General features: G+C 38.3%; 7 protein-coding genes across 21 annotated transcripts in view; 4 read left to right on the forward strand and 3 right to left on the reverse strand.

The window, feature by feature from the left end:
• jam3b (junctional adhesion molecule 3b) overlaps positions 1-22208 on the reverse strand; it is a 29139-nt gene extending 6931 nt beyond the window's left edge. The window contains exon 1 of the mRNA XM_079586649.1: positions 22039-22208. Coding sequence (XP_079442775.1) covers positions 22039-22123 — 85 coding nt within the window. The 5' untranslated portion in view covers positions 22124-22208. The remainder of the gene's footprint in view (positions 1-22038) is intronic.
• Positions 22209-79727: 57519 nt separating this feature from the next.
• igsf9bb (immunoglobulin superfamily, member 9Bb) lies at positions 79728-191727 on the forward strand (the record flags this gene model as incomplete). Of its 6 annotated transcripts, none has more annotated exons than XM_079586100.1 (21): positions 79728-80040; positions 110540-110731; positions 115420-115566; positions 132260-132411; positions 144646-144763; positions 149590-149731; positions 156073-156218; positions 159697-159839; positions 161301-161441; positions 161562-161678; positions 161774-161924; positions 163219-163342; positions 169407-169582; positions 172662-172888; positions 173376-173460; positions 174838-174999; positions 175337-175382; positions 181135-181221; positions 185578-187221; positions 190206-190333; positions 191513-191727. In XM_079586100.1, exons 1-21 carry the CDS (start codon positions 79977-79979, stop codon positions 191725-191727), a joined length of 4407 nt encoding a protein of 1468 aa, XP_079442226.1. In that variant the 5' UTR covers positions 79728-79976. The 6 variants fall into 6 exon arrangements, with proteins under 6 accessions (XP_079442226.1, XP_079442227.1, XP_079442230.1 ...); XM_079586101.1 differs by having other exon boundaries at positions 163219-163330; XM_079586104.1 differs by lacking the exon at positions 191513-191727 and adding an exon at positions 188222-188267 and having other exon boundaries at positions 181066-181221; positions 190206-190336.
• A 9762-nt stretch (positions 191728-201489) lies between these two features.
• arhgap32b (Rho GTPase activating protein 32b) lies at positions 201490-313898 on the forward strand. 3 transcript variants are annotated; one of them, XM_079586097.1, is made up of 25 exons: positions 201490-202024; positions 244091-244204; positions 256805-256913; positions 258751-258842; positions 258946-259030; positions 278217-278303; positions 280841-280978; positions 284074-284166; positions 284275-284397; positions 284513-284590; positions 288047-288128; positions 289605-289655; positions 290395-290469; positions 295249-295398; positions 297402-297504; positions 298309-298453; positions 298986-299068; positions 299366-299473; positions 299616-299761; positions 300010-300211; positions 300333-300478; positions 300649-300723; positions 300814-301596; positions 305836-306425; positions 310255-313898. In XM_079586097.1, exons 2-25 carry the CDS (start codon positions 244116-244118, stop codon positions 312484-312486), a joined length of 5865 nt encoding a protein of 1954 aa, XP_079442223.1. In that variant the 5' UTR covers positions 201490-202024; positions 244091-244115; the 3' UTR covers positions 312487-313898. The 3 variants fall into 3 exon arrangements, with proteins under 3 accessions (XP_079442223.1, XP_079442224.1, XP_079442225.1); XM_079586098.1 differs by lacking the exon at positions 289605-289655; XM_079586099.1 differs by lacking the exons at positions 201490-202024; positions 244091-244204; positions 256805-256913; ... (8 more) ...; positions 289605-289655; positions 290395-290469 and adding an exon at positions 293206-293424.
• Positions 313899-315608: 1710 nt separating this feature from the next.
• anapc13 (anaphase promoting complex subunit 13) lies at positions 315609-316553 on the reverse strand. 2 transcript variants are annotated; one of them, XM_079586107.1, is made up of 3 exons: positions 316438-316553; positions 316224-316329; positions 315609-315931 (listed from the first exon to the last, which is right to left on the reverse strand). In XM_079586107.1, exons 1-3 carry the CDS (start codon positions 316500-316502, stop codon positions 315806-315808), a joined length of 297 nt encoding a protein of 98 aa, XP_079442233.1. In that variant the 5' UTR covers positions 316503-316553; the 3' UTR covers positions 315609-315805. The 2 variants fall into 2 exon arrangements, with proteins under 2 accessions (XP_079442233.1, XP_079442234.1); XM_079586108.1 differs by having other exon boundaries at positions 316427-316467.
• A 416-nt stretch (positions 316554-316969) lies between these two features.
• Positions 316970-319838, forward strand: sc5d (sterol-C5-desaturase). Its single transcript, XM_079586106.1, has 5 exons — positions 316970-317191; positions 317512-317728; positions 317812-317944; positions 318284-318384; positions 319091-319838. The coding sequence occupies exons 2-5, from the start codon at positions 317519-317521 to the stop codon at positions 319544-319546; spliced, it is 900 nt and encodes a 299-aa protein (XP_079442232.1). The 5' UTR covers positions 316970-317191; positions 317512-317518; the 3' UTR covers positions 319547-319838.
• A 44945-nt stretch (positions 319839-364783) lies between these two features.
• cadm1a (cell adhesion molecule 1a) overlaps positions 364784-576716 on the reverse strand; it is a 278459-nt gene continuing 66526 nt past the window's right edge. The window contains exons 2-12 of one of the 6 annotated variants that reach the window (XM_079586650.1): positions 448846-448863; positions 436348-436494; positions 423621-423773; positions 421655-421792; positions 416141-416299; positions 409779-409875; positions 407043-407215; positions 397111-397197; positions 386229-386261; positions 369141-369269; positions 364784-368329 (exon numbers count right to left, since the gene is read on the reverse strand). In XM_079586650.1, the coding sequence (XP_079442776.1) occupies positions 368211-368329; positions 369141-369269; positions 386229-386261; positions 397111-397197; positions 407043-407215; positions 409779-409875; positions 416141-416299; positions 421655-421792; positions 423621-423773; positions 436348-436494; positions 448846-448863 (1253 nt within the window). In that variant the 3' untranslated portion in view covers positions 364784-368210. The remainder of the gene's footprint in view (positions 368330-369140; positions 369270-386228; positions 386262-397110; positions 397198-407042; positions 407216-409778; positions 409876-416140; positions 416300-421654; positions 421793-423620; positions 423774-436347; positions 436495-448845; positions 448864-576716) is intronic. The other 5 variants (XM_079586652.1, XM_079586651.1, XM_079586654.1 and 2 more) reach the window with 5 other exon arrangements.
• On the forward strand, positions 560984-575903 carry LOC306984909 (histone-lysine N-methyltransferase set-1-like). 2 transcript variants are annotated; one of them, XM_079586657.1, is made up of 6 exons: positions 562558-562664; positions 563199-563340; positions 567988-568174; positions 568411-568482; positions 574088-574129; positions 574235-575903. In XM_079586657.1, the coding sequence occupies exons 1-5, from the start codon at positions 562559-562561 to the stop codon at positions 574100-574102; spliced, it is 522 nt and encodes a 173-aa protein (XP_079442783.1). In that variant the 5' UTR covers position 562558; the 3' UTR covers positions 574103-574129; positions 574235-575903. The 2 variants fall into 2 exon arrangements, with proteins under 2 accessions (XP_079442782.1, XP_079442783.1); XM_079586656.1 differs by lacking the exons at positions 574088-574129; positions 574235-575903 and adding an exon at positions 569857-570242 and having other exon boundaries at positions 560984-562664.

Consider the following 576716-nt stretch of genomic DNA (forward strand, 5'->3'; position numbering starts at 1 on the left):
GCAATTGAACACCATCCATAAACAAGCACTGTATGTCTGTGGTAATTTTGTGTCATAATCTTCCATACAAATATTTTAAAAACATTGTGTATTTTTTTTTCCTGAAAGAGCGTATATTCAGGGCACTGAAATTTTAATGGCCATCAATTGCTAGGGATAATTTTTATGAATCTTTGATGATTTTATTTTGGGTCAAGGCTCTTGAGAATTCATCCATCTAACACGGAACAAGGCTAGTAAAACAACAGACGTGGCTGCAAATCTGAGAGAGAAATCTAAGAAGGACAGTACAACAAAAATTGTTACTGTAAAAAATATTGGTGGTGTTTCTAAAAAAAATAATAAAAAAAAATAACGTATTAACAGCCTCTTTTTGTTCCCGAATACCATTAGGCCTATTCATTTATACAACTCAACTGTTGTGAATATGCATTTTTGTTAACTCTTTGTCATGTTAGCATCCAGGGAGTAAATAGAATTATGTAATTTTTAAACAAATCTAAAATCTCTGGAACGATTCTCGGTTTATTTAGAATTGGACTCAGTTGTCAACTGAGGTGATGGCTTTGGATGATTTACAAGTGAGCAAGTTGAATCTTTTTGACTGAATCATTCAAAAGAATCAGTTCATAAGAGTCATTTGATCACAAATCGGGACCTCGCTACTCACATTGTGCAGAAAACCCTCATGCACACCCAAGTAGGATCCAGTGTTATTTTAGTATTACTTATTATAAAAGTATTATTCATATTTAAATTTTTATTTTTTTTGTATGTATTGTATGTACAATTGTAGTATGTAGGCTACTTTTGACTTTTTTATTTATTTTCTTTAAAAATGTTTCTATGTAGCTCCAATTTATTTTATATCAGATTCAGTTTTATATTTATTTATATTATATAATTTTATTTTATATTTTAAGGAATATTTTATATTTGATTACTGAACATTTTTATTAGTTTCAGTTAACAATAACAACACTGCAGGATCTGGTGAAACAGCACAAGTACGCACACAAAGCTTCCCTGCTTAGATTTCTGAATAATGTCACACATTTTTAGTCGGATTTGTGACCATTCTCACAGCACAGCCTTCCATACACCAAAGAGCTGAAGTACGGCTATTTACCTGTGCATAGGGCTACATCAGTATGAGGTGGATGTCAACAAACTTTAAAATATTACAAAACTGTCTTTTACAATTTAATTTCATAGTCAGATCAATTAAGCATGATTAAATTAGTGTAAATAATACTTTTTAATGCAGAAATTTTAGGAAGATCAATGCAATGACATGGGAAAGGATGCAGGATGTGCCAAAAAAAACCCACACATAGCTCACACACAAACACATCCACAGGTTTACATCCTCTTTAACAATCACATTCAGCCAGATGGAGGACACAAAGGCCATTGTCCACTCTGTGACTAGACGTCCAGGAAGCGATGATGGCGTCTCTCGTCTACTTTTCCCTGCCACATCCTGTCCTCTCGTGTCATCAAATAGGAGGCTGGTGCTCAGCAGCACTACTAAAAGCATAGCTTGTGTCAGTAATGTTTGCCTCCGTACACCTCACCCGATGATGTAGGGTCTGTCCTGTCGGGTGAAGTGTCTGTGGTTTGATGCCATTTGAGGGATAATTGAGCCCTCAAACAAGGCAGGTGCTCTATGACCTACATATCCTGACCTCTCTCTTCCTGTTAGGAGAGCACAGCTGGATGAGATGTGACAATCCTAGCCGAGCTTTAATCTCCCACTTCTTCCTTTAGAGGCATAACTGTTGGTTCTCTTCGGTAATCTTAGTGTAATGCCTGGGTAAAATCCTGAGCATTACAGAACTGAATAATATAATAGAAAAACAAAAAGAGAGAGAGAGAGCTTTAGAGACTTAGCCAAATTTCCATAAAGCATCTGTGTGCTGTAATACTCAATCAACAGAATGTGTGGCAATTTTTGGGGCTGATTTACAGTGAGGCACAAAGCAAGTGAATGGGGCACCAAGTAAACGCCAAAATAGTCATTGTTTCAATAGGATAGCCACAAGACAAACAATATGCAGCACGTTATTATTTTAACTATTCTTTTCTGTTTGAAGTTATATTCATATTCAACGTTGTGACCATGCCCATGTAACTCCTTAAACCCTAAAAAGACTGCAAAATTATGATTTAATTTCGTTTTACAGCACAAGTTTTAACAGAAAAAATTAAGATACACTAGGTTTAGGGTCAGGAAGAGTTTTTAAATAGTTCGGAAAGAAGCTCACCAACACTGCATTTATTTGATTAAAAATACAGTAAATATTATTACCATTTAAACAACTATTTTCTATTTTAATATATTTTAAAATGTATGCAATTTATTCCTGTGATGCTGAATTATTCCAGTCTTCAGATTCCAGTCTTTGTCACATGATCCTTCAGAAATCATTATCAATATGATTGTTTGATGAACAAAGTTCAAAAGATCAGTATTTGTTTGAAATGGATTTTTTTTTGTAACATTATAAATGTCTTTACTGTCAATTTTGATCAATTTAATACATTCTTGCTGAATAAAAGTATTACTTTACTTCAAGAAAAAAATATCTTACTGACCCCAAACATTCGAATGATAGTGTGAGTACTTCTATAAAATTATAAGCTTAACATTACTAATTTAAAAGCCCCATTCACTTCTAAGTGTCTCACCTTAAACTCGATATTTGCTTCTTTTTTTTTTTTACGAGGAACAAGTCCCAATTTATCGTTTGAGGTAATCAGCATTACGCCGTCTACTGAGCTTAACTTGTATGTAAAACTGCACGAATGGACCACCTTGCAATTGAACTCCGAAAAGTGCACGACGGTGGGGTCGCCCTATTCGAGGAGGCCATTTTCTAATCCTGTCTTCAACACCTAACTCAGCATGACGGCTTATGGAGAAACATTACACCACAGAGAAATGAGTTATACCGTCAGAATCATGGGGCTGTTTGGACAGCCTCCACAGTGCAACGTTTAAAACCCCACCACACCCTACATCGTGATCTGCGACCAGTGTGCAGAAGAGCCCAAACACATTCTGCTCCGGCGCAGCCTGTCAGAGAGCATTCAACGCATTCGGTTCACTCAGCAATGCATGAAGTGGATAATATTCCTTGTTATTTTTAAACTGCAGCATTGATTCATTTCGCTAGGGGGGAGGAGGCTGGGAGGTTGTTCACTGGCTGAGAAAGAGATGCCCACAGAGCCATTCATTACACATCCCGGGTCTACTTCACTGGGATTGGATTGGATGTGTCCCATAGCTCCCTATAAGCTGATCGTATCCAACTGGAATAGATTCTGAAGCTCAGAGTGATTTCACATCATAGACGGTCACACTCGGGCTCTGCCCCCGCAGCTTTAAAACGATCTGCATGTTTGTAGCCCTGAACAATTCATGATGTGCAAGAGGTCAGAAATCCTCCTCACATGGAGAAGTGTACAGCAATATTCCCAGTGTGACTTCGCTGGGGAGTGTATTTCGTACACTACACCCTTGAAGCCTGTACGCACACTTGTGTTGATTCAAGAGGGCAAAAGTGTTTCTCAACCATTGAGAAATAACAAAGGAGACCACGTGTTTTAAATTCACATTTTGTCTCATGGGCATTTTGGCATCTGCTTTTGTTTGATGCCGATGGGAGGAATACAAGCTCTCTTGTGAAATCTAGTGGGCTATCTACCGCCTACATAGACAGCTGCCTTCTAAGGGAGCATCCTAACCTCAGAGTGAGTCATGTGGAGCGCTTTAATTAGGCAATAACTCGATTTTTAAAACCGTTATTATTATAATTAGCAATTATATTCATCATTAACATTTCTCTCGCTTCGTCTGCAATTTTTGATTTTGTTTTTCACTAAGCCTGTTGCAGTGCATTATGGGGTGGCATTTTTTTAATAAAAGGAAACAAATGATGCTCAAATCATGGTATCAAAGTAGAATAATTAAGTTAGTAATCAAGCAAATTAATTCATTCATCACAAAAACATGCCAAAACTGCCACATCAGGGGAACTGAAATAATAATAATAATATCCAGCTAAAATGACACATTTTGGACATTTTATTTTTAATTTCATCCAGATTTTTTTTATTTAATTATTATTTTTACATATCTAAGCTTTAAAAAGGTGAATTTACTGTAGCTCACAATTTGTCCTCAATACACAGCTCATAAACACAGTTATGGATCAGTTATTTATTATCTCAAATAAATAATAAAAACAAAATAAAAGTTTGTTATAAACAAATATGCAAGTCACTAGCAAAGAAACACCAGCCGCTTCCCTCCAACCAAAAATATTAATGTATAGTAATGGATGTATTCCAATATACTCTAATGTCCATAGAAAAAATCCCATGGGAAAATCCCATGTAAAAATGCATTTCTGTTGAGTTTAAGGCTTCTTGTGAAGCCAGTCGCCTCTGTACTTGGCATGGCATTGTTAAACCCCCCTCTACAAATAATCTCCGCGTAGGACATCCCACCTGCTACAGGGAAAGTAGCTTATAGCTGACCTCTCAGAACTCATGAAAACAACGGCATCAACAAAAGTGTAGAGGTTTAAGCTTTGAGTCAGTAATGGTGGTGTTTTTACAGCTGTGGACGGCTCTAACTCTCTTGATGCTGCCCAAATGGATGATCTCAACGGTCTACAGTTTTATCTTCTTTAAGCATATTTACACATTTAGGTCTGCCATAGGTTTATTTGCATGAGTGTTACAAGTCAGATAGGTTCAACAAAGACTCTTTTGCATAAGCACAGAAGATTACGAAGAGAAAATGCTCGTTTTTAGAGGTCTAAAGTCGAATATTCATTCGCTTACAGTCTAAAAAGTCCCAAGTGGCTAGAGAAATGAAAAAAATGACCTTTTGTTCTGCCCTCAGACTCATCTGTTTCATCCAATCTCTATTGAAGACATCTAATAATGAAAGCTGAGAGCAAGGTACCTCAGGGAGCTAGACACATGTCATTATATTGGCTGTATATTTATTTTGTTCATTTACATGTAACCCTCATGTTGGATATATCTATATCCTCTGATTCTTATTCAGTTGAGGAAAATTATTCTGTTATGTAACATATTCCCAAAGTCCCATTACTCTAAATGTTGCGAACTGCTCGACGCGTAGATTTCTATCATGGAAGAAATGAGTTTCTTTCTTGTTCCACCAAGACTAAAAATAGTAGCATTCAGCAAAGATAAGGCAATCTCCACAACGAAAATACCTCTTATATTCCTTCAGCTGCCGAGCAAATGTCACTAGGCGTCACTTCAAAGTGCAACAAGCAGGCATTCCTCCTGAAGTGCACCTCTAACTAAAACACAACACTGACTTGCTGTGCTCGACAGTAGGAGGAACGTTCATTGTTTTTGTGAAGACGTGCTTTTTAAAATCTACAGCTATAGGACGCATTCCTGTGTTCAAAAACAAGCAGACAAGCAAAGGGATGTGTGTTATACTTTATACTATATTAGACTTATATATAATAATAATTAAATTACACAAATATATAAAAAAATATCCAAATTAAAGAATTGAAAGATTATTTTTAGAAATAGATAATTATCATTTTAGAAATCAAAGATGGAGAGTATCCGGTAGCAATTTATTTATTCAGATTAAGTAAATCCAGGTAAACTAGACTAGGTTGCACGGGATCACATGCAACAGGGTTCATTTGCATTATTCCAAATTCGGTGCTCTCTGCCAGAGGCTCTGCTCTTTGCATTTGTAATTTTTGCATTCACATGTGGATGCTATAGGCTCTCTTAGAGGTATTTGAGGGCTAGACCGCAGCCGAGCTCTGCTCTGATCTAGCCAGGTCAAAGACTAAGCTTGAGTTGAGCCAGTGAGAGAGGGGCAGCGGTGTCACAGAATGCCTGAGTACATGTCACTTTGCGTCAGCATTAGTTACTGCAGGAGGCCCCTTTTCCTTTTGTCCTCCAGCCGACTGGAGTTCACGGGACCGGTGGCCTCAGCGAGTGTGCGTATCTCCCATTCCACATCTCTGTCCTGTATCCCTTTACGCCCCTTCTGCATAGAGACAGGTTTCAAATGAGGTGAGATTTTCACAGTCAGCTGTGATTTAGTGATGGAATAGCTGATTGTGGCTTTATTTGATTGCATTTGGAAATACTATATTTTGGCACCAAAAAGCAGTACAGGGAAATTAATTGTACAGATATATCATATTAGGAGTACTTTTTCAGCCCACATTTCAGTCACATGAAATAACTGGGCTTGATTAGATCTCCTTCTTTCTTTTTTCCCCAATAAAAATAGACCTCTTGTTTAGTGTCACACATCACATGGTTGAAGTCCACATGAACGCCAATCGAAACCTTTGTTTTGTGACACAGTTTCAGCCAGTGGGAGTGAATGAATACTAAATTAATCGGGACAGGGCCTGATGGCTACCGCGGCAGAACAAAAGCATTCCAGATAGCAACAGTACAAAGGCGGATTACTTTTTAGTAGCCTACCCCAATTTTTAGGAAATTAATAAAAGTATTTGATAAAATAACAAAAATATAAATTTGAATGCTTTATCTAATGTTAAAGTGTTTTACACGCAAAAAATATTTATAAAAGAAAATAAACTATATTAAAAAAAAAAAATATATATATATATATATATATATATATATATGTAAAATATTTTAAAATAAAATCAATACATATTTTATTCATTAATAAATATTAATAATGATAAAAAAATTGAAAATAAAAAAAGTTATGGACTGGCCTATGGTTCAAGATGCTGGGATAGGCTCCAGTATCCCTGCAACCCCACATAGGACAAGCGGTTGGAGAATGGATGGATGAAAATGGAAAAAAAAGATTTAAAAAAAAAACATATTTTATGTACATGCTCTCTGAGACCCTGAGTAATGTAACATATTTTTTAATTACATTTTTAAAATATATATAATTTGGCTTTGATTTTGGCTTATTTGTTTATTTAATTTTGTTTATAAAAAGTTTACATATGAAAAGCCTTGAAAAATCAACCTGATATTTAGAACATGAGGGTTAAAATCAACGCTATCTCACGAGTCACGACTAACTCGTACAAATTCGTATACGAGTGAGTAAAATGTGACTGATTTGTACGAATTTTTACGAATTGTTGTGAGATCGGGTTGTTTAAAATATAGGCTCAACTTATTATCACTTATTTATGCCTGATAATAAAAATATATAAATAAATAATTTAAAAAAATATATAGGCTCAACTGACCAACATCATTTAACCTCTCCCAATGCAGGTTAGTGATTCTTCAGAGGGCAGTTGTGCGTAGCAAGACCATGAGTTATTTTCCACAGGGGTGAGAACAGGTTACTGTTGGAGAAGCCTTTGCTATTTATAGCAGCTGTCAACAGCAGGCAGAGACTGTGCGACATACTAATTGGTTGCATTTGCAGGTAAGTCAGAGCTGTGCATCTCCTCCTGTCCCGTTTGTGGGCAGCTGGGAGCACTGACCACCCCCCGATAAGATCTACTGGAGGCTTATTTTTGAGATGCCATTTCAACAACTGCTTTCCACCGAAACTGATAATCAGAGATCTGCAATTCATTTGCATACATGCACATAATATTTAGGCTATGCTTATCTCTTCCGTCAGCGATAAGAGGCCCTAATTTAGCTCACCAAATTGTTTTCGGCTGATCGGAGGATCACGTATTCGCCATGAGGCGGCTCCAACCCAAAATCTGTAAATCGTGTCGCACTCAGTTCCAGAATTAGCCGCTCACTGCTTTCAGCACAGATGGCGTCATCGCCGCTCACTGCAAATGCCTCGCATACTAGCACAAGCACACTGACCTCTTCCATAATCCTAATTAATTTCTGCCAGAGCCTTCTTCAAGAGCAGTGGCAGTACAAGCCTACGCTTTGAAACATAAAGAGAAACCTTCTCTTCTCGTGACATTAAACAACATGCGATGGTGACGTTTCTGGATTTCTGATGACGTCTTTACGATGATGGATTAGAACATGAAATACACACAAGCGTCATTGCAGCGGTGCTCCAGTCCTCGTGGACATTAACTCGTATATTCTTTCTGCTGCTCGAGCCTTAAAAGGTCCCAGTGCTGCGAACAGCATCCATTGTGGAGCGCGTGAATTGTGTAGCAAAGCAATGAGGTACTGACAGCTGAATAATACCACCCCACTGTCGCTGGAGACTTGTTGATTTAACAGGGATATGCTCATAATCCTTTTCACTTCCTGTTCAAAAGAAATGCCCCAGGTTGCAACAGGGCAGGTGAAAACAGCACCCTGGGGGTGACTCTTTTTGAGAGGGAATATTGTTGAGTTTTACAACTTCTCTGTGGAATCACACATTAATAAACATTTGGTGGGAAAAAAGTTTTTTTTCTCTGTGCATTTAAAAAGGATTTATTTTAGGAATGTGACGTGCTTATGTCATTTTAACACACAATAATCTAACACAAAAGTAAAAAAAAAAAAAGTAGTATCATACTAAACATAAACTATATCTAATACAATCTAATCTAAATTTATAAAACAAAATAAAAGCAACACAATGGAGTTGTCAGTCTGTATTGGAGAGAACCAAGCTCTCACTGAACAGTGACTAAACCATCAGCAGGAAGCCTATAAACTGCATAATAGATCCGGTCGCAGCATTCATTCCTCTCTTCAAGATACAATCAGTGCTAAAACAGCAAGCCAAGCAAAAACCCCTGAACTGCCATTGTCTATTGTACAGCGCTGGCCCCCCATAGCATCTCTCATTAATTGTCTTTTGTTTGCACTCTTGTACAAAAGCCATGTTGTGTAGCGCTACTCGCAGTTCTGAACAGTTGGATCTGAAGTTATTACTCTTTGGACTAGGCTTACAAATCTCTACCTCTGCCACATGCATTCGTTATAAAATAGGTTTATTTAGGTATAGGTATATTTATTGGCTGAAGCATAACGTTAGTTTGTATTAGTAACTGTGGATTGATTTCGTCATCATATAGGCTACATTTACAATATAGGGAATTCTAGAAAATGACAAGTAAAATGAGAATCATTTATTAGCTATATCTTAATGTATAAAATGCATTCTATTTATCATCTTTTTTAAATATCTGAGTGCATTCGCATATGGGTTGTAAAATGTAGTTTTCTCTTTAAATCAAGTTTGATTTGAAAATAGTTATATAAGTACAATCTGCAAAAAGGTATGACCCTACATGGCCAGTTCTCTCTTTTCATTTGCAAATGTACACTACTAATACAGTCCGCATTCACTTCTGGCTCTATAGCAACGCCATAAAACATGCCTTCCCTCTCCAGCACCTTGGCTTTGCTCAAGTACCAGTGATGTACTAGCACAGACAGTTTTAAATCAGGAAAACCCACAAACCCAATCAATCCGCGAACACAGATCTGCAAATACTATATATAGCTGGTTATGCAAGCCTTTCGTTTGGGAAATGGCCAAACACATAAACTTGAGGTTTTCAGCGACACTAAAAAGCAGCTAAACTATATCTGCAGTTGAATTAACATAACTGCATACTAAACTACGTAACAGCAGACACGAGTACTCATCTTGTAACAGTCTTCCGGGCTTTTGAATCTGAAAAGGGCCTCTAATGTAAACGAGAGAGGGTCTACTCTCAGGATGATTTATACTGTGTTTAACAGACTCGCCTGTTTGAGAAAGGCTTTTGGACCCGTTTTGAGGGACTGTAATTCACTGCTACTTTGATGTCAAATTAATGTGTATCCTCATGCCAGATCCACAGAGGTAACGCAGGCCAGCCAGGCACGAGGGTCACTGAGAATGTGTGACGGTCTGAGACAGCAGACAACAGGTGAGTCCGTGTTTGGACAGACACTGCAGGTGAGAGGTTAACCAGGAAAAGCTACTTTAAGGCACGGATCGACTTTCTACTACTGTTGCAACTTTCCCTGTTTGCTGATTATAAGGGATAGCCTAGTTCAGACAAAAATGTGGTTGCAAACCTGTATGGCTATATACTGTATATATATATATAAGAAACATTTCTTATTATTATCAATGTTGAAAACAGTGCTACTTATATCAATAATATTTTGTGGACATTGTGATATATTTTCAAAAAGAACAGCATTTATTTTAAATAGAAACATTTTGTAACATTTTATGTCTTTACTGTAACTTGATTAATATAATGCATCCTAGCTGAATAAAAGTATTATTATTATTACTATTTTTATATTACTGATTCCAATTATCCTTTTGAATGGTAGTGTATAATTAGAATACATTTGTAAAAAATAATAATAATAAGGACAAGATGTCAAGCATTTTAAGAGAATAAACTTAAATTTCCGTCTGTTTCTCACATAAAACACAAAGGATTCAGAAGACAAGACTTATACGTGTCAAATGAACTACTTTGACGACGTGTTTGTTTTTGTGGCCTTTAGATGTGTTAAATCTCAAGTCTCCATTCATTGAACTGCATGAAAAAAAATTAGCATTAGTTTCTTCAAACTATCTTCTTTTGTTTCACATTATATAAACAAACACATAAAATATTCATATCAATAGTACCATTATAAAACAGTGAGAATTTCCCAGCCGGTACTGAGAATCTTTATGTATAAACATCTTCAATTTAATTTGCTAGACTGATCATTCCTCAGAGACTCAGCAGAGCGTCAACACCACCGCAAATTAAAACAGCAAGATTTTTGCATAAATCGACAAAATATACTTATGCTTCACCTAAAAAAAAGGCTGAGGAATTTAAAGAGAGCGAGTTAGGCTGAAACAACAAATGTTCACAAAGGCATGCCTCAGACTGGAATAGTTCGCATTCGCCGTCTAAGTGGCCAGAGAGGGAATGTTGCAGTAAAACAGGTGGGGTGAGAGTGGGGGGTTCATGGCTCGGGACGCGCACCATCTGAGCACCACGCAAGGAGTGACCTCCCCAAAGGAACCACTTCATCACCTGCTCAGGAAGATCCCCTTCTTGTTTGGGAAACGCTTTTCTCCTGCTCACTCGGCGAAAATGTGGAGCATTCGATGTCCATCCGCTGCCCGGTCATCTAAAACAAATGTGGACATTCCAGTGGACCGTAGGAGGATGCAAAAGGCTGACATCTTGATGCAACCACAGGAAAGCACATGATATCATGTGGCTGTAGCAGCGTAGCGAGGGTGTATACATATATTCCGTCAGATTCTGTTGCTCTTTTCCCCATTTGCAGATTTGCCAGAAGCGTTAACACTTGCAAAAACAAACGCAGCATATTTCAAATGAGAAAATGTTCTTGGTTAGCCACAGAGGCAACATTAAAACTTGGACAGAGCTCTCAGAATCCTTCATGATTTACCAACAGTGACATTTCAACTGTGTTGTTGGCGCTTCTTCAAGGCCCAGGAGGCGGCACTGATTAAGGTTGGAGATTACAGACACATCTGATGCTAGCATGCTCGGTTTTAAAAATAATAATAAAGAAAAGAACCGTGCTTACAAGTGGAGCTTGAGCCAGAAGTATTCAAATAAAGTGAAACCAGTTAAATCTCCCTCCTTTGATGAAGCAAGCAACCTGAGACTTATCGGAAAGTAGGCCTGAGCATTGATACACATTTCCTGATTCAATTCCGATAAATCTGGGTATATTTCAGTTACAAATGTCCATTTAAAAGGTAATGGTAATGTGAGGTAATGGTAACTTGATGTTGATTCAGTCAGTGAGTTCATTCAGAGAATGATTCTAGGTTTGTGAGTTTTTTTAATGTTTTTTTTTGTGTGGCATTTTTTTGATTCACTGAACCAGTTCATAAGTTTTATTAGTTTGTGAATCGGCCTACACCAGCCATAATGGTGTTATTGCGTAGAGCCCACGAGCACAACAGAAGATGTTTCAATACCATGTCGTTTTGATCTCGTTTTATTGGAGTGCACACTGAGGTAGAATATGACTTGTTTTGCTGTGGGGCTGCAGATTCAGCAGGAAACACTGGCATACAGTAGAAGATTGATTTAAAGACTCAAATTGAGGATTCAACTGTTCTTATCAAGATCTCACAATTATCATCATCAAACTTCATAATTCAAGCTAATCCACAAATCTGGAGCAGAGAAAACTACACAAACACAAACTCCACCTTCACCATTAGGATTTATACACGCTGCATACATTTAGCATCGGTTTATCCAGATGTGCATGCCTGCCAATTTTTAATGTCCTGACTGACTGCATGACGCTTATCTGCTTTAAGCCTTTGCTGCCCAGAGAGAATACAATGTAAACTCACTAATGAGGGTAGTTCTACGAGGGGAATAGTATTTCCTCAACTGCTGAAAATATCTCCCACTTTGTCAACTCTATTGCCGTCATTTTGGAATCTCCAATTTGGATAGCAGTAGATGTAATTAACCCCACCCATGATAAGTGTAACATATGCGATGTCTACTTATGATAGACAACTGCACTGCATTTTCCTGAGATGTGGCCAGCTCAAACATCCAGCATTGAGAGGAAACTGATATGAGAGCAAATGCTTCACCATACATTTTCTACCTCATATTTGGAGATTCCATCACACTGATGGTCTTCAGCTAGTCCAAATAGTCTCCCCCAACCAGGATGTTGCCCACAGACATATGAGGAGTGATCTTGAGTGGTGGTGATAAGAAATAAAGCTGCATGGTTGCCCACTTCTGCATGAATGACTCTGTAGCAGAGACTTTATTTCACTGTACGTCTGCGGGAGTTTTATCTGCTCAAAAATGGAGATTCCATGACTGTGCACAGAACCATAAGATCAGTGCAGTGGAGAATAGAAAGAAAAGAGCCTTCCCCCAACTTTGGGGAAAACTTTTACTTTTGAGGAGTGTAATGGCTATATAGGCCCCGTACTTTCAAGGGACCATGCTAAAAGGCATTATTTTTGCCATAAATTATTTGTCTCTTTTCTTTCTCTACTGTTTTATGTTTTTAATATTTCAAGAACCTACACATCAGTGTTCTCTTTGTTCTTCAATACACAGAACAACAAAGGGAAGCTGTAATTTAAGATACAACACAACACGGTCTCAGACAATAGTGGCTTCCAGCCTCTGTGAGAGCAGTGCTGTCAATTTAAACACAATAAACCTGACTAATCCACAGTTAGTGCACTGCATCATAGAAAAATATGTAAAAACATATTTTACTACATTATTTAACCTTGTTAAAATCTTAAAGAACTCCTTTATAAAAAAAATTAAAAAAAATCCCCCCACACACATCGTGGTAAACAAGAGCAGAAAATGCAAAACAAATGAAAGAAGAAAAAAGGCGAAAATAAGTGTCCCTTGAGTTCAAAGGCAAATGGTTGAGACTAACATCAGTATAATTGCAAATTAGAAATATTCTGTCCTCTAAAGAGACAATTTATGCAAAAACCAATCCAATTCAATACTTTTAGAATACAGAAATTATCATAGGGCAATCATTACTTGTTATGAGAACATCCCCCAGGCCATGAACACTCTCAGAGCTTTGACAATGAACAGAACAAGTAGGCTACAACAGATAGAGACTGTTAATGGTAGTGCAATCATGCTAGCAAATACACATAACTTTTCAGTGTATATCGAATACTAAATGGATGTATAAACAAAATTATAATCAAGAGCCAAAAGGACCTTGCCTGACCACTGCTATTTTGATACTGGACTGGAACATGAAACTCCATTCAATATTTTGATAGCCTATAAAGGTAGAGAATATGGAAAACATCCAATTTCCTTACCATCTGTTCTGTAATCTTATACTCAAATTCAATTTTTACATTAGAGCTGCACGATTAATCGCTAAAAGATCGCGATCTAGGCCTAGATCCAAACACCCACGTGATTTCATTCCTATAATCCTAAATGACAATTTGACAATGTCATTTAAACCTTTGAAGTACGATCACAGTAAACATTCAGGATAACATTAGGATAAGTACAAGGATAACAGTTTATATTTCAGATATAAACACTGATGTCTATGGAAGAGATCAAAATAGAGCAAATCACATTTTAAGTGACTTGACGCTTCAAATAAGATTGTATCATTACATTGTTAAAATGGCGACAAATTAATGTTAAAAATGTATTTGTCATTGAATCATTCATTCAAAAACGCTGATTCATCCAGTAAGGAAAGTCACATAAAGTCATTGAATCACTCAAACAGATTTAAAAATAATAATAATTCAAATTAATTCAATATATTTTCAGAACCTCTAGTAAATGTAATTTTGTTTAGTTGTCTATTCAGAATCATGCGAGAATAGTGCAGCTCCATTTTACATCAAATCAAACTTATACAAAGCTTCAACTTTACATTCCCTCTGCATTTGTCTTTGCACTCTGCTTTGCTGTGATGTTCCGGAAAACGTCAATAACAGCGGCATCTTTTCCACTTGGGTTAGTTACAGTAAGACCTTTTAATTACATCCAGCGTTCTGGCATTGTTTTCGGATCTCTGCACGTTATTAGGACGTCTTAAGTCTCAGCAAATCTTCTTAAAGGCTACTGACTGATTAGTTTCCTTCAGGAAGCGTCTCATGCGGCCTATCTTAGCGACTCCTTGTAAGGTCATCTTGGTAAACGCTGATATGCAGCCGTGATGTAAACACATAGCCTGTGTTGTCTGCTATTGGGCAAATCTCTGAGATAATGTGTTCGCCTTGGGACATCCCTAACAAACTGCTGTGTATAACCGTCACATATCTCAGCTTTTTGCCATGATACTTAGGCTATAGAACTGTAGACGAAAATGAATTGCAAATTAGGTTTCCATTAAATATCGCTCAACACGAAATATATAGAAGAATGTTTCAACCATTTCCCCCTCAATACAATAAAAGTCAACGTGGTCCAAAATAACAGTCAATTGAACCCCATTGACATTCACTGTATGGAAAAGAAAAACATGCAGGTTAGGAAAGAATGTGAGTGAATGATGACAATATTTGAGTGATCTATGCCTTTAATTTACTCATTAATTGGAAACCATAGGCCTACTAAAATTCTCAAGACTTTCGCGTTGGCCTACAAATTGACGCCATGACTAAACTGCATTATTGTCAGCTAAATGTTTACAGCTTAACAGCCTCATCTATAAAACAACCAGTCAAAACAAACCCATTTGCCTATTAAATATACTGAGTGTACATAGGGTTAAATACAACACACCTCAGGGCCACCGGGTAGAACGATCTTGACCAGTGTCTGGCTTAATGACAAATATCACAGGCACTTGTTCAGGGCACGCTCACAAACCCACAGGAGCTGTACTCAGCGCATACTATCAAAGTTCACCCAAAAATGAAAATTATCCCATAATTTACTCACCCTCAAGCCATCCTAGGTGTTTATGACTTTCTTCTTTCAGCCAAACACAATCAGAGTTATATTAAAAAATATCATTGCTCTTTCCAGGTTTGTAATGGGAGTGAATTGTACCCTAGATTTTGAAGCCCAAAAAAGCGCATCCATCCATCATAATAGTAATCGATATGGCTCCAGGGGGTTAATAAAGGCACTTGAAGCGAAGCAATACATTTTTGTAAGAGAATATACATATTTTTAACTTTATAAACTATAATCACTGGCTTCTGGCAACAGCCGTACAAGAGTCGAGCTCCGGACGAAGAGTGACCTCTGACCCGACGCATGATGTAGGACGTAAGCTTAGGTGAGAATAGACGCCTCTCGAGGTTATAACAAATAGGGCTGGGCAACAAATTCAAGCTCCTCTTCTCTTCTATTGAAATCCTTCAACATTTCTATTTAAAAATTATTGTTTTAGACTTCTAATTCGAGACCGGTGTTTTGTTTTGGTCTATCCTCTGTGCGTTCGTCAATACGTCATGCGTCAGGTCAGAGGTTACCGGAAGCTAGTGATTAGTTTATAAGTTATAAATAAGGATATTTTTCTTACAAAAACGCATTGCTTCGCTTCAGAAGGCATTTAATAACCCCCTGGAGCCATATGGAATACTTTTATGATGAATAGATGCGTTTTTTCGTTTTTCAACATTGAAAACATTTTTTCAACATTGAAAACATTTTTTCAACATTGAAAACATTTTTGTGTACCATTCACTCCCATTATAAAGCTGGGAAGAGCCAGGATATTTTTTAAATATAACTGATTAGTTTGGCTGAAAGAATAAAGTAATATATACCTAGGATGGCTTGAGGGCGAGTACATTATGGGATAATTTCTATTTTGGGGTGAACTAAACCTTTATGTTCTGAAGCCACTGGAGGGATCAAACTTTTCAAATCACAGGCAAGCCATTAAACTCGTATTTCAGGTAACTTGCTTTTTTCCCCTCTGATTTTGCCCAACTGCCCTGTTTAATGTCTATTGGGGAGCTACAACGATGGTAATCTGACTCAGATGAAGACTTTTAAATTCTGTATTATTAATCTAAAGATAAAGAAGCTAAGATTTAATCATGTTTTGTGAATCAGATGGAATCTTGAAATAGATCTATGTATAATAATAAGAGGGTCAAGCTCAGCTTTAAGGGTTGCCTGGTTTTCAAATTCTTCCCTGCTAACTTAGCAAGTAAGTGAGAGAAGCGTTATGAGGTGGCCTTAACGCCGGCCCGCCAGATGGTCTAGCTGCAATCTGTCAGTGCAATCTGACCAGTCGGCTAAACACACACAACAAATCTGGTGCTAATGGTGGATTTTAACCCAGAGAGGAGTCACACTCCAAATAAGATTCTCATTAAGGTTGCTCCGTTTCTGTTCCCTTAACTTATCAACTGCTAATCATTCTTTGATAGGCAACAGCACATAGGATAAAGCTCAGCTTTATTTTGCAGCTATTGCTCTTTAAAATATATAGGCTTAAAGGCGCTACAAATGGAAATAGTTAAAAATTGATTTGATAGGCTTATAGGCTAGGCTAGGGTAATACATTTTCTCTTTTCTGGTGAACAGCCATGCGAACCCAATGAAAAAGTGGGCCGTCGAGCAGGTGATAAATTGTCTCTTATGATTGACTGTTTGGGGGTCTGACTTGAGTCGTAAAAATGACAAAGTGTAATTCGATGGAGAGATAATAAATCCAAATGGATGAGCTGTTTGTTGATGGAGCTTCGTATCTTGTAGCCACACATCATCTCCCTCGTTCACAACACTAACCTCAAAAAATGAGCTTCTGCTTGTGTGAAAAACCTTCTCAGTATTTGGAAATGTGAAAGTCTGTCACGCTCATCATCTTATACCTTCAAAACCTGTGCCGGAACAGTCAAGAAATACATTTGTGGGTCTTTTTTTAACACCACGCCAGAGTCATCTGCTCTTCATAGCAGTCGCTTTAGAACTTGATATCTGCTGAGAGGGATTCAAATCATCATCACCAAAGTGAATCATGGGAGTTCTATCTGTCAACATTTGTAATTGTGATAGGGAATTTCAAACACTAGGTGTGCAAATGGCAGATGTTTCAACTCAATGAAGATGACATTTCTCTCCATACACGAGATGAAGGGTGTTATATCCCATTTGTTTTCTGTCCTTACACGTCATTAGACGTGTAGAGGCGCATTTTTTTAAGAGGAGTTAAACTTCTTTTAACTTGAGCACTGCGTTTTTTAGAATATTGTGTCATGCGACAGGCATATCAGAAGACGTAAGCACAGCGGTCAAAGACATCTGTCTAGTGCATATTTATACGGAAAAACAAGGAAAAATCAGAGCAGAGGACTGCAAAAATGCATTATGTGTGAAGAGCACCTTATAGCCTATATGTAACTGATATGTAGAATTGACAGAAAATGTTGTGAATATAATTTTAATTAATACCATGTTAGTTCTGTTCAAACTATTACTCTTGTATGCCTTTCTGAGCTTATAATGAGGGCACACTGGCATGGCTTGTTTCCATAGAGAGAGCAGCATTTGATTCCAGCGGCTGTCAGATGATCTGTTGCATTTCTATTTTTAGCAATAATAATTACCTTTGTGATTACATTAAAAATCAAGGTTCAATTTTAATTTCGCTCCAAACAATTATATTTGAAAATGAAACCTGAACTGGAAAGAAAAACTCATTATATCAGTCTCTGATATCGGCTAATAAGTAGTTATTGCATGAAGCTGACAGTATTCAACTGAATCACTCCAGAGCTATTCACCGACTCTAACAAGCAGCTGGCAAAGACAAAGTTGAGGAAGACATTTGCACAGGCATAATCCTTTCTTTTGAAAGCATGTGACAATATAGAGATCAATGACAGGAAATCATCTAAACTCATTGTTTAAAAAAAATTAGCCTATCACCCAAACTTGGAACAAACACGGAAGGACTGTATCTGTAAGGAAGTGGTTAAAAAAACACTAATTATGTTATGATAATTAGGCTACATGAAGATAGTTTAAAAAGAATAGTGGATAATTCACTCAAAAATTACTTTCTTCCTTCTATGGAAAATAAAATTTGGGAATTGCTTCAGGGTGTTTTTTGTGTGTGTTTTTTCACGCAATAAAAGTCAAAGGGTCCAGTGCTGTTTTGAACCCCATTGTCTTTCAATGTAGACAAAACCAGCTGAAACATTCTTCAAAATATCTTATTTTGCTCCATAGAAGAAAGAGAGGTTTGGAACGACATGAAATAAAAATAAAAGTGGGGTCTGCCCTAATCCTGCTCCTTTGCATAGGCTCCAGGATATCCAGCCCTACAGTCAGGAACTATTTTGATCAATGCCCATCTTACACATGGAAGTCTTATTGACATTTAAGGAATGTGCATGCTTGCCATTCCTGAACTGGGAATCTGTTAGTTCTAGGCTTTCCCTTGCACATCTGTCACTGCTTACCAAAAAATACAAAGTAATAAAATCAGGATAAGCATGGGAAAAAAACACCTTTCATGTTTCTTTCAGAGATTTCATAGGGATTTCCATTTTCACGGGAAACTCTCAGATTTCCTTCTAACACTTTTACTTAAATGGCTGTTTTTAATGTTGAAAATGCTAAATGTTTCTTATCTAACTGACACTTTTATACGATCTTCACCTCTGTGTCCCTGTTATTACGCATATGAAGTGAATGAATTCTTGAGGCTTCTGTTTGTGTGTGTGAGCATTCCACATTTGTTCTCAATGCAGAATATATGTGGTGGGCTGAGTGGGACATATTTCAGCTCCGTGTCAGGGGGGGGAGGTCCTCCATTCACTCGCACCCACAGCCGCTCAGCTGTTTCTTCACGTTACTCCGGGATACTCCGGCTGGTCGGCTGGACATGTGCCGTTCTCCTGTTGCTCAAAGACTCAGCATGTTTCATCCCACAGCCTGCCTGTCATGGTACCCATGCGGATTACGCTGGGACCCCCCGTATGGAATTTTTCCCATCACTATACATACAGTGACAATAAACAGCCTATAGGAATACTGTTCACAACATACTTTTTCTCATGTGGTACCTTCCAGCTAAAACGAACCTAAGCACGTGCGGAAGGGCAACGTGTCTTTGTCTGCAACAGCCCTGAGTAAAGCACACAGAGAACGGCTATCTTTTCTGAGCTTATTTCTCTCGGTCGCTTACTGAACACATCAAAAATGTCAGCCTGTATCTGATGGACATGCCCAGAAGCTCCAGCATGCTTTTCATGAACCCCCAGAAAGCCATTTGCTGGGAAGCAGTGGGTGGAAGAGAAAGCACACTCAGCCTTTAAGGGACAAGCTATCACTTTCACTGTTTTTCACTATTTAAATTGTATTTAATCACATCTGAAGTATTAATCTCAACAACAGACAATTTGCAGCATTTTCATAGGCAACATAATGGTGAACATTATCTCGAAATATTGTTCCATGACACCACATTTCTTCAAAGTCCAAAGCATTCGGTGTGGACTAAAATGGAAGGCTGCCACTCGTCCAAGTATTCATCTAAAATATGGGGTGTGATCTCAACCTTTGTACTGTTCCTGAATCTATTTTATCCTATCCAGTAAAGCATAACTTGGCACCAAAAGTGCTGGCAAAAGACACCAGAGAGTTTCCACTCTACTAATGCACTCTAAGTTAAGGTATAACAAACCACGGAGAAACTGCTTTTGGAGTAGGCTGACATTTTCATTTTACATTCAGCTGTAACTTTACTTTTAATAGAAATTTCATTACACTGATAAATAAATTCTAGGAAAATCGTACTTTTTGTCTTAAAATCACACTTCACATTAGTATGCTGCAATGTATACAAGTAAATATGGGGGAAAATATTTTTACAAGTAATAAATGTAACATGGCCTCTACTGAATTTGCAGAATCTATTTGCAGACAGATTTCCCTTTTTTTAAAACAAACGAAACAAAATTAATAAATTAATTTTAATAAATGAGGGGATAAAAAGTCATAAGTTAACAGAAATTGAAAAAGAGAGAAATGGTACATTTAGAGTACATCACAACACAGATTAACCAGCAGTATTTAGTGCTGTAGTCTGTAATTAAGCCAATCAGCACACTTGAATAATCACAGGAGATGAGCAGTTTCAGCCTACATGAGTCCCTCCCTACAACTACAATTACAGTTAACCTTTAAAAGGGTCATCAACTGTTCATTTTATTAATCAAACAAAAGCAACTGAGGTAAATAAAAAGGTGGAAAAAAACACGGTAACACTTTACAATAATATTTCATTAGTTAACCTGAACTAATAAATGAACTGCACTTCTACAGTATATTCATTTTGGTTGATGTTAAATTTAAACATTTACTAATACATTATTAAAATCAAAAGTAATATTTGTTAACATTAGTTAATGCACTTTTAGTAACATGAACAAAGAATGAACAACTATATTTTTTGACAAACATTAAGCTAACAAAGATTACAAATAGGCTACAGTAACAAATATATTGCTAATGGTTAGAGCGTGTTAGTTACATTAATATAAACAAATGAACCCTTATTGTAAAGAATTGCCAAAAACACATATAGCCTAAATAGCAAATTTAAAGAGTTTCTTCAAAGAGGCCTATAGCAGTCACCAGTAAGAAACGAAATCATCTTCAGACTGAATAATTTAATTAAGCTATTGGTCTAGAGATCTAGACTAAAAGTATTTAATTAAATTACAACCGATTGTTCAAACGATCCAGGACAAAAAACATGCCACCTTTTTTTTTCTCTGAGCTCAAAACATAAGACTTAAGTATATTGTGAATATTGAAGGCAATAATATGGTGTAAAATGTTGATATCACTCCCAGCCAGCTAATGCCTGGCGCGCGCTGCCTGATCCCCTCTCTCGTGAACACTTGGGGCGGAAAACCGTTATCTCGCAATAATAAACATGCCCAGTTTCCATAGAAATACTTTCCAATCGTTAAAACACACTCAAACCTACACACGCGACCGTTATGAGAACGCTAAATGAAAACCAACAACAACACTAACCGCTCAGTCCAAATATGTTTGCTTATTTCGTTTCAAAAACTTTTAAAGCGTGAACAAAGAACTGAGGCGAGTGATCCAGCGGAGCAAACAGGCACGAAAACCAGTTTTATGGCATAATAAAGTCTGAGTTACAAACAACAACAACAAAACAAGTCTAATATTCCCGTAAGCAACCAATGTACCCTGTAGAATAAGGGAATAACATAGGCAAACGGGTTTGTTTATGGTTAACGTTAGTTGGACAAACACGCAGAGCGGGATGCGAGTGAGTCTCCAGCCCGCGGTGAGAAACATTTCAGCGCGAGACAACTAAAACCTGAAGCTCGTGTCAAGAAACACGGCACATCCACCCCAAAATGATACTTTTATCTCAGTTTAGATTCAACGTACACATCTAACATTCATCTAAAAGAGCTAACGGGTTAGCTCAATAGTTTAGTTGGCTTAAACAGACAAGCACTTTAGTGAAACAGGACGCTCATTGAAACACATTTCAAGAACTTCGATAAATGATTCACCACAGTTTGTATCACTTTTGCTTCTTCTACACAGAAAGTATACATGTGCGGTATTGTGTACTCACATTGCATGGAGAGGAGAAGCAGAACGCAAGCCAGTGGTGTTAACGCCATCTTGGAGTCGATGAAATGTTCAGTTCGGCTGTACATGCGCAAAGTAAAGGGCTTTAGGAGAGGATGGAGCTCAGAGCTCAGCTCGTGCTCACCACTGTCTATGGTGCTCACCGACCGAAGTGAGAGAGGCACGTCGAGCTATTGTGAGGAGTTTCCATGACTACAAACAGCATCATCGTCATGAATATTCAGTTTTTTTTTTATTTATGGATTTTTTTTTCATGCACGCCATGGTGAAGTTGTTTAAGTTCCAATAATATAAAAACTGCATTATATTGGAACATAATATTTACAAATTATCTAAGGATGGATCATGGACGTTTTTACAAACTTTGAAATTTTATATCAAAATTGTATACATTTCGGAAATATTTCAATATTTCAACTGAACAAGCAAAGACTTGGTATAGGCTATAGGCCTATTTTAAATAATTATGTTTCAATAATCATTTGTTGTGCTTTAAAGTAGGCTACACTTATTTTGTTGTGCTGACTGACAGACAAAAGCACATGTAAAGTAGGCTACTTGATTGTTTTGACTGTAGTGTGCTAAATATTAGGGTATATTTAAAGTAAATATTGTAAATGTAGTAAATTGCAACTTTATAATTACAAATGTGTACTTAAAATCTACTTAAATATGACATTCAAGGGTTCAAAAGAAATGACATAAAAGTGTATTTTAAATGACCATAACCTATCTATTTAGATAGATAGATAGATAGATAGATAGATAGATAGATAGATAGATAGATAGATAGATAGATAGATAGATAGATAGATAGATAGATAGATAGATAGATAGTGTTTTCAGAATTTTGAATTTCAGGATTTCAATCTGCAGAAATGCGGCAGCATAAGAGATAATAATTGATGATATCACACTCTGTTTATGTGAAATGTGTCTGATAGCAAGGTTAGAATGTGTGTGGGACCGTTTCAGCACAAAGACCATTCCAGTGTCTGACAACGGGAGATAAGAGCAAATCCAGAAGGCTTAGGGCACATTATGTTTTTCCAATTCCAGACATTATCGACAACAAGGACGTTCAAAGCAAGAGTCTCTCGCTTCGCCAACCACTTGCAGCACTTGAGCACAGACTATAAGAGAAGTCCATAATCAGTGCATCAAGTAGCCTAAGTGTATTTATATCTTGATGTTCTATATTCTATTTGAAGGGTTCACCAGTCAAGGCCATTCACATTCAATCTCACTCTTGTTCGACAAGAAATATAAATAAATAATACAAATTAATAAATAAAAATACAGGGGGAAATTATTTACATGACAACCGCAGGCTAAAGAAGGACATGGACTAAGCATCATATATTATATTAAATATACATTGTTTCCCACACATTCTCTACTTACTATTGTTGCAAGCTCCAGAAACTGGATGTAAAAAAAAAAAGAAGATATTTATTTATTTAGCAAAGCCTTATTTCTATTAAATTATATCAGTATAGTTTGAAGCCAAAGCACAGCACCCAATGGAGCTCTGTTATAGGTAAATAAATATGATGTTTAGCTATAATATTTTAATTCAAAATTAATTCAAACTATCTTAACAATATCTTAGACAACAGGCATATATATTTTTAGTCTTACTATGAGAACACTAACATTAGCAATAAATGCATGGTGGGAATAGAAATATATATTTTTTTCCATTTGGGTCAGTTTCACCTTTTGCACCTTAGGCTTTTAATGTGATTTGTTTTCGCACCACAAACAGAAAATGAACAGTGAAAGCTGTCTGTTGAGAGAAGAGAGCCAGATGGTGCTGTGTAAGGTGGACAGTGTGGTGAGCTCAGGGGAAATGAATGGATTCAGGCAGACATCCCGGCTTCTTTCACATTCACACTCACACTCACGGCAACCCCTGGCCGCTGAACACAGGAGAGCAGGAGCAGTTTAGTGTGTGAAGATGTACATGATATTCTGAGGCAACCGAGCTTAGATCTGTCAAAGGAATTTTGTAATTTTGCATTGACATTTCTGAAGAACTTCATGTGAATACAACATCGGACACTGCTTGAATAGCTTAAGGGCATTACACATGGTTTACTGGAAAACCGCAGGCACCTGACAGACTCATTAGTCATGTCTGATAAAACAGGCTGGTTAACTGTAGACTAAAGTATAAATTAAATGCATCATACATTCTACGTTAGAATAAACAATTCAAATAATGCTTTGTCAAATATGCATGCGCAAGATGTGTCAGATCACACTGCACACTTATGCTTTCATTTCTGTTGAACAAGTTCTTTACATAACAACACCATATATTGTAAATACCAAGGTATTTGCAAACATGCCTATATGCAGTAGTCCTTTTCCTCTTGTACCAGTAATGCAGCATTCCTTCGACTTCCTGAGTTAACACACTTCCCGTCATGCACTTAAGTTGAACAATATTCCCTACTTCCATGTTGGCGTCGATCAGTGCTATTCCTCACGTCCCATAACAAAATATTTCCTCCTACTAAGGAATGATGCGTTCATAAACATCACAAAATATTGTGTTCTGCATCATTTACATTTAAAGGTTGCCATACAATTGTTGTTGTTGACTATTAGTATTATTATCAATAAATAACAACAACAATAATAACAACAATAATAAATAAATAATTACACAAAGGCTTGGGACAAAAAGGCAATTTCATGATGACACCTATATTCTTATTTTTGTTGTTACTATTTATTTATTAAAATTTCTTGTGATAAAGTAAAAAAGATGATTTATTATTATTATTATCAGGACAGTTAACACGATAGGCTATCTAACACGACGGTAGAGATCGATCCATCTGTGTTAGATATCCGGGTTCGCTAAAAACTTGAATATGTAGGCTAATAATGAATGATTGGCGAAACATTCATGTATTTAAGGGTTAAGATGTTCTTTTTCTGATTGCACGCAGTTGTAATTTGTTACATTCAATTACAGAGAGAAAACATCTGCAGTTTATTTGAGGAATGGTGAAAAACAGTTCAGTTCAGGATTTTTTGTTGTTGTTCCACTCGTTTGATGAGTCACTGTAAGATGACACATTAAGTCAAGCTGCCAAAAAATGACTTCAGCCAAAAGTGTTGAAAACTGATCCAGTCCTCATGCAGCTTAAATGGCCCATGTTAAAGGCTTCAATTTTTAAAGAACATTATAAAATCCCTTTTGAAAATGTGGATTTCAACTCAAGTGGGCTGCATCCTGCAATACTGACAACCAACCCCCTTTGTTGGGGAGGAAATGTCTTTTAGAGGATCAACAATCTCACAATATCAACCCACATACACTGATATATGTAGTGCACATTAGATCATTTCACTAATTTGGGTGGATTGTGTCAGGTAATTGTGTTACCTGAACCAAATTAAAATACATTACCAGGTTTCTAAACCAGTTGTTCTTAAAGGAGAACTCCGGTCAATTTTAACATTGAACTCAATTTTTAGTAAATTTGGAGTGCTGTCAATACAGAGAACAACAACAAAAATCGGTGTTGCCTACACCGTGTTATCCTCTTTTTAAAATTTGCACCCTATTGACTTGATGGGGTCTAATTTTAAACCTGCTTTTATTTCTCTTATCATTCTTGATGTGTCATACATACAAGTGCCCAGCCATGTTGAGTGATTCCTTCAGAGTGAACACGAGTGAATCTGACTGCAGTAGATGTGAAAGATATTAATAAAAATGATGTTATATCAGCCAGCGCAAATACCTGTATTTAGTTCCTGTTTTCGGTCGAAGTCCAAAGTAGTCGATTGTCGAGTTCACGCGCATAGGTTTAGTTACCTATGATCACGCATGTGAACTCGACAATCGACTACTTTGGACTTCGACCGAAAACAGGAACTAAATACAGGTATTTGCGCTGGCTGATATAACATCATTTTTATGAATATCTTTCACATCTCCTGCAGTCAGATTCACTCGTGTTCACTCTGAAGGAATCACTCAACATGGCTGAGCACTTGTATGACACATCAAGGATGATAAGAGAAATAAAAGCAGGTTTAAAATTAGACCCCATTCAAGTCAATAGGGTGCAAATTTTAAAAAGAGGATAACACGGTGTAGGCAACACCGATTTTTGTCGTTGTTCTCTGTATTGACAGCACTCCAAATTTACTAAAAATTGAGCTCAATGTTAAAATTGAGTTCTCCTTTAACCATTTTTACTACAAAGTCCTTTTGCCAAGACAATATTCAAAGGCTCTCCTGTCTAAGCTTCTTTTGTAATATAAATAAATAAACAAAGTCAAAAAAATGATGTCAGTTTAATGTTGTACATCTTTATTTTTAATGTTTTATTAAGCGGTTTAATTAAGATAATGTTAAAGGTGCACTGTGTAATTTTTAGCGGCCTCTTGTGGTGAGGTTACAAATTGCAACCAACAGAAGTTACGGTGGCCGATAGGAAAATATATCGTCGTCTGAGACAGCAGAGAGTAGCCAGTTAAGCAATGAGGTTTCTTTACAAAGATACATTAAGAAATTAGGTTTGCTTGATTATTCAGTAAAACGATATGTTATTGCAAATATTATTGTTACTTGTTCATCATTGTTTTCTTCACTGACTTCAGCTAGCTTCTTTGTGATGAAACGCGTTTGTCCGTTTAGGGCTCCTGTAGAAACATGTCGGGGCAAAATGGCTATTTTTATGTAAGGGGACCCGCGGTGTAGAAATGGCTCGTTCTAAAGTAATAAAAACATAATGGTTCATTACGTATGGTCTTTACTCACCACTGAAAACATTATGTATATGATATTGCATTTCTGTCAACAGATCCTTCTAAATATTAGACAGTGCACCTTTAATATAACTACATGTAAATGATTTGAAGACTTATTTGGGCCCCTCTGGAAGTTTGCTGAGGCGTCCAAGTGTCAATATGTGAACGAGTGGGAGTTAGAACGTGTTGGTTTTACTTGAATTTTGAATCATGCATTGCATTGTTTTTAGTTTGAAGGAATTGCCAGTAAACTTAACTGAAAAAGTGCTGGTAATTTTCTGCCAGAACATTATCTGTTTTTCTACAGTGTTTTTCTCTCTCTGTAAACCCTACCTCTCAAAATAATTAATTAGTTTGAGTAGGGTAAACTTAAATTAAACACATTAGTTCAATCAAATGAACTTTTAGGAGTATATATAGAACTTTCTTTTTCATTCAGGCAAACTTAAATTTAACTGAAACTGGGCAGGGATTTCTATTTCCCAGCATGCTTTGCCATGACACCCGAAATGGAGAGTAAATGCTAAAATTAAATGTTATATGATGTGCATGATTCATGTTAAGTGGGGGATTTAGTAGTGTTTAATGTTTAGCTATGGTAATTTAGCAGAGTTTCTGTTATGTGTTTTTTTGTTGTTGTGGGGAGTCAACATCATAGTGACGAGTGGAACATAAGCTCGGTTTGAGAGATATTAAATCTTCTATGCTTGTACTTATACAGAAATTGCTATGCTATGTTAATGGTATCAAATCATTGTGTTAACAATTAAGTTAGAATTTACTGAATTAGCTTGTTAAATCTACCCAAGTTTAACTACTACTAAAAATATTTAAGTTGAGATTATATGATAATTTTAAGTGAAATGTTTGAATAATCTTGCTCAAATTTCTGATTGTCAATTTTTTTTTTTGCCTCAAATTCAGGTTAACAGTGCAGTGTGCGGTTTTGTTCCATATACAGGATGCGAACACTAATGGACATCATTTTGTATAATTGTTCAGTATGGCTCTTGTAAGCTGTCCTATGGGAACTGCTTGAAACAGGAAGTATGCTTATTAAGTTAGCATTTCCCCGCCCTACAGATTTTTAGCTTCAAATTTATAGACCTGAACCCTTTTCACCAATGAGTTCATCTTTAGCCTACAACAATGAGATGTACTTTCATCAGCGAAGACAAGAACACTGATCAATGTCAACGTTCAAATGGACATTGATCACTTCCTTCTTGTGGTTAAGCTAAATAAGAGTCATTTTGGATGCTGGACGCTGATTCATATTCAGATTTACAGTACAGTTATTCAAATTCCAACTGTTTCTATTATGAACCAATGACACAACTTGCAGTTGATAGGATTGTGACATTTGTGTGGGGTGTGGTTGTTATTCTCCTCCACATATTTTGAAAGACAGCTGCATGATGAAGCACATCGTAACTCTTCACTCGCTTAAACATTTCATGTTGCATAAGAGAGCTTCGCACAGCTTCCGTGTTTACATTAAATGCTGTTGCTATACCCGTTGGTACATTGTCAGTGGCTTTCATCGCAGAGAGATTGTCGGACACCTTTAAAGTCTATAACACGCAGCATCTGTGTGAGGCTGAGCGAGGCACGCCACGCAGGAAACACGGGACAGCTGCATTTCAACTCCAATTAGGTAATGGAAGCTGACAGTGTTGGTGCCCACAGCCTCGGTTCAAGGGGAGAGAGAGAGGGGCTGAAGCTCTTACCCTACCCCTTGAATCCCTTTGGGCCAGGAGGCTGGAGATAGGATGCAGGCGGACCCTGCCAGCAACAAAAAAACAATTGCTGGAAGTAACCAAAGGTTTGAAGATGTCACAATGAAATCATAGTGTAGACTCAGTGCAGCACAGCGCAGGGGAATTAATTGCTTAATTCACTTGGGTGAAGTGTGCACTGCTGGTTTACACACCTAAATTAAGAGGGATTAAGATTCGCTGAATCCATTTGATGTAAAGCTCTCAATCTGAGTCGAGCTTCTTACAGGGACATTAGAGGAGCTTTCTAGAAGGTATTAAGTCCTAAACCTCTTACACCTTTCTTTTCAAACTGTAATATGATGTTGGATTGTGCCGGTAAATGTCCATGAAATGTAACAAAAGGAAAAATCTCTACTTTTATCTTGGAAAAGGAAGGCTGTCGGCATTAGGCACCAACAACTTTCATTCCTTTCACATACATTTTCGCATACATTTTTGATTACAAGGGTAGATTATTGATTAATAAAGATGTATTTTTGCACAATCCCTTTGAGAACACTTTAGTGCATGATTTGTAAACTAATACATTTTGACATAACTATTTTGTTACATAACCAGCTCTAAATGCATGGCATTTCTAATGTATTAAACTTGCTCGGTAGCTAACTTGGTTCAACATTGCAATTGAGACGCAGTCCTGATAAAAGAGCTGAAAGATTTTAACAAGCAAGCGAAAATTGAATGATTGTTTCAGAAAATGTGTTTATATGTCATGTTTGCTTTTGTTAACACTATCGGTTTAAGTCCCATGTAGACAATAATTTTTATCCCTTAAAACTCCTCTTTGATCACCAAAATTACATATTTAAATGTTGTTGTTTTTCCTTGAAAAAAATAATCTTCTTCCCTAAAAATAGCTTGAATGGAACTCTACACCCTTGCCTCATTTAGTATACGTGGTTCTATGAATATGCAAATTATCCCCGCCTCCACTCACTCAGCTCAGAGATCCACTCGTTAAGGATCAGGCGTTGACGTGATTGGTTACAAGGTGGTTTGTGACGTCAGAAACATCAGCGATTTCAAACCGCGTCTTTGGTTCACTGCAGTTTAACGGAGAAAATACCCAGCAATGGTGCTGACTTGACTTACTCTCTCAGCAGACATTAATGATAGTGCAACAACCAATGTAATAAACGTTACGATCAGCTTTTTTATATATAACTGAACATGCTTTATTTATTTATTTTATTAGCTTCTAGGACAGGCCATAGTAAGACAAGATATAAAAATACAGTATTGTAAACATAAAAAACAGACAATCAAAACAATTAAACAACAAAGTTTGGTTTTACATGTGATTATGTGAAATGTGTGTTGGTGTGAGGATGTGTTGTGCATGTGTACCTCTCTATCTTTCATGTATCTGAATATATATCGCTGCAGAGTTGCTCATTTCCAGAAAGAAAGCCCACTCTTTCCTAATAGAGCTGTCAAAGTCCACTCCATTCTAGTGTCACGAAACATGCAAGAACCACGTTTAATATGTTTTTGCAGAAATTTCGGCATGGTTTTCCAATTAGCCTGCATGCGTTTGCGATAACCTTATAGTTGATTTAAACGATTCAGCACTTACAATGCTAATTAAATAAATTCACACACTGCCAAAACATCAGGTTCTACTTTAAAAGAGCCCGAGATTGCGCAACGTGGAGCTTTTCACAGCTCCATGTTTACTCTTTCCAGGTATTAGTCACAAATAGATTAAGTCGCTTGAACACCGATGCCTCACATTCCTGGCACGTGATATAGGTGTGCCCTTGGCCAGCATACACAGATGGGTCTGCTAGCGCTGGTCTTATACACCTGTTTACTTCGTCCTGGCAAGATTCAGGAACTGTCACTGTCTGGCCCTCCACAGTTACAGCTGTCACAAGCCACTAGCGTGTCAGGCGTGCATGTGGTCAGAGGAGCTAAAGAGGGCAGAGCCTGAGCTGGCCGAAGCAGAGAGACGGCGTATCCCACTGACGGAACGCAGCCTGGCTGTAGTCACTGCTCTAATAGGACAGAAGGAAACATCTGCAAAGGAGTAGACCAACGAGATGAGCAAGAAGTGCAGGGATGTGAATAATAAAGAATTCCCTTTAATTATGCTTCGTTAACAAAGTTTGGGAGGAGCACGTTCAGATAATCAGTGCATGGAGGCCTATACACGACAGTTTTCCTGCATCCCTCCTCCATCCCAACTCCTCAATCTCAACTAAACTACCCCAAATCTGGGTTTGGGAACAATTCCAGAGCCCTCCCCCCAAACAGCATGCCAAATATGCAGATTTTACTCCATTCAATTAGATGTAAGTGTGAACTCTTGAAATGATTGGACACTGTAAAAAGTGATCACTTGACTTAACTTAAAAAAGTGAGGAAACCCATTGCCTTAAAATTATTAAGTAGGCTTAAATAAACTTCATGTATAAATGGAAAAATTAAGTCAATTGTCAAGTTCACATAACTTAATTATTTCAATTATGCATGAAGTTTATTACTTAAAAATGTTAAGATAAAGAGTTTCTTCACTTTTTTTAAGTTAAGTCAACTGATCACTTTTTACAGTGAAGGAATAGTTCACCCAAAATAAAAGTTTTGAATGATGTGAAGGTGAGTAAATTAGATTTTTTTTGTGAACTTCTTTAGTGTGATAAATTGTACAGAATATTTTCAAATTTTATTCAATATTGACAAAATTAACCACAAATAAGAGGACTATGATCAATCAGATCCAAAAAGAAATGCATGTATTGTTTTTATTCACCTAAAATAACAATTCATAGAGTGATTCATTCAAGAATCAGAAATGTTTCTGAATCACAAAAATAACCAACACATTGGGAATACTACTATGATTTCTCGGCATGTTTTTGATTCACTAAAGGCTCAGTTTATCAGCGTCATTCGTTTGGGAATCAGAAGATGTCCGCTTTGCGATGTTGATTCATTTTCAGCGTTGCTGTGCCTTTGAATAAGCAGTGTGTTAAATGCTGCCAGGGTATTGGTACAGTACAATACTCACTTGGCAAAAGAATGGAAAAATGGAAGCGGTTCTAAACAAGACCCGGATCTCCGTTCCCAACCCTTCCCAACCCTAAAGAAGAGAGAGAAAAAGAGAGCGTGGGGAGAGAGATGGGGCTCTGGATGTCTGCCATGCGAGCAGATGCTGCACACAGGAGCACCTGGGTCTACAGTCTAACCTCCCCGTGCAGATGAGCCAAAGAATCACACTTCTGAAAACCCCCTGAACCAATGATAATTATCCTATATCGTATTTATAGCCCTTTTCGTTCATTGGCAGCTCCCAAGGTAATTTCCATTGTGGGAGGAAATTTATACCTGCGTTGCATGGCAACTGTGTTAAGCAAGAATGCAACTTAATGGGAGGCATTTCTTGTAGACCTTTGATTACAGCTGGAGGGCTGAGTTGAAACACCCTGATAGCACAAGTACATCTCGGAGATGTCTATTAGATGTCTGCATTTACATCTGCAAGATGTATTTTTTAGAGTGTTTGCTCATCTGCAATACGTCTCTAGCTAAGTCTCTTCCTGTTAGATGTCATATAGACATTTAAGATGTCTTTAAGATGTTGTAAAACTTCCTTTTCTAAGACGTTCATCGGATGTTTTTAGACAGCAGATGTTTTCCAGATTAGCAGACATCTTACAGATGTACCAGTGAGTTTAACCACTTTTAACAAATCTCTATCCAACATTCCCACCATCCTGAGGTGACAGTAGTAAGTCTCTGTGTGCAAATATGAAGGATTTACAGGACAAAACGTGAATACTAATATTAATAATAAAAAAAATTGGTTTACAATTTGATTTTAATTAATGGCTATCGGAAAAGACACTCATCTGATTCAGCAAATTGTCTTGTGTGATCTGATTTACTTCAAATTTTTTGATTAATTGCCTAATAAACAAGCAATTGAAAGAAGAAAAAAGAAAGAAAGAAAGTCTAGGAATGTCATGCCTAAGAATATACAGGGAGTGTTGTAACATCACTTTTCCTATATTTACTTCTGCTGGAACCACAAAGATTAAACAAAACAGGACAAAATATATGAAATATAGTTCAGGGATACATTGTATATTTAAAAAAAATCCTTTATAGCCAAAAAACAGACAACAAAAAAGCCAGGTCCATCAGTCTCCCTTATACTTCTACCACAATTTGTGCTTAACATTGTAAATTACTTTTATTCTCTATGATTCTGATTAGTCAGTCACTGACATAATGTTTCACATAGGCTACTGCATGATTCAAATCCACCACTGTGTGTGTGTGTATGCACGAGGTGTGTTTGCTGTAAAAGATCCTCTCAGTAGTAGAAGGATTTTAGTGTTTCCCAAAGTTTGTATAAATTCCAGGTTGGTTGTCCAGGTTGCCAGGCCTTTTAAGATGCTGCCAGCTCTCAAACCCTCAAATGCCCTTGGCAAAGTGAAATTCTCAGAGCAGAAGCAATAATAGAGTGTGCAGATGATGAATTCATAACACCTGTTTCACTGGTGTCTTTCAAAACAACCCCCGCCACGTTTGAGGCTAACAGGCTAACTTTCTCAAGGTGTTCTTTTGAAAGAGAAACTGGCCACATCTGGAGCTGGTTAGTTTCTTAACGTCATACGCAAATTAACTTCATACGGTGTAATATGAATCCTTTGAAAATACACGAACATTTATTAGCAGATATTGCACTAGTGATTCATATAGGAAGCGAACATACTATAAAATGTAACTTAATCTCAGTAGCAAATGTATTCGTATGTATAATGTTCAAAAATGCTGTCAGTAAGATTTTTTTTTTTTAATTGGTACTTTTATTGCGCAAGGACACATTACATTAACCAAAATTAGACTTGCATCCTGAAAAAAAGCATTAAATCTTGATTTCTGAAGGATCATGTGACACTAAAGACAAGTAATAATGCTGAAAGTTCAGCTTTCCCATGAAAAAAAATACAGTTTAAAATCTATTCAAATAGAAAAAAGTTAAATCATTTTTTACTCAAAGATTACTTCAATATATTCAATGCCATGACATTTATTTATTGCATTTGAATTGAACTAATTTGACATGAATCAAACCAAAAATATATATAATAGCTACAAAAGTGAAAAAAATAATAATAATATAAATATAATATAACATTTACATTTTAGATCCTGTCAGTCCATCCAAATATGAAGTTCCGGCATATACTATCCAAACGTACAAAAAAGTAAACATTATATACAGATTTTACTAATGAGATCAGGCTGTATTATCAGATATCACAGTTTTATATCATGACCCATGAATATACAAATATGTAATATACATTAAATATAATGTATGGTACCATGAGCCTCAGATCTACAAATCATTAGAGGTGCATCAAAAAGTGTCAAGAAAGTGACATCAGAGGAACAGTCAATGTTTCATGAAGGAGTCTTCTGCATTATTCACTACTTTCATCTTTTATGGAAATATGTCATCATATGATCAAAGATTTAAAAGAAGTTGTCAGTGAGGTTTGTGAGAAGCATCGGTCACACCGAGCGGCATCTTGTGACCTGCTGATAAAAAGAGCCCTTTATTCATTTGGACTGGTCATAATGAGATTGTGAGAGGTTGTCACATTTGTCAGATTTAAGCGCAGATGTTTCATCAGGGCTCATGCTAAAAGCTTTCACGCAAACAAGCTTGTGTATATTTTATTGAAAATCCTTTCTGCAACTTGCACGCTTCTTTGTGGGTTATGTCATCAATTTGTTTTAGAAAACAAGTCGCATGTTACCCTTGGTCTATGAACATTCTAGTGTTTCTCTGAATAAGCAACGTGAAAATGTGAAAAATGAAAATAACCTCGCTAAAAATAACCACAGGAAGACCCTTGTGGTAGAATACACAAGGGGCAAGGCAAGTTATTTTACTGCACATTTCATGCATAATTGTAAAGGAAAGTGCTCAACAGAGAAATAAATATATGAAGAAATAAAGATTCAACTAATTTAAGAACATGAAATTAATAAGGAAAGAAAGGGAAAAGTAGATAAATATATATATTTAGTTTTATACAATACAAAAACATTCTAATTACATATAAAAAACTAGAATTACATATAATATAACATATATAAATATCATATATATAAATATAATATAAGAATACTTTGTTTAAATAAAATTAAATAAAAGCATAAAAGAACTATAAAACTGAACAAAAAAGTTTAATATTTCAAATGAAAAGATTGTGGTAAACATTTTTTTTTTTTAAACCATAAATTGAAATAAATACTGCAGTGAAATCAGTAAAGTGCAGCTGAATTGTTTACCCCAGGAGCAAATACTGACACCAGAGGGATTTCAATTCTATGGCTCCACACTGTATATAAAGAGACATTACACAGCTTCCATAGCAAGGACAATTGTTTAGCAGCGCGTCATAAAGGCTCCAGACTGTCAGTTGCTGTCATTTTGTGATCTGCCAAATGCTTTCTAATGTTGTAAATGAAACACTAGAGAAAGAATGTCATCAGAATGTGCAGTTGACATCAAAGTGTGTTAACATCAGCCAGAGTCTAGCGGAGCTGTGATGACAGATGAGTGGGCCACTCCGCTATGGGATGTTCCCTCTGCCAAGTCACAAAAGCCTCTTGGCACAAGCACGACTAAAGATGCCCTAAAAGATGAAGAGATAGTCCTCTCAATCACTGTTTGTTGTCAGAGAAGCAAACTTTGTAAAGTAGGTTATATGGTGGCAAGTCATGAGAGATCATTTGCCATTATTGATCTGTCTATCATTCTGTCTGTCTGTCTGTCTGTCAATCTGTCAGTCTGTCTATCTATCTATTAGGAGTGTATCGATACTCTGTAAAAAAAAATTAACCTTACCGATCTCCACCCAGCATGCACCACGGTTTATCTCAAATCTGATGACACATAAGCATCCATAACATGGTTTGTTAAAAATAACAACGCATTAAAAAGACAGACAGAGTTAGGCTAATGAATGTTTCTGTTGATGGATACGCATTCTGGCTTCCCCTAAACTTTGTTCAATGCGAGTGCTGTATGTTCTAATATGACAAGTCATTATGCCGTCATCATCCGAGTGTTGATAGCTCACAAGTGCAGGTGAGACCTCAACAGCACACGTTGCTATCTGTGTTTAAAGTAAACTCATTAAACCCTTGCCAATTTAAAGGTGAACTATGCAGGTTTTTTACCTTAACCGAACAGCTTCGGAGTGGTTGGAATGGTTATATTACTTTTTTCGGGTTGAATGGTGGTCGTTTCGCACCCCCCTATCGCATGTGAGCGGAAAAAACACACTTGCAACTTTGGGCTGGCGGGCCGCCGGACGCGGCGTCAGGAAGTATCGCGTGATATCAGGTCTCGCGATGTAAAGAATTGCTTTACGGCAAAAAGAAATCTGCTAAAATTCTATCATTATTGCGCTCCTTCACGAAAATGAAAACTGCTGCGTCTGTTTATAATTATTAGAGAATCAAAGTGGATGCGCGTTAACACGCTACATTATGGCCAAGCACGCGCCCTTAAAATACCATATCACTAACGCGCAACGCGCCACTGTCTTTAGACTGTTTTTCTCCTGGTCAGTGGCGCAATTGCTTTCTAAAACTGGAAAATAGCACCAGGGGAGTTTTGCGCCGGAACACGACTCAGTTGCGCTGAACCGCCCCCGCGAGCGCAAGTTCATTTCCTAATTTACCGACGTGCGTCTATGGAGGGAAAAGTCCGCTGTGCGCGGGTGCAAAATAGGAATGATACATGCGTCGGTGTTCAAAGTCAATTGCGCTGGGTGCAAGATAGAGCCCAAGGTGTTAAATACCGGAATTATCCTTTAAGTGAATGTAAACAGTCGAGAAAGACAGCGCATGTGCACAGTATCAGTATTGTATCTGTGTCTTAAAGTGACAGCACCCTAATATTCCTGCTGTCTGTGTTTTTAATGTTAATCACACAACAAAAGACAAGGAAATCACTCACTGCTCTTGACTGAGTAGCTTTTGTAACTTTAATAATTAAAGTAATTTATACAGTGAAGAGTATATGCAATGTTGTTTTACATTTCTGTACCTGAAAACTACTGTTACTGTAGATACATGAAAAACCTCAAAAGCACTGTTTATTTTAGTTCCTCTAATGTATTTATTTGTGCTGTTGCTTGTAGTTAGATAATTTTTTCTTGTTATTTTCGTGTTTTTTTTTGACAGCAGTCCTTTTTTCCCTGAACATAGCACATACCGAAGTGTACTGAAACCGTGACCCTAAAACCATGAAACCGAAACGTGAGTAATTTGAACCATTACACGACCCTACTATATATCCATCCATCCATCCATCCATTCATCCATCCATCTACAGCCTAATATTACGCATGAATTGAATGAATGAAGCCATTTAGAATATTGGACAGAATGGCAAATGTGCTAGACTGTGACTCTGACATCCCAGGCCATTTCCATGCTAAATGTTTAAGCGGCAGGTCCGCCTGAGGCAGCAGAGCACCGTGAGGAGGCCTTAAATGCCTTGTCAGATTCAAGGAATCTCATCGTGAACCTGTTAGTGGAAACACCTGCCCACAGCAAAGTCACTTCAAGTCTCTCCTCAAAAAAAAAAAAAAAAGGCCTGTTCCAAGACCGCCAGCAGGCGCACTGAGGGAAAACAGCTCTGACAGCATAGGAATACAAGGTAAAGCACACTGAGATGCACTTTGACCTTTGTCCCAGTCTTTGGAGCTCTATAAATGCAATAGAGCTCAATTCATTTCTTGTAATGTAACCTGTTTTTGGTTCTGTAAATGTGTGCTGTAAAAAATAATGACAACACAAGTAATGTTGCAATAGCCTATACATTTTAGGGTTAAGAAGAACAGTTTTCATTCCCTTTTTACCGTATTCTCATGATGACTTCAAAATCAACTGCTGCAGAAGAACCATTAATAGTATTTTTTATTGTATCATACTTTTACTAATTAGTATTTTCCAAAATCCACCATGCTGTCAATCAACAGACAACAGTACTATATCTTGACAAGTTGGGAGAAAAAACATTACAGCTGTTTGAAAATCTACTCTATTAACTTTTATAATAAATTGATGAAGAATATTGAAACATGACTGAATTACTTATTTCTAGATGTTAAGTCCTAGAAAGATAACATGAAGACAGAAAACTCTGGTTCATGACTGACATCTAGCGGTTGAAATGAGACCTAGAGTTATTTCTCAAAATAAAAGCGTTTTCTTCTTCTTCTGAATTTATGCTTTAGAGCTAGGCTATGCCCAAATGAAAACATTAATAATACTAATTACTACATTTGAATAATTATTTAATAGTTTAATTTAGTAACTAACCATTATTAATTACATTAGTTACAATATCAACACGACACGTGATTTTTTCTTCTTCATTGCTGTATCCTGTCAGTAGCTAATAAATTACTATAGGTGGCACCATTTCACCAATAATTTAGCTGGACTAACAAGTGTTCAATTATACATTTCAATCAAAGTTAAATTAAGTAACTAAGTTAATGGTTTTGATGAATTTGTGTTGTGCTCTCAAAATATGTATCACATGTAATAAATAAATACATATGTTTTTTTTAAAGTAAACTTACACCAATTTATAAATCAGTATTCATTCATAGCCACTAAAGCCTCCTCTTTCTGTCCAGAGTGACTAAGATGTATAAAGATGTAAAAAGTTTTCAAAAGGACCCAGATTAAGTAGATGCCTGTTACCATACGAGACTCAGAGGACTGAGGAAGACGTTCCACTTCCAGGTGCCCAAATGGATATTTCTTCATAGGCTTCTGTTGAGGCTTCTATGAGACATTAGTCAGTAATGTAGTTAGTGTAAAATACAATCACATTGAATTGAAATGTGGCATCAAGCTACATGACACAATTTAAAAGATTAATATTAAACTTTTACTTAAAGCTCACTTTAAACCACCATCGAGTAATATAGGATATTTGTACCATATTCCGGTCGCGGTTTACATTTACATTTACATTTACATTTTAAAATGGTTTAAAATGGTTTTAAGTCATAAAAAGTTGTTGAAATATGGTATAATAAAGCAATTTATATGCAGCCAATGGCTACACCTTGCTTGGCAATACTATTCTTAATTCATATGAAAATACCCAAAATTGCACGAAAATCACACACAAACCACATATACTCGAAATCGTGCATTTAGCTTCTTGTTTCAGGTGAAGAGATGTGTCTTAGCTTTGTTATCACGGATAACCATAGACAGTATATAAGATGGACACAGCGACCCCATAGACTTCAACGGAGAAAAGTGAAGCCCATTTGAAGCACTCACTTCCTGATCGCCAGGCGAACTGCGCAGGCTCAAACTGAGCTTGAACACGTGAGCAAAGTGTCTGACAGCTGTCAGTCTTCTAGTAGCTGTGCGGAGAGAAATCTGAATCATTCCCTTCTGAATCTCACAGAGACGGAGAGCGTGGGTATTAGCTGTCCATGAGCTAGCAGCGGGAGCAACTTTATCACTCTCTGTGGGCTACTCCCTTCACTTTATCGGACTTAATGCCTCCACGTTCCCCCGATTGCCTGCAAGCTTCTACGCCGGTCTATACGGTAATTTCTCTACAGTGCGACAGAGAGTCGCGTGAGTTATGACGCAATCGTTAGCCTATTTTTACAAAAACGGCTTCTACGGGGCCATAACGTAAGGTACAAGGTAATGGAGCCTTTTATACATTGTCGAGTTTCTTTAGAAATAAATAATGGACAAATGGAGTCTTTGGACGCCTCAGATGTAAAGTTATTTGCTGTCAAAGTGACGCAAAAATGAATGGGAGTCAATGGAATGCTAACAGCAGGTGATGTTCTGCTACAATGGCGGCGCCCGCGGAGGCTTCAGTTTCCGGCGGATGGATTACCCCCTTGCGGATAACAGGACCACGTCATGCAGAAGGGCAGGATTATTGTCACGTTGAACCACGTGAGATGATTGACAGCTGTACAGCGAATGAGACTTGCGTACATTACTGATGCAAATCAGGAAGAGGAGACCCAGATCTCTCTGTGTTCGCTGTTTGAGTTTTATCATAAACACTATCGAGTCTTAAATCTTTCTAATGATGCTCAGTTTGTCCAGATAAAATAAGTAAGAGTGTGATGTTTTAACGAGTAATGAATGTTGAACAACAATCTGTTGTGATTAACAATGATTAACAATTAACAATCTGTTGTGATCTTTGCCGCGAAAGGGGTTAAATTTGTGTTTTTGGTAATCCAGTTCTGTAGGTGGCGCTGTCACAATAAACTAGGGTCCTAAAACTGCGGTCCTAAAACTGGGGTCCTGAAACTGCAGCCTCCCGTTGTGCAGGAATACCCTTCTCCCCCAGCTCGGTAACTTCCAACATGACCGGGACTAAGTTTGTGTAGTTTTTAGGCGGCAAATTAGGTTTCCTGTGCGATTAGCCATGGTTCTGTGCGTAGTAAAGGGCTGTGATAGTAAGTTGAGGGTATATATCAGCACCAAAGTAAATGTCGTCTAAATCGTCTCTCACAAATGTCTCCATGCTACAAGGCATGCTCCCTGTGCAAGCAGGTTGTCACGTTGGTTTGTTGCATAGGTTTGTTGATGGCAAGTGCTTCGTCATATCATTACGCCTGCTGCACCCATGGTACTTCCACACAGTTCCTTGATTCTTACGCCGGAATGAGAGTAGTTCCTAGCTATATAGGCTTGGAAAATCGCAACTTTTCATTTTCTGTCGATCTTAGTACACGGTTTAACTACAGAAGAGTCAAGTTTTAAAAAGGAAAAATATTGAAACTCGTTGGTCATTTTGAAAGAAATGCTACTGGACTCATCAGAATCAATAATCTATGCTAAGCTATGCTAAAAGTGGTACCGTCAGACCCAGAGTTCGGCTGAATGGATTCGAAAACGGTAAAACTCAACTGTTTAACTCTGGGGGAGTTGTAAAATGAGCCTATTTCCAAAAAAAGTGGAGTATCCCTTTAAAGATAGGGTTTATTCACACTCAGATCTCAGTAATAGGCTATTATGATTATGTTTCAGAATGCCCACATCTGTACTAAAATTTGATATGCGTTGCTCTATAATTTAGGGTACATTTCATGTCCATTGATGGAAATATTTGTTATAATTTTCTTCAGAAATATCATATTTTATCCATTAAGAGAATGCATATTATAATTATGCACCCTGTTTTTCAGTTTGCTTGAAATTGCCTTTATGTCCCTTATCACAGTTTTTGCCATGTCCGTCTGGGTCTAAAAAAAGTTACATTCAATTTATTTATATTATCTAAATACTTTAGAAATTCAGATTGTAATGTTTTACAATGTAATGTTTTTAGTCTAAAGAAGATCGGCAAAAGGGTTCAAAATAGAAGCGTGGTTTATTAAACAAAGTAAACTCAGGTAATCCAATACGAAGAAACACAAATGAACAGCATGCATAGATATATACAAACGATAACGGACAATGAACTAAAGGAAATAAGGAACTTAAATACACAATAATAAAGCTAAAAAACTAACAGGTGTGATCGTGAAATGAGTATCCATGACAACTGGGAACACAGGAAACAGGTAACTAAGGCTACGTTCAGACTGTCAGTCCAAATCCGATTATTTGTGTATCCGATTGGAATCTGATCTAAAATGATTGACGATCACACTGTGTATGGCAACTGTTCAGACCCGATTTATGTGTCCATGCCAATCTTTAGTTTTCCGGAATATCTGCATTGGTTTCTATGGCAATGACATTGTGATGGTATGCATACGTCAAAAACAACAACCGCAACATGGAGCGGGTTGCAATACAGATGTTGTGTTATTTACAGCATGACAATGTGTCCATGTTTCCTATAACAACGGCTGACGTTTCCGTTTTATGTGCGTGAGAAAGTTACAAAAACCATGCGAAAACCGATCAGAGCGGTCAGACTGAAACGGATTTTTTCAGAAATGCGATTCGAATAGAATTTCATGCCACATATGAATATTGCTTGAAACGGATTTGTAAAAAAATCGCATTTTTTTTTGCCGTTCACACTTGCTAAATATAATCGGATTTCAATCGGATATGTACAAATATCGGATTTGGACTGACAGTATGAACGTAGCCTGAGGGAAACAAACCAAGGCTCTGTTTACATAGAGCATTTTCATTTTATACTGTCGTTTTATACTTTACGTTTTATACGTTTCAGAAACGATCTCTGTCCACACTACACGACCGAAAACACATGACACGTTCATGCACACTGAGCCTGCGTGTACAAGTGTAAACAGTTGCCACTTGCAACTTGGTCTGTTATTGTCGTGTTCCGGTAGCGTAATGTGGGCAGCCATGCCTTTGTTTTCAAAATTCTCCTTTTTTGGTCCGTTTACATTGAAACGCAACCCCAGGGTTAACAAACTAGAAAAAGGGTCTGCAGCATTTTTGAAAGTCTCTGTTTTCGAGGGTTGAAAACGCAAGAGTAGTGTAGACAGGCATAACTGTGGCAAAAGTTATGCGTTTAAAAATGAAAATGCACTATTGTAAACAGGGCCTAAAAGTCCATGAAAATTAAGGTAAACAGACAGAACGTGACAGAATAACGACAACAGATGGCCGACGAGAGTCCATAGTGAACCCAGAGACTACCAGGAGGAAGAATGTAACCCATGGCGGAACTGAGGGAGGAGCCAAGGTGGAAACTTAAGCCCAACCAACAGCGAGACAGCGACGGGAGATGTGGAAGCCCAGGTGGTGTACGATGGACTGAGAGACCAGGTGACATTGATGGACCGAGACAAAGGCGGGGACATGGTAATGAGAGGCCGAGGTGGTGCCCGGGTGCTGGAGGACTGTGGTGAAGATGGTGTGAGTGAGGACAAAAGCTGACACACCTGGTCAGATGGGACCTTAGACTCTTCCTCCGGGATGGACTAGGATGCTAGCTCTGGCTCCGTCGCGGGCACTGGCTCAGGTGCAAAGTCCGTGGCGGGCATAAGTTGGGTCTCTTGGTCTGTGGTGGGCTCATGCTCCTTATCCACTGTGGGTATGGGCTCTGATTCCATGATGTCCACTTGAGGATCTTGGGCTGGCAGGGTTAGGACGGGCATAGATGGTGCGTAGCGGGCTTCCTCCTCCACAATCCAGCCACCCACAGCGAGTATTTTATGTAGTCTAATAACGGGCAGCTGTCGTTCCCCATCGCCATTATCTGGAGTAGTTCGTTGTTAAGCCCGCTCCAAAAGTGCATTTTCAATGTGCACTCATCCCAACTCACCTGGTGACACAATTCTAAATAATCCTCCACAGAACCCTCCAGTGGCCATCCCATAGCTAAAGACCGGAGTTGATCTTCTGGGTGGATGGCATCCGTTGCATCTTTTGGTCAGGTATTCTGTGAGGTTTGTAGTCCAAAGATGATGAAGATAGTCAAAAGGGTTCAAAATAGCAGCGTGGTTTAATAAACAAAGTAGACTCAGCTAATGAAAGTAAACAGGCAGAACGTGACTAAACGTTATTAGAACGTTACTAAAGAGACGTAGCTCAGTGGAACGAAAAAATAGCACAAAGTCTAGAAACACGTAAAAAAAAAAAACTTATTTAAACTTTAATGCCAGGTTTTTAGAATGCTGTGTCATGCGCAAAACGCTGCAAAAGACGCGAGACGCGAGCGCAAGACGTTTTTCTATGTGTTTGCATTGAAAAATAATGTAAAAGTAGCACAGTGGAATGGAAAGCCCCCTTACAAATCAAGCTTATAATGAATCCAACAGCTATGCACACATATAGCAAAACACACAGAGATGTAAATGATATCTCTTGCCAGGGGTCCTATGCTGTTGAGTGGTTGTGTCACAACCAGGAGAGGCCGTAACCAACAAAAGTTGCTAAGCGATCCTTATCCCCATGGATAAGAATATGAAGGCCTCTCCCCTGAGATGCCCATGTCTTACATGCAGCAGTGAACCCCACGTTACTGGAGAGAGGCTAAGAATGAAGGCTCCTGGATTGTTTTTCACATCATATACTTCTCCTCATGGGACTCCTCCATCAGTGTACAGTTAAAGCCATGTGCTCTGTTCTGTTTTTGTCACCTCCAAGATAACAATTATGTGAATGCTGTATATCAGTCAGTGTTACATAACTTTTTTTGTCTTATGTACCCCCACAGGGCCATCAGAAACATTTAAAGGGGTGGTATAATGCCCTTTTCACAAGATGTAAAATAAATCTCTGATGTCCCCAGAGTGTGTATGTGACGGTTTAGCTCAAAATACCCCACATATATTTTTATATAGCATGTTAAAGTTGTCACTTTTTGAGGGTGAGCAAAAACGCCTAGTTTTGTGTCTGTCCTTTTAAATGCAAATGAGCTGCTGCTCCCAGCACAGGGGGCGGAGCTACAACAGCTTGTGTCCATAGCAGCTTCGATTACCTCACACAGACATGCACTAAAAATGTCAAAAACTTTTAGTCTTTTATGTTCAAACCGGAGTCAGAAAAATGGAGAGTCTCAAGAAGAAGTGACAACATGTAGAATGCAACAGGACATTCTTGGTTGATGAATTTATGTACCTTATGTGTAGTTATCTTGTAGTCATTGATAAGCATATTCTGTCTTGATAATCTAAAAATTGTGTCACGGGGGAGGGGTTTATGTACATTTTAGGGTTGGTGATGTCACTAACCCGGCTGTGTGGTCCAGCCGTTTGTTGTAGTCCTTAAAAATCAATTTCTTTAAAAGAAAATATCTCTCTTTGCTTTAAACTTTGAGCGTTGTAACTTTGTAGATGTTGTTTATGCTCAAACAGCAACATCACACACTAACTAAAGTTAGAAAAGTGAAATCATAATCAACCACCCCTTTAAACAACTTCTTCACTAATGAAAGCTATGAGCTCCTCCTGTTAAAACACATTTGTCACTCACTTTGGACTTTGTTTTCAGTTTGGACCGTTTTCCACTGTTAAGTTAGTTGTCATGGTTTCTGATTGGTTTCTCATTTAGTTCAGTTGTGTGTTGTTAATTATCCTCATTTTCTTGTATACTTAAGTCCTCTGTGTCTGTTCATTTGCTGTCGGGTCTCGTCTGTTTTGAATGTGTTGTAAGCCATTATCTCTGTTGGATTTATCTGCCTGTGGATTAATTAAAGATAACCTTTGCCTTCATCAGAGTTTGTGAGTGTCCTAAAACACAGCTGTGTGACAACATTATTTCAACGATATACACAACGATTTCGGATTCAGACACTCTGATTTCAATCCCTGTTGACCTGTTGCCTAATGTAGACCACTGTATCTGATAAAAGTCAATTTTATTAACTTTTCGTAGGCTACACCACCAGCAGGTACAGCCTTAAATCTAGCAGACATGAACTAAAATCAATAAAACTCCACTTTCATGAGTGCATTTAACTTCTCAATTCATAATGTACAGCAAATATAGTCCATTTGGGCTCATTTCTGAGGTTGAAGGTTGGGCCTACGTTGCTAGTATTTAGTCTGCAGATGGGTCTCACTCGAAACTCTTCCCTCCCCTTCACTTTAACATGCAGGGAGACGCACGCAAATATACTGTGACGAATGAGCGGGGAACCATGGCAACAGCAGGGAACAAGCGGGTTGCCATTCTTCAGCTGTATGGTCAGAACGACAGTTTGCTAACGGTGGGCCGGCAGCTTGATTCATTGTTGTGAATCATCTCTGTAGGCCTAATGAGCGTGTTCATTTCAACACCTCCTTAGAACATGAGGAGTCCGGTACAAGGAAGGGGGAGGGAGGGCTTTCTGTGACTCACGCTGGACACGGAGGAGCCGAAAAAGGTAGCTGAAGGTTTATCAGTCATCCCCATCCCGTCACTACCAGACTGCTATGAGAAGATGTATTCTTCTGACTCATGGTGAAGTGTAAGTACTTAATGTACCAAGGGCAGCACGTAGCATCGCAGGGACGCTTAAACAATGACGATACAGTGGAATAAGTTGCACGAGGCATGAGTATCAGGTGTGGGTTGTTTGTGGGCGGCAGCAAAGAGGAACATGTCATTCAAATAGGAACGTGAGGCCTTTTATACTATATTACAATTGTGCTGATGCTTTAAAAGGTTATAGATGATCATCCTACACTGCACATTCACTCCTCACCATGAAAAAAAAGCCACTGATTTTCACTTTCGAAATCGTAAATAAAAACAAAGACTATTGCTGTACATTTTACAAGAAAACATTTTATTTCTACTTCAAATGAACTACTGAAAATCATGATTTCTTGTTGTCCAAAGTAGTCAGTGTATTTTATTTTACTTTTCTTTTGGTAATATTTCATTTATTTTGTAAAATCCCTAAATAGTAGCCTAATTTTTCTAATTTTACATTTAATTGTTTAAAAATAACTTGTAACTGAATTATTAAAATGTAATATGTTTTCAATAAGATACTGGAAATAATTTCTGTTAGTGAACAGTTTTTTTCCCCCTTAACTTGTATCTCTAATACAATGTATTTCCAATTGTAGAATCACTCACTTGCTTTTTCTTTGTAATTGTTTGTGAAATTTACTAGCAATTTCAGAGTGAAAATGGTTTGTTAGACAGTGTTACCAAATTTGTTGTCAATTTGGAGTGAAAGCTAATTTTAAAGCAACATTCCCTACTTGGGGTCCAAATTAAAACATTTTCTCTGACAAACTGGAATCTAATGTTCAACAGTGACTGGCTTTTGGAAGTATTTTTTACTTTCCCGCTTGTTAAGTCTGACGTCATTCGTTGCTAATATAAACTCACGGGGTGCTGTAGATTAAATCATTATCTTTATTTCCATAACAAAATCTCAGCTGGCCATACTGTGAGTAATCTTTTCTGTATTGTTAAAATATTGGTGCCTGAGACTGCGTGAGCCTGGAGACTGTAGTGTAGGCCTACACAGTGAGTTTTTCAAAGCTTAGCTTAAATGTGCACTGTAAATATATAGTTTTGTTGAAGATATCCTCAATTGAAATTACAGTGCATGATTGGACCCAGAAACAGTATCCGATACGTTACGATGTACTAACATGTGGATAGGGATTCCATAACTATTCTTCTATAGATGTTATGCACCAGAGAAACAAGTGCGCAGTTGTCTTTAAAATTTAGTTTGAACTTCTGTTTTTGCAGTAGCTCTGTATATTTCTATGGCATCGCTGTCAAAGAGTAATTGAAGTGCATCTTCTTATTGAGGAGTTAAACGAAGTTATAATGAGCATTGTAATTATTGAAGCGAATGTCATAAATGTCAGTAGATCGGGAAGATTTTAAAACGAGCGGTTCATTCATAAATCCGTAAGATCTTACCTTCATGCTGTGGAAAAGCAAACCGGAGGACTGAACACAATGAGCGCAGCGCTGAAAAGGGGCGGGGCTACAAAACATCTATATAGAGTTTTAATCTTTGAATCAAACTAAACAAGCTCTGAAAAGAAAAACCTGTAAACAAGACTGTATTTAAACAGGGTCAGTGGACACTTTAGGGTTAACCCCTTTGGTCCTTGCTTCAGAAAAGTCTTGAGAAGTCCTGCATTAAAGCAGAACTCGGCAACTCTAGTCATTTCTTTGCTGATTTTCACTTTTGTCGTCACATGTTTTCCCCACAAGCTCCCCCTACAGCTGTGAGGCGTATATTTCACAACACTGTCGTAAAAAACTCACTTGCGGCACCCTCCTCCCCCTTTCAACCGCTGCTCATGTGCATTTGTTATGATCGGAGCAAGCCAACTTTATCGTGTGGAGCTATGTCTACCGAGGTTGGTAATACATCATACACATTACCATAGAACATTGACATGTACATTTTGTATTCTGTTATCAACCATAAAGCAGTTTGTGTTTCTCGCTTCTCACGAGACTTCCAATTTCTATCTTGCCGGGACGGTAGTCCCCAAGTTGCAAGGTTGGTTTTCCGCCTGGGAACGCTGGGCAGAGTGGGGAAAGTCACCAATATCACCAGAACAGGTTGTTTAACCATCCAAATGATTTCTAGGCAGTTTTATTAAGTTAAAAAAGTTGCAAAGTTCTCCTTTAAGGCATTAGGTGCTCTTTTTTTCAGTGAGCAGAATTAAATAGCTTCTCACATCTGCGGTTTGTGCATGTGCATAAAGAAGTCCTCTTATAGACCCCACTGTGGGAGGTCATATCTGTGGGCAGAAAAGAACATGGACAGTACAGTCATTCAGTGAGTCACCAAGACCCCCTAATGTCCATTACGTCTTCTAACAGATTACAAACACTCCCCAACTCCACCGCCCACAACAAAAAAGACCACATTCAAGAACACAATGACAGTACATGACAAGGGTGACATTTTAGAGTATAGTTTTGCCAAAACAGGTTTGTATGAGTAAAATAAATGCAATGTAACTGAAATATTACAGTTTTAACAAAAATATAAATATCACGGCACAACGTTGCAGTCTATGGGAGGTCAGAAAGCTTTCAGATTTCATCAAAAATATCTTAATTTGTGTTCCGAAGTAGAATGAAGGTCTTAGGCCTACAGGTTTAGAACGACATGAGGGTGAGTAATTAATGACAGAATTTAATTTTTTGGGTGAACTATCCCTTTAACATTATGTTGTGTATGCTATTACATGTCTACTCACCAAGTAAATAAATAGGCTGGAATGGACAGGAAAAAAAAAGTAAAACACACAATGTACAAAACAATTGACTGCAACAATATTACAGTAGTCTATTATTAACAATACAGTCCTCTCAGGTAATTTTCACTACAATCGATAACTGGAACACAGATGGCAATTGTGTTTGTATGGAACGAAAGTGCGAATCCGCGGTGTGATACATGAAAGTAATTAGGAAATGGATGACCATTAGATGGCCAATAAAACGTATTCTTTGTAATAAGAGTCCAAAGGTGCATTCCATTTGACTGGCTAAATGCTCTGCAAAGCGGACTTCATTGGGTATTCCACCAGGTGAGATTTAAATTCGAAGGAAACAAACATGTTCAGTTCGAAAGGCACTGCGAATGGCATGTGGAAGGGAGCATCGATACATAAGGACATTTAGCCATGATCAAGGCATTATGTATCACCCCATTACTGCAAGAAGTTTGACTAAAATAAACTCAGTAAAAATTGAGATGAGGCTCCAGCATTTTTTACGAGTTTAATTAGTCCCAGGTGTAGTGTGGGGTTGTTCGCGAGTAGAACGTGCGCGAGATGTGATAGTTACAGTGCATCATGATAACAGTTAAATAAGATTAAGAAGTTTCAAATGTAACCAGATTATGTTTTCATACTTAGCAGCGCAACAAACATTTATCACCCAGTTTAGCACTTGAAAATATGACAATATCTATATCAATTAAGTTAACTTAAAGGGGTAGTTCACCCAAAAATTTTGTCATCATTTACCCTCATGTGGGGTACAGAAGTACGGCATTATACCTCAAACTCGTTTTAATATGCGCAACTCAAGGTTGTGTGTGATGACGTTTCAGAGTTGTTCTGAATTAACCTATTTTCTCAAGTAAATTATCCATTGATATCCCTTGCACAGGGTCTAGGGAGCACTAAAGACCATGTAGGGACCTTGTCGATTGGAACGCAGCTCATGTTTAAGCTATCAATTTAAATGGCGCATACAAAACATAGTTTTTTCCTCTTGACTTTGGCCATCTCTGATCTCCAGACATGTAATCATATCTTCAACGACTTTCTTTATTCAAGCAAGCACCTCAATGGCCCCATTTGCAGGAATGACAGGGCAATATTTGCTCGCCGCTTACTTAAGCACTTAGGCACTGTGAGGAGATATGAGACAGCCTTGTTAATATTCCACTCAGTGGTCAGACTCTTGTGAGGGATCACAGTAGATGAAGCACATCGTCGTGTAAAAGTGATGCGCTGTGTCACTAACAGGGTTGCGGGATAATGAAGATGACTGCTCTCCTTGACAGTGTCCTCTCCATTCTTCCCTCCCTCTTGGGAAACACTCCTCGCGTTTTCCTTTCCTCAGCACTAATCCGTGGAGCGTCTGGAACCCCCACGCTCTCCACAGCCTGCAATTACAGTGGATATTACACTGAACCTGCTGAGAACTAAACATGGATCCCATTGATTGCAAAAAACACCATGTTGCCACCAATTGTTTCTTGCTACTCCTGTAAAGCCTTTTTAAGTGTTTCAAACAACATTCAGCTGAGCATGCGAGCTCAATTACCATTCAAAAAAGGACGTTTAGAAAACATTCTAAGCACAGTGCATAGGCAATGAGGCATGCACATGGGGGCAATTACAGTGAACTTTTTAACTGTAAAAACATTCATTATCCCACGCTCCATTTACCCGCAAAATATACATTTGATCTCACTAATGGGATGCCTCTGTTTATAACCATAAAGGGAAATCTCCAGTTTAGAAGAATAAACTGGCTAATTTTTCACCATCTCATGAAGGTCATATGAATAGCTAAATGGTCCAACATTCTACTTACAATAAGTAACGTTTTCAACTACGTCAACTACCGGTCAAGAATATTAGACTGTCTGCTTAATACTGTATCTGCTAACACTTTATTTTGATGGTCCCCCAACAGACATTCTACTAACTATAAGAATATAACTTTGCAACTACATGTCAACTAATTCTAACCCAAACCCCAACACTTAAAGGTGGGGTATGTGATTTGCAAAACGGCTGGCAGATTTAAAAAATACACAACTCAAATGGTCCTACCTTCTTTCCTTTGACTCCACCCATTCAAAGAACATGGCCATGGATGGGGGGAGGGGGGGATGGTACGACCGATTGATTGACGCACTAACTGTCCAATGATTCTAGGTGGTCTTGGAAATTATTGGCTTGAGTTTTTCGAGTCCTGCCCGTTCCACAGATGATTAAATTGCTTAATTTTTATTTCAGTGCTTCTAACTCAGTGGCTGTAAATGGATTAGGAATAGGATTTAAAGTGATTTTGAAAAAATGGCCAAAAAAGAGAATTACATACCCCACCTTTAACCCTAACCTAATATTCTACTGACAGCAGTCTACGACAGTCTACTAATGAGAGTTAATTGACATGTAGTTGCAAAGTGACTTAGTTAGTAGAATGTCTAAAGTGGACCATCGAAATAATGTGTAACCAAATAAATAAACCCAAAAATATGACATCAGTTTAATGTTATAATGTTTATTTTTTTTGTGTTTTAATACGATTTTAATTATAAGTAAATGCAACTCATCTGAATAATTTTGAATAATTTAAAACTTTCCCTGTGATGAAAAGCTTTTAATGTTGTTTATATGTCTATGTGGTGTTTTGAATATGCTTTAAGACAAACCATGTGTAAATTCATAAGTCAGCACCATTGCTGAGTATTTTCTTCTTAAAACTGCAGTGAACCACAGACTGTCTCAGAAACGCGGTTTGAAAATTGCTGGTGTTTCTGACGTCACAAACTACCTTGTAACCAATCACGTCAACGTGTAATTGTCAAAGGGTGGGTCTCTGAGCTGGTGTGAGTGGAGGCGGGGCTAATTTACATAGCCTATTTGTAGAACCGCTATGCTAAATGAAGCAAGGGTGCAGAGTTACATTCAAGCTATTTTAAGTCATGGATAAATTTTTTTCAAAGAAAAAAACTTTGAAATATGTACTAACTTATTTCAATATGTTTAAATAAGACTTTCGTTCATCTTTGGAAGTCAAATGAAGATGAAACAAAAAAATTGTTTATTCGATGCTTCAAAAATTTCTAACTAACCCACTGATGTCACATGGACTACTTTGATGATGTCTTTATTACCTTTCTGGACATGGACAGTATACCGTTCATACATTTTCAATGGAGGGACAGAAAGCTCTCGGACTAAATCTAAAATATCTTAAACTGTGTTCCGAAGATGAACGGAGGTCTTAAGGGCTTGGAACGACATGAGGGTGAGTCATTAATGACATTATTTTCATTTTTGGGTGAACTAACCCTTTAAGGATCTCTTTATGAACTTTTTGAAGCGTCAAAGTGTAGATGTGTAGCTGTCTATGAAGGGACAGAACGCTCTAAGATTCCATCAAAAAGATTTGTGTTCCGAAGATGAACGAAAGTATTACGGGTTTTGAACAACACAAGGGTGAGTAATAAATGACAGAATTTTTATTTTTGGTTGAATTATCACTTAAAGACTTAAATAAATAACTTAATAACTGCTCGCTCCCTGGAAGTTTGCACCTTGCCCATTTTCATTCACAAAGGGACGGTGATTCAAATGTGCCCTGAAAGAAAATGTAATCAAGGACTTGTTTAGCTTACCAATCTAATAGCAAATAATCTAGTTGAGGAGTTTCAAAACCCCAGTTCAATACAGAGAAGAAGAAGAATCGGAATCAGCAGAATCAGTGTTCAAATTGAGGAGGAGACGGAAGAGTTCCAGACCCCTTAAGAGTTAATTAAGGGACAAAGGGACAAATAAAATAGAAATAATTAGGGTTGGTGGGCTCCCATTCTGTTTCATTACATTTAAATAATAATAATAATAAAAACTGTGCTTAGTGCATGATTAGGATTCGAGTTAAGCTGCCAAACAAAATGCTGAGTTCATCACAGCTTTGAGGTAAGTTACTGAAACGGAACCAAATGAGACCCTGGTCTTGTTAAAAAAATCCACTGGCATAGAACTGAAATTTTAATAGATTTATTCAAAAGGATGAATTAATTTATTCCAGCATGAGAATTGAACCTGGGTTGGACTGCATAACGACTACTCCTAACTAGTAAAATTCCTATAGTCTTCATTTAAAATTAGTCAAAATAAGGTTATGAGTTCATGAAGTTTTCATTTTACGATTTTTACCACATACGCAAAACTAAAGCAAGTAATTACATTTTTTGGTCCATTTCCAGAAGCAGTGTAGCCTACCCTCAAGAACAATGACACAATTTAAACACTCACTGATCAGAATCCAGCATTCATCAACAAGACGATTCTTCCTCCCTAGGAAGTTACACTCCTATGTCCGAGGCCAAGCATATCATTTCACTGCCATATATTCTCAGAAACAAGGGGTGTCTATTAGTCTAGCTATCCGCAGACCAAGCTCGATCTTTTAAGATTGAACATTGGTCTGGGGACTCTGCTATGTATTTTCTACTGCACAAGAGGCGTGATCAACGGCATAGTTCAAACGACTCTGTACGCAATTGGATAGTCCTTCAACCAATCAGACCAATGATCCGGGTGACGTAGGCTACTTTGCAGAGCGACGCGAAAACTCCAGACAGGAAACGTGTCAACAAACGTGTTGGTTTGTAGCATTGATCAGCGGTTTGCAGAAGCAGCAATGGCATCGAGCGATTTTTTCGAGCGAGCGAGCGAGGTTGTGCAACAACAAAAAAACATGAAAGTGAGTGGTATACACCCACTCGAGCGATTTGTTTGCTAAATCAAAAAGAAGCCATTGAGCATCGTCGAGAGGTTAAAATTAATTGGATTGGATTAAACCCGCCAATAGCGCGCCAGGTGGATAAGCCAGTTTGTGATGGTCCCCGCAAAATTGTAACTGAAGCAGGATAAAACAATGTACAGGTTTCCAGCCTGAGCTGCGGGGTAAAATCAAATCGCCGGCAGATCAGGCTGGGTTTACCCAGTCTGGGTGTCTATCTCTCTTTCACAGAAAGTCCACATCGACACATTACAGGGTGGCTTGTTTAGTGCATTTGTGGGAAAACTTGGCCATGCCGTGCCCTGCTGAGCCACATGGATGTGACTCAGAGTGTAATAAGCCACGAATGAGGCATTAAGACTGTGTGACAGTGTTCCAAAGGCCCACTTTAAGGTCTGACAGGGGGGTGTTAAAGGTCAAGGCCACATCCAGTGCTGTTATTCCTCTAATTTCACTCCCTGTCAGGATCGTTCTGCTTTCCATTTGTGCGAACTGTTTAAGGCATTTTATTCAGGCCCATCGACCAACAATATGAATTGCATTATTAACAAAACATATAACTGTCGTACTATGTACAACTACTTAAAGTGCTTACTCAAGTGCAAATATAACATTCATTAAGGCGAAATATGCGATTAGTGAAGGGATTAATCACAAATTGTGCTTACCCTTGACTTTATATTCAGCAAAGAACTGTGTCCTTAAACTGCATGCAAATTTGTTCGAGTGTCAGCCAACTAAAAATCAATTATTAAACTCCCAGTAGAGCGCTCACTTCACAAAGCATTTGCATGCAGGTTCATAAGAGCCGTATATATCCTTATATACTTCACAAATCTATTGGTTTTGGCAAACATAGTGTATAAGAATGACATTATGTAAATTTGCTTAAAATGACATGCAGAAATAGGCCTGTAATGCATGAAGGCTTTGGAGGTCAGAGATGTAGAAGTGATGCAGGATTTGTTTGTTATGAGCTAAAACCACGAGATCTCTGAACATATGGAAAAGACAGTGTGTAGCATTACATGTTAATGGAGGCCTGCTGTGTCTCAGGATAATCTTGTAAGCACTGTTTGTTTTCTGCGTAATTAAACAGAGTGAGTGCCTGCTATATTGTCCTCTAATGTGTGCTGCCCTCTCTGTTGCTCTCTCGCTTTTATCTGTGCACTCTCGATATGCAAAAGTAAATAAATTATATAAACTTCCCATTTCCAACAATGGGGAAAGGCAGACACCAAAGAGAGGAGAGCCATGATCCAGGGGGAAGTATATAGCTATAGCATCCCAGGGAGCCTGGACCAAATGGAACCCCAAGTGAGGAAGATCACATGGACTGGTCAATGGAAATTGGAGTCTTTCCGTATATCCGTCCTGCTATGATCAGTATATGACACACTCCCAACTCTAGCAAACTTGCATAAGTGGGGTATGAGAGAGGACCCACAATGCAAGCTTTGTGGGGAGAGAGGTACCATGGCGCACATCCTGGTGGGTTGTAAAACAGCACTCACTCAGGGAAGGTATGATAAGGTGCTTATGATGCTTGCTTATGCTCTGGAGCAGGAGAGGTGTAAGAAGCTGCAAACACATGGAAAACCAAAACCATTTATCAAGTTTGTGAGAGAAGGAGAAAAAACATCAACCACATCAAGAGCAACAAGCCAATAAGGCCAGATGTGGTTTTGTGGTCTGAGGAGAGGAAGAAGATCATCTTGATTGAACTTACAGTCCCATGGGAAGAAGGTTGGGATCAAGCCTTCGAAAGAAAGTTTTCTTGCTGCAATGCCAGGAGAAAGGATGGCAGGTATGGCTGTTCCCAGTTGAGGTCGGCTAGAGGATTCCCGACTCAGTCAATATGGAGAATGTTTACATCCACTGGATTGACAGGAAAGGAGAGGAAGGCAGCAGAAAGAGGCTCTTGCTGGATATGGGGAGAAGATAGGCAGTGACCAACTGGTGGGTGTTGCGCTTCAGGATCAAAACACCCAATGAACGTTGGATACCGTCTGATGACATCAACTTCTCCTGACCAAGGCTTCACAGAAAATGAATGTAAGAAAAGCATCCTTTAAATGTAATTATTCTCACAATATTTTGCCAAAAGATAAGATACATAAATGTATGTTGTGTATTAGAATATAAAACAAGACAAAAAAAAAAAAAGTTTTTGGTCAATACCAATAAGATGATAGTTATTTTCATGGCTAATAACCAATAAATGAAGGATATTAAAATTATATAATATTAAGTCTAAATAAATTAAATAAGACTAAAACTAAAATCAATTGTTTTAAATGCCATTAAAGTGAATTTAGGGATCAAATTATTAACGCATTGTCTCACATATATAGATAAGACTGTGTTTCTGGACTTCCTACAGCGGTTGTGCCAAATTTATACACTGACAGCTCTTTAAAAAATGGTGCCATTTAAAAATGCTTTTGACGTTTTGATGTATTTTTAACACATCTGCTTTGTAATCTAAATTAAACACTTGACCTGCTTTACACAAACAAGCAGGCTGATTTCTCAAACATTGAAATGCCTCCACCAGAGACCCATCTATAGCAGGAAGTGACTAAGCTGGACTGGAGGCCCGCAATATGCCAGCAATTAGACCTGAGCACTGCTATAAAGCATTAACAGCGGGGTCGAAGCACGCTGAGCTGTGATTTATCGGCCCCTCTCCATTGAGAAAATGAGAATGTATATGAGGTAGACGATCCTCCAAGCATCAGGCCATCTAATGAAGGCACTCCCGCTTCACACAGCTACTGACCAAGGCTCATGCTGTATTTTAGTTATCTGGCTTTAGTAGGGCACAAGTGAAGCCAGATAGCTGACACGTCGTTTGTCGGACAAAACCACTCCCGGTAATGTCCGGATGCTGGAATGCAGCTGAACAGATGTGCATGCAGTAACCTTGACTCCGTGTGTAAATTATGAGCTGTTTACAGTTATAATCAGCTTTGAGTGATTTGACTCCAGGGCACAAGCGCTACTGTTTTGATAATGTTCTCCTCAATAAAAGACCTGAATGATGATTTTTTAATGCACCTTGGCTCCTTGTGGCATTAATGTGCTGTATTCTGTGTAATCTTGTCTGAAGGCAATGTTTTAATGAAACATTAACTCGATTACAGGCCATCCAGCATCCCGTTATAGATGAGAATGACTCAGGTAGAAAACGTCAGTGAGGTAGTCACACATGTTTTATTCAAAGAAGCTTAAGAATGGCTCTATTTCTGTGTTACACCTTAAGAAATATTGATTATCACCATAATACAATGGGTATTAAAACTGAAGGCCACCTGATGACTCCAATATTTCCATGTAGGATGCACTATGGGAAGAAGCCAGGCCGACAGAGGCAGTGTTATACTCTGGGCAATGTTCTGCTGGGACACCTTGGTCTTGGCATTCTTGTGGATGTTACTTTGACACATTACCACCAACTAAAGATTGTTGCAGACCATGTTTCCCCCTTCATGGCAATAGTGTTCCCTGATGGCAGTGGCCTCTTTCTTCGGAATAATACACCCCGTCACACTGCAAAAATGGTTGAGAAATGGATTGAGGAACATGACAAAGATTTCAAGGTGTTGTCTTGGCCTCCAAATTTCCCAGATTGCATTCCGATTGAGCATCTATGGGATGTGCTGGACCAACGGATACGATTCATGAAGGCCTCACCTCGCAACCTGCAGGACTTAAAGGATTTGCTGCTAATTTCTCGGTGCCAGATTCCACAGGACACCTTCAAAGCTCTAGTGGAGTCCATGCCTGACTGACGCATCAGCTGTTTTAGCAGCACGAGGGGGACCTTTGATATTAGGGATAGTATAATGTTGTGGCTGTGGCATATATATCACAGGGAATTTTATGGTTTAACATGTATGTAACTAAAGTATTAAATGTATCATATTTTCTATATGAAATTATTAAATGTAATATATTTTTTCTCTATGTACAGTATGGTAAGGTAAAAAAAACTGTTAAAATGTAAAATAAAATATATATATTTTTACAGTGAAGCCTCTTGCCTTCTAAAATAATTAGGGCACTTTTCCCCAGATATCCATTAGTATACAAGTACTACAACCTTGCTATAAATAATCCATAATATTTAATGGTTTTGAGGATTTTCGTGCATTTTACCGTACACTTTCACTTACTAAATCTGTGTTTGTAATGATCACTTCAGCGAAGATACACGTCAATTTGACAATTATATAAATACATTATTCACAAAGCTAAGTTTACACATACAGGTCATACTGTCTCATATCGTTTATTGGTTTAAAATTCTAATTATGCACTTTATTCATTCCAAGACTTGCATTTTTATGCCAGTCTGGTTGGTCATGAACAAAATATAGCACAATTAGCATATATTCCTCTGGGAAGGGTGTTATGATTAATTTTGTGTCAACAGAGATGACATCAATTGTACGCACTTTACAGTTGCACAGATAATAGTGCATTCACAAGGGTTGTGAAGTCTCAACATAGAAGCAGCTGCTGTGGAGGTGCAGCGTGACTTAAATCAGATGAGCAATAAAGAGCATGATTATGGAAGAGTTCAGATGGTCTTATTAATAAATGTCTTCCTACTCATTTATGGAGGCTCATTTAACAGATCATCTTCACAAGAGAAAAGAATGTCTTATCAAAAGGTTTATGACCAAACAAAAAGTGAGATTGTGACGTGGTAATAAGTGATAATAATATTAAACTTTTTGTAACAACTTTAGCTTCACAAGTTTACTCCAGTGGCCTTTTGAGTTTAAATTAGGGTAAAAATATTCATATATTGCATAATTTTCCCATGCTAATGATGACAGATGCCATATTAAATAACTTGATGACTTTTGACGTGTTATGACCAGTTTAACGCTCTCATAGGTCAGTGACATTTTGTTAGTATAAGATCAGACACTGATCTTGGATCAGCTGTCAGGTGGCCAATAAAGTAAAAGTGTTCCGTGACAAGCAAAATATGAGAGCAATCTCATTTACTCAAAATGAAACATTTTGTTGTCTGCAATGATTAGTGCTTTTAGAGAAAAGAAACAAATGGTTTCACCTTATCTGAAATGAGAATGGATCAAGAGGAATAAAGCTGAGCTATTTATCTTCCATTACTGGATTACATGAATGAATGGAATTGTCCTCTCATTTTTTTTGTGTGTACAGGAATGCTGAAATGGCAGGAAAAACATATTTGAATACAATATTTTAAGAAGAATTAATCTCAAACCGCTCTCTTAATGCAGTATACTTGGTTGTCGAGCAATATTAAAGACTTTAAAAGCTGTCTGGCAAGAGGACAGCTCAGTTCAATTACATAGTTCAGTGGCCCAGAGCGCCCAAAACAAGTTCTACCTCAGTGACGGGGCTGGATTTAGATACAGCTTAAAATCGTGCTGTCGGATTCTTCGGTTATAAAACTTCTCTTATCTTCATTCCTGAAATGACCAACTTTCTTCAAATGTTTGGAAATTCAACACTTCTATCACAGTCTGAGCATCCAGCACGTCTGCAGTGACGTGACGTGTATGTACTGTATATCTGAGTTTGAGTGACAGTAAGCCACACTTTTGGCTGAGGCCTGGTGCAGACCCCTGTCCGGTGAGAGATAGAGTCAGTACGAATGTTCTAGCGTGTCACTCAGAGCTTGACTCCTGATATCTATGAGAGTTGCGAGCAGGGTTACCGTGGGCTCGACTGGCCATTCTTTGACTGTCGGTCCAGAAAGTATTTCCTAAACTCATTCTGTCGGCCCATTCCAGCAGAGAGGAGGATTATATTTAGACTGTCTCACACTTGTCCCTTTGTGTAATCTCTCTAAGGTTCAAACTCAATGAACAGTATTTAAAGCTCATTTTGCTGACTCACTCTAGAATATAAAGGTAATTTATAAAGGGCAATTCACATTTTAATTAACCCAAAGATTAATTTTAAAACATAATGACTCGTGTTTGAACAAAACATCTACCAGAAGACACATAAGAAAGATACTGGTGTAAGTGAAAAGAATAACTGTATTAAAAGTGCTATTAGCATTTTATTTTTAATTAAGCCAGTAACCTAGGAATAAATCAATATCAATAATAGAAAGTCACTTTTTAGCACACATACTGAGTTTATATGTGAATTTAAATCTCACTGTTACTTTATATCTCACACCAAGGTTTCATCTCACAATTACAATTGTATAGCTTGCAATTCGACCTTTATATCTCACAGTGTGACTTCATATCTCAAAATTGCGACTTTATATCGCACAATTGTGACTTTATATTTGACACCTATAGTTTATCTCAAAGCCTTTTGATCTAAAAAATTAGACTTTAGATTCCACAATGTTACTTTATATCTCAAAATGGCTGAATATTTCCTTTGTTTCTAGTAATTGCGACTTTGTATCTTACACTAGGCTGATCTTTTAATTACGAATTTATGTTTCGCAATTTGACCTTATATCTCACAATTTTACTTTTTATCTCAAAACTGTAACTTTGTTTTCGTAATTGCATCTTTTTATCGCACAATTGCGACTTTATATCTTATACTTAGACTTTATATCTCATTGTGACTTTATCTCACCCTGAACCACAAAACCAGTCACATGGGTCAATTTGATGAAATTGAGATTTATACATCACCTGAAAGCTGAATAAATAAGCTTTCCATTGATGCATGGTTTGTTAGGATATAACAATATTTGGCCAAGATAAAACTATTTGTTTTATAATATTTATGGTAGGAAATTTACAAAATATCCCCAACCACGTTGTGACCACCACCTTAAAGGGTTAGTTCACCCAAAAATGAAAATAATGTCATTAATGACTCACCCTCATGTCGTTCTAAGCCCGTAAGACCTCCGTTCATCTTCGGAACACAGTTTAAGATATTTTAGATTTAGTCCGAGAGCTTTCTGTCCGTCCATTGAAACTGTATATACAGTATACTGTCCATGTCCATAAAGGTAATAAAAACATCATCAAAGTAGTCCATGTGACATCAGTGGGTTAGTTAGAAGTTTTTGAAGCATCGAAAATACTTTTTGGTCCAAAAATAACACAAAATAAGACTTTATTCAGCATTGTATTCTCTCCCGGGTCTGTTGTCAATCTGCGTTCAGGACTCCGCAGTGACGCTGCTGACGTAAGACGCTGCTGACGTGTTATCTGGTGCGCCCGAGCTTCGTTTACAGTCTGAGGGAGACGCACGCTATATTCAAGCTATTCTACATTGTTTGCGTGGATATCATTTTTTTAATGGTGCGTAAATGTTCATGTCGCGGATGAGACACTTTTACAGCGTGCGTTTCCCTCAGTCTATAAATGAAGCTCGGGGGCACCAGATAACACGTCATCAGCGTCTTACGCCATCAGCGTAACTGTGAAGGATTGACAACAGACCCGGGAGAGAATACAATAATGAATAAAGTCTTATTTTGTGTTATTTTTGGACTACTTTGATGATGTTTATATTACCTTTATGGACATTGGACAGTATACTGTATATACAGCTTCAATGGAGGGACAGAAAGCTCTCGGACTAAATCTAAAATATCTTAAACTGTGTTCCGAAGATGAACGGAGGTCTTACGGGCTTAGAACGACATGAGGGTGAGTCATTAATGACATTATTTTCATTTTTGGGTGAACTAACCCTTTAAGACCAGATGTTGTTCTCTTGTCTGAGTCCACCAAACAAGTGGTTCTGTTGGAGCTGTCCCTTGGGAAGACCACTTGGAAGAGGCCTTTGAGAGGAAGCTCGCCAAGTACGAGGGACTAGTTAGCAAGTGTTGACAAGCCGGATGGAGAGCAAGGTGTCTCCCAATAGAGGTAGGATGGAGGGGCTTTATAGCCCGATCCCTGTCCAGAGCCTTCAGTCTGTTAGGCATTGATGGAGTGAGGGGGAGAAGAGCCACCCGCAATACCACTGAAGCGGCAGAGAAAGCCTCAAGATGGCTATGGCTCAAGAGAGGAGATCCATGGGGGCAGGGTAGCTAGATTTGCCAACTGGACACAAGCTGGGGTCTGATCAGCCACAGCTGGATCGCCTGGATGAGGGTGTATGATGTTGAAAGACCCGAAACACCCAATGATTCCAGGAACATCACGGAAGATGTGTCCAGTAGCATCAATAGATGTATTTGCACAACTGCGGCATAAAATAAAATTTATAATTTTGACCCGTACAATGTATTTTTTGCTATTGCCACAAATATACTTGCTACTTATGACTGGTTTTGTGATCGAGGGTCACAATTGCAACTTTATATCTTAGACCTATAGACTGATCTCACAATTACAAATTCATGTCTTGCAATTTGGCCTTTATATATCAAATTTGTAGCTATGTTTTAGTAATTGTGACTTATATCGGACTATTGCAACGTTATATCTTATAATTAGACTTTATCTCGCAATAACAACTTTTTATATCCCAATTTGGCCTTTGAATATCTCAAATTAAACTTTAGAGAATTACTTTATTTCTTATTTAGAACATATCACACAATTTTACCTTCTCTTTCTTTGTTTTACTCTGAGACGGATACAGAATTTGATAAGTTCCTTCTACCTGACATACACCGCTGAAATACAGTAAATGTCATGAGAAATCATGTCTGAGTGAAATCCCTTTGCTCTTTAAATAGCAAAAAAGAGTCAGGTCCTTTTTCAGCCAATTAGAGAACTAGCTAATCAGAAACCCCCTAGTTTATTTTGTGCGATCAAGTTTGCCGCTCTTTCTTTGTAGGGCAGGGTTTTGGTGAGAAGGCAGAGTCTAATAATTTTACATTTTTTTTAAGCACATCTCAAAGTCTTAAACATTTGTGCCCAGAGTACAAAAACTTTAGCATAGTTTGGTGATGCATCTCTGAACAAGATGTCTCAAAAGGCTGTTCTCTTCCAAATAAACTTTGGTCATCACGACTCCGAGTGACACATTCACAGCAGAATCTGTCAACAGTATGTCCATCACACATGCCGTGCCTGGCTCCAATAACATTTAACAGTCAGAACTCAGAAGTGTGGTATCTCAATTCGCACCTCAGACCTGATAGCAAAAACAAAGTTTGAAAATTGATCTTTAACAGAAAAAAAATAACATGATCAAAATGTCACAACCTAGCAGCCTGAAAGTGCGTCAAGAATGAACAGTTTTCTGAAGTTGCGCTATCTGAACGTTTCACCTGAGGAAGTTGTATCCGAGAGTCTCAACACACCTAATAATGACATTTTTAAGATTAAATACACACATAAAATAAACTACACATGTACAAAACATCTTGCAGTTACTTAAAAAGCCATTTAAGAAGATTGATAATACTTTCACAAGTCTCAAACTATGCACACAACCGATTTCACTTTTTGAAAGTAGGTTCAGAGAGTGAAGAAGCTGTCGCAACAATTTAAATCTCAACATTTGCATTTACTGGGTCGTCATCCATTGAGCATTCATCCTTCATTAAAGACTCTCTAAATCATCTCATGAATTAATTGTGTGTTTGTAGATAGATGCTGTTGTTGACATGTGTCAACAAGTAAACTAACTCCCAATCCCTTTTCTGTTACTCCAACAAAACAGCAGCAACGCTCAAGGCCTGTTTGAATCTCAGAGCAGACTTTCACTTTGAATACAGCAATTAAAAATTAATCTAGAAACTGTAAACTGCAGAAACAAGTGTGTTTGTGTTCTTCTGAGGATCAATGCGCTGAGAGACACGATTTCAATATTTTAAAATAAGAACCGAAAGGGGGACAAACAGTTGTGTGTAAAGAGATTTCCGCTTTAGGAAACAAAGTTTGGGATGAAAGTAATATTACCAGAGAAAACACTTTCAAATAAACAATTTCCATTGTATTATTTACTGCAAACTAAGAAAATGTTATTAAATTAATAAATAAAAATATATAATTTTAATTAATAATTATAAATAGTTGACACATTCTGGTGGTTGTAGTAATCGCAAAACCCAGGAGAATCCAAACAAATACTTTATTAATCCACAATGATACACACGAGCTCGCAGGAGAAAACTAAGGCCTTGTCCACACGAACACGGGTATTTTTATAACCGTGACTTTTTGTACGCGGTTCGCCCGTTCGTCCACACGGAAACGCAGTATCAGGTCACTGAAACCGAACATTTTTGAAAACCCCTGCCAGGGTGAGGATTTTCAGAAACGGCGGTTGCAGTGTTGTCGTGTAGACAGTAAAACCGGAGTTTTTGCCTTGCGACGTCAAAGTGTGCGCCGTTATCCGCTGTGTTTGACGTCAGATTGTGCGCCGCTGACGGCTTCTGATTGGCCAACGTGGCTTTACGGTTAGGGTTATATCGCCGCCTGCTGGTGTGGAATGCTCTTGACGGCGCTTGATAGCGTTTTTTTGCGTTTTCATGTAGACGGAGATTTTTTCAAAAACGCAAGAGGAAAAACTCCGGTTTTACGCACAGAACAGGTGCGTAAATTAATTAATAACCAAGGAAACTAATGATGAATAGGAACTAAGGCAAAAGGAGCACAGGAGAAACAAAACCAAAGCAGGCTATAAATGTGACAATAGTATATTTTAATAATAATAAATATTTGCATTATAATTATAACAAATATTTATTTTATTATTTTACTAATTTATTTTACAGTCAGTATATATATGATCACAGTGGTTCCATATCAGCAGCTGAGTCCTAAAACAAACAAATTAATTCATTAAAAGTTTTTGCTGATAATTTACTCACCCTGATGTCATCCAAGATATCCATGTCTTTCTTTCTTCAGTCGAAAAGAAATTAAGGTTTTTGAGGAAAACATTCCAGGCTTTTTCTACAGAAATTGACTTAAATGGCAACCATCTATCCCAATGTTCAAAAGAAGGTTCAAATGTCTGTCTCAATGCAGCTTCAAAGTCTCTACATGATGCCAGTCGAGAAATAAGGGTCTTATCTGGCGAAACGATCTGCCATTTTCTGAAAATAAAAATAAAAATGTATATACTTTTTAACCACAATTGTTCGTCTTGTTTTTTTTTTTTTTTTTTTTTTTTCTCGTAACTTTTTTTTTTTTTTTTTTTTTTTTTTAATTCAAGAATTTTCTTTACAATAGTACAAACACGCATCTCTTAGAGATCAGAACATGTCTAAAATTGTGTGTTATACAAGTAAATTCTTATCTTGCACAATCATAGGACAATAATAGAAAGAACGAAACATAAAAAAATAAAAATAAAAATAAAAATAAATAATAAAAAAAAGAAATAAAAGAAATATATAAATCATGGTACATGAAAGATCTCATCATATTTCTTCAAAAAAGAAGTACATTTGATGTTATCAATTACTCTTAGTGATTTAATTAAATATTTTACTTCACATAAGAATTCTATAAAAGTAGGCATTTTCTTAAGAAATCTTTGTTTGTGAAAGTAAAATTTTGCCACAAGGATAAGGAAGTTAACAGTAGTTTCTAAAGATTTGTTTGGGTTTTCAAAAAGACAAATGACATCCTTAATGCATAGATTACCATTCATATTAACTTTAGAAAAACAATAAGAGCTCAAATCATTCCAGAAAATTGATGAAACATTACAAGAGAAAAACAAATGACAGATGTCTTCATTTTCAACCTTACAGAAGGTGCATATATCATCTACATCACAGTATTTGGACAAAAGTGCATTACAAGGGTATATATTATGCAAAATTTTAAAATGCACTTCTCTCATTTTATTGGGTATGCAATATTTAAATGGTAGTAACCATGTTTTCCTCCATTGAATGTTATCTATTATAGAACGCCAAAAATGTTTTCCCTTTGGAGTAAGAGCGTTTTTTGATTGAGAAAGTTGACGAATATATTTATTATTACAATCTTTACTTAAAAGCGAAACACCTCCCAACCATAACAAGGGTAGTTGTTTAGAACATGACTCATGGGTAAGGAAAGCCTTCATCAGACATATTAAACCACTAGGAATAGCCTTTATAACAGTGTTAAATTCTTTAAACGGGATAGGATATTGGTATATATTCATAAAACTCTCATAAGATAACAGATCACCATTAGAGTTGAATAGATCAGCAATAAAAATTATGTTTTTATCAAACCATTTATCAAAAAAGAATGATCTATTTCTAATTTTAATATCGGAATTATTCCATAAAATGGTTTTGTGGGGGGAAAAATTGTGGTTGTAAATCAATTTCCAGGCTAACAACGCCTGTTGATGAAATCTGGCCAATTTAATGGGTAATTTACCAGTGGAGTAATTACATTTCATCAAAAAAGAAAGGCCACCTACCCTTTTAAATATATTATTAGGGATAAAAAACCACATAGAATCTGACCCAAGCAAGCATTTCTTCAACCAATTAATCTTGAATGTGTTGTTAGTATCATTAAAGTTCAGGACTTCAAGACCCCCCTCACTCCTTTTGTTTGCTAAAATATATTTCTTCAATTTGTGAGATTTATTATTCCAAATAAAATCAAGAAAAATCTTATCAATATTTTTGGAGGTGTGATTATCTACAGCTAAAGACAGGGAAGGGTACACAAATCTGGATAATCCGTCTGCTTTGGATAAAAATACTCTACCTAAAATTGACAGATCTCTTTGAAGCCAACTATTAAAAATTAATTTTGTTTTTGATAGTCGTGGAGCGAAATTCATAAGCTGTCTACTAATTAAATTTTTCGTTATCTGAATCCCCAAATATTTCACTTCATTTTTAATTGGTATATTTTCAATTTTAGTTTCTACATTGTCAAATAAGCAAATAATTTCACACTTGGATAAATTAAGCTTGAGTCCAGAAGCAATAGAGAAAGCATTAATTGTAGTTAAGACTGGAGAAACTTGCTCTTTATCTTTTAAGAATAAAGTGGTATCATCTGCTAATTGTGATATTCGAATCTCTCTGTTAAAGACACTAAGACCAACAAAGTTATCATTGCGCAAAATATCAATGGATAATGTTTCTACAACCAATAAAAATAAAAATGGGCTTAAAGGGCAACCCTGTCTTATTCCGCGAAGAATAGGAAACCTTGGTGATGTTCGTGAATTTAAAATTATACAGCTATCAATATCTTTGTACAACATTTGGACAACATTAATAAAATTGGATGGGAATCCAAAAGCCTCTAAAGAACCTATAAGGAACTTGTGCTCTACAGTGTCGAAGGCCTTATAAAAATCAAGGAATAAAATAATTGCATCAGAATCAATTTCTTCTTTATAATCAATAAGATCCAGAACAAGTCGAGTATTACAACTAATATGACGTCCTTTCATAAAGCCGGTCTGTGTTTCATTAATGATGTGATGTAAATGTTGTTTTAATCTCTTAGCAAAAATAGAAGCAATTAATTTATAATCAAAATTTAGCAGTGTGATAGGGCGCCAATTATCAATTAAAGTTATATCTTTGTCTGGTTTGGGAATAAGAGAAATCATTCCTTGTTTCATTGTGGGAATCATCGTCCCAGTTTTTATACATTCTTCAATCAATAAGAGAAAGGGTTGCTCTAAAATTTCCCAGAACTGTATAAAGAATTCTAAAGTAAGGCCATCGCAGCCAGGTGATTTCCCTTTTTTCATCAATTTCATTGCATCTCTAATTTCAATTAAAGAAACAGGAGCCTCACATAACAACTTAAATTCATCACTTATTTGCGGTATATAATTCTTAATTCGATGTAAGTAAGACTCGCTTTGGTTTGCCTGAAAATCAGAGGAGTATAAGTTTCTATAAAAATTAGTGACAAAATTATCTATTTCTTCAGGGTGTTTGGAAATTGAATTGTTAATTTGCAAAGCAGAAATGCTTTTCCTTTTAAAATTCCTTTTCTCAAGTGAAAAGAAAAAGCTTGTATTTTTCTCTCCTTCCTCAATCCATCTCGCCCTGGACCTAACGAAGGCACCTTTAACTATTTCGATATATAACTGGTCTAATTCTAGTTGCAAGGTTTTTAGCTGACTAATTTCTGTAACAGAGAGATTCTCTTTTTTAATTAAGTTATTTATGTTGCTTAACAAGATGGCTTCTCTATCAGCATTAAGCACTTTTAGGGCCTTAGCTCTATTTATAGCTAGTGATCTAGCTTTAAATTTAAAATATTCCCACTTAGCACCATGTGACTCAATCTCATTTTTTGAAAATATTCCTTTAACTAATCCCTTGATCTGATCATTAAATGTTTTATCTTTTAGCAGAGTATTATTCAACTTCCAATAACCACGCAAGGTGTTCTTCCTATGTTTTGTCTGTAAATTCATCTTAATAACTAAGTGGTCAGAGAATGGAGCATACTCGTGACTGACATCAAACACATATTGCATTATCTGTTGGGAAATCAGAAAAAAGTCTATTCTAGATTTATAGGTTAGCGACTTATTACTCCATGTAAATTCCTTAACATCTGGGTGATAATACCGCCATGCATCTGCAATATGGAGATGATCACACAAGGTACAAATTATGTCGTTACTGGGGCCCATTTTAGGAGGAAATCTATCAGCTGAATTATCTAAAACTTCATTAAAATCTCCAGCCATAATAACAAATGCCTGTTGATATTTAATTTTTAAAGTTTCAATTTTCCCCTGTAATGATGAGATAAGACACTTGTTGGCATAGCTTAAATTGTGGCCATAAATATTACATATTATAAAAGTAGCATTATCAAGTTTAGTGACAAGAATAACCCATCTTCCTTCCGTAGAAACCAAAGATTCAACAATATCTCCTTTAAACCTGTTAATCAAAATGAGAACACCAGCAGAGTGGTTAGAACCATGACTAAAATAAACCTTATCACCCCATTGTGATTTCCAAAAGCGAATATCACTCTCACATGAATGAGTTTCTTGTAAGAGTATTAAATCAGCATTCGTTTTTCTACAGTATAAGAATAAAGCCTTTCTTTTAGTGAGATCTCTCAAGCCACGAGTGTTTAACGAAATAATACTCAAAGAGTTAAACTCCAAGTCTTGCATTTGCAGAATGAAAGAAAATTAACAAAAAGAGATAATTAAAAAAAAACAGCAGGAAAAGTATTACTTGGATAATAGGAATAAACCCAGAACAATAACAAGAACTTAGAAGGTTTGAAGCTTACCGCTGTAAACGTGAGGTAACAAAGAGGTAGTTAAAGCTAACATATACCTTAAAACTTAGGCAAAATTGCAACTGGAAGGGCATAACTTACTTATGCTGTAGGAACCACAGCAAAGCACAAAAACTTTCACATTGCTCCATTAGCAGTCCGCAAATAGAGATTGTCCAGCTCAGGAGTCAAACAAGATTTCAGGTGCATCATCAAATGAAGCTGCGAATAAAGGAGTTTGTCCACGCAAATGTCGGAAGTTAAATTGGCACGCTGTTGCTCCTCGAAGACTGGTACAACTCAAGGATTAAGTTCAAGTTTTTTCCCAGCAACAAAAGCATGGGGACCTTTCCATGAGACCTTCTTTCCATCCTCACGAGCCTTCTTGACAAGAGGCCATAATTTGGCTCTAGCATCGACATCCTGCTTGATCAGTGCCTCCTTGATGCGAAGCTTGTTTTCCTTTAGAAAGCGAGAGTCTTTTGCCGCCCGCCATACCATGTCTCTGTAGGTTCGCATAGTGAAACGCATGATGATATTACGAGGTGCTCCATCGGATCTCCTTTGCCCCAGGCGGTGTACAACATCAATTACATCATCCAACTTGTTCTGGATACTTGGGATCATCTTTCGTAGGATGTCGATCGTCACGCTTCTCGCATCTTCTCCATCGCGTTCTGTGACCCCTTGTAACTTGAGATTCCATCGACGCGAGTAACGTTGCATTTCATCCAAGTTTTCTTTCAGACATATGTTTTCAGCATGCAGATCCTTATTCTCCTTTTCAAGTTGAACGATCTTGACATCGTGCCTCTTGACCTCTTCACTTATATGGGAGACTTTCTCAGACAGTTTGTCAAGTTTTTCGCAAGAAACTGCGACCTTACCGTGCGTTTCATCCACTTTAGCAGATAGCTTCTGGATCGCGTCAAGGATTGTGGATAAAGAAACTTCGTTCGTGCCTTTTGAACTCGCTAAATTCTTGGATGGAGTAGAGCAAACAGGTATCGCAAAAACCTTTTCTTGAAGGGACTGATTCTTCCTTTTTTTGCCCATTATATCAAGTTCAAAGTTAAGTGTTGCCAAAAATTATCAAGAGAAAAAAAACAAATGATTACATTCTGAATTTTACGTACTCGAATCTCATCTTGTTAGCCTTAAACTCCTCAAACTATTTGGACGCTTAAGATAACGTGACCATTCACACCGCTGCCATCTTGGCTCGACATTGTTCGTCTTGTGCTGGTCTGCGATGCGCCACGTATTACGTAATCACAAGGTCACGTTAACGTCATCCAAGTTATTTGTCTGTACTCCGGTTAAAAAAAATAGGGAAGGGCGAAAAACTCCATCACATTTTCTCCTCCAACTTCAAAATCGTCCGACATCTTTGTTTAAATTTATTTGTATTATTATTTTTATTTTTTGTTGGAAAGTCACCTTTCCAACGTGATGACGTAATACGTGGCGCGTCGCAGACCATGCAGCACAAGACGAACAATTGTGGTTAAAAAGTATATAATTTTTTTTTTTTTTTTTTAAATGACCGATTGTATCGCTAGATAAGACCTATTTCTCGACTGGGATCGTGTAGAGACTTTAAAGCTGCATTAAGACGGACATTTGAACCTTCTTTTGAACATTGGGATAGATGGTTGCCATTTAAGTCCATTCTGTGTAGAAAAAGCCTGGAATGTTTTCCTCAAAAACCTTAATTTCTTTTCGACTGAAGAAAGAAAGACATGGATATCTTGGATGACATCAGGGTGAGTAAATTATCAGTAAAACATTTTTTTTAAAGTGAACTAATCCTTTAATATCTGCTAACTCTTTATTGAGATGGTCCTCCAACAGACAGTCTACTAACTATAAGTAACTTTGCAACTAAATGTCAACTTATTCTAACCCTAACCCTACCAGTTTATTAATACTCTACTAACACTCTAATGAGAGTTATGAAGGTGCAACTTTACTTATAGTCAACATAATGGGTTAAAGGGACCATCAAAATAAAGTGAAACCCTAGTGGTCTTTTGAATCCTGTATAATATGGGCATGTTTATCTGCAGTTTCAATCACAGTTTTAGTGATTTTTTTTATATACACTTCCCAGAATCAGTGTCCCTGTGGCAGGGCTGTCTGAGGATGTTTCTTGCTCTCTAATAAATCATACTTGCACCTTTGGCCTGTCAATAAGAATTATAGGCCTGTAATCCAGACCCAGGGGCATATTACTGAGAAAGAATCCATAAAGGCTGGCATTTGTGTCAGCATTATTAGGAATGAGCAGTGTGAAATTTACAATCATATTGAAGCATCGCCTTAAAGAGAAGATAGTAACTATGGCAATGCTGGAGATTGACACCGAGGACAGTCGTGGGATCTGTGCTTCTAACCGAATCACAAAGATTTAGTGGAGAACAGCGTGTACTATCTTGGCACCAAATTATGATGTAATCAAGTGTTTTATATGCAGAAAGAGAGCGTACCTTATTGTCGATGAGACAGGAGTGCTCCAGGATACTGTTATTAAACAGCATGCTAAAAACAAACTGACAGTTCCTGCAGCTTACGAGCACTATCAATTCTTGTTTACTGTAAATGTTTACTGTTCTCTACAAAATGTCACTGACTTGTTATTTCCCATTTATCTTGCATTTAGAAGCTTAACGCTATTCAAACGTGACTCGCTCGTGGGTTTATGGATATCTTGCTCATCAACATTTGTGTAACCAGTAAAACTGAGTGTCCTTTGAAGGCATCAATCATTTTCATACATCCTCTGCTGGTAAAGCTCTGCAATTGCATCGACAAAAAGAGAAGGAATGGGAATTTTAAAAAAAATCTCCCCCAAAACATAAAACAGCAAGATAAAAGAGAAAAATAGTGTTGAGATCACTAACGTGTGAAAGTTCATCAAACTATTCGTAGCTGTTTATTATCATCTGCCGCTCTGTATTTATACTTCTGAAGGATCCCAATGTTAAAAACAAGTTTATTTTTAAGGTCCCTGATCATTCCAGTCTGATCTTAAGAGCTTTTGCCACACATTACAGCACTGACTGTTTTATGAACCTGTCACAATGTAATGCAGAATTTGACAAGGTTGTTGTTATTGAAAGATGGGGTTGTTAAAAAATATAATGGACACGACAGCAAACCTGCAAGCTGGTGTGTGAGCAATGAAGTACAGCACTCAGCAGCTCCGCTACTGGTTTCACATGCAACGGGAACATTTACATATGAATCTGAAAGGTGCCACTGCCGCTAAAATTGTCCCATTTCATTCTGGTCCAAAAATATGACACATTTTGACAATTGCTTTACCATCAGTAACAAAGGACCTCATAAAAACAAATACAAATAAATAAAAAGGCAAAAAGGAACACAAAATATGTAGGAAAATAAATCACCAATAAATTATTTTACATAATTGATGAAATAATAATAATAATTAAACAAATAAAAATAAGAGACAATGAACTAGATATATTTAAATAAGATAATATAGTAATACTAATAGTAATAAGATATAAAGACATAAAGATAAGATTATCTGTAACTTTACAGAGACAATCTTTTTTTTATATTGATTTCATCTCTTGAGCATCACTGAGCCACACATTTCTAAACTGACACTGTATTCAAAACTGTACGTAAAGAGCAATACACAACAATCATATGTAGTTTTCTGCATCAATTGTTGATCTGAGGCACCACATTTTTTAATTTGGCTTTGTCTCCAGATCATTCAAAATATGTCCCCAAATGAAGTTGTTTATCAGGCTTGTATGATACACAGTGTTTGCCAAGCAATGGATCAAGCCCATGGCTTAAACCTGCAATGAGCCCTGCCACTGAGCTTTATCCGATTACAGTCCGCAGAGCTTCTTCTCTCTGTATGTTTGCTGAATGATGCTCCTTTACAATTACCTCTGATTATATACTCTCATTATATATGACAGCAGGACAATTTAAGGCGATGTTAATACTGCTGTCCTTTACTGTTGCTATAATAATGTTGTACATATTAGAACAATGGAATAAAATCCGTTAACTATTCACCGGGGCATATATCTGGTGTATTTTATAATTCAATTGCACTGACCTCTTTTTTGGATAGTTTATCATAAAGTAATTAATCTCATTGCTTCATAGATCCCTGGCAATTATTCCAGGGCAGTTGATTTCCTTCCCTCCTTTTTTTAATTAGCTCATTGTAGGTTTTTATGAATAAAAAATGCTAGCGCAATACTCTATGTGCTCACAGGGGACTCGTTTTGCCTTTTGGCCCAGATTCTTTGCTTTAAGCTAATCTCACTGACGTACAGTATATTACCTATCCTCTCACTATCACACGCGCACACACGCGCACACACGCGCACACACACACACACACACACACACACACACACACACACACACACACACACACACACACACACACACACACACACACACACACACACACACACACACACACACACACACACACACACACACACACACACACACACTTCTTCCTCAGACCTCTCTTGCCATCTATCTGTGGCTCAGCAGTTTCTTCCTTCTAAATAAAAACCAATTAGTCTTGGCACCTACATTAAATATAGGCTAGAGGAGCCACCTATTCATCTTCAGAGGCTGACACCTCTGTTGAAATGCTGGAAGACAACAAGAAGAGATGTTAGGATGTCTGTAGGGATGCAGCCGAGGAAAGTATTTTCTTTAAAAAAAAAAAAAATCACGGAAAGATTGTTCTGTATTATACAATCAAAGTTTGGAATTTAAAATCACACACACTGATAAAAAATATTTTGTGGTGTAGTAAATACTACAGGAAAAAAACAATGTAATTTACATGAAAAAGTAAAAAACTAAGTAAATTCTATATTAGTACTCAATTCAAGCGTGTAGAAATGAAAGCGTTATCAACGCTATAATAGGGAAATATCAACGTTATAAAATTACTCAATTTTTCTGATACTGGTGTTCCCATCATGTACTCGGCTTTGAATAATTAATGAGGTTGAATTTTCACTGTTTTCCAGCTGTACACTGTTTTATCATTGCTTTTGTTGTTAGGATTAGTAACTTGTCATTTTGTGACACTTGGAGTTCATTTTCTACTCAAAATTACACATTCAAACACAAAAAAAGCTGTTAAAATATCAAAATACAATAAACTATTAATTTTGGTCTGATACAGTTTGAGGGGCTGTTTTATACACACAGATACCCTGGAAGATCAGGACGCACACAAAGTACTCAAAATAACTGCACTCTACTTCTGAAAGCATTACGTCCAGAAGGCAACTGACCGTCCCCTCCTCAACTCACCCTGTCTTCAACCAGCCATTACAGCAAAGCTTTAGAAACCAACGAGTGCCACAAGTAGGATTTTCACCTCAATACTCAATATACTCAAGCATCCAATATGTAAGTACACTATATATAGTTTTACTTACTCATGAATCTGAAATGCATCATGTGAAGCATGCACTTCATCTCCGCATAATCAGCCTGTCTCAAACTGTTACCATGAGAAATGCATCTTATTCCGTAAGGAATTTGACATACACCATCTGAAGCTAAGAGTCTACATAATTGAAAATCCTTATGCAGTTCACTATTAGCCAACACAGCACATTCTGCAGCATATCTATCTATCTATCTATCCATCCATCCATCCATCCATCCATCCATCCATCCATCCACCCACCCATCCACCCATCCATCCATCCATCCATCCATCCATCCATCCATCCATCCATCCATCCATCCATCCATCCATCCATCCATCCATCCATCCATCCATCCATCCATCCATCCATCCATCCATCCATTCATCCATCCATCTCAGTATCATCCATGTATCTAATTGAATCCTGTTCCGAATAGGCCAGAAATATCAGCCTGCCATATGCACGTCGGTTCACTGTAATGGTTGGACATGAATTACACACTTGGGCTAGATGACATCTTTATATGCGATGTGACAGCACCACAAAACCGCAGTGACCTTGAATTATGCACATATTTACCGTTTGTGTTCGCTGGAGTAAAATCTAACATGCTGGTATTAACTAGAGGACAGTTGTCAGTGCCGCTGACACACTAACAACCCAACATATTGATCATTAGGGCTGATTCTGTGCTTTCACCACAAGTACTCACAGTTACTATGGTTATAGCAAACACAGTCCAACTTAACTGAGAGAGCTGATGCTTTTGAGTAGGGCTAATGAATTACTGGTAGGGGGTGTTGGTCATGAGCAGACTGTAGCTGACAGACAGGAGTCCATATGACCTACTTTACCCCCTCCCATCCCCAAATCCAAAGTGCCACAGCCAGGCGTGTATGCCAGACTTCCCATGGGCACAGGGGTGGAGCAGTGCCAGCCAACAGCAATGCAATTATTTGCTCAACCCTGACCAGAATGACCAGGGATTACTTTGACTAGTTCATATAAAAGGTGCTTTTAAAGGTGCCATTTATTGTACAGATGTTGAAAAATGTGTAGAACTTAAACAGCTGACCACTTATCAACTAGCTTTAAACAGCCCATAGATTACAGCAACCAAGAAGAGGTAATTTATAAATGAAAGAGCTTATTGTGGATGCAGTTTTTAGAAACATGACATTAAGGCACTGTAAACAAAATGGGCGAACACAGATACAATTACAAATGTGCTAAGGGTGAGTGTGCACACACATCCTCAGCACTTATGTAAGTGTCCAAACATCTGAGAGAGAGAGAAAGAGAGAGTTTACATTTACTTTACAAAAGTATGATACATTACAATAATTTTTTTTTTTAAATAAAACTTTTAAATCCCACATTTTCAATGTGGTCTTTTTGGACACTCACTTTTTTTCAACATCATGGGATGATCTATAGGAAGCTGAATGCAGAAAAGTGTACTAGCACTTGAAGCTGAGAGCTATGAGAAAGCATTAAAGAGGGAAGAGGAGGATCGATAGTCCCCTCCCCATATGTGGAGCATTTTGTCAATAAGTCCCTAATATGGTGCTAACGCATGCAACTCCTGTTCTGCATTACTATACCTTTTTCTGTGATAAGATCTTCCTGATTTGTTGGGTAATGAGATTCATCAGATAAGACCATAACTTCATGTCATTTTACCAAACTGGTTTCTTGTTTACTAATGTTTAGACACGGTTGTTACTCATTTGCTGTCTGCACATTTACTCTATTTGGAAGTGGACACAGACTGTGAAAATAGCATCAGAGATTTAATTTCTGCAATAGATACACTCCTTTCTTAACTCAATTTACCGTGTATAAAAAAAACACCTAATGAGAAGATCTGTTTGTCTTTCTAATCCAGAAATCAATGACATTGACCCAACGAGTTGCTCCTGATCAATTGCAATTACTTTTAAGGGAAACCAGGGATGGAGAAATAATTGTAACACCAGAGTTGCTAAATGGTAAACAATTATCATCAACATTTTAGGAATGAGGTACACATACTGCTTATTCCCCATTCATTGGCATTGTTCACAGCGCAAACAAAGTCAAAACCCTTTCTGATTCTGCTTTCTGTTTATAGTAACGTCTCGTGACAGACTAGTTACTAGGCTCAACTATGCTCAACATTCAGATAAACCATAATGATGTCACAAACTGATATATTAAATGATATCAAATTGATTTAAATTGACATCAAATAATGATCTGATTAAAAAAAGAACATCTATAGTCATTTTCTCGCTAGTTTTTGTGTGTTGCCTCTGTATGTATCAGAGAGTGAAAACACCCAGCCATGAGCAGCATTAACATTAGCCAGTACGCTGGCAAGCTGTTTATCTGTTGTCTTTGTATTTCTTATGGAACACAAGAGCCTAGCCATAGATGATTTGCATTCTTGTATTTGTCAAGTCGACAGTGGTTAACATTTCATGAAATGCCAGACTGTCCAAATACGCCCTGAGCACAGAGAACTGACAAACTATAGTGCAGAGCATCTGCTGTTCTTTTGATATATGCAAATCTTCTAATGGAGTGGAAAAACACAAAAGTCTTATTTATTGTCCCCAGTGGGTACATATGAAAAGTTTAAAGCATTTCACGACAGAGCTACTACAGCCTCATGCCCTGGAGGAGCTAATTTATGATGCATGCACATTTAATATGAATTCTTATTACACAGAGTGCTCCTGATTTTATGGTCAGCATTTTAAATATATCCTTTAAAGAAATAGTTTGGGCAATTTTTTTTATTTTCCTCTTTTGTGGAACAATATTTTGAAGAATGTTGGGGTTAAAACAACATCGGACCCCATGCATTGACATATGGAACACACACACACACACACACACACACACACACACACACACACACACACACACACACACACACACACACACACACACACACACACACACACTTTGACATGGTCAAAGTTCACCAACTGGAAAGCTGGAAATAAATTAAAAAACGGATCAAACTGGGCCAAATTTGTATGATAAATAACTCTTATGAATCCTCTTCTTTTAATGAATTGTTCAAAATGACAACTTATAAGTGTGAATTACTGGCATGCACAATTTACAGCATTAGTATACAGAAATAATCTATTTCATACAGAATGTGAACAAAATTGAAAATATACCTCAATGAATCATCATGAAAGAATTGAACCAATTCTGAACATGCTGATTGATATCCAGCCCAACTCACTTTATCTATATAACCCCCATTATGGAACAAGTTCACTCATAAATCAAATCAATCAGTAGTGTCGACATAAGTCCAAGATGACAGCAACACTGCATGGTCTGCGTAACATAAATATGTTATATACAGCATTAAACATGGATCTCAAATCAAAAGTTTGGTGTTGTAGACCCCTGTAGTACACTAAAGAAAAAATATTTATCCCAAAGAAAGGCTATTTCTATAAATAGGCTGATCTTTATCTCTGAAACGTATTGTTTGTGCGCATTACAGCATTACGGGTTTTAAAGGTTAAGGTGGCTCCTAACCCATTTATCTTCAACATCAGTAGAGAGTTTAACCCACACACTCACATACTTCAGTGTGAAAAATTACAAACCAAGACCATTTGCAAAATTGACATAATAAATGATATATACAGTACCCTAATGAATATAAACACACATATGAAAAATTTAGATCGAAGGATCAAACGTAAATAAGAATAAAACTGAATCTGAAAATGCTGATAAATACCTTGCCCTACTTTTTCTTGATTCTTCTTTTCCATTACTGAACGTGTTCACTTGTGTAATAAATCAAATCGATTTAAGTCCAAGATAACTGCAACAAGCTGCGTAACAAACAAAACAACTAATTAAGCATGGTTTCCTGAACCGCATTATAATGACCTATCAGAAGGTGAGTTGTAAGGCTGAATATCCTTATCTGCCCTTCAGCTATAAAATGGTAATGGAAATCGAGATCATTTTGAGGCCTGTGTGTTATTTTCAGTTCAGATTATTGCATAGCACTTTGCAGCTGGTGTCAAACCCAACAGATGTGCTTTCTTACCTGAGGGAAAATCTTCATCTTTTCACCTCAGGGAAAACAAACACATCTTACTGTTAAATAATGTATAGCTGTACCTACAAATACCTACATATTAACTGCATGTTCAAGCAGGTTAATAAATCAATGGGTGAGTGGCTGGAATAAAACTTGACAGTAAATGTACATACTGAGACAAATGAGAGGTTACAAGAATTCATAAAACCTTTTTTTTTTTTTTACATTGCCTCTGAACAGTGTGTGTATCATTGAATGTGGGTTTATACACAGTGAATACAGGGCTGAAGGACTGGGCAGTGCAGGCTGGGGTTTAACAAACAGCCTTCCTGGCTGATACTGGACAAACTGACAGTCTAAAAGTGGCCTCATTGGCCGACGTGGAATAGGCAGAATTCTGCGGCTCTATTCGTCGTCTCAGAACAGGTAGAGAGGACTTGGGAGTGGGAGGCAGGGCGGGAAAATTACAGACCTCAATAGTAGGCTATGTGCAAGGTGATGAAACGGACAGACAATGAACTGAAAGAAACACAGAGCTTAACTACAAACAAAACAATCAATTAAATGAATGACAGGTGGGCATGATAATCAAACCAATGAAAAACCCTAAACTAACTGAAACAGGAAGCTGAACTAAAACACGTGACAAACCATCCCAAAACAATACATGAATACCAATAACAAAGTTAAGTGGATGGAACTTTTAAAGCCTTATAAGCATTGGCAGAACACCAGAATTTCCATTAAAAGCATTGCTCAAATGGACTGTATAGCAGATTCTACCCCTTAAATTGTAAGTGAGATACATGTGAATTTCCAGCTTGAGCAGTTTTCTATTTGGCTGATTTGTGGATGTTCAAATTTAGCAAAGAACACAACATTAAATAGTATGCTGTTATACACTGTAATTATTTGACAGCGCTGTATTCCTGGAAATTAAATATATATATATATAGGCTATATATATATATATATATATATTTTTTTACTGAAAACAGCCTATAGCTCATTTTTAACAATATGCTAGATACTGTAGATATCAGCTAAAATACTTTTATAAAATAAAGTGCTTTTAAGAGGAAATTCTGTTATTTTTACTCACCCCCATGATGTTCCAAACCCATAAGCTGATTCTTTTTTTTGTGGAACAAAAAAAAAGGTGAATATGAGTCACCAAACAATAAAATCAAGTCTGAGCACTATATTTGAATGTGAATTTTAGAACACTCTAAAAAATGCTGGGCTGTTTTAATCCAAATTTGGGTCAAATTATAGAAAAAAGCATGTGGATTTAGAATTACTTAAGGGTGAGTAAATGACAGACTGTTTATTTATTTATTTAAATGGAAAGATTGGTGTGAGTGACCATCAAGTAATGAGTCATTTATATACTACATCTTTTGGACGCTGGGAGGACTGATTCATGATGTGTGTGTGTGTATAAATATATAAGCTATAGGCTATAGCCTTGACTCATAATAACGGCGTGATATTATTACAGTGCTACTTGCCTCCTTCTAGAATTAGTTTAGAGCTAAAAAAAATTGGTTGAACCATGATGTCACTAACAAGTGACATCACTACTAACGGATAATTCAGTGTGGCTCCAGTTCAATGTCTCAATCCTAACACCGCTCGCAGTGCAACCGATGGGATGAAATGCGAATGACGCATACAGGTTGAGGATTTCCCACGCGAAAGTCTGACGTCTACCCCTCCACACATTTAACTTTCACCACACGCGGCTTTATACCTATGGAGAGTCTCCGACAGTCTGCTTACACGACTTCGCTTTTGCGCATGATACTGCGGTCCCGACGCCACTTCACGCTCCAACTCACCTTGAAACGCGGTGCTCTCAGTTTTTACATGGAGAGCGACGGAGAGGTGACCAATACCCGCCCCGACGCCTCCCCCACTGGCCAATGAAATCAGAGCGGGGGCGGAGCTAACAGCTAAATTGTCATGCTTGGTTTCACGCTGGCATTGCTATCAAGCCGCGTCTGGCTGCCGTGCGCTGGTGCAGGTGCTCTATTTCATCGAGAGAGGATGCGAAAGGAAAGAAGGGGAGGGAAAGAATGAAGGGAACCGTCGGAGAAAAGTATGCAGGGCATGAATAAAAGGGTTTCAGCAGCTGACAGCGTGTCTAACGTCCAGGGGCTCGGCTAAGAATGATTTATTGAAAGGGGCACTTTGAGATATGATGAGGTTTCTTTCTGGTTGGCAATAGTACTATGATTTGGTATGTGGCCACTTTGATAGCAAGTGTATTCAGCACCAGAGGAACAGCTGCTCAAGGTGAGTTGAAGTGCAATTTATTATATACAGCTTTATGTTTGTTGTGAGATACTGCTGAGTTTAAAATAAAATTCTGGGATTGGGTCATTCTGAGTTAATTTCTAATAATATATCTAAATTCTAATTTGATCATGTGGAATATTTTAAAGTAAACAGCACTATAGCAGCTCTGGGTTATTTTGTTTTTATATTTATAATAATTATAGTTTTCTCTTTGCATATGCCATATAGTGACATTTCTGTTTAAGTGCTAGTGTTTTTTTTTAAAGTCATCTGAGCTTGCAAAACGAGGGTTTGAGCTGTTAATTCCTACATATTCCTCTGTTCTTCAATACCATGAGCAACTTTAGGCTTGTATACTTCATATTAAGTGTGTTCTATTAAAAAAGGGATTGATCACTCCAAAATGAACATTCTTTTTCTTGTCGAGCACAAAATGATGTGTTACATTTCACTTTCATTGTATTTGAGCTAGCTGAGGCTGATTTTGCCTAACATGTCCTTTAGGTTTTGCAACCTCATGAGATTGAGTAAATGATGACAAAGTTTTCATTTTTGTTTTAACTATATTTAAGCTCTGAAAATATTAATCAGAGAACTTTAATTACACATCTGAAGGTGCTTTTACCGGCAATTTATATGGTGTTGTGCTCAGTAGTATTTTAATATATCAGTCATTTTGTGCTGTAGGTTATAGTAATTCACTTTATGAATATTCTGCCTTTCCTGACCTTCCTTAGATGTCTTTAGCTTTTTAAACACGAGACCACTCTAATAGAGCCATCAATTGTAAATCAAGATGTGTTCTGTAAATCTGACCGACCTACAGTTCATAGTTTAAATAAGTGGTCTGTCTTTATTTCAAATGTTGGGTTCATGGACTCACATAGCCCTGCAATTTCCAATTTATCCACTAGAGGGCTGCTAACTGTGTAGCAAGGAGCATCCAATCTTGGGTCACATTTTGAGAACTTTTTCATTGCATGCACTATGAATAATTATACATTTCCTATGTCAAGAGAGACATTATTCGAGGTTTGATATGTTGCTGTATGTAGGTGTTATTTAACCCCTCATTTTTATGTATAAAAAGCGGAATGTGCTCATTTTACCTTTGAGCTGTGTCATCCCCTTAATCTGACAGTGAGACATATTTCACCTTGCTGTTCTGACGGTGCACTTTGCTACATTCGCTCAGTGTCTCCCTCCTGTGTGTCAGAGCCACGCTGCACTATCCCAGCCCTAATGCAGATCTCTCCCTGCCCTCACCCTCCCGTCTCAAGCTGTTAGATGGCAAACAGGCCAACAAACTGGCCAGGTGCCAGATCGATGCTTTGTTGCTCTGTCTAAACAGAGGACTGGGAGGCAGCAGCCTGACAGTCATGAGCTGATGCATGGCTACTGGAGGCCCTCAGGGCTCAGTGCTATAGCTGACCGCACTGAACTTGTTGAGACCTCCAGCAGTCCACCTCAGGAACAGACCATCTTCCCTCATGAGAAGAGCATGTGCCCAACATCAGCGTTCCCCTTTTAAACTAGTTTTGTGTTTGTTCGAATGTCAGGGGCAGGGGCTCAAATTGATCTTTTTATCTAAATTTGTCTAGATTGACAACAAGGAGGTTTATAATACCTGGAGAGATCTTGTTCATCTCAAAAGAATTAAGCTAATGACCTAAGCCTTAAATGAAATGTGACTAATATAATATAATATAATATAATATTAGTCACATTTCATTGACTTGACGAGCCTTAAATGAAATGTGACTTATATTATATTATATTATATTATATTATATTATATTATATTATATTATATTATATTATATTATATTGTATTATATTATATTATATTATATTATATTATATTAATACGATTATTTTGGGGTGGGTAATATTTTTTAAATGCTTTTTATATAATTATATTATGCTCACAAAGGCTGCATATTATTGATCAAAAATACAGTAAAAACTTTTATACTATGACATATTATTACAATTTAAAATAACTGTTTTCTATTTAAATATATTTTAAAATATAATTATTTTTTTGTGATGGCAGAGCAGCTGAATTTTCAGCAGCCAGTCCAGACCCGTCTTTAATGTCACATGATCCTTCAGAAATCATTCAAATATGCATTATATTATATTATATTATATTATATTATATTATTACCCCTTATACCCTACAATGTCATAGTTAAAGTATCTACCATGAGGGGCTAACAGGCCATGCTAACCAGCCAAAATGTTGAGTTTGGGCAGACAGGATGTGATTTGAGCTGATGTGGTACATATGAAATGATGGTGATTTGTTTTAGCAGTTAGCACATGCTAGCAGACTAGATTCTGCCGGGTTCTTAACCCTTAGGCATTGTTGATGTAGCTGCCAGCTGGAAATGGAGAATCTAAAGAAAGCTTGCTCTGGAGGTTTGTACCGCAGTCTATGTTTCATGGAAAGCCTGTTAGAGGAGGGCTAGCGGGGGACCTGACAGCTGCTCATTTTTAAGCGGTGTTGGATAACATTGGATGTGTTTTCCAACAGTCATCACTTCTCTTTCATCCTCAGGCTGTGATGGCTTGATCCAGCAGAATGATAAGCGTGTAGGATTCTTCCCTGTGGAAAAATTTAAATAGTTTATATAACAAACAAGCAGCCTGTCAAACAACAAACTTTCATAGTCGTTACTAAGTCTTGGTAGTACAGATTGCAAGGAAAGAATCCCCAAATTGCTATTTTTCAACTTAGGCTACTGGCTCTCTTGACCGATACTTTCAATGTCTTGTAATTCTGATTTATAATGTCAGCTATCTAGCCAAATCCATGACAGGCGTTCTAATCAAACAATGAAAACAGCAGACTTGCGCTGATATATATATATATGTATGCAAACCATGAGCGCACAGCCGAGGCAGCCAATTTCCAAATGAATTTTTTTGGCTCCAGTGATTCTGAGGGAGGGTTAATGCTTTGCGCTATAAAGAACAAGGAATTACAACTATTAGAACACATACATTTTTAAGTTTTATTATCTTTGCTTTTTATTTGTTTTCTTTTGCATTTATAGGAGGGGGGGGGGGGTAATCAATTAATAATAATACAAAATATTTCTTAATCAGTATGTTGTCTTGTTTTCGAGTTAAACATATCTAAACATTCTCTAAACAAGATTAATTTAGCTTTATCACCTGGTTTCACAGACAGGGCTTAGGCTAGAGTAGGCTTTAGTTAAATTAGGGCATTTAAGTAGCTTTTATAAACCTGCCTTAGAAAACAAAACATTACTGGTGTTCATCTTGACACAAAACAATGGCAGTGACATTTTAAGATATGCCAGTGCAAGTTGCTTTAAGTTAAAACAGCTCAAACATGCATTTTAGTCTTGGACTAGGCTTAAGCCTTGTCTGTAAAACCGGACATTTATCTTGAATAAAGTTTATTTTTACGGTACTAAGTGAAAATAGCAATCGATGCTATTTATATTTTACAACAGCAGTTTTTTTCTTTGCGCTAAGTGTAAATAGTAGTTAGATGCGATTAACACTTTATTCCCACTACTAAATCTTTATTTCACTTTATCTCTACACTGTAAAAAAAAATACATCCCCAAGTCAAAATTTTCTAGCGACTGATAACATCTACATTTTTCAATTAGTCTGACATATTATTTCTCATTGAGCCAATTATAACAGACTATTGCAACAATTAATTCAATTTATTTTACAGAATTTCACTTGGGCCAATTAAAAAATTTAGATAATTCAGTCACTAGAATATTTTGACTTGGGGAGGTAAACATTTTTGGACAGTGTAATATTCTCTTGATTTCTATTTAAAATAAACGGCTCTTCAAGCTGATATGCAATGGGAAAAGGGAGAAGAATGAGTTTGGAATTTGAACTTTGGTCGGTCGCGTCATAAAATTCTGTCAACAAGCTGGGCTATTTGCACTTGGCGTAAAGACTCTCCGTTTTCTTACTCCAATGCATTGGTAAAACACAACCTACTGCATATATATATATATATATATATATATATATATATATATATATATATATATATATATATATATATGAAGTGCAGTAGGTTGTGTATCGCATTTGTGTTCAGGATATCTTGTTCAGTTTTAAACAGGAAAAAATGGACAAAAATGTTCAAATACCTCCCTAGCACTAGACTCTGAAGTGAATGTCTTATCTACAGTATGTCTGTGGCTGGATTCCATTTCTACTTTCTCAGCACTTCAAAGGCAGTTTCCTGTCTCTGATACTCTCCCTCTTCTAGCGCTCTCAGTCTAGTCCGCCACCATAGCCGGTGCAAACCATGTGTCTGAGCAGACTCCCCGCTGAAACAATGGAAGAGTTTGTCTCATTCAAAAATTTGAAGGTAGAGCTTTTTTGAACTGGATGTTTCTATAATCCACAGACTCGTTCAACTGTTAGGAAGTTGGATAAAAATTCTGGCCATTATCTGAGTTTCTGTCATTTTGGGGAGAATAATTGTACGACAGATGAGTTATTTCTATGACTTTGCTACTAAGTTACATACTATGTTGTTCCTCAATATAGTATTGTTGTGTTTTCCCTGATCACATTAAAGTTGGGAATGAGCAGGGACTTGGCGAAACAATATTATATTGATATATGTATCATCGTACAATCATATTGTAATATTTTATGGTTAAAGTTCCAAATTTTGATAATTTGGGATTATTAAGGAATTTTGAACAATAATACTGTAACTTGTTTAATCTGTATTGTACTTTGGTACTTTAGGCTGTTTTCTCATTTATAAGAGAAAACTATTAAATTAAATAAAAAAACATAAAAAAAATATTTAGTTTGTATTGCATTAGTTGTAGGCTATAAACATGTTTTTATATCGTTTAGCCTACTATATTTATTTGCTTGGTCACTGTCAATGTTGTTGTGTGTTTTGGTTCTTTTGCTGTTTGGTCCTTTGAAATAACAGAAATCATTTGACAAAGAGATATGGAACTGTAATTCGGTCAAGACCTGCCTGGAACTACTTTAGCTGTGCGTTTCCCTGATAATAATTGCACATTAATAATTGCATTCATCAGCCAATCAGATTCAACCATTCAAACCCTGGTCTTCTAAGATTTTTTCGTAATATTTAATTCACCACTCACATATTCCTTGAACCTTGATGCTCTAGCATCAATTTTTCACCAAAGGCCGGCCTGCGACCCGATTGATGTGGATAGGAAGTAACAGGCCACCGCTGGCCCTGGGCAAAGGGCTTGTTCCATAAAAGTCACTAACCCTTATATGTCAATCAGCTGGTATTTGGGCCAGCATTGACTCAGGTCCCCCTCCCCCAAATACAGTCTTCCTCTTATTCTGTAGATGCATGCAAGACAACACTAGTGGAAGATGTTCCATATATAGATACCTTCAAAAGAGCCCTGTGGAGTTCAGTTAATTATGCATGACTTAGCTCTGGCGTTAAAGTAAAGAAAGTATGTTTCTAATTCAAGCTCATCAACACATGAAAAACACCCCTCCCATTTTGGAGAACATGCCAGATGACTGATTTATTCATGTCATGACACTCACTGACTCCATTTAAATGCCATTAAAGATCTAGATTTTATAAAATGATGTAAAACTATCAAGTTTATGCATCTGGCAGACGCTATTATCAAGTCATTTCACTCGGCGGCCATCTTTGAAATGCCTCTCGGGTAGCTGTCATTCAGTCATTCAAGTACAGCTCAAATTCTCCAAAGCTGTTCACCAAGCTTGCAATTCAATTTCATATTTGAAATCATTCATATTTGAATGACAAACAAAATGCATTTTTCTGGACCAACCAATGCCCATGTGCAGTCCTATGTCTCAGAACACTGACGCTGCATCCAACATCGAATACTTCTCTTTTATTTAGAAGGCGGTACTTATTCTGCCTTGTTGCACGTTGCACTTTCTCCCATTCATAATAATTGAATATCAGTCTTTGTATAACTAAAGTCTTTGGCTATTATCTATTGTGACGTTGACAACCACTCAAGAACCTTGTTTACCTTTTAACCTTTTCTTTATTTTATTTTATGTTTCGTCCACAGTGGGAATGGAATGGTTTTCATGTACGGTGTGTTTAGTCAGTGGAAATCACTCTCTTGGTCTAAGTACAGCTTAACGTCTGGTTTAGCACTTTAGAAATCACTGAGCAGAAAGTCTTTGATCTTTAAAGAATTGAGAGCATGGGCCTATTGACCGATACACTCTCATTGCTCTTGTTTAGATCCACATCTGTAATGTGGCCACGGCCTACAGCACACCAAAATGATTGAAGAACCTTGTCTCTCTGTAGTTTGTGAATGATTCATTGATAATGCAGTGATATGTATCTTTAAATACTTCTTGGGTTTAGAAATGTCCCTTTTGATTGGCACAAATGAAAATGACGACAATCAAGGACGCTCAGTATGGTACTCCAGCGGTGTGGTTAGAGTGCTGACTAATGGAGGAGTGATGCCAGTGTTTAGTCTGACTCCGCGTAAGAGGGTGAAGAGGAAGAATCACGATCCAGCATCTGGAAGAGGAAAACACATTTCTTTTGAGTTTGAAAAATTATTGGCTTTGGTACACTACTGTTGAAAAGTTTTTGATCAGTAAATTTAATTTTTTTTGTTGTTGTAATTAATATTTCCATTCCTTACAAAATTCCTTGCTGCTCTTTTGAACTTTCCATTAGCTCTGCATTAGCTGGTTGTGTTTTACACATACATACAAAGATGAAAATGACCCCTTCTGTTTTGCAGGTTATGATGTAGCCTATCTGAATGTCTCATTGTGTCAGAGGTGCATGTAGTATAGGAGACGTGTGTGACACAAAATAAACAATAGCAAGCTACTTTTAATGAACACGAAGATATATCAGGTTCTACACATGAACATTAAATCTGTTTATTTAACACAAGAAAATGAACAGGTGGAACAAAGGGCTTAAATACACATGTCTAGATGATTAACGAGACCAGGAACAGGTTTGTAACTAATAAGAAACCATGACAACTAATAAAGAACTAGAACACAAGCAAATAGTCTAAAACCACTAGAAACTAAACAAGACAGTAGGTGTGTTCGACTTAAAGTGGCGCTGTGCAGACCGATCGGTGTAAAACATCACAGTACCTCGAGAGCGTTTAGAGAGACGGCTCCGTATGCCGAATCGCTCGCTACTTTGATGTCATACACCAATCGGTCTGCACCGCGCTTTAAGTCGAACATACCTAATGAAACTAAACATGACTGTCCGTGACACAGTGACATAATCAATTATTGATTAATCGCTTTGAACACTTGCATCAACCATCGATTTAATTAAACTTGATTAAAAATAAATCATTCTTTCTTTATTTTTTGTTCAGGTTTTTGCCCAGGATTTTCCGATATAGAACATTTTGTGACATTTTAGGCAGGAATTTTGTTTATGCTTTTTATTATTTCCCTTGTGCAGCTTGAGGGATTTGTCAAATAATTGATTCTAAACTTTGACTATCAGTTGGACATTGTTTGTATTTAATGATATGAGAAATATAGATGCACAGTATATTAGTATCCCATACTGGCTAATATTTAATATTTTTTACATTTATTTTATCAGCTGATTGGACATTTAATTAATTTAATTCATTACATTTAAATCTTTAAAAACACTAATAATTTAATAACACTGTTAAATGCCATCTTTAGCGAATCTCAAAATAAATATATATATATATTTGTATGCCTAAAATGCCTAAAATTCACTTGTAGCATTTAAAATGACTTATTTTTAGTTTTCAGTGAAAACAAGAATAGTAAAAATAGTCCAGAATTTGAATATTGGTGCATCCCTGATGAGGAGTGGTACTTCTGTCCAATGAGATTTCAGTGTGGGCGGAACTACTCAGCTTGAGGCTGCAGAAATAGAAACCATGGCTGATAAGAACAAAACTCTGAGTAACAGAATAAGAGATACATTTGATCATTTGTCGTGTTATCACTTTACGTTTGGTGTAACACAGGCAGCACACTATCATCAGCCATGACAACACCATCATCAGTCAGAGATAGAGACAGAAATGCCAAACTGTACACTTTGAGATCCCGTTGTATTGTGTGCGTCAGGACAGGCTGCTGGACTTCACAATGAATTGACAGAGATGTAGAGAGCGTGTGTGAGTATGCGACTCTGCTGACGCGCGTGGGCCCGGCAGGCAGCCAGACAGCATGCTGATCGCCCCTCTCCCTGCCCCCTGACTGGACCACTTCCCCTCGCGTCTCATTTTTCAGCTGTCCATTGATGCAGTTTCCTCCTGCTCGGCTCCACCATGTCCATTAAACATTCATGCTCTGGCCATGAGATACTTCAGTACTGTACCCCTACCCCACACTGTAAAATATTATTGTAATTTTAACTGTAAAAGACACTAAAAATGCTCCAGTAAAAACCTTTTAACTGGTTAACAGGAAGTTCCTTTACTATATAAAGAGAAAGAGAAAAACTGTAATATAGATCTAATCATTTCATAAAAAGAGATACTGTTAAATATACTATTTTTGGAAGTAACAAATGTGTGTATCTTCAATATTTTAGTATTTACCAGCTTGCGGAAAAGCTGCTTGTAACTCTGAATCATCATGTGGTTTTCTCTAGTACCGTATATGGTAAAGGTACAAAACTGATTTTAGTATCAGCGTCGCCTTGCTTATTCAGCAGAAAAGGGCTTTTTTAAAAGTTTTGTTGTTGTTGCAAATTACAGGTTTAACATTTAAAATTGACTGGTGGTACTGTAAATATGTTTACATTTTTACTGTATTTTTCCAGAATTATGCTGGCAACCACATCTGCCAGTAATCCTCTGTAAATACGACAGGATTTTTTTTTTTTTACAGTGCAGACTCTCTGCCCAGAAAACTCTCCTTCTAGCTATCGCCGCCCCTCTCGATTTTCTCCCTAGACCTCGTTTTCCTATCCTCCACCATCCTTCAGAAAGCAATCAATTTTGAGCGCACTCTATCTGTGCATCCATCTCTCTCAATCTGTCTGGCTGCGCTATAGATCTGTTAAAATTAGATTCATCATTCGCCACGAGTCCACGTGTTTGCTCACTGTGCGTACTGCGGTGGACGCCTGGTATGGGACGTGACGCAGGCGGGATGCTGACTTGCTGTAATGAGTCAGGCCCTCGCCCTCCTGACTGAGCCTCTTCTCCTCCTTGTGGCATGGCGCCCAACTTCGATCAACTTTCTCCTTTAAATTCAAAATATCCACTCACACCAATCATATCTGCCCGGCCAGCCTATCACCCCTCAATTTCAGAGGTCAGACAGATCATAAATAAGGTTTATTAAATTAAGGTTAATTTTCGCGAATGCTTTAGTGTATGCTGTACATCCAAACACATTTCAAATTACATTCCATTTGATAGCATGCGGAAACACAACAACACATACACACTAGAAGTTTCATCCTTTTCCAGTGTCTGCTTTGTTTCTCTCCAGAAGTAATGAGCGATCAAATGTATTTGTATTCATTTAAACTAGTGTTTATTTCGCAATCTGCCACACACAAGCACTCATAAATGTGTTATTGCCACCTCTAGTAGTTTGGCTTTGTTACGTCTCATCTGTTTCTTTTATGATTGTGAAATCTTATCTTGGTTCATTTATTTTGTTCAGTCCATCGAGGTCCGACGAGTAAAAGCAGGAACACACTGGAGAGCTGCTTTATTGTAGAAAATGAATTTGTTCTCATTGATATCGACATTGACTGTTTTTTCTGCTTTAAAGCTGCTTGCAAACACATATCGTTATTATCAGATGCTTTCTTAACTACTGATTTTTGCTGATATTTTCTTTTAAAAGGAGGGACAAGTTAGTTAAAAAATTAATTTAACATTATGCAGTCTCAGGAAAGTGTAGTCTTCTAACAGATTAACACCAGTCATCTTTTAACATCCATATGTGGGAGATGACATATGGACATTAGCTGTTCTGTGTTTTTTGGGCACAAAATGTTTAAATGTTTTTTAATGTTTAAAAAAGAAAGCACAAACCCATCCATCATCCCACATCATGAGTCCATCAGATAGACCAGCACCAATGCAACATGGAAATTCATGCGAGTCTAAGCTGACAAATGTGTCTGTCCTGTTGCCTGTACTCCTCCTTTCCACCAACAATTTTGTCGGGAAACAACTAGTTACCGGTAATGACTGCTTAGCCAGTGGCTATTAAAAATGAAAATAGTACTACTACTGTTAGCGTGTTCTCCAGAGTGCAGTGGAATGAACTACTACGCCATACGAAAATCATACTAGGTGCACACAGAGTGAAAAGGTGAAGGGCAGGTAAACAGGGAATATGTGTCAGATAGAAATAGAGAGATATATTGCCAGAAAATCCAATTGCTGCTTATATAATGCTAGCCAGTGTAGAGAATCGTAGGCGTCTTCTGCCATTGCTAACACAAATGAGCATGTGTTTGGGAATATATTTAGACACAGATTCTGTTTTTGTCTCGGTTATTTTTATATTCGATAGGATTAATGACCTGATATAAAAAAAAAAAGTTCCCGGGAATTGCTGGAGCGCTTAGCGCTGCTTTCTTTGAGTGAAAATGAGCCAGAAAAAATTGTGTTAATTTTTAAATGAGTATCTGTATTGTTGTAATCCACATTTTCTGGTCAAAATCCACATTTTAGCACAGCAATACAACAATTATTGTAACAAAACATGATTTGGATGAGCTCAAACTCAAAATTCAAGTCACAGAAGTTATGCTGGAAGGCTGCCGTTTAATCACTGACTCTTCAGCCATGAAAAGTTACAGACTAAGAGGATTGAATACAGTCAAAATGTTCCCAACAATATAGGATTTACAGCCAGCCTCTGCCATAGATGCCTGACTATGTTCACAAGCTCATATATTATAGTGCACACACCATTGTCAGATTTGCTGTCTTTGCTTACAAAAGCACAGTTTTGCTTAATAGAACTTCAAAATATTCAATCAGTGCTTAAACATTAACGTTTAACATACTTTAAAAAAAAATCTTATTACGAAAATGATATACTTTTAAAATACTGCACTTGAGTGCAAACTGAATGTAATGTTTTTATACTTAATTGTATGTTAATTGCACTAAGATTAAAACAAAAGTTGTGTCCCAAATTGTGCACTTATACACTATGTAGGCTACTTATTAACGTCATAGAATGGTGCAATAACAAAATCTGCAAATTAGGACTCATCTATAATGATTTTAAATGCACTTTTTGTAATACTTTTAATTGTACATAATTACAACATTTTTAACTTATGGATCTTGAAAATTACCTTTCATGCAGTGTGTCATGTAGCTGTCTTTGAATGTAAACAGTCTGCGAAGTTGTAAAGATGAAAGTGCATCATAAATAAAGTTAGTTTAGCTCAAAAGAAAGAGTCGACTCTGAACCGCTCAAACGAGTCGTTTGGAGTTCAAATCTATCTTCGCGAAGTTCACACGTCACGATACCGACCCACTTGTAGCTTGTTCGTGGATATCATGTCGTCAAGACGCTGTACTCTCCGCTGTGAAAGAGAATGTGGTTTATTTTCACTCCCAAAGGATGAGGCTTTGAAGAATCAGTGGTTGAAATTCATCTTTACCACAGCAGTATGCTGTGTTGTTCCCTTCATTTTACTAAAGACTGCTTCTCATGTCGGAGATCGGGATTCGCGAAACGCTTGCTCTTGAAAGATGGGTCAGTTTATTTGGTCCAACTTGCTCCTCAGAATCATAACCTGTAAGTATGACTAATTATTGATGTGTATCCTTCTACTGGTGTTCAAAATAGCTACTTAGTTTTGTGTTTTATATTGTGTAGTTCTATTGTCTAACGTTACTAATGCAGATCGTCTGTCGTTCTTTTTACTACTTTGAGTAAAGATAAAGGATGGAGCTAGACTTGTTTTACCAACGTTAATGTTCCAGTCATTCACATAGAGCTCGGCTAATGTATGCACCATTATTGATACAGTTCCCACATGGGCACGGTCTGCAATAAATGAGAAAAATAAACATCGGTTTGTTGATGGACAATACACACTTAATGCTGATTGTGAGGAATAACAGTTGCAACATCTCATAATGTACATCAAACTGAGTAACGTTAGTGTAGGCTACACTGAGAAACGTCCTTCTTAAAGGGATAGCCTAGTTCACCCAAAAATGAAAATTAGCCCATGATTTAACTTACTCACCCTCAAGTAATCCCGTATATGACATTCTTCTTCAGAGGAATACAATCAGATAAAAAAAAAATCCTGGCTCTTCCAAGCTTTATAATGGCAGCAAATGGCTGTTTCTGTTTTGAAGTCCATAAAAGTGCATTATAAAAGTGCTCCACACGGCTCCGGGAGGTTAATAAAGGCCTTCTAAGTGATGCGTTTGTGTAAGAAAAATGTTAATATTTAAAACTTTATAAAGTAAAATAACTAGCTTCCGGCCAAACGAACATATGAATTCAACTCAAGTCAAAGTGCAACTTATGCGAGTAATGCAACGTACTGCTGATATTCACACTACACCTTGACGTACTACACTACTTCTGGCGTCAAGTTGCTCTTTAGGAGCAAGAAGATTGCGTGTGGCCGTTTGGCCTGAAGCTAGAATTTAACTTTGTAACATGTTAAATATTAATGTTTTGCAGAAGGCCTTTATTAAACCCCCGGAGCCGTGTGGAGCACTTTGTATTGTTGAATAACTAGTTCTTCCAATGTTTCATCTTCGGACTCGCGCTCAGATTATGGTAAAATCGACGTCATAGTTCGTTACTGTCTTTAGTTTACGGTGTACAATCACTGAACTGTAGGAAGCCTCCAGATGGAGCTAAAGTTCAGTTATGGCAATAGGCGTTTTTGTTTTTGACACCCGCTGTACACGGTAGACCAATCACAACAGACCGAGCTGTCTGGCCAATCATACCCCTTTTCCACCAAGGCAGAGCTGGTGCTGGTTCGGAGCCAGAGCCTAGTTTCAAATCGGTTCTTTGTTTTTCCACCGCCAAAGCACCAGCTCCGAACCAGTAAAACTGGTTCTTAAGTAGCACCAAATCATTGCAGGGTCTAGAACGGAGCCAAGTAAGAACCGCTTGCGTCAGGGGCTGGGGGCGGGGTTACCGTGACCAACAAGACGAATAGAAACTTGTGACCGCCATTTTTAAATAGCAGCTAGTCGAGCTAATAGCAGCTCGATTATAATATATGTATATGTAAGTTACGGCGAGCTGCACGAACGCGTTGGATTCCGATGTATTTTTGCAATCCCATGAGGATCCATAGTATTGCAACGTCCGTTATTGTTGATGGCTTGTTCGAGATGCATCGGAGCGGCGCGGACCGATCAGAGCTCCGGGAGTATTTGGAGAGCATACGACTCCTTGTGCTTTTGATCGCTTTCGCAGTGCTTTAATGTCACGCGGCGATCGGTCTGCGAGAAGCCGAACCATCTCGAACAAGCCTGGTGTGTTTTTGTTTGGCGCTGCCGCGCTAGCGTTGCTGGGCAACATGAGATGTATACACAGTGACGTAAGATCTGGCTCTGTTTTGGCTCTCTAGCCTGTGGAAAGGCAAACCGGTTCTTAGAAGAACCGTCAGTAGTAGAACCAACTCCGAACCGGCTCTAGCTCTAGCTCTGAACCAGCACCTGGTTCTTGTTGGTGGAAAAGGGGTATCAGAGCAGAGTAGCTCGCTGAAAGGAGGGATGTAGAGAGATTGATTCATCCATGGAATCATTCGAGAATCATTGAAAATGTGGTGATGTTGTGCAATGTTTATTTTGACCTTTGATGCATGTAAACCTGTTGTAGTAGGAGACCTCCAAAACAAAATTAGGAGACTTTAAAAAAGCATAATAGGGACACTTTAACTAAGTGTACTTAATTGTCCTAAGTCTTGTGCATGTCCCTTGAATTAAGGGTTTTCAGTGTAGTCTATAGACTATCTTTAGAATTTTGTGTTTGAACTTCCATTTTTGCAGTATGGTAGTTTTTGTAGAGTTGACTAAAGTTATCATGAGCATTGTAATGTTTGAAGCGGATGTCATAACAAATGTCAGTAGACCAGACATATTTTAAACCGAGCTCTTCTTTCATAAATCTGAAAGATCTTACCTTCATGCGGTGGAACAGGGGGCTACATAATATATAATGTCTATAGAATGAGATAACTACTTCAAACCAAGTAATCACAGTGTAATCACTCTCCACTTCCCTTTATTGAAAGTCACATCCAGTTATTAAAGGGGTCATGAAATGCCATGTTATGTTCACCGTCAACACGTTGACATATGACAACACATGATGTTCTACTCAGAGCTGTTTACGTCCTCGCGCTGGGAAATATATGTTTCTGTGGCAACACTATCAACGCCTAAAATCTAAATAATGACTACTGGTTACTCTACAATAAATCATAGGCAACTTTCAGAACTCCCCTCAAAACTAACTCCCCTGTACAAAATATAAATTATTTGTTTCTACCCTTTTCAAACGGCCGGATCTGAAAATCGCGAGAATCGCGATGTCACAATTCTCTCTCCACACGCCCCTTAACATGCGTCATCTTCATCAAAGAGGTGTGTTCTGAACAACTCATGTCTGTCCATCAAACACAAGAGCAATACTGCTGTTGGATAAAGATGTCGAGTCAGACCTTGGCTGCATCCGAAAACTTAAAAATACTGCCTTCGTAGGATGCATTCCAAGGCAGGAGGGCATCAAGGCACGTCTGAATCCAATGTTAGCTTCACTTCCTTTCTCCTGAGAGACCTTCATCTGATTCATTTTTGAAGGCAGCATAGATGTATCCTTCGCAGCCTTTGATATCCCACAATCCTGTGCGTTCCATTCTGGGACAGTTGAGCTAGAAAAAGAAAGATGGCATCTGAAAGTTGCGGTTGCTGGTCAGTTTGTGTGTAACTAGGTTTTTGACCAATGTTTTCCACTTCTGGTCTCATTTCTTGCGAGAAATTACTACTGTAGTAAATTAATTAGGCTAAATATTTGTTTAGTTCTCACCAAAGCTCGCTCTATTTTGCTGTAGATCATTAAACTGTTGAGCTGCCTCAGAAGTCTGTCCGAAATCAGTTTCTTGAGGTGCCTTCGTGCTTAAATGCTGCCTGCAGAGTCATTGCCTTATAGGGCAGTGAGGCAACAAGTCAACTATCTAAGTTTTTGGATGCAACCCTTGTTCTGTCAGTGGATGTCAAGAAACTGCACCTGAAGTGATGTGTCTGAGCAACTGAAAGATAGTTTTCGTTTGTTCTTCTTCACATTTCACATCGGACTGTTTTGTGAATTATTCCCAACATGCTGGCGGTTTTTCAAAACATGTTTTATTGAAAGATACGGCCAAGTATTTTGTCCTTGGAGGCAACACGAGTACATTTATTTATAATCTCTGAGTCTACAACACAGGACGCAACAAAGCGAATGTTCCAAATCCATTTTTCCTTCATGTCAGAAGTAGCGCAAGCACTTTGAGTATGTCAGAAATATAATGAGTCATCAGTTTGCTGTCGGGATTTGTCATGTCACACTGCATCCAGTGTAGATAGCATCACTAGCTGCGTTTACATGGCTCAATCCGAATGAAATCAATCCGATTAAAGAATCCGAACAAGGTGTTTACATGGACGACAAATAAAGTAATTTTTTCAAAGAAGGAAATTTTAGGATGACACGACAGTCATTTATGACCCTATGTTCAATGGTAGAGGGGTACATGGCACCCGATGAAATTACGGTGAGAGAACCAATACCATTGACAATGCGAGTTGCAATCGTACTGTATAAACTCGGTAGCCACAGACCAATTTTGCTTACCGCACGCCATCTTCCCTTCAAAAACAACAGTGCGTCATCCGTCATTACGTCATTTCTACGTCATTGCACATGCGCATTCCTTTCAGATTTGGTTTTCAGTCCGATTAAGTGTTTACATGTTCTCTTGATCGGATTACAAAAGTAATAAACCACCCCTTTCAATCCGATCGAAATTTCAATCGGATCGAGCTCAATCGGATCAATTAAGGTGTTTACATGAAGGTTTTTCAATCCAATTGAGCCTTTAATCCGATTATAAGGGTCCATGTAAACGCAGCTAGTGATTATTATGGGTTATATTGGCTTTTGTCAAGTTATATACTATTTGTGTCCGGTGTAGACACGATGTTACAGTGTGTTTGAAATATACTTTAAACAAGAGTTTAATGTTATTAAGACACCAAGCGTGTCTTAGAGTGTTGCTAATGAAATTAATATAGGCCGACCTGGTTATTTCAATTTCAAAAAGTATGTCCAAATTCACGGTACTCTCTTACACGGTAAGAGAATAGGCAAAAAGTACCTGGATGACCTACTGTACTACTTCTGGAGATTCTGAAGTGTGCATACGATGGACACTTTACTATCCCATGAGGCCACGGGAGAGGATTTTTGAATGGCAGTGAAGTGACGTAACAAATCTGACCTACGCTGGTAGGTCATGATAATGACAACATGGCAGATCTAGTATGTCCGGATTACATTCACACATTCATGCTATTAGAATGTACATTTTTAGCAGTCGTGAAATAATTAATTATTCAAAATTACCTACTCAATAGAGTTTTTGATTTCGGAGACAGCCAGAGTTTTTTCCCCAGTTTATATATATATATATTTTTTACAAATATTAGACCTTTTTGGTGCAAAAAACGTTGCGAACTTTATAAACTAACAACAATAGCACTCGTTCAGTTTTTGTTTTCAGCTGTAAAGGTGAATCGGCAAATGCTTCTATCCTCCCTAATAATAGCAGCTAGGCTATATAGTTGATTTGAAATTTAATAGTAATTCAGAATACAAATAAATGCAACAAAGAATACCAATTACTGTTTCCTGTAAGAACTTATGTGAATTTTTGTCAGTGTCAATGGGTGAATATACATTTACCGGTATATGTATTTTTACAGTTCGTAAAAAGTAACAAGTTTACATTCATTAGGCCTAATTATCTACAAAATATCTTAACATTTAAGCGTTTTGAGATGAATCTCAGAAAATAAAAGCTTAATTAAATTGCTTAAAAGCTTAAATTGAGCAATATAAAAATTTCTAATTTGCAGTAAATTTCTGAAATCTGATAGCCTGGGAAAACCCAGACCACTCTCAGTTGTAACTGAGTTAGGGTCTGGCAAAGCTCCATAGACAATTCATTTCCACAGGGGCGTCACCAACGGACGTCAGATAGATCTAAAACCAATCAGAGCGATGAATGACATGACGTATGCAGAGCGACGGAGAAACATCTCGAGACTCTCAGCAATTGTCTGTTTGTGTTAACGAAAATTACTATTTTAAATCGCTTAAAACAGACGCGATAGCTGATTCGAACGAGTGATGTTGTGATGTTCCACGGCGGCATCCATCTTTGTAATGTACAAAATCTGCGTCACCGTCTCTGCTCTGTCGTCATCGTGTAAAGCCCGCCCCAACGTTTCTGATTGGTGCCGCGATTTCGACGGATTGGAAATGGGTTTCAATGGGCTCTTTGCCAGACCCACTTGCAGAGCAAATCTAAATTTGCCGGAAGTGGTCTGGGTTTTCCCAGGCTAGAAATCTGATTGTATTTTTTCCAGATTTAAACCAACCAATAGTCTGTTGACTTTTGGTTACTTGCCAGCCAAAAAAAAAAAGGGAGGCAATTGTCACAGAAGCTTTAAAATCTCATTAGTGGAATCCAATATTTTGTTTCTGTTTCTGCCTAGCCTGATAACATCATTGAGTCTGAAAACATGAGTCAGCCTCTAACATCATTACTACACAGTCATTTACACCAGGGGTTCTCAAACCTGAGACTGCAAGACCTAAGTTGGGTGTGTCAGATTAGGAAGACAAAATGCAATGCTACGGGTCCTCCAGGACAGGTTTGAGAACCCCTGATTTTCGATTTACACACATACCTAAAGGAGAAGTGAACGCTGCCTGGGAGAGTTGGGGTGGAAATCAGACCGAATCCTCAGAGGAGTTTGTGGAGCTGAATCTTAATCATGTGGCCCCTATCTGGAGGATTGATTAACCTGTAGCCCTGACAATGCAAGCTCACAAGAACTGCGGGATATTGAAAAGAGAATCAGCTGCGAAACGAGAAATGGGACGCGTCTAACTGATGACATCAGAAATTCAAGAGAATAGTTTTTTACTTAACACATGATAACATTTACATCATGTTATTTTTCAGCTTAGAGCTTCTCATTCACAAATGTAATCTTATAAATATTTTATTCAGACCATTAAGTGTTCAGTTTGATTGTCTTAATCCCTTAAGCGGCACCCCCCCTTTTTTAATAGACATGAAAATGCACATTCTGAATTTAAATGGTTGTAATTCAAGAATGGTTTGGAAAATAGATGTAAGATTGGTCTTGTTTTAAAGAAGACATTTGGCAGATTTTTGTAGAAGTGAAATAAATTAAGAAAGTTAAAAGTTTGAGTTTATGAAAATGTACAATGTTAAAAATTAATTATTCATATTTTATATAAAATATATATTTTCAAAACCTGGTGGCCAAAAATCTGAACAAGTTGTGTTTCAAATTTTAGGTTGATATCTCAAAAAATAAGCTTTCAGGGTTTAGGTTTAGTATAGGATATTACTGTTTTAAATAATGGCTATGCCTTAAACTGTATTTCGTCATTTGACCATGATACTGCTGAACCATGTGATCACAATATATTGTGAATTATTTTAGCCATTTCGGGAGCAGTTTTGCTGTTTACTATACATTATTAAGCTGATGAGACCTTTTCTCTAGCACATGCTTAGCTTTCTGAAGATCATGTTTCTCAACCTCACAGCCAGCATTTCACCCTTAAGACACCCTTCACATTAAACACAGTTTTGTGGAATGTGCTAAACTGCATGGTTTAGAGTAGACTAAACTGACTAGTTGGTGGTTTGCTTGAACCACTAGTCGACTAATCTTTCATAAGGAAATACTGAATAATTAGGAAGATTTAGAGTTCATGTGATTTCTCAGGAAACAGTATTGTGTTTCAATGTGTTTATTGTGTCTCAAGATGTTTAAAAAAATGTTTTTTCAAACATTTTAATTTGATACATTGTCTTCATTCAACGGTATTCAACGGTGGCGCAAGCCAGCAAAACACACTAAAGATGTTTGCAACTCAATCTCGTGGCCATTTGTAACTATTTAGCATTTTGGCAAATTGGTGGTAAATTTGTTTAAATTTGTGCCATCTCATTCCGTACGTATATACAAATTCATACGAAATCTCCACCTCAGAAAATAGTTGTCGGGTTAATGTTTGTGGCTGTTTCTGTTGTGTTTTAAAGGGGATACATTCAAAGACACATCTTCTAGGGTTACTGGTTTTAAACTGTCCAGTAACTAAAGTTCTGCAGTCAACCATCATGATTCAACCATACACAATTGCCCTTACTATTTGTTTAGGATTCATCATTAAATCTGAATCCGGTTCAGTCTGTTTAGTTGTCTCTTGTGTTTCTCCTCTGCTGTTGAAAAAGAGCCTGTCGAGAAAGAAAAAAAAAAAAAAAAACGTGATTTTGCCCCTGCAGAGAACATTGTATGAACGGCACTATTAATTATATTCTCCATTTCCATCTTTTGAAAGCACTGTGCTAGAGGGCTGAAGGAAACAGCCAATTAAGTGATTTCCTTAAGTGATTTTTAAGTGTTAGGTCTTTAGCATTGTTGTTTTTAATGGGAGGGAAAAGCATCCATTTAGGATTTTTGGAAGTGAGTTCTCATTGCAGGTCAAATGAGATTTGTTGAAGTCATTTCTAGGGTTGATATGGTAATTTGCTTTGATTTACTTCATGTTTTTAAGGCATGAGAATTTGGATGGCAATGCAAAGTATGGTTTTAGACATTACTGTAAACGGCATAGTCATTTTTAATCGGTTTAACTTAAAAAGGAAAGAAAAAAGTTGAGTATTTGCATGGGAATATTAAGCGATATGTGCTGGTCCACCATGAAAAGTGCTGTGTCATTCAGTCTGAAAAGTGCATGAACCTAATGAAGGAAAATAGATTAAATCATTTGTCTGGATTAAGTACTTTTTCTGATACTCTTGTGCCACTTGGCCTGTGGTGCCAAAGTTGATTTTCTGGTTCTCATATTTAGACGTACATTACAGCTTTTACAGACCGATAAAATCCTGTGTCTTACCGCATGTCAAATCATTCTGGAAATATTTGGCACTTTAAGTAGAACACAATTAAAATTGTTATTATGGGATTACAATTAAACTTAAAATGTATTTCTGCAGTTAATCACAAGATGGATTGTCAGAAATGAAGGGGTCTCATAAATGCGACAATGTTGTATCTTTGATGTACTTTACAATTGTAGCTTCCCAAACTATAAGCTACTCATTTGCTGATTTTTAACCAGCTTCGTATTGAAAGTGTATCCAAACTTTATTACATAGAGCTTGAGTGATCGAATGGAATTCATGCGTAGTTCAGGCAGACCACTGATCGTGACGCTCAGGCTCAGCTGATTTGTTACTCCACCTACACACTAATCAACTATAGTATTTAAGCTCATCCAACGAATGCTCCGCAGTCTGTCGCACAGATATTTAGACCCACCTCCACCCCTTCACCTCCTAGCATCTTCATTACAGAGCAGTGGATGCTGTTTAGAAACTCTATGTACGTACTCATTGTATGGCTTTCTTTAACATATGCTAAGAAACATTTGGTTATTAAAAGGCTTGGGGGTTTTGTGTCTCAAGGATGTAACTCAAGCTGTCTAGTATGGGAGCTCGAGCACCTTAGAGCCTAAGCCTATCGCCAAATCCAAAGGTTGTCAATAAATTTAATTCTCAAAGTGGTCCTGACTGAACTATATATTACCTGCACCCAGATATCCAAGTTTATTTGTCAGCGAAAGTCTGCTGAATGTCCACTGTATGACAGTCTGATCGACAGAGGGGCAGCGCTAAATTAAAAAGTGCATTATGGCAAAATTATGATATTTAAATACAATTGTAGTCTAATGATGGAGTAGATCTATGAACACGTAGAGATTAAGTTACAGTAGACCTGTAGAACTAAACCTGAAAACTTCAAACCAGAACTATGAAAGTTCATTTGGGGATTATATTCTGTTTTAAGTCTTAGACTTCAGATGACCTGAAATTTCTAAAAGAGGTTAGCATTCCATTACAGTCCTCTCAGCAGACCAAGAGTACACTGATCCACCCTTAGCCATCTGCCCTTAATACTGGCATTCAGCAGGGGGTAAGAAGCTTGGTTTGGGACCCACATCTATATCACCCCTTTAAACCTGGAGGCCAGATTGGTCTAACATTTGCATAATAACACACCGGTTAACACAGGTTTCTTGCGTTAGAAAGATATAGTTAAAGGGATAGTTCACTTTAAAATTAAAATTCTGTCATCATTTACTCACCCTGAAGTTGTTTCAAACCTGTTTTAATTTATTTCTTCTGCTGAACACAAAGAAAGATATTTTGAAGGATGTCAGTAACCAAACAGTAGACTGTACCCATTGACTTCCATAGTAGGAATTTTTTTTACTGTGGAAGTCAATGGGTACAGTCTACTGTTTGGTTACTGACATCCTTCAAAATATCTTTCTTTGTGTTCAGCAGAAGAAATAAATTAATACAAGTTTGAAACAACTTGAAGGTGAGTAAATGATGACAGAATTTTAATTTAAAGTGAACTATCCCTTTAAGTAACTGTACCAGGTATGTCTCCTGACATATTTTAACCCAAAATGACCCCAGCCAACCTTTGTAATTGTAAACTTTAACACAACACAAAATGAATAACTTTTGCATGCATAAACATTGTCTTTTTTCTAGTTGGTGAAATGAACACTTGATAATCCAGACAGACGTCCATGAACACAAATGAAAATTATTTTAAGCTTCAGGTCTCGTTATAAACCTTATAAGTATGGCTCATTAATATTATAATCATGATATTATAATATACTATAACGTAATATGCCATCAAAAGTGTGTGTGATGTAAATCTGTGATATTAACTTAGTAAATGATAATAAGTACCAATCAATCATGTCAAATGATTTTAGCAGCTGTCAAATGTGATATCCACCTTGAAATGTGGCTGAGTAGCTGAGGCAGGTTACCGAGGAGCAATCAGCACTTTCATTAAGGATTCTGCTCGCGTGATGCGACCGGTTGAAGCTTCAAAGTTATGCACTGCCCCCAGTTCCTCCTTTGCAATTAGAGGTCCATCCACTCTAACATCTTACTCTGTGGCCATTACTTAGGAGTACTTTATAGGTATTATAGAAGCAGGCAGAAGTAGTTTCATCCATCGCAAAGCTAACTGCTCAGTGGAGTTCATAGGAACATTGATAAAGTAATTCAGGGTGAACTGGGTTTGAAATTGTGGTGGTGTGGTCATCTTTTTTGGAGTTATATACTGTCACCTCTCACATGTAGTTGTGTAGGGGCCCTAGCTTACTATTCCCCCTTACTGGGCCCACATACAATCTGCAACAACAGAACATGTGGAATTCACCTTTGGCTAAGCTCCGCCCCCCTTAGTTACTGTTGCTACGCCTGGGACTAACAATATCAAGGAGCAACACTGTTCATGCAAAGCTGGGTAGGTCTCTATTCACTTCTATAATCGTTAATACAAAGCAAACGGACTACGCGAGTATAAAGTTGTATTTATTAGCAGCGTGTGCTAGCGTATCAACAATTAGGGTAGAGAACCGAAATCATAACCTAAACCAGCATAAAACTGTCTAACTAGTATAACTTCACAGTAAGGTTAAAAGCTAAATTTATCTTAGAGCACACAAAAGTGTGCTTGTTGATCCTCTAGGGGTTTCGCTGACGGCGAGGACGTCCACACAGTTTAATCCAAAGACGACACTTGTCAGGATTTGACTTCGTTTTTGGGAATGGAAAAAAACGAACACCCCCCTTCAACCTCTCTGGGAAACGCGTATCTGTGTTACAAATGCCCCAGGCACAACGTTTAACCATATTATTTATAAAACTATGATGGTAATAGCCTGCCGAGACCAAAAATATGAGAAGCCTGTGTTAAAGTCAATGGAGCGCTGTGAAAAAGTGTCGGACCTCTGTGGGAGCTCGTTCTTGGCTGCGCTGTGATTGGTCAATCTACATTCTAGGGTGTGGCTTAGCCAAAGGCAAATTCCCCATGCACCTTGCACGTTTTTATTTAATTTTTTATTAGGGCTGGGAATCGATTAAATTTTTTTACGATGTAATAGCACAATTTGCTGTAATTAATTGCATTTCCCCCAAGCTTGTAATCATCAATATTTAAACGTAGAATCATCTAATTAAATTAAACAACACAGAAAAAAAGGAACAGAAAATAGCCCTATCTTAAAATAATATTACACATCAATATAATATTCTTCATTCAGGTCCTTGCAACATAATCAAAGTTAAAGGAGCATTTCACCCGTGGGAACATTCATCTTTATTGAAACTGGGTCATATATCGAAATGTAAAATAAATTTCTAATTTGGTGCCTTCTTGACCGAGGAAACACAGAAAGTAACTTTAGGGCGCATTTGTATGAAAGACAACAACTCCCACAATGCACCACATTGCAAAGCTCCACAAGCCACTCCCACTAATCCAGAACGCTGCGTATGAGGTATCCGCCTATCAGAGAAATCACTCTTCTGTCTACAAAGCTAGTTAACCCCCAGAGCTTGAAATTAATTTCACACAAACTTTAAAGTTTGTTTAAAACTTTAAAGGGGTCATGACATGGTTTTTTTTATTTTATTATTATGTTCCCTTAGGTGCAATTATAGTATTACTATAGTTTTTTTTACAAAAAACTTTTAAAATGTAGTGATTTATGACCTTTTCCCACCCTGTTTCTCATCCTCTGATTCAAACAGTCTGTTTTGGGGGTGTTTCCCCTTTAAGAGTTCAGTGTTAACGCCCACTGTTATGATTGGCTAACGTCAGTGCCTATGCATCAATTATTAACGCCCCCAGCCAGAACATTTGCGGATTCGGCGCAACTGTTTAATAGCGGGTGATGCATGCGAAGCAATGGCTCTTGCAATGATAAAACCTTATTATGTTTGAGCCGGAATCAGAGGAAAATGAACCATCACCACAACAACGAAGACTGGATCAGCCCGTGTCCACATGGAACGTGAAACTATTTTGAATTAATAAAAAAAATTTAACCCGAGACACTTGAAAACGGATTATTGTTGCATAATTATCCTATAGCTTAATTTGCTAACAGTTTAACATTATTTAACTAATCACATGTAGGCCTACTAGAAAGGCGACATATTTTCAAGATTCTCTTATACAAATGTGTTCATATTAGCCATGGTAAAAAGTAAGTTTGCGTCGTCGGTGTTGAGCCCAGAATAGTCGGCACGGACTTATCTTTGAGCAACAGTTTTCTGGCAAAGCCAAGCATCATATTGGGATTTTTTCCTCAAAACAAGTCATCCTTAAATGTATAGAACAAACGCTTAAACTAACACTGCCGTAACTGGGACGTCCGCAAAAAATAAAGTGCATCCATTTTTCCCTGACGACTGGATCTTTCAGCGTATTTAAAAAGTAGTTTAAAGTTTTAAATACATTACTTACAGTTTGCGTCGTCGATGTTGAGCCCAGAATAGACGGCACGGACTTATCTTTGAGCAACAGTTTTCTGGCAAAGCTCACAGTCATCCTTCAAATGTATAGAACAAACGCTTAAATTAACACAGCCGTGACTGAGACGTCCGCAAAAAATAAAGTGCATCCATTTTTCCCTGACGACTGGATCTTTCAGCGTATTTAAAAAGTAGTTTAAAGTTTTAAATACATTACTTACAGTTTGCGTCGTCGATGTTGAGCCCAGAATAGACGGCACGGACTTATCTTTGAGCAACAGTTTTCTGGCAAAGCTCACAGTCATCCTTCAAATGTATAGAACAAACGCTTAAATTAACACAGCCGTGACTGAGACGTCCGCAAAAAATAAAGTGCATCCATTTTCCCCTGACGACTGGATCTTTCGCAGCGTATTCAAAGATGTTGTTTGTCCACAGCCAGGAACAGCACATCTGCGGCATCGTAACTTCCCTGTGTACACACACAGACCCACTCGCTGTCCGTCGACTGAACACTTGTGAGGCGCGCGGCGCGCGGGCGCGACAACGATACGAAATGAGCGTAGTTGCCTTGCGCTTTAAGCGTAACTGTCTTCTGCTGGAGGCGGTCATATGCAAACGCTGGTACGTCACTTCGTACCGTGACGTCACTTCTTACCATGGATCCAGAACGAGCTGTATTTAGAGCTTGATTAAATAAATGATTCGTTTATAATGGGGAGGACGTCTTAAGCTATGAAACTTGCAGGACGTTTAAATGGTACAAAGACCTCTTATATACCAAAAGATCAAGGCAAATTTGGTTTCTCATGTCATGACCCCTTTAAACTTTAAAGACTGCAGAAGCCGCCGGCGCCTCTTGTTCCTCCATCAGTCTCAGCTGCTCTTCGCTATATTGCGGCTCGTAAAAGTAGCCACCAACTTTCGAAATCCTCTTCTTTTTCTATATCATATTGAGTAAATTAACTTCCGCCATTGTAGTAACTTCACATCTGGCTCCACAGCGCCTGTTAGCTTAGCTTCCAAACAAGATGGAGGATATTGCTTTTAGTTTCAGAACGTGAAGTCCCACCCACTGATCTGTAATAGGTCTGTAGCGTGAGGGTCCCACCCCCTGGATAAATGAGGAACGAGTGTTTGTAGTCTCAACCACTCTACAAAGATATTTGACTTCCTGCTTAGAATGACGCAAAATTAAGATTTTTACATCATTATAAGCAGGAACTGCAACACTGAAATCCTTATTTCTCCCTTCTCAGGGGAAAATGAGGGAATAATGCATGACCATTCAAAAATATGACTGGGTTTCTAACGATACAATGCTTAATGCAAATGGGTGAAGTGTCCCTTTAACAGATTTTTTTTTTCATTTTTAAATGTCCTTATTCCTTAATATCCGCGGAAGTCGTGTGTGTGGGGCTGATATCTGTCTCTTACTAGCAATCGCACCCTGCTTCATACCACAGTCATGATAAAAACGTAATTGTATTCACTCATCCTTAAACATTGTTAGATCCATCGGCTTGACGACAAGTTCCATAGTTCTGCAGGAAATTTCATCAAACTATGATTTTAGTTTAGTTTAGCCAAACTATGCCACTAGACCCCTAGCGGCAATTTTTTTTTATTACATATTGTATCTTTAAGACAGCGCTCCTGACTGCGCTGGCTTCGGTCAAGAGGGTAGGGGACCTGCAGGTGTTTCAGTTGGCGAATCGGGCTCCTAATTCGTCAGTTACCGTTTTAACGTAACGCCTAGGTTACGTATGTAACCCGCGTTGCCTGAAGAAGGGAACGGAGTCGTTACGTCCCCCTGCCATAGTTGCTGAACCACCGTTGAGCGGCCGGGTCACCAGCTCGGCTCCTCAGCGAAATTCTGAAGTGCGATCGCACAGGCTTTCATGTTTATACCCACGCTGCAGGGCGGCGACTACTTAAGAGCCTGTAAATTCTGCTCCGGCAATAATCATATGATTTGACTAAGTCACCTGACATCAGAGAGCAGCCTTGCTAGAGGAGACATGAGCTGATCAGGCCTCAGCTTGGGCTTTTTGAAAACAGAGAGAACCTGAACCTCTGAGGGTTTCGTGTGAGTGATCCATGGCAGGGTTGATGTGATCCAGCCGAACTAGGTCAAGTCCTTCCCTTCCATTAGAGTGTCATTAGTTTTCAAAGTCACCATAATATTTTGGTTTTTATCATCCTTGTCAGAAACGTCTAATGCAGATGAATGGGGAAGCTACAGTCTATTGTTCGCCAAGGGGAGGTAATGTCATTTAATTTGCGCTGTATAACTGAGCTCTTTATTATTTTTCTTTGTATTTGCCCATTTACAGTCTTTACACCTTTTTTTTTATTTTCTTCCCAAGACTTACTCAAAGCATCTTTTCTTTTTAGCTTTTTGTCTGTTTTTTCTTTCAGGCAGTGGGCTCTTCCAGTTGTAATTGCACCTTCAGGATCCATCCTGTTTATATGCTGTGTTTTTTTGCACTGCAAATTAGAAATTCTCATCACCACTCATTAAAGTTATGCCACAATCAGACAAGATTGACTCTGAAATAGTCAGATACTTGACAGATGCTTGATTAATTTTCTTGCGCAAAACAAACTTTTAAAACAATGTTTTAAAATTGGATTAATAAGATTGTACAGGTGATACTACTTAGTTTTTTTAGATTTGTGTTTTACTGGCCCAATTTCTTTCATGTATTGACTTCCTAAACTGAAAGTTCAGGTAGAATTTTTTGTAATAGCAAATAGCCTTTAATTTGTGTATTTTTTTAGAACTGGCACAATGATGATAAATACTTTCTGGATCATTTCCTGTATATAGATTTTTTCTTTAATTAAGATTGCTCATTTGTCCTGCCATATTGATTCTGGTGGAAATAGTTGGCAATATTATGACCCTTGGGTGTTGATTTAGTGTTTTTAGTGGAAGCACACTATCCTGAATCAAATCCTTCACAATCTCAGAGCACTTACAGGTTACTTTGACCTACTTTCCTAAGTGGGATTTTCAAAGGAAGTACGGTGCCTCCAGCCTTCCGTTACATTTATAATGTTGAGCAAGATCTGTGAATATCATGATATGCTGTTAGATCGTTAATGTATGCCTAATATATTGATGCTTTCATCAGTATATTCATGCAAATCTTATGCTAAGATGGATGTATCTTTGCAAAACACTGAAAACCAGTTCAGCTTCTACCAAGGGCATTATCTGCCTTTATTGATTGTATTTTTTACATTTATTTATTCTTTTAGGTTATACCTGTGGCAGTCTTGGCTCACTTGGTATCTGAAGCCAAATAACACATGGCCAAAGTAGTAGTAATAATCCTAATAATAATAATCAAAATAATAATAACCTTTTTATAGAAAATAGCTTGTAGCATAGAATATCCACAATATTATCTCCTGAAGATCTGCTTTTAACTGAATTGAACTAATTTCCTAATTGATAAACTTTATACAGATATAGAACTGAACTGAATAAACACTAAACTGACTTCACTTGAAAAATGACACTATCTTTATTATCTATTAACAATCTGTTTTACAGTAGAATTGAATTCTGCTTGCATCATTGAGCATTATTATCCTGATGTTTATCACCATAACTGCTTTAAACAATCTGTCTGGTATAAAGCGTTATATAAATAAAGGTGACTTGAATTTGACTACATTATGTATGTTGCTAATGCTAAATGAATAAAAGTAAATGTATAGGTAAGGAATTGGGCAGCTTAATTACCAAAGATACAATTTTTGATTTATTCATGAACATTATTGTTATTCGTTTATTTATGAGCAGTATTTATATTTTACATGACCAAAGAAGAAGAAAAAAAATACCATTCACTTAAATCGAAAATAGTGCTTTGATAATGAAAGTCTTCTACCTTCTTTCTGTCTTCAAAAGAAAATCTTATGAATAAAACAAAAACAAATGATGCTTGGATTTTTACCACAGAGAATGCTTGAGTCCTCTCTGTTGTAAATGCACATCCTCTTTCTCTAAGGGCTCAAGTGGATTGACTGGCTCAATCCCCTGTGTCTTTCATTGTAAACGGGAGTAAATCTGGAGGGGAGAGTAGAGAGAGCAGCTTGTTAACCGCTTGTTGCTCTCAGCCGTGCAAACAGTGAAGTCATACCTTCCAAGGCTTGTTTTGCTCACCGGTGATGTCACCAGCAGCCAATCAGCAGGCGCTGCTGCAGTAGGTAGTGGGTGCAGCGGGACTCTTGGGTATACGCACAGGGACACTGGGGGCACTCCGGCTCTCATCATCACATCATTACGGGGCGAGAGAGGAGGAGGGAAAGCAGCAGCTGAGAATATCTAATCACAGTCGTGATTAAGTCATCTGATTCCCCAGCTTTTTATGTGTGATGTGCCTCACAAAGGAAATTACATATTGAATAAATCAGTTTCAGTCCACCTGGGCTTTGATTAAACCATACTGTTTTATCTGTCATGTTAGGCACCGCTTAAGGAAGCTCTCACACTCTTACATGCATTGATTATTAGGCTATATTAAGTTTTTCATTGGGCACCGTGACCTTAAGTCAAGGTCAGTTTTGCTCCAGAGGAGAGGAAGACTTGATGTTTTATTCTGTCTTATGCTAGTTTTTCATCTAGTCATCTATATCTGATTAATCATATTTGATTACCTATTAATTTGCTGCGGGCAAGATAAGCTTGGATGTCACGGTTACTGTAGCAAAGGTTGATTGCAGTTTCACTATGTCTGTCCGATACGGTTTCATTACTTTAATTGCTTTCTAGAAAATTGTGATTTAATTAAACTCACTCATTTAGACATTTCACTGTTGTTGTCAACAAAATATTTAGCTCTTCAGGTGGGCAGGATCTTACATTCTGTCATATGAACAACCAGTCAGTCAATAGCCTGGCAAACCTACAGTAAGTACACATCCGAGTTTACAGGTTCCCTATTATTTTTGTTTCGGACTTAACCGTAATGACAGTCAGGAAGTCAGTTGTGAACTCAGAAACGCCTCTGAATGATTCACTGACTGAGTGAATCTGAGTCAGACTTCTAACTCACAAACCACTTCAACACTGTATTTTGAATCTTTTTGACTGACTTATTATTAAGAGACGATTCATGAGATTCACTTGAATCGGATGTGTTCTCGCTGTGTTTGTTGGAAACAATACTTGTTCTCTAGCAAGACAAACCTTTCATGACTTGCCAATGTTGAGTAGATTTAATTGTTGTATATTTACATTTTAACATACTAATTTATTAGTAGCATACGTTTAGGATGATACATAGAGCACCTTGCTTCAACAAGAACAACTGACCATTTAATTTCAAGTTCATTAGATTGTGACAAGAAATAATGCAGAATCTTAAATATTTCTTATTTGTTTGTCCTAAGTTTTCTTTGTTTTAAAATGTTCAAATCCTACAAAAACGTGTTGACTTCCAGGTTTAAGTATGAGACAAAAACAAAACACTTTTGGAGCCCATTGTATTTTTTTGTCTTCGTAAATAGAGAGAGAACGAGTGTGTATATTGATTAGTAAAATAGTTTCCAGTTTCCGGAGAGATAAAATAGATTTCTGGATAAGGCTAATGTATGCTGAATTGAACTTCAGCACATAGCCTGCAGACTTGCTGATCCAGGGTTGATCTACTAACCAAAATCTAATTTGAGCTGTTATAGGAATCATTGCTCAATGCTCACCAGAGCAGTTTCAGTGTGTGGTTGGTACAATCCTTTGTGTGATTGCTCATCAAAGTCCATATGTTCTGACAGGTGCCCACGGAGTCAGAGAGGAGCCCCAGTTTGTGACGGCCCGCGCTGGGGAGACCGTGATTCTGGGATGTGACGTGGCCCACCCACTCAACGGCCAGCCCTACGTGGTGGAATGGTTCAAGTTTGGAGTTCCCATCCCCTTCTTCATCAACTTCCGCTTCTACCCTCCCCATGTGGACCCCGAGTACGCCGGTGAGCCCTGATTACTTCTGTCTCACTGTATAACACCATTCACGCAAATATAGCCATTGTTTTATCAATTGTTATAACTAATAAAGCTATTAATTAATTCATGATTATTGCATTTAATAAAGGAAATTCGCACATTTTACATGAGTTTCAGACATATTCTTTCTATTAGACAGTGTTTTGCATTGATAGTGCCATTTATATTTCATGCACTGAAATGCATTAAAATGCATAGAAACAATTTGGTCTTGTTTTTGAGATAAATACTGTTGAAATGTCTCTTTCCCTTTCCAATTATTACACTTCTAAACTTCTTGTTTTTTTCCGCATGTGGCTTTGATTTGTCACATGAAATTAGTGAACACTAATTGCCTGTTTGATTTGAGATCATTATCTGCAGTCTTCATCAGATAAAACTATGACCATTAATATATTCGAACAAAGCACAGACTGTTTCATCACAACGACTGTGATTCTCCCAAAATTACCCTTATATGAACCCGGTTTTAAAGATGGAAGGTTGCCTTTCATAAGGTTGCCTAATTCTCTTTATGATAACCGTATTTGCAGATATGGCAGGTAGGGATATACCAATTTAAAATCAAATGCTGAAAGAAAAAAAATATTTTAACTAGAAACTAGGTCTATATTGATTAATTTTCCTCTTAGGTCTCAGTTTTTGAATTGTGCTAAATGAATACAATGAAATTACACCCCTACAAACCACAGGAGGTACAAGACCGATTTGTTTAGCATTCAGTCATTTCGACTGAACATTACTGGGTTGGAACTGTTAGTTGGATGCAGACTGGGAAATTTAATTTATCACCCACCAGACACAGTGTTTGGTGAATGCCCAATTTGATTAACTACTATCACTATTGCTATGACAAAAGATACCCTGCTTTTTCGCCAACCATTTTAACTTTTTTTAATTCAGTTGTATAAAATAACTTTTTTTTATTTTGGATCCTGGTTGGATGTAATAAACAGGTCCATATAAGTCAGGAATAATTTAATTTTGACAAGTTTTTATTTGGTCATTCTGCCAGTAAATGTAGGTGGCTGATCTACATGATTGTTGGATATGTCGGCTGATTCATTTTTTTAATATACAGGGTATCGCAGCAGGTCGTTCAGCCATATGTTTGACCCACTGAAATGGAGACACTCACTATTGGCTCTGAAATCAGCCCAGTCCAGACCTCAGCACATTATTTAATCTCATTCATAGGGGCTGAAAGCTTTATCACAGTGCAAGAGCCAGCCGTGTCAACAGATTATGAATCGAGACATACGGGCTGGTTTGAAGAAAGCTCTTATCTTTTGCTCCAATGGATCTGGCGGTCCAGATCAGTGGACAGGTGGAAGAGGTGCTGATCTCTAGAGCAAAGCATCAGCCGAACAGATGAAAGAGGTTTTGTGCTGCGGTTGGGGTAGAGTGAGGCAGATCAAATATGATCCTTTTTTTTTCATAATTGAGATTGAAAATTACATCATTGATAAGAAGTGGAAACAGAAAGGGCATAATTTAAGAGCATGTCAGATTTATAAAAGCAAAGAAACTGTGATAGTTTATCAGACGTGGCTTGGGGCAGGATATGCAATTTTAATGGCTCTCACTCACGGTGAACGGTAATGAGATGGGATTTTTTTTTACTTTCTCTCATCCTGAATCCTTAGCTGAATTTCCAGCTGTGATTTTTAACACATCGTGCAGTATTTTTTTTAAATAGATTAAGATAAAAAAATAAAAAATAAAAAAAAAGATCTTATAGGCTGTTGCTCTGCTGCTGCTGGAACCCTGGGATGTAGGCTATGTGATTTGAAACCTTATTTGAAGTTTTTGACTCCATCACCAATCTTGGTTAATAAAGCATTCCCCTACTTTTACATTTGGATTATCTTTGGCATCTAACATTCACTCAGTTAATCTTTAAAAAATAAAGATATATATATATATATATATATATATATATATATATATATATATATATATATATATATATATATATATATATATATATATATATATATATATATATATAAATGATAAATTGTATAATTTGTATAATTAATTGTATTATGAATGGTAAATTTATTTATTGAATTTTATAACAACAGAGAGACAAACAATCAAACAAGCAATGAAAAAAACAAAAAAAAAAAACACAGCAATATGCTACTAACAAGACAAAGACTTCATCCAAAAACGGATGTTTTTAAAAAAAAAAATTTATTGCATCTTTTATCAATGTTCCATTGAGCAGGATCCATAATTGTGGCATACAGTAGATGGCCTGTGTGCTTCTGTGACCTGTATATAAATGAGGTTTCTCATGTGGTCTTATTCAGCAGGATATTTCCTCTGATCTCTGGCCTCATAGTGAGCACCGCATCCTCCAGACTAATAGCTCAACTCAGCACATCCACAGTAGCTCTGTGTCTTAGTGCGTGAGACCCGGGCACAACTCTCCCAGCTGTAATAGTAACTGGTGTGCATCCAGCATAGCTCAGGCATAGATATCCGATATCCACCACAAAAAGCCTGTTTGTCACCAAATGACTCCATATGAATCCCATGTAATGGGCCTTTGTCTAAGCATGGGATTGAGAGATGATAAAGAGGCCACGTATCTGAGAGTCAATGTATTATTCATTTATGATAAATACAGATGAAATGGCAATTCTTTAAAAGTTTTAGTCTTGTTTATTCAGGAACTGCACAAAAAAAAAGCCTGCAGTGCTGGAAGTCATGTGAGTTACTGCTTTACTGCAGTTTAAAAAAAAAAGTTTTCTGTTACTTGCATTGGTGTTATTGTCATCTGTCATAATATTAATATGCTATGTACTATTAATTTAATTTAATATATTTTGGTATTATTTACATACTATTAATATACTATACTATACTTTTATTTGATTATTTATGTATTATTACATAGTTTTCATTTAAATTTTGGTTTAGGTCCTAGTCTTTTTGTTAGGTTAAAAATTGTCTTGTAGTATTTTTATTTTAGCTTTATTTCAATTAACAAATGAATACAATTGTAACCGTTTTAGTTGTAATGACAATAATAACACTGCATCATGTACTCTACTCACTCTTACTAAACCTGTATGACTTTCTTCTGTGAAACAGAAATTTTTTTTTTGTCCATACAGTGAAAGTCAATCCTGCATGTGTCCGATTCTTCAAAACTCTTTAACATTAAAACAAATAAAAATAATATAATATACAGTATATACTGTCTATATAGTGTTTCATATACAGGTTTGAACTAGACCTTCAACATAATGAGGGAGAGAGAAGGAAAATGAAGGAAAATGGAAAATGTACTTCCGTACTGTATTGACCTCCACCGTGTCACTTCCTGAGGACTATCTTTAACCTACATCACGTGCCAGCGTTGTTTCTCTTGCTCTCATCAACACTCTCTTACAGCTGTAAAAGTAGGCCAGGCGTTTGACCGCTCTCGTTTCGCTTCTGGTTCTCCTTCAGTGTTATTGATCTGCAGGGCCTTACAGAAATTGCTGTGTGTAAGATATATTTGTGAAGTTTTTTGTTATGTGCGACCTTGGTTTGGTCATAAATGAGATCATTGGACACAATTTTGTACTATTTCCAGTCGTGCCAATAGTGCTACTATCTATATACTGTACATGGAGAAAATATATGAAACTGTTTGTTTACATTACATTACTTCATCATTATTTCAAACCAAGAATAAAATCTAACAACAAAGATAAGTCATGCTTCACACAAAAAAACTTTGCTAAAAACAAAAATAATTTAGACTGTACAACTAATGCGCATGCAAGATTTTATTTTTCTTATTTACATAGTGTTTTTATTTTGTATGCTGTGGGACTATAAAAGATTCTTTTCAGACTGTGTATTGGCCATGGTAATGCCATTTTTATTGAAAAAAAAAAGTTTTTTGAGGACAAACAGAGGCCCTTAATAGCCTTTAACGCTGCTGTCTTGCAATCCCCTCTGCCTGTACTGATATTGTTTCCGGCCATCTGTCCAGCACTGTTGCCAGAATATAGAGCAAAAGGCATAAATCCTCCTCTCTGCCTGACCCTCGAAGACAGCCAGCCAGCTATATCATAGTGTCACAAAGGATTTGCCCACGTCTGGCGTGGTTAGAGATGTGTGTTTCCCGATTTGCTCATGGGAGTTTCAGAAATGACTGTGGGCCACTTCGGCTCTCACTTCAGCCTTCATGGCCCCTGGACCTGACACTGCTGTCGCCAAAACAACACTCATGAGTGATGCTGTTGTGGACCCGGGCTGTGTACATCATTGCGAGAGTAAAGATAAACAATTAGATTTAATTTACTTGAATTAAATGTGTAAATGGCTGTAGGCTTCTTTGTTTTTTCATGTACTAAACCAAAAAAACAACAACTTGGAGTGGTGTGAATTAAAATATATTACAGTATAAAGTATATACAAATATATTTTTAAAAAATACAAAATGTATATAATAATAAACATATTTTTAAAAAGCATATTTCCCTTTATATTATAAATACCATTTGGAATGGCAATTAAGTTTTTTTTTTTGTGTGTGTCTCAAACTGACTACGAAACGGTAATGTTTTGTTATAGATGGGTGTTTTGGACCCCATGCATCAGACTCAGAGCATCTCTCACATCTTTTGTGTGCCTCTGAACCCCTCAGGTCGAGCCAGCCTGCATGGCAAGTCATCTCTACGCATTGAGAGGGTTCGCTCGGAAGACCAGGGCTGGTATGAGTGCAAGGTCCTGATGCTGGAGCAACAGTATCACACCTTTCACAACGGCAGCTGGGTGCACCTCACAGTCAACGGTGAGTCTCTGACCTAAGATCAGTTTTCTCCTTATGTCACTTATAGGGTTTAGTTTTGTTTTTAGGCTGACGTTGAGCCTACTGTAGGTCAGGTTGAGAAGGTCAAGTTGAACCCAGAGCTTTGTTGTCTGATTGTGTCCAAACCAGATTTGTTGTGATTTAAAAAAGTGTGATTTCAAGTTTCTTAACTAGTTGAAAGTCGTTTTTTGGCGTTCAGTCGGCTGTTTGGTTTCGTGGCATAGCCCCATCTACACCAAAAACTTTTTGGACCAATATTCCATTCCTCATGTAAATGGCCTTCAAATGTATTTAGGCATTTTTTGGATCCTTACAGTCAGCCATACTTAAATTTTAAACTGAGTGACATATATGACAATTATGCTTTTTTGTTGTTGTTGTTGTTTTGATCTACACTATTGTTCACAAGTTTGGGATCCGGAAGATTTTTTTTAATGTTTCTGAAAGTCTTGAAAGTCATGCTCACTAAGGCTGCATTTCTTTGATCAAAAATACAGTAAAAACAGTAATATTGTAAAATATTATTACAATTTAGAATTTTTTTTTCAAATGTAATTTATTCCTGTGATGGCATAGCTGAATTTTCAGCATCATTATTCAAGTCTTCAGTGTCACATGATCCTTCTAATATGTTGGTTTCTTGTAACATTTCTTGTTACCGTACTATCAATGTTGAAAGCAGTTGTGCTGCTTAAATTTGTTGGGTAAACTGTAATACATTTTCTGGGTTCTTTGATGATTAGAAAATAAAAAAAACAGTATTTATTTGATACAGATTTTTATAATTTTTATAATTTTACATTATAAATGTCTTTACTGTCACTTTTGATCAATTTAATGCATGAATAGTAACTCAATTACTTTGTCCCAAAGTCATTTTAAAGTTTCTTTTTGTATAATGGTTTGCCTGAGAAGTTTGTTTTTGCTCTCTTTCTTTAAAATTAATTACATTTGTTTTTGTTTTTTTTGCAAGTGTCCAAGTGGGCAAGGTTTGCGAGTGTGTGACAGCGCTCAAAGAGAGAAAACCTTTCCACGCACTGTTCTGATTGGCCGTTGTTGCAGACAAAAAAATCTTGCCGCATCGTGCCTGGTTACGACAGTGTCAGTCTTCCTGTGAGCGCATCATGTCACTGCCTTCTCGGTTGCGTTGCCTAGGCAGCAGACACCCAAATCCCCAGACCGGTTACAGTACATTATCTCTAGCTCATTGCTGTGTGATTTACACTCAACCTCTTCCAATAGACAACAGCTGTAAATCAGATCACCCTTCCAAATACGCAGCTCTGCAGTTACAGACTGTGTTGAAATTGTATTGAAGTTTTTTTGTAACTTGCTCATGTCTGTGAGATGAACTTTAATCTTTTTTATTTATTTTATTTTATTTGACTCTCTCAAGTGTCAGGGTGGTGCTGATGTCGCTCCATGACATTGTGTATGTGTGTATCCATTTGTGTTGTGGCTAGTCTTAAATCCAGCAGCTCAGCGCACAAGTTGGAGTGTTGACAGGCCAGTTTATCAGCCGCATGTGGATGCGTGTGTGCCCATGTGCCCTGCGGCCCTGTGTGACTAACACACTAATATCAGCAGTGTTTCTTCTTTGAGACCACAACCGATATGTCTAGTTCTGCACTGGGCTCGGAAAAGCACAAAGATATTCAAAAGCACCGCCAATCTCTTTTACACAGTTTAATCGGAGACTAAACTGTACTTGGTGTATTGTAATATGTTTGCGTCTCATCTGTGTGATGGGCAGGTCTTCACCCCTCATTAACAATTCCCACTCTCTCAGAGGTGTTTCTGCAGGCTTTTGTGCAAAGATAGAAAAATCCCACAAGCATTAAGCTTTAGCATATATCTATGAATATATGCATATGGCCAGCTGATAAAGTGCTTTCTGAAGGGTATTTTGTGGTGTGCTGGCGTGCGGGCCGTTTAAGGGGCGGTTCGCGTGGTGAGTGAAAGAAAGAAATTAAAGCTCAATGTTAGCTGCTGTCGCTATGTGCCTCAGAGCTGTTGTTTTACAGTTCCTGAGATATTTTTGCTCTCTCTCACGCACACACACTCTCACTTGTGTCGTTTGAGGTGTGAGGCACATGTCAAAAGTGCTAAGGAGGGGGAAAGGAAGTGATCTAATGGTTCATCAATGGAGCAAGGTTTAGCAGGTGATTGTTGGAGCGACACAATGGAGTGTACATCTTTGTGTTTATAGCAACAATTCACACAAAAAAGCCTCCTGAAGCTATATATATATATATATATATATATATATATATATAATATATAGGTGGTCTAACTCTTTAAATAACTTCCTTTCCTCTTCTGCAGTGCTGAATCTGTGGGGAGAATAGAAAACTCCAGCACCACTGAAGATCCTCTGTTTTTTCTGTGATCTTAGAGCAGATTTACATTTCACTGCTGGTTATCACTAATCCTTTGGATTTCAGATTAAATTTTCTTGCAAAGTTGGAGAGGGAAAGCACAGAAGTCCCATTGAAATCCAAATAGCAAACCTAATGTTCAGTTTTACCATTTCACTTTTTCCCTATATACATGACTCTCAAGTTATTTAAACCCTCAATTAGTGTTTGATTTCTGATGTCGGCCCGTGTCGTCACCAAAATCGAATTAGTGTGAGGCTAAAAATCGAGTTACTAAAAATGATTTAATTTTACGATTTTCAGAAGTTAATGTGTAAATGAAAGTACATTTTAATGACTCTTTTATGAGGCATATTCTGTGATTTAGTGGCTGCTTGTCTCCCCTGAACTGACACCCCTCACATGCTCTTATGCTCAGCCTCTGTGTGTTTTGATTGGACATAATTAGTACAGTCCCCGCCCCCATCATTTTGACTGACAGCTGCTGTTCATCCTATTTTCTTGGGTGTGATGTAGGCTGGGAGGACACACCATTTATCTGTGTGTATTTCAATAATCACCCTGTTGTGATTGGTAATGCAGTTAACTTGATTTTATAAGAAGCCAGGTCACGTCCTGGCGACAAGGTGAGAGTTGTTGTTCGGTTGTCGAGAGCATCTTGTCTGTTTTAATACTCAGATCCTTATGGCAGGGTTAGAGAGGAGAGCAGTGTGGTTAAATCTATTTCAAATTGACTGTGAGCTAACACTAATCCTGCTGGGGTTTAATGGGATACCCGCATCAGGAGAGAACGTCTGTTGCTTAGTCTCTGGACAGTCCAAAAATTGTGCTGCATTTCTGCTCTAATGCTTTGACATTGTATGATTGCTGTTGACAGATGACTTACTCTGAATACAATCGAGCCAAAAGGTCCACAGACTCACCTAAATATCTGAGGTTTGTAGTGTACATTTGAACATTTTAAGGAGAGCATTTTTACTTAATTAATACTTTTCTACTTAATTTTAATAGGTCTGACTATATTTATCTATTTATTTACTGCATTTATTTTAAATTTTAAATGTTATATATAATGTTATAATAAATATTGTCTCAATAAATATGAGGCCATTCATAACTGCATGCATAAAAATTATTTACAAATGTGCAAATTGCAGTTTAAAAAGTTGGAATATAGCATGTCAAATTACCTATCTAAAGTTAGGCTAATAAACCATATTAATTAGCGATAGAATAGTTTATTCAGATTAATATTTACATTTACATTCAATTTTTTAAGTGGGTTTCAAGTGACTTATTGCTTTATTTAAATGCATCCACAATGTTCACCTGGATCCTGAAATGCTAAGCAAAAGGATACAGGGATACTGATCTGACACTTATTTTCAGACGGAAAGATGAAGATATTGTCATTTCAAACAGGTTCTAATTTCCTGCTAGACATCATTGTGTTTTAATAAGAGTGTACATTGTTGGTTTAGAAACTTGTGACATAAAAGGCTTGTACTTCTTCATGCTGGTCAATTCTTCATGCTGGTCTATTCATCCACAGCGTAGAAGTTATAGTTTAAAAAAAGCACCATTACATATCAATCGGCTTATGCAGAATTTCAATTTTGTTGTTGAAAAATGCCATTACAAATCTTCTTTTCCATAAAGCTTGTTAAGCGAATGAAGTCTCTTCGGATAGGGCATGAACCCAGATAAAGCCACAGAGACAAACAATCCGGCTGCTTATGCTGCTTACTCTTGTCTCCTTATCAGGTATGTGAGTCAAATTGACCCTGTAGCAGAGTCACTACAGGGTTAGGGAACTGTCCGTGGTGCTGACACGTGTGGACCAGGGAACTGTCCGTGGTTCTGATGGCCTCACAATCTCACGTGGGTGCTGAAAACTCTGCAATGCGAGGCCATATGCTTCAGAAACATTGCAGATGGCATCATGGCATGAGATGAAGACTTTTAAACGATTGCGCAACGGTGGGCACAGAATTCTAGAACTGGCACAACTGATATTTGCAGCTCTGATTGTCACAGTCTGTTGACCTGCAGCATTTTTGTTGGTTTGTTAATGGCAATGGAAAGTGTGGGTTTAGCTACAGGAAACAGACAGGCCTGGTTGTTCAGTTTTCAATAGTTGAGGGATGGCCCTTGGTGTGTTTTCATTGGGTGTAAATGAAGCTGACAGCATGCCAGCCCCTTGGGTGCCATAGTGGTGAGAGTGATGCCATAGTGCACTACTCTTACTAATAATGAATTATTGCCCTTATTCCAATCTGTTCACTCATTGCATTGACAAATGTGTTGCATGTCTGTGAGGGAATATTTTATGGTTGAACTTCAGGCCTTTTTTATCGATTTACTGACTTTTAAGCTATTGATAATTTCATTAATTAAGAACAGACACCAGCAACTGCTGCAGGATTTACATGGAATGCACCCAGATTTTACATTGGACATCAAGTACCAAATAGTTTATTGGATCAATTTTGATGTTTCATGCTCTTGACAGTGTTGTTAGTTAACTAAAAGTTACCTATTAAAAAGTTGTTTTATTAATTGAAGTTAAGCAGAAATTAAATGAAATTAAATCTAAATATTAGTTGAAAGAAGATTACAAATTACAAATGTTGCTCTGGCCACTGACTGAAATAACATGCGTTTAAGAGAACTTAAGTACTTAAATTATTCAAACATAAAACGGAAATACAAATAAATTAAATATAAATAAAAACTAGTAAAATGACAAAAGCACAAACTTACTAAAACTTAAACTAAACTTAACATGAAGACTAAAATATGCAGATAAAGGAAAAAAATATGTATAAAACCTTCAAGTGAGCATTAGATGATGACAAAGGTAATCTAAATGTAAAAATTGGGGGAATGAGCATGCTTAATTAAATATCTGAAATCACCTAAAATAGATAAAACAAATCTGTAATATTAGCTAATAATTAATGTGGTACAGCATGCTGTGCATGTTGAATTACCCTGGAATGCAGTTGCACAATTAGCCATATGCTATACATCATGGACAACAATATACACACAAGATAACTCAGAGGAGGACAAAAACCAAGGATTACATGTGTAAGCAGATCAAAGTGTGTAAGGTGATTATATATGTCTGTAATATGAAAAAGGAGAATTAAAGCCTGAAATCTGCATGAGTCATTCTCTTGTGTATGTGTGAAGTCGCTCCAGAAGCTGGGGGCCAGTAGTTTCTAGAGCTTTTTGGATCATCTTTCAGATCTCCATCAGCGTGAGATAAAGAGGATTTTCACATTATGATTAGTGTTTCAGAATAGCGGTCTGGGGGGGCTGGTTTTGGCTTTTATGTTTGTGCTTAATTAGCTTTGGGTATCACTCCATCTGCCTTTAAACTTCTCAATGGCTCCATTCTGCTGATTTCTTTCATGTTGTAGCAGGTTTCACAGTTGCACCATCATCACATAAACACACAATCGGAACTGAGTGAAATTTCCCCCTGAAGTTTCTTATTACAAATCACTACCTCAAGCTCACTTCTTCGTTAGCGTTCTGTGATGTGAGCAAGATTCCTTTTTTATATATATATATAAAAATAGCTGTCCACCATATTATTCACTTTATGAATTTTACTCTACTTAAAAACTCAATAAATAAAGATAAACCTGAATAGAGTTCACAGCTGGAGTGGTTTGTGCAATTAGTCGTGTCTATATAAGAGTGTCTGCGAAGCTATTTTTTGCCTCATAATAGAATTTTGAGGGAAAGAAGAAAAAACTAGGCATCATTTTAGCTATTAAAACTAGAAAGTAGACTAATTTACTGTACATAACTGAGTAAATCACTACTGATGAAGACCAGTATATTACTATTTGTTTCACTTTACTTTGACATTATTTGAACAGTGAATCGTTTATTTAAATGAACAAACGGATTCACTAAAAGGAAACCGACTAAAAGAAAAGAAAACACAACACGTGAGGTGAGCTACTCTCGACATTTGACATGGAAGGAAGTAACGGACAGAGACAAAGAAACAGGAAGTGAGGGTCAATTCTCATTCTGGGCTAATTGAATCAGTGCTTGATTTAGCAGGGACAGCAGGGCTGGTTTTAGTCGAGCAGTGATGCTCTTTATTTTGTTACTATTCTCTTTGGGTTCTGTTGAAATGCCCCCTTGTCTACCAGGCTTTCAGTTTGCTCTTTCAGCCTCCGGAGAGGCTCCCCTCTTCTCAGTATGCATCGGCTTACATTTAATCTGTGTTTGACCAAGAGTGTCTGAGAGATAAGAAAATAGGTTTTGCTCACCGATGGGCTCCATGTGTGACTGGACTTGCAATTTAGTTGCATTCACATCAGCGGAACCTCCCAAATATAAAAATACATTTTCATTTTGTGGAAAAGCACTTTGCCGCAGCTATAATTGGCTCTTTTTGAATTGCCTCTTATCTCCCATCATTAACAAAGAAGCTACATTCGTCTGAGCCATTACAATTAGATGCTTTGTTCAAGTGTGTTTCTTTTGTTAAATATTAGAAATGATCCATACAGTCATACAGAGGGATCTGGAAACACACTTTATTTACCAGTGTTATAGAGCTGCATGATTAATCGTTAAAAGATTGCGATCTCGAATCGAACACCCACGCAATCTTATTTCTAAAGGACAATGATTCAGCTATGTCTATTAAAGCTTTGTCAAGTACGATCACAGCAAACAATCAGCAATCAACATTTAAATCTGCACTGGCACTGCTGCTAAGCCAGAGAGAGCCGTTATCATGGAGCCTATATATATGAACAGCTTCACAAACAGTCTTTTCAACCACACATATCATTATTTCTGCTACAATAATTCAAATGATCACAGAAGTACTGGGATAAGTTTATTGTTCGGATATAAACACTGATGTCTATGGTAGTGATACAAATACAGGAAATCATATTTCAAAAGTAACTTCGTATCAATTACATCATTATGCCAGAGGACAGGGTGGAGACAAATGACTGTTAAAAACATTTATTTGTCATTGAATTGTTTATTCAAGAGATTCGTTCTAAACGGCTGATTCATCCATTAATGAACAAAAGTGAAGTCTTTATGATTGAGTTATTGGGCCCTATTTTAACGATCTGAAACGCAAGTAACTTTGTGGGCGGATCTCGGGCACTGTCGCTATTATAACGGCAGGATAAATGACTCTTGCACCCGACGCAAATCAAAAATTGGTTGGTCTGAAGTAGCTACATTACTCATAGGTGTGGTTTGGGCGTAACGTGCAATAAACCAATCAGAGCGTCATCTCACATTCCCTTTAAGAGCAGACGCACTTGTTCCATGGTGAATTGCTATTATAATGGTGGATTTGCCAGGCACACGCAACTTACATGATGATAAAGGTGATTTCACAGTCTTCAGAATTTTGTTTCCTGGTTCTTGACGATGTGTCTTGCCACCAACAGGTTTGATCCGTCATTACTACAATTAGCCTGAATAATTTGGGTGAATGTTTAAGCTAGATTTATGCCTATTTTTTCACATCTTCATTGACACCACAATGATTTCCCTCGTGTGATAATATTTTTCCTTGTAATTATGCATGGTTTGCAAAAATGGGAACTGCTGCGTCTGTGTAGATGAGAGAAGCAAAGTGTATGCGCGTTGTGCACACGCTACATTATGGCCAAGCATGCGCCCCTAAAATAGCATCTGAATAACGCGGCACTGACTTTGGACTAGGGTTTTCCTGATCTGTGGCAGAATTGTTTTCTGAAACCGCAAAATAGCACCAGGAAACGTTTGTGCCGAAACACGGCTCCTCTTTTCGCTGAACCATGTTATTTTAACATTACATGTTATTTTGTCTAGTTGTGTATTCTGAAATGTGGGAGAATAAAAAAAGAAAAAGTGATTCTCAGTTTATTCAGAATCGTTATGTGAATAACACCTCATCAGCTTAAATACGTCTTTAAGGAGCCTGTGAGCAGTATGATCTAACTGTACGGATCTGTCAGAGTCTGTGTGTTTCCACTTGTACGAAATATGTAATAATGAAGGGAAATGCTTATTGAATGTCTTCATTGATTCACTTCAGTAGATCATGTGACTTTGACAGCAGAAACATCCCCTAAATTAACAGCTAGTAACTAGTAATGCGCCCTATGTGAACAAAAGGGCAGGACGATTGCCATAAGGGGTGTGTCGTATTGATGACGCTGAAGCTGAGATAGTTCGTCAGCTTAGTGGAACGGTACGCGATGAGCTTTATGATCGAATCAGACAGAAATGCACAAGCGTGGTTTCTCGAGAGAGAAATCGCAGATCAGAAGCAAACTTAAGACGCTGCAGAGACATTACACGTCACATCCTGATGTCACATGTCTTTGCGAGATCACGAAGGAATGTGTGTTAACGCGTGCACAGATTCCAGAAAATCACATCCAGTGTGAGTCAACCAAAATCAAGTGATCCATGATAAAAAAAAAATTCCCGGGACATATTATCAGTGTATTTTCTGGAATCTCTGTGTGAAAGGGGCTTATGATGGGTGTGTTGAACGGCTGGCTGGACTCTGGTCTGGAGTTGGGCTTGTGATGTCTTCCTCTGCAGGGGCATCCACATCACACCAGCACTCACTCAAGGTATTCTGCAAAGCTCCCTCTAGGTGTGCCTTGGACTGCATGTTGAGGCTGGTGTAATAAAAGATGCAGAGCGAGCGGTCAGGGTAGTGAGTGAGGCACACCAGATCTATGAAATCCCTTGTGTGGTCCTTGAGGGAACGTAGCTCCTGATTCAGGAGGAAAAGGCGGACTGCAGGATTATCCATTCTTTCTTTTCTTTTGGTTCTGGTAGGTGGTTGTAATAAATCACACAACAGAGGAGAATCCAGCAATAACAGTCTTAAACAACACAACACTCAGGAAACAGGAAAAAAACAAACAAGCATACACACTCAAACGTCAATCAACAGCAAACAAAGAACAACTTCTGATTTGATTGGCGGTTGGCAACCATCTTTAGAGGTGCATTACCACCACCTACCAGACTAGAGTGTGGAGCAGTAGATTGCAAGCAGGACAAAAAAAAAAAAAAAAAAAAGAACTGTGAGAACTGAAGGCTTAAATTCACAAGGGATGCTAATCAACAGAAACTGAAATAAGTGCGTGACAGTCGTTAATCAAGGAAACTAACTAGTGGTGGGAAAATAGGAACAAAGGAAACGGGTACAGGAACTAGAACTTAACCAAAACAGAATATGCACGTGTCAGCATATATTTTACGTCTATAGCATGTATTTTAAACTCAGATCGATTCAGTGTTACATTGGGTAGTTTGCTCAAATTTATTTATTTATTCATTCATTAACATTATTTGGCTTGTTCTGGGCAAGAACTGTGCAGCTGGTGTAGTTCACGCATATTTGCATGAGTCTAAATAGGCCATGTGATCTGATGAGGTGTAATCCAGCAAGCAGCATTCACACAGATGCTCGGCTCAGTACTGGATCTTGAGAGGAAGATGAGCAGGATGAAGATGTTCCTGTGGGACGAGCTCCACGCAGCCTCCTCTCCCCATGCTTCTTCTGCCAATTAGCTCTCACTGGTGCAATGCGTGTGTTGTTAGTGTCTGTGTGTGTGTGTGTGTGTGCTAAAACATCTGCCTGTGTGGCCGGTGTAAGCACAGAGCCTTATTATAGCTGAATTCTTTTCACAATCTGTGCCTGTGATAAGTGCTAGTGATTTTATCACCGGCTGACACGCGCGCTCAATGCAAAAGAGATGATGTCTTGCCTCAAAGCCTTGGAAATATCGGAGGGATTATTATGCAGCGTCAAAGACAAAATGAGTGTGTATGTGTGTGCGCGCACAGAGAGTGAGCAGGTGATCGTTTGGCAAATTCAACAGCTCTATTCCAGGACTCTCACTGTTTGCCTCTGTGTTAGCTGTAATAAGGACATAAATGGAAAAAAAAGAAGTGATACCAATATTTAATTATGTAAATAATTTACCATTCATTTTCAATTACTGTCATGTTCAACTTTATGCTGATAACACTGTCATATATTTATATAAATCTGGCTTTCTGCAAATTCAATTACAATTCAACTCTATTCTGTCAGATTTTTATATTTTTCAAGATTGGCTTTTGGAGAATAAGCCCTTTATTGTGGTTTTCGGTTCCAATCAGAAACTTAAATCCAGAGTTGGTTCTTGTGCTGTATAATGCAAATATGGTACTCCTCTGTCTGCATAAAGTACTTGATATTATTAAAAATATCTTTGTGTATGGCTTGGCTTTAAACTTTAATTGTAATCATATTTTACGCAGTCAACTTTAAAAAAAGTCAATTACATTTTTTGTTTGTTTTGTTGTAATTGCGTTACACTGTATGTTGGGATCCCTTGAAAATGAGATGGCACTGTACATCTCAAGTGGTTAATAAATAAATGATAAATTAATTAATTCAATATACAGTATATCTTCATATTTATATATTATCTCAGAGACTGTTTAAAATTGTGTTTTTCCATTTTATGAAACCACAATTTTGTACACTTTTCACCAATATAACAATACATTTAGTCACATACAGTATGTATATTATCATAAACAGCAGACATTACCACATATAATTTTTACAGATGAAGTTTGGGGTCAGCAAGGACATGTTAAATTGATCAAACAGTAAAAACTAATATTTATATTTCAAATTAATGCTGTTCTGTTGAACTTTCTTTTTATCAAAAAATCCTTGGACATAAAAAAAAAGTTTCATTCATGGTTTTCCACTTTGATAATATAATAAGAAATGTTTATTGCGAACCAAATCATCATATTAGAATGCTTTCTCAAGGATCATGTGACTTCAGCTTTGCCATCACACAAATACATTACATTTGATAATATATTCAAATAGAAAACGGTTAAATTGTAAGTTGTACTGAAATTATAAAATACTATTTCACAATATTACTATTTTTACTATAATTTTGAACAAATAAATCCAGCTGGGTGAGTGTAAAGATTTATTTTTTATGAACATTAAAAATCTTACCTACTCCAAACTTTTGAATCTTAGTGTATAAAATGTCACTTTTTAAATGATGGAGCAATTTTTTTATTTTAATCAGATTTTTAAAGTTTTTTTTGTTGTTGTTTTTTTAAACAAAAATACTAACCTTAGATGAAAAAAATATTTCATGATCCAGTCCTTTAGGAACAAAAACATGATGGCCAAAATAAAACAACCACAATATTTTCACTCCGGCAGAATAATAATCGTAAACATTGTGTATATTCCCTAAATCACACAGTACTAGATGGAGCAGGGCACTTCAATCCGGTGAGACATATTCTCTGTAGTTTGTATACGCAGCAGGTGTCGGCCAGTTGCTCTCTCTCCATTTGGCATGCTGTGGCAGGCATTTAGCTAATGTCAAGTGGATTTTTCTAAATGTTTTGCCACTAATGGAAATGTGGATTGAAAAGCAAAGGCAAACTTAGACGTTATCAATCAGCTGCTTTCAATGACTGTGAAACATGATACAATCACAGATGAGGGTGTTTTTTCACAGACACACATTCTCCTCATTAGCCTGTAGTGTGCCTGTGCCCTCAGCATTTCGTGTGTGTGTGTGTGTTTATGTTTAATCAACATCACAGGTCAGCAGTGTGTGAGAGTGTGTACGGCAGTAAATGAAGACTCGGAGCAGATGGAGGCATGTTTTGCACAGATGTCTTAGCGGCTGGCCTCAGATATGTTTCCTTGAGCACTCTGGTCATGTGCCACCAGATCTTGGGGGTTCCTTCAAGTAGAGTAAAGCAGAATAAAGCAGTGCTGAAACTGGATAAGACAAGTAAAAAAAAAAAAAAAAAAAGCCATCCAAATTAGTATTATTATCAGACCAAACCAAATCAAGCTTGCTGACTCATTATTATTTGCCCCTTAGTTTCACAGACAGTCAGGTCTTACTGACATTTAGAGCCATGTATAATAGATGCTCAGCTTGAGGAGGGTTCAGTCCAGGTATATCGCCAAAGCCATCTCTTCTGTGTTCCTGGAAAGTAAGATGTTCCTGTGATCTACGTGTTAAAAAGTGACCCTCTTGTCACAGTGCCGTCTTAAATATTTGAACACATTTGAGACAAAACCATTTCTCCCTAGTGTTCCTTTGTCCTCCTTTGCGCCTAACTGTGTATTTGTGCTTAGAAATAATTGAGTAACCACCAAATTAATTTCAAGAGACATAATAATCTTAATTTTCTTAATCTTAATTAGCTACAGTAAGAAATATGAACAATTATGCAACAAGTCACTAATATTTTGATGTTTCTGAGTGAAATACAGATCATGCGGCACAACACAATTCCCCTCGAGTGTTACAAAACTATTAAAAAAGGAATAATTTTAAAGTTATCACACACAGAGATACATTGAGCCACATGCTGTAACCAGACAATCTCACATGAACATGAATGTTTCTTATGAGATTGTATATTTTTTAATTAATATGTATGTCTCCCGATAGCCATTTTTTTCTGCAGCAAATTCCCTTCAAGTTTATTTAGGAGGCACTAAATTAATAATAATATATAACGAATTAATATTTATGCAAAATAGTTTTGTGATGTACAGTAAATGTCACAAATTAATTATGATATTGTAATATATATACAGTATATATAATACAATATTTATGATAATATTTATGCAAAATCACAATATATTTTTGAATTAGTCATACATTTATTAAAATGGTCAAAATAATTAAAATCTTTGGGTGAGTTGGTTAGTTGGTTAGTTAGTTAGTGTAATCATCACATTGGCAGGTGTGGCAAAGAGTTAATTTTGAACCTTTCATATTAAAGAGTTAGTTCATCTGTGAAGAACTGTTGTATTGTTCCTGGTCAGTCTTTCGGTTTTATGCCCTGTCCAACCCATAATATATATTTATATTGACTGTTAAATATTTTAGTGTGAAATTACTGTACTGTTACTTTCACAGTAATTTCACAGTAGGGCTTTTCTTGTGTCTAACTGCACTAAAAAGTGGTTTTACTGTGAGTTTACAGTATTGGAAAACACAATTTACTGTAAACGAACAACATCATACTGTATTTCTACAGTGCATATACTATTAAGGTACCCAGCATGCAGTGTGGCATGAATAGATTATGTTGTGGAGTTTCTTGATTCTTGTTGGATTTATCTGTGCTGCTGAACTTATTTTTGCTTCGCTTTTAGCCATTTGTGTTGTTTTATTTTGTAATGTTGGTTTACTGTATGTTGTATAAACATTTCTATTATTTGTTGAGTGTCACCATTTTTTTTTTTTTTGGTTAAGTATTGACGTCTGTGCCTCATTAGGTGTTTACAAGATGATGTCACATCTTTCAAAGATGAATTGTTTACAAGATGATGTCACATCTTTCAAAGATGAATCTCAGCAGTTACTTCACTATTGAGAAAGATCCATCTAAAAACAGTTATGAATTTGAAATAAGTTATTGGTAAGTCTTCAAGCTTAAATAATACTAACAAATAATCACTTATTTTCCCAGTCCTTTTCAGACAGCTTCTTTGATATTTGGGTGGCTAAGGGTCTCTCTCTAAACAACCTGTATGAAAACGAAGTCTTCTCCTCTTTCTCTTCTTTATCAGCTAAATTTAACCTTCCTTCGTTTTTTCCAAGTGAGGCACTTTATTCAAAAGTTATTTCACCATTTTCCCAATCGTCCACCCGATTTAGAAATTGATTCAATTCTCACCCTCGACCCTTGTCAAAGATGACTGATTTCAACCATTTATGGTAGAATAATCTCCTTAACCCCCTCTCCGATTGACTCCCTTAAGCTAACCTGGAAGCAGGATTTGGGCATTGACATTTCTGAGGACCAGTGGAAGAACATTCTCAGTTTAGTTCACTCTTCATCTATTTGTGTTAGACATGCCCTAATACAATGTAAAGTGCTTCACAGAGCCCATTTCACTAATGCCAGACTGGCTAAATTGTTTCCTAACAGAAGTGATGCCTGTAACAGATGCAGACAATCTCCAGCCGACCATCTTCACATGTTCTGGTCATGCCCGATGCTATCAGACTACTGGTCCATTTCAGAACTCTCTCACAGGCCCTCAATGCCACCATTGTCCCTAATTCCTTGACTGTCCTGTTCGGCCTTTCCTCAATCCCTTGTATACCAGCTACAGCGCACTGCGTCATTGCTTTTACTACTTTGCTGGCCAGATGTGCCATCCTCTTTAAATGGAAGCATGCCTCTCCTCCATCACATGATGACTGGATAAGAGAGGTATTGCAATGCATTCACCTTGAAAAAATTTGACATTCTCTTAAAGGTTCGCTGAGATCATTTCATAAAACTTGGAGCCCTGTTCTGACTACTATTGAGGGCCTTATTGGGATGTCAGGACCTCCTGATTAAACTTCTGTGGGGAGGGGGGAGACTTTTCTTCTATTGTTTACGGTCTTATAATTACAACTTTTGCACGTGTATAAACACTTATTCATTTAACCTACCATTTTTTTTTTCGTTTACGTATTTACTCGTTTATTTATTTCGTTTTCTATTATTTATTTGTGAGTGTTACTGGTGGCCTTAGGGGTGGGGGTCTAACAGCGAGGTTCTAAGCGAGCCGATACTAAATAAATATCAGGCGATACACGGCAGACTGCTGATTGGTCAGAGAGAATCGTCACTATTCACTGCGTCATCATTGCACGCGCCAGACGGAGTATCCTGAATAACCCCGACACTCGATTTCCTCCATTGTCCTGTGTGTGTGGGTAGCGGGTGTGTGTCGCGTCGCTATGACGACCAGGTACTATTGTGGAGGAACTATCTGCAATGGAAAACGGAGCGAAACGCGAGCCGAGGCGAGTCGAGTCGAGCTGGTACTGGTAATGGAAAAGCGGCATTATATTGCTGTGCTGAACTGTTCTGTTAATTTTTCTCTCTCTATATATATATATATATTATTTTTTTTCAGACACCTTGTTTCATTTTACATCTGTTGTAACACCCTTTATATGTCTGCAGAAAACTTAATAAAAAAACTTGGGATAAAATGATAATAATATTAACACAAAATCTTCATATACATGATAGGAATAGTTTGGCTAAACTATTTAGTATTCTAGCTTGTCATCATTTTAATGTTTTCAATATTTTTTTCCCACATTTCTGACTTGGCTAGAATATAAATATGAAAATGAATATAGAGGGTCCAAGATCCCAAGCTAACGGAACACCAATCACCATTATGGCGACTTCAAAAATGTACTGTTGTAAAGAATACATATTTATTAAAGTGGCATGATTAAAGAAAACATTATAATGTGAAATCACAGTAAAACTAGAGCAGTAAGTTACTGTGATGTCAGCATTATTTTGCTGTTGATTATCAGAACTTTGTAAGAAAATGACCCAGCATGCATTGATTTCACAGTAAATTTCAGACTACAGTAATTTATTGGAAAAATAATACTTAAAAATCTAATTCTGTAAATTCCTAGCAATTATTTATTTATATTTATATATAAATAAAGTTCTGTCATAAAACTCTAGATGGCGCAGGCTGACAGGCCCTTAACTCAACCTGTTTGCAATCATCATTCTCTATGGGGCACAGCTGATTGGTTCCTGCTGTATAGGTAGCCAATGAGCTTGCATGCTCAACCTTCAAATACTTGGTTAGCAGTGCAGTGCGCTTTGACACCCTCCACCTTCCCCAGCTCCACCTGTATAGATCTGCTACGGGTAATTCATGTATGCTATATTGTACAGCAGCAGCATGTCTCACTAATATCTATATATCTATATTCAGGCACACTGCTGGTTGGCCATGTGATGTGACGGCATGGCAACCCTTTCCCCAGCCTGATTTATATGTAATGAAAGTGAAATTGTAGCTACTAAATCAATGCTGGGGGAGAATTGGCCATGGAGCAGGAGCAGAATTATTAACAATGAGAGAGATGCCAGCCAGAGAGCTCATATACTGTATACTAAAAGCTCATAAATGGGCACATATGTATGCAGTTGGGAGATCCATGATCAGGAGTCCCTTTTATTTACAGGTATACGAGCTAACAGCTCCGATGGCCTTCTGAACTCCTATGGCTCCCATTAGCGATGAGGCATGAGTCATGCTTTTGCAGGGTCTGTAAAAGACACGTATATTACAAGACATGATATTGTTATGAATTAACCTGCCTTGTTATCCCCAGGCTGATTTATTTCAGGTAACAGATAGGGAATTTTCACATCGTTTCTCTGTGTCACAGCTCCCCCAACTTTTACGGACACGCCACCGCAGTATGTGGAGGCCAAAGAGGGGGGCAGCATCACTCTGAGCTGCACGGCTTTTGGGAATCCCAAACCTTCAGTCAGCTGGCTTAGGGAGGGAGACCCCGTACAGGACAGCAGCAAATACAAGGTGAGCTAACACATCTCTTATATTTCAATATTAACTTTGGTCATGAAATCTAGGGGATATTCTAAGTTGGGGGGATATTTTATAATGTAAACTTAAAATATTAGTATGGTTTCTTGTGTCTAAACAGAAGTTATTTATTTATTTTTTGCCCTCTCTCTGACCATTTGTTATGATTGGGCATCGATGTCGTTCATCTGGGCTGGCCAAGTTGCTTAATACTAAAATATGTGTCGTATGCAATGTTGCCATGTCTCACAATAAGCGGTTTTGAGCTTTTTTATTATTATTTTATTTTAATAAAATCACACACATAATAAAAAAAAAAATATATATATATATATATATATATATATATATATATATATATATATATATATATATATATATATATATATATATATATATATATATATATATAGTCATGGTCAGAATTAATGGCACCCCTGGTAAATATGATCAAAACTGGCTGTAAAAAATAAATCTGCATTGTTTATCCTTTTGATCTTTCATTCAAAAAATTGGCAAAATTCTAACCTTTCATTGAAGCAAGATAATTGAAAGTGGGGCTAAATCACATTATGAAATAAATGTTTTTCTCCAAAACACGTTGGCCACAATTATTGGCACCCTTTTATTAAATACTTTTTGCAACCTCCTTTTGCCAAGATAACAGCTCTGAGTCTTCTCCTATAATGCCTGATGAGTTTGGAGAACACCTGACAAGAGATCAGAAACCATTCCTCCATACAGAATCTCTCCAGATCCTTCAGATTCCCAGATCCATGTTGGTGCTTCTTCTCTTCAGTTCAGCCCACTCATTTTCTATAGGGTTCAGGCCAGGGACTGGGATGGCCATTGCAGATCTTGGTTTTGTGCTCAGTGGCCCATTTTTGTTTTGATTTTGATATTTGTTTTTGGATCACTGTCCTGTTGGAAGATCCAAACATGGCCCGTTATAAGATTTCTAGCACAGTCTGTTAGGTTTCGATTTTTTATCTGTTGGTATTTGATCCAATCCATGATGCCATGTATCTGAACAAGATGTCCAGGACCTCTGGCATAAAATTAGGCCCACAGCATTAAATATACAGCAGAGTATTTAATTTTACACATGGGGTACTTTTTTATCCCTGTGTGCACCAAACCCATCTTAAGTGTTTGCTGCCAAAAAAGCTATTTTTGTAGTTCCTCTGTCCACAGAACGTTTGAAAAGTACCTGAAATTACTGGAACTTCAAACGGGACAGGTTCTATGGTCAGATGAAACAAAAAAATAGCTTTTTTGGCAGCAAACACTTAAGATGGGTTTGGTGCACACAGGGATAAAAAAGTACCCCATGTGTAAAATGAAATACTCTGGCAAAAAATTAGGCCCAGAGCATTAAATATACAGCAGAGGTCCTGGACATCTTGTTCAGATACATGGCATCATGGATTGGATCAAATACCAACAGATAAAAAATCGAAACCTAACAGACTGTGCTAGAAATCTTATAACGGGCCATGTTTGGATCTTCCAACAGGACAGTTATCCAAAAACAAAAATCAAAACAAAAATGGGCCACTGAGCACAAAACCAAGATCTGCAATGGCCATCCCAGTCCCTGGCCTGAACCCTATAGAAAATGAGTGGAGTGAACTGAAGAGAAGAAGCACCAACATGGATCTGGGAATCTGCAGGATCTGGAGAGATTCTGTATGGAGGAATGGTCTCTGATCTCTTGTCAGGTGTTCTCCAAACTCATCCGGCATTATAGGAGAAAACTCAGAGCTGTTATCTTGGCAAAAGGAGGTTGCAAAAAGTATTTAATAAAAGGGTGCCAATAATTGTGGCCAACGTGTTTTGGAGAAAAACATTTATTTCATAATGTGATTTAGCCCCACTTTCAATTATTTTGCTTCAATGAAAGGTTAGAATTTTGCCAATTTTTTGAATGAAAGATCAAAAGGATAAACAATGCAGATTTATTTTTTACAGCCAGTTTTGATCATATTTACCAGGGGTGCCATTAATTCTGACCATGACTCTATGTGTGTGTATGTTATTTAAAAAAGAGAATTATTTCCAGAATATAGGTGTGAGACGTTTAAATTTCTTTGGGAAATGTTTGTGTGGCAGTGTGATATACTGTTGTACATTTTAGTATGTGACAGCCCTAGTGTTGTAGTTACCTGAAGAGTGCCTGTGTAGTTTGATTCATATGCTTCTCTGCACAAATACAGGATTGCAGTTGCCACAGTGAGGGCTCAGGATATTTGATGACGGTGGAAATTACAGGTCACAGGCACTTTGTCATCTCTTTTACTCTATCTTTACTATTGCTCACTTTCCATCTTCAAACTACCATAGTCATGGCCCCAAATCCAGCCCTCCATGAGGTTATCAGTGGCCCGCCATCACAGTTAATTAGCTGCTTCTGTGTCTAAAATGCAAACAAGTGACATGCATTGAAAGTGCCACAACAATCTCTTGCAGTTTTATAGGTTTTTTTTTTTATTTGCAATTTATTATTCATTTTAATAACAAGAATACGTGAACACTGCCATTGGTAATCTCTGACCTTGACTAAAGAAAAATATTTTATTTCTAGTTTATTCAGTTCAAAAGTTAATAGATTAAATATACATTTATTTTTTCCTTTTTTTTCCTTCTTTTTTGGGGGTATTTCTATTAATCAAGATTCCTGAAAACATGCATCACAGTTTCCACAAAAATATTAAGCAACAGTTTTTAACGTATAATAACAAGAAATGTTTCTTGAACATATTAGAATGATTTCTGAAGGATCATGTGACACTTAAGACTGGAGTAATGATGCTGAAAATTCAAGAATAAAATACATTTTAAAAGATATTAAAAAAGAACAGTCAATAACCGTTTGAATTGTAATAATATGCTAATAATCTTTGATTAAATAAATGCAGCCTTTGTGAACATAAGAGACTTCATTAAAAAAAATATTGAACTATTGAATGGTTTGAGGGACTGGCACTAAAATTTTAGGCCTTCTTTAAAAAGTTTGCCATATTTCACCATCTTGTCTAAAAGTGTCCTTCAAACTATGCAGTTTGAGTGTCCCTGCTACTGTATATGGTTTAAACTTACTTTGTCAAATTTGACAAATCAAGCTGCAGTTTTAACAGTAGTTACACGGCCTGTAGAAACAGCTAATTTATCCCCCTCCGCCCTGTCATATACCCTAGTGGTTTAGCCCTAGCCCCCTGACCATCTCAGATAACTATACGTGTCGTGGAGGTGTCCCTTGGGCCTCTTATGTTCACAGTGCTGTGTAATTAGGAATCGAATAAATCATCCTTGTATTTCAGCACTAATGGAATTTCTCCTCTTGAGTGACGTCTTTTATATATTTAATCAAATGAGCTTTCCATGATATGAAACAGAATCTTAGATTCCCTTGTCGAAACCAGCATCTAAATACTTGGCTTTTTTCTCACAAGTGATCCATTGATCGTGGCTCATCAAAGCCGGCAAACCAAACATAGTGAACCAAACTGTCAAATGCTTCCTTGAGTATAAACCATCTGCTCACTGAAGACTAAGCAAAGAGATCCCTACTGGAACGGATGGCTTAGTTCTCTGCCTGAAAAGAGTGTGATTTATATCGAGAGATCTCCATCTCCTCACACATAACAGAGCAATGACAGCCTGTCAGTGACTAGCTTTGCTTGGTGATTGAACACATTTGAAGTAAGGTGAGATAATATTAGGAACAATGGTATTCGTTGCTTGTTAATTTGAGTGATGGCAAGCTCTTTTAGTCAAAATACTTAAGCATGTTGTTTTGACTGATTCGATCTATAATGTTATTTACAGATGAAAGAAACTTCTGCATCGACTTTTTTGTTTAAAGCATAATGCTGGGGTAGGCTAGTATATACTTAATAATGTACTATAGTCTTAATAATGTATATAGCCTTATTAAGACCCATTCACAGCATGAACAATAACAATATTGTCCACACCAACCCACAATGTTCTTCTGTTTATTCTAAGCATTCACAGCAGTTTTGTCATCTGCCGGTTTAAATGCTCGAGTTTTTTAAAAGCAGGGTGGATTCTGATTGGCTGCCAATATTTTTATCCTTCATCAGCTCAGAAAAATAGTTCCGAATGTGATTCAGTTTCACTGTGCAGTTATGGTTGTGGAATCATTATTCTTTTCTTTTAGAATAATTTTTAGAGCTATATCTTTATTGTTATCGTTATAGTTATCGTCCTTGGTGTGAACGATCCTTTAGAGTACAATGCTGACCAACTTTTTCAGCACCCTTGGTTCTGGAAGTTTAAGAACTACAAACCGATGAAGCTTTGTGAACGACATAATCAAAATGAAAAGGATGGATAAATGATGTTGATTATTTATAAACATATATGCATGTTTATTGCAAAATATGCTTATCGGTGTATATATATATATATATATATATATATATATATATATAAATAATTTAGTGGTTTGAGAGCGTAGCCAACTCTAAAATACACTAAAAGAATGTGGCTGATGGCTTCAACAAAAGGGTATACCATCTATTAACAACCTCAAAGATCACATTAGGTCTATCTATAAAAGTTTGTAGGTTATATACAAATCTATACCATTATAAGGAAATTTTACTTCTGAAACCCTGAAAGTCCCACTAATGATGCTCAAGTACTCCTTTATTGATAACAAACTAGAAATATGGTCCTTTTTGGTCATGAACTACAGTTTACAATCCATATTACTTCCATAATGCCAAACATTTCTGAAGTTTAACCAAGCAACATTTAAATCATTGCAAGTGTCTCCTTAAAAAAAGAGATTACCATATTTGATAGCCATACAGTAGATTAATTTAGTCAACAACATCAGGGTTATTTGTGAATGGAAGGTGGCATATGGTCTTTGATTTATGCTAAATAACATAGATACAGTAATGTTTTTTTATATATATTATTATGATTTGATTTATAAGACAGGCGTGTTGTTTTTGGGTCTGCTGTAGCCTGGCCGTGCATCTGTGTAATTAGAGTAATTATTGAGTCTGGGATCCTCAGCGGCGTCTCAGACTGCTGCCGTTTGTTGAGTAAATTAGCCGCTGTGCTTACTCTCATGCTGCCCATTTGTAGACTTAAGGTATGTATGTTCAGTTTGTAAATGTGCAGAGTGTGTATGTTCATGCAAAGGGGTCAAGGTTTGACTGGTTAGCAGATAACCTCCACTGGATAGATGCTGTAACTACAAAAAAAAGCATATTTTTCAATTGACTACCAATCAAATATAGTTGTGGATTCTGATTGCAAGTCGCTCTTACCAGTGTTATTCATATTTTTAATTCAGTTAAATTCAGTTTTCATTTTAATTTTAGTTTAATTTGTATATGATTCTAGGTGGTCTTGGAAATGATTGGCTGGAGTTTTTAGAGTCCTGCCCGTTCCACAGATGATTCAATTGCTTAATTTTTATTTCAGTGCTTCTAACTCAGTGGCTGTAAATGGATTAGGAATAGGATTTTAAGTGATTTTGAAAAAATGGCCAAAAAAGAGAATTACATACCCCACCTTTAATAGTTTGTTAACAATACCAACACTGGCTGCCCTAGTGAAAAAAACCTATACGAAAATGTATTTAAAATACATTTATTTTATACTAAGTATAATACAAATCCATAACATATATTTATTTACTGATATAGATATATCGCTTGAGACTTACTGATATAAATATTGTAATTAAAATGTATTTGGAGTACTTTTTTTATCGCTCAATGCACATTTACCATCCAAGGCAAAAAAAAATTAAAATGGTTCAAGTGTGTGTAAGTCTCCTAAGAGTAAAGTCACACATGCCTGATATCACATGAACTGTGATGATGATGCTTGCTAGTAGGTCTTGCCATTACACCATCTGATGGAACACTGAATAATTCATCAGAGAGCCCCCTCAGCAAAGGCTTTACTTTAGCATGAATCTATGTCATCTGTCTCAACTCCTGCAATTTTTTTCCCAAAGTACTCTTCACCTGCTCGGCCGGCAGCTGTAAAGTGACCCTCATGTATCATTAACCATCCAGCTATGACAGGTCAGGGAGAAAAGATGCTTTGGCGAGTCCCTTACCCGTCAGGTCTGTCTGCAGAGAACGGCAGATCTGTTATGCTTTTCTGAGACCAGTTGTACCCGGTCACATATTTCCCACGAGATTATGATTGGCAGCACATTGCATTTGAAAGTGAGTAAAGGTTTTTATTTTTTGTCCTGTTTTTTTCTTCCTTGCTGACTTGTAGAGAATACACTATTCATTTGAAATACATTTTACAATTTTTTTCATCTGAAAAGGAAAACTTTTTTGAGTAAAAAGTATTTCAAGTATGGCTTACTGATTGTTGAAGTCCTTTAGAATAATTCTTTTTTATATATAATCATTGTAATAATAATAAATAATAATCATATATTTTTTAAAATTTTATGTGTAACATGTTCTGTTTCTATTAGTTTTTTTGTGTTTCTGTGTGCCTCAGTTCTTGAGTTAATTTGTCTCCATAAACATTAAGTTAAGCAGGTGTCTTGCGTTTGGTTAACAATCTTAGTGTGGGTTTATAAGCTCTCAGTTCATTCTGTTCTACGTTGTCTTTAGTTGGCTGTGGTATTCTCCTGTTATCTCCAGTGCTTGTCTGATTTTGGTTATTATATTAAAAGTGCCCCCTTTTTTTGAGTGATTCTTCGTCAAGTGATTATTGCAGCAACCAAGCTGTGACAGACCGCAGAACCCTCATATTGAGTGATGTTTTTGCAGTGTTTTATCCTGTTATTTTTCGTATGGATCTTCCCATTGCGCAGCTTCTCTGCTTGGAGCAGAGAGACCATCCACTGGAAGAACATACCCGGGACTTCATCGAATGAATGTGCCTAACACACTACCAGTTACCCTGACCGCTCGCTCTGTCTCTTCTTCTATACCAGCCTGAGCGAGCGTTCAAAGGCATGAATTCCAGTGGATGGTCTAAAGGAGGATTACGCTGCTTTCGTGGAGTGGGTGCTGGTGAACAGCAATTTGTCGCTCACCATCAGCCTGACTGAGGACCACACCAGCCCCACTCCAGCCCCAGAGTTTAGCCAGCCCATCCACGCGAGCTGCACGGAGGATTTGCAATTTGGAAGAAACATCGCCCCGGAGCCTGAGCAACACGGAGAGAGTCAACACTGCACGTCGTTGCCAATGGAGTGCTTTTGGAGTTCGAAGGCATGGAAGGAAGCCCAATCCACAACCCCTCCGTCATGGATATGCATTTTATGGACTCTGGAAGTAATTTGTAGGTATTTGAGGAAGATATTTCCCCGTTTCTCCCACCTTTGCTGGTCCTATTTCCCTGCTGGACCCGCCCAGCCCCGAGTCTCCTGTTTCTCCACTGGTTCTACCCAGCCCTGAGTCTCCTGTTTCCCCACTGGTTCTGCCCAGCCCTGAGTGTCCTGTTTCCCCACTGGTTCCACCCAGCCCTGAGTCTCCTGTTTCCCCACTGGTTCCGCCCAGCCCTGAGTGTCCTGTTTCCCCACTGGTTCCGCCCAGCCCTGAGTGTCCTGTTTCCCCACTGGTTCTGCCCAGCCAAGAGTCTCCTGTTTCCCCACTGGTTCTGCCCAGCCCTGAGTCTCCTGTTTCCCCACTGGTTCCGCCCAGCCCTGAGTGTCCTGTTTCCCCACTGGTTCTGCCCAGCCAAGAGTCTCCTGTTTCCCCACTGGTTCTGCCCAGCCCTGAGTCTCCTGTTTCCCCACTGGTTCTGCCCAGCCCTGAGTCTCCTGTTTCCCCACTGGTTCTGCCCAGCCCTGAGTCTCCTGTTTCCCCACTGGTTCCGCCCAGCCCTGAGTGTCCTGTTTCCCCACTGGTTCCGCCCAGCCCTGAGTCTCCTGTTTCCCCACTGGTTTCGCCCAGCCCTGAGTCTCCTGTTTCCCCACTGGTTTCGCCCAGCCCTGATTCTCCTGTTTCCCCACTGGTTCCGCCCAGCCCTGAGTCTCCTGTTTCCCCACTGGTTCTGCCCAGCCCTGAGTCTCCTTTTTCCCCACTGGTTCTGCCCAGCCCTGAGTGTCCTGTTTCCCCACTGGTTCCGCCCAGCTCTGAGTGTCCTGTTTCCCCACTGGTTCTGCCCAGCCCTGAGTCTCCTGTTTCCCCACTGGTTTTGCCCTGCCCTGAGTCTCCTGTTTCCCCACTGGTTCTGCCCAGCCCTGAGTCTCCTGTTTCCCCACTGGTTCCGCCCAGCCCTGAGTGTCCTGTTTCCCCACTGGTTCTGCCCAGCCCTGAGTCTCCTGTTTCCCCACTGGTTCTGCCCAGCCCTGAGTGTCCTGTTTCCCCACTGGTTCCGCCCAGCCCTGAGTGTCCTGTTTCCCCACTGGTTCTGCCCAGCCCTGATTCTCCTGTTTCTCCGCTGATCCCGTCCAGCCCCATGTTGCCTGTGATCCCTCCCAGCCTCCCTCTCCCACCTCCTCTTCCCAGATCAGCTAGTTCCTCAGCCCCGCCTCCAATGTTTCACTTCAGCCACACTGCATTTCCAACAGCTTTCTGTGAGGAACTGCCCCAGAGCTTCAGTTCTCCAACTCCGCCCAGTAAGGATGTACCCCTGGCTCAGCTTCCAGCTTACAAACCCATCACTCCACCACGGCCTGTCAACCTATCGGCTCTACCAGGCTCCCTCGTCCCACCGGTTCTGACTTGGTCAGACATCGTCCTGCCTGCACCTTCAGCTCCATCTGGCTCCGCCTTCCCCTTCACCTTAGTCCTCAGGCTCCCTGATTCCACCTCGGATGCTCGTTGTCGCGGCTCCACCTCAGTCTCAGGTGCCAGCGATGTAGTGTGGGCCCTTCGTCAAGTCAGTTCCACCTGGGTCTCCAGAGGCTCCATTTCCATAAGTCGTCCCCAAGGTGTCGTCTCCAAGTCAACAACATGGCTCCTCCCTCCCTCAACTCTGCCCTGGGGCTGAATTGGACTCTGGGTGACCATCTGGCTCCTCCTGCTCCTGGCTCCTCCCTCCACTCGACAATGGAGTGTTTGGTTCCCCCCAAACTCTCTCTCCTGTTTCACGTCCCCTTTCTTGTGTTTGGTTAACGATCTTAGTGTGTGTGTGTATAAGCCCATAGTTCATTCTGTTCTTATGTTTAAAGTTTTTAAGAGTTTGGTTATGGTAAAGAGTGTTTCCTTTTTTGAGGGATTTTTTTGTCGAGTGATTATTGCATCAACGAAGCGGTGACAATATGAAATTAGTTGAAATAGGATGTCAGATTTTTTTCACAATGGGATAAGAGCTTATTGACTATGAAAACGATTACTCATTTTTGATAATTCTTATTTTATTTTATTAATGTTATATTATTATTGCTATTATTATGAATTGTTTCATTTAGTTTTTCATTTATTTTAGTTTTCAAAATGCTTTTTTTTAAATCAGTTGTTTCAATTTTAGTTTACGAAAATAACCATGGACATTACTCGTGACAAACATTTAGGGCTTGAGAAACGATTCTAAGAAATTAGAATGAACGGTTTATTTCCTGAAAACATCAGCATGCATTTTTGAGAAGGCCTTTTAACCCTTAAGCATTGTGACATATACCAATGGTAAATGCTTATTTCTAAAATCTGTTATTTTATATTATTAGTATTAACGTTAATTTACATTAAACTACATTCAAATAATGCATTAACCATTAGAGTTTAGAAAAGCTGCATTATTTTCACTACCCACTACCCCTAGGTGATGTCAGCTTAGAAGAAAGTTGTTTCAAAGGTGGAGAAAGTTATTACAATGTTTAAGACAAATATTTTTTCCTTTGGAATAACATGTACCGATGAATCATGCATACAGTAGTATCAGCATCCCTCCCCTTACCTGCCCCTCTGCCACCAAACACACACACTTGTACTGAGGAAATCCATTATTCAGCTGTGTGTCTGCTCACTCTCTGAGACCATGTGCACAGTTCAATGCCAAAACAAGTAAGCTTGTTACTCTCCTCTTGTAAGCGTGGCGTTGTCTCGAAAAGATGATTGTGAAACCGAGCCAGCAATCTAACCATCACAGCTTGAAAGAGCTTCGAAGTTCATACAGGAACCTATTAATGATTGATGTCTTGCATGTTTTATATGCACTATCATTTCAGAATAATAAACAAGACACAGAGCAGACTGGCCTAGTATTTTACTAAAAACAAAAAGCCCAGTTAGAACATCATACAAGAATGAAAATGGCACAATTATATCCAGGTGTCACTTTGTAAGAAGATTCAAAGTTTTGCGTAGAAGGCTTAGATCATGAATATTGGTTTATGCACAAATATATTAAAATGACTGATAAAATAAAAAATAATTTTATAAATGCAATTAATAGTTTGTATTGTATTGTGTTGTCCTGCAAAAGAGAATTTGCCCATTAAAATCTTGAGCAAAAAGAGCCATATTTCAACTGTGGTAGACCATCCCACTCCTGAACTGCCAGCCTCCTCAAAAGTTCATGCCATTTGACCTTGACACTCAAAAGCATTGTGATGTATCCTAGTAGCAACATTCTGGTAGGTTGGTGGTTAAATGTATGGATCAATGTATGGATATTAATGGTTGGTCCAGTGGTTACATTTTAACTTTCAGTACCAGGGGTTCCAGTGGAAAGTGAACTGATTTATTTATTTGTGTATAGATATTAAAAAAATATATAAATAATAGTTGAAATAATAATAATAAACACATACTAACAATTGTAGGTGGTGGGGACAAAACTGGCCATGGCCAAAATTGGTGGGTATATCCCCACTGTAAATTATGCTTTTGCATCCTAATTTCTGAAATGTTTAATACAAATTTCAAACCCTCTTTGGTCTACACCTCAGCCAATCTAACCAAGAATAATCCAGAGCATATTAGATAAATGCAATAACTGCTCTGCCATTGGTAAAATGGAAATAACGCTTGTGTGGGCACAGAAAGAGAGATGCACATTGATCTTTAAGTCTCTGTTGGAGTGGCCTGGTTTGTTTGATCTCTCCTACGCAGTCTCTGCCTCTATGTCTCCGGTTCACAGCGATTTCACTGCAAAGCATTTTTGTTTGTACTGTGTACGAGACAATTCTTTCCTCAAATTGTTTTATTCTTTATGAGTTGTTATATAAGCTTGTAAGAGTGGCCCCTCTCATGATGCATGTTTTGAATGTGAAGAAACATAACTGTGGGTATGTCTGCAGGATAAATTGGATCTCATGGGATGCTGAGCAGGGTTCCCCCAGCACACCATTTCTACTGATCTATGTGTTCGTATAAGAACAATAAGTGAAATCTCTCACAGAGATAAGAAATGAGAAGTTGTGTAGCTCACACTTCGGGATTATCAAGATGCTACTGTTGAATTAAAGCAAACAGACTTTAAAAAACCACACATTAACTATTTAATAAGCAAAAGGGGATTTGAAATTGACTAATGAGAGAATGTGATCATTTACATTCATGTTTATCTATTTCAAAGATATACACTCACTTTTGCGTTACTTTTTTCTCACCTAGGCTGGGCTTTCTGTCTTGATTTTTAATTTAAAAAGTTCTGTTTTTGGCAAATGTAAAGGTCCTTTTACTCCAAAAGAGAAATGAATAAGCCTCAGACTGAAGCAAATGCAAGTTCATGCCTGTACAGTAGAGGGTGCAGCTCAAACACACCTTTCAGTTGTGCTGGCATTCTGGATTGCAGAAACATAGGACACAAGTTCAGCACTCTTACTTCAGCAATAAACACAAACAAATGAAGCAGAAATGTAATGTTTATCTACTTTTTTTTTTTTTGCTTATTGGTATGGTTGAATTGGATCATCAAAGGTCAGCAGCAAAGACATATCGTGAAGTGAGATTAAATGCATAAAGTTCAATTGTATCATTTAACAAATTTAATTATTGCAGGTTTCCATAATCTTCTGATAGTCTAGAACTACAATGTTTACACAATGCACTTTGCACTTACTCCCGATTTCTCTCAACATGGCGTCAGTTAATGGGAAACCAAAGTAATTTGCGTTACTTATTTGAAAAAGTAACTCAGATATTGTACTGTAAATGTAAAAAGTAATGCATTTACTTCATACTTTGAAAAAGCAATATGATTACGTAACTCGCATTACTTGTACCCCCAAAACTTGTCAGCGAGATTTTTTTCTTTGTTTATAAGATTGTTAATTTGTATCTCAGTAGGTGATGCTGTGACCTCTCTCCACAGGTCAGTGATGGCAGCCTGACGCTTGTTTCCATCAGCCGTGAGGACAGGGGAGCGTACACATGCCGAGCGTACAGCGAGCAGGGAGAGGCCATCCATACCACACGCTTACTCGTCCAAGGTAGCACCCTAACTCTGACTTGACTCCATGCCTTTATTGTTTGCTATTATTTGAATGACATGACTATCATGTTGTCAGAGTTCTGTGCTGTGTTTGAACGGTCTTCTGTGTTTGTGTATGTGTGTACAGTCATGCTTGCAAAGCTGCATGCTGCATGGCACTCATGCTGCAGAGCTACAGAGATAATTGGACTCCATATGTTAGCTGTCTGGTACAGTATAAAGCAGTAATGGGCTCACTGTCAGAGAGATTTTTCACCAGAGTTCTGCCAAATAAGCTTTTTCCTGTTGGGATCGCTAATCTGTTCTGTCTGTTACAGATATTCTCTATATTCTCCTTATTCATACTTCTAAACAAAAATAAAATCTGCTACTATTTTTCCTTTCCTTCCCATCAAAAGCTTATCAAACCAGATTTAAATAAAACTACTAAAGTTTAAAAAAAATAAAAATTAAATAAAAGTGAATCATTTTAATAATTTAATACTGTTGATTGCAATGCTAAATGATATTCAGTATAATAGGAACACTATTAATACTGGTTTGGTGTTGATGAAAGGGTAATTTAGTATGGAAGCCCTCATTCCCCCACAGAAACTTTCTCTTATGATGAGAAACTTTCTCTTTATTATGGCGTATTAAGTTTATGGTGCAGTAAATTAATTTGAGAATATCTCATTATTACGAGATATTAAGTAAAATATTTTTACAATACATATACAAGATACATATTTCTTACATATTAAGAAAGTATCTCATTATTATATCTCATTGTCCCATTAATTATGAGAAAGTTTCTCATTGTTATGAGATACAAAGCATTACCGTAATCATGAGAAAGTTTCTCATTATAACGAGATATAGATTTTTTTTGTACATTTTACAACAAAGTACATATTAAGAAAGTCCGTAATTATTATGATAGTAAGCATTAATCGTGATAATTTTTCATTATGAGATTCTTACAATTAATCAAGAGAAATGGTCTCATTGTCATGAAATACTAAACATTAATTATGAGAAAGATTCTCATTGTCATGAAATACTAAACATTAATTATGAGAAAGATTCTCATTGTTATGAGATACTAAGCATTAATCATGAGGAAGTTTCCTATTATTACATAAGTAAGTTTTTATTTTTTCAAAATTTTATAACATAAAGTACATATTGAGAAAGTTTCTTATTGTTATGAGATACTTAGCATTCATTTTGTGAAAGTTTCTTATTATTATGAGATATTATAATTATTACGAGATTATTACATTTTAAGTCAGTTATTAGATTTTTTTCCAAAAAAATTAAAATCCAAATTTTACGATAAAGTACATATTAAGAAAGCTTCTTAGTACATTGATATACTAATAATCATGATAAAGTTTCCCATTGATATGAGATACTAAGAATTAATTATGAGAAAGTTTTCCAGTATTATGCAATATTATGTCATTTATAAACATTTTTGAAAAACTTTGACAAAGTACATATTATGTAATTTTCTCATTATGAGATACTAAGCATTGATTATGAGAAAGTTTCCCATTATTATGAGATGTTAAGTAATTTATTCGATTTGTTTCTAAATTTTACGACAAAGTACATTTTTAAGAAAGTTTCTCATTATTATGAGATACTAAGCATAAATCATGAGAACGTTTCCCATTATGAGAAAGTTTCCCATTATTATGAAATGTCAATTTATTATTATGAGAGATATTCTGAATATAATGAGATGCTAAGTCATAATAATAAAAAATTATTATTGTTTACAGATTCATCATTATATTTTTTAAGTGAGGCAGAAATGGACTTCCATACTTGAGCCCTACTGATGGAATTGTTTAAAAAAAAAATCGAAGGCTGATAATATTAAGTAAATTATTGTGCGCAATTTTGCTATCAACATTTGCTATCAAACTTTGATCACTTTACATGGTGATCATGTGGTCTGTTCATCTGTAAGTAGGTAGTTATTTCCCAGAATAAGCTCTAGTGTGTACCGGACCAAGCACATTTTCAGGACACTGTGTCATGAATTTCTGTACTGGTCTAGATACATAAACTGTACCAGTTTATCACATATTTTACGACTGAATGGCAAGGGTAAAGCAATACAAATGTATACATAAAAGGCATTTGAAGAGTATCAACAATAAGAATTAACATTTTTAATAAGACTATCACATAACAAAAAAGGAAAAAAACTTTTTTCAACTGCTGAAACATAAAAGTGGCCAGTTGAAGAAACATGGTTTTGCAGACACGATGGCTTGTCTTGCAAGTTTGTTTTTGTACTGGTGTGTGTGTTTGTGTGTATCGAGCAGGACAGAGAGCATCTGTAAAGTCCATGCCTTCATGTGGAGATCTCTGCAGGCTTTCTCCACAGAAGAGTCCTCTCTTTAGACTGGCACTGCCAACATAAGAGATGCCCACAGTGGGCGGTACAGTGAGATCTGTCGGTAGGCCGTTGCAGATTCTCACACTGAGTAGAATTCTTATCATCTTAATGATATTCAAATGAGACGGTTGATCCAAATATGTATGTTACAGCTGAGGGTACCTCTAATATTTTGTTACATGTTTTTATCTAGTGTTTTTAATGTTTAGTTTAAAGTGGTCATGACATGGATTTTTTATTGTTTTAATGTTCCTTGAGGTTCACTTGTTTTTTTTTGCGGCATAGGAAACCGTATCAATGCCCACTCGCTATTGCACATAAATATATTTTTTGCAAACATCCCCCCCCCCGTAATTTACAGACAAAGCATTACAAAATCATTTACTTAGGGTTTGTTATTCAGATGCTGTTAGATCCAATAAAATAAACAAAATGCTCCGAACAAACATATAATCCAAGACACGATCCGGGATGTTTTTTTCACTCTTCCATTTGCTGTCGGCAGACTTAAACGTGTTGGAGTTTGTCAGAAACTGAACGCCCATCTGTACACTGTATCCAGTGTAGACAGCGTCACTGATTATAATGGGTTCTATGCGTCAGCTGTTAAGTGACTGAATACCAGGGCCTACTGATGTATAATAATAATGATTTATAATGATTTATAATAACTATTCATTGATGTCTTGCTCTGGAGGCAGTCATATCATATGCAAATATATTTGCTGTGTGACGTCAAAGATCCCGCAAATATCTTTTGGAGCTTGATTAAATAAATGCTTTGTTTATAACGATTATGATGTTTCAAGTTATGAAACTTGCAGGATGTTTTACTGGTACAAAGACCTCTTATACTCAGGGCCGGATTAACCATTAGGGCAATTGGGCAATTGCCCAGGGGCCCAGGACATCTAAGGGGCCCTGGGCACCGTCAAATATTATGTAAAATATTATGATTAAAATGTCTCCACGATCTGCTTTTGAAGAAATGTCGTAGGATCGTGCATTCTATCAGTTTGCAGTTCTGGCGCCTCCGTCTCAACATACTGTACAGCGCGACGTATATTCACATGAAATGCAGAGGAACGGGACACTGTAGTTTATAAAAATGAATTATTTGCATGTGCTTTAAAGCCTTGCCGGTTAAACATGTCATTCTCCGCTGATGCGCTGTTCTAATGGGCGCTTTTCTGAGCGCAATAACGTTACACCCCGACGCGCACATGCACTAAAAGCCTGTCTAACAGCGCCTGTTACTGGACTAAGTTATCTTTCGAGTCTTATTGCTCTAATACTGTCAAATACACACAAGGTTTACATAAACAAAGTTGGTTATGTCTAAAGTGAAAGAACAGTAGAAAAAAATAAGAAACAAATCTGCTTGTCAAATGCGTGTATGCGTGGGTCCTACAAGTCATTGTGCCCAGGGGCCTCTGAACTCTTAATCCGGCCCTGCTTATACTGTATGTCGAAAGATCAAGGCAAATTCGTTTTCTCATCTCATGACCTCTTTAATGTAATGTAAAGTAATGTAAGACTGGAGTAATGGTCCTGGTTTGCCAACACAGGAATACATTGCATTTGTAAATATATTACAACAGAAAACAGTTATTAAATTGTAATAATGTTTCACATAATTACTGTACTTTTTACTGTATTTTTGTGCAACTAAATACAGCCTTGGTGAGCAAACTTTTGACTGGTATTGTATATTAACTCTTCATTCAGTATGTACACCACTGTAAGTGAGGCATTGACTGAATACAATATTAACTTGATTCACTCCACAATTGTGGATTGTGTTGATTGTTTAAAGCTACACTGTGTAGGAATTACTCCCATCTAGCGGTGAAATTGTATATGACTACCAACTGAATATTACTTTCTAGCCCCTCCCATTCCGAGGTCGTTTTAACTCCTACGGTGGCCGTATTATTTCAAATCTGCTGGCAGTCGCGAGTAATCTCCCCCTCGCATTCGTCACGGTGCCACTGAGTGTAAAAACGCGAAAGGCGAAGCTTGAATTTCCAGGTGTGTCCCTCTTTGGCTAATGTATTTTCAAGATGGAGGCGCAACATGGCTTCCGCCATTCAAGCAGCTTACCCGTATGTATTATAAATAGCAGATTCTACGCTTACGAGAATACTTGAATAGTTGGTAGGAGTAATTATACATTAATGAGCACATATAATTTTGAAAGAACAAAGTGCTTTTTGCTAAGAATCAACTTAAAAAAATACACAGTGTAGCTTTAACAACGGATGAATTCAAATTGACAGAATGAAAATATACACGATTAAGAACACTCATATGAAGTCTTTTCTCCTGCTCTAGTTGTTTTTATACTTGAAGAGTACTGAGATTGCTATATGCTCCAATAGGATGTGATATGTAATGTTGATTTATTATGTGTCTCTTTTCTATTTCAGGACCCCCATTTATTGTCTCACCGCCAGAGAACATAACCGTAAACATATCCCAGGATGCATTCTTCACTTGTCATGCTGAAGCATATCCTGGCAACCTAACGTACACCTGGTTCTGGGAGGAAGATAACGTCTACTTCAAGAAGTAAAGTTATGATCGGGTTCATTACTGTACCATACCCCCACTGTCCTGTGTCCATGTGGAGTTTGTCACAGTCCATGTAGTTTCGTCATCATCATTGAGGCATCAGTGAGTTTGCCATTAGGGAATATGGGCATTGTAATACTGTTTTAGGCTTTGGTCAAACACTTTGTAAGGCCTTTTGTTGATAAATGTTCTGAAATGTAATTGTAGGGGTCGTTAAACTGTATTTAGAAGGCTTCAACTCATCCGAACACACCATTCAAAAATTTGGGGTCAGTTAGATTTTTTTTTTGTATACTTTTATTCCACAGGGACACATTAAATTGATCAAATGTGACAGTAAATACGTTATAATAATACAAAAGATTTATGTTTCAAATAAATGCTGTTCTTTTAACATAATTCAACCATACCATTCTTAAAAAAAAAAGATTATAATGGTTTCCATAAAAATGTCAACTTAATTAACTTAATAAACCTAACTTAATAGATAATAAATTATATTTAAAAATATATTCAAATAGAAAAGTTATTATTTGTAATGATATATATTATAATAAATAACAAATATGACAATATCTCACAATATTACTGTTTTAACTATTTTTGATCATATAAATGCAGCCTTGTCGAGCATAACACCATGTCTATGCCGGACACGATAAAGCGACCGTTACAAATCCATTTGTCCTTCCTATGAGAAGTATCGTGAGTGCTTGGAGTCTGCTGGATCCAGTGTAAACAACATCACTGATTATAAAGGGTTCTATTGTCTTTTGTCACATCGCACCTTACACGTCCGGTGTAGACACGGTTTTAAAGACTTTCAAAAACAATATTCATATCTTACCCTCCCCAAGCTTTTGAACCGTAGTGTACATCATTGATAAACTGATGCATTTTTAATTTACATTTATTTTTAAAGAGTTTTCAGTGTAAAAAAAAAAGCAGCTTGGGCCTCCTACAATTGAAAGCGTAGGCTATGTCCACACTAGTGCGTTTTTGGTTCTAACACGGCATTTTAAAATGAAACCGATCCTCGTCATGCCCATACTGCAGTTTCCACTGCGTTTCAGAAAAGATCTCCGTCCACACTACACAACCGAAAATGCTTGTGACCATTCATGCACACTGGGCATGCACGTTTAAATGTAAAGAGTTGCCTATTGCTATAATAATAGCTTGAACTAAGTCAGTAAAGCTTCATCTCCATGTTAATATTTACACGGGCATCAAGGTTGGTCTGTTATTGTCGTGTTTCAGTAGCGTAGGGGCTTGACGAATCAGGGAAGGATACGCAGTGATTGGATTCGCAGGCTGACTAAGACACAGATATATGAAGGGGAAGAAGATACAAGATATAATAAGAAGTTTTAAAACAAAAATGCACTAGTGTAAACGTAGCCATAGAATCGCCCCTGAATGTTTAGCAAAAAAAGATGCAATTTTACAAGGGGTTTGTGGGGTTTTAGCATTCTGAGTATGAAAGCTAGCATAGCATTAGTATGAAATTATGCTATGTGTTTCCCACTTGTATTTACATGTGTGCATGTGACATTGTACTTGTTTGAAGGTCTCACACCTCAGATTGTCTCATTCGTGTCTCTTTTGCCCTTTGTGTGCCTGTGAGAATTTTCTGAAGGATTGAAAGTGAAGTGCTGGACCAAATGTTTAAAGTAACACATTAATATTAGTCATATAAGAATTTCATTCTCAATGTCCCTAATCACACTTGTGGGATTACACATATACAGTCATAGTCAGTCACCTAATTAATGGCACCCAATTATTGGCACCGTTTCCTCCATGCAGACTTTATCCAGATCCTTCAAATTCCCAGGTCTATGTTGGTGCACTCTCCTCTTCAGGTCACCTCACTCATTTTCTATTGGGTTCAGGCCAGGGGATTGGAATGGCCATGGCAGAAGCTTCATTTTGAGCTTAGTGAACCTTTTTTGTGTTTATTTTGAATTTTTTATTTATTTCTTTGGGACCATTGTCCTGATGGAAGATCCAACCACGTCCCATTATAAGCTTTCTAGCAGAGGTCGTCAGGTTTTGATTTTTTTGATCTTTTGGTATTTAATCCATGATACCATGTATCTGAACAAGATGTCCTGGACCTCAAGCAAAAAAATAGGTTCCAAATTATAGATCCAGCAGTATATTTAACCTTGGCCATTGGGTGTTTTTTTTTATCCCTGTTTGCACCAAACCCATCTTGTGGGTTTGCTGCCAAAAAGCTTTTTTTTTGTTGTTGTTGTTGTTTCATCTGACAACATGACCCAGTCCCGGTTGAAGTTCTAGTAATGTCTGACAAGTGAATAGGCTGGAGTTTGTTTTTGGATAAGAACAGAGGATTAGTTTTGAAACCCTCCACCATGTGGTGATGTAGGCACTGTTAGAACTTTTTTTGGTGGGGTTTTCTGAGAGTCTTTGGCCGCTCAAACTATCCCCCTCACCATACATTAAGACAATATAGACACACATCCACTTCCAGGCAGATAACATTGTAACCTCTTTATTTGATTGAAACTTCTTAATTGTTGCCCTGATGGTGGAAATGGGAATTTTCAATAGTTTTTCTATTTTGTGAAGCTTAACAATCTTTTGCTGCACATCAGAACTATATTATTTGGTCTTACTCATTGTGATGGATGATCAAGGGAATTTTGGCTTTGTGTTTCCTCATATTTATACTCCTATAACACGGGAAGTCATGGCCACCCTGATGTGCTCTAAAACATGTAAATATGACTGGGAATATTTGATATATTGTACTCAGAAGTTTTTCTAGGGCTGCTAATAATTGTGGCCAATGTGTTTTGGAGAATTATTTTTCTTCTAATAAATGCTTAAGGCCACCAATTCCAACTGAAATTGAAACTTATAAGTGACTAATTGAGGACACTAAAAATAGGAAGCTACTCCTCACACGACTTTAGCATTAGCATGTTGCTAAGGTAAAAGCACTCATTCAGCGTGAGACTCATGGAAGTGACATTGCTCTCACGCCACAGATTGCGGAACAAAGAGGATACAGACAATGCGCTGACAGTAAAGACAAAGCAGGTTATTTGATGTTATTTTTTCATATATTGAAATATTTTGATATAAAACAGTGTAATCTATATGCCTCGGACTCTTGGTCCGTATGAATTAGCTCAAATGATCTATAGGGAATTTTAATAACTAATCATGAATATGATTAATATTCTGCATATTACTTTACATTAAATTATCGAAATTGAAAATGTATAGATTATACGAATATATGAATAATTGATCACAACGTCTTATAATTCCTCATTCAGATATCAATAATCTTATTTAATTTCGATTATGAGATAACCTTTAAGGGAAATTCATGTAATGATCAAATAGGTGTTTGTCCTGCAAAAACCATCAAAGATCACCCATCAACCTCTCAGTAAAGCTATCTCCTTATAACCTCCAAGAAACATTAATTTTCTGGCCGTGAACATTAATTTTCCTGTGTTTATAAAATTAAAACTAGTAAATAATAAGAGCTCTGGCAGCTCTTGGATCTTTTAATCTCATTGACGTTTGTGGTTTTACGAGCGTTTTTTTTTCACAGACACAGTCTTGAATATATTGTTTTAATAAATGCAAACTACAGAATATAACGGATTACACATATTGATTATAGTTTTGTACATATCTTACATGTGGACAAACAAGACGAATAACAGATGAGAGAGATAAAGAGAGAGAGAGAGATTATTCTGCTTTAAGCTGGGGCTCTTTAGCAGTAGTAACGCACACCTCGCACGCGCGGGGAGCGATTTACAGAGGTTTTTGGTCGTGCGTTTGAGAGAGAGAATAAGAGGGAGAGAATGAGATCGAGGGCCGGGGCGCGCTCGATTTGAATGCGGAACAGAGAGAGAGGGAGCGAGGGAGAGAGTGCTCTGGGGCCCGCGCTCGATTTGATTGCGGGACAGAGAGAGAGAGATAAAGAGAGGATGAGAGAGAGAGAGAAAATGGTCACGTGTGACCATAGAACAGCAAACATCACAGACCTTTGAGAGAGACATCAATCAAAACACCTTAAAACATTAAAACTCGCTAGAGCTTGATACTTGCAAAAGGTTCGTATGCGTGCACGAGCTGTGTCCAGCCTGTGCGTATTCTCGGAGCAGAGTGCGTGCGCTCGTGCTGAGGCGCGCGTGCTTGTTGCCAGAGCAAGCTGTTCGCGGGAGGTTTGAAGAAGGCGCCTCTTTGGAAGGGAAGTTGCTGAAGGAATTCAGGCTTCGTTCGTTTGACTCGTAGGTGGAAACGAACACAGTGGAATTTTAAAATTAAACAAAAGACTGAGATAAAGCAAATAAAAGGAGGGAACTCCTGAAGGAGTTCAGGTCCGAAGATTTCACATGATGAGTAGACGAAGGCAGGACGCGAGAGACAAGAGACGGGAGGAGCTTTGGGCTCTCTCTTTTAAAGGAATGTAAGGATAACGCCTTCTCATGGCGGATCGTCCAATCACCTTCAGTGATCTGAGAGCGGGAGACTTTTCTTTGTCTGCTGGGAACATCCCTCTTGCTCGGATTACCAAAGCGTTTGACTTAAAACTTTTCGGCCCCAGAAATATGAAATGTGTAAAACAATGTACGTTACTGCATTCTGCTATCGGAATTCGACTCCGTTAGATTTAGAGAATTACAAAGATACGAAACACATCATATTAACATTAATAGGAATACAAAGTTATATTATTATGCATTAGTATAGACATTTAAAGTTCGATTAATGTTACACTAGGACATATATATGCTTTCCTATGGTTTATAAACACATCTTAACACAAAAGGGGATATATTTATTACATTTAAGAGTGACTATGGTCACAGTCCTTTCCTCTGTCTGAGGACATGTGGGTGTCTTGTCGTGAGGAATGTGGGGGTGTCACATTACATGTCTCTGTGTGTGTGTGTGTGTGTGTGTGTGTGTGTTGGAATCACGGATTTCGCCAATCTGACCAGATGTCAATGTTGCTACAACAGTCTCAGCTTTCAAAATTAAGTTTATTATGAAATTCAAACCATAAATACGTTTTAGCACTATTACTGTGGCATGCCACATTGCTGCATTCCCTCAGTTCAAGTGAAGCGGGAGTGCGCTCTTTCTCTTTACTACTAGTTACAGCACAAAATAAACGTGAATGAACATCAGAGGGTATGTTTAAAGAAACCGTAATAGAAACAGAAATGTTACATAAAATTGTGTGTCCTCTGTGTTAACCTTGAATAGAAAAGGGAAGATAGTGAACGCCCACTATTATATATACGATACACGATAACCGTAGCGTCACCATAGACCCTCTCAGGTTTTCATGGTTCGCTGTTCTCCTTCTCTCCCCCATGACAAGAATATCCAGTGACATGCCGCTTGTGTCATCATACGCTCCACTAGCACTGATTATAAGTAGCGGTGCCCTGAGCCATTCAAGACGCCCTCATGCGTGGCATGTACACTCTATAGAAAAAGGATATTATGGTTTTCTTTTTCTAATAGAGACTCTACAGCAGGGCAGGTGGAAGCACAGGCAAGGATAGAGGCCACGCAGGCATTTTGTCCACTGAAGCATTTTTTTTTTTTTTTTTGATCTCTGCCCCGGACACTCCATCTGTTCTTGTTGAAAGAGTAGACCGTAATTCATGAGGCTTTGTGCTTTATTTTCTGGCTTAAGATTAATTTACGTAGGCATATATATTTTTAGGGATAGTTAACAAAAAAAATTACTCGCTTTCATGTCGTTCCAGTACCTGGAACACAAAAAAGAATGTACAATACCGTTCAAAAATTTGAGGTCAGTACGATTTTTATAAATGTTTTTGAAATAAGTCTGTTATACTCACCAAGGCAGCATTTATTTGATCTAAAATACAGTAAAACATTAATTTTGTCAAATGTTAACACAATTTAAAATAAAATACATTTTATATCTTAAAATATGTGATGGCAAAGCTGTATTTTTAACAGCATCATTTATCCAGTCTTCAGTGTCACATGATCTTTCAACAATCATTCTATTATGCTGATTTGCTGCCCAAGAAGCATTTCTTATTAATAAAACTGAAATTATTACTGTCACTTCTGATCAATTTGACGGATCCTTGCTATCTACAGATCTTTTTTATTTAGTATTTTTTTAAATCAGTACTGATCCAAACTTTTGAACAGTATCATATGTAGAATAATAGTATTTTTTTTGTGGCATTCTTTGTGGCAACAACAACTTGTAAGTAATGTAAATGATGGGAATCATCATTATTAATACTACTTGTGTTAAATCAGCTCTGTCTCTTTCTCTTTCTCTCCAGTGATCTAAAGCGCAGAGTGAGTATTCTGATCGACGGTTCACTCATCATCTCCCAGGTGAAACCTGAGGATGCTGGGAGATACACCTGCAGCCCGAGTAACAGCCTCGGCCGCCCACCTTCTGCATCAGCATACCTGACAGTGCATTGTGAGTCATTCTGCGGAGCAATCTGCTGATACACCACTAGATCTTACAGACATTCGTTTTTTGTCTTTCATTTGAAAACATGTATCCGTTGCTGGCACCCCTAAAAAACTCTCTGCATTGCTCAGAGCAGATGCTGAAATATACTGTGGAGTGTAGGCGAGAAACCGTCAGAATAGAATCGATTTGGTATTTTTACTTCCAGTCAATATATCCAGCTGATCATACCCCTCAAAAATCTAAGAGCAAAAGTGAAAGTGGTTCTGCTTTGTTGAACATGAAGGTCAGCCTCAGATGATCCAAAGCATCTTGTGCTTCTAAAACAATGTTGTACACATTGTCAGTGTCACACATTTGCTAACATTTTTTTTATTAGTGTCCAAGTAATCATTATCATTCCACTTTGTGATAAATGAGTTACACCTTTTATTCCCATATTTTCAGTATGATCTCAGATGTTGGAACCCCAATGTAGATATACAGTATCTTTATGTATGACATTACACAATAGGCAACTGGGAATTACTGCTTCATCTAAAATGAAATTGTTATCGTATCATATGCAATATCTTCATTCAGTATAATTTGACAAAATCACTTAAATCAGGGGGTCTATATATTCATTGTAGATGAAGCAATAATTCCCAGTTGCCTATTGTATTACGTAATGTCATACATGATGTAATAGAGGATGAATTCTCCTTCATCCTCTGTGACATTGGCCTCACTGGATTGAGCATGAAAATAAAGTAACAACCTTCAGCAGCAGATTACGCCTTTTCATCATGGGCCAGATCATTTTTTACGTTTTCACATCGGGATCATGTATTCAGAATTACAAAAATGTATAACAGATTTTTCTTGCATGGGGATCTTTTGTAATTGATGAAAGGGTTACTTTAGTCTCCCAGCGTATTCCATCACAATACATGGGCATGAGGGTGCATTAGCCTCAACTGCCGCTGTTGGGTAGGCTGACGCTTTCTATTTGCAGCCGAGAGATTGGAATGGCCTTCTGTCCCCGGAGTCTGGAGCAGAATTGAAACAGTGACCTTGAGTCAGTAAGCTAGCAGATCATTCAGTCATGGCTCACGTCCTCCACTCCGATAGACTGATGCAAAGAACCCGCGTGTAGAGGGTTTTCAAGACGTTGTTGAAAAAAAAAAAAGCAGGGGAAAACACACAAACATTTTGCATTTGCAGTAAATAGTGACGGGAATGAGCACTGCAAATTGGCTGTGGTATCCAAGGTAACAGACATTTCAAATTCCCTCGCTCAGAGGAAGCAGATCAGCCTGTGTCGGACCGGCTTGGCTCGGTTGAAGTGGCGGAAAGGGATTACATCATAGCAGAATTCCCAGAGAGGGACAGACTGCAGAAATTTTCACCTGTTCTCTAAAACCGTCTCATCCACCGGCACATAGTCTGGCCACCTATGTGTGTCGCGAGCAGAGGCGCAGAGAAAGTGTATTTGACAGTAAGTGAAAAAAGGGAGGGGGGAATGTAAATGGATGACATCATCCTGTGTGGAAACCCTCTTCTCTGCAGTGACATCACCTGCAGACTCTCCGGCAGGCTGTTAGCGTGGGCGCTGGCGGCCCCGTTAGACAGCTGACGGCATTGCAGGTCTGCTCCTTTTTCCCTCCTCCTTCTCCTTTTCTTTTCTTATCCTCAGCAATCCTGTCCTTACGTCCTCACGACTCCCTTTTCTTCTGTTCTTTTTTCAACTCCACACTTCTTTCTGGTCCACTTCTTCCACCATCCCGTCCGACAGCTCCACTTGTGCTAAAAATAGACCCGGGTACTTTGCTAAGCACTGAGATGGAGCAGTGGATTTCTTCAAAGTGTTCGTTTCGGAGCGCCGCTCCCTCTCGCTCTCCAGCATGCTGCGGTTGGCTGGTGTCTTCACTAATGAGAGACAGTGATTTATGAGTCACACGCGACTGAATCTCTTTTACAGCATTATTGATACTCTCCGCTATAGATGTGGTTTATACAATATAATGAAGAAAAAAGTCATCAGAAATCATCCGGGAACTGGTGAAAACACTATTAATAGTGTCTTTTCACAGCATCTGGTTGGTTTTTGAAGGCAGAAAATACAATATGTATCCTTCATTGCCTATGATATCACACAATTCTGTGTATATATGCAGTTGATTCAAAGAATAAAACCATGTCTGATGGACTGGACTGTTTATTTATTTACACTGCCATTCAAAAGTTTGGAGATGGTTAGATTTTTTTTATTTTATCGCTTATGCTCACCAAGGTTGCATTAATTTAATCAAAAATAAAGTTATATTGTAACATTTTATTACAATTAAAAATACCTGTGTTCTATTTCAATATATTGTCAAATTTAATTTATTCCCATGATGGCAAAGCTGACTTTTAAGCATCATTACTCCAGTCTTCAGTGTCACGTGTTTTATCATCGATGTTAAAAACAGTTCATATTTCTTGTGAGAACCACGATGCAGTTTTTCAGGATTATTTGATGAAATATAACATTTTTGTATAATTATAAATGTTTTTACTCTCACTCTTGATTAATTTAATGCATCCTTGTTTAATACTTTAAAAAAAATCTGAACCCAAGCTTTCAAATATTTATTTATCTTTTTATCTATCTATCTATCTATCTATCTATCTATCTATCTATCTATCTATCTATCTATCTATCTATCTATCTATCTATCTATCTATCTATCTATCTATCTATCTATCTATCTATCTATCTATCTATCTATCTATCTATCTATCTACTTAAGCGCCAGTTCTAAAATAAAATAAACACCGTCACACATTGTTTAGTTATATCTGGCTTGCTTGATTTAAAAAAAAATCATTAGACATGATATGGTTGGAAGCTGATCTTAAACCATTTTTTTTTAAGAAAGTGCCTTATACTACAGTACCTGTTTAGTCAACTATCTAGTGACCAGAATTTCATGGGCATTTGGGCTCTCTCAATAAGATAAGATAAGACAAAGATAAGATAATACTTTATTGTGTAAAGTAAAAAATAAAAAAACTGCACAAGATCCTAGCCATGTCTTTTCAACTGTCTATGTTTTGTAGAGTGGGCAAACACTCATATTTCTTTTGAAAATATAAAAAAAAAACATTGTATTTCAGTTATGTAGGCTATAGCTAAATTTTTCCCATCTGTTCCCAAGGTACTTACTGTACTGTACTCCGATTAGCTGAGTAATAGTCTAAGTCTGAAGCTAGTTCAGATCTTTTTGTCTCATCTCACACACTGATTTCAAGCGGTTTCTTATTTCTTGATCAATAGTTGACTCATTCAGAGGATTTGTGCTAAATGTTTCAGACTAATGGCTCAGAGAGTCATCCAGTACAAACTCCTCTCATCTGTCAGACAGTTTAACAATGCACAAACCCCTCGATGTCTAATTTTATAACAGCACGGCTTTTATGCTGTATTTCATGTTTCAACTATCATTGTGTCCTGTAGACCCTGCTCGTGTGGTAAACATGCCGCCCGTTATTTACGTGGCCATCGGACTGCCGGGGTACATCCGCTGCCCGGTGGATGCCAACCCGCCTGTCACTTCAGTGAAGTGGAAAAAAGATGGCCTGCCTCTGCGGATAGAGAAGGTGAGTCCAGCTGGACAATGATCTCAGTGTTTTCACAGATGCTGTCACATGGGCCTAAACCGATCTCTCGCAGCTGTGTGAGATGGGTTTCATTCACAGGTTACATTGATCTCATAGTCTCGCACAGACAAAGAACACTGGCTCTTCTTCAGTAAAGCCAAGTGGGGAATAACTGACCCTAATGATGGAACAGGAAATCACTTTCATTCTCAAAGCCAGTTCCTCCTCAATGCAATTGGCTTTAAAAGATAGTGTCCATGCAGCTGAAAATGTGTAGGCTTATCATGTTACATCCCAAGAGCACTGAGAGCAAATCCACTTCATACATTTCACTGAATGCAAAAGCTGTACTGCTTGTGAGGGGTGTAGCATCCATTATAACAAGGGGTTTTAGTCAATTTAAAAGCTTGTTCCCCCACTTTTTGGTGGTGTTTCTGATGCAGTATGAAGAAAAAGCTGTACCCAGCCTTGTGAAATGATGACTTTTATACTAAACAACAGTCTACTAGTTGGTTATGGTTAACACCCACTTACTGTACCTGCCTTTCAGCAAGGACTAGGCAATTGTTACATCACCTAATTAATATTCATGATCTAAGCTGATGAGGTTAATAATTATGTCCCCTCCACTTTTTAGTACATTCATACATAAGTGATATTATTCAGTGTGTCCATTACACTCAAATTGATTGCAGATGATTTAACAGAGTATTGATTTAGATTTTTCATACTGTGATTATAACGAGTGCGATTATTTAATTAGCATTTTTACATTGTACACGTAATTATGCATGCAATGGATGCTTTTATCTAAAGGAATTCTATTAAAAATACGCTAAAGTTAAAAAGTTTGGGCTTATTAAGTTATTTATTTGTTTATTTTTCGAAGAAGAAGAAGGTTTAATTCAGCAAGGACCCATTAAATTGATCAAAAGTGATGGTGAAGAGATTCATAATGTTCTTGAATTAGTTATCTAAAATTGATATTCTGATCTTTTGAAATTTACATGCATCAAAGGATCCTCGAAAAGATGTATCACGGTTTCCACAAAAATATTAAGCAGCAAATCTTTTTTTTTTTTTTTGCATTGATGATATTTAGAATATTTTCTCCAAATCAGCATATTAGAATGATTTCTGAAGGATCATGTGACACTGAAGACTGGGGTAATGATGCTGAAAATTAAGCTTTGCTAAGAATAAATTACATTTGAAAATATATTAAAAATAAGTGCAGGCTTAGTGAGCGTTAGAGACTTCTTTCAAAAGCGATTCAAGATCTTACTGATCTTAAGTCTTACTTACTTTTCATTGGTTGGAAAAAAAATCTATCAGTTTTTGCATTCCCTGGGATTCAAATCTGGGCATCAAAACCTTGGCGTTGCAAGCATCATGCTGTACTGTTTGAGCTTCAGGAAACGGTTTGCTCTGGGTGTGATGGGACTTTTCTCTGTGTTGCAGTACCCTGGCTGGAGCCAAATGGAAGATGGGAGCATTCGAGTGTCTGAGGTGACAGAGGACTCTCTCGGCACCTACACCTGCGTGCCTTACAATAGCCTCGGTACAATGGGACAGTCCCCTCCCGCCCCCCTGGTGCTAAAGGTAAAGAAAAACACTTGTAGTATTTATTTAAGCTGCACTTTCCTCTTTTTTTTTTTTTTTTTTTTTTTTAATTACATAATCAATTTGCGTCAATATAACATGGTGTTTGGCGATGGATAGGACCCACCCAAATTTCTGGTGGTTCCTGGAGGGGAGTACAGGCAGGAGGCTGGTCGAGAGCTGGTCATCCCCTGTGAGGCAGAAGGAGACCCATTCCCCAACATTACATGGAGAAAGGTAAGCCGCATCCATAACGATCCTTGAGGAAGATCCTGTATCATTGTCAACCCAACCGATCCGCTTGCTAGAACTGTTTTCTTTTATTGGAGAAGGTAGGGAAGCCCAGCAGAAGCAAGCACAACGTCCTACCAAGAGGCAGCTTACAGTTCAAATCTCTCAGCAAGGAGGACCATGGGGAATGGGAGTGTGTCGCCTCCAATGTCGCCACGAGCATCACTGCCAGCACGCACCTCCTAGTAATTGGTAGGAGGCGTAGGATGGTGCAACTTCATGATGCATAAACACTACTTGCAATAAAGTGATTCTTCCATACAGCAATGCTTTTTGATCACATTACATCATACAGACTTAACCCTGTTACTTTTGTAAAGGTGCATAACGCATTTTTTGTTTATATTTTGCTGGTCGACCGTGGTTTTTGACTCTGGGTTCTCATGGTCATGAAAATTGAATTTTTTAAAAAAGTAATTGAAATTTATGTAGTCAACATATTTTTCTAGTTTTATTCTGATATGATTTTATATAATATTTTATTTTATTTCAGTTTTAAAAGGCTTTGGTGCAACAGGTTCATGACTCATTTGCGAATTGTCTGAATCCAAATAATAATAAAAGAAAAATCCTTATCCAGTTTCTCAATCCTTATACAGTATCTCAAGCTAAAAAAGGAAATTCATTGGTTGAAAACTATGGGAACCCAGTTTATACTGATATCTGTTCCCCATTTTATCAAGGCATATTGTTTCATGTATTTTGAAAAAAGTAGACCGGTTACTGAGTAAAAGAGTCGTATTCTGTCTTCATCTCATCTGAAGCACATCACTTTAAAAAACATTTTTTTGGTGCAAATATTACTTGTATTGCTATTAACAGTAGCTGCTGCAGTGTCTTACATGCAGTATTATGCACACGCAGACTTATTTTATAGATTTAACTGAGGAGAGTAGCACAAATGCTAATGTTGCCATGATCTATTTTTATTAGCAACCTGTGCAGCTGTAAAACAACACTGCCAGCTTATATCCTTATATTGCTGCCCACTGCCCTGTCGTATCCACTGTGCTATTGGACACTGTTTGGATTTGTGTAGCTTCAGTGAAGCTATCAGTTAAATAATGTTTGTTGAGTCCCTGATCAGCAGCTGCTAGGCTTAACTATTCAGTGACTTTCTCACAAAAAGCTCTCTGTATAAAAATCCTTCGGTAGGTCAGGTCTCTGAGGGATATTATAATCTGTGAGTGGACTCATACTGTAGACATGTTTCAGTGTCTTAGTATAGAGGGATTTTCCTCAAAAGCATCCCTACAAGCTAACGGTTATCTGCTGAATAAGAGATAAAGGATAAATGATGCACACTGTGTCTGCTTGTTTCTGTTAGCGCAAGTGTTTGTGTTAAGACAAGTGATCTAATCGCTCTGACCGAGGGTTTTCTACAGACAACGCTTTAGGAAAATAAATGCGTGTGGCCTTGCTTTTAGCTTTTGTGTACAAGTGTGTGTTTATATCAAGTGTGACACAAGCTGTCCTCTTCCCACAGGCACAAGCCCACACGCCCCCGCCAAAGTCCACGTTTCGGTCTCGACGACCTCGGCCAACGTCTCGTGGGAATCTGGTTACGATGGCGGCTTTGAGCAGACATTCTCAGTCTGGTACGGCCATGTGTGAGTCATCCCAGCATGCTTTGCTTTCTGCTTCTTTTCCTAACTGTTGACCTGAGCTCTGCTGCTGCTGTGAGGCTGCTACATCTGGGGGCACGGTGTGGGACGGGGCAAAACCTTTCCCCCAAGGGGTGAGATGACCAGCAGGGCCTTCCATGCTTTTAATATTAATGGCAGTGCAGCTAAAATGTTAAGGAGATAATATTGGGTGTAGAGCATCATGGTTAGTGATTTTTGTAGTGCATATAATGAATAAAATACAGTCTAGACTCTAGTTTGTTCTTCAAAGCCCTGTTCATAACTTCCAAATATTTTTTTTCCCGGAAAGTCTTGAACAAAGATAATCATTTCATGACTAGTCCAGATCCATTGTTTTCTTTATTGAGTTTTTGTTTCCTCTACGAGCAGTTCCCTAGCATGCTGGCCATGTTAATCTGGCTCGTAACGATAGAATTGGAATGGAATGATCAGGCACTAAAATCCCTCTACGGAGTTGTTATGAGTCGAGCTGCATGCAAAGTACCTTATTAAGAAGACAAGACCATTTTGGTGTTGTGTGCAGTTCGACTGCTTTTTAATCACCTCAGCACACTAAAACTAATGGCATGTTCATGTGATTTAGAAGGAACAGTCTATGCTGATTATAGTTATGGAAGCCACATTTACAGTATGTTAGGGTAAGGCCTTTTATAGTTATTATTGTTTATTTAATCTCACTGACCCCCTACCTAAAATATAAAGGCAGCTATATATTTTCATGTTTACATTCATATACACAGACCCATTCATACTGTGAGAAAAAATAAGGTATAGTTCACTCCATAATGAAAGATTTTCTACTTCCTTGTCTCTCACTGCCATGTCTTTCCAAACATGTATGACTTTATTTCTTTAGTGAAACAAAAAATAAATATTTTGAGAAATGTCTCTTAATACAATGGAACGACATGAGGGTGAGTTAACATCAAAACATAACATTAAGTTCTAAACAATGATGTTGAAGTACAATATAACTTTTCAGATGCTAATTAATCAACTACAGGTCCAGCTTATTGAACTGCAAATGTTTGGTAGGTGCTGTGTGAACCTCCAGTTTACAGTATTTATTAAGCCCCGATAGATTTTTAACTATGATAGATTCTGAGATATGTGATGTATGAAAAGTATTTACTAATACAAAGACTTTGTCTTGTGCCTTCTCGCAGTTCAGTGCTAAACAGTTTTTGATATTGTAACCGCCAACAATTGCAAGTAAGTATTTACTGTAACATAAGTTTCCATTACTTGCTCTGGTAAGGTGACAATCAGGTTTAAAAGAGGTTATAGGTTGCGGAGGTACTTTTGTTATTGACATGGCCATTACGGCAAACTCGCGCTTCTGGCTCAGCACGTTCGTCTCCTTCTCCTCTCTTCATCTCTCTGCCGCCCATGCCAGCGCTTCTGCATCCCTGTGATTCTGCTCCTTCTTTGGCGCTGTCCTCTGCGATATTCACCCGGAATATCAGCATTCTATAGCTCTCTGTGCTCCTGCCTCTATAGAATGACCATTGCTTTTTGTTTGTTTGCTTCGATGGGTACGAGCAAGAACATCTCTCTAAAGCTCCTTTAAATAGTGTCTTTGCTACTTACTCTTTTTAGAACATATTTTTGCAATGTCACACCAGGTAACAGATGGCAGCCATGTTTAATGGGAATGCAGCATGAACAGGTTTAGACCGTTACAAGCCCTGGAGAGAGATTTCAGTCCTTTTTGAGCTATAAATAGTCATGAAATGTAGTCTGAGAGTTTAGAGACGCATATGGAGAGAAAGAGGGGAAAGTCTAGAGATTATATGAGATGCAAGGGGAATTTTATATTTTATATATATATATATATATATATATATATATATATATATATATATCACTGATTCTTGAGAGTCGGGACAAAACATGTCCCACATAGAAAAGTCTAATTTATAGCAAAAATTAAGAAATTCATCATGATTGACATACTTACAAAGTTAAATCTAAAGGAATTGTATATACCTATCTGATTTTTGGAATAAACTTTTTTATCTTTTTGGGGAAAATTTGTTTAAATGTATGGTCTGTGGTTAGAAGGTCCATGTTATTGCACTTGTCCTCAGCAAGAGGTCACAATATTAACCTTCCCAAAAAACTTTAAAAAAGCTCTACAATTGTGAAAACATATACATCAAATAAAAAATAAGGGGTATAAATATAAAAAACAATGCATGAAGTGAACATCAAACAATATTTTCCATAGAAATCTGCCTATTAAAGTTGTGTCCTCGGTTTCTGTCAACTCCGTCAGATATTTTTATAAAGCTCTTTAAATCAGGAAATAGCATGGTCAGCTATATCCCGAGGACCCCTTTTTATCCCCCTGCCTGTGGTGAATGCAGTACTACCACACATGCTCTGGTACCTTGTAAATTTTTTATATATTTTAGACAAACAATGTCAATATTCCTATGGTCACAGCTGCACCATGTCAATACCATCTTTCTTTTAAGATACATTTTTTTAAACCATAGTGGATTGAATTTAAGAATTTTAGTGAGGTTATTGGGACAGCTAGCAACTGAGGAAAAAATACCTAGCTCCAGTGTACAATACATTTTTTCGCGGAAAATACATGCCCTTACGTCAACTCCGTCAGACGTCAACTCCGTCAGGTTCTATGTCTGACGGAGTTGACCTGTAAGATGACGGAGTTGACAAATCCACCAATAACCTCTTAATGTGCGAATATAATATTATTTGTGAATATAGTGAAGGGTTAAACTGTTATTTCAGGGTTTTATTTACACATAAATGCACATACACAGCATGCATTACATTATTTAACCGTATGCATCTGACTTGTAGAGAATGGTCAGGCAGTGGTCTGCTTATTATTGTGTAACGTGTAACTTTGCCAGCACTTTAATATATATATTTATATATGTAGAGACAGAGATAGAGAAATGAGAAGCCAGTGAAGGGCTGGGCGATATGGCCAAAAAAACAATTATCACGGCCCCTGGTTTCCCTTATTTTTTGGGGGGAAAAACGGTGTAATTTAAAACAGTTTGAAACGGTGTATGTGCAATATGTTTATTATAGTTTGCTTTACAGTAAGTTCAGTACTCTAATAACAAGGAGTAGTTTTAGTAGTAGTGTTTAAAGAGCACATCAGTTCACTAATCAGCAATGCACATATTTTTCGTCAACACCGTCAGTTTTTCGTCAACACCGTCAGATCTTCGACGTTTGGATGTATGTTTTTGTTAATTTTTTGGGGAAAAAAATATTCTTCCTTCAGTTTATGTGGTTTTTGTAATAAAGGACCATCTGATCTACATCCTCTTATGTTTTATTTATTTAAGGAATTTGTTTTTACAATATTGAAATTAAAATCAAAGTTTGAAAATGCAAATATTTAGAAATCTGAGGTTTCAGAATAGTGTGAAATCACAACTTAAGTTTATGTATTGTGTTTTTTTTACATATCAGAGTAACTAAACACTATTACAATGTACTTCCGAACTTTAGATTCTTGTTGGATTGGAAGAATTAAAATTGTTTACTTTTTAGTGTGTCTGACGGAGTTGACACAAATCCAGTTCTGAAGGGAAACATGTAAATTTGTTTAAAATGTGTTTTTATTTAGAACCTGTTCCTTTACATGGTTAAATAGCTAAGACCTTTCTCTGCAGAAACGTATAACTATAATTGATATAGTGTGTATTTAAAAAAAAAGTTTTTTAAAACGTGTTTTGTCCCGACTCTCAAGAATCAGTGATATATATATATATATATATATATATATATATATATATATATATATATATATATACATACATACATACATACATACATACATAGCTGTACATACATACATACATACATACATACCAGTACATACATGCATACATACATACATACCTGTACATACATACATACATATAGGCATTCTGTATATAAATGTATAGACTACCATTAAAACCAGTTTGGGGTCGGTATGATTTTTATATCATATATATCATAAAATATAATTTATTCCTGCAATGGCAAAGCTACAAATTTCAGAAGCCATTTCTCCAGTCTTCAGTGTCAAATGATCCTTCAGAAATAAATTTTTTTTTTATTATATATAGGCCTATATATATATATATATATTTAAAATTATTTATTGAATAGAATATTTAAAATAACAGCATTTATGTGAAATAGAAATGTTTTGAAAAAAAAAAATCCTTGCTGAATATAACTATTAATAAATAAAGAAAATGTACCAACCCCAAACTTTTGATTGGTATTGTTTATACAAATATACATTTGTGGTGCCCAATTTCTGAATTTCTGCTCAAATCTGACATATTATTAAAATCGTCTTTAAGAAATTGCAAAAGAAAATTCCAAAGAATTCTTTCTTTGGAAATTGTTTAAAAAATGGAGAGGTACAGTAGCAGTATACATTGTTTAACTTTGGCCTAATAATTACAGCATATATTTATATATACAGTATATGCAGAGGATGAATAAAACAATGTGGCTTTAAGATTGAAAAACACTGACATTAACTTTCATCTGACTGTTCGCTCATCAATAAATTTATTTCCATGTACATTGCCTAGATCAGAATTAAATTAAATTCAGTTTCAAAGTTATTTTTGCTGTCAGATCGATGTCATATATGAGGAAACTGGGTCTGTATGCGCTCAGCATTTCTTCATAGACTGTACCGAGTACCAACTTGAGTCCTTCCACTAATGCAGCACTCCACACAGGCATAAACTCAAGAAGAATAGAAGGCCCGCCTCCGTCACCTTTCTGCATCAAACTTCTTTTTAGACCATCATTATCCACTGGCCTGATGTGTCCACCACAGGTACCCAAACGATTTGAGGCCTGTGCTAAGAGCTGACTAAAGGTGTCATTTGAAACATTGGGCAGTGTGACTCATGCTTTAAAGGTTGTGTGTGAATGGCCTTTAAAGGTGACCCACGTGAGATTAAACAACAGCTTCCGTCAACCTCGTTGACGCAGATAGTTGGCGTGTTCCTGCTACTTCCTGTGTATTGCAGGAGAGGTGCTGAGCGACCGCTGAGATGCAGTGAATAACACACATCTCAAGAGCCTGTGAACTCTCATGTTATAAGGGCATGGAGGAAGTGATCAATTATACCTCAGTGGAATATTATGACTCACACCGAAAGGAACAATAAGATATCCGTCAGGCATCATTCCATGCATGCCAAGAGCAATAGTTTCAGAATACTGGTTGATGCAGTCACACTTGCGACGAATGTGTGCAATAGGGCATGATGCCACTGGCTTCTGTAGCTAAAAAAACCCCCAATATATTGTAAATATAAAAAATCTAAATGTTAAAATATACAGTAATAGTTTAGGGTCCAATTCTCACTATTAACTACCGGTAGATGCGTATTAGCATGCGTATTGCTAGGAAAATGGCTGTTTATTAGTACTTATAAAGCACATATTAATTTATTTTGTATGATGATATTCTTCATCCCTTAATCCTACCCAATACCCAAACTTAACAACTATCTTACTAACTATTAATAAGCTGTAATAAGGAGTTTATTGCAAACGTTGTGGTTAATACTTAGTTAATAGTGAGAATTTGACCCTATTCTAAAGTGTGACCAAATATACTTTCTATTCCACTTATCCACAACATTGCAGCCATTCTTACTGTTTCCTTGTAAGAGATGTATTGTCCATACAATTGACTCATTTCAAGCCATAGGTCATTACCAAGAGAGCCAGAGAAAAGGGTTGTAGGGCGTACAAGGCGCACTGAAGATGTATGAAGATTTTTTTGTAAAGATCAGCGGTTGAAAACACAGTTGCATTCTTCAGGATTTCCTTTGGGAAATTTGTGTATGATTGGATATCACTGAGCACTCACACTGAGCCAGACAAGCTGTCTTTTTCCGTCAAGCTGCAGGCAGTGCTCTCATCAGTGTTGTGAGCGACGTGATAATCATTATCCAAGCGTATGTGCATGCATGACAACTTTTTCCATCTGTGCATGTGACTCCTCCTGCAGGGTGAAGAGGGAGCAGTTAGGACCGCATGACTGGCTGTCCATGCCTGTGCCCAGCGGGCAGCACTGGCTCCTGGTGCAAGGCCTGGAGCCCGAGACGGCCTACCAATTCAGCGTCCTGGCCCAGAACAAGCTGGGGACGGGCCCGTTCAGCGAGGTCGTCACTGTGAACACACTAGGTTGGTCACCCGTGCAATCCAACATTCAATGACAAGTTCATCTCTGCCTGACAGAAGTTCATTTTATAGTAGGAATAGAAACGCTAAGAATTTACCGATTAAAGTTGAAATACAATTATTATTATACAATTAAATACAAAAATCGTAGCAATTATGATTCCTTACTGATTTCTTTTAGTACTTCTAAAGAAGCAACACAATCCTGATCCTAACTATATTACACCATGTTATATACACTATGGACAAAAGTATTGGGCCACACCTCTTAATTATTGAATTCATACCCATTGCCACAGCTGTATGAAATCAACCACCTAGCCATGTAGTCTGCATTTACAAACGTGTGAAAAAATGGGTCGTTTTGAAGATCTCGGGGATTTCAACCTATAGGATATCACTTTTGCACTGGATGTCAGTTTGTGAAATTTCATCCCTGCTAGATATTCTACATATATATATATATATTTATATATATAATGTATACATGTATGTAATATATACTGTATTATATATACATACATACATATACAGTACAGAGTGTGGGATGTTGGAAAATAACAATGTCTTTTCTGTTAATCAAATTCTTTTTAATCTTCGCTATTGCTTCAATGCAAATGAACAAGCATGCCGATAATTGTTGCGTAGTGACGGGCATGTTCAAGTGAGCCAGATGTGCGCAGATTAAATACGCTGTATTTAACATATCATGATGACTCACGAGTGAAGTACTTGCGCTAAATCTGCGCAGATTTGTCTTGCATGAACTTCCTCAGCAAAGTGAGTAAACATAATAAATAACACGCCAAATTGGCTAGTGATTTGACTGCGTTACCCACCACAGTTGATTTTTACCTGCATTTGGCAGGTGTTCATTTCAAACCCTGGATGTCACAGAGCGAGGTCACTGAGTGCCGAGGCGCATGGTGCGTTAAAGTCGGCAAGACTCGTCAAGAGTTCCGAACTTCCACTGGCATTAATATCAGCAAAAAACTGTGCGGTAGCTTCATGGAATGTTTTTTTTTTATGGCTGAACAGCTGCATACAAGCCTCATCATCAAGTACATTGACAAGCATCAGATGGAGGGATGTAAAGCACGCTGCCACTGAACTCTAAAGCGCTGGATACATGTTCTGTGGAGTGACGAATTGCGCTTCTCTGTTTGGCAGTCTGATGGGTGAACCTGGGTTTGGCAGATGCCAGTTAAACTTTACCTGCTTGACTGTAAAGTTTGGTGAAGGAGGGGTAAAGTATGGAGCTGTTTTTTAGGGGTTAGGGCTAGGCCCCTTACTTCCAGTGAAGGGAAATCTTAATGCTTCGGCATACCAAAACATTTTGGACAATACTATGCTTCCAACTTTGTGGAAAGAGTTTGGGGAAGGCCCTTTTCTATTCCAGCATGACTGTGACACAAAGCAAGGTCCATTAAGACCTTTTGGCTATTTCATCCATTATCTATTGGTTGAATGGGCAAAAATTACCACAGAAAATCTCCAAATTATTGTGGAAAGCCTTCCCAGAAGAGTGGAAGCTGTTAAAGCTGCAAAGGTTGGACCAACTCCATATTAATGTCTATGTATTTAGAATACAATGTGATTTAAGTCTCTGTTGGTGTTATGGTCAGGTGTCCCAATACTTTAGAAAGTATAATCCATTAAAACACATCATGACAAACAAACAATTTCAGGTGTAACAATACGGCATTTCAGAATGTTTGTAAACAATAGGCACCAAGATACTTCCGGGTGGCAGAACGCGAGCAAAGAGTATAGAAGTATCTTTGACGCGAGCGGCTTCTACTGACTAACTTAGGAGATCCAGCCGGCTAGTGGAACATTTGTTGTTGATCAAAGTTGAAACGATGATGAAAACGTGTTGTGTTTGGGGTTGCGCTGCCAGATATACAGCAAAAGGTGTAACGTTAGGGTTTTATCGATTTCTTGTGGGTGAGGAGGTTAACGTAAAGCGAGTGGACGTCGTTTCGTCAAAAGTAGGAAATCTTAATGATCCCCTAAATTATATGATTCATCCAACGTTTACCTTTCTGCTGCCAACCCTGCTTGCCCTTCAACTCTGCTTAGTGTATTCTCAAAACGGTCCATCTACAAAATAATTTATCATTTATCTTCAGCAGGGGAAATTTGAGACTAATATTAGTAAACTTGTCTCTTTTGAAGATCAGACTCATTGCAAGTCACTTTTCACATCTCTCTCTACACCACACATCCATTTTCTCACGCAACTTACCGAAATGTATATTCCTCATACATAATATCGACCAATCAGTGTTTTTCAACCGCGCAAAGAGGTCAATATAACTGCTGGAGGACAATTATGTCACATGACATTTACCTCAGGAAAGCCATTTAATGACCATGATATATAGCACGTTATTTTGGCTAGAAAAAAGAGCTATAGAGAGTATTTTACTAATTATGTGTAGGCCCACTATATTACATATTTATTATATTTTTTTATTATATCATTAAATACAGTTGTTGTTATTATGATAAAAAAAGCATTATATTTCATTACATTTTTTATTTTTATTACATTTTTACTGCCGACGGTGGGTCTCCTTTCCAAGCAATTTACTAGCGTTGCCATAGATACGCTTCGGCTTTTGCCACCCGGAAGAACGTCTATTACTGTTGTGACGTCATGGTGAATTGTCGTATTAATCTGCAAATATTATAATGCTTTTTAGCTCTGGTTACAATTATTTATGAAAACATTATACATTATGAATACCTTTATACCGCATCATACATAAAGGCTTTAAGTGAAGTGTTACCAAAAATGCTACTAGAAAACATACTAATACTAGCAACAAATACTAAAAATACTATCACATTTATCGATTATAAAACGCCATCGTTCTGACGGTTAGGGTCAGCAGTTTCAGCAAACAAATACTTCAGTATTAAATTGACAAAAGTGGCAGAAAATACATGTATAATGTTAAAAAATATAAACCAGCACAACAGTTTTTAACATTAACATTAATAATAATAATAAATATTTCTTGATCATAATATCTGCATATTATGATGATATAGTGTTTTGCTTTCTTCCCTCTAGTATTTCCTATAAGTACCCCAGAACCACTGGTGCTGCTTACCCCACCACGGTGCCTCACAGCCAACCGGACACAGCAGGGAGTCCTACTCACATGGATCCCTCCAGCCAATCACACGTCGCCAATTGATCACTACATCATGGACTTCCGCCTCGGGGAGAGGTGGGATGTTCTTGATGATGCAATCCCTGCTGGAGAGACAGAGCTCTTGGCTAGAGACCTGGTTCAGGTATACCTGTGATCACAATTTCAAAAGTTTAACACAGCTTGTTTTGGCATTTCTGCAGTATTTGAGAATAAACTATACCTATAACCTTTTTTTGGATTGTTTTAAACCTAGAATGAGAATTAACGCAACAGTAGAATTTTTTTTATAATTTAGTCACAGTTATGTATTTCCGAAACAGAACTCTTATGACCATTTGAAAGCATTGTAAATTGTATTTTTATTACACTTTCTAAAATGTAAATTTGAAGGAAAAAAGCAAAATGACAGAAATCTTCCTCAAGGTTTTACTCACAGAAATGAACATTTCAGAAGTTTGTTTGCATATTTGTCACATTTGGATGCAAATGTATTCCAATTATTTCACATTCATTACAATGTTTTAATCTACTACAACTGAACCTTCAGGGGACTGATTTTTCTGGTGATTCTCAGGTAATACACATAGTTAAAGGAAACATGCTGTAAATGTCTCTGCATTGTTTTACAGGAGGCCTGGTATGAGTTCAGAGTGATAGCAGTTATGGAGGGCCTGGTCAGTGAGCCCAGTAATGTAGTGGGAGTCTCTAGCACAGGTCAGTGCCTATACTGAGGATTTTAGAACCTGTACTGTGATATTTTTACTGCACATGATATCATGTTGTAATGTACTCTTGACATTTTTGTGTAGGCTCACACAAACATTAATGGAATGAGTTGACTCTGAATTAGTGGTGGTCTGATGAGACTCTGCTGCCATCTGATGGATGTAAAGTGAATTATTAATTTGAGAATTAAAGCAAGTTCACATTCAGAAATATTGGATGCAGTGTTCTTTTTTTAGTTATGTTAATATATATGTTAATATAGTTAGACAACTGTACAATTTATTTTTTTATAGTTTCAATATCTCAAACCACAGTAAATGTTCACTGAAAATACAAATACAAAAAATAAATATTTAACAAAGACTATGGGCATGCCAGTTTGTTTAGTATTTAGTAGGTAAAATAATATATTATCACTTTTATTATGTATTATGTATTATTCAGCATTTAAACAGGGATATTTTAACTATATTGAAATATTAACTTTTGATATGTCACCATATATACTACCGTTCAAAAGTTTGGGGTCAGTTAAGTAATGCTCGCCAAGGCTGCATGTATTTGATCATAAATACAATAAAACTGTAATATTGTAAAATTTTATTACAATTTAAAATAGCTGTTTTCTATTTTTATATATTTTAAAATGTAATTTATTCCTGTGACAGCAAAGCTGAATTTTCAGCATCATTACTCCAATCTTCAGTGTCACATGACCCTTCAGAAATCATTATAATATGCTGATTTGGTGCTTAGAAACAGTTCTTATTATTATCATCAGTTTTGACAGTTGTGCTGCTTTATATATATATATATATTTTCAGGATTATTGTATGAATAGAAAGTTCAAAGAATAGGATTTACTGTTTGATTAGTTTAATGCATCCTTGCTGAATAAAAGTATTAATTTCTAATAAATAAATAAAAATACGTTTGAACAATAGTTTTTTTTACATGATTGGTGTATTTTATTATATTTCGTTCTGTTGACACCTTGTCTGTTACCATATTCTAGTGATTGACAGTCACCCCTAATGATTGATTTCACTAAATAGATAGTTTAAGCACTACAGTCGGAATTCAATCACTACTTGAAGACAAAATAAATGTGAGGCTGCTCAGTCTTTGATCTCATTTCTTAAAGCATCCCACTGTGATTTAAAATGTATTTTGAATGTCTTTATGAATCAAGATAGCTGGCTATTTCATTCTGTTTCACTCTTTCTAACCTTCCCTCTTCCCTATTAACTAAACGATACAAAATGAGCCGTATGGTTTCTTGTTAAAACAGCCTGTCTTGGGCAACTAAGAATGAAAGAGCTTGTGTGTGTGTGCGCTGAAGGCGAGCTTGTTTGTATCTTTCAGACTATTTCCCGCCGCCTGAGGTGCCAGACGAGGGACTGGCGCGGCCGGTGGTGGCAGGCATTGTGGCCACCATCTGTTTCCTGGCAGCAGCCGTCCTCTTCAGCACGCTAGCAGCCTGCTTCGTCAACAAACAGAGACGGCGTAAGCTCAAGAGGAGACGAGGTCAGTGGTGCCCTCACGGCCAGAATGTCCTCCTCTTTCTCATCCAAACCCCATGCACTTTACATCTTACCCTACTGGCAGACTGAAGACTTTCATGCAATTCTAACAGACGGGGAGACTTTTTTTTGTCTAAAGCAATTCCATTTATTTAACATTCAAGACATCCCCACTATCTTGTTCTCTTACAGTATGAAGAGGTTTAAATAACAGGTAACTGCCACTATTGCACAGATGATGCTGCAGAACTCCCAACAAGTGCTTTTCATCAGGAAAAGAGTCTTTTTATGCGTGTTAAATCTCTAATTGCTTTCTTTCTCTCCGGTTTTCTCTTCGACAGATCCCCCTCTGTCTATAACACACTGCAGAAAGAGCGTGGAGACTCCGTAAGTAATGTCTTTTAAGAACTTCCTCCTTCTCCCCTTGTACCTCAGTTCATTCAGAGCGAGAGTGGAGTGTGCTTCATAAATCAAGGCATCTAACAGGTCCGCCCTCTCGCTTAAAGATCCTATTAGAAGACCCATTAATTACTGCTCAGTGATAGGCCGGTAATTCATGGATGTAGTGTGTTCATAGACTGGATGGCCTAAGTTAATTTCATCAAAGAGCAGTTTCTTCATTTTTCCATTAGTTTTGGAATACTAAATAGTTCTCTCATGCGTTTGCCTTCATTTGTACTTTAGATCAATGGTTCTCAACCAATCGGGACTCCATTGTCCACAAAAAAGTAACTAAAATAAGTATAATTTTAATAATTACATTTCAGAATTCCAGAAGTTTTAGGAGCTGTAATTTAGTCATTTGTGATTCACTGGATAAGACTTACGAGTAAGGATTTTTACTACAATAGCTTAGCAAAACTTTGTATTCATTATAAAATGCCATGACGTTTTAAAGGAATAGTTCACTTAAAAATGAAAACTCTGTCATCGTTTACACACCCTCAAGTTGTTTGAAACCTCTATGAATTTCTTTCTATTGAACTTTTCCTTTTAAGATTTTATTAATTTACATGACTATTACAGGTCTAGAAATCAAACTTTTAAAAGTAGGCTACCTTATATATCCAGGTTAGCTACACTACAAGTTACAATCAAAAAGTCTCTAGCTATATTGAATCTACTTTTTAAAACGTTTAAAAAAATGTAATGCAATACAATTTTGATTTCAAAGAATAGTCTATATTTTTTTTATTTTGTAAACTATCTAAAGATAGCCTACACACACTACTCAAATATATATCTCAAACTGATTGTTTGTCAAAGTGAAAAATTGCAACAAATGTAACATCATTGCAAGAACAAAATGCATGCCATTTAAATTGGATATACAGGAGTAGTCAAAAATGTATGTTAAACTCACAGCACATGCAGTGATGGAGCTCGCAGCATTTTCTGTGAACAGAGCAGCTCTGAGATTTGCTCTGTAACCCGCCACATCTGACTAAGCTATATACCTATTTAAATAATAGCCGTTGCCATGTGATAAGTGCACTTGTAGCAGGACAGATTATTCTAGGAAACACTGATTCATCATTGTAATTAAAACAGAAACAGACATTTGATATAGAGTGCAATAAAGCAGCAAAATTAATCTATTACTCACCTGTATATGCATCCTTAAATTTGTGCTTGAAGTCTTCGACGCAGACGGTGTTTTATCTTTGGTTTGCATAGATTACATTCCAAACTTTAACCTTTACTAGTCGATTCATGTGAAATATAATCCCAACCGTTCTTAACATAATCATCATACAATATCTTAGGTTGTGTCTGAAATCGCCCCATATATCCTTAAATAGGGCACTATTTGAGGGCACAGCCATTTGTAGTGGTGTTCAAAACAACATTGGACGTTATCGAGTGCACACAATGCACCGCAATAACGAGTATACAACCGATGTATGCTCAACATCCAGCCATTTTCCAAACTGCGTGTCCAATGTGACTACAGCGTAATATTATACAGGCATAAATTCCCTTTTAATTGATTATTAAATTGTTTAAAAAAGGTTTATACATAGGTTCTATGACAGAGTTCAAGATAAATATTTTCCTCTTACAACTGGGGCTGCCAGTTTGCCAAGTTTCAAAAAATGATTTTTAAAAAAGGCAAGCACAAACTATGCAAAAGCACACTTCCGGCGCACTCAGTGTCCGAATTCACTTTTCATTCACCCCCTCAAGTGAACTGTGGTGAGGGTTTAGGGGGCAAATTCGGACACAGCCTAAGTAAACCGTAAAGAGGCGTGATAAAACAATAGATGGCGGGAATGCACTCTAGAAAAACACTGCACTTCTTCCATACATTGCAGGTTTGTCAAAACACAATGTATCTTTTGGTCGTGCTGCACCGCTACTTGCTGGAAAATGTAGTTGGCTACTAGAAAAGCTACACTGTTTGAAAAAAGAAACTGAGCTACTGTCAAGCTACTGAAAAATTTATTTAAGTTAGTAGCTTGTTTTGTCTTATGTTGAATTCTTTTAAGTCATCTTGAGGCCCTCTTGGAAGTTTACCGAGACCTCTTAATAGGCCATGGCCTATTGTTGCCTTTTTTATGGATTTTATTATCATTAACATTATATTTAATAGGCTTCAAAATTCTAAATATGTTGAACGTGTTGTTTGCAAAGGGAATGCACATATGTATCACAACGCCTACAAAAAGTTTTCTCAGTTTTCTAGGGATGAAATGAATGAAAATTATAGCCATCCATATAGCAGGGTATTTTTTTTTTTTTTTTTTTACCAGATGAGCAGTAACAGGGAAAAATTTAGGGAGAAAAAAGGGGGGTGGGATCAGGAAACGGCCTGAGCTGAATTCAAACCTTATGGTGAATTGGAAACCTTAACATAAACGCCACTGTCTCTGAAACTTTACTCTATTTGCATTGGTGCCTTGCAGCATTCATTAATAGCATTTGATGTTAATTTCTTTTCTTTTTTTCCCTCTTTTCTGTTAATGAGCCATTTGAGACCAATGTTTTGCAGTGAGATTGAGACAATACACTGTTTATGTATTTCTGCTTGATGTTTGTGTTGTTGAACTGTTGTCTATAAATGTTCATGGTTTTGATGACATTTACTACCCCAGTAAAGAAAGTAGGATTGGTTTCAGGTTAATCCTCATAGCAGTTGGTTTCTACACAGACACCGAGTAAGAGGGATTCAAAGTGACCCTGCAGCTTTTGAGTTCCCATGGCAACAATCAGCCACTGAAAAGAGTGTGCAAAACATGCTCGTACAGTACAAGCACTGTAAATTATATACATCTGTGCATCGTGTGATTTGAATTGTATAGGTGTGCTAAAAGTGATTTTTTGTAAAAAATCGTTTTGTTTACTGTAATCCAAACACACAGACTATCCATTTATTGTGTGAAGATTGCCCTCTTTGTCAAAATCTTGCAAGGGATAGTTTATTCAAAACTGGTTCTTGCGTGTCTGCATATATCAATCGCTCAAATAGGATTTGTCAGTGAACATAAACAGGCTTATAAGCAGCACATACATATTTTAATTAGGTAAGCATTGAGACTTGTTTGTTTATTTGTGTAAACATCAAGCAGGGTTTCATAAGCCACCATTAAAAGTGGCACTAACCGCTTTAACAACAATACCTCTGGACGATTACCATGGTAAATGTACATGCTGTGTTGTCTCTGCTTTAAAGAATGCCTCTTACCATGCTTTCATATTTTTATTTTGCATTTACCATGGTATACTAACAAGCTACTAGAGAACAGGGAGATTCATCTCGCCGGTATTTTTATTTCACTGCAAACGTATCTTTTCTTAACTTACATTTTACACTAACTCTGTTGTTTGTCTTTCTTCCCAGTGCTAATAACAGTGGACATCGGTGACTAGGATTTTCTTATTTATATTTTCAATAGTTACATAGTATTTGCTCATATTATTTCTTCATAATCTGTTTTACTTGATACATTCTCTGATGTCCTCTAATGCTTCAGAAATGCAAACGATGAGTTTTAAATGAATAGAGAGCATATAACGGTGCTCCTCTGTAATATTACATTTATAGTAGCTATATGATCCTCCTACATACATCATTTAATAAGCTAAATATAAGTGGGTTAGCTCTGATATGATGTCAGTCATAACCTCCAAACATGCTGCTATTGCTGTTCACTTTATTTCATGTCATGCTGGGATATGGTATCTGTTTGTGGTAGTGCTTAAGTATAGCACTGAAAAGATATTCTTTAAAGATTATTTTAGTTACGTAACATCTGTTTATCTACAGTATTATTATGGCATCAAGTATGATTTTTTTCCCATACATTTTTTACTAAAATCATTTGGAGTTATTGTACCTCTTTTTACATAGGCTTGTGCTTTGCTAAATTATACAGTGGGGGCAAAAATTATAGAAAGAAAGAAAGAAAGAAAGAAAGAAAGAAAGAAAGAAAGAAAGAAAGAAAGAAAGAAAGAAAGAAAGAAAGAAAGAAAGAGAAAGAAAGAATGCAGAAATGTTAATTTCAGAAGGTTTTTTTTACGCAGTCATGTAGATAATAGTTTAAATAAATATTTAAATAAATAAATAAATATATATATATATATATATATATATATATGTAGGTTTTTTTTGTTTGTTTGTATGAAATAGAGTATATGTACTGTATATGACCCGTGCTGGCAAAAGGAGTCGGAATGCGTAGGCAACGGGATAATTTCAAGCTACAGCCAAAACAAATGAAAAATGTCAATTTTGGTCGAATTTGAGGTTTTCACAAAAATAAGTTTTATGAAGTCCTCGTCTAGCGATCTCAATGCTCTAAATAGCAATAAAAACATATAAAAGTATCTTTATTTTTACGTTTTCTGAGAGGAGTATGAGTATCTTTCCTTTGTCCATGAAAAATTCTGTTTTTCTCTGCTCGCTTCTTGGCAATTTGTTTGGTATCTTTGTAATCTTTTTAAACCGCAGAATTCCAAGTTTGTGAATATTCATAGCGAATTCTCGATGGCATGAGTTTGAACCAATGAAATGTGATGTTCAAACTCATCCTTATGGAAACAAAACGATCTTACTCGTGCTGACTGACACTTCCGAAGCATGCTCAGACGATCCCGATATACACATACAGAATTACAGTATTTTAAAATATCTGTCTCGTCGAGTATTCACCCAAACATTATCTGTTATGTCTTAAGTGAACTTTTGGTTAACTGTTGGGGAAAAACATCTGATGTGTAACATTGTATTAGATCCGTGCGGTACAGTAGGTCTTAAAATATAGACTATAGGCTGCCTGTCTATTTAATGTTAATCAAACAATTGTGGTATCATGGGGAAAAAAGGAAATATATATATTTTTTCTAGATATTAGGTTTTGACTTGGTGTGTGCCAAATTTGGTGTTATTTTGGTTTTTATATTCTTTTATATTTGGATTTTAAGGTATGGTTGCTAGGAAATGTTGTTTTGGAACCTTGAGAAAATGTTAACTCGATTTTTCTCAAAATTGACATTGCTGACTCTATCGACTTCAAACAGGTGGAGCTCAGTCATTTTTTGCCTGATTCCAACAAATCATACATAATTTTGCTTGAATAGAGAATGTGAAAATAACAATAACTCATCTTTGAAAATTTGCTCATTGGGACTTATTTTGCCAGCACGACACACACACACACACACACACACACACACACACACACACACACACACACACACACACACACACACACACACACACACGTTCGTTGTTTTTGTTTTTGCAACTTGGAGCAGTTAGTCACAGATCTTTGCACTCCACTGTATATCAGCTGCTTTTGCCAGAAATCTCAAATAAGCCTCTGAATGTATACTGGTATATCAAAACAAGGAGACTGCATGGATCCAAGCTGGCCTTGACATCCCTGCATGCATATGCCTTAAAATGTGTGAAAGATGATTAACAGTGTCATTTAATAAATGTACAGTCCAGTGCCCGCGGTCATTATCATTTATTATGTCCTCAAGCTCTGCCTTCCTCTTTCCTTCAGTTCTATCTCTCCATGTCACTGTTTCTTTTCTCCTGTTATGTTGGTTGTATGGAAAGCAGCTTCGTTGATGGCCAACATGACCCTTCCCCTCCCCGTCCCTCCCGTCTCTATTGTGTTTCCTGCCACAGGAGTCCTCTTACCCCTCTACCTGGCATAGAACCCTTCTGGGAAGGCCAGGAAAGGAGCAGCTACAGGCCTCCGCCTTCCAGTCCTCTGTGAGTGCCTGCACCTTGTTCAGCAGTGTGCACTGCCTTATGTCGCATGCGTCCCATGTGCGCTGCTGGGCACGGTTGTTTTGGCAGGCTGTGAACCCATGCGCTATACACACTGGAGACCCACAAAACTTAAGAATTGGTTGCCTTTTGGCCCGACTCACACATTTACGCTTAGCTCTTTGAAATTAAAGGTGCTTTCTGGGTTTTTATTTTTATGTTATTTTTTAGTGTGTAAAATGTTTGTATAAATGCATTTACATGTATACACTTATAATGGAAGCCTAGCAGGCAAGTGTGCCAGATCAGATATGTAGAACTTGTGTTATTTTAAACATGAATGCTCAATTAATGTTTGTGGTTTACTTTTGAATTATTATTTTGAGGTGAAACTTGTTCTCTAGGTGGAGTAAGTGGTTACGAATTACAAACATATTTTTTTGCATAGTTTAAGAGTTAACAAACATAAGACTCTGCATAAGAGTTTGCGTAGTTAAACAAATAGGTATAGTTACATTACATTACTACCATTTTCTCCCTGGCTCCCTGGACCAAAAAAACAGTCAAATGGGTCATTTTTTTACATTGAGATGTATACATCATCTGAAAGCTGAATAAATGAGCTTTCCATGAATGTATGACAATATTTGGTCGAGATACAACTACTTGAAAATCTGGAATCTGAGGGTGCAAAAAAATCGAAACATTGCGAAAATCGCCTTTTAAAGTTGTCCATTTATGTTTGCAATTGTGCTGCATTCACTCACACAAATAAATGTTTTATATATATATACGGTAGGAAATTAAAAAAATATCTTCATGGAACATGATCTTTACTTAATATCCTAAGGATTTTGGCATAAAAAAATAGATAATTTTGACCCATACAATGTGTGGTTGGCTATTGCCACAAACCTGTGTTACTTGGGACCGGTTTTGTGATCCAGGGTCACATTTCAGTTCTATCACACAGTATATATATATATATATATATATATATATATATATATATATATATATATATATATATATATATATATATATATATATATATATATATATATATATATATATATATATGTAAACAGGGTCTAAAATGCATGAAAATATTAAGATATAATTAACATTATCATGAAACATCATGATTTTATGTAAAGCTGCATTGAAACAATGCATATTTCTGAAAATCACTATACAGTTGAAAAAATGGAAGAAAAAAAAGTTTCATATATGCTCTATCTATAGTCTATATACTACACTCTGGTCAAACCTATAAAACTTGGTCCTGAGTCCTGTAAATTTTACCAACAACCTACTAGGCTTCCATTATGTGTATTTACCTTCAACATTGTTTGATACAACCAAACATGCAGTGTATAGATTTTTGGTTGAAAATAACCTGGAGTGTACCTTTAATTTGATTAAAGCATCGGTTTTAATGTGTCCTGTAGAGGGCGACACAGCACCTTTAATTTGATAATGATGCAGTGCATTAAGAGCTGTGGAATCCTCTACACAGAACTCGGTCAAGTTGGTCATGAAAGCTTTTCATAGCACTCTCTTTTATACATAATTGAGCAAACTCTTTAAATGATTTAGCTTTTTATTTAAATTTCTTACAAATATTTTACACACAATCATCCCCAAAGTCAAGTCACTCATTACATGGCTGGGCCTTGGCTTTGCGATGACACACTTGGTGTGCGAGATGAGTGTGGGGATGTGAGTTTTGATTCTCTTGTGATGCTTTCACTTCTCTATTTAGTTAAGTCTGTCTGTCTATCTATCTATCTATCTATCTATCTATCTATCTATCTATCTATCTATCTATCTATCTATCTATCTATCTATCTATCTATCTGTCCATCTGGCTATCTGTCCATCTGGCTATCTGTCCATCTATCTCTATCTAAACTTTAAGCAACTTGATTCCACACATTCAAAATTGACAATAGTTTAAATAACTGCACACATGAAGACCACAGGCCGCCAAGGGGTGGCTTGCACTGTATTTCATGTGTCTTATTCACCCCATAATGTTTGTTTCAGATTTCTCCCTCCCAAGCATCTGAACCACTGCCTGTATGTCACCAACAAACCCTTACACACCAGAGGTTAACGTGCAGCAACTGCTGTTCCAGTGTTCAAATTGCTTTTTGTTTATTTATTTATTTATTGTTTTGTTAGTGGATTTAACTTTGGCTATATAAATGTAAACATTGCACTATATTGGTATATTGTTAAGCTTATGCAATTTGTGTGGTTAGTTGGAATTGCTTTTACAGTCAATGCTAGTAGTAGAATGAGCTTTTAATGAGATATTCGGTGCCAAACACAGTATGAACAGTGGTATTGTAATGCCTGACAATCATTCTTGAATGCTCAGCTAAATTAGTCCTGAAAAATTGTGAATGGTGTGACCTAATATAGCAACTATATGAATTCCCCATGTACAGTAGAATCTGAATTGAGTCTCAGTTTGAAAGTAAAGTAAAGACAGAGATGGTTAATTTTGTTTGCCTCTCTATAAGGTTTGATACCATCGTTCTGTCAGCGATATGAGGTCTTTATCTTTCATCACAACATTTAGCAGGACAACAACTTGTAATGATCAGTTGATAAGGATAATTACAGTTAAAACACATTGAATCGCTGATGTTTTATCAATGTTTTTATCCAAAACTTGTTTACTCTTGCAAAATGAAAGCAAAGCCTTATTGATAAGCAAGTTAATATCTAATCAGATCTGTCTGTGTGTTTAGATTTCTTTTCATTTTCTTAACAGACATTGTATATTATGCCTTTAAACATTTGTGAGAACAATGTTTAAAAGTGTGGACTTTCGTTTACCGAAGAAGAGTGTGTATTGTGTGATCCCTCTGCTTGGCTTGGGAAAAGTCTGCTTAATAGTGCACTGTATTGTTGCTTGGAGCAAGCATAACGTCATTGCACCTGAATGGTGGTCATCAATAGGCAGTTGCCATGGAAACCAAGCTCCGTCACCGCAGCCATTACAAGTGAAAGTGCATGCTGTAATGATTCAGCAAAAACAAAGCTTCAGCCATTACATGTACATTTGTTACTGAATAAAGTATTATGTCTCTAACATTTCCTGATTGGCTCTCTTCTTTTCTGGACTATGCTTGTTATTTCTCGTTGTTTGGTCACATGGATACTCTCAGTTGAATGTCTTTGAAAATGTCACCTTCTATGATTAATATTTATTTTTATATATTTTGTCTATAATACACACACACAAACACTATCCTTTTATAATTTTTGAGGAAACTAGTGGTAAAACTGAATTAGTTATGATATTCAAACACTGGTGACTGGAGAGTATAAGGGCTTAACAAGGATGAGTTATGACAAGATATATCCAGAAAAAAAGAGTGAAAATTACAACAACACATATTTATCTCATATAGAGCACAAAATGGGTTTATTTTTAATTAAACTTTATTTCTCTGATGGTTGTCAGGGTGCAACTTTCTGGGGCCTAGAATTACAATGTAAATCTTTTCAAGGCCATTGTCCTAGATATCATTTTCAATCTAATTTGAAGATAACTAATTGTTTCTATGGATATGTAAGGTAAAGATGCCTTGAAAAGATAAACTTGTATGTAGTCTAAATCATAGGTCACATTTAGCTCCCATGATTGTGACCTTAAAGTAAACAAACCACTTCAATGATCATTCTGATTAATGCTGACATTCTAAGACCCAAACACCGAAAGATACACAGAGGTCAACAGGTTATCTAAAAAATTCAAATGTCAGAATAGTTTCTGAAACAGTTTGTTGCGTAATTAAAAATAACAACCATTGCAATTTAATTAAATAAGCAAATGTATATGCTGTTGGATTTAGTACAGGCTTACCTGTTGTCGCTTTGGGAGTTGTGGGCGTGATGCAGCCTAATGGTGGACCATGTGCTAGAAATCACAAGGTTGGACCCCGATTGTGACCTTAAGCAACATATAGGTCAATCTAGTGTGTCCCTGTAAAAGTTTATTGCAATTTGTATCTAAATATCACATTTCTAATCAAACTATTAAACTAGTTGTTTGCATTTTATTTTCACACATCATCATGTGCTATGCATAAGTTTTGTATATGAGGTACCTTGGGTGCATCTGAGAAGAATCTTTCACACTGTGTGTTGGTCTCATTTGGTGTATTGTAAGTATGTTTGAATCACAACTATTTCTCCCCATCGGATAACAGATGAGGCCTTTTGGATGAGTGATGAAACATCATCAAAAAGTCCAGTTGTCTATGACGTATTTATATTTGAAATTACAACGACAATAACTCATCATTTGTTCTCCTTTCTTTTTCTTTCCTATTGTTATAGGTCATCTTCTGGAAAGATAAGTCCAGAAAGCGTCCACTCCATAGGACCTCCTTCAGAGTCTTCAGAAGATGGATTACGAACTAAGAAGTTTCCTCAAAGTCCTGCCAAGGAGAAGGAGCTGTCCTTATACAAGAAGACCAAGAGAGCAATAATTAGCAAGAAATACAGCGTCTCTAAGTATGAGGCGGAGGCTACCACACCAATTGAATTGATCAGTCGTGGGCCAGATGGGCGCTTTGTCATGGATCCCACAGATATGGAAACTCCGGTTAAGGCACGGCGCATTGAGGGCTTCCCCTTTGTGGAGGAATCTGACCTGTACCCTGAATTTAGACAGTCAGATGAAGAGAATGACGATCCGGGGCCCATGCCACCTATGATGGCTACCCTCAGACCCCATCAGATCTCCCCCATTTCTTCTAGCCAGGAGTCTTACTTGCAGCCCCCAGCCTACAGTCCCCGCTTCCAGAGGCCCATGGAAGGCATGACTATCATGGAGACCAGTCGACTCCAGGCTACAGGGCAGATCCGTGGTGCTCCTCACTTCCGAGCCTTTTCCCATGGTCAGTTCTACAGTTATTTGGGAAGTCCAGGGGAACCTGAGCCTCCGCCCCCCTTCTACATGCCGGACACCAGCCCACTCAGCTCAGTAATGTCTTCTCCTCCTTACCACCTGGAGGGACCTTTTGGCCATCCCACCATCCCGGAGGAAATCGGTGAGGGAGAGATTCAGCATTATGCAGTCTCTGGCTACACCCTTCCCTTGGCACATCCCTCCACCTCGCGCTCTCCAGACATCTGGCAACGACCTGATTTCGCCTTTGCCACAATTGAGGGTCCTCACTTTATTTTTCCACCCCCACACCCTTTGCATCTTCATCCGGAACCTCCCCTTCCTCCCCCTCTTGTTCTTCCACCTAGTGCTCTCCAGCCCTCCACCCTTCAAGTATCTCCTTACCCTGGTATCCTGCAGCTGGAGGCTCCAAAGTGCCGCCCCGGCAAGTCTCCCAGCAAGGTCAAGCCTCAGGGCCTTCCAGCCAAGCGTTTACCTATGCAAGAGGCACATAGTCTAGGGCAGCTAAGACACACAAGCCACGGTATGGGTGTACCGGTATTGCCTTACCCTGACCCAGTGTCTCACATGGTTGGCCCAAGCTCGTTCGGAAGCCTGGACACCCGATGGTACGAGCTTACACCCAGGCTTAGCCCCAGGCAGCCCCGTAGGATGGAACCCAGCATGGTTGTTCTCCAACCATCCCGCCTCTCACCTCTAACTCAGAGCCCTATTAGCTCTCACGAAGGCTCACCGGAGATTGTAGTGCGACCAAGGCCCCGTCCCAGTTTCATCCAACCCCCAATCCCTCCTGAGATGTCTGAGATCACCCTTCAACCTCCGTCTTCAGCTAGCTTCTCTAGGAGGTCCTCGCCCTCCTCCTCTCCTGCTCAAGGCCAAGGTAGCCGAAGGGCAAGTCCCAGCTACCGATCCCACATGGCATTTGCCACCTCAGCGGCAAGCTATCCGTCACAGTCCCCTTCACCTCCTGTAGAAAGAAGCAACATTTTTGGGCAGATGCCAACCCATAGGAGGACTGAGGAGGAGATCCTTCCATCAGAACCCTCTCCACCCCAGTTATCAGCTTCAGGGTAGGTGCACTAGGCCTGTAGCGTGTGGATCGATAAATCATGTACCATCTGGCCTAAGTGTAACATCTAGGACCTTTCAGGGGTCTCAGTGCAAAAGTAACCACACTTTTAATATTAGTATTAAGCTACAGTTTGCTCACATGGGCAACATTATATTTGCTGCTTGCCTTAAGCTTGTTTTTTACGAATGTTAGAACTCATGCTTTCATAGTTACACTGCCCCAGATGGCTTGCATTATTCAAAACCATTCAAAACCATTTTCTACATAGACAAGTTGTGCTATAGTTTTCTATGTAATGCTGCTTTTCATGTCAGACATCCAGATTTCATTCATAAGGTCTGTGAAGCACTTTAAAGCACTTGTCTTAAAACCAAAGTGAGCGACTAACCAAAGTGGTTGTGGGGTAACAGATTCCAAGTCAAGACTTGATGAATTATTTGCTTCACAGACATGGTGACAGACCTTTTAGGGCTACGTGTCTGGAGAGGTTCTATTTTAAGTCTATTTAAAATGCAATAACGAAGCCCCTAAAAAGCCTGGAATCAGAGGGACACAGCTACAGGATCTCAGCCTTTCCATTCACTGTCATGCTTTACCCTGCCTTTCACCCAACAGGAGGAACCCCACATGTGCAATAAAATTGACCAGTCCCAGTCCAAATGAAGCCCACTGTTTTGACTAACTCCAGGCTTTTTAGGACGACTCTCAGAATGTATGATGTGGAGGCTGAGGTTGGTGTGTCCAGCACAACAGGGCTCTTCTCCTGTTCCAAAGTAACCTGACCGCATGGTTGCCTTTTCCACACTCCCCCTCTCTCCCACCTCCTGTCACCCAGGTCACCCCAGCTCTAACTGCCAAGGGGAGGCTTGTTGGGCGAATCGTGTTGCAGGGACTGTCTGCTCTCATCTGTTGCAATGTTGTCATCATCTTAAATAGGGCATTTGGTCATTCTTGATGGCTCCTCGAGTCTTACCTGCTTTGTTTTTGATTGATCTCAGCTATCTGGGCAGCGTTGTTGTGACCAGGTCCTCTACACCGCAATAGGTAAGGGTTGGATCCATGTCTGAAAGGGGGGGGCAGCAGGTGGGGCTTTTATTCACCTCGTCCTTTAAAGGGGAATACAAGTCTTTGGGTCTTGCTTTCGTTTTGTTTATTACCTAGTTTATGGTTTTGTTTTGTTTTTTTATATTTATTTTCAAATAGCCACACATTTTAGTTCTGCAGTCTTGAAGCCTATATGCATTCTTGTCTTAGTATGCATATGTACGTTTCCCAGTTATTGATTAGGAAACCCAGCACATACCATTTGGTCAACACAACCTCATGCTTGAGACGCAATAAAAAGAAAATATCAAAAGCAGAGCTTGAATTTCGATTTCGAAGCTGCCATTTAAGATTTGTTTGAGATTTATGGGAACCTTCATGGTATGGTTTCTGTTTATAAAATAAATGTGCCTTTGAAAAAAGGTTTATAGTAAATGACAGTACAAACACTACTTGCGGTGGCTGGGAATTTTAGCTCGACCTGGATAAAAGTGACCAGTCGTTAGGGACCGTCTCAAGCAAGAGTTGCATGTTATACTTCATTTCAGGTAGGTGCATTTTATTGCTTGAAACAAATTCAATTGATTTAAAAGCCACTAGCCTTGTACAGACACCTTGTATGATTAAATGCACACAAAAATATATAATCATGATTGATCTAGTGTACACGCAGTGTATGCATATGCATAAAACTGCACTTGTTTTGTGTAAGTTTGGACTGCAGAACACATTTCACAATCATGTGAAGCAAGTTTTCTTCCAAAACAGTTTCTGCACTTCCTTTGCAATGGGGAAAGTACTATTGGCACCAGAAAATGCTCCTTTTTAAGTTGTGGCTTTCATCCAATGAAGTGCTTTTCCAGAGTATTCCCCTTTAAAGTTCTGTTCCATGTGCAAAATGCCATGCATGCCATTGCTAAATATTGCTCTTCAGTTGAAAAACCAACAAATATCTGATTAAATTCTTGTTACATTTGTTGTCCAAGTGCTTTGTTTTATTTTTCATTATGTGACTGTTCCCAAGTAGCCATTTTCCCCTCCCGCCATCTCTCCCCCTGTCAGCATGGTGAAGCCCATTGTAGACAGTATTCATGTCTATGAGCACATTTCTGACAATGCTTTGTCGCTGAGCTGTGATTTCCCCCCTCTACTAATGGCCTTTAATTTCTCTCAGCAGCCTCAGCAGAAGGACGGTCCATCTATAATGCTATTTCTGTTATTTGATTGTGCCTCATGAGAGCTGTGTGTGTGAGTGTGTGTGTGTGGGGCAGAGTATGCGGGCTGCCGGTTTAAGTGCCTCCATACTGTATTTGGATGGGAAGACTGTACAAACTTAACTGTCTGAGAATGTATTTATAAAGCTTTTTGTATCTAAATGTAAAAAAAATATATATATTTACCACCATACAGTATTATTCTAATATGTATTTAAGTATGCTAATCCATTGGAATTACCCCAATCTATGTCATGATTTCTCAAAATTTCTCTTTAAACAGATACATACATTATGTTGCCATATTGAGGTACTGTATACATTTTTAAACAAATTTCATTTCCTAATAATATATGATAAAATATTTATGTTTTGCCTTCCTGGTGCATAAGCTTGACTCGTTTTTATTTTATTTTTTAAATGTTGACTTGATCTCGAATTGATGAAAAGTTGCCATTCAAAAGCGCTACAAATGTAATTTTTGGCAGGGAATACATGGACAACTCTTAAGTATACCCCTCTTTCCACTCAAATAAATGTTTTGCATCATACTTATCATGCTAAACTGGACCAAGCCTGGTCTTGATCATTTGAGTGTAAGAGATTCATGGGTAATCTAAGCGAGGCCATGTGGTCACTACTATGACCAGTTGAATATACATGGAGAGCCACTGCACTACCCGTCCCTTGTGTGATGATTTGCCTTTCTTTGCTCTCTGTTCAGAAAACGTCGAGGTGCACAAAGTGGCTCTGCAGGGTCTGAGAGGATAGACGCACTGAGATATCAACGAGTGAAAAAAGTCAAGAAAGTCGGCATCAACAATAACAACTCCAAGACCAGACGAAAGACGGGTGAGGAACTATCAAAAGCTTCTGTAATTAATAAGCCAGATGTACAAAATATAATGTGCCTTTTCTCATAAACATAATCTATGTTTCAAAACCTAGTTAGTTTTTTGTTGCATACTGCTAATACTACTGTTATGAAAGTATGCTAGCTCAATTGGAACATCGTAAGTGACTGATTTGGGTCGCTTGGGTCCTTTTGGTGCAGCCATCATGTCAGTATAGCACGCCTATGATGCTTTAAAATTATGTCAACTTGTGTCAATCTGCTTCAGGACCCAGATTTGACATTGTTATCAAGTAGTGGCAGCAAACAATCATATTCCCGCAGCCAACAAATACATGTTTATCGTAATTGCAAGCTATATTTTCTTCAACTGTTCATGAATAATGGTATGTGATGCAACCTGTCCATGTAGGCATCTGCCTATATTTGCTTCTACCAAGTGACAGATGAATTTGCCGCAAAATATTATAGATTAGACACATGGCCTTTAATAATTGATATTACTTGATATGTATTTTGATATTATTAGTCTGTACACTACTGTTCAAAAGTTTGGGGTCAGTAAGATTATTTTTAAAGAAATTATTAATACTTACTATTCAACAAGGATCAATTAAATTGATTTAAGATGACAGTAAAGGCATTTATAATGTTACAAAATAATTATATTTCTTTTTTTTTTCTTTTGAACTTTCCATTTATCAAAGAATCCTGAAAAAAAAGTATCACATTTCTACAAAAATATTATCAACACAACTGTTTTCAACTGATAATAATACAAAATATTTATTGGGCATCAAATAAGCATTTTAGAATGATTTCTGAAGGATTATGTGACATTGAAGACTGGAGTAGTGGCTGTTCAACAATTCAGCTTTAGCATCACAGAAATAATTACATTTTAAAATACAGTATATTAAAATAGAAAACGTGGCACCACCAAGATGGCACCAGTTGCATTTGTATAAAACAGGAGTGAGCAAGGAATTAAAAAGTAGCATTGGTTTCAGTTACCAGATTAACTGTCTGATTTACAACGGTGCCATGAGCTAAAATTTTAGGGCACATATATGACCTCTAGATGTCGCTATGAGAGTCAGAGAGACCCATAATATTTTGTTATCCTCTCTCCTCACTTTCAGCACCTCATGATCTCGTCTGTCTTGCTCTCAATACAGGTGTGACCCCCTCTCAGACCCAGCACCCCCACACCTCTCAGGTCCTCCAGCCAGAAGAAGCTCTCTACCTCCGCAAGAAGAAGAAAAAGTTGACTCGCCAGGACCCGTACGCCCGCTTCTCCGCTCTGCTGTACCGTCGCCCGCCCCGAGAAGACCAGAAAGCCATTTTGGCTAGTATGGACACAGCAGACCCAGACCACGCCACTCTCCTCTGAAGTCCCAGAGATTACAGGCCACACTCTCCCCAAACTCTGAGCTCCTTCCACCTTCGCTCAGCCAGCCAACGTCTTCACGTCCACACCGACTCCAATGGTTTACTCCTCTTATCTGTTCCCTTACACTTAATGTATCACAAGAAAATGCTTGTGTTCCAAGGTTTTGCTCCAGTTCATTTACCTCAAATTCAGAAAGATTGATCAAATGCTTCATCCTATCTTTGGGATTTAGTGACTCTTATCAGACGGTGAGACAGATAAGAGGACAGCTGTCAAGCTTCTATTTTATTCTGCCAATAGTCTCAACCATATCTTGCAGTAGACCACAGGGTTCTCACAGGTATAGCTCAAAATCACCACAAGCTCAGTGCTGCTATACTGACAAAAACAGTAGTAATCGGCAATCAGAATATTCTATTTAAAAATGTCATTTCACAGTGCAAATTTAGAACATATTTGCAAGCCATTCATGAAAAGTGAAATGTACACTACTGTTCAAAAGTTTGGGGGGTTTGAAAAAAATCTATTATGTTCACCAAGGTTGCATTTATTTGATCACAAATATAGTAAAAACAGCCCTATTGTGACATATTATTACATTTTAAAATAAATGTTTTTTTTTTTGTATATTTTATATATGTAATTTATTTCTGTGATGGTAAAGCTGAATTTTCAGCATCAATACTCCAGTCTTTAGTGTCACACGATCCTTCAGAAATCATTCTAATATGCTGATTTGCTGTTCAAGAAACATTTCTTAATATTATCAATGTTAAAAACAGTTGTGCTGTTTCATATCTATGTGGAAACCGTGAAACAGTTTTTCAGGATTCTTTGATAAATAGAAAGTAAAAAAAAAACAGCATTTATTTTGTAACTTTATAAATATATTTACGGTCACCTTTGATCAATGTAATGCATCCTTAATTAAAGCATTACTTTCTTTAAAAAAAAAAAAAATTCTTACTGACCCTAAACTTTTGAACTGTAGCATATTAATTTTTCACGTACATTAGAAAGTAATGTTTCACATTTTTAAAGGCATCATGGCGATGGAATTAGACATACAGGATTATGTGTGCATTTAGGATGTTGTTAGTGTCTCTACTCGCATACTAACACTAATACTCCATATTTGAGGAGAAAATGGAAACACTCTTTTACAAAGCACAACATCTGTTAAAGCCACAGTACAGACAAGAGACATAGGCTTGGATTGCAACGGCAATCACTAAGGGAACATTTTATTCCAATGCAATTTTTGATAAACATTACAATATTCTGTACTCACAGAAGCTGCTACATCCTTCTACATTTTTTTTAACACGAACTTGAAGCACTGAAGCAAAACCTTGGTGACTACTGTGAGTGACATTTTTAGTTTACACCAACCTCACTTCTCTTGGTTATCAAGCTATATTTGGAAAGTACTATAGTATTGCCAAAAATACTACAGCTTCCTTAATCAATAAGACTATAAAGTGTACTGTACTGTGAGGAGGATAGGATTTTGTGCCATAATATACTATAGTATTTTTGTCATCAATATGCGATGCCCCCTTACATTAAAAAAAGGCATTGGTCAGCCTTAATATGGCTCCTAAATGCTTGTTCCTTCTGTGTTTGTTAGGGTTTTTATGTTTAAATGACAAAAAAAGAGAGAGAAAAGAAATCTACTGCCTTTGTAGGCCATTATCGAGCCTTGTTTTTTTTGTTGGTAAAACCAGAAATGGCAACCCAGCGCCTGTCCTCTTTGAAGACCCTTTGGGATGAGAGGGCTATTCCCAGCGGCCAAAGGTTTTTATTGTGTTTCTATCATCCAACGGTGCTTCTTTTCTACAGAAAGACATGTATTTTCACTGTCTGAACAGACATACCTGGGCAAATGTAAATTTTAGTGTGCTAGCCATTGTCAAAGGGGGATGTAATGGCCGTCAGATGAGAGGTGGCATGTTCTGTGTCACTTGTACAGATGTGCAGTCAGCTTGTACATTTGAAAAATGTCTAAAAATGCGTCAAATGGCTGAACATTGTACTGTTTCTTCAGCCTGGGAAAAGATTTTAAACCGTCAAGTGAAGGCTAACCCTTGACCTCTAAATCGCAGGTTTAAGGGGTTATGGGGACGTGGTTCATAGCTTAGCCCCTCCCATTGGCCAATCACCACATTATAGGCATTTTAACAGCCTACGTAAGGTGCTATCAAAAGTCTTCTGACTGAACTCTGTTAATAATATATCATTAATGTGATCTTCCATCAGACAATGGCTTCTGCTTTTAAGTGTGGTCACATTAACGAAGTTTCGACACAGTTTCATGAGCATAAAAAGGTCTATTATCAATGGTGTAGTAATAGTAGTCACTTTTAACCACACTCACATTTGATGTTACTCTGCAAATTTGTGGAGGGCAAAACGCAGTCATTTCAATTGGAATCTGCTCGGTAGGGAATTACGTTTAAGGGTAAAACGTTTCCCCACAACAAGTTTCACAATGGGTTCAAATTGGTCACTCGGATTTGGCGTGTTGCCCAAAAGAAAGCTGCTGGGTTTGAAAGTTACTTCTGTGTGAGATGTGCTTCATTCATCACTACACTATAGACAATGGAGCTTTTTTGTGTGTGTGAAATTTCGCTAATGTCACGCACCTTATCTCCTGAACACCTCAGTATTTGATGTTTTAGGATTTGAACACCATCCTGCATCTGTCTGATAAGCCTTCAAGTGCGGTCACATTTACAGTTTCTGGAATTTTTCGCATTCGAAATAGGAATCCATGCAATTTGGAATTTCAAAGTGGCGGCGAATGATTTCCTCATGCAAATTTTGCAATGGGTTCAAGTTGGTCATCGGACAATGGCCCTTTTTCCTTGTGAAATTTCGCCCAAAGTTTGCTAATGTGAGCGTACTTTTCTGCTGTGTCGTTTTGAGGGTCATCAATGATATTGACATTCTTACTTGACTACCATCGGAGCGTTAAAACTTCAGCGAGCGTCAGTCTACAGTTTTGAGAGCTGTGGAGCGTACATATTGGTCGGTAAAGGGAAGCAATTTTGTAGCCGCAGCTGCCATATTGTGAAGATTTAATTTCATTTGTCGGGATGTAACGTTAGCTTACACATGACAGACCAGTGCATCAAGTGCTCATTTGCACCTTTTCGCCATCGAAAAGGTAGACCTTTGTGGAAGATGTAGATTTGGATCAGGGGATTGATTGTCGACGAGAACACCGTTTTAAGCTTTTAGCGATTCGCAGCTCGACACGTTTTAGTTAACGTCGTGCCGTGAGACCTGCTCAGATTGCCGAACCTCGATTGAGCCGTCTCATTTGTGCGTTGTGTGAATGGCTTTATATTTTGAGCAAAGACTTGATTGTTCATACTTGTAATTGTTGTTTTATTTGTAAATCAAGTTACTAGATGAGACCTACTTGCTAAAGTTAGGTATTCTATTCTAAAGTTAGATGTGTGTCACAAGACACTGTTATAGGTAGATAGAGGCGACTGATCATTTCGTTCAGATGGGAGATGTGCTTATCTAAGTATTTTTGATCCATTTCACTGGGCAATTGTCAAATATGGTGCTTTCTTAAAGATATACAACTATATAATTACATAAATATTGTGTTCCTTTTTTTATTTAAAGCCTTCATACAAAATAATTATATCGAAATGAATATCCAAAAAGCTAGGAATGTACTGTAATATGAAAAAAAAAAAAAAAACTGTATATAATATAATAGCATATATTGCACAATGGATTATAAAATTTTAGTAATTTTGAATAAATTGGCCAATATATGCACGCAACAGAATATATTGCTATAAAACATATTGTCATATTTTGGATTCAGTTTCTAATGTTACTTTTTCATAATGATTGGAATGCATGAGAGCATTTTTGAGCCAAAATAGCTATTTAAGTGGTGTAAATGTTTCGGCCCACTTGCATTCACTCTCACATTGGATTTGCAACTTATTTTGATGGTTTCTAATGATGAAAGTTTTCTATGTTTAAACCTGAAAGGATACCGGTCTAGCTCAAATTGTGCTTTGCAGGAAACTTCTGCTACTGTAGCATCAATCGTTGAACAGATTGGCGAACTCTAGTGTGGCCAGATAAATGAGCTGTTTGGGGATTTTGAGAGGTAATTAATGCTAACTTGATTTGACTCATGGGCGATACACAATGAGATTCATTGTAACAGACTCTTGAGCTTGATGAAATGAAGCTTTCTTTTCAGTAGCATTATAGCTGTGGTAGAGATTCATTCAAGCATTAGTTGAATTATTTATTACACTGTACTGACTTTATATGCCATTTATATCTACACAAAGATAAAAACCTTCTATTACTTTTGACAACACATCTCAAGCTTAGCGTTTTTCCATTCCAGATCATTTTCTGAGGTGCTTAATTTTTAATAAAAAACATCTTAGTAAATCCCTGTTCCTTTGTTTTGATTGCGAATAAATCATGTCATTTTTTAGCATGCATTTTTCAATTTGCATCTTCTAGTTTTTTTTATGACGCATTCTTTCTAATGTTTACATCACATTCACATTTATGTTCTGAGCAGACACTTGCTTACCAAAGCAACTTACAAGAAAGTGCACATTTTGCGGAAATGGCATATTACCTCATCTTGAATGATGCGTTACTCATTGGCAAACCGGTTTTAGCTGGTCTGTTGATTGTTTGGTTGCAGATGTTTGGATGCTGATTTATGCCACCATTGGTTTGTACTTTAGCTGTTTGCTTCCAGTCAGAGTAAGACAGCTAAAACGTTCGGGATGGAAATTATGTTTAGAGATGTGTAGATAAGTTTTTTAAGTCGAACCATGTTTTATTAGATATACATGTTTACATAATTAGTATTTCTTACCTTTTTAAGCATGATTTGGGGATTTTGCTGAATGTTACTAAGCCAATGATTTATAACGAGTGCAACAATATATATTATTTATTAACTTAGTATACAATGAGATATCATTATTTGATTGTTATAATTATATAATTATTATATCAGTCATTTGATAGCTCACTAGAAAGGGAGAATGCAGAAAAAAAACTTAGGATACACTTAAAGATACATAATTCTCACATCATTTACTCACCTTCATGTCGTTTCAAACCAGAATACCACACAATGAAAGTCAAAACAACATTGGGCCCCATCGACTTTCATTGTAAAAGCACTGAGATATTTTTTTGAAATATCTTCTTTTGCGTTCCACAAAACAAAGAAAATCATACAGGTTCGGAACAAACTGATGTTTTGATCTAAATGATGACAACATTTTTATTTTTTGAGTAAACTGTCCCTGTAACCTCGCCACTTAACAGAGGTTATGACATTACCATAAATAAATAAAAATCTTCATCGGCCCAAATGAAATAGTAACATGTTTGATAGTTTGTTGAATAGAGCAAAGACATTAAAAATTCACATGCACATCAAAAACAATGTGACACAAACACACTGCATTGCGCACCCCTTTAACAAAACATTTAAATAGTCTGAGCAGGTGAAATTCAGAATGCTTTAACCCTTAAAATGACCCTAACTGTATGTTTATTCATTTCCTTTTGTTTTTTTATCATGACAGTTGCAGATATTATGCACCCATGTACAAATATAGAACACTTTTCCTATTGTTGACGCCACTAATGAGTTAACAGACTAACCTATAAGTTAACCTCTCAAAAGATGACCTCTTATAGTATATCAGGGATACAAAAAGCATATGAATTACCATGCTGCTCATGGTTTTGGTACACAGTCTCAGATTGAGAGGGAGAAAGCATGGAGTCAGCACAATGTAGAGGATGAGAGAGTGTGGCGGTCATGTCCTCACATGGCACTTAGTGCACCATGAGCCTGCAGGAAACACATAGGGTTTATCAGGACACCAGCTCCACATACACATACCAGAACTACCACAAGGTGTAAATAAAAAATGCACATCATGCAATATATATTTTTTGGTAAATGAGAATATGTTGTACACTGTGGCTGTTGATGGATGAATGATCAATTTATGGTCTGTCTCAGTAGTTTATGGGAACATGTAGCAGGCCTTCACTTTTAGATATCTATAAAACTATTACAGATGGAATATACTGTATTATAAAACACAATGATTAAAAGTCTCACTTGCTATAGAATCGTAAACCAAAGTGGATGGTGTTATCTACTGTTATGCTTTTTTTGTTGTTGCACTTTTTTCCGTTTCATTGTCATCTAAAGCTCTGGTTCAAGCAATACAAAATCAAATATAAATAAAAAAGTGACAACACAATCTACAGTGACAGTTAAAACCTATATTAAACTGCTCATATTTTCTCCGTCAAACATCTTAATTTATGTTCAGGGGAAGTACGTGCTGAATATTATTTCATAAATGATTCATGCTCAGAAAACCTCATTAATGTAAAACGAACGACGTGGAAGATTTTCTCATGATCATTTGCGGCATCACACAATCCTGTTCACAAATGACCATGTCCAGTTTCTGAATTCTGTCTGACGAGTCGATGGATTTTTGTTATGTAGTCCAGCTACAGTGCTGTTTAAGCAGTCAGCACAAGATCTCGTGTCTGTCTGCTGACTGAAATGGCATTTGTTGTTATGTTGTCGTTGAGGGTGTGTGGCACCTGCAATATGTATAGCAGCACAGTCCAAGATATATGTATCCTGTATTCTTATAGTCAACAGACTGTACCAGTAGAAATATTTTGACAGTGTACTGTATGTATAAATAACAGATATTTATAGTTACGTAATGACGACGAATTGGGGAATCTTTAATTTTGTACTGCGAGAAAAACCCTGAAGATCTGTTCCAGTTTAGCTGTCTTGTTTATGGAGAAACACAGTATATGTTCTTTCTGCTGTTAGATGCTCCTGGTAGCAAGGTGTGGTCATTAGCGAAATAGCAGATGATGCAAACTGCTTTTTGTAGTAGGTATGTATTCTAACAATCACCGTAACCTTTTCTAGAGACCTCAGTGTGGTGTGTAAGCAGCCATACCATTGAACATATCATGACTTGGTGCTATTGCTGATCGATTTTGTGGTCCAGACCAGAGATAACTCTGCGCCTCACATTTATTATCACTGAACGATCTTATGTAGATTAACAAAGAAAATGAGAGAAACCACACATTGATACACGAGGAGTGTACTTTGTTACATTAATGTGCTACCAAAAACTAGAGACACTTCGAATATACCGTAAACACACTCTTGGCGGTCGTGAAAAACACTTTTGAAATACAAGAGGTTATAGCTACAGTGCAAAACAGTTTTTGGTGCTTTCCATTTAGTCCGTTTTTTTGTTTTTGTTTGTTAATCTCTTAAAAATAAAATAAAATACCGGTATTCTAGTGCTAGGCTAATTCTATTTTGTTTGTTTTTTTGTCAAACAACATTTTTGTTGTTGGCCTACATTTGTTATTTATTTATTTTATTTTTACTATATAGAACTACAATGTTAGCCTCAACATGTATGCTGTACTGATGTAATATGTTTGCACCATCACTGCCTCTTTAAATTTCATTTGTAGAATCATTTGCCGATTTGCACATCACAAATTATGACCTCATTCGGACTCAATCAAGTGGCATTAATGTGCCAATCGATGTAGGTTTCTATCCATATGCTGGACTGTCAGCATTTGCCTGCACAGAAACTAAAGGATTTAAACATGACATTGTAATCTGAGAGCATATGTGATATATGATTTATGTCATTAAAGGAACAGCTGACCCCAAAAATACATCATTTACTCACCTCCATGTTGTTCTACATGACATTTGAGCATTGACAATTGAGGGTGAGTAAAGGATACAATCTTCATTTTTGGCTGAACCACGTTTTTTAAAAGTGTCTTTTTTTATTCAGAATTACAGGATGAATGTTGTTACCTAAAATGTTAAACATCACATTAAGGAATGTGGGAATCTGCTTTGTTCTGTATCATTTATTCCCATTTGTACGGTTGTCACTGCTGTTCAATAGCTTTGCTGTATTGTTTTGATGTGCTTTCATATGTTTCAGATAAATGAAATTTCAAGCGGCACCCATAGGGTTAACTCTGCTTACCTCTCTTGTATCTTGTACAGTGATCTTATTAATTGCACCGTTCTTTGATGGTTGCCCTTATGTTATGAGTTTCAGATTCCAATAGTTCTCCAGTAGCTCTAAATTAACATCTACAGACCTCAGACACAAGAAGCAATGATATGATGCTATAGGATGTTGCTTTACTCATCAAGACTAAGGTTATAGATTTTTTTATATATCAGATAATAGATACAAGTGGAGCTGCCAAGTATATAAATAAATAAACAAAACAATGACAATAATAACTATTTAAAAAAAGACTAACAGTGGTAGATACTGACCTCACCATCATCACTTCGGCTCACTTCACCCAGTGCTGGTACTGCTCATTGACATTTTCAGATGCTAGACCCATGTATTTTTTTGCCTGCTTCAAAAATGTTTTGTATTTTGAGATAATAAAAGAGACAAGAAAATGACAGTATACTTGTGTGAGCTTTGCTTATGTATAGGAGACTTGGGCTATTGTAACATTTAAAAATTTCTTCACTGTTGTCACATCTCTTGGTGTAAAAAACATGTGCCAAAAATAATAGTAATATTAAAATATTTTACATCAGGACAGACAAGATTGTTCTATTGAATTAGTTCAAAAAGGAAATTGATTTTTAAAAAAAAAAATCCTCTTCATTTGATCAATATTATGACATTATCAGTCAGTACCCCTAAAACAGGTTCTCAATCAGACCATAAGACTCAGTAGGCCTATTAAAATTAATAAAAACAAAAATACTGTAAAATTATGCATCTTTACGAGAAACCGTGCTGTTATGTCCTGACAGAAAGACAATGTTTATTTTAAAAATATTTATCTTATATAAAGTTTAACAACTGTGTTCCTACTTTTGGTCACCACAATATATATATAGTTTTTTAAGTCAGGCAAAATAAAAGTCCTGAAACTATTTCCCACTAAAACTATAACTGGTTCAACAACGTTTTACAGGCTGTGGCAATATACATAAAAGGAAAATAAACCGCCCTGACAATTTTAGCAACATGTGATAATTAGAAAATTAACATTTAATACATGTCTGATGTGCAAATAAGGCTATTTCGTAAGATTTTCTGACTGTCATGACAGTTCAATATATAATGGAGGTGAGGATCGGTTCTAATGCTGCTGTAATCTCAATTCATTCATCCATTTATTCATTGAAGTAAATGCTAGAATAGTCATTTATTTATAATAAATATTTTACACTTTTTTTGTATATGATATTTCTTTCAGGTTTGTTATCTGTTGGTCCCAGAAGCTTCTCAATAATCAGTGATTTGTGTTAGATTTGCCCAATTTTATACATTTAGGCCCTTCCTTCCTACGCAGATGGCCTATAATATTTTAACTGCTAGTGTATTTCTGTAGGCTATTAGAATCATGATTTATACTTGCAAATATTGCACTATGGGACCAATATAGGCTATGTGAAGTCTTGCATAATTAATGTGCACAGTAACAGTCAAAGACTGACTGCTCTTATGTGTCAATATTTTAAGAGAACGAGCACCGCACTACAATTTCATGATTCTAAAAAGTCATACTTCGAGCCCTAACAAGAAATACGAATAAAAAGGAAAAGTATTAACGATTCCGTGCGTGTGCTCTGATAAAATCAACTGGACTTCTGCGCCAATCGCACTTATGTGGTCACGGTGACGCGCATGGAACACCACTGCGCGGTCACGCTTTTGAATGTTGAACCGAAGTCTCTCTGTGGCAAGTGGCGATACGCGTGGCTCAGCCGACAGGACAGCACACTTCTCTTCATATATTCGCTAACATTAAAATGGACGTCAGATACGTGACAGTTCTAGTCACATATTCAGTCATATTTTTCTAAAGTTCAGTCAGGAACGCCGCTCGAACAGCTGGTTGGTTGCAGCTAGCTGCAAAGCTAGCTCGACAAACCCCTTGCCCACAAGAAGATTTTTAAGGAACCTACATAATTTCATCTCTCTGAAGTTATATTTTCTGCAGCACAATCCAGTTTCGTTTGGACTTTGCGGTCTTTTTCGTTTAAATCTCTTCATTTCACGATGCGACTCTCTGGCACCGGGTTTCTCGGCTGGCTTTCTGCGGTCTTCGTGGAGGATCCCTGGATAGAGCAGTGCTGAGCCACATTGACACCCCAATATTCATTGTCTACAACATTTACACAATTATACAACCGGTAAGTACCTAAACATAGCGGGTTACCGTTATATTTATTCATAACTTGGTAGTGAAACGCCTGCGCGAGCGGGGAAAGTGGAGCGGCTTGAATGTGCGCGCGCGCGCGCGCGTGTGCATTCGCGTGCTTTCCTATAATAAACTCTGCTACTTAGCTGTACATTGTATAGCTTATGTTTGCAGGATTGTATTTTATGCAATTTACAATATTAAGTGTCAATGTAACTGGTGTTTCTGGTAAGTTTGAATCGATTAGAATGTTATAATGATTTACACAGTACATCCCCCCCTGGGAGGTGTACTGTTTATCCTGTAGCCTAACGTTACTTATAAGGGTGCATAAACTTCGTAAGCTGTCGCTAGTTATTATCGTTAAATAGCCCCTTAAGATGAGATCTACGATGAAACGGAGTTGAAAAGAATCAACAGAGTCAAACACATTGCCATTCATAAAGACCGTAGCCTACGTTTCGTGTTTCTTAATGAGATCTGGCCATATACGTTGGTTTATTTTTATTTTTTACTCTAAGGGTGCAGATTGACACGAATGAAAACATAAAAATTGAGGTTTTATGTCTACTCTTTGGTCTAGGCCAGAGGGTTTCAGTCATTTAGATGCCAAGGACCCCAAATATGATCATCCTTGTGACCCCATCCTAAAATATAAAAGCCATCTTTTAGATTCTTGAAATGAAGACACAATACTGTGTTCTCTAAACATTTCCACAGACCCCTACACTTCCTTGTGGCCCTTTAGTTTGAAAATCCCTGGTCTAGTCAAATGAGAATTCATGTAGCACCTTTGCATTCAGGTCTGGCTTTCCCTTTTGCTCTGAAAGGGGTTTGCAGTCATGAATCAATATTTTAAACTGAATTCAGTTGTCTGGTTGTTGTACACCTGTTAGACAGAGAACATTTTTCTGCTCTTGGCCACATTGCTTCAGAAAAATAACGATGTACATCCTAAATTATATTAAAGTCTCTGAATGATTTCCAGACTTGACATTAAGCCTGAGAATCAGCTGGAGGCGTCTGTGTGCATATTAAAGCAGCGCTGTGCTCAAAATATTGATTTTGGTGATAGAATTACAGCTATATGTATAGCTTAGGCTTTAGCCTGTATTGATATAAGCCTACAGCTTTCATTTATTTTTGAGCAGCCTTACTGAGGCGAACCACATCCAATAGTCTGACACTCTTATTGCCAACATGGAAAGAGCAACCTTGAGTAGCCTGGTTATAAACCTTTTTTACCTCCTTGTTCTGTCTGGTGCCGTGCTTTACATTCTTGCCCCTGTTGAATCGCTCGTGTATTGTCATCAAGATGTGAATCGCTGCTGAAGCGATGAGCTGCTATTGATTAGCACAGTGGTAGAATGCCTCTCATATTTCCTCTCATCTTTCTAATTTCCTGCATCGGTTAGCATACAAATTCTATGCACAGTGATTATTTGGAGGACAGTGGTGCATAACTCTTTGAAATTATTGTATTTGCATTACAACTCTGATAACAAGCAATAACATAAAATGCTTAATGCCATAATGATGATATAATTGAATGTAAGGAGCAAGATACGCATCAAAACTGATAACAACAGCCTATGTACTTGTAAAACATGTTGGACATTGCCTGAATGTGATTGGACTGAATTGTTATTGTGTATTGTCTGATTTCATTAGTTCATGCTTTAACTCAGACAGGCAGTGCGGGATAAGATATTGATACATGACCTACATAACCAGGGAAGACACTCCCTACATGATACAAATTGAATGCACATTTGGAAGGTAATTACAAATTGATGCACACAAATGGAAGAGTTTGGATTTTAGAACATTTCCATCTAGATGTGTGCAAGTGCATGAAAATGTCTTTTTTCTAATGATGTAAAGATTAGATAATCTAAAGATGATCCCATTTTATTAACATTCATCCATGCATACTTGCTTTCAAGCATATTTTAAATGCTGTAGGGCCTGTCATGAGCATGTTTTCGGTGTACGTGACAGTTTGTGAACAGTGAACACCGTCAAAGCAAAAATGGACGAGAAAGAGAACGGAATTCGGACACATGCACTCAAAATTGTCAAAATGCCAATATACTCATAAACGCAATGGCTTATGGCGTACGTTAACACAATTTTGAAAGAAAACGGATGCATGTTATTATATTGGATCCGTGTATTCAGTCTTAAAGTGACAGCAGCCTAAAACCGGCTGCTATCTGTTTTGTTAACCCTTTCACACGGTAGTTTATTTTTTAATTTTTTGTAAGGCGACTTATTTTAGAACGTTATCAACTTATTTCCAATGGCGACAGACACGTCATGCTTGTCACTTGACACACCTCAGGCACAATACCACTATATAACAGATGTATCGCTTTTATTTAATTTCTGCCTTTTTATTCAAAATTTTCACAAACATGTCATCAACTATAATTTATTTTGATTTTCAATACAAATGTGTTTTGTCGTTTAAAAACCTTTATCATGATCATGTTAGTTGATCTATAACCCGCCATCATCGTTCTGCAATTCGCATTGCAATTCAGAGAATCGTATCTGTTGGATTTACAAAACCTAAATTCACCCACTTCTCCCGAAATACATGAAAGTAAGAGGCCAGTGAAATGGCAGAATAGAGTAAACTTTATATTTACCTACACAACGTGTCTGATATGAATCAAACGCATACATTTTTAATTGAAAGGATTGTTATTGCCGCTTCCATAGACATCAGTGTGTTTATTACAAACTATACATTTGTCTTGATAGTACTTGTGTATTTAAAGGTCTGAAACCCAAAGTAAATATTATGTGTGTAATAAATTTTGATATGACACAGCTCTCAGCACCAGGCCAGCCAACACATGAAAGCACACGAATTTAGCAGTTGATCACGTGACGCACTGAACGTTCTAATCACACCGGTGTGATCGTACGCTCCAAAGGGTTAATGTTAATCAAAGAACATTTATACAAAGAGACAGCTTTAACAAATATTTATTTTAATTAGGCTAATACAGTGAAGACTATGCAGTATTATTTTACATTTGACTGTTCAATGTCTGTAACTGAATAGGCCTACTGTTAGACTTGCCTGAAAAACATGAAGCACTATTTCGTTTGTATCTTTGTTCTATTGTATGCTTGTAATTTGTTTATTTTCTATGCAGATTTATTTCCCTACAAAATCGCCTTAATCGTTTTAGAATTTTCTAGATCAATTCTGTCCAAATAGAGCTATTCAAGTCATTTGGTGATTTTTTTTTTTTTCATATTGCAATATAATGCAGAAAAAAAAAATACCGGTATTTCAATGTCAGTTTTTTCCAATGTTGTGCAGCCCTGCTCTCCGTAGACTAAGCTTAATTTGTGTTGGTGAAAACCGCATATGTGATTCAAGATATTGTCAGCCACATCAGAATGATATGAAGTGTGTTGTAATATCAGTGTTTGATTGACTCCAGCATCCATCTGTTTTCCTTGTGTGGAGTGGTTTGCGTTTTTTTCATGTGTACTTGGTGAATGCCCTTAGGTCATTATCACGCTGCTCTGTGAAATGACGAAAGAATTTAAATCTTTGCATTGAAATATGAAAGCACATTGGTGTCTATTTCTTATTCTCTGTTTTTCTCTCTCTTCACATACATTAGTGGCGGATAATGTCAGTATGGGTTAATGGCATTGAATCTCTGGTTGAGAACAGAGTTTGCATTGTATGTCTATGCAAACTAATGCAAAACAGAATGACATAATAAGGCAGTGCTGTTCAGAAAGCCATTGTCGAGCGGTAGATATTATACAAACCTTCCACTCGGTGCTTTGACTAATATGATCCACATCTCTGAAATTAGGGATGGCCCGATACCGATACCAGTATCGGGTATCGGCCCGATACTGAGCTCATGTACTCGTACTCGTACTCGTAAAAGCGCCCCGATACCAACAACCGATACCAGGCAGCGTGTGTACAGTGTTTGTGTCCAGACAAAGAAGCACTGACAACAGAAAGTATAATGGGGATAAAAAAGAAGGCTGTCTATGAAGTAAATGTATCATATTAGTGAAATATTAAACAAAATATAGTAACGCCTATATAGCTGTGGTGCGCGAGCTGATAAGAGAAAAACACGCAGTGGATTGAGCGCGCCGCGGCACCGAAGCGCGAGCTGGTCGAGCGCATCAGACGTCAGTGGAAAGTTTGTAGTTCAGTCGGATGTCAATGGCAAAGAAAGTAAAACGAGGCATGTAGCTTATTATTAACATTAACTGACCAGAGAGAGAGAGAGAGAGAGAGAGAGAGAGAGCGCACTTCTGTTGAATGCTCTGGATTGCTGATCGTTCACTCGGCACGTATATTTGGATTACAACTAAATCGTATATGTAAGTAAAACATGAACTGTTACCTTATTTATGTTTAACGACATTATTACAGGACATTTGCAGGTCAAGAAGTTACATGAACTTCAAACATCCAAAGCGCGCGCCCCGAAAACCATCGCCTCAGACAGCGCGCGAACACTGAGTGGAATTATTTCACTATTGCGCCTGTACGGATGAATTCACACAAAACTATGTAAAAACGCCCGTCTTGGCGAGTATCCTAGTAAACAAAGTATATTATATGTCAAGTGAACGTAGACAGTATAATTCAAACGGGTCCGTGCGTTCGGTCTTAAAGGGGCAGCAGTTGAATTAATCTGCTGCTGTGTTTTAATGTTAACCAGACAAAGGATTAACTCTTGACTAAATAGGCTACCTTTTTTTGTAACTTCACAAAAAGACCCATCTATATTTAATTTATACAGTAATGAATATGCAGTGCATTAAATATATTTGATGAACAAATTAAGTTTACATTTAATAAACAAATATGATTTGACATTCTTTTGGTTTCTCTACCAATACATTTAAAAATGACAAATGCATGAATTAAATTAATTGAAAATAAAAATACAGGTATCGGTTACGGTATCGGTATCGGCGAGTACCAAAAATGAAAGTATCGGTATCGGACTCGGCCTGGAAAAAGTGGTATCGGGCCATCCCTATCTGAAATGAATGTTAGTTTCTATTTGAAATGCATTCATTGATATTAACAGTTGAATGAGCATGTTGTCTTAGAGAGCAAGGCTAATGCAAAGTTAGCCTACTTCTGCAATACATAAATTCCATTCATGTTAGTCTGATATAGTCATGGAAATTTGGATAAGGAATTTGAATTGTCTAGTTTAGACTTATGTTCAAGTAGTGTTCCAGACAAGAGCGGATGGTTTCTTCCACCTTTTTGTACTTAAACAATATTGTTTGCTGTGTAACAACTAACCAATTAGTTCTGCTTGAATTGTAAAGGTCTCCCTGCTCGGTCACGGTCAGATGTTACATTTTCTGTCAGGGACTTGCAGAAGTCTATCTGAAGATGGAGTAATCTTGGCTGGGAACATGATGCTGTAATTGGGCTGCTTATTTGGAGATGGTTTAAGAGAACCTCAGAGCTGAAAGATGTTTGAATTAGGCTGACGCATTGCAGCTTAACTAAACAGACAAATCAGTCCGACATTGTTCAGAAAACATGAGGTAAAGACGTTAAGCAAAGTGCTGTGCAAATAGCTACAGGAAAGCATACTGTACTCAACCTTATCATTATTTTGCAGCTTCCTCCCTAACAATATGTTGTGTCAGCAAGTTAAACTAGTGTTGCTGTTTACCTGTTTGTGTTTAGCTTTTAAAACATTTTGTCCATGTCATGATGGAGAGAGAAGCGTTCTAAGCACTTTGCAGTGTGGTTTCATTAACCATTGTGAATACTCAGCTCAAAACGTTTGTGTGAGAGCAAGCACCGGCTGACTGATGTGACGACTGTGCTACTCATCATGTTTTGCCATCACAAAACTGCAGAAGTGAATCTTGTTTCTAAGGACTAATGGGCTTTGTTCTGTCTTTAATATGATATAATCTACATTATTAATTTAGGAAAATACACTATCATTCAAAAGTTGAGTCAGTATTAGACAAGTGCCCTTTTTGCAAGACACTTAAAAAGATTTTTCTTTTTTTTGGCCTATCAGCGATATCACGCAAGCTATTTATTCAAAATATATTAATTTTAAATAACAGTTCAATGCAATAAGTTTATTATTATTTGCCAATTTTTAGACACTATTATAAACTTTTACTTTATTTCGTCAATGAAAATAGTTCCAAAAAAAGCTGAAAAGTTGTGTCTCCTAGCAACACACAGCAGTCTTTCCTTCTTGAATGATTAACTGTTTTTGAACGAATCTGGTGAGTCAATGATTCAATGACCCATTCATAAAGTCAGTGTGGACACTACTTTCATGAAGGAATCTGCTGGTTTGAATAAATAGGTTAAACGTAGGGTCAACTATATTTCAAAAACACTGTTGATATTTACAATAAATCCAAACAAACACACCCGTCTCTTCAATGCTCCGCCTCAAACTCATCCTCCAATCCTAACTGCCCCGCTCTGAGTCGGTCTCGAACCCCAATCCCTCTGCATGCGAGGCGAGTGCACGAACAATGACACTAAACACCACATTGTCTAGAGACTCTCACTAGCTGGCCTCCGTTACGCACGCAATCTAAGAGTGGATGTCTGTTTATCATAGCAGAAGCGCTACAAAACAATGCTTAAGAAAAATAAAGCGCCGATGATGAACGAATGACAAGAAAGCACAAAAAAAGTAACGTACAGTACACAATAGTAATTACAAACAATAATTTGTTGTTAGTTGCCAACAGCACAGCAGCTCCCGACAAACAATAACACTCAAACCCAGTGTTACTCACATGTGAAGCAGAACCAAAGCAACCTCTGTGTCTGTTTTCAGGCCATCCCGCTCGGGTCTCTCCAGCGCTGGAAAGTGGGTCCTAAAGCTCTTGCCCAGTCATAAACCTTCATTTTCCAATGATTTCTTCTGAGCTTTTATCTTTTGTATTGTAGTATTTAAGTAAATGCAGCCGTGTTGAGCATGAGTTGATACTCATTTCAAAAGTTGTGTTTTCTGAAATTCTTGGATTTCACAATATCCCCATAAATATTCTGCAATAACCTGGAAAAACAAAGCAGAGTTCTGTATTTTCTAAAAGTTACAAAATGGTCCTACTGCTTACATAACCTTGTACATTTGGCAAACGAAACCATACTCATCCTTTCGGCGACTGAAAAGTTTGCAGTTCAATCAAAGGATTCATTGTCTGTCGACAATCAGCACTGCCACACACAAAGCCTTGGCTGAACTCTAACCCCCAGCTCTGAGGGCTAAGGATGCATTGTGCGGGAATGAGGGCTTTGTCATTTCAGGTCACATGTCCATTAATTACTAGAATCTCATACATTGGTTCGTCCCCTGACCTCCACACTCAAGCTGAGTGAGCGTGTGTGCGCTGAGCATAAAAAGCATCTCCATTGGTCTCCACTGTAGAGATGCTTTGGAATTTCTTATTGGATTCTTTGCGTATAAACAATTCCCACATTGAGAGAGGTTGCTGGAGAACAGCCAGGGAATTCCTACAATGGGGATAACGAGGAAGCCTTGACAAAAGGAGTTCTCATTCGGTATTCAATTGGCAACATGGTGTGCTGAAGAGCTCTCCTGCACAAAACTCTGATACCTTGGGAATGTTTGCACCGTTTATTACCGTTTTCTTTGAGCGTATCTACACACTGTAAAAAAGGAATTGTTGAGAACCAAAAAACAAAAAGGTCCTGTTAACTGGAAAATATGTAATTGCTTTTCCCCCCAATGCATTTCGTTTTGTACTGGAATTGTGCTTTGTTTTGGTTTAGTTGTTGTCCTAATCATATATTTGGATTAGGTAGGCTTTCATGATTCCTTGATTAAATTTAAGTACTCTATTTAAAATAATTCACGATTTTAATTTTTCCGTGTCAAGTAACCGGCAAAATACCGGAAGTGATTCATTCCATGGACAAGAATCCATGAACCACATTATTAGACCGTTTTCTAAGGCTGCACAATGTATTAAGTCCATATAAAAACCATACAATAGCATAGTACTTGTTAATTTACAAAAGCTGCGATTTAATTAAATAAATGTATGCCCTGCATGTTTAGTGTAGATATACTGTATGTGGTTATATTATTTACACTGTAAAAAACTTTTACCTGCCCAACTCAAAAGTTTCTATTCACATCAAAAATTTTGAATTGGCCCAGGTGAAATTGTGTAAATTAAATGTTATCAATTGTGTCAAATTGGCAGTAGTCTGTTAACATTGGCTCAATGAAAAATACGTTGAACCAATTGTAAAAAATATAAGTTTACCAAACCATGTTATTGGCCCAATTGTATATTTTAAATTGTAGTAGCTTTTTTTAAATTTATTTTTACCTAAACTAAAAATTTATATTAGTAAATAAATGTATATTAGTAAAGCAACTTGTATTGTTTATTTCCTGTTACCCGAAGAAAAAAAAAAATACATCATTATATATTAAACACTCAAGCCATTCTGTCACAGTTTATTTAATAATGTAATAGTTTATTTAATACATTTTATTAAATCTACAACAGTATTGTGAAAATACCTTAAAATGGTAAATACATTGAATTTTTCTGCACAGTAGACCTTGAACATCATCAATTATCTGCAAAAACATCAAAAATACCATACATTTTAAGTAACTGAGGAGTGTACTCACCCAGTGTTTAGAGAAATTTCACTTAAAGGATAATTCCGGTATTTAACACCTTGAGTCTATATTGTAGTTTGTTTTGAATGAACAAGAGTGGTGGACACAATTTTTTTGACAGACAATGGTTCCTCTTTGACAATGGTTTTTGACTATAAAAGAATTGGCCATGGACCCATTTAACATTGGAGTCAATGGGCATGTCCGAAAATGTCATTAAAACAACTTATAACATTAGTTTTCAAAACTGACTGTGCAACTCACAGAGTGATTAGTGATGTTAGTTGATGTTCCAGAAACAAAAAGTGTTGCGAAATACAGTTTCTGTCGTGTTTTATTCGTCATTTTGTAAAATCCCATTGAATTCTGTTGAAGGACTGAGTGCTCGTTAATATAAATGCGCTACCGGAAACGGAAAGGGGGCTGTTTACATTTGGTCGATGTAGTCTTTTTGCTCGCTTCCGTTTCTCATAAGGCTAGCGAGCAGAGCAACTGTGCTCTGGGAGAGTAAGCGAAATAAACAAACAAAACCTTGAAAATATTGAAAGACGTGACCACTGACCAGTGCAATATTAAGTTGAACTCGACTGTAACCGTGAGTGTCCCGCGAGACATAAACATCGGTTATCGCCATCAAGTGGTCGGGAGTGTGTTAACGCTTCAGATTCAAATATTGAGCGGAAGTTACACGGTTGTGAAGTGTCTGAAAAAATAGTTCCACTATAGCAAAATAAACGGATTGGAATCATATATTGCGATATATAATCATCAATGAACACCACTAACCACTCGGTGAGTTTAACAGTTTTGTAAACGAACATTATTGGCTGTTTTAATGACATTTTCGGACATGCCCATTGACTCCAATGTTAAATGGGTCCATGGCCAATTCTATTATAGTCAAAAACTTGAGAGAGGAACCATTGTCAAAAAAATGTTGTCCACCACTCTTGTTCATCCAAAACAAACTACAATATAGACTCAAGGTGTTAAATACCGGAATTATCCTTTAAATGTAGGTACTTTGAGTTAATGAAACTGCAGCTTAACAGTTTAAACATTAAACATCTACAAATATTTGCTAAAGTACAAAAACACCATAAAATGCAAGTAACTGGAGATGGTTTCTTTAAATGTTCAGTGTAACTTGAATTTTTGTATTCTCACAAGAGGTGTTTTGATCTCATGAAACTGCATCTTAACAGTTTAAACATTAAACATCTAAAACATTTACAAATATTTGAAAGACTGCAAAAGTCACAAAAAAAGGAAAAGTTACTTCAGGGTTACTTCACTCAGTGTTTAGTGTAATTTCATCTGAATTTTAGTATTTACACAGGAGGTACTTTGAGCTCATGATGTCCTCTTAAATGGTGAAGAAATGTTGATTGAGCCTCATTGTTACATGTATTGTCATTTTAAAGGCTTAGGTCTTTGCTTGGGCCTATTGTTATTACAAAAAAAAAAAAAATCCGTATTCTGTCCGTACTAACCCTACTCGATTAATCATCAAAATAATTGACCAATTACTCTATTACCAAAATAATTGCTAGTAACAGCCCTAATTTTTATTTAATTTGCCCTTGTAGAATATTGATATTTTCTGAAATGCTTAGACTGTTTTCACAAGACTCTGTTTTCTGCTGCATCACTAGACCTGTTTGAATAAATTAAACAGATCTTGTGCCTTGATCTCCTGAAATCACTCTTGATATAAATTGCCTCTCTGATTGTCATATTCAGTGCAACCTTCCAAAGCACATCTAGCATACGGCTTGACGCTCCAGCTGTGGGAAAGAGCAATTTGAGGGATGACTCATCTGTGGAGAATCTTCAGTCCCAGTTCTGACAGCTCATTTTTCCTGTTAACTCTAATTTGTCTGAAATACAAAAGGAGCCTGCATACTACTATATATATATATATATTTTTTTTTCTTCAGTATGTTCTCACTGGCCTGTGAATGTAATTTTTGGCATCGGTGTTGGTACAGTACAATTAGTAGCCAACAACAAGCAGTCAACAAACTAGGGGTGTGACGATAACCGCATCACCGCAATATCGCGTTAATGAGATGCCTACCGTGGTGTGAGGTCATCACCGCACTTTTTTTTTATTTTTTTTTTGAAAGTTACAGGAGTGCATATGGTGTGTGATATGAACTATAAACACATTAATCTTTGCTTATAATTTACTGTATTTCGTGAGTCCTATGTTCAAGGGCTTCTGGAGAAAAAAAACGCTTCCTGCGCAAGGGGGGGGGGGGGGGGGGCAGTCCATTAAACATATGGGGGATTTCTTTTTTTGTGCATGTCTGATTATTATTAATTAACTGCTAGGTTTCAGTACTTGTGATATTTACAGATAATGTTCAGGCTTTATTAAGTGTATTTGCAGAAGAGGACATTTTCTGCGCGTTCGTGCCAGCCATTTCACGGTCAATGTCCGCAATGGCTGATAACTACGGTGTCTATATAGCATTATGAGCTTTCTGAACACGCTTTAGTATCAGTGCTCGTCTCTTTTCTGGCGTTTTGTTAATTACCTTGTTAGTAAACCAATACATCACAAACAACTGCAGCACAGTTTGAATCTCCTCCATACTTATTATAAATGTGGCGCTCAAAACTGATTACTGTCCGTCGCAGACTGGGAGTTTATAATCTAATAATCTTCCCAGTATTTTAGACCGCAATGTAAATGCCGAAAGCAACCGGTCAGGGGCAAAAAAAGTTCCTGGGACAAATTGTTCCGGGTAATTTCGGTGGAAACGCGGTTCAAGTTAACATTTTGGTATCACAGGCATGGGCTCAGTTTGGGTTGAAATGTGCTGGGGACAGAGATGCATTCGGAAGTGCATTTTCAGAAGTGCTGGGTACAATGACCCATACTTTTTTTTCCTCAATCGCGCAGGTCATGTTTAGAAAGACGATGTCCTGTAGCTTACTAATGCAAGCTCTCCAAGCTATGCTCTCCACAGAACATTAAATATTCATTTTATTTTATTTTTTCGTGTTCGCATTTATGAGGAAAAAACAATGTTACGGACGTGACCGCTCTGAAATCGGCACTAAAAGATGCTTTAAAACTTCCTCAGACCTCAAACAGAAAGCACAAAGCCTTTCTTTAAAGTGAATTTCGTTTTGTATTAATTGTATCTTAATTTTAATCAATGTTTCATCAACCAATTGCCTGGATTTAATAAATAATAAGTAAAGGTAAAGCAGAATAGATATCACGCTGGCACATTAACTGGAGCTCGTCTCATAAATGAACCGAAACTCAGCATAGCCTACTTGCCTCACAGACCTGAGAAATATATCTATTATCTACAGAACACTTGAAATCATACTTTTAAACAGAACAATTTAAAACGAAAGAAAACGTAATCCGTATGAAATGTGCATTTCTCTCTGCCGCGTTCACTAATTATTATTCAAAAACGTTGTTTAAGTTTAGCCTAATTAATAGTTAATTATTAATATTTACAATATAAATGTTTGTTTATAACGAATACTGCTTTAGAATCATTCATTTCCAATGAGCTACAAGCTACATGCGTTCTTGATCGTGTCTGCAGTGTGTGACGCGACCGCGGGTGTTTTTCTTTTGGGGGGGGGGGGTGGGTGGGGTTGACGGTAGTAGAGTGGTTGACGGTTAACCGCCAAACCGCGAGATTTGTTGCTTCTTCACCGCGGTAGGAAAAAATCCCATACCGTCACAGCCCTACACCAAACTACTTTCAGTAGCTTCTTGGATATTCTGTCTGACTTCCCTATATGATGATAACTGAAAAACGTTTGCTATTAATTAGTCAGACAAGAGACTGAGAACATTTGGAATAAATATTGAAAAAAATTTCCTCACCATTTGGCAAATTGCTTGTCACTTCTGCGCATTGCTGAGTAATATGAACAATAAGGCTTCAATTTCAACAGCATGTGCTTAGTAAGATAATCTCATACACCTTTAATTGGATTGTGATGTGGAGATTGGGTCATACAAGGTCACGCAGTATGTGTTAAGCTGTTTGACGAGTCATGACTGTGCTATTGACAGCTAACTTGTACATTTAGCTTAAAGGAACACTCCACTTTTTTTGAAATAGGCTCATTTTCCAACTCCCCTAGTTAAACAGTTGAGTTTTGACGTTTTCGAATCCATTCAGCCAATCTCCGTGTCTGGCGGTAGCACTTTTAGCAACTCCTCCTTATACAATAAACTCAAAAGTCTTGGTTGTCTATTGTGCTATTCATTGCAAACTTACTCCAAGCATTCACAGGTGTAACTTCTGAGTTGTGTATAGGGCTGTCACTAATGATTACTTTGGTAATCAAGTAATCTGTTGAATATTTTGACGATTAGGCTAATCAAATAATATTTTTTTGTGGTATTTATAAATAGGCCCTATCAAACAATAGGCTAGCCTTTAAAGGAACACTCCAACTTTTTGGGACTTTAGCCTATTCACCTTATCCCCCAGAGTTAGATAAGTCCATACATACCTTTTTCATCTCCGTGCGTGCTATAAGTCGGTTTGACGCACCCACCGCTAGCCTAGCTTAGCACAAAGACTGGATGTGAATGGTTGCAGCTAGCATACTAATCCAATAAAGGGATCAAAATAACGCAAACATTTTCCTATTTACATGTTGTGATTTGTATAGTCACAGAGTGTACAAAAAACAAAGTCACATGAGACACAGACATATTTTAACCTTATAAATACTGGGAACTATATTCTCTGAAGGCGAAGCACTGCTGCGTGGGCGGAGTGATAACCGCAGCACCTGAGATGTCACGCTGGTTTTGTTGACAGAAGAAACAACGGCGCGTCTCAGGTGCTGCGGTTATCACTCCGCCCAAGTAGCAGTGCTTCGCCTTCAGATAATATAGTTCCCAGGATTTATACGGTTAAAATATGTCTGTGTCTCATGTGACTTTGTTTTTTGCACACTCTGTGACTATACAAATCACAACATGTAAATAGGAAAATGTTTGCGTTATTTTGATCCCTTTATTGGATTAGTATGCTAGCTGCAACCATTCACATCCAGTCTTTGTGCTAAGCTAGGCTAGCGATGCGTCTGTCAAACAGACTTATAGCACGCACGGAGATGAAAAAGGTATGTATGGACTTATCTAACTCTGGGGGATAAGGTGAATAGGCTAAAGTCCCAAAAAGTCGGAGTGTTCCTTTAAAATGACTTAAAATGTATGAGGCAATAATTTTTGGTTCAAGTAAAGTATTAAAAGCAAATAATCATATGGTTTTATAGAGCAACACTCTTAAAATACTGTACATGGTATAATTTACGTAGGATAAACGAATAAACATATGTACGTTCCGTATCATAACAAATCCCTGCAGAGGGTGCCAACGGCCTGGTGGTGGTGTTTACAGCAGATTTAATCCTTGTTTAAAGATTGGTCAAATTATATTTAATTCAAATGTTAACTTAATCTTTAATATCTAAAATGCTACAGCCACTGTAATTTCATCAAAAAAATGCCAACTCAGACCGCGAGGGTTCAAACTTTTAATTTGAAATCGTGTTGAACATTTCGCATTAACTTTTTGATGTATTCTCCTGTGTTGGCATAGGTTTATAATTGATTTGCGTTACAAATCTGATGAAATGGCGCACATTGCGTTCCCAGATGAACTTTATAAGTAACCCAAACTTACAGCATGCAGAAATGTAGTTTGAGATGCGCTCCACACATAAATAAAAACAGTTGATGTGGAGCAGCATTTACTGTGAATGCTCTTAAATGCATGTAACCTGCAGGCATGTAAATAAATTAAGCATATACTAAAGGCTATATGCTTTATTTACATGCATGCAGGTTACATGCGGGACATATATTTATTAAATTGAATCACAGCCTATGTTAATTCACAATAGCACTTTGCTATACTATGGTTTTAAAGGAACCCTCCACTTTTTTTTGGAAATGGGCTCATTTACCAACTCCCCTAGAGTTAAACAGTTGAGTTTTACCGTATTCGAATCCCTTCTGCCGATCTCCGTACTTATATTCAACAGAGCGCTATGATTTGAAATCTTTGTCGATCAGCATACCAAGTGAAATGGACAAATACTTTAATTTAAAATGTGATACTTTCGGCTAAAGTGATGTGGTAAAGAGCATTTGCTGTGATCTAGAATTTTTCCAAACCCATGTAAATCTTGAGTGAAACCACGCCTGACAGAATTGGGACACACAGAGCAATTTAGTATTGGAAGACAACGAAGAACTGCCTAGACTAACACTGATGTTATCTGCTCTCTGTTAGAAGCTGTTTCATTAAGTGTGAAATGTCCTGGCTTGCTTTGCCGAATGATTTTTTTTTTTTCCTCCACACTTTATTTCCAGTGTAGTTGAAGTTCTGACTGCCAGAGGTGTTTGTCATATATGCAAGACATTCTGGGTCAGATTTGACTAGAACCCTTCTTAAAATGGCTAAATCTATCAGTCTGACAGAGAAGATTGCTCTAGTACTTTCTTTGTTGGACTGAAATGTATTAGCCCTTTTTGTCCTTGATCTAACTTTACCATTTACACCCCCCCCCCCCCATTACAGTTTGTTTCCATTTTAAAACATTGTTTAACAAAATTAGGCTTGTAAGTTCTTCATTGGGTAAGTTATGCATTTACTTTCCAATCAAGCTGATTAGCCCTTTTAAGTTTCCCCAAAACTGTTGAACTGAATTTAAAAAATGTCACATAAGCAGGTACCATCGGCTTTCTGTTCTGCACCACTGAACTGCTTCCTGAGGGCACAGACCTGTGATACTATGGATTGAGACTCATAAATTAATCATTAAAGATTGAATGCATTAATTATTCATATGCACATTCAGGCAATAACAGCCATCAGTTAAATCATCTTGGTCCAGTCTGGTTTAAAATGTCTGTTTTTCCCTGTAGGATTCTCCCTTTAATATTTTTAAACAACTTTAGGAAGTACTTCTATTGTACATGGAGTATTTGGAATTATGACCAAAATGCTGTTCCAAGATAACTAGGCCTAGTTTTGGCCAGATTTGAAGGAGTTGTGCATGTAACCTATGCCAGAATGCCCTTAGCTCAACTAATCAAATATGGCAGATGAGATGGAAAATGCAATATATTATTCAATATTTGTATTGATAAAAAGTTTTGTCGTTGGCTAAGTAACATGCTAGCTTCAAACTATTGCATGTATAGCGTTCCATTCACTAATGAGGTTCTGGCCTAGTTAGGATGCTGCCTACACTTGCAGCATCCTGCAGCGAGGGAGCTCACAAGGGCATGGAACAAAGCTATACTCTGCTATGTTATGGAAGCAAAACCAAACTACTGTCTTGTTACAGCATTTTTGCTTATGCAGTCTCCTTTCTTTGCTCTTGAACTACAATTGGGTAAAGTTCATTTTCTCACTGGAGTGCTTCCTAATGCCACAGACTGCCCTCTGTTCTTTGATCAGCTGCTGCCACTTGACACTGGCACCAAGTGCTCGAGGCTGTTGCCAGCCAGCTGCCCGGGGTGAGTGAGGAGCATCAGACTGATTTAATTCTGTTCCTGATAGATGCAGGACCTCCAGATGTTTCTCAAGAGCTTCACTGATAGGTTTTGCAGTGTCCTCTCAGTATTTTTTCTTCTTGCCCCACGCTTTTCTCAAACCTCACTTGAAGAATGCTCACCCACACAGAGTTGTTTTTGTGAAACTGCAAAGGCTGTGAAATGTGCTTCTCATATTTTGATGTACATTGGAGATATAAAGCTGCTTGTTTGTTCAACAGTAGGCCTATCTCAAGGTCATCTTGTGATGCTTTTCTTTCTCACTGTGAGGAGGTCGCGGAAAAGTCTCTAGTAGGCTAAGTATTGTGAGACTTCTGCCGAGTGATGCTTTGATCTCTATCATGCTGGCTGCACGGTCAACCTAAAAAAATTTTTTTTCACATCATTGCCTTACTGACTTAAAGTTGCAAGCATATTTAATTTATCACCAAATAATTTAATTGTGAAGTTGTAGTTCTTTATGGTAATTATGAGACGTACCATCTGCAAAGCAAAGGTATTTTTGAAGGTATAGATGCTGGGATTTGTCAGCTCTCAGATGCAGTGCTGAATTAATGAGCAGTGACCTGTCCTTGGACACTGCAGGCATGTCATGTGGGCATTTGATCTGCATAGCTCTGGATACAGATCATAACCTAGGTAGGTCCGTCCCCTACTAAAGATTTTTCTAGTCAACTAGTAGTCGTTGATTTAAGCCATTAGCCTAGTTGACTAATCGCACGTTTATATTAATTTAACTACTTTAATACTAGGGGTACATAAACCATAATGAACCTTTTAAAGGGGTCATATGACTGTTCCAAAAAAAAAAAAAAACATTATTTTGTGTATTTTGTTTAATGCAATGCGTTTATGTGGTTTTAGGTTAAAGTCATTATTTTACACATACCGTACATTTATTGTTGCTCCTCTATGCACCGCCTTTCTGAAACTTGTCGATTTTTACAAAGATCATTGTTCTAAAACGCGTGGTGTGCTCTGATTGGCCCCAAAACCTTAAAGGAGAACTCCGGTCAACTCCGAAGTCCAAAGTAGTCGATTGTCGAGTTCACGCACATAGGTTTAGTTACTTAGATCACGCGCGTGAACTCGACAATGGACTTTTAAGCAAATTCTTAAAATATGAAAGCATACTTACAGGCTGTGTCTGAGAGTCAGAAGCACCAGACTACTTGCAAAGATGGATAGAGGTCGACCGATAGTGGATTTTACCGATAACGATAGCTAGGTTGGGCCATACTTGCCGATAACCGATTAATGAACCGATAGTTTTTAAAATTGATACTGGATAAAAACAAACATAACACTCCAAGTAAAACAGTGCTGAACTTTATTATATAAAAAAAAAAAAAACTGTATTGAACCATGAAAACATGCTAAATGAAATAAATATATAAATGTGAATAAATATTTAAGTCAATAAAAGACATTCATTCAAACTGAAACAAAAAGTAATACTCTAAATAACAAATAAAACCAGTTACATTCAAAATGTAACTATTTAACTGTTCTTTTCAAGCCAACTTAATTAATAAAAAAGTAACAAAATTTGTATTAAAATGTGAAGATAAAAAAAAAAACGAAATCGAATGCTTTTCTGATTCGTTTATGTTTCTGTCGGCTGTATGAACATATCAGTTTGCTTACGTCTCTAGCTTTAAATATGCAACTTATCTGCATATTTAATGCATAAAAGTGACCAGCTGGATATGAACTAATGCAAATAGAGGTAACAATTGTGACATTAAACATTCGGGTCGGACTTACGTTTATGTTTGTCAGTGTTTTAACCGCTTGAGGTAACGTTACTACTAATGTTAGCGTCCTCTCAGCCTCGAAGGCAAACAAACATACTGTTGTGCTGTTCTTTCTCTACTAATGCAGCATTTAGTCAACAAATTAATCACTTTATAATATGACAAAATGTACTGTATACATACATTTGAGCTGTCGGTGCTTTAAACGCGCATCTGATGTCAGCGCTCTCTCCACGCAGCATGTGCTCTCAGTGCAGCACGCAGCATCACGTGTCGAAATAAACAACACGAGGCACGAGTTTTTATTACACCTCTAGAGGCCGCTCTTGTACTGCATCATGCCAGCAGACCCTTCTCAGCTCTTACACAGTGTAATGAATGACAGCGTGCGCTTCTCAGCCGCTCCAGCAATGGACGCAACCAGGAAAAACTATCGGTATATATTTTTGCCGATAACGATAGTTCCACCAGTCAACAATCGGTGCCGATTAATCGGCAAAACCGATGAATCGGTCGACCTCTAAAGATGGAATTGCCCCACTTTTTAGAATCAGCCTTTTTTTTTTTTTTTATGCACTGCCGGCCTTGTTACCCTCCCAGGTTCTGGAAACAGTCCTCCAAAAAATGTTCTGGAACAGTTGTAAATAAAGCTTAACCACTGTTTTCTAATTGTGTCCTCTTTTGGAAGGCAAAACAAAGTAGTTTGGCTTTCGCAACGAAAAACACAGCGTCTCCACAACATGGCGACGCCATGACGTTTATTAAATAATCAAATACGTTTTCTGAGTCGGCGTCAGCAGCAAAGATGTTGACAATGCTGACTTACTATCTCTGCAGTATAGTGGGTACTGGTAGAGTATCCAAAAACTGAGTGAATGGCTTAGGTCCATATGTTTCAAATAAGTCATATTTGAGGTCGATGGATGATAGGCGAATGTTTGTATTTCCTGCCCGACATACTGTAATTACCACTAGAAGCCGCCATTAACGATCCGTCCCTCACGGACTGTGACTTCGCAACTTCTTGTGGAGTTTTTTTTCTGCGACTAACTGACAAATTACATTTTGGTAGACTAATCCTCTTCTCGTCGACTAACGTTTTGGCGAATATTTGGGGGGAGCCCTAAACCTAGGACATATACCTGTAAAGAGAAGACTTTCCTGTCCATTTCAGTCAAGAACTGACTCAGACATTTATAATAAACAACAGCTTTCATAGTCTATCTACTTTAAATGTAACGTCAAAGATTACTCCTTTATCTGTCAGATGTTTGAGCTGTGTCTTAGGTATTTGATTTTTAATTGATCAGAAATGCCAGCCAGCTAAACTCAAACAGGGGAAGAAATGTTGCTAGAATGGAAAGTGTCGGTACTTTGTCAGGAACATTTTGACTTTTGGAATGAGCAAGCGAAATAAGCCAGTTTGTTCACACTCTCAAATTCTTCGAAACCTGTTATCTTTTTCAGCTTCGAGGATAAATGTATAGTATTTCAGAGGGATTACAAAGGATCTGTATTGCTTGTTTCTGGATCTTGTGGAGCCTTCTCACAACAGCGTTTTTGGCTTGTGGCTTTTTTTGTTGATGCTAATTATATTTTCTTTTGGAAGTGTTTGATTGTAACAGCAAACATTGCAGGACTTTGTATAAATATAGATATGGAATATGAATAACAAATATTATAGTGCAACAAAATTAAATTTTATTTCGGAATCAGCATACTCAAATTATGGGGGAAGAGAAGTCAGAATCAGTGAGTTTGAATTGTTCAGCTTTCAGCATTATAAGCTGATTGTTTCAGAATTTGTTTCAGAGAATGTTTCTGTCATACACAGATTTGAGAGAGGTTTGATGAACTTGAAGTTGAACATCTCCCATGGCCTTTAGTCACCAGATCTAAACATTATTGAGCCACTTAGAAAACGTTTTCCTCCACAAGTATCACATAGTGACCTGGCCACTGTTCTGAAAGAGGAATGGCTCAAAATCCCTCTTGCCACTGTGAAGGATTTGTACCTGTCCTTCCCAAGATGAATTGATGCTGTACTGGTCGCAAAAGGAGGCCCTACACCATACTAATAAAATATTTTGTGGTCTAAAATCAGGCATTTCAGTTTAATTGTCGAACCCCTGTAATTCCGGTTACGTTCATGCACATAGTGGCTAAGACTGCAAGTGTGGATATTGAGACCGGCCCAAAGAGTTTGATCAAAGTCATATTGCTATGGTTAGGAAAAAAAAAATCTGATTTATATTGAAGAGATGGCTATTATTGCTTGTTTCTATCATTTCATTTTTCTTTGTCAATGTTCCCACCACTAGGCTATCCGTGGCACAAACTTCCCTCTGTAGGACATCCTGCTGTCAACTTTCAAAACAGTGCTTTGAACAAGGAATGTGATATTTTCAAGGTCTCCAGGGTCGACTGTGCTCCGCATCTAGTGTGCAGTTCTGTTGGAAGAAAACGCGCTGTGCTGTCACCAGCCTGCATTCCCGTTTTATCTTAGATTTATCCTCTGATAACAGTGCGATATCTTGTGCTGTTTCACTGAGGCACAGACTTTCCTTAGCCATGTGTCAAACAACCTGTCAATCAAACAGTCACATTGTGCTTTTGTTCAGCAGTGAATCTTCTTTTAGGATAAGATTTACTGGCGTACTGGTAATGTTGAAAGAAACACTCTAATATATTCTGCGTTGTCATCTCAAGCTTGGCATTGTAACAGTTTACATAGTTGTGTAGATTGTAAACCATAAAAGGTTAAACATTTAGGATTAGGAATGAATATGAATAAACAATTTTATTTTTTAATTCTAAAATAAAAAAAAGTGGTTTATCTAGATCTATATGATGATCATATATAAAATTAGGCGCATATATAGGCACATCAAATTCAAGTCACTGACTTTTGCCTACAGAACGATCTGCAAGTGAACGCCGTCTTGTGGTGCCATCTCAGAGGCACAAAAGCTTTCTCAGACCTTTTTCTGGTCTGTTCCATGCTGGTGGAATGACCTCCCCAACTCAACCAGAGCTGCTGAGTCCGTGTCCATTTTCAAGAAACGAAGACGCATCTTTTTCTGCAACACACTTGATCCATTACTAACACTTTATCTTCTATTCTATATCTATCATCTTTATAAAAAAATTAAAGTACACTTATTGCGTTAGATTAAACTGGGAAGAGTCAGAGCACTTGTATATTGTTGTCCTATTGTTAATTTAACTGCTTCTATTGGTCTCATTTGGATAAAAGTAAATGTAAATAATTAATATGCTAATCAATTAATAATTACTAATAATAACCAATTATGACTATAATATAAAAGATAAAGCAATTTTGTAATATTTGTGACAAGCCTACAGATAACCTCACATTGCCAGACTGCCTGATGACATAATGCTCTTTAGCTGCTGCAGTTTGCAAAGGACTGCCCACTTATTCAGGAAGAGGCTGTCTGACTGGCCATTCACATTTGTTTTCACTTTGTTAAACATCATGTTTATGGGCTTAAGACGTTCAGTGATGCATTGTGGGCGGTCCGTAGGCAGTGTTTCCTCTAGGATTTTTTCCAGCTGTGGTGGCAGGCCCATTTCCCCAGGGGGAGGGGGCGCCGCCTATGAGTGATATTCCCATGGGCCACGCCCCCTTGCCCCAGGTGTTTAAACCTCCCCTAAGTATTATAATTAGGGATGGGTATCGATTCAGATGTTCCAATTCTATTTCAGTTCGCAAGCTCTCGATTCGACTCAATGAATATAGATTTAACACAAAACCTATATTTATAAAAAAGAACAGTGAACATAAGTTTATGAGTGGTTAATTAATAAAAATAAATTAAGAGCCACAAAACAGTATATTAAACTCTTATTATTTTAGGTACACTTGGGAACATTAAAACAGAACCCAACCATATCAAATGCATACAATGAATAGACAGGATTTTGATGCAAGACGAAAAATTGATTGAAAAAGTCAGAACAGTCTCATGCCTTGATCAAACAGGATCAGGTTATTTTATGTTTAAGAGAAAACAAACACAAAATCTCACTGCATTAGAGTAACATGGAGGCTGCAAGCCTATGAAGTGTAGGAAAACTAATACTGGCTTTTGGGTGATATATAAATAAATATGGGGAAAAAATCGATTCAGAGCCTTTGAGAATCGATATTGAATTGACTACATTTTAAAAAACGATTAATCGAAAAATCGTTTTTCTAGTTATAATATGAAAGGTTCCAATTTACAGCGGCAAAGCGATTATGCGCATCCCGTGCGCCGAATGATGCACTTGAAGCAACTCGAAGTCACAGCGTGCAGCGTGTCGCATTGAAAAGTTAAAAGCACAAAGCGAAGAGATATTTGATGCTTACTGTATTATAATTTATATCTATGCAACAGTTTATTGAGCCTTTTCTTTTAACAGTTTAAAATTTCAGTTACAGTGCGCATGAATAACAATTCATAGTGCTCTCTACTCCAGTGCTTTATGGTGCTTTACAATGTTTTTTATGCTTTTAGTGGGGCTTAACAATAACACAATAGTATGCACAATTATCGGACCTCACTGAGAAGCTGCAGCCGTGGCGGGAGGATTTCTGGTGTGGCGGCCCACCACGGCAGAGTGAATGTAGCGGAAACACTGCGTAGGTGTCACTTCTGAGACTAACTTGGAGACTGCATATTTTATACTACATTAGCATTAATCAACCCTCTACAATGCGAGTAAATCACTTGCATATGTGACCAAATTTCACGCTAGGCGACGAAACATGTTTTTAATGGCTAGTAAATTATACGATTTTGCTCACCTGTAACTGAGTTTAGTGCAGATATGATTTCATTGCCTGCTCAGCTTTATGAAACGTCGCTTGGCTTAGAGCGCCTTATGTTGTTCACGCGAGAGAGAAAGAGAGAACGTAAAGAGAGTTAACACGCTAGATCTAAATGCAGGGCTCGACAATAACGACTGCCCAATGGCCAAGAGTTGACAGAACTGTCACTGTCCCGATCAGGCCAGTGCTGCATCAATGAAAGTTTATCATTTGAATGTGTTTTAAGCCTTGCCATATTAAAGCCGAGTCTGACTTAACGCAAATACTGACTTGAGTTCTCTTTCTCGTCGTCTTGCGCTTGAACAGAAAATTTCACACAAAATTGTCAAAATGCCTGTCTTGGCAAATATCCTATTAAACATAGTCGGTTATGTCTTTAGTGAACTTAAACTGTTGAGAGAGGCAACACATACAGTCATGGTCAGAATTAATGGCACCCCTGGTAAATATGATCAAAACAGGCTGTAAAAAATAAATCTGCATTGTTTATCCTTTTGATCTTTCATTCAAAAAATTGCCAAAATTCTAACCTTTCATTGAAGCAAGATAATTGAAAGTGGGGCTAAATCACATTATGAAATAAATGTTTTTCTGTTGATGCCATGTATCTGAACAAGATGTCCAGGACCTCTGCTGTATATTTAATGCTCTGGGCCTAATTTTCTGCCAGAGTATTTCATTTTACACATGGGGTACTTTTTTTTTATCCCTGTGTGCACCAAACCCATCTTAAGTGTTTGCTGCCAAAAAAGCTATTTTTTTGGTTCCTCTGTCCATAGAACGTTTTAAAAGTACCTGACACGACTGGCACTTCAAACGGGACAGGTTCTATGGTCAGATGAAAAAAAAAAAATAGCTTTTTTGGCAGCAAACACTTAAGATGGGTTAGGTGCACACAGGGATAAAAAAGTACCCCATGTGTAAAATGAAATACTCTGCTGTATCTTTACTGCTGTGGGCCTAATTTTCTGCCAGAGGTCCTGGACATCTTGTTCAGATACATGGCATCATGTATTGGATCAAATACCAACAGACAAAAAATCGAAACCTAACAGACTGTGCTAGAAATCTTATAACGGGCCATGTTTGGATCTTCCAACAGGACTGTGATCCAAAAACAAATATCAAAATCAAAACAAAAATGGGTCACTGAGCACAAAACCAAGATCTGCAATGGCCATCCCAGTCCCTGGCCTGAACCCTATAGAAAATGAGTGGGCTGAACTGAAGAGAAGAAGCACCATCATGGATCTGGGAATCTGCAGGATCTGGAGAGATTCTGTATGGAGGAATGGTCTCTGATCTCTTGTCAGGTGTTCTCCAAACTCATCAGGCATTATAGGAGAAAACTCAGAGCTGTTATCTTGGCAAAAGGAGGTTGCAAAAAGTATTTAATAAAGGGTGCCAATAATTATGGCCGACGTGTTTTGGAGAAGAACATTTATTTCATAATGTGATTTAGCCCCACTTTCAATTATCTTGCTTCAATGAAAGGTTAGAATTTTGGCAATTTTTTGAATGAAAGATCAAAAGGATAAACAATGCAGATTTATTTTTTACAGCCAGTTTTGATCATATTTACCAGGGGTGCCATTAATTCTGACCATGACTGTATGTAATCGGTATATTTGATTTTGCATTATTTTAAAGCTACAACAGCCCACTGTACTGCTGCTGTCTGTTTTTTTATTTTATTTTAATCAAGCAACAAAAGACTCACTCCAAAAAATCATTCACTGCTCTTGTCTGAATAACTTTAATACAGATTAGTCTATATTTAATTAATAGGACTATGCAGTTGTTTTACATTAGTTTATTATTGATTAAATTTCTGTACCTAATCTGTAAAAACTTGTATTTCTGTTTTTTTTTGTTTTTTTTTGTGCTATTGCTTGTAGTTGTATTGGGCTATTTTTTCTTATTACAGACTGTTTACTTGTCTTTAATGTTTTAAATTAATATTTTATATTATATTTATACAGATTTTTTTTCATTTGCATTGTTCTTGCATTCCATGTAAAAATTCTAGTGAGTAAAAAAAAAAAAGATTTAATAGGCAATGGCAACTCCAGCTTCAGTGTGTCTGTAGAGGGGTGATTAATGCTGACACATTGATCTGTGAGTGGACTCTTTTGATTTGCTGAAGATGCTTTCATTGCTCTTTATACTGACATGTAAAATAGGCCTCCCTCAAAACTACCATCTTCACTATAATTATACTTAATCATACTCATGCTAAGATGTTGTAAGCAGTAAGTTCACTCTTTGACAGGCGTCAAGTGGCGTTCATGTTTGTCGTGTCTTTACCCAGGCTCTCATTCCTGTTGGAGCATCTGAATGTTATTTACAAAGTTGTTGCTCTGTTTGATGCCAATTGGCTGGTTAATAGAGGATGAATTTAGATATTATGGGCAGGTGTTATGTTCGTGCCCTCGAGACTGCAGAAGGGGATATCAGATTTCTCCTCATGGGTGCAGTGGTATTGATTTAGTGTCCAATGCCATGGCAGCTGGAATGGTTGAATGCAGGATCCTCAAGGTTCCTTTATCTCCTGTGTGTCTCATAGTCACACAGGACGACACATGGATTTTGCTTAGGTTACGGTTGAGCCCATCATGTTACTGAACAGATTTGTTTTGTCTGACAGCACTTATCAGAGAAGTTTGATCATATTTGGTCATTCCTGTAATGTTTTTGTCACTCCATCTCACTTTTAAAGTCTCAGATTTCTGTAGTCAAAACATTAGTCATGTTGAAAAATTAAAGCCTGTTATTACAACCAGTGTTTATGTAGGAGTTTTAACAAATATTGAACATTTGTTTTATGTAACTGTCATTCTGGTCTAAAAGCATTCCCGCCTCATGCTTTGTGTGTTTTTGTATAATGTTGAGTGTGTGTGTGTTTGTGTTTGTATGTGCTCTAGGCTTAGACATTCTGCCATTTGAAACCTAGACGGTCTCGCTGTGGCACCTCATTGAGATTTGCTGCAGTCCTCGGAGCGGTGGCCTATTTCCTCCACTGCTCTGTTATGAATTACCCCATGAATGCATGCTACTTGCTGAATTAGGGTCAGGGCTTCTTAAAAAGCGAGATCAAACAGGTCTGTCTGATGAGAGCGAGATGGTGCAAACACTGAGATGGAATCCTGCTATTGTGCAGCTAAAATCAAAATGTGGAAGCTTCTGGACAAGTGCAGGAACATGTAGCTCTCCAATCCATTTCCCTTTGAGTAGTATTTTACACCAGCACGCTTTCCCTAGACTTTTGTCTTTTGAATAAAATGGAAACGTTGTTTTACAGTAAAAAAATATAAATGTTTATATACAAGAATTTGTTTATGGATTCACAATATATTGGTACATGATATGAGTTTTAACTTTTTGTATTTAGGGGCCAAGCACTGAAGGTGCGGGCACCTATTGTATCTGTTCCGGTTCTTATTCTTCTTCCTTTTTTTTCTTTTTCCGACTGGGCGTCTATGGCAGCCTATAGAACCGTTTGCGGGAAACTTATGAAAATTGGCACAGTGATAGAGGACAGCCTGAACTATCACCATAGCAAATTTGGAGTCTCCAACTCATTCCCTCTAGCGCCACCAGCTGTCCAAAGTTTCACTCATGTTTATGCCAATAACTTTTGAACCACAAGGGCTAGAAACAAAATTCTTTTTTCCTCTGATTCCTGAGCTCATGACGATTCGACTGCACCCTATGACGTCAGTTTCCGTCATAATAGTTTTCCCGCCATTTTGAATTTTCCGAAAAACCTACTTTTTCGAACTCCTCCTAGGCCGTTGCTCCGAATTTCACGAAAAATGAACCAGATCATCTCCAGACCTTGACGACCAAAAGTTATGGAATTCAAGTTGATTCGAATTACCGTTCTCGAATACCACGCAAATAAAGTTTACGTAGCGCTTGCAAAAACAGACGTAAGGCTGTATCTCCACAACGCTTTATCGGATTCAGACCAAATTTGGTACATGTCATCACAAGCATGACCTGATGCTACATGCTGCGTTTCGGCGCAGCGCCACCTACTGGTCCGGATATATTAAGAATTTATGTTTTTGCTTATAACTTCTGAACGGTTTGTCCAAAAATCACAAAAGTGGTCTCGTTAGATTCAGGGCGTCGTGCTGAGTTGACTGATATCCAATTTTCCCATATCGGTCATTTTGGCTGTCGGCCATTTTGAATTATGTGCTAAAATGCTGTATTTTATGAACGCATGAACGTATTGTTACGAAACTCAGTATGGGTCATCAGTACAACGCCCTAAAGGTACTCAAAAGATTATGAGACAGCGCCACCTTTTGGTCAAAAGTTATAATGAAATTTCCAAAAATGCTAATAACTTTTGAATAAATTTGCCTATAGTAATGACACTGATCTCAATAGATTCCTTGGGTTATGCTGAAAACATAGATACTAATTTTGCCATAGTCAGCCAAACTTCCTGTCCGCCATCTTTATTTTCTTTTAAAACCTACTTTTTCGAACTCCTCCTAGACCGAACGTCCAATTTTCACCAAAATCGGATCGTGTCATCTCCAGACCGTGCCGAGTAAAAGTTATGGATTTCGTGTTGATAGACGAAACCGTTTTTGTATACCGCAGTGGCAAAGTTGAGGCATGATGCCAAAATGACTATTCAGGCTTTATATCTGCAATGCCTTGACATATTGACACCAAACTTTGTAAGTGTCATTGTCTCTTCACTCTGACCACATCACATTAGTTTCGTAATTGCGCCACCTATTGGTCGAAAGTGATAATCCATTAAATCATATTTTTAGTTACTGTATGTGATTTTTCAACAATTTTGCCAAAATTCATCTTTAAATGTCTTCAATTGCTTCTTGCTGCAGTTGGTCTCACGCTCCTAGCCACTTTGGCATGTGTTGTCGTCTTGCTTGCGCTTGGCCCCGGTGATTGCTGCTTGCAGCTATATTTTATATTTACAGTGTTTATTTTACATTTAGATTATTTTGGCATCATCTAAAGCTCACTTAAAAGTTAGCCTAATCTTTAAAAACGCTAACAATTGAATAGCACTGTTAAAAAATGAAGGCCTACTCTTTAATTCTGAAAATGAATATCCATTTTTCATACTGTACATTATAATGTTGTGATGCCTAAATTCACTTTTGTTTAAAATGTTGAATTTTAGTATTAGGCCTACATTTTAGCTAGGACTGTCACGATTCCTCTAATAAATTGAAGTACTCGATTTAAAAAAAATCCTTAATTGCAATTAAGGATAATTTACCCTTCTCGAGTAACCGGCAAAATACCGGAAGTGACTCATTTCAAGGACTAGAATTCATGAACCGCATTATTAGACCGTTTTTTAAGGCTGCATGATGTTTAAAAACCACACTAGTAGCACTATTGTGAATTCACAAAGACTGTGATTCAATTAAACAAATATATGCCCTGCCCCTGTTGGCTTTATATACCGGTATGTATGTGTGTGTGATTTAAATATTAAAGATTAAGTGAACATTTGAATTGAATGTATTTTGGCCAATATTAAACAAGGATTTGATCTGATGTTATAATACTTAATGTACATAAGTTGATTGATTATATTATGTATGTTATGTATTTTAACAGTGATTTCGGCCATTTAAAGGTCTCAATTGCAAAAATTCACACCCGTTCCGTAAAGATCCTGTAAAGACACGTGACATCGATGTGATGTGTAATGTCTCTGCAGATCAGAAGCAAATAAGTACCTGTAGCTGCAATTTTCTTTCTCATGCATTTTTTTCTTTTTCTTTTCTGATTCAATCATAAACTAGCTCATCGCGTACTGTTTCACTAAGCTGGCGAACTATCTCAGCTTCAGCGTCATCAATACGACACACCCCTTATGGCATTGATCCTGCCTTTTGTTCACACTGCACATTCCGGGACTGGTCCCGGCAATTTTACTAGGTCCCCATTCCGGGATCAATCCCGGACTTAAGCCTGGGGACGTGTTTGCGTTCACACAGAAGGCACTCTTGCAATTTTATGGCAATTTTCCGGGATCAACTCTCTGTGTGAAAGGGGCTTATGTTGCCTTAACAAAAGTTGTGAAGCATGAAACATAAATCCACGTGAGCCAATGACACGCGATAGATGATGTTTTATAAAATACAAACCATTATTTAATTATATATCAGCATAAACATACATTGCTAGACAGTAAATGGACATAATCTAGCTAACATTCATAATTTATTTATGGCTGAAATGTTGCACTTATGTAACAAGGAAGATATTTATCATAATGTACTTTAACATTAAACAATATGTCAGAAAGATATCAGTTCTGCTATTGTTTAGAAATACCAGTAGTGATTTTGTACATTGAGGATATTGTCTTGTTGCCTGAAATAGTCCTTGCTGCCCTTACCATTTCCTGAATTTGTGTACATGATATACCGATTCACGACCTAGGAATCTAGGGAGCTAATTCATATGCACCCAATGGCTTTCAGGGGACTGAATTGACCACTTAAAGACATCTAAATGCTGAACATGAACACTTTCATTATATGCGCATATTGCGCAACTTAGTGTGTTTGGGATCGTTATCATGTTGGAAAATACACATTCATTCACATTCAATCTCCAGACAGATCCTCTGTACTTGGCTACATAGTGTTCATCAGGAAGGATTCCCAAGAATTGGTCCATATTCAAAGTGCCACCAACTTTGTATATTCTTCCAACACCTGCTGCAGACATGCATCCCAAATGCCATTTCATGCCGTTTCTTCTGCCTTGCTTAATAGCGCCATACTTTTGGCATTAAAACACTGCAGTTGTCTCATGACTTGTTACATTTTTGCTTGTCGGACTGCAGAACAAGTCTCCAATCTTCCACACTCCAGTCCTTATTTTCATTGGCAAATGCAAGGTGTTTTGTGTGCAGTAGATAAAACTGCGTTTCTGGTACACAACCTTTCAATCCAGCCTCTTAGAGCCATTGGCTTACAGTTTTCAAGATGAAATTGGAGGTTGGAGGTCTCATCCAGGTCTTTAGGGGCTGTTTGAGATGGTCCCACATATAGGTGATTTGCTGCATCCTGTGAAAATTCTCACTAGTCTTCCGTGACCAGCCACAGCACTTTATTTTCTTCATGGTAGTGGTGTCACAGTGTTTTGGAGTAATTTTGTGGACATTGTGAACATTAACATTCTGAACATGAGCAATATCCCAAACCGATTGACCAAATTTTGCCATTTAACAATAGCCTCCTTGGTTGCAGAGAACAGCTCACTCCATCATTTTCACTGAAATCCACAAAATAACTTTCAATAGCTTAAAATAACTTATACTTACCAAACTAGCACTGATTATTCCCAGCTTATAATTCAATTAATCATTATGTGGCATGTCCAAAAAATGACATCCACAAAAATGTTCATTGCGTCATGACGCATGATACAATTGGAATGTGGAATGCATACATTAGTGTTATAGCCTGGCCAGCCAGACTTACATCAAGATGTTTAGTCTGGACACTGTCCATAGACTAGGCTTACTCTGAGAGGCGGGATAAACGGCTGTCTCTCAAAATCCCTCTGCACGCAATAGGATAGCGCTACAACCAATCAGAGCAACGAAGAAGGTGACGTGGTGCGTTTTCCCACCAGCGGAGCTAATTGGTATATTAAACTTATTCCGTATCCAGTCGGCAAAACTCCGAACACATCTTCCTTTTTTAAAAATGATTTAAGTGCCGTTTTTTGCTCTTTTCTTAAAGAGAAACTTAACTCCAAGTCCTCCAGAGTCGTGGCCAAAGCCGATTTGAAAGACTGCTGTTCGACAGCTGCTGCCGCCATTCTTTGTTTACAAGTGCCTATGCCAGCCGTCGCAACTCTGTCGTCATATGTTAAGCCCGCCCCGCATGCTCTATACACGACGTGATTGGCCTGACCCAATCTGGGTTTTTGCTGCTAGAATGTGTATTGAGAGTTGCTAGACTGGCCCTGGCTGCAAAATACATTTTGCTGCCGCTAGGGGCGTCTAGATTTCTAGGCTATTAGTGTTACACTCCAGGCACAACTTCATGACATGCATACAAAATATTTAATAAAAAGTTTTAATAAATATGGTTGTATATAATTTTTGGCCACTACTGTAATTTTGATAATTTACAATTTGTTAATTTGATATTTACAATTTATCAGTTATCAGCCATAATTTTAGTAGCCAATGGCATAATTTTATTTTAGTTGCTTTCAGAAAAGTTTTTCTTACCCTATTAGGATTTTTTTTTTCTAATTTAGTGAGTAAAGTGGGTAAGAAAAACAGCTTAATTCAACAAATATTCTCTAAAACGTTTTTTTCTTCTTCTGTGGTGTAGCATGATATTTTAGTAGACGGAAAGCCTTTACCAGGTAATCCACACTGCAAAGAACTGCTCCTAATTTGACGTTCTGTTTCAGTAACTTCCTGCTTATCATTGGTTTGAGACAAGCATGTGTGTCCATGTTACTGGCTGGTAAGTCAAGTGGTGCCATATTCTGCTCCTCTGATGTTGGGCCACTAATTTTATCTTCTCCATACATGCATAGTTCTTCAAAAGTCTGCTTTTCTATTTATACTGCGGCCTAATTAAGGGATTCAAGTAGTCTGAAGAATCGGCTCCTACATGTGTACCCTGAAGTACTGACTGGGTTCTTCTCAATTAAATCCAGAAGCTAGGGATGTGGAAGATGTGTGCATGTGTGTGAGAGAGGGGTATTATGAAAAAATGAGTAGCTAGTATTGTGCCGAAAAAATAATGTTAGGTGACTTTGATGTCACCTAACATTGTCTGAATGAAGTCTGAATGAAGCTGAGCTTCACACCACTGTGGAGCTTTGTGCTCTCTAGGTTAGAGGCCTGTTAATTGATAAGAACATTTTTAGCAAATGATAAATTGATAATTCAAATTATTATTCAAAAGCCATTAACAGGGTCCCTTCGCCATTTGGAAAAGTATGGAAGTCTTTTCCAGCAGATTTTTTGTTTCCAGGCTATTTCCCCTATACAGTTTTCTAAAATATAAAAATAAAAAATTTCTAAGATAAATGTACAAAAAGTGTTAATTCGTGGCAAAAGTTTAGTGATTGTTGCAACAGTTTGTCTTTACAATAAAATAGTCTCTTTTGAATTTCACTAAACGAATGTGCATGTGCTACTCAAACCAGCAACAGATAAAGGAGCAAACGTTCATTTAATTCAGACTGTATTTTGCTGTTTGGTGGTCGTGCAACACCAAACCACGATTACAGCATCAAACCAATATGTCAGAGGGGAATATATGCTGGTTATAAAGATTTATGGTAGGGCTGCCCCCAGAAAAAGGTTGGTCGACCAAAATTGTATTTAATTCGCAGTCCATGAGGGACAGATCGTTAACGGTGGGTCCTTGTGGTAATTACAGTATCATGCATGGACATTTGTTTGTTCTCGACATCAAATATGGCTTATCCTTTAAAACGTAATGAATCATTTGTTAAATATTGTAAATTTAATCTGGAAAAGTCCATTATGGCACCAACATGCACTTTGCATAACCAAGCACAAACCAACAAATGAGTAACCTACATTATAGGTAACAGGATATGACTTTGTAGTTTATGAAATTTAATTTGAAGCTTTATTTGTAGCTTGCATGCATAAGAAAGGTCAGTCAGGAAATTACTTCACATTTTTTTCCTTCCTGCAGGGAAAGTATGCATTTCCTTGCTCATTATTAAGTTTATTTTAAATATAGCCATAGTTTGAATTTCTGTTGAAGCGAACACGAGGTTAGCCACAATTTGTGAAGCAATTAAGCATAATGATACATCCATGCATGCAGACATAACCTATTCTTCCTGCACACTGAGGGATAATTAATGTCAGCGACACAGGGCATGGATCTGGTTGTGCATTTGAAACTAACTAGTGCATTCAGTTCAGTGCTGCATTGAGAAAATGACAATGAGATGATGGCAGTTTCACTTCCCAAATCAGCCTTGTTGCTGATGACTCGGAGCTTTAGCAGGATTTTGTGTTTTGGCCTTGCAAGCAGACATACTTTAAGTAACAAGCTTTTGGTTCACTTCTCTATGTAATGAGGTAGTGTATCATTCTGTCTTTTTTGAGCAAAGATGCCGGTGAAATAAAAGTGAGGCCTTGATGAAACTCACACAGTCTCTGTTTCATGAATATTTATGCCATATGCTGGTGGTTGACGGCCTAGATTTCTCTGTCTCTCTTTTTATGGGCAGGGATGAAGAGGAGAAGGAAATTCTTTGCATTTATTAAGAGAGAAGGGATGCTTATCAGGCCTGTGAATCTCTGCTGGAAGAGCTTAGGTGAGGTGCTGTTCCTGTTTAGCGCTGGGATGGCACTGACAGGATTATCAAGCTGTGTTATTTCTGCCTCATTAATCAAAGTAAGAGGCATGACGATGAGATCGAGACAGTTCACAAAGAATTTAATCCATGCAGGGACCTCACACAGTTTGTGTTCACCGCTGGCCTGCGGGTGTTTTGATTGACCACTTCATCCACACTGAACGTGATACTGCTGCACAATGTGACAATCACACTGTCCTTAATGTACAGTTATGTGGAGAAGGATTTTGGGCCAATGAGATTTTGCAGTGGGCGAGGCTATTCAGAGTAACAACTGAATTGGAAACAGAACAGTCTGTGACATGCACAGCCACTAAAATTAGGATTCATCTAAGCATGATAAACAGGACACTCGGTGCTAACTGGCCACGTTTGAGAAGTAGCGAGTAGATGGACTAACTACGAGGAGTCTATATTATCAGTTATTGCATTTAGAGTCCTCTGAAGGCCATTGTAATATGCTTGCTTTCTCTCTAGTTGATAAACAGTCTAACTTGTATAATTTATCTCTCAAGGTTCCTGAGGTTTGGCCTTCAAGGCTTGGCGTCTGAAAGTGTGAAACTGCATCAGGGTGACAGAATTTACTCATTTAACTTCTGTAGAGTTTATTTAGCTCTGAACCTGGCTCCAGAAAGTAGTGATGAACTACTTTAGTGAAATCACTAAACCGTTCCATAAAAGCACTGGAGAGGACATAAAGAAAATTAGCCTCAGTGCCCAGCTCAGTCCGAGTCATTTCACATTCTCAATTTTTTTTTCTCAGTCTGTTTTTAATGCTTCTCCCCTGTTGTTCTGAATCTCATATTGTTCTTTTGTGAGCATGTAACATTGCTGTTTAATAAACCTCTGCAGTAATCAGTTTGAGCAAGCTGCATAATTGTGCAATAAAATAAATAAAACTTGTTGCTTTTGCTTGTTTTGGAACGATGGTCAAAACAGTGAAACTAATTGCTTTTCATCCTATTTCGGCATAAAGTCTGTGGTTAATGTTGCACTATATTACACTACCATTCAATATATATATATATATATATATATATAATATTATTATTACTATTATTAATACTTTTATTCAGCAAGATTACATTAAATTGATCAAGAGTGACAGGAAAGACATGTAATTTTATAAATTAATTTTATTTCAGATAAATGCTGTTCACTTGAGCCTTCTATTCATCAAAGAACCCTGAAGAAAATGTCACGGTTTCAGTGACCTAAATGGCAAAATGTCACCAAATCAGCATGTTAGAATGATTTCTCAAGGATCATGTGACACTGAAGATTAGAGTAATGATGCTGAAAATTCAGCTTTGCCATCACAGAAATTACGTTTTAAAATATCTAAAAATTACGGCTGTAACTAATGATTTTTTGATCATTGGTTAATCTATTGGTTATTTTTCCGATTATTCAATTAATCCATTGCTTATTTTTAAGATTAATCTATTTTCTGATCAGTCGATTAATCCTTTAGTTAACCTTTTTAGGGAACTGAACTGGATCATTTGGCTCAGCTCAGTAATAAGAGCATCTAGGCTTGCGTATGTTACTCATATAGTTTTCTGACCCGATATTAAAGGATTAGTTCACTTCAGAACACACACACACACACACACGCACACACGCACGCTCGTCTTGAACTAGCTCTGAGATGTGCCATGCATTACGTAATCATGTTGAAAGGTCACATGCGTTTCAGTTCAAAAAGGTAGGGTAGGGTGAAAAAATGCAATCTCATTTTCTCCAACTTAAAAATCGTCCGACCTTTTTTTAAATGGCATTTGGCTTAGTCTTGCACGTTCACTTTGTAAACACTAGGTTGGTACTTCTGCCTGTGTCAAGCGTGACCTTTCAGCATGATTGCGTAATGCGTGGCGCAAAACATCGAAAACAATTACCGGTATGTCCTTAAAAACATAAGTCCTTAAAAACATAACATCTCATTTTCCCATGGGTGTCGGAACCATGGGGACAAGACCCACCCTCTATTTAAGACCAATGATATTGGACCCACTCACTTTTAACATCTCTAATTCACTGGTTACATACTTGCCCACTGTGGCATTGCCCCACCGCCATTTTTCTTTTTAAGTAGCCTAATAAAAATAATTTTAAGTTAGAGAACAGACACTACATTTAAAAACTGAACGTGTCTGCTTAATGCAGCGTGACAGACAAGATGATGATGGTGGAAGATTTGGTTTCAAAGCGTATTGTTAAATTTGCCTAATATGGCAATATTTTGGATTTATACCCAGTGCAAATAAGGTAAGTTAACCTGCAAATAATTCGTTATTTTTCCTCGAATTGGCCCTGTTTCTAAAGTGAAAGTAAAATGCGCACGGCCGCATAGGCATTCATAAATGTGTGTCCACCAGCGAGCGGGGGTAGGAGGAATCACAATGCCAGCTCGTTCAGGAGAGCCGAGGTGATAACAGCGTTTGGAGAGCACTGGTTTTGCGACTCTTTGGGGCCGGTGACTTAGTTTGAACACAAGCGGAGAGGGGGAAGGTTTTATGATGTCTAGAGCATTTTGATTACTTCCATTCTTTACTGTTATATTATGTTAATTATATTATTAGTTACCCTGTTTACCACTGATATATAGAGCACAGCATTGTACAGTGTTAAGATTCACATGCATGAAACCGTTTCAGAATACATTTTCCCAGCTTTGTAGTCTTAGTAGGCCTGATAGTGACCTGTAGCCCACGCAGAGGCCGCATTGTGGGACTCAGAGCTGATCTCTTTACGACCCCACTCTGCTGGATGTGTACAGGCGATCTGCTGAAGCCATAGGTTTCCGGCCTGCATTGTTTGGAGTGGAGAGTCTCTTCTGTGGGCCCAATGAGTCAGTTTTTTTCTTTTTTTTTTCTTCTCTAGACTCGAGTCTCTCTGCCCAGCAGTCTTTGCCCGTTCCCATTCATTCAGATTGCTGCCCACTTCCCATGTAATCCAGCAATACAAGCAGAGCCCGGGCTATTCATCAGCACTGACCTTTTCTCCCAAGATTCAGCCCGATTAATAACTGATGTTTGATGCGGGGCGACATGCCCATTCAGCCATAACGTATGTTTTGAAATAGTTAAAACAACACTGTATAAACATAACACACACACACACACACAGCCTCCTCCTTACTTAAGTAGAATGTTCATGGGTAATACTTCAAGCTAGGATTTTTCATTAGTCATTTGGGTTTGTTGCTTTAAATGTGTTAAGGGAGTTGGGGGGCTGATCATTTCTAAATATAGCAAGTTCAGGTTGGTTAACAGTACAAACTGTCCCTTTGTTTTCTCTGTCTAATTAAGCATGAACAGCCATCTAATAGCAATGCCCACGGGATGGGCAGCAAAGCGTTTTAAAGCATGCTAATTATTCTCTCAGAGGTTTTAGGTCTAAAATTTTCATGCTAATGCGGCAGTAGCATGATAAATAACCTTATAGATCATAACACGCTGACAGGTCTTACCTTGATGATGCTGTTTACCTAACTCTCACTTTTTTTTAGTGACTCCTCTTTGTAAAGTTGTCAGGGTCACTGTATTGAATCTGGCAGAGCTTTTAGAAGTTCCCCGAACTCCAAATGAAAGGGGATGGACATGCTGAGTCACCTCTTACAGAAAGTGATATTATAGCACTATTTCCAAAACGCATCACTCTGTATCTGCCACATGATGTATTGTACACATTTCCTCAAGTTTTAGGCTTGAAATTATGCCTTTTTGGTGTTGGCTGAGTGGCTGTTTTCCTCAGTGGTCATGGTATGGTGGTTGGAGATGAAGAAGTCTGACTCTGAACTGATGAATTTGTCTTAATTGTACATTTATCTGATAAACAGTAGCATCTGACCCTACAGCACAGTAATTTTTCACAGGGTCAGCAATGCTCAAAATAACCTTGATATAATATGGATTTTTTCCCCCTCTCATTCTCAGATTTAAGATCTGGCTATACAAATCCTGTGTAAATCCATTCAAAGCTGCAGTATTCCTGGCATATAATTGAATGAGGCAGGGCTTCATCGGAGCTCTGGCAGTGTTTTGTTCATGGACTCACCTGCTGGATGCTGTTTACTCTTATCTCTGGTCTCTTCCCCGGATTTATAGATATGCTCTTCTCTTCAACACAACCTCCAGTAATTGCCTATTTACCAAGTACAAGTTTGCTCATCAGCTTCTCCTTTGTCTATGCAAAGTCAAAACAAGTGCTTGTATCTTGGGATGGAGAGACAATTGCTACACTGCAAACAAAAAAATCTCTTAATTGGTATTTTTGTCTTGTTTTCTAGAGGAAGCCTCTAAACATGCTTAAAATAAGATATACCGGTTTTTAACTTTTTCTTCTTCTTGTTTTAAGCATAATTCTAACTAAATTTAGAGAGGTTTATGCTTTTAAAAAAATAAGCTTAAACTATATTCTCAGGAAAAAAAGTTACATTTTACACACATTTTCTACTTGGTTAAAATAAATAGTTTTAAAGATGTTTCGTTTTTTTTGTTGTTGTCATAAACAATATAGACTCAAATACTGATAATTTTTTTTGCAGTTCGACCAGACCTTACTTTGTGCTTTCTGTGATTTTGACCAAACATTTCACAGATGTGGAGTGTACATAGATTAAGACATCGAATGTAATGAATCAACTGTGGTTATTTTTCATTTTCACAAATAATGCATACTATTGCCAGCAGCAGACAATATGATGAAGATATGAATCTTGTATTATTGAAATGTTGCCTGACAGCTGTGAGAAATGCGGGAGAAACATGATTCCTAGTTTTAAACTGATGTGTATCCCTTCGGATATTTTAATAGATTATCTGACCTGCCTCGTGTTACATTTGTTGAGGTAATACTCTGCTGAGGCAGGGTTTTGCCCTCTGATGTAATGCCATGTTAATAAATCCCATCTTTCTCATATTAGTGCAGGCCACCATGTCCTACACCAGACAGATTGTCTGCCTGTCAATGAGATCATATTTCAAGAAAAAATCTTCATGAATTTGGATCTCCGTTGTGGGGTTCTGGAGGTTTGGAACAGTTAAGCCGCCTTTCCTTTTCCTTTGCACACGACATTCGCATACGATTGTCGCATTTCGCCCCCTAGTTTCAGTCGCACGGAACTTTGAAATTGGTCGTGAAGCAACCGTTACCCTCGGAATGGTAAAATTAATGATTTTAATGAATGTAATGCAAGCATGAATATATCCACTCAAAAGAAATGACCCTCAATACATCTAAAATAAAAATAAAATAGAGCTAATCAATATAAATATTGATTGAATAATTCTGCCATAATTATTAATAACCGACATTTTACAGAAATAGCGTTTACAGAATAACATTAAAAGAGTTAAAATATTGGTAATTCTAGCCTCGCGCTCATAGTTTTGATTAGAATACATCACATCCTGTTCTGTATATTTGTATAATTTTTCTTTATTCATTTTTATGGATGTTAAAAAAAAAAAAGCAGGTTGTGATGTTTTTCATATATGCCATGCACATATTGTCATCTAAAAATCTGCTCAATAAAAATATATATATAAAAGAATACATCACATCCGGTCGCAAACGGTCTAGCCGCAGAAGTTCAGATATTTCAACGGATCCAAAGCTCAAAATGGACCCGAATTTTCCGCATATGATCTGAACTCTCCGCAGCTCTCGTACGACTCTCCATTGGAAATCAATGACTTCCGGTCCGATGGCTGTCGTGTGTGCAGTGGAAAGGCGGCTTTAGGTTTAAAAGTGTATTTGTCCTCCTTTTGCCTTTGCAATGCACGGACATGTCAATTTTCTCTTACCAAATTCCAATTAATACCCTGAAAATTGATGCAGATACATTCATATGTAAATTCAATTTGAAAAAACAAAAGATAAAAAAAGAATAGCCTCTCATGATCTTGACCTATTCCAAGACAAAAATGGTATACATTTTTCTGCATATTTTTCTGATAATATTGAAACCGCTTTGAGTGAGACTGTTTAGAGCACACTAATCAGAGAGCCATTTATTTGTCAATGACAAGCGTCAGCCAAGTGTTAAAATGTTTAAAATGCAGTTGAATAAGATGACCGTACAGTAATTTGAATCTTATGAAACACTGAATTGTTGTGATGAAATGTAAATGTCAGGAGTTATTCCCCATTGTTGAATGGTGCAATCTAGGACCTTTTTTTTTAAACCAAGCACTTGAATTTACTTGAGGAATCGTGACAACCCTGTTTTGTAATAAAATGGCACTTTAGCTCTACTTTATGAATTGTAATATGTAGTAAAAGAAAGAACAACATAGGGGTATGCGATTATATATAATATCATAATTGTTGTTTTAATGATGTGCAAACATTATCGAATATGTTCCTCATTTTCAAAAAAACAAACAAAAGCACGCATACACTGCATGCTGTAGCCTTTTCGGTTTAGGTTAGACTACTGTGTATGTGCATTAAGCGTGCATTGCATGATTTACTCTATTAAAATACAGTATAATGTCCCTGTATGACTTATTGTCTTTTAGGCTATTTATATCATATGATATAGGCCTAGTTAAGCAATCACACAGAGCGCTGCTTTTCCCCCCAAATATCAGCACAATTGTAAATGCGATATTGATTTTATACAATTTAATAAAAGGTTAAGTGGCTTACATTTTAAACACAATATTGCCTGTTTTGCTCTATGACTGGTAAAAATAGTTCCAAGCAAAGCCACAGCAGAACTGTTAAATGTCTATGAGAAACACACAGCAGTGTTTCATTACTGAATGAATCAGGCATTTGAACGAATCGGTTGAATTAATGACTCAATGATTCGCTTGGGAACAATGACTTGCCACCACCAACTGGTGGTTTTAGTTTCATATTTAAAGTATATTTTCAATTTTAAAATCATGTCTTGTATATCAATTTGATATTCATGACATGATTTTAAAATTGAAAAGATGTTTTATTTTTAAACATCAATTATGCATTTGTAACTGCATGTTAAGTGCATTTGTCATCTTTGAGCTGCATTAAATAAATACATCTAAATGCCATGTCAGATGCAGCTTCTGTGTTTCCTCTGTATTGCAAAGATGTATTTTGTTGATTCTGATTACACATTTGATTGGTAATAACAGCCCTATAGTGTCTTATTATTCTAACTGAATTTGATTGATGTAATCATTTTACATCAAATTTGCATAGGCTACATTTTATTAGATATGACAAAATCAATTTAAAAAAAATATATCATAAACGATAGAAAATAAATAAATTTAATCTTATTGGAAAATGAAATTTCTGTCAGTTCTGTGAACTAACAATCTCACAAAATATGAAGAATAAAAAAAACTTCAGGAGTCAGCTGTCAACGGCAGTCTTAAACCAGCCAAGGAAACGGCACAATAACACGCTCAGCAAAATATCGTCTGATCAACAAAATCTAAGAAAATATTGAGATTATTTGTCAATATCGCATTAGGAATAATTAAATGGATGACTTAAAAATATTTGTTAATCATCTGTTGCATATTCATTCAAATTTAATATAACAGTCGCAGTATAACGGTCTAACCAACCAGTTGCTCAACACGAAAATCGTTGAAAGAGTCGTTTACAAAGGAAACTTTCCACAAGTTCTTCTTCAGTGTCAAACTCTCACAACAGCCCATCCCTCTCATTGACATGATGTTGCTTTTTGAGCGTGCGTGGGTGTACGACGCTTCCTACAATTTTTCTGCCTGCCAGTCTTTCATAAAGTTCCCCTTGTCTGCTTCAAAGGACACAAAGAAAGCCGCATGGCGGTGGTTGATGGCTACTAAAGGAGGATGGCTGTGTGGGTTTAGGGGTTTGTTGTTTTAAATGGATGAGGAATGTTCTCTTGTTCAGCTTGTCATTTATCTCCTGTCTCTGCAATTAAATACACACAGAGCTTTGGGGTGGGAGTTTTTCTGTGTGACAAACATTAGCTTTGTGTCTGATTGGGTGGCAACTTTAATGGTACTATTAACAAGATTTAATAACCTCTACTAAGTATTTGCACAAGGGAAGGACACATTATACCGTCTTACACTGTATGTTTTAATTGATTTATTAAACGACTGATACGGGATCTTCAACAGCTGATGCCGATATTATGAGACTAGGATGAAAAACAAAGCAAACTTGATAGTTCTATGCGTACTACAGGAAATGTAATTTTTTTAAAAATGATGCTTTGTTTGAAATTAAATATAACTGTTAATGTTATTATTATTATTATTATCCTTGAATAATATTATTATTATTCCTTGAATTGGCATCTCTATAGATTGCTGCAGGAATGACGTCAAAGCCCTGAAGACTAATTTGCCACTGGTTCCCTCCATTTTCCTAAGGGCTTTTATAATGGGTATTTTCAATTTATGAATAAAATAAGGTACCAGGTAAGGTATCAGCTGATGTGATGATCTAAAAACCACATACCAGTAACAACCTGGTTAACCAATTTTCTTTTTTTTAATGGTCTTGTCAGATCAAGGTGAATGAATGCAATGTCACCATTTGAAAGCAGAGAAAAACATTTTCCTAAAGTCTAAGCATCATCCTGAAAGTACACAATAGAGTTTGTGATCAGAGATTTGTCTATGTTTCTGCTATCTTCCAGAGACACAAATCTCACTGTCGCCTTTCTCCTCTGCTTGTTTTAACTTTCACAATCGCCCTGTCCAAGTTGTTTCGTCTCTCATTTCTAACTCTGTACTGACTCTACATCTTTTTTTTTTACTCTCTCTCCCTTGCTCTCAATCTCTCTCTCTCTCTCCCCCCCCCCCCCCCCCTCCCCCCTCTCTGGCAGGCTGCTTCTGCAGTGAGTCAGTATCATGGAGGCTGGCAGTGGGGCTGCTGCAGTGGTGGGAAGTGCAGCTCTTGGACTGCTCGGAGCCACAGGAAGTCATGACATCTCTGACAGGTAAGACTCAATGTCTTTCCTCATCAGACCTCCTCGGGGAGATCTCACCTGGGTTATTTTACTCGTTTAAGGTACCTGTTTGTCTCTGTGTGTGTTGCGTTCTTGCTCCTGTGTGAGTTTTTGCGTCCCTGCCTCAGCATGCCCTTTGCTTCCCTGCGGTTTCATTCATAACTGTAGAGGTTATTTTTGTGTGCAGCGTGTGTGTGCGCAGCAAAATGCTTGGGCACGTACATCCTATTCCTCTCCAGGGGTTGAGGAGAAATGTCAGAAGTGCGAGCTCTAGGAGGTACGCACAGATGCAGCAGAAACTATGTAAGCTAAATGTTTTTAGAGCGTTGCGTACATATATCCAACATATTGTATGCAGAGCAACATTACCCAGCTGCTAGCACTGATAAATACCCAACATGATAACATTTATTTCTTCGGAATAACGTCATTCCTCATATATATCCCTGCCGTCATCAAAGCCCAAATTTTGCAGTCAGATAACAGGGTGCTGAGTGCACAGTCTGTATGAAAATCCACGATGCTGAGTAGTAAAGCTGTGGCAGCCAATAAAAAGCGTTACAATGCCAGTACACTCCCACCCACCCACTCTCACGGCTGAGCGCTGAGCGCAAGTCACATGATCTGCAGCGCTCACGAGAGCCTGGATGCTTTGGCTTCCTCTCTGAAATTCTGCCCTAAATCCCTCTCCTATCACCTTCCCGCCAACGGTTTGGGGCTCTGCGGCGATTGTCCTGTGTTTTGAGGATTATTGTCCGGCCATTTTAGCCCTCAGCCTCACTTGAACACAGTCCAAGTCTGGTATGCCGAAGGTTGCCATGGCAGCCACAGCTTAGCATATATTAAATATTAGCACAACATCAGTGAAAGAAGGCAAGGAAAAGGACAAGGGGAGGCAGCATGTTCTCTCAGCTGTTGTGGAAAGCATTCCAGATTTGGTGGTCATTTTCATACACACCCCTGCTTATGATTCATAGTCACTAGGGGAAATGCTTAAGCTGTGCTGAGGCTTTGCTTTCACAGTCCCTGGTACTCTGATGGCCTAGAGCACTGCAATCCTTCAATATGCTGTCCTGCCGCTGCACCGCATGCGTATCTTAAATAAGCACCCTCTAGAGTAGGACTCTGACATTGAATAGCCTCCAGCTAGGAGGAGCACTTTTAAAGTTCAGAACAGTCTGCAAAGAGTATGCAATAGTTAAATTTGTTGCTTAAACTTTGTTACCTTTCTTATCGACGTCTAGGTTGCAGTAAGAGACCTCTGAAGTAGATCAGTTAGTCGCGTGGCTATTTACTTGCCATTTAAGAGACTGTTATTATCCAAAGCAGCTTACTGTGCACTGATTGCAGGGCCAGTCTGCCCTGAGCAACTTGGAGGTTTAGTGCCTCACTTAAGGGCACTAAAGTGATAAATGGGTTTGTGATCCTGGTCTACTTGGATTTTTAAACCACTACCTCCTTAATCCTTTAACATTAGATCTCTGTTTCCCTGTAAGGCTCATTTTCACCCATCTCAACACTATACTGCTGAAGTGATTGCAGGTTAAGTGGGACTTTTGAAGTGTATATATATATATATATATTTTTTTTTTTACATGCAAATGCTATTTGGGAGATACTGACAAGCAGTTAATCGTGTAGTCGTAACCAATGCCTTATTTATATTTTAGCTTTAATTAATGTGTGACTATCCATTTATTGATTGCTAGTTAACTCTTTACAATAAGGTTATATAATTCTAACATTAGTTAATGCAATTAGTAGTTATTATGACCTAAAAGTAAAAAAAATTATATACAGTGTTACCCTTGCTTAAAATTAACTTTTTAATTACTTTTTAATACACTATTTACTATTGTTTATTATATTATTTAATATATATTTATTGTTCAGTAGTTAAAGTTGTTATTTTTACATTTTATAATTCATTCATTTATATATATATATATATATATATATATATACACATACATACATACATATACATTAATGCATATTGAATTACCAATACTACATTGAACAATAACAACAATGTAACTGACAATAATGTATGCATGCTTTTAATTTTTAAAACCGTACTGCAAAGTGTAACAAATAGTTACTTGATCAATGAAATCATTACGTTGACCTGCTAATAAAAGTAATTTGTTCACCAGCCAGTCTGCAATAGTAGTGGTGCATGTTAGCTTTGCTTTACAGCCAGTGAAGATAATGAAACACAAAGATGTAGCCTAATGTCTATTTATTTTTCTCTCTATATTATTATTATTATTTTTTTTTTTTGTCTGATTTTTATTTTTTAATCGCATTCAGTTCAGGCTGCAAATTCACAACTTGGGTAAAATAAAATTTATTTTGATGTGGTACTGTAGTTTCAAATCGGCGCAAGAAAAGTAATTGATTTATTGATTGAGTTCTCTGTAAGACACACCAAACAGATTTGCTTTTTTTGTTCATAAAATAAACTTGTGTTAGCCCAGAATCTTCTTGTGTCCGTGATTGGGTAATACTGAGCAAACGGGAGAGCTCTCGGCTGCCTGAAATATTGCATGCTGACAGAGTGCATTTCTACCAGCATTTTTCTATCAGTTGACAATTTGTTCGTCCTCACAGTGACGAAGCATTCCTGCAGGACTTGCCCCTGCTTGAGATCGAACACTGCGTGTAAAGCAGTACTTCTTTCAAAAATGAACATTCTGTCATTATTAAAGTCTCAAGTTGTCACAAACCTGCTATTCTGTTATTCATAGAAAACAAAACTAGAATTGTAAGTAACTTTATCTCTTTTTCAAATCACCAAAAAACAATAATAACCCTCAATGATACTGATAACCTGATAAGCCTCCATTTTGGGTATTTGCATGACAAAAAAAAGTGTTCCACAGAGGAAAGAATGTCATAAGGGTGAGTAAATAATGATAGTTTTAGTTTTTGGTGAACTATTCCTTTATATGCAAAGTCTGCATTTTGAACCTATATCAATTGATTGAAAATCCCATGTGAAAGCAAGTGAGAATGTTTCGTCTGATTTTGATGCACCAGTCCTCCAGTAGACCATCATTTAATTTCTCCAAAATACCTCTTCAGGATCGAAGAGTTGCAGAAGCATATGGTCTGTGCTGTTGATTTCAGTGCCAGTAGCCTCTCATGTTAAAAATAATTTAATTTTTAGTGAGTTTAATTGGAAAGTGTTACTCTGTGTGGGCTGGTTTGACTTGCATTACTTCACTGCCACTAGAGTTTACAGATAGAAAGTTCCCCATGTAGGGGACAGCAAGCTCTAGGCCTGGTCTCTTGTGTACACGTTTAGAAAGGCTGGCTATTGTTTTGATCATTTCCAATTCAACATGTCCAAGTGTGCTTGCGATTTGAAATGACGTCAATTTTTTTTAGTGTGATCCTCCTGATTTCTTCTTTCGAGAGTAATGGCCTCATCTTTTGAGATCAAAACTGACTGCATCCACACAAGCAGCGTGCATATGAGTAAAGCTGACTTGTCAAATCGCGCTACATTACTGCCGTTATCGACATTGTACATTTGTAAATGTAGGGTTCTACGGGAAAAAAAGCATTGCCGTAAATCGCGCTGATTAAATCTAACGATCGCTTATATCACGTCAAACCGCGAAAATTATACTTTGTTCTCAAATTGTTAATATTAACAACATCAGCATTGCGTGACTACATTTAATGCCCTTCTGATATTTATCCTTGTTTTTGCATGGGCCCGGTTGCAGTCTCTTTGTCTGTCTTACGCATTTTACAACGGGTGAATCTCCAGTTCACTGGTGATTGTCGGTTGAACCTTTCTGGATCCGCCATCTAATTGAGAAGTTTAATTATATCAAGTGCTGTGAGAGAAGGCTGTATATCATAAAAGGCTATAAGCATATACCCTACTAGATGAGACGCCTTCTTTACATGTACAGATGTGACGTAATGACGCAAAGACATGCTTGAATTTCCCGCAGAAATCCACCAGTACCACTGGAATTAAAAACATTATTACAAGTTTACCGTTTTAAATCGAAGGCAAGCAGATAGTTTTGAACACTGACAGGTTATGTACTTTAATTTTTAACCCAAAAAAGTTACGGACTGCAGCTTTGTCACGTACATTTTAAACCGTTTTGTCAATACTATTTACTCTATTATACAACGCAATAATAGTTCCAATTAAATCCACCACCTCAGAACTGTTGTCTCCAAGCAACACACGGCGTTATGTGAACAAATCTGCTGCTTTGAATGAATCGGGAGAGTCAATGATTTATATCCCATTCATAAATTCAGCCACTTGCTGCTTTACTTAAAGTCCCTGTAAAGTCAAAATTAAGTATGTGTTCTGAGTTTGTCACACCACAGAAAAATTTGTTATTAGCCACCCAGCCAAATTTGAATGCTAAAGAAAGCCGCCAAGTAAATAAAATAAGCTATCAAAATCTTGAAAAAATTAGCAGTATTCTCTGCTCTCAAGCGCTGGGGGCGTGTTCACTGGCTGCGCTGAAACCACGCCCTTTTGCGGGACGAGAGGAGGAAAGCTGAGGCGGGAGATGGTCGGTTCGGCCCCATTCACCAGTAGCGGCGGATTATCAGTGAATCCTAGTTGTCTCCGACGAAAGTTTATAAAACTATCCTGTGTAAAATGATCACTACAGAGGCGGGTGTTGGTGGTGATCCTCAGCTCTCCATCAAGGTGGTTCTTCACAAAATGAATCCACCTCTTCTTGATATGGTCGTTTTTCTGAAATTTAAATAAGGACACAGATCTGTTTTGTAAGTGATCGCATCCAGGTAATACGCATTTCCGTGATGAAGGCATAGCTAGCTAGCAAACTGTAGGCTGTAGTAACTAATTGTACTGACAGTAACTCGCGAATGTGCTCTAGTTATATTGTTAGGGGAGGGGCCAGCGTCAGTGGCTCCAGTGCATCATCGAGGCACCGTTTTAGCCCCCCCCCCCCCCAAAAAACAACCAACCAATCTCCTTAACCACCACCAATGTGCAGCATCCACCTGGATGATGCGAGGGCAGCCATATTGCGCCAGAACTCCAACCACACACCAGCTCATTGGTGGAGAGGAGACAGAGTGATAGAGCCAATCCGTGTGGAGATAATTAGGAGGCCATGATGGACAGAAGCCAATGGGCAAATTTAGCCTGGACATCCTTGCATTTTTAGTGACCACAGAGAGTAAGGACCTGAGTTTAACGTCTCATCTAAAGGACGGTGCTTTTTTTACCATCACTATACTGGGGCATTAGGACCCACACAGAGACCACAGGGTGAGCACTCCTGCTGGCTTCACTAACATCTCTTCCAGCAGCCACCTAGTTTTTCCCAGAAGGTCTCCCATTCAGGTACTGACCAGAATCATCCCTCCTTAAATTCAGTGGGTAATCAGTCTTGGGCTACAGGGGGATATGGCTTCTGTCGTAGAAGAGGAGGAGCTCTGATACTTAATCTTTTCTTGTTATTTTGCCCTCTCTTTTTCCTTCTATAATCGGCGTTAATGAAATGCTGACTCTTGATAGAGGTGATTTCATGATTTATGAAGGCCTAGCATGAACTGCAGTGGCCTCCAGGAGTTAACGACTTCCATGGCGGACACTCCATCTCGACCTTAGAAACATCCCAATTATCTCTGTTGACCTGCAGTGGCTGAAACGCTACCTTCCACACTGTTGTCATCAAGATTCACTTGGCCAGAATGGTACCATATTCTAAGTTGTTACAAAAGTTACACAATCACAATTTAAATGATTCTGCTGATTTTGAAATACATTCTGGGTAATTGCTGATTGTGCTGACTGGGTAATTAAGATGATTAAATTGAGAAATGTTAATGTGAATAAAATAGATGCAAATGTGACAAATAAAAATGCATGATAGTTTTTCATCAGATATAATTTCTTAAAAGTATGTGCTGTGGTGTCCGATTCACAAACAAATTACTCTTATGACATGGTTCTTTTTTTGTGAGTCAGTCAACAACATTCATAGAAACCACTTCTAACTCTCTGCTGAGAAAGTGATTTGAATTGGGCTGTTAGTGAATCGATTAGAACCATTACCAAGTTCACAGTTGAGCTGAACCGTGAGTCATTTTATACATTAAATGCTATTTACTTTTTTTTATATATATATATATATATATATATATATATATATATATATATATATATATATATATATATATATATATATATATATATATATATTATAAACAACAACATTCAAATATTAAATTATATTGGTTATAATTTAGCATATGAAGTCCAATAGGCATCAATTACTCAATGAACTGAAGCACTTTTCATACATCACCTTTATCAACCTGGTCTTTTAGTCAACTGAAGTAATTTGCCTCTTAAATGTAGCATTTTAGGAGCTAATGGCTCCTTGAATATCTTTTTTTTCTGGCTGCTGTGAATCATTGTGTAATGTCAAATTGTCAGTACCTGACAGTACACCGCTTGTATCTGCTGCTAAAAGCGTAATCGGATTAGCTAAATTGTTTAACAATATAATAAACATGCAGGGAGTGGTGGATTTGTAGTCATTTTTGAATGTTAGGAGGCCCAACTCTGCAGAATTTTATTGTGAAGTGTTGAGGATGCAGACTCTGTGTGGGCCTGTCATTAGCATATCTATCTAACCTCACCCCCGAATACCCTGCTCATCTCCACGTACGTGATGGAATCTCCTGCTCCATCACACCATGCTTCATTGAGCACTCTTGTTCCATGAGTGATTCACTAACCAAAATACACACAGGCCCGTGGCCGCTGTGCATTGTAGTTCAAGCAAATTAGATTAATCATGTTATTGATTAAGCACTGCAGTTGGTTGCACCTGGATCAGCGAAGAGTTCTGGCAGCAGTGTCATAATGCAGCACACTGTTGCTTTCTGGACATCATCCATTCTGGTGATTATGGATGCAAACTCTGCTGTGTCAGAACTACATGGAGGATGGCAGTTTGAGATCATTAACGTATGGATAAGTCAACCTGATCTATTCCCCTTCGAAGTGCTGGATCTGTGTTCATGTGAGCCTGAAACAGGCAGCAAGGGCGAGATCTGATATGTACTACAGAGACGTGGATGAATTATCCAGGCTGTTTTTGATGCATAACCTGCACAAAATAATTTAATCTTTATTTTCAGCTTATTTTTCAGTAATAATAATGTATTTAACCCTCTGGAGTCTAAGGTGTTTTTGGGGTCCTTGAGATGTTTTGATATGCCCTGATATTTGTATTTTTTTCAGTTGCTTATAAACATATTAATGGCAAAGGTGTAATTACACTCTATTTAGCACAAACATGGCTATCATAATATGTGAGCAACATGTATGTACATGTTTGCATTTTTGAGAGAATATTATTTATGCGTGGTTATTCAAAAAACTCAAACTTAAATGTTCTGATATAAGACCACAAACGACCAACTTCACATATTCCCACAATACTTTTGACTAATGGGTGCTGTCGGCTAGAGTATTTACTTCAAAATGATCTGAAAATCATCCGGGCTAATCGTTCACATTAAACAATAGATTGATTTAAATTTTGTAAGACACTTTTTGTTTGGAAAGGCAATATGCAGGTGGGCGTGAATGATCCAACAAGGTCATGAATAATGTCCTCATTCCCACCTGGAGAAGACAAAGAGCTGCTAATGCTGCATACTAATGAGCAATTCATAGGTGTCACTGTGGCTACAAGAAAAAATGCAAAGACAACACACACACATATATACATACATACATACATATATATACCAGTATATATATATATATATATATATATATATATATATATTACTACATAATTGGTTCAGAGTTGGAAACATCTTGAAAAAAGTGTATTTTTCCACAAACTGTATGCTTGCAAATTGTATAATATCCAAGGTAAACATTTCTAATTGTGCAGTTAATTCTCATTCGTATTTTCAGAAAGTTTTGGATTATGTAGGCTATCCTCTCCCCAAATTTGTCACTAATAAAACACAAAAATAATTTATAGAGAAGGCTTATATTGACCTTTTAAGATTTTGTTTGTACCTTGTAAATTAGGTTTTGATGTGGCAGTATAAGCTTTATAAATAATCTATCCAAAACGAAATGTTGTCTTTCATATTTCGTCTGTAACATGTGGTCTTTTATAGCCTACTATATATTAGGGCATAAATGTTAATTTGCAGTTTAATATGTTGCTTATACAAACACATTTTATTTAAACGTATTCAGTCGATTTTTACTCATCTCAGTAGGCAATATAGTTTGCTAAAAGCGAAACTCGCGCGAGCTGTAGTAAACAACAGCATGCGCCGTTCATTCATTCAAACACAGAAACGCGATTCAAATATAAACAGTCTTTTGCGGTTTACAGACACCATTTCATATCGCGATTAGAACAAAGCACTTACTGATGATCTGCAGCTGGACCCGTTGTTCGGCTACTCCAGCACGTTTGAGGTAACATTTCCAGGATTATCACGATATTATTATTCCTCACAGCGAGTGTGTTGTCCAGCTGTTGTGGGCGTTGACTGGTTTGCATGTGTTGCTTCAGATTAGAATTTGAATAGCGCGCGCGCTGTCGATGGGCGTGTCACATTAGCGGAGTAATGAGCTGGCAGAAAGATAATGAGGACGGCTGATCTCTCGCTCTTTATATATAGATTACATAAACAGAGAATATTTCTTTTAGTTTTGAATTAGATAATTTAAAACTACACACTTAAATGATTATAGAGATATATATCTCATGTCTGAGTGAATAGTATTCGCTGAGTTTTATTTGAGTTTAGAGAAGTGCTTCAGAAAAAAAGTTCACGGAGACGGAGAGGCAGAAAGCACTCCCTGTTTACTTTCTTTATTTTACAAAATCGTTTTATTTCGATTGTAAGTGGACACATAAAAAAGTAGACATTTAACAGATTATTTTTTCATATTTCTTAAGGCTGTATGACCAAAACTGACTGAGTATTTTAGGTCTATTTTGCTGCTATGTAAAAAAAAACGAGCAAAACGCGCCCGCGCGTTTGCCGACCCCAGGGGGTTAAGCACCCCTAAAACAAGATGATTTTTTTCTTGTTTTTAACAGAAATCTGCAAGAATTTGGTGCGGTTTATGCTTAAGAAAAACTTTGCCAATGGCGTAAGAAAAGTATCTTAAGATCTTAATTTAAGATATTCTGTAAGGTCACAGTTTTGCTGATTAAGGTACTTTTTTCACCTGGCTCGTTTGGAGCATTTTGTTTCAGAACCTGTTGCATCTTAGTTTGGTTCATTCACACCTGAACGAGACAATGTGTTGTATAAAAAGCAGCAGTGTCTGACTTCTGAGTGAGGATATTAGTATTTACAGGTGAAAAACAAAGAGTGCCTCTTCATCTTACGGTTTTATAATTGCAATTCTCCATGCATTACAATAATGCTGTCCTATCAAAGCCTTGATTCCTGCTATAACTGCATACACAATTTCACCGGCTTCAACGCATAAGAATAATAGTCATTTGACAACGGGTGCGGATACTTAAATAAGAGAAAATGATTGGTGCGGGTGGATGATTTGTTTTTGGCTGCGGATTCGGGTGACGTTGGAGCTCATCCGTACATCTCTAATTATCCGGTGTTTTACTTTCCGCACTATTTTCAAAGGTCAGCAAAACATTGGTCTCGTAAGGCGAAGAAAAACTCCACTGTGTTGAGCCTTCGTCCTCCATCGCGCCATTGATAAGTCAAAGATGAGTTGAAGTCCCCTTTTTAATGACGTACGACTCGCATTTACTGGGGAATATCCGATTTGTCTGCTTACATGGCACATGCAAATGCACGTATCCGATTCATATCCAATTTATTTCCACATATGAGTGAGCCCTGAAACCGATCTGAGAAAATCGGAATCCATGTGCTTTTTTCCTGCGTACACGTTCGCCGGTCATATCCGATCTGTGCCACATGAGAGGAAAAAATCGGAATTGGGTCACTTGAACCATGCAGTGTAAATGGGGCCCATGTGTACATGCCTAAATTTCCTTTAGCTCAGTTTCAGTTAGCTTTCCTGTAGCTCAGTGGTAAAATGGACACCTAACCCCAGCTGCTCCCGACGAGCTGGATGGCGCTTTGCATGGCTGACACCGCCGTCGGTGTATGAATGGGTGAATGTGAGGCAAATGTAAAGCGCTTTGGTGGCCATTGGGTCTGTGAAAGCGCTATATAAATGCAGTCCTTTTACCATTTACCATTTTCCTGTAGCTCAGTGGTAAGAGCATTGCGTTAACAACGCAAGGTTGTGGGTTCGATCCCAGGGGATTGCACATACCTATGTATAAATGTATAATGTAAAATGTAAATGCACTGAGTTGCTGACATGTAATTGGCAGATTAGATATTTGTCTTAATGAGCAGTTAAACAGGTGTACCTTATAAAGTGGCGTGTGTGGGTGTGTAAACCCACTGTAAACGTTTCTCTTTGGTTACCTGGCTGAAATGCAACTTGAAACATAACTGCCAGCCTGAATAGAGAGGACTTTGAGACTCCAGTGACATCAGCAGATTCAAATACCTGTTTGCTGCTCAACAGTGTTTTTTGTTTAATATTATATATATAGGTGCTGGTCATAAAATTTGAATATCATCAAAACGTTGATTTATTTCAAAAATTTATTCAACTTAACAAACCTGCCTGAGATTGATAGATGGAAAAATCCATCTCACACAAGTCTCTAGTTGGAGCATTTTTAATTACTTGCATTCACGTCTCGCCTCCCTCTGCCATTGTATGCTACCACGACAAAGCACGTACGTGACCAATAACGTCAGAAAAGCATCGGTACATTATAATCGGTCATGGTCTATTACTAAACCGATACCGAATTGTCCTCGTCTGCATTGCGATGCATCGTAGAAACTATTATTTTCGACACCCATACCACTTACAAAGAAATGAAGGGTCAATATTTTTTATGGTAGGTTTATTTTAACGGATAGAGACAGAATATCAACCAAACAATCCAAAACACATACATTGGTTATAAATTGATTTGCATTTCAGTGAGTGGAAAGTATTTGATCCCCAAGCAAAACACAATTTAGTACTTTGTGGAGACACCTTTGTTGGCAACCACAGAGGTAAGACGTTTCTTGTAGTTGGTCACCAGGTTTGCACACATCTCAAGAGGGATTTTGGGCCACTCCTTGCAGAGCAAACTTGTCAATCCATGACTCTGTGGAAACTGGCCAATAGGGGGACAGTTTCAATCTCATGTGACTTACAACATTTTGGTGCACTTGAAACGTTGCCTTGTGAAAGTGAACCAACCAAACCAAGAAAATGCAACATTGGAACAAAATTATGTCCCTGATTTGAGATGAAGCGAATGATCTACAGGTCTGAAACCGCCCTAAGACGATGTTTTTTGGATTGTCTAAGGTCCTTCTTTGATGTTAATTTCTGGTCATCTTCTAGATAATGTTGTTAGTAAATGATAAATGTCAGATGAATATAAGTGATTTTTAAATGGTTAATTTCTGTACATTGCTCCCAGTCGTAATATCTTGAGCGTCTTCCCTGGCACATTCCTTATGGCGAGAACCATTTTCACTGTGCTCCATAAATCCTCAGCATAATTAAAGGTCTTACACGGATGCAAACCATGTCATTAATTCAGCCCATATTTGTGTGGTGGTGTCAAGTTCTTGTTTATTGTAAAATGGCAACAGGCACACTTTCACAGTTTATGACATTTGTTGGATGTACTATTGTGCCGTAAACTGCAGGATCACTTATTAAACTCCAACGCAAGCGTCTCTGCTTAAAGTAGGTAGATAAACATTCAAAGCCATTTTCCAGGTCATCCAGATTGGTTTATTCCATATCGTATAACTTTTATTTTATTCATTCCATGTCTTTTTATGGAAACAATTTTCTCTTTTCTGTCAGAACATCCCCCACTTTGGAAAGTGTAACCGTACCACTGACCGCGCTGCGCTTTTCATCTCTGATCAGCGGTGGTTTGTCATTTTGCCAATGTGAGACAAGCCAGACTGCTACTTTGTCTCTCCCACCCTCTCATTCATCAGGGTTGGAAGGAAATAATATCTTTGCTTTCTTTCATATCACCCATTAGACCAAATGACTTTTTTCTGTTATTTTTAAAGTAAATCAACAGCATCTACTTTTCTAGGCTGCAGGCATTTTCAAAGAATACTGAAGATACCCTTGACTTAAATTGGTAGATATCCCTGCATGCTGTTGTAGTGATCTCACTTTGATTCCCTGCTGTGCATGCTGAACAAAATTTTTCCCTTTCGTGTCACTGTGATTAGTTTCGACATCTTGTCTAATTGAAATGATGCTGCCATTAACACCTCTGTGAAGGATGGGATGTTCTAAATCACCACCTTACATAGAGGACGAGCCATTTTTGCTGTCACACTGCCTATCTGATATTCTACTCGGCTCCGCTGTCATAATTCTCAAAGGCAGGCGCAAAGCAGGCTATATCTGTTTAGTTCACAGGCTATCAGACTGACCCTGCTGCTTCTCTCTATATCCCATCCCCTCCCCTCTCCCCTCAGGGGCCTGAGACCTGGACGGCACCCGGAAGAAGACGATATCGTGCCAGAGCTTGCCAGAAGCATCCACCCCCGAGAGCGACCTGACTGGGAGGAAACCATCAGCGCAATGGTGAGAAGCCAAGTGCTCGCACAAATTCAGAGACTCCCTCCCACACCCTACGTTTACAATTGTAGTAGTAAAGAGAGCAGATAACATACCCTGAAGCTGTGAAAATTAAAGACTGACTGGTTATTGCTGGTAGGGACAGCTATAATTATTTTATATAAGATCCATATTAGTGCCATAGACTGACATTATAACCTGTACGTAGGAACATGCTCTTGTCAGATGCCTACAGAGCGATAATGTACTGTAGATCTGGTCATAGAGCAGACACAAAGCAGAATTATTTATATAATTCATGAATTATGAAATAAAGGAATGAATGGACATGAAATGTAGATTTGAGTTTTATTGAGAATTATTTTAGGAAGGAGACTGCAGATTAATATGATAGGAAACCAGTTGCCTGGGGTAATGGTCAATAATACGGTTTAGTAATCATTATGTAAAACATTCTAAAAACACTCACTTTTATTCAATATATTGCATGCATGCTGAATCAAATTATAAATTTCTATCAAATATGTAAAGCATAATGTAGTCAGTCATTCATTAATGTAAAATACACCCCGTCATGAAGCAGCTAACACATCATCTGACTCTTCTGTGATGACGTACAGTATATCGCAGTATCCCAGGTTGACCTATTAGAATGGAGTATTCCAGAGCAGTGTAGTAATAGATGACTGTATATCACTGCTTTGATGATCTACACCATCTATAACGTTCTTTCCTCAGCCTTTGTTCATTACAGAATTAGTTCATGATGATTTCACCAGCACTGACATACTTTCATTCAGTGGTGCTGATAAAAAAAACTGTCTCCATAGCAACCTGACTGTTGGCTGATGTTGTTTTGAGCACAAACAGATTAGCGAAGACATATCAGGGGAATCACCATGTATCGCCTCACTCTTGATACATTCATTTAATGCTCTTAGGTTCAGTTTTGTAACATTGTGTACCGGGGTATTAATTTAACTTGTTAATTTTACTGTCAAGGTCATCAAGCTCTAGTCGCTGTTGTCTCTGCACTGTCGTGACCTAGTTTCACTGTCACTTATAGTGAAGTGAGACTGTGATGATCAACAGACTGGGTGTTACAAATAATGAAACCGAACTAGATTTGGACCAGACCCAGTCTAGCTTTCACACCATGTTTTACACCAGTAGAAACTGGTCTGTTCAGCCGCATGGCATATTTGAAGGCTGCATGGTCAGGAGACTTTTGATAATTCTGTGACTGGCTTCTAAGACCCACACTTTCAAAGCATTATTCATATTTCATGAGCATTTTGAATCACTGGCTTGTTTTGCTTGGCCTTGCCAGATGACGGTCTCTCACTTGGCAAGGAATTGAAGAGAATTCAATAGAGCATTATAAAGCATACTAGCTGTCAAAAGATTCAGATGCTGGACGCACGCTTAGCCTTTGTAGACAACAGTTCAGGGTCATTCAGCTTTTCGGCATATCTGTTTAACCTGTCTTTGACCCTGTTGTAGCTGTTTCTTTCCTTCCATTACTCCGTATCTGGTGCCTACAGGTGCTCAGTGGTGTTAAATTATATTCTTATTATGCTGTGCTTTTTTAAGGAGGGATTTGTCTCTCTTGAGCTCTTCTTTGCACAAAGATTTGGGAGGAGACTGTTCATGTCCTTTTAAAAACTATATTTCAAGTGCTTTATCATTTGGGCCAAGCCCCTGCCCATATAATGCATAAGTATTAGTGATTGTATTGTACAATTTTGAATTTAAAATGTAAAAAAAAGAGAGCTGTAGGGGAGGTGTTAGGTTTTCCTAAATTTTTTGTCTTTAGCTGATCACATCCTGATCTCTCTTTCAGGCACGAAGTGCTGAAATTCCAGAGCTGACCTCTGAGCCTCTCATGCGCTCCTGCAGCAGCACTGCCAGTATGAAGGTGAAGAATGTTAAAAAGTAAGTGTCAAACATTTACACACCCAAAGTCACAAAGGTTTCTATATTATCCTCATGTTTTCAATAGCTGAATATTAAACTTACCAATCTGTGATCTTTTCAGACTCTCATTCACCAAGGGCCACTTCCCAAAGTTAGCCGAATGTGCCCACTTCCACTATGAAAATGTTGACTTTGGGACAATACAGGTAAGATCTTAAGCCCTTTAATATCCGTAAACCTGGCTCTCAGTGATTGAACTTGAAAGGGACAGTGTTGAAAATGAGGCAAAAGGGGAGATTAAATTCTATTGTGCATGCGTGTTAGTGTGCAATAAAATGTCAAGGGTGTGCAGATAACACCAGAGTGCCACAGCTGGGAGAGGAACAGCAGTGTGTCGCTAATGCAAGGCTCCAGGGAATTGAAAAGTGAGGATCAATGTGATATAACGTCCCTCTCAAACCTGCAGTAGCACTCTTGCAGATGACTATTTCCTCTGCTAGGGCTGGGCATCCTCAGCTACTTCACCATACATTACATCTCGAAACATGTCACGATTCAGTCATGATGTATCGCTATATCATAATTGTATCTCTACTGAAACTGCGCCAGAAGCGTGACAGTAAGACTCAGTGTGATGGCAAGCGAGTGTATTTGTTGAATCGGTTTCAATCTCTTCACTTTAGTCCAGCATCGTGTCACACTGAGAGACACCGGTTTTAGAGTTTGTACTTATTTAGGTGATGTCCATCTTCACTAAATGTAGGAAATTATATAAATGAATGTGTAAGTTAATAACATGAGACACTGTTTAATATGCATATATATTACTGACATTCTTCAAAATATCATCTTATGTGTTCAGCAAAATAAATAAATTCATACAGATTTTAAATAGAATTTTAATTTTGAAGTGAATTAATCTTTTAATATGTGGAGTTGTTAAGAGATGATCAGTGATATTTGCGTCACCTGTGCCTAGTCATAATGTTTTAACTCATCAGTGTATGTATTTTTCAGGGTCAGAAATTCACACTGATGTAAGTTTAGTAATTGCTAAACACTAATAGACCAAAATTTGGCCTCATTTTTAATTGTTTTGAAGTGGTATTTTGGGGAAATACTTTGAGGTCTGCTTGGTTACAGCAGGGTTTCCCAACCTGTGGCTCGTCACCCCCATCAGGGCTGTCTCAGGGGTCGAAGAGTGGATTTGATTTTAGAGAAGCTAATGATTTTACTCATCACGTTTAAATAATCCAAGCTAATAAACAGATGTTTCATAGATAGCAAAAATAAGGGTGTGTTTTTTTTCCAGTGTAAGTTTCCATTTAAAAGCAGTTTAAACTAAACCTAAACTGAAAATGTACCGTATTTCAAGTCCCTTGCGTTCTGTTGAAATCTTTTTAGCTCCATCTAGCTGCAAGAACCGTGACAAAATATCAAACTGAATACAAATTCTTATTTTTCTACGAACTGGCTGTGATCAAAACAAATGGACATGACAGTCTGTTTGAGTGAAAGTCTGCAGTTTTTTTTTTTTACATAGCAATTCATAAAATCACTGCTTATTTAACATAGAAAAATGCAAGCATAGGGTTTCTGGTAAAGATGTTTAGCAATTTTATAGAATAAGCTAAATTTCTAATAATACTTCTATCTTTTTCAGCTGCCTATCCACACATACGTTTACTTTAAAGGTCTGGTTGTGAAGCATATGACATGTGAAGCACATGACTCATGAAGCATATGACTTGTGTCCCCTGAGAAAAAGGGTGGGAACCACTAGGTTAGAGAAGTGTGACAGCTTGGGTCAGAACTGTGCATGACTTTCGGTATGAGGCAGTAACAGATCTCAACAATCTAGAGAGGACTAAAGGACATTCACAGGACACGTTCTCCCTTTCAAAAACAGATAGTCATGGTGTTTTTAAAGAACTATTTTTAACCTGACTACATTGTAGAACATGACGCTTATGGTGCTATGTCAAAAAAAGAAGCAGTGAGCCCATAATACCCGATATGCACATTCCTACTTGCAACATCTTTTGATGTGGGAAAGAAAACTTTACTTATCTGTACTGAATAGATTCGGCTTCTTCACAGTGGTGTTCCCTTTCACATATTTTACATTTCTCATTATAAACTGTATCAAGGCTCAGTGAAAGACTAAAAGGATTGGTGGGAATGCTGAATAGCGCCTTGTTGTGTAGGGATAGGAGGTGGGGTGGTGCGACAGTGTCGGAGATCTCTGTGCCTCTGTGTTTGGGATTAAGGGTATAATGGAGCGCTCACAGAATGAGAAAATAGATTGGCATGGTGTCGAGGGCCAGACAATTGGGAGGGAGTGAAGCAGTGGTTTCTTCAGGGGGCCTTCACTGAATAGTAATCCTGCTTTTGGAGGAATTGCCCTGGGAAAGGAATATGAGACAGCTATTTTGCATTCACATGTTGCAGCGTCGACATTTCTTCATTGCTGTTTATAGATTATTGTCGTTCTAGCAATGTGTAAACCATCTAGTTGCAGGTGGTTGTAGCCTGCACTGGCGTCCAGTAGAGGGCGGCAGTTCCTTTCTTTCTCTTATGGTACCAGTTCGCAGCCAGTGTAGCAGGGTACCATGGCGACAATGAAGAACATCAATAATTCTCTTTACTCTGCCACATTATCATGGTTTATGCACAAAACACAATTCAATCCGGAGAAGTCCTTTATAGCTCAGAATTGAATGAGCCTGCAGTTGTACAGCAGCAGCTGGCATGGATCCTTTAGCCATGTTTGTGGAGTTCCTACCAGAAGAAGCATGTCTTCCTTCTGCTGGTGATTTATGAATGGTTTGTAATTACAGGCAGATCACTGACTGGGTTTCTCTGCATTCACAAATGGCTCCAGAGAAACACTGTTGTCCACAACGCTTTTTACTGTGTTAGCCATGAACTTGATTTAGTTAATTAAGGATGCACGATATATTGTTACCATATAGGTATCAGTGATTATCATTAAAATTGTATTGGTATTGGCTGATTTTTTTTGTTTTTGTGCGCGCTTATTTTCCTTATTTCCCACAATATACACTACTATTCAAAAGTTTGGTGTTTTAAATAAATCTTGAATGCTAACCAAGGCTATATTTATTTGATCAAAACTACACCATAGTGTAGTAACACATAACTTTACCATCTAGTTTATCAGTTGTTGAAGCTGCCATTTTTGTAACTAGGGCCTAAAACAACCGTTTTTTCTACACATGCCAATGGCCAGTGACTTAAAAATGTACATGCCATTACTATTTTTTTTTTTTTTTACTGGCCCTGAAACTGCTTTTGCAAAAACAAGCAGTAATGACACCAACATTTTAGATACCAGTGAAAATTTGCAATTCTGTATTCCAATTTCAATACCACAGCTGAAAATACTAGCCTAACTAATATAAATGTAAAACATTATTAAAGACAAGTAAACAGTCAGTAATACAATTACATTATTATACAATAACATCATTAAATTACAAGCTAAAGCACAAATACAATATAACAAAGATACAAATTAAATAAACAGTCTTATTCAGGTTTTCAGGTAGTTTTTAGGTACAGAAATTAAAGCCAGCAAATGTAAAATAACACTGCATAGTTTTCACTGTAAAAATTAAACATAATTGTTAAATAATTCTTATTAAAGTTACAAAAGTTATTCAGTCAACAGCAGTGGGGGATTTTTCTTCTTCTTTGTCCTTTGTTTGATAAACATTAAAAACCAACAGCAGCAGGAATATTAGGCTGGTGTCACTTTAAGAGCAAATGCACACATCTAATACTGATACAGTACACATGCATTTACTTTCTCAACTGTTCACATTAGAACATAACCGACTGTTTACTAGGATAGTCGCTATTTTTTTATATATATATTTTTGTGAATTTTTCCGTTCAAGTGCAAGACGACGTGAAAGAGCTCATTTTAGTATTCGGATTCCTGGGCGCGAAGGACATTGCCCATTGTACACATTGTGTATGTGTGCACACAACTTTCCACACACCGTGTGAATAATGAAATGAGCTCCCTTTCGCATCATCTTGCGCTTGAATATTTTAATTGTCAAGGCTTAATCTTTCGTGACAATGCTGCGCTGACCAGTCTACTGTTCCGAGCATTGTTCCCGTTTTTTCACGTTCATGTATTTGTTAGAATTCATAAAATGTTACAGGCCAACTGGCTAATGATCCCATTTCAAATACTCCCCTATGTTGATTTTTTACTTTCATTTGGCACTTGGAGAGTGTTCATTTTAATGTGTGCCACTATGGGAGGGGTTCATGTCCCCCACAGCAAAACGTTTAGCAATAATCGCTGCATTGCTCACGTGGCATTGACCCTTTTGCTTGTAGCATCACTCATTGATTTTACTGTTACATTGCTGTACATGGTCATATGACATTGCTTTTAGTAAAACATGGTTTAGATTTTCTTGAATGCTTTTTTATTTTGTGCCCTCCTATGCCAATGTTGCATGACATTTAAACAATTGTCGTTTAAAGCTCTGGAGGTGACTTTGCATTTGATGTCTTAATTGTGTTGTTGGATACGGCCGCCAATTGTATGTTGGTTTATTCTTACACACAATGGAGGGCTTGTCTTCTGGATCCATTCATGGCCTTTGCTCAGCCTTGTATTGCAGCCTTGTGGTAACTGGCACCGACTGCTAACCACAGCTAGTGGAAGACAAAAGTGCAACTTAGATTCAATTACAGATACCGGTATGTCTTAAGTTCATCAGCCTCTCGGAAATGTGTGTGGATGACACGTGTATGTTGTACCAGTGTTCTGAGACTGGTACCGGAGGAAATAGTTTCCATAGGCACCCCTCCCTGCTGGTGAATGAGTGAGGGCAGTGGCCGTGTTTTCAGTGTCCCACTGTCCCATCCCCCATTTTCTGCTCCAGGCTCATATAGCTACTCTGTATACTCTCTGGATATACGACCCCCTCGACCCAGAGCTTTCGTCGGGTCGGGCCTATGCCAGGGAATGTTCTCATTGCCCAGTATTTGCTGTGGTCCATCGTGCATCTCTTTATAATGTAGTATGCTTTCTTGTCTCAAGTTGGTTCCACCTGCTCATGTTTTAGAATATTAAACTCTTTCATATTTTAGCTAGGAGTGCATGGCGTATTGATCATTTACAAGTCATTGACTGATTTGTTTAAATATTAGTATTTGATATTTGTGTATGCTTATTTCCACCCGTTTGCATTAAATGACATTTTTCATCATCTAACACTTAGTTATTATTACAAAAATGATTTGTTAACACTGATAAGTGTAATCTCAAATTAATATCCATTTTTCATACTGTGCATTATAATGCCTAAATGAACTAGTAGCATGTAAAACGATTGATTTTTATTTATTTATGCAAAATTGATCTATTTGCTAATCACTTGTTGGACATAAGATGACAATTATTATTCAGTTAAATACAGAATCTGCCAGAATTACTTTAAGGGCTAAACAGTCCCTTGCTGGAAGAAATCTGGTCATACTTGCTAGTCTAGGAATCTAAGCTGTTTTCTGCAACAGTGTTAACTAGCTTAGCCAGGTGCAGGTCTACCGGCTGATCAGCCACCAAAACCAGCTAGGACCAGGTGAAGACCAGTTTTGACTAGCTAGACACATGTAAAACCAGCTGCCATCAGAAGATGGATTTTTCAACAGACATGCCACTTTTTCTCTCTTTCATCCTCTTAAATTGTATCACCAACGAGTTATGATACATCAATCTTGTGTGCTTCTCAACGGCAGGGCTCATCCTGTGCTATTCTCGGCTCTGTCTCAGGCTGTTTGAATTACCGTCCACAGCCTGACTATTATTATTTACCCTCTCTGTCTCTCTAGCAATCTATCTTCACATCTCTTAGTCATTATATAGCCTGTGGAGAAAGTCAAATGCTCTTACCCCTCAGCTGGTGCACATGACACATTTATTCCTCAGCTATTAGGCAGCCTGGAGCAGAGATGCTGCCTTTAACCCACAGGTCAGACAGGCCAGTATGGCTGCTGTCACTGTTCAGCCACCACATTGACATGAACACTTGCTTGTGCCCTCAATGTAAATCAGAAGTGGAGTCACGTAGCGTAACATCAAGTCCAGAGCACGACATCCTTTATCAAATCAGCTAGTTTAATAAGGAGTGGGTGGTAGTTGTGTTTGCTACTAAGGCCTCTTGAATGAACGGAATACTAAAACAAAAACATTATCCTCTGCTTGTTTTTTATTCCCACCATCATGAACGCTGGGATTCTCATCCTGCTTTGGAACGGTCAACTGTTTATTTTTAGGGCGATATTGATGTGTTGATCAGCACCATCTGGTGCTAATGGGCAAGTTATAGGAAATAGCAGCTGCTTTGTTAACATTGCTATCCAGATTTATGAGACAGGAAATATTTTGTTTAATTCTGCCTTCTAGGTGACTGAGTATCTATATTTTGTGTTCCAGCATAAAACTAATCTGTTCCAGGAGTTCATTTCCACACGTTTAGTTCTTTATTGTTTAATGCATGGCTCTCTTTCCGATTTTTTCAGTGTCTGATATTTGTAAGCACTCTCTCAGAGTACTCTTGTTTTATTTATTTCAACAGGCTTTTATGCATATTGGCATATCCTGTTGAATGGTAAATTGATTGCTTGCCACATTGTGAGTACATTCCAGTCTTCCAATAGTGCACTGGCGAAAAAGTCTTAACAGGGTATTCAGCAATTTTAAGTGAGAATCTCTTATGCAGTATTAGAGTGAACAAATTTTACTATTTAAAATGACTGCTTTATATTTTAACATAATTTATTCTTGTGATAGCAAAGCTGAATTTTCTGCAGCCATTACTCCAGTCTTCAGTGTCATTCTAATATGCTGATTCGTTGCTCAATAAGCTGTTGGAAACAGTTGTGCTGCTTAATATTTTTGTGGAATCTGATCATTCTTTTTTCAATACTCTTTGGTGGATAGAAAGTTCATTTATTTGGAATATTGTTTTCATTTAATGTTTTCTGAATAAAAGGTATTATTATTATGATTAGGCTATATTAAAACTTACTGACCCCAGTAAGATGTAAGTTGGTGAGTATTTATGTGTAAATGCATGTGAAATATTAAACTATTATATTAAAATGTATATATTACTTATTTAAAGATAAAATAAATATATATGATATATTTAATATATACAAATATATAAAATGTTTTTTTTTTTTTATGTATGTATATTCATATTTAAAATCCCTAATTTGTGCATCTCAGGTGTTGTGTGTGTGATTTTTGCAGGGCACTCCAAATGTACAGGTTTTGCCAAGTAAAGTGAACTTCTACAGATATTCCTTGCTTAAGGTCATTGCACACCGAGTCTGAAATTCTCGTCTGAAATTTTTGCATGTTAAAAAAATAACTCGTGTTGTCAATCCCGTTTACACACTGCCTCCGAAACTTTCGTCCGTCATACATTTTTTTAAAAGGGTTTGATTTTCTGTGATTTTTGCATCCGTAGCAAGCATTTTGAGAGGTGTTTTGACAATTTAGAGCCACCGTACAAGCAAATTGCAAAATCCAGAACTGTTCAGGATCAATTGGTTCGCGGAAGTTGGTGGTCTTGTTTTTAATTTGTGGCTCCAGTATCGCTAGCAAAGCATCAAACTGAGCCTCTGACATCCTAAAGTAAACTTTGAATCACTCTGGATAATCCTGCAGCTCCTTGATAAGGTGGAACTCTCCTTCCTCTACGCAATCTCAGGATTGGACACTTTTTAAGAAGAGAGAGGACAACAAAAACGGACGGTCGCTTGACGTCACCCATAGGAATAAAGTGGAGTGCGGCGCGACAAAAGTATTGCACTTAAAAGTGGATCACCGGCGTCAGTGTGCAAGTACCTTTAGTATGTAGGAAACAGTAAACTGCATAAAGACCCTACGAAGCGGAAAGCAGCTTGTGAATTAATATTTGGCAAGCGCTCTGATGTGAGATTTTGCATTAAAATGTATTACTTTTGCAAGCTGGGCTTTTTTATAACTTTTTTTATATAACAGTTGCCAAGTCAGTATTGTGGATTCACAAACCCCAAAGAGTTGTGCACAGGCAAGGCGTGACATCCCATGTGGCCTGCCCCTCTCTCCATCAGAGCATCTCAGACTGCAGTATGCGTATGTGCCCAACGGTGTGTACATGTGTGGCCACATAAATCATGTCAGTCAGTTGACCCCATGTATGCTTGTTAATGACAAAATGCCTCAGCTGGTATTGCGGGGTAGAGATTTCAGGAGGAACTGCTCTTCCAATCTCCCTATAGCCCTGCCTTGTGCCCTCTACTCATTAACAATGCTGATTCAGGAATCAAACTGCTCTTACAAATGACAGCATTCTCAGAAGAGGGCATTTTGCAGAGGAATATCTCTGTAAAGCACCAGACTACCCCATTCACTCCATGCAGTCCCTCTACTGCTAAATAGCTACGTGTAGCCAGCCACTACATGCAGTGTTCTAATAGCATCTGCTCTTGTACTGCCGTGGACCTTGTTTGGGGAAAACATGCTGTAAGATCTCTTTGGGATGTTTACTAGCTGCTGAGCTGGCTTTGTTATCGATCTGTGCAGTACATTGCGTTTTCAGTGTGCAAGCACCTTTATACTGTATGTCTGAGGCTGAGCTGACAAACTAGCCTAAATCATTAACAGTGTGGGACTGAGGCTGTTTAGTTCACACAGGGGCGCAACTACACATTTACTGAGGGGTGTGCATTATTCAAGATCAGTGATGGCGCCACCCTGTATATTCCATCCCCGAACACTAACCCTCACAGAAAATATTCTGATATCATATTTGACTGCACGCTGCAAGACATAACGTGCTTGTCTGCATTAACTGAAGATGAGGCCAAAAGCCCAACAACTAGTTTGTGCTTGGAGGGATGCAAACCTATCAGGGGTGGAAGAAATTAAGATGTGACCCCCTTCCCCCATTTTTGATACCATAGCAAAAAAAATGGTATGACAAACACACATAATATTGCTTACTTTTTTCGTTAAGCAGTTTTGGAAATATTTTTTTTTACTGTCTATTCATCAAAAAAATATTGGAATTTTTTTAAACTTTCTATTCATCAAAGAATCCTGAACAAATGTGTCAGTTTCCACAATAATATTAATTAGCACAATGGTTGTGCTGAATTGGCATATTCTAATGATTTTTGAAGGATCATGTGACATTGAAGACTGAAGTAATGGCTGCTGAAAATTCAGCTTTACCACCACAGGAAGAAAACACATTTTAAATTATATTAAAACAGAAACCAATTATTTAAAATGTTCACTGTTTCAAAATGTTACTGTTTTGCAAATAAATGTAGCCTTCTAAAAAAAACTTATAATGACTTATAAAAAATCTTATAGACCCCAATCTTTTGAATGGTAGTGATGAGAAATGCATAATTGGGTTATGATTGGGCATCCAACTACAATTTATAGTTCTAGTTTGTTACCTTCTTCTGTGTGTTTTAATCTTATCAACTTTAATCTTTCATCCACATTAAACCCTTTCAAAGCTACCTTGCTTAGTTATGTCATCCTCAGAGGCACTGCTTTATCTTGGTCCCTCCTCTGCAATGAAACAATTGAGCACTCCACTATTGCCCACAGGGCAACGCACTCAAAAACACAACCACTCTGCAGCCCGAGAAAAATACCACTCGTTCCACCCCCCTTGGATTGGAGAGCGTGTGGGAAGACCGCTTTATACACAGACCTGCTCTTACCTCCGCAGTCCCACCCTATCCACAGAAAATACATTTTTCAGCACGCAGTAATATTTTGTTTGTATTATCACTCTACAATGTGAAATTTATTCATCTGGCTACAGATTATGGTACAGTTTCTTGACCAGTCACACCGGACGTGTTCATTTCAGTGACCTCCCATTTCCTTGAATGTCCTCTCAAAGCGTGATTTGTGGAATCATGTAAGGGATTTACCCTGGCAAAACTGGCAGGATGCCCGGCTTCTGTTCAGGCAAATCTGGATGAACTAGGTCACTAGTGGATTTTAATTGTATAATATTTATAGCTGTTCAGAGAGTCTTATTTTAATGTATGATCCAGTGGATGATGCTATCCTTCAAGTTCATGTTGCCACTGTGGCCACGGAATCTTTTTTTTTTTTCTTCTTGATTTCTTCCTGCTTTAAGATGTAGGTTTGGAGGTAATCTATTACGCAGAGGAAATTATGTTTGATTCTTTGCAGCAAAACACTTGTAGATTTCTGTAGAGGGTTCTCAAAAGTGAAATTAACTTTGGACCTCTTAAGTATTTTTTGTGTCTTCTGTCTTGAACATTGCAGCTCAGGTGTTCTTGTGTTCCCATCAGCCAATCAGCATTATGATGCTATCCTGTGACTCCAAAGCGATTAGTCACAAGACGTGTAGGTGATAAAGAACCAGTGTATGTTTAGGGTTATCTTTTGTAGACACTAATCAGACATGTTTCTTAGCAACAAGTGTACACTAATCACACCAGTTTAATAGAATAACCGTTATACATTCGGATTCAATAAATACATAGGCAAAATTACTATAATATTTTATTGTGCAGAACTATTCGATTATGCATCTCTACTGTAAGTCTAATGTAAATTGCCTTGCAATATGTTACAAAAGCGTTACTTGGATGTCAGTTCATTATGCTTTAAAGGGAATGAATTTGAAGATATTATCTTTGTAATCTTGCAAATGTTATTATACATGGTCCTTTTGAAATTCACAGATGCAGAACCTGTTTTTGTGGTCCTTGCAGAAAGGGTTTTAAGCATGCTGACTGTTTAATTGTGTGGTGAAACGTGACTGAAATAGCACCCAGGATTTTTGAATATAATATATTACCGATAATTATAATATTAAGAAACAATTCTTAACTAGCTCAATTTCAACATTTTATATGCTGCGATAGATGTTAAAAACAAATATTATAGAATAAATAAACTATTCAATCTCACTAATTGAATAATTTTGTAAATTGTACAATTTTACTATTTGTTTATAAAGCCCTTAACAATTTGGCTCCTCAGTACCTGACCGATCTGCTTTGTCCGTAGTACACTCCTTCTAGAACCCTGAGATCCAGTGATCACTGTCTGCTCATTGTGCCTAGATCCAGACTTAAAAAACGAGGCGATCGTGCTTTTGTGACTGCGGGCCCAAAACATTGGAACAGTCTACCTCTCTTCATTAGACTTCCTCCCTCTGTTTCCACCTTCAAATGCTCTTTAAAGACTTACTTGTTTTCTTTGGCTTTTAATACTCATTGATTTAGATACGATTATTATTATTTTATTTATTTTTTCTTGTGTCTTTCTTTACTAGTTGTATTATTTTTATATTTAATTGTTTAATTTTCTGTTCTGTACAGCACTTTGGTCAACCTTGGCTCTTTTAAATGTGCTTTATAAATAAATATTGTATTGTATTGTATTAATCCTGTCCCATCCATAGTGAATTCCTCTGTTTAAGGAATGTGTATTTTCCACACTCAGCCTCTGGATTTGTTTTGGAACTGGATGCTTGAGGGTGTTAAATCTTCCGCTGGAATGTGTCCACCCTTAAGAATGCTCTTTTGCAGCTCATCCAGACACATTAGTGAGGAACTGAATAATCATACGACTTGGCATTTCTTTATTCAATGGGATCACAATTCTGGCCCTTTAAAGGCCATTGTTCTGTAACTTTGCAGGAGAATGATTTGTTTGTTAACTTGCATCGTATGTGTTTCTAATCTTGCTGGAACACAATCTTATCATAGCACGTCATGTACATAGTACGTCATGTCATAGTTTTAAGCCAAGGCATTTTTAAACATCCTCACATTTCAGCTGAAGTCTCGAAGCTCTCATATTTGTTTTGGTCTGCATGACCTCTTCCACCTCCATGCAATAATCCAAACACATCTGATACCAGCCAGCCTCTCTCCTCAAACTCGCATATTCACACTGAAGCAGCCATGTGTTTCTGAGCGAGTGGGACTCCAGGGAAGGATTTCTCATTTCTGCAGGTCGAATAGCAGGACTCTTGGATCTTTCTTGCGTTCTGTGTGGTTGACTGCTGCATTTCACAACACTCCTCCAGGAAAATCTTTTTAATCACCCTCAGATGTGCTGTGATGGCACAAGTGATGTCATTTGGAGTGACCCGTTGCTTTTCTCTGTCCCACTGATTTACGGCTGAAAGTTACATGTAAATATGTATCCGTGTGCTTGTCTTTGTACTTCTGTCACAGTCACCGCCTCAGGCCACATCTTATCATCATTAGACCTTGAACTAGAAGTCAGGCTAAACTTTCAAAATCAACAAATAGGTAATTACAATTGCATGTACTTTAAAAGTTTAATTTCAGTCAGACTAAAGCAATAATTTTAAATTGTGCCTTGATATAAAGATTCCATTTAAACATTTGTCGTAAGATTAAAAAAAGAGATAAAAGAGATTATTTTATTCATCAAGGATGCATTAAATTGATCAAAAGTGACAGTGAATACATTTATAATGTTACAAAAGATTTTTTTTTTTAATAAATGCTTTAATACATTTAATAAATGCTGTTCATTAAACTTTCTATTCATCAAGGAATTTCCACAAAAATGTTAAGCAGCACAACTGTTTTCATCATTGATAATATTATTAATATAACATTATAATATTATTATTCCTATTATTAAGAAATGTTACCTGAGCACAAAATCAGCATATTAGAATGATTTCTGAAGGATCATGTGACACTGAAGACTAGAGTAAAGATGCTGAAAATTCAGCTTTGCCATCATAGGAATAAATACAATTTTAACATATTACAAATTAAAATAACTTATTTGAATATATTTCACAATATTAATGTTTTTACTGTTTTTGATTATATTAATGCAGCCTTGGTGAGCATCCAGACCTTGTTGAGACTTACTTAATTCCAAAACTTTTGATAGGTACTGTATAGTTAACTAGTTAGTGGTAAGAATATGTTGTATAATAAGCCTGGGTTAGTTAGCTGACAGATATTCAACAAAAAGGCTAAATGACTAACTTTTCATTACACACAACTACCATAATTCTCATGAACAAGCATTTAAATTGTGTATAAAAAAGGGAACATTGCTCACAGCAGACTGACAGTAATGTTTAATGTATTGTTGACATGTTATATTTCATTCAAAAGCAATGCTTTTATGGCTGAAGCAGCAGTGATTAAAATGGGGTGTATTAAGATATATAAATACTAGCACGCTGAAATCAAGTTGCATGTCTAAATCCACTCCCTTTAACCACCTTTAAAATATCATAATTAACTCACCATCATGTCTAAACCTATAGGCATTTATTTCCTTACCTTTCTTGTTTTTCTTCTATTCTACACTCTCAAATGTGTTTTTTTAAGGTAAACAATCCATTTTAAAAAGTTACATTAATTGATCAACCTCACCATTCGATTAGTAATTTGTTGGATTAGTCAACTATCCTAACCTGTCCGTATTGTCTTCATCAATGAACACGATAATTAGGTCATTAAAAATGGCCGTGAACGGAAAGCGCCCCCTGCCAAAGTACGAGACATATGGAGGCTCTTTGTTTCCGTTCTTTGTCTTTTGTGCTACTACAATAGTATGATTATTAGACAATACAGCCTCAAGCAACCATTGTCGTTCATGAAGGATTCTCCAGACCTTCTCAATGCAGCACTAACATTTGTCTCTGTCCCTTCCGTTTCTCTTGCTCTGGACTGCACTGGTCCCAGAGGATCAGGACGGAGAGTGAAGGGCACATGCTGGAGAACCGCTCTGTGCTCCTACAAGGGCAACCCCCTCTTCACAGCTCTCCCCACTGTTTCTTTTGGCTCACTGGCCCTGTGCTTTGTCCCAGGGACTGTACCACTGAGAGCTAGCGAATGGGGGAGGCGCTGGGGGTTGGGAACGGGGGGAGACCAATAGAGTCTGGAGAAAACGAGAGCGTGTGGTGAAAGGACACCACAACAAATGCAAAGGGAGAACTGCTTTTTTCATCATACTTTCTTCTGTGTGTTCTCCAGACCACTTTTGGCCAGCAAACTAAGTGAGTGAATTTCAGATAACATGGAGTAAGAAGGACCAAAGCATCTCATCACAAATTTGGAAAACCAAACTGCAATGAAGTCCCTGAAAACAACTGGATTTCTGCAAAAAGTCGACCAGCCAGCACTTCACTCGGTGTAAGTTTGCAGGAAACAACCAAAGGGGGAACCTCAACCCTTGTGCTTCACAACAACTCAGCCGGGACGGCACTCCGGAGGGGGTGGGAAACTCAACTGACATCTGTGTTCTGCCGTGTGGATTTGTGCCGAACAAAAAGAACCGGTTTTACTTTCACGCATGCTTGACTGATGGAAGTCGAAGGTGGGAATCCTTGAATGTTTAGGAGTACGGCATCTGAATTGAGCTTCCAGCGTGCAGCCGGAATCTTGGGGTGAACAAAAGATGCTGCGTTAATGAGCGCAAACGCGATGTTGTGCCTCTGTAAGTCGTCTTTGCCCTTTTTGCTCACTGCTTGTTTTATTTTCCCGCTGTTTTATTTTGCTTTTGGTCATACCTTCACTTTAATCTCACTTTATTCACACTTAAAGGCTGTAGATGTGCTTTTAAGAGACACCTAATGTCTTCAATTCTCACCAGGGCCATTGACATCATGCTTTGTACTTCAGATCAGTGCTGCGTAACCATGCGCTATGGAGATTTACACCACTAAATGGATTTTCTGTAACAGCTCTTGCGGGGAGCTCAGTACCTCCTGAGCACCCATAGTGCTTTAATATCTTTCATGCCAGTGAGTGCTTGTAAATGATTAGCTGAGGAATCCCCATAAAGTGTAGATGCTTTCCTTAAGGTCTCAATCAAACAATAGTTCAGTTGAACGCTCTGCCCCAACAAGGATTGCTGACCACATCTGCGAATGCATTTGTTTGTGCATCCCATGGGACTTAATGTTAAAAACCCTTTGTGGTCACTGCTAAAGTATATTTCCCTAACTGTTTAGGTTATGGAAGCCCATCTGAGTTTATTTTCCTGGCACTTGTGGTAGGGATACCTCTCTTTCTCTCAGCACTGGCAAGCTGTTTAAGAGTGTTTTAAACTGTGCTGTGTATAACTGGGTCATTACTTCTCATGTTACCCAGGGTTTTTTGAAGAGCTGCACTGCTTACCGGACCTTACTGAAGCACACGGCTTACAAATTACACGTACACCTGGTTGTGCTTCTCTCTAATCTTTTCCCACTCTTCTCAAATAGAGCTAGCTGGTCAGAGGTCTGTTTCTTTGCTCGCGTCAGAGCAGCAGCGTTAGATTTCACTTTTCTCTTGTAAGGATGTGGAATGAACAGAAGTCTCAGACCGTGGCTCAGTCAGGCCTTCATGTGGTATTGTTAAGATGTCTAAAGTTTCACTTGCACACACTCACACTGAGACAGATATTTAATACTTCACAGCTCTCTGTAACCCTGCCTTCTTTAAGGGCATAATCCTCTCGCTCTAAAGAGTGCAGTGCCACTGAACTTTCACTCATCGTGACAGGAATACAACCTAACGGCTGCTTTCTGAACTAGTGTAATTAAAACTACCACACACTCGTATAGGTGAGATTTGACTGCAGATTTCAGGGTTCACACAGTCTTTTTCTAATTTAAAGGAACATTTGGTATGTTGTTATGGTTTCAGCCTTCAGGTACAAAACGGAGACTGTCAAAGGACTGCATAGTGTTGTTTAAACAACAGCTAGGTGAGTGGACAGTGCTATAAGACTGCAAGTATACAGGTGTATGTTTGGTCTAAAACATTTTGTGTTTTGATCAGAAACGCATGTGACCACATTTGTAGTGTAAGTGCTAATATGCCCTAATGTTTTTCGAACAATAGCAGGATCCACTATGTAATTGTTCCACCAAACCAAGGGTTTAAAATCTTGGCAGTGTCTGTTTACACTGTGTAAATAGCCAACCTTTTCATTGACAGTCTTACCTGACAACTTGTGATCAGATCATCAGAAATGGATGTTAATATCAGTTGTAAACCTAAACACAAAGTGGTTAGAGGGTTGTTTTTATTTTTGCTCTTCCATTAAAGCCATTTAACTAGATTAATGGAAATAGAGATACACTTTATTGATCTCATAGTAAATGTTGTGCAAATAATTAAATTATTTATCAGTGGATCCACCTGGATGCAACCTTTTATACGCTCTATTAAGATTTACAGCTCAATGCTTTTGCTACTAACTGAAGTCCAAGTAGCTGCTGTCAAAGCTCTTATTGAAAAGATATTTGCCGTTCTGCTCCTCTTTAAATGAGTTTATGATGTTAGTCCAGTATAGAGGCTTTTTGCATGATGACGTTTATTTTTATGTGGGAGTGTGACTAGCTGCACTTGACATAAATATAGTCACCCTTTGTGTTTGGCAAGACAAAGATTTTTATTTATTTATTCAATGTTTGTGTGTCTCTCGCTGAGGTCATCACCTATCTCACAGTGTGAACAAACTCAAATGAGTCACAGCAGAATTTTTTTCACTCACACAACACAACAGTCAGTGTGTGAACACCCTGAGATGATGTAATGGGTAATATTTGAGTTAATATACTTGGAGCAGGGTAAGAGGACTTTTTTTATTTGAATGATATATAGTTAGTCATGGTAAATTTTTTCTATGTTAACTCACAAACATGGATCTGGGACTAATTTGAAACGAATCAAGAAAGTGTTCTTTTGTTATGTACAGCGTTTGAGACAACAAACAGATCCATTGTGTGTAACTACTCTTAGGCTGGGCATACACTTTGCGAGTGTAGACACTCGGGAGCTTGTGAGCCATTGCACACGTTGCGAGTCAGTTAACCTGGTAATCATGTCAAAGATTTGGCGCTAAACACAGAGATTGGAGTTTTCAATGTTGCTGCTATAGCTTTGGATGGATACAAAACAAAAGATGACCGTACAAATGATTAGGTAAATGGCAGAAAACTTTATGGTCATTCTGTTAAAAAAAAACAGCAATAGTGTGTATTTGTGTGTGTCAGGTAATGTGCATACTATAGAGTTTTTAGTAGCCTATATGTGATGTGATGGTACACTGGTCAATTTTAAATGTTTAAAAATCTTGTAAGTCCCCTCACTTAATTTGAGCCTCAACCATACATGCATCAATGATTGACGCATGAAAAAATGCTTACGAGCAAAAAACACAGTTTACACCCGGCATGTAGTGAGTCCGTTTATATCAACACACACCATATGGTAACACTTTAATTTAGGGTCCAATTCTCTACTAACTAGTTGCTTATTAGCATGCATATTACTAGTATATTGGCTGTTTCATCAATGAACACAATATGAACTCCCTTTTTATTTTATCTGCTCCAAGCAATACACTTCCTAGTGAATCTAGTAAACATCAAACAAAACTTAAGTCTGAACACCGCAGACGACAGGACCATTTATAACAAGCACTAGTAAATACTAAGTTCATGAAACTGTCAAGTGCACTTAAGTTACGATAAGGATCTCACACACACACACACACACACACACACACACACACACACACACACTCACACTCACACTCACACTCACACACACTCAGCCTTGCACGCACACACACTCACACATGCATGCACACACTCCAGCTCTCACACTGGAATTTTTTTAAAGCAATACCATGTTTTTCAACCTTCATAATATATTTCCAAGACCCTTGTGATGGTACATCGACTTACAATAGGTTGAATGACACGTCTGCCATAGCACCATGTCTGGCACTACGGAAATTCGGGGTTCGGGTAGTAAACCGAGCACAAAAAGAACTACAAAATTCGACTGCTTTACGGCATACCTCACTTCCCCACCACCCCCACTTCCTCAAATTCGGACGTGAGAGCCCAACTAGCGTTTGTTTGCCGGCTGGTAGCGTCTGTATGTTGTTGTCATGGCCGAAGCAGCAACTAAACTGAAGGAGGCAAAGGTTTTGTCGGAGGAGACTAGGAAGAGAAAATGGAGAGTGATAAAATCAAAGGCCGGACGAGGATCAATATTGGTCCAGCGTTCGCTCGCTGGTCGTGAGCTAAAGGAGGAGGGGCAGGTGCCCGGCCGAGGCTGACTTGGTCGTCATAACTGTTGGACTAGTAATACATGATTAGACGGACAAAATCATATTTTATGACTGCAGGCTGAAAGTCATGTTTGTTTGTTTGTTTATTTATTTTTCTGGTGAAAGTGTCTTGCCTCAGGCTATAATGCAAATCGATTTTTCAAATTTGCAGATTCATCTATGGTAGCTTGATATTATAATATTGACGATATATGGCTATTACTTACCACACAAACATTGAATTAGCATATCCATTATGTATAACATTAGCCAATAGGCTACTATAATGACGCTGGCTTGTAAACGTGAGCTACGCGATCTTTTGGCGTTTGAAAAAAATAAAGCCGAAAAAAATGAAATTATATTCAAATGACATGCTGACATATGCCACTGTACCTGGGATGAACTTTTGTGACAGTAGTAGAAGACAATACTTTTTTCCCAGCTGTAGGGAAGACCCCGAGAGCGAAAGCTACTTGGTGTTGCTTTAAATAGGGGGTGCTTTTTTATTTTATTACTCTCTTTTGTTTAGCCTCCTTCCTCCATTTTACGCTGGCGCGAGTAGCACGTATGTGACGAATGAAATCGGAGAAATATCAGTTGGGTATAATCGATCGTGGTCTATTTCTGCATCGATGCAGAATCAAAACGATTAATTTCAACACTCCTAAAAAGTCATAGTTAATAGAGAGAATATATTTTAGAAAACACACCATGTTGATAAAAAATAATCTAATGTAACAATTGTTGTTTTTGATGTCTGTGAATTAATATGAAGTCCTTAAAGGCTGCATACATAAGACTAAATTCAAGCGTATATACTGCATTTTTATATTTATTAAAGTTTATTTCACATTTATCACTAAAAGCTACGATGGACTGAAGAAATGTAATCACAATATGATTGACTTCTTTAAATGCATGGCTCAGTCTGTGATCCGTCTGTCACAGGATTCACCGTTTCAGCGCTCTTTTATTCATTATTTATAATATGTGGACAATATGCTCAGCTGATGACAAATCATTTAACACATCTTCAAACCCGAGGAACAATCTCTGCACCTTACAACAGAGACACGTTGCTGCTAGTCATATTTTCACCAATATCAAAAAAGCTTCTCATAATAGCAACAGTATGTGATGTCTTAAGTGTTTTCAGCTGTCACTATAACAAGAAAGTGCTCTGTTCTCTCTGTTCATTCCTTCCTTCATCTCTTTCTTTATAGTTAACCCTCGCAGATGAACAGACTGAAGTGACACGGAATGGCCTGGAGTCAAAAGAGCCTGTGTATTTGGTTCAGATCTACTGTCAGGTAAAACAGAATATCTTGTATAATAATGCTTGTCTATGTACATATGCATGGGCGTCTTTGTGCACTTCGGTGCATCTAGCATTAACATCTAACACAACTTCCAAAAATAAGTATAGCAGAATCTAGTACCAATCTGCAAATGCAAGAGTGTGGTGATTCCTCGCAGTAAAGGGAGAGATGAAATGCTCAACCTATAGTAAATCCATAAATTAAACTCAACTATGTGTTGTTGCTTATGAATTTGAGTTGCAGACCTTCTATGTTTTCGCAATAGTTTGTTGCTACACAATTTGAACTATCCTTTTTTTGCAAAAAAAAAAAAGTAAAAAACAAAAGTCCACTCAAAAACAAAATTGGACATCATTGCTATTTTTAAGTGAACTGTACCTAAATCTGGTACAGAAATCAGGCAGCTGGCTGCTTGTGTACTTGATTTGAGCACTGGCAGATGTGATTGAAAACTCAAGTGGAAAAATATCTGAGGTCTTGGTTTGTGTGTGGAAACCTCATTCCATCTTGGTGTGTGAGAACGCATCCAAACCCACAGCACTGCTCCTGTGTTTAAAATGAGAAAAAAAATAAAACATTAACGACTGAGAGTGCATGTTTGGCTAGGAGCCGTCTGAATGGACAGGGATCAGACACACAGGAAAAGCATTTTAGTTCCACTCTCATTGCCGTTTTTCCAAACAAATGCTCCTCAGTCCCCTATGAAATGCTTTGGAAGCAGGAAGGCTGAACAACTGTTTGTTTTTCCTATGGATGCACTTGTACACCAGCATTTTTTGAAGTCTTTTCTCCCAGCCCTGATTCAGAGAGAAGTGTTTAGGGTGAATCATAGACATTGAGGTTTTCCATTTAGTGTGGATAATGGAAGAAATGAAGGGAAAAGTGCAGATATTCCAAAAGAGAAAGGGAAAAATACTAAATGGTTTTTAAAAGTGGTGGTGTCATAAATTGACTTGAGGTTCATTAGAGCGGATAATAGGTCTATACTATGTAAATTTAGCAAGAATAGAATTCAATATGGTCTTATCACATATAGGTACAAGGGACCAAAATTAGTTTTTGTGCCTTATCTTCACACTAATGGCAGGTGAATTGAGAAAATATATCAAGTATTTTTACTAGCCACAAAACTGTATTCAAAATTGATTTTCTGTGCAAGCAGCTATTTTTAATCCTGGATTAGGATCATGTCAGTCTATATATTCTCCAAAAGAAAAAACTGTTTTGTAACTAACAAATGTACACATGCTGCTGTATGTCGTTTAATTAGGAAACCTGATTGGTCGGCTATGGTCAACCGTAGGTCTACAGGAGTGCATAGTGTGTTCTAGTCAAGCGGCACAACACTGGCAGAATGATTGATGCTTTACACAGGGCAGGCACAAAGGCATTAGGCCAAAGGAAATCCACCATGAGAGGCAGGAAAGAGAAACTAGCATACTCAGTCTGTTACCACTCCTCTCCATAGAATCCCATCTGCAATATTCAGTTTCATGCTCATTGACATCTTCTAATTGAGAATTCTCAAGTGCTTTATACAGCTGCTGATGCCCTTGTCATAACTGCATCCTTTTTTCAGACTATAATGTAGTACAGTGTTGTAGAGTTAGCTGTTTTAAGAGACACTCATGTACAGATTTGAGTTGATTTACTTTATATGATGTTCAAAGGGGTTAGGATGATACGATTTTTTTTATGTTTTCAAAAAGAAGTCCTTTATGCCCACAGAGGCTGCATTCGTTTGATCAGTAAAATAGTAATACTGTGAAATATTATTACAATATAAAACTTTTTCCTATTTTAATATTTTCAACATCATTACTCCAGTCTTCAGTGTCACGTGATCATTTAGAAATCATTCTAATATGCTGATTTTTCTGCTCAAGAAACATAACTTATCAATGTTGAAAATGGTTGCGCTGCTCAATATTTTTAAACTTTGACCCCAAACAACAAAGTAAGTTGTAGTAACTTCACTACAACATTCCTTTATAATTTAATTCATATTAGTTGATTTTCTGAACATGAAACATATGCATCTTATGATGCAACGTTGAAAAATAAAAAATAAACTTTTAGGAAGAATTACCTAATACCCAACACCCATCATTTTCTGGGGGTTTAAAAATTTATTTATTTAAAAATACATGGGATTCACCTTTTTCAAAACTGTTTTATTTTTTATTTTATTTTTTTTAAACATTGGATTATATTCTTTATCTACCCTAAAAGTATCAGTATTTCCTTCAGGAAATGCAAATCTAGTTCTTCCTGTAAAAATGTTTTGTCACTGTTCCTCTCCTCATTGCTTTGAATTCTGCTATGTCCAGGATTAAACACACACACAGCTGTGATGTGGCTGCTCTGAAGTGGCTGGTTTGTGTGGTCATCGTGGTGCTAGACTGGCCAGATGAGGTTTACCCAAAAAACAAGCCCTCATATTTACTCTGCAGACCAAACGTCAACACGCTCGAACACATGTTTGTTTACCTTTTTTTGAGTTACTGCCCTCTTTTACCACCCTGTAGGGACGAAGCTGGATCGTGAGGCGGAGCTATGAAGATTTCCGAGTCCTGGATAAGCATCTCCATCTTTGCATCTATGACCGCCGCTTTTCCCAGCTCCCCGAGCTTCCCCGTTTCGACAGCCTGAGGGAGAGAGCAGAGGTAAGATCCCCAAGCACTCTTCTTTTAACACTCCCCTGTGGCCAATGAGCCATTTTAGGCTCCTTTTTTTAGATCAATTCAGAATGGTTAGGGTTAGACCTTTTTATACCAAGTGTACAATGAGTTTATCCTGGAAGATGTCCCTCTTAGAGCAGTTTTAGTCATCAGTGGTGAGTGAGTGCTCAGTGGGGCTGTTTAACAACACCTAATGGTGTCCCTTGAGAGACCGTCATATAGATATCCCTGTAGTATCCGAAAAAAACCTCCTCTTCCTGCTGTGTTGGGCTTAACCGGCATTTGTTTTACAGAGGAGTATACTTGAACCATGGCATATTTTCACAGCTAAATTGATCTGCTTTGAAGTTTGAGTGGCTGATAATGCCGCCCATTATGTTTTGCAGTAATGGAAGTCTCTCCAAAGCAGCTAAGTGGAAGCTCCCACTATGGTTTTTCTGTGTAACCGGGCGCTTTGAGATTTTCAATACAGGAAAACAGCTTTGAGGTCATATTTCACCTATTGGATTTTACAGTTTTATTTATAGAGAGACAATTTAGAGATCTTGGTAAAGATGTATCTGAATCTTGAAAGGGGATCTCAGTATTACAAGCCATAAGATGTTCTTAAAGGGTTAATTGGCTCTGATTTATAGTGACAAACACTTCAATGGACGATCTCATTATGCGGCTTGTCTATGCATTAAATATGTGATATCTCGCACAAATAAGCCTCATTAGCACATGAGTATAACATGAGCAAATAACTAAAGCAGGCAACCCTATCGTTAGAGAACACTGTTCAACTTATGTTTACATACTTTCTTCACAGTTTTCTCTAGTATAGTCAACACAAGCAAGTTGCCTTGGATTCTGGAGGTACATGTAGCGGTATCAAAATCTTGCAGCTGTCTATACAGTCTTCTTTGACCTAATTATGTTTCCTTTGCAGCCCCATTTGGCCTTAGTTTTACATTTTGGTTAGTCTGTGCCAGCATATGTCTGGGAAAGGAATTGACAGGAGTGTGGATCTTGGGACATGTTCAGCTGGAACAGATTCCATCGGTGCTCTGTGGATCATGAATAAAATCTTATATGCTTTCACTGGTACATTTAATCTGTTTTCTCTCACCAAAACCCTTGCTTTTTATATTTATTAAACTGATATATACACTATATGTTATCAAACCCCTTATTTAGGTGTTATTATAAAGTTTAGTTAAGAAACATTTTTTATTTTTATTGAAATCTTTTGTAACATTTAAATGTCCCATTTGATCAATTGAATGCATTAAACAGTATGTGTATCTTTTGCCATGTACATTGTTATGGTTAATATTTGGCCAAATACCCTCCAAATATTTTCCATATGCATATTTGCTGTGACTTGAGAAAAAATATTTGAAGAAACACTTTTACCAGACTGTATCAAAGTGCAACAATTTAATATTTTCTAAAAGACAGACAGATTGATACCTTGATTAGTGATTTCAATTGGATTTAGTTATTTTGTTTTGACCTTCCTTGTCAGTATTTAGTATAGCTTTTGCTATGCATTATAAATGCACACAGGGATGCATTGACGTTTAAAACAAATGAAGTAGACCAAACTGGGATATGGAGCGTCACAAAACCACATGCTGACGTTTTATAGAGCAACTTAAATAAGCTTCCAGAATGAATTGAAGGTAAAGAAATGCTCTTTAATTTTCTCTGCCTAAAAAAATACTATGTAAAACACACAAAGAAACACTTTCTTCAGGGCTGCTGTAGGTTTGGTGCTGTGAAATTATTATTATTATTATTTTTAACACTTGCAGGTTTTAACATTTTGCTCTTTGCTGATGAGCTGACATCCTACTGTCTCTGTTTTCCACTAGGAAAAATACTTTATTACAATTGAGGTCATTCATTCATTCATTACCACTGTATTTTTATGGCGCTTTTTTTTCTTTTCTTTCTTTTCGGCAGCGCGGTTCGGCTCGCTTCGCTTTGCTTTCCCACTGCGTGGTATGACTTGGCTCGGCACAGCTCTGTCCGCTTTAGCTCGGTTTGCTTTTCAACTGCAGTTAGTACTGCTTCAAAATGGGTGGGATTATAGACTGATCGTTATAGTTTATCGGCTCCTCGGCATCCAACGAGAGGAACGTCTGCACTTCATCCACTGACCATGATTCAACCATTTATTTTTTTACGTTTTTTATTTTATTTTATTTTTTCTTCAAGCAAGTCCAGCAAGTAGTTTAAAAACGGGTGTTACAGCGGTGGCTGTTACTGGCTATTTAAATCTAGCGGGTTTGGTGTCTCGTGTCGCAAATACAATGACGCTGGTAGTGACGATTCTGTCTGACCAATCAGTGATCTGCAGTGTTTTCACGTCACATTTTAGGGTCGGTACGGTACGCTTGGAACCTCAACAGAGGTGGTACCATTTAAAGTGAACCGGACCATGCAGTGGAAAAGCACCAATACGTGCCGTACCGAACCGTGCCGTACCGTTCCATGCAGTGGAAAAGCGCCATTAGACTAAGCTGTATGTAATGACGTTTAAATAGGCTGTAAAGATTTAGAAAGAGATGTGTGGTAGAGCACTTTTATTAGACTGATCTTTTGAGCTGTATAAATATGAGCCCCCTCCACCTCTCCTGCTATATTAGTTTTTATGCAAGCTGTGTGGAAGTATAATTCAGATAATTTTATATTTGAGTGCAACTTCATCCCTTTTAAAGTAACCAGTGTCACCAAACATATACTCCGAAAAACAATGACTGACTGTTATGCCTCAAATAAATGTATACAAAGCGTCTTTCACTGATGAGACTAGCATTGTTTTTGAGAATGTGTAGAAACTTGAACAGATGTTTTTATGAGTTGAAATATACATATATTTAGTCTTTGCTTAGTTTTTAACCGAAAAGCTGCATTCCTTGCACCTACCCTGCCATTTTATAATGAGAAAGTATGCAAACTCGAACCATTCGTTCTTCAAGTTGTGTGCCTTTAACCTCCCTGTAAAAATACTCTGCATTTATAGTATTACCCCCTTGGAAGCTGTTACACTTGCTTAACCCTCCCTCTCTTTTCTCTTTTTCTCCCAACAGGCAGTTTCCCAGATGCTGATGGCTTACCTCTCCCGTCTCTCAGCGATTGCTGATAACAAGATCAACTGTGGGCCAGCCCTCACATGGATGGAGGTACAGATTCGATGCCAGCTGAGAGAGCTGATTGGCTGCTTTTTATTTACATGAATAATCAGCGAGGATTAGGGATGTTCACTGAATAGAATTCAACTCTTTCTCCAGGTTGACAACAAAGGGAATCACTTGCTGGTGCATGAGGAATCATCCATAAATGTTCCAGCTATCGCAGCGGCCCACGTGATCAAGCGCTACATTGCTCAGGCTGCTGATGAGCTGTCATTTGAGGTGACTGGGCTAGAAATGAAGATTGAATAATGCAGTATTGAAGATCTGTGATTACCATACTTATAACAATTATTTTGTGAAGAATGCTGTTGATAATTTGTTCTTTCTCTGTCAGGTGGGAGATATTGTTTCCGTAATAGACATGCCACCCAAAGAGGACACCACCTGGTGGAGAGGAAAACACGGTTTCCAGGTTTGTTACATGTGATTTAGTCCTCTACTTTAAGTGTACATGGCAGCTCAGAAATTGCAGGTAGAGTCCCCCTGGAGCAACAGACGGTTAAGTGCTTTCACAGTGATCATAGCTCTTCAGTCTCTAATAAAAGTTGAACCTGCAAACTATGGTGTTGCCAGCTTTGCTCTTTAATCACTTCGCTGCTATGAAGGAACTAGCAGTGTACCTCAAATAATAACAATGTAAATGCATTAATATAAAATAATGAAAATAAATAACCCTTCAAATTGACAATAAACAGACATGAAATGACCTCTTATTTAAAATGTTAATTAAATGTTTTACATTAATACGTCACTTTCAAATTGACAAAGAGAATTTAAATTGTTCAAAATTATAAATAAATTAATAGCTTATTTTTAAATTCATCTTTTAAAAAAAGCATTAACCTATTGCTGTCTTGGTCCATTTGGCAAATACTTTTACAAATGCTTTGTCACCATCTAGTAAAGTGTCAAAAACAAGCTGTGTGATTTGTCATGCTACCACTAACAAAATTACTGTTATCAGTGTGAATTATGGTTTGTTTGTGAAACGACACTAGTTTAATAGTAGAGCTTGGCTCATCATTCACTTGTGTACATGGGTACACAAACCCACTCGTGAGTCACTTCACATTCTGCCAACCTGCCAAAACCATTCTCTCTTATTGCCCCACAAGCATATGTTGCCTTTATTTTGCCCTGTCAGAATGCAGTGTTTTGGCATGTTATGCCATTTTTGCGTCACCACTGAGTCACCGCTAGGCCCTGTGCAGTGAGACTGGCTCATGGTGGCAGATGTGTGCTGGATCCACCGGGGGGCAGTCTGACGTTGAGCTCTGGCAGGCTTTAGCTGGGTCAGGTAGCCAGCATCTGTCGGGATGGAGCATGAGCACACAGCAGTGCCAGCTGTCGCCACCACAATCACCACACTCTGATGTCAGCAGGGTCTCAGGGAATGTCAGAAATGTAATCAAGCTCTGGTGTTGAAGAGACCGAGCTTTTCAAAAAAATGTCTTGAGATCGTTGACAAAGTCAAGGTTATACTAATAGACATCGTTAATGTTTTCTGCAAGGTAAGCTTTTATAACACGGAAAACTAAGGCTTTTGTTATGATCTTGATTCATAAGTAATCTCCAATTGGTTTGTAGATGATAGAATGATACAATCAAACTATGTTGTAAATATGGCAAGCATGTTAGTTTGTCTCTCTGGGTCCTTATTTTTTCATGTTTGTGTGTGTGAGAAACTGCTGAACTTTGAATCTTCATTTAGATTCTTTTATCTGCCGGTTGACAAGATGGGCGGCCCTTGAAATGTATAATATGATACTGGAATTTTACAATGGAGTAGATTTGGATTTGTTTTTAACCCCAACAATACCTCAGTAACAGCACTGGATTTAAAAGTGTGTCATACATGCAGTATTTCTAAGGGGATTAAGGCTCCTTAATTAATATCCATAAGGCAGGACTCAACAAAAAGTTTATTTTTATTTTATAAATTACATTGGCTTGACATCAGATCATCATAATTAGCAACGACAAAATATAAAATAACACGGGAAACTAAACTTTAAAAATCTTAAAAAAAGATTTTAGACCAATGCAAGAATGTAATCAATGCCCTAACTCTCTCACACAGTCTCTGCCACAATATTTCATCCCGTTTTCTATCAGCTTTATTTCCAACCCAACTTCAGTTTCATACACTACAAATCAAAAGTTTGGGGTCAGTAAAAACAAATAAAAAAATTATTCAACAAGCATGCAGAAACCATTTCTTTTGAACTTCCTATTCATCAAAAAATCCTGAAATAAAATGTCAGGTTTCCACACAAAAAAAAAAAATATTTAGAAGCACCACTGATTTTAAAATGTATAATAATAAGAAATGTTTTTGAACACCAAATCAGCATATTATAATGATTTCTGAAGGATCATTCAGTTTTCCCATCACAAGAATAAAATACATTTGAAAATATATTAAAATAGAAAAAAGTTATTTTTATGTTGCAGTATTTTTACTGTATTTTTGATCACAAATTCAGCATTAGTGTGCGTAAGAGACTTCTTTCAAAAACATTAAAACATATTTTTATATTATTCTCAGCTGTTTTAGATTAGTTAAACATCATTGTTGATATGCTTATGCAGAACATGAATTTAAGCATATCCCAACTAATAGATGCCTGTTTCCATTATGTTGTACACTTCTTGATCATTTCAGGAGCTCAAAATATAAGCATCGTTTAAAGGGGTCATGACATGGGTTTTTTTATTTTATTATTATGTTCCCTTAGGTGCAATTATAGTATTACTATAGTTTTTTTTACAAAAAACTTTTAAAATGTAGTGATTTATGACCTTTTCCCACCCTGTTTCTCATCCTCTGATTCAAACAGTCTGTTTTGGGGGTGTTTCCCCTTTAAGAGTTCAGTGTTAACGCCCACTGTTATGATTGGATAATGTCAGTGCCTATGCATCAATTATTAACGCCCCCAGCCAGAACGCTTGCGGATTCAGCGTATTTAAAAAGTAGTTTAAAGTTTTTAATACATTACTTACAGTTTGCGTCGTCGTTGTTGAGCCCAGAATAGTCGGCACGGACTTATCTTTGAGCAACAGTTTTCTGGCAAAGCCAGCATCATTTTGGGATTTGTTCTCAAAACAGTCATCCTTCAAATGGATTAACTAATGCTTAAACTAACACTGCCGTGACTGAGACGTCCGCAAAAAATAAAGTGCATCCATTTTTCCCTGACGACTGGATCTTTCGCAGCGTATTCAAAGATGTTGTTTGTCCACAGCCAGGAACAGCACATCTGCGTGGCATCGTAATTTCCCTGTACACAGACCCACTCGCTGTCCGTCGGCTGAACACTAGTGAGGCGCGCGGCGCGCGGGCGCGACAATGATACGAAATGAGCGTAGTTGTCTTGCGCTTTAAGCGTAGTTGTCTTGTGCCTGGAGGCAGTCATATGCAAACGCTGGTACGTCACTTTGCACCGTGACGTCACTTCTTACCATGGATCCAAAACGAGCTGAATTTAGAGCTTGATTAAATAAATGATTCGTTTATAATGGGGAGGACGTCTTAAGCTATGAAACTTGCAGGACGTTTTAATGGTACAAAGACCTCTTATATACCAAAAGATCAAGGCAAATTTGGTTTCTCATGTCATGACCCCTTTAAAGTAGTTTGGGCTACATCTTCTACCAGATATTGTCAAATGATTGTTTATTAAAAAGTCAAATTGTCAGAGTTCACCATTCTCCTTATTTTAGCTTCTTATTATGTACTGTAATATTTTGTCTCATGATGACATGCTATTTTCCGATTGTGACTAAGTGCAGAGTGATATGATGAAGCCTTGGCATGTCTGTCTCCAGAGAGAGAAGGAGCTTTTCAAACATTCTCTGCTCTTCACAGGTTGGCTTCTTTCCCAGCGAGTGTGTGGAGCTGATAAACGACAAGGTCCCGCAGTCTGTCACCAACTCGGTGCCAAAACCAGGTACCACAAAACACACATGCACATACACGCCTCAAATCCTGCTGGGACAGCTCATCAGTTCTTCTGCTCACGTCTGTATTAACTATCCCAAAACAGCTTATTTCCACTGCAGGGCATTATAAACTGCACTAACTGAGCAATCATCATCAGGAAACAAACTACAAGGTCACACATGCTGTTCATAAGCATTAAGATTCTCCCTGGAGGCTGTTGGGCCTTTGTAAAGATGCAGGTTTTTAAAGGCTAGCTTGTTACTCATGTGTTGCAGTGAGATATTAATCTTGTTTGAGAGCAAGAGAGAGTGGATGGGAACAAAGTGTACAAGTGACGTGTTGAATCAGCCACGGATCGAGTCTGTGTGGTGTGTGTACTTGAGTGAAATGGAACAGGTGCTGACTGGAGGCTCTGGGTCCTGTTGCATGAATCCGAAATCTTGAAACCTCCATGAAGAAAAGACTACAAGCGGTGTCCTTGGGAAGGGTGCAGCTGCTTTTTAAGAAAGTGTCACTTTAGATTTCAACACAATGGGTGTGAGACATGCAAGGTTTTCAGATCTCGAAGCACGTCATCAACACACTGCATGGGAAATTTGTGGTTCGCTCCCAGTCCACATTCTCTTTCTCCCCCCCCCTCCTCGCATAGGAACCCTTTGACCCTCTTCATTTTTCACATTCATAGTTAAATATGAGTTGTGCTGTTGTTTGATTTCATTTCTAATGGTTTGTTGTGTGTATGTGCCTTTAATGTATATCACACACTGTGGTGCAGCATGGTAGGATTTATTCCACGTCATCTCACTGGCAGAGTTCTGAAATGTCAAAAGAAACAACTTGATTCATAGACATCTCAAATGAACTGTTGCTAGCTTTCACAATCCTAACACGAGTAATACATTTAGTCATATTTGGAGTGGCTGTGGACCATGCAGGCTGCTTTATGACCGGTCAATTTACATCATGACTTGGACTAACTGGCCTACCAAGCCCTCTGGAGACTTATCCATCACCTTCAGCCGTTTCTGTTTGGTTTTGGCCTTCTTGTGTATCAAATCAGTGCTTATTGGCATCTGCAGAAGGGTGAATCATCATCAGACCAATCAGAATGCCGGCTTGCATTAAGTGGGCGGGAGGGCTTTTTGGTACATAATTTTGTGGGAGTAATATTATCACAGAGATGCAATGACATGGCACAGCACAATCAGCCCGGCAAAGAGCACTGTGCTCTTGGGCGTAATTGCACCAATGCTTTTTACGGTTTCATGATTTAGGGCAATGCAAGAAAGAAAATGAGGAACACAAAGTTTATATGATTAGCTTTCACACTGCAGAAGCTTTTGCTGGGGTTTAGCTCATTTTTACGGCTTGCTTGTACACCTACTGACACTGTGGTATGTATTTGGAATGTATGTTGCATTGCTTTGCACTTCTTGCATGTGTGATATGTTATTTGACCATGCTTCCTCCACTGCTCCCTCAGCGTCCCCCTGCTCTGGTCTGCGGCCGGCCTCCTGGAGTCTGTTCCCACCCTGTGCGTGCTGGTATATTCTCCCCAACGTTAAAGGGCTAGTTCACCTAACAACAAAAAAAGTCATCATGTTCTCACCTTTGTTGTTCCAGACCTGTATGACTTTCTTTTTTACATGGAACTTTAGAATAATTTTATTTACCCATTTGTTTTTGTTTAGGTTTTTATTTTTGGAGCTGAAAGTACTTTTTTTAATGCTAGTTATAGGTTTGTTTCAGAAAAAAGTCATACCAGTTTGTAATGACATGAGGCCAAGTAAATGATGACCATTTCATTTTTGTTTTAACCATCCCTTCAAATACATGTGCACAAACAGGCAAACATGTCGTCACACACCACCTTTCTCTCTCTCACCCACTCTCTCTCTCTCACACACAAACACACTTTGGTGCTCAAGAAACATTTCTTCTTATCAATTTTCTCACTATCTTTCTTTTCTCACACTTTCACCCTGTATGCATCAGTTGTTCTTTGGCAGTGTTTATCTTGCATTGCAGCTTAGAGAACTCTCATCCATGATAGACTAGTGTTTGTCTTCACATGAATTTCACTGCACCAGCTTTTATCAGTTACGGCACCTTCAGAATTGTTGTGAAATTTTCTTAATGGACAGGAAATGTGGAGTGAGGGGAAAACACTCTTAAAAGATTTCTAAGCTAATAGAGCTGCATGTGCAGCTGTTGTTCTCATGTTCTCTAACTCATGGTACCTCCCTCTCCCCTTCTCTACTCTCGGCATGCAGATTTGGAGATGGAGAGTATAAAGCAGGACAGTGCATGGGCACCCGACCCATTAAACCCCTACAGGCTGAGCTCAGGTAGAACAAACTGTTTATCCATGTACTACGTCTAACACGGACTAACCCCAAACTCTCCTGTGCATCTCCGCACAGTCGCCTGCTGCTCACGGGTGCACTGAACACTACTGGCACTCCATAGCATTGGTATAGTGTAGTTTCACTGGTCTTTCCTAACATCATGTGTTAACTATATAGGATCTGGTGCAAGCACAACAAATATGGAGTCTTGTTTTCCACTTTTCACTTCACACTCCTCTGGTTTCTGTGACTTTGACCTATGTCTTACAGATTTACCCTGATAGCACTCTCTTTCTCTCTGTCTTGATCTGCATTTAAACGCATGTGATTGTTTATCAGTGCTTTTGCCTTTTATTTTACTGCAGTACTGCCATACCATTGCCATTTACTTTTAAATTGATCAGTATTAGACCATTTTGGATATTTGAATTGTGCATGCTCTTCTCCCCTTTTTTACATTTAGATTACCTTTGCAATTATTAAAAGCTCACTTAAAAATGTAGCTATTAGTTTAATAACGGTTAAATATAATCTTAAATTTTTCATACTTTCCATTATAATGTTGTGATGCCTATTTTCACTTTAAATCCTGTAACATGATTGATTTTAGATTGTATGGTTTTATTTTTCATTTATTTAGAGTTTTAATGTCTGCTATTTATTGCTTATCGGCCATTATAATGGAAGAATATCACCAATAATGGATATTTAATTGTTTTTGCTCATTGTCTCTATTTTTACATTTGTTATCTTTGCCATCATTAAATGTTCACTTCAAATTAACATTTTAAAAACGAATAATTTAATAACATTGCTAAATGTAATCTTTAGCAAATCCAAGAATGCATTTATTTTTCATACACTATAATCTTATGTATAAACTTAACTTGATTAATTCAAAGTTTTTTTTTTTCTTTTTTTCTTTTTTTATGTACGCAAAATTGTGTATAATTTTAATGTCTGCTATATATCGGGTATCAGCCCTAATATGAAAATAATTCAGTATCAACCAGAATTTTAATGTCAGTGTCAATTCTATTTTGACTAAGTCTACATTTTAATGTCTCCGTATTCAAAAAGAGGTTTGTGACGTCAATTTATGGCCCAGTTTGTCTGCTCTTTCAAGTGCACCACATTGTGTTTTCCAAAAAGCCCCATTGTGAAGTTATTTTGCAACACACTCGTTGGCTGATTTACATGACCCTGGTTGAAAAAGGCTATAAAATAATCCCAGCTTTGTCCACTGGCAATATGAACTACAGTCTCTCCATGGTTACTCAAGCACATTCTTGTGTTCAGCCTTTGTGCATGCTCAAATACAGCATACCTCTCCGCTCCCCTGCAGAGCTTCAGCCAAGCAACAAACCCCTATCACATAACACAAAACAGCTTATGAATCATTCACCTCATTAAGCAAATGCCCTGTGTAAATGGTTAACCTCATAGCGTCCTATCGTGCAGGTGGTGTAACAGTGATAAAGGTTGCTGGGAGTTTTATAGCATGAATAGGGCATATTCTAGGTTATGAAAATGCATCAAATAATCATTTCTTTCTTGTACAGACTTCTTATTCTCGGCCGTAGCAGGTGCTGCTCCAGATGTAGTTCCCTTAGCTCTCTCTCACTTCCTAACTTCCTTGTGGGGTAACAATGTCTTCCTCTCTGTGGAGTAAAGGGCAGCTGCCTCTGTGAACAAGCCAAGACAGCTGGAAGGAACTGTGAGAGAACGAGAGACAAACTGTTAGGTTTACATAGCAATATGTGTCCGTTTATCCTTCAGGGGATTGTGTACTTCTACTTCCTTACTGGCCTGTTCTGAAAACAGAAACTTTTATATGAACTTCTATTAGCTGTTGGGTTGGGAGACTGGTTTATTGTTGTACTCGTACACATTCCTATTAACACTTTTTGATGATTTATGAAGTTTGCATATATTATGATTTGAATGTAGTGCGCAAGGTTTGTTTGTTTTCTAAATCCCTTTGCTCTTGTCTATATATGTACACACACATACACTACCATGCTAAAGTTTGGGTCAATATTATGTTTATATACCGGTAATATAAATGAACGTTTATTAATCTTTAATAAAATTAACTTTTATTTAGAAAGGATGCATCTAACTGGTCAAGTGACAGTAAATGCATTGAGAATGTTGAAAAAGATTTGTTTTAAATAAATACTGAAAAAACGTAAAAGAGTATCAGGGATTCCAAAGAAATATGCGTGTGTGTGTGTGTCAGTCACAGTGATAACATCACTTGGTCAGCGTTACCTTGCAAAACACGTATCTCTGTGTTGTTTAGCCACCAAACCTGTTGCTTTAGAGTTCAGACAAGGTTGTCTTTGTCAATTCCTTATGGCTGTTCTGTGTCAATCTGGGCTGTAAAAGCTGAATGGAACATGGCCTTGGCTAATATGAATGAGTTTGAGGGAATTGTTGTTGTCCTGGTGGTGTAGTTAAATTATATGTATGCATCTTTGTCTGACTTGTTGCTTTTTTTTTATAGTTGTATTTATAAGTTACTTATTACAAGTCTTATTTAGGCTATAGCCTATTAGAACATCAAAGGAATCAGCTGTGTTGTATTGCCATTGTTTTTTAAACCTTATCACTCGACATTGGATGTTTGATAGATGCAACAGCCTTCAGGCTGAAACTGACATTCTCTGGGTTTTGCGGCCGCTCACGCCCCAATCTCTGCATTAGAAGCCAACGCTGTTGAAAGCTGATATTAGGGGCTGGACAAACTCAGACAGAGGAGGGAAAAAGCAATGAGGAAAGAATGCATGCTGACTATTAGCTTTTACCGGCTGGAAGGGAGGGCGAGAGAAAAAGCAGTTTGTGATGATCCTTCACTGTTGTCTCAAGCTCTCTATAGCAGCTGCAGCCTGACAAACTTAAAAATACTCGAGCACTGCTTTCTGTCCTTTTTTATGGATATTTAACATTGAGGTAAGTTATGAAGTTGCCTTTTTAGTGCTAATACAGTTTGCTTAACTATTTCAGACTTGTAGATGTGGCTGAAGTGCATTTAATGGCAAATTTGTGAAGGAATTATTTAGGGTTTATTCATTTGCTCAGTGTTAAAAAATATGTGTACACTGGTTTTAATTTGCGATACATGCATTTTGTTTACTTGAAGACTTTCTCTTCTAATCATCTTTCTCAATAGACTTTGTATACGCTGATGTCTGTAACAAAGTCATTTTTGTATTATAATTGAGTGAATTTGATTACTAAAGCCAGAGAAATTCATGGTAAGTCATCTGAACTCACATAAAAAGAGTTTCAAAGCTAAGTAAAGAAATACTGTGAATGTGTCAGTCAATCACGTTGCGCTGTGACGTCATCAGTGTCTCAGTAGAAGTAAAGTGCAGCCTGCAGGAAACACTCATTCTTCAATAACAAACAGTCTTCTTGCCGCTTCTGTGAACTTCAACACATGCCCTGTATTTGGTTTGATGTGGTGTTCAGAATAAGAGGATCTGTGAAATGCGTGGCAGTTACTTTATTGGCTCTTGAAAAGTAGAACAGGAAATTCCTACAACGGCTCTTTTTATTATCAACCTTGACTGGATATGAAAGGATTAATTTCCTTCAGAGCAGTTGCAACTGCTTGTTGGAGAAATTTCAATATATTTTATGAAGAAAAATACTGAGTAATGTTCCTTTTTAAAAAGGTAAAGACACAAAGGAACAGATGAGATCACAGCTGGCAGATGTCCCCTTGCCACGTCCACTGTGGTTTCAGCATGCAAAGGATCACACATCTTTTAAATCTGCAGGGAGCTAGATTGTTGAAATAAACAACTGTGTGATATTTGCAATTATTTTGCTAATAATTTTGACTTTCTACTGCTAAATCCACCACATGTGCCCACACAAACATAAACACGGATTAAGCAGTTCATGGTTTTCTGGAATCCCAGCTGCATTTGTAATGGCTCTGAAATTGTTTCCGGCAACAGATTGTTTGCTGATTCATACAGCTTCATTATGCAAACCGTTCCTGGGTTTGTAATATTTAAGCTTGCTAATATTTTATGAGAAGCAATGAAAACAACCCAAGTTAAATGAGCAATTGCAATGCAGGTTTTTATAGCAAATCCAGTGGAATTATTTTGATGCATTTGTGTTCCTGTTAAATCTTTGGAATTTCTCGTTTGATACTTTTCCTCTGTGGCGTCCAAGAGTTTCTCATGCAAATTCTAGGTCAGGGCTGCTAATTTTTGACCGCTGACAGTCAGTTACTGTCGGTGTAATGTCAACACAAGCTGCTCTGGAGACCAAACAGCTTGAGACGTCCTTCCTGCTTCTTGGCCTCCTTCAAAAATAAAATGAAAGGAAGCATTTATTGCTTTAAGAAGACTTTCACAGATGTTCTATGTCAGCCACTCTTCATCAGGCTTTTTTTCTTCCAAAACTGAGCTCAAGTTTCAATATCAAGAATCCTTCATAGTTGATTATATATTATATTGTACTTTGGTTTCTATAACAGTTACATGGATTCACAGAGAATGAAATTGTTTTATTTTGCTCCTACCAGATGTAGAACAAACTCCAAGCGATGGAGGATGTACTTGGAGGAAATAAGTAATTCTTGAGTAATTCAAGCAACAAATTCCTTCAGTAAAGCATAATGGTGTGGCTGGCACTGGTCTGTGTTAAACTGCATTTTCTTTTTGGGGTGGTCATTTATTGTTGCGCTGCTTGTGGTTTTCCCTGACATGAATATGTATTTAAATCTGCGTATTTTCATTTATTTTTTTCTTCCAGTGTCCAAGAAGCACGGGAAACTGATCACTTTTCTGCGCACATTCATGAAGTCCAGGCCGACCAAGCAGAAACTGAAGCAAAGAGGTATCCTCAGGGAGAGGGTGTTTGGCTGTGACCTAGGAGAGCATCTTCTCAACTCTGGCCATGATGGTGAGCTTTGCCCGTTCTGGTCCTACTCAAACTCACGGCCGTGCTCCAGACGGTGCTTGACACTAGTTTCTTTGACACTGTGTGTGGGTGGGCTGGAAAGCATAGCTAACCCCCTCCTCTAGAGTCACCCTTGGATCTGCCTGCATGGGTTGCTATGCCAATGGATTGGCTTAAAGGGGTCTAAAGGTCAGTAGAAATGGTTAGGGGGCCGTGTCTGGAGATTTCTTCCCCATTGATTCAAAGCTCCCTGGCAGCCTTCAGCATTTGCTCCATTTGTTTGACTTCAAATCCTCCCTGAGCCATTGCCTGCCCTTACAATCTAAGCCTTGTCCTTTTCAAACAGCATCCGCGCAACTTGGTGCGACTGCTCGCCCATTACATTTAGAAGGGAATCAGAAACCCATCACTTTTATTAAAATGCTTAAGAATGGACATTCCTTCCCTGAGGATGCAATTGTCCTCAAACTGGATATTCCAGGAATTCTTTCAAAATGTGTTCCTAAAACTGCTACAAAAGGTCACCCATTGAATTGGGTTATATAGATGATAATGTTGAGGTTTACTACCTATATCTGAACCTTTCACTGCTCTCTCCCACCCATGAGCACACACAGCTTTAATGTGTTTGTAAAACAGTTAATGGCAGACTGTGTACTCTTCGTCTCAGACACTCTGATCTCAGAGGAACGTGAGACGACATGGCTAAACACTTTGTTCAAGTAGTGAGTCATTAGTATGGATCAGTCATACTAACGTAAAGCACTGCAGACCTCCCTACAATGCACTTAAACATATTAATCACATTTTTTTTCCCTTTCTCAGTTGGTGCCATTAGGATGTTTGCTACTGATGCAACTTGCGCAATTTTTCAAAGGGATCAGAAAATATGCTGGCTGAATCAAGCCATTAGTTTTGTTGTTTGCAGATATTACCACTGCCAAAAACCACTGGCTTTTTGTGCAACAAACACTACCATTCAAAAGTATGGATTAGTAAGATATTTATACTTATTTATACTATATTAAATTAATACTTTTATTCAGCAAGGACACATTAAATTGATCGAAAGTGGCAATAAATTAATTTATAATGTAACAAAACAATGTATATTTGTAGTGTATTCAATGTAACAATGTAGTTTCTTGACCACCAAAAAATTATTTCATGTGACTGAACTTTTGGAATGCATTACATTTTAAATATAATTTATAATTTGCGTAGATGACTGGAAATTATACAGCTGTAATCTAACTCCATCATAGTTATAAATTCATAAACGCATGGTTGTGATTTTCAAACCATTGTGACTGCTTCCAATACTATCACAAGCCATTCACAATTTTGACTATTTATCTGTTTGCCAGCTAGACAACTTTAGCTTAGTGACATATTTAAATCAGGAGACTAAATGTTTGTGTACAAGGCATAAAAATGCATGTACATGATCAATAAACATAAAACACACTGACAATGTATTACTGGCCTTATAGGGCAAGTGACAGCTCCATCAACTGCCCTGAAACACACAATGGCCCCAGGTCATCCTTATTGTGAAGCGCTGAATTATTTTTGAGATGGCTTTGAGACTGAATTTTCTTGAATTTAAGGATTTTGTGCTTCAGACTGCTATGTCAGGAATGAAGATGAACAGCAGCCTCTGAAAGCCTTGGAATCGCTCATCTGTCGGATAAACTTTGTCAAGACTAGAGGCCAGTCAGGGTTGTCTGTGACTGATTCCTCTGGGTGAAATATTGCAAGGTCGCATTGGAGGTCTGGAGTTTGTCTAATGCCACTGAAGCAAATGTGAACCTATTACCTCTGCTTATATAGGAGAGCACGGATTTGTTATCTGACAATCGGACCTGTGCTACGGCTTATTTATAGCTTACAAAATCGAAGATTTGCTGCACAGAATCTAGCATTCTATTCTATTGGCATTTTGACAAGCCTCTCACATTATGTGCCAAAAAGATGCTTCAATAACGTTTTGTCTAAACCTCTAGTCCCTCAGGTACTCAAGAGCTGCACTGAGTTCATTGAGAAGCATGGAGTGGTTGATGGAATGTACCGTCTCTCTGGGATTGCCTCCAACATTCAGAAGCTGCGGTGAGACATAAACATACTTCCCTAATTGCAAGTAGCAGAGATAGGGATTTATCATACTGCTTGAAAAACTCTGAATGCAATGGCTGAACATTAAGCTGTTGCTAATTACATTTCGTAATAGGAATGTTTGTATTCTCAAATACAGCAGGAAATGAGTGGACTCCGAGAGAGATTAGATGGGGTTTATTACCACGACCAGGAAAGTTGACTTGTTCGCTTAGGCAGTTAACAAGTTATTCCTCCCCTCTGTGTTTCTAAATGTACTTTTTAAATTTAAAGTTAATGTTACATTACCTTTCCAAAGTAGGAGTTTGGTAAAACATTTTTTGTATGTTTTTGAAATAAGTCACTCATGATTACCAAGGCTGCAGTGCATTCATTTGATTAAAAAAAAGTACAAAGAGTAATATTGTGAAATATTATTACAGTTTAAAATAGACTAACTGTTTACTAGTTTTATATATTTTAAAATATTTTTTCAGTGTTCTTTGATGAAGTTGAAAAAGAACAGCATTCATTTGCAGTAGAAATCTTATAACATTATAAATGCATTTACTGCAACTTTTTATAATTTTCTGAACCCAAACTATGGTGTATTAGTATATTTAACTATATACTATATGTACTATAGTAAGAGTATTTTATTTCAGATATTTCAAATTTGCTCTCATCAAATTTTACATAACCAAAATGTAAGTTTTAAGCACAGCAAATAGCCTGCAATGTCATTGTCATGTATGAAGCACAATGTCATGTATCTAAATACATCAAGCCTAAAATACCCCCCCTCTTTCATCTTTTTAGGCATGAATTTGACTCTGAACAGATCCCAGATCTGACAAAAGATGTTTACATTCAGGACATACACTGTGTGGGCTCCCTGTGCAAGCTTTACTTTCGAGAGCTTCCCAACCCACTTCTCACCTACCAGCTGTATGAGAAATTCTCGGTAAGTGTTTATCCCAGAACGACAGGCCTTTAAAGAGCCTTTTCTTAGTCATACACTCTTTGTCATACAAATAGCTACAGCTGAGAGCACCTATTATACTAGAACAACCATGATATCATAACCTTTTTTAGTTCTTGGTGTGATAAACTGGCAAAACAGTGCAGTAGTCATTGAAGGATTGATACTATTTGTTCTATTGATTGCTTTTAATGAGCATACAAAATAAATGGTTTGTTTCTTAGACCCCAGAGCCCCTCACAATGAGTTCAGCTCCATGCCAAACACAGTACTGACATTTACAGCATCTCGTGTCACTGCAAAGTCACTGCAAATAAAAAAAAGGAGTACAGACTGCATAAATGTTTTCTGGTTGCTATGGAAGCAGTAAAACTATAATGCACAGGAAATGGGACTGACCATGTGCTCGTCACTCTGCAGTACTGTGTGAACATGGGTTTGAAAAATATTTGTGTTGGTTTGAGCTGCTCTAGATGCAGTGACCCTGATTTACACCCGCTCTTCTCCTTTTTAGGACGCTGTGTCAGCAGCCACTGATGAGGAGAGGCTGATCAAAATACATGATGTCATTCAGCAGCTGCCGCCCCCACATTATAGGTTTGTAAATGACCACAGTGCCCTCTGTTGGTTGCCAGAGGATTAGCAGTTTTCTTCAAAAGCCAAATTTTTCTAATTTTAGAGCTTTTTTAATAATCTACTGCATTAAGCGTACTAATTGTATTACTAATGCAGTTCAAGTACGTCTATGACTGAGGAAAATGTAGGCTGTTATTACAACATTGTTCACATAAATGAGTTTGCTCCTGAATCGAGTGCAATTATGCTAATTTTAGTTAGCGACTGATTTTAATGCATCAGTAGGTTTAATGTTTATTATTCATGTGTCTCTTGTAGGACCCTTGAGTTTCTTATGAGGCATCTTTCCCACTTAGCAACCTTCAGCTATGTAACAAACATGCATACAAAGAATTTGGCCATCGTTTGGGCCCCAAACTTACTGAGGTACGATCTCTGCATGATGCAACGGTTTTCATACAATGTGAAAACAAATATACTACTTGATACAATTTTTATAACTATAAATATTAAAAACCTACTATTCATAACTAATATTTGATTATTCTTTTTTTTGTTAACTAAAAAGGTCAAAGCAAATAGAATCTGCTTGCTTCAGCGGAACAGCAGCCTTCATGGAGGTCCGGATTCAGTCGGTTGTGGTGGAGTTCATCCTCAACCACGTGGATGTTCTCTTCAGCCCCAAACTGAGCTCACTCATACGAGAGGGAACAGGTATGGACACAAACAGATTTCACCGGATTATGAAGATGAAATACTCAAAGGCACTTAAGTGAAGTAAAAAGCCTTTAATTTGCTGGGCTAAATCATTAAAAAAAAACTGTTAAAAGTGTAGATATATGTGTTTTGGCTTCTTCAGGATCCATATCAATTGTCCATATGAGTATTTTGTTTAAACAACATTTGTTTAAACATTTTTTTGAATTGCTACATTTTCATCACAAATGTCTTTGTCTTCTTAGGACACAATTCTTTGTCTCGGCCTAAATCTTTGCTGGTACCCTCTCCATCCACAAAGCTGCTAACACTAGAAGAGGCACAGGCACGCACCCAGGCCCAGATCAACTCGCCCATCACTGCAGACAGCAAGTACATAGAGGTGGGAGAGGGTCCTGCAGCCTTACAGGGGAAATTCCACACAGTCATTGAATTCCCCACTGAGAGGTATAATGATTTAAGATTTAATAATACAATTTAAAATCTATAACCATGTCAATGTTTCTGTTGTCATTGCTTGTTATTCTCATAGAGATACATTTTGTGCCTCTTATCATTTGTTACCTAGAAAAAGGCAGCCCATAAAATCTAAAAAGTCTCCAGTCGGCAGTTGGCGGTCTTTTTTCAACTTGGGCAAGTCTTCCTCGATGTCTAAACGCAAACTACACCGCAATCCCAGTGAACCAAACGAACTCAAGGCAATGGCATTGGCTGGTTAGTGTTCTGCCATTTTCTCATCTCAGAATGTCAGATGGTCATTATCATAAAATAAACCCAGTGGTTAATCAGGTCTTGCATCATGCCAAAGGGGTTAATTTTGTGGTAATGTCATGTAAAAGCAGTTTGTATTAACTTTTTGTTCCCACTTTATTTTCACTGCTCAGGAGGAAGAGGAGACACCAGTACTCTTCGATCTGCCAAAAGTGAGGAATCTCTCACCTCTCTGCATAATGTTGAAGGTAACAGAATTCTAAATCTAAAAAAATGCTCAGAATAAACTTGTAAATCAACCATTGTGAAATGACAACTTTCCTTTTCCTTTAACACAGGAGAGTCTAAGGTTTACAGGCCACGCAGACCTCGATCCAGCAGTGATGCTCTCTCTGCTTCTTTCAATGGTGACCTGCTGGATAGCAGGCAACACTGTAACTCGTATGACAACCTGGACCAAGGGGACAGTGATGGGGATGATGGTCCAATTTGTGTGCCTGCTCTCATCTCCCCACCCCGTTCCGCTGATGATGTGGACCTGAGCCCCCCTGACATTGGCATGGCCTCTTTAGATTTTGACCCCATGTCTTTTCAATGTAGCCTTCCTCTGGCAGAGACTTCTATTTTGTCACTTGATGTAGATGCAAACAGTCTAAAGCGGAGTCAGGGCAGTGGCAGTGGCTCAGAGCCGGTCTCGCCAGTAAGAGCTAAAGTTACAAGCTTTTCTTTGTCTCCAGTCCACATGTCTCCAGTCCACAGTCCAGCCTTAAAGGATAGAAATAAACTGCCCCCTGCATCTGTCTCAGAGAAAACTCCAGTTCAGTCCATTGAGAGCAGTGAGAAGTCAGCTGTTATGGCTCTAAGCACCTCTGAATCAGCTGCCTCCATTCTAAGAAAAGGACCAGAGAGAACTGGGCTTCAGCCCTCTTCCCCTCCATCTCCTCTTGACTCTCCTGCAAAATTGAGCTCTCTGTCAAGAACCACTGATCTGCCCCTGAGTGAAGCCATTCAACAAGAGCTTCTTTCTAAAGCTGCTACCTTTGAGAGTAAAGAAAGTAAAGACATATCAAGCATTGAATGTTCACAGACACCACAGGTCACTTGCTCTCAAGAGCAGCCAGGTAAGCTGAACTGAAACACAGCGATATGATAGCTTAAATTCATAATGTTCCTTTTGTCCTAAATTACTTAAATACACCTCTATGATGAGCTTTTTTTTTTTTAAATGTCAGGGTCATAGAGCTGGTTTGCAATCATAATGAAGAAAACTGCCTCATTTAAAAGACTTAAATTCATGAAAAGAAACCCTAAACATTTTGACAACCTTTTATTGTTTCTCTCATATAAGCCATACATTTTTTTTTTTTTAAAGACGTGTGTATCAAGAATATCAGATACCAGAATACTCGATCCATAAGCCTTATACAATTTCATGTCAAAGCCAAGTTGTAATGTTTTGGTGTGACTCCCCAAAAATGTAATGATATTTATGAATGTAATAATAATATATATATATATATATATATATATATATATATATATATATATGTATATGTGTGTGTGTATATATATTTATCACAAAATTAAATAACACACGCTATTTAGTTTCTCAGTTTATCACGTAAAAAATATTTAACGCAATTAATGCAGCATCCGTTTTTCTTTTTGCCGTCATTCTTTGGCTAGCGTTACAATATGATGACCCTCTTATCCATGCAAATGCTTTTAAACCACGCACAGAAAGCCTCTTTAGACAGCGCTCGAATGGACAAAAACACAAAATTATGCCAAAATGACCGTTTTGTTGAGTATCCCTGCAAGCACAGTTAAATTAAGTCTTAAATTAACTTTTTAAGTTGTGAGAAAATGGGATGCATATCAGATCTGCGTGATGTGCTTCAGCGGCAGATCTTAGTGACAACAGCCAAAAAACCTGCTGCTGTGATGTCTGCTATTTAATGTTAATCAACGAAAAAGAGAAAAGCACTCCCTGCTCTTGACTGAATAACATGTGTAGCTTTGATAAGGATTGATCTATATTTAGTTTATGATTTATGTAGTGAAGACTGAAGTTTTTGATAATTTTATTCCGTTTTTATATCCTACCTGTTAGACCTACCTAAAAATCTTAAAGCACTGTTTACAAGGAAAACGAGGGAAAACAATAACTTTTTGTGCATTTTGACCGGGCAAGTAAAAATCTGAACCGGTCTGACTGGGCCAATAGAAAAAAAATGTATCCCTGATATATTGAAGGGCACAGGTAAATGTGACATTTATTATAATGGGTTTATGTAAAGATTGTTTTAAGTTCACTTAAATTAAGTTGTTTTATTATTTAAAGCCTAATAAATGTTAAAATTGAATAGCTTTTAATTATACTGTAATTATGAATGGCTATAATGAATGGATAAAATTGAGGGGGGAAAAAATCAGTAGCAGTATTGGTATCGGTGATGCCTTCTTTCATACATAGATGCCATTAAACAAATATAGGCTACTGTTTTTGTTTCTACATTCATTTGGAGATTACATGTAAAATTATTACAATATAAAAATATATGAACTTTAATATAGGTTTTATTAATCTGGGTTAATTACAGAAAAATTTGCGTTTTTATTTTATTTTTATTTATTTTTTTATCGATTTGACATGCCGATACAGCAGCTGCCGTATCAATTCTGTCGTGCTTTTGAATGTAGCTAATTATCACGTGACGTCAATTGGCGCCAATTTTAGCAACGCGAGCAGCAGCGCGAGACATTCAAAATGGATAAGAGGATTTTGCCACCGCCGACAAAAGTAAAATAAAAAATATGGGAGAATTTTGGGTCTTACACTAAACTGGAGAGTCAGACATTAGACATGAGTCATGCGATATGCAAGAACTGCAAAACAAAAGTGAAGTACTCCGGCAACACGACAAACCTCTCTCTGCATATGGCAAGACATCATCCAGACCAGCCAGCCCTGGTTGCAGCAGACACCTGTCATCTCAGAAGCAGCCAAAGTTGCCTGATGCTTTATCTCAAAACTCCCTCCCACGTCTCAGTGCTCTCAAAAGATTACAAATGCATTAATGTGCTTATGTCAGGATTTATAGCCATACAGCGTTGTCGAGAATAACAGCTTCAGACAATTGCTTCACGAGTGTGAGCCACGCTACACAATACCAACACGTTAGTTTTTAACCGAAGCGGTTATTCCCCGGTTGCATGATGAAGTTCAGCGAGACGTTCTGCTGTCACTCTCTGCTGCACAGAGAGTTTAACTAAGTTTAATTTAAGTTGTTACAGTTTTTGCTTTTATGGAATATGTTAAGTTTTGTTTAGTCATTGAGCATTGTTGACACGCTTCAGTGTCTATAACTATAATTGTCATTTCAGTTATTGAGGCAGAGACTTTAAAAGCCGAAGGAAGAGCTTTTTAAAAAAAAATTTTTTATAACTGTTATAACACTGGTTATTCAATAAACAGATAATACAGGGTCCCCGCGGATCCTTAAAAAGTATTAAAAAGTCTTAAATTCGATATTTAAAATTTAAGGCCTTAAAAAGTCTTAAATTCTTATTTTTACTTATGAAAAGTCTTATTTTTACCTATGAAAGGTCTTAAATTTTAGATGACACTTTGACGACGTATCTAAATGCTTTCCAAATGAAAACTATCTAATTAGCGTAGGCTACATATTATTTTTATTATTCTATCTTTGTGGATTTGCTTGTTCACGTGACAATTCGCGTCATTTACGGCAGCGTATTAGCCTGCGTCTGTCTCCTGCGCGCGAGAGAGGAGAGGATAAGAGATCGAGTAAATGTCAGTTCAATAGTAAGTTCATTCTTTGTGCTTAGGATTGTCTATGAACTATGATGATATTGTAAGCATTGTTTTAACTACGTACGAGGCACCGTGAGTTCGAGCTGACATCGCGTTTGTCTCTCATGCTTGCTTTCACTGCGTGATGTGTCAGTGCAGTTATGTCCCCAAATGAGTTTTTGTCTTATTATATTTATATCATGTTATGTTGTTATATTAGAATATCACGAGCAAGAGTGCCGTTTTCCTGTGCACAATTGCAAATGTGCTATTTATTTTATACAACAGTTAAATTAACAATGTGTGTTACTTTTTATATTGTCAATATTGTTCGTTTCCCCCTTTATTTCGCCGACGAGAATTTCATAATGAAACTGTAGTCCAACAGACAGCGATTCTATTTTAAAAACTGAAATCCGCGTTTTGAACGAATCATTTGATTCAATGAATGAATCGGCCGTTTGAACAAATCGGTTGAATAAATCTCCAACAACTCGCTTATTAAGACAGTGACTTACTGCAACCTACTGGCGGGTTTAGTTGCATATTTAAAGTACCCTTTAATTAAAATGTTAAAATTATAAATAATTTCATATTTAAATATTGAATAGCTTTATTTATGCAATTGCAAATTAAGTGTAAATATAGTAATGCCAGTTCGGATGCCGCTTTTCTGTGTCACCTCTGCACTGCAAGGATGATTTTGGTACGGTCTTATTCTAATAGAATTGAATTTGAATGTTAGAATTTGACATAAAAGGTGATGCATACCTCTAAATATGTTTAGAAATAATTTCCATATTTAGGTGAAAATGGCCCTGGAAATCAATTTAAGGTGGCAAATATTGCCCCTTAATATTTTTTTTTATTTCAGTCACTACTGTGAACTGACCACTGCATAGATAGAATATGTTAAATATGAATATCTTTTTGAGTCTGCTGTCAACAACAGGCCTAAACCAGCCATGGTACCAGTACAAAATCAGTAAAATATCATCTAATTATTATCAACAAAACTTTGAAAATATCTAGATATATTTTTGTTAATATTGCAAACCCCTAATGTACGGTATTAATTTTGATTTCTTCAGGTCTTAAAAAGGTCTTAAAAAGCCTTAAATTTGACTTTAAAAAATGTGCAGATACCCTGTGTTACTAAACTCTGCTCAAAAGAAATGTAAATTCCAAATTGATACATATTGTATCGTGGCTTTATTATCGTGATGCATTTCGTATCGTGACGTTGGTGATACACAGCTCTAATATATATATATACACACACACACTCTAACATGTCATTGACCCTGATGCTACTGTGAAATGATCCTCAAAGGTACACTGTTTAAATTTCATAAGATAATGATTTGATTTTTCAGGTTTAGTTCACCAGGCTTTTACCAGTAACGCTTTGCATGAGTGCCTTCAATGTAGAGAAATCTGTCCACAATCAGTAGAAATTTAACATTTCCCCTCTTACCTTTCTCGTGAATATTAGCCTGCCTGCCTGCCTTGTTTGAGTTCCCTCTGTTTTGTCCATCCATAGGAGCTGTAGTTCTGGACTCACCAAAGGGCAATGTCCCTGTCAGCTCTGTGTCCCTCATCCCTCCCCCTCCCCCACCAAAGAACGCTGCCCGCATGCTTGCACTAGCTCTAGTTGAATCTGCCCAGCAGGCCTCCATTCTGTCTCAGAGGCAATCCTCTGGACCCCCTACACCAGTGTCCCCTCTTAAGCCACAAGAGTTACTGGACACCCTGAACTGGCCTCCTGCTCCTTCCTTGTTATCACAGCCATCCCTGGAGGAAGCTGCAGTCTCAAAGATATCCGCTCCTACGTCTTCACCACCATCCACCCCACCTGGACAACTAACTCACTCAGTCAGTCTGCACCTTAACACAGCTGATAGTGGGAAGCCATTTAGCATTTCCTGCAACAACCAGGATGTTGTCTCACCAGAGAGCCCAAGCCAGAATGCTATGCATTCTAGTCAACCTTTTCAAGTTTCTCAGACACAAAAAAGCCCAGAGAGGCAGCAGCCTGCTGTGGGCCAGACCCCTGTGTGCACAGCCAAAACCACAAGCACCACACCAACTATCAGCAGCAAGGATGCTGTCATTCAACAACCCAGCTCTGAGGTAAGTAGTGGCAAATGCAGGGATGTCAGTCGCACTAGTACTTAGATACCAAGACTAAACGTTACATTGTTATAAATATTCATTAGGGCTGCACGATATTGAAGAAAAATGTGATATCCTATAAGGTATATATGTTCAATAAGCGATATGATAATGGTTTAATTTTGTAAAATAAATTAATTATTTCAATATAAAAACTGAAAATGATATTACCAGCAAACATGTTTCACATTCTTTTTGTGACAGCGAGCATCCCTACAACATCTGAAAGTGAACTGCAGTTTTTTACTTAAGCATTAGCTACATAAAAATTAGGACTGTCACTAACGATTATTTTGCGATTACTCGAGTAATCCGATATTTTTGTGGTAATAAAAATAGACCTAAGCCTTTAAAATGACCTAAAATACATACCGGTATATAAAAACGAGGCAATAATATTTGGTTCAAATAAAAGTATCAAAAGCAAGTAATTATATGGTTTTATAGAACAACACTGCTTATATTGTGTATATCATGTAGTTAACAATCATAATATTTACATTATGTATTTTAACAAATGTTATAATATAATATGTATACATCAAAACATGCAAACTCAGAGCAAGGGTTTAAACTTCTATTTTGAAATCGCGATGAACAACAGTTTGCATATTTAAAAACATAAATGATTTACATTTATAAATTTAATGAAATGGTCCACATTGCGTTCCCAGATGAACGTTATAAGCAACCCAAACTCGCAGCATATGCAGAGATGGAGTTTGAGACTTGCTCCACGCATGTAAATAAGTTCATGTGGAGTAGCATTTACTGTGAACAGAGCCACTCTGATGTAACTAATTTAAGCGTGAGAGTGTGTGTGTGTGTGACCCTGGACCACAAAACCAGTCATATCCTAAGGATTTTTTGCATAAAATGAATATTTAGAATTTTAACCCATAAAATGTATTGTTGGCTATTGCCAGAAATATACCCGTGCACCTTATGATGACTGGTTTTGTGGTCCAGGGTCATATATATATATATATATATATATATATATATATATATATATATATATATATATATATATATATATATATATATATATATAATATATATATATATATATAACCCTCAGGGCATATATTCATTTGATTGAATTGCAGCCTATGTGAATTCACAATAGCACTATGCTATACTATGGTTTTTAAATGGTTTTAATACATTGTGCAGCCTTAGACACAAACTAATGGTGCGGTTCGTGGATTCTCGTCCTTGGAATGTGCCACTTCTGGTATTTTGACGGTTACTTGGCACGGGTAAATTGCAATAGAGGATTTTTTTAAATTGAGTGCTCTAATTTAATTGAGGAATCGTGACAGCCCTAATAAAAAAGTAAGTGTCATTTTAACGTCTGTGTAAACCAGGGGTATTTTGGATTTCAGGTAGGCCTACATTAGATTTATTCAACAACAGAAATTGAATAATCAAATGGAAAAATAAAACACTGCTTAGTCTATTCTTATTAAAGCTATAAAAGTTATTCCGTCAAGAACAGAATGTGATTTTCTCTTTTGTTTTTTTATTAATATTAAGCACACAGACTGAAGCAGGTTTATTAGGCTGCTGTCACTTTAAGAGCTGCACAGATCCCATATATTGTTACACACGCAATTTCTTTCTCAACTGTTTACTCCACTTAAGACTTAGCTGACTGTGTTTACATGAATACTCACAAAGACGGGCATTTTGACATAATTTTGTGTGTATATGGCCATATACGCTGCAGAAGAGAACTGAAATCAGGATTACGCAAGAGACAGCTTCCTGTGCGCGTGAGTAGGCACTACTTCGCTTATTGCGCCTAATAACATTAAGCATATCACATGTATGTAACAGTCATGTGTCCAGTCTACTGTGCTGTCTGCGTTGACCTAAAACTTAAACTTTTTGTAATCTTTTGACGTATTAAAGTAATTCAGTTATCGTAAGCCATTGCTATATGTATATCTCAATATGTACACTTGTGATATTGCTATCATTTCAATATATCGTGCAGCCCTTATATTGATCATCCAGGTCAAGTTCAAATTTCGAAGAGCATGTTATTAACCCTCTCAGGTCTGAGGTGTTTTCTGGGCCCTGGAGATGTTTTGACATGCCCTGATATTTGTGCTTATTTCTGTTACTTGTAACATTTTCATGGCTAAAGTCTGATTACACTGTATTCAGCACAAACTGAATGGGTTTGTAAGACATGTTTTGTGTAAGAAAGCTGTATGCGGGGAGGGCGTGAATCATACACTCCATTACTATAAATCATTAAAAAGGAACACCCAAACTCACAGCGCTTGCAGAGACCATTTACTGAAGTGATCGAGCTGCACCTCAATGTGAAACATTATTGCTAGCACATTATAAACATCAACTTTTAAAGGAACACTCCACTTTTTTTGGAAATAGGCTCATTTTCTAACTCCCCTAGAGTTAAACAGTTGAGTTTTACAGCTTTCGAATCCATTCAGCCGGATCTGGCGGTAGCACTTTTAGCATAGCTTAGCATAGATAATTGAATCTGATTAGAATGTTAGCATCTCTCTCAAAAATGACCAAAGAGTTTCTATATTTTTCCTATTTAAAACTTGACTCTTCTGTAGTTACATCGTGTACTAAGACCGACAGAAAATGAAAAGTTGTGATTTTCTAGGCCAATATGACTAGGAACTATACTCTCATTCCTGCGTAATAATCAAGGAACTGTGCTGCCGTAGTTACTCTAGGGGAGTTGGAAAATGAGTCTATTTCCCAAAAAAGTGGAGTGTTCATTTAAGTAGATATCCACAAACACAGTATTTAACAGTAAACACTGGTCTAAACATTCTAATATTCACTGTTAGTGTAAACACTCATACTAGCCTACTTTTATATCATGCTGTGTTTTATATAATATAGAGCATTAAAACATCCTTGTGTCATACATGTATATTTATTTAGTATTGAAAGGTTGCCTACTTGTCTATAGTTCATATTTCAACATGTTTCCATCGATTTCATACATTTTAGTCTGGCAACAGTTCAACTAGTACAATGTGAAGTTTATGCAACAATAGCACACTAACTAATATAATAGAGAATGCATTTCTTACCTTAAAAATCTTTCTTATCTTATAATAAGATTATCTTATCTTCTGTGGTAAATCCAAGGTAAACTCAGTGTGTCTTCCAAACTCAATGAAAAGCAGAGTAATGATTAACTTTGATGCTTTGTTTTGAGGGGATGGGGGCGTTTACAGGTTCGTGTTCCTTGTGGACTATTAGCATGTGAATCGCTTGTGCGCGCGTGGGTGTGGTCACATTACGGATAATGAGAAGACGCTTGAGAAACTGTACCTTGTTGGTTTCTTAATCAGAGAATATTTGTTCTATATTACTTAATTTAAAAATAGACACTTCAAGCTTTTCAGAATGGACTTCACACTGAGACGGCAGAATGTGCATCATGTTTATTTTCTTTACTTTATGAAAAGCACAACATTTTGGTACACAATTCGAAACTATTAAATATCTACTTTGATTTTTGTCATACAGATAAGTGTTATACATTAATAAATTGAGTTATTTGAGTCTCTTTCGCACTGATAAGAAAAAACGTGAGCTGATTGACCCCTGGGGGCGGGTATGTTGTATAACATTTCAGATTTGCCATATTGTATCAAAATTGTTATCAAGAATAATTCGATCATTAATCTGGTATTGGTATTAGTAACTAAATTCACAGCACATGTAAATATCAAAGGAAAATATGTAAGATATCTAACCGTGTTTGTTTGGGTTTAATCCTTAGATCCGTATGACTGAAACACTCCTGCCACTGAAATCCACAAAGGCGGCAGATCAACTGGTCGCAATTCTTCAGCCTCAGCCTCAAATACAGATTCAACCTGATCCCTCGTTTCGGTCTCAACCGCAAGTTCAGCCTCATTCTCAGTCACAAGCACAGCCTCAATTTCAGCCCAGATCACAGCCCAATGCTAGAGTTGCGCCAACCTCGGCAGCACCTCTTGATCCTGTGGAAAAACCATGGGAAGCCATAAAGCCTGTCCATCCGAAGGGAGATAGCGCTCCTCAACACCACACTCAGGGAGTGACACCGCCAACACCCCCTGTTCGCTCGATTGAAAGTAAACTAGCAATGGCGGCTCTCTGCAACACTGAGGCAGCAAACCCCGCCAACTTTCATTCCATCTTGGAGACATCAATGAGGGGCTCAGTGGAGGAGACTCCCCCACAATCTCATCCACCTCACCGCAGGTCTTCCACTCATCAATCAGGTTATATTTACCACTCAAAAGGGGAGGCCGCCCTATTGGAGCCCACCGCAGAGGCATATTACCATCAGCGGGTAACCAATTCTGGTCAGGCTACAATAGGGTACCATTACCGGCCAGAGAGTGTTCCACCTCACGTTTCTTACGTGTCGAAATCGGAGCCACAGATTTCTTACAGGGGCCACGGTGATGGGCGATACAATACGATTGGACCCAGGTCCTACCACCAGTCCATCAAATCTCGTGGCCCACCAAGAGGTGAGTACGTTTCTCCAAGTTCAGGGCACCACTCCCATGGCTACAGCCAGGTAGATGGACCTACAGTGTACCCAACAATCCGCAGGGTCCACTCCCTACATGTGCCCCCCACAACTATCCGCTCAGTGCCAGTCACCAGAACTGAGGTTCCACCAGATGATGAGTTATTTTACTATCAGCGCCCAGTCTACCACTGCAAGTCTCACCAACCGCCCTCTCAAGCTGACTATCATGTCACACAACTGCAGCCTTACTTTGAGAATGGAAGAGTTCAGTACCGCTACAGCCCCTACTCTGGTTCTCATGTTCTGGATGCCCCTTTCTACGATGTGGACCATTATGGTACGATCCGTTTACGGCATGTCCATTCCTTCAGTGGTCGGGACAGTGCCCCTCTCCTTCGATCTGGAGCCAAATCTGGAGGCTACCACTACCTTTCACGTCATTTCATTCCTTTAAAGGAGCATAGCTTCGTAAGCAGGGACATGCCACCTTACGGTGGATCAAAGGGAAATATTTACTTTGCGTGGGACCCAGAGGAAGCAGAGAGGCTTCGCATACACTCTATCCGCAGGGAAAGCAGAGCGAGGCAAAAGGTGAAGGGTTCTATTATGTCTCAGTATGACAATGTGGGGCCCTACATGCCAGTGGATATAGACATGTTACACTTGCGCAGCAAATCAGATCCTGGCAAATCTGTATTGATGACCACCGAAAGCAAGGAGGCGAGATACAATATTGTTCCTGGATCTCAGCATCCTCCCAGGCACTTGGTCTCCGATCCAGATGTCCTGTTGTATATGGAAACAGAGAAGCACTGCCAAGGAAATGGAATGGGGGACAAAACCGCCAAACAAGGCAGCTCCAGGACCTACTCGTCCATCCATTCACATCAATCGCAACTTCCACCACGAAGTCTGCAGCACTTACCAGAGGGTAGCCATCTTGACCCCAAGTTTGAGCCGGGGGAAAAGCAACTGAGCAGTAAACATTGGCAGGAACACTCGGAGAGCAGGAGTGCCCAGCCTCGTTACGAAAGGTCCGATTTGGATCGCCACATATGCAGGGTTAAAGCCACAAGCAGCGCCAGTGAAGATGAACAAGCAGCTCCTGTGAAGCCAGCTCCTCCACCCAAGCCTGAGAGATCCCATAGTGTTAGAGAGCGGCAGCATTACAACCTGTCTAGTCTTCCCGCACATTTTCCGGACAATTCAGATGGAGACCACAGTGGATCCTACTCCCATCAGCCACAGGGGCAAAGACAAGGCACTGTTACTTCACAGTCACACTACGACAACCTGGATGACTACCATCCGGCACCTCCGTCCCAAACCCCACTAGCTAATCGGAGTGGTTCTAGCACCTATCATAGCCCTGGTTTCTCAACTCCACACAGTAACCGTGCATACTCCACAGCCTTAGGACAGGGCGCCTTCATACAAGCTGAGCTTTCAGTGCAGAGGCCAGAGACGGAGATTAATGCAGAGTGAACAGGCATTTAATGACAAATGGGATAGATTTGGAACATTATTGTAGGTGTCAATAATAATTATAATAATTCGGCAGCCTCTGCGGGACAGTGGACTGCCGCCTGACTGTTTACATTCAGTTTCATTTTTTTTTAAATGTGCAAAGAAATGTTAAAGACTTTTTATTGAACTGAATGTACCATAATTTCGGTTGTTTAAACATGGAGATATAACTTGTTATATACTGTAGATACTCTGCGATATTGACAAATGGTACATAAATCATAACCAGATGTATATCTGAAATGATGTATATCTGAAAAGTACTACTGGATATAAGGGATTCTTTAGTTCTGTTTTATTTCTTTGAAAAGGTCTGGGATGGGGTATAAATGAAGTGTAAAGGTTTGCATTTTAGAAATGCATGTAATCTATCTTTTACAGAACAGTTCTGTGTACCTTATTGTGTACTTTCTGGATGTTACAGTAACAGTGGAAAGGAACCCCTGTTTAAGTCACCCTACCTTAATTTTACACTTAGTTTACACAACTAAATTCTTAATTTTCTGCCATCAGGTTGGAGGCCCAAAATGTGTATTTTTCATTTTGTCCAAACTGTGCCATTACTATTGCTTATGATAGGGTTTAATAACAAGCAACTGGATTTCTTTCTTCATTTGAAAACTTGACAAGGTTTGGCTGAACTATGCTTGGATAGGTTGCTCTATGTTGTTTGAGGGACCAAACAATGAATGCGGATTTGATTGAAGAAGTATTCATGGAGGTGTTGGAGAATGACTGAAAGTGAGAGTGCCTGTGAAGTGACTCGGACACATTTCTCTCCCCTTTCAGAGAAATCTGTTATTGAAAGGGAGCTTTTGATACATTAAGTGATTAAAATATGTATCTGACTGATTTGAGACCAGTGCCATACTTACATTTTTGTAACAAACTGTATTACAAAATTTCACATAGATCCATAACTTTTCTTCTGTAAGGGGAACCACTTTCCTGAAAACCCATTCATTTCATTCTGCTTAACTTTGTGCTTTTACAATGAGGACAATGTACATTGCTCTCAGAATGATTGTCAGATGGAGATAAATCTATATTTTAGTAATTTAAAAGGACAGTTTATGATCAGTGGACCCAGTTTTGTTCTTTTGCTAAGTCATTGCATGTTACCGTTCTGTCAGACAGTAATTATTATTATTATTGCGTAGCGATAACTTTAAAATTCATGTTTGAGTATTCAAGTGAGCCCAAGCTCACAATGGCATAATTTGTACGTTTGTGGTCGATTCCCTGATAACATGTTTTTGTGTTTTGCCAAGTCTTATGAAGTTCATTCTCATTTTGCCGGCATTTTTATGATTGACAGTTAATATGCTGTGTTTTTTCGTTTTTTTGTTTGTTTGTTTGTTTTAGACTGTGAAAAAAATGGTTGGGTGGCTAGTGTGCAAAAAAAATAAAGGCATTCATATGTAACCTCTATTTTATGGGACCAAACTGAAATTTTAATGCAGCATCTCCATGCCTGCATTCTCCTCATGAGGACTTGACCCTAAACATTAGCATTAAAGCCTCATGGCCTAATTTAATCAAGCTTTTATTGCCCTGCAGTCTGTTTCTTTTGGCCTCGATGACATTTAGTCTTTGAATGCACATTTTTTAGGTAATAATATTTTCTTTTCAAGTATAGTTTACAAATAAATAAACGTTACTATTTTTCTCTGTTACAAATACTTCACACAACATAAATCTGTAATATAATACAGCTAGTCTTTATTTAATTTGGCTGAGAAATGGATTGTTGTATTAAAAAATCTCAATCAAGATTGCATTTGATATGTTAATCTCAAGCCATTGTACTGTAAGTTTATAGCTATTTGGTCATATTCCCCCAAACATACACATCTGCCTAAGGACCCACCTAGCTGAACACATATTTCTGTAATACCAAGAAAGTATTATCATACATGTTGGCAATGACTGAAACATAATATGCCCGCAGTTAGCCATGGTTCAAATATATTTGTGATAACACTTGGAGAATTTCAGTGTCACCTTTGAACCCAAATAAAATTAAGCTTAGCCTGAGAAGGAATGATTTATTGATTCCATTCTTTACTGCTTATATATTTAATTCAATTATTAGCTATTTCATGCTTGCTTACATTTATATTTCCAGTGAATAATTGCATTTGAGTTTCATATTATGTGTGTTTTAATACAACTGCAGTATAAGGATGGCTGTCCCTGCAATCAGTCTAATGTACTCTACCTTTCAAAAATTTGAGGTCGGGAAGATGTTTCAAATTTTGTACGCCACCGTTTTCATCTAAAAACTGAAAACTTTTCTTTTGTGCGTTTCAGCCATTCATTTAAAATGCAAGTTTTTGACAACGATATGGTTATCGTCTGTGTAAACTACAAAAATGCGAATTTGTGAAAACTGTGATGTCACATGCATGCGTTTTACATGTTCTGTCTAGGTGTGTAATATTTCTTTACTAGTGACATCGCCAACTACTGGCCTGCCATGAATAGTGTTTTTAGTAGTTTTCACAGATCCTTCTAAACAGGGATCGTTTTGACATTGTTTTCTGTTCAAGAAAAAAAAGCTAAAGAAAAACGTTTGTTTTTAGTACATCGTTGTCGTGTAAACGTACCCTGAAAGTCTCATGCTCACCAAGGCTGCATTTTTTTTATAAAATACACTAATATTGTGAAATATTACAATTTAAAATAACTTTTTATATTTTAATACATAATTTATTCATGACAGCTTAATTTTCAGCAGCCATTATGGTGTCACTTGATCCTTCAGAAACCATTCTAATATGCTGATTTGGTGCTTAAAAAACATTTATTGTCCGTGTTATTTATTTTTTTGAAACCTTGATTTAAAAAAAAAATCCAGATTCTTTGATGAATAGAAAATTCAAAGACCAGTGTTTGAAATAAGAATATTTCCTAACATAAATGTATTTACTGTCACTTTTGATCAACTGTAGGTGGCAACTAAGAAAACTGAAAGAAGTATTGTGCATTTTAGATAACTAATCTGAAACCTTGAATATTTTGTAAATTGTGAGAAAGCCAAATGTCTGGCAGTTTAAACTACTAGCACACAACTCAAATGGATTGATACTGCACTTTTAAACATTTTATTTAGTTATTTTCATATAAAAACAATGAAACCTTTTTAAAGAAAATCAGTGGCACAGTTATTTAATGTCATATTTTCAGAAACGAGTTAGAGTTCTTTCTATTATAAATAAATCTTGGATCAGATCACCCACAGAAGGATCAGTTGGAGAGAACAGAGCCATCCCGTCTAACTGCCGATGTTTGGGGTGTTTTCATGCAAACTTTGCAGGGCGAGATCTAACCACTTCATCTCTTGTTCTTTGACTGACTCTGTTGATCCGCCGTTGTCTTGTTCTGCTTCTGGAAGTTCACTCTTTCAGGAGAAGAGAAGAAGAGTTAAATCATCATACGACAGGCAATTTATGGAAAACATAAATATAAAGTGCTTAAAAAGTCTAATTTAAATATATTTTCACGTGTGAAATAGGTGTCTGATCTGACTATGTTCTGCAAATGAGAAAAAATAAACGGTAAAAAAAAAAATCATTTGATGTGCACATACCACTGCTGACTACAGTACGCGCCAAACATTGCCATGCTAAATTTTGATATACGTAATTCGGAAGGCACATATCAAAACTGTATAACGTTATATGAATTCTCACCAGTGGGATCGTCACATCCTCATATGGCAGTCTGTCTTCTCTCCAGGCATCGTCTGTGAGATCAAGAACTCTTCCATCTCTCTGTACTTCACTGTCCATGATCAAACTTTGGTACACAATCAAAAGATCAAACTAGGTTAAATCACCGTATCGTAAGTTATGTTGTGTATGGAGTGCAGTACAAGTTGTGACCGTAAGAATACCAAATCCGCACAGTCTTGTGTTGTTTGCAGCCGTTTGTTGCGTCGCTCTCTGATGACGACATATTATCCTATTCATTAGACAACTCCTACTTATATTTGAGCATATAGTTAGACATTCTCTGATATAGTCGATGGTGCTCCTGGATATACGAGTAAAACCGAGTAATCGCAGGGTTTCTTTAATTTACTTTAATTAATTTGTAACGCCATATAGCGATGTACGATTTGTGAACAGATCGTTTCAATACATCTGTTAAGCCGGTTCATAAACCCCGTCTGATTGAATCTTCCACGAATTGTTACGAACAAGAGACGCACTAGAAATATTTTTACGTTTGCATGACAATTCTATACAGAGTTGGTTTTACTTAACGCACAACAACTTTTCAGACAATAGATGTAAATTAATTTAAGTACTATTAAATAAATTGAAAATACAAATTATATTTGAATAAAAAAATTATATATTTTATGAGCTGACTCATGGCTACAACAAAATGAACTTGAATCTGTTTCAACCGGTTCTTTGAGTCGATCTGTTCAAAAGAACCGATTCGTGGGAAGGAGTTGGACTTCCTAACACTAACGCCATGACCAGATTTCGCATTGACCAATGAGATGTCAAAAACGGGCTCGCGCTGTGAGGAAGGGAGCCGCCATTGGCTGCGTCTGTTTGTGTTTCTTCCGTGAAAGCAGAACCTCAGGGTTTTAACCTCAGTTATTTCCTTCTCTGACGTGTCTTCAAAAACAACGTTACGGTTACAGGTGAGCTGATTGTTTCCTACAATTACAGCATTTGCTTTTAGTTTTGAACATCTATTATCAACAACAACATATACGTTTCATTCATGTATAATCTTTTTTCTAAATCATTTTGTCTTTGGGAAGTACAAAGTTATTGTTTAACGTTACAATATTCAATATTGGGGAAAGTGCACTTGAGTGTTTCTTGTTTTCCCCCCTCTTTTTTCCGTTTATTTTATTTTTTACAGTACAGCAGTGATGCTCAAATGATTTAATTTGAAGCTGCCTTCTTTAGTCACATTATAGACAGTTAATCACACTTCTTCTGGCCATCTTTTAAGGTCAAAGATGGACCTTGTGTTGAACGTTGCAGATGATTACTTCTTCACTCCATATGTGTATCCCTCATCATGGCCCGAGGACGAGCCTCTGCGACAGATCATCGGCTTGATGGTGGTCACCAACCTGGGTGCTGCAATCTTATATCTAGGCCTGGGTGCTTTGTGCTACTTCTTCGTTTTTGACCACAAATTAATGCAACACCCTCAATTTTTGGAGGTTTGTTTATGCATAGTCTTTTCTCATGTTTCACACCAGAGGCAAGAATAAATATGTTTCTTTGTTGTTGTTTTTGTCAACAGAACCAGGTGCAACGTGAAATAAAGTATGCTTTGTGGTCTTTGCCCTATATCAGCATACCCACTGTAGCATTGTTTTTTGCTGAGGTCAGAGGATACAGCAAACTGTACGACAGAGTCGATGAATCCCCCCTTGGTAAGAGAACAGAGCTGTGTTCATAAATGCCAATCAAAGTTTGCGCTAAACAAGTGCTACATGGACAAAGTCTTTGCTTTGTCAAGTGAGTTATAGTTATTCATATAGGCTATATATAAAGCGGGTTATGTGGAAACCACTTACTGGTACTTTCACACTTAAAACAAACCTACACCAGACACATTACAATTGACTGAATCTGGATCCAGCAAACTGACAGCCCTAATTTTAGTAAGTGCCAGTGATGCAGTCTGTCAGATATGCTTGAGATAATCATGTTGCTATATGGGCATTAACTATTTCATACTATTTATTCTTGTTTTTTGTTTTGTTTTCCAGGTTGGTCAGGGCTTATTTTCAGCATGGTCTCTTTCCTGTTTTTCACTGACATGTGCATTTACTGGATCCACAGATTCCTTCACCACAAGTTGATATATAAGGTATTTAAGATATATGATAATGCAAGACATAGGCCTAATTATATTTTGGTTTGACAATGGGTAAAAAAAAGAGGAAAGAAAGGAAGTAAAGAGTAATATTACAAAAAACAGGATTATATTAAGGACATTAAAAAATGTATTAGCCAATTAAAACAATATTCCCAAGCAAACATGCTTTAAAAATTATGGGAAAGTAAACTTTAAAGAAATAATCTATTTGTATTTTTGAACAGTGTTATTTAGTATTATTACTATTAATTTTAGTTTTAGCAATTTTATGTGCTTTTTTTTTTTCATTTTTACTAATTTTTGCTTTTTAAATTGCTCTAAAGCTTTAGTTTTGTACTAATACATTAACTGATTTATTTCAGTTAGTTGCAAACTTTCTCTTTTGTTAAGTTTTTCACCTGATATTTATATTTTATTGTGAATTTGTTAATTTTATCCACCATGTTAACATCCATATTATGGGTACATAGTAAGAATGACCCACCTGTACGGGTCACGATATAACACATATTTCCATATTTAAACCCATTCTGAATAATTGTGTAGATTTCCCCCTACAGAAAACATGAAAAAAGTCTATATTCTATGTCTTTGATCAGGTATCAAAAACATGGAAAATAGACCTTTTTCATGTTTTCTGTAGGGGGAAATCTACACGATATAATCATGTTTTTCACCCTTTTCCCTTCATATACAGTATTTTCACAAACCGCATCATGTGTGGAAGATCCCCTCTCCGTTCGCCAGCCACGCTTTCCACCCCGTGGATGGATTTCTTCAGGGCCTACCGTACCACATCTACCCCTTCTTCTTCCCTCTACACAAGGTTCTGTACTTAGCCCTGTACGTGTTCGTCAACATTTGGACCATCTCCATCCATGATGGGGACTACCGCGTGCCCAGCCTGATGGAAAAAATCATCAATGGGTCAGCTCACCACACTGACCACCACCTCTTCTTTGACTACAACTACGGGCAGTACTTCACCCTGTGGGACCGCATCGGAGGCTCCTACCGCTATCCTTCAGCCATGATGGGGAAGGGGCCGCATGACCACATCAAGAAATTGATGGCAGAAGGGAAGCTGAGCTCAGACAGCTTAAACGGCCATACTACTAATAATAAAAATGGCGTTCATGTCAAGAAAGAGTAGGTAGGCACATAAAAGCTTCATGAATGGGTTTCAAGGTAAGATTTCTGCTCTTAAATTATGTCCTTAAAGCTGCAGTCCGTAGTTTTTTCTCTTTGTCGCCATCTATGCTCGAAATCTGCAATTGCAGTCATTCACGGAATTATCAACTTCACGTGGGTTGTGCCTCGGCACGGCACAGCGCGGATTAATCCAATGTTTTGAGGAGAATGTGCGGGTGTCAGTCACCGCGCTGTTGTGGAAACTGTCATTCGGAATCACAGATTCTATTTTTTGGAAGTATGACCAACATAAGAATTTTCACCGGAAAATGTAATCGGAACAAGTAACATCCACTTTTGTTCTGACCAACTAGGGGGTTAAAAGCATTGCAGTAAATCGCCCTGATTAAATCTAACGATCATTTATCATATCACGTCAAACCGCTCAAATTATACTTTGTTCTCAAATTGTTAATGTTAACAACATCAGCATTGCGTGACTACATTTAATGCCCTTCTGGTATTTATTGCGTGACTACATTTAATGCCTTCTGGTATTTATCCTTTTTTTCGAATGGGCCCTGTTGCAATCTCTTTTGTTTTTCTGTCTTTTAGCCACTCCGAAGTCTTTTGCATTTTACAACGGGTGAATCTCCAGTTGTCACTGGTGATTGTCGTTTGAACATTTCTGGATCCACCATCAAATTGATAAGTTTAATTGTATCAAGTGCTGTGAGAAAAGGATATAAATCTCCACCTCCAACAACATAACACGCAATATAGCCTACTAGCCGAGACTCCTTTTTTATGTGTACAGATGTTACGTAATGACGCAAAGACCGGTTTGAACCGATCTAAGGCAAGCAGATGGTTTTGAACACTGGCTGGTTATGTACTTGCTCAACATTTATTTAGGATCATTTTAACCCCAAAAAGTTACGGACTGCAGCTTTAATACGTCCTTATTTATGAGACTCTGAAACTCTACTTAGCACTAAAATAATCAGTTATGCATACAATTGCCTAAAGGAAGCAAAGACAAAATGATTCTATCTTTGCCAAATAGAAACATTCACTATGGTTACCCTGTTGGTATTTTTGCCTTGCCTTTGTGTAACCTAATACGAATGACTTGAATTAACAGGCTTCTGACAAGTAAGCGTCTATAATTTTGCAATCATAAACATTCAAAGAATGTATGAAGATTGACAGGACTATCCCTTTACTCATTCACCTTTCTAGCAGTACGCCGTTGTTAAAGTAAACAAGACTCTTGAGTTCCTCCATAGCTCTGTTTATCTATGAACTTATCAATGGTTCAGAGACCATGTGAAGGTTTTTACTGATCTAGTCATCTTGTTTTAAAAGCGATTCTGTGGTTTGCTTTTTATATGAAATTCACATTCTTTCCAAATAAAAAAAGTAGCTGTATATTTCACTGGTGTTGTAATATTGTACACGGAAATCTGAGGTCAAGTCAGGTAATGTAATTAAGCCCAATTATGAATAGAGAAGAAAGCTATATTGCTCATGTTACATGATTGTTGATAGTGAACCTTGTAACTTTGAAATCACTGGCATTTTATTGTCCTTGGTAGCATAGCAACAGTTCATGTGGCGCATCAGGGCACACACAAGAGGGTGCTGTTGAATCACACATGATTCTGGTATTTGTGATTGAAGAACCAAAAGGTGCAGAAGAAATGTAGTTTTATTGACAAACCAAAGTGGTGAAAGGGACAATATTGCCAGAATAACTGTTTCCATCACAAAATAACAAATTTTTTTTCTTGTTAACTTCATAAATGTTAAACAAACAAACTCAAATTAAACATGTTTGTTCTTCTTTATTTAAATGAGGAGAGAAACCTCTAGGCAATGCATTGTTAGGCAAATTTAATTCATGCTCCTGTTAAAAACATCCTGGCAAGCTAATTAGTGGCTATGGCAACCGTTTATGATTTTTATGAGTAATGCGTTGCCACAAAGGTTCACATTTGAACTATATTGTAAAGGCCGTTGAATCACTTGTTGAAAATGCTCGCAAACTTTGATTAAGGTGTGTTGGGGGAAGGTAACTTTGTGTGAGGTGTGAAACTACAGCCCAGATCATTTGATGCACATGACCGTTTGAGTCATATTTCCTAGGAGAAAAATTGAAGTGGGCTAGCAGGGTTCCTTCGGGTTTTATGCTGTAAATATTAGAAGGCATTATGTTTTTAATGAATTTCCTTAATATAAAGTAAAGCACTTATGTTATAGCATAATGTGTAATTAATATCTGTTATGTTTGGCTAATTTATGTAGCAATTCTTTACTTGGCTTGGTGTCACAGTGTGTAAGTTTGCCACCGTGCTCTCGTGTATATGTGTGCGTGACCGTGCACGTGTGTTTTAGACTGAGAGAGTTTATGAACCAAATAACTGAACTTGAAAATGGTCTTTTATTTCATGCTGGGTGAAATGGCTTTATTATACGGTGCATGTGCATGCAGGCGTGGGATGCTGGGTGACTCATTTGTATCCTGGCAGCTAACTGAGGTACAGGAACACATCATTTCAAAGTTCACACTGTGGGTACCACCAGAAGCACTATTGCTTTGTGCACAAACAATGGCACATTTTCTTACCCATTATTATGATCGCGCGGAACCCAAAGAGGAAATTAATCATTACATTTCTGTCTACCTGGAATAATCTCCACCCTTTATTTGAATCGGTATCATTGCGTTGCTGTACTGCAGCTGTGGCCACTATCTTTCAATTACAGCTCAGACCAATGCTCATTCTGTTGGGCTTCTAATGATAACTCCAGGCTGTTTACAAATGTCCCTTCCACAGAATGTATTTCCACACAAATTAATAAAACGAAATAAAACCTTTAGGAAATCTTTTCATTTCATTTGTATGAAATCATATTTTAGATGTACTGTGGTTGATGCTGATTTGTTTTTGTTTTGAGCGGAAAGTTTTTGCTGCTAAGTTTGTGTGTGTGTGTGTGCGTGTGCGCTGTAGTCAACGAATATATAATTTTAATTGATGAGAAATTGAAGGTCCCCTATGAAACTATGTAAAAAACTGCCTGTATTTTGGTGAAGAACATTGTTTTGGTTGTGTTTCAGCTCTAGGTGACTTAGAATAATACACAATATAATGCTTTACAATTAATCTGTTCTACATCTGTTGAGTAAAATACCTTGGCTTACTCACCTTTACGTCGCTTTTACATTTCAAATCCCTCATCTCTGAAAAGCCAAACCAGTGCTGATTCTCATTACGAGCTGTCGCATTCTTTTTGTCAGCAGACGGTAAAAAAAAAAAAAAAGGATGATTCCCCTGAGGTTCGGAATTTATCGTAGTTACATAGTGTACCTTTAAGATATTCAAACATTATATATGAATTTAAACATGACAACTTTACCAAAAACACCGATCCATTTTAATTTAGTTTTTTTTTTTTTTTTTTTGGAAACCAGATTTTTCTGGTGGACGCCACAGATGCAGCTTCTGTCTCGCTAAATTGCAAGTACAAAATAGGAGAGTGTTGGAAATTACGATTATGTAACAATTCAGTATAAAGTGGCTTCATAAATTGATTAAATCATTTAATTGATTTTGTAAAATTGACAAAAAAAGTGATGTACATTCTTTGTTAATCAATGCTAAAAAAGAAACTTGCTTCATTTATTTATTTAAAAATCGTCATCATCATCATCATTTTGCTCTGCCAGTGATTTGAACATGCCCAGGAAGACTTAAACAAATTCTTAGCACATATCTTAGTTTGGGCTCACCTGTGTATTTGCGTAATTCTGACTTTATTATTTATAACTTTATTACTGTAATGCTTTATTAGCTGGTTGTCCTGCATCCTCCGTAAACAAGCTACAGTTAGTCCAAAATGCAGCTGCTAGAGTTCTTACTAAGTCAAGAAAATATGATCATATAACACCAATTTTATCATCTCTACACTGGTTACCTATTAAGTTCCGTATCAATTACAAAGTATTGTTACTGACATATAAAGCCCTAAATGGTTTAGCTCCTGTGTATTTAAGAGATCTTCTATCGCCATATATTCCATCGCGCTCTTTAAGATCGCTAAATTCGAGGCTTCTGGTCGTACCTAGGATATCTAAGTCCACTAAAGGAGGGAGGGCGTTTTCACATCTAGCTCCTAAACTCTGGAATAGCCTTCCTGATATTGTCCGAGGCTCAGACTCGCTCTCCCAGTTTAAAACTAGATTAAAGACGCATCTCTTTAGCCAAGCATTCACATGATGCATCTCATACCTTTTATACTACAGTTAAATCAGATCAAATGCATTCATATTATGAACAGCAGCTACGCTAATTATTTCCCATCTGCCTTTTTTGTTGTTATCTCGGGACGCCTGTCCCGAGATAACTCAAATAGAGTTCGTCAGCTCCAGTTATGTATCCAGCCTCTCATGGAGACTTCAGATGCCCCAACGCCTGTGATGAGACGACTCGACGCCTGTGAAGAGACGACCCAACGCCGGCGATATGTTATGCCCTAAATTTCATGATTAACTAACTGTATTTTGTGTGTATATTTTTGAAATGCATTTTCTGTAAAGCTGCTTTGAAACAATGTGTATTGTGAAAAGCGCTATACAAATAAACTTGAATTGAATTGAATTGAATTGAATTATATTATTTAAAACAGTCATGTTCATTCTAGACTTTTCTTTGGAAAACATTATTAGTGTACTGTTAGAATCTTTGTTTCTTTCCCCCCCAGTTTCACAGACATGGCTTAAGCTTATAGCCTCAGACTAAAATGCATGTTTGAGCTGTTTTAACTTGCGCTGGCATATCTTAAAATATGTCACATTGTTTGGTCTCAAGATGCACACCAGTATTTTTTTATTCTAAGGCACATTTATAAAAGCTGCTTAAATGTCCTAATTGAAAACTGTCTGTAAAACCGGGCCTTTATCATGCAACTGAAGCCTTTCTCGTCGTCAAACCGTTGAGTCGTGGACAAGACTGAATTACACTCTGCACACAATGTAACTGAAGCCTCTATACAGTATATGGCTCTATATTCTAAGCTTGAGCATAGAGAAAATAATAGCGTCTATTCAGTTTTTGATACCCTTGTCTCAACAAGATCTTGTCTTAAATGATCAAAATAAAACGTATTTTTGTCGGGGTGAACATTTCTATAAATACTAGGCTAAAAGCAATCTAGTATTAATTTAACACTTCAAAGGCGATATAATGACAATGGTGCCTTTTAAAAATAATGATTACTGTTGTCACAATGTGACAAGTGCTGATGGCATTCATCCCTGAGGATTATGATTATGTTTGTGTTATTACTGTATGTAAAAGACTGCCTTCTTCCCTAGTGGATTGTATGAAAAGCTCTTTTAGCTCTGCCTGCTTCATCAAAAATGAAAGGCCCAAAGCAAACACCTGAGGTTGTCTATCAGTTCCACTTAGATGAAGAACAATTCCTCTTCCTTTTTTAGCACCGCTCTTATAATGTGACGAAATTGGAGGTGTCATTTTGAATTTATTATGAGCATCAAACTGAAACGGAATGGCCTCTTTTGGGGGTTTGTTTGTTTGTTTGCATTCACAGTTGTATACTTTTATTTCTGATTCAGTCGGTGAGCATCTAATAATACTAGAAATGAACTGCCACGCTTGTTTATTGCTAGCACAGGACTGAACTACTGATAAAGAGGGCAACATTCACTATCATGATATCCCTGAGGGTGCATGTTGCTCATGGATTCATAATTAAAAGTGCAGATTTGCATTTTTCATAAAATGTTTAAACCATAATTCAGTTAATAGTTCACTTAATGCCCTCCCTATAAAAATCAATTCTGCGGCCCGTGCTGTTACCCAGCAGAATGGTGTTGCTAGACTGATAATTTAGTGTATTCACATTAAATAATAACTGCGTTATAAGGAAAGAACAGCATTTACACATACTTTTTACGAAATAGCATTGAATTAAATCAGTTATTCAATTTCTTTATTAAACCACATGTTTAATTATGTCTGTTGCAGTAAATAGCTTAACTATTACAATTAATTTGCATCAAGATACAAAAAGCAATGAAGATGAGTCATGGTCACAAGATTAAGCTGGAATAAAATATTGTGCACACAATAAAAACTATCTTAATTATTGAGATTTATGCATTTAAACTGCATATAAAAATTCCACCCATTTACAGTAGATTATGCTGTTTTAACATACACAACAAACTTAATGTGATCATGTCATATTTGTCAGTCATACATACATTAAAGATTTGTGTAAGTGCTAATAAGCTGAACGTGTTTTAAATACACAAAAACCATGTTGAAATATTTATCATCAATAATTAAAATTTTAAGTGATTGAATATTGATTTTCTGTCACTTCCACGATGTCACTTTGTAAAGAAACGCTACGCGCCTATAGACTTAACATTTATGTATGTGCATGATGTCACCGTTTTCACAAATTCGCGTTATTGTAGTTTATACAAAGATGATAACGGCATAATTTTCAAATACTTGCACTTTGAAACCATTTTCAAAAGTTTTCAGGCCCCCAAAACGGCATAAAAATTTCAGTTTTAGTTTAAAGCGGTGTAAACTGTAATCTAAATGAATGGAAATTGTATATGCAACTCAAACACCTTAAATTTAGGCCTAAACATTTCTTCAAGTGCAGTAAAAAATGCCTCATTTTCGAGTTAAAACAAACTAAGACAAAAAAAAAAAAAACGTATTTATGCCAATTTCCCCATTCAATGAGACCGATAATAATCAATACCTTCATATTCAGTGTTCAGTCAGAGCATTTTCTGACCGGATTTTGAGTTAGCGCAGGATAAAAGTGACATAAATTAGCTTACAGGGAGAGCGTGATCAGCCTGGCAATTCTGGCTATTTCCTCCAGTCAACACTGAAACCTGTGAGGCACACATCATTCTTTAATATCCACTCTAAAAAAAAAGATCTCTCCACCGCGTCAGTAGTGCGCTTCCTCACAGCAGGGGTGGCAGTCTCAATCTGAGGGAATTCTGCTTCTGGCGAGATAACCTTCTTAATGAATAAGCGAAGACATTAAGAAGTGACAGAACAAAGATGCCGCGCTGCTTTTATGTGGGAACACAGTTTGCATATTGTTTGTGAATCCAAAGTGGATAAAAGCTGGGCTGTTCTCTGATCAAGGGAAGCGAGTTAGGAGTTAAACGTCACTTTCAAGGCGTTGCATGTTGGTTTATTTGTCCGTAATTGGAGGGAACACTCTCCTGAGCTTGTAAATAACAGGATACAGTGTAAATACACTTAAATCAGTTACATGCTGAGCGTAGTGTGATGGCTTGACTGATACACTCCCTTATTGGAGGTCCTCTTTTAAGGCGAGGCCATCTTGTAAAATGTCATGGTATTTATCAGTGCAACTAAATGTCAGCTAGAGCTTCTTTGACTGACTCTCTGACCTATGCATGCCTGAGATTTTCAGATAATATTTGTTTTTATAGTGGTGAAGGACATCCCGTATGGATCCGACACTAAGAAGACAACGTTTGCTTGTGATATAAATGTCACGTTGTGTGTTTTCTCCATCGCATGACCAGATATGTAACATACAAAGGGGTCCATGTGAAAATTATCACTAGTGAAAGTGATTCTGTTTTACATTATTATAAGGCAAGTTCCTAAACGTAATTTCGGGAGGAGTGAACCCACCTAATCTTTCAATTAATTCTCCGGCATCAGCTGGTTTGGCATCCCTTCACCTCCCCAACTCCACCAAACATAATTTAGGCGTCTTTGCAACCATACTCCTCTTCAAAGCGTTAGTATTCCCAGCTCGAGTTGAAGCCCCTCCATTGCGGACAGCAAGCCAAATACGTTTAAACGTAATAGATCAAAGATTATATGGGCAAACAAACTTGTGAATTTAATGCATTTTTAAATTACAAATTGTAGTAACAACATAACAATTGTGAAGAGTATTAAATATTTCTGATTCATTATCTAACAAAATATAGCTATTTCTTTGTTTCAAAAATCCTAAATGCTCTTTTCAGGTATAAATCGATTTTGAATCCCACATTTTCAATGTACACTGACTTTTGAAGCCATTTCCTACACGAATTCAATAACATTTAATAGCACATACAAAAGTTGCCCTTGCTTTAAAAATGGTTTCCCAGTGTTGCGCCATGACTAAAATATCATCTAGCTTTGTCTGCGGGCTCACATTTACAGTGATTGACACAATGAAATGTGGTGATGAGGATAATGATGTCCTCTCTCACTCCAGCGCTAGACAGATTCTCCTTTAAAATACAAAGAATTTGTTTTGTATTTTTCAGAACAGCCTGGAGTTTAAGACATACAATAGGAATGACAGCATATCAGAGAATGACACCATAGTGCTCACTTGTGCAATCATACACTTTCATTGTGGAAATTACTGTCAGACTGACCGAAAGCTTGGATAGGATTGCTCTGCATGATGCAAAATTCGAAAGAGCAGTGCAAGGAATGCAACAGCTTCAATGATCTGCCTCACTATGTCGATAAACAATGACTGCTAAAGTGTAACTGTCATCTACATTACTTCTTTATGATTAGCTGTGAGATGTTTGTCCCACTGGCTTTATCTTCCTAAGCAACCAATACAGTATTACCCTCTCTGCTGCCCCCAGCAGCTTTGAAGCACCCGTTGTGTTATGTGACCCTGTTATTTTACTGCAGGTTAACCGGTGTACTCCGAAACAAGTTGGCAGTTTGTCAGTTTCACATAAATTTGTCTGAAGTCACCTGCCTTGTGTAGAATAAACCATATTTTCTAGTGAATTATGACATGTCATGTACGTATAGATTAGTTTAAGCATATTTATTAGAATGTATAAAGTAAATCTTTTACTTGGAGCTCTTTAAATGCTTTTTGAATTCAATGATAATTGAAGCAAATAATCAGCACACAAAAAAACTAGCATATTCACACATTATATAAAGATTATAATCTCCTTGGCAGCTGTTCATGACCTCTTGCTCAGAATTATGCATTTCTGTGGCAACACTATTAATGCCAAAATCATGTGTAACTTGAGTAAACCATAGACAAAACCACAATACAATAACAGTTGTAAGTTGATAATAGTTTATTTAGCATGACATTGCATAGTAATTCAACTGTGCTATCTATATTAAACTGTACATCTTTTATTGTTTATTTTCAGATTATTGCTGCATTATTAAGGCATTAACATTAGTCAATTTTAGTAATTATACAGAAATATTACAAAATTAACTACATTTTACTGCAGAAGCCATCAGGTCGGAGCTCTCAGAAAATGACAAGTCAAAATCTCGTAATGACGTTAATTCCGCCATGGCGTGAACTCACCTTATTTCCTCATTCATGCAACACAGTCTTCTAGAAAAAAAAACGCTCTGGGATTTCTCTTGTTTCTTCTCTTTGACTCCGCCAAAAGAAGGAGCAAAACTACAAGTCTCAAGCCGTGTATCATCCTTCCACCATCTCTTTTTTTCCATAAATAGCAGCCTTCAGAGGCTTGCAGACATCCAAATGAGGGTTTGGTTTGGAAGCTAACTAAGCTCAGAGATGAGAAGGTTTGCTTTGACTTGGCAAATCATCAGTCGCTCGGGGGTAGAAATCAGAGAATGTTGGCCTTGGATCTTCAGATGTCTCATTTGATCTCTCGCTGTCTGTCTTCCTTAGCCATCGCTCCTACTCCCTGCTGTTAGTACACAATTTCATCCTAGTTCAATCTCCAATATTAGTTCTGCCCATGAGTGTTATCAATCCAGGAAGGTCTTGCAGGAGAGTCTGAATGACTTAACCCGTGTGGTCAAAACACCATGACGGAATGTTTTTTACGAGATGTTGCTCATGACATTTATCTCTTCGTTTATGTTACTCTCGTTTGCTGGTGCTAAAGTGGAGAATTAGTGTCTCCGTCGAGACATCAGATGTGCCATGTAAATGGAGTTTTGTCAGGCAGGAACAGGAGGTGGTCAATCACTGCCTACTTTAACCCCAGCCACTTAAATAGCAGCCCTATCGTACGCTTCCTCAATCCATATTTAATGTAAGTGAGGACATGAAGAATTCCAATTTCCTGGTCTCTTTAGGAAGTCATCTCCCGTCAATGAATAAATATCAGAAATTACAGACATTTTCGCATCTCTCTGTGCTGTAATGTTCTGTGAAATAATGACTTACGGTATTCAATCTGTCACTCGATTGCTGTCCTTTTTGTTACTTTATATGGGTTTCTAATCACCTCATGCAGCAAATGACATCTTTTTTCCCACCGCTTTGAGTAGACGCGCTGCTCATCGGCACATGAAGTAGCTCTCGCAGATTTTAGTATTCACGTATCACTTGTTTGTCAAATCCTGTTTGTCAGTGTCGACTTGACAGCGCAGACATAGGAGAAACATGAAGCATTGCCAGAGATGCCGGCACACGTCGTATCGCACACGGAGCTACAAGGAAAAAGGAAAAAGAAAGGAAAAAAGGTGAAGGCAGCGAGACATCAAGTCTGGCAGATCTCATGCCACCAAGTGACTGGATAGAAATGGGGCTTTGTTATTACAAGTGCACACTTCAGTAAAACTGGGAGCTTGTCAGAGCAATGCACTGCTGAAGAGAGTGAGCCAAAAAGGCCCTGTCTCTCTCTGAATTTCCATCTGAGACACCCCTCAGTTCTCATTAAAATGCACCCTGTCTCTCTCTGCTTTTGCTACTTATATGTGCCTTGTCCATGGAGTATCAAACGGATTCTTTAGTGTTTTGGTGCCTCTATTACAAAAATCAGAAAAGAGTGATGTACAAGTCCTACCATGACTGCGAGCTCAAGGCTAAATAAAGGACATGCAATAATCAGGGGGCCTGGAGTCCCTCGTTCAAGGAATGAGAAAGAGTCAGACATGTCTTGCAATCTAATCCCCACTGATACGAAGCTCATACTTTGCCTAAGAAATAAATCAGCGAATAAGCAAATGAGTATTTTTATTTATTGCATGTGACCTGTTCAGATGTCCATGTTACTTGCATTGTGAGCTGCAGGCAAGGGCTCAAGGCCTGAGTGGTTAGCCTGGCACTGTTTGCCCTAGCTGGATGATCGCTGTAACAACACCATGCAATAAGCTGCAATAAGCAACTTTCTTCACTGGCAACCATTCAAAGGTATCCAATATCCATGTATTCTGACATCCTTCATTTTTATTTCTTTGTCTGCTGCCTTTGATGTAGTTTTATCATTAATAAAATAATAACTTGCATAACCGGGAAATACTGAAACAAGAATACTTTTTCATCGCTCCAAAACGTACTAAAACAACAACAAAATTTCAAGTTTTAGTGTCTGTTATTTTTAGTCTCATTAAGGCTGCATTTATTTGATCGAATTATTATATAAACAGTAATATTATGAGATATTATTCTAATTGAAAATAACGTTGATGGTAAAGCCGAATTTTCAGCATCGTTACTTCAGTCTTCAGTGTCACATGGTCATTCAAAAAGTTAAGTTAGATCATGGTTAGATAAGAAAATAAGTTAGATCATGTTTTCTAAATTCAGAAAATGTCATTATTTAAGTGTGTGTGTGTGTGTGTGTGTGTGTGTGTGTGTGTGTGTGTGTGTGTGTGTGTGTGTGTGTGTGTGTGTGTGTGTGTGTGTGTGTGTGTGTACATAAACTAATTAAAGAACACATTAAATAACTATTTTTGATGAGCTAATTTCACAATAATAATTTTGGGTCACAATTCTCACTTTTAACCAACTTAAGTATGACGTTTGCCTCAATAAACTTCTAATTACTGCTTATTAATAGTTAGAAAGGTAGTTGTTAAGTTTTCACTCTAAAAAATGCTGGGTTGTTTTAACCCAATTTTGGGTCAAATATGGACAAACCCTTACATTTTTAAATTATATTTTTAACCCAACGTTTGGGTTCGTCCATATTTGACACAAAATTGGGTTGAAACAACCCAGCATTTTTTAGAGTGTGGGTATTGGGTAGGATTAAGGGATGTAGAATATTGATATGGTCATGCAGAATAAGGCATTAATATAGTACTAATAAACAGCCAATATGCTAATAATATGTACTGTATACTAATAAGTAACAAGTTAGAATTGGACCCTAAACTAAAGTGTTACCTATTTTGGTCGATTGTGCCAACTTAAAGCCTATAGGCCTACTATACAACTTTTACAACCTGTCTGCATTAAACATGAAAATGTTAAAACCTAAATACATTGAAACTATAAAACCTAACTGAAAAAATAAATAAATTGAAAGTAAAACTATTATAGTGCTTTGAAGTCACAGCTCAGTCAGTGCTGTCATGATGTCATTTTCCTGTGGCTCTAGAGTCATTAGTCACGCCTCAGCTGATTGGCCCAAAACAAACAGGCGGCAACGATGGCAGATTTCAAATCACGTACTTCCTGGAGTCCTGTGCCAGCCGAACAACTGCTGTTGAGATGAACGGATAGCTGTCTCCAGGTATTATAGACCTCCTTGGCTGCAGTAGAGAGAGTATCTTTGATTATGCATGCGTGTAGTCCTCTGGCTCCTGAACTGCTGGCTTCTCCGACCTGGCAAACTGTGAAAAGACCTCTTTTGAACACACAAACACAAACCGATCTTGACAAGGCAGAGGAGGTGATTCTAATTAGATCCTGCACATCTGAAAGCGCACATGCTCTGTATGGAAAATGATTCAGCTTCTCTGTGGATGCAAGACTAGCTCCAGGACATCCAGTTGCCTTGAATTCTGTGCCAGTGCTAAACACTTCCCACAACAAGAATTGTGTTGAACGATATAAAAAGGAGGAAGAGCACAGCAAAGAGCAGAAGTCTTCAGCACCCCTGATCATTTCAGAGGAATACGTGCATTGCTGCTTTTTTGGTTCTCATTCTTCCAACAACTCAACAAAATATTCTCTAGTTTCAGAATTTTTTTTTATTTTTTTAAAGGTTGAACATGCCAGCATGGCTCTATGTGGGAGTGATGTTTCATTTTAAAAGGAAACGAGTGAGGTCTGGAGTGACTCAAATATCTTCAGATGGAAGATGAAATGAAAATGAAGTGCCAGACTCGAACAGTTGAGAATTGATCGTGCATTGACGTAGACGTCTTCAAATCAAAGCATGACAAAAGACACATCTACAGTAGAGATGCACAATTAATCAAATGAAAAGTGCTGTGATTAAATATCCGTAAAAATAGTTGATACAGAATTACATTTACACTTTTTTTTGGAGCTGTTGAGCATCATATTTTGTATTAGTCTGTCAGCCTATCAGTAACTAGCTGTTGTAATGAGTTTAAAGCAATATTTGTATTTCATGTTTTACATCTGCTCGCAGTAGCATGTGAAAATAAATGCTGAAGAAACATCACTCAACAATCAAAAACTAAAAGAACTAAAGACCAGTTCTTGTTTCTGTACACAAAATAAGCGTAAATATTAATGAAACGGAAATGTTTTTAATTGAAACGCATTATCCCGATTATAGCATCAAGGGAAATAATTGACAATTATTTGTGTCATAATGGCGTAGCTTTACTTTATATTAGTTTAAGTCTGCTTTTCTTCATTCTGTAATTTTCCTCTCTCAACCCTGACAGAGAAGTGTGATGGGATGAGACAGTCTACATGTTTTATCTATGTCTCATCTATTTGTCACTTGAAAAACACTCAGTGGCACCAATCCCTGAGAAAAATATCTTTCAAATGGAAATTTTCCCAGATATTTTCGGATGACGCAATGGGGGGGAAATATATACCCTGTTATTATTTTTATGACTTCACATGGAACTATTCATGAAAAGATAAACCGTGACGAAAAAGAAGAAGGAGTGTGTTCATTAAGCGAGAATACTCAAGTCTCTGTCATGTCATATATCCTGATGCCTCTTTCATAGCCAGATGAATACACGCTGTCCTCTGTAAATCATTAGCAGTCAGAGAGTTGCATTGAGCGCCGGTACCAGCGCAGACCGTCTGAATGAATGCTGGAGCCTATAAGAGCTGTCCATCACACACCTCAAGAATCACATCCTGCCCACTCTACAGATTACTATACATTATGCAATATCTGCTTTGGGGGTCATCAGATTACACTGGCACTGGCACGCTGAGAATTATGGAGGGTGGCATGGAAACAGTCTCTCTCACAGCGGCAATTAAATGGAGTGATATGTGCGAGTATCTCTTTTGCAGAGTGCAGCTGCTCAAGTTTGATAATATTCCTCAATGGACTTCATTTTGGTTTATCTAAACTGACCAGGGTGTCAGTGGTTATATACCTGAGTGCTGTCAGTGAAGTGCACAAAAATGATAACCCGAGTGGACCTGGATTGAGACCGAATTTTTGAAATATCTTCAGGAACATTTGAATAGCTCAATAATATACTAAATTAAAAGGTTTATTTGTCACATTTATGCAATCCCACAGAGGTAAGATTAGCATTGTGCTGACTGTTAATATTGCTTTAATGCAAAAAGTTATAGGTACACTATGTAACTTTTTCTGCGTTCAAAATTTCATCAATACATCATCAATCCTTCTTCCCCTTCTTACTTGTCTTCCCTGACTCCCTATGGTAAGCATATTATAAGTGCTTATATATTATATTTTGGCAGGTTAGTTGTCACAATGAGCGAGGAAGGTTGACATGGAGCACGATAAACCTCGATCCTCCGGAAAATCACCCGTTTCAAAAAAAGGTAGAATAGAGAAGAGTCTGCTAGCAAAAATAGAACGTGACAGAGTTCGTAATAAAACAAGAATCAACATTGGCTTGGCTTTTTGGAAATGGAGAGAACTAAGGGATTTGAAATGTAAAAGCTTTGTAATATAAAAAAACAACAACACAGAGATGGTGTTTTTATTACTCAACAGGTGAGTAAGGTATTTCATCGAACAGATAAATCACCATATGTAGCTCTCTAACAGAGGTCATTGTAAAGCATATTTCGTGTATGAATTGTTGTAGTGCTTTGCTGTAATTTGTTTTCAAGAAAGTACCATGTCTATAATGGGTATATCTACATTAACGTCTTCAGCTAGTCAGCTTGACATTCTTTCCATCTAAACTAGTTATATATCTTAAGCCTATATAGTGAATGTTTTATGAGCAGTAGGATAATCTCTCTCTTTTGGTTTTACTGTAGTTATGAGAAAGAATATTCATCCACACAGTCACACAGAGCCGAAGCACAATCAAAGAAATGTTCTTCCGCAAAATACATGCAGTTTTGCTAGAGGGCCAAAAGTTGCATGTACCTTTTAATATCAAGTGTTAAACATTTTAGACAAAATATTGCCTGCAACTTTGACTATTTTTAAATAATAGTTAGTTTCAGTCAAAATAGTTTCAGTCAAAACCAAAGCAGAATCAACTAACCGGCATCTCTGAGAAAAACACAGAACTAAACTGTTCTATTTTTTAACGGAATAAACAAACTTGGAATGCCGCTTAGACAATACAATTCAAGGGCCGAAACTGTTGTATAAAATGGCACATTTATTAGTATACAAAGATACCACAACTGTAAAGTCCTGAATTATTTTCTGTAATCATCAGCCTGTTAGTATACACATGATACTTATATACATTATGTAATGTACTTACTCTTTTAGTACTTATTGTGTGAGGGGTTGTGTGGGTCGTGTTGGTATTTGTTGACAATGGAGTTTTGTTTTGAGGGAAATGGATACGTGTTATAGGCAGGACACTCTCAGCTGTCTTTGAACACTTAATAGAAAAACAGCCCCCTGAGTGACTCAAATCTCAGAGAAGGAAAGCAATCCAATATCATTGATGATCTCCTTGTATTACCAGGAAAACCTATTATATCCCATTATATCTGTCTTTTTATAAAATCATTTATAAAATCAGCTTTTTGACATATGGGAAATATGTTAGTATTTAAGATAAACCTCTTGGTTGTGTCATTGACAAGTTGATAAAAGTAAACTGTACAACTTTAAATATCTATATCTTTTCCACACTTGTGCTGCCTTAAAAAGATACAGATTTTCAATTGCATTAACTGAAAATGTTCTGGTCATTTTATCAAGTTGATCAGATGTTATCATAATTGAATAATATGGTTTAATATTTTAGGAATGCATATACTAATATGAATATCAAATTAAAATAATAACCTTAAATTAATATTTAAATAGTATCCTCTAGAAGATAATATATTACCCTTAAAAATCACATTTCAATTTGGACACATGTTGACTTTATAATATCTCAGTGAATTTTTAAGGGTCTTTTTATATGAGATTAAATACTATATTTTAGGAATCGGTCTCTTGCAAGGGGATATTTAGGGGTCCATAGAAGCAAAATGTTTGAAAATCTACTTGCAGTAAAGGGACAGTTCACCCAAAAATGAAAATTCTGTTAGCATTTACTCACCCTCAAACTGTTCCAACCCGGTATGTGTTCCTTTCTTCTGCTCAACACAAAAGAAGATATTTTGAAGAATGTTTGTAACCAAACAATTGTGGGGCATTTTTTTTTATGGAAGCCAATGGGGCCATCAACTGTTTGGTTATAAACATTCTTCAAAATATCTTATCCCTTTAATTATCTGCATGCATATCATCCCACAGATTCCTACAAAATTCCCACATATGAAAAGGAAGTAAACTTTTTGTTTTCGTTTTTTTTTTGTCTAACGGTCATTTGGTCGTATTCTCCCACATGGAATTGTCCAGACTGTCACGTGTAAATGGCTTGACCTGCCGTCCAGGTTTGGCTCTCGTCACTGTCTTCCACCTCTGTCAACTGACAGACTGCAAATAGCAGATATATCCTGCTGATATATCCAGCAGATATATCTTCTTCTCTTTCCAAGCACCTGCTGTCATTATTTGAAATCAAGCATGACCAGATGCAGTAATGGCAGAATTCAACCATCCATACCTCTGGCTCTCCTTCAGTTGACATTAAACGAGCAGTCTCTCTCTTTCATCTTCTCCCGCGTTTACTGACCTCTTTATTACGATTCCTTTTCTGCGCGTTGTTATGCACAATCACAGTCTCGCTTCAAGACGCGAGAACGAGTGCGCTGTCATTTGTCGTCTCGCGCAAACGTGCCTGTCACGCACACGCCACAAAACCCTGTTTTGATATTTGTTTGTCTTGTCAAGAGGTTCAGATCAGTTTCTCAAACAGCTGTGACAAAACACCCCCTTGCCTAAGATGTTTAGTCAGGCAAGCACTGTAATTCTCACTAAACTGATATAAAATGGAAACTCTAAATGCGCAATTGTATTTTGAACCTTGCCAAAACAAGGAAATGCACCTTGATCTTCCTCAAAGTTGTCAGTTTGGAATTACTTTGTTCTAGCCGCTTTCCAAAATCCCCATATTTCCCCAATTACATTGTCATTCTGACTGTCTGCCTGCACTAGAGCAACAAGCTGTGCTGAATATTAATATAGTGAAAATAACAGGTAGAGACTCCTGCTCGATGTCAGAACAGCACACTCCACATCACGTTCCTGCCGCAGCGAAGACGGCGCATGTTCGTGCATTCATTTAGCAACCAAACGACCCGGCCGGGCTAAATTTGGCAAGCGCTAACAGCCTCGAACCCAAATCAAAAGGTATGGAGGCATTCGGCAACGTTAAAGTGTGGCCACTTTGAAAGCCAATCTTGGTATTTCAGTCACGTTGCCCGTGGAGCTTTCATTCGAATGATTAAATGCAAACAAATAAACACAAACTGGACTATTCATTGGGCATTTTATGCCAAGGGGATCCAGGTTTGTGAAGGGTTTTGGCTTTCTGTTGTGATCCAATCTCTTCTCTGCTCCCTAGCCAGCCTAGCTGTATGCTATCAGCGCTAGCCATAGAAATATAACAGACAATAGTGGCTCCACTGAATCCTGCACTAACTGAGCTTCCAGATTTGTTAGCTCAACAAATATGGGCAATGAAGCTTTCCTCGAGCCACAAGACTCTTCAGCTCCTGCCAACGGGCAGATAATAAGACGGGCATACTTTTCCAGCAGACACTTCTGTCAATATTTCTCTTTGCACAGAGCAGACAGCTGGTTGCTATTAGAGATATGCTGCTGGGTGAGTGTGTTTGAGCTGGCTCTAACTGTGACACATGACCAGTCAGTCATGACACACTGGCAGGTGGAGGGACTCCACTTCATCAGTCCGTTTACAAAAGAGAAATGGATTAAAAAGAAAATCCTTCTTTTTGGGGGGGGGTGGGGTGAGGGATGGTTTGCGTTGCCTTCGTGGCCATCTCAAATATGCTCTGTTGAAATGGGACATTCTGTTGCATTTTAACACCTAGAAAGTAATATCACAGTTAGTTGGAATTAATTCTTGAAGGACTGATAAGTTTCATGGGATGGAAACAGTGTCAACGGTGTCTGCAGTGTTGGGAATATCTAAAAGTAGCGATTTAACTAGTTTTCAGTAGCATGACAGTAGCTTGTATGCTTTAAAAATATAACCGTTTTTACAGTAGCTTTATATATACATATATATATATAGCTCACCAAGGCTGTATTTATTTGATAAAAAATACAATAAAAACAGTAATATTGTGAAATTACAATTTCAGTTGATATATATACATAAAAGAAGCTCTACCTTAACGAATGCCCAACCCCACCCCACAACTAAACCTAACCTTAATGATGTTATAAGCTCCACCCCAACACCGGTTTGAGACTGCTGGCTTGGCGCTACTGTCCACACCTTGCTGTGACGTATGGCTCTGCGGTTCTGCAGTTGGTTATTATTGGCACCACAAACCTCCACTGACTGTCAACAGATGAGGCATTTAAACTTGACACATGCGCCATTGTACTATTCTTTGAAATAACAGGGGGTGACTCAGAGTAATTGTCCTCTAAACCATCAGGAAGCAGCGGTGAGACGAAGTAAGGTACTCACAAAAAATTTACCTTGGCAAGATTCTGGCTGTGTCCGAAAACTTAAGCAGTTGACTTGTTGCCTCACTGCCCTATCAGGCAATGACTCTGCAAACAGCATTTGCGCACAATGTGGATTTTGGACAGACTTCTGAGGCAGCGTAACAGTTTAATGATTTACAGCAAAATAGAGCGAGCTTTGGTTATAACCAAGCGAATATTTAATGACTGCAATAGTTATTTTCTTGATAAAAATTACATCAGAAGTGGAAAACGTTGGTCAGAAAGGTACATTTACACAGTCTACTGACCACCAACACCAACTTTCAGACGCCATCTTTCTTTTTTAGCTCATCTGTCACAGATTGGAAAGCACAGGATTGTGGGATATCAAAGACAGCAAAGGATACAAATATGCTATCTTCAAAAATCGATCAGATGAAGGTATCGCAGGAGACAGGAAGCTAACATTGGATTCAGACGTGCCTTGATGCCTTCCTACCTTGGAGTGCATCCTCTGAAGGCAGCATTTTTAAGATTTCGGACACAGCCTCTGTCATCAGAAGGGGCAGTCAGTGCTGCAAACTCCAAAGTAATTGAATAGTGTGGTTTTAGTACAGGTCTCCAAACTCACACTGCCAAAGAATCAAAGAATCGTGGAAAACTTAAAAAATCTTTTAAATATGATTTCTTGTGAAATTAGAACAAAATATATTAAAAACAATCTATTTAATATTTAAACATTTTATTAAACATTTTAATTTCACTTCATGAACATTTTTATTATTCATGGATCTTTAAACATGGACATACTTGTTAGGCCAGAGTCGCCTCGAAGACGTGCATGCATTTTCGGAAGTGGAGCCACGCGCAAAGTTGTAAAAAATGTAAATGAAATGGGGTTTCACTCCCACACCGCGATGACTAGTGACGACGTAGCAAGTCAGCCCTGAGCCCATATGCAAAAAAACATTTTTAAGGAGCCCCAAACAACAAGTGTGACGAAGAGTATGCAGTATATCAGGAAAATACCATACCAAAAACATTGCTTCACAAAGGGCATTTATATCTGATTGATTTGATCAAAAATACAGTAAAAACAGTAGCCTAATGATTAATATTTTATATTTTGTTTATATTTTATATTCTTTGATGAATAGGAAGTTCATTGCAGAAATCTTTTGAAACAATATAAAAGTCTTTACTGTCACTTTTGATATATTTAATGTGTCCTTGAATAATAAAAGTATTAATTTCTTCTGACCTCAGACTTGTGAACAGTGGTCTATGTTTGTATAAAACCTAAAGATAATGCCCCCTTAAGTCAATGTGGTTATCAAAAGAGTACTGGTTAAAATATGATTGGCATATAGCTTGGCAAAGTAGCTTCCCCATGTCTGGCATGTGTGAGAAAACTGAAGGATATTTGCTCACTTGTATTATTTAAATGGACTCGGCAGTGAATACATTTGTACTGGGGCGAAATAAAAACAACTGGGGCAGGTAAATGAGAAGAAAGCTGTTGAAACCAAATGCAAGATTCTTAACTAAGAGCCATGCATTCAGAACATCCTGAAACTGCCGAGTAACAAATCCCTGCTTAGTGGAAAAGATGCTCTTTTTTTTAACAACTAAACTAATTCTCCAATGATGAGGATTAAGGGTTTATGTAGTGAGATAATACAACAGTCAAGGTTCTTTTTGCTGCTCATATTTGAGATGGTAATTCAGTCTTTAGAGAACAGAGAGTGTTGGACAGTTCCAGAGAAGAGTTTGTTCTTTTCCAATACAATATTATACACGTTTCCCTGCCAACAGAATACACTGCAACCAGTATGCAGTTTAACTTCTGCAGTTAATTACATGCCATCGCTTTCATCTGATGGATTCGTAATGTTTTAATTTATGTCTGTTTAATTAATCATGTCACTTCTAATAACCAGCTCTGTTCGTTTAACAACGGAGATCGGTGCAGGTTTATTGATGGTGGAGGTAGTAGTTTACCTCTATGGCAACCGCACAGTTCCACAAACACTAGAAGCTCATTGAACTAGAGCTCTTATCAAATTAACGTGGATGCTTGCTATTATTTCTGTTCACAGAAGTCAAACAAAAGCAGAGATTCTGCTATATTTCAATTGTGTGCTTACAGACTAAAAATATATTCTGTTTCTTGTGATTCAACAGCTTTCTTGTTACAAGGAAGGTAAAATCAGATGAAAATAACAGCTCTGGCCAAGCAGGTGAAGTATTTGCTCCACTGTCCACTCTGAAGTGCCTGTTTCATATGCATGCCCGACAACAATACTTCAGCACCTTGGCTACAATACCCAAGTTATCAGCCGAGACTTCAAACCTCTTGCTTTGAATTACCTAGTAACAGGAGGTTGTTTGAGGATCCTTAAAGTAATGATCCCTGGCATCTTGGGGAGTTCAAAGTAAATTGGCAAGGGTTATAAAGCACACCGTCTCTTGATTCGCACTGATCAAAATAGAGAAATCAGCCAACTATGTTAAATAGAATTTTCATCACTGCTCAACCAGTGCCACAAATAGGTTATCTTGGATAATTACCGTGAGGCTTCATTACCTCCTTATCAAATTAGATTTCTTTTTCTCTTCAAGCTAGATTTGAGGCTGATTACGAATTTTACCATAAGCTCCTCAAAAATCACTAAAATGGAAAGCGCTTTTTGAAGCGGTGTGGTTATTACCTTCATTTCGTACCACTGTTTGGCTTCAACTTTGCATGAGGCTCAGGACTGCTTGAGATGAACAACACAAAGCCGAATCAATCCTCAGCTTATGGCGAGGCAGGCTTGTTTCCCTCCAATTTCACAAAAATTTCCATAACCACATAAGGCTGTTTTTCTTTGCTCCGCCGAGCAGAGAGTGTCTAATATTGTTGAATTTTAACAGGGCACGACTCCCTCCATTGGTTCCTCGTTGTGCATTCATTCAATCGTGTTTCAAAGATGCCAATTTTCACCATTCTATAAACCTCGACAGTGACTGACAGCGCCAGAGTTTGTCGTCCCATATCATATTTAGTTTTTTTTTTTGCACGGTTGTCTTGGTGACAGCACATTGCGGCTTTAAATTATCAGCGGCTGCCTCTGGTTGGCTGGTGACTCGCAGTGAATGGAGGTTAGACTGACAGGCACATGTCACACATGGAGCCACTGAGGGCTGCCCAGGTCCACTGCAGCAGAGCTGGCTGATGAAACAAGAGGTAAGAAGGGACCACTGATGCTCAGAGAGGGAAATGGCCTAAAGTAGCTCTGCATCGTGTCATCTTCTTTGTGAGATAGTCACAAGTTGGTAACCTCAGAGCATGGAAAGCACTCATCCAATTATTCCGCGCAGGTCGTGAGAGCCGCGCTCTCTTTATTTAATTAAATCTGGCGAGTGATAAACACTTCACTGCCAACCGGTTGCTTAAGCTTCGGCTGCTAATACTCACTGTGGCGTAGTGAGTTTAATCTCTACGCACCCTAGATGCTCAGTCAATGAAGATTTACAACAACAACAGGAGAAAAAAAAAACTGTACTGGGAGCTTCTTATCGCAAACTTTTTTTTGTTCTGCCTGAGCTAATTGTGTTTTATCAAATTACTCCGAGCTGGAAAATTTGTGCTGCTTATGATTTTGGAGTTTCAGTTTGACAGACAAAGTTAAAGTGACTCATACGGCGTCAACACGTTCCATCATGCTGAATGCTTATTGTATAACTAGGCCTGTATGTCTAATAAACGGTTTTGTATCCATATATACGATGTCTTTCAGAATCAGATGTCAGGACCCTTATAGAATCTCTCTTTACATTTCGTTGAAAACAGTTCCGATAAATACAGTAACTATTATATTTCCCTCTAATCTGTTGTTATACAGTATATAACACAGTCTCACCCCAAAACGTCACATACTGACAGGTCTTGACCATACGGCAACATACGACGAAAAGGGTACCCTTTAACGTCCATGTGTGACGATTCGGGTATGGTTGGGTTTAGGTATGCGTTAGGGTACCGCTAGGAGGCGCTGCTGGTCCGCTTATGTCTGCGTCTCATATTGACGTTATAGGGGTACCCTTTTCGTCGTATGTTGACGTATGGTCAAGACCCGTCAGTATATGACTTTTGGGGTGAGACCGGGCTGTTATATACAATAATTCTTAAAGGCATTCCATGCAGTTTCCGTTTTTGTCAAACAGTGACCCCTAGAGTCGCTGTGGATTACTTGTATTTAACGTTACTGTCGTAAATACCACTCACGAAGAGACGTGAACCACTCACGGCCTGATCCCCTCTTCCTTTTCTTCGTCGACTCTGCCATGATTCACGTCTGAAATGCGTGCTAGTGTCTTCCATAGAGGCTGCTTCATATGTTGTTGATGTATGTGACGTCGTGCCGTAAAGCAAGTCGTGATTCTCGCGAGATTTGGCGGTGCGCCACCTCTCCAAACCTGCATTGCTGATTGCGGATTCGCCCTACTACGAGTTTGTTTACCATCGAAATGAGTTTGAAGCTGTTATATTAAGGTACATATCGTGCATAGTGTGCCTTTAAAATTCATTCATATTTGTATTATTGTATATTGACCTTAACTTTTTTTTTTTTTTTTTTGCCATCGGACCAATCGATTGAAAAATCACAAAATACCGCAAGACAATATGAATGCAGCAAGTGTTTTGATAATCAGCTGCTAAGTTAAAGAGTACATGCACACATATTAAACATAATTGGACCATAGTCACTATGATCACAGCCAATTAAAATTAATACAGCCTGTTTAAAGTGCTTTGTTTAACTTTGAAGCAAATATAAAATGTCAAATTTGTCTCACTTAATGTCAGTTCAAACTTTTGATAAGTGATCGCCCACAAAGCCGCACACTGTTCCAGCATTAGACAACGAAGAGTGTAATTGGCTTTGCAAACTCCATCTGCTTTTGATAGAGGAGTTTGAGAGCAGAGATCTTTAAACGCTGCCGGGGCAGATTGTGAAGCCGGTGAATTGTGAGAACAAACACACACACCGCACTATTATGACGCTGAAATGAGCACAGAGGTACATCAGATGTTTGGCTGTCCTTTTACTCACTCATATTTGTTTTGCTACACAATGTAGGCAAAATCTGCCTCAGACATTTTTGGATTATCAAAAATAATAATTCAGTAACTATATTACTAGTTTTTATTTATTAATTCAAACTTATTTCAAGCATTATTTATTAATAGTCCTTTTAAATAAATGGATCTGCACCTTTAACCACTTGGAGTGATTGCTAAAAACCGACTATCACTTGGATTCAGACATGACCAGAAGTGATTTGTAATAATGTTGTTTGTAATCAGTCTTCCATTTCCACCAGTTTGACTCATTCAGGGCCAGTTTGCAAAGTGGCTGCAGACATGATAGGCTTGTATTTTCACATTGCTATATATCAATTTCTTGGAGTATTTCACATTTATGATTGTGCAATAAGGCCTGAATGAGAACACGCTGGTCTCATAGGATTCCATCTGAATCCACTAGTGTTGCTGTTGGCACCCTAGAAAAATGTGTAGTGTAACTTTATAGACGCTTTTCAACAAGAGAGAGAAAAAGAAACAATGTGTAAATAACATTTTGACACAGGCATTTCTTACTCTCAAGCACAAAATGCCACAGCAATAAATGCATTTGTCAACAATACAAAAAGGTAGAGGTAAAATAAGATAAAATACTGAAATAAAAAAAGAAAGGAAATGAATAAAAAAGAATGAAAGAATAAAAAATAAGTTAAGTGGTCACATAATTTGATCTTGCATTTCATAATATTTGTTTTTATGTGTCGTCACATTTTTTCTTTCTTTAAATAATAATTTATTATACATGTTTATTATATTCTCATCCAATTGCCTCCATGGACAAGATGTCGCTGATTGACTGACTGGATGGATTTCTGAATTGATTGACAGATAGTGACTGTGTGCAAAAAAATAAAAAATCCAAGTCATGGCTAAGGCAAGTGGATTTTTCCGGAGCAGTTTTTTTCTGTCCTCACCAACAGCTACTACTGACATTCAAGTCGCATTCAACACTTCCGTTGTGGACAGGCCATCAAACGAAAAGGATTTGACCCAAAATTGAGGACCACAAAGCGTCCTGACCTTGCGCTGAACTACCCCATCATAAGCAAAGCCCCCTGTTCACCTGTCTCATCAGAAACGGTCGGCATACTATTGCCGTCATTTGCAGGGGAAACAAAACAATCGACAGTTTTATTACGCGTCTCAATCTAGAGATTAAACTTTGGCCTGTGAAAGGGAATCACTCTGTCCGGATTCCTCTGTCGCAGTCTGAGTATGATGCAGTGTCCATTTGGCTGAGAAGCTCAGAGATTGAAGTCATTGTGTGGGCTAAATACTGTCCCCCCGTAGACACAACGCAATTACTCCTCACTCCCCTCACTGTTTCATGTGTTCCCTCATACATCAAAGCAATAACTTCTTCAAAAGGCAAGCCTGGGCAAAGCTCTCTGCAGGACTGCATTATGGATCAGCTTTGGGAGGCTCTGTCAAGACATATTATGAAGGAGAATTAATAAGGGGAAAATACTTTGCCTTTCCCAAGCAACCATTGCACTGTACTGGCCTTAAACATTGCCCGCTTTCCCCACTGAGGCCAGTGTGACATAACGTTGGTCTGCAGAAAGCATCATTAAGAGTCCTTTGTATTCCTAATAGATGTTTAATGGATACATTTATGAGCGACATAATGTCAGCTACAGAAATGTAAAAAATGAAATGACATGATTTGTGTATCGCCGCCTTTTAAGATAGCACCCTAACTATCATGGAACCACACATACGTAGCAACTCAATAAATAGTCAATAGACAATTTTCTAATTAAATGTTAATTGAAATGGTAACCTTTTAAATCAATTTATAATCAATACTTTTGTATTTAGTTAGCATTTTACATTTAGCTAAACAGCATGATAAATATGCCTAAAGTTTTGACATATACTTGTGAAAGGGCTCATATTTAATTGATTTTTAATTAAAAAGGAAATTAATTATCAACATTTCGGTAACACTTTACAATAACAGTACATGAATAATCATGTACTAATACCTGAATGAATAGTTGAACTTATAATATCTTCACTCATGATTAGTGAAGATATGAACTAATCATGAATCAATGAAGAGCTATCCTTGGCTACAACATGACATGAGTCATATTCATGCATGAATAACAGCAGCTTTAACTACGTTAGTACAAGTTTGATAGTTAAACTAAATCAATCAGGATCCGTAAGAAGGAATAAGAAGTATTATGACAATTTATTGTCATCATTTAAACTATTGACATCTGCAGCTTTGTCATAAACATTACTGAATGGCACAGGATTAGTTTATCATTGTTTTCACTGATCCTCCTTATCATAGAAAATACTAAATCCACTAAACATTTATCTTAAACGGCCTTAATCTGTTTTGTGATATATTCTCTTTCCAATTAAAATAAACCTACTGTGACTTACAAAAGTTCCTGAGGAATCAGTTCCCCCAAAATAACCAAACAGGAAACATGAACTGAGGTTTAGGGGAACGTATGCTGTGAATCAGTACAGTTCACTCTCCATCCAGACACAGGCCGTGATGATACTGTTCTCCGTTCTCTGCCTTTTGAAAAGCCACACATCACTTAACTGGGCTGAATACTAATATATGTACTGTATATTTGATAGTAAGTTTATGATAAATCATGTGCTGAATTTGGTAAGTAGTTAACAGTGAATTAAATATGATGTGCCCCCTCATGACAAAATAATGCATTAACAAGCCATTAGTTGATGCTAGTATATGGTTAGTTAAAATTTAAAAATGAGTTAATTAAGATGTGCCCACTCAAGTAAAGTCATGACACAATAATGCATTAAGTCATTAGTTGATGTTAGTGTATGGTTAGTTAATAATGAATTTAGCATGATGTGCCCCCTCAAGTAAAGTCATGACACAATGATGCACTTACAAATCATTAAACTAAATCAACTAAAATATGAATAAACATATACACTATTTGTTTAATTAAACATGGACTTAAAAGAAAGCCCAATGCACACATATGGCACATTTACATGTAAAATGGTCCATAAGCTAATGCTAATCAAAGCATATACAATTAAACAGCAATAAATACAGTTGATTACTGTACATAACCTCCTGAAAAAATCCCAATACAACATAAATGAAAACACACCTTTAATTCAATTTCATTCGGTTTACCAAAGCAGTCAACATTTATTAGATTAAAATGGCAGCATTACCGTAGGAACACAACAAACTCTCCAAGAGCACCTAAAGTGTGCCACTAATGAGTGTCCCACCAGAAACAAACCCCACAAGTTCAGGGAAGAAAAGTATTTATGACTAAACATAAATGAACTATACAAATCAGAAAACGGTTTAGATCAAATAAGATTTATTAGTGATAGTTATAAGTCTATTTCCAAGTTTGATTAGACAGATCTGTGTAATTAATGGCTAAATAATCATGTGCCATTCCAATTATTTGTCACAAAGCTGCAGATGGCCGATTATGATATTACAGTTTAAATGATGACAGTATTAAATAATGTTTAATTCAAATTCAGAGGACTTCTTATTTATTCTTACGGAGCCTGTTGATTGACTTACTTAATGCCTTAATTAACATTTAGGGGTAAACTATCAAACACGTACTAACATGTAGTTAAAGCTGCTGTTATTCATGCATGAATCCTTATGACTCCTGTCGTAGTTAAGGATAGCTTTTCATTGATTCATGATTAATTCATGTCTTCACTAATCATGAGTTCATGTTGAAGTAACTATTAATTCAGGTATTAGTACAAGATTATTCATGTAAGTTATTAGTAAGTGTCACCCTTTCACTGAGCTCGTCTTGACTTGAATGCACTGACACTATTGGATGAGAACTGAACTGAGCTGGATGATATCACTGTTTTCTCCAGAGCTGCTGTATACTGTAGATACATTGAAGTCATTCCATTTATGATTGAACTTTACACAGTTATTGAACCAAACTGAGTCAACGCTGAGCTGATTTCAGCTGAATAATGACTGTTTACTATTGTCTTTTTAGAGCCGCTTTAAAGCAGAATTCAAATCGGTTTGCATCATGGAATCATCTTTTTCTGGTTTCCCACAGTAAAGCTGATATGAAACAATCTGTATCGTATAAAGTGCTGTTTAAATAAAGGTGCTTTGACTTGACTCAGTGCATTCTGGGTTTGATTCTTTGTGAAAGATACATGTGATGCTGCCTTTGATAAACAAGGTTTCCCAGAAGGCAGTATAATTACTAAGCTTCTATTTTGCTATATCATTTTGTTAACACATTGCAAAACACTTTTACATGATCGTTTTTTCATTAAATTGGCATATGATCCCCCCCCCATGAAAAGTAACATCACAGAAAGGAAATAGTCCAACATTAATTTATATCAAGGACATTGGGATCATAAAATTGAAATTGAAAGCAGACTAAAAGGGTCTTCAGACAAAGAGACAGAGGTAGTATTCTCCGAGGAAGATTACAAATTACCGCCACTGCCTTCCTGTCCTTTTCCCAGCTGAGGTCCAGTGACTGTCTGGCTGTCCCGCACGTCTGGAGGACCTTGCTGTTTGTGGTGATTGGTGACGCGGGTACTGACAGCTCCCCATTTTGTCAAAGTGCTCTTGTCACAGCCCGTGTTAATGCCTGGTAAAAATAATTCCCCTTGTGCCACTTCTGAAGGTTTCCAATAAATACAGGTTTTTTGGTTCATGCAATTGCTCTCCACTCCTTGGGCATTCAGAGGGGAAAGGGGTTTGTGGGGAAGCAGTGACACATAAATAGCAGTTGGTGAATGTTGGCATTTAAGGAGGAGAAAAGAACACAGATAGTGACAAAGCTTATCTGTGGGTGTAGGAGGCAGGCCAGGTAAATCCTTAGATAAAGTAATCATGTGGAAGGAGTAAGTCACCGTTGACCAAAACTCAATTAATATATTGTATCTGTGTATGCGTGTGTATAAAAACCCTCCACGCAAACCTACAATTATGATGACACCCTGTGTGTACACACAATTGATGGCTTCGCTTATCTGCCATATGAATACCCAGGTCTCTTTAACAGGTGGAATTGGAGTAATTCTTTACCATTATTGATTTTTTACTGTCGCACCAGCTTGACTAATGAAGGCAATTAAGAAACCTATTTTCTTGATGATACAGACATTAAGGGTACCAGTGGGAAGTGGTTTCAAACAACAGATGTGTTTAGTGCATCCTTTCTGCTGAAACCCCACCTCTCTCTTTCTCTTTCTCTCAATATCCACCTTCTTGGCCAGCGGGCATGGGGCTCTATCACTTGTCAAGGCTTTAATCTGACAAGGTCTTGGACCGAACCTTTGAGAAGCTTAAATGGAAGGAAATGCAACAATATGTCTCCCTCTTCTCACAAAAGAAAGTTCATTTTTGGAATCTTTCCCGGAACACTGTCACTCTCACTAGACAGTTTTACTAAATGGATCTTCTAATTACCCTAAATACATTTCAAGAGTAAATCTCTCTTGTAGTCTATTAAAACGTCCCCTGCTCGGTCATTTCTGAGCATTAAATGCACAGGGAAGCAAGTAAATGCTATTACACATGCTCTCAAAGTCTGAGCATCTGAAGAGCTCTGGTTTAATTATCCATGCTCAGATATATCTCTTGACCGTTTGAACACAACTACTTCATAATTACATGTTTTCAAAAGCATCATCAACAGTTCCACTTCTCAAATATGATTGTCATTGGCATTCCAAGAGCACTGATGTAACAGTCCAATAGCACTGGGACATTTCACTGTTAATATCACTCTGCTTGTCTGTGTTTGTGCTTTCCAGACAGACTGTCAGAATGTGTATTAATGGGGAGGATTTTAAGTAGGTTCGATGATCACACCAGTAGGTGGCGACCAGTGACTGTGTGTGAGTCAGTGAGTCATTCAACCAATTCATTCAAAAACGCTGATTCATAAATGAGTCATTGAATCATTTACTTAACTGATTTGTCCAAAACATCTTCAGGAATGAAACACCACTACTGTGTGTGTGTGTGTGTGTGTGTGTGTGTGTGTGTGTGTGTGTGTGTGTGTGTGTGTGTGTGTGTGTGTGTGTGTGTGTGTTTTACCTGGAGACTAAGGTTGCCAACCGTTCCGTTTAATACGGAATCGTCCCGTATTTGACACATACAAGTCTTGTTCCGTATTGAACCGATGACGACAAGTGACAACAGCGGGAAATGTAAAAATGACTAATGTTACTACCTCCAAGCAGCCGGCGAATAATAAAAAGAGCACAAAAATATAGAATTGAATGTGAAAACAGCTCCACAATGTGCTTAGTCTGGAGGTTTATTTGTTTCTGTGAGATTTTCCATGTGCATATATACAGGTGTTGTATTGCTTGAATGCAGTATTTGAGTGCAATATTTTCTTTCCAGTGCAAAACAATAATACATAAAAAAAGCTAATATATATAATATGTATATATTTTATATTTTCTTTATTAGCTGTTTTTTTATGTATTATTGTTTTGCACTGGAAAGAAAGTTAACTATAATGTAAGAAGTATAATTATATAAAGATATTTGCACTACACTTCCTTAAAATGTTGTCTAATTAAATGTCACCGACTGGAGTGCAATATTTTCTTTCCAGTGCAAAACAATAATACATAAAAAAACAGCTAATATATATATATAAAATAAATATTTTATATTTTCTTTATTAGCTGTTTTTTTATGTATTATTGTTTTGCCCTGGAAAGAAAGTTAACTATAATGGAAGTATAATTATATAAAGATATTTGCACTACACTTCCTTAATTTATGTTGTCTAATTAAATGTCACATGTTCCCCCCGTTCCTTATTTCCGAAAGTTCAGAAAGTTGGAAAGTTGGCTCTCTTCAGAAAGCTTCATATGGAACAAGCGTGGTTTAGTTAGCTAAAACTAAACTTATTAAACATATTTTTGTTAAGTAAAACAAATTTGAAACAAATTTTTTATTTTAGACAAATAAATAGAAATGTTGTCTTGGCAACTAACTAAAATAAGTTTAAGTTGAAGCACTAAAATTATTAACTGGAAATAAATCAAAGTTAAAACTGAAAAAAAACATTAAACTTAAATTATATAAATACATTGACAACAACATGACTAAACTTTAAACTAAAACTAAAATGAAAACTAAAAATATACAAATAAAAGCTAATTCAGAAATAAAAGCTATAATAGTATCGGAATAATACTATAACAACATAATAATATTGTGTCTAAAATATTGCTTATTATTTACTAGCACAAACAAGTCTGAAAACAAAAACAGAGACAAGGTAAGCTATAAACAAGGATCAAGATAAAACTTTTTTTTTTTTAAATCTCTGCAACATGCTCTGGAAGACTACGGGGCAAATGAAAAAAGATGTGGACAACTAAGGCCTTTAAAGAGATTACAAATTGGTTTATGATCTGTAAAGCAGCACTAAGGATGCAATAATAAGAAAAGATCCTTCAGATTTCACCAGTCTGCAGGAGCCCAGGCAGGGACTCTATTAATTTAAGTTGGAAATGTTAAGTGCAGATTTAGCATTTCAGTGCACTGACCATCAGAATTCTGCATCTTCTCGTACGCCCCGGAAAATGTCAAGATGTGGTTTATGGAGTTCAAGGTTATAACATCATCATATTATCACAATGCTGGAATTCCACATGAATTACGGCTCTCAGATCCTCTTCAGATGCAAGAGTTGTCGGGGCAGACATGAAGGCCACATGTGGATGAAGGGGTTTGGAGTTAACTGGGCTGCCTCAGCCTAGGCGGTGGGGGTCATTGTCGAAACAAAGGAGGGTGCAAATTACCCATGCATTTTAAATGCAAAAGATGCAGAGAATTTGGAGAGTTAAGTCAGAACCTGGATGCGATTCAACACTTCCTCTTTTTCATCTCGGTGCCAGCCACTTAACCAGATGTCCAGCAACATGCCGCCTTTTTTGCCTGATGCCTTTGTGGAGCTTGCCAACGGCTGCTGGAATAATTGAAAAATAGAGCTCATCTCGCTTAGCGGGGACGCTCTGGTCCCCTGTGAGTATGTGAACACTGCAGGAGCCAGAGGGACCGGGAGGTGATAGATGAAGTGGAGCGGTCAACATCCAGAACCAACACCTCTCTCCGCAATGCAGACATGCCTCCAAGACCAGCAGAGCCAAAACAAAAAGAGCTCGAAGCCTCTTTTACCTTATCGGTCTCCCAACCAGATCAGTGAAAGGTCAGAAAAAGCCTTGTAAATCCCATCATCCTCCTCTGCTTCGTGAAGAGACACGGGCAGCTTATTCAATAAAAGATGAGAAATACCACATGCTAATTGTACCGTGCACTGTCTGTTTGTAGGGCTTTAAAGCGAAGGAGCTAAATTGGGATGGATGGATCATGCCCTTCTTTATCTAAGGGACTATTTTTCTTAGTCCGGTGTTGTTGTGCTGGGTGCCGGGCTCGGCATTAATCAAAGCACAAAAAGAATGTCAGCAGCCTCACGCGGGCTGAAGCAAAAGAGAGAAGCCAGTCAACTCAGATTCATTTCATTCCTGAGGACGTGCTTAATTGCGAGATCTATCCAGTTGTTATATAGGTCTATGTTGGGCTGACTGTCAACAGACAGATGCCACCAAAACCACCGACTAAAAGAAATAACTGCATGTTTACTGTAGCCGAGCCATCATATGTCTGAAAGCTAATGATCCCAACATCTCTGAGCTGGGCAAATAACATGAAGTAAAGTTATAGATCTATCTATTCAATTTACAGTAATGCATAGCAAAACAAAACTGCAACATTATGCAACGCCATATCTGGTCCGGTCTTTTACTAAAATGAATGCTCTTTCATCTTGGGATCAAAGCCAGGTGTTGTGTCTTTTGAAGTTCGCAAAAGAGAGCGAGAGAAGGAGAGCGAGAGAGAAAGGAAATGTACTTTTATTGACTTTTCATCATCTACTCATTCGCGTGACCTGTCCTAACCCCGCTCCCTAATATTTAGTGTGAAGGAAACCACCCCCAAAACCCTCATTTGTAATTTTATAGTGTCAAGCCATTGCCTGAGTTTATTCTGCATGGGTAATTAAGATAGCGTAGGCATTAAGGCAGCGTGTGTAATTCAAGTACTGCAGATACTGAGGCTGAACGTGTTTGTATTCAAGGCCTCCACTAGGAGCTGCTCCAACGCTTGTGTGATTTCAGGTCCTGTAGTGCGCACGCCACATTGAGGGGAGGAGGGAGAAGACACGCTGAATGACAACCACATAACAGACCCTAAAATACATCTGCGCTAAATGAATGAGTCAGTCCCTCAGAGATTAGAGAAGAGCACAACTGTATTTGCTTGTGTCTACTGTTCCTTCACAGATCTCTTTCCTGCATATTGTTTGATCGCTAATTAAACTCGGCTGCACGCTGACATTTTGACAATATAGACAGATAAAGGTGACAATAGAGCAAAGTATGACTACTGTAGACAGCACAAATACAGCTGAATACTTAACAACTGTAAATGCCATCTTCTTAATGATACCATTATGAAGACATGAAGGTCATGAATGTTTATGCTGTTCAGAGAGGTTACTGTACTGAAGGTCATTTTAACCCCTAATTATGGCAAAATTCGACAAAACAGTGTCTATGTTGCACAGATGTCATGTAATCCAGAACACAACATATTTAATAGCTTTTCAGAATTCCTAATGTAACTTTTCATGTAGAGTTTCACCACTGCGAGATGTGTCATGTAAGGTTCAGTTCCCGACCTATAGACCACTGTATGCGCCAGAGAAACAAGCGCGCAGCCATCTTTAGAATATTGTGTTTGAACTTCTGTTGTTGCGTCGCTCTGTATATCTCTATGGCATCGCTGTTGAGGAGTAATTAGCTGGTGAAGTGGATTTACTTATTGTAGAGTTAAAGAAAGTTCTTATGCGGATTGTAATGTTTAAAGCAGATGTCTTAACAAATGTAAGTAGACCGGGAAGATTTTAAAACGAGCCGTTCATTCATAAATAAGCAAGATCACTGAAAATACAGACCGAAAGACAAAAGACAACGAGCGCAGCGCTGAAAAGGGGCGGGGCTACATAAGGTCTATAGAGATAATGATAATGATAATAATAATTGTTGTTGTTGTTTATATGATAGTATTTTATTATAATATTTTCATAATAATATAATTAAATATTTATTATTATATTATTAATAATTTATATTTGCACTGTAAAAAAATTCTAAGCTCCCCAACATTTTCTAGTGACTGGTCACATCTAAATTTTTCAATTGACCCAAGTGAAATTCTGCAAATTGATCAAATAAAATTAGCAGAATTTCACTTGGGACAATTGAAAAATTTAGATGTGACCAGTCACTAGAAAATGTTGAGTTGGGGAAGTTAGAATTTTTTTTACAGTGTGTCAATAAATCTATAAAATAAATATAATACGGATAATATAATATAATAAATTCAGTATAGGAAAACTGACATCTTAACCCTTTATTCTAATATTATTATACATTTGTTTTGTGTTATTGTGCTTTTGATTATGCAATAAAAACACGCCAAAATGTGAGGAAATAGTTTTAAATAAAGAAATTATGAACGCATGCAAAAACAAGAGAGAATTAATAAAATATTAATGATTAAGTTGTGGTCAATGTATTCTTTTTCCTGTGAGCTTTTTGTTTTTCTATGCATTTTTTTTTTTTTTGCATACTAAAACCTGTAGCTGTAGTTTGCCTCTTTTTTTTTTGCCAAATAATTGTGTCAAATAAATATCTTAACCAAGTTTAGTTTTTTGTTCTTTCCTCATTAAATATACAGAAATAAATACATATTTTCCTCATATTTTGATCGAATTTATAGGTTAATTAAAAACAAATGTTCCTTTCCGGACATCACTTTTGTTTGAATAAAAAAATTATACATTTAATATTCTCAATAAATCAAGAACAAAAAATTGACAGAAGTGAACATTTTATAAAAAAGAGCCATTTTAAGTTTGCAGCGACATGAGGCAGACAGAAGATGACAAAACTTTAAGCAAATGATCTGTAGAAGGCGCATCTGGATTATAACATCATTTCCACATGACCAGATTTTTTTACAGCGAATGTGTGACAGCTTTTTAGACAGGCGTTTTTTGTCACCTATCGACGTCGCATTAAAAATCTCCTTGGCTCTCTAATCTGAGGGTGCACGTGTAGGTTGGCTGCACACACTCCTTTAGTGCAGGAAAGTGCAGCATATGAACTAAAGCAGCTGTAACAGCTTCACCTTCACAATGAGTCAGTCTCTCATGGCTGCACGGAGCATCTGCATACTGTGCTCAGCATTCTCCCCATACTTCACAGACGTCTGCTGCTAGGCCATGGGGTGTGCGTGGAGACACTCTGCTTTGTGAGGCACAGAGATAAGTTTCAGCCAGTGGCGCGCATGCCCCCCACCCCACCTCGTCATTCCGGCATTTCAGCTCATTACCTTTATCAGGCCTGTGAGTGCTCAGAAAAATCCTTCTCTCAGCTCCTGTGGGTGAGCAGCGCAGGATTCATGGAGGCATTAACTGCCTCGGCTGCTAATTCCACCGGCCTTCCACTTATCATCCGCGGCCAGAAGATTGAGAGATGCCGATTTGCCATTCTGATTAGATAAGAAGAGGTGCTGGGTGACCTTTGATGTGATTTGACTTGGTAATACGGGCTCGGTAGTAACCAGCTAAAACTAGAGAGCTACTTACTTGACTATAGTTTTGAGCAGCATGACAGAAACTAGCAACTTTCTCCCATGGAGGCGTAGCATGACAAAACCTGACATTGCCTTTATTTTTTATTTTTTTCGTCTTTGCAGCTAAACAAACTTTAAAAAAATAAATAAAATAATACTATGGTATGCTCCAAATAATTTTAGAGAAAAATTTGTTAGGATAGATCATGTGAATCGAATGTTTATTTATTTGATTCACCACTGAAGTTTTTTTGTGTTCTTGTTACAATGCTTTGGACTTAAACCATAACATGTATGGTTATTGTATCTGTGTAAAACATTTATATATCATTTTAAAACATAAATGTTATACACCTGTTGGCGATTGCAAGACTGTACAAAGAATATGAGATTGTTGCTCCTGATGTCTGATGAAGGCCTCGATGGTGGCCGGAACGTCACATTTGTAACTATTAAAGTTGAATTGATTTAAGAGCGAGTGCTGCACCTTTTTCTAACTTTCATGAAAACATAAATCTTAAAAATATTGCCCCTTATAGCTTCAATGCAGCTGATTTTTCATCCGTAGTTTGTAGTGTAGTTAGCTACTTTATTTTTGATGGTCTAGTTTAGACGTTCTTAAAAGTAACTTTGCAACATGTCAACTAACTCTCATTTGTAGACTGTCTGCTTAATATCTGCTAACTCTTTATTTTGATGGTCCCACAACCGACATTGTACTGACTATAATACTATAACTTTGCACCTATATTTCAACTTGTTCAACCCTAACACCTACTGTAACCTAGTCTACTACATTCTAGTAATACTCTAGTGAGAGTTAGCAGACAGGGGAGTTGACAGCTACTTATAGTTAGTGGAATGTCTAAAGTGGTACGTCGAAATAAAGTGTAACCAACTACTTTGTTGAAAGAATAAATATTTGATGAAGTTTACCATCTTTGAAATATGAGTAGCTTAAATCTTGTGAAGCTTCTGTTTCAAAGAAGTTTCACTGAGCAAAAGACAAGTGCATCACAGGTGGTCTGTGAAAATGCAGTTTACTCCAGATCCTCCAGAACTCCAGAGTTTCTGCGTTGAGTAAATTAGACTCTGAATGTTTCACAGACTGCTTGGATGAGGCACCCAAATGGTGGAGATTGTCCTCTTCTTTATAATTATGTTTTTAGAAAGCACACAGAGCCTTGCTGCAGGGAAAAGTGTATCTCTGAATGAACTGCTTACATGAAACATGGCTTGAATTTCAACCAGTGGAAACTTGCATATTGAAATTGAATTTGTAATATGTAATATGTAAAACTGACATATTCCAAGGGAATGTAGAGGAAACTCAGTTCCAAAATAATTAAAAACGATTTTAGTTATATTTAAATGGAATTTTCATCAGAAAACTTTGCAAAGGTGGCAAAACAAAGCATATTTTTTTCTCTGAGCTCAAATAAAAACCTTGCAGGAAATTCACCACGTGTTTGATGCCATTTTTGTTAGTTTACGTCGATTTTCCATTTAATATGCCCGCTGTGCCTATCGAAACAGTAACAAATAAAATATAAATCATCAATATTTCACTCTGTTGAGCAGAAATAGTTTTGACAAAGCCATGGCTGCTTGCATTCAACAGCCTGATTGCTAATCATAGATGAATGAGCACAGGATCACAATAAAAGTATGAAACACTTTCAGAAAGTCTTCATATTTTTAACAAGAGATTAAATAAATAAATAAATACACAATAATATACATATTGAAGTATTTATTAATTGAAAAAATCTAATTTTCCTGGAGCTTTTGACATATAAGAGGTCATGATACTATAAGAATATCCTGTAAAAAGCAGCTTTTAATGAAACCAAGTCCAGTGAACGACTCATTTTGGAATGTGCCGATTTACGACGTCAGATATTTGAAAGACCGCCTCTGCAGAATTCATCATCGCAACTGGTGTGTTAGTGAGATGAAGAGGAGAGAAGAGAGATATAGGATCCCTGGACTAAAAATAACATTACCTTACAAAGGAACCTAATGCTAGGAATGTGGTTATTTATTTTCAACAATTCTCAGTTGAGCCTTATTTATTTGTATTTGGTGCATTTCACTTTGGATTCTCTGGTAAATCAGTCACAATTTCAGCGCAGGTTTTGCAAACAGACTTTTACAAAATGGACTCGACAGTAATGCCACTACATTTAAGTAACCGTGGTAATTCTAATGGCTAATCTGTGATCAGTGATTTCTGATATACAGTATGTAATCATCCATGTACTCAGTCAGACGTTCTTTGTCTCAAAATGGTGTATTGCTGTTTATGAATCAGTAAATCAAGCCAGTGACTAAACAGTCAACTTCACCTTGTTTCTCTTAGTAGGATTAAAATAATCTGTAATTTAAACTATGATTAAATTATATATAGAAAGCGATCAAAGAACGCTCCTTTTATAATAGCTGGAGCTGTTTATCAGTGACTCTCACCAAAACTCCTGTTATAATCAACACATCTCTTATGTACATTGTGTTTGCACTGTTAGTTATGATGAAAGCATTGGTTAGTGTGCAGAAATCGAGTTGCAATGACGAGATCACTGCATTCATGCGCTCAACATGTCTGTGATCGGCTACATGCTCATCGCTGCAACCTTTCATGCCATGATCTTAATATAATACCATATATCTAAATATTGTGTTATAATCAACACTTTTCACAATAAGTTAACCTTTAACTATTTAGTTCCACATGTAATACTAGCTATTTCAAAAGCAAATATTTCAGCCAATCACAGCAGTGGGTGTTTACACTGAAGTCTCACAGTCGACACGCCCCTTCAAACAGAGTCTTCAAATCAGAGGGCTAAGGGAAAATGCCATTTATTTCTAAATTATGACCATTTTAGTCATAAAAAGTGTGCACCAGTAAATTTCATGACTTTAACATATGGGGAGAGAGTGGTAAGCTGTAGGAATTCAGGGTGATTTGGACACTTTTTGTCATTGAGATAACTTGGAGTTTACTGAAGTTGTCCTTTAGTACTATAAAAGTTTCATAATCCGTAAAATTGAAATTTCAACATTTTATGATATTTGGTAGCAAAGCTTGATCATTATCAGTTGAGCCAGTGACATACTTTACTTGATTTTGCTTAATTTACTGACATGCGAAGTTTGACATGCAAGTCTGTAGCATTAAAAATGCTCATAACTTTCTTTATGAAAATCTCTCATGATCAAATAGCAAAAATCATGCACAGTTTGCTGGACTAAGAAAGTGACACATCTTATCATTACAACCATTAGTAGAGCATGAAGTCTGAAAGAAATGAAGACAGTTCAATGCTGCTCTTGGAATGAAATGCAGTGCATCATATTGAGCTGAATCAATCTCTGCTCTCCCACAGAGACACAAACTTTTCACTCTATAATTGGGAAAGTTGTGTCTCCATGGAGAACAAATCAAGTTATTATTTTTTTCAAATTAAAACTATTCTTGAAAAACATTCAATGGATAAAAATCACTTTAGAAATACAGAATTGAAAAAAAAAGATAATTTGATGGTAAAAATACCATTTCTGTTCTTTGTGACTTGACCGCCGTGAGTTGTGACCGCTGTGAAGACAGGCAATTAAAGATGTGAATGTGTGCACGCATTCCAAACCCGGGTGAGGCTTTATTACAAAGCGCAAATCACGTAAATTAAAGTAGAATTCCTGACAAAACATAATAGAAAGCAATGCAGTCCCGCAGATAGAACGCCAGCAGTGTCATCGCGACAGACCATTTGCATCCGACCCTTTTGAGCCGGAGGAGAGATTAATGCTCCGCCACCAGGTGAACAGATTAATTGATTCTGTATAGCACTTCCCTTCACCAAACCCTTTTCACTGGGTGACATTTATACAAACAACAAAATACAAAAATGTTGTTGCAAGAACATGAGTGTGATCTGACCTTATAAAACCCAGGGAGAGGCAAAAAACAAAAACAAAAAAAGCATCGCAGTTGTGGTTGTTGTGAAAGTGATGTGTACTCAGGGTTGACAGAGGGGCATCTGCTATTACACACCACAATTACTGAGATCCCAGAGCTCCAATGAGAACCTCCATAAATGGACTGTGTGTGTGTGTGTGTGTGTGTGTGTGTGTGTGTGTGTGTGTGTGTGTGTGTGTGTGTGTGTGTGCGTGTGTGTGTGTGTGGAAAGACACGCAGAGGGACCCCTGAGATTGCAAATGCTCCAATGCTGAGGCTCAGCCAATTATGAGCTCTCAATGGCTTAGGTCTGCTATCAATGGCCAGTCATATGCAGTTACTTCTGCCAGTAACCAGTGTGAAGTGCATCAACGGCGCCACCATACTGTGCAATACTGACAAATAAAAGACAACAATATTTACTCACAGTACGTTACTTAATAAAACGCTGTATAACAAAGTAAGAGTGTAATTCTTCAAAGCACCTCGACAAATAATCAATTGTGCTCCAGTCAACTCATTGCGGTTCAACGCAATTTGAGTTGTTATAACAGGATCCAGCCGATAGCTTTCGCCGTCCCCGCGGCATTGGAGAACGCCAATTCCAATCATCACTGAGATGTTGTGGTGTGGAATCTCCTATTAATGCTGCTCTATTGAAACTGGCAGGGCAAACCAAAACTCAGCACAAGCTGTATTATTTGCAAACTTATCAGCGACTAAAAGCTATAATTCTGTGCAGGTGGATAAACATAACTCCTTGTAGGATGACACCAGTGAGCTGTTTAGGACGAAATAAACTGCATCACTGCAGCATTTTTAAATATCAATATTATGTCTTTTCTTTTCTATTGATGAAAATGCAATCTCTTTTTCCAGTGAGAGCTTTCCAATAACAGATTTTGCAAAACCTGTAATGAATCTTTTTGGTTTTTAGCGAGGCTGATGCTAGAAGTAAATATTCAGCGACCAGCATGCCAAGCACTTTCCACGAGTACGAGACAGGCCTTGAAACTCTTTCAAAAATATGCAGTTGTCTTTTTTTCCTTCACTAAATGTTCAATGAAATATTTTAAGCTTGCATTAAGAAAATGTTCATGCAAATTGATCATTTATATGAGCGGTTTCATTTTCAGTTCATTGTAACCTTGTTAACAAAAGAGGACGTGTCTAAAAGCGGCAATTTTATATCAATAAGCATTCAATAGAAAAATAAGCAGTTTGTTTTATAAACACTTTTTGTTATACTGGTTGAAACTCTCCTCACATCCTGATAGCAAATTATGTTTTCTTAACAAAGTTCAGGAGAAACACATTCAAATGATCAGTATGAGAGGAGGCCTACACAGTATATACATAGCCGACTCACCTGTGTACTTTATTAGGAAGCATTTACATCTGGATATCCTGTGCCAACTGAACGTTTGATAGAGGACGTCTTCATGCCTGCAATGCAAATGCAAACACTGGTCTTTATCATATTTCAGCTTGAACGGATGATTACTGAAAAGTATTACCCTTGCCGCTTTACAGCTGTAGGTGTACTATAGGTGTATTATATAACAAACACGGTTACCTTCATCAAAGTCTCATTAACACCCTCTCGCTTCGGCTAAAATCAAAGCAAATGTTTGCCATCTGGGAAACTGCAGTTTGCGAGCAGGTTGCTGCAGTTAGAGAACAACACAGAACTAATAAGAAGAATATGGGAGTTGTTTCACAGATCCTAGATCATTAAGAAGTCGTAGAAAAGAGCTGTTGTTCCTCAGACCCCCCGAGAGGCTGTCGCCATGGCAGAAATCTCTGCATCCCGCTAACAAGAGATGAGAAGAAAGTCAGCCAAAAAGACTTCAAAGACACAAATAAGGTTCACAGTGACTTACATGCTGTTAGCTGCCTTATTACTCATTGTGACACAACTAGTGAGATGTTTTAGGTGACACCAGCTGGGATTTGTTTGTCTTTTATTAAATAGAAATAATGGATGCTGTACACAAACTCTGCTTTAGACTTCACACAAGTCGGCTGTACTTTTCTAACAGTGTGCAGTTTCTTGACATGTTGCTGACTGGCTTGATCAGCAATTGAATTAAAATCCATTCCAATCAGCAAGGAGAGGAAGGAAACCAAATATGCAAATCAGACTGAGGGCAAGTGTTTTTCATCCTTACCTCATAGGCCCTGTTTACACCTGGTATTAAGATGCGTTTTGATCGATCGGATCACAAGTAGACGAGGGAGACACATACCCGTTTACGCCTGGTGTTTTAATCCGTCTCTTTTGTCTATACTTTTGACCACTTCTGTCCTGATTTCTTCGAGGGGAGGGTCTATGAGTGTAGTGTAGGCCTATGTGTGTGTTTTTGTTAGATCTAATCAATCTAATTGACTAAATAAGAGTGCAATTTATGAACCATTCATCATTCACGTGACAAGATGAACGCACCGAAGATGGTAGAAAAACATCCGGAGAGCAGCAGGCTCTGATAGCCGCAAGTGTGTGTTAAATCAGGGATGGTGTGAGAACATTGTGCTTGATACGTTTTTCGTCTTCAAACCAAACTTGGGTCTCCAGCCGACAAAGGTGTAATTCATTCTAACTGGAATAGGAAGGTTCATTATTATTGTACACATAATTACCAGTTGTTACAGTAACGTATTTGGATTAAAAATGTCACACTTAAAAATGTCTTAAAGTCTTTGCATTGAACTGTTTTTTTCCAATTACTTCTGAACATTGGTTTTGAGCGGATGTATGAAGTAATTTCTCCTCACGTTCACACAGTTGTCCTATCAGAGTAACCATGTGTAATTCATCGTATTAACCATGAACAAGCAGAAAGTGCCTAGTTGCTTAATTTTAAACAGAAACCCCTGGTTTCACAGACAAGGCTTAAGACTAATCCCAGACTAAAACGCACGTTTAGACTGTTGTAACTGAAAGTAACTTGCACTGACAAGTACTTCAAATATGTCACTGCCATTGTTTTGTCTCAAGATACTACACAGCAGCAATGTGTTTTTTTATAAAAGCTACTTACATTTCCTCTCCGGAGACTTCTGGCTTGATCTAAGCCCTGTCTGTGAAACCAGGCCTAAATCTATTGTTTTATATTGATAATTAAATCCTATAATGTCCTCTTTTAGTGAGAGCTTGAGTGTGCTTGTGCAACGTTTCTTTGAAATAAACACCAATTTCTTCAATATTTTATTTCATTAAATCTTTAAATGTGACAAGTGCCCAAGTATTTTTTTGAGTCAAATATGATGTCAATAAATGCCTGTATAGAGACAAAACCCATATTGGCTTTAATGGATTATTAGTCCATCTATCCTTGTAAATCTCTTGCAATTTCAGGAATCAGTCTCCTTCTCACCTGTGGACCCAGACTGCAGTGAGTGGAGGGCCAATGCTATTAAGACACACTATTGATGCAGTGAATGACTTTCCCCTTTCCAACTACCTTCAATGGATCCATTTAGAGTCTGTAAAGGTGAGCTCTCCCTATATATACGAGATCGCAATAGACCTGATGTCCTGTAGTGGACACAAAATTACACACAAAATTACAATTCTGATATTATTTACTCACTCTCATGTCAGACTTGTACGCTGTTGCTTCAGTGTCTGCATGCAGTTCTTTTCATATACTTGTTTCATATAATGAAGTTACCATAGGAGGAAATGAAGAGAAACTTCCAGTAGATTAAAAAAAAATGTAAGAAAGAGTTTTTTATTAAAAAAATAAAATTGGTATTAAGATTGCAATGGACATCACCAGCAATTTAGGTTACACTTTATTTTAAGGTGTCCTTGTTACAGTGTAATTATACATTTATACAAGCACTGGCTAATATACATGTTCTTACTGTAGAGTTAGTGTAGGAATAGGGTTACTTGCATATAATTATACATAATTTACAGTTTGTTAGTATTAATAGTATTGATACTACGGTATTACTATAGTAACTACAAGCAACATGTGTAACAAGGACACTGCAAAATAAAGTGTTACTGCAATTTATATAAAAATATATATAAAAAAATAATCAAATATGATGATAATAAAACACCCAATGACAATAAATGATAATTTAATTTTTTCCCCAATTAATGTTCACTGTGTGGTAACTTAACCTTTAAACCTTGTGTTGTATAATACTTAAAAAAACATCTGGTTTGAAATATGACATCATTGTGAAGAAGAAAAAAACCTTAGTTTTTGTAATAACCTATTTGCTTCCAAGTATCAAAATTCTTTTTTTGATAAAAAAGAATTTCACTTTTTTTTTCAGTGGAAGTGAACCGCATCAGGGTTTAGATTGACATGAGGCTGAGTAAATGATGACAGAATTGTGTAAAATATCACTTTAAATGGCAACAATTCGCTCAAGAAAATGTCAAAAAGTATTAAAATGTGATTTTAAATCCAGATATAGTGTAACTTTACAGAGTCTGCTGTAATCTAGCAAAGCTACAGGACATGATGAAATCCTGTCATCGCCTTGAGCCACGAGGCGCTCTCTTCTCCCTCAGACCTGGTTCTGTCTCTCTCTGGAACAGAGATGATTCCACGTGACATCTGTGCTCCTCTCTGCCTGTACCTTGAGATCCATCCTATCTGAGCAGAGGGTGACTTTGAGCCTTGGCAGTGTGACAACCCTGGTGCTGAGCTCCTGCTCAGGCAATCAAAAACCAGGCATCGTATAGCGGGAGGGAAAAAAAAGAAGAAAAGCTACAACTCAAGGTCAGCATCTGCAGAGTGTGTCGCTGAGATTGCCACTGGGCGGCGAGGTCAGGGTGCGGGCACGAGACAGCTCGAGAAAGAAGCGGCGGAGTGCGCGCTATACCTGGGAGAGATGTTCTTTCTGTAGGCTGCCTCGGTCAAAGTTCAGCTGAATAAAAGCACAATGCAAAAGTGTGACAGAGCTGGAGAATGCCAAGGATAATAAGGAGATGGGGAAGCGTAAGCCCCGACTGGATTTCTTGAACTCGCTCCAAAGCAAAAGTAAACTTTAAAGGCCGGTAAATGATCCTGGGGTGTTTTAGCAGGCATCTCAATGCATTTAGAAATAAAATCAGCTTACTTGAGTATCTGTAGGAGCAAATTCAACACTCTTTGGAGCGCAAGTGATCACATGATAAATGAAATATTTGAATCTTTCTTATGTAGGTGTTATGCACTGGCCTAAAGAACATGCCAAGGACCTTGAGAATAGCTGAATTGTTAAAGATATTTTGTGAAAATATTTAATGTAACACTCTTTTGTGAAAATAAGATGGAAGATGGTGAATCTCAAATATTAATGCCACAAGCATCCTGTAAGATGAACGTACCACATTCTGTCAGTTTTCAAATGGATTCTGTTCCCAGTGCTGTGTAGATCATTGATGACAGCAAAATAGATGTCTTTTCAGTCATGCTTTCAGAAGTCTGACTTTACCTTCAAAAGATTCATGTCACACAGAAAAAAAGAACACAGGCCAAACCAACCATTACTTTGAACATTAATATCTTTTCTTTTTTATTAAGACAAGAACTCTCCATTTTTTTTTTGTAAAAATGTCTAATATGAACAAATACAAAATGTGTATGGGAATGTGGATATCATTTTTCTTCATTAATACACAGTAACATTGCCCAAGTACAGCAGAAAGACAAAAAAATAACCAACCTAAAAACAATGAATGAAAAACTTTCAACACTTTCCAACCGATCTGGAACCAGAACAAGAAACATGTCAACTTTGAATTTCCCCCAACACACTCTCATGGCAATTCGTAACTATTTAACGTTTTGGTGAATTGGGGTGAATTTGTATAATCTCATTTGTATGTTTTCGTACAATTTGTTTACGCCCCACTGAGGGGTAGGTTTAGGGGTAAACTCTCATGCTTTGTTTTTTTTCTAAAACTCAAAATAATTACGTTTTCTCATGAGATCGGGTTGGTCCTTTACTGTCCTCTCTGTGTGAAGTAGGTCTGAAAAAGAAAGATAATACTCAACGTTGCGTGTACATTACGTACACGTTTTACAGTGCACCAAATAAACAAGAACAACAAAAATATTAAACAAAACATGTCAAATTCTCCATTTGATTTGAGATCCAGCTTGATTTTTCGTAATCGGGGGCCGTAACTTTGCATTCTACCTGAGATGCAAACATACTGTTTACTGTACGTGAACCTGAGACAGGGCTTAAATTAAACTGTCAAGTTTAAATAAAAGAAATCAAAGCAAGTTCCGTCAGTAACACTGTTGCACTATCAAACAGGGGGCACTAATAAATCAATGAAAACAACAAACACAACAACAAACTACAAAACTGAAACCGAACCCAGTTCACATCTCAAAACAACTTGTTATATTTGGACATTTTCAATTAAACCTTTTTCGACTTGCTGTACAAGAAACGGATGATAAAATAGATCACTGGCGTAACCGCGTCTTCCCATCGACCGTCTATCTGAAGTCCTCAAACGCCTAGTAGAGTGGATTAAACCACATTAATCACATTTAAAACAGGTCTAACATAACAAGTTGAACAAAATGTACATCGTCCCAGTCTAAATACCACAAATTAGTACACTGATGTCATGTCTCTCACGTATGCAAAAGAGGAGAAGGGATGTCTGAAATCCTGTTCAGAAGCTGCCAGACCAAAGCTAAATGATGCTCACTAGTTAAGCACAAGCCACACAACTGTATATCTCAACTGCAACGGTAACCATCAAGCTGCAAGACATTCCCTCGGATTTGTATTCTACGTAAAAACAAAAGCGTCCAAAGTGTTTCTCATGGTTAATGCACATACTCTAAAAATGTCTCAGTGGATGCTTGTTTTTTTTTGTTTTTTTTAATAAGAAAAGTAAAGCAAACAAGAGTGTGTTTCCCCCCCACCCCTCAACCTCGCCGTTTTATTTACACACTGAGGTTGGTTTCAGCAGGGTCTAAACTATGGCATCTAACTTCACTTACACTACAGCGAGAGTCATGAGGAAGTGAGAAGAAATGCTTCTCTTTCGGGAAAAGTACTTTAGACATCTTATCCACCTTATATTATGTACCCTCAACAGGCGCTACGTTTGTAGCTAGGCTTCAGTGAAATGTCTAATGTGTTCACAGGAGCGAAGAGAGCTCCTTTTTGTTTAGCGTCATGTGTTGACAACGACTGTAAATATAGGGGGAAATCCACATTAGCGGGTAATTACATCACAGACTGTTTGCCTAAAATATTTGGAATGTTATTAAAAGCTTTTTTTTTCTTATAAAGACTGTTTATTTCACTTTCCATTCAAACTAACCTCATTTCAAGCCCAGGACTGCTGTGCATAAGCAGGAACCCGGAGGAGCAACTCACAGCAATTATAAACAATAAAACACACATTGTTTACAAGAGGAAATGATTTTGCTGTGGTGCTTTTTCGCACCATGTAGTCTATGATATTTGGGCAGTTTATATTCATATACTAGTGTCACTAGGATAAGCTAGCTGCAATCGCCACTATTTCCTCTGAGGAAGAACAAACAGGCAATTCACTTGACAGGCAATCATATACCCTTACACACTTGTTGGACTGCTTAACATCAATGTCACATCCTTACTGACTCGCCTACAAACCAGATACACAAATGCAGATGTTTTTTGGCTGTTAAAATGCATTTTTAAGGTAGTAAAGTTATAGTAATCAAATCATTTCCACATCTTCCCTCTCTGTACATCTACAAACATGATAGTTGTGGCGCTTCCTCCCTTGAGTCTAACAAAACACTCTAAAACCAGAAAACGTCTCGCTTTGACACAATTTTAGGTAGTTATTAACGTGTGCTAGAGGGTCACCTTCAGCAGCCCTGCATGGAAAATTACAGCATAAGACGAGAAAACAAAATGTAAGCCACAGCATTTAGACCTTTTTCAGTGACGGCGACTCTTTCGTCATTATGGCATGTGCGTTTCTGAATGAAAATGCAGACAAAACCTAAGACATCATTATATTGAAACAATAAATAACTGAAAGGGCTTTCTGCTTCGTCTAACTGAGCAGAACGAGACGATAAGCCTCCGTAGGTGCAGAGTAGCAGGAACTGTTCGTCTGCGCCTCTGCCCATTCCAAACTTCAAATGTACTGGCACATACAGTATAATTAGGAAAAATAAAACTGAAGTAAAAAGAGGATAAAAGTAGTCTGCAGCGATGCAGACGCACCCTGTCAAAATAAAACAGGTGCAGCGTCCAGGATCACTTCTCCACCGGTCTCATCAAATTGTTGGGGGACAGGAAGGAAGGAAGCTGCTTGCACTTCCCTTCATGATGCTGATGACCTGGGATTGAGTAAATCAAAACGCTGTCATGTGACTAGGCCTGCTCTTAGTACAGAGATATGGTGTTTTGAAGGAGATGCCCACAGTGTAGGGGAATGCATTGAGGTGTGCACTCATGTACCTTCATAGGAAAGCAGACAGCACGTCGATAATCAAAGATGGTGGAGGTGTGTGTGTGTGTGTTCGGGAAGGGGGGTTTAGAGGTGTGACATGATCAATGGCATTTAAAGCATGACTAAGAAAAGAAATTCAGAACAAGGCACAGAATTCTCTGCAAATGGTCGAGAAAGAACGAAAAATACCAGCAGTTGGGGAGGTGCTGTGTGGTGACGCTTTCTACACTCTTATCTGGCAACGTCTGGTATCCCGCCCACCCCTAAACCCCACCCCTGACCCCAATCCCGCTGTATAACACAAATACCTACATCTTCTCAGCTGCCCGTGTAGCATTCTACGTCATTCAATCCCAAGGTAAAGAAAATCAAACAAACTGACAAATAAAACAAAAACTCAGTAATCTCAGTTCCCCCATGCCCCGCCCCCTCCCGCCAAAAACAAAACAAAACAAAAGAAAATATTAAGAACAACAGAGGCCTCGGGACTCAGATATAGTATTCCTTCTTCTCGTCCGAGTTGTTGTGGCCCCCTTCGGCGTTGATGATGGCCGTGTCGGCGTCCGCCGCGTCATCTGCCCCCTTGGCTTCGTGTGTGAAGTAGGTGCCTGTGTGGGTTTCAAAGAAAAGCGTGTTGATAAAAGCAATATCTCCAGCACCCCAGGGCCTCTGATTGATGCAATTGCAGGGTTTTAAGAGAGATTAAAGACCATCTGGAGCAGCTTCTCTAATTTAGAGTGAGGGTCGATTCATGGGACTTTCCCTGCCCATAAATAAGCCATTCATTTCACCAAGCTGCACTTGGTTGCGTTATAATGTCTTTTATGTAAGAAAACAAAAGATAATACGTTCCCAAACTAATACCCCATGATGGAGACACTTTGATTACAGCACGGCAAACGAAACCTGACCCTCTAGATCGAGCGCTATTATATAAAACAAACAAGAAAGAAACGAAAACGGAGTCTGACACATTCTCAGAAGAATAAACGTGTTATTTGTGGCTAATAATTCAGGAAATTTCCATAACATCCTCTCCAGGTTTGGGTTCGGTTTGACTTTGCGCTTTAGAATCAACCTTGGGAAGTGTTACAAGGAGGTGGGAATAAGCGATCCACTTCAAACTTCATTTCCGAGTGGGATTATTCCCATCCGCTCAGTCTGTGGCGTGATAATGAAGGCAGTAGCCCTGATGAAATGCGGAGATGCTGCGCCCACTTTATATTACAGAACACAACAGCGCGATGCACTCAGAGGGATACTGGCCTTAATGTGGTCATAGCCATGGGCCAATTCAAAGCACCTGCAGAGCTTCGACAGCAGAATGACTTCTTTCCCTATTCAGAATCTTATCCAAAATAATTAGAAAGTCTATTGACCTTAGAAATGTGCCAAAAGACAGTCTGGAGGCTGAATTACCTTTGTGTCTTGCAAAGTATCGTCCCAAAACGATGAGAAGACACAACATGGCAAAGACCACGACGGCCACCACGCCTCCAATAACCGCATGGTCCAACGATCTCTGTGCTTCTGTTCCTGCTTGTGAATCTGAGAGAAAGAGCCAAGAGATGATGTGTTACTTGCAACAGTTTCAACAAACAGAACATTTTAAGTAACACTGCAAATGAAGCCTGCATATAATGTATAATGCATTATAATACGGTCTTAAATGTATACAATCGTTCCAAAGTTTTGGGTCGTTAAGATGTTTTCATGTTCATGTTCTCTTGTGCTCGCCAAGGGTGCATTTATTTGATTAAAAATGCAGTATAAGCAGTACTAGTATTGTGAAATATTAGGTAATGGTGAAGCTGAATTTTCAGTCTTCAGTGTCACATGATCCTTCAAAAAGCATTCTAATATGCTGATTTGGTGCTATTTTTTTTTTATTATTATTTTTTAATATCATGATCAATGTTGAAAATCACTTTGCAGCTTATCTGTTTGTGGAAACCTTGATTTTTCCCCCCACTATTCTTTGGTGAAAAGAAAGTAAAAAAAAAAATACAGCATTTAAAAAAAAATAGAAATATGTTGTCGCATTATAAATGTCTTTACTGTCACTTTTAGTCAATTTAATACCTCTTTGTGGAATAAATGTATTACTTTCTTTCAAAAAGCTTTTGAACAGTAGCATATTAATCATTTGTATTATAGCTATGGTTAAATAACATACAGCTGATTATGAGGTGAATTATAAGGTACATATTTTAATGCATTATTTATAGGAATAGGCTCCAGTGCAATCAAATGGCAGTTTTTTTAGACAAGATACACAACATATATTCATTTTACGATTCCATAATGGACAAAGACATTAGTACTAATCTTACTCAGAATCATTTTGATTAGATATAATGTGAAATTGGAAATATGACTGGAAATAAGTAAATCATGTGAAGAGAAAGAACAGAATTTAGTACAATAAAAACATTTAGTTAATAAATTAGAAACATTTAATCATACTGTAAAACATAAGGAGCATGCATGTTGAAATTACATGCATGTAGATAAAAAAAAAAATGTTTTTGTGATGTGTGTGTGTAAGACTTTATAAATACAGCCTGCAATAGGGATTCAAGTATCTTTGAAATCCACCTCTCTGGAATAAGACCTCCAAAATATAGACAGGCACCAACAAGCAGAACTGATGCAAACAAAGTGTGAGAGTGAAAATAGCTTAAACATTTACAGGTGGGACACTGGAGCTCTGAAGACCTTGTTGTTTATATTCTTCTGTCAACTACAGTCCTGACTATAACTCAAACGAATCTGGCACAAACTGTGAGCTGGAGCCAGAGCTAAAGAAATACACTTTGCCCTCAAGACTAAAAGTGCGAATCACAAGCAATTTTTAACAAAGATTCATTCCATTTCACCCTGAGAACAAGGCAGGCCTCTGAGGCTGCGCGGCGTAATGATATGTGAAGTTTATTGATCAAGTGTAGGGATCCATGACAACCCAAAGTTAATGCTGGTTTGTGGACTTGATTGGTTCTTCACAGAGCAAAGGAGGAGCAAAATTTTTCATCAATATCTCTCACACGGCTCGGAAATTAAAGAGTTTGAAGAGAAGTACTGAGAGAAAATAGACAGGAGACATCGCTAGAGCCGGCCAACAAAAGACATGAAAGATCTCCATGTCACTAAACCTGTTAATTATCAACACCTGAGATTTGCGGCATAGCAAGTTTTCAAATTTTATTTCATAGCTGGCATTTTATGTATCCTAAATTAGGATCAAACAATTAAATATTTGTACACTTATAATTTGTATAATTTGATAATTACAGCTTAAATGGGAATGACACACAAATGTTTTGTTAACAACTTATATGTTTTTCCCACACATGACAAGTCTAATTTCTTAAGCATCTTCTTTACTGATGAGCGAGGTGGAAATAACTCGAAATAACTTAATAATAAATATCGAAATGGTTTGTATATGTCAACTCTTTGTTTACATTATAATAGTTTTAAACATAATAACATATATATTTTTAAATAATACTTTAATTAAATAATTTATATTTTAATATTGAAAGTCTGGGTCTGGAACGAGAGTAAAACAATAAAATCTATACATAAAAGGCATCTGAAAAGTAGCAAATATAAATAATGGAGGAATGATAATGAGTTGTCCGAGACAGGTTTAATGTGACCTTTACATACCATAACAGAACAACCTGAAATCTCTTAGTTTGAAGAAAAATCAAGCCCTGGGAACACCCAACAGGGAGTAGAGCATGTGAACTCTCTGCTACATCTCACGGTCCATGTCCTGTTTTATCAGTCCACGGGCTCATCCCCACTCCAAACATCTCACTCGATAAAAAACGCGATGAGAAGGGAAAGGAAGCGAGGGGAAGGATGTCTCGACTGAGCAATCCGACGCTTGGTAATCCAGTCACGAGGAGTTGATCAGCCTTCCCGTGTTTACCCACGGCAATCTCCCGCTCTCATCTGTGGCCTGAGCCCGAGAGCTGAGGGGATTTCCTGGGGGAGTTCAAAAAACAAAAACGGCAGGCCACAACTTATTAGAGGATAACGAAAAGCGAGAAAGCACAGAGCGGTGTGCTTGTACAACATCCCACCCAATCTCACCTCATAAACAACTCCTGTGTGAGAAGGGTGGGGGTGGGATGTAGGGATGATGCTGCCAAACCCAACAAAACATGACTTGATCAGCCTAATAGGCTAGTTTGACTTCAGATTTCCCTTTTTCGGAGGGAAGGCAGATTCAATTAAAGTCAGTGGGAATCTGCTTGACACCTAATTCACGCTTGTCAAAAGGAAGGGAGGGTCTAAAGACGTGATTTAACTCGCATTCCTATTAAGATGTTAATATGTACTGGATGGAGAGATAAACAGAGATCGCTCTTTCTCTTAAACCTCTCTCCCCATCCACTTTGCTGCAAGATACCATTGCCTATTTGTCCACAAACGCAGATGGGCTTGATGCCTGCTTGGGTCATTCTCTCACTGAATGGATTTGATCGGAATTAACATAACTTAACAAATGGAGTGAAGACCAGGACAGGACTGTCTGTTCCCATTCAGCTTCAAGTGATTTTAATGCCCTCTTTCTCCTTTCCACCCTCTACAGCCTGAAGATAAATGAAGGGGTGTGCGGAGCTCAGCCACAGCGATGAGAAAGAAGATTGAGGTCCGCGATCATGCCACGTTCGGAGGTGCGCTGGTGTGTTGGGCCGCCCTTAACACAATGACTGAACCGTAATTCAATAAGAGTCCACTGTGAACCAACAGTTTGGCTAATGTGTAATTCAAGAAGCAGATGGTTTAGAAATGAGTAATTCTCAAGCAACCTCCTCTAATCTCAGCAGCCATTTTGCCTCCGGAATTTTCAGTAATTCCAAGAAATTGCCATCTTAATGAAACCCTAGAAATTTGCTCTCATCTCAATTTGACTAGACGGAGCCACATAATTACACGCATTGCGTGGTGCTTATGGAAGAATCATTACCATAAACAGTATTCCTGTTTAACGTTTATGATGGCAGAATAAGAGACTGGAATACCCAATTACCCAGTTAGATAAGTAAAGGAATGAAGCTGGATGGAAAGCATATGCTCATTCTCCAGAAAGTGGCAAAAGCGAGCGCCATCGGGCACTGATAAAAGCAGACTTTGATCTGATCCAAACGAACTAAGTATGAGATGGGGTCCAATTTTTGTGCATCGGCATTTGTGGGAAGCTCATCCAAGGTCAGGACTAAAGGATAACTTCAATTTGGAGTGTGCCGTTACATCGTACTGCACCTCCAGCTACAATGAATCGCTAGTCAGGTCTGACACTCATCCAAGTGTCCACAGTCTCCAGTTTCTAAAATATCTGTCCTGTGGTGAAGGAGGATTGCTGTGAGCTCTCAGGGTTCACACCTCAGGCTGCTGGAGGTGGTGTTGAGGAATATGAGACGGGTGAGAGAGAAAGAGAGAGAGAAAGGGAAAGAGCTTCATCAGTCTCAAGATGATGCACTAAGCATGTTTTTTATTTATTTGCCTGAAATGGGGTAAATCACCTGGCTGGAGTGGACACCTGCTGAACTACAGTGAGAAAACATGATGAAAGATCCTATCAGTTTTGCTGTTCCGCTGAACAGTTTCTTCAACAGAAATGCTGCAGTAGTTCTTCAGCACCTTATATACAGAAAACCTGAATATTCTCTCATTTTGCTTGGGCGCACTCTAATCCAGTTACGTTAAGATGAAGTTATCACACTCAAACACGCAGACCATTATGTAACTTTTCATTAGATTCCCTGTTTCTTGCCTCAGTGTAGTATACAGCTTTGGCTTACAAATTGAAAAGAATATCTAATCTATCGCCTCAACCTCCATGGTTGGGGAGTAACTAACTAAATGTAGTGACACTACTAACCTTACTACATTTTTCAGCAGCTGATCTGCTACAGTTGCTTTTGTGGTAACATGCTACTTCTGCAATAAAGTTAAAAAAATAAAACACTCTCCTATTTATCATTATATACTTATTACATAAAATAATTTAAAATGCGTGTAAAGCACCAGTTATATTTTTTGGACTCTTTAAAAAATACATTTTAATGCAGTCAGCAGCTACTACTTTTTTTTTAAATAAATAAAAAACAAATAATATGAGTAAAAAATGTATCTATAAATATATATATTTATAATTATAATTTGTGCACCTTAAAGCTGCAGTCCGTCGTTTTTCCTCTTTGTCGCCATCTCTGTTAGAAATCTGCAATTGCAGTTATTCGCGGAATTATTAACTGTGCGTGGGTAGTAAATCGGCATGAAACAGCGCGGATGAACACAATGTATTGAGGCTGCCGCGTCGCTGTGGATACTGTAACGTTACTGTCATCAGCAATCTCAGAGTATACTTTTTGAAAGTATCAACATTAGAATTTTCATTGGAAAATGTCATCTGAACAAGTAAGTAACATTCACTTTTGTTCTGACCAAATTCGGGGGGTGGGGGAAGCATTGCAGTAGCTATATCATGCTGATTAAATCTAACGATTGCTTATATCACGTCAAAACGTGAAAAATATATTTTTTCTGTAGCCACTCTGAAGTCCGAAGTCTTTGGGTTTTACAACTGGTGAATCTCCAGTTGTCACTGGTGATTGTCGCTTTAAACTTTCGGGATCCGCCATACCAAGTGCTAAGCTAAATCTCCACCTCCATCATCCACACACACGCTAGCCGGGGACTCCTTCTCTATGTGTACAGAAGTGACGTAATGACGCAAAGACATGCTCGAAATTCCCGCGGAAATCCACCAGTACCACTGGAATTAAAATCATTATTACAAGCTTACCGTTTTGAATCGAGGTAAGGCAAGCAGATCGTTTTGAACACTGGCTGGTTACGTTTTTTTTCAAAAATGTCTTTTTTGATATTTTTAAACCCAAAAAAGTGCCGGACTGCAGCTTTAAATATAGTGTTAATAAAAATAATGTATAATATTCACAATGACAAGCAAAAAATGTTGCCTGCCTTAAATACCTTTAACGCAGCTAGATTGTTAATATAATTAAGTTATTTATAAATTATTATATAATGTAAATAAAATGTTATTTATAAATATATATGTAAAAATATGTTGCCAAACTTAAATACGTGCAGTTAGATTAAATAGTTGCTACTTTTTAAAAAGAGCATTATTATAGTTTATTCTATATAGAGTCTGGACAAATCAGACACACACTATATTTCACGAATAATCCAGCAAACTCACTCTCCCAACAAAGGTCTATGAAACTTCCCCTAAAACTAACATCACAAATGAAGCCAACACTGGCAGAACCCAGTGTCCTGTTACAGGACACCTTAAAGGCACCTCCGGCGCAAAATGAACCTTTGGTCTAATTACACATTGTTACCTAGTCAACCGTTATCTGAGATTTGTTTTCATGATTATCGAATGTAAATAGTTTTATCTCTAAAAACAGTTCAGCCTATAACGCTAGTATAACGCTAGTATATGGGGCATAGAGTAATGACAAATAAAAATTGCTTGTTAATACCACTAACAAGGCTCAAAATAGCCCCAGACTAACACGGTAGCATAATGAGGGTCCCTACCTTCAAACCGAAGCATTGAGAACTTTGACAGTGTCCAGACAGTTTAATAAGAAGATATTTTATACATACAGTCAACTTCGCGTAGCCATCTTTGAAAAACAGACTATATCAGTGGATCTAGGAATGCCGATCCAAATGCGCTGAACTGTGTAGAATCTCATATGGTCCAGCGCATATATAAGTCTAGTCAATAAAGTCTTGTTCATATCACACGTAAAGTTGTCTGTCTCAAGCTCATACCTGGAGTCACTAATCATATCGATTTTGACTACTTGCTCTTAGTCGTACTAAGAAAGACATTTCGCATGCCTCGGAAATGTACATTTCTATTAATCAATTAATAACCAATATTGAGGGTTCACAGGATGAACTGAGTAATTGGTTGTAATGTTAATGTAGCTACATCAAGTTAATCCGATTAACTGATCCTAATATTCATAATCCATTATAACAAGTTATGATTAGTTATTAATATTTCATAGAGCTAATTTGCTACATCTACATCCTCTAATTCATCTTTAAATAATTTAAAAATCACAACTGTGGGATTGCAAACAGTTGCAGAGTTTCAAAGTAAAGTCACTGGGCGGAAAACACAAATCAAAGAATACTGATGTAACAGGCATGCCTAACATCCTTCCATCACTGCTTAGCCCTATTTCACACAGCTGATCCAAAACCCAAAGCTGACATTTAATTCTGGTGTTCAAAGTCTAAATGAAGACAAAAGGTGGAGGAAAGAGAATGAGAACAAATAATGCTCTGCATGATGCCATGACCTTGAGTTATGAGCGAAATACCACAGCAAAAGCAATCTGGACTGAAGGAGGACAGGACGTGTCTCTGAGGGGTTTGAGGTGAGGACCCTGAGGGCTGAAGCACAGCAACACATCTCTTCCTCCAGAAGTCATGCTTACTGGTTTGAAGAAATCTCCCAAGACAATAAAGTGTGATGACTTCACACTGGATTGACTTCAGAGGGTCATCTGTCCCATCAACACCACTGTCTCAGTTTCTCAGTCACAAACAATGGTACGGATGAGTCTGTGGCCACTAGGGCACAAGTAACGTCATCTCTTGTGTGGACACCCAGATACTATACCAGCAGTTATTGATTCCACTCCTTTTGTCTCCATCAGTGTTGACATTTTCAAGAGTGGAAGAATTTTTCAAGAATGACTAAAAATAAGCCTCTTTTGTGTCTTCACGCTATCGTTTTATCACATCTTCCTTTTCAAGCCAGTACAAGTGCTTCTTTTGAGAGAAGACAGGAATAACAACAATCATCGATAAGAAAAAAGACAGTAGACCTGGGGTTTCGATCCTGTTGGCCATGACAAAAGGTTAGAAGTGTACAGCTCATATTCAGAATGTTCAAAGGCGGCTGGAGAACGCCGAACGCTGTCGGTTTACGCCTCACTGTTCTTAGCACAGGTGCGAGGAGGAGATATGCTGCCGTTTTCTTCATGAGTTGAGCCGGTGGCTACACTTGATCTCGCACTCATAGTCAATTACCTCACTTCCTCAGGAAAAAGCTTCTGTTGTTTTATCGTCCTGGACTCAGGCGGTCATTGCCCACTTCTAATAACTTTCTCAAAAGAAGCCCAAGCCGCAACAGATACTGTGCTCCAGTGGAGATTTGAAATGAACTTTGCTGTGGCTCACTGGGTATCCACATGCCAATGTTTATTTATTTATTTACATTTTTTTCTCATTTAGTTCTCTTTCGCTTTCTTCATTATTTTTCAGATTTATCCATAGCCTATATATGCAATTATTCAGCAAAAAAAAAAAAAAAAAAAAAAAAAAAAAAAAACCCAGTAAAAACCTGTATGATGTAATCAAATATTTGTATTTCAAATAAATGCTGCAGCACAACTAGTTTCAACACTGATAATAATAATGTTGATATTAATAATCCGCAAACAGCCATTTCATGGATATGAGTCTTAGCAAGCATTCAGCCTTTCTCTAGAAACATCATACTGAACCGAACATCACTGGCATAATTAATGCCTCACTATTTGACCAGTAATCCAAATAACATCAAAAAGAAGCACTTCATAATCACACATTTGCAATGAATGAACTGCAAGGTGATATGTGATGATGTAGCTGCAGATCATATCACTAATGGCCAATTGTTGCTCTGTGTGTTGTCCTTCATGTTTTAATAAAGTTTAATAAAGCCCTCTATTCAGAAATCTCATTAACTCCAACCAGATTTTACTCTCACAAAATGTCCACATTGAAATTTCTCTTTTGGGAGAAACGTGAGGCTATATTAAATAGGCTTCAATCACTGAAACGTACTGACAGACAGAAACCGAACACCCAAAATCTTGCCTCAAATCAAATGGAAGCATTATAAAAGAGACAGTTACCCTGCATCAGGCTTATTTGTAAAAGGAAGGAAACGTCTGTGGCAATTTTCTTAATTCTTTTCTCTCCATATGCCATTTCCATGATGGATAGAAATGTTCCCTCTCTCTACATGGGGAGATAAAATACTGCACTTCACGGCATTTTACTTTTACTTTCAAGTATTGCTCTTAGACTAAGTGATAGGCCAAGTAAAATATGTGCTAGATTGAATGCTGCCTTTCAAAATAATAATAATAATAATGTGACAAAAGCGATCAGTGTGCAAGGTTGTTGACAGACTTCCCAAGATGCCTTGCATTAATGTGTTTACTCTCTGTATTGAGACAATGAAATCTCCTTTAAAAAATGGCAGGGTCACCCCATCCACAAGCAAACAGAACCCATCGCACTCACTCAAGCGCAATCGATTTGACAAGGAGGGAAAAGTCTACCCTCTGGGCAACGAAAGTGTCTCATTTCAAAGGATGTGTTGATTTCAAAGACAGCAGATCTTCTAATTAGATCCTCTAATCTTGTAATTAAGCAAAAGTGATTGCCATGGTGAAAGTGTGAGCAGATTGCAATGAAATGACTCTGCTCTTGGGCCTGTGGTCAGATGGATCACAGATGTGTTATTGCAAACCCTGTCTATATTTACCTGTTCCTTCAGCCCAGCAGCAGCAGTCATGTGCTGTAATGGAAATGTAATTAAAAATCTCATTGACCCCCTGTGTTGCAGTCACCCCGATCCAGGCTTATGTATAATGCTCAATTTTGCTATAGTCACTTAGAGGTAATGCATATGCAGTGGTCTTTCACGACAAAATTGGATGTGAATGTATTTTACCTGGAGGTATTTTAGTGTTTCTGGAAACAAGTAGTTATTTCATGCTTTAAGGGCAATGGATATTGGCATATCAAAGATGATACTTTCTATTCGGTAAACAAAAGTCTCTAGTCATAGTCCAGCCGAATTTCCACAGCAATGTTTGAATGAAAAAAAAAATCAATCATGTTGCCCGAGACAAAATGAAGTCAAAGTCATGAACAGAAAGATTTAATCTCTCTCTCATAAACTTTTTGTTTCCTTCTGCATGGCCTGTATGAAGAAGCTTGAGATAAAGGGTGTCTCTGGTTCCTTTAAACAAATCATTATGATTAGTGGTTACACTCAAGCGTGGTCTATTGTTGATGACAAACACCGGTTATATTCAATTCAATTTCCACTCAATTTCCCCTGCTAAATTCTCCGGGGCCATTCAGAAAGGTTTCCACTTAAAAAATATTAATGTAATTATTTCAAAATGAACTTCATGATGGCAACAGATTGGAGAGTCAAAAGCAACATCCCATGAGGAGTTGAGGAGCGTCTCCAGGTCACCCTCTCCTTTTCCATGGTACCTGTTTATCATCCCCGCTACTGCGGACACTCCTCTTTGTCAGTTTCTGCCTCAAGCTCTGTCAGCGCTGACACATACGGCAGCCTCCACAGATTTATAGTTACAGTACACAGAGGTGGACAGAACTGGGCCACGTGGGGTGTTTGGAGGCAGGACATGGAATGAGGGCAACCTTTACAAGGTGCTTAGATGCCACAGATTTTAAACTTGACAGGTGCGCCCGAGGCATACTGGTGGATGACGAACCAAATCCTCTGGTTAAGAGATGCTTGATCATTTGTACTTTCAGTACGGCCATGTTTTTGCCTTGGCTTCTCCTCGTCTGCCCTTCAAACATCAATAAATCCTCGGGCTGCTTCGGCTGCTTTTGTGGACTAACTCGCATTCACAACAATCCAGCATTATGCAAATCTGGGAACAACACATTCGACACAAGGGACTCGCGTTGTTCCATTCTGTGAGAAGCAGGGGAAGTGAAGTTTGTCAGAGCTAATCCAGGATAAGATGTCCCTTTCAGGGAACCGTACAAAGCCACGGGCGAGATGGGTGTATTCCTCAGATGCCGCTTCCCTCATTTCCCTCGAGCTTAGGGATCAGTGTTAATTCTTCCCCCTCAGTCGCCAGGAAACCGACAGAGCCAGACAGCATCCGTTCACCTCGGGCGGAGCGCAGGCGCAAACTCGGCTCAACAGGCCAGGGTCATCCACAGAGTAGAGATCTGCCTCCCGCCCTCTCACTGACTTTATCAAAGCCGCCGAATAAATGTCTTTGAATTCCACAATGAGCCTTGCGACGGTAGGGAGAAAGCGTTGAATAAAATGCCATACGATGTCTTGTAAGGGGGACGTATCTGGCAGAGCCCCCTGGAACCTCATTTTGTCTGGCTTCTAGCGAATTTCTGTAGCTTTGAGGGCTAATGGAGCGATGCTGTATCTCCAACGCAGCAGGTAAACCACTTTCTGATGGTGTAAATGAAAACCTTTGGCTGGTTGACAGGAGGAAGCCTGCACAGGTGTCCATCTAATACAGTTCTCACATGAAAAGGGAAGTTTGCTCTAGCTTCAACGCATGGGCTGGAGAGAGAAAAGTTTCCCTGCTATCAGCATGAGATTTCTGGCCGGCTATAGTTATATAGACAGTGGGGAGTAGATTATAGATGTTCAGTTGTTCACACATTTATATTTTCCTCAGCCAGCTGGACTACTAGAGTAATATTTTGTGTGAGATTAATTGATGCTCAAGGACACTTAATTGGTAGACAAAAGAGGCAGGATGGACAACAGTTTCACTTAATAATAGTGGTAATGCACCTTTAAATAATGAGCAAATGTGTTAGGACCATAGCTTAGTGGTTAGGGCACACACTATATTCTAGTCTCCTCTCTTGCTTTCTCCACTCTCTGGTGTGCAGGTTTCAGCACGTTGCATGTCTAGTTGGCACACAGTATACAGTATATTTTTACATTATTTAGTATTTTAAAATGATTAAAAAATATTAATTACTATTATACATTATGTAAAATATATATATATATTTTTTAAATAAGTATTAAAACTAGTAAAACTATAGAAAATGTTAAATGTATAATTACGAAATAAATATATAAATGCAAATATAATCTAATGATTTCTGAAGGATCATGTGACACTGAAGACTGAAGTAATGGCTGATGAAAATTCACATAAACTATATTTTTAAGTATATTAAAATAGAAAACCATTATTTTAAATTATAATAATATACCACAATATTACAGTTCTCTCTGTATTTTTGATCAAATGAATTCATGCTTGATGAGCATAAGAGACTTGACAAACATGACAAATAGCAATGTTTCTAAACTTTTGACTGGTACTGAATGTATGCATATATGTATATATAATTGTGTGTGTTTTGCCAGTGAAAATGTTGGCAGGTCAAGTAGAAAAAAGCATTATTGTTGAGCCCTGCAGCATAAATGGAGAATGTTATTTCCAATTAGGCTGGAGAGTACTCTGTCTGTCTGTGTCTGCTGGGAAATCGAAGCCACCTCAGACCCACGTTATTTTTTCCATCCAGATCGGCCCATGTGAGCTGTCCCTATGTTCCTACTTACTAGTCAGCGGAGAGTGCAGAGTGGAGAAAGGTGTGCATTTGCTATCCCAAATCCTCCGCTTCTGTTAATGCTGCGCAACTTTCAGTCTAATTACTGCAGCATATGCGCGTCACCTGCGAGGGCCCTGCAGGCAGTCCTGAAGGCACCTCCGAGCCCTGCCTCAGCCATTCACACGCCAGCATTACTCCAAACCCTGCTCATCAGAAACACTACACACCGCTGCAATGTCCCACTGACAGCCATACATCACTTGCTCAAACCAAGCAAGTGTGGCTGCGAGAGGAAAGATATGAGAGAAAAGGGGAGTAACGGCAGGCTCAGAGAAAGTCTGCAAAGGAGGCGACCCTTGAAGCTGCAGAAGAACTCGTTCCTGTTGATTGATGAAAGCCCTGGCCGTGATGGCATCCAAATGTGACAATTCTGGGACATTAAAGGCGCCAACTCTTCTGCTTCACCTGCTTCAGTCCAGCTGGGAACAAAGTGGTCATTATCCCACTGTATTCTGCTACGGCGCTCCCTGCGGTTCAGAATCTGCTCAATTATCTTCTCCTCCTGGGCCAAGGCTGACAGGCATGTTGGCAGGTGTGTCCTTTCCATCCCGTTCACCCCTTGACTACTGAAGGATTAGAGAGTGAGGAGGGCATCGACTAAAGCTACGGCTCCAGAGCTGTTAACGGCCCTGCCTTTCTTGCCCTGCGAACAGATGAGCGAAGAAAGAGCAAATGCTTGTCTTTGGAGATGGAGCAAGGAGAACAGGCCTTAGATGATCACTACACATAACCATCTGTCAATGAGTATAATCAGAGCAAAGATGCACAGGGGGATGGAAATAGACATTCAGTCAAAAGACATTAAGATAAATCTCTGAAGGTTTAAATACAATATTGTATAAATATCAACAATATTTAAAAACTGAACTGAATATCAGCATGACTACATAAGTTAAAGATGTTAAAATGATAGTTCACCCGAAAATGAAAATTCTGTCATCTTTTTCTCACCCTCAAGTCGTTCCAAACTTACTTTGTTCTGTAGAACAAAAAAGAAGATCTTAAGATTGTTTCAACTTTTTTTGTCCACACAGTGAAAGCTAATTGGGTCAGAAACAACACTGAACCCCATTGACTATTATTGTGGGGACAAAAATATTATTTCAAACTTATCTTCTTTTATGTTTCACAAGGGAAAGAAAGTCATATGATTAGAAGACATGGTGATGTCTTAAATGAGTAAATGATGACAGAATTTTAATTTTTAGGTGAACTATCCCCTATATTGAGTACACAGCATTTTAGAAATATGGGTATTTAGTCTATTAGTCCATTTTTGATCTGCTAATGAAAATAGTCGAAGCCGAAACCGGGATTAACAACTACTTGTTGCTCAACATCACAGACAGGAAAGAGCAGAGTGATACTAAGTGAAACGTTCTAGTGCATTCATCAGAAAACCTCTCGCCCAATCAATTTAGAGGACAAGAACTGAAGAGAATTATTTGCAATCGGTAGATGCATATTCTCATTTCCATGTACATCCTCTCAGATTCAGACATTTTCTTGTGTGCTGTCTTTTCTTATGCATGAAGGGAATTCAGATCAGAGTGTTTGAAAACAAGACATTAAGTAACACAGGCTTTACTATGCCACAACGGGCAGGGGAATCGTCATGGCGACTGCTTTGAGAGGATGAGGGAGAGGCAGTTAACATTGGCATATAAAACAGCTTCACATCAGAGGTGGCTAAGTTCATGTCAAACAGCGGCTTAGATTTACCGGTGAGGGAGCGAGGGAGAGATAGGCTTAAATAAGCCCTTGCTTAATTTTGGCACCATGTGTGACACTCACAGATTTTCATTCATCCTTTTCTAAAGCCTGCTATTTATTTTAGAGGCTTTGTTTCACAAAAGACATTCTCTTTAGCATTCATAGGACAAAAAAAATGTAGATTTAATTCATTTCTGCTATTATGAAAAGTGTGACAGAGGTGTGGCCAAAGCAACGGAAAAATGAAAGCCATTATTACATCCCGACTGAAAAGACCTGCTGCTTTCTGAAAAGGCAGACTCAGTCATATTGAGAATGAGGATTGAAAAGTTTTACTTTTATAATTGCGAGCAAATAGTCCTCTAAAACTGGTTGGCTAAAATGGAGTGATTTTCCATTTGTCGCAATCACGGCTAAGCAAAGCGGTTATTTTACACCTGGTTTCTTACAGGCTCTTTGTCGCATTGTTACTTAGAGCACATCATCAAAAGATGCCATCGTCATGTTTACCGAGCCCAGCCTCAAACATGTTGTGTGGTGCCACACTGAACAAAGGATGATGAAATGACAAGAAGAAGTGAAGTGTGTTCAATCATCCTCTTTGGAAATGAACAGGAATGAGGAGTACGCCTGGATGGAGCGATACAGAGAGGGAGAAGAGAAAGAGAGAGCCAGATGGAGGATCTACTGAATGGGCTTCTCGGTATCTGAATTCACTGCAGATCCCGAATGCAAGGGGGATCTACATATATTGCTTTAAAACAGAGACATGATGGCAATAAATCAGCTTGAGGAGAGGCAGGCGGAAGTGAGCATGACCGTACATGCAATGGGTCAGGTGAAGTGAGGTGTGATTAATACCGAGGGTGCCAGTGTGTGATGATACAGTAAGAGTTTGACAGGGTTGCTGACACGCTGATAAGAATTTGATCTATCTGACCCTGCCAACCATGTTTCTTCTAGTCTGTAATGTAATTCATATTCAACCACACCACGTCCTGTTCAAGACAACATGAAATAGTGGTCACAACACATGTAACTTCTATATTGTGACACATTTCAAAGATGTTATCAATTGTATTTGTTTGGATTGTGAAAATCCAGCTGTGATTTTATTGGTTAATATTATTGAGGGGTCACGGTTTGGCTTGTTAGCATTGGGATTTTTCCCATGCAGATGGATAGATAGATAGATAGATAGATACCGGTAGATAGATGACCAAGTAAACATAATACATTTTGGATTCATTTTGTCTTTAACATAAGCCACAATAAAATATATTCAAACATATTTTGGAAAATGATTAGCTTATGTCAAATTCTACTTATCATTTTTTCAAAATAGTGTACAGACAAAAAGACTGAGATAATAAAAGAGGGAATATAAATGCATTCGAAATACGCAAATAAGACGTTTAATAAGATGTTTTCTGTGGTATTGCTGTAGCTTTCTGTTCTATACGGAATCTTGCCCACTATGTTAGCCTCCTACCTCAACCTCTGCTGAAAACCCCACTTATTGCTTGAACAGCTTGTTGCTAGGCTACACCAGAGAGGGTAAAAAAGACTGTTATCAGAGAGAAGAGAAATCTCCTGAACAGTGAGTGTAGCACACCCAGGAAAATAAGATGGTAAACAGAGTATGTGCATCAGCTACAAAAGTGAACCAAATAAAACACACAAGGTGTGACAAGATACAAATGAGAGGATCTTCTGAGGAGGAACATAGATGCTTCGCTCTGCTATCATGAGCGGCTCTCTGCGTCATACTAGACTAGACGTCTTTATTCTGGAAACAATGTGACTTAATTCTTCTGCGATTCTAGGTTTATACGACAGGCTGCGAAATGCCGTTTGCAACACAAACAAGCATTTTAACATTAGCAGAAACAAATATTTGCAACAGGTCAGGACATCAATTCCACAGTCGGATTAAAGAATGAAGGAGCATGCTTGGCATTTTACAAACAAGGCATTTCCTGTCCATTTCGAAAATGAGTGAGCGGACAGGAAGCATTAAGATGACTAACCCTTTTCACTGTACCGCAACAACATAAAAGCTAGACCAAAAAAGCTCCATGTCATACCTAGACAAAACAAAGATAAGAAGCACTACATTTAAAACCAATTTGTTTGATGAGACAAAGCCCCTGGGTTCACCTTGTGTTCTCTTACCTTTTGTAGGATCAAAAACCGCTTTGGATTATTGGAAAGCGTACAGTGATTCAGTTATACATCACTGCCAGGCTGATATAACTGTACAAGGTTAACACTGGCCTTGTGACATGGTATTTAGAAATGCAGTGAACTGTACAAAAGCTCTATTATAGCTCTGCAACACAGTCAAGCCTGACCACGTTCTGTAGGCACGTCCAAATTATGCACATGCAAAAGAAAAGCCCTAACCTTTAGATGTTCTGCCGCTTGTATTTGCTTTAACCTTTTCTATATGGAAAGTTGCAGATAGATGTAAACAAACGGCGACACCCCAACTCGATCCATTCGCGAGTTAGCCGGGGGTGCAGAAAAGTGTCGATTTTGAGGTGTGATCCAGTGCGACACACAACATGACGGCTAATTAAATCATTAGAGGGTGTTTCACGAGGCACAGGTGACATAATTACACAGTATCACGAAAAGCCTTTATACTAAATCTAACACATTTACACAAGCATCTGCCACTGCAAACTGAGAGCAGGGATAAAGGGCTTAATGAATTGAGAAAGCGCTTTCGTGGTATATTGTAAAACAGAATAAAGCCCGTGAGCTATGCAAATGGTCCCCGTTCTGTGATTTGTGTGCGGAGCTGGCGCACAAAGGTGGAGTACAATGCCATCTGCGTCATGTAGAGAAAAGGCTCTCCCGTTCATTTCTCAGAAATCAAAAACAGCCATTTGGACGTCATTTAAATTCATGAAAAATGATTGCGGGCGGATTACGAGCGTCTGTGAGGACTCGAAAAGGTGAGAAGTCAAAAATGGCAACAAGGACTCGAGAAGGGCTCATGCAGGAGGGATGGATGTGTGACGTGGCCAGGAATCACACCGCGAATGCTCTGATTAAAACTCCCAGAGGAGCGCCGTGGCGGACAGGTGGGTCTTCACGGGCGAATTGCAATAGGGATAAGGGATGTGACATACGGACGGACAGACAGACAGACACATACAGCAAATCCACATTAGGTTCATTCCCAAATCCCGTGCATGTCTCCGTTACGTGCTGTACTGTACTCAGCTGGCATGCAGAGAATGCCATGCTGTGCTGGCAGAAGAAGGAGGGAGAGGTACCAACCGTGAGCTGCGGCTTCAGTGCTGGGCGCAGCGTCTGAGCACACGAGGAGAGGAGGTGCGGTGGAGGAAGGAGGAGGGAAACAGGAGGAACAGCATGCATAAAAAGGAGAAATGGGGGAAAAAACAAATGGAACTGATAAGCAAGCATTTACACACAATTACAACAATGACCAACACTTTGAAACAAGCTCACAAGAGAATGGACAAAATCAAAATCAAATAGGGCATTTTCACTCGGCTAAAACTAGGGGTGTCAAAAGTAGTGGTACTTTGGTACAAAGCATCTGACAGAATGCAATCCACCTTCCTCAACATAGCCATTTCGTTAGCAGATTTCTATGGCTACTCGATTTGGTGCCTGATTAGAAATGGTATATATTTTTAATCCAATAAAATATGGTAATTAAATGGATAGTTCACCCATAATTGAAAATGTATTCACCCTCATATCATTCCGGTTCATGTAAACTCGTACGACTTACTTTATTATGCAAAACACACAATAAAGATATGTTAAATAATGTTTTTGTCCTTACAATGAAAATCAATGGGGCCAAAACAACATTGGATCCCAGTGAGCACCATTGTATGGACCAAAAAAAAAAATAAAAATTCCAAAGTAAAAAGATAGCTTAAATATTTTATCATATTTTTCCCTTTATCACATTTTTCCCAATATTATCATGATACAAATACATAGTGTACCATTTATAATCAAACTAATAAATTACGGCAACATTTTTGGGGTAACTATCCCTTTAATGTCTTTTAACATATTACATTATATTACCAAATCTAACTGGCCATATTATTCAAATTTCCCTTACTGTTTGATTTCAGTTAGTGAACAGCTTAGCCTATTAGTGATTAAGAAGCACATTTGAGTAGCAATAACAGCATCATTTTTGGCATTGAAGAAAGGAAATATGATTCTGCTGGGAGATCTGATATGTGTCGAAATATCAGCTCTCAAAAATCATAAAATGTCTAAACTGGACACACTTGAATCAGTGGTGTGAGCTGCATTGTTAAGGTGGATCATTTTCAAACGGTGCAGACAATCACTGCAGCACCCTAAATCAATATAGCAGGAACGCAGAATTCTCAATAAATAATAACTACATAAAATGACCTTTTCATATGCTTGCCTTTCCTGCAGACCCAGTTGTTGAATCAATAATTCAAATCACATGGACTGCCACAATCACTATTATTTATGACAAATGAATATGATGCAGAATAATATATGAATGCCAATTGAACGCCTTTACAACTATCGTACGTAATTAATCATTAAATCGCACCAGAAGACCGCAAACTTTTTTGAAATGTTGATAACTCGGTGCAAACCTGCATTACTGCTCCAGGTAATTCCTCTGATATAACAGAGGAATTCAGCCTGCCTTTCTGCTTTGAGCTGATGAAATGCCTCGACTGAAATATGGAAGCGAGCGCATAACATGAGGAATGTGAGCCCTTATCCTGGTGCATTACCTTAGGGCAGAGAGCACTTCAAACACACCAGGAGAGCCGTGATGCAGAGCTGCTCGTTATGGGAAGAAACATTAGAGATGTCAATCACTGTTATGGCAACACAAACTTTGCGCTTAAAGCATAACTTGCTGTTTCTCGGCTCGATTAGATAGGATCTAGTCCTAATCCAGTTGTTGGCTTTGAGTATTCCTCAATATTTATCAGAGATTGATGGATAGAAGTGGTGCAAAGGGTGCCCAGAATACCAAGCAATTCCTTCGCAAAGGTAGATGAGTGAGGCGTGTTCGCTGGATCAGAAGGTGGAGATCAAGAGCACTACAAAGAATCTGGGCGCTTTTAGATGGAGAGGTTCTTAGATTCAAATATGAATTACTGTATGAATGCTGAATAAACATTTAAGTTTTTACTTGTCTACTATTCAGAAAACTACAGTATTTTTATCCAATGCAACTTGCAGTGCACTTTTGACAGGGGAAGTTGCCTTGGACTTTTTAAAGTTGCCCTTTCCAGTGTTTGAACCTGTGACCTTTGGTTTTGAAGAAGGGATCTTTAACCAATGTAGGTGAGGGTAGTGAACCAGAAGTGACCCTCTTGGTTACTGTTGCTAACTCAGAGAACTTTTACAGAATGTCCTATAAGAATGAACTGGAGAATTTTGTGATTTCGTAGAGTGGTAAACATTTCCTGATTATTATTCTTACGTAAGCTGGAATGAATGGCAAAGATTTTCATCTGTCATATTTCTTGACTAAAAATTGAGACAACTGCAAATCAGAAACAAAGCAAATGCTTCTTAGTTAACTGAAAATCTGTAAGTGATTATGAGTGATACAATTTGTATTTACAGTATTTCATTTAGCATCTTCTAATATCCATAAAATGAAACCAATGGGCTTTATGCACAGCTGCACTACTTCCTGTGTGTCTGATTATTGTTGTTGGTCAGGCACACCTGGATTAATCAGTTTGTCCAATAATGGCAGACAGGAAACAAAGGAGCTGGCTAAAGTTCAGGAAGTAGTGCAGCTGTGCATAAAGCCCACTGCTGAAATGAACACCAACTAAGCTAAATTCTAAAGTTTCAGTTAAAAACTGTAAATAAAAAAAGAAAATGCAAAATGATTAGCACTTGCAGCTAACTATTTACAGAACCACCACTTAAAACAACACCTATAATTGTTTGGTATCTTGTATGAATTGGTATCTTGTTTTAGTCAATTAAAAAGAGAAAGCCTAATTTGAAAGAATTATGAGTGATACAATTACAGACACCATCATATTATTTTTCAAAAAACTATGTATGTTTAAAAAAAAAAAAAAACATAAAATCAAAACCATTGCTGAAACTATCAACAAATAAACCAAAAGTAGAATTAAACTTGTTACAATGATGATGATTACAATTATCATCGCCATCATTATTTTTAATATTTAGTGCTGTCTAATCGCTTAATCAAATTAGCGAGCGCGCGCACGCACACACACACACACACACACACACACACACACACACACACACACACACACACACACACACACACACACACACACACACACACACACACACACACACACACACACACACACACACACACACACACACACACACACACACACACACAATAATTAAAATATATTCATTATTTATTCAATTAGTATCTTATATCAGTATCAGTATCTTATATCAGTTAGCTGAAAAGAGAAAAGACACATTTGAAACGGTTAACATTAATGTACTGTACATGAACACACCTGGCCAATTCTATTCAAAAACTCCAACTCATGATTTTAAAAATAAGCCAATTTTTCCATTCTTAAATTTGCTCCATTTATTTTGAAGAGGTTCAGAGAAAAGCTAACATGTAGCCAAGAACTAGAGAAGGCTTTTCTTGCAATCACTGCTGTTAGGCCTTTATGTAAAGAACCTTCAGGTGGCCAGGGACCCGTATCAGCACACTGTGTTAGTGTTAGACCGCTTTTTAGGTCTCAAAAAAAAAAAAAAAAAATCTCTCCATCATTAAAAGCGTTTATCTGGCACAAAAGCACAGCAAGGCCTTTAACAATCGCTGAAGGAACTTCTCAGCATACCGCTGCCATTAGGCCCTTCAAAAGGGCTTCCACCATCAGAAAAATGAAAGATTCGAATAACACTGCACTTACTGCTACACAGCAAGCCTTTGAAAAAGTCTCCAGCCACTGCTCCGTTTGGCGGACATGTTTGAAACATTATCAAACATTAACTGTCAGCTCCTCTGAAAGTGGGCACTGACTACTTGAGGCGAACAGTTCAAGGAGAGAGTCCTGAGATGAAGCATGGGCCTACAAATAAAACAATCAAAATGAGCAATAATATCTTCAGGTTATTATCTGACATTAAGAGGGAAGTGGAGGGTTTCCATCACTCCTTGCATGCTGCGATTCCCATCAGGCAGATGGTTTGGAGCGTGTTCTCGCTGAGAAGGGAGGAGACAGAGAACGCAGGAGGGACTTAAGGGAGCTGTACTCGTTATTTACTACTATCCAGGGACAGGAAAAAAATGGGGGATCTGATCCAAAATGAGTATTAGAATCTTCAAGCTGTCCTCCAACTCTCAATCATCAGAGGGCCTCTGGAAGCCTGCTAAGCCCATTACTGGTTCAGGCAGAAGTCCGTCAATAAGTGGTGCTGATGAGCAATGGCCTTCCCCCCCCTGTGCCTGGCCCTTTGTTTCAGTGTGGGTCACCTGAGGCAGTGTCCTTGCTTACATCAGCAGCTGATATCAGCAGAGATGACAATAGGCACACAGCTTCGTGGCTAATTGCGACAGCTTTGTGTGGCACAGGAGACGACAGCGAAACATGCGCCCGGTGCCCAGGGGAAGGGCACAACTGCTGAATCTCAGCAGCACACAGCTCTTCATGGAAACTGTGAAAAAATATACTAGAGTAACATATTGTGATGAATCTATCGTGCATGGAAGGCTTAATTAAAGCTGTTTATGTAAACCCTTTAAGGGCACAGAAAAAGTGTTTTCCTGAAAGTTGGTCAGCTATTACACTAATAATATTAAACTGAACCAAAATGCAAAATAATAAATATAAGTAATCATTATAAATAAATATAAATATGTATGTATACATATCTATCTGTCTATAGATAATGGGAATGTTTGGGACGACATGTTATGTAAATGATGACAATTTTCCTTTTGGTGGGAACTACCACTTTACATATAAGCAATTTTTCAAAACTTACAAGTAAGAGACAGAAGGTGAGGTTTGCATGCTCAAATCATCTTTTTATTTATATATTATTACTATATTCAGTTTACTTTGTCATCTGCTTTCCATAGGCAATTGTCAATTGTCAATTGTTTCCATTGGCAATTGCCGGCAATTGTGTCCAATGACACCTATCATTTCTCAGCACACTCTGTATATTTACATTATATATCCCATTTAACCAATGGAGAATGAATGTGTTCTTGCTATAATCTGCTGCTAAATACATTAAGCACCTGTTTGAGTATGTGACTGACTGGGACAATAATGAGCAACTGCATAAGGTTTATTATTTTTTTCATTGAGTGTGTATTATTAGTATGAGTGTTTAGGCAGCCTGTGATGTCAGGCAGGTTCAGGCTTGGCTCGCTGAATATTCTCTGCCATTCTACCAGCCTATCTCCAGTTAGCCATCATAGAATGTAATCATAGCTCCCATAACAATATACCTCTACATAAAAAAGACTTATTGGGAGCATTTCTGTGTTTGCATGACGCTAAGTGCAATAAATTCTAGGGGATGGTCTCTCTGGGTTGTGTATCAAAGCACTGCAGTGGTTGTTTTCCCTGTGGTAATGCAATTGACCTTTAGTGAATTAGCCTTTTCTCTGCCAGCGAGCCATCTCTCTTTGTCTGGCTTGTATTCTGCTGCGGGAATCAGACAGGGAGAAAAATGGACTTCTATCTTATGTGCAAGTGCTTTTGCTGGGCAATTCATTTGTTCAATTCCAAAATCAGTTTACCAGATGGTGTTTATGCAATTTAAGCCCTGACAAAAGCACTATTTTCTCCTCCCTCTCCCCTCCCTTAGTTTTTTTTTTCCGTTTTGTTACTTGCTAAAATGAATCAGACGCCGACTTCATTTATGCTCTTTCATCAATTACCCAAAAAAAAAAAAAAAAAAAAAAAAGGCAAGAAAAATCGATTCACCAGTGTTTTATTAGCAAGGCCAAGGATTTCATTAATGAGGCAACAATTGTTTTGGCTGTGCCTTTTGTAGTGCCCATTTATCCAGGATATGGCATTTGCTTTATATTGGTACGCAAAGAAATATACATTATTTTACATTAAAAGTCTTACTTGTTTTAAAAACCTACTTTTAATTGCATATTGCAATGCTTTGCTGCAGTGCTTGCTACGCCAATTATCACTAATTCACTAAATTAGGAGTTTATTGAGGCAAACGGCGTAGTTAACAGTAAAAATGTGTTCCTCAAACTATAATGTGACCGACTGAAGATATTGAAGATAAGACTGAGCCACATCTATGGATCAGACCATCTTTTAAGTTGGGCTAGTAAGCAATCACCTAGCAGCCACACATAGCACCCTAGCAACCAGCCTAGGTATCTAATTTTAAACAAGCGGGATGACTCAGATTTTTTTCTAAAAATGTAAATCTAGTAGCTAATTCTATAATAATTAACTGAAGTATCACTAACTGTAACACATTAGTACAAAGGTCAATTGCATTACCACTCTTTACATTTAAATGAAATTGTAATTCTCAATCTAAAATAGAAAAAAGAAGAAGAGATAGATTATAAAAGAAAATAGTGAGTGGTCTGAAATGGAGGATCTCATTCTTATGAGCCTCTCACTCTTCCTGAGCTCTGAATTACAGATTGTGGGGTTTGGCTACAAAAATAAACACAATAGTCTGGGGGAAATGGGGACATGTGAGGACTAAACAACACCTTCGAGTCTTCATTCAGTCTTCCCTTTTCACTGCGGCTCAAAGTCTCAGATAGATAAATGGACAGAAAGAGATGGAGCAAATGATGAGAAGAGAGAAACGAGAGAGATGGAGGACAGATTGTGTTGTCAGCCAGAGAGAAAGCGGCAGAGGAAGAAGTGCCTCATCTTTGATCAAATTTGCAAAAGCTTTGTGGGAAATAAAAGAGCTCTCAGAAATATCGATAAACATCCATTTCTGAGCTGTGTTTAGCAGAGGAAAAAAAAGGCAATACAAATAGAAATTAATGACATCTGTCCCCATTGCGTATGGTGGCAAGCAAGGCCCCTCCATTTAGCCATTTATTTTTCAGTGTAAATGGCAATTTAGTCATCTCTAAATGTCACCTCCTGAAGCTGTGGAGCACTTTAGCCTTGCGTTAGGGCTTTAATAGATTTTTTAAAAGTGCAGTATAGCTCATTCCATTTCTCTTATAGCTTTAGCTGTATATAGTTTATCAAAAATGTATTAAATTTCTAAGTGGCCTCCACCTCTGCGGACTGATAAATTCATGTGGTGTTCCTGAACTATACACATCCAGCCAGAGGATAAATGAAATCAGCAGAAGGAGGGAGCAGTGTGGCTGCTTAGGACCCACTCTTCCTATTGAAGTACATGGGCATAATAGGATATGCTTTAAGGGAAAAGCGATAAAAATGCAGCCTGATATATCACAGCTATAGGTCTGTGCGGCTCGGCATTTGGAAAGTGCATCCGGAGCCGAGGCTGTGCTGGAATCATTTCACACAAACAACGCAATATAACTGTAATTGAATAATATTTTCCCTATCAGGGCCGTTTATCCACAGCGATGCCTGCGGGTTGGACCTCTGGAGGATTTCAATGTGTGCAGCAGGCAGCGATGTTAACGAGATTCATTCACCTCGTTAATGAGGAAAGAGGGTGTGTCTCATTAGTATGCGTCATCGCTTCTTTCATTAAACACAATCATGTAGCCTAATCACAGCCGATTCATTTCTCAGCCCTTTATAGATTCTCTCAAATCATCCGCACAAGTCAGTCCAAGATTTTGATTGCTCGCGTAACCGACGGCCGCTCCCACTCGGTTTCGCGAGTACACAACAAAGCGCGGAGCCCCATCTCTAGCAATCTGCACGGTTTTCACTGTAATATAAAGAATTGCCTTGAGGAAGGAGAAAAACAGAGTAAAACGATCTCAATCGGTTGCTTCAATATCACAATCATTACAGGCAGCAAATTACATCAGGTTCTCTTTTAGAGATTGAAACCAGCAGCAACATTGATTTAGCTTTCCATCATCTGGGGCCGTATTAGCTTTTGTGTGCTTTTTATGTTGAGTAGAGTGGATTAGAGTAGCTAATGAGCTTGCGGTGGTCAGTATCGCTGGGGCATTGGTATCGTTCGGCAACAGAGCCGGCCCTACAATCGGAGTTTACTCAATTATAAAACAAGCAGGTTCAGACGAACCCGGTGCAAAAAAAAGAAGAAGTTAATTGTAGCTACAACGTCGTGGCCGTACGCCCGGTTTTAAGTGTGGTCCGTGGCCTGGCCATATGCATAGTTTGTCCCCCCAGTCATGCATCTGTCTTTTTTTAATCAACGCAGAAACTATTTAGATGCTGTTAAATGAAGCACAAGTCCTGCAGGTTATGTCCAATTTGTTTTAATGTTTGCTAAGGGTTAACAGTGGGCACTTTATCATAGCACGTAAACAAACTGACTGAATATTACCATATAGCCATCTGCTTGGTATACAACCATTAAAATGTTTAGGGTTATGTTAAATGTTTATTAAAATTTGGGTTATTAAAGTGTTTGAGATTTTTACTTTCAATTCATACTATTTTTTACTTTCTATTCATCAAAGAATCCTGAAATAAATAAAAATCACGCTTTCCACAAAAATATTATAATATTATATATCATTTATTAACAGTAGTCAACTGTGTGGATCCAGAAGTGGATCAAAACCTTTCATCAAAGTTATGCATGAATTTTGAATAATACCCGTCCTTGTATAGGGCAATTTTGATGAACTTTTTTGATCCCTTTCAAATGTTGACTACTGTAATGAATTGATATACCTGTATATTAGCAAATAAATGCAGCGAATAAGAAACTTCTTTCAAAAACAATCTTGCAAGTAATATAAATATTAAAGCAGTTAACGTTTCAAGAATAACATTAACATGTTCTAGCAATAGAGCAAAGTAAAACTGACTTGCAAATGAATGGCTCGTAATCAGCTGTTTCCTTTAAAAGCAGCAGAAATCTGCGTTCATTTTACGCACATACAGTAGACGGAAATGTCGTTGCGTCACTGTTCTATGTATAATGGCACAAAATTAATAAAAAACACAATATATTGACCCGAGTTTTGTTTTATCCCATGCGGTGTGCATGTTTGTGATTATGTAAGACGAATTCAAACGCACCAGTATTCGATAGAATCAAGTGAGTGTGAAACCAGGTCAACACTGCAGGGAGGTGCCAGGAACAATCGCACTCCGATTCGGACCGCAGCAACCGGCACAGTGTGAAAGCACCCTTAGATCAGCCGGCTGCATAAACTGCTTAGACTAGTCTTGCAAGTATGTCAATTATTTCTTCATAACTTTTTAAGTCAGTTACATAAAAAGGTATATGAGTCTAATTTGAATCTGAAAAGACTGCTAGTTGAACAGAATAGTTCTTAAAACGCAGTCTTAACATAGTAGTTGTAGTACTCAAGACCGATCTTGGTCTCAAGAACATTTTTTAAAGGTCTTGATCTTGTCTCGACCGTATTTGTACTCGGTCTCGTCTCGATCTCAGACTAAGAGTACTGTACTCTGATTTATTTGTGAACTTCATTAATGTAATTGATGTAAAACCTCCTGCTTCCAAAAGCAATCAATAACTTATTGCTAATTAGATTAATTTTTTTACTGTTGTGCCGGGTCAGAAATCAATGAGGGATTGTCAAATTAAATACAAACGCCCACAAAATTCGAAATATGATTGCAAAAAAGTTCATTAATGAGATCTTTTTTAATATTATGACATGATATAATGAAGCAATATCACAAGAACAAGAGAGCTGTTCTCACAAATATGAGCACGATGGCAAACGTAATATTTGATTTTGTACAAATGTTGTAAAACAATGCAGTTGTAATTGTACCAATTCAGATGCTGCTTCTATGCCACCTCTGCAGTGCAAATATGAATTTTATTGTTAGTGATTTCATTCGATTGGTAACAGCTCTATATAGTGTCTTATACTTATAACTGTATTAAATATAATACATTTCTAAGGCAGTAAATGTGTATCTTTTAGATTAATTTAAGGAGTGCTGGTCTGGTCTTGGCCTTGACTCAGTCTCACCCTGCCTTTATCTTGTCTTGGTCTCAATCCCTCAAAGTTTGGTCTCAACACACACTGCTCTTTGTCTTGCCCTCGGTTTAGGTGGTCTTGACTAGAAGACTAATAGTAGCTATGCAACTGGACCCAGAAGTTTGTGATTATTAGAGAATGAGGGACTACTTGTACCTGTACCATGTTTTACACCAAAAACATGACATTTAGGAGACAATCAATGTGGCGAGCAGGACGATGTCGAGGGGCGTGAGAGAACGTCGCAAGACCGGTGGCGTGATTACTGATGAGCGACACCTGCGCGACGCACCGGTTACGTATATATCACACGGAGGAGCGGAAGCATAAAAGGAGGAGCGACGACAGTGGAGATCGAGAGAGGAACAGGCCTGATTTTACCAACACCAAGGTTCCCAAGGAACACATACCGATTAAAGACACCCTGAAATTTTGCTTAAGTTAAAACACCTTAAGTTGCTTTGGATAAACAAAAACAAAATTTGACAATACACTACTGGATACCAGATTGAATAATAAAAAAGAGAAGCATGGAAAGCGATTTGATATAATGAAACAAGCACGAAAAAACATGATTTCTGTATCATTATCCCTGTGCAGTCGGATGTAGTTGGCTCGGTAAATGAGAAATCCAAACATGTACATGGTTGATCCTGGTTCCTCTTGGCCACAAAGACTCTGCCGTCATTGTCAGCCCGCAGGAAACATAAAGGGGGTTCTGTAATCCCTGCACCAGACAGGCCTGGATACAGCGCCAGATCCTGATAAGATTAGGCCGCTAAAGGAGCGAACCGGGCTAAAATTTGAGAGAATTGTGAAGAGAGCCAGCTCTGACATGTGGCACCGACAGAGCTGCGAGTCGGCCCAGCCCTGGCCCGGTCTCATATGGGACACGGTCCTCTCATAATCAGCGAGAGAATCTTATCAGGCCTGGCTAGCTGCTGGCGGTCTATCCGTCTCTCTCTTTTTCTCTGTCATCCACACGCACACACAAACACACTCAGGTTGAGCAGGTGGATGGAGGTCATACCATACCTTGTATGATGTCTGGAGGGGAGGTTGTGGCGGAGATGGTGGTGGTGGTGGTGGTGGTTGTGGGTTTAGGGGTTGTGGTAAGGGCATCTAGATGGAAAAACACAACAAAAAAACATGACATACGGGGAAAATCAGGAAAAACGAAACCAAACATGATCAAATCAACAACAATGAGAGACTGATTTGTGTTTATGTGTATTATGTGTAGCTTTACTCCACAGATGGCAAATTAGTCTATAAACTACTAGTGAATTATCAAGCATAACTACTGTACAAAATGAAATATTACTCTCTGGTGAAAAAGTCATTACACAAGGTAACTGTGGGAATAGTACTGTGGTGACATTCTTGTGTGTGTGAACATTTACTGCTGATTTAATGTTTGGGAAATAGAATAAAACAGCATTTAACAACAATTAAAAGAAACTAAACAAAAATGAAATGATGACATGAGGGAATGATTAGAAATGAGGGAAAACATAAAATGCAGATGGTTATGCATTTAAAAATGTCCATGCTAACAAATGACCATGGCGATGACACACAGAAGGGGTCCTGGCATACATTCTCCTGTTTGTTTTTTGCATTTTCACACTTCATTAGTCGCTTTCCCCCCTTTTATCCACTAATGTTGCTTCTGATTTAGCAATTTGTAGTGTGGAGTGCTGGACGCAATATTGATAGAACCCAGAGACAGCAGCGGCGGTCGTGACAGGCTTAGCGTGTTTGATGTCGGCGAGTTAACCCAGCGGGAGCGTTAGCCAGTCCGGCGCGTGGGGTGATCAGGATTTTTCACGGAGAGACAAACAGGCAAACATTAATGAAATGAGGAATGGGAAAGGGTGGCGTGCGGGCATGGGAGATAACAGGCGTGAAAAGTGACGCGGCCCGCGCCACTGTTTGCCCAGCGCGTCCAGACAGATACCACTGTGTTAACATCTGTGGCGGGGGAGATTGGTCGGCTGTCTCCCCTCCCCACTTTGTTGTCTGTGTTCCATCAAAAGAGCTCGGTGGGAGCCCAGAAACGCTTCCACTCTCTAATGATAAACATCCAGCAGGATGAAGCGCGGGCAGAGAGGAACTCTGCCTCCATCTCCTCTGCTAATACACGGATCACTCAGAAAATGGCAGCTATGTATTGAGTGTCATGCCACACTACAGGGCCTTTAACTCTGCGCTAAACACTTGCTAAGGCCATATTTACCCCTGTTAAACTACCAGTCGATAGATGTGCAGTTGTAATACCGTTTCACAGTCTGTCCATATATACACTCACAATGTTTAATTGTCTCACATCAGACTTTGCATGGCGTTTTAAAAAGATGTGGGTGATCAGGATTTTTCTTTAGTAATGTAATACTAAATGTTACTTTAGTAATGCAAATAATATCACTGAATTGGGGAAAAAAAACAATGAGAAATAAACATTACATCCATTTTAAATAATTATAATGCCCTTACCACTATAACACTCTAATGGACTAACTAAATTAAATTAAATATTAAGATCCAGTCTTTCACAAATATAAATATTTAATAACACTATTTTAACAGGGGCATACACTCTCTTATGCTACACACTCCCTTATAAACACTAAGGCTATATTTATTTGATCAAAAAAGAAATATCGTGTAATATCGTGAAATACTATTGTAATCTTTAAATAACTGTTACTCTAGTCTTCAGTGTCACATGATCCTTTAGAAATCATTCTGATATGATGATGTGTTGCTCAAGAAACATTTATTATGTTGAAAGCAGTTGTGCTGCTAAACATTTTTGTGGAAACCGTAATATTTTTTTTCTTCAGGATTCTTTGATGAATATAAAGTTCAAAAGAACAGCATTTATTTGAAATACAGAACATTTGTAACTTTGTAAATGCCTTTACTGTCACATTTGAACATCCTTGCTGAAATTATTATTTATTTCTTTAAAAATAAGAAAAGAAAAATCTTTTTCTTTTCCAAACGTTTTCGAGCCCAAATGTTTGAAAGTGTTATTTGTATATTGTATTTACAAAAAGTATGACAGGCACAGTATTTATATAAGATAAATATAAATAAAGAACTATAAAATGATTAAACAAAAAGCAAGCACATTTATTCTTCATAAAAATAAAAAACTACAGCATACCGCACTGCACTCTGTCCATCGCTTTAAGAGACAGGAGCGGATGTGACTGCTTTACTGCACTTTCTGACGGAAAAGGTACTTTCAAAGATTTGTATGTTTGGCATGCCAATAAAAAACCATAATGGATCACAGGATGTCAGCTGTAAGTTGTTACCTGTCTCAAACTACACTGATTCACAAGGCAATCGCAGCTAGGTGAAAATTTCTCTCCCAGACATCTTCCAGAAGTGCAGAGCCATGTCGATTTCTCCCGCAGCATGTGAAGAACTGGCACCCGTATACCAGCAAACAGAGTGAACCTGCTAAATTGTGCGGGATTTAAACACAATCATGCATCTCTCTAAAAGCACATGGGCTAAAATGTTTAATATTTTGACACGCTTGGTCATCCTTAATATCCTAAGGCAAAAAGGGGAAAGGAAACAGCTGACCAAGGAAACTCAGAGAGCAGCCAAGCATGGAAAATACAGTCTAACGAAGAGCAATAGAGCTCACTTTACAAGCAGCAGCACATTTGATCAATAGCCACTATAGACTACATTTGCATTAAATAATGTGTGCTGAGTCTGGGAAGCTTAATGCTGTATGAACTGGCAGATACATAAATGTTTTAATAAAGAAAGACGGGAGAAAGTGAAACCCCTACTTAACACTCGTTCGGTTAAACTCTGCACAATATCCGACTCAGCGGAATGGCAACTTTATTGGCGCCACACCGTTATGAACTGTGAATGCCCAACAGATGTTTGAGATCACAGATGTCAATAGCTCATTAAAAACTTGGCAGGCCGATTGGATCTATAACTCACCGCGTTTAGAAACAGCCCATTTTTGTACATTTTTCGGACGATGCCTTTTTAGAAGGCAAACCGATGCCTTGGTGTATCAAGGCTTATTGACTTTCACAGCACATACCTGCCATGTCATCCCAGCGTGTGTTTATCACGGCACATTATGAATCATAGCGATGGGCTGGGGCTTGTGTGTGTGTGTGTGTATAGCAGGCTCATTAAACCCGGGACACTGCAAAATACTGCCGGTTACACTGATTCCCCAGATACGCAAAGGCTAACGCTAGAACGAGAACTCATATTTTACCCTCTCCCTCGCTGAGCCACTCGCTAAAACGCTGCATCTCCCAAATGAGATGCGGACCAACGCATGAGTGGCTCGCAGAGACATGGAAGGGTATCAGGAGAGCGAGGTACATTCGAGGAGCTGACTAGATGAGCACTTTAATCGGCATGGCATTTTCCTGGCATGTCCTGGGACTCCTAACGGATAACAGTCATTCAGGAACAACACGGAGAGGGAAAAACACACATGAGTAATAGTGTGATTAGCAATGGGCGCTCAGGGCTGTTGATTTGCCCATCAGCAACCTTCTGTCATCAGGCAGCTTTGCGTGTTTGTTCAAGGAGATTTTCGCTTGCTGTAGCAAAACTAGCAAGAGGAGGGGAGGGAGCTTAACCCAAATATTGTAATGCGTATGATATTTTAAGGCTATATGGCAGCTTTAGGCTTAGCACACTAGTATAAACACACACAAAAACACACTAACAACTAAAACAGTGGTCCTTAAACTGTACACTGTATTTCCTCTAGATGGTTCTTGAAACAAAAATGACTAAAACATTTTTTGTATATAATTATTTAAACATAAATAAAAAAATAATTAAAAAAAGTCATTTTTACATCCTAAAATTGCACTGGCTGCACTGATTAGAGCGGTCATAATTGTATCTATGATCAAAGAAAAAAAAAGTTTTAGAAAATTTTCAAATGCTATTTCTAAAGGGGGAAAACATATGCAAAAGCATTTGAATTGAATTCCTTCCAACTGTTTAATTTTACGGTTTAATTACATAATTAAATGGCAAAAATGGCATTTCCTTGCTATAGCATAAATTCAATCAGAGTGCATTCCTCCTCATAGACTACACATTCCTCCTCTCTGTAGAATCAATGGACGAGAGGTGAGTGAATGGCGTAAAATAACAAGTACCTGCAAATCTGACACTGGCAGCAGCACTGAAACGATCGACTCCAATGAAAGGCTAATGAAGGGAGGGCTTAGGAGACGGCCCTTGTTAATGACTCTGGAAGACGGGATGAAATGGGTGTGGATGGGAGAGGCTCCTCTGCCTTTGAGCCATGAGACATGAAAGCACCCATCTAAAAACAGCACCCATCCAATCTGCCAGCTGAACCATGTTTCTCAATGATTACAAAGCAACCCAACAGTATGAAAACTCCTACAAAACATGTAGCAAGCATCTATTAAAAGACAAAGAGTTGTGCATCCGTGTTTATGAATGAAGTCAATTCATTCAATTTAATGTGGACTGTGTCCTACTGTGAATAATGCATTAGTAAATATACAGTATATGCAATTTTTAATTCTTCTAATGTGAAGCAGACACAATTTGGAATCAACTGAATGACCATACTACTACTAATAATTATTATTATACAGTATATTAAAACAATTAGAAGAAAAACCAAAAAGTTAACCAAAACCCAAAAACTTTAACTAAAAAACAAGACTCTGAAGTCAATTCTGAATGCAACTTGAATCTTGAATAATAATAATAATAATAATAATTAATTAATTAATAATAATGGGAAAACATTTATTTTTGTATTGAAATTAAAAGTTGAATGATTAGGATAAATAATATAATACTCTATAATATAATTATAGCACGCACGCACGCACGCACGCACGCACGCACGCACGCACGCACGCACACACACACACACACACACACACACTTCATGTTGCTTGTTAACTGTTGCATAGTTATTTCTTTCACAAAGTTCAGACAAATTATCCATGCTTATGGAACTTCGTACTTTTACACCAATGTGCATGACAGTTCAGATGTTCTAGTTTGAGCTTAGATACGTAAGCATGCACGTCATTTGCAATGCATACTTTCATCTTCACACATCCAGTAAGACAGTTTTACATTGCCAACTCTAATACGGCATATTTGCATGTCTGAATTCACAGATGACTGGATTCTTGAACGGCCGGCTGCCGAGGCCGTGTTTGACAGCAGCAAAATTTATCAGGGCAATCTGACTTTTAAATGTGCACGTCACCAATACGATGAATTGTGAGGGAAACACTGATGTGACAAATTGAATAAAAGTAAGCGAGCTTTAAGAATTGAGGGAAAGTATGAAAGAAGTGATTTACGGCTCCATTATTACAGCGCAGGGATGGGATTGGACCCACTGTGACAGCAGTGCATTGTATTTCTTTTTCTTTCCCTACATATGTTGAGCTCGCTGGACCGAGGCTGGATCTTCTCGAGTTACATGCACTGCTAGAAAGACTGCTGTTCCTCCAGCTGTTCTTTCTCAGTATTCGTCTTCTGCTACACATGTTGTTGGATATAAGGGACAATTAGGTGCCTCAAACAAGTCTGAGGATTGTCACAAAATCAGGCTGTTTATCAATCTCCATGCGATGTGTTTTTTCAGCAAGCTGTGTTGAATCTACATTGTGTGAGGGTTGAGGATTTAGGTTTACACAAAAACAAATATCTGTTTACGCTTGCCATTTGCACAACCACACAGGGGATTCCCTCGGAGGAAGCACAGCCCAATGCTTTACTTGGCCTGTGATCAGATGTACATTTCCATAACCACAAGCACTCTGTGTCCACTACACATTCTTCAGGGGTCACAAACTTTCTCACCTATTTTTCAAGACCTTTTCGGTCATTTGAGAATATTGGATACGATTAAAAATCAGACTGATCTGTGAGCCAATTTGATAGATCAATAAAAAAAAAAAGAAAAAAAAAGGACGCTACAAATCTATCCATCCATCCATCTTCTTCCGCTTATCCGGGGCCGGGTCGCGGGGGCAGCAGTCTAAGCAGAGACACCCAGACTTCCCTCTCCCTAGACACTTCCTCCAGCTCTTCCGGGGGGACACCGAGGCGTTCCCAGGCCAGCCGGGAGACATAGTCTCTCCAGCGTGTCCTAGGTCTTCCTCGGGGTCTCCTCCCGGTGGGACGTGCCCGGAACACCTTCCCAGGAAGGCGTTCAGGAGGCATCCGGAACAGATGCCCGAGCCACCTCAGCTGACCCCTCTCGATGTGGAGGAGCAGCGGCTCTACTCTGAGCTCCTCCCGAGTGACTGAGCTCCTCACCCTATCTCTAAGGGATCGCCCAGCCACTCTGCGGAGAAAGCTCATTTCGGCCGCCTGTATCCGGGATCTTGTTCTTTCGGTCATGACCCAAAGCTCATGACCATAGGTGAGAGTAGGAACGTAGATTGACCGGTAAATCGAGAGCTTCGCCTTGCGGCTCAGCTCTTTCTTCACCACGACAGACCGGTACAACGACCGCATTACTGCAGCAGCTGCACCGATCCGTCTGTCAATCTCCCGTTCCATCCTTCCCTCACTCGTGAACAAGACCCCAAGATACTTAAACTCCTCCACTTGAGGCAGGAACTCTCCACCAACCTGAAGTGAGCAAGCCACCCTTTTCCGACTGAGGACCATGGCCTCGGATTTGGAGGTGCTGATTCTCATCCCAGCCGCTTCACACTCGGCTGCAAACCGTCCCAGTGCATGCTGAAGGTCCTGGTCTGTAGGGGCCAACACGACAACATCATCCGCAAAGAGCAGAGACGAAATCGTGTGGTCCCCGAACCTGACACCCTCCGGCCCCTGGCTGCGCCTAGAAATTCTGTCCATAAATATTATGAACAGAACCGGCGACAAAGGGTTAAAGGGACAAAGGGACAAAACGCTACAAATCTGACTCGCTAAAAAGTTTTACTCTATCCAAGAGCAATATTTAGCCAAAATAAATGTTTTAGGTCAGAACATTAGACAAAAAAAACAAAACACTTTATTGTGGGAATCCTGATTCTTGACCCACCAAGAGAACAAAATCATGTTTGTGTTTGGGTTCAGTATGGCACTCTAAGCGCAGTTAAGGAAGTGTATTGCCGTGATCGATTTTTACTGGGCGGCTGTGAGATACCAAAGGAAAGCCCTCTAAGCATGGAGGAATTGTTACGAAGAGGAAACGTGAGCGAGGGTGACAGGCAGAGGAGGAGTGCGCAATATTAAAGGCCAGGGCTGTGAAGGCAAAGGTAGTCTTTATTAGGTTAGAGGCGCTCTGTAAACTTGTTACAGGCCGGTGTGTTAGATCTCATTCCCCCGCAGGGGCATGCTGGGATGGGGGCCTTGGAAAAGTGTCTCAGGGAATGTATTTTTCCCCCATAACCAGTTTAGTGCCAGCCACCCTCCAAGTGTTCTCCATCACTTAGCTTCACAACAGTTGGGGAACAAACGCATTAGAGAAAAATTGCCTCTGCAGTACATCTGTTCTGGCTGTCTATCGAGGGCCCAGGAAGCTCTGCTACCAGAAATCAAGAATCTGATATCAACTCTAATGCGCTGAATGCTTTCTAGCTCATTCACAAGCGGACACTGTGGAACAGAAGAGGCATGCCCTTTTGAACTGAGGTGGCACAGATTATAAACACCCAATTAAATAAATAAAGATAAAAATAAAAGAGTACATTTTATTTCAAAATGTTAAATTAAAGCTGCATGATATTGAATGAAATTCCGATAAATTGAATGAATAAACAAATAAAATGTTCAACAAATAAAAAAAAAATAAAGTTTAATTTTCCAAAGTCTTTGAAAAACGGATTCAGGTTGAAAATGTTGAAAAATGTTGAAAAAATATTGAAGTAAATAATAAAACAAACTAATAAAATTTTGTAGATAATAAATTGCTTAACTAAACCTTTGGGCCAGATTTAATTAAAGGCAAATTAGCGTAAGAGCGCACTTCCAAAACAGCGCCAATGGGACTGGAAAGTTCTGCGCGTGATCTACTGAAGACAAATGAAAGAACACAGACGCAGCCGGATAATTTCCATAATGACCAACGCAATCTACCAAGAGCAGTGCAAATTAGCATCTGGTTTAAAACATGCTTTTTTTGTCCCTTAAATAATGGCACAAATACCAGTAAATTGACCAGCGCAAACCTTATTAAATCACCTTGCATGATTCATTTAAATACTCTTCTCCCATATATTTTGCATCTGAAAGAGAAACTCCTATAAATGCACATGCAATAAGATCTGCCGCAAAAATAGTCCAGTCCATGCCTTTTCAGCGCTAATTATTCACTGCGTGTCTTTAGTAAATCCTGACACTAGTTTAACACCAAAAGAGGGTTTGTGCTGGAGCAAGCTGTTAGTAAATCTGCCCCTTTGTAGCATAAATAATGCATACACATGCCTAAATTTGGTCAGTCCAACTGAATCTTTTCTCTTGGAAGCTGATCTTGAAACAACTAAAAACAAATATGTGCATGGTGATCACTGGTTGAAAAACAAAACAAAAAACATATGCATGCGCATGTGCACGTGACCTCCTAGAACTAGTCATGCAGGAGAATGGCTGGGACTATGTTGATGTGTATGATGGAATGGTGCCACTTGACACCTGAATTGCATCTAGATCTACAAATGTTTTATTATATAGGAGTGCTGAAAGTGTTAACAACCCTTATAGTGGTTACGTAAGGCCATGCATGAATAGCTTCACAAATACCCTTCCAATTATGCCATGCATTACATATGCCGACTGTATGAAAATGTATCCTTACCGAGACAGCTTGCTAAATGCTCATTTTGCCTTTCCTTTAACATCTCTGTAAAGTAGAGCGTTTAATTGAACAGTGCCTCGACAGAACGGCGTAATATGCCAAGTACGCGAGGAGCGCTGTGGGTCTTGCTGAATGTGTCAGGGCCACTGTGTTTGTAATACGCAGATGTCATCCTATTAATTTGTGGGAGAATAATTATAAGACTATAGAGTACCCAGATGTCACCAGCGCCTGTCTTTATGAATGCACATGTATGTGTGTGTTGAATATATTTGAGTGTCACTCTGTTAACACAATGGAGACGCATGATGCTAGATTAAATGGTGACAGCACTGTCGCGCAGTCCCGTTTCTGCATGAGCAATTCTAATGTCAGATATGTGGTTGAATTGTGTAGATATTAAAAACAGCATCAAGTCATAAAACATCCTGATAGAGTGTTATTTTCAATGCTGTCTTTAATAGGGGAGGGATTTGAGCTTTTGCAGCACCGTACGTGGCTATGTCACTCTCTCTTCTTTTCTGTTGGTTCAACTGTCATGAATTTCTCGTGGAATGACTGCCAAGTTGCTCATGGGAGAAACGTGTGAAAAGCCTGTCGCAATTACTGGCGCATTTGCACTTCGTGCTGGGGCAAGTTTTTGGAACACGCACAACCCGGGCGAAGCCAAGTTTCTGTGGCGACCCACCGACAACATGCAATGTTCTCACACACACAGACACACATAAACAAAAAAAAAGTTTGGCTTCTTTAAAGCTTATTCCCAGTATAATTTGATAAAGTGACTTGAAATGAATTTGAATTAGTTGGGCTTTACCTCCCTCGCTACTGACATAAACTGTATATCTGTTCACTTAAAGATCCTCATTGCAGCACAAATCCTTTTTAAAATAGCTCTGAGTCCATTGTTGCACTCTGAAAATGGACGACAGCAATTTCACCACAGGCTTAGTGCAGCAAAAGATATCAGAAGTAAATTCCAAGAGGAAAATGGTCAGATTAGAACGTGTCCTAGAGGAAAGGAAATGTCATTGAGATCAATGTTATTGACCCATGACTCAGATGGAGCGGTGAAGTGAGTGAAAGAGCAAGAGGTCGAAGAGACAAAACTAGTCGGTCACTTTGGACTTACCGCGCACAAAAAGGATGTAGTCATCATAGGCTTCACCCACAGAGTTGGACGCCACACATCGGTAAGTGCCGTTGTAGGACTTGTTTAGGTTCTCAATGAAGAGATCTGAGCCGGTGATAACTGCGTGAGATGGCACGTCATCCTCGACCCTAACCCAATTCACCTGTTGAGGCCTGGATGGAGAGACCGAGCAGAAATGACTTTCGCTTAGTGTTGTGTAGCCAGACCATCAAGCCTGGTTCACATCACAGCCTTTTCTGGTCAAGGGACCGGTCACTTAGGCAAAGAGGCTGTCTGACCAAGAAGTAATGTTTTATAGGACATTTTACAGCAGGTAACAATACAGATCACAAACAGAAGTTGAGTCTATTTCAAAGATTCAATGCCATGAATCAGTCTAGTCAGGATAGCAATGGTCATGGGAAATCTGGAAATAAGAGGGAATTTTAAATGTGTAATTTCCAGAAAATTAGTTGTTTAAATTTAAATGTCTAAAATACTGTAGCATGGGAATGTATTGTACAGAAGATGCAGGGAACCCTGCTAGTAATTCCTTGGAAACAACAATTGTAGCAGTCTGGGAACTTGTATAGATTATTTTATTTTCCAGCAGACTAAATATCTGTGCACTGTGACTGAATCCAGCGAACCTGACTTTTGGTTTTTGTGTGCAATTTGTATGTTTAATATATTAATATATGTTAATATATTAAATGTGTTGTTGTTTGAGGCTGAAATAGCTATGAGGCCCAACCCTCAGAAAAAATGATCAGTTGTGGCCAGTAACACAGATTGTGGGATTCGACCAATGTCGCAGCCTACGGCATTGGCAAATGAACAACATTTTGGCAAAGTAACAAAAAGCGAAAGGCTGTGATTTTCTCTTGTCTGCCTCAATTAACTGCCACTGCGAGCTATCTCCTTTTGTTCTCTAAACACCTGAGCCGAGCACACAACAGCCTATTCTACTTTCACAGTGATGAGCAGAATGAGCTAAACCTACTGTGGAGAAATAAAAGAGGCTCTAAACTCTGCTCGGCTCTCACAAGTTTCAATGGCACTGCTGCAGTGCAGTTATTTCCCAAGAGCATCTGAGGAGGCTTTCCCTTGTTGTTCTGGTTTTTGTGTCTGTGTTTAAACGTACTATCCTCTGTTTAAAAGGGGAGAGAGGAAAAAAACAAAAAAAAACCTTCACAGCTACGAAACAAAGGATTGGTTCGCGTTCAATAGCAGTTGATCCTCGGCCACTGAGGACGGCAAAACAACATTTGATGGTGAGCAGCGAGTGGGGAATCTCAAAGAGTCTCAATCTGAGGTTAAATATACATGCGTAGCATAAAGATGCAGACGTTCCTGATATGGAAAGGGAGAAATGACCTAGAAAAAGTGCCTTATTGGGAGGAAGGCATGGGGAAAAACACACAGTGGAGGGGCTGCAGAGAACCTGGCGTGAGGCGGAGAATACAAATGGGATGGCAAGCCAAGCCCTGCACTGTCTGACAGTAATGACTGCAGCCCCTCTCCAAGCTTTAATGAAAATGACTTCCAATTTTCTGCTCACTGTATTGATTGTATTTTCATCTTTATTAAATGAATTTGGGTGGTGACTTGTCTGCCCGCAGCATTTCAGTTTGGGTATGTTATGGGGCTTGTTGAATGTAAAAACACCTGAATGGCTTTCATTACATGTGCTCTCATTGAACTAACATTGATACTGTAACTTACTTCAGGCATGTGCAGTGGCCCCCGGAAATATTTGGATAATTTTGTACAAATAAAATGTGTGATTATCTCTAAGCTTTTCTAAAAACTTTCTTAATTTTCAACCATATATCTATTGTTGTACAATTTTGTGTGTGAAATATTTTCCTTGGAAAGTGTTGGTTACATTTATTTACAACAAATGCCACTTGGTTTGATCTTCTGATTTATGTAATGACATTCATAGAGTTTTAATTTGGCTTAAGTGCCCACATTTTTTGGCCACTGTAGGCTATATATTTTTGTTTGCAGTAAGGACATTTGCAAAATTATTATCATGACCCAAATAAATGATTAATAGTAAAAATATGGCAATCAAACTCAATTGAATTAATTTCAGTCTTTTTACACTCAAAACATTTGCTGCTTAATTTAAATAATTAAAATGAATAATTGCAATAATTCTTGCAAAGTTTCAAATTCCATCATTTTTTAAATTCCATCTCCTTTATTATTTGTTGTGTTGAGACTACATGACTTACTTATTTTGGTCTTAGTCGGTTGTAGAGAAATCCACATAAAAATACATTGGAAACGTATTTTTTAATCTAACATTGCCTATCCATGTAGATTACCAAGTACTCAACAAAATTAAAATATCATTATTAATTTAATTTTACATGGCAGATAAAGTAATTAATAGTCAATATTTGGCAAAAATCCCCAAAATGTTGTAGCGCATATGCACATGATCAAATTTTCATCTTTCATTTTTTTAAAATCTTTTATTAAAGGGCTCAAATGAAGTACAAAATATCACAAAATGTCTTGGAATGCTGCTTGTTTAATCAGTTCAGGACCAGAATGGTTGTATAATGTATTGATACATGTTTTTCAATGGGGTTTGTTTTGTTAGAGGACTGTTCTCCTCAGGGATGAGAGCCCATGACACAAACTGATCCAGATCAGAACAAACCATTGAAATGTTGCCAACATAGTCAGTGATAGGACATACAGCAGAGAGATGCATCTTACTCTGGTTTGCCTTTGGCCTGGCACGTCAGTTCCAGATTTTCACCCTCTCTAATCGGGCCCGAAGGAAACTCCACCACGATCTTTACCTCAGGTTTATCTGTGGGGGAGACAAGTAAAGCACATCAGTGTCTTGTGCCCCCGGGCTGCATGAAACTTTAAACAGCCTTGGCTTTGTTCAACGCTTATTGGATTGTTCTCAGCCATTTGAGTCGATTCTTCAGCATTACCATTGTTTGATGCAAAATGTGTGCATGCTTTTTTTTCTATTAACCTTTAGAGTCATTTAAACATAATCAATACACCCTGATGTTTGCCATGCATAGAGTCAGAAGTCATGACATCACGAATGTCCATATTCAAACTCATTCCTCTTGCGCTCTCAGCATTGACCTTTCTGTTCTGTAAGTACTGCCCTTTCTCATTTCTATTAAAACAACTGGCCGCTCAATGGTCCTATTCTCCAGTGACTGACAGAAGGTATACTGCTGGCTTTTTGCACCTTGCATCAGCCTTGCCTCTCAGCCGTAGCTGCTACATTTAGCATGAAATGTGCACTTCTCCTTGGCAAGTCTCAGTTCTTTTCCAATTCAGCTGGGATTAGACTTCCTACTGTGTTTGTACAGTGCAGCAGGAGGGGTGACATTCAAACTGACGTCGGACATATAACTAACACTCTCTCACGTAGAAATACTCAGCGCTGCGTGTCTCAAATAACATCGGAGGGGATCTGACATTAGGGGTTGCACAAACTAGTCGACTTTAATGCTCTGCCATGACACTTTAAGCTTGAAATCTTTGCATCTCACATTTACACTCCATTTCCAACAGTTAAAATGACAAATACATGCATACTCTGAGCACCTCACAATACTGTATATGTTTGATTATACCATCTGGATGCTCAAAATTGATTGGGTGAATCCACGTTTTAAACCGCTTATTGTACAAGTAAGTTTCTAAATGTGCTGCTACGTTGTAACGCACAACACATGCAGACAGTAGCTCGCACATCACGTGCAGATCGCGCGCACACTGAAACATTCAGTAGCACAGAAATAATTTGTTCTGTGTTATGTGATTTATAAATAAAATAGGTTGGAAACTGAAAAGTTCTAGCATATATTTCTTAGTAAATAAATCCCACAGCTTCACTATTAGTAGAGAGATTCAGCCAGGTAGAATTCATTCACACGGAAACGCTCTCTATAATTGTCACGGTTTGGGTTTTGTTTCTTGTTCCTGTTTTTTTTCTGTCATGTGATCCCCTGTTCTAGTCATGTGATCCTGCCATGTGTTCCCTTGTCTGTTGTGTCATGTTGTCATTGTTTAATTGTTCACAGGTGTTTCTGTAACGTTTATAGTCCACTGGAGGCAAACTTGTTGAGAACCCAAGTGCAGTTTCTTACAAAATAATCCAAAAACAAGATCAAACATAAAACAAACGCATTATGTGGCATGAAACTAGAAACAAAACCATTGACATGAGACTTACAAACAGCGGTTACACAAAACAATACTAGACAAAGACACAGGGCAAACATGAGGGTTTAAATACACAAGACTAATGACTAGACAAGGAACACCTGTGAACAATTAAATAATGAACCAATGACAACAGACAAGGGAACACTTGGCAGGATCACATGACTAGAACAGGGAATCACATGACGACAAGAACCAGGAACAAGAAACAAAACCCAAAACGTGACAATAATGCATTCATATTTATGTAATCTTTACTGTGCTACGTCATCTGTATTTGATTTGGAACGGTCAAAAATCTGTTAGAAACGTAACCCAAAGACAAAATAACTCATAAAAATAAGCAGTTATGTATGTAGGAGCAATAGCCTTGTGGGCAGTGCTGTGTCATGCGCCATAGCTGTGCACAAGGGGTCTCAGCTCGAGGTTAAGGCTTATTTGTTCATTAATGACGTTATCAGTGACTAGTCGACGTCAACTAGACTTTAATCACATAAATGTCGACTTCTGAAGTTGTTCAACCCCTATCTGACATACACATCCTTGCGGGCCGGTCATTTGCTCCACATTTGTGTAAGCCCCTTGCATAACGGTATTACACCTGTGTGCCAATTTCTGATATCTAATAAGATTTTTCGGTCTGTCTGGCGGTCTAATGACATGATGAAACTTAATGGCAAACAGCTTATATAAGAATATCATAGAGACATTTAGCACCCTTGGCATTTAATGGACTACACAAGGCTGTTGCTCGGCTGCTTTTGTAGAATGTGTCTAATGTCAGGCAAATACTAAATAGGTTCCTGTTTGCCAGAGAGTGTTTCTACATATAAGGACATGACAGGAAAAAACAGGAAACGGCAACCTTTATGTTATACTAAGTGTAAAGTGCAAAAAGAAAATAAAGCATAAAAGACACAAAAATAGAGCATAAAAATAGTGAGTGGCAAGAAAGTGTTACTGGCCTTTTATTAGGCATAATGGATCCAAGGAACAAGAGGTAGAAAAATATCAGTGTCTGTACCAGAACCATTTTAAAGTTAAAATCAAAATTGACCCCATTTACTTTCCTCAATGCATGGTCTTGGTTTTATTGTCAATGATTCATCGCGAGTTGCAAAAGTTCAAACTTATGACTTACTTTCTTCTGTGGAACACAAAAAAAGATATTTTGAAAAACTGTTTTGTGCATACAATGAAAGTCAGTGGGGTCCAAAACAACAGTAAATTGTATAGACAAAAACAAACAAAGAAACTGTGTTCAAAATGTATAAAAGAAAGAAAGTCCTACAGATTTGAAATGACATGAGAGTGAGTAAATAATGACAGATTTTTATTTTTGAGTGAAATATCCCTTTAAAGTTCCCAAGATTCACAGGAGGCCGTGGTGTGCTTGCCAAGTTCACCATGCTTATGTAAGTGGGCTCCACAGGAGATGCGTGCTCTGAGGTTCCTGCTGCTTCCTTGGAGGTATTCATCCTCTTAAACTGACAGGTTGTAATGGCTGAGCTATGCCTTTCCAGTACTATGCTCCATTGCAGGGCTGGCTGGCATCCAGCCCTCTAGTTTCTCAAAGGAACCCAAATCTAATATTCTCCCAGTAATGGAGCTTGAAGTGGCATTCCACAGATGCTTATGCGACAGCGTTATGTGTATGTTCAACAGAGGTGCGGGAGATATTAGAGCTGCTCCCACGTGCAACTTTAATGACATCACTGCATTCACTTTGGCAAGCAATGTGGGTTAAACAGTAGACATGCACTGATGTAAAATGTGGGTTTATAATGTAAATAGTCCAGAGTCATTAGTATGCGTGAATCAGGATAAGCAGCAGACCTTGCGTTGGAGGCAGGTCATGCATATGGGCCAAGGAATTTACAAAAAATCCACACAGAGCGTCCCTGTGGAATCAAAGTATAAAATATGATTTGACTGAAACCATGTCAAAGTTGCCCACAATAACCCCCAGATCCCACTCTTTCAATTTTACCAGCTCTTACGGCACTTTGAATGGACTGGATGCTGAGTGAACGGTGACTTCACGTTGGCCCACAGATTTCACACTTTCTTGGATTTTTTAAAGTGCACGAGAAAAAAAAAATGTGTCAATGTCCTGACAAGATTTATCACATTATTTCGGGACTGATGTTTCAACTGCCTTTTTGGCAATCGCTAAATTTGTTGAGTGCTTTGCCCACTTGATGCTTGTTTGACCTCTTCTATCAACAAAAAGTGATCTGTTGGCCTTCTATCTTTCCAAATTACACCCTGTCAGAGCTAACATTTCTGTGTCCATGATGGACAGCCTGGTCTGAAGTGAGAGAGAAAGAGCGCCCCGCTCAGAAGTTCTGTAAGAGGAATATCCACCTGTTTGTCTCAGCTCTATAGAGACTCCTTCCATTTCTCCCCTTGTCATCTTCAAACTCTTCGCATGAAAGGCTCTGAGTGAAAGTTTCTTGCTTTGAAGCTTCCTCTGCATTAGTTCCTTTCCAAAGCTCTCTCTCTCCTGGGCACGCAAGCATTAAATCCACGGAAAGCAGCGCCACCGGCCTCCGGTTTCTCACTAGCTGGTGCGCCGGACAGAAAAGGTCACTCTAATTCTAATAACACAATTATTGACACGAGATATTGTTGTCATTCCTTACCACCGCCATCACGAAGCATTTAATTTCCCTCAAGCTGCTGAACTGCACAAACTGTTTGCATTGTGTAGCTATCAATATTTCTGGCTTATTTAATATCCACAGCAATGTTTTTCTATTTTCTATTGCAAAAATATACTCCATTAAGTCTGCCTTCACTCAATGATTTTTAACATTGATTGTTTTCCCAGTTTCAGCAGAACAATTTGAAAGAAGAGTGAGCCAGACAATGACTCTTACACCAGCTCTCCCCAGAGCACGACAAAGGCTGCCCGTGAGCACGAAATCCAGTTAAATAGCATAGACAAAATGGTTTTACATTTTTCTGCTGTAAGTGCCCAAAGACAGAGCTCAAATATCATGCAGTTTTTAGAGATGTGTTGTCTTTGACAAAATAAGGTCAGGTAAAGCAGCCTTTCCAGTGATCTTCTAAACCCAACAATAACCAAGAAATGATGAGGACCCAAACAAAATATCTTAAAAAATCGTATCTGTATCTTCGGATGAAGACAAAGCCCATGGCTCTCACCCAATCAGAGGCAGAATCTCTGTCACGACTGAATCACCAAAGCGCAAAAATACACTTAAACTTTCATCACAGGCCAAGGGACATGGCTGGGCTAATGTCTGCTCTCACAAGGGAAAGGATAGACCTGAATGATTTAACACAAGGACAAAGATAAAAAAAAAAAAAAAAATAACTCCAAAGAGAGAAAGAGAGAGAGAGAGAGATTGATCTAGTCAAAACTATGACGTTAAGCATATTTAAATTAATAATAATGTTACCAAAATATAACATTAATTCAACAATACTAATTCTATATCAATACATTTCAAATGCTGTCACACTGTCTTCTGCTCGCTCATATTGTACATAATAAACATGATTAAGGGGTGTACCCGGCCTACAACAATGTTTAGGAAATGTAGGCACATGTCAAATATACGTCGAACATAAATGGCCGGACCCAGGGTTTCCCAACAGAACGTTGCCCAGAGCATCACATTCCTACAGTGCATCCTGGTGTAATCACTTTTCCAGGTAAAAGGTGCACACGTACTCAACATGGCCATCCACGTGATGTAAAAGAAAACAGGACTCATCGGACCAGGTGACCTTCTTCCACTGCCAGAACAAGGTCAAGTTCCGCTCACATGCCCGATTGTAGGCGCTTTAGATGGTGGATGGGTCAGCATAGGCACTCTGATTGGTCTGCGGCTGCGCACCTCCATTAAAGCAGAGTGCGATGCACTGTATGTTGTGACACATTCTGCCCATCATTAAAGTTTTGTGTGACTTGTGCCACAGTAGACTTTCAGTTGGTTCAGAATTTACCCAGAAAGCCTTCGTTGCCCTCATGCATCAATGAGTCTTGGGTGTCCTGCACCCTGTCACTGGTTTGTGGTTTGTTGTTCCTCAGATTACTGTTGGTAAATTCTCACCACTGCTTACTTGGAGCAAGCCTTGTCGTTTCTGATGTACTCTGACCCAGGGAACTAGCCATAACAATTTGGCCCTTGTCAAAGTCACTCAGATCTTTATTTCTGCCTATTTCTCTTCCATCCAACACATTGATTATCTTCACTTGTGACTGGTCATAATAGTTTGGCTCATCAGTGTATAACTTAAAAAATATTTAAATTACTATTTAATATTCACATAATAAAAATAAAATAAACAATATATCCAAAGATATCACGCACGCACGCACGCACGCACGCACGCACGCACGCACGCACGCACGCACGCACGCACGCACACAATAACTAATAATAATAATTAAAAAATAATAATTTAATATACACATTTTTAATTAGATAATAGTAAATCTATATTTAAAATCCTGTCCCCTGCTCACTCACATTGCATTTAAAAATAATAATACAACATAAAACGTAAAAAAAACACTTATCTATCCAAAGATGTCACATCAAATTCTTTTCACATAATATAATATTAATACACCATTATCTACCCGAGAGATCTTTTAAATATATATTACTAATACTTAAAATTCACATAATATAATATATAATTCAAGAATATAATATTAAAGATTTAATTCAATAATAGTAAGTCTATATCACATTGTCCTACATCACATTTTGTACTGTCCAAAAAAACCCTATCTATTCAAAGATATCACTTTGAATTAACAAATTATAATAATAATAACAATATAATTTTAATGAAATAACAGTAATATTATATTGCATTTAAAGTGTGGGCTCACTCACATTGTACTTCTAGGTACTTCTGCGCCTGGAAGTCCTTGACCGCTGGATGGTCGACAATGCAAACCACAGGAACCCCATCATCCGCTCTCGTGACCGTAAACCTCAGCCAGCTCGTCACAGTGAACATCCTGTCATACGTGGTCTCCACTTTAGACTTGCCTGCGAGAAACAGAAACCAATGAGAGACACAGAATTCAAAATTAACAGCTTTCATTATTATCTCTATCAAGAAACCATGGGTGGCTAAGTGTATTGAAAGCCACAGTATATGTTACACATCCTGTGAGCCATAAAACAAAGCAGATCCCCTAACGTCTTGCACATATGTGACATATGGCGGCTCACTGTAGCTTATCAATGACATGTGTACAGTAAACGGCCCCCTGCAGCAGCACCTGAAATGTGACCATATGGGAGGGGCCATGTGGCCCGAAAAACAGCCCTAAACCGCTTCCTGTCGAGGCTTGTTATGCAGCTGTCACTCATTGGCAACTGTGTGGGCTGTGATGGTGTGTTTGTGCTTTATGAAGTGAGATATAATGGCTGTAGTGGACGCATCTGACCCGTAGCCCTCCTTCAGCAGCATCAAGTGGGCATGAAGAACACAAAAGACTCGAAGTCATTGTGCGGCTCCAGACAATAGCCTCGCAGCACCGCACAGACCTCCATCACTCAATTACTGCTCTGGCCTTGTGGAGAGAAACAGGCGTGGGTGGAAAGAGAGAAAGGAGAAGAGAAGAGGTGAGCGAGAGAGCAAGAGAGAGAGAGAGACCTATTGTCCTGTTTGTGTTTTTGTAAAGAATAAAAACCCACTTGACCATTAAAAAATGAATTTGATGTGGGAGTGACAGACTAAAAGAAAAGAAATACAAAAAGTTGAGTCTGACAGAGGGTAAAAAAATTACACGTTATTATAGGTGAAGTGTATCGGTTATGCGCCATTAATCAGAAAAGTAAATATGAACCTTTTCAAACCAGTTTCCTTAAACACTCCCCCACCTTTCGCAGACCTGTGTATGTACATTCAATGTTAGAGCCCACCGACTTTCATTATATGGATAAAAACACTTCATTCTTAAAACTATCTTCTTTTGTTTGGGAAGTTTTGGAACAACGTGACATAGTAAAAATCTTTTATCATAATTTTTTTTTCCTTCATTCTAGGATTTAAAAAAGTAAGATTTTTTTTCCACGTCTAATATGATCTGAACGTATTCATTTCTTTCAGAAAAAATAAATAAAACAATCATTACACTTGCTTACAGCAAATGAGCAAAATATCTTTCTTTTGCCGTTTATATGTACTGTAGTTTACATCTATCGTTTGACTGTTATAAATGTTATCAATAACCCACAATGCTAATTTTACCGAAAATCATAAAAATGCCCGGAAATGGCACTGCTGTGTGGAAATCTGGACATCTCAATACGCCAATGTTTTTTTTTTTCCTGACAATTCCTTGTCTTGAGCATTCATTCTCCCTGCATTCAGCATTATCAGCAACGAATGAATAGTCAGACAATCATATCTCAAATAAGAGAAGACACAGAGCTCATTGAGAGCCCAGAAGCACATCTATATTCTCCCTCACAATGGCTCAGTCACTGCTGATAAAGAGATAATCACAGGTCAATCACTGTCATTCAGGCATTTCTTCATTTCAATAACATCTCCCTTTTTGAAATGCAAAGGAGCTCTGATTAGTCCCGATCTGCAGTGATACAGTGGGCTGAATATCAAAAGAGATCCTGTTCCCTATTGAATTCACCATTTCTTCTTTTTTTTTTTTTGCTCTATAATTGCCCCTCCCCCACCCCCCATTATTCAACACCTTCCCATGGAAAGTCACTCCCTCGAAGAGGGCCGTCTAGAGATCTGGAGCCAATCGTGTATTTAGCAAACTTCCTTAAAGCCATTACAAATTCTGAATCAAGCCATTGTGTTTCAGCTGAGCTTAGTTGGCTAATTAAAATGAGATTATATTTTTAAGCAATGACACAATGAGCAGGCCGTCGTCGTCTGACAGGAAGAAATTAACAACTTATTGTTTCTCGATGTTCATTCAGCTTGTCTTATGAGACAGGTGTGTATCAACAATGGAGCAGGATGTAAAACAGAAGTACTAAATGCGGCACAGAACACGAATAAGACTGGGAAGGTTGTGTTTGCGTGAGCGAGAGGGAGAATGAAGCAGTACATCATGGGGGCGGCTGAGTTTACATTCTGGGGCTGTATGGGTGTAACCTTTAAATGATATTTAAAAAAGCCTGATTATCCTAGAGGTAATTAGGCTGAATGATAAGGACATTTAATTAAAAATAAATCCGAAAAGGCGCAGGGGCCAAAAGCAATTTCCAGCCAGTGAGTGCCAGCGTTGCACTGCTTGTGTCAGGAGAGGAGTCCCTCGGTTTCTTCGATCGCTTTCCATTCAAACCATTTCGCTATACAAGAACAGAATATTCATGTCCTGCTGTCCATCTCACTGAGGCGAACTCGTTCTTCTTTAGCGCTACATTTGTCCAACTGTCCAATAATATATTGATGTTACATAAAAACAAAACACCCACTGACAAATGAACAGAACAATGCTTTGTAATAGCTGCTGAAACTCCCAGTGGAGAGAAATGGAGACCCCTGACTGAGCTTATCGCTAATTACCAAATGAAAACATCCGTCCAGGACTCCAATTTAGCCGTCTCATTTTGGGTAGCTGTTATTAGGACAGCTTATATGCAGTAATTTGTACATAATACGCAAATTGCCTGTGTCTAGACAACTGCGGGTCAAAGGTATGGCCTCTCACTCACCCTAACGGAGCGATATGGAAAATGAGCCGAGCTTCTGTGAGGAGCGTTCAGGTAAACAGATGTTGAAAAGGGGTTGTTGAGTTTATAATTAGTACTGTTATGAACATTTCACAAGACATTCAAAGATCAATAAACTTTGGACTAAAGTATGCGGAGAAGGGGTATGTCAAATGATACATGTACACACTACCGGTCAAAAGATTGGACACACTTGAATGAACTTGTGTTTCTCATGATCTTAAAAACTATTTGATCAAAAGGCTTTTGCTTTTAATACTTGAAATGAGTTTTGTAGACAAATATTTGTGCCTCTGTAATAATTCAGTAAATAACTAAAATGTATAAATTAATACACACACACACACACAAACACACACAAACACACACAAACACACACACACACGCACGCACGCACACCAATTTAACAATTTTGGTTACTACTTTCAATCATTTCATAGTCTTGATGATATTACTCTTATTCTAAAATAAAATAAAATAAAATAGGAGGGACCAGACTTTTAGAATATTTTTTATAACTGTTTTCTATTTTAATATGTAATTTATTCTTATTCTTGCTGAATTTTCAGCAACCATTACTGCAGTGTTTAGTGTTACATGATCAGTGTTGGGGAAAGTTACTTTTTAATTAATTTAAAGTTTTTTAATTAATACATTACAATATTGTGTTACTCCCTAAAAAGTAACAAACTGCATAACTTTTTATGGAAAGTAATGTTACATAATTTTTGCGTTACTTTTTCTCACCTGGGCTGCGCTTGGTTGTTTGTTTGTTTTTTAACAACAAAGTAATATTTTGGCAAAAGTAAAGGCCCTTTCACACCAAAAGTGAAATGAACAAGCCTAAAGCTGAAATGAAATGCAAATTCACGCCTGTAGAGTAGAGGACGCAGCTCAAACAAACCTTTCAGTTCTGCTGCCATTCTGGATTGCAGAAGAATAGGACGCAGAAGAAGAAAGTTTAACACTCTTATTTCAGCAATAAAATAATAATAAAAAAATATATGATGTTTATCTAAAGTCAGTTTTGCTTAATATGTTTGAATTGGATCATCGAAGATCAGCAGCAAAGACACATAATAAAGTGAGATTAAATACATGTGTGTATTTTCACATTAAATTATTGAAGGTTTGTGTTATATTATGATTTTGCATTTCACTGTTTTTATTCATTTTGAGGAATACTGGATCTTTTTGTGCAGATGTGTAAATACATGTCCACATTAAGTCTAGGGGCCCTATTTTAACGATCTGAAACGCAAGTATCAAACGCGAAACGCAAGTAATTTTGTGGGTGGATCTCGGCGCTATTATACCTGCGGGATAAATGACTCTTGCACCCGACGCAAATCTAAAATGGGTTGGTCTGAAGTAGCTACATTACTCATAGGTGTGGTTTGGGCGTAACGTGCAATAAACCAATCAGAGCGTCCTCTCACATTCCCTTTAAGAGCAGGCGCACTTGTTCCATGGTGGATTGCTATTATAATGGCGGATTTGCCAGGCGCACACAACTAACATGATGGTAAAGGTGATTTCACAGTCTTCAGAATTTTGTTTCCTGGTTCTTGACGACAACGCACTTTGTCAAATGTCGTTATATATCTATGCGTCTCGCCACTATTGATCAAACAGGTTTGATCCGTCATAACTACAATTGGTATACTTTGAATAATTTGGGTAAATGTGTAAGCTAGATTTATGCCTATTTTTTCACATCCTCATGGACACCACAATGAGGTAGATCATTCCGTGTGGTAATATTTGTCCTTGTAATTATGTATGGTTTGCAAAAATAGATGAGATGAGAGAAGCAAAGTGTATGCGCGTTGTGCACATGCTACATTATGGCCAAGCATGCGCCCTTAAAATAGCATCTCAATAATGCACCACTGACTTTAAACTAGGTGTTTCCTGGTCTGTGGCGGAATTGTTTTCTGAAACGGCAAAATAGCACCAGGGAACGTTTGCGCCGGAACACGCATTGAACCGAACCACACTGAACCTAAATATAGGAATGATACATGCATAATTTGGGCTGGGTGCAAGATAGGGCCCTAGAACTACAATAACCATCATATTCACACAGCGCACACAGCCCCTCTGACTCCCCATTTCTCTCAACATCGGAACGAGAGAGGTGTCAGTCTATAAATGGGAAAAAGTAACTTGCGATACTTATTTTAAAAAGTAACTCAGATATTTTGTTGTGAATTTCATAACTTGTGTTACTTGTAATGCATTACCCCCAACACTGCACATAATCCTCCAGAAATCATTCTAATATGCTGATATTATTATCAATGCTGAAAAAGGAACCGTGATTGTTAGGATTCTTTGATAAATACAAAGTTCAAAACAGCATTTATTTAAAACGGAAATCTTTTGTAATATTATAAATGTCTTTACTGTCACTTTTGAACAATTGAATGTGTCCTTGCTGAATAAAATCAATTTCTTAAAAACAAAAAAACCCTGAAATGTACATCAATGATCGGCTAAGCATTAAATAAATGTAACAATGTGTGTTGCTAGTATTAATAAATGTTTTTATCTAGTGTTTTCAATTAAAGTATCACTTTTCAATATATAAATTATAAGAGGAAAGTGCACCAGGGAAAAACTCCAGCTATGGTTTGCAAGGCAGAGAGAAGTTTGTTTGTGTGCACACAATGTGTCTTTACCCACCCTGTAGCTCTTTGTCTCCTTTCATCCATCTGATCGTTGCGGCGGGTTTGCTGCCCATGGAGGTGCAGGTTATCTCCGTCTCGTTGCCCTCGCTGACGATGTCCTCACGGGACTCTATGATTGGGTTTCCTGGTGGGACTGAGAGAGGACAGACAGATTTTACAAGGCGGTCTGTAAATCAAGCACCACTATAGTCACATTCATCCCAGGGTGCATTGATAGCTAACACAGACACTAACACTGAGGGATGGACATATCATAGAATATGAAGGGGTGAGTGTATTCATTCTCGTTTACAAATGACATAAAGGAGGGTACCCAGACAAAGTGCATACTGTGATGAATCAGAGGTGACTACAACACGATTAGTAATGGAACATCTTGTGCAACAGAAAGCAACACAGCCCGTTGACTAGACTAAAACTACTAGAACATTCTATACTGACCTGGATAATTGTGAATGTTCACAGGCAATATGTAACAAGGATACACCCTTCTTCAAGCACTGCAACACAGTGATCTAACCAGACATGACGTGACACTGCGACGTGATAAAAGTATCTTTTCCATGTTAATCAGAGTTTTTGTTCTAACCAGCCGTGACAGCGAGTGACAGGGGTTTCTATTTTAGAAAAGGTTTCTATTTTTGCAGCATCGTTGTTGGAACAACAACATACAAATTAATATTATTACAATGATAATCTCAGGTAATGATTATGTGCTTTATTTCATCTTAAAAGGGTATAACCTATACATCTCATAACCTTACTGCCAAAGTGAATAATTCACTTTAAATCTTGAAAATAAAAGAATGCTCAAACTTTGAACAAACAAGTGTATTCTATGACAAAGATTGTTTCAGTAACTTAAGTAATTATTTTTATTAATGTTAAAATGATTTGATATGTATTAATTAGATGCGCCATGTAGCCGTGTCACGTCTGGTGTGGACAGATATTTCTTGTCACTGGAATCTTATCACATTGTGTCTGGTTAGGACACTGTATAAACTTCTCTAAAGGCTTCCGGCTTGGATATGCAGTGATAACATCTTTTCCAAAAAGACCTGACTTTCCAGGATAGTCACTACGTCTAAAATGCTTACCTGAAAAGGTCACATTAATCCTAAAACCTTCATGCTCTCTGGTGTAAATGTGAGACATTATTTGGACAGGGTAATTCAGTAGTAGAGATTTCTTGCTCCCCCTGACCGGCAGGGTTCCATTCAAGCATTCAGCTTTGGCGTCTGAAGCTCTGGAACCAGCCACTCGATTGCATTCAGCGAGCTCTCTACAATCCTGCTCCCTCAATATCCACCCCGCACTAAACTCTGCTCTCAAAACGGAATAATCACTTTTAAGTGCGGGTGATTTTTCCATGCAGTTATGTCAAGACGCAGAATGCAGCAAAGCGTTCACATGTACACAAAGACACACGCACAAACACAAACAATAATTCCGCTGAATGGCCCCACCATGCAGCTGAGTCCTAAAAGGAAGTAGCAGGTGAAGTGTTTGTTGAGTTTTTAGAGAGATTTCAGGAGCCCCTCCAAACAGCAGTGAAAGTGTGTGTGTGTGTGTGTGTGCGTGCGTGTGTCGAGCACTGGCTCCATTCTGAAATATGAATGACTCGACGTTCAGGATCTGGCTTGGCCGCGTCTCAGGCCTTCTGTTCGGTGAAGATGAATGGCTATATCTTGATTCTACACTGCTGCAGCATCTCATGAAAGCTGCTCCACTCTAGTGATTGATCATAAAAGGATTCCTCAGGAAACAAAGAAGCCCTGCATGTGTGTATCTGTGGGTGTTTGTTGATGCAGCAAGTGCCTTATGGGAAATCTGACGGCCAAAACAAAAGGTTCAGTTTGTCTAGTCCAGTGGATCTCAACCTTGGAGGTCATGCCTCTATGTGGGGTCACCAGAGATGCAGGGGCTGTATATATAGAGGTGTGCATGAGTGTTCATACTTAGCACAGTGATGTCGGCGTAGGCTTCCTGTGGGGGGTCTGTATAGAGCTGGCACACGTATCTTCCCTCGTCTGAGAGAGACACGTTGGATAACGACACACGCAGCTCGTTGTCTGAGAAATTGACCAGCTGGAATCGAGCATCTTTCAGGGCTGGAGGGTCGATAGAGAAAGACAGCAGATGTTAGAATGAAAAGTCACATCTTCACACTTCACTTCCATTACAAGCAACAACAGAAACATGTAGGAGATAATTAGCAGTATTTTTCCCATTTGAAGTCTAGATTGTTTTTCCACTAAGGCAAAAAAAAAGGCAGCCATATGCTTCTTTTAAGCTATTGCTTATAACTGACAACAGGGGAGTGTAGCAAACGTGCAGGCTACAATATATTCTTCAGATTAATAGATGCTCCATGGGAATAACCAAAGTGATTGAGATTGCTTCACATTGAGAAACACGGGCGCATCTATTTCTAGAATCATCTGACCTGAGCATTATATCACTGGGGTTTGAAACAGGGACAGTATCACTGGGACATGCCATGATAGACCACTGTGATCTAAGTGCCTTTTCATTTTAACACCTAAGAGAAAAAAGTTATTGCTTTGTGGTGAGCATTACGCGAGTGTTTCATGAGCACTTTTGTCTCTGTAGACTTTTAGCAAGTATGTTCCAACAAAATACGCTCATTTTCTCAACCAGCAATGTCCAACAGTGGATACATGCAAATTTTGGATTGAAAGGGACGTAATTTGACAGTAATTTCAATATTTTCACACTTTTTGCACAATGAAAAAATCTGTTTACACTTGATATTTATCTTGATCTTTTTGTTTTTCTAAACACATCTCATATTTCATCTGCAGCATGATTTTTATTGGCACTGCAAACCTTACCTTAGTAACCAAGTAAACAAACTAGGGCACTTGCAGCATTATGGGCACTTTGACCGGTTGACTCTTTTCTATCATGGTAGCATTACGTTTTTCAGAAATTTGAGCTACAGTAGCTCTTCTTTGTGATCAGACCAGAAGGGTAACATTCATTAATGTGTCATGACCCTGATGCCAAAATGAAACATTAAATATGATTTGTCAGTGTCTGTTAGTCTTGTTCAGAATGTTATCTTTACAATGCAAAGTTGTAAAATTTGTAATAATAGGAGTTGCGCATTTGTGGAGTTGGAATTGGAAATAGCGAAGCAAATATCAATCAGTTAATACTTTAAAATGGCTAAATTGTATATCCCAATTGTACTGTTGCAAGAAACCAAGTCTAGCAATGAATCCGGGCAGTTTCTTTAACGCAAACTGAGAAAGACTCTTGATTATGATGAGTTAATCTCTGTATTTAATCAGAAGTTCCGTCGTCTTATAGGCTAATATTGCAGGAGGACATGTAAAGGTGAGTACAAACATTTTCTCAATGTTTATATAAAAAAAAAAGTTTATAGTATTTCAGTGCTTTTTTTCATTGCTCATTTTTATTAAAAATTAAATGAGCAATAAGTCATGGCAACATATGTTTTTAAATAAACACCACTGTGGTTAAAGAGTGATTTAAAAAATAATAATTTAAGCATTTCAATATTTTTTTAGAAGTTATACTAGATTCCACTTGATTTTTAAGTCAGTTTTAAAATAATTTAAGTTTAAATGACTTGTACGGCACTTTATACTATATTAGAATATTATGATTATACAAAATTTAAATCAGCAACAGAAAGTTTCTAAGTTGAAATAAGTGGATTTTTTAAGTGTAGTTCCCTTTCGTAGGGAACTCGCACTGCGTCGTTGAAAACGACTCTTTGGGGACGCTCCCTAAGCGTACGCCTCTGAAGTTGAATGAAACTAATCCAATCCTGATTGGTGTTGCGTCGTGACGTAACATGTGACGGCATAACCGGATGCATAAAAGTGTCGCCGGCGCACACACACATTAGCTTTCGCTCTTCAGCAAGCGCTCTCTGTTTTTGTCTGTCTTATTTGGTGTTGTCTGTCTGATCCAGTCACTGTATTATGGCGAGTGAGCAATTCATTAGATGTGTGCACCCCTGCCCAAAATATATTACGAGTGGGGACACGCATCAGTTGTGTGTGAATTGTTTTGGAGTGTAACACACGCACGGGCAGCTCTCGAGGGGGCTGTCTGTGATCTCTGTGAAACACTCCCTATCAGTACTGCGCTCGCGTTCCCCGTGGTTCAGGTCCCGCGTCCGTTGAGGCGGCGCGGTGACTCAGATCGCGGGGTTCGCAAAGGGATCTTGCAGATGAGGATGAGACTGCTGCGGCACTTTCTCATTCTTCATCTGAAGGTTCTGAGGCTCTCGTTCATGGTGCAGAAGCCCGCGCTGCGGCTTCTTCTGCCCGTGACGAGACCTCGATGTTTGAACTATCTGCTTCCGAGGGAGTGGATGTGTTCAGCATCGAGGCGGCCGGAGGAGCGTGAGTTAAATTCACCAGCTCGCGTTCCCCGCGGTTCGGGTCCCGCGTCCGTTGAGGCGGCGCGTCGACTCAGATCGCGGGGTTCACGGGGATCTTGCAAATGAGAATGAGACTGCTGCGGCACATTCTCGTTCCCTATTTGAAGGTTCTGTGGCTCCCTTTCATGGTGCAGAAGCCCGCGCTGCGGCTTCTTCTGCCCGTGATGAGAACATGATGTTTGAACTATACACTTCTGAGGGAGTGGATGTGTTCAGCATTAAGGCGGGTGAGCGTGAGTTAAATTCACACAGCTCGCGCGCGGCGAATCAGATCGCGGGGTTCGCGATAGGATCTTGCAGATGAGAGTGAGACTGCTGCGGCACTTTCTCATTCCCTATTTAAAGGTTCTAGGGCTCCCGTTCATGGTGCAGAAGCCCGCGCTGCGGCTTCTTCTGCCCGTGATGAGAACCTGATGTTTGAACTATCTGCTTCTGAGGGAGTGGGTGTGTTCAGCATCGAGGCGGATGAACGTGAATTAGACTCGCCAGCTCACGTTCTCCGTTGTTCAGGTCCGCGACTCAGATCGTGGGGTTCGTAAATAAAATAAATAATAAAATATGAATTTTGCTGATGAGAGTGAGACTGCTGCGGCACTTTCTCATTCAAATGGTTCTAAGCCCGCGATGCGGCTTCTTCTGCCCATGAAAAGCACCCGATGTTAAAATAAAAAATCTTCAACATCGAGGCTTAATAGCGTGTTGTGATGCGTGCTGTGGCCAGATGAAAATTAACTGGCCACATGTTAGACAGGAAGCGCTTAATAAATAACTAAGAAAGGAAATAAGTGAACACTTCCTGCAGCAACAATCACAACATCAGCGCCGGAGCTTACCATTTTTATTTATTTATTTATTTTTCCTGACTTGTATAATTATCTAAGTCATGGGATAAACCCCACTCCTTCCTCTAGAGCCCCTCCCTCTGGAGTTTGGCAACAGAGAAATTTATCTCGCTCTTTTGATCAGAAGGATGACCTGAGGGCCGTCCTTCAGGCAAGAGGGCTTCAGGAAAGAGGTTCTACCTGAAATAAAAATTAGACCCTTTCCCTCCCCCCCGTTGTAGAGCAATTGAGGTTGTTCTCACAGCGGAGCCCTCAGGAAAACTATGTGGTTGCCCGCCGTCCAAGACGCTTCGGGCCACATCAGTTTCCAGCGAACGCATACTGTTGTGTTCGCTCCAAAAAGCTTGAAAAAGGGCATTGACTATGGTTACAAAATCGGTCTCGACTAATCCCTGCCGGTCATCTGCTTCAGGGGGTCGAGAACAATGCTCAAAGAATACCCGAAACCAGCCTAAAGGGGCTGGTTCCCGTAATAGATTTTGTTGAAGCGTGTCAAACGCTTACCCAACATATCTGCATGGGTCCTGCGTATAAGCAGGATTGGGTGATGGAACAAAAAGTATACTCTTTACTGGTCAGAGAGGCCATATGATGGGTTCCTCCTCCAGACAGGGAGTCCGGATTTCTCAGCCGGTACTTTATAGTTCCAAAGAAGGATGGAGGGTTCCTGCCGATTTTAGATCTGAGTCACTTAAATCGTTCTCTGAGGAGCTTCAGGTTCAAGATGCTCATCGTGAATCAAATCAGGTCCGAGGACTGGTTTATCACGATAGGTCTAAAAGACGCATACTTCCGTGCTCCATCCTTCCAATATACAGGAGGTTCCTGAGGTTCGCTTTCGGGGGCGAAGCGTACCAAATTCGGGTTCTTCCGTTTGGCCTAGCACTCTCCCCTCACAAAAGCTCCAAGTGTATGGATGCAGCTCTGGTCCTACTGAGGCTTCAGGACATCCTCACACTTAATTGAATCGACGACTGGCCCATTCTGGCTCAGTCTCGAGCAATGGCAGTTCGGCATCGAGATGTCGTCCTTGGCCGTATTCCGAGCTTGGGGGTGAGACTCAACACGAAGAAAAGCGTGTTGGTACCAGCTCAGAAAACTAAGTTTCTGGGCGTGGTATGGAACTCAGATACAATGTGGGCACATATGTCTTCCGCGTGTATCGAGTCCATCTGGGCCATGGCATCCGGGATAAAGCTAGGCCAGGCCATCACTGTAAAGCAATTTCTAAGACTGCTGGGCCTCATGGCAGCTGTGTCCAACATAATACCTTTTGGACCTTCTACACATGAGGCTCCTTCAGTGGTGGCTGATAGCCAAGGGGATTTCCCCAAGGGGGAATCCGTTCCGAACAATCAGGGTTACGCGCCGATGCCTTCGTTTCCCTAATTAATATGGAAGAAACCTTGGTTCCTGTCCCAAGGGCCAGTGTTAGCAGCGTCATGTCGCCGGAAAACCGTTTCGACAGGCGCCTCCTTCACTGGCGTGGGCGCGGTCATGGATGGCCGCTTTGCCAGGGGTCTGTGGCAGAACCATCAACATGTTTGGCATATATTTTGCCTAGAGATGTTGGCTGTGTTCAGGGCTCCGAGGAGCTTCCTCCCAGACATCAATTTATCTGAACCGACAAGGGGGACTCAGATCGCGCCCTCTATCCAGACTGGCGCATCAGATTAATCTATGGTCCCAGGGGAAATTATTATCTATTAGAGCAATATATGTTCCGAAGGTTCAGAATCAGGGAGTAGACATCCTGTCGAGGCAGGGGCTGAGGCCCGGGGAATGGAGACTTCACCCAGAGGTGGTGAAGTTGATATGGCAGAGGTTGGACCAATGGAAGTGGATCTGTTTGCGTCTCGAGAGACGTCCCACTGTCCACTTTGGTTCTCCCTCACTCATCCAGCCCCACTGGGGTTGGATGCCATGGTACAGGCTTGGCTGAGGCTTCGCCTGTATGCTTTTCCCCCGATCGCTCTGCTCCCGGGAGTCCTGGAGAGGGTCCGTCAGGAGGGCATCAGTCTTCTTCTGATAGCCCCGTTGTGGCTGGCCCAAGTATGGTTTTCAGACATATTTTCACTTCTGATAGCTCCGCCGTGGCAGATTCCTCTGAGGAGGGATCTGTTGTCTCAGGCGGAGGGCACAATATTCCACCCTCGCCCGGAGCTGTGGAAATTGTGGGTCTGGCCCCTGAGGGGGTCCAGTACCTAGATGCCGGTCTATCAGCTGGGATGGTCAAAACCATACTTAGCTCTAGGGCTCCGTCTACTATGAGATTATATGGCCTCAAGTGGTAGGTTTTTCCACTTGGAGTAGAGAACATGAGTTAGATCCAGTTAACTGCCCAGTGGCTTCAGTTCTGGAGTTTCTTCAAGATCGTTTCTCTGCGGATCTCTCCCCGTCCACACTTAAGGTGTACGTGGCTGCCAGTTCGGCGGTCCATGCACCACTGAGTGATGGGCCTTTGGGGAGGCACCAACGGGTCATACTATTTCTCCATGGTACATGGAGGTCAGGTCCTTCCTGGGACCTGGTGGTGGTTCTCGAAGGGCTATCCCTGGCTCCCTTCGAATCCCTCCAGTCGGCTTCGCCTAGGACCTCACGTTCAAGATAGCCTTTCTCTTAGCTGTTTCTTAAAATTATTAAGAGAGTGGGAGATCTCCAAGCCCTGGCACTAACGCCAGCTTGCTTGGGGTTTTGCCCCCGGCAGAGTTAAGGCCATCCTGCACCCGAGACCCGGCTATGTGCCTTAAGTGCATTCTAACATGGCTAGGTCCATGGTCCTGCGAGCATTTCATCCTCCACCTCATGTGTCGGCAGAAGAAGAGAGGTTCCTTTGCTCTGCCAGTCAGGGTTCCGAGTATTTACCTTGAGGGGTCCTCTTCTTCGAGGAGGTCGGACCTACTGTTAGTGTGTTTTGGGTCACCTAATAAGGGGCTCCCGGCATCCAAACAAACCATAAGTAGGCCTACAAGGTGCGCAATTTGCCTTCACCTTTGGCCGTAAGGGCTCATTTTAACAGAGGCATGGCGTCCTCTAGGGCCCTCCGTTTGGGAGTGCCCCTCCAGGAGATCTGTGAGGCAGCCGGTTGGGCTACCCTGCACACTTTCATCAGGTTTTATTGTCTTCACCTCCTTAGTGCGTCTGGCGCACGAGTGCTCTCGTCCTAGCTTAAGTGCCTGAGATCAACTTCACTCTAGGACAGGCTTTTTCAGTGCGTGGCCTAGTGGGTATTCGTTCCCCAAAGAGTCGTTTTCAACGACGCAGTGCGAGTTCCCTACGAAAGGGAACGTCTCGGGTTACGACTGTAACCCTTGTTCCCTGAGGAGGGAACGAGACACTGCGTCGTCTTGCCACGCCCCTTAACGCCTGGGAGCGGCTTGCTTCATCGCGAGGCTAATGTGTGTGTGCGCCGGCGACACTTTTATGCATCCGGTTATGCCGTCACATGTTACGTCACGACGCAACACCAATCAGGATTGGATTAGTTTCATTCAACTTCAGAGGCGTACGCTTAGGGAGCGTCCCCAAAGAGTCGTTTTCAACGACGCAGTGTCTCGTTCCCTCCTCAGGGAACAAGGGTTACAGTCGTAACCCGAGACGTTTTTCTTGTTCGCCTTTTTTTTTTTTTGCTTTGAACTTGAAACTGTGCTGCGTTATATTTTTTCTTGGTAATTTGGTATGCAGTTTCAAAACTCTACACTTTGCAAACCCTGCTTTATGAAGGCCCGCCCCCTTGAACATTTCTGGTCTCGCCCCTGCTTCCAACACAAGAAATTACTTTTCACTTGCTGCCTAATATATCCCTCCCCTTGACAGGGGCCATTGTAATAATATAATCAGTGTTATTCAATGTGACTTTCACATAATTATACAGTATGTCTATCATGACAACTCTCAGAAGATTTTTAGCATGGTAATGGATATGACAATGTGAACTGCTACGCTGCTGCTGAATTGCTGCTGCTGTTGATTATTGCTGTTGTTGTAGATTATTGTTGCAAGTACAGGAACTTGGTGCTGCCAATACATCCTTTACGTCGATATGCTGCTGTGAGTATGTAAGACATACAGCTGCTGCACAAATAGCATATATCAATTACCCATAGCAGAACTATACAGGTGGAGCAGGGGAAGTAGGAGGGTTTTAGACTATAGTTTTAGGCTATAGTGAATGGTAATTAGCCATTTAAATCTTGAGCAGCAAGCTCATTGGCTGCAGATATAGTTACATTTTTTTATTGTATTGCTTGTATTGAATATGGCAGACACTTCCTCAGATTGCAGCAGATCAAGTTTCAACGCGACTGTGAGATTCTCACGCTGATCCTGACTTACGGTTCTTTCTCCCAATTACGTGGAGGAACAGAATTTTTTCGTCCCAGAATAATGAGGAGTCCATTAGGGCTCGCTTTGCCTGTGTGGGAGGCTGAGCGTGAAAAGTAAATGGTGCTGAGGAGGGTGGGTGAGAGTGAGAGAGAGAGAGAGAGAGAGAGAGAGAGAGAGAGAGAGAGAGAGAGAGAGAGAGAGAGAGAGAGAGAGAGAGAGAGAGAGAGAGAGAGAGAGAGAGAGATGAAAGGCTACCGGCAACCCCCACCCGCCCCCCACTCGCCGATAAATTCCAGGCCGATCGACAGACCATTTACGACACCGAGAGCACTCGCGCATGCGTTTGTTCTTGTCCGCAACAGCCGAGTTCAAAGGAGCACAAAAAGAGGACCATGAATAAATAAAGAAATAAATAAATAAAAGGCGAAATAAATAAAGAAATAATCGGGCATGATTAGAGATTTTTGAGGCGATGGGATCATGAAAGCAGGCCCTGATGGCGCGGGGTGTTGATTGTTCTTGGATCCAGCTGGTTAGCCATGCTCTTTCGCTTTCATTCAAAAGAAAAAATATCCAGAGAGATACAAAGAGAAAGAGAGAGAGAGAGAGAGAGAGAGGGGGGGGGGGGGGGGGGAGAGAGAGAGAGAGGGGGGGAGGGAAAGAGAGAGGGAGATAGAGAGAGAGAGAGAGAGAGAGAGAGAGAGAGAGAGAGGGGATAAAACATATTGCTCTACAAGAGCTGAAGTCTCTCTGTGTACTACAAAAAAAGAAAAAGATCTTCACCATTCTCTATATTACGTGCGGGTTTCTTATGCTTGCATTTCCCCGTGCGAGCCCCCTCAAGCCCCCTTTCCGAACATGCCGCTGTCATCCACAGCGTGGGAGATGCTGAGCTCAGTCTCTCAGTCCATTTCTCTCACAGATCACCGCACACGCACGTGGAGGCCACGCTGGAAGACCCTGCTGCCAAGGCAACACATTTCTCACCTTTGATCATGATGTCAGGGCGGCGTAGGCTCAGAGCGAAAATACAAATAAATAAAACATTACGCACATGTAGTTTTTACATCTATATCCCACTGAATGAAAGTGTGTGCACAGTTTATTCAGGTACATGTCTGAGCTTGGGAGTAATAAAGCCACACACTTCCAAAATGAAATATGCGGACCATCAGCAGCGCTATGATCTCTAGCAGCCATTGTGGTGGTCTTTGTTTTGAAACACCAAGCAGCGCGCCTTACATTTAGCAGCCGCATAATGTGCGACTAATTAGAGCAGCCAGAAAGCGGGAATGTGGCTGTCAAGGGGAGGGCAGGCAGAAGCCAATGATTTAATTCAATTTATTGATTGGGGAAATGTGAGGATTAAAATAAACCGATAAGGTGCAAGAAGCCAAACCGGTTAATAATCTATTGTGACTGTGCGTCAGGTGGAGAGACAGCAATAATTACAGCATTATGAAAACATGAATAAGTGTGGTGTCAGCTCTAATTGGGAAATGAGAGGGCAAGAAACTAGGGAGCCCATTTCAGTGAGGCGAATAAAACCGGGTAAGCTTTGGAGGTAAAGAAACACTCTTTCTTTTGAGAAAAAAATATATATACAGTATATATATATATATATATATATGTACATGATTGCATGCGATTTAAACAGGTTTTCTTCATACCTGTATATGTATAGGCCCTATACATATATATACTGTTTATACTGTATATATAAAACTTTTTATACCAATTTCAAGAAAAAAATGTATGCCACGTAGTGTAACGAAGTAAAAATATATATATACCGGTATATGCGTTTTAAATTTTTACACAGTTTTCAATTGGTATTCAATGAGGAAAAATAGAAGTGCCAATTAGGAAGTTAAAAAGATGCCTTCATGACAGGAGGTTGAAGGGGAGAGATCAGTGACAGCAGTCAAAAAAGAAAGTTGCCGGTGTTTGGATAAAATGCACCAATTATTAATTCACAATCAGACCAGGAAAAAGGTAAATAGGGTCAATTTTTGATTTCATGTTTTAACTTTAAATGAGAAAAGTATGCCAAGTGCACAAACATGCAGTTGTAAAAATAATATGCCTTCAGGACATTCAGACAAAATTTACATACTCGCTCTAGTTTATATTTTGAAAAAGAGGAAGATGAACAAAGTCGAAACCTTGAGGAAAAAAAAAATCAGCGCTTTGTGACCCAAATAATAACAGCCTGTCTGACTGCATACATGCCCTCTGCTACTTGCTGTAGCTTTTTCGGACACAGCGCCGGACATGATGACAGCAAGAGCTTGCAGGGCCCCAGGAGGTTGTCCCACCGCCATGAGAGGGAACGTTTCTGTCGGCCAGCTACATCCAGCGCGCTGTGGGAGCGGTAGAGAATGAAGCTCAGCGTGGTTTCCAGTCCCTTCTGAGGGCATGCTGCCCAGTAAACCAGCTTCTCTGCCTGACAAAACCCTTTAAAGCTTATCACCCTGAAAAAAGCATGGACAAATGCTTTTGCACTCCGTGTTCCTTTTTTGCTTTTTGAAACGCTCTTTCATTTGCTGAGGATTTTTACAAGGCTTTAACCTGTATTATGTTCTCAGACTTTCATTTGGGCAGAGGGCATTGGGGAACGGTGATGCTGGTCTCTGTTCGTTGTTTTAATTCTCATCACAATAAGTGTCGTAACATATGCGGACAGGCATATATAAATCGGGCAGCATATGTCATACAGAAATCTGAAAGGCTCAGGAAGTAAAAAAAAAAGAAAAAAGATGCAGCAAGGACAAAAAGACAATGCGAAATAACACTGTCACACCTTTGTGTCCTGTCAGCATGGCATATTTCAGAGACAATAGAAGACTTGAAATATCATGGTAGCCCACATGCACTGCTACGTAGCGATTTCAGCGAATAAACCTGAAATTTGTCCGACCTTATCTCAAAAGATGACATAAAGAGACATACTCGCCATTAGAAAACATTTAAGGCCCTTTACATGGGTCTTGAGGCAATGTTCTTCAACGCATCAAACTCAAAGTATAGTCAGATATAGTTGTAATGCCACATTTAAAGATCAAACTACTGGAATTTTGCCCCCTTTTGCCACTGACCTCCTAGAGCATGGCCAATGAACGCCGGGCAATTTGTATGACGCATAGAATGTCCGTCTGCGCAATAACGGGTCCAACAATTTCACCTCACTAATGATGTTTTAGAGTACAAAGCAACAGGAAATTACTCATCACACCGACTTGCACACAGTAACCTGTAAGTCGCCCTTGTTTGACATTATCTGAAACATCTTTAACGTGGAGGTCGAAGCAGTGCCCTGACGTGAGTCATGTGAAATGGACTTCGCTGTATGAATATAATGAATTAATGAATGTTGTTTTCTGCTCGCACTAGGAGGGGGGTGTACGAGGTGTGTAAAGAGGAGGAGGTGCTTTAGAAACTCCATAGTGGTTAACGCCTCCTGCTGAACTAATGCTGAAGACTGCCAAAGATTCTTACAGTTTCCTTTTTTATCTTCACATTTTCTTCACCTACTGAGAAGCCAAAAGCTCCAAAGAGCCTTTCCATTCCAACTTGCTACCACCTTAGGAATATAAAATGTCTAAATTTGAATGTCCACTTTCTAAAACCCATTTTTGGAAGAGTTCGAAGTTTTGTGGTAAAAATATAATCTTTTTTTGAGAGCCGTATACACTCTACCTCAGTTTTTTCTATATATTTGATTTTATAAATTTTTTTTTTTTTTTAGGTGAGAGACTTGAGCAAACCTATTGCTTATTTGCTTCCAAAAACTAGCTCTGACCTCAAAGTAGTAACAGATTCTATTCAGTTAATATTTCTAAATATAAATCTTTAACCTAAAATATAGAAAATACAAACAATTAAAAAGGCACATTACATTATAATTTATTAGAATTAAATATGAATTAAAACAAGAAAACCATGCCTGGTTCACTGATGTTAGGTAGTGGACCACTTGAAGGAACCACAAACGAGATGTTGAAGAAAACTTTCTTTGTGTATCAATGTATTCTATTTTCTGTGCTTATGTCTCCCTCACTTTCTCCCGCTCACTCTCAGTCTCATTTCCTTTCCTTTGCTCTTGTGCTCCTCTTCCGAATCTCATTTGTATTGTTTTCTCAGGTTTAATCCTAGAAGCTTCAGGACACATGCTGCTTCTCCTAAATGGCAGCAATCAATTTTGATTACCGGCCACGGTTACTTTGAGAAGAGCCCATCAAAGTTTTATTAAGAAGACGGGTGATAATTACAGCCTTGCACGGACCAAAAACCTGGAGTCTGAGCCTTGCTAATGATTGGAAGCTGAGAGATAAAATGACGGTTCAGAAGACCTTAATCCAAACTCTGAGAGGACCGGGCACACAATTACTTTAACCGTTACTTGATGAGGACAGTCCCTCAGGTGACTGATGGCTCTCCCGTTCACTCCCCTTGACTGGGACACTCTTTAACCACAGTGGCGTTTATGGAGAAAGAGATGAAAATGAATCGGTCTGGCACCTCGGCGAAGCTTATCATTATTTCAGAGAAAAGCCATGAAATAAAAAGGACAGACCTTTCCGGAGACCGTTTGTGGAGACAGGCGCCACGTATATTGACACCACCTGATATGTGCCGGATTGAACTCAGACTGAACTCGAAAGCACTTTGGAACTACTTAAAAATGCTTCCTGCTGCAACTTTTTTGTGCAAAGAAAATACCATAATCAAAGTGCTTTTCTGCATATGACATGGGACCGGCGGCTGCAATATTTCATAGAGGGGTGGAAGAGATGAAACCCTTTAGAAAGACTCTGCTATAATTACACAGTGCAGCTGTAGGGAAATATCAGAGCGGTCTTGGGTAAGATGGATCACATGATAGCAAGGCAAATCGCTGAAAAAAACATGCCCTCACCAGCCAGCTGGGTCTCTCTATCGACTGCCCTCAAAAGCGCAGTGGATTACTCTAATGCATTAACACTTCGGCTTCACTGGGGAGGCTTCTTGGGGACGCGTGGCCTGTTTGTGTGTGTGTGGGTGTGCAATGCATAGAGTATGCTTATGAGTACTCACGTCTGACATCTTTGAAGTATATGGTCTGTCTGTTGGGGTTGAGGAGCTGAATGACGGAGTCGTCATTGTTTTTGACTCGACAGCTTATGGTGGCTGTCTCCCCCTCCACTACCGAGATGTTGTCCGCTATGAGATTCTGGCTTTGGACTGCAGAGGGACAGAGAGAAAGAGGATTGAGTTAGAGACTGAAAGAGAGGCAGGTATGAGGTGATTGCTGACAATAGGCATGTTGAGTTGGTGAGTTTTTTTGGTGAGTGTAAAATATGTTAAGTTATAATATATATATATATATATATATATATATATATATATATGTATGTATGTATGTCAGTAGTCATCCATCCATACATCTAATAATGTCTGCTATCCCGCATCTATCCATCAATCCCTCCCTCCCTCCCTCCCTCCATCTATCTATCCATCTATCTGTGTCTGCCATCCATTCATCCACCCATCTTATAACTTCTGCCATCCATTCATCCATCCATCCATCCATCCATCCATCCATCCATCCATCCATCCATCCATCCATCCATCCATCCATCCATCCATCCAATAACTTCTGCCATCCATCCATCCATCCATCCAATAACTTCTGCCATCCATCCATCCAATAACTTCTGCCATCCATCCATCCATCCATCCATCCATCCATCCATCCATCCATCCATCCATCCATCCTATAGTGTCTGCTATCCTTCCATCCATATTATAACTTCTGCCATCCATCCATCCAATAACTTCTTCCATCCATCCATCCATCCATCCAATAACTTCTTCCATCCATCCATCCATCCATCCATCCATCCATTCATCCATCCATCCATCCATCCATCCATCCATCCATCCATCCATCCATCCATCCATCCATCCTATAGTGTCTGCTATCCTTCCATCCATATTATAACTTCTGCCATCCATCCATCCAATAACTTCTTCCATCCATCCATCCATCCATCCATCCATCCATCCATCCATCCATCCATCCATCCATCCATCCATCCATCCATCCATCCATCCATCCATCCATCCGGTGGCAATAGACAAAATGACAAAAAAAACAAAAACAAAAACAAAAAAACCCCTGGAAAAATGGCACTACTGTCCATTTCCTTAAAACAGAGATGCAGCCCTGCATCATCTAAACCCACAATCTCACACTTACATGAGTGCACAATGAAGAACAGGTGGAAAAACACAGCTAGAGTGGGTGTGAATATCCAGCAGAGTGTGAAAGTGTTTCCCCCCCTCTCTTTCCTGCGTAGTGTGTGCATCATGAGATTGCCTGTTTTCATGTTACACATGCTTGGTCCAAATCCCCTCTCTGGATGAGATCACCATGTGATAAGAGCTGTCACTGCCACAGAAATAGAAGCTACAGACCTTGGGCGGTTGACCCAAAGCTAAAATGTATACCATTAAAGAGGACAGTTCAACCAAAAATGTTAATTCTATAGTCATTTACAGTATTCACCTTCATGTTGTTGTTTAAACTTGTATGACTGACTTTCTTCCATGAAACACATTATTGATCACCGAGTTGAAATTAAGAACCTGATCAATGTGATTCATGAACGAATTAGAATTGTTACGTGATTTTTTAATAAATTTAATATTAAAATGAACAAGTTACTTATAATTTACACGTTGAATTACATTTTTCCTGAATGTGAAAGGAGAATCAGAGCAGATGGGAATAAATTCACTCAATAAAAAACTAATTTCGGTCTAATCCTGACACAAAGCTATTTGGAATGCAAATATAATTCAAATATAGTATAATAAATCCTACAGGATACTTGTATACTAATTTTATGGTGCTTTTTTAATCTAAATGACTTCCATTATATTGAAAAGAGACAAACAATTTACTCAATTTACTCACACACAATTTTTGAACTGCTGAACTGTCCCTTTAAGAGCTAGATAATTCACTGCAACTTGATGGGATAAAAATAAATAAATAAATAAATTAACTAAAAATCTCAAATAACACCCCACAGCTGCCTACCCTGCAGAGCTAAGAGGAAATCATGAATAAGCTAAAGCTGGAGATAAATAAATATATTAATGTGAAATGTGACATGACTTTAAGACACCATCAAGTGCTAATTTGCATGCCTCAGTTGTCAGGCACCTCTAAACAGCCTTGTCACTTAAAGCAGAAGGGAAGAAAGCAATCAGATCGTGTGATGGCGACAGATAAGGGGAGACAGTTTAACAAAACTGAATTCAATCAGCCTGCCAGTAGCACAAAGTCAAAACAGACCAAAACAAATAAACCTTGCGCGGGAGCGACTTCCTTAAGACTCGTCAAAGGGGATGAGGTGTGGATTGAGAGGACTAGATTGGAAATGCAAATAGAAAGACTGTTTATCCCAGAGAGGGGTTACGGATGAAGGTTAAGCACGCTACTGTGGTTGTCACGGAGACTGCGCTAAATACTGGCCAGTCCGTGGCCGTTCAGCTAGTGGGTGGTAATCATGCTAAGTGACAGAAGATGCATTGAAAGGGTAAAACATACATGAAAACGTACAACAGCCCTGTTTGGCAAGCTTAATAGGAAAACAAACACGCTTTTAGCATGTAAAAGCTATCTGAGGAGGGGAAGGTGACTAGCAAGGAGCAGAATACTAAATTAAAACAATACAATTTTAATTTATAACCTTATAATTAATATGTTCTCTTCTATGTCCTCAATGATTATATTCCTTGTTTTTTCCCCTTAGTTCATATTCAAGCCTCTTATCCCCCCACGGAAAATCCCATAACTCCAATCTTGGCTGAGCACTGGAATATTTTGAACTTAAATATTGCTCAAAAATTCATTAAAATGTAGAGTGTTCGTGAAAAACCAACTTCGATGCAATTAGCCAGTTCTGTGTTTACTTTGCACAACTCTGGGGTGATGAGCTGGATGCCATTTTGTTGTGTGGGATGAGAAGGATGATTTGAATCATCGGTAGACCTCCCGAGACTCCGCACATCTCCTTTACTTCAAAAAAGTTTTGCACATACTTTGGCAACAAATCTTGGTGAGATGTCATTTAACTATTTATGGGCTGGAAAGCAGATGTTTACCCTACAGCATCAGGACAACATAAGGTCTGTATAAAAAAAAAAAAAGTACCAGAGGAAAAAAACATGAACCACTAGAGTATGCCAATGAGTCAAACTCGATGAGGAAAAAAAGGTAAACGTGTTCATTGGATTCTGGCATGCTCATTGCTTTTACATCTTAAAAAAATGTTCAAAGGAGTGTCCACAGCATTTCCTTTGACTTATTCCTTTGACACTGTACTGAAAATATTATTTCTTGCCATCATATTTTTTATATGCCTTACTGTTATCTATTGCTCCAAAACAATGACACAATTGGCATTTAGACACACAGGCACTGTGCACGGACAGAGTCTGCTCTGGTCCAGAGACACAATAGCACAGACCGGATCATACGCACGAGTCAGTGCATATTTAAAGTCAGTCGCTTTAAAATATAGCATTTCGATATGTATTCTGGATAGGAATGCTATATTTTAAAGCAAAATGGCGGAGATTAGGAGGAGAAACAGTAAGAGATTAGAAAGAAACTGCGGTTTACCGAGCTCAACGGCTCTGGCCGAGCTGTGATATAAACTAAACGCCATTGGCTATTTGAAAAAGGGGAGGAGCTGTTCGATATGTCCCGCCCTGTGTTCCTGTTTCAGTGGAAGTTACCTCAACACATTGAATAATGCTGTGCGTTTAAAGGCACTACAGTGGGCGTTTAAACATTTGAATGGAAATATTATTTTATGAGATGTTATTTTTAATGTTATCATAAATACCGTATTGTTTCAAATATTGCGCCAGAACACCCACCACACACCAGCTTACTGGTGGAGACGAGACAGTGATGAAGCCAATCAGTATATATGGGGATGATTAGGAGGCCATGATGGACAGAGGCCACTGGGCAAATTTTGGCCAGTATGCCGGGGTTACACCAATACTCTTTTTCGAAGGATATCATGGGATTTTTAATGACCACGGAGAGTCAGGTCCTCGGTTTAACGGCTCATCCGAAGGACGGCACTCTTTGGCAGTATAGTGTCCCCGTCACTACACTGGGCTGTTAGGAGTAGGACCCACACAGACCACAGGGTGAACGCCCCCTGCTGGCCTCACTAACACCTCCTCCAGCAGCAACATGGATTTCCCAGGAGTCTCCCATCCAGGTACTAACCAGGCTCAGCCCCGCTTAGCTTCAGTGGGCAACCGGTCTTGGGCTACAGGGAGATATGGCTGCTGGCTGTTACATGACATGACAGTCAGCTTTTGTGTTTTGCAAGCTTAAATTAAAAAAAAATATATATATATATATATATATATATATATATATATATATATATATATATATACAGCACACACAAATAGCCAAGTGCAATTGTAACAATACAAACTACTGTATTCAGGATATTGGCACAGGAAAAAGGATATGTTAATATTCATGTTCCTATTTAACTCTTATTATGAAAAACTACCCCAGATTTATTAGCTGTTAAGTAAATCTTGTGCAGGGATCATACCATATTAATAGAGGAATTAAACTTGTTTAAGCCCCAAATTATTATTGATTATTGGCGTGCAGCTTAGTTTAATTCAAATAATTGTTTGTGTCACTGGAGCTGGAACAAGTGAGCGAATGATGAATTCCTATTTAAATGAAGATTTCATTAACCCTAATGTTTAGGAAAAGACCACCAAAAAAAGGCCCCTGAAAAAATTAGCTTTCCGTGCATGCATCAACAACAAACAAGGCATCGCAAAAATGCCAAAGAAATTTGTGTACTGTGCATTTGCATAACTTGTTCAAACAGATCTGTGACATTATCTCTGTATTTAATTACCGACATTCAAAATAAGTAGCACAGAACATTGATCATTTTGGTCTAGATTAAAGCTGTCAGAGGACGATACTCCACTCTCAGTGAGGCAGACAAGCCATTTATATCACTACAGGCCCAGCACCACCCCAGTGCCCCTCATACATCAACCCAGAGGAACACCCAGAGCGTGCGTACGGGCGTGTGTGTGAGTGTGTGTGTGACACGGAACGGGCTAATGCAGGAGTGCACTGCCGCGCCGTAAAGGTCAAAGCACTCTACTGTCCGCCTCAATAGCTCATCCTGCCTGCTGCACTTTTTGAAACAGCATGTGTGAGTGAGGAAAACCACAGCTTTAAATTAGATCTGAATGGCGGTGATTGTAAAAGAGTGAGATCCACATATACCTGTGAGCCGGAATCAGTGAGAGTGAATGTGATACCCATCACTATTCTGAGCTGCAAAGGTCAACGTTCGTGCTGGAATATTACAGCCTGGCTAATAGAGAAGAACTCCATGGTTACGGTCCTGTGTGTTCAGAGGGTGTTGAACTTTCGAAGCAGGATTTTCATTTGTGTGAACTTCCTTTTGAATGATTAACAAACGAGATAGCTTTCATATCTTCTGAGATAGAATGGAGATCAAATGGAGACTTTTTTTCTTAAAGAAAATTCACCCCAAGTCACCAGTAATCTCATATTTTCCTAGAGTTTCAGAAGAGGTCTAAATAATGTCTCAATGTGTGCTCAGATATGACAAGACACCTGCAATCACTCCTGAGAACCTCTCCAAAGGAATATTAAGAGAAACATCTGAGAAAAAAATGCATAAGTACATTAAACCTAACTGAGAACTTCATCAAGCCTCCTGAGCAATAATTCCCTCTGTGAAGTCACCCTGATGTAATTTAGTATGTACAGTACTGTTCAAAAGTACAGTAAGAGTAAGTAAGATTTTGTCATATCCAAAATATTTAAAATAATAACATATCAATCAATATATTTAAAAAAATTATTTATTCCTGTGATGGTGAAGCTGATTTTAAGCAGTCATTTCTCCAGTCGTCACATGATCCTTCAGTGCAATGCACCATTACGACATGCAGTATCCCAATACAAAAGCTTGTGCTTTCTGTTTTTGCACAATGATAAATTGCATTTTAAGTAATTACCTCCAAAATCATCAGGTATATTAGCGAGAGCGCGACTTCCGACAGCATGGTGTTTCTCGAGACACAAATTTTAACTTTTGCGTAATGAATTCACCAAGCGCACCACAAAGAAAAAGACAGTACGCTTGAAAATCTAACACAAAGTATAATTAATTATTAAGTAATGAGCATGTTCAAATGTTTTAAGGGGCATGTGTGTTTGCTTAGCCTAGTTATCATTTGCTCATGGAATCAGAGGTGACTAAAAATGCGTATATTTGCTTGGTAATGTATTTGCATTTGAAAGTTTCCAAAAGAAAAATAGAAAAAGACATACATGCATTTCTCATCGCATGTTGGGGGGTATAATGCGTGGACACCCAGCGGTAGAACTATAAATTGGCGTCTATGGAAATCGTGATACATTTTTTTAAGGATTCTTTGATGAATAAAGTTCAAAAGAACAGCATTTTTGTATCATTATAAATGTCTTTACTGTCACTGATCAAATGTAATGCATCCTTGCTGAATGGAAGTATTAATTTTTCCTACCTACCCCAAAATTTAAGTGTACAATTAACATTTAGTATGCATTGCCTACTTACTAGCCTATATAGTATGTTAAAGGAATAGTTTACCCAAAATTCTAAATTCTGCCCAACACCCAAAACAGTTACATGTCTCCAGAATACTTCGAATATAGCGCATGAGTTGTATGGACCACTTTTATGACACATTTATAGTGCTTTTGTTTTGGAGCTTGAGCACCTACTCCCATTATTTATAAATAAAGGAGCAGTCAGCATATTCTTCAAAAATGAGAAACGACATGATCATTTTAATTTTTAGGTGAACTATCCATGCAATGCTGACATTTTATCTTAATAAGATGTTAATGTCTCAATTAAGACCGGGTACATTCTAATATGAGAACATGTTCTGCATACTGCCGTGTCATTAATGCTGGTTTATTTTAGGCCCACAGGCTGTGTCTGATATCATTTGTTCGAAATCACTTTAAGCATATTTGTGTTTTGATGGCCAGCAGCTCAGCACTGGCATTACTTCACTGTGCCCTTCCATCTGTGAAAGGAGACCTCCAGATACACGTGCCAACATCCCCTTTCAAGCTCAGTCACCCCTGTTAAAAAGACCAGCATATGCTCCTTTGGACGATGCTGTCCCCACCAGGCCTCTTAAAGGGATAGTTCACCCAAAAATGAAAATTCAGTCATCATTTACTCACCCTCGTTGTTCTGAACCTGTAGTGTTTCTTTCAGAATTTAAATTTTTGGGTGAACTATCCCTCTAACTAGCTAAACCAGCCTCTAAACCCTGAAATGCCAATGCTAGTCTTTTCAGCAGGGCCGATTTACACGCTAGATGCACAAATTCAACAGCAAGACTATTATGACACATGGATAAATTTACCAAATCTTCTTAAGAGAATACATCAAGCTTAACTGGAATAAGTTAAGCCTTAAGGAGTGTCTCTCTGCAGATGCTTTTGAGATATTTCTGCTAAATCCTTCACGGACATCACTTGTCTTAATTCAATTAAGTGATTTTTTGCGTTATTGAACGATAAACTCTATAAAAAAGCACAGATTGCAGGCTAATTTAATATGGTTTCTAAATATATGTTATATAATAATATCAGATATGTAAAATACATCAGACATTTTCTTTTTCATATTTAAATGGACATATCACAGAATCATTGTGTGTGTGTGTGTATATATATATATATATATATATATATATATATATATATATATTAGTGCTGTCAAAAGATTAATCACGATTAATCACATTCAAAATAAAAGTTTGTGTTTACATAATATATGTGTGTACTGTGTATAATTATTATGTATATATAAATACACACACATTCATCTATATATTTAAGAAATATTTGCATTTATATACTGTATACACATTTATATTATATTATATATAAATATAAATATTTGATTTATAAATATATAAAAAAATTCTTAAATACATGCTTGTGTGTGTATTTATATATACATAATAATTATACACAGTACACACACATATATTATGTAAACACAAACTTTTATTTTGAATGCGATTAATCTCAGCCCTAATATATATATATATATAAGTGTAGCGCTGATACCATCAGCCTAGAAGCATGTATGTATTTAATGCAAATATTATAGTTGTCAAGTTCCAATGATGGACCCAAGAGAGTCTTCCAGCTTGGTTGTGTTTAATTACGAACAATATTGGCTTGTTTAACAAGCAGGTTTTGAAACGGCACGTGTAAACCCAACTTCTCTTTGAAACAAACCAGAGCGAGTTCCCTTAAAAGGCTCAGCAAGCCCCTGAGCCACAAAGACCCCCCCTCCCACTCTCTGTGTACGCTGAGGAGCCGTGAAGCGTTCACACAAACGTATGGATAAGTAAATTGTGATGATACTAGTGCTAATGAAGGGTAAAATGCTGGTTGGATGGGAGCAGCAGTGGAATGTGGCGTGTGGGAAGGGATGGATGGCAGCCTGATGATTAATGCGTCAGAGAGCCGACGGGGGCCGGGCACAGCACCAGAGGCCTTGCCACCCCTGCTCGCTCATTTGGAAATCTCTCTCAGCAGAGGGAGAGGAAGAAAGGACTTCTGCCTCTGTGACTGAGTCTCAACGGCAATGGATAAACAAATACCCCTTTTTCCACTAGAATGCTGCTGGTGCAAGCCTCTTTCAGAGACTGTTACAGCATAAGCTGTTCACAAATAAACAGCACATTTTAGTTTTTGAAAACATTGTCTTTATATATACTGTATGTGAAGCTTGTTTTAATGCAACCATCAAAAGTCATTTAACAAAATTTTATATTTTAAGGTTTCTTAAATAATATAAACAACTAAATATTATTATAATGTTTACAAAACAAAAATGTTTCAATACTATTTTTTATATATTATAAATAATATTTACATGTATAAATAGTTTAATTCTAAATATTAAGATAGCAAATAAAATCGATGGCTGTCAATTCACTAATATGTATACCAATCTTCCTGTTAATAATTTGGGTTTGCATTAAATTTATCAAAAGGGACATTAAAGACATTTATAATGATAATAAATAATTTATGCTTTCTATATAACTGTTTTCTCTTCATAAGAAAAAGAAACCAGATTTTTTTTTTCATGGTTTCCACAAAAATATTAAGTAACACAACTGTTTTCAACATTAATAATAATAATAAAAAAATTCTTAAACACCAATTCAGCATATCATAATGATTTCTGAAGGACCATGCGACACTGAAGACTGGAGTAATGATACTGAAAATTCAACTTTAAATAAAGAACCAGAGAGAACGAGATAAAAAGAGGGACCAAAAACAAAAACCAAAGAAAGCAGGTGAAGAGAAACAGCGGAAGAGCAGAGACCTGCCTTGCCCTCTCTCGCTCTTCCCTTCCCAGCATTCCTCCTCTCAGCAAGATGGTGCACCGCCAGGACCTCCAGCACCTGTCCCTCACTCTGGAATCAGTGAGCTGTGCCGGAGTCACACGGCCTCTCGTGGCCATCCATCTAAATACGACATCCTTGAGCCGAGATTGCGCGAGCAATTCGGTGTGTATTTTGCATTGTCTCAGAGTGGGCGTCCTGATCTAGGAAACGTCTGTGCACACAAGGATAAGAATCCCCATGCAGGCGGCAGGAGATTAACTGCCCTCTGCCTCTCACATCTCCCTCTATCGATCGCCACAGATAAAAAAAAAAAGTCCTCACACACATTCACTAAGATGACATCACAGGCAAAGAGGCAGAACAAGGACTCCTTGTGGCAGAGCCACGTCCTTGAGGTCAGAGGAGGCAGCACAGAGACAAAGAGAAAGATGAAGAGCTTTGCTTTCCCCAAGCACCTAACATTAAAGTCAAATGAAATCACAACTGGAGAATTGACGCTTTGGGTTCATGCCGGTTAGCTTAGAGGTTGTCTATTTACAGCATACTCATAATAAACTAAATTAGCCTTACGTATTTAAAATATAGAGTCGTCTCCTCCGAGAAAATGGACTGAAAATATGGATGACTCATCCTGCACTGCATAGACTGTTGTCCAATCAAATGCTCTACATTAAAAAATAAATAAATAATATGTTTAAGCCCCATAAATAATAAGCACCTGAAACTGACTAGCAGGTAGCAAATCATGGCTGATTTTTTCAGGCTGATACAATCATTTAAATTATGTTTTACAATTAGCTTATAACTAACTAATATTAAAATACAATACTAATTTGTATAATAATAAAAAAATAAAGCAATAAAAAAACATTTATATGCTTTATATGAAATAATAATAATAGGAACTTTAACAGTTGCATTATGGGTATGTTTTTTGTAAGTGTTGCCTGGATCTGGATCACTTTACAGTAATTTTACATGAGCCAGATAACACAATAACAGAAGAGTCATCAGCACGGTCTTCTATTCAGTATTAATGGCGAGTGTATGTCTTTGGCAAGAGAGCATTCTGTTTACAAGCAGAACTGGAGGAGAAAGAGAGAGAGAGAGAGAGAGAGGAGAGAGAGAGAGAGAGAGAGAGAGAGAAAGAGAGAGAGAGAGAGAGAGAGCGAGAGAGAGAGAGAGAGAGAGAGAGAGAGAGAGAGAGAGACTGTGGTGTGTGTGTGTGTGAAAGAGAGAGAGAAAAAGCGGCATAAACCAAAGCAGAAGGCCATGAAGAACTGGGGTCCTTAACAAGGACTGGGATTCATCCAATGCCCCTTGGGAGTGTCTTCTTCAGCTCACTTCTAATTTATACCCATACAAATAACTTGGCTTCGATTAATAACTGAATCACAAGGCAAAAAAATACAGTGCGTTTGCCAAGAGCAGGGTTTATGTGTGTGTGTGAGAGAGAGAGCGTTTCTCCTGCGCCTCAGCATGTTTGGGCTGATAGACTGTGGAGGAGAAGGGCATTAATCGTAAAGGGCTGCAGGAGTGTGGGCTAAAGTTGCTGGCCATAATACTGTCTTGTCTGAATCATCACCCCCCTTCAGGTCCGGAGTGTCTAGTTTTCCGTTCTAATGTGGCCTGACATTCAAAAAGAAGCATCATTCCTTCCTCTGTGCTGATGAGACTACATTAGGACAGGGACAATTTAGTAGGGGATAAATAAGGGCATCTGTGAATGTATCTTTAATGGCTTTAGATTACTAAAGCAACAATATAAAAACTCTGGCTAAAAAAAAAAAAAAAAAAAATCACCAATAATAATTTGTATTACGCCCAATAACACATACTATGGCTGATATGAATCAACAGTGTTCACACTACAGTTCCAATTAAATATTATTATGCTGAAAAGGGGGCATTATAATTAAAATGTGGAAAAATAGAAGAAGGAAAAAAAAACTGATATTATCTACTTCCAGAATTGGCCTGATACAATGTAATATATATATTTTTTAATGATTATCAATTATTTGTATAGTAGTTTTCATAACACACTGTTTCAAATCAGTGTTACAAAGAACAATGTCTTTCAAACCAAGCCGGGGATCTGGCACAAATAAATGTATACTGTACATAGTGTACAGTTTAATCTGAACATGCAGATGCAATCCAGTTTTAATTTAAAAAAATGTCTAATATAAGCTGGTACCAATATGGTCACTAACATATCATGAATTTCTATTTTCAACATCTATTTAAATTGTATTTATTAAATGTAATTAAGCCTCCAGGTGCTTGTGATTCAACTGTGTTCTTGAAGTTTTGTTAAGGCAATTAAAAAGTGAGTCATGAGACACTCATAAATGAATTATATTGTGCATTCTATCTATCTATCTATCTATCTATCTATCTATCTATCTATCTATCTATCTATCTATCTATCTATCTATCTATCTATCTATCTATCTATCTATCTATCTATCTATCTATCTATCTATCTATCTATCTATCTATCTATCTATCTATCTACAATAAAACAATCTGGTATCTTGAACCCTTGCTTGTCTTCAATGAGCCTTAGCAAAAATATGGCAAGAAATAAAATGAGGAAGACCTGAGAGGCGCTGGCAAGACATTGATAGAGTGAAGAGTTTGAGTACGGTTTACCAAATGACTTATTTTACCGGTCTCCTTCGAAACATATTCCCCACATTTGAAAGAGGAAATGATTGCATATCTGGAGTAAATGTGCTCTGTGAAAATGGAGAAATTCAACTGGATGAGACACCGGAGAGAATGAGGTGTAATTTCTCTCCTGAAAGATGAGAAACGGATGATGTTAGAAGGGACAAGAAAGATGGAGTGCTGCAGAGACACAGCACCTGCACTGGTGGAGGAGAGAGAAGAAGTCAGTGAGTCAGAGGCTGAAGAAAGGCGAGATGGTTTCGGTTATGACCAGCACTGCTAGCTGTAAAGGACAAGCTATTTGGGAAATGGGTTTGGGAATGGAAACTAACACACAAACAAGAGGTAAAAGGGAAGCCATACCTGGGAACTGAGCAGCTCCTGTGTGAAAGGGGGAGAGGAAAAAAAAAGAGAAAATAATTAGAAGGACGCCATTCACCAATATATCCCCAAAGTGTCATGTAGCCAGAAAGGGAAAAAAAGGCACATTTATAAATGCAAAAACAACTATTATCTTACAAGGTCAGTTTCAATGTTTAAAAACATTATGAGAAAAAAAAAATCATAATTTATTTCAGAATCAAATTTTAAAATCATAACAATGTGGCTGAAACAAACAAACTTTTAGTCCCACAATAATAATCACTTCATGGCATATCTTGAACAGCCATTAAAAACAGCACAAACCTCATGAATATAACAATAACTAACAATGAAAGGAGAAATTCATCGTCAGGTCCCTTGCGGAACATTACTTTAACACATTCAGTGCTTCCTCTCGATGTTGCGTGCTGTGAAACTTCATTAATTGCAACATGTCAACAGCACCTGGTCTTGAGCTCATCTATCTGCAGCTAAGGCCCCAAATCAGAGGCTTAGCTAATGCACCGCCTCTGGTACCCGCATAACAGTTTTAAAAAGCACTTAGAGCTGACATGGCTTTATGAAACTGTGCAATGAGTCAGAGTCTGATTAGAAAAACAATTTTCTTATTAGCATTTTCACCAAATTTTCATCTTAGCTAATGTGCTAATTAGCATTCCACTTTTGGGACTCAACGCAAAGCCATTGAAGATGGATATTTGTGCCTCAGCTTTGCTCAGAGCATCTGCATGTCAATTGAATTTAAACAACATTAGAGAAAGTACACAGAAATCCATGCAAATATCCATGGGTGACCACGGCATAAATCATCTCTCAGTACCAAACAAAACTCTTCAAACCCGGCCGCTTGCAACAAGAGCCCCGGGGCAAGTGCTAAATAAACCTAACAGAGCTTTGCATGGGCCTATAAAACAAGCTTGTGCCCACCAGGCTTCCTTCGTCAAGCAGAAAGACCACCCTGGGCTGGCAATGACTGGAAACTAGCCGGGTCTAAGCAGAGTAGATTGGTAGATACAGCATGCCTTCTTTGTGATTTGTTGCATGATTTGGTTGAGAGCAATAGGGGACCAGGGCCCACCCTCGAACTCAGACCCCTGGAACACAGGCCAGACAAATAGGGTTATCCATGTTAAGCAAATGTCAGCCGTCAGAATAACTCTGCATTGACTTTTCAGCCCTAGGCTTTGCTGGGCACCTGACCGGAGAGCTAAGGGACCGCCCAGTCCGTGTCACACTCTCTCCCCGTCTCTTCAGGTGAGGTTAAAATCCCTGACCAGTGCAATGCATTAAACATGAGTTATCCCACTTGAGAGACGCTCCATACTCCAAAATGATAGGGACATTAACTTTGGGGTCAGCATGCATGAGCTGCATTAATGAACCCTTGTGTCTCACTTCACATGCACACCAACCTGAGAGCACTTCACATAGTCAAAAAGCCCGAAAGCAAGGCATGTTTAAAAATATGCAGTCATAACTGGGAATTTATGGCTACAGAAAGTGAGTGAGATTCATAAAAACATCTTAATATAATATATATATATATTTTTTTTATAAAAGTAGTTTCACCACAGATTCAAGTCGACAGTTTAACAGTGGAGCCCAAGTCTCCGATACTAATGAAAAAAATGCCATTTTAGAACTAGTAACAAAGGAAAGCTGAGTTGTTTGCTTCATTGGAGTAGTTCATTGTGGTGGAACTACTCATTGAAGTTTATTGTATTATGTAGAGTAGAGTATTATGAGAGCGAGAGATCGACTAAGCGAGTCTATTATCCGCATCTGATATTCTACAGGTCAATATTATATACATAAGAAAATCCATTGAATGATCTTTGTCTTAGTATCCTTTTAACAGTTAAGGGGATTCCCCATGACGGCACCAGTCATTTAATTTGCCAGTTGCATCTTACATGGTGTTTTTTAAAGTAAAATATAACGTCCTGGTTTACAACCATGTTTCATTCACTTTCAATATAAAAGTCTTTGCTACTGACTCACTCATAGAGACAGTCTTTTTTGCAATGCAATTGCATAATGTAACTTTCAATGAAGTCGAAATCACAATCACTAACGGACCCTTTCTTAATACCAAATATGGATGCTATTTATATAAAATAAAATATTTATAGAACCATAATATGTAAATACTTGATAATAGCCATTATAAAAGTTGTATAAGAAGTGTACAACAGGAAATAAACACAAGCAAACAAAAGTACAAAAGCAGCGCTCTAGTTATAGTCCAGGATTTAAGTTAAATAAATATATGTACATAAGTTATGAAACTTAACTTTGCCCTTAGCCAAATCGATTTTATCTGGAAGAAGTAATAGAATAGTAAGTGCAAATGTTGTCCATTTGATATGCCCAAAATTAATTACACAATATCAACATAAGAGTCCTGAAGAGCAAATTCCTGAAGGACCGGCAGAGGATTACGCTGTTGGCGGGTACATGAGCGCTGGCCACTGATGGCCTACAGCTTGAATCACCGAAAACTAAGCACATTTTAAATAGGCTCTATCTTTATAAATAAATCACATTTAAAGTTAACAACTACGTTCTCGCCTAAAAAAAAAAAAAACTCTTAAAACTACATTCCGTGAAACAACAACAGTAGAATTTGTAACATTTTGGTGGGTTTGCTCGTCTCCCATGATACTCGATGTGAGTAATGCTGCATGCGGAGTGAGACAAACTGTAAAGCGAGTAGAATAGAATCCAGTAGAATATCACATGACAGGAACGGAACCATGGACAACTGACTAACTGATGTTGTGGCCTGGTAAACCCTACATTATGGGGACAAAATGTCCCTACAACGATGGCAATATCCAAAATCATTGTCCTTGTGGGGACATTTTCTGGCCCACTGAGGAAAACAGCATATAAATCATACTAAGTGATATTTTTTTAAAAAATGTTAAAATGCAGAAGGTTTTCTGTGATGGGGTAGGGTTAGTGTAAGGGGACAGAATTTTGTACAGTATAAAAATCATAGTGTCTATGAAAAGTCCCCATCCAAAATAAAAAAAACAAAGTGTATGTGTATACACACACAGACGCACTACAGCTCACTCTAGGCCAGCCGCCACTCACGCAGGTTTCCACAGTATGATCTACCTCATCAAAAACTAGAAATCTGCTGCCTATGAGGTATTAAATTAAACGCGATAAGTGGACCCATTAAAGCACAATTATCTGTAATCTGCAAATATGAACACGAGGAAAGCTTTTTCCAGCTAAAAATGTCACTGGACAAAAACCCTTGGATTCACAGACTTCAAAGTCAGTGACAAAGTGCAAGCGTTTCTAAGGATCAAGTCTTTGTCCTATCAGGCTGCTTTAGTCAGAGAGGATTGAAGTGTGTGTACCTGAGCCATAATAGGGAGGGATTTATTGTCTGTCTGCCGGGCGGTGATTAGACACCACTGCTGCCACTCTGATAAGCCTCGCTGATGGGAATAGACACTCCAGTGTCCTAAAACCACCTTGGAGGAGTCAGAGAGAGAGGTCACATCTGGCGGATCCCACCATCCGCCTCTGACTTTGAAGAGACTTTTGAGGTTTTCTTAAACTTTGGGGACACTTATAACTTCTTCAGAGGAGTGAGTCTCATTAAGCAAAAAAAGGAAAAAAAAATATAGCCCTGATATTTTAGAATTCAAGATCCAGCACAGGTCTGTTTTCACAGATTAATTCCCTTCTGCTTTGGGGAATCCAGCATTGCTTTCTGACATTACACAGAACATTCATGAGACGATTCAATGTGGGCAGCCAGAAATGTGCGCCAGCTAACCTGCTATGAACAGTTTGATATTTTCAAAAATCCTTTAAAAAGTACCCTGCTGAATATCCATGCTGGTCAGCACAGCCACGATAACTCAAGGATGGGCAAAACTACATTTTCAAAATTGACATCTAAAGCACAGCACATTAATTAAAGAATTGTTACCAAAGAAAATTCTAAAATACCCCATGTAAAACAACAATTATTAATATGAATAGCAATAATACTAATAAATAATACTACATATGTATATAACGTTCAATCGTTTACAGAATTAAATGACTATAATCTCATTATTGTCAAGAAAAACACTACTAACACTACTATAAAAATACTTATTGATGATTTTTTTTCAAGATGTATAATTTAGCTTAAATCAATATTTTATAAATGAACATTAATTATATACACTTCTGTTCAAAAGTTTGGGGTCAGTAAGATGTGTTTTTTTTATTAAAACTGTTATTCAGAGAGGATGCATTAAATGATCATGTTTGAACTATGATAACAAATGATTTCTGAATGACCATGTGACATTCAAGACTGGAGTAAAGGCAGCTTTGCTACAACACATACAAAAAACTTAATTTTAAAATATATTAAAATAGAAAACAGTTACTTTAAATTGTACTAACATGTTACTATCTTACCGTTTCACTCCATTTTTAAACAAACAAATGCAGCCTTTCTTTCAAAAACATTGAAAAATATTATCGACCCAATACTTTTGAACGGTAAAAGTCAAGCCAGGATATGTCTTTCAGGAGTGGACATGTCATCAGGCCATGGATGTTAAGGGATTCTGGGCACTGATGGAAAACTGTGAGCAGATGTACTGTATATACCCACAGACATGTAACTTCCAGCCTGACCTGCTGAGCCTTCATGTAATTAAAAGGTTAGGAGAGCAGAGTCATATTTTCAACTCAAAAGGGAATTGATGGAAAGGGCAGGGTTGTGTGGCCTAGCACGATCCACACAACACACAGATTGACCTTCACATCCATGCCTTTCTGAAAAGCATGCCAAAGAGACCATTGAACACCTCAATGCCACACACAACAGGGGAACAAGGATTGTGATGTTATCTTTTTTATAGAAAAAAAATGTACAATTGGAATCTGATTAGAAATCCTTGAAAAGAGGTGACATTTACATTGGTCATACTTTTGGCAAAGCTCATCCTAGCAGCAAGGTAAAAAGAACAGGAGGAGAACAATGATAAGACCTGAATACCAAAAAAAATTCTTATTAGATGTTCTAAAGCACATCTGAATGTTACAGTCAGTGGGTGAAAATAGCTTCAGACGAAAGCCATCAGGTGTTTGGGGACAGAAGGGGGCGAGACAGAGAACTGATACAGCAAAGGGACAGTTGGGGTGGTCACAGACGAGACCTAGAGACCAGAAAGGGAATGCTACCATTAATTTTGAATGAGAGGCACAGATCTGCAGTAATTGCTATCTGATAGCACACCCAGCAGCTCTTCAATCTCAAGGCATATCTCTGTGGGATCACCTGAGGTAAAGTGACCCCCTCATAACTTAGAAGTCACTGCATTTACGAAGGACCACATCAAATCACAACAAAAAGCTTTGACGCCATCTATATGCTAGTGTCCTCAAAGTGTCTTTCTCCTTCAGGAAAACAGATCAGATCAAAAATATTGCAGACTCATGATGCATTACACCAATTTTCATCCAATCAAAGGCTCTTTAGAATGAGCAAATGTGAAGTAAGTAAAGTATGTCCCTAACCAGACATCCAGATTTAATACGAAACAAGTCGAAATAGTTGCCCATGAGTACACGAAATTAGAAACTCTACTATTGCAAATACGAATGATGAATGCACTTTTCCATAACTAATTAGCCAATGACAATAGAGAAAAAGCAGTGAGCACTGTTATTTCATGCTGTTCGCAAATCCTACAAATTTTGATTGGAATGCCAGTCACATAATTTGAGTAAGGGTCCTTCAGCCAAAACAAAAACAAATAAATAATTAAATTATAAAAAGTACCATTTCACACAAAATCAGTACTGCACTCTGAACGGCTGGGACCAGCTAGAGGCCATGGAAAACATTTTTGAACGGAAAGGTCGGCGTTCTGGAAAGAAAAGGTTATAATCACAACAAATACTACATTTTGAAATACAAACATTTTAAATATTGGCTTCTCCAAAATAGGCAAGGACAAGGTAATTTTTTGGTCTCTGTAGCCAACACTTTTTGCCAGAAATAAAAGACACATTTTGGGGGTGCCGCAGTGTGACAGAAATGTGCTGCTAACATGCTTTCTGGATGTGAGAGAAATTGGCTTTTTAGAGGTTCCCAAGCCTCTAAAAATGGACTCCTTTTTTGGCACTCACTCCAAATGCAGTACTTTTTTACTACTAGACTGTACAACTCCTCCAATGTGAGCAAGAGAATCAGTCTGACTGAACTTACTGTACAGTACACATTGTATAACCTGTATAGCTCACCCAACACACACACAGTCATGTTTTTTGTTCCACTGACTAGCCCTTTAAAAGTAAAAATGTAAGTACAAGTACATTTATAACAACAACAATATGTTTGTCTAACCTGGAAGCAAAAGCACTGTGTTATGCCACACAATCATGTGTTATGCCAGTTATGCCAGACTGACAAAATGTCTGGTTGCTTGTTGTGGCAGCAGTTAGGAATGGCATTAAAGTCTGGAGATCAAAAGATGAGCACTGTTGGTGAAAGGATGAATGGCTGGTATAGAGATTAATGCTGTAAAAACATTCTCACGGTACTCTGATGCTGAAATGACTACGCTTGGTTGCCGAGAGACTACACACTGAATGTAGCCTGTCTGTCTCCCCCATTCAGTGTTTGCCTTTGTTGGCTTCTCCCCCTTGCTCTTAGGTCTAGCTTTTTACTTAATTAAATCAGCCGAATCCTCATATCAGATATTCCTTAACAGAATACTAAAGCATATCCATTCCCTAATGCCATTATAGTGAGCAGGGGCAGGCAGATGTTTTAATCCCCTGGATCATACTACACAAAAGAAATAAAGGCCGCCAGTATGCCATTAGCCACATATTTGCTTCTGGGATGGGTACACTAACGTGAAGCATGAATTCTGTAACACTGAAAGATATGACAGGCCCTCCCTCTTTAAAATCACTTTCACAGGTCACTTCAACTGAGACAGATGTCGACATTGTATTTTTTATTTAACATGAAGATCACCATTAAAATGGTCTTAGAAACTATTTAACATGCCTTAATTTATGATTTGTTCAAATGTTTTTTATGCATAGATTGTATTGTTCTTTATAGATATATACAAAGCAAAGCACTCGCAGAGTCTACTGTGAATTGAAACTGAAAATGAACACAGTGCTGTGCTTTACTCTGAAACATGCAGCGTGTCAAACTATATTTATCTAATGACATCAAAACTGTTGAATTTTGATCATAACCAATTTTTTCTACTATAATTTCAATCGTCATACAATAACCAGTCACCATTAAATATATCAATAAACTAGATTATAAATGGAGTAGTTATAAGCTAAAAGTGGCCATTGTTGAAGAAACACGTGTATAATTGTAGTATTGTATGCGAGTACACAATCAGTACTTTCAGCAAGCTGTGGTGGTGAAGATGAAATAATGCGCATGAGTTGCTGCCCTAGTTTGACAGAGCAGGTGGATTCCACTCCCAGGGCCCGTCTGTGCGGTCAGGCGTTTGACTATATGGAGAACCCTACAGAGCCTCGGGCCCATTATTGTTGCTCCCGACAACCCCGGCATAATCCGCTCATTTGCGAGGTCATCTCAAATCATTATACAGTAGGGTTCCGTTCCTCTGACATAAATACATGACCCCAGGGATCTGCTCGGCCCACTCTTCCCTGTCTCTCTTCCTCAATCACTGGCTTTCCTACCGCTCTCCCACTTTTTATACGAGTCTAGAAAAGCGTGTAATTAAATCTGCAGAGATTGCATGAGCAAGAACAAGCGATGCAGTCAGGCAGAATATGTGCATTCCTGTACAGTGGGATAAACAGAAGGATGATGAAAGATGGAAAGGAAGTTTGCAGTGTATCTGACAAGGCAAAAGAGACATTCTCGCTAGGGATGCACCTACGTATCGGCCCGATACTGCACTCTCATACTCATAAAAATGTTCCGATAAATGTTCTGATAAGAGAAAACGCGCAGAGGATTGAGCGCGCCGCAGCACAGACACGAGAGCTGGTCGAGCGCATCCCTTTTTCATAGACATCAGTGGAAAGTTTGTAGTTAAGTCGGATGTCAATGGCTAAGTAAAACGAGGCATGCATTATTAACATTAACTGACGAGAGAGAGAGCACTTCTGTTGCATGCGCTTGATTGCTGACCGTTCACACAGCACACGTGTCATTTGGATTAAAACTAAATCGTATATGTAAGTAAAACATGAACTGCTACCCGTGTATAACCAGTGGTTCCCTACATTACTACAGGACATTTGCAAGTCAAGCAGTCTCATGAATGCAAACATCCGAAGCACGCGCCCAGAAATCCTGCATATCAGACACTTTAAGGTTTAAATACTTATTGAATTCTCCTTCACGTCTTGTGCTTGTACGGACAAATTCGCACAAAATTATGAAAAAAACACCCGTCTTTGTAAGTATCCTAAACCTAGTCGGTTATATCTCAAGTGAATGTAGACAGTCGGTCTTAAAGGGACAGCAGTCTAATAAACCTGCAAAGAACACACTAAATACCTTTTGCAACTTTATAAATATACATCTATATTATTCATGTATATACATGTATTGATATTTCACATTTGATTACTTTTTCCCATTGTATTTATTTGTGCTATTTATAATTTGATTATTTTATTACTGACTGCTTGCTTGTATTTAATAATGTTTTAAATTCACATTAATTAGGCTAGTTGTTTTTGTTTGGAATAGAGAATTGTGATATTTCACTGGTATCTAAACATGTGTACCAGTGACTATCCTTAGCACTGAGCCCTGCTGAAGCAGCTCTAAATATGCACTGTGCTATTAAATGAAAGATAAAACATGATAGAGCAATGGAACAAACAGTGAAAGTAACAAACACATACAATACATTTTAGGAGGCTTAATTAAGCATGAAAATAACTGAAGGAAATATTATTTGCAGAACAAATTAAGCAAAACTAATATGATTCATATTCCTTTGGTTTCTCTACCCAATACATTTAAAAATTACAAATGCAGTGAAAATACAGGTATTGGTACTGGGTATCGACAAATACCAAAAACTAAAGTAACGGTATTGGACTCGTTCTGGAAAAAGTGGTATCAGTGCATCCCTAATTCTCGCAGCTCCAAAGCACACAAGGAGGGTTTTTCCCACTGTGCCACGACAAAGGCAAGGGCGTTTTTATACATTCCCATATTGCGTTTCTGCTTATCTCAAGTCCCCAAATCCCCTGTAGAAAATATAGTGTTGAAAGTGATGAAGTACTTGCACATATTCCATCTACAGACTATGTCTTAAGATAGGGATGAATGAGCCGTGAATGAGCTGACTTGCTTCATTGCTTTGTAAACAATGCAAGTATATGTTCATCCGTTTAATTGAAAAATAAAAAAAGGATCATTATGAAGGTTACGCAGAGATCCATTTTATCCCAGGAGCCAGTGATGCATATGGGACTGCAGTGTGCTCTGCCTCTAAAACCGCCTTAGGTTCCCGTAGCACTAATTTAAGTAGTTCAGAGCTCTGCAGGGAACACGCATGAAACACCGAAGAACACAACGGCACCAAAGGCTGACAATGCATTGTTTTCACAAAGTCCCATAAATAATTAACAAACAATGCAAGCTATTTCCATAAAAACAGAGGATGCTCTGAACGGAGATCTTTTCTAGCCTTCGGCACTACCTCAAACACACCACTGTTATGGTATCATGGTACCTGTCACGGAATGTTCCCTCCACCTTGATACCTGTGGAGAAACGACAAAAATGTCCTCTGAATAAACTCCAGCATGCATCAGTTACATTTCTAATGCTAAAACTGTCTGATGGGATGACACAAAATCCCTACTTGAGGCTTTGAGCTATGTTTTTCCTATTTTTCTTCATTCAGAAGGCTGAGAGAGAGAGGTATGTTGTGTATGCTGGCTGGAAAAGGGGCAGCTGCTCCTTCAGAAGCCATCATTTATCATCCTCTCAGTTGCTCTTCATCTCCTCCTGCTGTACTCGAGGCTAAAACACATTTACCTAAAAGGATTTCTGCAAGCTAAGGTGCTAAAGCCCAATTTTGCAGGGGTAAAAAAGCACACATTCTGGACACTTGTCCCAAACTTTCCATATCGTGCAATGAACTGCTGACGCAGAAGTGCTGTCAAACGCATTTAGAGTGGGTGCCAGAAACAACGGAAATTAATTGTCAGCTGTTGTTTTAAACCGCCCCAAGTTTTCAATTAATCTACTGACATTTAGCTACAAAAGAACTGATTAAGGAGAAAAGGTTACATTGAAGCTGAAGCTTTCCGATGGAATCGAGCGGGAATCATGTGATGGCTTTGTTATTTAGATGGAAATGTGACTTTGAATGAAGAACAAATATATCGCTCTCGAGACTCAACCAGTCATGTGAACAAATAGTCCCACTACTCTATGCATCCCATCATTCCGCGCAGAGGGCTGATTGTGCATGCTTGCTGGTTTCATCTGAAGTGCTGCTTCATTGCTATTATACAGGCAGGATTCTTCAACAATATTGTACTCCCAGCCTGAAGATAGCCTCTGAAAATTGAACTCTTATGTTCTCAGGTTTCTGCTAGGATACCAAGGCAACAGGGTTAAAAATTGTTTTAGTTGAAAGAGAGAAATAGAGCCCTTTGAGAAAAGTATTGCATGCCAGTCAAATCTAAGGCTGGAAGATATATGGTGGCTTTGAGCTGAATCTCTATTTAATTAATGTCATGTTTATTTGTAGGGATACAAAGATATGGGAATTTTGGTTGATACTGACCAAACATCATTTATATTCTAAAGCCGATAACCAATATATAGATAACAATAAACATTTTTAAAGTTTTTTCACAAAAAATAAAATAAGCAGTATATTTCAAAATGTAGGCCTACTGCTTATACATGCTTATGGCGGCCAACTTTCTTTTACAAATGTCAAATGGACAACACACACGCACGAACGCACACTATAGTATAACAAGTATTATTCATGTTGTCTTACCTATTGTTAACAAATAATAATAAAACTAACAACAACAGTAATTATAATTATTTCATGTAAGCTATGTCCTTAAGTAATGCTAACATCTAGAAACTTTATTGTAAAGTTTTTCCATCTGTGTTATGTAAAATGGGTACCCATGCCTTTGCCAACCTTGTCTATATGGGTCGAACAAACTATTTTGTTTTGCATCACTTGCTGGTGCAATGGTGCAACAAGACCTCGCCGTTTAGATGTAAAAATTCTGGCAGGCGTGAGTGTTGACAGGTTCCATTGCCATGTAAAGCAATAAGAGTGGACGGTTTGCACACATGCCTCTGCAGACCAAGATGGCTCAGCCATGCTGTCAAAGGCAATAACACGGGTGTTGGTCTGTTACCCATTTTGAACGGCATAAGGTTTATATTCACAAAAAAATGTCACAGGCCGACTCCATTCTTGTCCAGGAGACAGAATCAGCAGACACAGGTGCCACTAATCAATGGTGTCCGCACAGACACGGCTGCGTGCACCTGCCATATTGGCACATTATGCCGTCACGTAATTCAATTTGCCACTCTATTCCATTTCCATGGGCCATCATATTTACATCGGGCTCCATTGGAAAACACACACCAACTCTGAGTGGGTAGGAAACTCTGGTTGCTGAGGAAACGGAAACTGGTTGGAGGAATAAGAGATGGAAAAACAAGCTCAGTGATGTCTCAATCAGAAAAAGACCCGGTATCATTTGGAATTGGATTATGTGGGAAAGTCAATACCAAACAAACAGCTTTTCCAGTTAAAGCTTAACTTACAAAAGGTATTAAGATTAGAGCGGCTGATAAAAACTGAGCGATTCAATGCGTCTTTTGTCTTGGGATTGTTGGCAAAGAGAGTGCCAGCATCAGTTAGAGGCCTTTTTAGTAGGATTTCCATATACTGTGCCGCGAGCCGTATGGATTTTTTTTTCCCAGTGTTCCCTTCCTGGAGTCTATGGGGGAGACTTAGAGGAGATCTGGCAGGTTGCAAACGTAAACGCTAAGTGACTGATAAGGTGTCAGTGTTTGACAACGCTGTGGATTGCTTACATAACCCGCGTCTGAAGTGTCATTCCTCCTTATTTCTTCCTCTCTCTCACTTCATCTCTTGCCTTCCCGTCTCAATATGGAGCGAGAGGGTGAAAAACAGCTTCATCTTCCTCTCGCCACAAATCAGTGCGGTGACCAGAGATCATCTTTTCTAATGCCATCTCTTTTTATCTGCCGCTGACACACACCCAAGTGCACCACGGGCCATTTGTCCCAATAAAGGTCATGCTGGTGTGGATAAAACTCATTTGCTGCCTTTAAAAGTCTTGTGTTTAAAATACGCTAAACTCAAACCAACACAGCTACAACAGAGCATATTACAGCTTTGTCTCTCAGTCATAAATATTCCGCAAAGGTTTCTTTCTTTCTTTTCTAGTCTCTCTCCACTTGCTCTCACCTGCGCCCTCCCCCATGCCGCACCTGGGCTCCTTGGAAACACGGTCTTGGGATTGCATCCCAGGGTGGTAACATCCATCAACCCTGACACCAATCACCGGAAACCCCACAAAATGCTTCCTCCAATTTGTTTGCTATTTCAATGTCTTTCAGTGAAGCCTCCATCACACCTGTCACAACCACCTGCTACCTATTCCACAGAGCACGGTAGGGAAGAGGAGGGAGAGTTTATAATCAGCCAGAATTGCTAATCTTTAGCCATTATTTTTATGCACCAAATACCATTCTCTACAAACACTACTCCAGTCTAAACCGCAGTGCACTGCTAACAGATAAATCTGCTACAAAACAACTCTAACAGACTGTGACTTTAAAGAGATTTTCACTCTAAATTTAGTCAAACTAAAATGTCTATATTTTCCTTCTTACTACATATTTCTCTTTTATACTTTGGTTTGTAATCTTAGATTGTACGTGATGGGCTGTATTTAAAGCACTTTGGCCAATGTGTGTTGTTTTTAAATGTGCTATATCAATAAATGTGATTGATTGATTGATTCTCGTCGTGTGTACAATTTATCAGTATTACCAAAGAAATAAATGGCAATTTTCTAAAGCATAATTAATACATTAGGCATCATAAACATTCTTACATAATTTACTAATCTATGTTGATTTATACATATACTAGGCCTAAACTACTGTTCATAAGTTTGGGGTTGGTAAATTTTAACTCTACACCCTTGCGGTTTTATGAATCTGCAAATTAGGCCCACCACTCACTCACTCACTCACTCACTCACACCAGCGCAGAGATTCACTAGTTCATGATCACACGTTGACTTCAAACCGCATTTTTGAGACCGTCTTTGGTTCATTGCCGATTTAAGGAGAAAATACTTAGCAATGGTGTTGATTTATGAATTTGCACATGGTTTGTCTTAAACCATATTGAAAACACCGCATAGACATATACTCAACATTAAAAGCTTGATTTTCACCACAGGGGGACATTAAAGATGTCATTGCATTTATTTATTCAAAAATACAGTAAAAATACTATTATTGTGAATTATTATTACAATTTAAAATAACTGGCTCCCTATTTTGCTCGCAAAGCTGAATTTTCAGCATCATTTCTCCAGTCATCAGTGTAACAAACATTTTATCAATGTTGCAAACAGTTGTGCTGCATAATATATATGCTGCTCAAGAATAATTTCTTATTATTATGTTGTGCTGCTGAATATTGTTGTGGAAATATTATTTTTTTCAGGATTCTTTGATGAATAGAAAATTTAAAAGAACAGCATTTATTTGAAAATCTTTTGCAACATTATACATGTCTTTGTCAATTTAATGCATCCCTGTCTTGACAGCAAACTTTTGACCATCAGTGTATAGTATTTCATGTTCATCAAAAGATGGTCATTTATACTACTTGAAACATTTAAAAAAAAGTATATCTATAAATTCACAAATACCTCAAATTAATAAAAGCTGTAAGTATTGTTTTTTCATTCAGTTTATATTATATATTATGATTATATTAATCGTACAGTCATTTAATGCAGTTAAATGCTGTTATTATAACAGAAGTTACAACTATTATAGCCAATAAATGGAGCAATTCCAAGAGGGTCCTCGCTCCATTGGTGCTTGGGCTATAACAATTATAGATTTAAGAATAAAGCATTAGCATTGAGATATTTAAGGGTGGACTTGACCTTCAGCCTTCATGTCCCGATTGAAGAGTCTCTTTAAAAGTGCTTGCCAGAAGTGTTTAGGGAGGAAAGAAGTCCTCCACAATCAACTGGAAACTCCATTCGGGTATAAAATGCCTACTTTTCTTGAACCAATCAATTTCTGAAGGAGTAAATCAAGTATTGCACATTTATTTTCTTGTTAGTGCTGCTAGCTAAGACAATCACTACTATTTCTGCTCTGCATATAGCTATTTAAACAAACCCTTAAATGTAAATATAACACTATGCTGTTTTATTCATTCTGCTAACCATGAAAAAAAAAAAAAAAAAAAAAAAAAAAAACACATAGCAAGCAACACCCTGGAACCATCCACAATCATGGCAGCAAGTGTTTTACAGAAAATATAACAATCAAGTTTTAATAAATAAATACAACAGAATGAATATAACAAATAAGAATATTAAATAAAGTAATACAAAATAAAAAAATAAGATGATAAAATATTTAAAAGATTATCTGGTTTCAATCACTTTGCATTACATTACAGAAGTACAAAAGCGGTTTCATTTTGTCCTCTAAGGCTTATATTATGTCTTGAAATGATGCCATGAAAATGTCTTCAAATTTTTTTATTTGGTTTAAAATTATTATATTCTTGAGAAACTCTAGATGGTAATACGGTGCTAAATAATAATCAGATGATTGGACAATTTAGAGGCAAACTTACTAAGGTGGCAGAGCATGGATCCCTAAAGAAAGCACAGTGTTTCACATTAGCAGTGCTGTACCCCCCCAGTGTCCATATTCATCACAAATGATTGCTTGTGTAAGGCTTAGCCAGCCACTCACACATATTTCAAGCTCACAGCACCAGGGAAGGGGCTGGCCGATGCAATCTAGCTCAGTTCTCTCCCTGTTTGTGTGTATTTGAGCAGAGCGCTGGGAATCTGACAGTGGTCTGACATTGCAGTGGTCTTCTCATAGAAACGCCCCCACTCCCCCATCTCCTCCAACCTCCATCTCATGCCTGTCCTTGAGACCCAAACACAACATCCAGTGCTGAATTTAAGTCAATCACACGTCAACACGTGCTCGGCCCCTGACAAGACACGACACCACATGCTAATGGCTTTCACCTGAGCCTCTGACAGTGCCTCTCACTCCCCGAAGACCAGGGGAACCTCATTTCAATGACACACAGTAAGGCAAAAACAGTGAACATGGACATCACACATCCAACCTCATGGATTCCTGGGTAAGATCGAGCAGGCAAGGTCTGGAGAGTCGCTGAACTTTCTGCTTCACTTCTGACTTTCCATCCCATTTGTGTGCAGAACTCCTACTCAGGGTAACGGGATGGAAACAATCCTTGCAGAAAGAGTCTGATGGCTTCAATTAGAAATCACTAATATTCAACATGACAGTCAAAAATTAATGCATCCCAACACACAGGGTTCCAGTCGATCCCTGGGGTGCCTGAGTGTTCTTAACATTCTCTAATGTTTAGTATAGCTTGTTTGTCTTACTAAAGGGTTCATATCAAGAGTAATCAAGTTTATTATGATCTTTTGAAATAAAATAACATGATTATGAAAGCATATTGTAAGTTTTAGAGCTTTAAACTTAAGAGGAAAGTATGTCACATCTTGTGCTGTTCCTGGCCATGAAGCAACTGATTCTCGGCACGTCCTTTTAAAAAGGCTCAATGTTAGAAATGAGTCACTAAAGACTATTTCTAACAAGGTCTCTGATCATTTAATTATGATTTTAAATGTTTATGCAGCAGTTCAGAAAATTGTTTCTTTTTGAAAGCATTGTTTATGCACAAAAATTGTTTAAATAAATCTGTCAATGTAAGACTTAGTAAAGAGGATGTTAAAGCAGTTGCAGTATAGTACAATTCAAAAGTTCAGGATTGGTACTGTAAGCTTTTTTGTAAAGTTTCTTATGCTTAATAAGGCTGAATTTATTTGCATTTTAAAAACAGCAATATGGTGAAAACTTATTACAATTTAAAATAGCTGTTTTTTATTTGAATATATGCAATAATCCAAGTTTTGTGCATAAGTAAAACTTGCAACTTTGTATGAACTGGAATATACAGGTATATACAGTATATATATATATATATATATATACATATATATATATATATATATATATATATATATATATATATATATATATATATATATATATATATATATATATATATATACACCTGTGATGGTAAAGCTTAATTTTGAGTTACTCCAGTTGTAGCTATGTTTTCATACAAAGTTGCAAATTTAACTTATGCACAAAATTGAAATATAGCATAAAACATTTGCAAATAAAGCAGCGTTTCCATCCAGTGAGTCGAAGAGAACAAAATCACTCACTTCCTGATAAACTGGCGCTAAATATCACTAAGAAAAGTAGAAGAAGCCGCTGTATATAATATATATTTTTGTATATAATAAATGACTTCTCAGAGCATGCAGCTCTTGCTTTCAGAGGCAGATGTCTGCTGTTTGGGAATGCAGCCGTGTTCTGGAAGGTAATTACACCAAACCACTATGAAGACAGACTTTGCTCAGGCATTTCAGAACAATCAAAACAGCATTTCAGATGCTTTGCAAAAAGATTGTTCTGCTGGTTAGTCCATTTATGCTGTCCCATCGTCACAGTCAAATGATATTTTGATGCGCATCAAGGAATTTATTCGCTAAATGTGTTTCCATCTTAGTTTATGTGCATGTTTTCCGTTCAGATAAAAATACGACTCAAACGTGCGCATAAAATTTTTTATGCACATTTTTATAATGCATGCACATCTTGGTGCAGCCCAGATGCAGAACAAGGCCTCTGGTTAAACTTAATCCCAAATCCGAATCCTGTAGGAAGGACGGCAAAAACATCTTTCCGATCGACAAATGCCTTGATCTCAGTTCACTGTTCCTCTTTTAAAATGAATGCGCTGTCGATATCTTCTATAACAGATGTGATGGCAGAATCTATCTCAATTCTCCAGCGGCAGCCATCTTTGTTGACGTGGATGATTACCTTACTGTTGATCATCTGTCCATCATCGTATAAAGCCCGCCCTGACAATTTGATTGGTTCGAGAATAGTTGCTCCACAACGGATCAAGTCCAGACCGAACTTCCCGACCTCAAATGCTGTTAGTTCGGCTGGCATCTAGGCTACATCAACACGCTCCTGAGGGTGTGTGTATGTTAGAATAGCTTAAGTGTTTATTGTTGTTAATAAAGTCTTGTTTCTATCACACTTGAAGTCCTCAATCATGCCAATCAGTGCTACATACTCTTACAAAGAGTTAGATAAGTATTAGGATATTATTGTCTATGGTCCAGAGTTGATAGACGTTCTTACTAAGCTTCGCTGGATGAGTGTTGTTTGCATATCTAAGATTGATTCCATCAGGAATCCCCCAAAATCAGTTACTTGACCTTAATACTTTTATTGATCATAATGTTTAATTATATATATTTCCCTTTTGGGCTAATTTGCTACAAAACATGAAGGGAGTGTTTCTTAATGACTGCCATTAAGTGTCGGAAGGATAGTAGAAAATGGCTGTGAAAAACAAATGCTAACATTATAGGTGTACCTCAGGGCAAGCAATGACATGATACAAATATGTACAACATGACCCTTTTAATGTTTGCAAGCAAAAATAACTGTGGCCAAACCACCGCGATCTTTAAAAAGAGTTCTAATCAATTAAAAAGGATTTAGATATTTCACATTTTAACTGCAGGGATTAACTGCGTTTAAAGTTCACATGCATCAAGCTGCTTCGAAGAAAATCCCATAAAAAGTGTAAACCGATGACAGCCCAAAAAAGCAAACATGTGTTGGGTTCAAATCCTGTGTGAATACTGATGGAGAGCCCCTTAACGCATTACACAGTTAGTAAATAGACTTAATGTGTTCCTTTCGACATTAAAATAAAGGGGCATGCTTGTGGGAAGAAAAAAAAGACATGCTTGCTCTACAAAGCAAAGTCACAGTGGGTTTATGTAATTGGGTTATTAGTGTTTAAATGGGTACTGCGGGCCTACAGCCCCACTCAAACAGGTCCCATGGTGGAGGAAAGGCAAGATTTTGCACCCCAATGGTGGGTTTCTCACAAAAATGTATTTATCAGAGTCGAAACCAAATGAAAATCCTGCCAGAGTCGAGATTTACAGCTGTCTGGGCATGAAAGAGCAGAATTAGAGCACTCCACAATATGACTGGGATGTCTGCGTGTCTGCCATAGCTAGATCCAATTCCAGCCTGGCTAATCCTTAATTTACTTAGCAAGGAAAACCAGCATCTTTGCGCTTGCCAATTTTTTTTTTAGGCAAGGAAGAAATTATGTAAAATTCAAATTACATTGGCTGATTTGATGCAACATTACTGTGATTCGCCTGTTACTGGAAGACAACAGGTACTGTCTGTCTCTATGAAAAACAACTAATCGATCCGCTAAATTGCATATTATGAAAAGCCAAACAAATGGACACAAAGAGATGGAAAACATCCAGTCTCTCGCATGTTCAGACAGAAAGATCAATCGTCTGCGAGTTATGCAAGAGAATATGTGGTTAGAAAGCGCCGCTGTTATCCATCAGTAAAATGGCACTGTCACAGTATTTAGAGAGAGAAACTTCTACATGTAATATGATGATTTGACAGCCTGGTCTCAATGGAATCGCCACATCTGTGCTGTCAAATTCAGCCAGCTCTTCCCCCTATTGTCACTCCCTTTCTCATCCGCAGTGGAGCACAGATCACAGACATGCCTCTCTTCTCTATGAGCTCAATAATGGATTATTAGATTTTACATTATTGTACAAGACATACAGCACAAAGGAAAGGAAAATAATGAAACTTCATTTATACAGCCCCCTTTTCTTCTGTTTAGGCTTGTATTCATAAAGGAAGCAAGGCCGCCCCTCTCATCTTCAAAAGCTGCGGTCGCACGCTACTTTGAAGAAAGCAAAGGATGTTTAAATATCAACGAAGCGAGGGGAAATGAAATTCGGTTGCGATAATAAATAGTGTTTTGGATGCAGGAGCTCGGCTTAAGGGGGGTACCAAGGGTCTCTTCACCAGGTTTCGTCATTAGAAATGCTTTATTCCTCCCGAACGGACATTGATATGCGCATTACTGCAAGAGCACGCAATCCGTGATCAATACGTTTATTGATTAGTAAGAGCCTCGCCGTGTCAAAAAAACACAAAAGGGAAAATGCTGATGAATGAAAGGTCATGTGCAGAAATGGGGCATTATGACTCAAAATCAATCGCCGATATCAATGTGAGGATTGTGCGGCATTCAAATGTGTAAACAAACATTAGCGTATATCTTGCAGACGTTCTATAACATGAACGTTTCTGTTGACAAAAGCTGTTCATATAACCAAATTAAGCAGCAAAGCCCTGCAATAATTATCAGCACTGTTGATGTCAGTGATATCCAACGTTTTAACTAAGCAAACTCTGAAAGGAAGGCTAATTAGGGCTGGATTAGTCAGATCCAGCACACAGACTAAGAGCTCTATTGAATATTGCCCTCCAGCGACTCAGAGGAGGGGAGTACAGCCAGACAGAATAGCCCACATGCTACACTGCTGATCGCACTACACATTACACGCAATCGCTGACATCCATCAGCCATCGATTTTGCCTTTTTTCTTGTCAGAGTTAATCTTTTCACTGCTGTTCAGGCTCAATTAGATTAAAAACAGGACAGAGCCTCATCAAAACATACATCCCGCTAGTTACACCGCTCGCTGTGGTAAATAAATGCAATGGATGAGCTTTATGAAATGGATAAGGAAGAGTAAGGTCACATTCAAGGAGAAGCCTATAAATATCCACAGCCCAAACCTTCAATGTATCCAAGAACTAATGTCAATATCTAAAACGCTTACTTATCACAACCATCTGGAATATCATTTCCAACAGAAATGCTTTAATGTTAAAAAAAGTTACAGTGGATCTTACATGCGTATATATATTCATAGATGCCACCTACATCACTACAAATCTTGTGCATAACCCCCTCCCCATACATACAGTAGGGATCGCTTGAAGGCTTTCAAGAGTACCGATGCATATCAACATGCTGTGGCTGGATGGGTGACAGATGTGAAAGTGCGGTCCCTGGCAATGATTTATATTTAATCATGGGAAATGTAAGTTAGGAAGCCTATTATATAAAAAAATGTATTATGATTTTGGTGGTAGTTTGCGCTGACTAGGTAGCGAGTTGTTAGCTAGGTACGTTAAGTGGCTAACAGCTGGTAGCTTGTAGTGATGTCCGGTTCGTGAACGAATCGTTCTTTTGAACCGGTTCTTTTTAGTGAACCGGTCGAACCAGTACACTAAATCGGACTGAATCGTTCAAAACAGTTTGCGTCTTGCGTCAGCGCTGATCCACAAGTTACTAAAGTTACTCACTTTTGGACATGCCTGACACAGTTCCTCCGGAAATAAACAATATCCCGGAGTATATATTTACTGAGTAAACATCAACAATTCACTGAACTGAGACATGTTGTGCTGAAAGAAGTGATGAGCACTTTCTTTCGGCCAACTGCTGTGCTGATACATGAGCACGGGCGAACCTAAAGTCAATGGGGTGAACCGAAGACTTAAATGAGGGACCGAATTCGGCAAAATGTAAGTGTATTTAATAACAAATAAAATAAAATTTATGAAGACCAGTTTATTCACTTTATATCTTTTGGTATAGACTAAAATACCAGTTCGGGGTTCCTCTTCCGGCTGTTGTTGCAGCCAACTGCACAACATATTGCAGGCATTACTGAGACCGTCGGTCGTAAAGATGGCGGTGACGTCATGTGACCCGAACGAATACCGATCTCCAAAAATGCAACTTTTCAGGAAATGAAAAAAAACCCCACTGTTTTTTAAATACTCTTGCATTAAAGGATTAGTTCACTTTTAAAGTGAAAATTCTGTCATCATATACTCACCCTTAAGTTGTTTCAAACCTGTATGAATTTCTTTCCTCTGCTGAACACAAATTAAGATATTTAGAAGAATGTCAGTAACCAGACAGTTTTTGGTTCCCATTGACTTCCATAGTAGGAAAAAATATACTATGGCAGTCAATGGGAACCAAAAACTGTCTGGTTACTGACATTCTTCTAAATATCTTCCTTTGTGTTCAGCAGAGGAAAGAAATTCATACAGGTTTGAAACAACTTAAGGGTGAGTATATGATGACAGAATTTTCATTTTAAAAGTGAACTAATCCTTTAATGACAAGCAGAGATGGAGAGATTGTCCAAACTGCTTGAGGTACTTAATTGGCGATAGAGGAGGGGTGGAGTTATGAGGTTTTACTGACAGTTTGAGGAGTTGTTACAAGGTTTAGTCACAAGCTCTTCTATATAGGTTAAATATTAGCAAAAACCCACAGACAGACATAGTAATAATTTATGGGAAAGAAGATACGTGATGTGTATTAAATCTGTCTTTGAGCATCCTGCCAACATTTTTGGGACGTTTTCGATAAATTTCCTCTTTGATATAGGCTCTATCCAATCTCCAGAGCTGGCACCTAACCTATCCTTTCTCACTTGCAGCCAGATTCCAAAAAATGCTAGCTGTATCACAAGTTAACATGAAGCAGAAACGTCCATTTCACACATTATTTTGTCAAGTTAAACACAGCCCAGTTACATTATGCACTTAAGCCCATGCTATTGACAGCCAAATGAAATTCATGTTTGGGTCGAAAGTAGCGAGGCTTTTAAACGAAACCTTGCAACAGGGGTGACAGCCAGTTGAGTTTTCACAGTAATTTACGTCCTTCCCTGAGGACAGGTGGAATTAACGAGGGCCAGATGGCAGTTCATGTAAGGTCACCACATTTGCTTCGAAATGCATATTTTACGGTGTGTCATTGAGTAGCTCCTTGGTATTGTGTAACAGAATGCACAACACATGTAGAATTCGACTTAGCACAACTAAAAGTAAACTGTTCTGACAAAAAACACACATCGATCAAGCACGAGTAAGTCAGAGTCATTTGCAGATGAGACAAATGGTCAGAGGAAGAGTACCTGCTGCTAGCTTAGATGAGCATTAATTTCAATGCTCCAGGGTGGTTTATGCATCAATGACATACGACTCTTTTTTTTTGTCATACTCTTGATACATTAAAAATGCAATTCATACAAATCTTTAAAAAAAAAAAAAATTCACTGTTTCCAAAATAATATTATGTAGCACAACTGTTTGCAACATTGATAAAAATAAATGTTTCTTAATCACCAAATCAGCATACCATAATCATATAATGATTTCTGAAGGATCATGTGACATTTAAGATGGGAGTATACTGACTGCTGAAAATTCAGCTTTACCATCACAGGAATATTACACTTTAAAAAATTCTGAAATAGAAAATATGTATTTTAAGTTATAATAATATGTTACAATATTTTGGTTTGTTTGATGTTGTCGTTTTTATTTTTTACTGTATTTTTGATTAAATTAATACAGCGTTGGCAAGGGGGTAAACAAATGCCTAATTTCAAATATTCAAAACAGAAATATTTGAAAAACTTCTGTTCGCCAATTTTTCTGATCATGTGGTAGGAAGAACAAAGTAATTCGATCAAAATTAGTTCAGATTGTGATAAGGTCATTAAATTGGAATTTAAAAAGGTTTTAAAAAAAATGTTTGGTAAAACTTTACTTAAAGCCTTTATGTATAGGTATTTATAATGTATGTTATAATGCATTATATATTTTCGTATAAAACGGTTACATCACATCGTGTATAGAGTCGGCGGGCGTGCTTAACATAATGACAACAGAGTTGCGACGAATCCCTGATACTTGAAAACAAAGAATGGCTGCTGCTGCTGGCGAACAGCTGTTTTTCGATTCAGCTTGGGCCGCGACTCTGGAGGACTTGGAGTTAAGCTTTTCTTTGAGAATAGAACAAAGCATGGCACTTAAGTCATTCTTAAAATTCTTTGCCGACCGGATCTTTGCCGCTCTGACTACTTCACCCTCTTTGCTGCTCTGGTTGGTTCTAGCGTTATCCTATTGCGTGCAGAGGGAATTTGAAAGACAATCGTTTATCCCGCCCTTCGGATTGAGCCATCCCGATGGGGAGTTGCCAGACTAAACATCTTGATGTGGGTCTGACTTGCCAGGCTAGTAACGCCCTTCAGCCGTAACTTATTCACGAAACAGCACAGCCTCGAGTACCTTATTGCTTACATAAATAATTGTAACCAGTTAAAATGCATTGTATTTGCAGATTCCTTGTTACATCTGAAATTGGTTGTTTGTCGTGATGTGTTTAGTGGATTAAACTTTCTAAAGGAGTAACTTTAGTAAAGTATTATGCATTATAACTGCAGTTACAAGAATTCATGAGACCATACAATGCTTTATAATGTGCATTACAAGTAAGGGATAATGTACATCCAGCCGGAAGGTTCTCTCAAAATAACCCCCGACAGGAGAGAACCACCGGCTGGATGTACATTATCCCGCTTATAACACGGCTACTTGCCACATAAGTAAATAATTAGACGCAAAATATTGATCTGAGTTGAAATATTTTATTAGGTCTTTAAATGCAAAGCTTCCACGGAGAGAGCAGTTGCAGAGCGGCAAGTTCAAACTAAACGGACATTTAAGAGATACGGTATACAGTCATTCATATCACATATTAAACAGCATTTCGCCACACAAATATTTATGAGGATAATATTATTGATTTCAGATCAATAGTGCCTGTTTGTATCTCATAATCCAACAGTGTACAAAACAAGCCACAGAATGGCAGCAGCATGAAACAAAAGAGAGCGAGTCCACGATACTGGATGGCATAATTAAATAACTGTACACAAAATATTGATTCGTTTTTATATTTTATTAGCTCACCATACGCAAAACTTCCATGAAGAAAAAACGTTCCTAGCAGGCGTATTAGCACTGCTGACTTCAGTAACCCGGATGAGCCTGCGTTATCTGTTTTGAGCGGTTGTTATGATGGCGCTATTGACCAATCAGAATCAATTATACCACAGAGCCATGTAATAAGACATAATTAATGCATTACAAATATTTTCATAATGCATTATAGGGGCTTCTAGTAAAGTGTTACCATTTGTTTCTCAAAACCATATAAAACCAACATAAATATAAAGAGTACATTTACTCAGTACATTTATTCATCAAATGCAGGTCTTGCCACATTATTGTATGCCAAAGTGAACCAGTAAGGTCTATATTTCAGTGGTGCCCAATCCTGTTCCTGGAGATCTACCTGCAGAGTATCCAAACCTGATCCAACACAGCTTTCTGTAATTATCAGGTGCTCATGAAGATCTTAATTAAGTGGTTCAGTTGGGTTTGAGCTGAAGGAACAGGATTGGGCTCCCCGGGTCTACAGTAGAGGTCTTCAGGTGAACCCGTTGACCCGGGACCCGACCCGGGACCCGTACGGGTTCGGGTCTATATTTTAAATGATCAGCCGGGTCCGGGTCGGGTCGAATCTATTACTTCGGGTCCCGGGTCTGTTTAACATTGTGTGTAATACCCGTGCGAGTCATCAAATCTCAAAAATGCGTCTTGTCACACTCATATTTAATTTATTTTAAATCAGTAACATAATCTGAGGTGAACTGTCACATGAATGTTTACTTTGACACTCAAAATAAATTGCGTTAAAAAGCATATTTTAGGTTGATCCATCCAGCTAGCGCGCATTTGCAGTCAAGCGCGTGTCATGTTTCTATGGCAACCAGTTACCAGAGGCAGAGCTTCAGTGAGGGACAGCCAAACCGCGCTTTAGATTTTACAATGTCAATTAATTGTTTTGTTCAATCTTAAAGTTTTAGTGGTCAGATTCAGACTCGATGATGCAGAGCAGAGAGCACGGAGATGTTAAATAACGTCAGCGCAGCGGCCATGGCACTGAACGAGCAATCGTTATTATAGTTCAAAAAGGCAAACAGCCAAAAGTTTTGTGCGAGTTAGCAGCTAACTCGTTTAATTTGTCATCCGTCACCGTGAGTCCGTGACATCAAGTGGACGTTTGAAGCTGAAATAACAAGGATTAAGCTTGGACTTGGTGGAATAACGAGAGGAATAACATGGATAACTTTCTTGTCGGAGCCGAAGGATTGTAACGTTAATGCATCACAGCCAGTCAGGTAACGTAACGTTACAAGGAAAGGATGGAGAGACTACTAACTTTACGCTGCTACGGCTCCTTAAATTAGGTAAGACAAAAAGTTGTAATTTTTCGCAACAGGTTTATTGACTTGTAATAGCAGTTTAAGGTGGAAAATGTGACAATCGGGTCCAGTCGGGTCTGTGTCTTCCCGGCAGTTTCGGGTCCAGCTTACAAAAATAATCGACGGGTCCAGGTAGGGTCTTGTTAGGCATTTATCGGGTCTGCACGGGTCCGGGTCCAGCTTTTGAAATAATAGTCGGGTCCGGGTCGGTTCGGTGTAGCAAATTACGGGTCCCTTCCGGTTCGGGTAAGAATTTTTGGACCCGTGAAGACCTCTAGTCTACAGTATACGGCTGGTCATCTCTTGCCAAGGACCTAAAACTTGCTGGTCTTTTCACCAAGGCATCAGAGGCTTAACCATATTAAACTTTCTAACAGGTTCAGGGAAAGAAAGAAGAGCACCTTTAGCTAAGTTGGCCCATAGAAATGGGTGTGTGTGTGTGTGTGTTTAGCGAAGAGCTTCCTGATGTATATACATCTCCAGCCAAAGCATGAGCCCACAGATGCCTCCACCTCAACAGGGTGACTAAGGCAGCTGTCCCGAAGCCCTTAAGTGCCCTCGGCTTCTGTCACGAGAGCGTGCCCGTGCCAGTGTTTTGAAAGAGAGTCTGTCCGTCCGCATTTCTAAGTGCGTATTGCATCACAACAGCACACTCAGCCATCAATCCAAACCACACTGTATGAGGCACATGAAAAATGACATTCTCCACTCTGCAGAGTTGCCTCCTAAGGACAACAATCCCATCATAAATCAGCTAAAGTGGTATGTATTTCAGAGTGCAGGCACTGGTGCTATAATAGACCTGACTGCTAAATAGAGCTCCAATTTGATTAAGGTACAGAGGAGGGGCCTGAATCAATACTCTCGTGTTATGCACCCAGACTTGGCTCCCGTGCACCGCATTAGGAGCCTATACCTCCTGCCTCCTTCTCCAAGCCTTTAAATCTTACCAGAGACAATTAATACTCGAGCCCTAAGCACGGCATCCATTATTTGTGCTCTGCATACCGTGCGGGAGACACAAACAGACTGAAGGAGAAGAGAGACACTGCATTACCAAACAAGCGTGAGAAAAATGTAAACAGTATGTCACTAGTTTATTCACTTCTCTTTATCTCTCACGGATCGATGCGCAGGCTCCACATTGCAGGAGTGGTGACGTTAAAACACTCCTCCACTGTAGTCGATTGGCTCAATGAGTCAATGGAAGTCATCGCATCTCCTTGCTCGCCCTTGTGAGAGGCATTCGGACGCGACGCTTCCTCAAACGGACGTATGACGTGCAGATTCAATAGGCCCCCTGTTCCCTGATCTGACACAAACAAAATGAGAAAAACAAAAAGCACTCATCTGTGTTTATACATCCACATCTGAGGTGTAAATCCACTATCAGCCCATATTCTGTACTTCCACTAACAAAACAGAGCAGCGGTGCGTTCATTTATTCAGACAAGCTGATACATTTCTCTTTACGGACACCCCTCCAAGTAATGGAGAATATATTTCATAACAGAAAGCAAAATTAATATTTGATATTGGCGCAGCACTTTTTTAGTTTCAAGGATAATTAATTATTTGTGTATGCTTTGCAGAGACAGCCCAGCTCTGCTTTGAAAGTTTTGATAAATTGCTGAAGAGTATGTATTAAAAGGGCAAGAGACATTACTATCAATCATCTAGGGTTTTAATGGAAGAGATCGGTTCCCATCTTTTATTTGGCAGTCTCAGCTCTCGGATTTAAGGCAAACGCTCATGTGACCAGGACACTTTTTGGCTGCGTGGCTTATCTACAAAGGATTTTTTGCTCCTGATGTCAAGGATAAAATAACAGTTTGCGTTGCAAAATGAGTTTGTTTGGTAGTCCAACAATTAATGATAAAGCAGACAACCAAATTGTAATGCAACATGTACACTGTACCTTATACTATGTGTGGCCAGTGTTAATCTCATCAACTAAATTACAGATGAAATTGTTCAAAGTTATTGATCTTATTATCAACGATTCATCCATGTATGTGTTTCATTCATTCATTCCCTTATGACATTGTAATCTTCGATTAAAATGTCATAAATTGATCTTCTGTTGAAACATCAGACATCTCTCTGCTGATGTATACCAAACTTTTCAATAATTTTGTCTGCTTAAATCCCTCTCCTCTCTTATACTTGACTGCAAGCTTTCATTCAGATCTAGTTACCTTCATCTAATAGGCAACCAATGGATTAAACAAAGCCCATTGTTAGGTCACTGGTTCAGGGAAGTTTACTCAAAAATGACAATTTGGTCATTATTTACTCACCCATGACCTACGTTCTTCTGTGAACACTTCTTTTTTCAACTAGTTTTTTGTCCTTACAATAAAAGTCAATAGGGTCCAAATCATCACTGGACCCCACTGACTTTTATTGTATGGAAAGACAAATAATAAAAAAGTTACTTTTTTAAAGCATCTTTTATGTACCATCTTTTATATATATATATATATGACTAGCCTATAATTTTCCCAAAGAAGATCAGAGTGTCTCTTTAGCCTCTGGAATCTCTCTATGGTTAGTATGTAAATACAATTCTTATCACACGAAACCAAGTCCCCAGCTCATTCAGAGGGAGCACAGGTGAGTGCTGTACACGGACCACTGTAATGAATAGCCAATGCTATAGCTGCTATAATAGAAGACAGTCAGCAGGGGCTGGTTTGAATAGCTTGTGTTACTGTAAGTGCTGTCATGGCCAGAAGGAACGGTCCATCCATGATAATGACACTGCGGTACTGCTGCTCTCAGACTGATGCTTTCCCTTCAAGTGCATTGAGGTGTCAACAGAACGCACTGCAGCATAAAGAAAGAAAGTCTCCTCAATGGTGAAATCGTCTCTATCAGCTCGGCGATCAGCCCTGATCCCTGGTTAGTGTCTCCAACTGGAGGTCACAAACTACTAGGGAGCCATTAGTGAGGAGGGTAATTTGATTCTGGGGACTGATACCATATTAAATACTTTAGAAATACTGCTTAGGTTGGAGAAAATCCTGCCTACATGGACAACTAAAGGAACTTGTTATAATAAATGCCTGAGCAGAGGCCTTTCTGCTTGATGACAAAACTAAATTACGCTCAAATGCCCCTGTAGTCAAGGTAGCTGGTGCAATTTCATAGCACACAAACAAGCACAAACATATATATATATATATATATATATATATACACACACACACAATAATCATGTCAGAATTTATTAAATAAACCATCATGTAGCGTGACGAGCTAACTCTAAAGCTACTGTAAACATGAATCAAATGTAAAATTATTTTATAATTATGCACGCAGTTTCCATGACCACAATTAGTTTAGGGATGTATCAATATTAAAAAGTATATCCCATACCAATAAGCCAATAATACATTTCATGTTATGGCCAATAAACAAATAAATATTCTATAATAATAACTATTTTGTCTAAATGAATTAAAACAACAAAAGATAAAATCAATTGTTTCAAAAATTAACAGTGAATTTAGGCATTGCAAAAACATTCAAATGCACAGTATGAAAAATGGATATTTATTCTGATTTGCTAAATATAATAATATTTAACAGTGTTATTAAATTATTAATGTTTTTAAAGGTTATCTTTAAGTGAGAGTTAGATCATTTAAATGTAAAAAATTGTGGAAATTAACATGCACAATGAAATGTTCAAGATTGACCAATACAATCCAATAAAAAATGAACAAATGGGTGAGACTACATGGAATATTTCCACATTTAAAAACTAATTGTTATATGTCCAATTAAAATGGAAATAAATAAATAAAATAATTGAACATTTCAAGTAACATCACCAAAAGCATACACTTTGTGTGTGCTAACTGCTAAGCTACAGCTCTGCATAACCATTTTTAGCATTTTAAGCAGTGTCCATCCTCTCTCAATGCGTTCTTCAATGTTGATTTACGATGACCCGCATACCAAAACAGTGAGGATGACTAATGATGCTCTGTAAAAGAGGCATCTTTTGTTTCTTCACCTCATTTTTCTTCTCTTTACATCACTGCAGCCTTTCCTCCATGCACAAATAAGCTCTTTCATATGGGTGCTATCTCCTGTGCATTATCTTCTGAGGGTCTGTCTCCCGGTCCCTCGTGTAAAGAGCTCTGGCTCTAAGCCTGTGGATAGTCTCCACCAGACACTAAATTTGGTAGCTCTGCTGCTCTTTTAAGTAAATGCCACAGAAATCTGCCACAGCGCAGACCAAGCTCACTCTGCAGACCAAGATATGACAACACCTTTTATACAGAGCAAACACCAACCCATTCCACCTATTCAACACACTCAACTCCCAAAGTGCTTACTTAACATTTGTGTCAGTGAGTTCTATGGTAATAGGCCGCACACCCATTGATTATCTGCCATTTTCTCAGTGTGGCGAGCTGGGCCTGTGGCTCAGTGTCTAGATGCAGTGGGACTACCCACTGAAATGCCACCGCACATATAATTAGGAATCTCTGGGGCTTTTTTTATTATTCGATTTTATTTACTCAGTTTTTTGCTTTAAGAGTCTGGACAAACACAATGGCTAGTATTCTTAAGATGAATATATGAGCTTGAAGGGCAGCTCGGCTGAAAAGACCAACATAGTATTGTGTCCCTACCAAACTATTTAAACCTGTATATCTTCCATAGATAAACGGACGAACGGATAGATGGATAGAATTGCTGGAGTCCATAGTCAAATCATCCTATCATGAGGCAATACAATTCTTGTAACTTGGGGTGCAATATTGTCCTTATTTGATCATTAATTTACTTATTACTTGTTTATTTACACACTTAATTCATTGTATTATCGCGGGAAATTAGAATCTTTTTCTATCATTTTACGAGCAAAGACAGAGTTAGTGATAAAAAAAATGTCATTGCATAGAAATATTTAACAGAAAAGGCAAGCCCGTGGACATCACACATGCAATTTGCAAACTTTGCACGAGAGTTATGCCGGTGAAGGAGTCTCGAACCACAGTCAATTATTCCCTTTATATAGGCCTATATAATGTTAGTAATAATAATATTATTATTAAAAATAATAATCTGTAATTGTATTGTTATTAGTGTGATTAAAGTGTTTTGTTAATGTGTTATGGAAACAAAACAACATGCTGACGAAAAATAATATTGTCTTGGCTTAAACAACAACTGCATAAGAATGATTATAGTCTTGATATCGTCAAAGGCATCAGCGATGTCTCTGATGATCATCGATAAACGATAATTTTGTCTATCGGCACATAGATAGATAGGAAAGAGATACATACAGACAGATATAACTTTTGTGAATCAGGATGGTGGAACATTTTATTATATGCATTACTCAATTTCTTGGAAGTATAATTCAGTAAAGTTCTCTTTCTATCATTGCAGTTTAAATTCAAATTCAACTTCATGTGAGGCATGGCCAATTGAATTTGAGATTCATACTCTTGAATTGAACGGGAGCCAATTCTTCAGTTCAGAATTGTGCCCAACCCTGATGGAAATTCATGCTGGTTTTAAGTGTGTTTTCGTTAGGCAGCAAAAGAGGGGCAGCCGTCTTGAAGGTCTCCACACCTAATTAGGTGATGTCTGCAGACGAGCTGCCCTCATAGCATAACCTCCTAAAACGCCCTCCAACCTCTTTCTGACAGGGCTTCACGAATAAAACACGCACACAGATGAAGGCCAGGGTTATACAGGCAGACAAGAGCAGCAGCTTAACCCTTGCACCAACAACATCCATCAGCTGGAGAAATCAGGGGTACTTCTGCTCTCTCATCCCACACATAAGGTGAAATCACACATTTAGACAGGTGTGACTGAGAGGACGGCTTCCTGGAGGATCACCGTCAGCCAGCAACCTTTAAATGTCATTCCAGATGAAGATTCTGATACTTAGCATGAAGACGGAGGAATGTTTTCACTGTGTTTCGAGATGGACTGTATTATGCATTGACATTGATCCATTCTGGAACAACAACAAGCAACTTGAACGCATTGACATTCATCCAACGTTTGGAAAATAACAAACCGGCACACGGAGCGAGCGCAGGCATCTTGCGCAATTCGCCTCGCAATGTTGTGCGAATTTAATTGGAGGTTGTATCCTCTGTGAAAAACAAATACTTTTGAGAATTATTTCTTATGGGTGTGTTAAGGCTGGAGAAGTATTAATAAGACAACGCTCCAGCAAAGTGGTTTCACAGCACATAGAGCTTGGTAGGTTTACTTTCGAAATCCACCACTACCCTTTACTCAATTCCAGCACGTATATCTTTCTGTCATCAACGATCATCAAATTAATTTGACGAGCAAACACGGGAGCTGCATGCAGAGGCTCTTGGTTTCCCGAACTGAGTGCTGCTGTCAAGCACAATCAAACAAACAGAAAACATGGCTGTGTGTGCTCTACGGAGAGACCAGTTCCCACTTCTGAAAAGCACATGGATACACACATACTCAGAACTTGTGGAATGGGTAATTTCTTTTCAGTTATTCTCTCTTTAGTACCTGTCTGGTTTTCTTATTTTTTGCTCATCTCACGCACTCTTCTAAATAATAAAAGACCAAATTCCTGATCTCTATCCTATATATTCACCCTAATGAACCTGTAGGCCTTGCCTTTCTGAACTCACAGCGGCTGAGAGATTTGGTGGAGGGACATTAGTTGTTCCGGACAAACTCTGCGGCCCCAGAAAGTGACCTAATCTCTATATTCCCTTCTAATTTCTCAGAGAGAAACAGAGAGCAAAGCAAACAGGAGAGAAGTGAAGATCATGAATATTTCATTGTGCGACACAGCTACTTTTTCAGACACAAGGAAAAAAACAGAGGCAACTCTGGAGTGTGCTGTCAGCCATGTCATGATAGACACTCTCTTTGCCTGATATTAACATCTCTGTTGGCATATTGCGCAAGTACTTTTTGTTGGAAGACAAAATCTAAATTTCAGCCTGCTCGCAGTTTGAACATCTAAATAGAGATCAGAAAGGAGTGAGGTAGTTTCCCCTTGTTATCGGCTTTCTTTATTTACTGAATTTTACAAACATGTGGAGGAGAGTTTGAAGAACAAGCCCTCAAATTGATCCTCTTCTAGTCATTCGCTGAAAATGGGGGTTTCGGCTGGGTACTAGATCGCACATTAGCCATCAGCCTCACAATAGTTATGTTTAATATGTCAAAATGTGTTATGTCAGGAACTTACTTCAATGTTAAAATGAAGTAGCTGAGGACTCCTAAAGCCTTGAAATAAAAAGCTGCACTTCACATATTTCCCCCACGCAAAAAGTTAACTGAATATAAAGAATACATAAATTAATAAAACATTTCTGCATGTATCATTTCGACCATATTATTTGGTCTGTCTGCCTGCTTGTCAAGTTTTTTTTTTTTTACATTCCAAATAGGATTTGTCAAGCAAACATTCAAAATTCAAACTTTGTAGTTAAAAATACAGTTATACTGTATACATTTCTTTGAATCCCAATTAATTTTAATTCTACTTCCTTACATTTAAGTTTAAATTGCAATTGGAATTTAAAGCGCATCACATAAATTCTGAAAGGCACACTACTGATCATGAATGAATTAGAGGATTTGCAGCAAGCAAGTACTTATAAAGACAAAAAAAAAAGTCAAGATTAATAAGGCCGGTCTAATTCTTTATGCCTGACCATGCCTGGGCGAGCATGTTTAAATAAAGCGTAGTGGGCTTGGCCGCGTTATCCATATAGTATTAGCAAATGTGACGCATACATCTTTCTTCCAGTTCGCAATGCTGTGGAGGTCCCTGCTGACCTGAACTCTGCTCTCCTAGAAATATTTGATTAAGTCAGAAATTTATAGCACGCTGTTCTATGCCAGTTAAATGCATCCCCAGAGTTACTTTTTTCATTTCCAAGATCCATGCCCTCGTATTAGCCCACTTCGCTAATACAAAAGAGCCAAGCCGCTTCATCTCTACTGCCAGCGCAGCTAAATGGCTCTCATCCCAGCTATAGATCACACCCATTCACGGTTAGCCGGATAAGGGCAGGTTTATTTTATAAAGCCTAAGGATCATGCTATGCAACATGCGTGGGTGTGTGTATGACCAAAATTGTTTAAAGAAGCTCATGGGAGAGATCAGGATGCTGGTGGGGCCCTCCAACGTATCAAAAGCCTGGCATGTCTGTAAGATGTGAGGACCACTTCATAATTCAAATTAGTAGATGGTGGACTAGAGACATCTTTGCTTGATCAGTGCGCCTCTGTTGTATTGGTCTAGGCGGCTGGTTGAGGAAAGATGGAGGATGAGGAGATGGAAGCCTGGCCAGGTCTGTTTAATCTAAGAGTCTGCAATGGGCAAAGCACACAAAGCAAAGAAGAAATAAATCATTGCATTGAGTGTGGCTTCCCAGCTGGCCTCTCTCGGTGGTGTTTGTGTTGATGTTTATGAGTGTGTATGTAGGTTTAAATGAAGAACATGAACCTTCTCATTAGCGTCAGGCCAATGGAAAAACTTGTGGGAGTGTGGCTCACACACATATACACTGATCAGACAAGCCTGAAAATTGGGGCTGTGCTGACGGAAGCCCACTTGTGATCTTGGCACACATTATCAGCCAATTAAAAAGGGGGGTGACAGGTAGACAGAAGCACATCTCAGTCAGGAAGGATACTAAACACGGGAAGCCGTCAGGCTTTGATCAGGCTCTTCTGTGGCCGTCTTTGCCTCTCCAGGGATTCGGCCATTACCTCCACTTATGGGTCCAACTCTGACGGGTAGGAGAGCAGAGCGCCAGCCTTTCGCACATAATCCACACCCTATTTTCAAAAGGAAGAGATAGAGTCATCTTCCTTAAAGGATTTAACCAAATAAGGCTTCCAGGGAAGGTAAGCAAGTTACCAGGCTGAATGGCAACTATCACATATAAATTAGAAAGAACATAATCAGGACATGATGAGCAAAAAGATGAGCTACACTGTAGATATGTATCTGCTGCTGTGAAGATGAAGCTTGCACAAAAGCAAGCTGCTTGTGGGAAAAAGTGCAGAAAAATGTGTCTGTAAAAGCAATTAAAGTTGAAAACTAAAATACTCTTGACATTTTTGGTGCTAAATAAGGACAGAAAAAAATTCAACACACTGTCCTTACAAGCCTGAAAACTCAGCCTCATATTCAGCCAACATGTGCGTTATGTTGTAATAGTTGGCAAGTGCTGGGTAAATTGGCTAGTTAGCATTACCCATCCTCATGCTGTAATTAGTCACGGGTAGATGCACCACCAAGATGTTCTTCCTTATAAAAGTCTTACATTTTTTCTATAACCCTTTCAAAGGGCAACAGGAGTCAGAAGCAACTGTGCAATACCGATTTTTGCAAATCTAAAAGGTGGAGGGAAGGAAAAAATAACTTCAAACGTCTCTCAGCATGGAAAGTCCTGATTGACAACCAACACTTTTGTTTACGAAGAAGGGCATGGGGAGATATGACCTCTCCTGTGCAGACTGTTGGCATGACCGCTTTAGTCAGCCCACAATAACCATGATTAGCTTTGAGAGTGGGCATACCAATCAAAGGGGAGGAGGGCTGATCTCAATCAAACATGACGTAAGGGCCACTTAAAGGTGTATGTGCCCACCTCCAAACATTCGCTCTCCCTCTGCACTATATAGTCATGCCCACTTACTTTCTAAAACCCCTAGTGCTTTCTTGATTACGGCTGATCATTACATACATATAATTGAGCCCTTCGTATTCAGGGATTCTGAGAATAACCGTGTGAAACAAGGGGATGGAGGTGGCAGGCGAGATCAAATTAAAATCATACACTTTCACTATTGCCATCATTTATGAAAAAAAGAGAGATCTCTTCCTCCTTATGGCTGTGTCTCTGCTGCAGGAATGAGGTTGAAAGCAGTAATCAGATGAGAGGCAGAGGACTCATTTGCCAGCCTGCAGCGATGGATTGCTAATGTCAGAGCTAGCTGACGGGGTAAGCCAGGAAGAGCAGCCTATCACTTAAAAAATACCCCATTTGCATGCACAAAGCAATTACCAGCACGGTGGTGTGCAATCCAAAATGTGTGGGCAGTGGCCGAGGTGCCGATGTGCATTCTGCCGCATCTGCAGTACTGGAAACTGGATGAAGCCCTGTGTGAACTGGATAAAAGAAGCTAGGAGATTACAGGCCAATGTAGAGCTTTTTTCTATGCAAACCAGGTAAAGCACACAGGTAAGCTGTTGATTAACTGTCAGAAACGTAATGGCTGTCCCGGACATGCCCTTCACCTGGTGGTGAGTTTTTAGTATTCCTCTGAATTGGTGGGGATGGAGGTGGTCATGGCTGCCTGAGCACAGGAGGCGGCAGCAGCGGATGCTGGCCGGAGCTGAAGGCAGGCCCCTCTAGGCCCACCTCACGCAGCTGAATCACCGGTGAGACAGAGCGTGCAGCTGCCAGGGCCCGGGGGACAGCTGGATGACGAGAAGAACAGGGAGTGGAATAGATACAGTGGGCATTACCTCTTGAATATGCCAAAAATGACGGGCCCTAGTAGCCTCTTCTTCCTCCCTAGGGGCCAGTGAGCCATGATGGGTCACATCAACTAGGTGCCAGCGAGCGTGCTCAAGCGTGTGTGTCTGAAAGAGTTTGGACAGGTCTTCACTCACACTTCCAGTCTACTTCCTGAGGCTCAGTGGGCAAGAGTTGGCGGCTTCTGAGGATGTCATGTTAGCCACAGCCCAATGGATAAGGCTGTTATGGAGTCAGTGTACGTGTTTGAGTGCATCACGGGTTGACCTGCGGACCCTCGAACTTGTTTGGCTAACGATGGCTCTCGTGAGACGACTAGGAACAAAGCAACACAACAGATTTCTCACCTAGATGACAGCAAGAAAAACTCTAGCTGAGTCTGTGATGTACATGCGATCGATCGTGTAGGATCCGTTCGAATAAGGTTGACAGTGTGTTGTCCTGATTAAACGCCACAGTGTACATTTAATCTCCCCTGAAATGGTCTCTCATCTTTCATTTCTGGTTTTGCAGCAGGGGTGCGTGTATGTGTGTCAAGGATATTTAGTGTGCGCATGTGTTTATATGTGTGTTTATAGAGGCATAAAGTAGTGGGTCATTTTCCTTTTCTCCCTGATGCTAAATTAAGTATGACAGACACAAAAGACTAATCACCTTCACAGCTTCAGCCCTGGCCTCATCTCCCAACTGGCTTATGACCCAAGGAGTTGCTATGGCAACAAACAAAGTCTCATTTATCTCGTCACATTTGCATTATTTTTCATGGTGCAAAAAATACCTCACATTCTCTCTGCTGCAGTTTTGCTAGAGACAGGAAGCACACAACGTGCTTAGCAGTGGCATGTAAATAGACGCATGCATGTCTTTCTCAGAGAAACAAAAGCAAAATATACAGCAACCACTGCAAGAATTATTAAAGGCAAAATTCTTAATGCGGATACAGAGTAAACAGATGGAACAAAACGTTTTTGCAAATGGAATAATTCGCCCAAAAACTACAATTCTGTCAAATTTACTCTGCCTCATGTGGATTCAAATCTATTTGAGTTACTTTATTCTATGGAACACAAAAGGAGAATTTAGGAAGGATACCCTGGTGACTCTTTTCAATATAATAAGTAGGCTAAATAAGCAGTGGGGCTGTCAAGTTTTAAAATGGCAAAAAAGCACCATAAACAAGTCATATATTAAATTAATTGGTAGATTTAGTTCACAACATTGGTCTGAATAATCACAGATGAACCAGATGTGATTCTCTCTAGTTAGACCCAAATAACTGACTCCATGATTTGGAGGAGATTATACAATTTTGGGCTGTTCCTCATTAGCTATTAAATGGCTTCATATAAGACTATATATAAGACTATACTGTATGTGAAATAGCGGTAAACAGGCTCTGCTTAGTCGTGCTGTGCTCATGGCCCTCGCTGGGAATGTGCTGATGGATCAGTCTGTGGGTGCCTCATGTACACCTCCAAAATGCTACCATAAATCACAGCACCACAGCCGGAAACACACCCCGGCCCTGACAGCAGAGGATGGATGAAATCAAAGAGCCGCTGTGTATTAATACCCCTCTGCGTCCCATGCATTCGACAGGTAATTGCGGCACAATGAATGCAAATACAAATGACATAATGACTCCCGCCCAGCCAAGCAGCACTTATGAGAAGCATCACACAGACAAATGATCAATATTCGTTTACAAAAATAATCACAGAGAAGGAGAAAAAAAACCCAGGAAAACCTGCTTAGAAACCCTGCTTAGCACAAGCCTGTGGGAGAATCTTAATATCAAAATGTTTCCTCTCTCTTTTTCGATCCACTCACTGAGGGTTGGATTGTTTAAGAAGTACAATGCAAGCTCCTTTTGTACTGAGAGCAAACCGCCGGCAATCATTTTTAAAACAACAGAAAGCAACAGAAAGACTCATCCACATCAGAAGAGCCAGAGACAAGGATCAATGTGCCATTTTCCCAGGCTGTCAATATTCCAACAGGGGACATTCAAATTCCTTTCCTTTGGCTTTCCAAGACATATGACATGCATTTTCACTCAGGCATCTGCTGACAGGGCTCAGTTAATCCATTTCACTTCCCTGCCCTCAGTTTTTCCTGACTCAAAGGCCAATCATAACTCTTCCCTGTTCAATACAAATGTGAGGCATTAAGTGCTCTACCTTGTCAGTCAAAATGATTTCTGTCTTGAAAAAATAAATAAATCTGTAAATCTGATATTCTGCATTTCAGTACTACAATCACAGAAGTCTCTGAAATATAAATAACTATAAAATACAGATAATCATTAGCTCATGGCATATGGGAGGAATAAAATTGCAGTTGACTCTAAGAAACAGTTTGGCTCATTGACAAAATGTTTAGAGATGGAGTAAGTTTAAGGAGATAATGCCAGGAGAAAACTAGCTGCTAGCATTCACATTCATATCAGTTGGACCAATTGTAATAGTGTTCAGTAGAAAATGCCATGTCAGCCTCCCAAAAAAAAATAAAAAAAATATGAAACATAAAAAAACATATGCAGGTTAAAGGGTGACGTCTAGCCACATGATGACAGCCAGAGTAGTGCAAGTTGCTTTCAGTTTTAAACAGCTCAAACATGCATTTTAGCCTGGAACTAGGATTAAGCCTTGTCATTGAAACTGGGGGTTAGTCTGTTTTCTGTCACTTTGAGCAAGGTAATTGTCACTAGGGTAATTGTTACTACATAGCAGCTTTCATCTGTGTAACTGTGAGTTGACTATTCTGTCAGTAAACAGATCCATGTTGAATTCGTAGAGCTTCTCATAAAGGCCATGAGCTGATAGCAAGAAGCACCTGTGCTAAACAAAAGGAGCGAAACGATCAAGAAACCTCATTTTGTAATCCACCTGCAGACGAAGAGAAAAAAGACAATCATATGATGCCTTTGAGGAGGCAATACAAGACAAAAAAAATCCCTTGAGGGATTAGTCAGGTTAAAAACCCGATTGCCATTGCAAATATTGAGTTTACAAGCTTGTGATGGTTCTCTGATTCTAATTTGGGGGTGAAGGGGTTTTTACACTTGATTTGCACTGGAGATTTTTCCCTAATGCTCTGTATGCTTTGTTAAAGTCTAAGCGGGAGGCTGAATGCACCGCAAGCACTAGGATCTACAATCTTTGAAAACAGCAAACTCTGAATTTCCATATTAATTGGGACTCTCGGTCAATGACCTTCATCATGTGACAAAAAACAAAAAATAAACTATACAAGGTAGGCTACATGTGCTCCAGTGAGTCTCCAACTGTGCCCCTTCAGATTACTTTGATATGCTTCAAAATAACTGATAAACGCGATGACACTTGTGATACATGATACATATTGACACTAAAGCGATAAATTATTCAGACTTGGTGGGTCATTCCAGTCTTCATGTCCTGAATCCTAATCAAATCCCATTATAACCACATATTTAAAGGCTGTAGCCATAATAAGATATGAAGCAAGATGCCTATATGGGTTAATGTGGTGTGCCATGTGACTTTAGGGTCAATGTAATATAATAACCAGTTTCCTCTCGTTAATTAGCAAAGTGCAGAGATGTTAAGCCCAATGGGGTGTACCGCTCACCCACAATCAAGGGAAATATTACACAGGCGTCATGTCCTTTGGCATTCAGGGATAAAGCTGTATTCAGCAGTTTTAGTAAAACTCTAAACCTGAAATGATAGCAAAAACAAGTATTTAAAGGTTGGAGTCGCTCCTGTAAGCGTGAAATTATACCCTCCCGGTGCAGATTTATTCATAACTCTTTAAAAAAAAAACTACTTTCACAACCTCTGGAAAGATAACACGGTTGTTTTCCCAACACAAAGTGCACTGCTGTTGTAGTTGGATGACAGCATGGAAAAGAATAAAAATGTAAATGCAAAAAAAAAAAAGGGTGCCTTTGTTTTATCTTGCCGTTTTGGTCACATTTTGGACTTGGAATGCCAGCTTGGACTATCTAGGAAGACTTTCAAATCAACCCAACTTCTATAAAGGAATGGTGTAGCACACTGGTTAAAGATTTCAGCTAGTACCAAGGTTGTCAAAGTGACCCTAAGCAAAGCACTTAACCCTGAATTACTCATAGGGGATTGAACCTGTAATCTGTATAGGTCACTTTGGATAAAAGCTTCTGCTAAATGACTACTTGCTTATGTGTTCCAGTCAAACATCTTTCCCGTAACATCCGGCGCCAGGGAAAAAGCCAAGTTTTGTTGTATATAAAACAACCCAGGGCTCATGGCCAGGCTAATTTTTCTATTCGGAGGCTCAGTTTTTTTTCTCTCGATTATAGAGATCAATTAATGCATGGCAATATCTGGTGTGACACATACTGCCTGCGCAAAGGAAAAAACGAAGACAAAAAGCCCGACCTTTGCTTTCAAACTTAAATCCAATGTGCCTGTATGAGTCTGGGGTGCAGAGCAGAGTATGTCTGAATTCATCATCGCTGGCAACGGGAGGCTGGCAGCCAACTACACCTCTAAGTTAAAAACAATCCTGAGAAGCCAGTGAGGTCAGAAGCGATCCATAAATTATCCTGAGACAAAGACTCTGCCACTGTGCATTATTCAACGAAAAGATCAATACACTTTTGCGAGTCAAACTCCACAACCTATTCTTCTTGCTTATCAGCAAACTTCTAAACAGGCACTTTCCCATGGTCAATTATTCAAATCAGCCTCAAAATTGCTGGCTTTGTAAAAATACAGGGGTCTATGGTTTTCTTCTACTGGGTCATTTTTTGTACCTAAATGGCATTTAAAATTTCTTGTTAAAGTTTATTACAGTGATTAAGATTTACTTAGTCATAGTAATTGATAATTCATCAAGATCAATTGGATTAGAGCCATTATTTAATTATCAAATGGTGTCCTGGCTGAGGACAGTCAGATATAAGAATTTACGGTTCCTAATCTGATCGTATTAAGTCATCTTTGACCGCCATGGTCACGACGGTTAACAAACAAAGGCCAGCTTTAAATGTGATAAACATCAGTGCATAAAAAGCAAGTGCCTATTGATTTGTATGGCCAATACTCTGACATTGCCATTCTGAAAAAGAAATCCCCAACATCTCTTTGAAGGGATATGAACCTCATCGCCCGCATGACTGACAAACCCGCACGACGGGCTTTCTTTCATCGGTCAATGGAGTTGTTGAGCTTAAAAAGGATGCAAAAGCATAAAAATATCACAATAGTGGCTTGTGCACTATATTCTAATTCCTCTGTATCCATACGATAGATTTGTGTGACAATCATATTGCATTGGTCATAATTCACTATTAACTGTTGTAACCGAATCCAGTCTAGTGAGTTGAACTCAGAACCAGATCAATCGAATTCATAAACACTTACTTTACAATTGTTTTGTGAGGTGGAGCAATTGTTTCAATGAAAAAAAAAAAAAACTAATTCATTCACAAACCCTTATTTTCTTTCATGACATCTACAAGGGTGACCAGAATATTATTAAAAAATACGTTTGATGAAAGGAGGAAAGTCATACAGTGGATAAATACTGAATGAATTTTCATTTTGGGTGAACTATCACTTTAAGGAAAGTAGTGTCAGAACACAATTCAGCTTTGCTATTGGGTGCCAACAAGAAAACCTTCAGCTCTCCTTTAAATGTTGATCAAAACAGATCGGAAGGTAGTCAGGCTTTAGAGTAAAGCTGCAAGCATGAAGACGACTTCAATCTACGGCTCTCTGCAGGGAGTGACACATGCAGACCTCTCTGATAGCCTTCCTTCCCAAAACAGCAATGGCTGCCAGGAGTCCTACTATTGCTCAGGGAGAATTAATCAGCCTTCATTTCCATTCACCACAGGGCCCTCAATGAGCTCAGACTGCAGATGACTGAAGCAAAGGCTGTGTGTCTGCCTTACAATCAACTCCTTAATCCACTGAGAACTCCAGCTCCCACAAACCCTCAGGAGAAAGACCAAAAAAATGTCTGCACCGATAAAGAAACACAGACAAGCCACCCTTACGCCTTTTAAAGAGATAAAAGAACTTTTACCTGGCCTTTTATCTGTGCTATCTGACCTTTAGCTAGTGAGAGGGATGGCTGCCATTATAGGCTGTATTTTTTTTTTTTGAATGATCTTTGCTGTAGGCCACGCAGACCTTTTCCAACCTTCAGTGTTCAAAGGACAGAATCCCCATTAGCTGCCTAGTACCTCACTTTGTATCGGACAGCTCCTGAAAGGAAGCTGACAAACACAGATACGGTGAGATCAAAGTGTGGGATGGGTCTATTAAACACCCTAATATCCCTAATGAAGCCAGTCGATACTTTTTATCTCTCCCACATTGAAGTTCTCCACCTCCTCTGACATGTGATGTACCAGTTATTCAGTCAATATCTTTATTCAAGCTCCCGAACCAAAAATCTCTTCCCCATTTGTTCCCCCCTTCTTCATTTCGAAGGCCCAACAATTATATGTATATATATATATATATATATATATATATATATATATATATATATATATATATATATATATATAAATATTCAGCATATATATTGTGAATATATTAAACAAATCAAAACTTTTATTTTTTTGTCAGAAACATACAAGTTCAAAAAACTATTTTATCTGTTTCTGATTTCATAAAAAGTTTATATTTTTCATGAAACTTGATGCTTGCAAAAAAGTACTTAAAATTAAACAACATTTCTATAGTAAAATATACAAATTAATAAAAAATATATTTTTTTCAATAAAAGATAGTCAATCACAATATATATATACATAATATTATTTTTATAATTATTTTATTTTTTAAGCCTAAATATCATAGATACTACAAACTTTCAAGCATGTTGGAAAGATATGGTGCAAAACATTACTCATTTGTTTATTTTTAACCCTAAATTATGCTTTCAAGACTATACTGTAGCTAGTCATTCCAGTAAATTCATCCAAACCATCTGTAGCCTATGTGAAATGGGAGAAGTGATGTGGAGCGTCAGGTCACCCTTCATCTCTATTTTTCGAAATCCCTCCCAACCCAGCAGAAGCCGAGCAGATTTGAGCTGGTGGCCACCCCGAAGCCTTTCCATCAGAGGACTGACATGTTTAAAATGCTTCGATTTTGACAGCGCTCCCCATTGGCCCTGGCGCACATGGGAAGCAGGTTTCACGGATCTCTGACAGGTGGATCCCCTGTCATGAGAGAGTAGTTTACTTTGAGATGAAGTATACAGGACTGCCTCCACACACACACACACACACACGTATTCCATCCGCTTGATTCACACACGGTGAACCTAACACTCGGGCACCGAAGCAGAGCATGGGCAGAGCACTAGAAGTAATTAGTGATCTTGATAATGGGATGACGCCAAGAAAGGTTGTCGCTGATCTGGCCTAATTGCTCAGATCCATGCCAGCCATGGGTAGGACACCGAGCCGGATAATAGCCTTGGCATGACGAGCCTCTCTTTTAGCACAAGGGAAAGTAGCTTTCATTTCACAGAAAATCTATGCCTCTTGGGAAGTATCGAATACAAAACACACAAGCAAAAAGAAAGGGTCCGGAAGAGCCCTCACAACTCAAAAGTGATGTAAATCATTATGTGTTCAGCATCTTGGCATAAATTACATAATCTGCCTGATATTTCATATTTTCATAAATTCAGTTTTTCATCTTCAAACGAATGATAAGACGTGGAATAAGATGTGAAAAAGTCATTGATATAGTGACAGATAGGCCACAATTCTTATGTTTCATTCATCACCAAAGTTAAGAATAATCGGGGAAAGATGACGAAATCTACACTTCTGTTCAAAAGTTTGGGGTTGGTAAGATTTGTAAAAAAATAATATATATATATCTTATGCTCACCAAGGCTGCATTTATTAGATAAAAAATACAATAAAAACAGTAATATTGTGAAATATTCCAGTAGTGGTAAAAGCTACTCTAAAAGCTGCAGTTTTTCAGCATCATTACTCCAGTCTTCATTGTCAAATGATCCTTCAGAAATTATAATATGCTGATTTAGTGCTAAAAAAAAAATTCTTATTAATATCAATGTAATTGTCCTTGGACAATATCAATCGTAAACAGTTGTGCTTCTTAATACTTTTGTTAAAACCGTGATACCTTTGTTCAGGATTATTTCACGAATAAAAATAAATAAATAAAAAAAAGCATTTATTTTGAAATGGAAATCTTTTGTAATATATAAATAATATATAACTGTCTTTGTCATAATCAAATCAATGTATTGTATCCATGCTAAATAAAAGTATTCTTTTTTTTTTTTTATCATACTGACCCCAAACTTGAAATGGAAGTGTATGTGCCACTTTTGTACGTATTTGAGCACAAAAAACCTGCATTTTATAATTCAGTTTAAACCAATGTTAAATGCTTCTTTCACAAAACTCAAAGCTACTGGCCAGCCACAATGTATTCAAACCAGGCATATGCACATATATCTAAACCAAAATAGCACTTAAAATAGGATCCATCACACCTGAGTTGAGAGCCCAAACCGGCCATGGTCAGGCCTGCTGACGGTGACCCCGGGGCAGCAAGAATTACATCCAAAATGTCAAGGAGAGACTTACCTAGAAGCAAAGAGAGAAAAAACGATCAATACACAACTCCAAAAAAAAAAAAAAAAAACTTTTCAACTACTTTTAGGGGCTTATGTGAGGAGGAGGGAAAAGGTGAGACTGATATGTCCTTCTGTCTGACCTCACCGTTCATTCATTTTTCACAATGTCCCCAAACTCAGATTAGCCCCATACACCGCACACATACAGCTAACAATCTGACTCGGAGGCACAATTAACAGAACTCCTGAGCCGCGTGTAAAAATCGCAATGAGGCACCAAACACTTTATTTTCTGCATAACATTAAGTCCCTGACTGATTAATAATTTATCGTAAAAATGCATCTTGAAATTAAAGCTTTTTTTTTGGTGTGCGGCAGTGGCAGCGGGCAGGGAGGGGAGAGCTGTTTTGAAGGATGGAGAAGCACTGTCGGTACTTAATAACCCTGATACCGAGGGATTGCAATTAAGGGTTCACATTATAATCTGCAATCTTGTTTTATTAGCTGGATGTGATGGTAATAACTAGTGTTCCGCATAGATAATTTCAGCGCCGGTTAACCCAATGACTGTCCACCATGAAGAACCGTCGCCAAGAAGTCGGAGTAAAAGGGAAAATCAGTGAAGGAAAAAAAAAGAAAAAAAAAAGATACCTTTTCATATCAAGGTAGCAATCATGGCTGTTCATCAAAAACATAAAAAAGCATATAGCTCCTCACATCACTGTCAGAGAGCTTTGTTTCATGAGGGCTTCATGCATAATGCCTCACATGAAAACTGAGCTTGGTAAGAGACGACACGGATGAGACCTCAAAGAGGAAAGAAAAGTAAAATGGAAAAGGAGTGGGAACTTTGCAAAGTCTGCAGGGGAAAAGCCATTTAAGGCACCTCAGCAGGATGCGTTGGCTGATGAGCCCACAGACTCGACTGAAGCCGTTGACTTCGCTCTCACACAAACACACAAAGAAAAAAAGCACCGTGTGATTTCAGCTCCCTTGTCTTTGAGTGGCACTTCAGCCATTTTTTTTGTGCTCCGTCTCTCAGACGTACACAATAAATCTGACATCTAGGTCTCAGATAAAGGGAGAATATTCAAGCCAAAAGATTGCACTTAAACGTATAACATGTCTGAAATAGCAAGCGGGAGACGCGCGCTGAGTGACAGCTAAATGTTTTGAAGGGAGAAGCTAACAATGATATATGATATTTCATGTAATGAAGACGTTGATTCACTTTGGCACGGAGCAATTATGCAAATCGCACCATTCATACACCAAAAAAACACAGTTGATGGATAATAGGAATGACAATAGCAATACTCTATGAAATCACAGTTAAAGTTGTGTGGGTTTAAGATCATGTATGTTGGCTTTGAGGTCATCTACATGCCAATACACCGTAATCAGATACTGACTGAAAATGTGCAATCGTTCTCTTCAAGGAAAATTGATCAAGAACATTGATGACTCACCCTGCACTACACACATTTTTGACCAATCAAATGCTGCATAGAATGGAAATGCCCCTCCCCAATACCACCTGACCTAACCGATTCGATTTTTTCTTCTAATCAAAACAAATGTTTTATTTATAAATACAATTTGATTAGTTTATTCTATTGACAGGTCTAGCTTTTAACTGTTAGGGAAATTAAAAAAAAAGTTTTCAGAAAAAAAATGTGTTCATCTCACAACTTTCAAGAATAGTTTGTACACATGTTATGTCTTCCTAGGGAGTTTTTGCTCACAAATGTAATACAATGTGCAAAACAAATACATTAGAATTGAAAATGTTTCTCTTCAGCTTTATGGTAGTCCAATACCGGTTTAAAAAAAAACTGTCCAACTAATACATAAAACAACTTTTTTTTTTAAATAATTTTTCTTTACTTTGGCACAGTGGCAATATGTCAAAGAACATACTGTCCTTGTTTCTCATTGAGTATTTTACTCATGCAGTATGAATGGGTCCCTAAAGGGCGGTCCTGGCATTAAACATTTGAAACCTCTGATCTAAATAGTCTTTAAAAATGTTTTCCTTCTATCCATCTATTTGATAAGGGAAACAAAACATGATTAAGCAGGACAGTACTATTTAGTTCTTCGTGTGTGTTTTTATGAGGAACATTTTACTGAGTGCACCCTTACATACAGAGTATACTATGTCTATAGTGAAACAGTGAGAGGAGGAGAGATAGACAGAGAGACGGAGAGAGACAGACTGAGACGGAGATTGGGAAAGGTTTGGAAGCAGAGTCAGACCCGTGACAGGAAGAACACTCAGGTGAACACACTACTGCTGACAGCTTGTTTGTGACTTGATGCGTTCGCCAGCTGAAAACTCTTCTGTTGAGTCGATAGAGCAAGGAATTACTCTCTTTTGGCAAACAGAACCTTACAATATGGAAGACGGCCGTGAGAGCAGCATACTACCTGAGCACTCAGGCTGCATATCATTCAAAGGGAGAGAGACAGTAAAAACATACCATACCTGTGGTGTGTTTCTACAAAACTGACACAGGTAGCAGTGCTCATTACTCACAACATGCTCATACTGAAAACAATGGCTGACTTGACAGAGCAGACAGGAATCAGATACAAAACTGAGTACCAGTACTGTAGAAATAGGTAATGTTAACAGGACATTATATTTAAAAATATATATAAATATATAATTTTAAGTATTTACTAAATTATTTAATTATATTCTACTGACAGTGCTAGATTTAAACAGTAATAAAACAAACCTGCATATAATCTTGTGATAAATAAATAATAATTATTATTAGTAGTAGTAGTATTAATCAAACCAAATCAGTATACTTGAAGGATCATGTGACACTGAAGATTGGAATAATACCTGCTAAAATGTGGAATTACTTGATTACTGTTTTTACTTGATTTTTGGCCAAATAAATGCTTTTTTTAATCTTACCAACTCCAAAATGTACCAATTGAATTGAAAATGCTTCTCATTATTAGGTTTATTCATTTAACATACTCCAAAATTGGTTCATTTTTGTTTTTTTACTTATTACAACCTTTTTTGGGGCATCACTCCAAATCTTTAAAGATTGCACCACTACATTACTTTTAAACAATATGTTATGCCTTATGAGTTTCTCCTTAGTCGTTTGCATCATCGAAACTCTTCTTATAAAAGTTCATACACAAAGTACATAGTCTCCCCAGCGAGTGCACTTAGCATGCACTGTGCAAACTGAATTAGCTGTCCCCTATCAAATAGACCCGATAATTAGCATGCAATCATTAGTGCACGTGGAATCGTCTCTAACTAATACTCATCAAGCCCTGAGCATTCCTCCATGCATTCATATCTCTTTAAAAGTTACAAATTGAACGTGTAATAGATTTCCACTGATATGAGCATATTGGAATGGTGCATATTAATGATAACATTAACCAGCCATCATCACACTACATTAAAATATTAATGAGCTGTCCCAATGAGAAAATTAAAATATTTAATATGTTGGTTGGATATTCTTTCACAGAGCTCTTGTTTTCAGCTCCGGTCCTAAAAGGGAAAGATGGGATATTTTTACTCGAGAGTTTATGTAGATCTCTCTACATTCAGATCCCGTAGTAGGAACTCTGATGTCTTCTTCTCCTGTGTTAGCTGAGCTAAATTTCCATTCTTGTACACACACACACACACACAGACACACACACACACACACACACACACACACACACACACACACACACACACACACACACACACACACACACACACACACACACACGCACACACACACACACACACACGTCTTCCTCCGTTCTGGCTTGAGCAAAGCATTTATGGCAGGAGAACAGCTCTGGCAAATGACTCCTCTGAGGGGTGAATCAAAGCAGAATGACATCTGGGGTGACCTAGATTTCATTGTGAGTCCATAGTAAGAGTCACTTGACTGACATAAGAGGAGTTTTGGTCGTGCAGGTTAATTCACATGCTACTATAGTATATGCAACCACAATTGATTACCAAAAACTTCAAAAACAAAAGTCAGAGTGATGAAAACAGCATATTATCCAATCATTCTGTGGCTATTCTTGGACGTTGACAGCAGTTCCTGGTTGTCTGCCCTGTTGGCACCTCGCAAAGTGAGAGAAGCCAATAAAGAACAGGAAGTCAGAATAATCACCTGCTTAGTATTCAAGATCTCCCACCTTCAAAACGAACACCGCAAGTTCAAATCTAGGAAGAGGAGGAAATAATTTCTGTAGGCAGGATGGACACATTAGTGCACCACAATACCATTAGATGTGAATTTGACTTTTTAAACTTTGGATGCCAGTCCAAGGTCCCCTCGGGCAGGATAACGTCATGCTGTAATTGTTGGCTATGTTGGTATTAACTCATTAGCATCAAATATTTGGGGCTTGATGAAAAGGCTGTGGTCGAGACCCTTGTGGCGTCCGCAGTCACGGTTTCCGCAAGGCCAAGCATTGCCTGTGGCGAAGAGCCCTGGCTTGATATGAAAAGGGCGAAGGCATCATTTGCCCTGCTCTTTCACTCCAGCTTCCATGTCACAGATAGCCTGAGCAGTGTGAAGAGAAAGCTTTGACTCAGACATGCCAAAGTGCATATGATCCTGACGTGTTTCTAACATAACACTACAACGTTCAGGCTAAAGATGTCAAAGTTAAAGGTGAAGTGTGTAATTCTTTCAATGTTGAAATCCCTACTCATACTGAAGTTGAATATGCAGATACAGCTAAAAGTAGACCGACCCATTCATATGTTCACTTAAAAAAAACATGTAGCGTTCAAAACATTGCTGTTTATTTGAGCAGATTATCTCTGGCACAACCAATGGTTTGCATTTGGGATAGCACAAACAATATTAAACAAATGTGTTTGTGAAATCTGTCAATGTTGTTTTGTGCAAACTAGGCATGCACCAGTCTAATAGTTGCCTGATTTAAATATGATACTGAATTAAATATATATATATACAGTACATGAGTGTCTGGGTGTGTATGTATATATATATATATATATATATATATATATATATATATATATATATATATATATATATATATATTACAGCCCTATATTTAGTACATGGAATCAGCCAATACACTACAGAGTTACTGTATTGAAACCGTGGGATCAGTGCCTAACTATTGCACATTAAATATGAGTTATATGAGGTTCTACTCCATCATTCACAACCCCACAGGTGACCACTTAATCCTGAATAACATCTTGACGACACAATACCTACATTCACTTGATTAGGCCTATAATTTTAGAGGCCAACAATTTGTCATTTTCAATAGTCCCCCCCACTGCCCCCAGCTGCTGCACATGTAGTAGTTGGCTCCATGTCTCTGATTAGAGTCATCCTGCATCCTCCATTGTTCCACAGGTTCTTACAGGCTTCACAGGTTTTATTTCAGCCTTAAAATCCCTCCATCTCCCATGTCGGCTCTCCAACCCCCTGACCCCTCCCAAATCTCTACGACCCTGTCCAAATTCACCCGTCACTCACGTCTCCTCTCTGACATCTCCCGGCCAATGGCAGCCTGGCTCAGATTGACACAGACAGCCGCAAGTCACTGGGCTGGAGACTTATCACCAGCAGGCAGCTTGTAAAGACTGAGAGGGCCAGCGCTGCCAGTTTCATATCACAGCCGGCTTGCTTGCCCATTTCTGCTCCACTTTAAACAACTACAACAGTTGTCAGTGACCGCCAAGAGGCGGTTAGCCGTCTAGGTGTTTCTCACAAGAAGAACTTCTCAACAAGTATTTACACATCTCGGCAGATAATCTTTTATCACTACTCTCTCCTTTCAATCACAGTATGAAATTGAATTACACATTTGTTGGAATATAGTGCAGTTGTGTTTCAATTTGGCTGATCCTACAGAGCTTTCGAGAGACAATGTGTCAAAGCGGAACTTTGAGAAGATGCGGCAAATCGCGGGGCGAGATACAATGCTACACTTGTTCTGACAGTCAATTAATTTGAGCGGCGACGAGAGATAAAGGAGACGGTGAGGAAAACCTGACAAAATGCTTGTTTTATAATACTGTTGTCTCGAGAGTGACTGGTCGTGATATTCAGAAGCTCATTGTGGGTGGTTAATCCTCAGCGGTGAGTGCGGGCGGACTGTAATTGCAAACCCCTGATGACAAACTCACTATTCCACTGCATTAACAAACCCATTTCACTCATCAACAACCTCCCCACCCTGCTCAATGCTTTTTGTTCATATTCCTTAAGCCAGCAGCAAATAAAAGCAAACAGGTGTGTGTAAATACAGTTAATTTAAGGCTAGAGAGTGACCCTGTCCTCCTCCCGACACACCACTGTTGACAAACATATTATCTGCAGAATGGGCTGCATGAGGCGAGGAACGGCTCTCTGCAGAATGCACAATTGATCCTCCTTGATTTCTCCCTCCTACTGCAAGTTAAGAAAACCCAGTCAATTTCCCCATACTAGTTCACCCTGATTGTGTGATTGCAAGCAGTCTGTTTTGTCACAATATACTGTATACATTTAAAGCAGGGGTGGGGATTGGGGAACGTTGGTCCTGGAGAGCCACTGTCCTGCAGAGTTTAGTTCCAACCCTAATCAAACACAACTGAACCAACTAATCAATGTCTTTAGGATCATTAAGGCTACGATCACAATACAATTTTGTATCAGGGTTGGAACTCTGCAGGACAGTGGCTCTCCAGGACCGACGTTCCCCACTCCTGATTTAAAGGGTTAAAAAGTCTGAAGCCATATTCAAAATTGGAATTCAAAATCGAATTTAAATCAGAAAAAAAGAAGTCGTTGTGATGTAAAATATAAGTAATGTTCATAAATACTCTAACATATATAGTTTAAATATATATATATATATATATATATATATGTTTAATTGTCATCAAATCATTTTAGTATGAACTAAAACAAATCAAATGATTCAATAAGAAAAATAAATAAATTCATAAATATAAATGATAATATTAAATAATATAATATAATAAACAAGGCTGTGAGGGAAATCTTTATAAATGGCATGAACTGTATAACTCTCAACTTTTTATAGCGTTTCTGTCTACTCAAAGATTTTTTGAGAGATGTTTCACCAGCTGAACAAATGACATGTTGATAGACAAAGGTGCAAGCCATTGAACACACTGTACTTCTATTCCCAACAGCGTTTTAATTCCTGTGAAAATTTGGAATTGGATCCAGAATTTTTTTTTTTTTTGCAATTCTATACAGTTCTTACAAATCCATACATGGAAGTTTTATAACCCAACCCTGAGGAGCAGTAATAGTGGTGTTTGCCTTACTGAGCAGCACTAATAATTTAAACATCAATACTTCAGGCCTCAGTGTATTCATTCAATGTGGTAATATAGGAGTACAGCAATACTGTCTTGCATCGATTTCCCCCTTCCACCTGTATTTTCCCAATGCCAGCATCAGCTCAGTATTTACATACCCATATCCACCCATTTCACAGATATTGATTAGATCCCCTGGCTGTTCTAGCTAACAATCTCCAGGAGGATGCGGATCTCTCATACCTGCTTCCCATTTCTCCATGTGTGAGCACAAAAACGCTTTCCCTGCATAAGACCTTCCACCGCCATTTGGAAACATCTTCCTTGGCATCATTACTGTGTAGCCAATGCTGACAGTAAAAAAAAAAAAGGCAGTTGGCACTACAATAAAACCTCTTACATAAGAGCGATGCTTGATGCCTATAGCACAGTGTTATGACTGTGGCTTTTTGCATTATCTCACTTAAACCCAAATGCAGATCTGTATCTGGTTAATTACCTCAGGAGCGAATGGAAGCAAAGCCTGATGGGATTTTCTTACCTCCCTCCAAAAAAAGGCTGCAGAAGATTGAACTCTGTCTGAACGCAGCAGTCTATTTTAAAAACATGTCAGGATATGAAACTTAAGGACCATTTTACTGACAGTATCTCCACTGCTGGAGGCGCTTCCCTGACACAGAAAGCAGACAAAGGTGAGGCGTTTAAAGGGGGATTAGACGTCTCCTTTACATGAATTGAATTGTGTGAAGCGCTTGTGTGGACTGCTGTTCTGGAAAACCAAAAGGACTTTGTTTCCAAACCTTTTGAGAAGCCTGTGGAGAAGGATGCGGGAACGTTCAGGCATTGAGTTTAAAATCCAAACCTCTGGAAGCAGGAAGTGTCTTTTCATGTTACTGGACTGCATAAAATAAATTACTTCCACTCTAATGCCCTTCATCAAAGATGAGGGAATATTTCAAAAAGTTCTTTAACAAAATGAAAGAGTTTTTTTCTTGCCATTTTTTTTAAATATAGCATGACTATTTTCATATTTCTTTCACTTTTAAACTTTTTTCAACCACTTCTTGATGTCTGTGATCTGTCAGATCGGATGACAGAACCTTGTGACATACACAGCAAAACCTCCCTTGATACAACACTACTAAGAGGGGGAAAAAAGCTTTCATCTTAAAACTTACTGAAGCTTATGGACTACATGCAGCTGAACATTACGAAGATATCACCACTGAAAAATAAGCGATGGAGGGTTATGCCAAAAAGGTACAACTGAGAGCTCCAAAAATGTTATGGCTTTTTATTTATCAGTGCTCGCCTCTTGTACAAATTTTTTTTTTTTTAAAGTGAAGTGTATAATTTTGGAGATTCTAGCGGCAAAAAATGGAACAGCATTATTACAAGTAGACTTCCATTGGTTAGCCAAATAGATAATGAAAAGAAGAGAAATGCAGGAAAAGGACACAGCTCTTAGAAATACAAGTTCTTGTTGGCATTGATGGTTCTATGAAGAACCTTTAACATCCATGGAACATTCCCATTGGACAAAAGGTTCTTTATAGAGGAAAAAAGGTTCTCCAGGTAAAAAAAGTTCTTCAATTCACACAAAACAGTTTCTGTTTGAGGTCTTTGGACTGGGTCTTTGGGGAACTCAAAATCCGTTTGGAACCTAGATTTCCTGCATGAGCATTATGGCTCAGTGTGTCAGCAGCACATATGCTAACTACTAAGCCAAGGCGCAGACACATTCTTATGTGATAATTTGGGGTAATACATTGGTTTTGGTTTATATGCTAAATCTCTTTCATTTATTTCCTTCATCCCTACATAATTGCTTGTTTAGATGACATGTTGCAAGTCAAATTCTAAGCTAAAACTACTTTAAATTCACCTTTCAAGCAGGAGACAGATACACAATGGCTGCAAATAGCCATGCTGACCACCAATAGCAGGCGCAACTTCAAATGAGATGCCACAAATTGCTAACAGAAAATTAAATATGGCTTCTTCATATCCTGACAGTGAATGCTGGCATCTGTCATTTTGTATTGGCTAAATAAACAACAGTGCACATATTTGTCCAGTGATTATCGTTGACAAGGTCTCAAATACAGATTTAAAATCTGACAACAACAAAACGGGACATAAATACTGTACTCTAAAAGTCTCTGCTGTTTGTTCTGAATATCTCACAGTAGAAATTAGAGGTGAATAATAGCAAAACAAACACCTTTCGGTATCTACTTTAGTCACTTTAAGGCTGATTTTGCCAGAGGTTTATTATCCGCTATGAGAAGCAAAAAACAAACATTCCTTTTCTTTAAACATGCAAAAGAGATGAAAAGTCTGTGCTTATATTAAACAGAATCACATTACTCGCATGTACACAAGAAAAGTTTCCCTCAAACATTTGCTTGATACACCTTCATTTGAAGAACGAAAAGCCTTCACCACAAAATCATTTCCCTCAAAACACAAGCTACTTGTCTAATGAAATCTAGAGGGATTATAAGACTTTGCCAGCACAGCCCACATCCTTCACCTATTTCAGGAATATCTTCAGGGTGTAAACCTTTTTTCCCTCCTATCTCTCCTGCGCTCGACCTTAAAGGGATTAGACAGCGAGCACGCACACAACACGCACAAACACACCCACCTCACCAGAATATATTTGTACTTTTTGCATCTTCAGACAACAGAAGCCTTGTTAATTGATGCCGATGAAGAACACAAGTCTAACAGTGAACATTCTGAATGAAATTGATTTCACAAATCAAAAAACGACCCTCAATATATACAATTCTCATTATTTAAACATAATCGTGCAGTTTTGTACTTCGTACTTACATAAAACCAACTCCAGGGAGCAATTACATTGGGCAGGTAGTGTGGGCCTTACTGTAAACAGAGTTGCACGATTAATTAAAAAAAAAGCAAAATTGGTATATGGCTTAATGTGCTTCAAATCTTGAAGACTACTATTTTAATTATATACAAATATACATAGAACACACACACACACACACACACACACACACACACACACACACACACACACACACACACACACACACACACACACACACACACACACATCTCCACTTAACGGTGGAGACATAAATGGAAGCTTCAGCGAGTTTGTTTCAAAGAGAGCTTGTAAGAGCCCTGTAAGTGGATGGATCAGGCTACCAGATAAATGCACACACGATTGCATGAGTTCATGTGGCACCCGTCAGAAATTCGTAGTATTTGTTGAGGAAATGGAGTTTTGTCAATTACGCTCAATAATGCTTTCTGCTGATTTGCCGGAGATAATTAACAACTCTAAATGCACCCTCAGGTAAAAAACAGAGGATCTGAGAGCAAATGAAAGTGCACGAGGCTGAGAGTGAAGACAAAGTAATGCAAAAGAGCTGGCACAACTTTTTTTTTCTTTGAAACCACACATATCTCAACCTGCTTTTCTATGGCTGAGCCAAATACAACAATATGCCTGGTGTCAGGGCACCACAACACTTATATAGCTGTCTATGCTGCAGTGTACCACTCAAGGTGCTTTATCTTTGTAACAGTAAAAAAAAAAACACTGTCCCACAGAAGGGGCTGCCAGGAAAACCAGAACGGCAGCAGCTGTTCCCCGCATGCTGCTGCGGCTGAAGCCCAATGGGATTTAGCTCAAGTTTAGCTCAGGTAAAAGACAGAATTGTGGGAAATTCTGTATTTATTGCCTATTTTTCTGACTGGATCTTTTTTCCTGCACACTTTTTCTGGACAGCGTCTGCTACAGATGCAGTAAAAAAAATACCAAAATGACAAAATTTTGGTGCAGTCTGCAAAGCACCCAGATGTAGGTTGACAAGGATGTCCGAATATACCTTCCATGCCCGTCGGATTTAGGTTTTGTGTCTTCAGCGGAGAAACTATGAGGGACAGGATGTCCTGGACAGGTATGGACTGAATGTGTTGTGTGAACAGCAGGGATTTGTGGAGAGGCAGGGCCTCAGCTCAGGCCTGTCACAGGCTTTAATGCACTTGACTACACTTAACAGAGGCAGCCAGCCATGGAGAGATGCACATGGGAAACACGGATGGCTGGACGGGTTCTGTACACATGGGCCGGCCTCTTCTGAGAGTATACACTCAAACACAAAAGCACAAACTGAACACAAAAGAGACAAATGTCAAATATAGCTTTAAACTATACATCCCTCAAAAACAGTCTCTTATGTGAAGCCTGGATTATGTTGTGGCAGGATCACAAAGCAATATAAACTAAAATGAGCAACATAAACTGTAAATATTGTTCTCAAACCCTGTCAAAAATAGGTTTCTGATCGCCTAATAAGTGTCACTGATGTGTAAACATGGGCATTTATGTGTTAATGCATTCTTTGGTGCCACATTGTGGAACAATGTTAAGATCAGTTTCAGTAAACTGAAACTCAGTAAGTTCTGAAAATTATAGTATGTTTTCATATTACATCATACTCTTTTATCTGAAAAGATCAAGGGGAGTTTGATTCCTCATGATATGACCCTTTAAAAGTTTGGTAAGGTGTCCTAACCAAGCATGATGCAATGTAGCGACAAGTGATAAAAGCTCTTGCATGTAAATCTGTTTTTAACCTAACCAGCCACGATTGTTTGGTTTATATTTCTATTGGGTTAAACTGGATGGCCCCTGCCTACTGTCCAATCTCATTGGTTGAAAATCCTGCTCCAAATAACTGTACATTAATATTAAAATATGATCTGAATAACTACTTTTTTCAACATTAAATTTTAAACAAGTTTAATTAAATCTATATGTTAAAAGGATAGTTCATCAAAAAAATAAAAATAAATAAATAAATAATCTGTTATCATTCACACCACCCTCAGGTTGGTCTGTAGAACACAAAAGAAAATATATATTTTTTTTTTATCTATTCAATGAAAATCAGTTGGGTATATAGTGTTGCTTTGGATGCCATTAAAGTTGACATGAAATCAAAATAGACCCCATTTACTTTGTTACATTGCATATTACTAGTCTTGTGGTGAACAATTAATCCGTTTATTAATAAAAGTTAATACACAGAAAAAAAAATTTGTTTGCCGTGGTAATCTTTAATCAAAATCTGAAAAGTTACTTCCGGTCTGGAATGGCGTTCCTTTTCTGATGACGTAGGTTTGACGGCTTGGGTTAAACGCTTAACCACTCCCCTCAAACCGTTAGTCTGCTATGAGCAGAGATGGAGAGGAGGAGCGATAAAGTAAAACCCTGCCCGCTGTTCAACATTCTGTTTTACTTGGAAATAAGTCACAACACTGGAGAAAAGTAATTTGCAACTTCCAGTTCACGCGGACTTAACATTCATTGTATGGGCAAAAGCTATCTTTAAAATAACTTCTTTTGTTTTCATGCAGGCATGGAATGATATGAGTTTTCTTTTTTCAGTGAAATTTCCCTATAAGTATATCCGTCTGAATGAATTGAAGAATTTTAATAATTAGGGTTAAAGGTTTAGAACAACCCTGTTATTAGCAGAATGTTTGAAGAATATCAATACAGACCTACCCAATGTAATTGACACAGAGCGACACTATTCCTCTGGGTTAAAGCTGAAGTCAACTCTCCCGTCAAGGATCTGATGGTGAGCTGGAGAAAACTTTCAAAAAAGTGAGCTAACGTCTCAAACTGATGCCATAAATCTTACCCTCAATAAAACTCCATTATCTCTTTGAGAAGATAGAAGCAAACCCCCCTCCCTCCATTCCAAATCACGCCCGTAACTCTCAGACATAGGGAAAAGTGCAGTGGATGGATGCTTGATTACTGTAATTTATGACTACACCTTTGCAGGGAGCTGTCTGATAATTAATGTCTCAGTTCTGTTATCTCTCATTTGTTTCAAATGGGTAAAGGTGACTCTTTTGGACGTGGGGGAGGGGACACTAGTTATTTGTGTGGGGACGCGTAGAGGGTGAGGAGTCCAGCTCAGGCCTGGGCAGACCCAATCTACCATCATCCATCACCTTACAAACACACACACACACACACACACACACATTCTGTCTAATTCAATCCAGCCCATGGAGGACCTCCTACGAGACAGAAAGCAGCCCAGCAGGCATGTGTGTGCTCTTATTCCAGCTTTTTGTAGCGATACCCGACCTCAGGTGCACATTGGAGACTTTTAAATCCATAAATCTCGTCATATTCAGCCTGCCTGGCGTAGAACAAGAAGCAATTAACAAAAGCATTCACGCAGGAACGCCATTATTAACATTTTCAATTGGACGCCCAATACTGGGAAAAGAAAACTCATTAGGGCTATCGAACATGCATACAGGTACGCAGTAAATGAGGCAGCTTTCAATTACAGCTGGTTCCTTTCATCAAGACAACTTTGTATATTTAGCATAATTCTGGCTATTATGATACATTTTTTGTGGGTTTTTTTTCTTTCTCAAGTTGCTAAATGTCACAACATTCCACTTCAAAAAGAAGTTAAGCCAGCATGATTCATATTGTGACACCAGATACAGTAAGTTCCTGGAGCTCATCAAACTATTGGCATTTGAATGATACCACAAAGTCCCGATTTCAATCTATAGAGTACTTAAACTACGATAACCCAAACATACCACTATTAAATATAAAATATTTATAAATATACCACTCCACCAATCCTGACCTTACCATCAGCTTTTGAGTCACATACATCATCCTGTTCATAGATAGAGCCATAGTACCTTGTATTATTATTATTTTTTCGGTGTCAGTAGTACCTTTACAACTTGACTGACGTGCAAAACAGTGGCCAAATAGAAGGAATAATTCTAGCCCCTTGAGCTACCGGTCTTGTTTTGATAGCTGGAAGTAAAATGTCAGAATCAACATGGGTTTAGTTTATTTTTTCTTTTGCCACTGAAAAAAACACGAATCAATCCATATTTTGCCAGGGTACAAAAGCACAAAGGACCCTGGAAAGAGACCCCTGCAGCTCACCCACGGGCCAATGTACCACCCAAGCATCTTGGTGCCTCTCCAGTTGGACAGAGGGAGAAAACGGCAACACAAATGGATGCTATATGTGGGACAGCTGCTGGATATTTAGCAATGTGGATGTGTTAGGGTTTCAAGTCATTGCTAACGATTGGCCTTAAAGCATTGATTGTCAGCGCTGACAACTTGCACAAAGAGCCATCATGTAGCTGTGATTATCTACTGTACCTCTTTCAGAAGGACCTTTTATGAAAAAAATACTTTTAGAAATCTAAAAGAAAAATCTTGCACACTCATTTAAACACTTTTAGACAAAGACCAAACACGTTTGATCTCTGCCACTCTGTTCTGGCCATAAACCACAAACTCCCCAAATTATAAGAGCTACAGAAACAAAAATGACTTCAATGTCTTCAAATCCGTCGATGATGACTACTAACTTACTGGACTGCTGAAGCTACATTAAAAAAGCAAAAGCAAAAAATAAATAAAAAAAGAAATACTGAGAAGTCCTGCTATTGAACCCACAGTACATTTTTTTTCATCATGCATAGTAATTTTATTGTTATGCATTTAGTATACTGCATATACCCTTTATATACATTATTTATTATTCAGATTATGTATAATTTATTTATATTTACACACACACAATAATAGTAATATTTACAATATTTTGGATTGCATGTAAATACATTAAAATAATAATATATGTATATAGCTTAGTGTTGATATTTATTTGTAAATAATATATGCACATCTACATGTATATATTAATAAACTCATTACAAAATTTGTTTAAAATACTTTTTTTATTTAATACATTATTAAACACTCAAAGTCTCATTCATTTTGGGAACTTGATGAATGCCAGAAGACAGGATTATTTAAAACAAATAAATGATGAGTCTAACATAAGCACAAAAACAACATTACGTAACATTTGAATAACAAATTAAACATTCTCAAAAGAGTAAAACATTATAAATATGATTGCCTGAGCCACATTCGAACATGTTGTAAAATAGCTGATACAGAAGAAACCTGGCTGTGACTGTGACCACACATCAGTTTTCTGCTTGAAATCACACATCATGTACACTGTGCAGGATCTCCACCAGTTGACATTTCTACTTACGCACTATACATTTACCATTACACCGCCTAGTCCTTTCTCCAACTCTAACAATGTCAAAAATGCTTTCCAGGAGAACAAAAACCTGAAGCCAGCTCTATCTGGCACACCAAAAGTGTTCCTAACATCTGTTGAGAGCAGAGCAATGAGAAATATGTTTTCTTTCTAGTGTCTGTGCTGGCCGTACTCTGAGGAGAATGAGCTGGCGTGTTGCACTGAGATCTTCATCTGCTCGGAGATCTTTGATGTTGGCCTTCCTCGGCTCCCGTTCCCTCCCCCCTTCATTCTCCTCTGTTTATTTAACCTTTACGGAGTCCTCATTAGCTGGCTCACCCGCGAGAGTGCACTGGATTGTCAGTAGAAGGCTAAATTAACAGTTGGAGCATTGATGTGACTAATGCCTTGAGCTGGGATCATGTTGGTCAGTATGCTCTGTGTAATTACTTCATCACCATGAAGCAGTTTTCCTAAGTGATTAATCGCATACGTTTTTTTTACCCTCCCTACCGCCTTTGCCCCGATGTCGAAGTGCGCCGAAAGTTTGTTATCTGGCTGTTAAGCAGCATTCGCCAGGGCTCCCATGAAAGGATTGTTCACTTTAAGGTCTCAAAGCCGCTGACATGTACTGCATTAATGGGATCCATGTCCTAGAGGTGTCTCGCCCAGCGTAGCAGAGCAGAAACCAAGCGGAAGGGGATGAAAAAAAATAAAAAAGTCAAAAACCCACCCACGCTCTAATAGGGTTGTGGATATGGTCTGAAAATGCATGTGTGTAATTTGGTAAGTAATTAATTAGGCATGACAAAACATAGACAAGGCGCCACATCCGTAATCAGCGTGCGCCTCCGCCAGTGGGCAGAGTCCGGAGCTTTACAGAACAAAAAGATTGGCTCTCTTTTACTCCCTTCCAGAAACATAATTATCGGCAGGCAAGGTGGCACACAGAGGAATGGTTCAGGGCTTTACAGAGTAAACAGAGGGAGAAAGAGAGCAAGAAAGAGAAACGAGAACAAACAAGGCAGAAATACAGCCAGAAAAAGCCAGAGAGGATGGTCCCTGCAGAGGTCTCATGCCCCAGGCCGCTGGTCACACTCGCTACGGGGACACATAGAAGCGCATGCTGTCCTCACTGTAGCATGCAGATGTCAAAAGGGAACGACAGATAGAGACAGAGAAGATGGAATGAAACCGAGGCAAACAGGTACCATGCTTGTGATCTTTCAGCTTTGGCTGCGCTGAAACCTCATTATCAGACAGAGAGACGTGAGGGTTGGGTAATGAATCCCAGCGCTATGTGTGTGTGTAAGGGTTGGCTTGGAGGAAAGGCTCTACGTTTGGAGCGAGCCTAGCGAGAGGGAGACACATGCTGGGCCGAGCAGACTCCTGAAGATAATTGACAGTTTGCCTCAACAGGTTGCAGCTTTTCACTAATGCGTTCTCCTGCAGCAGGTCGACCGACAATTGATAATTGGGTGGCAGTGGTGGGTGAGATGTCCCCTGACCAAGGCCTTTCTCCACAGCTGGCCCACCCTCAGACTTGTTTGATGGCTGTCGCAGAGACATGGTTGCTCCAGAGGCCCTCTGGGATACAGTCATCAATCAACAATACTAAAAATAACCTGAGCGGACTATGGCATCACATAGGTAGTTGGTTTATTATTGACAAAAAAAAATCAAGAGTGAAAAAAAAGTGTGTCAAAATCCTGACTTAAAGTAGTAATAAAAACACTTTTTAATTTGTTTAAAAACATATGACCAACAGGGTATGTTTAAATATTTTTATTTTATTTATGCTTTTTTAGTATTAATAGAATATGCATATCTGACGTATTGAAAGCACAATTACATACTGAAACAACATAACCAGTCTACAATTACCCTAAAAAACAAGCATACAGATCCCCTAGAAAGAGCAGCACTTCACTTTGTCAGGTGTAAGAAATTAACATGATGAGCTTCCTAACCCCACCCACTGGCTGGCCTAATGCATTTCATTCAATCATTCATTCATTCATTCATTCATTCATTCATTCATTCATTCATTCATTCATTCATTCATTCATTCATTCATTCATTCATTCAATCATTCATTCATTCATTCATTCATTCGTTCGTTCATTCATTCGTTCATTCATTCATTTGTTCATTCGTTCATTCATTCATTCATTCATTCATTCATTCATTATATTATGGATTGCTACATTAGGGGTTAAACTCAGGTTGATTGGGACACTTTTTGTCATTGATGTGACTTGGAAAAGGGTGTCCCATTCAACCTGAATTCACTCTACTGTAAATGGTTAAGTGATATATAAAGCATGTATGGTTTGAATTTCCAGAAAAACTCAAACTATATTATATACTATATGCCATTACCATGACACATGATATTTTGGTCACACGGCCCATCTCTGTGGCTGTGAATTTTGTATAAAACAGAGAGAAATGGCTGTAATGTTTCCCACACTAATTCTGAAGTGTCCTCCCACACTCTAAACTAACATGCACTTTCCTCAGAACCGACAGCAGCACAAACAACCTCCTAGCACACATTTGCAAAGCAGCTAAAGCCCCCTGAGTGATTCCGCATTTTCCTAGCCCTTCATAATAACCCGCCGCTTATTCCAGCTCAGGCCTGAAGCTAATGGATTCAGGAGGTTGTTTCCTCTCTCCTTTTTTTTAATTCAATGGCTTCCAGCCAACTGGCAATAAGACACTCTGCTTAGGGTTTAGCTTTCCAACTTCTAAAGTCTCTCCTTCGTTTAATGTGTGGGGAAAAAACAATTTCCTGATTGTCCTCTACATCCGTAATGAAACATTCAAGCTCTCCACTGAGGTGCGATTATGAGGAGCCAAGAGGGCAGCCGTAGTGAGTCTGCACACTTATAAAGATGATAAATATCACTACTGCCAGCTTCCCTGCTAAATGTTAGCTAAACTAGCGGTTCACCTGAGTGCTATCAACAAGAATGTCAACTGTATAGGCACATCGGGTCTTCTGAAATATCGGAGTTGGTCAAACGTGTAGCTGTAACCATTTTGAACACATGCATGTTGATTTGTTCGAAAAAACGATTAGTGATATGAATGAAATCCAACACATGCTGCGACATGATTATTAGGACCAAGCGTGCATCACTTTTCTCGAACGATAAGGACGTTTCCGTTGAATAACCAATTCAAATGATTCATGAAGAAACTGTATCTCTTAAATGAACCACTTTAGTGGGGTTAAATGAACCAGCTCTGCATCTTTTAAATGAACCGCCTTGGGTATGATTTTACCTTTCTATATCTTCTCATCCAATGTCGGAAGAATTCGACATTTAACAAGAAACAAATCCACTGCGGCATGTTGGTGCGCTGTGTGCCCGCCTGTGAAGGGCATGTAAAAAATGGACGTCACCATTCATCACAGTCGGCTGAATGTACTAAATCTTTTTATCCTTGGACGTTCAATCAATGTTTCTGTGGGTTACTCCGATGGAAAGATAGGCCAACACATCTTACAGAATTGCTCCTATTTTTCCCCTCTCTGTCTGCTCCAGTGAAGCCAGATTAATCTATTTGCATGCATTGATATGAAATCTGTTCCTGAGATTCCATTGAGTAGCAATGAAGGGAGAAATAGACAGGACTATCTTCCTCTTTGAGATCCTTTTGCTTTCAGATTAATCATTCCACGCAAGCGTCTTTGCACATTATAATGCTCCCTTCAAATAATTAAGCAGGGCATAATTTCTTTTTTTAAGGCTCTTACTGAACGCTGATTGTTTTTGTCTATGCCTAAATTGGAAAACAGCTCTGCAAGGATTAGGTTTTATATTACATATTTATATTATAATCATCTTTTAAAAGGGCAAAACAACAGGGCACTGGGGAATTTTGGTTCATACATGACATTCTATTTGCAGCATTCATAATATCAGGAGGCAGACTGAAATTATGATACAGAAAAACAATAATTAGCTTAGTGATGATAAATTGTATCTTACACACAAGTTCCATCCTAATTGCAAAACATGCTGCATATGATGGAAAGTAAAAACTTTGCCCTGGTGGAGTGCATTTCACATTAATCACTCTCCTATAATCTTTATTTCATTTATCTACAAAGATACTTGGATGATTACCAAATAAGAAAGAGATATAGCCATAAGGGCTGGGAATTAAGAACTTGTAAAACAAAACAAAAACTGTGTCTGCCAAAGACACGCAAAAACAAATATAAAAACAGTCGATAATAAATATGAAAAAAAATGAAATAAAGAAATAACAAAAAAAAAATATATATATATTGATGATAATAAACCTGAAAAATAATATAGAAAAATAGTCAGTTGTTCATTATATAGTTTTGTTAGAACCAATGGGCAGACATGCTTCATCAAAAGTAGTGAAATAATAGACAATTAATGTTCGATCTACAAAGTCAATGCAAATTGTCCCCAAGATAGCAATCTGCTAGAAGAACATCTTTTGTGCAGTTATTCACACTGCAAGAAAAAAAAAAACCTGTCATAGGCAGATGTCCTTTTGGTATATCTATTGCTGTGATTTGATTAGACTTAAAATGTGGTTTAAAACCCCACTCCATCTGCAATACAATTAGGTTTTTAATGGTGAACTGGTGATCCACTCTATGCACTGATCTCCATAGGCTTATCTTCCTCTGTGTTGCTTTTTAATGGTAAAATGTTACTGCAATTATATGGTAAATTGAAACCATAATTGGAAACGAGCGCTTCATTGGAGGGACCTAAATCAATCTCGGATGGGCCATGAACTGTTGAAAAAGGTGAGGTCCTTCTCTGTAGAGCAAGTGATACCACACAAATCAGAAGAGCATTGGCTAATCGCGAACGGATGTGAGAGAGGACTGGAAGCAACCAAGCTTTTACTAGTGATCTTTGGGTGTGTGAAGAGAAAGAGAAGTTTGCACTTTAAGACCCTCCTCATAAACTTTTTTTAGACAGTCAGAACTTTACTACAGTCCAAATTGGAAATGTCCATTTTCCACCGCCAGCCTGTCGGAATCAAAATCCGTTTTTATTTATCCGAGTTTACAGAGTAATTGGCCCAAAAGTTGTTTTGACAACTTGATAATACAAATAAATAATATTGTGACAACTGGATATTGCATTGTAAAAACAGCAAAGCAAGTACATGATTAAGCTGAAGGTGCGAATAACTTTTTCACTGAAAGAAAAAAGAAATGTCTGGACTTAAAAACACTACTCTTTGAATAACTGAAAAATCTCTTGACTGAAAATACCCAGTGAGTGCATTAATTACAGTGCAATACAAACCCTGTGACGCTCAGATTTATAGGAGTCAGACAAAAATGGTGTGATTGAAACAATCTGCAGTGAAACATTTTCCTGCAATGCAGAGAAGCCATTTATTTCTTTTGTATTCATCTGAGTCGACACAGGTGGTCGAGCCCACTCCTAAAACAGCGTGGCTGCCTACACCACAAACACAAGGCAGGCTTTCAGCAGTAAGCAGGCCTGTTCCTTTACATACAATACATTGCAAGAAGGCCTTGCAAAGTCTTGCTGGGAGGACTTTTCTTTTTATGTTTTGTACAAAGCCAAGCTCCCTTCTGACACAAGGCTACACCATTGCTTACTACATTAACCATTCACATTAGGGCTTTGAACGAATGCAAACCTGCCACTAACAAAGAAGTTAATTGTTATGAATACAGGACCAGGCCTATAATTTCTGTGAGCGCTCGGAATCTATATATAGGGATGAACAGAATTAAATTACACTGCTTAACAATGTTATTTAAATTACATTAGGCTTTGCAAAATCTAATCAATAGTTTTTAGCTTGTTTAACCAATTCACCATGACAAATGGCTGGCCCTCCTTTGCAAAACAAGCACGAAATGTCACATCAAATGGGCCGCAAACTCATGCGGTGCGAAGGAGGGCAACACTTCTGAAGGAGAGGAAGCACTCAGTAATGAATGAGAACCACAAAACCAAAGCAGCATCTCTTACGAAACACCATATGGGCAAACTATCCCCTTTAATTTGCACAAATTTCACTATTTTAGCAGTGCATAATTAAAAACAATGCTCTGTAAAGGATTTGTATCATTTTAACTTTATAAGTGAATTAAAAAACATTTCAGACAGACTGGAAATGTAGGGATCATCTTTCAGACATGCTGCAGTTGTCTGTCATTCAGAACCAACCGTGCTGTGGGTTTCTTTCATTAAACCTGATAAACAACTCTTCTGATAATGCACAACATGATAAAGAATATCAGAGACTATATTTAATCAATGCAGTATGAGAGGCAGTACCAATAATTGAATATAGCTAATTAATTAATTCATTAATTAAACCATCTAGATTGTAGTCCCAAGCAAAAAAAAAAAAAAGATGTATACAACTTTACATATCAAATGTATAATAATAATAATAATAATAAATTATAAATCAAATAAATAATATGTCTGAGTTAAATAAAATAATAAATAAATAAACATATTAACAAACAAAATAGTAAATACTTGGTGAATATACTAAATGTACTGCTTTCTGTTAAAGGCTTACATACTAAATATTTTATTAACCTCATTTTGGGCATTGTGTGCCTAACTCACATCTTATAGTACTCTAACTACAGCACTCAAACAGAGTAGAGTTCAGCAATAGCAACACCAAGACCATGGGTTTGATTCCCACATTTCCCAGGGAATGCACGAACAGATTAAAAATGTTTACCATTAAGCCAATGTAAGTTGCATTGGATAAACTTAGACCTGCCAAATGCACGAATTGTCAATATAAAGAAATCTGGAAAGGAACCATGGAGTGAAATCCTCAGAGACTGAGCGAGTCTTAATCTCTGCTGTTTGTGGTGTTGGCCCTTGCTCTATGGATCTTCAACCTCCTGTTTGCATACCGCACACGCAAAGGGATTGCTGAGGCAGGACAGAACTCCCCTATTAGTGTGTCGTTGAGTGATTTGTTTGTGTCGACTCAAATGTTATTGTTCAGCACGAGTCGTTCATTAAATCCTGCGTCAGTTAAGACCACCTTAATCCGGCCCCTGCTCCTGGGAATTCAAATGACTCAGACAGAGACTGTTACAACCAGGCTGGAGGTCTGGCTCCATTGCAGCTACTCACAAACGTAGTCATTACCCAGGAGAGAGCTGCTCCAGCCAGGCAGGACAGAGGTGAGGGCACCTTTAATGAGTGGTTCTCCAAGAGAGCAGCTACTCCAAACAAAATCCTTTCATTTTAGGTCAGCCTCACTTCTGGCCTTTTCACTCAAGCTGCTGGCTCAAGTGAAGTCTAAAAAGAGAGAAAATTAGCTGCTCATTCTGACATGGCTGTGAGCGTAAATGCTTATTCAACAAGTCGCTGAAAAACCAAACCCCATTTGACTGAATACGCAACTATGTTCTTCTCACACAGGGATTTATAGAAGTCATGGGGCTAATTTCTGCCTCTTACAACCACACAATGAGTTTTCAGTGTTGGTTTGATCAAAAAGATTATTAATTAAATAAAATACAATTATTAAAAATGATAAAAATATACAAAAATAAAATCAAAAACTTTTTGACGGTATGATCTGAAGATGATACGATTCGATTTTGGTGAAAATGCGACCAATTGTCTAGCAAGAGGTTTAGATGTGTCTACAGGTAGGTTTGAAGATGGCAAACAGCAAGGTCAGCCAACTAAGGCAAAATTGGTATGTTCTCGGCATAACCAAATTAATCTATTAAGACCTATTCATAATAGATTTATAAAAGTTGATTTCAATAGGAAATTTCATTGTTACTTTTCACCACCAGGTGGCACTACCCCGAAACTTTTTGAGTACCGTCAGGGCATGGTGCTCTGCAATGTGTTTGTAAAATATAGCAATGGGAAAATTGGGTATTGTTCGTCTTGGCATGCTGCACCAAATCTAAAGACAAGAATCTTTGATTCTAAAGAATCTTTGTGATTTTTGGCCAAACCGTTCAGAATTTATAAGCAAAAAAATATTTTTTTCATATGTCCCGACCACTGGGTGGCACTGCGTCGAAACTGTGCAGGTACCTTCATGTCATGGTTGTCATAAAACACACCAAGTTTGGTCAGAATATGCTAAAGGGTTGCAGAGATATAGCTTCACATTACTTTTGGCATGCTCTTTCGAGAATGGTTTGACAAATTAACTGGCATAGTTTGTCCCGCCTTGGTCTTCACCGCCATGGCCGCCCGGGTGGTCGTCTTCACCCTGGTCGTCTCCGCCGTGGCCGCCCAAGTGGTCGTCGCCCGAGGGGTCTTCACCGCCGTGGCCGCCCGAGGGGTCTTCACCGCCGTGGCCGCCCGAGGGGTCGTCTCCGCCCTGGCCGCCAGATGGACTGTCGTCTCCGCCCTGGCCGCCAGATGGACTGTCGTCTCCGCCCTGGCCGCCCGATGGACTGTCTGCTTCGCCACGGCCGCCGGTTAAATTGTCATCCCCTGTTCCTGTTCCCCTTCATGGTCCTGGCCCTCCATCCCTCCCCCTGATCGTCCACCATTCCACCTCCCGCCTGGACTCTTGTGTTGTTTGTTTTTTGTGGGTCTTGGAGCGTCTGGTAGCCGCTCCGTAGAGGGAGGGTTATGTCACAGTGTCTGGTTTATGTTCCTTGGGTCACCACTAGATGTCCTCCTTCCCCACGGTGTCCATCACACTATTGAACTACATTTCCCACGATCCTTGTCTTCTCATTGCACTTGGCTGTTTCCTAATCACTGATCATTGCACTCAGCCATTTCCCCATTATCATTGTCTATTCCCTGTGTATTTATACCCTGTCTGTTTTAGTATGTGTCACGGAGTCCTTGTCCATTATCACGCCATTTCCGAGTCCTGGTTTCTTGTTCTGTTCTTGTTTTATGTTTGGATTGTCCTTATGGTTTTGACCCCTGCCTGGACTGTTTGTGAGTATGGATTTCCCCCAATAAATACACTTACTGCATTTGGATCTTCTCCCTTGTCTCCTTGCGTATGGATCGTGACAGTACTACAACGATTGAGTTAGAGACTCCAAAATTGCTTTGGTTAAAGTTCAGACTGTCCTCTCTCTGTCTTCTATCTGTGTGCCAAATTTCATAACTTTCCTGCAAGTGGTTCTATGGGCTGCTATAGACTTCCAGAGTGTAAGAATCAGAACAATAATAATCAGAACACTGGATTACAATAGGTGCCTATGCACCTTCAGTTTTTGGCCCCTAAATAATACTCTAAACTAACCAAAAGCAAAGATCATAGTAATCTACAGACATCGAGAAGCAGTGACATTCAGAGGACAATGTAAAGAGAAAGTATGTTCCCTAATAGATTTGTTTCCTTCTAAATGAACACAACACTAAGCTAATATGCAGTTAGCATGACTTGATTAGCAAATTTTCAATTTCTGAAGTTACTTATAGTGTTGTGATACCTCTAGATGTGCCGTTTCAAAATGGACAAACTCAGTTTAGTGTCCATTTGTCTACACGAGAGCCTTTGTCCTCAAGGGTGCGAATGAGTCTAACCATAACCCAGAGTCCATTGCAGAGCACTGCTCACCCTCCGGCTACAGCGGGACAGCCCATCAAAGACAAAGGGGAAATGTCGAGGTCTGACACATGAGCATAAAATGTCAAAGGGCTATTGAGCTGTTCATTCATCAAAGTAGATAAACTACCTCTCTGCACTTGAGATGGCTATTGATGTCATGTGCTCTGAGGAAATAGTTTCTTCATGAACAGAACATGCATTTACACTGCTTAATTACAAGTGGATTTCCCACTCAAAAGAGAAGTGGCAAGCTTCAATAATCTTGAAATTAGGAGCATGGGTTACAGTTGTAATCAAGTTGCAGTGGTTTGTTCGGAGTATGAACGTCACTGAAGGCCTTTCATTCTTTTGATTTTGCGTGGTAATGAGCTACTGAGCTTTTATAGTTCTGCTTGCACTTGACTATGTGAAGGTACGGATTAAGTTCGACAGGCGGAGCCACTGGAGGCTGTTCTGAATGGAGTCTGACAGATCGGCCAATAGCTGGCCGAATAAAGGTCTCAGAAGCGTGCAGTCCCATTGCTCCCCATGTCAGAAGAACAGAGACTTTGGTCTCCAACTGGTCCCCAGCACTGGAGCCATTTTTTGTTGTTGTTGAAAAATTGTTGATCTTTAGGCGCTAGATCCTCTTGATATTATTATTTGCCAAACATGCTTAATTCAAGCTATTTCTGCTCCGTGCTCGTTGCTTCTTCCGTCTGCTAAAGACGTAAAGAGACCGCATATTGCGCTATTGAGCCACTCAAAATTACCGCAAGGTAAATTCCTTCACTGCGACAGCCCTAGTTATTATTTTAACAATTGGCAGAAGCGCGGTGAACAGCAAAATAGATACTTTGTACTGCAGAAACTGCAGAAAATGAGAATGCAGCAAATCAATTATTATATAGATGACTCCTACCATTTAACTAAACCAAGTTTGTGACAAGTTACAATGATATAATTTGGAAAATTTACAGATGGAAAGGGAAGACAACTAAACTGTGAAATTACTAGTTAACTTTGTTTTCCGCTCATGATAAGAGTTTTAATTATAAGATTATGTAATTTTTTGTAGTTTATTATTTTGAGCAAAATATAAAAATGGTCCAGATTTTTCTTAAGAGGAAACCCCGGTACCCCCATACAGTATGCTTTCTTAGTCACAAGGTAGGCCTCCCATGTGCCATATACATAGGTATCTGAAAGCAAAAATAGTAATAGCCTGATAAAACACTTTTGATATTTATATCCAATTGGTCTCAACTTATATAATATTCACATTCCTTGATAAAAAAATAAAATAAAAATAAAAATTCTCAGATACCATCTCTCTCTATGCCCAATATTCTCATCTTTGATGACTATTTTTGATATTTTTTGTTCAATTACTATTATTGATTTTTCCTTTCTTCTACAAAGTACTACAACAGCCTCAATGGAAATGTATAACTACTCCAAAAAGGTATTGTCTGGACCTCCACTGGGAAGGAAATACAGAGACCGGACTGCTTGGAACTCTAACCGAATACTCCTGCTCTATTTCAATAGAACCACTCAAAACTTAAATGTTTTAACTCTTTCCCCACCATTGACAGAATTTTCCAGTGTTCCATGATATCACTGTAATACAGTAGGCGGTGCTTTTAAAACTTCTAAAAGAGTACTGATTCTCCTCATCAAAGCACATGTTAAGAAGCAGCTGAAACAAGCAGTAGCATATGTAAGCAGATACATGCTGTGTCTGAAAACGTAAGCAGTTGCCTCGCTACCCTATCAGGCAATGACTCTGCAGACAGCATTTGAAGGCACCTCACGAAACTGATTTTGGACAGACTTCTTAGGCAGTGTAACAGTTTAATGATCTACAGCAAAATAGAGAGAGCTTTGGTGAAAACTAAGCGAATATTTAATTACTACAATAGTCATTTGTGGAAAATATTGTTTAAAAACATAAATTAACACAAACTGACCAACTTTCAGACACCATCTTTATTTTTTAGCTCAACTGTCCCAGAATGGAAAGCACAGGATTGTGGGATATCAATGGCACCAAATGACACATCTATGCAGCCTTCAAAAATCGATCAGATGAAGGCATCTCAGGAGACAGGAAGAGACTAACTTTGGATTTGGATGTGCCTTGATGCCTTCCTACCTTGGAATGCATCCTCTGGAGGCAGCATTTTTTTTTTCTTCAGTTTTTCAGACGCAGCCGTAAAATAACTCAATAGTCAACATTAAATATATAAATAAATTTATATTTAGCATATAAATCAAATCTGTCTAATGTTACTGATAAATGTCAACCCAGAAACAGGTATAAAACCATGCAAACATTGGGGGTGTTGATGGACTCTATCTACCCCATCTAGCCTATGTTTTGATCATCGTTCTGAATCAAAAATGTGATTTTCTCAGCTTTTTGCTCAAAATGTTGCTTTTTCTATGAAACCTACCTACATTCAGGTGTTGATAAATAAAGAATGCATGAATTCATTTTTTAAAGCAGAGGGACTGCTCTTTCATTTGATATATTGTATGTTCATATAGTCATACAATAAAATATTCTGGGGGAGACAAGAGTTAAAGTTAAAATTGCCTGAGGTTTTCAATTCCATTAGTCTAAAGCATTTCCCAGTTCTGGTCCTGAAGTACACCACACATCACACATTTTGTATATCTCCCTAATCAAACACACCTGATTGAACTCATCTTGCTAGTAGAGGCACCAAGACATGGGTCAAATGGGTGCATCAGATAAGAAAGACATAATAAATGTGTACTGTTGGGTAACCCTGACCCTAAATGTGTACTGTTGGGTAGCCCTAACCCTACACTACTCACTAACAGGGGTTTTCAAGCCCCCCAGGATGATTTCCTTACAAGAAAATTTCTAAATTGTAAAAGAAGCTTTATTATTTATTATTGCATGTATACAATTAAACTATGGCTGTCAAGATAAGACTGATTCAATCTTATTCAAAAAATCTTAATTAATTGATTAAATAAGACTAGTCACCTTCACTGGGTTAACCAGTCAGATCTCGGCCAATATGTCATGATCTGATCACAAAATTAAAGTTTTTTTTTTTACATTTTGGACAAATCTAACCAATTAAGGGGCATTTTCATTATTACTTCAGAGTGCACAAGCAGCATACAGAATATCTTTTTTCCTGGACAAAAAAAAAGTCACATTGCCACATACTGATGTAATCTGACTGTCATTTTAATTGTATCTTGAGGCAATACCTGGTAGTGTTATGACAAGATATGACAAGAACCACTGGCAAGGCTTTCCCTGAGAGACACAAGATGAATTTTCAATGAATGTCAAAAAAACCTGTAGAGTGGCATTTGTTAAAACGTGGAATCAATAAAAGCCATTGTTTAAACATTACAGCGAGAGACGAGTTGAACGCAGTGACCAAAACATTGATCCCTCCTACTTGCTTGGATCTTCTCTCCTCAATAATTTAGATGAAAGAAAACGACCAGAGAAAGAAGAACACACATTAGTAATGGGCCACAATGGGCAGCAGCAGCCCATCTCCCTTTATCTCTTTCATTTCCTCTTTCTCCTGGGCCAAGCTTCCTTTTGTTCTTTGACCCAGTGGCCGTGATAAGTGGCATGTGTGTCCGTTTCACTTCCTCCCACATGCCAATGGGCATCCATTAGCATAGATCTGCTTCACACCAGGCCTAACCTCTGCCCCTCTCCTCTCCGGCACCGCCAAACCTTCTTAGCTATGAATGTGCCATGGCAACACAACTTCAAAAAGAAAACGTGGCTGGGTAGATGTTACAGAAACAAGATAAATCACTGCTTCTCACCAAGAAGCAACAGCTGATAAGCATGCGGCAGGATAATAACGTCTGTGCGCCCACCTCTAATGAAGGAGCATATCTCAGGGAAAATGGAAATTGGCTTGGCAAATAATCATTTAAAGAGGCATGAGATGGAGGAAATTATAAAACAATCCATGTTTTTCAGAACAGTAAAAATAAAATAAAACACACTAGACCATGGCCTTGCATGCAATTAACTATTCCCCCATGTACCCATGCCTGTTAACCTTTTGTATTTATAAATAATATACGATACCAGAGAGTACGATCCATCACCAGAACAGCACGCTTCACAAACCAAGTACAAACAAACACAGGTACTCGAAGTGAATCCTTTAAGCTCTGAAGGAATGTACGATTTTGGCAGGGCTGATGCAGTCCAGTCATAATATGTAGCCCATTTAAAAGACATCTTAATACCTTAATCTTGACTCTCTGCAGATCTGCAGAGAGTCTAGTCATGCTGGTCTAGTCAAGACAAATTCCTTTGGGCTCCATGAACTCTACTCTCAAAATTGGTATCCACATTATAAACTCACTTAGCAGCTGGTGCACTTTAAACGTGTTGATTCTGTATTGCATGTGCCACCATGTCACTTTAGTTTGTGACTGGACTGCATAATACAATATTTTTTATATTTATATTATATATACACATATATACATACATATATATTCATACATTCACATATATTCTTGTATAACCTTATTTTTTTTTATTTGTATGTCTATATCAAATATGTATTTTAACAAGTTTATTAAAATAGCAAAAATACATAATCTTAATGCAGTAAATTGCGTGTAAAGTTGTACTGTGAAACCTTGATTCAACAGCCTGTAATCTAAAAAATCATACTAGTAATACGTCAAAAAAACGAGACTTGGAATGTACTATGACTGACAGGCAGACTCCACGACTATTCATACTGTACAGTGCTGATCTCTGAGACCTATACAATTTTCAAACATTTTCAAACAACCTTCAAATATCCCATCCTTGGAGGGATAAGGCTGCATTTAAATTTGTATTGTGATCATGGTCCACTTGAATAGCACTGAGTGTATTATTATGAGCTGTGTGGGTGGATGTGGTGTACAGCATGCTTGTGTAAGTGTGTGTAGAAGGTCAAGGAAGCAGGACTCTTCCAATGCCTTACTTTAGAACATGGGTTCTTTTACCCATGTTAAAAAAATCTATAGATTTTTTTAGTAAATCTATTTCTCTAACAGCACTAAAAGGGATTAAAAAAAAGAATCTTAACATTGTATATAAGTTAATGCTATCAGTGTTGATTACACAAGTAACGGTAATTAGATGGTTACATGTAACACTTTTAATGAATAGTTTACATTTATCTGTCTGCATTAAAGAGAAACAAGTCAAAATATATTCATTCAATTTGCATTGGAGCAGCTCAATATTTTTCAAAACATACATCCTCTCAGGTATCAAATAGGTCCTCCTCTGTTTTCCCCCAAGTGCACAGACATTTATAGAATGTGTCGAGTCCCAGGGAGGTTAATTATGTGGGTCGTGATCTGTTTACTTATTTAACCAGTCTGCGAGATGCCTACCGCCTGGCTAGATGGAGAGATGGCTGGAACTAGAGCTGAAAGTTAGGATACTACAACAGTAATTCACTTTATAATCTCCCTCCACTGTGAGTTTATCGTTTCGCCAATGTACCCCAACACTATCATTATCCCAATATGAATTTTATGTAGGCAAAACTATTTCAAATAGATAGTTTACAAAGGGATAGACACACCATTGTATAAAAGTTTGGGTTCAGTAGGAAATAACTCTCTTATACTCACCAAAGCTGCATTTATTTGATAAAAAAAGTAAAATTATTATAATTTAAACTACTTTAATATTTAAAAAAAATATTGTCATTTATAACATACATTATGTTTACATTACATTATAATACATTATGCAGGAGACGGGTTTTTTCGATCCCATCCTATTCTCCTATCATTTCTTCTGCTTACGAACTACCAAAAACATTGCAAAAGGCCAACAATTTAATAATCTCTCTGTAAGAAAATTACTGGGATAGAAGATACAAAACCAATGCACTTCCACTGCTTCATTTTTGCAGATGATTCATGCGCTTCTTACTTAAGACAAGATAATTTCCTTTATTTAAAGTGAATAAGACTCTCTCAGTGGCAGCCATATATTCTCTCTCTATCAGCGAGATGATTGTAATCCTAGACAGCACCATTAGTATCTCAAGGCAATATGGGCTCATCACTTCAATAGTGTTCCTCTCAGTCCCTGATTGTCTCGGATATACGCCAAGTTTATGCACCCAGCAGCGTAATGAAAAGGGGACATTCCTCTAATATCATCAATTGGCATCTAGGGCAGAAGACCCTCCCCGTCCTGCACTCAGGCTTGGAGAGACTGACTGCGGTGTGACAAGAGTTTGGGGTGGGGTGGGCAATTCATTGCTCAATGTTTCAACCAGCAGAGAATACGACTATAAAGGGCCAATCCAACCCCCCGCACCATCCATTCCCATAAACCCCCTGACCTCATGCGCTCTTGGATCAGTTGCTCGTTGGAAAGTGCTTTCAACCGACCCGGCTAATGTATTATAAATCAATTATCTTCTACTATGGGTTGAGCTCTCTAATCTTTTTCTGACATCCAATTAAATAATATGAGAGTAATACAGATGGGATCCCACCCAGTCTATTCACCGTGATGCTAACATGTTTCAGAAACTATTTAAAGAAGATCTATGAATACAGTGATTGATTTTCATTCATTAAATCTTAAGTCCTGTTATAGGCCTCTTCAGCTTAAGGAGCAAATGCTGGTGGTCTGGAGCTCAGGTAAATGCTAACAGCGTATGAATAATAGTAAAAAAAACCAATGAAGAATATGGCTAGAGAAATTTAGTGGAGTACAAAAGAAATTTAAAATTGTATTTAAACACAGAGAAAAGTATACTAATACAAGTTTAAGGATTTTGAACCATTAAAAACATTCAAATGAATGCACTTATTTTAAATTCCATACTACTTCCAGGGCCGGGTTTACCGATAACGATGTATTTTAGCTCTTAAGAGCGCTCTCTACATGCAAGGTTACGAACGCTCGCGGCAATTCCACGCGCGTTTCCCAAAAATGCACTTAACATGAACGCGCGAGAACGCGTTCTACGTGCTACTTAAGAGTCGCTGTCCATTTGCGAAGTGCTGAAATATTACCTTATATGGATTCCTATTCTGAACGTTTAACCTAATAATCGTCATTTGTTGTGGATTAGCAATCAAGACAAGTCTATATAAAGCACCTACAGGCGGAGGCACTGACAAAATGGCTGGAAAAAAAAAGATACCTTTCAAAAAGATTACATTAAAGAGTGCCCTTACTTAACAGGGAGGAAGATGAAGAGGTGGAAGAGGAGGACGACGACTAAGATGGCATGGGACCACATGATGGCCAACCAAGAAATCGCCAATACATGGCTGGTTTTCGTGCACGTTATTGAGAGATTTTTTTTAAATTCATCCCTATATTGCCCTTGAAGCATATTTTCCACATTACTTCTTATATATATATTTTTGTTAATTCATTTAATTTAGGTGTGTATTTCTATCTTTTTCTTCCCTTTTTAATGATTTCATTTATAATGTAAACAAAAAACGAGTAAAATAAAGTGTACAATAAAGTACAATCAAAACATTATATTACTTACGTTGCAGTGTGTTAAATCTAGATAAAAGTGTAATCTGCCGGTTGTCCTGCAGGTGACCTCAGAAATCTGTCTTCTTACGATGCACTTGGGGATGTACGATTACTCCAGAGCACTCGTAGTTCTACGTAGATTTTCAAGTGCTACTTAAGCTACGATGCTTTTGGGAAACAGACCATAATATTAAGATCAGTCGTACGATCGTTTTTACGATCAACTTAGGCTTACGATGCTTTTGGGAAACGCAGCCCAGGTCATTTATGAAATAACCAAATGCTCAAACATTCTAAAATGTTTAATTCAAAATTTCACACATAATATACATTTATAATGGAAAAAAAAAAAAACATTTCAAGATTTTTCACTAGTGGTCTCAGACTTTGGACACCAATTTAATAGTTGTATGGAAAATGTTACAACTTTGAGTGCCATTAGTAGTAGATCAGGATCTGGAAATGTTGCAAACCAGATTTGACTCGTCATGCCCTAACCGATAAGCCACAGCTCTGAGCAAACATGGACATAAAGTAAAATGTTTCCCCAAAACAAGTGCTACATGAGCTGTGAAGAGCTGACTGAATGTAAAGGGAAATTGTGTTATGCACTGACTCGGACTCGCTAACTGTTCAGGGTTTTGTTCTTAACACAGTAATTTACAGCGGGAGCCACTGGAGATCTGTTAATGATGCCTCGGGTTTGACTTTTCCACGCGACAGACCTTGCACAGAGTTCTACGGGATTGAAGCGGAGCCCCTGAGCACTTCTCCATTTATCTCTCAATTGCTCTCATGACGATACCATTCTCTATCACAAGTACATAAGAAAGCTGGTGTGTGCACGTGCCTCCGTGCCTCCCTGGCTTTGGACCCGTTTACACCTGTTAAAACCTGCCTCGGGGAACCGATCATAAATTGTCAAGGGAGACAGATTGGCATTTACACCTGTTATTTAAATGTGTATCCTGTGTCTACAATCTCTGGTTTCATGACATTGCTCATTACATCAGTGTGATTTACAAACTAAAAAACAAAAAACAATGTCAGTACACTATGGCTTATACTACGGAAAATATATTGGTAATATATCTAATAAATAAATGTAATCATATAAATATGACCTATTCCATTATATTTTATGTGACATTTGCTGTCATCTAACTCTAACTTAATGTTAAAGATGAACAAAATATGTTAACAGTTAAATGTAATCTTTAGCAAATCTCAAAAAATAAATACATATCAGAAATAAATATCAGATTTTTTATACTTTATATTATAATGGTGTTATGTCTGAATTGTCTTGTACTGCAACATTGCAGATGACTTATTGAGTTTTTAAAGCATTATCATCAATTTATTTACATGAGATACTATAGAATTTTAATAACAGCCATTTAACCATTTAAGGCCAGCATAACATTAAACTATAAATATGATGTGGTTATGCATTTCTAACCAACTCTGAATGTGATTTGAGTGATCAGATCACCCAAGACGGATATTAATAAGTGTAAGCGGGATATTTCAGTCTCTTATACAAGCATCAGTAAATACATGAACATGCAATGTGCAACTTATCTTCCACATATACTAAATAAACAGGTCAAACACACCTGAAATGGGGCGATAAAGAGAAAATAACTGCTGCCTGCTTGACATCTGTATATGAAAATGCATGCAATTTCTCAGTTATGACAGGCTGACACAATCACATCTCTTTTGCTTCAAATTCACTTTTCTTCTACTCGTGAGCACAGAGAAGAATCCCTGAGTTTCTGGTGGAAAACTAAAGGAAGCCGGGAGCATCGTTTTCAAGGATGTGCTGCGTAGGCAAGCGGGTGATGTAGTCAAACAACAAACAGGGCTAGACTGAGAAAAGTTGGTCAGGTGGTGATGGGGTCTGCGATTGAAAAGGTTGAGGGAGAGCGAGTTCTCCACACTGGAGAGGCGAAGCTGGCGGCGGAGCTTTTTTAATGTGGTATTGATGAGTGAGGTCACTGGCAATGATTAAACTCGCAGTCGATCATCAGCGCGTAGCAGAAGCCCTGCGTACTGTTTGCACGGTGATGAGATGAAAAAACAGGGTGGCGGAATGGAGTGCTACGCTGCACCTTAAGCCTTGATTTAGTGCCTTCATGGGGATTGATTGAAAAGAGCAGCACGTCTCTGCTAATCTGTGGGACGGAGGGGCTCTGGAGGCCCCTGCTGCCCCACACATACTGACGAGAGCTGGAACCAGCCGGTAAGCCGGAGCGTATCCTATTAATGAGGTTACGTTCAGATCAATCAGAACACGCATGCGTATTAAACACTTTGCATGCACGAGAACATGCAGTCACATATACAACTAACCTCAATAACACACAATATTTATAAAAAATACAAATTCACAATATTGTCTAGATCTACAAGATACTATAACAACTCTCTCACATACAAGCTACAAAAATAAAGACTTCCACCCTTGCTTTCTAGTAGTATCTACACAAAACTGCACATACATTCATTAATTGCAAGTCTCCTCTTTGATTACAGCTGAATCACACAGCAGTGAGAGCAGTGAGAGACTTACTGCACAAGGATCATGCTCCGTGCAGTAGAGAGGGCAAGACCTTCTTCATTCATCTACTCAATGGTGCTTAAATAACATCCGTACAGATCGTGTTCAAAGAAAGCATTAGTGTACACTTCGACAAGCTAAGATTTCTACAACATGATTTGCCCTGCGAACGACGGCTGTTTGGCCCCTTCAGAAAAATAATTGCGAGTTCGGTCTTTAAAAACAAATATTCTGCAGAGGCCCTGAGAGTGTTGAGTACTGAGGAATGGCCTGCGGCTGTGGGATTGGACTGGAATGAAGATGTTAATTGCCTAAACAAGGAGAGGCCTTGTGTCATCGCCGCCGACTCTCTCTCACTTCCTCCTGAAAAACTGCCAATTGTTTTAACTCTCTAATTAGCTTGGAGGCAACACCCTCAATGACTTCCAAATTAAAGCAAAAGTGACACTTTGCTTCTATGGCAATGTGCATTGCCCTGTCAATCATGGCTTAAATGAAGAAGAAAAAAAAAGCTTGATTTTGACAGGATTTTTTATATGAAAGGTGAGAACAACTGCAAGCACACTGTCTGTTCACTGTTCACATGTTACCCGGAGAAAAATAAATACCCACATATTTCTGAATACCAATTTAATGTGTACATGATCTGATGACCTTCATAAAATATTGTTTAAAAAAAACATTTCTATAAAATGTGTGAGGCTTCTTCTAGTCAGAAATTAAATATCAACTTAAATTTATTTATTAGCTCTTTTCAGCTATTTTCTTATCTGTTTCTATTTTAAAAGCATCTGAGACAAAAATGAGCCATAAGCTTCAGCATACCATTAAGGCTCCTGAGCTATGAAAAAGCATCGTATGAACAACAACATCTTCCTTTAGACAGAGTATGTGAAGAGTATTCATAGAAAATATCTGCCGTCCGCATACATTTTTGTGCCCCTAAAAAGCTGTTAGACTCAGTTTATGCCTCAATTTTTGGCAAACAGCTTTGCACATGGCTCATACACAGCAGGCTCAGCAAACAAAAGAATATAATGGCATTTATCTGATCTGTTGCGACGGAATAGGCTAAAACAGTAATAACGGATGGAAAATTATAGAGTAGACAACAACTCCTGTCCAAACAATATCTAAACACTACTATCCTTGCAGGTTAATAAGCAGCGGGCGCCGCACTAAGAAGCTCAAAACCCATTAATTCCACTCACAATCACCTCGGTGAATCCTTATTCCAACCAGACACGCCAATCCACTCACAAAGAGCCATTTCAAAAGAAAGAAACTCTGTTTTATGTCTGCATCCTGTGTCAACATTCATTTTTAGCTTTGCTGCCGCTTCACTTTAAACCAATAAATTCAAACAAACCTTAGAGTGAGAAGGTCACATTTTTTCATTCTTTGGCCTCCCAGCAGGCAACAGAAAAATAATCCCCCACAGCCCTTTAGCCTAAAACTACAGCTACAACACAGGAGGAGCCGCTGAAGCCCCAGGCAGGGATAGATCAGGGCCCACTGCTGCTCTGAGCTATACCAAACCATGTACTGACAAACTGAATTAAGGGATAAGTAGACAGCTCAGACCAGGCTCTGCTTTAGATTCATCTTCCTTCAAGAGAATGGCCAGAGATGAAAGCTCAGCTACCACGAACAAGCAACTGCATGTGGACCAAACCCACATCTCACCTGTAGACTGTAAAAGGTTGACTATTTGACCCTTTGTAGAGCATTCCGTACTTGAGTCTTATTTTTTGACTAGCACTGGGCATTGGCACTTATTCAATGTTAATATACTACTTATATTATTTCTTTTTTTGGTTACTGTCTAAGTTAAACAGAAACTTCAACCAAGGCATCACAGCATTACAGTTGTAATCAAAATGATTTTAACCCCCATTGCAAATCAGGTTTATTGGCAAAATTTACAGACTTTCAGCTCTTTGCAGTAATTGAAATGGCAAAATGTTTTAAGAGGTTTTGCCCACATTCAAATGAAAGTGCAACTTTTAATGACTTATGCAGTCTAAAAATTATTCAACCACTTCATGTCAGGCATCTTTAGTACTTGGTAGAACACCCTTTTGCTGTTATGACCTGCTTCAAACGAGATGTATAACCAGACACCAGCTTCTGGCAGTGTTTCTGACTGTGATGGCCATTGTAGAATCTTCCAGGACTTCTTCTGCAACCAAGCCTTGGTGGAATTTCAGGTATGCTTGGGATCATTGATCCCAATGACACCCAAGCTTCAACTTACTCACTGACGGCTTGACGTTTTTCTCCTAGGATTTCCTGATACTTCAATGAATCCATCTTGCCTTCCACACAGTGCAGGTTTCTAGTGCCAGAGGATGTAAAGCAGCCCCAGAACATCACAGAGCCACCATCATGCTTAACCCTTAGGGGTCCAACGTGTTTTTGGGGTCCTTGAGATGTTTTGACATGCCTTGACATTTGTGCTTTTTTCAGTTTCTTATAAACATATTAATGGCAAACGTGTCATTACACTCCATTCAGCATATTAAGTTTAGAGTCGTGCTCCAGAAAAAAAGTTCACGGAGATAAAGAGGCAGAAAGCATGCCCTGTTTATTTTCTTTATTTTACAAAAGCAGAATGTTTTGTTTTTATTGTAAGTGGAAACATTAAAAAATTATATTTTACAGTTAATTTTTAAAATATTTATTATGTCTATATGACCATACATTACAGAGTATTTTAAGTCTATTTTGCTGCTATGTGAAGAAATTCCAGCAAAACGCGACGGCGCGTTGGTCGACCCCAGAGGTTTAACTGTTCTTTTCAGCATATGCTTCATTCTTCTTCCTCCAAACATATGTAGATCCATAGGGCCAAAAAGTTCCAGTTTTGTTTCATCACTCCACAGAACAGAATCACAAAACTTCTGTGGCTTATTTATATGATTTTGAGCAAATTGGATCCGACTTTTCATGTGCTTTTGGGTCAGTAGTGGTGTGTGTATCTTTGAGTTCTGGCATGCGTTTAGTATGTGCCTTACTGTGCAAGCTGTAACCTCAGTGCCTGTTGCCACCAAGTCTTGCTGCAGGTCTTTCGCAGTCACTCAAGGGTTTTTCCTGAACCTGCCTTCTAGGAAATCTGGTTGCAGCCGCTGATAGCTTCCTCTTTCTGCCCCGTCCAAGTAGTGTAACCACTGCTCCAGTAACTTTGAACTTGGAAACTATGCTTCCAACGGTGACTCTGGGAACGTTAGTAGCTCCGCTATCTATTTGTATCCTGATCCTTGTTCCTTCCGATGATATCTTCTCTTAACCTTTAGGACCATTCTTTTGACTTAGCCATATTCGTAACATGCAGTCAACTGTGACACTGAACAAAACTAGATAATTCAGATATTTCATGTGTTCTAGCTAAAGCACACCTGGTGTAACTAATGAATCCCTTGATTAGTTGCATCAGTGTGCTTGAGACAACACCTGTTTTGCAGATTTGTGCTGTTTGAGCATTTTGAATGAGGGGGTTGATTAATTTTGACACTGCAAAAGTCATTAAAAGTTGCATTTTCAGTTGAATTTGGGGAAACCACTTGAAACATTTGTTGTGTTGAGCCATTTCAATTACTTTTGTTTGATCAATGCAAACAAGTCTGTAAATGTAGCCAATAAACCTGATTTGCAATGGGATTGAATAATTTAGATTACAACTACATAATGTACAGTGATAGTAACTAGCTTTTTTAAAGATGCACGTGAGTGTTGGATGACAGCAAAGGTAATCTAAATGTAAAAACAGATTAAATGAGCATGCACAATAAAAGATTTCACACTGATGATACAGAATATCCAATATCAGCCAATACAGATAAATGTAAAATATTATATAGATTCATTTGAATTAATGTGAAGATTAAGCTTCAGATATTAATAATCAAAACTATTTTAGTCAACTATAGAATATAATAAATAAATAGATAAATAAATAAATACGTCTACAAAAGGTAGTGGACAAGTTTTTTTTTTTTTCTCATGTGAGTGACAGGTTGTCCTGCCCTCATGCCGCTGCCCATGTTATAAGAGAAAATATGTCATTGCAAGAGGGAGGGAAAGTTATTTTGATTAAAGACTATGAGGGCACATGTATTTCAAAAAAATGATGTACACTAATAAATCATTTATAATAAATACTGCAGTATTCTTAATAAAAAAGGTACACTTTATTTCATGGTGACTAATAATTTTATTCAGCAAGGATGCATTTAATTGATCAAGTGTAACAGTAATGACGTTTAAATTCTATTTCAAAGCTATTCTTTTTACATTTTTATTCATCAAAGAATGCTGACATTTTTTTATAATGGTTTCCGCAAAACTATTAAGCAGCAGAACTGTTTTAATGATAATAATAATAAATGTTTCTTAAGCACCAAATCAGCATATTAGAATGATTTCTAAAGGATCATGTGACACTCAAGACTGGAGTAATTATGCTGAAAATTCAGCTTTTCAAACACATGAATAAATTACATTTTTAAATATATTCAAACAGAAAACAGTTATTTTAAAATGTTATAATAATATTTTACAATATTACTGTTTTAAATGCAGCCTTGGTGAGCATAAGAGATTTATTTCACTTTTGTTTGGCTGTGTACTGTATATACTTCAAAAAGTGCTGGTGCGTCTACTCTGTCAAACTTCTTCTGTCAAAAAAAAATCTTTAATTAAATCTAGGTTTGAAGCACCACAAATGCCATGTTAAAAAAATAAGATCTGCATAATGCATTGCTTGCATGCATACCTAATGCTTATGCCAGCGGTCAAGTATAAACCAAGCTGGTGATTTCTGCATGTACTGTAGCTTCATAATGTACAACACAACTATGGCTTACATCCTGAGAGCTGGCGATTGCTTTGAGACTCCAACGTGTTGAGTTAATGGAGTTTGGTTTGGCTGAGCCGCTCCCTCTGCCAAAAATGCTTCCATTAAAGCGCAGGAATTGGGCAAAGATGGGCTCATTTAAATCATGGTAGAAGCAATCATTTGTCTCCCGCATCCACAATTAGCGCCATCTGGTTTAGGGGCCTCCAACTCTTTAATGAGACTCCATTTATCAATTTGGGAGTGGACCCGTCCTCGTTCAGGTCGAAAAATATCAATTATCCCAGGATATCGCAGCATACTCTATGTGAAATAATGTGAACGCTATTGTGTAGGTGTGGTGAGCGATAGTTGGTTTTCAGGGGTTGTCTCTCTTTTGTCTCCAAGTTTTTAAGAGAGGCACTGGATGTGTTTGTAAAAGCGAGGAGTGGCGTCTCAGCATGTGTGTGTATGCATAAAAGTCTACGCCTTGGTTGCCCAGGGCAAGGTATAGCCCCTTCTAAAGGCCACTGTACAGTAGACGTCTAGCTGAGAGATATGAAAAGATCTCAGAGAGAGTGCGTACGTGTGTGATGTCCAGATGTGTCTATGAAGCAAAGTATTGGCCTTTCTGGGCTGTCAGTTTGGGTGATGTGTATCAGGAGACAGATTGCTGATTCAGCAGGGCCTGGGGGTTCTGGCTCCTCTCTGCAATGCATTAAGTGTTCAGTGGCGTGTTACATCACCTTCATCGGTCTCCCACACTTCATATAGAACAATCTAGAACACCAGGGCGACACAAGGCACCCCTTATTCAACTGCCAACACAGCGCAGGGCGGGCAAAGTGCTTACCTATGGGGAAAAAGAGCAGAGAGAGAGAGAGAGAGAGAGAATTTAAGCACCAGCTGCATTATGTTACGGTCAGCAGTACATATTACAGTCAACCATCCATCAGCATAATATATAACATTCTAGAATTATCTTATCATGAACTGGTACATTTCTTGTATATAGAAGTTTCTACAAAAATGACCTGTAATGCATACACTATTAGACATTGTGAATTGACAAATTAAACTGAGATTCACAGAGTGTGAAAAGTATTTTAAAAAATCCACAATGACAAGTGTGTCCAGTTTAAGAAACACCCATAAAAACAGTCGAAGAGGTGGAGCGAGAGAGAGAGAGAGAGAAAAAAAAATGAAGGGGAAAAAAAACTGTTGGCAAATGAACTTGAAACTGTTTGTGCCCTTTAAACCCTTCTGCTGGTGCCAGAAAGATGCCTTCAGGCAAACATTTTACCGACTCTACTGATTTTCTGGCCTCAGCACAATCAGAGCATAGGAGGACATCCGCCTTCAGACAAGCTCTGCAAACAAACAAGCGGTGCCGTTCTCTAAATTCTTGGACTTCAGGACCTGGGAGGCTGCATGGATGCTCTGACTTTGCAATCAGCGTCTACATCCGATATCAGAAACTAAACGACCAGTTTTCTGACATGCCCATTGTTTATGAGCCCTAGAGGTTAAGCTTTACAATGGTCAAATTATGAAAGCTTTAATGTGAACAAAGTAAAGAGGAAACCAGGATTAATTCCAAATTATGTAATCTTAAATGACAAAAAAAAATAAAAAAATAATAATATATATATATATCTCCAAGCTATGGCTTTACAGCGGCAGTTCAAGCTATGAACTTATATAAATATGTGGCCATTCCATCAGCTGCTGCAATCAAAGCAGACATCTAAAATTGGCTGTGAGGAGCAGGTACTAATGCTCAAACCAGGGGGGAGGAAGCGCACAACAGGAGCTGGAGGGATTGAATTATCAGGGTTCATTTATTCCACCGACTCCAGCCAGTGCCTGAATCAAGACTGATCGAGCTTTCATTTATCCTGGGCCCAAAGAGCAATGCAGCTCGGGAGCTAATTCTCAAGGAATAAGAAAAATCCCACTGGCAGAGTAAAAAGAGCAGTGGTAGCAATCTTGTGCTATGACCTCGTTTGTCAAGAAATAAAAGCTGTTCTCTTGTAGTACACAATCCCTCTCTTGGTCAGAAGAACGATTGGGAGATATGTATTGTATCCGAAAGCGCTTAGTGTTAAGTCGTCTCGGTCAGAGTGCCAGCCCCAATAAAGCTTTTCTGGTGAATATGATACACATTCTCAGCTATATATACACAAAAGAGCCCTTTGGCTTTAGAAAACAGGTTTCCTACACCTTTTTATCAATGAATTTACATGTTTCCATGAATATTCCAGTCATTCAGATACTTAATTTTCTTTTAATAATAATAATAATTCAAAAGAAATTGCACTCACAAAGAACAATTTCAAGCTTATCAAGCATAACTTGATTTAATTATTATGAAATAATAATAATAATAATAATAATTATTATTATCATTGTGTTTATTCCTTAAATAAATCAATACAAGCAAATTCATGGCCATTTTTATTTCCAGGTCTGGGAATCAATTTTATACTTCCATGACAAATATATATAGTCCTGGTTTCACAGACAGTACGACTTAGTTAAATTAGAATATTTAAGTTAAGTAGCTTTTATAATGCCTTAGAAAAAACATTATTACTGGTGTGCATCTTGAGACAAAACAATGGCAGTGACATATTTTAAGATTATGTCAGTGCAAGTTGCTTTCAGTTAAAACAGCTCAAACATGCATTTTAGTCTGGGTCTAGGCTTGAGCCTTATCGGTGAAACAGGGCATTAGTATAATAAAGCGTTCTCCTTTATTTGACCAATATTATATTTAAGTTGTTTTCACAAATGTAAGCAAATGTTTTTCACCTCATTATATTAAGTGGTACGAGAGCCAATCCCAGCGGGCCATGCTGTCCCCTCGGTGAACTCAAGGCGTATGGCGCCATTGCATGTGTCCGCTTTATGCTTCAATATTGTTCCTGGCTAATTTGTGGAGAGCTTTGAATTCAGTCAATCAGACAACAGCTGGCCTCAGGAGCACTCAGCCAATCGAAGTCCGTGATGCAACAGACTCGCCTGTTCCCCTTTACCACCCAGATCGGCCAGACTAATTAATGAGATCTCAAACTCTCAAAGCAGGCAATGATAAAACAATTCCGTGAGAAGGACTCTGAAGTGTTTTTTGAATGTTCATAAAACCAAGCAGAAATCCCTGACAAAGGCAGACAGCTCTCCAAATGCTAATTTGCAGAAAAGGCTGAAGATGATGCAGAACAAGGCTTTCACCTAGTCCCGCTATAAATTATTTATACTATTGACTGGCGAAGCAATGCCACTTTCATGCATGGGGCATCCACGGGGGTGCCACTTTCACACACTGGGACGAGCCAACGAATCTTGACCAACTGTGCCACTCCACAAGGCCAACAGCGCAAAGCACAATGAGCAAAAAAACCCACAAGAACACATTACAACCATAATAAATGATTACATTTTCACCATATCTATATGCGCATAAAGTACACAAACCGCGTGTATGTGAGAGCCAGGGTACAATGCAGCCATTGTATACACGGTCTAGAATTATTAATGGATCGCTGCGCTACTCCCAAAGGGTTCATGAAAAATAAATTAATGTGTGCTCCTTCATATGACCCACTTTGGTATATCTCTCTGCAGATAACAAAAAGAGATTCTGGCTCTGGTACTTGAGTAGGATAAAAAAAAGTAGCCATTTATTTTTGATGTAAGAATGATCAACCAGGCTTGTGGAAAGGGAGTCATTGCTGGTTTGAATGTGCATATGGCGAAGTAAAGGGGTGTTCACACTCAACTGACTAAAAAAAACAAGTCCCTCTCAGACCCAGATCTGCTGCACAGATGGTACCCGACACTGGACCAACTCAGCTAAATCTGATATTTGGAGACTATTTTGAGCACGTATGCAACAGAACGCCGTTGCGATTCCACACAAAAGAAACCTACCGATTCTTTTAGATGAGATTTTTTTCCCATTATCGTGAGAGCTGTGCTGTTCAATAAAACTTAGGCATCATCACTTTGCAGCAAGCTATTCTTTCAAAGTGTGGTAAAACTTATGTAAAGTACTGAAGTGCAAGCGGCTATCTGGACCGGCTGATTAGCACTGGGCATCCTGCGCTAATAGGACATAAAATGCAAGTTGACTTCTAAAATCCTTTGTTTTTTAAAGGAGTCATCTGAGACACACGCAAGTTGTTAGTTTGATAAATCGTCCAATTAATAAAACGTCTTCTAACAGGACCCCTGCAAGCACCGCAGGGGCCTGCGCTACACCACCAGTTGCTACACTAATTAAAATCATCCTTGTTTTATTGTGATACTTAAGAAGCAACAGTGATGGCTATGAGTTAAGATCCCCCCCCTCCCTTTCCGAGTTGTCCTATCAATTTGAATTAGGCGGTAAACAAACAGAGAAGACGGCAGAGAGTAATTACAAACGCACAAAGACAACCCAGCAAGCCATGACACATGCCAATAACAGGAGGGGAGCTTTTGTGTACAATCATTATGATTACTTCATCAAATGCAAGTTTTTACAAGCCGAACAAGTCAAACATTCATATCAGAGCTTTGATGAGAGTGACTGGCGTCTCTCAAGAGCTTGGGCGCAGAGCGGTGCTACAGCATGTGGTCTTTGAATAAACATCTGCAGGAAAATGTCTCTGTCAAAACAAGTCCTTGTAAAGGGCCGCTTTGTTCGACTGCTTTTTCATGCTGAATACCGCAATTGATAAACCGGTAATGCCATTTGATTGGTTGGATTTGCATAGCACTTAAAAAGGTCACCGGTGCCTCTTATCTTTGTGACGTGCATTAAGAATGACAATGGCCTATCATAGTCAATTCTGAGAGTTGATCCAAGCTTTTGATATAGTAGCATCGCAGGTGCCGCTGCGTTTACGTGCTGTCATTTGGAATTAGCGTCTTCTTCGGATTTGTGGCTTTAAAGTCAAAGGTGCAAACGATTCATGGCAACTTTTAGGTATGGAAGATGAAACGGGGCTGATAGAAAGATGTGGAAGAGGTTAATGGAAATTTCAACACCTTGTTTGTGACTGAACCCCTCAGGAAGACGACAAAGGAGGGAGCGTGACCAGGCGCCAACGGCGTAAACTGCCGTCCCGAGGGACGACGTGGTAATTAAACTGATCATTAAAGGGAAAAATGACTTTAATTATTAATTGGCCAAGTCAGAGTTGTCCTTTACAAGTCAAATTTAATTTCCTCTTGAAGCAGCAGTGGCATTTTAAGATTGGCCTTATCAGTCAAACGATTTCACCCCGGGAGGAGTGAATGCACATGCACCTGACATGGCCACTGCTCCCCGTTTCTCCTCATCTTCTCCAAACGCTCAGAATAGACCTTTAGAAAAGAAGCTTAAAGTTCCAAACAAGACACTTCCGGAAAGCCACAAGATAAGGCAGTATCCTTCAAAGAGTAGGTTTGAAAATACTGACTATTTATTTGTTATTTTCTATATAATCTATTTATTATTAAGTCCCACAAGATAAATAACCCATAAATAAAGTTTCCATTTTGCCTTGGTGTTGTTTTTCAAATGTGATTTACAACCTCTGTTTATGTAATTTAATCTGTCTTTAACTCTAGAGAGGGAATGAATAATCATGCATTCATCATTTAATTTTGTTATTCAAATTTCGAGTTATCACCTTGTGTAAAAAACAATATAAATGTTAGACAGTTGTAAACTTACAGAATACTGAAAACTGTTATTAATTGATGGGCACTAGAACACGAGAATGCTTTTAAAAACAGATGGCACAGTGTCAGAGCAGACAGTCAGAGGGTTCTACAAACATCTCTGTAATGATGAGAGACGATAATCAAGAAACGTGAATGCCTCTTTCTCGGAGTAATAGAAGGTCTAAGGACAATGGCATATGCTCCCTCTCTCTTCTCCTAGCATCTGGAAAATGTGCTGACTAGATAGTCCTGCCTGCCCACCGGGTGCCAGGAGGGACGCTATTTTGTTAAATTTGCATGTGGCAGCTGCATACTACCATCCTGCCGTGTCAATGCACCTAAACTGTGAGCTCCTCTACTGCATGCTAAAAACAGTCAATATTTAGAAGAGAATGGTACGTAGATTTAATCTCTCTCAAAGACATTCACAGATTATACTCCCTTAAATGATTTATCATTCACAGATTCATTACATTACGTAGCCAAACATCTTCATTTTTTTCCATCAAGTCATTTGGCAGACCATCCAGAGCCATTTTAGTCTTTTTTCCAGTAAAAATGTCTAAAAAATATATATTTTTTCTTCTTCCTTTTTACAACTTCTCTAACTTAACATTAACTTGCATTTCTGTTTTTACAGAAAAAGTAGAATAAAACTAAGATTTTATACAACTTTACAATAAAAAAAAAAAAAATTATTTAATAAATGCAAATAATATACTATCCTACTTCTAAAACAAGACAAAAATACTGCTTTTTTGGCACAATGATGAAAACTCATAGCCCACACCTTGTGGGGCTTAACCAGCAACAGTTTGGTTATTAGCCTTGAGATACACCACACCACCCCAAACAACCCAGTTTCCATTAACAGCTGCTTTTCTCCTGAGAGCCTTTCATATCAGACCTTTTCAGGCTGGACTGAAAAAAAAGCTTGGTGTCCTTCTATAGTTTGCTCTAGCTCATCTGATGGTCTTAAAGAGGATTCTCAAATCTTTTCGGCTGTTGTAACGTCCCTTAGGAAGGACAAAAAAAACTTTTTGGAACTTTTATTTGTGTATTATAATACACCTTTTTAGACACTTCCTGAATTCAGCTGCACATAAACAAGGGCACGCTATGCCCTTCAGACCTTATCATTTGAGTGCAATTTCTGTGCCGAACAATGACATTAAGCAGCCGCCCTGATGGCTTGAAAACCGCCCAAGGGAGGTCAGCTCCGTGGGCGAAACTCATCTGTAAATACTTGAGCATTCATACGCTGTCGGACATCAGAGACTGGCTGGCTTCCATTTGACTGGCATTTACATTAGAATTAGCTTCATGGTGCCTCTGAGAATATCAGTAAAAGAACCCTAGCATTTCACCTCTGTGAATGAATCCTCACATGCAAAGCTACGCCACTCATCCTCACGCAAAGATCAAAGACAGTTACAAGACTGAATCACTTCGCATACCACATTATTTCATCCATGCTTGCAGCATATGCAATTTGCTTAGCAGACAACACTAACATGGCCACAGGGTCAATGTCACTCAAAGCGTCTAGAAATGGCCAGATGCATCAGCTGGAATATCTGGTCATGTGAAACAATCACAAAATTGACCACATGGTTTCATGTAATTAACATTGCCATGTTACCTTGTATAAGGCTGCAGTGTTTTGTTGTTGTTGCTGTTTTTGTTATTTCATCCAACGCATTTGTAAAATGCCTCCCTGATTTTTTTTTCATCTGTGATTTTCCCAAAGACTCTCCCTAAAGTTTGTTGGTTAGCATAGCATTAAAATAAAATAAAATTAAATGAATAAATGAATGGATCAATCGATTAATCAAACAAAAGAATGAATGAATGGATGGATCAATCGATTCATCAAACAAAAGAATGAATGAATAGATGGATCAATCGATTAATCAATCAAAATAATTAATGAATGGATAAAAAGATTAATCAGTCGAGTAAATCTAAATTTAATGAGTAAATCGATCGATCAATCAATCGATTGAACCAATCGAATGAATGAATAAATAAAAGAATGAATCAAATAAATGAATCAATTGAATTAAATAATAAATTAATCAATCATGATCATGATATGATACATCATTATACAATCAATCGAATAAATGAATCATTCAATCAATCAATAAATCGGATGAATCAGTCGAATGAATGAACAAAATGACCACAGTATTTATACTTTGTGACAATCAACCTGCCTGTATTTTACCATTGAACACAGCAGCTTGAAGGTTGTAATTGCATCTGAGACATTCAAGAGAGAAAAAGAAAAATTCCATCAGCTTAATCAAGATTTCTCTTTTTCTTCCTTGCTTCTTGCTGTCATTATTATCGTTCCTTCTAAAAGCTTCTTAAGTGACGAGTCGAAAGTGTCCTCCCGAGCTTCACTTTTTTTTTGGCCCCCAGTCGCTCAGCGTGGCATTTTCCAGGAAGTGCTAAATTCAGTGAGCTGGGTGAGGACTGCCCTGAGAGCTCTCCAGTCCAGCGGGAGCAGACTGACGGCAGGAGGTCACCGCGGCAGATGAAGTGTGCGTGGGCGGGAACGCAAGATAGGAGGAGGGCGTGTGGACCGTAATCTCTTCCTCCTCAGTGATGGGGGTTACATTAGCTCACTTCTTGGCTTGACAAGTGAGGGGGGTGGGGCAGAGAAAGGGAAAAAAAGTTATAGTGGTGACAGGCGCTGCCATGTTTTTCTCCTATGAAATGTTCCCAGTGGTATTGAAGGCTGGGGTGAAGGGAAGAGAGGAGATAACCCTGCCTTAAACCACATAACAGAGTCTTCCACATGGTGAATATGTGCTTTTTCAACTTAAATGGGGCATGGGTGAGTCAGATTTAAATTAGTTGTTTCAGTCCAAGATGCACCTGTAAGGCTGGAGTGCTGAATTACAGAGGAAGGTCAATAAGGTGGTCAGGCTCTCAGCCCTAATCTACATTTAACATGGAAATGTACGTTTATTATTGCTTAGTTTAATTAAAATCATCCCGGCTGTGACATCCTCGCTAGCCATGGCAGAGGGAGTTCTTCTGGGGCGTGTCGAGGTGGTCCGAACATCTCAGTTGGATGGTCTGGTGCTCTGCGGTTAGGAGCTGATGCTAGCAGACGACCTGAAAATTAATTAGCGCCTGTTCTCTTTCATGTCAGGATTACCTTGTGGGTCGATTTGACTTCTGAGTCGTTTCAGATTGTTCGTTGAGAAGAAGAAGAAAAAAAGACCCACACTCTTTCTAATAAGTCATCTTAATGTTAGATTGAACCAAGTGCATGCAATATTTTGGGACAATGAAAGCTCACTAAAAGGTTTTCAAAAGCATTTGATGTTCAAAAGAGCAATTGCAATGACTGACTTTGTATTCACAGGCTCCATTCATTAAGAACATCGTAATTTCTAGTCCAAATGAATGAAGCAGAAATACAATCAGCCAAAAAAAAAAAAAAAACGTGTTCGGCCCAGATCGGCTATTAGCATGCTCGCAACAAAAACAATGACTACTCAGAGCCGGCTCTTAAAAAATAGCAGGCTCTCTTATGGCCGTACGAATCAGTACGGAAATAGCGATGATCACCACGCAGCTTCCAGTGCCTCTTCTCATAAATGAGAACAATAAAAGCCCTTCAATTACAATCAAACTTAATCAAACTGCCCTTAAAGAGGAGAACACAAATATACATGCATGCTCGCCTGCATATGTATACGAAATCAAGGCAGGCAAAGCATTAATCAAGACTTACTCTGGGCAGCAAATTAAATAAGTAGACAAAGAAAGTGCGACCCTTGACACCCCAGAATATTGAAAGACTGTGCACTTGGCCACAGCTTCTCATCTATTTATCATTGACATAAAGGTAATAGAGCTTCACAGCAGCGCTAACGATCAACGACAGCCTCCCTCCAAAATAGATGAAAGCTCCCGAGCAATGAGAGGGGCTTCTAAAACGAAAGACAGTGTGGCTAATGAGTAATTAGGCCGTTGTGTAGGGGTACAGGCCCGGGGCTTAAAGGCCACCAGTAATTTGAGGAACTCGACACGGAGATGACACTAATTGTGTCCGTCAGAATGGCATTGATTCTCATTTGAAATAAAACTGGCCCGAGTGCCTTTTTGATGTGCTGTGCTGACAGCTACTGTCTGCCGCTGAGCTGGCTACCCACGAGGCCCGGTTTGCTGCAGAGCCTCCAAATTGGCTGTGCTCTCATGACAGGAGCCGGTGTTTCTGCTGGACTAGGGAATGTTAGTCCATTGCCTGCCCTTTCTCATTCGCTCTAAACCATCAAATCGGTCTTCAGCTCTTAATGGACTCAGGGATTCATTGAGAAAAGCACATTAAGGAAGATTTAATGCACTTAAACCGAGGAGGTTTAACAAATAGGCTATTTTCATTACCTGTCATGAAAAGGTCTTGGACGGCATGCAAAGTGCAACATGGGAGAGGTAAGCAAGGCCCTGGCTTGGGTGTGGAGTTTTAATGAGTTATGTTGATTTATGGGGTGACTTTTCTTGTTTACTTGCCTTTGGTTGCAGGAGTTGCGATTAGGCAAGCACAAGATTTCACAACTTCACACAAATCCGATGGGAATGATGGCAACCCACGGTATGATTAATCAGCAAAGAAAAACTGTAAGGCAGAACTTTAAACCTCCTGATTTTATTGACCAGGTATTGATTTTATTGTGAACATTGATTCACCACAATAAATAAAAAATAAAGTATACACACACATACTGCTAACACACAATTGTCACACATAAATTACAAATTTCAAAATATATATTTCTTTTTTTAATTAATACCCTACAAATTCATATTTCAGAATGATGTGCTGTGTGATTTGTAGTTTGCCCAAAAACATCCTGCTGGAGAAGATTAAACTAAGATTAAAAAAGGAAAGTTGTTTCAGAGACAAAGCAAGTAGACTATGTTGACTTAGAAGGAAAGAAATTCATAGCAGCTATGGACCAAAATGATTAGCTGAAGGCCAGTCAAACATACTTAAAGTAACTGCGCTGGGAAAAGTATTTTCAAACAGCATGCTTTGCACAAATATTCAACCAGCCTCAGCATGCACAAAATAAGTTTTGTTGGTGAAATGAATTGACTGCAAACATGGCGACACCAAGCATTCCATCTAAGGTCAACTTCTCAAAGTCAACTACAGCAGCTTTGTTTTCTTTTTTCCCATGCTGAGGCCAATAGCTATGCATGAGAACAGGCAATACCGCAAACTGTCTTTCAGTGGTCTAGATGGGAGGAGGGAAACATAACCCATACTACAAAACTCAAATAAGATCAGACCACAATTCCCAAATCTGTTTTCTCATATATTGCAGCTATGCTCCTAAATTTTCATTTAAAGCATCCTTGAACTGTAAAGTCATCTATCTAGTTCTTGTCAACATGACAGAGCTAGAGACATAGTTTAACAAAAAAAAGGAATGGAAGCTACTTCTGTGCCAGCACGGCTTCTTTGTGCGACAGTGAATTAAAAGCAGATGAAAAGACGAAAGCTTTCATTTCTTCCTGATGAAAGCATCAACACAGAGTGAAAAAGAGCACCTTTTACAGGCACGCTCAGAATTGCATCTGCCCACTGAGATCTTCACGTCAACATGTGACTTTTCATGCTTTCACCAAAATTTTTAATTCTGCCATCATTGACTCGCTCTAAACCTGAATTACTTTATTTTGTCCTTACAATAAAATTCAATGGGCTCATTTTTGAAATGTGAAATAAATTTCACACAAAAAACACAGAACCCTTGTTTCTTCTCAAAGTTCAGGTTTTGAACAACATGGCAGTGAGTAAATGATGATATACTGCAAGTTTAATTTTTGGTAAACTATCCCTTTGAAAACACAAATGCCCTCAAAATGGTTTCCAGTCAGAAGACAATGTTTAACAATTATAAAATTGATTTCACTTACTTTATTCTTCACTGTTATACTGATAGAAACGGTGGTAAATGTGATCAGAACACAACAAGCCTGGTTGAATTTGAGCACCAAGACTCAATGTGTCTGAAAAGCGTGAGATAACCTCTAGGCTTCAGCTCCATAAAGCTTTTTAAGACTATAAAAAAGGCCAATTCGTCAAGCCTATTTGACTCTGTAAGATGTAAATCTACACTACGTGTCTCAAACTTCCTTACAGTCAGCAGTCTTTCACACTTCCGGCTTGAAAGAAAAAAAAAGAAAAAAGAAGATGCAGCACTGCCATTGTTGTACATTATGCATGCTTCAGACTCCTCCATCACATCCACCGAGATCAGTTTCACAGATTTAAACACTCATCTCCCCCAGCAAACAAACACACGCTCGCACACATGCACACACGGGAGCTAAGAGGTTAGGGCAGGATAACATTTACAATCCGTAATAATAACATAGGCTAGCTGGCACTTTAATCACCCTTGAACTCAGCTTAGCCAGGCCTTATTGCAGTTATTACAGAGGTAATTCCAGGCACCGCTGAGAATCTTTAGATTTCATTTAAGACTTTTGGGATGATGCTGAGCAGTGACAATGGCTATCCATCTTTCTAAACACTTCTAATCTTAACGGAGGATCCCAGTCTCCGATTGTGCCGTTGATGGATAGCTCTCTGTTTTTCCCCCCTCCTTTCATCCGGTCTGAGGAGTTTCTTCTACCACAGAACATCCGAGAGACTGTGGCTTTAAATGTGTGGATCTGTAAGGTCTTATTTCGAAACATAATGTGGTTTTAGAAATCTCTATACATTTTTGGAATAACATCATAATTATAAGATTTCCTTTTATCATTTTTACATTTATGACAGTAACATCAAAACTTACCATAGAAATAATGTATCTGATAAATATTTTATACTCTTTAATTATATTTTATATTAAGAACTATTCTTATAAATATAGGAATTAAATTAGAATTTGAAAGGCTCTCTCAATTCAATTTTGAATGACTCCCTGCTGCATTATCAGCTAAATTTCACTTCTGTAGTACTTAGAATTCCATGTTAATTCAGCTGTCACTAAATGCATATTTCAAGAGTTAGTTTGGTTGTAGAATCAGTTATCACCCCATAAATAACTAAACTGTGTGTAGTAGATAAAGCGTAAAAGAAGAGTATACATCTTATTTATCACTGTGTGCATGGCCACACGCAATAATTTTCATTTAAATGCTGTTTTCACTCCACTTTAGAATTCACACTACATGACTTTACACTATTTCATGCCCCCCACCCCAATAAAAATGCACACAATTCAGCAAATTATCTAAAAAAATCCCTTTTTTCTTCCTCTGAAAAAAACTAAAAAACGTACTGTGACTACATCTGAAACAGCAGTAATAAAGTAGAGTAAACCTTCATGGAAACGTTTTTCTTCTCCTTTCCTCCTCCAGTTGAATACGAGAAGCTTTTAGTCATGCCTCGCAGAACAGATTTGATTGGAGAAGTTTTGGCCCTTTGTCATTTACTACAGTAGCTTTCACAAGAGAATGGTAGATTTTAAAAGTAACACTATCATGACTTGCAGTCTCAAGATCTTCGGTTTAGTCACGCACGCTGAGAGGCACGACTGACTTATCCCATGGGTCCACCATCAGTCTCTTTGATCAGGAGATTCCGAGGCCTGTTCTACAGCGCTCAATCCAAACCTCTGACGTCTTAACTACAACAGAGGATATCACACCTTTTATTTAAATGATGCGAGTACGCTCTGGGTGTATGCTCGCTTAATATGTTGTACCTCAAGCGAGCGATATGGAGAATCACCACAACAAACAGCAATTTTGAGAATTGTATGCACCCAGGAAGCCTGAGGAAAAGACAAGTATTCCTTCTAGTCTGAGTGTTGTCAGCCTGCCATCTACTACACTAAACCATCACAGTCAGATTATAAGGCAACTATCTCCACCCTTCTAGGCAGGACCTTATGCACACCGGGAGAGACCCAGACAAGGGGAAAACGAGCTTAACTGCTCAGGATTCAAGGTAAACAGCTCACATTCCCTCTGGATTTAAGGCAAAGCTGGCAGTTTTTGTTCTGAGGTGTCCCTGCGAACAGCGGCTGATAAACAAACGTCGCTGGTTAATGAAATGAAACTCGATTCACTCAGATATGAGCGGATGTGGATGAGAACCACGAATTGGACATCATATTAGTCATTTACAGAACGTATTGCAAAGACAAAACAACCCTAGAACAACCTTGTTTAAATGGTAGTTTACAAACCATCGTTTCTGCAGTTCAAACCTTGAACCTGCCAGATTAAAGCTCAGTTTATTTACCACTTCAACAAAAAAAATTTCTAGAACATTTCTCTGAAAAAAAGACTAACATTTGAATTTAATTAAAAATAGTTTTCAAATTGTCAATTTTTTATACAATTCATAATCTGTCAAACAGAAAGTAAAATGATCAATTTTACACCAAGGCCATAAATGAAAAACATCATTTCACACTTTCACAAAAAAAAAAAAAAGAAAGAAAAAAGTATTTTACAGTTTCAAGGTCCAAGGCTTGATATGTCCACCTCTTCAAGAGTTTTAAAGGCCATATGCTTTGGATTTTTTACTGATGGTTAATTAAAGTACATTCTGATATTTCAATTACTGACCTTTATGCACAAATGTGAGAATCACTCCAACTGATGCATGATGGCCTATTTTCAATGAGTAATGGCCTCCCAGAAGCTCTTTTTAAAGCGCATCACTGCGGCTCAGGTGGCACATTGTTTACCCGCCATTGAGAGAACTTTGAAAGGCTGTTTACTGTCAGTGTGTGGTACTGTGCAGTCATTAAAGAATTAAAGCAAGCTTCAATGCCTAAGGAATTAATAGATAAACGCTTCCACGACTAAATAAACAGACACACAAATCCATCAACCATCAGAGACCTCCTGTCATCTTTCACTGTACGCCAAACATCCCATCTGTAATTAACTCATTTTGGGACAACATGACAGGGAAAAGTAAAAAAAAAAAAAAAAATGAAAGAAAAGAAAAACAACTCATGCAGAGAGTGGCAATGGAAAGTTTGGACATCCCTAATTTTGCACATTTTAATTAGTTCATTTAAATGAACCTGTTAGTGAGCTCATCCCTTAAATAAATAAATAAACAAACAAATAAAAAATATATTATGCAAATACATTTCTATTCACTTTATGTTTATGTAACTGGCCTTAAAAATCATAAAACAGTGATATATTCAAGCAGGAATCTCAGATCTGTCCAATGAAGAAATAAAGAAATACACCAATATTAAAATTCTGCCAAATAAGCTGTAATAATTATTTAATATATAAATGTTTTATATAATTTTATATACAAACCATTAACAGATAAATAGGCAATATTAAAATACTATACGTTATTTTGTCTCAAAAAAAAAAAATCAAGCACTAAAAAAAATGTTTTTAGATGCTATACAAATGAATTTAAGCATGGACATTTTTTTCAAATTTTGCTAAAGATTACATTTAACAGTATTATTAAATTATTAGTCTTTTTAAGCATTACGCATTATTTAACAGCAAAGGTAATATAAATATAGAAATGAAATAGAAATGAACTTGCACAATTACATATCCAATATAAATGGATGCCAATAACAAAGAATAAGTAAATCAATCAATCAATCAACCTAAATAACTTTGGATCAGAGAGTGGAGATCTTACACACCAACATGATATATATATAATTTAGTTTTTTACAAACTAACTTCTGGAAAACTAAAGCTACTGCATAAAAATAACACCAGTTTATCACATGCAACGACAGTCCAAAACTTCATTGGAGATTTGAAGCGTGGCATAAATATTAGCAAATGAGGGAAAATTTGACAAGAACACACTCTCTCTCTCATCTGAATGGTGAAAGTAGTCAAAATGCATTTCAATCAGTTTCTTGTTGATGCACCTGCAGAGGTGCAATTTAACCAGGAGGCCTCGGCTCTGCAGGAAGGCTGAGGAGGAGTGGGGGGGGTAATGAGCTCGGTGCAATTCTCTCATTATCACCGTGTCTGTTCTCCCATCTCCATCCTCGCATGCTAAACTGTCTCACCCATCAATCATCTTTATGGTCTATGGGGGGATTCATTAGGCCTGTTATACTTGCAGATGGAGTCAAAAATGAGATACCCCCACATTCAGATGAAGTTTTAGCAGGGCAAAGGGGAGAAAAACAGGTTATTTTGACACGTGGAACATACGCCTAAACATCCAACTATTTAGCCGCTGTGGCTGCTGCAGAGGAAGTCCAGAGGCACAAAAAACATCTAATAGTAAATGGCTCAAAATACTAAAATTGCCATTACTATAAACATCCACAATAAAAAATAAAAAAAAAAGTATGATGATTTTAAGACATTTAAAAAGAATGCCGAAGCTAAATGTTCTCAAATTTTAAGTAATTCATGGGACAGGAAAGCTGCGTATGTAAGCACTGGTGTCATCTAGCAGTGTTAAAGAGTGCATGGTTTTGCATTTCATATCTACTCAAGGCCTGTTTCACACATAGGTAGTTGGAGGCAGAAAGAACAGAAAGATGCTCGCGGCAGCATTTAATATACATTTGAGAGGAAGGAATTACAAAACGTATGATTAACTCTGAACCAGGATCAGTAGCAAGAACCCTGCAGGCGTGGAACAAAGAGAATCCATTGAGTCATGTGGAGACAGAGCTACTATGAACCTTTGCCCAGGTTCACCTGTCATCCCTTGAACCAGACCCCAAAATCCCCCTGCTGGCTGATACTTCAAATGAACTCAAACTGAGCAAGGTTTGATTTTACATCTGGATTTCATTTATAGAGAAATACATAGACTGATGAACTGACTATGGTGTTCTGAGTGTTTTTAAGGCCATTGCTAGGCGGTTGTTATAAAATGAAAATGAAAATCTGAAATACTGGCCAAAAACAAAAAAATCAGCAGTGATGATGTATTTTATTCTGAGATGATTAACAATATGAGTGCCTAAGTGATTGTAGTAGAATCAATCTTCAATGGTCATGTAACCTCATTTTTGGAGCCTTGTCTCACAGTCTCAGACATGATCTTATATGATATAACAAGGCCGCCACACTAACATTTTGGCTAGCATCTCAAACAGTGTTATGCAACATGCACACAGAAGCCGCTCCACCTACAAAGCTACATCTACACTAGATCCTAAAAATAAATTCACTTCAAATTATACATAAAAAAAAATGCTCAGAAAAGCAGAAGGGCCAGGAGGCAGGTCCATTCCCAACCCAATCCCTGAGGCATTCTCATTTCCTGAGATAGATGTATTTCATGGTGGTAATGAGCATGTTACTGGTGATCAGAACAGTCCTGAACACAAGCTTTACAGTAGGTGGCAGAGAGCTAAATATGGAAACAGAAAGGGTGTTTTCTCCAAAGTGGCAAAGAAGCCAGTGCCTCTCTAATTCAAACATGACAATTGACATTAAAGAAATTCAACTAAACCTGTATACTGCTCACATATTATTGTGGCAGAGCTTGTGCTGAATACAGAGTAATCAGACTTTAGCCATGAAAATGTTACAAGTAACAGAAATAAGCACAAATGTCAGAGCATGTCAGAACATCTCCAGGGCCCAGAAAACACCTCATCAAATAGTGTATTTCTCTCTAAAGTAACAACATCAGTAGATAAAAGTTATTATTACATGGCTTGGTTGAATTATAATGTAGAATGCGTTCTGTTATTTCTTGATAACAGACCGCTGCTAAGTATAACAGACCGTTGCCATGAAAAAACAGAGCGTTGCCATGGAACCGTAGAGACGGAACAGACTATTTTCTTTAGCGGAAGCCATATAAATAGTTTTTAAATTAATAAATTCCTTTTTAAATCAATATTTTGTGTCAAATTATTAATTTTATTTGGTAGGTAGCCATGTAATAAGCGGGATAATGTATAACGAGGCGGTTGTTATAGCGAATACAACCCCTTCTGGCTGATTCAAGACCGCAAGGGGTTGTATTCGCTATAACAACCGCCTCGCTATACATTATCCCTTACTTAACTAACTAAAGTAGATGAGGGCAAAGGCAATCTAAATGTAAAAAATAGGGGAAATTAACAAGCACAATTAAATATGGAATATTGGCCAATTTATATCTAATAACTGTTATATATCAGATACCAATATGATATTAATAAACTGATTCCCCAGTATGTAATAATTCCCTATATGTAATGTAAACATACACAATAATTTACATTGTTTGCTTTTTGACAGAGTAAACCGTGTTCACCATCTGGCTGACTTGCACTAAAACAGAAAAGAAAAAAAAGAAGGAAAGAAAAAAGTAAACGCATAGCAACCATAACTTAAAATCCCTGGTAATAACACCAAATTTGGCACACACCAAGACAAAAACAAATATTTCCTATATATCAATAGGACAAATATACATTCAACTTTTTTTCCATGACACCAGATTATCGATTAATGAATGAAACCGACAGCCTATATATTAAAGGGGTCATGACATGAGAAACCAAATTTGCCTTGATCTTTTGGTATATAAGAGGTCTTTGTACCATTAAAACGTCCTGCAAGTTTCATAGCTTAAGACGTCCTCCCCATTATAAACGAATCATTTATTTAATCAAGCTCTAAATACAGCTCGTTCTGGATCCATGGTAAGAAGTGACGTCACGGTACGAAGTGACGTACCAGCGTTTGCATATGACCGCCTCCAGCAGAAGACAGTTACGCTTAAAGCGCAAGACAACTACGCTCATTTCGTATCGTTGTCGCGCCCGCGCGCTGCGCGCCTCACAAGTGTTCAGTCGACGGACAGCGAGTGGGTCTGTGTACAGGGAAATTACGACGCCGCAGATGTGCTGTTCCTGGATGTGGACAAACAACATCTTTGAATACGCTGCGAAAGATCCAGACGTCAGGGAAAAATGGATGCACTTTATTTTTTGCGGACGTCTCAGTCACGACAGTGTTAGTTTAAGCGTTTGTTCTGTAACGTTACATCTGAAGGATGACTGTTTTGAGACTGTTTTGAGCTTTGCCAGAAAACTGTTGCTCAAAGATAAGTCCGTGCCGTCTATTCTGGGCTCAACAACGACGACGCAAACTGTAAGTAATGTATTTAAAACTTTAAACTACTTTTTAAATACGCTGAAAGATCCAGTCGTCAGGGAAAAATGGATGCACTTTATTTTTTGCGGACGTCCCAGTCACGGCAGTGTTCTATACATTTAAGGATGACTGTTTTGAGGAAAAAATCCCAATATGATGCTTGGCTTTGCCAGAAAACTGTTGCTCAAAGATAAGTCCGTGCCGACTATGGGCTCAACATCGACGACGAAAACGTACTTTTTACCATGGCTAATATAAACACATTTGTATAAGAGAATCTTGAAAATATGTCGCCTTTCTAGTAGGCCTACATGTGATAGAAAATTAAAAATGTTGCCTTTATCAATGCTGCATCTTCTAAGATGGCCTGTCTGTGCATGCATTTTTGTCCGTGGTACACCCTATCATTTCATTGGAATTAGTTAAATAATGTTAAACTGTTAGCAAATGAAGCTATTGGATAATTATGCAACAATAATCCGTTGTCAAGTGTCTCGGGTTAATTTTTTTTTATTAATTCAAAATAGTTTCACTTTCCATGTGGACACGGGCTGATCCAGTCTTCGTTGTTGTGGTGATGGTTCATTTTCCTCTGATTCTGGCTCAAACATAATAAGGTTTTATCATTGCCAGAGCCATCGCTTCGCATGCATCACCCGCTATTAAACAGTTACGCCGAATCCGCAAACGTTCTGGCTGGGGGCGTTAATATTGATGCATAGGCACTGACGTTAGCCAATCATATCAGTGGGCGTTAACACTGAACTCTTAAAGGGGAAACACCCCCAAAACAGACTTTGAATCAGAGGATGAGAAACAGGGTGGGAAAAGGTCATAAATCACTACATTTTAAAAGTTTTTGGTAAAAAAAACTATAGTAATACTATAATTGCACCTAAGGGAACATAATAATAAAATAAAAAAAACCATGTCATGACCCCTTTAAGACCTATACTGTACCTCACGGATCTAATATAATGTTACACGTCAGATGTTTTTCTCCAACAGTTAACCAAACATTCACATAAGACATAACAGATAATGTTTGTGTGAATACTCGCCAAGACAGATTTTTTGAAATAATGTAATTCTGTGTACAGTATATTATGTGTATATTGGGATCGCATCTTTATACGCACGCATCAGATCTGTCAGTCAGCGCGAGTTACATACTTTTTCATGGACAAAGGAAAGGGACTCCTCTCGGAAAACGTATAAATAAAGATACTTGTAGATGTTTTATTGTTATTTGGAGCATTGGGATTGCTAGACAAGGGCTTAATGAACTCATTTTTCTGAAAACCTAAAAATCGACCAAAATCAAATTTTCACTTGCTTTGCATGTAGCTCGAAATTATCCAGTTCTGACTCCTTTGCCAGCACGGGTGGTCACAAATAAAGTTGAAGCCATTTTTAGGCAAGATACAAAAGCCTTCTGTTTATCCCTAACCCATGATGACTTGGAGGAAAGGACTGAGCTGCCTTTGTTTTTGCTCCTTCTACCTTCACAAAGTATCCTTGTTACAAAACAAAACATACGATCATTAGCCAAAAGTCAAAGTTCATGGCTGATTGACCCTTTTAGCAGTAGTCATTAATAATGACATTGGGTCTGGCATCTGGGCCCTAGAGTCGATTGTGTTTCCAAGTCAATCACTCAGGGCCCCAGTCCTTTCAATCGGCAGCTTGGCTGCAGTCTCCTGGGCTTTCTGCATGCACTAATGGGCCAACCTTGTAGTCACCAAGTCATAATCCTATCAATAATAAAACAGGAGGTGCATCTGTGAAAGCGCATCCCTCTTCGTCGCCACTTTCCCTTTTCTCAAATAAGGTTCTCTGAACCGCCCATCCACCTTGAGCATCCCCCTCTGTGTCTCACACTATCTCACACTCTTCTCAGCCAAAAGAGCTTTTAATTGTGTGTGAAGGAGTTTGCTGCCAGCTTTGGAATTTATGCAGCTTTGCTTGAGACATTTTCTGCATGAGGTACCAAAGGAACCGCGGATGGCATCTAGCAACCCCATAAAAATCTTGAGCTTTAAAGTTAATCCATTTTAACAGCCAAATCAAAGTCATTTTCAATGTTAATGTGAACAAATAATCATAAATGAACACAAGGGCTCTTCAGATCAATTTATACACATTCCATTCAAATCATACAAAGTAAAACTTAATGATCTCGTAAATTTTACATGCGCCACTGATCAAACAGTTATTAAAACACTACTGTCACAATACCAACATTTTCAGATGCTGATACCAATCCCGATTTCTAGTACCAACTGATAATCTGTTAAACAATCTTAATAATGAATGATTATTATTATTAATGTACATACAAAATAAATACATTTTGTATTTTTTACTTTTTAAAAGGTATATCTATATATATATATAAAAAAAAAAAAAAAAAAGTAAATGTCAAGTCTGATTTTGTTTATAGAATAAAATGAGTTACATGGTCCACAGCGGTCCAGAAGGGGGTATGCCAATTTCATGATACTCAAGCACTTGGCCTGAAAAAAAGACTCTTGGAGTACTCTCCATATTACCAATACTGCAGAAGCATCCCTTCAAATGGTATTCACACTGATACACTATCGTGACTAGTAAAATCCAGCAAAAAAAAAAATCCTTAGTCCCTCAAGCCTTTTTGAAATTCTGGCCATGCAGGTGCCTCAACACAGGTAATGTCTTTTTCTCCATCTATTCTCACAAAGGGTGAGCAATCAAACTCTGCAAAGAATAAACATCCCTACCTATCTTTGTTGCCACAGTTTAGACAGAGAGAGCCTAGGACAAGCACAATGGAAGTCAAATGCCTTTTGTACTTGCCGAGACGAAGCACTGTTGCTATCAGCCCTTCCATCACCATCCCTGGATCTGAGAACACTGGGAGTCATTATAGAACCAAGGGAAGCCTAATAGACTGACTGACAGATATGAACTTTCAAAGACCTAAGGGGCGAGGAAGAAATCAAAAGGATGGCAGAACAATGCAGTTTGCCTGCATGGATTTTGAAAGAGTGCAATCAGATGGAGATCCACAATACGCAAGCTGTGGAAAAACACCCTTTATTGCAGACTACACACTGGAACACGAGTGACTTGGTGTGTTCGACTTTGAGAAAGCCATTGACACTTGTCTCAAGAAAGCATCTATCCATCCATCCATCCATCCATCCATATTCTCATTTCCGTGCATCGGAGAAGGTTTTACAGTACATGCTAGGGGTGGGCGATTTGACCAAAATCTTATATCATAATATGAGTAATTTTATTTCACTGTTACGTCCTGTATTGTTTTGGGCGGGTTGTTGTTATTTTTTTCTCTCTCTCTTCTTTATTTCATCTCACAGGTCCTGTGATTGGATGGTGTTCCTGCCAGTCATCGGGTCCACCTGCCACCCCGAGAACCAATCAGACTCTAGTGGGCGCTTATAAAGACCCGGATATGACACGAGTGCGCGAGTTTTGTTTCTCCTTTGCTTGTGTTATTTTTGTTTATTAGGTAGCGTAATTGGTGACATTCTACGCTGAAGATATTTTCTTTCCAGTTCTCTTTAACTAAGTTTAACGTTTGTGCTGGGATTTAGTTTACGTGTTTGTTTTATTTCTTCATTTTCTTTAGCCTTGCTCGTCCCTCAATTTGTAAATAGATATTAATTGTTTTGATTGAATATATATTTGTTTCACTGTTTATTGTATTATTGGGTGTCTTGTTACATCAAACTATTTACTTACTAAAAGCAAGTACGAATTCAGTTATTTGGTCTCTGCCTGTTTCTTAATTTCGCACATTACATTTCCTTAATAGAGTAAAGTATCTTACTTTTAACTACAATCTATTGGTTCTATTTATTATTTTTGTGTGTGTGTGTTACCTCCCATAACCCCTAGACGGCAGGTATACATGTGGACGTAACATTCACGATAACGATATATATCACAAAAAAAAAGTTATACCATTGAAATGTAATAATTCTTAACACCTTTTTAAACATTTAAAAAGTAATACTAGCCTAAAAAAACTGAAGCTTGCTGAAGACAAGTAAACACTGATAAAGAAAGAGCAAAGAAAACAAACTACAATCGAACAGACACAAATGAAATAGACCTACCTGAAAAACTTCAAGCACTAGAAATACTAAATAAAATGTATAAAGTAATCAAATGTATAAAAGAAAAAATGCATTGTAGTGAGAGATATTCTCTTTTTTGTTGTTTGATTAGCATTAATAATGACAGAAGGTAAATATGGATGCTGTCACTTTAAAGGGGTCATGACATGAGAAACCAAATTTGCCTTGATCTTTTGGTATATAAGAGGTCTTTGTACCATTAAAACGTCCTGCAAGTTTCATAGCTTAAGACGTCCTCCCCATTATAAACAAATCATTTATTTAATCATGCTCTAAATACAGCTCGTTCTGGATCCATGGTAAGAAGTGACGTCACGGTACGAAGTGACGTACCAGCGTTTGCATATAGACCGCCTCCAGCACAAGACAACTACGCTTAAAGCGCAAGGCAACTACGCTCATTTCGTATCATTGTCACGCCCGCGCGCTGCGCGCCTCACAAGTGTTCAGTCGACGGACAGCGAGTGGGTCTGTGTACAGGGAAATTACGATGCCACGCAGATGTGCTGTTCCTGGCTGTGGACAAACAACATCTTTGAATATGCTGCGAAAGATCCAGTCGTCAGGGGAAAATGGATGCACTTTATTTTTTGCGGACGTCCCAGTCACGCAGTGTTAGTTTAAGCGTTTGTTCTACATTTGAAGGATGACTGTTTTGAGAACAAATCCCAAAATGATGCTGGCTTTGCCAGAAAACTGTTGCTCAAAGATAAGTCCGTGCCGACTATTCTGGGCTCAACAACGACGACGCAAACTGTAAGTAATGTATTTAAAACTTTAAACTACTTTTTAAATACGCCGAATCCGCAAATGTTCTGGCTGGGGGCGTTAATAATTGATGCATAGGCACTGACATTAGCCAATCATAACAGTGGGCGTTAACACTGAACTCTTAAAGGGGAAACACCCCCAAAACAGACTGTTTGAATCAGAGGATGAGAAACAGGATGGGAAAAGGTCATAAATCACTACATTTTAAAGGTTTTTTTAAAAAAAACTACAGTAATACTATAATTGCACCTAAGGGAACATAATAATAAAATAAAAAAAACATGTCATGACCCCTTTAAGACTGCACGAATCTGTGTTTTCTTTTGTTCACTCAAAGCAAAAATGACTCTGTTTACTTATATTTGTTTTACAAATAAATGGTCACTTTGACACATAAGCAACATCTCTTAATGAGTGCGCACATACTGAAATGAGTTGTCTTTCACTGCTAATTGTGCGTCAATGGTTTAAAATCACCTGTTTTTAAACCACATTGCTTAAAAACGCAATCTTTAAAAACATATGCTTTTGTGAAGGTGCAGCACAGCAACGTCACATGAGTGTAATTGCGATAGAGACGATGGTCCAAAATATCTACCGGTTGACTAATTTCTACTGGTTAATCGTGTCTACCGGTGCATCGCCCACCACCAGTACATGCTGCTGCTAAAAATAGCAAAAAGGGGAAAAAAAAATCTAGATGAACTAGCTAACTACCTGTCTGTTGGACGACTAGTTGACCATCCTGACCCATCCTGAGTAAGAGAGCTCAGCTAAAACATGACACCAGCAATCTGGCTGAGATTTTGGCTCCGTCGGGTTACCATGCATGCCGTTCAATTAGCTGGAGAGCGCACACTCTTCCGGGCCCAAATGAAAGCAGACTGTGGTGCATTAGGGGCACTTGCTCTCCATCTGTGAGACAGAACAGAGATGCATACGCAGTGATGAGGAAAGGCTCTGGTGGCTGAGTGGGGCCTCTGGTGCCCAGCTTTTACGCTCAGCTGTTTCCATGCTAATTGCCTAACAAACAGAAGGGCTCAAGCCTCGCCCTTGCACACACCAGGGCCCGAAGTGAGGCGGCGATTTATGGTGCCTGTCTCATTGATGGCACCAGTGTTTGACAGCAGTCCATTAACCACTGCAGAAAGATCCAAAACTGCTACCACAAACGTTCTCCATTCCCACTGGGGCTCCACTGAGACATGAAATGCTGTAAATACTACCGACACATGCTAATGAGAACCACTAAAGTTTAAACAGCTAATGTCAGCTTTTTTTCACATTTAGGTCCTGCTCAAGTTGTAGAGAAGGAGATAGCACTAAACATCAATAGAAATGTGATATTAGCCTATATTCTCATGTGTGCTGTATGTCCAGGGGAGCAAATTGAATGCAGAAGAGTGGAATTTCACTAATGGGCAAAGTGACAATTGTCAATGTTTTTGTTTTTTTTCTTGCCTGTTTTTCCCCCCAATAATACTTGTAATTTTGATTGAACATAACAGGACATACCCATCACTCACAAGTCCCATCACAATCGTGCATGCAAATCAGCCGTGCTGATGCTGATGCCTAATGGGGAATGACGGATTCTTCTGTACCTCTGATAACCAACATCACAAACAACTCTATAAACTGTGTTCCTAGATCCCTGGAGCACAGTGGCGCTTTATACCATTATGAGGGAGTAATAAACATTAGCACCAGACCTGTGGTTAGACCCGCTGGAGATGAGATAATGCCATGGACACCAATGTTTAGCAACAGACACCTCATATTAAATTTATAGGTCATTACAGCAGCTAACAGAAAACACTAGTGACTCACAGCTACAGCTGAATATGTGTCCAATGACCTCTGATTGTATTTTCAGTGTATAGCCTCATAGAGCTTTAAACAGGTCAATATGATGCTATATTTATACCATAGTCTGAGTTTATTATAACTGTCTCTCCGGTGTCTCATTAACTTTTTCAGTGAAGTTTTTGTAAACTGATTTCTGACTTTTCATTGTTATTAGGGCCCAAGCCCTGAAAGGGCGCAGAGCCCTATTGTTCTTCTAAGGGTTTTTTGTTATTCTTCTTTATAATAATTTTTTTTTCAAGGTTTTTGCCACTTTTGGGGGCCTTAACGTGCTCAAAAACTCTTGAAACTTTGCACACGGGTCAGAACCCGCGGCCATTAGAGCCGGACTGAAGCTGGTACCCGGGCGTGGCAGGGGGGCTCGACAGCGCCCCCTGGAACGGGGTCCGAAAACTTGGTCCATAATTCAAACACGCTTGCATGAAATAATATGAAACTCGGTACACATATAGATCTCACCGGTTCATATATCCTTCATGCTCTGACTTTTTACCCCAGCCCAACAGGAAGTCGGCTATTTGGCGTAGTTTAAAAAACACATGCAATGGAATTTAAAATACTCCTCCTAGACGATTCAAACAATCACCACGAAACTCGGTGTGCATGAAGGCAAGACATGGAGGATGAAAAGTTGCGAGGGGATTTTTGATATCTCGAACGGTTTGGCCGTGGCGAGGAAACGAATTTATGGCGAATATTGGAAACAGGAAGTGTGTTATAACTTCTGCATACATTAATTGATCTTGATGAAACTTCAGCAGTGTGTTCGCTGTAAGAGGCCGATCACATGGATGTGACTATTGTGAGTCAAAGTTATAGCGCCACCAACTGGCAGCAGGAAGTGTGTCACTTTCAAAATGCTTTGAAATCACCCTCTTATTTTTACCCGATTTGCTTCAAACTTCATCTGTATAATGTAAACACACGACAGATGTAGACCTGTGAAAGGATTATTGATATCTTTAATACTGTCGCCATGGCAACGCTTTAAACTTTTATATTCTTTTTGGATGCATTTGAGGCTCTTAACATGCTTCAAATTGCATGAAACTCAACATGCATTTGACATTTATTGTGTAATAGACATGTGCGAAGTTTCAGAAACGGGCGTGGTAAGGGGCTCAGTAGCGCCACCTTTAGTCAAAAATGGGGTATTAGTTTTACCTACAGTAACCAAACTCGGTACGTATATTCTTCTCTTCGATCCGGACAACTTTCTAATTTACAGTCATTAGCTCCGACCAACAGGAAGTCAGATATTTTGGTTTGAATGTGTACTGTTTGGAGCATTTTCCCTCTGCCCCTCTGTGTGTGTGTGTGTGTGTGTGTGTGTGTGTGTGAGGAGGGGGGCTAGTTTAGTTTAACCATTTCTCTGCTGTGTGCAAAATCTCTGGCACTTTTGAGGGCCTTAACATGCTCGAAAACTCTTGAAATTTTGCACACAGGTCAGAACCCGCGGCCATTAGGGCCGGGCTGAAGCTGGTACCCGGTGTGGCAGGGGGGCTCGACAGCGCCCCCTGGAATGGGATTCGAACACTTGTCCGTATATCAAACACGCTTGCATGAATTAATATGAAACTCGGTACACATATAGATTTAATCGGGCCGAACAACTTTCCCTGGGTCAAGTTTTACGCCAGCCCAACAGGAAGTCGGCTATTACGGGTTGATTGGAGAACGCTTGCTCTCGCATTTGAAACACTTCTCCTAGAGAATTCATCCGATGACCACGAAACTCGGTCAGCATGAAGTCAAGACATGGAAGATGATAAATTGCCAGGGGATTTTTGATATCTCGAACTCAGTGTGTATATTGATCTTATCAAGCCGAACAACTTTCTAATTTACAGTCATTAGCTCCGACCAACAGAAAGTCAGATATTGTGGTTTGAATGTGGATTGTGTCTCTCTCTGTCTCTCTGCCATTCTGTGTGTGTGTGTGTGTGTGTGTGTGTGTGTGTGTGCGTTGGTGCGACTGGATTATGAGGACAAAAACCATGGATACATACCGACTCTATGAGGACATACCGTAACTACGAGGACAGCACTAATGTCCTCATAAGTCGAGCAGTGTAGAAAGGCTTATCAGGCTGCGCCTAACCACCTCCCGCTTTTTCTCAATATGTCCTTATAAATCCGTTGTACCCGTTTTCAGTGTGTGCCAGTGTATGCTCAGAGTGTATAATCTCCCTCTATGTGAAAGTCGACGCTACTGCAGTATCATACACATTTCATACACCCAGACCACGCCCAAGCGCGATTCATTGGTGGAACGCTGGAATCCTCGTCAGTGATTGTCTATGTGAAATTCGACGCTAATACACCCAGACCACGCCCAAGCGCGATTCATTGGTGGAACGCTGGAATCCTCGTCAGTGATTGGCTGCTGGAATCCTCGTCAGTGATTGGCTGCATTTCACATCCGTCAAAGTCAGCGCGCCTGCGCCTCTGATCTTCTATCGCAGACGTGTGACGGTGTGATTAATCCACTGTCTATGGATTAATCAGAAGGTTAATCATCATCATGAAAGATTAATTAGCAGAATTCGAGCGAAGTTGACGAGCTATAGTGGGAGATTTTCACTTTATCACGAGGAAGGTAAGTGCGTTTATTTATATATTCTACCTTTGTGGAGTTAAGTGTCATGAGTCTGACAGTTTTGAATAACGTTAGTTACATTACTTTAAACGTGGCCATTTATCGGGCTAATATAAGTCCATAAGCAGTTAAAATGGCGTATCCAAACAACTTGCACATGCTATTCACGTTTTTTGTTTTGTTTGGTACTTAAACGAAATTCTCTTGTTGTTCATAGACACATACAAGTATTAGTATTAGTTGATGAAAGATACATCTCCATGGATGCTTGAGAGAATTAATTTACATTTTGAAATAAATCAAATCTATGTTGTCATGTCATCATGATGACTGGTAAAGTTGAGTGGATGAATTTACAGTTTAATACAGTAAGATACAGAAATTTATTAAATAAACAGAAACGAAACTAATGTAAAAGTATACTTTCATTAATTTAATGTTACTGTCATTAGAATGACTTGAAAAAATATTTAGTTTATTCATTTTAGGGCTGGATATTAGCAGACATTTTATGATTCAATTTTAATTCACATTCTTTCGATTCTATTTCCAATTTGTTTTTACATTTATTATTTGAATGTAAATCAGGTGTAATACATGTAACATTTTCTAAAACTTTCTCTCTATAGTTAATTTTTCTAAGTAAGTTAACGAGTTTAGCTTCGTTTGATCTGAGGCATTAAAGAGTGATAAAATGGTATTAAAATGGACTGAATTTGAAATCGGAGACTGTTTCTTATCAAAAGTAGCAAGTCTCAAAACCTCACTTATCAACTATTTATGTGTAAAATGTTGTATTTATTGATATAGACTACAGTCTGACAATAATGTACTGTATATAAAGCATCTATCTATCTATGTAATATATATATATACACATACTAATTATGTTGTCTGGAATGTTTTCAGTCAACATGTTAAGAAAGAAGATAATAAAACCCGAGCAGGATGCAAAAGAACACATATTGTCGGGCAAAGACAAAGCCTTCATTGAGGGACGACAAATCAACACATTCAAAGGTAAATTGTGCACCACAAGGCAATTTGACTATGTTCAGACTGCAGGCAAATCAAATCATAAAGTAGGCATGCACTTGTAAGAATGAAAAGTAGGCCTATTGCTGGCAGTCTGGACATGATCTTTCACATTCACACATTTTACCCTTGGGTAAGCCGCTCATTTTCATAAAGGTTAAGAGATGGAAAAAAAAAAAACTTTAAACAATTTTTTTATTATTATTATTTTAAAATAAATACTTAACTATGTATACAGAGAATAATGTTTACATTATTCTCTGTATACATAGTTAAGTATTTATTTCTATTTTATTTTATTTGTTGTACCTAATTTGGTTACAACCAAATTCAACTAGTAGACTATATCACAGTGAAAACCAATGCTTGATTTTTTTTTCTTTCTTGCACCTCATATTACATTACACAGTTTTACAGGATTTAACTCTTTAAAAGGATAGGTTGGTTAGCTGTGTAACATATAGGTGCACTTGGATTCATGTTTTATTTGTATTATTATATATTATTTTGCTCTTTTAGGGAGAGGTGTGTTTGCACTTGAGCACATTGAACCATCCACCTTTGTTGTTGAATACCGTGAGATTCTCTCTCAAAGTAAACATGTTAAAGATGTTCAAGGCAACTACTTGTTTGACTTCACATGGAATGGAACACGTTATTGGTAAGCTGGCTGTTTCTTTTTTGGTTTATTTATTTATTTTTGGTTCATATTCAGAGCAAACTAGTTGCATGTCATTCTAATAAAAACAGTTATGATTGCGATTGAGGTCAATATTGCAATTGGAATATGCAATTGCGATATAATAAACAAATGGTTTCATGAGTCTACTTGCTTGGATCTAAAGCAAAATACACAGATTAGTGATAATTCTGAAATGTGTATTTCTCAACTCAAACTAGCAACAACAACTAAATGATTGATAACATCGAAGCCATTGATGTCTGGATATAAATTAATCCACCCCCATTAAAAACATTAATTATAGCCATCCAACATTACAGTGATTCCATCATTTCAATTGAAAGCTATAATAAAAAATAAAAAAACATTTATTAGACTTCATTAAATATAACAGCTTTTAATTTAAGTGAACTTTAAATAATCCTCACATAAACCCATAATAAATGTCATATTTACCTGTGCCCTTCCTGTCTTTCAGGTATACAGAAATTTTATAAAGTTATCAAACATAATAAATAGACTAATCCTTATTAAAGCTACATAAGTTCTTTAGTCAAGAGCAGTGAGTAATTTTCTCTGTCCCCTTTGTTCTTTGATTAACTTTACTGACAGAAAGCTTTGGCTGCTGGCCCTTTAAGAGCAGCCGCTGCTGACAGAGACGCGGATCTCACATGCGCCTCATTCTCTCACAACTCTATACCTCCATCATAAGACTGCTCTTATGTTATGAAGATACTCGACAAATGACATTTTGGCATAATTGTGTGTTATTGTTCGTTCAAGCGCGAAAGAGAACTATTTCTGGCGCGTGTCTTTCTATGAGTCACAGTCGGACATTCAGCGCTAGGCTTGGAAATCGGTTCCAAACGTTCCGATTAGGGATGCAAATTATCGATTAATTCATTAATCATTAGTTGATTGACATTATCGATCGATTAACGATTAACTGATAAGCGGCTATTTTCCTGAGAATGTACATTTCTCACGGTATCAACAGTGTCTTTAACATAAAAAGCTAAATATTGCTTATATACTGAACAAAAATGCATGTTATGTTGCTCAAATTATGTTTTATTGTAACAGTTGGGATACGGTACAGAATGGCATTTATGTAGTTTAACAAAATAAATTATGCACAGAAAATTAAAATACATAAAAAATAATTGTGCACTGGCTCACCTGTTGCAAACATTAAGCAACATAAAATAAATGTTAAATAAAAATCTATATGAACTACTTGAAAAACTTGAAACATTAGCAGCACTTATTGATGCTTGGTCTGAGAAAGGTAACAGTAAGATTACTAGACCTGGAAACTTCAAATATAGAACTGAAGGGATGTCAATTTTCACAAATTCCCATGATCGATCGTAATTTAAATTAACGATCAGTTATGCGTCTGCTGCAGTGCATATGGCCAACAGCATGACAGGGTTTGTTAAACACGCTATGTTACTCACCAAATGAATGAGAATGGCTTTTAATCCAAATAAAGGGCTAGTAGGATTGTAAAATGTTTCGATGTGAATGATAATTAAATTAAATTAATTATTTAATAATCAAATATAACGACTAATAATACAACGTGTCACTCACCAACGCCGCCTCAGATGCGTGCTTGCAGTGTGTTACGTTAGACGTGCACTGAAACGCACTGAAAACGGCAACTAAACCCAATGAATTCACAACGATTTAATAAAATAGTGTTCTGATGTTATGTAATATGACAGTCCCAAATTAATCATCGTTATTATTAGTCGTGCATTGCTGCTTGAGCGGCGCGCGCTGAATGAATAACCGTTGAGCACTTTGCCAGCGCGTTATTTAACTCAAAGAAGCGCAACCTATATGAGATTAGTCCGATATATACAAAATAAACATTATATTACAAATTATATCTGCACAAAATGACGTGAATGCACAAGTGAACTTGAGTTACGTGCCATTCAGAATGACTCATGTTGTGGACACGCTCTTCCTGGAACAACGTGACACGGCAACTAAACCCAAATACTTCACAATGTTTTATTACACTATTGTTCTCTTTATAATGTTATGTAATATGACAGTCCCAATAGTCATTATTAGCCGTGCATTGCCGTTTGAGCTGCGCGCGCTAAAGATCACGCTTCAACAATTCTTAACCAAATGCATCCAATATGAGATAAATCAGATATAGATAAGCGTACACATAATAAACTATTACAACTTACATTTGCACAAAACAAAAGGCTGCGAATGCACACGAAAACTTAGTCATGATGGTGTAAAATAGTCCCAAACATAACTCCGACGCGCTCGCTTGTGTTTCGCGGTTGAGCAGCACGCACGCGCATGAACCTGCTTAATCGATGATCGATAAGTTTGATCAATTAATGTATTATCGACAATTAATCGATCGTCGATTAATAGTTTGCATCCCTAGTTCCGATCCATCGGAATCGTACACGTCCACACGTTAACGATTCCACTAACGATTCCGAATGTTCCTTTCCATTAGGCTGGGAGATAAATATATTTTATTGATTAACTCGAATGTGTAGTGTACGTCGATATGTTTGAATGAAAATCGGTTTTCTCTTTAACATCCGCCGACGCTCGGTCTGGGCTCCCGTAGTTCCGAACGCGCTCAGCGCGTTTGCCATAGAGATACAAAAACAACAAAGCAAATGAACTCTTGGCTGCACAAGCACACCCTCCAAAAACATTTACAAACTTAATCTGGACGCAGGGCTGCCAACTCTCACGAATTCACCGTGAGACTCCCGCAGTTGTCACTTTCCACACGCTCTCACGCCACACATCCATTTTCTCACGCAGAGAAAGCACCGACAGAGAAACGTACGGTACTATTGACACTATACTAGAGAAACTAATTCTCAGCTCTCAGATTCTGTCAATTTAATTACAAAATTCAAACAATAAACACCGTTTTGGTGCTTGTAAATTGACGTGACAGATTTCAGTTCAAGCGGCACGTGAGCCGATCATCTGTTAGGCTACTACTAAGTTAATAGTAGCCTAAATTAACTTAAGTTCGAATGATCAATAAGTTATTTGAAAGATACAGTTCAACTTACCGAAATGTAATAAAATCGATCAAGTGTTATTCAACCTCAGAAAGAGGTCCATAAACACTAAACAGCTCAGTCACGTAATGTTACGTTCACCGGAAAGCCATTAAATAATCACAGCACGTAGGTAGACTTAAAAAATTGTCTGTTGAGAGGAGTATTTTGCTAAATATAATATATTACATATTTATTATATTTTTACCTATATCATTAATATATTATAAGGTTGTCATAAAAAAACACATTTTATTATAATTTGAGATGCTATTTTTAACCTTTAATAATAATAATACCAGCTGACAGGGCTCTGCATTAGGTGAGATTATTTTTGTCACGACACGCACACACAGGGAATTAGAGATCCAAGCGCAATGATATTTATTGGGTAATCCGTACTCACGATCAGTCCAGGCAGGGGTCAAATACCATGTAAGCAATCCAAACATAAAAATAAACAAACGACAGGGAAACAGGCTCAAAGCACAACGGAAGTGTGGGGACATTATACAAGGACTCCGTGACAAACACTGAAACAGACAGGGTATATATACACACAAGTGCAAACAAGGTGACGAGACAGCTGAAGGAAATGAACAATCAGTGACAGACAGGATTATGGGAAGTGTAGTGAAAATGCCTAGACACCGTGAAAACTGAGACCTCTAATGTTAAACCCAGGGAACCACCAGACACTGTGACAATTTTGGGAGGAGAAAAATTAACATATTAACGCATCTACTGTACCGAATATTTATCCAAAGGAATCGATATTGAATTAAGATCAGAATCATTGTTTTAGAAATGTTTACTTTTTTTTTAGAAATTTCAAAGCATTCAACTTCTGTATTGATATTCCACACTTGGTTTTCATTCTCTAAAACCACTTTAAATGAGACATTCAAAGCCAACAACTCTCAAAGCCACCCTGTAAGTGTTCAGCAAATAGTACAGGAATCGATATGGGAATCGATAAGGAATCGCATCGATAAGCAGACTTGACAATGGCATCGATATCGATAATTTCTTAACGATGCCCATCCCTATTCAGCGCGCTCTCTTTTGACTTGTCTCGCATGAATGGTTTTAAGCAATCGCATGAGAGCATTATCATGTAACACTAGCCAAAGGATGACAAAAAATAACAGATGCTGCGTTAATTGCGTACCAGCCCATTGTTTATTTTACATAAAATCTCAGCATTTTGCGTCATATAATTGCACAGGCTTGACATCGCGATTACGATTGCGATAAGATTAATCGTGCAGCACTATTACAATAGCAGATTTGCTATGGTTCTCATAACATGAGGAACTTATTAGTTAGTGATAAATAATCAATAACATGGTTATTTTTCAACTGGGGTATTATTTTTTTACCTTAAGTGGATCATCTGACCTATTAAATTCTTAGGAAGTCAAGTTAACTTTCACAATGTGTATTTGAATATAGGTTAAATAGGCCAAGGTTAGCCTAACCCAAATGTTCAGTTAGAACCGTATGTTTCAGTGTGTGTCTATGTTTTAAGTTTCTTACTGCACTATTTTTATCACAGCATAGATGCAACAAAAGAGTACGGTGGACATTCACTTGGACGACTGGTGAATGATCCAAATTGCAAAGTCAAGACAATCATTGTTGACGGAAGGCCACACCTGTGTCTGTTTAGTATAAGACATATCTTTCCAGATGAGGAAGTCACATACAACTATGGGGATTCCTCTTGGCCTTGGCGTTTAAGGGTGAGTCTCTTAAAGAATTTATCACTGAAAGTCAACCATGTTCTGTATTTCATGAATGTTAGTTTTTTATATGATGCAGATTATTTTTAAAAATTCTGCATGTCTGCTTTGTGCACGACGGAGCAATGAAAGGGACACTAGATATTTAGACTTTGGTTGATACTAGAATTAGTTGCGGTGACCAATTGGCAAACATCCTTGCCTCAGTGTTGTACCTGTCTTTCTCATAATTACAGGAATTGTGTGACGAGACATCAGTGGCTGTGACTGAATGCATTGTGAATCCTTCTTCATCAGTGAAACAGAAAGTAAGTGAGCGCATGTTCCTTCATTGTTTTCTTCTCTTTGACACAGGCAATGTTAAGTGTAGGATGGTTGGGCACCATACTAGACTGGTTGACGTGGACTGTCGTCTTAAAGACCCTGTTGTGACGTCTCAAATTCGAGTAAAATGTACCTTGCTCGGTTCATTCATTTTCATAACTCGTGCGTTGGGGGATGGGCATGACACTGACCTGAAATGTAAGGACAGTTCTCCACTACGAGGACCGTCATGTCAGGGATAGGGTTTGAGGAAAAGATGTTGCTTTGGGTATGTGTCGGCTGCTTCTTTATTGTGGATAAGCTGTAGACCCAATATGCACACTTTTCAATCTGGATATGCTTTGTGACTTTCAGTCACAGAGATGTAAACTGTTAAGGCCCATTCACACTAACCATAACTGTGTTAGGGTCCAACCAGCAGACGGTAACGTTCTGTTTATTGTGATCGCATCTTTGACTGCCGCTTATATATTGAAGCATGTTATAGCAGAATTGATTCCGATTGGCTGTCAATTAAGCAATGTATCGCAATACAAAAATGCAACAATATATATTGTGGATAGTGACAATATGTATTGTGTATAGGACACCCAAAATAAAAATTACTGTTTGAGGGGAAACAATCAAGTTTACCGAGTTTTAGTGTCAATACTACATTAAACTACTATATATATATATATAATGCAGTGGGGGAATATTTGTGGGTCCTGATAATGCTAAATGTCTTTTGTTACCAGTGAAAAGTGGCCTACATTAATTTAAATATATCTAGTTGGTGACAGAGTGCAAGCATATTTGTCTAAAACAAATCCATCCATCCATCTTCTTCCGCTTATCCGGGGCCGGGTCGCGGGGGCAGCAGTCTAAGCAGAGATGCCCAGACTTCCCTCTCCCTAGCCACTTCCTCTAGCTCTTCCGGGGGGACACCGTGGCGTTCCTAGGCCAGCCGGGAGACAGTCTCTCCAGCTTGTCCTAGGTCTTCCCCGGGGTCTCCTCCCGGTGGGACGCGCCCGGAACACCTTCCCGGGAAGGCGTCCAGGAGGCATCCGGAACAGACACTCCACCCATTTGCATTAACCCTTTGAGCCCGACGGCATCGTCCACGACGCCACACGACTCCTCCGATAAATATTTATATTATTTGATTGATTTTCTTACCGTTTTTTGCAGCAGAAAGCTAACGAGCTAGCCGTCACGGGGGTGTCTTTGGTGTCTTTCTAGCCTTTACAGAAGTTTTTCTATCCAGCCTGGAACTTGTGCGTCCTTTCAGAGTGTTTCAGCAATAAATCCAAACGCTTATATCCAAGTTTTATCCACTTGATGTCCATAATTTATACATTTTCTGTCATTTTTGCTAGCTGCCATTTTGGATATCACGTGATTCTTTGCGTGAGGTTGTTGACCAATGACAGGCTGATCCGTCGTCCACGTTGGTGTGCGTCATTACGCATGAACCAAGGCTGATATTGTGGAGAGAGAGACGCACGGCACAGTGGTTTCGAGGGGAGAGAGAGAGAGACGCACAGAAAGACGCGAGTTTTGAAGAATATACAGAGAATAATGGATCGTCAGAGATTGAGAAACATGGATCTAAATCAAGCGCTGGCCTTTTTTGATGCCATGGAGGATGATGGATTTTCTGGAGAAGAGAGCTTTTTGACTCATGAGGAACTAGATTACCAGGATGGTCTAGACCCTGCTGAAGAGTAAGTTCCATTTATTTATTTACTGTAAAAGTATATTAAAAAAAAAAACTAATAAAATAAAATAATAAAATAAAATTTCTAAATATGTAATAATAAGTTCTGTAAAAGTAGTATTTCGTTTTCTATGTTTGTTACAGAGTAGTAAGAGTTGTGGATTACACTTTGTCTCAGCCATTGTTTGTCTGAGTTTACCTAGAGATACAAACAAAGGATAGTGGGGGGTTGGTCACACCTTTTAGCTGTGGAGAGAATGTCTCAAGGATGTTGTAGTGGGGGGTTGGTCACACCTTTTGGCTGGGGAGAGAGTGCTCATATTATAGCTGTGGTGGGTTGGGGGGTACAGTAGCAATCTCAGCCATTGTTATCTTATGTGAGAAATCGCATACAAAAACACTAATTGATCTGATATGTATGATCTAATATTTTGCTTTATTTGTTTTACAGTCATGATAATGAAGACACCAGCCCACCCACCCGAGCCAGACAGGAAAGCTCCCATTCTTCCGCTGAGGAGGGTCCTCCCACTTCTGCTGCAGCATCCCAGCCTTCCACTTCTGCTGCAGCATCCCAGCCTTCCACTTCTGCTGCAGCATCCCAGCCTTCCACTTCTGCTGCAGCATCCCAGCCTTCCACTTCTGCTGCAGCATCCCAGCCTTCCACTTCTGCTGCAGCATCCCAGCCTTCCACAACTGCTGCAGCATCCCAGCCTTCCACTTCTGCTGCAGCATCCCAGCCTCCCACTTCTGCTGCAGCATCCCAGCCTTCCACTTCTGCTGCAGCATCCCAGCCTCCCACTTCTGCTGCAGCATCCCAGCCTTCCACTTCTGCTGCAGCATCCCAGCCTCCCACTTCTGCTGCAGCATCCCAGCCTCCCACTTCTGCTGCAGCATCCCAGCCTTCCACTTCTGCTGCAGCATCCCAGCCTCCCACTTCTGCTGCAGCATCCCAGCCTCCCACTTCTGCTGCAGCATCCCAGCCTTCCACAACTGCTGCAGCATCCCAGCCTTCCACAACTGCTGCAGCATCCCAGCCTTCCACTTCTGCTGCAGCATCCCAGCCTCCCACTTCTGCTGCAGCATCCCAGCCTTCCACTTCTGCTGCAGCATCCCAGCCTCCCACTTCTGCTGCAGCATCCCAGCCTTCCACTTCTGCTGCAGCATCCCAGCCTTCCACTTCTGCTGCAGCATCCCAGCCTTCCACTTCTGCTGCAGCATCCCAGCCTTCCACTTCTGCTGCAGCATCCCAGCCTTCCACAACTGCTGCAACATCCCAGCCTTCCACTTCTGCTGCAGCATCCCAGCCTTCCACTTCTGCTGCAGCATCCCAGCCTTCCACTTCTGCTGCAGCATCCCAGCCTCCCACTTCTGCTGCAGCATCCCAGCCTCCCACTTCTGCTGCAGCATCCCAGCCTCCCACTTCTGCTGCAGCATCCCAGCCTCCCACTTCTGCTGCAGCATCCCAGCCTCCCACTTCTGCTGCAGCATCCCAGCCTCCCACTTCTGCTGCAGCATCCCAGCCTCCCACTTCTGCTGCAGCATCCCAGCCTCCCACTTCTGCTGCAGCATCCCAGCCTTCCACAACTGCTGCAGCATCCCAGCCTCCCACTTCTGCTGCAGCATCCCAGCCTCCCACTTCTGCTGCAGCATCCCAGCCTCCCACTTCTGCTGCAGCATCCCAGCCTCCCACTTCTGCTGCAGCATCCCAGCCTTCCACAACTGCTGCAGCATCCCAGCCTCCCACTTCTGCTGCAGCATCCCAGCCTCCCACTTCTGCTGCAGCATCCCAGCCTCCCACTTCTGCTGCAGCATCCCAGCAGCTGCCAGGAATAGGCTAGAGGATGGATACCCGACCCGAGCCCGACGGGACCCGCCGGTACCCGACGGGCCGGGCCGGGTTCGGACAGATATTTAGAATTGATGTTCGGGTTCGGGTCGGGCTCGGTCACATCAACGCGAAGGCATTGAACATTTTAAATTTAAAACAGGTTATTATGTAGGTAGCCAATGTGCCTGATGCTTTCACTTGATGCAAACGTTCGTTTTTGTGATTAAAATATATGTAAAATATTACCATAACATCTGTCTTCCTTTGTGCGGAAATTTGTTTATGTAGCCGTGGGCCGTGACAACGAAACACGTGCATGTACGCCTGTGTTACGTGCGCTTGTTGCTCCGCGCGGTGACACGCTCATCTATTGACATTTCTGAATCTCTTCCTTAAGTTGCTTAATAAAAGCGGGCTTTCCACACAAACAAACGTACATGTGTCATTAGTATGAGAATAAAAAAACCGGAATTTTAACTTTCGGTCTCGGGTCGGGCTCGAACATAAATATCTGTATGCCTGTCGGGCTCGGGTCGGGTTCGGTTACTGCTCTGTCGGACGCGGGCCGGGCTCGGACAGAAAAATTCGGCCCGATCCGCACTCTAGAATAGGCCATGGACGGCTGCAGTCACGGTCTAGAGGGAGAGCGCGGTCAAGGTCAAGATCCAGATCCGGCAGCTTGAGGGGTCGACAGAGTCCTGAATCCACAAGGTTCGAGATCTAGATCACCACAGCCAGCAGCCCCAACTCCATCATGGAACAGTAAGAGTCAGCCAGACATCCCTCCAGTGCCCAAAAGGTTCGTCCCAACAATAAAGCCAGGACATCAGCTCAGCCCCACATCCATATACACACCATTGGACCTTTTCAAACTTTTTGTCAGTGACAGTGCAGCAACCACTTTGTGTAATAACACAAACACAAACGCTGCAAAAAAAACATTGCCAGTGGCAAAATATATTCCTGGAAAAAAATTAACTGTTCAAGAATTTTTCCAATATTTAGGACTGACTTTCTTTTTTGCACTGGTGAGACTGACAAATATCCGGGACTACTGGAGGACAAACACCATTTTCAGCCAACAGTTTCCCCACTCAGTGATGGCACGTGACAGGTATCAGGTCATTTCCTGGAACATCCACATGAGCGACCCTGATGAAGATGTCCACAACGACCGGAAGAGAGGGACACCAGCTTATGACCGGCTGTTTCGTCTGAAGCCCCTTTTAGATGACATCAAACATGCATGCAGAGCATTTTATCGCCCACGGCAGAACCTTTCAGTGGACGAGAGGATGGTGGCAACAAAGGCTCACACTGGCATGACGCAATATATGAAGGCGAAGCCAACTAAGTGGGGCTTCAAACTTTTTGTGCTGGCAGACAGCAGCATTGGGTACACTTTAGACTTTGCTGTATACACGGGGAAGTCTGTGTTTGCTTCTGGTGTAGGACTGGTATACGACTCGGTTATGTCCCTCATGAACAAATCATTCCTAGGGAGTGGCTACAATGTGTATGTAGACAACTTCTACACAAGTCCAAAGCTATTCATGGATCTCTACAGCATGAACTTTGGAGCATGTGGCACCTACAGGGACAACAGACGAGGATGCCCCCGCACAACCACAAATGCCATGAACAAAAAGGATCCTAGGGGCACCATCAGGTGGATCCGTGACGGCCCTCTGGTTTTCGTAAAGTGGATGGACACTCGGGAAGTCTCTGTCTGCTCCACAATTCACCCGGCCTTCTCTGGCAACACAGTTCAGAGAAGGGTAAGAACTCAGGATGGAGGCTGGAACACGAAATCCATTCCATGCCCAACCCCTGTCACTGAATACAACAAGAATATGGGAGGTGTTGATCTTTCTGATCAACTCATCCAATACTACTCAGTTCACCAAAAACCATTTCAGTGTAAAGTGGTCCTTTTCGTGTTACACAGGACCAGAGACTAGTTTTCCCTGTGTGCTTATCTGCTGATATTTCACATGGTCCGAAACGGTTTAGATTGTAGGCCTGGAATACATTTTAATTGTTGCTTTTTACCCCTCAGGAAAAAGCCAAATGAATCAGGATGAAACTGAGAACTCCAGAGGTATTTAAACATTTGGGTATATTAAAGTTATTTCATGTATATACATATAGGTGTATAGGTATACATATGTATGTTTGTTTGTTTGTTTGTTTGTTTGTTTTACAGAGACCAAATTGAGGAGAATAGTGAAAAGGCCATGGAGCCCAAATGAAGTGAATGCTGTCATGAAACATTTCAGAGTCCATATTTCAAAGGGACACCTTGCAACAAAGGCAGAGTGTGAGCAGTGCAAGACTGCTGAGGACCCTGTCCTGAGAGAAAGAACGGCCCAAAATATAAGGGATTTCGTGAGGAACCGAGGTTTGATGTTGAAAAAGAAATTATCTTAGAGTTCTTCGAGAGATCAGTGTTGCCTTCCATTAAAGGTTGTATCAGCGATTTTAGGCCCAAAAAAGGCCCAAATATAAATGATCACATTCATCTAATTTTTCCTAACGATCCGCTAGCTGCCCGCCCCATAAGTATGCCGTCCAAAAACCGCGTCTCTGTAGGCAGCCTAGGCTCTGAGATCTGCACACAAAAGGTGGGGGTGTTGTGGTTTGAGATTTTGCGGTGATTGGTTGGAACACTGTTTATTTTGGTTTTGGTGGCTGGTGAAACCCATTGTTTTTGTGTGCAGATCTCAGAGCCTAGGCTGCCTACAGAGACGCAGTTTTTGGACGGCATGCTTATGGGGCGGCAGCTAGCGGATTGTTAGGAAAGATTAGATGAATGTGATCATTTATGTTTGGGCCTGAAATCGCTGATACAACCTTTAATGTCTGGGGGTTTTGTTCTCTAAAGTGTTGTTGGGCCAGAAGAGTGTTCAAGACATCCTTTTATTTACTTTTATTAAAACACTGTTTTGAAAGAAATTTACAAATACATGCATTTACTGGAAGGCAATTTAATTTGGTTTTATTTCCAGTGTGTTGCTGTGGTCATTTTGAGGCACACTCCCTCATGCACTTTAGTCCCATAATGGTTAGAGATGTACCGATCACAATTTTGTATTGTAATCCAATTCCGATTTTTACGAGGTTGACCTGCCGATACCGATTTTAGCCGATTCCGATTTCATTTTTTCTAACCACTTAACAGCACACACATTTATTTTCTATATGTTTTTTTTTATAAAACACCATATACTTCTACCCAAACTGAATAATAAAAACAAGTTTAAATGGGTGAATTTTCTATAAATATTTTTGAGTCTTCATTTTCTTTTCTGACATAGCCTATTCCAGTTCTTGTTAAAACACACTAGACATGCAAATTCAGTGCATTTTTGGCACTTTTTGTGTGAAATCATATTTATTTTGCACCTCAAAAAAACTGCTTTCACTTTAATTGAGTTTGAGCAGCGCAGCAAAAATAGACTCTGCGCTTCACTGCTGCTCACGCGACGCTCCTGCTTGACGCTCACGCTCTGCTCCTGCTCCCGGTGTGATGCACTCATTGATTAACATGCACGCCGAAAAAAATACGCGCCTCTCACGCTTGCGGTGTGAAACTGACGTAATTCATGAGGTTTTCTACATGTGCGTTCCGTGTGCACGTGTGATGCTGATGTTGCGCGATGTTAATCATGCAGCGCCAGAGTGCGTTTGACCGGTATAAAATCGGTATATGTCAGACTGACTGGCCGATCGCCGGTCATGGCCGATCACGTGAAAATCGGCCAATTCCGGTCCCAAGCCGATCAATCGGTGCATCTCTAATAATGGCCTTATTAGACCTCAGTTGTTGAGCCTTTTTTTACCATTTGCAAAATAAAAATTGCCCTTTTCAGTTTAATTTTGTTAGTTTTTATTGGCTGTCTAGTTGCATTTCTTCATCTAATTGTCCTTTAACTAGTCTTCTATGAAGTGTAAAACTTGCTGATCTTTAATCCTTTTCTCCAACCAGGTTCATTTTGCACCACGTGTATATGTTGGTTGATATAGCAACAGCACATTGTAGCACTATTTCCTTAGGTGTGCGTATTACTTTTACAGGTTTAGTGGCAGCAAAAAGATGCACAATCATTTGTGAATTCACTCTTTAACGTAGAATAGTTGATTTGGTTTAGTATGGTTAACTCTAATACAGGTACTCCTGCTATGTGTGGAGTTAATCGTGATGTCCATTTAAACCCAGTTTGTCCTCATAATCAAGGGTTAGTCGGGTGTTTGAGAGTGTGTATGTGTGTGTGAGAGAGGTCCAGTTAAATCCAAAATGTCCTCATAATCAAGGGTTAGTTAGGTGTTCGTGTGTGAGAGGTCCAGTTAAACCCAAAATGTCCTCATAATCAAGGGTTAGTCAGGTGTTTGAGTGTGTGTGTGAGAGGTCCAGTTAAACCCAAAATGTCCTCATAATCAAGGGTTAGTCAGGTGTTTGTGTGTTTGAGAGTGTGTGTGTGAGAGGTCCAGTTAAACCCAAAATGTCCTCATAATCAAGGGTTAGTCAGGTGTTTGAGTGTGTGTGTGAGAGGTCCAGTTAAACCCAAAATGTCCTCATAATCAAGGGTTAGTCAGGTGTTTGAGTGTGTGTGTGAGAGGTCCAGTTAAACCCAAAATGTCCTCCTAATCAAGGGTTAGTTAGGTGTTTGTGTGTGTTTGAGAGTGTG

The sequence above is a fragment of the Phoxinus phoxinus genome, assembly GCF_949152265.1.
Source record: "Phoxinus phoxinus genome assembly, chromosome: 17".
Lineage (NCBI taxonomy): Eukaryota > Metazoa > Chordata > Actinopteri > Cypriniformes > Leuciscidae > Phoxinus > Phoxinus phoxinus.

Coding starts and splice junctions, on each gene's coding strand:
- arhgap32b (XM_079586097.1), top strand. CDS start 244,116: ATGGAGGCTGGCAGTGGGGCTGCTGCAGTGGTGGGAAGTGCAGCTCTT. Junction 259,031..278,216: donor TTGACTTTGGGACAATACAG/GTAAGATCTTAA, acceptor CTTTCTTTATAG/TTAACCCTCGCAGATGAACA. Junction 300,479..300,648: donor CAAGGCAATGGCATTGGCTG/GTTAGTGTTCTG, acceptor TTCACTGCTCAG/GAGGAAGAGGAGACACCAGT.
- anapc13 (XM_079586107.1), bottom strand. CDS start 316,502: ATGAATAGGATAATATGTCGTCATCAGAGAGCGACGCAACAAACGGCT. Junction 316,330..316,437: donor GCTGCAAACAACACAAGACT/GTGCGGATTTGG, acceptor TGTGTACCAAAG/TTTGATCATGGACAGTGAAG. Junction 315,932..316,223: donor AGGATGTGACGATCCCACTG/GTGAGAATTCAT, acceptor TTCTCCTGAAAG/AGTGAACTTCCAGAAGCAGA.
- sc5d (XM_079586106.1), top strand. CDS start 317,519: ATGGACCTTGTGTTGAACGTTGCAGATGATTACTTCTTCACTCCATAT. Junction 317,729..317,811: donor AACACCCTCAATTTTTGGAG/GTTTGTTTATGC, acceptor TTTTGTCAACAG/AACCAGGTGCAACGTGAAAT. Junction 318,385..319,090: donor ACCACAAGTTGATATATAAG/GTATTTAAGATA, acceptor CTTCATATACAG/TATTTTCACAAACCGCATCA.
- LOC306984909 (XM_079586656.1), top strand. CDS start 562,532: ATGTTGTCTGGAATGTTTTCAGTCAACATGTTAAGAAAGAAGATAATA. Junction 563,341..567,987: donor TGGAATGGAACACGTTATTG/GTAAGCTGGCTG, acceptor TTTTTATCACAG/CATAGATGCAACAAAAGAGT. Junction 568,483..569,856: donor CTTCATCAGTGAAACAGAAA/GTAAGTGAGCGC, acceptor CATTTTTGCTAG/CTGCCATTTTGGATATCACG.